The sequence below is a fragment of the Artemia franciscana genome, chromosome 5 (genome assembly GCF_032884065.1).
Source record: "Artemia franciscana chromosome 5, ASM3288406v1, whole genome shotgun sequence".
Classification (NCBI taxonomy): domain Eukaryota; kingdom Metazoa; phylum Arthropoda; class Branchiopoda; order Anostraca; family Artemiidae; genus Artemia; species Artemia franciscana.
The window spans coordinates 922,295-1,464,266 of NC_088867.1; the positions used below are offsets into that span (position 1 = coordinate 922,295).

Below are 541,972 nucleotides of genomic sequence, written 5' to 3' on the forward strand. Positions count from 1 at the left end.
ATAAAGCAATATCAAGGGAATTCTGGATAACTATTCGAATCATGTTGGAAATCTACTCTCCGTGGAAATTTTTTCTTGAAAATCCCCTCCCCCCTCGTGGAAAGTTGCTCCCGCAAAAAAATATCCAATGGAAAAATTCTCCTATAGAAAATCCTCCCATGAAAAAAACTTCCAGACGATTCCTACCCTGCTGAAAATTTCCCTTGGACGATTCCACCATCTCTACATTTAAAATTTACGCGGCTTTTTTCCCAAGGGACCGTGGAGGGTCATGTTATCCGAAAAGGCATAATTATTGGAGTTTTGTTTGGTCACTTAAAAAAGGAACTGGAACTTTTAATTTTGGCTAGCCTGAGTCATCTCCCAATATCCTTGGACGATTGGTTCGATACAATTACCCCTGAGGAAAAAAAATCAACTTGCATCCGTGATCTATGCTCTGGCAAAATACCAAGTTCCCGATTTATGCAGATGAAAAAATAGAAACCTCTTCAGCGAGGTTTTCCGATATGCTGAATGAAACAGGAGTATTTTCATTAAAATTTCTTTACTTTCTGGGGTGGCATTCCTCTGTTTTCGAAAATCAGGAAAAAAATTTCTGGCTTGTTCCTTTCGAAAGGTAACAATAAACTCAATGATATATTTTGAATCAGCAGACAAATCGGATCTTTTTATTTATTTGTTGATACCAAGATTCCTATTTTTAAAGCTCCAGCTACCATAGAGCTGAGACCCTCCTCACTTACAGATCCTTGCTTCGAACTGTTTGAAATAGAAAGAGCCAAAAATGAATGTGTCCTTACTGTTATATATTATTCTTTGATCATTTAAATTAGGTCGTGACCATATGGTAGAAACTAAGGAAAGTGATATAAGATTTTGACTTGCTCCAAACATCAACTAGCACACTGAGTTCCAGCAAAAAATATTTGGAATAAAATAAATAAAATCCGTGCTCTAAATATAGTGATCAATTGAGATTTTAATAGATAAGTACACAACGTTATAAATAAGATTGAGGAAAACAATCTCTGTAATATCAGTCTGACCTATTTTGAGGTTGCAAAAAAGTGTCCTTTGTAGAATACTTCGAGGCTTTTCTTTTAAAAATATCTCTGTCTCTAAGAGGCTGTATTTCGCGGTCATTGGCCGTTATGGAATTTCCTTCTGAGTCCTTTAATTGACCAAACTTTGCCAACTGTAAAAAAAAAATAGTTTAATGATTAATAACTCAGTTTTTTTTTCCACCTCACCTGGGGATCTGGAGTTCAGATGCCCTGTGGGAATTTGTTTAACGGTAAGCTCTCTGGATTAATTTTATAACCAGATACAGGAACAAATGCATACGATGCTTGGTAGATATGTGGCATCTTCATCAAAGGACTTAAATACCGACAATCGTCACAATAAAGATATACGACATTCTCGTTTAGGCAAAGTTGGCTGAAGGATTGTAATAGACTATTGTAATTTTTATGCACAATAATTTAATTATAGAGAATACTATTTGGTTACAAATTGCTACAACGGTGAGCCTTATTGACTATGGTACTACAGATAGAAGACTGGCATGGTCGATAAAGGACAATCGCGTAAATAGGAATATCGTTAAAAGTAAAGTGAAACCTTTAGTAGCGTCTACTGTTAATTTGTACCTTGAACTTAGGAGGGATAACTATATTCCAGGTAGTTATGACATAAAAATCACGAGAATGAAAATATGGGAGAAACTTTCCAAAAGGGCTTGGATGTGAAACTGGAGAAACTTAAAACTGGAAGTTAAAAGATAGAATACTAAAGATGCATATCGCATGAAAATGTTAGAATTGGTACTTAGAGTATTGATAAAAACAAGCCCTTAGGTGCCATAGTGCAGAAAAAGAATTTCCTGCAAATTATTGCTATAAAGCTAAAACATAACAAGCTTAGGAATATGAACAGAATTTTTGGAAAAGTAATTTTATAATGACCTTCATTAACCCTTTGGTAAGAACAGTGATTAGATTGAAGTAGTAAAGACACAGCCCTTTTTTTTAAAACATCTGTAGGAAGCATATCACTCAACATGATAAAATTTGTTCGGCAAATATGCTCAATACGAAGTCTTTCTACAGCTTCTAGAAGAACAAGGTGGTTTCAGGAAAGGGAGAGGATTCATTGGCCAAGATTTTTACTTTAGAATAGAGAAGTGACTGAATAATTTTACCCTTTAGTCCATGGTTTTTGTAGATTCTGAACAGCAGTTTAATTTAGCTTATAGGAAAACTTCAGTTAAGATCTTATCCTAATATCGTTTATAAGATAAACTCTGATAGAAAAGGTCCAATTAAGGTCTTCCCCTTGTATGGTACAAAAGATGAGAACAATAAAGTTATTAGTATTACGCACGAAAATAGTCACCTCAGTGTGAAATTTTGTGTTCATCAGGGTTGTGTTCTATCCTTATCTAGACAGATTATTCTTATGTACTTTGCTTTATTGAACAAGGCCAATGCAGAGGGAAAATATGGTGTCAATTGAGGAAGTAAAACTCTCCTAAACCTGTAACATAGTATATAAATAATATACAGTAAAATCATTCCCAGTCTCAACCATTATGCCAAGCCGGGCCGGAATGTAAGTGCTCCGGAAAACGTATAAGCATCAGCGACGTTAGATTTTTGTACGGGTACATAAGTCAGATTTCTCGTGAACGCGAAACTTGGCTTTGGCTTTGTAACACTAAATTTTAATGTAATTTTAATTTATTTATTCCAATACACATACAAAAATCCAGAATTAGTAGTTCAATTTCATTGTTAGATCTTTTTAGAAATAGCCCCCGTTTTTAGATTTACACTTTACATTTTTAAAGGGAAAATTGTTTAAACAACATACATACGGATATTCAAGAATAACAATGTTTTCACAGTCCCCTCTAAAATTCAGCTTATGGGCTCCCATGAGAGGTAATTTTATGCAATGAGAAAGATGTTCATGTGGATAGCTTCACTAGCCGAAAATGTTAGATTTAGGAAAGTAATGTAATGAATAAAGTTGTCTCGGCCTCTCTGAGTCGAAATTTTTAGTTTTTATGACACAGGGAGCTAAACAGTCACAAGTGGATTCTTCTCATGATTATAAAGTAGGAATATCTATCTTTTAAGAAATGTTATTGAGCAAATAAAAAACTTTCTATAAATTCGTATTAGGATATTTCTTGGCAAACGCTTTTAGCTAGAATATTTGATGAAAATAAAATGTTCTTTAGAAGATCACCACTCCCTGAGATTTTTTTCTAATTTAGGCTCAATTTAACTTTTTTAAGCTTAAAAAGTCTAAAGCCGTCATGGCATTTCTCAGCAGAAAAATATTGATGCCCGAAAACGGGGATTTACTCCTGAAAAAAAATATTAAAGCTTTATAAATACAATGGATGACATTGTTCATATTTATTTTATTGAATATGCAGAAGCACACTTCTTGGTATACTTTTTAGTAGTAATTTCTATAGGAAGCGAAATTCGTTTCTAGGAAAGCTCCACCTTTGAACACATCTAGATCTAGTTATGGTTCCATTGAATTAAAATTTGTACCCTTGGTGAACTCCCTGTGTGTATCTTGAGATGCATGCTCCTCTTCCATCCTTATCTATTCAAAGCCTTCCTCTTTAGACCCTCCTAATAAGTTTCCATTTCCTTTAAATCTTTCTTTATCACATCCTCTTACCCCCAACCACGGACCACATGATTTCCGTTTAGCATTGGACGATTAGCCGAAAAGAACCATCTTTGTTAATTTGTTATCCTTCATCCGCAGACCGTACCCTAGCCATCTCAAACTTTTTTTGTTATAGCTCACGCTTTGCATGCAGCCTACTGTTTGAAATATGGTCATTCAGCCTGATACCCGACCCCAGAAAAATCCGTAGGTGATTTCTCGGAAAACATCCATCACATCTTCATCCTCTTTTCGGAGTGCCCATTCAGATCCATATTTGATCTCTGTAACTCCTTCAGCTTCTAATATTCTAAATCGTTCTATTTTTTCAAGCTCTTTTTAACTGTGAAGAAACAATCTGAGCCTTGGCTATTCTACTTTTAACATCTTCACTGCTCTAACCGTCTTTACTAATAATACTACCAGAGTAAGTCAAGTTGTCCACCAGATCAACATTTTCGGTACCCAACGTCACCTTTTCATCTTCACTTATTCCTAGTCTCAGAGACTTAATCTTCTAAACATTTTAAAACCTATTATAGGAAACTAAACTTGTAAAAATCCTTAAAAGTTTCATGCATTTTGCTCACACTTTCAGCTAGGATGGTTAAATCATCAGTGTAATCTAAGTTCAGCACAATTGTTTCTCCCCATTTGATTCCGTGGTCTCCCATTGCCTTTCCAGTGCTCCTTAAGACAAAATTCATCAAAATGATTCACATAAAAGGGGATAGAGCACAACCAAGCTTAACTCCTGATTTAATAGGAAACAAGCAGCTAACCTCCTTTCCTACCTTAATCACAGCAGTGTTATTCTTGTACAAAGCGAAAACCATTTTGATGTATTTTTCTGGTATACCACATAAGGATAAAAACCTTCACGATAGCTCTTCTATAAACAGAAAATAACGCTTGCTCATAATCTATAAACTAATGACCAAAGGTGCTCGATAATTCAGGTACTTCTGAATTATTAACCTAAGAGTGAAAATTTTGCCGACACATCCTCTGCCTTTTCTAAAACTACACTGTTCTTCTCTTAAATATTTGTCTATAGCATTTCTCATTATAAAAAGAATCATATCTGTACATTCTGGCCAATATATGAAAAAACTCAGCAAATCCATGAGTAACAATCGTTTTATCATTAACTGTGTTTCCTTGAATTAGTAGCGAATTGGGTGAAGCTTCTTTCTTCTTTCCCAATAGACCAATAATAACCTTCCAAGTTCCTTTAGTATTATCCTTATTTAAACGCAATTGACTCGCAAAGTATTCTTTTTTTTGAAGAATAATGGGTTCAAGGCCTGGATAAGAAGAAAAATCCCAATGTGAAGTGTCGCAATGCTTCATTCACAGGCATCGAGAAGGACACTCTTGCATCGAGAAGGATGTCAGCACATCTGAACGAGTCCCTCAACGAGGCTGTAAAAGTGTTCAACTTCATCTATGCCCGGCCACTGAACTCAAGATTGTTCAAGTTGATGTGCGAGGAGATGGGTTCATAACATCAGCATTTACTTCTGCACAGAGTTGCGAGATGAACTTGTGTCACATTTCCCATCGATTATGGCCAGAGATAGTAATCAGTATTGTATCCAAAATCCATTTGTTAGGGATGTGAGCTCAAGCACTTGTCTTAGTGACAAGTCTTATTGACTTATTGTCATAGTGACAATGTCTTAATGACATTAATCCATATTACTACTGACTTGAGTGTTAAAATCTCCTACGCCATATTTCTACCTTGGACCCAGTCTATTTGCTTCTGTAACTCCGAGCAAAATTCATCTGAGTTACTATTTTCTTCTTCAGCCGTCTAGCAGGGGCATATACTCTTATACTTAATATCCTGAGCTTTTTAGTCATAAAATGAGCGATAAATATTGCATTATTAATACTTTCCCAGCCTAAACAAGACTTATGAGCTTCCATATTCACCATGAACCTTACTCCCTGTCTATGTATTCCATTCTTCATGTCTGAGTAAACAAATTCTATACCACCTAGTCTCATGCATATGAGTTTTTGAAACTTCTAATAAGTCCAGTTCAAATCGTCTGAATTCTTCGGTCAAATACCGATATTATGGTTACTTTCTAATGTTGTAATATTCGAAGCTCCAATTTCCATGTTCTTCAAATCGTTGAAATTATTTCGGCCTCAGTGAAAGCAATGCAATGGCCTAAGTAAGACACCAAATTTACCCTCAACTTTACAGGGTGGACCACAAGTCACTGACCCATTTCAATTTTAAATAAGTTTTTATTTTAACAGTTATGTGCATCAAATTTTAGTATAATAAAGTCAAGGCGATGGAAATTGATTTTCTATCACGCACGTATACCTTACTTTGTACTTTTACCGTACGTATACTGTATACGTATACGTTATATACCGTACGAATTTATCCATAATTAATTTCCGGGATCGGAAAATTTCGAATATTAAGAAAACAAAAATATTAATAAATAAAAATACATTGAAAAATAAAAAGGATCAGTGATTTTGGCCAACCCTTTTATATGGAAATAGCACAAAAAATTTAATTATTTTTTACTTAATTTGATAAATTTAACTTAAAATTTCTGAAGTTTATTTGAACAGTTTAATCTTTTTTTTGTATTCATTGGTGTTGGCTGGATCAAAATTATTGGTTTGGCCACATAAAAATCGAGCTATCCAAAGACCAAACGAAATCATTATGTGACATTATATTTTTTACAAGAGAGTATTAAGTGTTTCCTTCTAAAATAACTTATTAAAAACTGATTAGTTAAAATTTTCATTACTTCCTATAAAATAAGCATTTTCATGTTTTGTGGAAATTTCAGTTCGATGGAAAACTACAGTAAAAAATCCACGATCAAAGATAAAAAAAAAAATTACGTCTTACCTGAGCTTCTGACAACTCAAGTGGCTCTTCCATCACGATCCATTCGACATTTTCAGTGAAAGGTTTAGTTGTTAGGGATCCTTTATATCGATAAAATTTTGTTGTATCATCTGGCAGCAAGGACATAAGAGATGGAGGGTCTTCCACTGGAGTTTCTGCTTTTGCCTTTTTAATACGTTGAAAACTCTCAAAAATCTCCATATAATTTTCATTTTCGGCACCTTTCTAAAATTCATACATGCTTTCTAGTAAGATTGGTTACGATGATTTGTGTTTTAAGTCAATTTTAGAGGTAGTTTTATCACACAGTCTTCTACCCATTGGCAAATTAACATATAAAATGCGTTTTGTAAATAGTTGCCTATAGGATCTGGTAACTATCCTTAATAATGTTTCTAGTTCCACTGGTGTGCATGTTAGCAATAATAACAGGTCTATATTTGGATATTACGCCGAAGAAAGAAACTAAGAGTACATAGACTAAATATAGAAAATATTTCGAATTATAGTCTATAGAAATGGGCTACCTTTTATTGGGGGAATCTGAAGAGCATACAAGAAAAAGATTCTTTAGCAGGAAAATTATGTTTCATTAAAATTCTAAGGATAGTTGCAAGTAAGAAAACAGCGCATAAAGGGTAGCTGTATTTATGCGAAACACCTAGACCCCCACACACAAATTAATCTTAGGCATGGTTGCTAAAATGATCTGGGTCGAAAAGTTAGACCTGGATAAGCAATTTCATTTGTAGAGGCTTCGAGGCTTGCCTACCTCTCAAAATTTTGCATTCTTAACATGATTCCTATTGTTTGTACATAATTCACCAACATTTCCAAGTTTTATTTAAAGTTGTGGCCCTTCAAAATATTTCCCTACCTAGAAGCAAAATTTTGTGTGAAATTTCTTTTTTGCTATCATGCGATCTTTGATCGAATTTTCGCTATAATTAGCATATTTATTGCACATGTATCATAACTTCTTCTCAGGTATGCTCTACTGGACAATTTCTACTACGACATTGATTGACAAGAGGGGGGGGGCTTCAAGGCTTGTCTTTGAAATATCATAATTCTAATAATAATTCGGTATAATTTGTTCTCCTTTGCTTTTTCAGCCCCTGTCAAACAAATTCCTGCGTCTCCACTTCTGATGTGCTTCTGAGTAATCTTGGCTTAGTGCTTCGATGAGGATAGGCTGGGTGCATAAGGAACTATTTTGGTCTTGTGAAATGGTGGCAGGCCTTTGATCTCTCTTAGTTTTCTTCCTCTGTCCTTATTCCTGGGTGGGAGATCCAGCCTGTGTGGCTTCATAATGTTATCAGGCCAAAACCTTCCAGCAGTTTTCCTAATCTCTGTACAATATTTGCAGGCATGAACGTAAAGTGAGTAGGATGTAATAGCTCTAACATTACTTGAGCAGAATACTGGTTCTAGTTGATAGAAATGCATTGCCAAGTGAGGAAAACTATGTAGTGACTAAGATAAGCCTCTGCTTGTGCCAAAACTCCTTTCAAATAGTGGTCCCGGTGACTTTTTCAGTCTGGCTGTAACCAGGCTCATACACCTTTGGGTACACTTGAGTGTAAGGTTCAAGCCTTTGTTAAATAAGAAGAAGTTTTTTTTTCTTTCTTCTTTTTTTTTTAATGAAGGTGGAGAGTGGTGTCCAAATGTAATACGAAAAGGTTTCATAATATATAAGAGAAGAGCTGTTTTTCTACTAAAGTTTTTGACCGCAGACAATTTGAGCCTTTTCTTGATATCATGATGGTTTCATACCTTAGGTTTCATACAGCCATCCTGGGAGAAATACGAATTCTTTCTTAAGGCTGTGACCTATTTAAAACCGTTCTTGTGGCCAGATTTGCATATTTGTCCGTATTAAGAAGAAAAAAACTGTGTAGCCAATTTTCACTCGACGCCCCAGCATGGCTACAAGACAGGCTTGTATATATTGACTCTCATCGTCGCTTATTTTCTAATCACAGAAAATGTTAGCCTCTTCTTGATGTCATGGCATCACCATAGGTTCAATAAAACCGCCGTGGAGAAATGCCAACTATTCCTTAAAGTTGGGACCTTTCTAGATCGTTTTAGTGGCTGGAAATGTCATTGCGCCAGTTAAGGAAAAAACTATGTGGCCGATCTCAAAGCCGCCGGCACTTGACATGAGCTAGGCTTGTATATATTGATTCTCGTTGCAAGTAGCAACCTCCAAATGTGTCACCTTAGTTTGCTACTCTTTGCTAGCGAAATGGATGGCTCCCCAGGGACCATATAGAACGTCGAAGGGTTTGTCTTCTAACAGCGCGTTTCTTTGTTATCTACACATATGGAGCGTTAAAATAAATGTCTATGTTGCAGTTTATTTTTATAACTACCTCCACCTTTAGAAACCTATGTGCCAACCGTACAGCATTACTACCTCTGAAACATGGTTCTCAATATGCGTATAGTTTTTTTGATAATTCTGAATCAATTGACCATCTCGGAATTTTTGGTATTCTTTTGGCTAGAATTGTTGTTTTGCACGACAAAATGACTGAAAAGGCTTCTTTGCTGTGGGGCGGTCTTTTTGGCTAAAATGTTAACCGTTATTTTGTAGGACTACCTGCACCTTTAGAAACCAATGCGTCACCATATGGCATTACATCCTCTGAAACAGGAGGCTCAATAAGCGTATAGGTTTTTCGATAATTCTTAATCAATAAGCTATGCAGAATTTTCACACAACAGCTTTTTGGTATTCTTTTAACTATAATCATTGTATTACACCACTAAATGACTGAAAATGCCACTATGTATCGAGATAGTCATTTTGTCCAAAACAAATATCTATTTTAGCCGTTGATTTCGTAGTACCACCCACACCTCTAGAAAAGAATGTGCCACCATTCTGCATTACTGCCCTTCTGGCACCCCTTATCATTCCTAAGACAATTTTAGTGTTTTTTAATAAAGTTATATCCTATTCCACTTCCCCTGCCTCTGACCCCGGTTACAACAGTTCCACCTTCAATTAGGCTGGCTTCCACCCCGATTCAACCGATTCCAGTTTCCACTATGCCCTCTCCGATCCCAACTCAAAATCTGGCTCCTGTTGCGTCAGTTCCGGATTTTTCACTTCTGCCCTCAAATCCCACAATTAACATCCCGTCAATTCCGTTACAAGTTAGAATGCTTCCTAGATTTTGAATAAGGCAACCTCTGTGGTAATATATGGCTGGCATATGATACCCCTCTTACACATGTTATCATGCCTAAGAATTTTTCAACCTTTTCTTCCTCAAAAATAGCTTTATAAACTAAAAAATAAACATTGTTTCTATTTGATTTCGTTGCGTGTTGATTTTTGTTCGTGAAACTTGTTGCGTGCTGATTTTTCTCTTTGTGAAACTTGTATATTGATTTTTCTCTTCGTAAAACTGATTTTGTTCTTGGAACTTGTTGCGTGCTGATTTTTTTCATGAAACTTGAAGTGGGCTGATTTTGTTCATGGAACTTGTTGCGATGTGATTTTGTCCATGGAACTTGTTGCGTGGTGATTTTGTTCATGGAACTTGTTGCGTGGTGATTTTTGTTCGTGAAACTTGTTGCGTGCTGATTTTTCTCTTTGTGAAACTTGTACGTTGGTTTTTCTCTTCGTGAAACTGATTTTTTTCGTGAAACTGATTTTGTTCATGGAACTTGTTGCATGTTAACTTTTTGTTCTTGGAACTTGTTGCGTGCTGAATTTTTTTTGATGAAACTTGTAGCGGGCTGAATTTGTTCATGGAACTTGTGGCAGGCTGATATTGTTCGTGGAACTTATTGCGTGGTGATTTTGTTCATGAAACTTGTTGCAGGCTCATTTTTCTCATTGTGAAATTTGTAGATTGATTTTTCTACTCTTGAGGCTGATGTTGTTAATGAAACTTGTTACAGGCTGATTTTTGTTCTTGGAACTTGTCACGGGTGTATTTTTTTCATGAAACTTCGCGAAACTTGTACATTGATTTTTCTCCTCGAAAAACCAATTTTGCTCATGGGACTTGTTTTGTGCTGATTTTTTTATCTCAATAATGAAGAGTGGTTCAGGTTCTGTGTAATTTGATGCTCAAGTTACCTCGTGACAAATTACATTTGCATGAATTATCGTATGAGTTTACAAGTTACATCGAACTATTGTGGTATGCCATGGATTCCCTATCATTACAGAGATTTGTCAAGTTATGATGGATTTTTTAGTTAAAAATATCCTCCCTTATTTTGAAAGAGATTTTATGAGAGTATTTTATGTAATTATGTATTTTAGAACTCTAAGGACAAATGGTAAAGATAATGCATGTGAATATTTCTATTAGTAAAAACATATATACATGAAAATTAGTTTTCTTTATTGAATGGAATTTTAATATAAATGAAACGTCAATATTTTCTAATTTGTCCAAATTTTGGGACTTTGATGCTTTTATGGATTCAAGTTTTGTTTCAGCACGACATAAATCCCTCTTATATTTCACATTCTATTTGAAATAATTCACCAGAATTCTTTCAATATGCACTAATGTATTCACTTGCCAAATATACTTTCCATGAAGTCCATGAAGGTTCTTTTCTACCGTCATAGAGCCGACGAAGAAAAAATTATAATTTAGCAAAAAATGATAAATAATAAAGTAAATATAAATAGGTAATTCGGTCAATGTTCCTATTACCTGAACAATTGTTTTGGGTCATGGAACTATTGATAATAGATGCATTTTGACTTTTGGAACATCCTTTCTCTGTTGCAAAATTACCGCAAATTCACCGTTACGGAGTTATTATATATTTGCAAATTAGGGGGGGGGTCAGCAATGGTTAGTTTACGTATTTAATTTATGCTATGCTTTACCCCCACCCCCCTGATATGCAAATATATAGCCCAAATTTGTTTCTTAACTATTACAGATTTGCGATTTCAAATATCCGATCAACGAAAACGGAAATGATAGCAATTCTATATGTGTAAATACAGGATATTTTGGCCGGAATAACTCCGTAACGGTGAGTTTGCGGAAGTTTTACAAGAGAGGAAAGATGTTCCAAAAGTCAAAATGCATCTATTCACAATAGTTTCATGACACTAAACAATTATTCAGGTAACAGGAAAATTGACATTGATTTAGTTTTTATAAAGTCACAAAAAACTGTTGATATCAAATAAATCAAAATGTATTTTGCAAAATTGTACAAAATAATCGGGTTTAAAAAAGCTGCTCATTAAAATTTAGTTAGAAGAGAATATACATTGTGTTAAAAATAAGTTAGCCGAAAAAAGTACAAATTTTAAAGATAATGCATGTGAATATTTCTATTAGTAAAAACATACATACGTGAAAATCAGTTTTCTTTATTGAATGGAATTTTCATAGAAATGAAACTTCAAAATTTTCTAATCTGTTCAACTTTTGGGACTTCAAGTTGGATTCAAATTGTGTTTCAGCATGACATAAATCCCTCTTAATTTCAAATTATATTTAAATAATTCACCAGAATTCTTTCAATAGGCTCTAATGTATTCACTTGCCAAATTTATTTTCCATGAAGTCCATGAAGGTTCTTTTCTGCCGTTTTAATAAAGCCGACAAAGAAAAAATCATAATTTAACAAAAAATTATAACTAATAAAGTAAATTTAAGTAGGTAATTCTATTTTTAGTTTTTTTAAAGACACAAAAAACGTTTTACATGAAATAGTTTAAAATGTATTTTATAAAATTATACAAAACTTTTGGGTTTAGAAAAACTGCTCATTAAAATTTAGTTAGAAGAGAATATGCATTGTGCTAAAAATAAGTTAGCCAAAAAAATTAAAACATGTTAAGAAAAACAAATTTTCTTAAAATCTGTTTATCAGGAAAAAATGTGTTAAAAATTAGTTGGCAGGAAAAAATACTTGATGAAGAAATAAAATGTTTATAAAAATTTATTGAACAAAAAAAATTGCTGTGTTTTAAAATAGTTAGTATGGGGAAAAATGGTGAACAAAATTTCCATTAGTAAGGGAACAAGTTTTGTAAGCACGTTTTGCCAATATATTGTCCTAAGGTGTAGTAGGCTCTGTGAGTATCCGTGGCATTACTACCGCGCTCATACATAAGCTGAAATTGATATAAACAATGTTCATATTATTATTGTAAGTTCTAATGTAAATTGCTCAAACAGATTTTTTTTTGCGATTTGAAACTGATTTATTATTCTCAGCAGTATGGTATCTTTTAATGAGGTTTATTTGCCATAAATTAGGAAATCACCAATAAAGTAATTAAAAACAGGGACACCAGAATCAATCAACGGTAAGTAGCTTTTGACCTTCTATGTTCATCCCCCTTAGATTTCAAAAATGTCATTTCCTAGGCATTTTTGTTTAAAATGCTGATATTTTGTATCCTCATTGACAAAATAGTAAAAAAAAAAGAAAAAGAAAATTGCCCATTCCTAGATTACAAAAAATCCATTTTGACAGCTCTCCCAAAAATATTTTCAAAAGTTGATTCAGATCTACTTATTAAAAATTACCTCAAACAGAACTGCAATCACAGCAAGGCCATCTCGTTTTTTCAAAGCTTCTGTTACTGAACTATACTTACTGTTGCGATGAACAAAGTGAATCTCCGATGGGAATCTGAAATTGAAACATAAATCTTTGAATAAACAAAACTAAAATATCATTATCTGAATTAGAAAACCTAATCTGCCATGAGAGGAGATGGGTATTTTCTAGAGGGAGGAGGGGGTATTTTCCACCGGGGGGGGGGGATTTCCTGAGGGGGCATTTTCTGGGGTGTATTCTGCCGGGGGTATTTTCCACGTGGGGAAGGGGGTATTTCCCGAGGGGGCATTTTCTGGGGTTTCTTCCGCCGAGGGGTGTTTTCCTTTGGGGGGCATTGTCAGGTGGGTTAACGTCGGCCACTCTTGCACCCTTGTATCATGTAGGCTACTAACAGATGTCAGTGGCAGACCAAGTCCGCTGGAAATAATGATAAAAAAAAACTCCTTACAGGTACTTCAGACGGTAAAACCTTCTATTGTACGTCTTGTGGACAAGGCCCAATACTTTTTTTGTAAACGGGGTTTGATGACTTTTTGGATATATTTTTCTTATTTGGAGTAAAATTTCTCTCTATTTTGAATTTGCTTGGTTCTGACGTAGAGTTTGGATTCATACTACTGAAAATAGATTTCAAGAAAAAGGTGCTTTAGACGGAAAAACCTTCTACAAACGCCTAGTCAACGCGTTCCTGATTGCAAGGGGCGAATTGATATCAGGTACTACACGATTCGGTGCCAGACCAAGTCAACGGGAAGTAATTACTCGCACAGCTTGATTCCCTGAAAATGTATCTAAACTGACACAAACTCCCTTGAATAAACGTAAGAATTCCGACCCTCCCCTCCCCCCAAAAAAAGGCAACTGTAACTTTAATTTAGAACGACTAAGAAAAACAAGCTCAATATTTGTTTTGAAGCCACAAAAAGTAGAACAACAAGGAAAGTAATAGGTGACATACCGTAATACTACTATCTCTTTGCTTTTTATACACTAAACATGCTCAAAATAGCATTTTTGAGATCATTTTACAGCAAACTGAAAAGCTTAAAAATCACAAGACAATCCACTGGCATGATTTTCAAGTGCCTAGGATTTTTACTATTTGAGAATTACTATAATGCTAAAAATAACTTATGTTTTCGAAGCTATTCGAAGATACCACAGAAATTCACTAAATATTTATGCACTTGAGGTAGTTGAGACTAACAAGTCGAGAATGACTAACCAATATATGCAGTAGAAATGTGGATTCGGCTTGCAGGTCACTCTCGACTTGGAAATTCTACAAACTCTATCACTTCTGACCAAATCGACTATAAGTAAAAGTCACATCCATGCAAATCACAAAACCCTATAATCTCTACCAGCATTCCATATTCCGAGGTTTCTTAATTGTAGTGCAATTGCAATAACCCAGCTATCGGGAGAACCAAAAATAGCTGCCTCCTGCAGTAAGGCTACCTATTTCCGGCCTATGTAAGAATTTTGACTTGTTAACCTATGACTTCATGCCTCCTCTTCCATACCATGAAGCCTCTGTCATTTTTCAAATATATATCTATGGTTTTATTTATTCTACCTATGCATGCATCTTAGAGTCCACTTTAATGGAGAGACTGCACGCTGAATAGCAGTGCAGAACTTATATCTCATTTCCTGTCTCGATTTAAGATGACTCATGCCGCTAGATGAGCACGTAATCTTGTTTCCTCCTCTTTCAGAATACTTCTTAGTATAGCTCCTAAAGTGTTCATTAATCCATCAGAAATATCTCCTGGATTATGTTACCATTTATAGTTTTCTGGGGTTTCAATGCATAGGATCTTAAGCGACCCTTGAATGTACTCCTTTTTTTTATTAAACATTGCCTTATTGGAAGGGAATTTCATTTTATTCGATGGTGGAAAGTATACGCTGGATCTCTCTTAAGTTTCACCTAAATCAGGAGCATATTTAGCACTTTTAGGGTACTGACTGAAAAAATTTGTTTGGAAAAGAGTCCCATGATATTCACATTAGCAGTGAGACTCCCAATTCAGCAGGAATGAACTTGCTACTGCAGCCCACTAAATCAAATGAAAAATATGACAAGGTTTCAAAAATGGATCTTTTCCCCTTTTGCGTCTTTATATAGCCACATTAAGTAACTGCATGGTCTGGCAAATGGATACGACCAATTATTTAGATACGGTGACAAATAGACAAAATGGTCTGTCAAAAGGACTTTGCTAGCTGTTGTGAGCAACAGGAATCTTCATGTAAATCCGTTTTTCAATCAAGCTTTTCCTGTAGCGAAGACGGTAGAGTTGATTACATTCTCTTTTTCTTCGAATACTAGACGGCTAGGGGAAAGTTTTCCCCTAGTTTCTACCCAAAGGGATCTTAAAGTATATTTAGACACAAAAACAGAACGTGAACAAATCAACAAGACAAGTGTGGACAATTAATAACTGTTTAAAACTTACTTTCCGCGTTAAATGTTGATTTGTGTAATTAAATTCTTACGCGGTAGTTTTTTTCTACCTTGGAAGGCAGTTGAACTGTGCGGTTCAGCTCTGTAATTGGAGGTAAAGTCTGGAATACGACCAAACAATATATTGTTTTAAAGCACTTCCATTAATTTCTTCAGTGAATTTTCTGAGCTTAAAGTTTTTTACTTAGCTGATAGGTCTTTTACAGATCTACATCTTAAAATAAAGGTCTAGGAAAGTGTTTTTCAATCTTATATTTTCACTACCTCTCTAAATTTGAGTTTTCAAGATTTCGAAAGAAATTGGACATAACTTGATCAAACTTGTATTTTGGATAGAATAATAGTGATACTGATAAGATATTTACTACCTGCCATAACTACAGAAGTAAGAGCAGTCAATAAAGGTGGAAACAAAACTTAAAGAAAAAACAAAAAAGCAAGTCTAAAACGCCCCTGCTTTAATTAATAGAAAAAATTTTCAAGTTGTTAAATCCAACTAAAATACTGAATAGCCAAGCCTTGCCGTTCGAGAGAAATTGAATCCATACCATAAATGAAACAAGATCAAAAGAAGCCTTATAGGTGGGGAAAGAGTTAAGAAAAAGCTCAAAACAGCTTTTTCAGACTTAATTATGGTGTCCACCATAATTAATTATCCACCTTGGAAATTTTATTCGCCTCGATCAATAAATTTTCCGATAGAAAAAGGTTATTGATTTAACGTAATTTGACGTATAACAAATATATTACAGAGAAGATGCTGAGTTTTTTGTTTTACCTTCTTTAGGAATTAATTTCGTTAGAATTAAGCTTTCCCTCAAAATGAAGCTTAAAGGTGAAGAAACACCCTTCCATAGTATTCTATATATTTAGGTATGCCAGTTAATTTGGCTTCAACCAAGTAAGGAGAGGCTTACCTACCCTTTACCATCAATTGTATGTTCAGATCCATCAGCAGTGTCAACTAAGTTCCAGTGGAAATGAAACTGTTCAAATTCATATGTACCGTCTAAATCAGCGCCACCAATTGTGATTTTTTTACCGTCTGCCTCTTTGGCAGTTGCTTTTGTTGACAAAGTCACGCTTGTTGCTTGAGCTAATAAAGAACGAATAATTTAGTTAAATAAAAATACCGGTCCAAGGATTATTAGCATAATTATAAGTGCATGCAGTGTAGAAAAAGCTGAAGCATTCAGTAAGTCGATCCCCAAATATTTACTCGAGAGGGGGTTCAGCTTTGGAAAGGTATCCTATTTTGCTAACACTTGACAAAAACCAAAGCTGTAGGCTACCTCGGTGGATTATATGTTTGAAAAAACCCTTCCTAGAAAATAAAACATGCAAAATTATAGCTTGCTCGTAAAATGCAGTTGTAGCTTGAATGAGTTAAAATAAGGCAAGTCCATGTGCCGGGCATGCGGAATATCGAATGCCAAAGGAAATCCAGCCTTTTGAACTATTGCTAATGTGCTTTTAAAAGGTAAATCATTGTAACCTATTGATAAAATGTGCCAGGCTAAAAAAAAGATAACACATAAGTTTGTTTTTTTCAAACTGTGTTACTCTTATAAAATACATTTTAGTGTTCGTGTAAGAGGGGTAACGGTATGAAAATGATGGCAAAAAAGCTCTCTGTTGAACTGGAAAATTCACTTTGAATTCGTGGTTTCCTTATTTAGCGATTTCAAATTCATGGTAGCAAACTGTAAATAAGGAGTGAGTTATGCCAATAGTAATCTAAACTCCAAAATAGAAATTTTGATAACAATCACCATATAAAAAATTGGCTTTTTTTGCAGATTCCAAACATATGAAAGGTATTTTGGTTCCTAAGATGTCGAATCAAAATGTCAAAATATTGGTTTTACTCGAAAACCTCGAAATCTCTAATAATTTTGCATTCAGGGTTGATATCACCCCTACTCGCCTACTGATACCCTTTATTTTACCCAGCTATAATAACTCACCTCAGCCCAGAAAAAAAATTAAACTGTAAAAAAAAAGTATAATATGTTCCAAACCACATATTTTCTCCGTAACTGTATCCTGAACGCCCATTACAGCGCAGCTCATTCGTGTACTTTAAAAGGGATCGATGTGTCGCTTATCGATTATACAGATCATATTTTTAACTCTAGTCGAACAGTACAGTCGTTCGACAGAAATTTTGCTGTTATAAGTAAAGAATATGCTAAGGTTAACCTAAAATTCAATAGAGAAAAATCGGACGTGGTTCTGTTCAACTAGGGTGAAATTAGAGCAGGATTTACTGTTAATCTCGACGGTGCGCAAGCTTCCCCAAAATCACAAATGAAATATTTAGGGCTTCTTATCGGTGACACTCTTAAAGCAGCCAGAAGTGTTCTGCTCCTTCATTTCCAGCGTCGAACAGCAATTGCTGTTGGAAGCTTGGTAAGAAAAAAACTTCGACTCAACCGCAAACTGCTAGCGAAACTTTACAATTTTTCTGCATTCCCGAATTTCCTATTCCTAGCAGCTTTTTTGGCAGACGTTTACGATAACTGAGACGAAGGGGCTTCGGTGAATCTATTTCCGGTATGCCCAATACCTGCTTGCCCTTCCACCACGGTCAAGCAACTCCTGGGTCATTAAAAGATACGGCATCATAGACCCAAATGATTCTATCACAAAAAGCCTAGAAGCTTGTAGTAGTAAAATTGGTCGGCACCCATGGAGCGCTATTTTGATACAGTGAATGTTTTGCTTTTGTATGTTTTAATTGAATTTAAGTAAGATGAAGTGTTTTTAGATCATTTTATTTTTTTCTTCTTTTCTTTTATTCACATTATACTCCATTTTTCATGTGCATTATAAATAAATTCAATTCAATTCAATATTTGAGTATGGGTAGACTAATCCAAAATTACTTCTTTTTTTATCGTTTTAATTTGTTATATTTTCTCTTTCGGTGCTCAATTTTACATGGGGATAGTTTTCTACAGGAGGAAGGAGGAGGGAAAATGTATTGGGGAATTTTCTGTAAAGGAAAACTTCCACGAGGGGAAATTTTCTGTATAGGAATCCGTTTAGTACCATTGCATATAAACTTTGCTCTAATTCTTTCCTCTAAACTTCCCTCTTTTAATTCTTTTTCTTATTTGCCGGGTTCATATTTAGTTAAGAATTGTATTAAGTAATTTTTTTCTTACCTTTCCATTTCGCTGGGACTGAAGGACCGAAAATTTTAGTGGTAATTTATTTCAATGAAACTAACCTTGGGCTTTTGGCTCGTTCTGAAATTTTATATGTGATGTGTTTATTCTATTTTGATCATTATAATCATCATATTTATGCATAAATGTTGTGATAATCATTTTTATAACATCTAATCCTTCCATTACTAATATTTGTATCACTAAATTCAGTATTAGTAATATTATTATTGATATGTTTCTTAGTCCTACCATCAATTTAACTATTATTGAATAAAAACAAACAATTTTCCAACTGCAAGTAAGGAGCAACATTAAAACTTAAAACGGACAGAAATAATTAAAAGTTAAGCACCCCACTCTTTACGCCAAAGCTTGAGTCTTTGTCACAACTCTACTTTTAAAAACAATAAAGAACTTTAGCGTAAAGAGCGAGGTGTTGAGCAGGGGAGAACCCTTTTCATATACGGAATAATTTCTGTTAGTTTTAAGCTTTAATATTGGTCCTTACTTCTAGTTAGAAGGATTTTTTTTATTTAATTTTTGAACGTTTTTAAATTAATGCATGTTTTGATTTTGGCTCACCGCACATGAATAATTCAAACGAAATTTGCATATTAATTTTTTTGGCTAAATGGCTTTCTCATATTTTTTCTTTGGAGGATTTTGATAAGAAGGGGGGGAGGAGGCCTAGGTGCTTTCCATTTTTCGGTAACTTAAAAAGGCAACTAAAACTTTTTAGTTTTTTTTACGAACGTTTTTATTAGTATTAAATATTTGTAAGGTACAAATAAACGCACGTAACGAACTTCCATATTTGCATATTTTTATTAAATATATGTAGGGGTTTGCCCCCTCGTCAATACCTCACTCTTTACACTAAAGCTTAAATTTTGTCCCAATTCATTAATCCATTAATTTGTCCCAATGACCCCAGAATCACAAAGGCCGTAGAATAAATAGTTGAAATTACTAAAAGTACTTTAGCGTAAAGAGCGAAGTATTTAGGAGGAGATGAACCCCTCATATGCGTAATAATTTCTGTTCCATTAACGTTTTAATGCTGCTCCTTACTTTCAGTTGAAAAACTTTTTCATATTTATTTTTTCATTTTTTTTAATTAATACTAGAAAATACTGCCCCCTCTTCATGGAATTTCTCTTCCCCCATGACAAATTCCTCCAATTAAAGATCATTCGAAGTAGCTCCTTCCCCTTAACACCACCCCCCCTTTCAATAAAAAAAATCCCCCTGAAAACGTCTGTCCACATCCCAATAACCATTACTATATGTTAGCACTGGTCAAAGTTTGTAACTTGTAGCCCCTCCCCTGGGAACTAAGGGGGAGTAAGTCGTCCCCAAAGACATCTTATTCTGTCTTTCGACTATGCTGAGCAAAATGGCTATCTCAAAATTTTGATCCGTTGACTTTGAGAAAAATGAGCATGGGAGGGGGCCTAAGTGCCCTCCAGTTTTTTTGGTTACTTAAAAAGGACACTAGAGCTTTTCATTTCCATTAGAATGGCCCCTCTTGCAACATTCTAGGACCACTGGGTCGATACAATCACTCCTGAGAAAAGGAAAAAATAAATAAACACGCACCCGTGATCGGTCTTCTGGCAAAAATACGAAACTCTATATTTTTATAGATATGAGCTTGATTTTTGTTAAGATTCTGTGATTTTTGGGGGATGTTTCCCCTATCTTCCAAAATAAGCCAAAATATTCTCAGGCTCTTACCTTTTTATGGGTAAGACTAAATTTGATGAAACTCGTATATTTAAAATCAGCATAAAAATCCGATTCTTTTGATGTATGTATTAGTATCAAAATTCTGCTTTTTAGACTTTCGTTTACTATTGAGTCGGGTCGCTCCTTACTACAGTTCGTTACCACGAACTGTTCGATTACTGTTTAGTGAAAGAATATGTGGCTTGACGCTGAAATGAATTATTTTTAGTAACTTTACTAACAGTAGTAGTGGTTATAGTAGCAGCAATATGTTACATTTAGTATATATTATGTAATAATTGGAAATCAAAAGACTTTTAGCGTAAAAAATCTCTAATAAACAATGTCTTATGACTCGGGAGCACTAGTTTTAAAGGTTAACGGAACACCAATTTAAGCATATATTCCTGAAGAACAGTTTACAAATCCGTGTGTTATTTTGAGGAAAAAACGGTTCTTAGGTCTTACTTCTTAGCTCTTAGGGGGTGAATTATTATAATGATCAAGATGAATGGAAAGAACTAAGGAAAATCAAGTGGATATTTTATATATAATTATATTAATTCCTGTAAATGTCAGCCATAAAATATTAATCTTTAATGTTATTTGTCTATTTTTCAATGTTACAAATATAAAAATTATTTTTTTAGGAGTTTATACAGTATGTTTCAAAGTGCGCAAAACTCTTCATGTCCATCATGTCTTCTGGCCTTTATGCTTGCAAGTGCTTTTAGTGGACTCAGAGTGAACTACTCAGAACGTTGGAAAACGTTAGAACGTTGGAATGTTAGACTCAGAGTGAACTACCCTGAAACGCAGTTCTTTTCTACTGTAAACTTGTTTCTAATTGTAACGTAACCTAATCTAATATTATCGATTGTAATCTAAGAAATTGAAAGAACGTTGTAAATCGTGAATTAAAGTGAGGGTGACCCTGAAAACACGGTTAGCAGAAATTTTGTGGAAACTAGAAGACAATAATTTTGTTATTATAATTTTTGGTATGAACTGAGTCTTGTAAATAGCCTGGGTCAATATCTGGCCCCATTAGTGGGGGGGGGGGGGCAAGATTATCAAGTTAGTTGTTTCAAAAGAGTGGTGAATTGAAACCAACTGTTGCTACTTTTGTAGTGTTCCCTTCAGACTGTAGGTGATTGTGCAGGATAACCAAAAGCAATGTAAGCTCTTTCTAGTCTTACTTAGGCTTTGATTTTACTGTACCTACCTGTTTTTCCGGTATTCGTAATGATAAGTTCATTGATATCAGAATCATAGCCGGTAAATACCAGATCTGTCATTTCCTTTCCAATAGCGTCTGCTGTCTTAATATCCACAGGGGATTGCTGATTACCTAAACAAGGAAATATGTTAAAACATAAAAGCAATGTCGCAACAATAGACAAGCGTTTCCCAAAGTCGGGGTAACCGGGTCACAGAAAAATATTCCTGTTCACAGAAAAATATTCCTGTGTCTCGAAAAACCTTGAAAAACATTCTAGACCAGCTGCTTTTTGCTCTCTTGGAATGGTGTTACGCTAGGAAAATGAAACTTTCAGGGCTAGATATAGACTAAAGCATGTCTTGGGAAGATATTTTGAAGTGCCTACCTTCACTGCTTCTCCATCTAGAAGGCAGTGACCTTCGATGACCTTCAAAAATCTTTGTGTCATGAAAGTGAACCTATGCAAAGCAGATCTTTTGCTTATATGAAATACAATAAAACTGTTTACAGCTTCACAGCTTTGCTCAATCCCAATTCAGGAGGTTTCAAAGATCTACAGATACATTTCCTAAATTTAGAATAAACCCATTGATGTGGCTTAAAGTTCTACTCGAATAACAGGAATTACATTTTCAGAACTAAAACCACAAAAAAAGGGACTAATAACTGAAAATTAAGGTAAAATGTTGTTTTGTCAAAATTTCAATAGATTTGTCAAGTAGGCAAGATTCTAAGTTTTCGAAATCAGAAGAGGGTTACCATAGAAGTTGGGCAATACCTTCCCATAGTATGTTTATGGCCCGGGATAACGGAAAGTCTTATTTTCCTAACCTAACCCATTTCCAAGATAGTGAAATGTAGCTAAATTAGAATAATATTAATATTGCAAAAACGCGAGCATTTTTATTATTTTTTGTTGGTGAGAAACTCGAAAAAATGGCAAGTTTCTAAACTACATAAAATTCTGTCCGTCAGATTTCTTAAGAGATAAACTTCAAATTTTAAAAATGATTTTAATTTTCAAAGTAAGCTCAGAGGGCTAGTTTATCAGAAATCTACAGACATAAGAAAACTTCAAGAGGCAGTTTATTCGAAACAGTTTTTCCAAAAAAAAATCATATAAGCGCGAAGCAAAAATTTCTGTTCGTTTTAAGATTCAACTTCACTCTTCACTTCTGGAGAAAAACAGTGTTTTTTTTATTAATTTTGTTATTTTGGGGGGTTTCAGAAATATACTCAGTAAACCATATTAAAGACATTTGCCCATCTTAGGCGAAAGAACTAACCAAATCAATACAATTTTTTTTTTGCTTTGAATTTAACAAAGGTACATCTCTCTTAACCTTTTTGTTAAAAAAAAAAGTAAAATATCTGAAATTTTGCCACAAAAACAGTTCATAGAATATCTTATCTTAAGCACTTTTGAGAAACATTAGACCAAAATTTCAGCCATTAATGAAATATTATCCTGTATTAAATACACATGGATTTAACAAGCCTGAAAGACATTAATAGAATTTGAGATTTATCTTTAATATGGTTTACAGAAACTTGTTTTATTATCATTTCAAATTTTTCTGCCGCAATGTTACAAAAAATTTCGAATTTCTCACAAGAATGCATACTTACATCTACTTTAACTGTTCTTGGACTTTAAAGTTTAAAAAAAAACTTATCATTAGAAACCTAGACCACTATTCTAGCATAATAGTGTTTTTTTATAGCATTTGTTCCCAGTCACAAGTTAAATACGTACTAGAAATTTATGACAATAAGATAGCCTTGAGCTCGGGAGTTCAATTCACCTCTAAATGCGCTTTTTTATACTTTTTTCAAATACAAATTTGCATGAAAGAGCGTAGATATTATCAAGAGCTTTGGATTGAGTTTTTGAATATCTATTACGATATTGCAGTCCCTTACCAGTTCCATAGCTCTTTAAAAGTAGGTGGCCTATTCTCCCCTAAATTTTGAAAACACCACTTTTGGACTACTTTCATTGGAAAATGCTTCTTTATGTTTTTTTTTTTTTTTTTTTTTTTTAAGAAAAAAATTGAACCTCCTAGATAGTAGGCCAGTCTGGTGCAGCATTCAATACTCTCTATGCTTAAAGCTCCGACTCCTAAATAGTAATGTGATGTCCATCCTCCTCTGTGCTAGCGATGTCTATGAATTAAATTCCCAACTGGAAAAACGAGTTCTAGCTTTTGGAAACACGTGCCGCAGAAGGATCATGAATAAACCGTGTCAGGAAAAGGACATGGGCGTATAATTCCGAAGGTGAACCGGTCAGCCATTAGTTATTGTCCTCCTGGTGCCTAGGAGGTGGTCTTACCTTGGTCACGTCCTTCGTATGCCAAAGGTTCGACTCCTAAAAACACTATATGAAAGGAACCCTGAGAGTAAATGCATGAAAGGTTGACCAAGGCAGTACGACCAGGAACTGTGAATTTTGGAGCTGTCTCTTCAACCAGAGTGGGAAGATGTTATGGCAACAGATCAGTTTCGAGATGTCTGGTAAGGCTTTTTAGGCGCCCTATGCGCCATTCCTGGCTCTGGAGGATCTAAAGTAAGGTCTAAGGGTGTCTCGATAGTGGAAAATACTTTTTACCCCTCAAACTTTTGTGAATGGACGCCATTAGTCTAGCCTAGAACTAGCCTAGCCGTTAGAATTAACCTATCTCTGATAGTCAGCAGACAATTTATGGAACTTGGATACCTTTAAAGATAACACTGCCATTCAATGACGCATAAATAAAGTTGAATAGGGACATGCCTTTTATTATACAGTGAACCACAGGAAAATATCTTTGAAAATTTTGGTCACACGTACAGTGACAGTCATCACCAGGTGAACCGCTGATGACGACCATAGTAAATTGGACCGAAATATCCAGAGATTGTTTGATGATGACGAATATTGCGTGTGTGACCAAAATATCCATAGATTACTAGCTGTTGGTGTGACGCTTCGCGCCATACCAACACCTAATTGGTGGGGGTGCTTCACGCTCCTCTCCAAGCCCCCCCCTCCCGCGCACGTAAGTCATTATGCGCCATGTTAGTTACGCGCCATTGTAGTTGTGTCCCTGTGTCCCACCTGTGAATATAGATAGATATATATATATATATATATATATATATATATATATGTTTTTAACTACGTAAAACTTACGAATATACAATATTCTTCGCTGTCCCATTGTCTGTGCATATAAGTAGATTGTCAGGTTTGCCTACTCTTGAACATCTATCTATATATATATAAAAATAAGTTGTCTGTGTGTCTGTGTGTCGAGTGACGTCACTGTCCGCATATGACGTCTGAATTATTTCATCACATTGGTAAAGTGTTATTTTCCAGGTTCTAGGTCCGAGAGGTTCCAGGTTCGAACCTTGGCCTTAGCAAAAATAAAGGAGAAAAAGAAAACTAAAAAAAATAAAAATAAAAAAAAAACTAAAAAAGGTAAATCTATTCAAGCCGAAGTAGCTGAGCTGGTAAAGCGTTATGTTCCAGGTTCTAGGTCAGAGAGGTTTCAGGTTCGAACCTTGGCTTTAGCATTAATCTATATAAAAATAAGTTGTCTGTGTGTCTGTGTGTCGAGTGACGTCACTGTCTGCATATGACGTCTGAATTATTTCATCATATACCAATTCAAAAACGAATGTATTCAAGCCGAAGTAGCTCAGTTGGTAAAGCGTTATGTTCCAGGTTCTAGGTCCGAGAGGCTCCAGGTTCGAACCTTGGCTTTAGCAAAATAAAAAGAAAAAAACTAAAAACTAATAAAAAACTAAACAAACTAAAAAAAAATTAAAAAAATTCTGTGTGTCTGTCGAGTGACGTACCTGTCCGCATATGACGTCTGAATTATTTCATCATATACCAATTCAAAAACGAATGTATTCAAGCCGAAGTAGCTCAGTTGGTAAAGCGTTATGTTCCAGGTTTTAGGTCCGAGAGGTTCCAGGTTCGAACCTTGGCTTTAGCAAAATAAAAGGAAAAAAACTAAAAACTAGTAAAAAAACTAAACAAACTAAAAAAAAATAAAAAAATTCTGTGTGTCTGTCGAGTGACGTACCTGTCCGCATATGACGTCTGAATTATTTCATCATATACCAATTCAAAAACGAATGTATTCAAGCCGAAGTAGCTCAGTTGGTAAAGCGTTATGTTCCAGTTTATAGGTCCGAGAGGTTCCAGGTTCGAACCTTGGCTTTAGCAAAAACAAAGGAGAAAAAGAAAACTAAAAAAATAAAAATAAAAAAAATAAAAAAGGTAAATATATTCAAGCCGAAGTAGCTGAGTTGGTAAAGCGTTATGTTCCAGGTTCTAGATGAGAGAGGTTCCAGGTTCGAACGTTGGCCTTAGCATTAATACAAAAGACGAAAAAAAAATAAAAAAGGTAAAAACTACAAAAAACTAAAAAAGAAAAAAACTAAAAAAAAACTAAAAAAAAGGGTAAAAAGAAAAAAAACGAAAAAAACGAAAAAGAAAAAGAAAAAAAAACAAAAAAGGCAAAAAAAAATACTAAAAAGAAAAAAAGGAAAAAAACTAAAAATTGAATAAAGGAGAAAAAGAAAACTGAAAAAAATAAAAATAAAAAACTAAAAAAGGTAAAAACAACAAAAAAAAAATAAAAAGAAAAAAGAAAAAAAACTAAAGAAGCTAAAAAAAGGTAAAAACCAAAAAAAAAATTAAAAAGAAAAAAAGGAAAAAACAAAAAATTTATTTCATCATAAACCAATTCAAAAACGAATGTATATACAGACCGGGACACCGGGATACAAATGACGACCGGGACACAGGGAATATAAATGACGACCGGGAAAATCAAAGAGATATTACAGACTGGGACACCGGGACACAAATCACGACCGAGACGCAGGGAATATAAATGACGACCGGGATAACCTACAATGGCGCGTAACTAATATGGCGCGTACCGACTTACGCGCGCGGGGGGCTTGGGGGGTGGGGCGCGAAGCGCCCCCACCAACTAGGTGTTGGGGTGCCGCGAAGCGCCACCCCAACAGCTAGTGCAACATATAATTGTCCATGGGAAAACAATCCGTATTCATATCTATACCGCATTTTTCTAATCATTGCCCTTGGGCTTTGTTGATGGTAATTGCTAATCGAATATTCCCTGTGTCCCCGTTGTCATTTATATATCCCCCATGTGCCCTTCCTGCGTCCCCATTGTAGTTGTGTCCCTGTGTCCCCGTTGTCATTTATATATCCCCCATGTGCCCTTCCTGCGTCCCCGTTGTAGTTGTGTCCCTGTGTCCTGGTCGTCATTTGCATTCCCTGTGTCCGGGTGTCTCGGTCTGTAATTTCTCTTTGACTGTCCCAGTCGTCGTTTATATTCCCTGTGTCCCGCTTGTCATTTGTGTCCCGGTGAAGGCATCCCCAAATGCTTGAGAAGTTTGTTTGCAATAGATAAGCACAAATCTTCATAACTAAAGTGCAGTTATAACTTTTTGTTGTAAAGTCCAAGGTCATATCTGACCTTTCTAGCCGTATTCGGTGGAGTATATTCTCGGCCATTTGCCATTTGTATTTCTCCCATAACTCTGTAGGATATGAAGGAGAGCAACTTTTGCGGAAGACACGGGCCGTAATGGCATGTCTATGAACCGGTGATTGTCGAGGATGTAAAAGCTGTTGTATCTAATCCCAAGATGGATTATATGTAAATGTAATAAATGACGAATCATTAATCTATAGGCATAATATTTCATTGCGCTGCATTTCTTATCCATTTGTTTGTTAGTGGCTGGATTTAACAATTTAATATTAAAGTGATAGCCGTCGGCTCCATCCCAAAAAATGATAGGATATTGTAGACCATCGTAGCATCGATGAGTTTAAGCAACTATTGTCAACTGATTATTTCGCCTATAAAGAATATTATCTCAAGGTAAGAACTGATCACCGACCATAACGATTGCCACTTGTCGTTGATAGTTGCGTATTATCAATTCGATTGTTGTTTTGAACAGAAGCACTAAATTATTAATTTTTGTGGAAAAGATGTTGCAACTGGGAAACGATAGTCCTTTCAATGTCATTTTTTTTTTTCATCGGTATCACTTTCAAGTTCTTTGATTTGTTTTACCTTGGCTTGTCTTTCGTCATTATGACATACATATCGCCGAACCTTTGCTTTTTTAACAAAAATCTGGTAGTAATTGATAACCTTATCTAAGTCAAAATCCCAAATCCAATCATCATCACTATCATTTTCAGTTTTGATACGTTTTGACTCTCGCTTTCCAGGTTGATTTTCATCTAACTGCGCAGTTTTGCGTTCTTTAGCCGCAAGCCTTTTGGCATTAACTCTTTGAGCAGCTTCCTCGGCTGTTTTTTCTGCCATTGTAGGATTTATACTAAAATTTCTCTTTGAATTAACTATTTGAGCAGCTTCCTCGGCTGTTTCTTCTGTCATTTTAAGATCTATACTAAAAATTTCTCTTTGAAACGCCTTCTTATATACTTATAATGACGTCATATACAAAGCCTTTGACGTCATATACAAACATACAAAATACATACATGACGTCATAATGCTCAATCCTTATAATGACGTCAGTGGACAGTCGACAAACATGACGTCAGTACACAAACAACTTATTGATTTATATGCTGATGACGGCTACTGTATATGTTAATGCGTATGTGACCGAAATATTCAAAGATTATTGGTTTTTCTGTTGATGACGGCTACTGTATATGTTACCAATGTATCCAGAAATTAAATTGTTGTGTTTAACTGTCTACTAAAAGAATTTTTTCTATTGAACTGTTTTATGTACACTGTTTTTTCTCTACAAACATAATTTGTGAAACCTATTAAGGAGGCTGGGGGGGGGGTGCTATACACAAGCTTCATAAAGTTTGATTCTATTGAATGATCAGCAAAGATAGCAAGAGAGCAAAGAAAAAACTCACCAACACATGTAATACCGTTCGAGAAGAATTTATTATTACTGCATTGACATGAATACGAGCCACTATCTTCAACTGTACATTTAGCATTTTTATCTCCATTTCTAGTACACGGATTGGGAACACATGGATCTGAAAGTAAAAAGAGATCAAAACAAGTTGGATTCAAATTGTCTGGCCAAAAATAATATGTTAAATTGAAACACCTTTACATAGGGTAGCTTATTCATATAACAGCGTGGATTCTTCCTTCATTAAATAAAAAAAAACAAGTTTTTTTAACTGAAAGTAAGGAGCGACATTAAAACTTAAAATAAACAGAAATTACTCCGTATATGAAAGGGACTTTTCCTCCTCAACGCCCCGCTCTTTACGCTAAAGTTTTACTCTACTTTTTAAAACAGTAAACATAATAATTAAAACAAATAAATAATTAAAACGAAATTTACATATTAAGTTTCTTTGGCTAAATGGCTTTCTCATATTTCTAACCAGAACATTTTGAGAAAAAAGAAGCGGGGGAGTAGGCCTAGTTGCCCTCCAATTTTTTGATTGCTTAAAAAGGCAACTAAAACTTTCAATTTTTTACGACCATATTCACTAGTAAAAAGTATACGTAAATCGTGAATTAATTTTACGACCGTATTCACTAGTAAAAAATATACGTAAATTGTGAATTAACTTACGTACCGTACATGAGGGGGTTCACCCCCTCATCAATACCTCGCTCTTTACGTTAAAGCTTAAATTTTGTCCCAATTCCTTAAGAATGACCCTTGAGTCCCAAAAGTCGTAGAATCACTAGTTGAAATTACTAAAAATTGTCATAAACTGACTTCAATCACTCCAAATTTTGTTTGATTGATTCTGAATAATAGTTAAAATATTTGAAATAACGTTAATTAAGAAATTTCTTCCCTGGACAGCTTCTATTGTAATGTATTTTAAACTTTTGGTTACAATGGGCCATGGTTCACTTTTTTATAGAATGCAGCTACTGCTGCATTCCTTAGGAAAGAATGGGTCACAAGAAATTTTGGCTTTTGAACCAGTTTTAAGGGAAATGTGCTTTCTGTGTGAATGTATTTCTACTGTATCTATGTCAAATCAGTTTTTCAATAATTCTAAATTCACCGGAGGACTTTCATTTGATAGCAATATATTTTATTCCTATTTCAGTCAAAAAACATGAATGAAGGCACAAAACGGCAAAAATCGGTATTTTCATGCGGTACAATCTCCGATTATTGATTAGAAAGGACTCTAGAAATTAAAATTTTGTGAATGTATTTCTACTGTATCTAGGTCAAATCAGTTTTTCAATAATTCTAAATTCATCGGAGGACTTTCATTTGATAGCAATATATTTTATTCCTGTTTCAGCCAAAAAACATGAATGAAGGCACAAAACGGCAAAAATCAGTATTTTCATGCGGTACAATCTCCGATTATTGATTAGAAAGGACTCTAGAAATTTGAATTTTCGGCCCAAAGTGCCCTCTTTCAATGCTCAATGCACTACCACCTTAGTACAATCACTCCCATAAAAAAGAAACAGATTTACGCACAACCGTCACCAAATTTATCGGAAAAAACAAAATACGGTGTTTATGCACACAAGAACTTAAAATTTCTATAGTGACGGTATGAACATAATGAATACGGTAGAAAAATTCGCATCTAGATGGCTTTATTTTGGACCTTTTTATCGGTAATTTAGATTTAATGAACCCTGTGAAATTTTAGCAACGATAGAAAAATACATTTTATATTTTCATAGTTGCCAAAATTTTGAGTTTTTTGCAATTTTTCTGACAATAGTGAGTTTTCTCATAATTCCCTTTGTGAAATTAAGACATTCTGTTACTATTAAAACAGGTGGCTTTTTACTTACCGTTCAATACCACAATCTGTTGGGATAGAAATAAATTCAGACTATTTTTTAACTATCCTTAATTTTTACTCTTTATTATGAATAGATGTGCTGAGAGTGAGTAGCTGAACGTCTTAACTGCAAGTAGTTTAAGGCTGTCAAGATTACAAAGAAAGTGGATTTGTTTTTATGCATATGATAGAAATGAAAAAGGTCAAGACTAAATTATTTAAACCACCTTCTTATTCAATTAAGAAAGATTTTTAAAGACAATTAAGAAGGTGTTTTTATTAAACGCCCATTGGGCATAATAAATTTTTATCTTCCTTAATCCTCTCTGCTATCTTATAGGATGTTTTTTTTTTTGTAATTTCCAAATCATAGATGGACACAGCCTGAATTTTGGAACGGAATTTAAAGATTTTTTTGGAGGGGTCTGAAATACTAAATAAATTTTCTTTTTATTAATTCAACTTTCCTGAAGAAATTTTGGCTTTTGAACCAGTTTTAAGGGAAATGTGCTTTCTGTGTGGATGTATTTCTACTGTATCTAGGTCAAATCAGATACTTGGATTTAAAGCTTTTTAAGCCTTGGTAAGATTTGGATAAAATAGAGCTAAGACAAACTGATAGCAACGAGAATAGCAATTTTCTTCTAAACATATGTTTCCTGAAGAGGAGATATTGCGAGAAAATTTCCTTCAAACAGCTGAGTTGCCTTAAATACAAAGTGTACTTATTCTTACCATAATGAGGAGTGTCTTCAAAAAACTGGAAATATAGTTTGAACACTAGAAAAAACAAGTTCATAAGCATGTGGGAATTTTTTCTTATTTTTTCCTCTATGATAGCCTGATTCAAGTTTTATCAGACAATATATTCGATCCAAATCTTTCTTATTTTTTTTCTCTCTCATACGTTAATGCACACATACCCACAAATACAGACTTATACGAACATATAACAATGACCACAGTCAAATATTTTCCTGAAACCTGAGTGCTTCAAAGGAAGAAGAATATTTGTCAGATTTTTGACTGATTTTATGTCAAAACAGAAAGTTGCTATGAAACAAGTTGCTATTTGTCAGATTATTGACTGATTTTATGTCAAAACAACAAGTTGCTGTGAAGCAAGTTTCTATTTGTCAGATTTTTGACTGATTTTATGTCAAAACAACAAGTTGCTGTGAAACAAGTTGCTATTTGTCAGATTTTTGACTGATTTTATGTCAAAACAACAAGTTGCTGTGAAACAAGTTGCTATTTGTCAGATTATTGACTGATTTTATCTCAAAACAACAAGTTGCTATGAAACAAGTTGCTATTTGTCAGATTATTGACTGATGTTATGTCAAAACAACAAGTTACTATGAAACAAGTTGCTATTTGTCAGATTATTGACTGATTTTATGTCAAAACAACAAGTTGCTAAGAAGCAAGTTTCTATTTGTCATATTCTTGACTGATTTTATGTCAAAACGACAATTTGCTGTGAAACTAGTTACTGTTTGTCAGATTATTGACTGATTTTATCTCAAAACAACAAGTTACTATGAAACAAGTTGTTATTTGTGAGATTGTTGACTGATTTTATGTCAAAACAACAAGTTGCTATGAAAAAAGTTGCTATTTGTCAGATTTTTGACTGATTTTATGTCAAAACAGCAAGTTGCTATGAAACAAGTTGCCATTTGTCAGATTTTTGACTGATTTTATGTCAAAACAACAAGTTGCTGTGAAAAGTTGCTATTTGCCAGACTATTGACTGATTTTATGTCAAAACAACAAGTTGCTATGAAACAAGTTGCTATTTGTCAGATTATTGACTGATTTTATGTCAAAACAACAAGTTGCTGTGAAACAAGTTGCTATTTGTCAGATTATTGACTGATTTTATGTCAAAACAACAAGTTACTATGAAACAAGTTGCTATTTGTCAGATTATTGACTGATTTTATGTCAAAACAACAAGTTGCTATGAAAAAAGTTGCTATTTGTCAGATTTTTGACTGATTTTATGTCAAAACTGCAAGTTGCTATGAAACAAGTTGCCATTTGTCAGATTTTTGACTGGTTTTATGTCAAAACAACAAGTTGTACAATAAATTTGGCTCGATCCCACTTTTTAGGGCTACAATGAGAGTGCCACAGAAATACATTAAAGAATTTTTTTTATTAGGATACCTGCACATAAACTGGGAGGCTTCACCTCCACTAAAACAATATTTATAAGCAGAACCCCTTGAAAAAAATTTTGACCCTATAATTCATTGTTGGATTCAGTCTCCTACCGTTGAAAAAGGGAGGGGTGGTTGGCACATTTTATAGCCTTTTGCTATAACTGAAAAAAAACTTCAAAATATTTCTTTCTGAAAAGGAACATTTTAAATATCATTCTCATAAATCGAATTAAGGCCCTTTATTCTTTATGAATCAGTGAAATACGGGTCAGTGAAATTAGTGAACCCCGTGCAGATCTAAAAAGATACATTTATGCATATATGCAACCACACATGCCAGTCCTCACATTACATGCAGCCATAAGCACAAAAAAATATACTAAGACATTACACACAGGTACAATAACAAACTTGCGCTTTCACAGATGCATTCACACATGACAAAATGTGAGCAAAAAGTAAATATGAATGCGCAAAAAAACTGCACATAAGCTTACAGACAAAACACACGTAGACAGACAGATGTCCATTAATATGCACACACGCTTGAACACATACACGTACGCACCTATACAACAAACGTGCATATACCTACATGCGTTACCTCATTCAAGGCCTCAATCGAAAGCACCGCCATCTTTACTGAACTTTTGTAACTAAGATCTTGAATATGAAGCAGGAAAACTAAATTGTAAAATTATAAGTTTTTACTTACTTCTTGCGCACATATTTTGTGGAACCCTTTCTCCTGGATTCAAGCAATTTATCGTTACTATTTCAGTTTGTCCACTTGTCTCAAAAACTGTAGCAGTAACGAATCTTGTTTCTTTACTTACAAGCATTCCTCTCATTCCGCCAGAGAGAAATCTATAATTTCCTCTTCCATTTGATTGGTCGAAGCTTGGCTGAACGTAATCAGCAGGGTAATAATTGTAAAGATCATTTTCCAACCTAGAATAGAAAATAATTAAAATAAGGGTCGACAACCATCATCTCTAGTGTCTTCCCTCTTGCAAAGTTTATTTGTTTTATATTTATTTTCAGTAACTTACAATTATCTGTCTTTGTGAAATCAGACTTGGTAGATTGTATAACATTTTTAAATTTACATTCCAATAAGTTATTGTTTCCATAGTTTTCGGAACTGCTTTACGGTGCTTTGTTTATCGTTTGTGGAAAGAAGGTAATTGCACCACAGGTCAAAATAAAAACTATCATTTAAACTTTTTATTCTTTTAATTTTCAATAATTAACAGTTATTTGCCTTTTTAAAATCTCACTTGAAGGATTGAATGACATTTCTGCTGCCAATAAACTTTTTCTCATACTTTCATTTTAGAACATTTTCGGAAGCTTTTCCGAGTTCTTTCTTGGAAAATCAAATTATAGCACAAAAATTTAAAAATAAACAATCAGAAAAATGTAACGATACAAAGTATGTAAACTCTTTTTTATGCGTTCACTACAAATTTAGAATTGGTCCTAACCACATATGCCGTTTAAAAAAAGTAGAATAATTGAATTTTGATGAAAATAATCTTAATAAGCCGTCATATAATTTTAGCTCTTAACAGGTGTCAAAATTTAAAAAAGGCAAACAAAAATTAAAAATAAAAAAATTTAAAAAAAAATCGAAATTGAAAAAAGGAAACATGGGTGAAAAACAGGTCAGGTTTCCTTTGAACCTGTAATTGTCTTAGGAAATGAACAAAAGAATCATATTTGAATTCCAACGGAGGAAAAGTATAGTTAATTTTAGCGAGTAAATTTTGCTTACTTATTTTTACAGTGCAACTTGGCAACACTGAGTTAAAAAAAAGAACAAGGATCACTCATACATTTATACACGTGTATATTGTGGCTAAAGCACTGTGTTTTTACTAGTTACTTACGCTGTATCAAAGGCATGAAACACACTATCCCCAAAAGTGTCAAATCCCAATTGCCTTGCATTTCTTCCACAGACGCTAAAATCTTCGGCTAATTCATAACAGGTTGGTGCGACAGTTTGTGTGGTGATGATGGTCCTCTGTTTGGTAATGGTGGCAACAGGTCGCATAAAGAAACTACTAACCGGTTCAAAAACTACTAGCGTAGCACAAAAGAAAATGGGGAAAAGCATCTGAAATTATATATTTACATATATACATATATACAACTATATTTCATGTAATTTCAAATATAACAAAAACCTCGTAGAAAGTTACTTGAAAATTGGGCCAGGTTTTTGAAAACCTTCAGTCTTGTTGCTCCCTCCATCCAAAAAAAAAAAAATTAACCTTACGGAATTATCTTAAGCTCTTTTGATATCGATTTGGCTCGCTTGGACTCGAAACGATTGTCAAAATATATTTGTGTTATTGTAGAAAAGAGTACTTTTTAGTGAAAAATAAAGAAAAACCCTTTTTTCAACTGAAAGTAGACGAACAGAAATTATTTCGTATATGAACGAGGCTGTCAATTCCTCAACACAACAATCTTTACGCTAAAGGGACAGAGACAAACTTTAGCCTAAAGAGCGAAGTATTGAAAAGGGGACAGTAACTCTCATATAGGGAATACTTTCTGTTCGTTTTAAGTTTCATTATCGCTCCTTACTTTCAGTTGAAAAAAAATAGTATTTTTTATTAGGTTATTTTTGCAGATAGGACCTTGAAACCTTTACAATAAGGTTCTCTAAATATACTGAATCCGATAGTGTGGTTTTCGTCAAGAACCTTTGACTTTTAAGGTGTGTTTCCTCCTTTTTTTGAAAATCAAACAAGTTTTCTCAGGCTCGTACCCTTTGATGGATAATACTAAGCTTAATTTATCTTAATCATTTGGTATTTGCATAACAAGCAAACCTCATATCTATATAAATATATCTATTGGTATCAAAATTCCGTTTTTTAGAGTTTCACTTACTATTGAGCCGCGTTGCTTCTTACTTACAATTTGTTACAACGCACTGTTTGATTAATAGCGTAATATTTTGCTTCATTGGCGTCCACATAAATTTCAATCGAGGAGGGAAGGGGTGAGTCTGAAACAATTATTCTTTGGTCTTATAGAAGATTAGTGAGTTTTTCAAACTTCAGATTTGGGCTTACAAACACAAAAAGAGTGCTTTCTATTATATGTTTGAGCTTCCATGGAAAATAAATTCAAACACCCCTTCTAATTATACCCCTGCATGCACAAATTGATATGTCAACTAAGCAAAATCAAAACAAGGTAGCCTACCTGCCAAGTTTAAGAAATCAATTAGTGAAGCTGAATTTTAAATTTTAGCTGCTTATACAATTATTTATTTAGCTAGTTTTTGCTTGTTTCAAGTTTCTAGTTGGCTCTCCAATTGTCAAGGATAAATTTGTTTTGTGTAATATACTCAAATGGCTGTTGTTACTCCTGAAGTCTTTTGGTAGAAAATAAATACTGAAAATATTATCAAACAGATGGGAACTATAAGTATGGAGTGACTCGACCCAATAGTAATCAAAAATCTATAAAGGAGTTTCATGACAATACATACATAAAAAGAATCGGACTTTTATCCTCATTCCAAATAAGTGAAATTCATTAAGTTTAATGTTATCCATCAAAAGCTACATCGATAAAAAGCGGAACATCCTCAAAACGTCAAGTGAGCTTAGTGAAAACTACACCATCAGATTCAAAATAGCAGAGAACCCCTACCGTAAAGGTTTCAAACTCCCTTCTGCAAAATTGTGGAATATTGTGTTTATTTTTTCTTTGCCACAAGAAGATGAGGGAAGCGTATTTATTTGTTTGTTTTTTATTTCATTGTTTGTCTTTTTCGAGGGGTGATTGTATCAAACAAATGATCGAAAGCTTAACCGAATGGAAATCTAGTGCCCTTCTTATGACCAAAAAGAATGGATGGCAACTAGCCCCCTTCAGCGTCCCTTTTTCCTAAATTTATCCAATCAAAATTTTCAGATAGTCATTTTGTTCAGTATAGTCGAAAAATCCGATATTCATAGCCCCCCCCCCAGCCTCTAGGGAAATGGTCCATTACTTACTAATTGTTATTTTGATGAATAAAGACATTTTTTCTGTGTTATCCCTGAGTGGAAAAATCGAGAAATATAACAAGGATACCATTGTAATCACCTTTGTCAAAAATCATTCACTGGTAGTTTACCATCCCCCCACTTGTACATTCCATCTCCCAGATCCCTTAGTAAATGAAAATTTATAAACATAGTTTGAAAAAAACTCTCAAATTAAAAATAGTTTTAATTAAAACATTGTTTAATTAAAAAATGCATTTTTAATTTTTATAAAAGTAATCTAATTTTTGTATATGCAAATTTTCAAAGACACCTGTTAACGCATCCTTTCTTAATTTAATGAGTGTACCATATTGAAATAAAATAGTTCGAGGTAACGAACTGTAAATAAGAAGTGACTCGGCTCAATAGTAACCGAGACTCTTAAAAACAGAATTTTGATACCAATAGATACATCAAAAGTACTGCATTTTATGCTGATTTTAAATATTTAAGTCTAATCATGTTTAGTTTTACTAATCAAAAGATACGAGCCTCGGAAAATTTGCCTTATTTTTGAAAAAGGGGGAAAGACCCCCTAAAAGTCATCGAATCTTAATGAAAATCACATTATATTCAGCGTGTCAGATAGCCCTGCTGCAGAGGTTTCTAGCTTCTATCTGCAAAAATGTGGATTTTTTTTTTGGCCAGAAGAAAGATAACGGAATGCGTGTTTATTCGGGTTTTTTTCCAGGAGTGATTGTACCAAACCAGTGGTCCTAGAAAATTACGAGAGGACTCATTCGAACAGAAATTAGAAGTTCTAGCGCTTACTTAAGTGACAGAAAAATTTGTTGAGCGACAAGGCCGCTTCTCACGCTCATTTTTTTTTCGTAAAGTCACCCAATTAAAATTTTGAGATAGCCATTTGTTTAGCATAATAAAAAATTTAATAGCTATGTCTTTGAAGATGTCTTTGAATAGCTATGTCTTTGAAGAAGTAATTGAACAGCATACCGAAATATTAGATTGATTTATCAGGTAGTATTTTGGTATCGGCAGCTATAATACCAATAGTGAGGAATATACAATCTTAAATTGTGAGAAATATAAAACATATGAAGAAATATTAAACAGAAATATAAAAATAAGAAAAAAAGAGAAATATAAAAAAAAGTATAAAAACAGGAATATTGATTTGGGAGTCACAAGTGAGTATGTAGCCAGAGAACAACAAACGAATCTATAAAGCTTTTCATAATCTTGTATCAGTAACTTTCATTATACAATTAAAATTATCTTAAAAACATAAGCGTAAAATTAAATATGTTTCTCTAATAATCGCAAAGTAAATGAACAGCATACCGAAATATTGGATTGATTTATCAGGTAGTATTTTGGTCTCGGCAGCTATAATACCAATAGTGAGTAATATACAATTTTAAATTGTGAAAAATATGCTTCAGTATTGCTCGAAATGAAGATCAAATATAAGACATAATAGGAACTCTAGAAATCCGGTTATTCCTCTCTATACAACAGTGAATTTCTAAGCTATTATAAAATTCTAAGGCTAGTCTATAGTCCTAATGCTATTAAGATGGCTTTACTTCGAACTTGTCTGCAAAATAATCATGGCGTGTCCTTTTCAGAACCAAAACGAGAACCAGTCAGCGAACTGAGCCATTGTGCAGAAGTGATACCAAATTAAACGAAAAAAAAATAAAATAATAAAGCAACAATACAAAAATAAGTTGTTGCTTTTTCTTAAAAGGGATTGGTAATATTTTTATTCTGTAAAAAGTGTTCTTAATTGGTTTACTTTTACTGTTTTCAGTAAATGTTTTCAGTCATTATTTTTTGTTTTCAGTAAACCGCTAGTTTCCTATAATCCGAACAGTATAGGGAAACCTAAAAAGATGGTTTATTTGTACTAGATTTATTGATATTTATTATTTAGGCAGTGAAGTAATAATTGTGTTGCAAGAAGTAATAATTGCTTTGGTTTTGTCGTGATTTTTTTCCTAGCACCCAAATTTCAGTTTATTCCTAGAAAGTAGTAAGGGTTTAACCTCTGCAGTTTTTACGGAAAGTGTGGACCTTAGGCCGGATTGGTGGATATGACTTTGCATTTTGGAAAGCTTCGTAGAACTCCTGCCTGAGGTCAAATGTCTATTGTTTCTACCCATTTCTGTTCGCTATTAAATAAAAAAAAAACTTTTTTACCTGAAAGTTGAGGAGGCGTTGAGGAGAGAACAGTCCCTTTCATATAAGGAGTAATTTCTGTTCGTTTTAAGTTTTAATATCGCTCCTTATTTTCAAATAAAAAAAACTTATTTTTCTTATTGAATTTCAGAACATTTTTGAATTAATGCATGTTTTGATTTTGGCTCTCAGCACATGAATAATTAAAACGTAATTTGTATATTAATTTTTTTTTTTTGGCTAAATTGCTTCCTCGTAATTTTAATTAGACGATTTTGGGAAAAAAGGAGCGGGGAATAGGCCTAGTTATCCTCCAATTTTAGTTATTCAAAAAGGCAACTAGAACTTTTAATTTTTTTACGAACGTTTTTATAAGTAAAAATATACGTAACTTACGAATTAATTTACGTAACGAACTTCTATATTCGTATGTTTTTATTACGTACTAGCTGTTGGAGTGGCACTTCGCGCCACCCCAACACCTAGTTGGTGGGGGCGCTTCACCCCACCCCCCCAAGCCCCCCCGCGCGCGCAAGTCGTTACGCGCCATATTAGTTACGCGCTATTGTAGTTGCGTCCCTGTGTCCCACCTGTGAATATAGATAGATATATATATATATATTTTTAACTACGTAAAACTTGCGAATGTACAACATTCTTGGCTGTCCCATTGTCTGTGCATATAAATAGATTGTCAGGTTTACCGACTCTTGAACATGCAACATATAATTGTCCATGGGAAAAACAATCTGAGTTCAGATCTATACCTCATTATTCTTATGATTGCCCATGAGCTTTGTTGATGGTGATTGCTAATCGAACATTCCCTGTGTCCCTGTCGTCATTTATATATCCCCCTGTGCCCCCCGGCGTCCCCGTTGTTGTTGTTTCCCTGTGTCCCGGTCGTCATTTGTGTCCCGGTGTCCCAGTTTGTAATTTCTCTTTGAGCGTCGCAGTCGTAATTTATATTCCCTGTGTCGCGGTGTCCCGGTCGTCATTTTTGTCTCGGTCGTCATTTGTGTTCCGGTGTCCCGGTCTGTAATTTCTCTTTGAGTGTCCTGGTTGTCATTTATATTCCCTGTGTCCCGGTCGTCATTTGTGTCCCGGTCTGTATATACATTCGTTTTTGAATTGGTCTTTTTTTAGGTTTTAGTATTTTACCTTTTTTTAGTTTTTTTTTTTTTTTTTTTAGTTTTGTTTTTCTCCTTTATTTTTCATTTTTTTTTCCGTTTTCATTCTATTTTCTTTTTTAGTTTTTTTTAGCTTTTTAGCTTTTTTAGTTTTTTATTAGTTTTTAGTTTTTTTTTCTTTTTAGTTTTTTTGTAGTTTTTACCTTTTTTTTAGTTTTTAATTTTTTTTACTTATGTCCTGGTCATCATTTATACTCCCTGTGTCCCGGTCGTCATTTGTGTCCCGGTGCTTTGTTGATGGTGATTGTTAATCGAACATTCCTTGTGTCCCGGTCGTCATTTATATTCCCTTTGTGCCGGTGTCCCGGTCGTCATTTGTGTCCCGATGTCCCGGTCTGTAATTTCGTCAGTCGAAAACATGACGTCAGCCGACACAGAAACATGACGTCACCTGATCCACAGACAGACAACTTATTTTTATATATATAGATAGATAGATATGAGGGGATTCATCCCCTCGTCAATACCTCACTCTTTACTCAAAAGCTCAAATTGTGTCCCAATTCCTTTAGAATGACCGCTGAATCACAAAGGCCGTAAAATAAATAGTTGAAATTAATACAATTACTTTAGCGTAAAGAGCAAGGTATTAACACCAAAAATAAGAAGAACAGTGGGGAATTTGAGACAGTGGGAAACAAATTAGAATGAATATTTCGGCCCTCTGTCCAAAGGCCATCCCAGCAATACAAATAAGAAAAACAACTTACAAGAGGGTAAAATCAATAAAACTAAAATGAACAGTTTTTCAAAACCGTCCTAGCATCCTTACCTCAGCGAAGTTCAACCAGGACTGAAAAATAAATTGTTATGAAACGAGGCAATTCAATTAAATGAAAGAAAATGATTTAAAAACAGGTTTTTAATGCCAGCCTAGCTTTTTTCGCTGCTAATCTTATAGGTCTATTTGTGACAGGTTCTGTGTTAATATCTATTGGCTTTTAAAATATTTTGTAAGGTCATTTTTAATTAAATTTGTGTATAAAGCATTCAGTGAATATTCTCCTAAATCCCTATTTAAGGAAAGATTATTATTAATTTTAAATCTGATTTCAATTGCTTCTCGAACTAATTGCTTTATGCCTAGGTCATTGTTAATAATGACGGATTCTTCAAAATTATTTTGTGGTTGGGGTTTTCGAAACATGGCTACTTAAAGCAGAATCAAAAGAAACAGAAATAATACTATTAGAATTCAGAGCTTTGGTGATATCATCTTTATGTTGTTGTAGGCGTTTCTCGAAATTCTGGTGGGTTCTCCCTACATAGAATTTGCCACATTCGCATGGTATTTGATAGACACCTCTTTGGCGAGTAACTGGAGTCTTATCTTTACCAGAATTTAGGAGATTTATGATTTTCAAATTATTGGTAAATACAACATACAGATTATTTTGTGTGCATACTTTTTTAAGATTTCTAGTGATTTTTGGGATGTATGGGAGGTAAATTATGTTTTGGGGCTTATCAGGATTTTCACATGGTAAATTATCGTTGATTTTATGGGACTGACTTTTCACTCTACGGTTAATTGTATCATTAATAAATAGAAGAGGATACCCACTTCCAAAAAGTATGTCCCTGATAAAGTCTAGTTCAGCTGTGATAAAGAAATCAGAACAAATATTCAGGGAACGATCTACGAGAGATATTACGACACCTCTTTTAGCTTGTGGGGGGGTTTGATTCAAAATGTAAATATCTATTGTTTTGTGTTGGTTTTCTGTAAATAGTAAAATTGAGTTCATCTAAGTTACGAATAATTAGAACATCTAGGAATGAGATTTTATGTGCAATTTCAATTTCTAAGGTAAACTGTAAATCCCTATCATATGTATTAAGGCGATCTAAAAAACCCCTAAGTTCATTTTCCCCATAGTTCCAAAGTGAAATTACGTCATCCATGTAACGTCATCCATTGTTCAAGGAGTGGTTTACAATTTCACTAAATCAGGTATTCGACCATGCTAATTCCAATGATATACTTTCTATTTTGATCTTTGATCACCATTCTAATGAGGTTTCAAACTTTTTTTGAAAACACCGTAATGTTGTTTCGTAATAAACTTTTACTTTTAAGACGAACCTAGTTAATAGCTGCAATTCCTCAGTCATTGTCAGATGGCAGCTTTTTTCACAACGTCTTTTTAACTTTAGGTTACTATGGGCTGGGGTTCGCTCTTTACTAGGTTGTGACTACCGCTCCAACCATGGTTATTGCATGCTAAATTCTCGTTAATTACGTAGCCTCTATATTTTTTTTGGCAATGATACGAAAAGGCAAACTTTATTCTGTAATCAAATAGTTTTGATAAAATGCCGAGGTAGTAATTTTTTCAGTATAGTTGAAAAATCTAATAGCTACATGTTTGAGGATGACCCACATTGTTTCATTGATGACCGCCACATTGATGACCCCCACGTTGTTTGCATATGGTGTTGGTTATTGGGAATCATACAGACGTTTTTCTGGGAGGATTTTCCTGGAGGAGAGGGGTTATAATTTTTTGTGAGGAAAGAGAATTTTTCATTGAGAGGAGCTGGATTTCTGAGCAAGAATTTGAAAAGAAATCAGGAGTTAAATAAAAACAAGTTTTACAATGAAAGTAAGAAGCAACATTAAAACTTAAACCGAACAGACATTATTAAGTATATGAGGGCGGTTGTCTCTTTTCAATACCTTGCTCTTTAAACAAATATTTGTTAAAGTCCCCACTCCCCCACGGTCCCCAGGGGAAGGGCTGAAAGTCACAAACTTTGACCATTGTTTACATATAGAAATGGTTATTAGGAAGTGTACAGAAGTTTTAAGGGGGCTTTTTTATGGTTGGGGAAGAGGAATCGAGGGAGAGGTTAGGTGGGAAGGTCTTTCCATGGAGAATTTATCATGGGGGAAGAAAAATTCCATGAATGGGGCGCAGAATTTTTTAGCATTCTTTAAAACTAACAATGAAAAAATAAATATGAAAAAGTTTTTCAACTAGATGTAAGGAGCAGCATTAAAACTTAAAACAAAAAGAAATTATTACACATATGAGGAGCTTTGTCTTCCCCTAAATACTTCGCTCTTTACGCTAATGTATTTTTTTGCAATTCAAACTATTTATTCTACGACCTCTGTGATTCAGGATTCATTCTTAAAGAACTGGGATAAAATTTAAGCTTTAATGGAAAGAGCGAGGTATTGACGAGAGGACGAACCCTCTCATATACGTAATAAAAATATATGGATATAGATGCTCGTTACGTTGATATTTTGTAAGTTACGTATATTTATTACTAATAAACACGTTCGTAAAAAAAATTAAAAGTTTTAGGGGCCTTTTTAAGTAACTGAAAAATTGGAGGGTAAATAGGCTTCCTATCCCACCCCTTTTTTCTAAAAATCGTCGAATTAAAACTATGAGAAAGCCATTTAGCCACAAAAAAATTAATATGCAGATTTTAATATTCATGGGCGGAGAGCCAAAATCAAAACAAATATTAATTCAAAACGTTCAGAAACTGAAACGTTTTCAACTGAAAGTAAGGAGAGACATTAAAACTTAAAACAAACAGAAATTATTCCGTATATGAAGGGCTGCTCCCTCCTTAACACCCCGCTCTTTACGCTAAAGTTTTTTTCATTGTTTTAAAAAGTAGCGTTCTGAGAAAGGGTCTATAACTGCAAGTAAGGAGCGACGTTAAAACTTAAATGAACTGAAATTATTCCGTATATGAAAGGGGTTGTCCCCTCCTCAACGCCTCGCTCCTTACGCTAAAGCTATTTTTATTATTTTAAAGTAGATTTGTGACAAAGAGTCAAACTTTAGCGTAAAGCGAGGCGTTCAGGAGGGGACAAACCCTTTCATATACAGAATAATTTCTCTTCGTTTTAAGTCTCAATGTCGCTCTTTACTTGCAGTAAAAAAAAACTTTTTTATTATTTAATCTAATATTAGTATCGAATCCAACGCTCTTTTGTTGCCTTAGTAAAGAACCATTAGCAAAGAAGGAAAAAAACGGCAGTTTAGTCAGTTCCTAATCACTAAAAAACTTTCACTTGCATTTGCCAGATTTCTAGTTCTATTATCGCATAGGAATTAACTTTGAGATATTACAAAACGGATTTTGCAATCAGACCTGACCCTTGTCTGGAAGAACAGGTCAAAATTCAGTGGTTTGTGGGTCAATAGTAGGATTAATGAGTTGGCATCAGACAACAAGACAGTAAAACTAACCAGTTAGATGAAACGTTCTTGAATCTATTATGGCAAGAAAAGATAGAAAAAAGCTGATGAGTAAGTATATGGTTTATGCTATAGTTAACTTAGGGGTTAGCTACGTCCGTAGGGTGTGACACGAGTCAAAAGAACAAAAGCTATTAGTGAAATAGCGCATCTGGAAATACTAGAAAAAAAGGGGGAACAAAAATCTTGACATTTCCTGGATGGGAGATGAGCCCATGTCACCCCGTGATCATGCCTGATTGGAATAACCCAAAGTTAGAGAATATACAGGTTACTTAGTTGTAAACAAACTCGTAATTTCTTACAAGAGAAGGTGAAAAGTGTAAGGTAGGGGACTAGGGGTTACCACAAAAAATGGAAGATAAAGACTATGTCACAAAGGCTAAGAAATAATAAGGGTTTTCAGGCAATTGAATTAGGCTACAAAAGATAGGCTAAGGAGCTAAGATAAAAGTTGATGCTTCCAGGAAGTTTGAAAAAAAATGTCAAAATCCCATTTTTCGCACGGAGTTGGCTCGATGGGGCTTACTACCCCTGAATGCCACTTAATTAGGAGCATTCGATGGAGGTTAGTTTGAGAGGAGGAAATTGTCCGTAAGCATGAAAATTGTGCACTATTGAAATATACCTGAAACATACATGACACCATTGATTCAACAATCCAGGAGGGAAAAAACCTTTAAAATGGTCCCCCCCAAAACTAATTGGTTTGTGGTTAAGTCCTAATTGACACAAATTCATGCCTAAAGCAGGGCCAAAGAGCCAGCTTTTAGGGAACTGTAAGGGTAGTATATTATTCAGATGAAAATATTCGCCAATTGTAAAGAACACAAAGGAGCGAAAAGTTACCTTAAAATCTTCTGCTTTTCAACTCATAAATTGGACTAATCATCTTAGTAAAGAAAACTTACAAATTTCAACAAGACGAAACATCGGTAACTTAGAAGAATGAGGAATACAGTCTTAAAATGGCTCTCTGAAAATGTCTAGCCATGTTTCAAGACAAGATAATAAAAATGCCAATCATTCATTTAGCTTAAAAATGGTTCCGCCCAGATCGGTCTGCTTATGTTAGCTTACGATTCGAAGTCAAAACTATTTATAGTATTCTAATTAGTTTGTTCGCGATTGGCACTCCCCTGCTGTGTTAATTTTGCAACTACGTTGTTGAACCTTTGGTGATAAGACGGCTTGGCGTTGCCAAAAAGAAAGGTGTTGGGAGTCTTATTAGACCAAAAGATCTGCGCTGGAGATAAGTTGGTATGCCTATTCACTTGTGAACCCAAATACTCCTGGCATATTCTATAACCTTAGTTCCATCTTGACTGCCCATTTCTTATCAAATATGTGCCATCCCATGTCAACAAAGTCAATGTCTCATTTTCTCAAAGACAATTCCGACTTAGACGAATTAATGTTGCATTTTATATCCTTCCGTAGCAGAAAAACATACCGTAGAGAATGATTTTAAATTACTGAGGGATCAAAGTATATTTTATGCATGGGATGGATATTGGTATATAAGAAATCGATTACAAAAAATATAGACGTCTTTAGGATAAGAGCTAGGTACTAATTCAGAAAGTGGGTTCGTTTGTGTCTAATAATTATGTGCTTTTCTCAAAACTCAGACACCGCTTACAAAGTTTTTTTTTTAAATTCAGTCGCAAATTTCTGCAAGGATATATTTACGAATTTTAATTGCCAAATAGAGTCCTAACCAGCCACCGCACTTAGCTAGTTAGCAATTTTTTCTCCAATAGCCATGTTAATTTTGTCTGAAATTATTTGCCAGCTTCAATATTCTGGTATGTCTAGTTTCAAATCCAAGGGGCCCCTGAATCCTGGTAAAAGAACGGTAATAAAAATCAGTTAAGTTACATAAATGCTCATCTTAAAGTTGCAAATTAAAATTACAACTAAATACAACCCCCTCCTCTAATATATCAAGCCAAATAAAACTAGAACAGTTTTGAAAATTTTATTTCCAATGTCCTTTATCCGTCACAGGGTACACTAAAATGTTCAACCATGTGCTCATTTGAGCAGATGAATGCATTGGCCTGTACCCTCTGGATAGTCGAGCAAAGACGAAAAAAATATTCACTGCTAACCAAGTAAATAGGATTGCAAAAGTAACCTACAAAATATATTGAGGATTACCGAGAAAAAAAGATCCCCCCCAATAAAATATCCGTTGAGCTAGGATTATTTTTGTATGAAGTTACGTAATTGCATATCCTTACACAAAGATTGTTCTTTTGAATTTTCAAAAAAAACTTTCATTCACTTTGCTTTGAGATATCACAAGGCAATACAACAAATATCGTGAAACAATTCTACCTCTACTTGGAAGTTAAAAAACTGAAATTGTATTCAATCAAATTAAAATACGCTGTTCAGGGTTTAGCAAACGTCCATATTCAAAAATACAAATCTTAATTAAGGAGCAACAACTTGTTTTTATATATTCATGTTTGAACATACTATGTCCATACATAAATTTATCGCTTGATCCTCCCCTCTAAGTAGGAGTTTATAGTCGTAATCCAGAAAAAGAAGCCACCAAAAAATGTTTTAACAACTATACAAAATATATAATTAAATCTATCAAACAGTTTGTAGTGACCCGGCTCAATAGTAACCAAAACTCAATAGAATTTTCATACCAAGAGATACATCAAAAGAGTTTGATTTACATACCGATTTTAAATATAGAAGTTTCACCAAGTTCAGTCCTACCCATCACAAGTTATGAGCCTGAGAAAATTTGCCATATTTTCGAAAAATGGGGAAATACCTCATAAAAGCCATAGAATTATAATGGAGATCACAGCATCAGATTCAGCGCGTCAGAGAACCTTTCTGTGGAGGTTTCAAGCTCCTATCTGAACAGATTTTGAATTTTTAATTTTTTTTTTACCAGTCGAAAAGTCACATATGCGTGTTTATTTGCTGTTTTTTTCCCAAGAGGTAATCGTATCCTCCCAGTGGTTATTCTAATTAAATGGCCTTTGTGATTCAGGCTCAGTCTTTAAGAATTAGAACAAAATTTGAATTTTAGCGTAAAGAGCGAAGTATTGACGAGGGGGTAAACCCCCTCACACTACGTATATTAGTAAGTTTATCCCCTCGTCAATATTTGTTCTTTATGCCAAAGTTGGAACTTTGTTAAATAATGCCCAATATAAGCAATAATTTGTTTGTGTTATTTTCCGGTCAATCTTAGAATTTAAGTTTGAGATTTTGTATGTCTTCAGCTCGCGGTTGTTATTAAATAAAAAAAAAAGTTTTTACCCAACTGAAAGTAAGGAGTAACACTAAAACTTAAAATGAACTTAAATTACTAAGTATATGTTTTAAAGATCTTTTCTGTCATTTATTTCAGTCATTTGAGCATTGCCTAACTCTTGACCCTGGTTTTCATAAAAATAGTTTCGACCTCTTTGGCCGTTTTGATACTATGCCATGGAGGAAGAAATATTTCATGAAAGGAGCGCAGGATTCTCTAGCATTATTTAAAAAAATGAAAAAATAAATGTGAAAAAGTTTTTTTCAACTGACAGTAAGGAGACGCATTAAAACTTAAAACGAAAAGAAATTATTCTGCATATGATGGGCTCACCTCCTCCTAATACCTCGTTCTTTACGCTAAAGTATTTTTAGTAATTTCAATACGGCTTTTGTGATTCAGGGGCCATTCTTCAGAAATTGGGACAAAATTTAAACTTTAGAGTAAAGAGGGAGGTACTGACGAAGGGGTGAACACCTTCATATATGTAATAAGAACACGAGAATATAGAATTTCTTTATGTAAGTTAATTTGTAAGTTACGTATATCTTTTACTAATAAAAAGATTTGTAAAAATTAAAAGGTTCAGTTGCCTTGTTAAGTAACCAAAAAATCGGAGGGCAACTAGGCCTCCTCCCCCGCTCCTCTTTTCTCAAAATCATTCGATCAAGACTATGAGATAGCCATTTAGCTAAAAAAAAAAATAGATATACAAACTTCGTTTTAATTATTCATCTGCGAAGAGCCAAAATTAAAACATACATTGATTCAAAAACGTTCAGAAATTAATTAAGAAAAACAAGTTTTTTTAACGGTAAGTAAAGAGTGACATTAAAATTTAAAACGGACAAAAATTGTTTCGTATATGAAGGGGGCTGCTTCCTCATCAACGGCCCGCTCTTTACGCTAAAGTTTTTTACTGTTTCAAAAAGTAGAGTTAAGAGAAAGAGTCAAATTTAGTGTAAAGAGCGGGGCATTGATGAGGAAAAAGCCCCTTTCATATACGTAGTATATGCAAGTGGTATATGAGTATATGAATATATGAAGTATATGAAAGGGGCTGCTTCCTCATCAGCGCCCCGCTCTTTATGCTAAAGTTTTTTACTGTTTTAAAAAGTACAGTTAAGAGAAAGAGTCAAACCTTAGCGTAAAGAGCGGGGCGTTGATGAGGAAGCCGGCCCTTTCATATACGAAGTAATTTTAGCTCGTTTTAAGTTTTAATGTCGCTCCTTACTTACCGTTAAAAAAACATGTTTTTTTTTTTAATTCTCTCTAAAGATTGCACTAAAAAGACTTTAAGTGATAGGCGTTCTAGAGCTAATGTAGGGGGAAGAAAATCTCCAAAAAATACTGGGATTCAGAATATACTTTTCAAAATCAAGATGGCACTCTTATTGCTATTTTCAAGAAAAAAAATCAATATCTTGGGGTTCAACCCCACCCCCTTCCTCTGAGTAGCACCTCTCATTTAAGACTTACTGCTTTTCTACTTAGCCAATCTATTGATTCTATTGATAAGTTGTTAGTTTGATATATCACCAACTATGTTTAATCACTGGCTTAGAAAACCTAACTGGTAAAGTCTTATTATTTTTTAAGAACGTTTTCCGATTAGCAATCAGGTTTTACTTCAATACGAGTCCCTATAAAAAACTAGGGCATGGATTCGGGTCAGCTCTGGTGTATACTGATAAACACTGTGCATTCAGTCCAACCTCATATGACAATTGATTCTACTTTCACAAAAAGACTGCTACCATAAAAATCCTGTCTAGATTGGATTCCGCAAGCGTCAGAAACAGATTCAGGCGATATTTACGCAATGCTAAAGAGGAAACAAGTTTAGGGTAAGCGGGGATTTACTAGCAAATATAGAATCTACGATCTTTAAATAAGAAAAAAAACACGTTTTTTTAACTGCAAGTAAGGAGCGACATTAAAACTTAAAACGAACAGAAATTACTCCGTGTACGAAAGGGCTGTTCCCTCCTTAACGTCCCGGTCTTTACACTAAAGTTTGACTCTTTCTCTCAATTCTACTTTATAAAACAGTAAATAACTTTAGCGTAAAGAGCGAGACGAATTTCTAGTCAGCGGGTAATTACTAGCAAATATGGAATCTACGATTATACTAAATCTATTATTTTTTTTAAGTAAAGTTTAGGCACAATATTTATTCAAAGGGCTCTTGTTACATGCGTGTTAGGGTGACCACACCAAAGAAGTGAATATAGGTTAATCCTAATGATGTATACCATAATAAGATGAAAATTTAATACTTAAGTAACAAAATTATGGAAACTACAACAGAGAATTATGAAAATCAGGCTACTCAGAGCGCAATATACTAAATATATTTCCTAACCTAACCACTTCAACAGTTGAAACTAAAACGAACAAAAATCATTACTTCCCAGCTAGGAGGTTAAAATAAGTTGAAAGTAAAAACGAATAAAAATCATTAATTCCCAGCCTATTTAACATATATCAATAGAACAAGTGCAAATCAATCTTCTGTGATATTTCCTTATGTTTAAAGGATTTCAGAAAACTAGTGCTTTACTGAAAACGCAAAGGTCAAGCATAAAAAACAAGAATATTGATTTAATAGTCAAAGGTAAATACGCAGCCTCACAGCAACAAACTAATCTGTAATAAAAGCTCCTAGCCCTTTTCTGGGCCCTATCTGAGGAAAACCAACATTTTTCATTTCTTTTGTCTCTACATTGAGGTCCCCATTACCAAGAGAAATAAGTGACATAAGTTTCGAACTGATGGAAAAAACTTGTCCTCTTGTCCCCAAAGACTTATAGCTAAAGTTTCAAGCTGATAAGGAACAAAAAGTTTTCGGCCTTTCTCTGGGCCCTCGAGGGTCATCTTCTATCCCAAAAACAAAATTTATCCAGTCGATACAGAGAACGATCCTTGAAAGATTTTAACCAATCCCTGGCGACTTTTCTATCGCGCTTTTCTACTACTCTGAAAGAAAGGGTTTTTTCAAAATTCTGATCTGATACCATGGCGATTACGAGGGAGGGGAGTAGCAAAAAAAGGCACAAGAAGGGTGCTGGAAAAGAGAGCTAGAACTATCGCTTTCCAATGAAAGGACCTGGATTTTAAATTTCTAACACTGTCCCTGCAATACAAAGCGTCAGGTGAGAGGAAGGGAGAAAAAATAATGTATTAAAGCGTTTGTGAAATTGAAATTGTTTGTGAAATTGCCTAAGAAATTGCTTGCGAAGAATGTTGTAACTCTAATACTTTTTTCTTTTTACTGGTTTAATATTCCTCGCTAAAGAACTAATCAAGTCAAATAAGGTGCAGTAATTTATGCCTCCAAAAAATGGCTTTCAATGTCGATCTAGATTTGTCACTAAGCATTAATTATTTTCATTTTAAAAAGCGTTGCTATTTTCTCTTCAGAAACGAGGGACAATGTGATTGGTTTTGAGAAAATACGTTACAAAATGAACGAATAACATAAAAGTGGACTTTTGAACACATAAGTAAAACACAACAATCTTGTTATTTTTTCTTTATTTTTCCTCCGTAGGATGGAAAGAGACAATTCAATAATGGGGTGAAAGTTTCAACACTCCACTACCAAAAATACTTCTGTAAAAATAAAGCCACATTATTCAGCAACAGATTTGCAATGTTTTTCTTAGTTAAATTCTCAGACTAACTATAAAAATAAAATTAAAACCTGTTTCCACGGGAACACTGGACATAACTATTTTGCATTCATATAGTACTATTGGAAAGTAATTTAATTTGGTCACAACCTATTCAATTTGGTAACAACCTATTGCGATTGGACTTGCCATCAAGTTTATGACGGCCAGGAATGTCTTATGACTGAATGTTGTATGTTCGATTATAAACTGTATGTTCGTATGTCCGATTGTATTTTCGATTACAAACTAAGTGTTGTATATTCGATTATAAACTGTATGCTCGTATGTTCGATGGTATGTTTGATTATAAAGTGAATGTTGTATGTTCGATTGTAAACTGTATGTTCGTATATACGATCGTATGTTCGACTCCCAGTTGTATGTTCAATTATAAATTGAATGTTCTTATGTGCCACTGAACGACGTTGCTACTGGTCGCGTTAAAAATAAAACTTTTCATTAAAAGTCATCATCTCTCAAGTATAAATTTCACATTATTTAAAAGAGAAACGGTAAATTCATCTACCGTCAAAAAACTTCACTTTTAACTATGCATACCAAAGCTTTATCTTTAGATGTCCTTAAAACGATCAAAATAGAAATCGGAACATGTATTGTTTTAGGAAAGCAATTCCCCTGAGGCTTCTTTATTAATTTTAAAGGAAGAATATCCCATATCAGCCCCTATATGCAGGCACAGGGTTGCCACTTCTCTAAGAAAAGATCCATCGCAGACTCGGGACTGTCATGGATCTTCACAAAACTTCCGCTCATAACGCTTCACGTCGCTCGCGGTTATCCTTGGTAAAAAATGAGTCTTCACCTCCCGGATTTTGCACATTCTGGACTTTCGGATTTAAGCTTCTCAGAATTTGGAAGTCTAGATTCATGATAATTTGGCAGGTTAAGAGTCACTCTTAGTGATGACCTACCCCGAGTTATTGGGACTTAATGCCATTATTCTAGTAATCCAGTAATATACTATTGAGAACAGCTCGTTTATTTAAGTTTCTGGGACAGTCAAAATATTTTGCGCAAACAATTCAGCTTTACTATAATCACACTTAAGCCTGAAAACTAAGCACAAACCTATTAGGTAAATTTGTTAAGACTACTGGTTTGGCTCATTCCCTATATTTTTTTTTTTTTTTTTTTTTTTTTTTTTTTTTTTTTTTTTTTTTTTTTTTTTTTTTTTTTTTTTTTTATCTGTTCCATAGGATTTTTAGAATTGCCCTATTTATCATTTTAGATATATTTTATCGACATTTAGTTGTATTGATATTGGTTATAATGTGTAAAAATTGTATTACTTTTTATTATTGTGTTGTACATGTATTTTAATTGCTGTTTGACAATGCATAGTTGCAGTACTTTGATTCCCGTTTTTCAACGCAGGCTGTTGCTGCAGGCAAATAACCCCCCTCCATTAGCAAGTCAAGTGATACTGTTCTGGCTCAATCAATACTGACTGAAGTGACACCCAAGCAAGCTAGTGATTATAGAAGGCACAGAACAACTGAGTGATACGAACGCATATGACCTATTGGTTGAACGCGTCAAACCCCAAACAACAACAACAACAACAACAAGCCTGAAAACTACTTGGCAACAAAACTTTGTATCAAACAGTTCGTGGTAACGAACTGTAGTAAGGAGCGACCCGGCTGAATAGTAACCAAAACTCTAAAAAGTGGAATTTTGATACCAATAGCTACATCAAAAGAATCGTATTTTAATGCTGATTTTAAATATATAAGTTTCACAAGTTCCATCAAAAGTTACAAGCCTGAGAAAAGTTGCACTATTTTAGAAAATAGGGAGAAACACCCTCTAAAAGTCATAGAATCTTAACGAAAATCACACCATCAGATTCAGCGTATCAGAGAACCCTACTGTAGAAGTTTCAAGCTCCTATCTACAAAAATGTGGAATATTGTATTTTTTGCCAGAAGGCAGACCACGGATGCGTGTTTATTTGTTTTTTTGTTGTTGTTTTCTTTTCCCCAGGGGTGATCGTATCAACCCAGTTGTCCTAGAATGCTGCGAGAGGGCTCATTCTAACGGAAATGAAAAGTTCTAGTGCCCTTTTTAAGTGACCAAAAAAATTGGAGGGCACCAAGGCCCCCTCCCACGCTAATTATTTTCCCAAAGTCAACGATCAAAATTCTGAGATAGCCGTTTTATTCAACGTAGTCGAAAAACCTTATAACTATGTCTTTGGGGACGACTTACTCCCCCACAGTCCCCGTGGGAGGGGCTACAAGTTACAAACTTTGACCAGTCAAACAGTTCGTGGTAACGAACTGTAGTAAGGAACGATACGGCTCAATAGAAACCAAAACTCTAAAAAAAGGAATTTTGATACCAATAGCTGCATCAAAAGAATCGCATTTTAATGCTGATTTCAAATATATAAATTTCATCAAGTTTAGTCTTACGCATCAAAAGTTACGAGCCTGAGAAAATTTGCGTTATTTTAGAAAATAGGAGGAAACACCCCCTATAAGTCATACAATCTTAACGAAAATCACACCATTAGATTCAGCGTATCAGAGAACCGTATTATAGAAGTTTCAAGCGGCTTTTCATCCTCAACGCCCCGATCTTTACGCTAAAATTTCTGACTGTTTTAAAAAGAAGAGTTGAGAGAAAGAATCAAACTTTAGCGTAAAGAGCGGGGTGTTGATGAGGAAGCAGCCCCTTTCGTATACGAAGTTATTTCTGTTTGTTTTAAGTTTTAATGTCACTCCTTACTTTCAGTTAAAAAAACTTGTTTTTTTTTTATTTAATCAGTCTAAGGACCAATTGCAGCTTGAGAGGTTGGATGCACAATAAGCATCATAGAAAGTCGGAATTTAAAAATAAGGGGTTTTACTTGTTGGTAAACAACTCTGAATATTTGAACAAAATAGAGGGCTAACTGCCCATTGGACCAACCCACAAGCATTTTACCTCTTGATTTTCAAAATAATTCTATAAGATATTATAAAAATTATTTTAGCAGAGTTCAATTTGCTCGTTTCTCTTTTGATTCTTTCTCTTAACTTAAAGAGTTTGACTCTTTCTCTTAACTCGACTTTTTAAAACAGTTTACTTTTTCAAACTACTTTTAAACTCTCTTAAAGAGTTTGACTCTTTCTCTTAACTCTACTTTTTAAAACAATAAAAAACTCTAGCGTAAAGAGCGGGGCGTTGATGAGGAAACATCCATTTTCATATACGAAGTAATTTCTGTTCGTTTTAAGTTTTAATGTCGCTCCTTACTTTCCGTTAAAAACTTGTTTTTTTTTTCAGAGTCGTGATTGGTACATCATTGGTTCAAACCAATGGTCGGCGAAGTGCAGCTCCAGATCCGCAGGTGTCTCTTTGATTCCTGAAGTGCTGCTCTGGCGCAAATATCCACAGAAGGCACAATAATAATTTTATTTCTAAAAGACCTAGTAATAAAAAATACATCTTATTTTGATAAATTAAAATTTTTGAATATAAAAGAAGATATTTTGAAGAAATAAAGAGTTCCATTGTCTTCCAAAGCCATTAAAATCAGAATAAATAAAATTCGTTCGAATATAAACACACAGCTTCAGGAAGATCGAAAATTGGTCAATAGCAGTAATATATAGTCAATAGTCAATAGGTCAATAGTCAATAGCATCAATAGCAGTTGACAAGTTTGAATTTTAAGTTGACACTTTTAGTCCTCATTTGGTTTTGCATGTCAAACAATGTCATTCAAAACGATTAATCATTAGTTAGTCGTTTGGAATGATTAATTAAACAATTAGATGATTAGTAAGCAGGATTAATGCTGTACACAAGAATCAATTTCCCTTCAAAAATATACTTCATGGAATCTTTAGGTAAGATACTTGTTATACATATAGTCAAAACGTTCTATTCTATTTTCAATAAGAAAAGTATACCTTTTGAACTCATTCCTAAGATAGAATAAGAGCATTAACAGGGAAAAATTCCAACATATATTTAATGTGACATAAATGACATAGTCGCAGCTGTCGATAAAAAAAGGCAAGTTCTAAGAATGAAATGTTTTTTTTTGTCGATTTTAACGTGCCAATTGTATTTCAGAAGTAGAAAACTCACCTGAAAACAAATCGATTTGAAGAGCTTGTATCGACACTGTTTTGTTCAATTATTCTCTACTAATGCTATGTTTTTGCATTCTTGGCAGTTTCCAGATAAAAGAAACTACGGCTCCAAGCTTCCATATTTTCTAGTTTCAAAATATTATGCCACAACTCTTCAATCTGATAGGTCAATTGTAAATTTTATACTGGAAAGCAGAGCACTATTCATTTCTAGAAATTATCAACGGTATTCATAACTGACACTGAAGAACAGTATTCATAGTTTGACTAAAATGTAGCCCTTTCGTTAGTCTCACGCTTAGATAGCTAACTTGGGTAGTATACGAAGCGACTTTGGGTTATAAAAGGTATTGCTTCATATTTTAAAACCCATATTCAGTAGATGAAGTGATTTGCTGAATAAATACAGCAGATACACGTCCGAAGATGATAAACATAAAGAGTCAAAATTGTTTGCTCTAAAACATTATAAAATGACTAAAACTAATATAAAATCCAAAAAAATATACACGAAGAAAAAGAAGATACTCCTTACAGAATAGATTATCTATATGCAAAAAACTGTTGTTTTTTTTTAACAGACGTCAAAATTATTGAATTTTTCACTGCAAAATGCTGAGAGGATTTTCATTCAAAGTACAAATTATTAGAGTGGGATTGGACTCACGCATCTATAGACCCAGTCGTCCCGATCCCATTCCTGTTGACCAGATTCAGTCATTTTATTGCAACTGAAGGTTGCATTCTAAACTCACAGCGAGATTTGGTTGAGGACAAGAATTAAGATCTTATATCTCAGATTAAAATCTGATGCTTAAACAAGCAATTGCTAATCTAAAGAATGAATTTGTAATTGTGCCAGTGGATAAAGCTAATAATAATTTTGCCATAATTTGTCAGAAGCTGTAATGTGATATCTTAAAAAGGGAGTTATGCACAACTAATGTTTATGAAAAGGTAAATATAGAGGATGAGAATTTAATTGAAAAGACTGAAGAAATACTTTTTAAAAATTTTAATATTAAAATAAATGACAATGATAAAAAGTTCCCTTTCCTATATTGGACTGTAAAATTTCATAAGAATCCCCCTAAACCACGGTTTATTGCTGGAGCAGCTAAATGTCCAACCCGCATTGCTGCTACTGACCTCTCTTTAATTTTAAAGGAAATTGTAAATAAACTTAAAACCTATTGTTCTGGTATTAAAAAATTTTCGAATTTTAATCCATATTGGAGTGTTAATAATTCACTGCAGGTGATAGATTCTTTAACAATGGTTTCAGCTAAAAGAATTGAGTCTTTCGATTTTGCGACAATGTATACTAATTTATCACTTAATTTAGTGTTTGATAATTTAAAAACTGTTATAAAGAAATCTTTCCTCTTATCTAGTAAAAGGTTCTTAAAAATAGACAGTTATAATAAAAAAGCCATATGGACAAACTGCTTTAATACTACAGTTAACTTGAGATGTTACAGCTTGGATATGATTTTTGAGTTATTGGAATTTGTTTTATACAATACTTATATAAGATTTGGGGGTGATTTGTACAAGCAAATAATGGGAATTCCCATGGGGGGGAATGCCAGCCCATTTATAGCTGACTTGTTTTTAAGTCAACTAGAATATAAATATATGATGGATAAGAATAATCCTGTTAATTTAAAACATGCTTTGTCAAATAATAAAAGATATTTAGATGATATTTTGGTCTTAAATTGTAAGGATTTCATTGATATTTCTAAAAATATATATCCATCAGAGCTTATTCTTGAGCCTAGTCATGGCGCTGGTCCTATAAATTAAGTTTTAAAATGTATAATAAAACGGATGATTTTGATTTTGAAGTGATTAGTTTCCCATTCCCTGAAAGTAATATACACTCAAATATCACATATTCAGCGTTTTTCTCACAGTTACTTCGTTATGCAAGGATTTGTAGTAATTATATTGATTTTAAAAATAGATGTAAAATCTTAAGCCAAAAATTTATATCAAGAGGTTTTTCTGCAAATAAATTAACTTGGCAATTTAAAAAATTTAGTTTTCATTATAACGAACTTTTAAATAAATATCAAAAGAATTATCTAGAAATACTTAAAGAAATTTTTAACTAATTTCGGAGGTTCGAGAAATGCTGTCACAGCGCCATTTATTTTGAATTGTGTTTCTAATTGAGCGGATTTTTTTAAAAAAATTAGCCACATGGTAAAGATGAATTCTATAATTGTTTAGTTCATTCAGGTTTTTTGCAATGTGTTAATATTTGTGATTTGGTAAAATTTATAATATTTAGTTTACCTATTGTTGCTAAAGGGAGGGATATATTAACAGGATAAGCTTGTTTTGGTTTTACTTGGTTGTTTTACATTTGCTGTTTTTTTTTTTTTTCATAGGCATGTATTTTGGGGGTGATACCTGACGCGGGGATGCCATGGGTATTCTGTGGTAGCCACAACACTGTGCTGGGTAGAGAATTTAGAGTGGCGAAACCCTATATAGGCCAGTGTATTCTCCTGATGAGCCCTTATGTTGGGTGTTGCCTCTGAATTATTTGTCTTAATTATTTTTTCTATTGTTCGGTAAATGACGACTTATACTTATTGACGACATGACTGCCTGTCCATGGATTATTCTTTATGGTTGATTGTGTGTGGGTATGCTGTTTGACCTATGTGATTGTATGGATGAGTAGTGTTAAGGCCTCATTCAAGTGTTGGTCTATAGTAATCACTAATTTAGGATAACAGTCTTCCTTTTCTCCTTCTGTCTCTTTTTTTTTTTTTTTTTTTTTTTTTTTTTTTTTTTTTTTTTTGTGTTTGTGCTGTAGCATTGGTGATTTCTCTTTTCATGATATATATATATATATATATATATATATATATATATATATATATATATATATATATATATATATATATATACTAGCTGTTGGGGTGGCGCTTCGCGCCACCCCAACACCTAGTTGGTGGGGCGCTTCGCGCCCCCCCAAGCCCCCCCGCGCGCGTAAGTCGTTACGCGCCATATTAGTTACGCGCCATTGTAGTTGTGTCCCTGTCTCCCACCTGTGAATATAGATAGATTTATATATGTGTTTCAAACTACGTAAAAATTGCGAATATACAACATTCTTGGCTTTCCCATTGTCTGTGCATATACAAAGCCGTATGTACTAATAATGACGTCATATGCAAACGCTCTTTTTACAAACAAACAAACATGCATACACACAACTCGTTTTTATATAGATAGATAGAAACAATACAAATTAACTGCGTAAAACTTGCAAATATACAACATTCTTCGCTGTCCAATTGTCGCTGCATATAAATAGATTGTCAGGTTTACCGACCCTCGAACATGCAACGTACAATTGTCCATGGGAAAAACAATCAGTATTAAGATCTATACCACATTTTTCTAATGATTGACCTTGAGCTTGAGGCGTAGAAAGAAGCATTCGTGTTGATTGGGGTGAACGGTGTAGAGTCTTCCTATTATGGTATCTTTGAAGATGGTAGGCTGGCCGTCAACTGACTTACCCTGTTTTCGACGTTCAAATACTTTATTTTTAGTATTCCACGTGTAATACGAAGGCACTTCAGTATACAGCAGTTTTTTTTTTGCAAAAGAATCATTTTTGCAAAAGCGAAAAGAAACCGGTTAACTTTGTATCCGGTGGATTCAGGGCTCTTTGTTGCACGTTGGTTTCCGAGAAATAAACGCGTTGACCATTCTGTAAATGTACCGCTAAGTGAACAACAGCTGGACTACGTTCATGTATCGGACATGAAAGAATTCGCCAAACAGCTTCATTACTGCTTATGTATCTTCCAGCCTGATATTGTACAATTTCGTCGATATCTTTGATTTCGGGCTGCAAGCCAAAAACTGCCATGTCACTGCCTTTGTTGACGTATTTACATATGTATTTGATTGCCTTTACGGAGTTACAGTATTCAACGTTTATGTGTGCATTAAATGTTTTTGATAATAATGGGGAATATGGAACAACCCACTGGTTATCTACTTCGATGGTGGTACCGTTACGCTTCTTTATTATTGCTGTTTTACCGCCAATCTTCAGTAGATCTTCTTCTATATTGTGGGTAACCATCATTGCCAGTAATTGTGTTGGATACTAAAAGTCGAGGATATTGCTTTGTGCACCTTCCTTTCCGCCATGCATGGTGAATTTTCGTTCAGTGCACCGCAAGGTCCATGTATCATATTTTTTACAATAATATCATGTAACCCCTTATCGACATTTTCATCAGGTATTTCAGCGGAAATCACATCATCAATTTCGTTCGAAGTAATTTTTTTATGTAGCCAGATTAGTATATGTGCGTGTGGCAAACCTCGTTTTGCCATTCCACTGAGTACATCCAGCATCGCACTGACCCAAACACTTCAAGATTTACTATGTAGTTTATCAGTGATTTCAACTTTTGCCGGAAGACACGGGCCGTAATGTCATGTCTATGAACCGCCGATTGTCCTTGAAGTAAAAGCTGCAGTATCTCGTCCCAAGATTGATTACATGTAAATGTAATAAATAAATCTGGACGACCATAGAGACGAACATACGCAATAGCATCTTGAGCATATTCATGCATATGACGGGGACTGCCAGCATATGACGAAGGTAAAATTGTTAATCTTCCAACGTTTGTGGTATTACCGTCATTTATAACTGCATCTCGCAAATGAATGTATTGTTCAGAGCGGAGCTTGGTCTGATTCAGGCGGATATATAGCAAACGTTCTGATTCAATTTTAGCATACATATCAACGACGAATTGGTGAAACAATTCACGGCATTTTAAAATATAATTTTCTTCATCCTGCCGAATCATTAGTCTATAGGAATAATAATGCAATTGCACTGTATTTCTTATTCATTTCTTTGTTAGTGGCTGGATTCATCAATTTAATATTAAAGTGATAGCCGTCGGCTCCATCCCGAAAAATGATAGGATATTGTAGGGCATCGTAGCATCGATGAGTTTCAGCAATTCTTAACAACTGAGCGTTTCTCTTATGAAGAATAATATCTCGAGGTAAAAACTGATCACCGACCATAACGATTGCCACTTCGTCTATAGTTGGAGCATTGTATGTACGCACATGTTGGCCAGGAGGCGTTTTGTCAGCGGAAATAACAATTTTATGCGTATCAGTAGGCATCAAATCGATGGCTGTTTTGAACAGACACACTAAATTATTATTTTCGTGGAAGAGATGTTGCAATTGGGAAACGATTGTACTTTCAATGTTGGGAGAAATTTCGCAACGTGCATTCAATTCAGAATTTCTATCACTGATGAAGTACAATTGTAAAAATTTATGATTCTCGCCTGAGAATGGTAGAAGGGACCCTGCTCTATGATAAATTTGCCCTTTTACTTTGAAAGTAGACATAAATTGATCTGGATTTTCGATTTGGGCTCCAAACGACGTCATTTGGAAACATGAGTTATATTTTCTGATTTGTTTCAAAAAACACTTAGATTCTGACGTAGTTCCAGTAAGGAAAGTCTTCAATGGCTCTGGTGGTGCAGCCAATAGAGGAAGTTTAACTTTTCCTGAGGCGTAACACATTCCCATTGTTTCACCATTGAATGTCAAGGCCTTGCAATAGGGACAAATTTTAGACATAGTCCCGATTTGAACACATCTACTCAAGCTATAATCATCGACTGGGCTGTACCTGAATGCCAGGCGATTACTTTCAGGTTGCTCTGATTCCTCGGCACGCTTTCTTTTCTTACTTTCTCTATCAGCAGCAAGCCTGATTTCTTGCTGTTCTTGTGATTCCTCGGCACGCCTTCTTTTTTCACTCTCTCTTTTAGCAGCAAGTCTGGTTTCATGTTGCTCTGGTAGTTCCTCGGCACGCCTTCTTTTTTCACTTTCTCTTTTAGCAACAAGTCTGCTTTCGCGTTGCTCTGGTAGTTCCTCGGCACGCTTTCTGTTCTTTCTTTCTCTATCAGCCTCAAGCCTGTTTCCTTGCTGTTCTTTTGATTCCTCGGCACGCTTTCTTTTCTGACTTTCTCTATCAGCAGCAAGTTTTTTGGCATAGACTCTTTGAGCATCTTCCTCGGCTGTTGCCATTGTAAGTTCATCAGTCATTTTAAAGTTAAACATTAATAGATTTCTACGTGAACGCATGTCTTATATATCTTTAATGACGTCACCGTCATAACAAAAATGACGACAACTAACTTCATGACGTCAGTCAACACACAAACATGACGTCACCTGACAGACACATTCACTTACAACTTATTTTTATATATATAGATATATATATATATATATATATATATATATATATATATATATATATATATATATACTAGCTGTTGGGGTGGCGCTTCGCGCCACCCCAACATCTAGTTGGTGGGGCGCTTCGCGCCCCCCCAAGCCCCCCCCGCGCGCGTAAGTCGTTACGCGCCATATTAGTTACGCGCCATTGTAGTTGTGTCCCTGTGTCCCAGCTTTGAATAGAGATAGATATAAATATATGTTTTTAACTACGTAAAACATGCGAATATACAACATTCTTCGCTGTCCCATTGTCTGTGCATATAAATAGATTGTCAGGTTTACTGACTCTTGAACATGCAACATATAATTGTCCATGGGAAAAACAATCCGTATTCAGATCTATACCTCATTATTCTAATGATGTGTCCCTGTGTCCCGGTCGTCATTTATATTCCCTGTGTCCCGGTCGTGATTTGTGTCCGGGTGTCCCAGTCTGTAATTTCTCTTTGAGGTTCCCGGTCGTCACTTATATTCCCTTTGTCTCGGTCGTCATTTGTGTCCCGGTCTGTAATTTCTCTTTGAGTGTTTTTTCTTTTTAGTTTTTTTTTAGTTTTTTACCTTTTTTCTTTTTTCAGTTTTCTTTTTCTTCTTTATTTTTCAGCGTCACTATGAAGTACATATCGACGAACCTTTGTTTTTTTAACTTAAATCTGGTAGGCATTGATGACCTTATCCAAGTCAAAATCCCAAACCCAATCATCATCGCTATCATTTTTAGTTTTGATATGTTTTGACTCTCGCTGTCCAGGTGGATTTTCATCTAACTGCGCGGTTTTGCGTTCTTTAGCCGCAAGCCTGTTTTCTTGCTGTTCTTGTGATTCCTCGGAACGCTTTCTTTTCTTACTTTCTCTATCAGCAGCAAGTTTTTTGGCATAAACTCTTTGAGCAGCTTCCTCGGCTGTTAATTTCATGACGTCAGCCGACACAGAAACATGACGTCACCTGATCCACAGATCCACAGACAGACAACTTATTTTTATATATATAGATATATATATATATATATATATATATATATATATATATATATATATATATATATATATATATATATATATATACTAGCTGGGTCCCAGCGGCTTTGCCGCCAGGCCCAGGTACGCGGCAGGCTTCTATATATGGATTCTCACTGTCCCTTGTGTTCTAATCACTGACAGTGCTGGGTCGCGGCTGCTTTGCCACCGGTCCCCAGCATGGCTCGCGGCAGGCTTCTATATATGGATTCTCATTGTCCCTTGTTTTCTGGGTCCCGGCAACGCTATGTCATTGTTGGATTGAATTTATGACGAAAATCGGTTTAGTTTTCTGTTTTAAGGTTTTCGAATTGCTTGAATCCATTGTCAAAATATATAGAAATATTTGTCCAATCACAAGTTTTTTACATTTTAAGCAGTAATAATAATTTCTTTTTGACGTTAATTAACACTTTGACAAATTTTCTTTGAGCAGCATTCTAAACTTAAACAATATCAACTAAACTTCAAACTTTTAGTTTTTCTGTTTTAAGGTTTTTGAATTGCTTGAATCCATTGTCAAAATTATTGAAATATTTCACCATGGCACGCGGCAGGCTTCTATATATGGATTCTCATTGTCACTTGTTTTCTGGGTCCCGGCAACGCTACGTCATTTTTTGGATCGAATGACGTAATTGGTTTAGGTCGTAAATTGGTGTAAATTTGACGTAATTTGACGCTGTTTTAAGGGTTTTGAATTGCTTGAATCCATTGTCAAAATATATAGAAATATTTGTGCAATCACCAGTTTTTTTACATTTTAAGCAATTTAATAAAATTTAAAAAGAGCCTCAATTTTTTGAGCTCGTGTAACGGTAATGACGGTAATAACTTGTAACGGTAAAGATAGTGTAACAGACAGACGGACGGACGGACACTACATTTATATATATATATACTAGCTGTTGGGGTGGCGCTTCGCGACACCCCAACACCTAGTTGGTGGGGGCGCTTCGCACCCCCCACGCGCGTAAGTCGTTACGCGCCATATTAGTTACGCGCCATTGTAGTTGTGTCCCTGTGTCACACCTGTGATATATATATATATATATATATATATATATATATATATATATATATATATATATATATATATATATATATATATATATATATATATATATACTAGCTGTTGGGGTAGCGCTTCGCGCCCCCCAAGCCCCCCCGCGCGTGTAATTCGTTACGCGCCATATTAGTTACGCGCCATTTTAGTTGTGTCCCTGTGTCCCACATGTGAATAAAGATAGATATATATATGTTTTTAACTACGTAAAACTTGCGAATATACAACATTCTTCGCTGTCCCATTGTCTGTACATATAAATAGATTGTCGGGTTTACCGACTCTTGAACATGCAATATGTAATTGTCCATGGGAAAAACAATCCGTATTCAGATCTATACCTCATCATTCTAATGATTGCCTTTGAGCTTTGTTGATGGTGATTGCTAATCGAACATTCCCTGTGTCCCCGTCGTCATTTTTATATCCCCCTGTGCCCCCCGGCGTCCCCGTTGTAGGTGTGTCCCTGTGTCCCGGTCGTCATTTATATTCCCTGTTTCCCCGTCGTCGTTTGTGTCCCGGTGTTTTTTTCTTTTTAGTTTTTTACCTTTTTATTTTTTTCCTTTTTTTAAGTTTTTTTCTTTTTAGGTTTTTTCTCTTTTTTAGCTTTTTTCGCGCCATTGTAGTTGTGTCCCTGTGTCCCACCTGTGAATATAGATAGATATATATATGTTTGTAAAACTTGCGAATATACAACATTCTTCGCTGTCCCATTGTCTGTGCATATAAATAGATTGTCGGGTTTGCCGACTCTTGAACATGCAATATGTAATTGTCCATGGGAAAAACAATCCGTATTCAGATCTATAACTCATCAATCTAATGATTGCCCTTGAGCTTTGTTGATGGTGCTTGCTAATCAAACATTCCCTGTGTCCCGATCGTCATTTATATATCCCCCTGTGCCCCCCGGCGTCTCCGTTGTAGTTGTGTCCCGGTCATCATTTATATTCCCTGTGTCCCGGTCGTTATTTGTGTCCCGGTGTCCCAGTCTGTAATTTCTTTTTGAGTGTCCCGGTGTCCCGGTCTGTTATTTCGTCACTCAACAAACATGACGTGAGTCGACAAACAACTTCATGACGACATACAGCTCAATCCTTATAATGACGTCAGTCGACAAACATGACGTTAGTCGACAAACAAACATGACGTCACTCGACAGACATAACACACATACAATTAATTTTTTTATATATAGATATATCTATATATGTTTTTAGCTACGTAAAACTTGCGAATATACAACACTCTTCGCTGTCCCATTGTCTGTACATATAAATAGATTGTCAGGTTTACCGACTCTTGAACATGCAACATATAATTGTCCATGGGAAAAACAATCCGTATTCAGATCTATACCTCATTATTCTAATGATTGCCCTTGAGCTTTGTTGATGGTGATTGCTAATCAAACATTCCATGTGTCCCATTGTCATTTATATATCCCCCTGTGCCCCCCGGCATCCCCGTTGTAGTTGTGTCCCTGTGTCCCAGTCGTCATTTATAGTCGACAAACATGACGTCGGTCAACACACAAACATGACGTCAGCTGACACACATGTCCCAGTCGTCATTTGTGTCCCGGTGTCCCAGTTTTTATTTTTTTAATTTTCTTTTTCTCCTTTATTTTTCAGTTTGTTTCCTTTTTTTAGGTTTTTTTTCTTTTTAGTTTTTTTTGTAGTTTTTACCTTTTTTAGTTTTTTTTCTTTTTTAGTTTTTAGCTTTTTAACTTTTTTTAGTTTTTTTGGTTTTTTAGCTTTTTTAGTTTTTTTTAGTATTTTCTTTTTAGTTTGTTTTGTAGTTTTTACCTTTTTTAGTTTTTTTTCTTTCATATTAATGCTAAAGCCAATAGTTTTTACCTTTTTTAGTTTTTTTTCTTCTTTTGTATTAATGCTAAAGCCAAGGTTCGAATCTGGAACCTCTCGGACCTAGAACCTGGAACATAACGCTTTACCAACTCAGCTACTTCGGCTTGAATACATTCGTTTTTGAATTGGTATATGATGAAATAATTCAGACGTCATATGCGGACAGACAGACAGACACAAACAAACAATTTATATATATATATATATATATATATATATATATATATATATATATATATATATATATATATATATATATATATATATATATATATATATATATATATATATATATATATATATATATATATATATATATATATATATATATATATATATATATATATATATATATATATATATATATATATATATATATATATATATATATATATATATATATATATATATATATATATATATATATATATATATATATATATATATATATATATATATATATATATATATATATATATATATATATATATATATATATATATATATATATATATATATATATATATATATATATATATATATATATATATATATATATATATATATATATATATATATATATATATATATATATATATATATATATATATATATATATATATATATATATATATATATATATATATATATATATATATATATATATATATATATATATATATATATATATATATATATATATATATATATATATATATATATATATATATATATATATATGTTATATATATATATGTGTGTGATGCACATATGCAGCACAACAGTTCTATATAACAACGACGGCGTGTCAAAATTAAAATGAGAGGAAAGACAGATGAGGTCAGAAATCCTGCAACATCGAGCATGTGTACAAGTCAAAAATGAAAATGAAAAGCAGACACACGCGGTCAGAAGACATGCGACACCAAACGTGTGAGCGGATCAATGAAAATCAACCTGAACAGCGATAATCAAAACGTGTCAAAATTGAAAGTGATAACAGTACTGATTGGGTTTGGGATTTTGACCTAGATAAAGTCATCAATGCCTAACATACCTTTGTTAAAAAAAACAAAATTTCAGTAATATGTATTTCATAATGAAAAAAGACAAGCCGAGGTAAAACGAACCAAAAAAGTTGAAAATGATAGCAATAATTATTAGGTTTTGGATTTTGACATGGTTACGGTCATCAACGCCTATCATAGCTTTGAAAATCAAAAACCTGGACTAGATAAATCGATGGAAGAAAAAAGAAGTTTTTGTCCCACCATCTGAACAATTAAAAGAAAAAAAGGTTCGACAATATGTCTTTCATAATGTCAAACACAAGCCGAGGGAAAAGTTAAAGGTAAAAAAAAAATCCGTAATTTTACAATGGCACTAGTTCTAATTTAAGGTTCACTTGGACGTCATGACAATTGTATATATATTTTGCCATAATATATATATATATATATTTAATATATATATAATATATATATATATATATATATATATATATATATATATATATATATATATATATATATATATATATATAAAATACATACATATAATATATATATATATATATATATATATATATATATATATATATATATATATATATATATATATATATATATATAACATATATATATAACATATATATATATATATATAACATATATATATATATATATATATATATATATATATATATATATATATATATATATATATATATATATATATATATATATATATATATATATATATATATATATATATATATATTCATTATATATATACTAGAAAAACCAATCTCTAGAAAATTGTGAACCTTCCCTTCAATGTCACCCTTTAGTTGGGGATTCCTTCAAACGCGTCATTAGCAACATATGGTTATTTCGTAAGTCCCAAGTTTTAAGATTCGGAATTACTTCGTTGTTATTACTTTCTTGAAGTTAGCTTTCCATGTTCATAGAATAAATATTCACTTTCCTATTTCGAATCTAGAAAGAAAACACAAAAGGTAAATAAGAACAAAAATAGTGTTGTATATTTGATAACATATCCGTAGTATAACAAAAACCAAAACATAGAGTACACAACTATGAAAAATATTTACAACGAAATTTCAGACAGAAACTTCAGATATAAAGCAAATAGGTTGCTTAAAACAATTGATTACTTCAATTATTGAATGATTGTCTACGAGATAGCAGCTTAATTTTGAGGAAAATATACCTAGTGACGAAAATTAAATAGTTCTTGTCAATTCATTAATAATTTTAGTCCTTATTTGGTTTTGAATGTCAAACATTGTCATTTAAAACGATTAACTATTAGTTAATCGTTTGGAAAGATTAATTAAACAGTTAAATGATTAGTAAGCAACATTAATGCAGTGCACAAGAATAAATTTTTTTTCTAAAATATACTCCAGAGATTATTTAGGCAAGATATTTGTTATTCATAAAATCAAAATTCTGTATTCAGAAATAAGAACTCGCTCATAAAATAGTGTAATAGCTTTAACAGGAAAATATTCCAAAATTTGTTTAAGCTGGAATAAAAAAATATTTTGTCACCCAAGTTCTTCGTAACGATCAAGTAGAATTAGAACTTTGAGAAGAAAAAGAATTAAAATCGGACAAAAAAAATAAATACAAAGAACTAGAAAATTTCAATACATGCTTATATTAAGTTTATTATTAACTAGCTGTTGGGGTGGCACTTCGCGCCACCCCAACCCCTAGTTGGTGGGGGCGCTTCGCCTCCCCCCCAAGCCCCCCTGCGCGCGTAAGTCGTTACGCGCCATTGTAGTTGTGCCCCACCTGTGAACATAGATAGATATATATATATATATTTTAACTACGTAAAACTTGCGAATATACAACATACTTGGCTGTCCCACATGACGTCAGTCGACACACAAACATGACGTCACTCGACAGACACACAGACAACTTATTTTTATATATATAGATTTGTGAATTTTTGATTTAAGTTTTTAGGACTGTCTTTTTGGATCCAATCTGGAATTAGACTAAATTCCGCTTTTTAAATTAAGTCTGGTATATATTTTAGTAGAATTATCTTTGAAATATCCTAAAACAAACAGATACGCTAATTCACGAAAAGTACAAGGGTCTTTACAATCAATTTTTAACTAACTAAATTTATTTATAAAATGTAAGTGGGAGACGGGGAGGGGATTCATAATTTTTTCAATTTTTCGAAATGAAAATAAGGCGAAAAGACAATAAGACGAAAGGACATATTGCTCCCGTCTGAAATATGAATTTTTAGCATTGGAAATCATTTTTTATTCTTAGGAATTTCATTATTGGTTGAATTCTTTTTCGGTATCATTCATTGGCTCACATGAATGATGACACCGAGTTGTGCCAACCTTAATTGGTATATCATGTACTCTGTAAAACGACTAAATAAGGAAAGTTTAGTCAATTAATAGATTGACTAGATGATTGTCAATTTCAATTGTAGCATGGATGATTCTTCGATCCAGTTTGATAAGACAAGCAGAGGGTCTGTGTTTGTGACAACACAAGATGATTAATACTCCCTCCTTGGTCATTTGTGGCGTACAGAATTCATATATGTTTTGACGAAATTTATTCAATCTACAGGTTTCCTTACCAATTGGCGGTAATATTAGAGATTATTATTATTCTGCTCGATTATGCGCACATTGTTATGGTTGTTATAATATAGTTCCAAGAGAAAGTATTAGAATTCAAGGGAATTTAATTTGTGTATTGTTGGTTAAAATTTCCGGACTGACAGGTACTGACAGCGTGACAAACAATTTACAAAAAAAAAAAAAAAAAAAAAAAAAAAAAATGCTAAAAGAAACAGTAGTGCCAATTGACGAAAATATAGAGGGCAGACAAGGTCTTTTTTATTACTGTACGATGAGAGTTGATTGTCTTAGCTTTGCTTTGCACTTGACTTAAAGGGGAAGGACTCGGTTCCCTATATCGATCTCTAGCTACTCTTATGTATTTTTCCGCATTTCGATTCGCAATTTTCTCCGCAAAAATGCGCTGAATCCCGTAATCTTGCAAATATTAATATCTATGCTTATATTTGAGCAAAATACATGAGCCTATTTTGAGTAAGTTATATTTTTCAAATTTTGGGAGAGGGGCTTTTAATGTTTTCATCAGTTCATTCAATAAATACACCAAAAAAAGGATTTTCTAATGAAAATAACTAAAGATTAGGTTCCATACAGAAAAAGTGATTTATCAGAAATTATTGATTATACAAGGTTGGACTTAACTTATTGTATACTGCATGTCAAACAACACAGCTGACGATAAAACAGTTATAAAACTAAACTCAATTAGAAAGATTATTTCTTTTAAATCAAAGATTCTGAATAATAAGAGTGCTTCTCTATTAGCCTAACCAAGCATACTTTTTGCAGGGAAATTGTAGACGAAAAGGGATTCACCACTAGACCCAACAATAGCAACCTAAACAGATGAGGAGATGGTCGAAATAACGTCAGGAGTAATACCAGACGTAAAATAGTAATACGTCGTATAATATCCATTTTGCATACTTGGATAAAAGTGCTTTAAAAAATGAAACGTATCCCCAGAGTCCTGTAGGTGCAAACGTAAATATTTACAAGAAGATTTAGGAAATGAATTTGCGGCATTAATTTTGTTTACAGCTTATTAGGATGGACTTCTTGGTGATTTTTTATCATAATTAATGCTTAGTGTCAGAGGCCCCGATTAAGATAAAAAAAAGTAAAATATTTTATAATACTAGAAATATTTTGTTAAACATTGCCAACTCTACCAGTTCTCTTCTACAGAAAGAATTCGTTTAGTGACTAATTTAGCACCAGATCTGATTAAATGTTCTTCCCGACCCCCTACTGAAGCTTTGGAGGCAATATATATATAGGGGGAGGGAGGGTTTATGAGCACAACAAAGGCATGTAGTTCAAGTTCAATTATTGTAGTTGTACCCTATTTGTCAAGGTTTATTTTCTCACAGTTGTCAGTTGGTATTACGCAGCACAGATGTGCGTAGGACGAAAAATAAAAATTGCATGAAAAGTCCGCCGATACAAAATGTTCTAACCAAATGCGGAAATTTTACTTTATTAATTACATGCCCATCTTTTTCTCAAATTATGATAGGATTTATTTCTTTTTTTATATTTAAAATTATATATATATTTATTATTTTCTCTTTTTTAGTATCGTTTGCTGAAGAATTTACCGCATAAGGAACAACAAACAATAAAACAAACCATATTTACCTGCTATGTGAAAAAGAATTTGGTGGTTTTTAAGTCTATGTCAAGTTAAAGATAAAGCCTCAAGCAAAATGACCTATATATTTCTAACAAATTCAAGTATATAAAGAGTTAAAGATTATGGCATTATACTATGTGATTACAGATAATACTTTTAATCTTCTGCAATTTTTTTTCCTATTTTTAATTCAGGTATAAGAATTGTGAAAACACCTCAAACGGCTTTAGAGATACAGTGGGGCTTTCTTTTCTAAAGCAACGAAAAACTAAAGTCAAGATTCGCTATTTAGGCAGCAGATTAGGCTAGCTTTCGATATATCTATACAAATGTTTCATAAAATTCCTGAGGATGTCTTGAAGCCCTAAGAACCAAGGAAGCCATTTGGAGACGGAAAATATTGGGGAAAAATAAGAACTCTTTAAGTCTTCATTTTTTTACTTTTTTGAGTAAAAAAATATTACAAATATCTAGTACCTTAGTCGGTTTACAAAGAAATTTATTTTTGTTTTACTTTTCACCAAAGGGGGTATATTTTTTCCTCAAAACTAAGAGCTCAGGAAGCAAGGACATATCCATCCAAAAAATATGTCCTAGTTACGAAACATTATATTTCGTACAGAAGAGTATGGAAAACAGGTAAGAGAGTAAAAAAGAATCTATAGAGTATTTTAACATGGGCTTAATAGCCCATTTTATTAGCCCATTTTTAATGCCCATTAAAAATGGGCATCTAGGACAACTAGCACCACTGATAGATCAGTTTCAATCAGCTGAACTTGAAAAGTCCGAAACAGGCTTAATATAGTTTATTAAAACTTAGATTTGAATAATGGCAAAACTTGTTTTGCTATTAACCTAATAACCTATTTTAACTTGATAACCTATTAAGTTAATAAGCCTGACTTTTTTTTTTTTTAACTGTGTACTTTTGTTTTTAAACTGCTTCGGTAGCATAAGAGTTCAGTTGCACATATATTTTATTAAGCTCTTTCTGCAAAATTGTTTCTTTATAATTAAAAAAAAATGCAACTAAAATTTTATTTTAAGTTTCCGTGATTGATATGACATGACGATTACGAAGACGTGAAAAAAATTCTAATAATTATCTTAATGTGTAACTCTAGGTGGTATTTACTGTTTTATTTATTATTTAATTATATTAAATTATTAAATTGATTACAAGTTATTAAAACTGCCGATTTACTTGCTAGCCTAGATGGCGTTGATTGTTTTAGCTTATTGAATTTAATTAATTATTTAATTCAATTTAAATTTAACTGATAATGATTCTACTGGGTAACACTGTATGGTGTTATAATATTCATCAGAGGTCAATTTGAATTTCCTCCTAACATTTTCTCATACTTTTTATTTCATGCCTCTTAAATATTATTCTTAAATAAACTTTGCATAAACAATGGCTAAAATACTAAAGAGAAAACACAAAAAAATTTTCCTCTAAGCACATAAACTTAAAAGCACAGTGGTTATCACATTTAAGAAATAAATACTTTTTAGTCAAATTTTGCACCAGGAAATTTATACATTTTTCATACAGCAGATCCTACAGAGGACTCAGGCAGGGATTCATACTGTCTTAGTATCCTCCGGAGATGTGCCAGTTCCTTGGTAAGTGTCAGCAGATCCTTCTGGGCTTTATTTTCCCGCTCTCGAATAACTGTCATATCCTTCTGACACGCCTAAAAACAAAAAAGTTGCACCAATCAATTTTACTAAGCGGATTAAATTAAATTATCAAAAACGCTGAAATATATTTCAATATATTTTTATATTTCGATATATTTATCTTGTTCTTCCAGCGAGTCTACGAGTAAACAGTAGCACTTATTAAATTACCGAAATAATTCAAATAGCCAAGTAGTTACCGAGAATATAGCAATGATAAAAACATCGAACATCAAAAAATCAACAGTTATGTCAAACTAGCATATTTAGGAAATAAAAGAATTATGACTATTACATTACCAAAGCACTAAGATAGACCTTGTGTTTTTTATTTTACCGAGCCCATGTAGTCATCTTATTTTCCCATAGTTTACCCATAGACAGTTACACTTATTAAATACCGAATTCATTTAAATTACCAAGTAATTACAAAGAATACGGCAATGTTAAAAACATTAGCAGTTATATCGTAGTAGCATATTTAGGAAGTAAAAGAATTATGCCTATTAAATTACCAAAACACCAAGATACAATGATCTTTGGTTCTTTATTTTACCAAACATATATAGTTATCTTGTTTTCTTTTGATTCTACATATGAACAGTTACGCGTATTGAAATACCAAATTAATTTAAATTACCAAGTAATTACCAAGAATATTGCAATGACAAAACTATCAAACATCAAAATATCACATAAAATATTAACAATTGTGTCGTTCTGGCATACCTAAAAAGGGGAAAAAGTTAATCTAGTTAAATTACGCCTTTATATTACTCATTAATTACCAAGTTAAATTGACATTAATATTGAAATAAAATCAAGCTATATGTTATATTCAACTTGAAATGTATCTCAAGGGGTAGATACTGCAATATACGATAAAACTTGATCCAACGTAAACTCAAAGAAAGTAATAACGATAGAGTAATCTTTGATAATATTATAGAAACGTCGTAAATTATTATCAAATAATTCGCGGTAACGAGCTGTAAGTAAGGCCCAATAGCTAAACTCTAAAAACCAAAATTTTGTCAACAAAAGTTGCATCAAAAGATTTTTTTTTTAAGCTGATTCCAAATATGTAAGATTTATTAAGTTTAAGTTTCCCCAACAAAAGCCTGAGGAAATTTTCCTGATTTTCAAAAAAGGAGGGGACCTCCAAAACGGTAAGCGACCTTAATGAAAATCACATTATCAGATTCAGCATATCAGAGAACCCCACTGTAGAGGGTTCAAGCTTCAATCTACAAAAATGTGAAAATTTTTATTTTTTGGCAGAAGAAAGATGCGTGTTTATTTTATTTTTTTTTTTTTTACTTGGGTGAAGATAAGTAGAGAGCTAATTCGAACGGAAATCAAAATTTCTAGTGCTCTTTTTAAGTGACCAAAAAGATTCGATGGTAACTTGCCCCCTCCCAAGCCCATCATTTTCCCAAAGACATACGATGAAAAATTTAAGATGGCTATTTGAATCAGTATAGTCGAAAGGTTAAATAACCCTTCAGAGCCCCTGGGGATGAGAAACGGTATATAAGCTATGCAATTCACCCATTAATCACATGCAATATTTGTTATTGGAAAATATACAGAATTTGTTTTGGTGTAAATTTTGTGCTGGGGAGGGGGAGAGGATATTGTTTGGCATGACTTGAAAAACGCTCAGAAATTAAATAAAAAAGAGCTTTTTAAACTGAAATTCAGAAGCAAAATTTAAACTTAAAACGAACCGAAATTACTCTGTATATGAGGGGGTGGCCCCTTCAAAAACCCTAGCTCTTTATACTAAAGTTTGAATTTCTGTCCTAATTTTTAAACAAAAACTGCTCAAATACAAGGGCCGTTGATTCCGAATGAGAAGTATTTTTGAAGAATTTAAGTATAAAGAGTGAGGGTTGAGGAAGGGACAGACTGCCTTATATACGGAATAATTTCTGTTTGTTTTGAGCTTTAATGTTGCTCCTTGGTTTTGGTTGAAAAAGCTTTTTTATTTAATACAAAAATAAAAACAAATAGGATTTTTGACGGTTGTTCAAGTGCTAAAGTAGTAAAACAGTTCTTTTCTTCTTGTTTCGTTTCCTTTTTTTCTAGTCAAATAATTAACTTTAACACATTATATTTCTACTTAAGATTTTCACGCTAATTCTATTCCAAGAGATATTCCGAATTCCCTGCTTTGAATTGTCAAAAGCTTGGAAATTTCCTCGGCGGTGATGGAGCCTCAGGGAATGAGATTTGACCATATATCTGACTTAAGATGGCGGACCTCCCGTTCCGAGGGAGCACAGGAAAGTGACCCATTGTCCGTACATAGCATGGCAAATCTGCTAGCGTAACACAAAGCAATAGGGGGGGGGGGGTAGACATCCTAACCTTCATTCCGAGCAGCATGATGGCTAACGTGCTTTGGGTGACTGCAAGGACCTTGTGATGTACCTTATAACCAACAAACGCTCAGTGGTTACCATTATTAATGCGATATAGAATAAAAGTATAGCTACGGGATCCATGGTTTTATTTTCTCCAATCTTCAGCCAATTGGAGAGTTCTGAAAATATGGCTGTCGCTGGAAGGTCATTGGTTAAAATCCTGGAGCCTGCCACGAGCGAAACCTCTGAAACCGCATGTGTCATCGTGTGAGGGGCACCACAAGGAGGCTCGATGCAGCTTAAACGTGCCACAACTGGGCGTGTATTTTGGAAAATGCATGTTTCAAATTCCAGCAGCAATATGTCATCATATGTGTATCCCGTCTCCATTGGTAGCAGTCCTCCATACTTTCAATATCCTGGTGAAATCTTTCAGCTCGTTCCCTACTGGTGTTTTTAAATTATCAATCAAACTGTCTATGGGGATTTATAAATAGTGTATCTCGTATTATAGATAGGGTCTCTGAAACTATTAAGCATCCCATTTACTAGTTCAACATAGTTTTCAGTTTCACCTTTGCCTATAATTTTTGTACTAGTGAAATTGGCCTATAATTTTTGGATTAGTGAAATTGGCCTATCATTTTTGGATTAGTGAAACAAATGAAGTTCAGGCATTTTGTTTCACCTCAATAATCAAAATAACAAATCCAGTGTCTTTAATTAGCTGCCTTATTTTTGGACCAACAAATATCCCTGAAGTAATTTTATGTATTCACTGAGGCATTGTTTCCCCCTATATATGCAAAGCATGATCAAATCAAAATGTGAGCCTTTATGAAGTGCTTCATTAGACATAACTTGATATGCAGAAGAGGAAAGCTGATTATTTCTCGCGGAACTAATAGGACATTAATGATATTTTCTTCCCTATTGTCCATGTTTCCATTCTGTGCCTACTCTTTTCCAGAGCCCAGTGATATGATTTGTCTTAGTTATTCCAAGGCATAATATATGACCATATTTGATGTGCCCACTTTGCTCTCAAAAGAGAAAGTTTTTTGTTTTATAGCTACACAAATTGAAGTCTAATTTAAACGTTCATGTGTTTTGTTTTTGCTCCAGAACCAGAGCTATGATATCTTTTATTATTAAATTCTCTTTGAATGAGCAATTGATATTGCACATGATATTTATTATATTGATATTTATGTATTGATGATATTTATTAATGGTATTGATATTTGTTCCATTTTGTGCAAGAATACATTTCAAACTTTGCATTGAGCTGTAAATAAGTAGGGATCGATCATCCTGAACATATTAATATCCTTTTTCCAGGAGTCCTCCAATTACGTGACAAAATACAGGATTTACTTCATCCGATAAAAAATGTACTTTAAACCCACTGCTAAAAGAACGAATGCTCAAACACCAGGGAATTGAAAGTGGACAAAGTATTTTTCGCAATGCCTTAATTATAAAAGTAATTATTGATTCACATTTGAATTGAACAATAAAAAAAAGTGTTCAAGTGTACTAAACAGCAATCAGTAAATAACTACAATTTAACAAAATCTGTTGGACTCACAAACATGGTCACCACCACAGTCAGTTTCCTAAAGTGCCAAAATTACCCAAATTTGCATTCTATAGAACGATTTTAGTGCTAGAGACAAGAAACTTTTTTGCGCGTGTCACGGCTTGCGCCGCGACACGTATACGTTCCATTTAAGTGAACTTGGATTAGCTTTAGGTAAAACTTTTCATCTTTTTATGTCTGGCTATTTCCAACTTTACGCCAATCTTTCGAAACAAACACGGTAAAAAGGCGATCCTGGGTATATCAACTTTGTGCCAATCTTTAAAAACAAAGACGAAAATAAGGAGTTCCGCATTTTTTGTTAATTCCTCTGTATTTTTTTAAAATTATTTTCAAGACAAAAGAGAAAGTTGTAGAATGAAAGTGCTACTATTTGCTCACTCAATGTAGTATTAACTACAGTGCTGCACATGCTGAAATATAGCTAAAATAGTATTTTTGGCTACAGGTGGCAACCCTGCTCACAAATCCTTTTACTAAGATAAGACAAAATGGTTTATAAACTAAATTAGCGAATGATAGCGCAGATACGTCATACAGTCAAATCAATACTAGAACACTCACAGGTTAATCCAGGAAATAAACTACATCAAACATCAAATATTTAAAACGCTGTCATTAAAGTACCGAGAAAATAAGGAATAGATTATTTACGATATCTTTCGGTACTAAAGGCTGGGTTAATCATATAGTGTGGACAATTCTTTTTTATTTTTCAGGGTGTAGCGTTGGTCCTTTTAAAACAGGGTTCTTAAGGTCAGGCAATAAATCACAATGAGTTGGGAAGTTCAAATATTTTACTCCACATCGATATGCGAACTCGTATACACGATTACCAAAGGGATTGTCAGTGCATCATCGAAATTTTAGTAGTTTGCAAAAATATAATTTTTTTAAGTTCTTTTTGTACCATCTCAAGTCTGTCTGACCAGCCCCGGATGCCAGCATGGACACTCATACAAGAAGGTCTAAAATAACTGCAACGTACAGCTTTGAAAACTTCAGTTGGCGTACTAAATCTCTGCAGGGTAGTAAACGAATAGTCAAAATACTAGTCGTCCAAAAGTAGTCCAATTATTTTAACTGTTTTCTTCGTAAATAACAAGGAGTCATAGGAAACGTGGCTGTCAAACTTTACGAAAGAAACCGTCATAGAGGAGTTCTTCAGTCTCACTAACTGTTAGTTTCACCTTTCTTAGTGCAGCTTTTTATTCATTAAAAATTCTCCTCAACTCAGTTCTGTTTAGTCTCAGTGGAAAGACAGTTACGTCGTCAGCAAATTTGAAACACTAGCGAACTGTTGTAAGTTAAAAACAATAAGAAATGAAAGTAAGCATAATTTAGTCCTATGGGGTGAGCCTCGAGCACTATTTAAAATTCACACGGCTTATGATCATGAAGATGGTCAGACTGAGATCTATTAAAAAGCAAACTGGGGACTTAAAAAAATAAAAAAAACTATAAAACTTATGCGCAAGATCAGTTACATGAAGAGGCGGCAGTCCCCTTATATACAAAATGATTCCTGTATGTTTTAACGTTTCTGCTTTACTTTCATTTGAAAAAATAACTTTTTTTTATTTCCTTGCTTTCAATTATGACTTTAGCTGCTAAATTAAGGTCAATTAGTTTAGTCAAAAATTTAAAACATATTTCCTCGACATCGATCAAAATCCAGTTATAGCAAAGTATGGTACAAGGCATTTTTATATTAAGGTCAATTAGTTTAGTCAAAAATTTAAAACATATTTCCTCGACATCGATCGAAATCCAGTATTGACAAAGAATGGTACAAGTAACTTTTAAATTAAGGTTGATTAGTTTAGTTAAAAATTTAAAATATATTTCCTCGACATCGGTCAAAATCCAGTTATGGCAAGGAATGGTACAAGGAATTTTTAAATTAAGGTCGGTTAGTTTAGTCAAAAATTTAAAATATATTTCCTCGATATTGACTAAAATTCAGTTATGACAAAGAATGATACAAGGCATTTTCAAATTAAGGTCGATTAGTTCAGTCAAAAATTTAAAACATATTTGCTCGACATCGATCAAAATCCAGTTATGACAAAGAATGGTACAAGGCATTTTTAAATTAAGGTCAATTAGTTTAGTCAAAAATTTAAAACATATTTCCTCCACATCGATCAAAATCCAGTTATAACAAAGAATGGTACAAGGCATTTTATATTAAGGCCAGTTAGTTTAGTCAAAAATTTAAAACATATTTCCTCGACATCGATCAAAATCTAGTATTGAAAAAGAATGGTACAATTAACTTTTAAATTAAGGTTGATTAGTTTAGTTAAAAATTTAAAATATATTTCCTCGACATCGGTCAAGATCCAGTTATGGCAAAGGATCCAGTTATGGCAATGGTACAAGGAATTTTTAAATTAAGGTTGATTAGTTTAGTCAAAAATTTTAAATATATTTCCTCGATATTGACTAAAATTCAGTTATAACAAAGAATGGTAAAAAGCATCTTAAAATTAAGGTCAATTAGTTTAGTCAAAATTTTAAAACATATTTGCTCGACATCAATCAAAATCCAGTTATGACAACGAATGGTACAAGGCATTTTTAAATTATGGTCGATTAGTTTAGTCAAAAATTTAAAACATATTTCCTCCACATCGATCAAAATCCAGTTATAACAAAGAATGGTACAAGACATTTTTGAATTAAGGTCAATTAGTTTAGTCAAAAATTTAAAACATATTTCCTCGACATTGATCGAAATCCAGTTATGACAAAGAATGGTAAAAGGCGTTTTTAAATTAATGTCGATTTTTTTAATTAAAATTTTTAAATATATTTCGTCGAAATCGATCAAAATCACAACTGAAGTTTCCAGGAGTTTCCAGATTATCCAAAAGGAAAAATCTGGTTCTAAAAACTGCAGCTTACATCGAGACTTTGTGTAAGACTCTATTTTTTTGTTCCCCAGAACTGGCCATAAAATTCCCCGAACATGGCAGAACTATCGCAACTCAACTCAACCTGTATTGCAATTTCGAATTGTGCGCTTGATTAGAACAAACGCCCATATATTACCGAAATCTAAATGTTAGTAATACGACATTGAGAGGCCTGAGATGATTTAGAATTCCCCAGGACGGAATTTACATAATTGACGAATTTGTCTAATTGACTAATAATTGACTAATGATTGACAAATCATACATAATTGATTAAGCAGAACACAATTAGACCGAATGTAAATAGTTGGCTATATGGTATGCATAGTTAACCAATTAAACCAAATATGAGCAAAAATAAAGTCAATTAATTTGGTAACCAAATTACTTGGGGTGTGAAAAAAAAATTGACGCTCTTCAGTCATTCTTTTCAAAATCTAGTTTTCACTTGCCTGCTTTTCCAAATACATCTGTTCATATAGCTTTTAAAGACCCTATTTTTTGTTCCTGTCTTAACAATTTTAAAATATAAAAAAAAATCAAAATAAAGAGAATAAGAAGAAGAGAGAAGGTCGTAGACACAAAAAAATCACATACAGAACAAAGCCAAAAGAGCCAGAGCAGAATTATGCGCGGCTAAAATATAGCCTATATAAAGCTCAAGACAAGATAAGATTTATTCATCTCGAAACATTTCGTGATAAAGCAAGATTTGAATAATTGCTTTAAATTTTACAGCTTTACGTAATTTAATAAATTGGTACCAATTATTAATAGTGTTTGCACAATTATTAATAAACAAGCACTATAACCCAATAACAAGATCATGTATAACTGGATAATATATAACAATAGTATATATTAATAAATAACCAGCCTTTAAACATAAAAGATTGAAATAACTCTCAAAATATTTGAAGCTTCAGACAAATCACAAGCTATGTTCAACTGCGCTCTACATACTATTATATAAAACATAGATAAAATATACTTTAAATACATATATAAAACATACTTTTACTGTTTTAAAAAGTAGAGTTAAGAGAAAGAGTCAAACTTTAGCGTAAAGAGCGGGGCGTTGAGGAGGAAAAGCCCCTTTCATATACGGAGAAATTTCTGTTCGTTTTAAGTTTTAATGTCGCTCCTTACTTTCAGTTAAAACAACTTTTTTTATTTAATTAATAAATAACCAACCTTTAAAAATAAAAGAATGAAATAAGCATTAAAATATATAAAGCTTCAGACGAATCATAAGCTAGGTTCAACTGAGCTCTACGTACTAGGACGAATGTGTCTGATCATGCAAAAGAAACAATAATTGAATGAAAAGTCGAATGGTCATAGCAAAAAGAAAAGCAACGAACTACAAAGTGAAGCATTTCCAGCATCTTTAAAGTAAAGATCGCAAAAAGGCACAACGGAAATTTAATGAAAACACAGAACATTTAATATGATTTAGAATATTAGAAAAAGCTTAATTTTTGGCAAAATAAATAAACAAATTTAACCGATCTATTCTGAAGAAGCTAAATTTGACTAATTAAAAACTTGAAAGTAGAAACCTATATACAAACAAAACACGAAGCATAGAAATTACAATCCAAAACAAAATTATTGAAATATCACACTGAAATAATGAAAACAGTTATCACAGGCGAGGAACTTCATGGCTACCCGCTATTTGCAATCCACCAGATACCACAATAATTTTTTACGATAACCGGCATGGAAATAAATAAGGCATGTAAAGTGTAAATTTACAGAAAAAAAAAACAAGTGAAAAACAAAATACATAAATAGATTTTTTTACATTTTAATTACAATTAAATAACAATTAATTTAATTACAATTAAAATTCGAATTTATCCCTTTCACAACTTAGAAACTGTTTCCCTTAAATTGATTAGTAACACCTGCAAATATTTTCAAGACTCTGGAAGCTTAGAAAACTTTACTATAAAGCAAACTTTCTCCAACTAAACAGAAATAAAACTCGGCAATTCTTTATTTCCGCTTAATTCAATGCCTGCAATCAGCCCTCTGTTTGCTAGTCACGTAAAAGACCTTGCCCTTTTTTATCATCTGAAGACATGGCAACAGATAATAGAGAAAAGCGGCTTTCCTATGGACATGAAATTTCCTTTAAATAATATTCAATTTCCCAGCTCAAAGAGAAGCCTACCTGAATCTTGAATTGGAAAATCGACAGCTTTAAAAGTGATTTAAAGCACTAGGGCTAGCAAGAGCTACTTCGCATGTATGACACGTATGTTTTATGTCAACTTTCTTGAGCGAAGTCTTGTAAAAAATCACTTATACCAAGTTCAGCACCGAAGAGTGAATAAAGAGGAGAAAATAAAAATAACAGTAAATAGAAAATAGAAAAGGAAACTAAAAAAAAGATATAAAAGGAAAAAGAGAAGAGTAAATAAAAACGACATCTATACATTCGATGCAACGGCACATTTCGAGATTTGGAATAAGCTTTATGAAAAGCCACGTTTTATATCCAACACGGAGTTGGGCACAGGCTGTGTAGATACCGTTTTCGGTGGCCATGGTTGGGTCTTTCAGAACTGTTATTCTGGCACGTTCTAATTTTGAAAAATCCGTGGCTAATACGCTTGCAACCCGTAAGATGAAAACAATTAAAGTTTTGCTGGGTTGAAGATAGAAACCTGAGAACTATTTTCCGTAAAAACCTACCTAAAAGACACTTTAAACCCGGTGTCCGAATACGGGATTAAATATAATGGTTAGATAATTTTGGTCAATAGAAATGTTAGTCACGTATGAAGCTGTTGTTGTGTATAACTTTGAAATAAATTAAAAGGCATTAGTTTAGTGCAATTTAGTTTTATGCTCATACTATATACCTATGACTTATTTAATTTTATTTGTTTTTAAATCAAATAGTTTGTAGTAACAAACTATAAGTAAGGAGCAACCGGGCTCAACAGTAACCGAAACTTTAAAAAACCGAATTTTGATACCAATAGATATATCAAAAGAATTGCCTTATTATGCTAATTCCAAATATATTTAGTCTAGCCCATCAAAAGCTACGAGCCTGAGAAAATTTGTCTGATTTTCGAAAGAAAAGAAGAAAGATTCCCTAAAAGTCAATGAATTTTAAAGAAAATTATGCAATCATATTCAGCGTATCAAAGAACCCTGATGTAGAGGTTTCAAGCTCCTATCTGCAAAAATGGGAAATTTTGTAATTTTTGCCAGAAGAAAGATCACAGATGTGTTTGTTTTTTTCAGGGGTGACCGTATCGACCTAATGGACCTAGAACATCGGAACAGGGTTCATTCTAACGGAATCGAAAAGCCCTATTGCTCTTTTTAAGTGACCAAAAAATTGTAGGGAAACTAGGTCCCCTTCGACGACACATTTTTGCCAAAATCCTCCAATCAAAATTTTGAGATAGCTATTTTGTTCAGAATAGTTGAAAGGCGCAATAACTATGCCTTTGGAGATAACATGATCCCCCACAGCCCCTAGAGAAAGGTTTTTAAGCTATAAAATTTGCCTATTGTTCACGCATAGTATTGTTATTGGGAAGTATGTATAGCCTACATTTTTTGGGTGGGGAGGGGAGGACGAATTTTCTGCTGGGGGGATTTTGCACGAGGAAAATTTTCAATGGAGATGGAAGTTCCCAGGGGGTTAAGTTTTAAGGGGAAATTTTATACTCGGGTAGTTTTCCATAATTCCTGTTCAAAATTTCATTATATGTCTTGCTTTCTCTTTACCGATTCAATTTTATGCGTGGACCCATTAAGGGTCCAGGGTAAATTTTGAACAGGATTGAATTGTCCAGAATATATTTCCGTGGGGAGAGGTATTTTTCCGTGGAGGTAGAGCCATATATCCTGGCGTTATTTAAAAAAACGATCAGAAATTAAATAAAAAAAAGTTTTTTCAACTAAAAGTAAGGCGCGATATTAAAACTTAAAACGAATAGAAATTCTTACGTATATAAGGGATATCGCCCCCTCCTCAATACCTCGCTCTTTACGCTGAAATTAAAATTTGGCCAAATTCTTTAAAAACGCCTCCTAAAACACAAAGGTCGTTTAATTAGAACAATAAGTGACTTTTCATAGTGCCAAAAACTTTAGTGTGAAGAGCGAGGTGCCGAGGAGAGAGAAACACCCCTCATATATGTAATTCTGTCATAGCGACTGCTGAAATACAAGGTTCTATTCTTTGTCATAACTCTACTTTTTAAAACAATAGAAACTTTAGCGTAAAGAGCGGGGCGTTGAGGAGGTGGGAGCCCCTTTCATACAAGGATTAATTTTGGTTCGTTTTAAGTTTAATGTCACTCCTTACTTTAAGTTTAAAAAAAACTTGTTTTTTCATTTAAAACATTAAATAAAACAATGTGCTATATTGCTTTAATATTTTTTATTATATTGCTATCACAAAATTTTTTTTGTTTATCAATGTTTTTTCAAATATTGCTTATATTTTCGATTCAACTATCAAGTTATTAAAAAAAAACTATTTAGTCAGATTACGCAGAATCTTAAGTGACTTAAGGAACTGATCAATTTAATTTTGCTCGTTGTTCCATAAATTAAAATAAATAACACCCGAAAAAAGAAATTTCTTTTTTATTTTGTTCTAGGACATAATTTTGCATGTTTTGTATGTCTTTCGTTGTTTGCACTTAATTTCGAACGGGGTTTTCCTCATAATTCTTAATCTTCGATTTCTATCTATTGCCGTTTTTTGTTTTGTTTTTATTATTGTTATTTGTCATTCTTTTTCTCTCAGTTTTAGCTGCACAGCTGATTAACTTTTAATCAATTGATTTTGTCACCTATTAATTATGACACATGTGTAATTTTTAATGAATCCATTAATTTTATTACCTTGCAGCCTAGCTCTTACTGTGCAACTGTTTATTTTTTTACTCTAATTTATAATAAATTAAGGCACTACTACTAGCGACCTTGAATCATTATAAATCAAAATTTCATTTGGGACTTTGTTGTAAATTAAATCACCATCCAATCAACCGCCCATTCTCGCTTGCCAATTAAAAACCTAAAATTCAAAAGACCGTCAGTAATAACACTTTGCGAGTAGGAATTGAAATGAAAAAAAAAGATCCGCCATCTAGCCTAGTCTGCGACACATTTGGATCCTAGTTGTTTCTGCTTCGACCCTGCAGCAGCTGTGATCCCCTGGTCCTATATCACCAAACACCAATCTACTGTTCTTCTCACTGTAGCACTAGCATCGCTAGTGAAATTCGAACTTCGAATATTTCGAAGTCAAACAAAAGAGATCTAGATTAGCAGAAAAACTGAAACAAGTTCAGCAAAAACACTATTCTTGTAATAGCCTTTAACTAACATTTACTTCTGTCGACTCTCTACAAACTCTCTCTACAAATATTTAGAGTAAATCTCTACGAATATTTATCATCAAAACGGGTATGTAGTGCCACTGTTGCCAGGTACCACCTTCAAGCTTATTTTCCACCTCCAGTTCCAAGCTCATCTTCAGTTTTACTCTTTTTTTGTCTTTCATTTTTATTACCTAATTTATAATTACGATTATAACGACGACTTTGATGACGATTATTATATTATTTGTTACTATGACTTAGAGTAATATCTAACCTGTACAAGTCTTTGTGATATGTCATTTATATCTTACGACATCGACACATCATCATATGATTTAACAGAAGAAAATCAAAAATGGAAAACTTAACAAAAAAAGAAAGAAAGAAAGAGAACAGAAAGGGAAATGGGCCTACATTTATGAACTTATAGGGTAGTTGATCAAATTAACTTTTAATAATACACTGATGATGATCCAATTTAACCGACCGTCTTATAGGTAAATTTAAACCTCTAAAACATCACTTATGAAAATCACCTATGGTATATTGTTTTTTATGATATCCTGATTTAGACTTATGTTGCATGTATAATTTAGACTTATGGTATAATTTTAATAAATATTTGGCTATATTAAATGTCACACGACATATGTACTATGCAATGATAACTTTGCATGAATTGGGATATTTCTCTCTGACTGATTGTTGGGTTATACTGTTTTGTCTTAGGTGATGGGATAGATGAGTAAGGTCAAGCCCTTGTTCAATTCCTTGTTTATCTCAATTGCTAAAGTAGGGAAACAGTTTTTCATCAAAACCGAAAAATCTAAAAAAAAACCGGAAAAAAAACAAACAAGAAAGCTGGAAAAAAAATTCATTTGCTTATAGGGTAGTGAACACTGGAACAGCCCACCAGTAGTAGTAGTTAAATCAGCTAGTCTTACGTAATTTAAGGGCAAAAATTTTGAATGGACCATTCTTACAAAAATGAATTTGCTGCTTGGTTGGTGGTACGAATATGCAGTTTTTTCTCTTTTTTCCCATCCATTTCTATTCCTTTTTTCTCTTCCATATCATTTCCATATTTTGTCATATCATTTTTCCATACTTTTTATTTCATTTCTCGTCCATCTATTTTTTCTCGTCTTTTTCATTGTTCGATTAATTCAATATCGTACTAGTTTATTATATATTATATCAAATGTCAGTGCAAATATATTTTGTCGCTTAATTCTTTGTTAATTTAGTTTGCTAAATGTTATTTCAAATGGTAAATAATATTTTCACAATGCATGGTTGTAAAAGAGAAATAAACCTAATGGAAGTCAAACTGAAAAAAGTCAAGAGATGGAAAGAGAACCAATACAACAAAAGACCTAAAGAGCCTCAAAAAAGTTGATCTCATCAATCATATTTGTTGAATCAATATTTTCCCAGTAATTATATTAAGTAGTTTGTCCAAGAAATCCATCGAATCCAAAGCAATTTTTTAGTGAAAGCAACAATCCAGTTATTGTCTTTTTAGCCTTTTATAAAAGTGCCTAAAATTGATACGTGCATCAACAAAAACACGAAAGGTAGTTTTTCTCCGCTGGCAAAATTATAACTTGGGTATCGACTTTACAAATATTTCAGCGGCAAAAATGTTGTGAGTAAAAAAGCTGTTTTGGGCAGAAGACTTTCAAATATCAGTCACATTTTATTTGTACTGGTGAGAATCAGCAAAAATAGCGGAATAAACAACTCACAATGAAAATTTACAAATACCAAGAATTAGATAGCGTTAATTTAAGTCTAATAATTAAATTGCCTAAAATTATCGCACAGCTGAATCTCGGTGATAATAAAATCTTGTTTTGAATTGGCCTTAACTGTAACAATCGTCAAGTATATGAAACAAAAGAGAAATATTAAATAATTCAACAATAAGAAATTGATAAATATTGTTATTGTCTAATAAAAAACATGAGTCAAGTTGGATAAAGTATTGTTTTGAAAAAAAAAATCACACTCAATGTAAAATTTTTGCTTTGCATAATTAATTATTTTGTGAGTTACATCAGTGTATTAATTCTCATTTTCCTTTACTGTGTTTAGCGTCAAATTTTGAGTGAATTTTCTATTAATATACTAGTATATCTCTAACCAGTGTTTCCAAGTCAAAATTATGCTCGCCAAATGTAGCCAATCTGAGATACTTGTTTGATTCAAAATATCCAGCAGGTACTAATTTTAAAAGTAAAATAGTGTTTTAACCAAAACATTTCTAAGGTATTAATAACTACAATTTAATAGCTAATTTTAGCAGAAATATCCCAATCTAGAATAACGAGTTCCAATCTTATGATAGTTTTTTATGGCGACAAATATGGTTTCAACCATAAGCGAAAGTAGTCACAACAACCCAGTCTATACGAATGCAAACTTCACAAATTTGTTATATTTATTGGCAAAATTTGGCAAATTTGGGCAAAATTTTTTATATTGCAAAACGAAATAAAACTCGGATGTGCACAAATGCAACTGAACTAAAATTATTCTATTAAGATGCCATTGGAACCCGGCGTTATTACATTAAGCTGTCCAATGTATAGACGTAAGCAGTAGAGGGGGGACTCGGGCCACGCCTCCCAGAATCCTAATTTTTGTCAAATTTCATGTGGAATCCTTATTCAAATAATAAACAGAATTAGACTTTTAATATAGACCCCCAGCAGAAATAAAATTCTTGCATACGTGCATGACCCAATATGCAGGAATAAACTGCCAAAAACCTCCGCGGGCTGAAGATTTGAAAAAAAAGGTTTTTCCCAAATGTCACATTTTCCTAAAAATAAAACATCTGGGATTCAATAAGAAATATCTTCTTATATTTTCCTTTGCCAGTAAAAAATAAATCCCTTCTTCTCTATAATAAATCTTGAAAACCTGAGATGAACTCTGAAAGAATCTTATCTCAATTAATGATTGAAGAACTTTTAAACATAAATAATGAATATAAAGCATTGAACTATCCACTAAACAGACTAAATACAAAACGTTGTTAATTAACAGATGGTATTTTAAAACAAAGGCATTACACATAACAGACTGATCAAAAGACCTGGCGGAATTCATCTCTAAGTGAAAGGACCTAAATACAAGAATGAAATTCAGAATTATAAAACAAGGGTTGGCTTGACTTTCTATAGCGAGGGAATGTTTTAGGGAAGGATGATGCATTGCCAAAAATTGCACTTTTTGGCCATCCGTCTAGAGCCAAACGAAAATCAATTTGTCCCCAAAATGAATGGAAATAAGTCATTGGAAAGGATTTAAACGGAACTAGAACTTCATAGGAGGGATTAAAGAGTGAAGTTTTGAATGGAATAAAGGTGATGAAGGAGCGTTCGTGACTTTGCTGACCAGAAATTTGGTCCTGCAAGGAGTTGTTGCTGATATCAACACTAATAGTAGTAATATAGGCCAGTATTGTTCTTAGAGAAAAAGGAGTATTTTATAAGGGAAAAAATTAATCCCTCAAAGAAATGTTGAGGGTTTGAACTGATGATTGGAAATATTCTCCCCCCATGGGTCAGTTAAGATCTCATTACTGCAGACCACACCAATCTAACATATATATATTATTAAACAGAAGATATCTTGGACGATACCATGTCTCTGGTGTGATCTTGAGGGCATCGCCATTAGCAAGTATTAAGGATACCACGCTGAACACCAAAAATGTTTTGATTCACAAGCAAAATCAACTGAACTTGCAATTCTTGTCAAAAAGAGAAAAAAAAATGCGAGAAGGTCATTCAAACAAGGTTAGATCCATTTGTAAAAACCAAACAATTAAAGGTCAAACAAGCTAAGGTTAGTCAATTAAAATAGATAAAAAAAAAAACAAAAAATATATACATATGTGAGCCTCAACCAGTCAAAGATAAAAAAAGAAAAACAACTGTCGAAGATAAAGACCAGCAAAAATAAAAGAGCAAATGTGGTAAAATAATATAAACTGGGATTAAAACATTAATATTGGAAGCAAAAGACGGAAAACCTTCACAGAAAAGCTTAAACTTTCAGAGGCGATAGTAAAAACATTTTGGGTTAATATTATGTTTGTTAAAAAAATTATTTACCTCTTATCACTAAAATAAAAGTCATGTCATGAGAACATTAAATAAAAGAAAGTTTTTCAACTGAAAGTAAGGAGCAACATTAAAACTGAAAACGAAATTATTAGGTATATGAAAGGGGTTGCCTCCTCCCGAACACCTCACTCTTTACGCTAAAGTTCTTGGTACTTTTTAAAAAGCTTCCTATTGTTCTAATTAAACGACCCTTGTGTCTCAGGAGTCGTTCTTAAAGAATTGGAAAAAAATTCAAACTTTAGCGTAAAGAACGAGGCGTTGAGGAGGCAACCCCCTTCATATACGTAATAATTCCTGTTCGTTCTAAGTTTTAATTTTGCTCCTTACTTTCAGTTGAAAAAAACTTGTTTTTTAATTAATTTCTGATCCTTTTTTTAAATAATGTCTGGAAATCTTGACCCATCTCCACGCAGAAAAACCATTCCCTACATAAATATCCTTTAGGCAATTCAATCCCGGTGAAAATCAGCCCAGAAGAAATACCCTTAATAACTCCACGCGCAAAATTGAGACCCAAAAGAGAAAGCAAAAAATATAAAAAGAATTTTATATAGGAATTCTTACAAATTTCCCCAGTGTATAGTTTCCTCAGGCAAGATCATCCCCTAGAAACTTCCCTCCCCATAGGAAATTCTCCGTGGAAAAACTCCCATCAGAAAATCTTGATCGGAAAATTTTGGGAAAGTGGTGGCGGGGGAGGGGGCCTAGTTACCCTCCAATCTTTATAGTCACTTAAAAAGGCACTAAAACTTATAATTTTCTTTCGAATGAGCCGTCTAACGATATTCTAGGACCACTTGGTCGATACGATGGCCAATGGGGAAAAAACAAACAAACACGCATCCGTAATCTTTCTTCTGACAAAAAATACAAAATCCCCCATTTTTTCAGATAGGAGCTTGAAACCTCTATACTATGATTTCCTGATACGTTGAATCTGACGGTGTGATTTTCATTAAGATTCTCTGACTTTTGGGGGGTGTTTTCCCCTTTTTTCTCAAATCAGGTAATTGTTCTCAGGCTCATAGTTCATAGTTCATATATCACATAGTTCATATATATATATATATATATATATATATATATATATATATATATATATATATATATATATATATATATATATATATATATATATATATATATATATATATATATATTGGTGTCAAAATCCCGTTTTTTAGAGTTCCTGTTACTAATAAGCCGCGTCGCTCCTTACTCACAGTTCGTTACCACGAAGTGTTTGATAATAATCTAAGACAAACAATTCATTCCTCCACATCTAAAGGCGCATTGATCCAAGATCAATAAATAGAAAACAAACACCTTGGTGTTCGATTGTGAAAATTCTGAGCAAGAAAAGAGAGGAGAAAAAAGAAAAAAATATTTTGAGAAAGAGAAGGGAATGAAGAAAAGCAGAAGATTCTAGGTACATGCAACGCTTCAAAGTGGAAGATTGAATTTGTAGAGGCGCCAATAAAATAAGAGACGGAAAAGCAGAAGAATACTCTAAGAAATAAAAAGCAACAGAGGAAAAGAAGATTGTAAGGACTTAAAAGGTTTTGACGTAGAAGCTTTAGCTGCTAAAATCTCCAAAAAAGGAGGGAAAAGAAAAAAAAAGTTATTTCTTAGGAAAAAAAATAGGAAAAACAAAAGGAAATTCTGAGCACTTACGACATTTTGACATAGAAGCTTTTATTTATAGAGGCTGCAATAGAAGAAGAGACAGAAAAAAACAGAAGAATGTTCTAAAAAACAAGAATCAAAAAAGAAAAGGAGATTCTAAGCACTTACGATGTTTTGACGTAAAAGCTCAAGCTTGTCAAAGCTCCAAAAAAGGAGGGGACAAAAAGATATTTCAACAAAAAGAAGACTAAGTAAAATAATTCTGAGCTGATCCATACTTGGCCATCCAAAATCAGCTTTCTCGCTATGTCCGATCTCTCTGCAAGGATAATTCCCTGCATTGGGCGATGGTGCCATAATCTTCTTCTTCTTATAAGTTATCTTTCTAGTTTAGTTATATTTTCTCTTGTTATTTATGTATTGTGTAGGATAAGTGTTTAGTTTTTTGGTCGTTTTGTTAATTTCGTTTGCTTTTTCTTTTCTCCATAGGGTTATCTTTGTAGGTTAATAATAAATGATAAACTTGATGAATGCGAAACATGAGCGACGATCTATGCTGTGTTTGTAAATATTTCTAGTTATCGATCCAGCTTTACTTCGTCTGTTCTACTCATCTTTTAGTGTATTTTATTATACTGCTTTTCTTTGTTATATTAGCTTTGTTGTGCTTGTCATTGTTGAGTTACGTGTACTTTTGTTTTTACTTTGTTTATTAATTCTTTCTCTGTACTCCACTGTTTATACTTTTGTATGTTTGTGGGTAATAAATATTATTATTGTTATAATTATTATTATTATTAAGACGTTTTGACGTAGAAGATCTAGCTTGTAAAAGTTCCAAAAAAGGAGGGAAAGGAAAAAAAAGTTATTTCTTAGAGGAAAAAGAGGAAAAATAAAAAGGAAATTCTGAGTACTTACGACGTTTTGACGTAGAAGTTCCAATTTGTCACACTTCAATTTTTGAATTTCTCGCAGCAGTGTCATCTGTTCTTTTGTTACCTCTTCATACTTTAGTGTTACATCATTGCACATCTTGCAGGATTCTGACATAACTAGAGAAGGGTCATGAAATGGCAGTGATTCATTACCTTAAAAGTAAAAAAAAGGCAAAAGTAGAATACCCGGCACTCAAATTGGTGGTTTTTTTGAACAAACAGAAGATAGTTTGCTTTCTCGATAAGCTACTCAAAGCAAGACCCCCTTTTCTGTTCTTTGCTTAGTATTATTGTTATTTGTGAAATAATGTTATTTTATTTTACTTATTTTAGAAAGGATGAATTTCCGAGAGAGTTAATCTCACTTCAAGCACCTGGGGCTTAACTAAAGAGAATCTATTTATATAGGTATTACATGACAAGATACTTTTTTCAATTTGAAGGTGCAAGAGAATGAGAAGTGAGAAAGCGGATAGAGAAAGAGAGACAGAAGGGGGAGAGGGACAGGAATAGAACGAAGACATAAATCAAAAGACATATAGGGGGGGGGGGATGAAGAGAGGGAGAGAGAGAGAGACATACAGAGTAGTGTTATACAAATTTACACGGGGAACTCTGGTTTTTCTTGAAAAGAATTATGATCAAAACAATTTAATTTGGTGAATTAAGTTTGATTTTAATTGCTTCCAATAGAATAATTTGATAGTCTTCTGACAAGACCTAGCATAATACTACCGTTAAGAACAACTCATGTCAGCAAAAATTGTCGGGGTAACATAGCCAGAGGAGCCATTTGGACCAAATCTTGGGGTGGGCATGAACTCCATCTTGCCCCCCCCCCCGAATCACTTCGTGTCGCGTAATCATCTAGGAAATGGGCATTTGACAGAACTCAAGAATTTTATTATGTTTCTAACCTACTTTCAAAGTTTACAATGATTAATAGCAAATAGCATAATTACCCCAAGGGTCGTCAAGTAATTATGCTCTTTGGTTAATAGGCGTGCAGTAATTTCAAATCAATTGGACAGAATGGATTATGTTGGACATAATGGATTATTATGGCCGACAAAGGGCCCTTTGTGGTAGAAGCTTGGGCCCCCCTGGAAAATCTGTGGTGGGCATTTGCCCACCCCTGACCCCCCCCAAATGGCACCTCTGAACATAGCCGCGCAAAGACGTTTCATTTCAGAAAGTAAATAAGTCCTTCTTGAAAAAATTCTCGCGTTGCTGGATGCGTCCTTGAACTTTGCTAAGAAATTAGTGGCTACGTTTTGCGTCGCCCAGTAAATTCTTGTCAATTCATCCACTTTTCGTTAAATCAGAAAATCAATAGTTATTTCTGCCGTAGAAAACTAAATGTTAAAATAAAATTAATGACCTCCGAGACTTTTGAATTCCAGGCAATAATTTAATTTTTCTTCGTTCATGATGGTCTTTCAGTTGGATGTACTACACCTTTAACAAATTTTAATACTGGTACATAACCGTCAATAAATTGTTAGTTTTACCCAGTCTTTCGTTGGGGTATGCAATCATTCTTTGTAGGATTTACATATTGTTAAACAAATTAAATAGTTTTTCTACGACGAAAGTATAACAGTTCAAAATAGGGATGACAGGGATGAAACCTTTTAATCAATAGTGAACAGATATAAATTTTTTAACTGGATCATCAGTTTCTGATTATGAACACTGTATATGTGATCGAAATATCCAGTTAAAAAATTTATATCTGTTCACTGTCGATTAAAAGGCTTCATTCCTATTTCGTCATGGAAAGGCAGTGTGGTCTTCGAAGTTATCTATGGTTTTTCTGATGAAATATCTGATGTTTCAAAATAGCTATAAAACTTTCTCATATTTAATACTTAGGAAGAATATTTAAATTTCATGCTAGGTTTCCAAACAAGATTCTACCTCAATTTCCCAAAGCTACTTGGCAAAAATAATAGGAAGAAAATGAATTGGGTGAAACAAAGGGTCCTTTGAGGTTTGAAATACAATACGAGTCAGGAAGTAACCCTAAGAGATTAACTGAAGTAAAATCAACAGAGGTGACAAACTCATTTTAGCGTTCCCTTGTACACATTTAAAAATGTTCTAAAAGAAATAATGAATATCCCCTTTAAATAGCAAGATTTTAACATAACTTTCCAAAAAAATGAAAAACGCCCATTTATAACTCAAAAAGATTAAATATAGAATGATAAATTTCAAACGGGTAAAAACTACCAAGAATGGAAAAAATGAACCCTAAAATAATCAGAAATTACAGTGAATAATGGCATCAAACCTAAAAGGAACAAGAATACCAATATAAGTGTCGTGTTCAAGCTACCCAAAAGGCTGTCATTTAACCTTTACAGAAAACTCAATAGATAGTTTAATTAAAAGTTCTGTATTACCTAATTGTTTTTTTTTGTTTTTTTTTGAAATTCGATTTTTTTTCAACCATCAGCGCAAAATCGCTAGAATAAAATTTTACAGTATACAACTATTAATAACAAAAACCCTTTTTCACTGTATGCGGTTTGGTAAATAAAAAATACATTTGGGTCACATAAATCTTAACTTAAATAATAAATATAAAGATAACTGATAATAAATAAATAACTGAGAAAACGAGGGAAACAAACCCTAAAAAAAAGATAAATTACAGTGACGCCAAACTAAAAAAAAGAAGAAAATATAAGCGTGGTATTCTTGTCCTTGAATCCCCTTAAATGGCTGTCATTCAAGCTTTACTGAAAACGCAATAGAAACTTTAAATAGAAAGTTTTGTACAGACAAAATATTTTCTGTTCCTTAAAACAATTGAATATCATGAATGAAAACATAACACTGCATGTTAGACTAAGAAAACGACGTTGACTGTTATAATTACAAATATGTCAAAAAGAAATCCCACTAAGTTGAACAGTATTTAGTTTTCTTTGAATGGTACAACAATAGCAGAAAAACTGTTATAAAATTGACTGATCAATCAAAAGGCTGATCATTCCCCTATCAAATACAATACATTGGCCTCCTCGAATGCGAAAAACAGATATAAAATCAGTTAATGAATCATTCTTACTTTCTAACTAAAGTTTGAGAAAAGTTTGAGTTACAACAGAAAAAAAAGAGAAATTACCATTTGATAATTCTATGTAAATAAGTTTGTTTGACTCCAATGGTTCATTTTTTTTTATTAGCCAACGTATTTTCATATTAGTCAATTATGTAACTATCTATTTCTGGAGAGCCTTTGAAAGTCTGATTGATTTTAAAAACATATTAATCTAAGTGATTGTAGTGACTTTCGGGTCTTTTATGACGAGTTAAAGTGTATTGTGACATTACATTTTCCTGAAAAATGTCATAGAAAAACAGGAATGGGAAATTACAGACAGCAAAACCGTTATTTCGGTCAAGATTAGTTTTGAATGTGAATAATCGATATGGTCGACATTTGCCACAAGTATATAAACCAAATCCGATATAACTTGGGCTTCTTTTCACTATTTTTGGAGTTCTGTAACTTACAAGTTCTGTAAACCGAAAAATCGGCGTTTTTGTCATAGAGAGCCAAAGTGTAGAAGGATTTATAGCGGTTCCCACTTTGAACTTTCAATTTGCCCCTTATACTCTGATGAGAGTGATGATCTGAGGATTTATAGCGGTTCCCACTTTGAACTTTCAATTTGCCCCTTATACTCTGATGAGAGGGTTGTCAGCACCCCATTAAAGTTTCTGCTGCGAAACATCTTATGATGGAATAATATTACTTAATCCATAATTTTGATTTTATCGATTTGGAATCATCAAGATAAATGAGAAATCTTGTGATTACTATGCGAAAGTCATCTACAATTCGAAAATTCAACTTAGACTTAAAGCCTAGGGTTATTGTAACCTTGATATTGATAGGTCAAATGCAGATAGAGCGGCTTATATCCCTCCTGTCAAACATTTTGCCTTCAAGAATGATTGGCAGCCCCAAAATTGAGACGGCCACTAGATTCTCATGCAAATAAATTTTGTTTACCAAGCAGGTTTTCCTTAGTCACGACTGGATATCCACTGGGTTTTATTCCACCATCCTAACTAAACTACTAAATTCTAAACATTTTTGTAAATTTACAACTAATGCAAAAGTTACAGTATTTAACTGAATAATGATTTGGAACATATCCTTTTAAGTTGCCTGTTTTTCTGTTGCTAAAACGGCTGGATTATTCACATTCTAAATCTTAAATTGTGGTTGTCTCACTTTATTAAGAATTAAATTTTGTTGTAATATTTAAAATCGTGTGCTTTGCATCCATTAAAACTAAGATATTCAAACTGAAAAAATTATTCGGATATACTACTACTACTAAAAACTCACCGCAGCACGAAGCCGCCAGGGGCCTACACAGCTACGCACGCTCCTCCTCCATCCAAGTATAATCAAAGCCTCCCTTTTACACCCTCCCAGGAAGTTCCCATTTCCTTTAAATCTTTCCTTATGACATCCTCCCACCCCAATCGCAGCCGAACTGCTTTGTGCTAAGCCTTAGATGGTTGGCCAAAAAAAATCATTTCTAGAATGTAATATCTTAAAAAAAAAGAAGAAAAATTGCAATCCTTTGGACAAGTCTTGTGGGGAGGAGAAATCCTCTTTTATTCCCTACCTTGCATGCTATTCTGAAACTGTAATTCTAGAAAATAGATAATATTGGCTTTTAGAGGGCCATTGTCGTTTGTCAATGAAAATTATCTATCCTAGGGTACTAACCACTATCTTCATTATTATTCATCAGGGAAAAGCAATTACTAGTTGTTCCAAGTTGGAAATTAGGATTCCCTCTTCCAAGTGCAATGTCGACGTCAAAGCTTGTCTCTGATATTGAGTCTGAATCTGAAGTCTTCGTCCTAAAATTAAAGTTTTTTAAAATTTAAATTAATAAAATTAAATTTAATTATGTCTAAATATATTTTAATATGTGATAATTTTAACAAAATTAAATAAGCTAAATAAATTGGACCAGTTTAGAAAATTTTGCATGACACGATTAACCCTTGGCTCTTCTGCTGTAATAAAACGATCCTTTTTTCACCTCCCTTCGCCCACCTGATCCTTCTACCCCATCAATAATTGGATCAAGCCTTCAGCCCTCAAGGGTAAAGGTCTTCATTACCTCGCTCTACTCACTTCACTCACTAAGGTAAAAGAATCGGGCCTTCGACTTTGCATACATCAAGCCAAAGCCTTGTGACCCTTGCAGCTTTAGCCTCATGCTATTTCCCTTCAATTGCTTCCCTCGATACAGTCAGCATCTCTGACTTATGGCCTTCGAATATATATTTTATTTGGAAAAGTGGAAAATCCTATCCATACTGAAAACCAAACAAGATATAGAAAACAGATGGAACGAATCAATAGTGCGCACTGAGTTTGACAATGTAGGTTAAGAATATCAGTTTGTCAAAAATTGTAACATAACATATTTTGAAATATCACAGCGAACCTACTGTGTTGTATCCTAACCCTACTGATAGATTAAATTCAGCTGAAAGCACTGAGAAGGTTATGTGCTGTTATAACAGTACGTATCTTTATGCTAAACAACAAACGCACAACTTATAACATAACAGCTTCATTCTAGCATGTTATAGAAAAACAACTAAGCTAAGAAAAAAAAAGACAAACTGGTTCGATAGTCCCAAAAGTTTGGTTAGGCTTTTTTCAAAGAGGCGGGGGGAGGGGGGAAGTGTTGAAGTAATGGTCCCTTATGGTCTGAGGCCCGACCCCGTCTGGTGAGTCTCCGCCCACGACAATAAGTACTATAATCCCTTTTAGCAATGAAAAAAGGGACAAAACCACACAGCACATAGTATTTCTAATTACTAAGTTGTTGAAACTTGTGACTATCTTTATGTAACAATTTTGTCAAAATAGCCCTGAGTACAACGGCTGATTCACTAGATTTCTTGTTTCGTCACATCAAGGTCCAAGTTACCTAACTAAGTATTTGACATGCCGTTTTGCTGCAGTCCTACGATTTTACTATTTCAACGTGAAAAGATGATTTGGCTACCATTGGACAGTTTCATGTCACATGTTAAATAGTTTATTATATAAGTTGACATAGTCAAAATATTAATGCTGGACCAAATTCCAAAGTATATATATATATATATATATATATATATATATATATATATATATATATATATATATATATATATATATTGGAAGGTACAGTGATGATAGTGGTCAAATATGGCTCTGAAGTATGGGCGTTCCAAAAAGTGGATTAAGATTAATAAAAGTTTTCCAGAGAAATTGCCTACGGATTGTTTTAGGTACCCGGCTGACTGATCGCATTTCAAACAGTAGGCTGCACGAAAAGTGCGGTTCAACCCCGCCTTCTAGGGCAGTAATGAAATAAAGGTTGAGATGGTTAGGGCACGTTCAGCGGATGAAGGATGACAAATTGCTAAAGATTATCCTTTTCGGCCAGCCGTTTAGGGCTAAACGGAAAGCAGGTCACCCTCGTCTGAAACGGGAGGATGTCATAAAGAAAGACTTTAAGAAAATGGGAACTTCTTGGGAGGGTGTAAAGAGGGAAGCTCTGAATTAATTGGAATGAGAAGGAGCGTGCGTAGCTGTGTTGGCTTCAGGCGGCTTGTTGCTGCGGTTAGTTGTTAGTAGTAGTAGTAGTAGTAATAGTATATATATATATATATATATATATATATATATATATATATATATATATTTTATATATATATATATATATATATATATATATATATATATATATATATATATATATATATATATATATATATATATATATATATATATATATATATATATATATATATATATATATAAACATATATAATGTATGATATTGAGATTGTTTAGCCAATGTGCTTGACTTCAGTACCATTGATCGATTAGTGCAATTCGTTTTTTCCTATTTTATTCAATTCTCAAGTTATACATATACTTCTAAAACTAATGCTACTACTACTAACAACTCGCCGCAGCACCAAGCCACCAGAGGCCAACACATCTACGCACGCTCCTTCTCTATCCCAATCTATTCAAAGCCTCCCTCTTTACATCCTCCTAGAAATTTCTAATTTTTTAAATCTTTCTTTATGACATCCTCCCACACTAGACCTTTCTTTCATTATAGCCATAGAAAGCGGGACTGAACCAAACTTTTTGGACAATCTGTCATCCTTCATTCGCAGAACGTGCCCTAGCCATCTCAACCTTTCCTTCATTATAGCCCAAGAAAGCGGGATTGGACCCCATTTTTCGTACAGCCTGCTGTTTAAAATACGGTCATTTAACCGGGTACCCAGAACAACCCATGTGAAATTTCTCTGGAAAACATCTAGTGAATGTTCATCCGCTTTTCGGAGCGTCTATGCTTCAGAGCCATATCTGACCACTGTCGTCATTGTACCTTCCAATATTCTAACCTTAGTTTGCAGAATTATCTTCCTAGTCTTCCAAATTTTGTTTTAACTGCGAAAAATTACCCTGAGCCTTGGCTATTCTACTTTTAATATCTTCACTACTCCCACCGTCTTTACTAATACTACTACCAAGGTAAGTGAAGCTGCCCACCTGATCGATCTTTTCGTTACATAACGTCTTTACGTTACCCAACATTACCCAATCTTCTCTTATTCCTAGCCTTAGTGAATGAGTCTTCTTAACATTAATTTTCGAATCTATTCTAGCATCCTGAACTCGCAAAACCTCTAGAAGTTAATACATTTTGTTCACACTTTCTTCTATGATGCTCGAATCATCAGCATAATCTAAGTCCAGAAGAGTTTTCCTCTCCATTTGATTCCATGGCTTCCCATTGCCTTTCCTGTGCTCCTTAAAACAAAGTCCATCAAAATTCAAAGTCCCTGTTTAAATCCTGATTTAATTCAAAACTACCTGCGAACATCATTTCCTACCTTAGCTGCAGCAGTGTTATTCTCGTACATAACACTAATCACTTTAATGTATTTTTCTGGTATAATATACAAGGATAAGACCTATGCTGAAGCTCTTCTATCAACAGATTCGAACTCTTACTCATAAACTATAAAACTGTGGAACAAAGGTGTTTGGCAACTCAGGCACTTCTCAATTATTAACGTAAGAGTGAAAATTTGGTCGACACATCCTCTACCTTTTTCTAAAACCACACTGTTATTCCCTTAAAACTTTGTCTACAGCATGTCTCAGTCTAAAAAGCATCATACTACTAAGTAATTTGCTACCTACAGAGACCAAACTAATGCCTCGCCACTCACTATTATCACCTTTCTTATACAGTGGTTTAATTAAGGTTTTCCTCAAATATTTAGATACTTCCTCTTTTCAGCAATCACATTCATAATCTTCAGTAACTTATTTCTAACCTCAGAGCCACTATATTTAAGAAACTCATTTACCACACTATCAGCAGGCTGAGCCTTATTATTTTTTTAATCCTTTTACTACTGTCCCTAATTCTTCCTCACAAAACAAGTCTTCCTTTAAATTCGAGGCATCACAAACCTTTTTATTTTCCTCTATATCTTTGCCTGCAACTGTATCTCAGCTTAGCACATTCTCAAAATGTTCCGCCCATCTCTCTTTAACTCTTTCTTTATCACTAATTGTGGCCTCATTCCTATCTTTAACTGGGAAAAGTCCAGATTGACTACTCTGTCTTAATTTATTAACATGCCAGTACAATATTTTACTATTATGCCGTCTAGCTGCATCATTCGGATTCTTGGCAATTTCGTCCATGGCCCCCACTTCACACCTCCTCACTTCGTATTTTAATGATTTCTCCATTTTCTTTACATTTCTTTTGTTTTCACATGATTTATCATGTGATGTAGATAGTTCTTGTACCAACACCTTCTTCTCTCAGTTAAACATAAAGGTTTTTCACCAATATTCCTAGCTGAAGTCTTAACTTTCTTTCCTAAGACACCATCAGCAACTTCAGATATTGTTCTTTTTAAATCATTCCAAGCACCTTCCACATTTTCAATTAAACACTTAAGTTTAGTATTCAACAGTTCCTGGAAAGTTTCACTCCAACATCATAACTTCCCGGGAGATGGTTATTCTCCCGAAATTTCAGCTTTAAATTAACCCTAGACACTACTAGATGGTAACCTTTACTTCTAACATCAACAACAGCACTCCTATATTCTCTAGTATCTTATATTGATCCTGCCAGTCTACGTTTTACTATAACATAATCAATAGGGTTTGCTGTCTTACCATCACGTGAATACCATGTCAACTTATTGGCCATTTTATGACCAAACATCGTATTGGTTATAACTAAAGTGTTATTTCTACAAAATTGCAAAAGTTTGTAGCCATTAGTATTTTCTTTTCCTATGCCAAATTTACCTAGGCTAGAATATCACTTGTACCTATTTCTACCCACCCGAGCGTTAAAATCTCCAAGTAAAAACATTGTATTTTTACAGCCTGAACAAGATTAGCAGCCTACTTATTCATCATGAACCCTACTCCCTGTCTATGTACCCCATCGTTCCTGCCTTGGTAAACAAATTCTATATCACCTAATTTCATGCTTCCTACCCCTGGGATATTAGTTTCTGAAACTCCTAATAAGTCAAGTTCGAATAATCTGACTTCGTCACTCAAAATGTCAATACGATAGTCATTTTTTAACGTTGTAACATTCCAAGTTCCAATTTTCATGTTCTTTGAATCATTGAAATTATTTTGGCCTCAAGAAAAGCAATGATCCCAGATACCAGTGCAGGACGGGGATCATAATATCTTCTCAAGTCTACACTGAAGCACTTGTGCCGACTTAGAACCGGACAGCAAGACGTCCCTCGACCTCCAGCATAAATGGAGGCTTTGTGCAATCCTGGGCCCATCTTGGTCACAGCATGGTTCTCAGCACTTGGCGACGCTCTTCTATCAACGAGTCGATATCCTGCACGGACAGTCCCAAGTATACTACCTCCGACTCATTATATATTCATGCCTACAAATATTACATGCCTACGGGGAGATTTTGAGCCCGAAAACGCCTGTCAAAACAGACCAAGCCCAAAAGAACTATATAAGAATCAGAATCCCGTGCGAATGCTGTATCGTTTACTAGGTTATAATTTCCTTCAGTGGCGCTACTCCTCAAGTTGGAATAGAGTTGACTGCAAGGTCCCCAGTCTTATAGGCACCCCGAAAGGGTCAAGCAGCCCTTTGCAGAGGTCATTATATCAAAATTTGTTATATCAACCAGAGATCACTGTTCAAAATTTCGATACATTTCAATGTGATTCTCGCTATCGTTTGTTCCCTGCCATTTTCTTTAGCTGTTGCGATTCTCACTTTAACCAGTTTCCAAATCACATTTATCAGTGCTTCATTTTCATCAGTCAACCACTTAAACATTTTAAATGACCTTAAATTAGAATTAGTACCTTTCTAAAATTACCATTTTTGTTATTGGACTTTTGACTTTTCTTCCGTCTTGTCTTCTGTCATTATTAAAAACGTAACGCCGAACCTTTGTTTTTTAACAGAGGCTGATGCAGTATCAGGCTCCTGGCTAACGTCCTTATAAAAGCTGATGCTGCTATTTACAGCTATTTCATTGCTAGGAGCTTTTACAAAATGCTGAACTTTTGCCCGGGTTTTTCTTTTGCCATTACGAAATAAATATCGCAGAAACTTTTTTTTTTTAATAAAGGCACGGTAAGCATTGATGACCTTATCATGCCAAAATCCCAATCATCGTAACCATCATTTTCAATTTTGGCACGTTTTAACCCTTTTCTAAGAAAAAGCCTAGGTAATATGATATTTTATAGTATTAAGAGCACTAATTGGGAATAGCAATCAACTGGGGATTGGGAATTGGGGGGAGGGAATGACTTTCTTCCTGGATTGTTTTGTCATCCCCTCTATATTTTGAAAAGTACCTTTTCTTTGGTGTTTTCATTAACAAAATTGAAAAAACAACTAAATTACACACCCCCCACCTCGTAGATTACGAAAATACATATTTTTTGTATCATCATTAAAAAACATTAAAAAAACTTGCCCCTCCGTCTATATTCTAGTGAATTAATGTCCCTAGAGAGTACTCTGGTGCTGCACAAGCAGCGCATACAGCTTCACGTAGCAGATTATAGATATAACACGAAAATAAAAACAAGACTATCGCAATTTCATAGTCCCTTTTAACAATTAAGAAAGGGAAAAACTGTTGCTCCGCAATCCCTCGGCAAAAGACATTTTATTTCCGCCACGTGAGGAAAGCTTATATCAAAAATCCCCAATCAGTTTCCCATTTCTTAGAAATCAGTTAATGTTTGAGCTCTAAGGAAATGGAAAGCTACATGTCTTTCTAAAAGCTGGAACGATGTTCTTATGAAAGACACGTTTGCGTAAAATATGGGACAAGAAAAAAACCTTTTTTGGTTCATTTAACTCTTTTCCTTTTCAATGACTTAAGTGCCTTTGGAAGCTACTCAAGGAAAGGAATTACTTTAAAGCTTTCATTTCTTGTTGGAATTTTAAATAATTGGCTTTCTTGGATAGATAGGAATCTTAAGACCGTCAACATTGGTATCAATCCTTGCTGAAGAATTATGCGATCCCTTTTTAGACAACTCTGAACGAATAAAGCAAGCTTTACCTCTCACATACACTATCTGTCTTTACTCTAATTAAATAAAAATAAAACTGTTTTTTTTACTGAAACTAAAGAGCGACATTAAAACTTAAAACGAACAGAAATTACTCCGTATATGAAAGGGGCTGTTCCCTCCTCAACACCCCGCTCCTTACGCTAAAGTTTGACTCTTTCTCTCAACTCTACTTTTTAAAACAGTAAAACAGTTTTAGTCGGGTATCAATGTTAAAGTTTAGCTTTTGCAAAACTATTACTTAGAAAATGAATATTGTCCCTGAAAGAAATGGTCCCATTAATATTTTTAAGAAGGGGCCTGAAATACCGAAATCATTTTTCAGGAAGTGATGTTTATATTCTTAGGAGAGAGTTTTCTAGAAAACGATAACTCCAGGTAAATACCCTGCTCTTTTTTCTACCTTTCCGTAGATAAGCGTGTGATATGATAGAAAAAACAAAACAAAAAGGGCATTGCAAAAAAAAATAAATAAATCAACATCTTAGCAGCCAGGCGTCTGCAACCGGGTGGATATTCATATAAACTTTTTAATAGTTCTAAAAAAAATTAACTATTTCAGGACTTTTGATCGATATCACTTTAGCCCTGCTCGGCTCATAATTTCTCTTTTTCTGCACGAAATGGGAGAAAAGGACACTTTTTTTAGGGTAGGTTGTAGGCTGTACTTAGTTTTACTAAAGTTTTACACTGATTTTAATTTTACTGATTAAATTTTAGAAACTCCGACATTACCGACATGCTCGACAGACTATCACTTACCAAGAAAGTTGGTCTTTGCTCTCTTTCATTCGAAGAACGTTTTCTTTAAGACTTTCAGAGCTGTTACATTGGACTTTTTGATCTCTTGGAAGGGAATTTCTACTCAGGTCCTAAAGAAATAACATAAATTATAGTTAATAAATTTACTATAAATGCAATTGAATAAGATAATATCTTAGACATTATTATGTATATACATATAAGATATTATATAATATTAAATGGACTGGACGCAAGGATTCTGCGATAATTGATGAGTTCATAAGAGTCGTATCCTTAAAACGTAAAAATGACCTCTGTGCCCATATACCTGGCAACGAAACCTCTCTAACTATTCAAAATACGATCTGAGATATAACATGAACACATGGGTTTTGCGGTTACTGGACAGTTAAATAAGTCTCTGTTCAAGTCTTCATGATCACGACAGTTGCTTTTGTGCCAAATAGTCTTTGCGCCCACATGACAGCCTGACAGCGAAGCCCCTCTCCGACTATTTAAACGGCTACCTAAGCATAAACTGAAACATAAACTGCACATAATGACTATGTGGGTACAGAAGGAGTTAAAGCGGCCACCGTGAGAGTAGTATTTATTAAACGTGAAAGTGGCCTTAGTGCCCACATGCCTGGCGATGAAGCCAAAAATTGATATCAAGAGGTTTTTCTGCAAATAAATTAACTTGGCAATTTAAAAAATTTAGTTTTCATTATAACGAACTTTTAAATAAATATCAAAAGAATTATCTAGAAATACTTAAAGAAATTTTCAACTAATTTCGGAGGTTCGAGAAATGTTGTTGCAGCGCCATTTATTTTGAATTGTGTTTCTAATTGAGCGGATTTTTTTTAAAATTAGCCACATTTATAAGATGATTTCTATAATTGTTTAGTTCATTCAGGTTTTTTGTAATGTGTTAATATTTGTGATTTGGTAAAGTTTATTATATTTAGTTTACCTATTGTTGCTAAAAAGAGGGATATATTAACAGGATAAGCTTGTTTTGGTGTTACTTGGTTGTTTTACATTTGCTGTTTTTTTTTCTTTCATAGGCATGTATTTTGGGGGTGATACCTGACACGGGGATGCCATCGATATTCTGTGGTAGCCACAACACTTGGCTGGGTAGAGAATTTAAAGTGGCGAAACCCCATAATGGCCAGTGTATTCTCCTGATGAGCCCTTGTGTTGGGTTGTTGCCTCTGAATTATTTGTCTTTATTGTTTTTTCTATTGTTTGGTAAATGACGACTTATACTTATTGACGACATGACTGCCTGTCCATGGATTATTCTTTATGGTTGATTGTGTCTGGCTATGCTGTTTGACCTATGTGATTGTATGGATGAGTAGGGTTAAGGCCTCATTCAAGTGCTGGTCTATATTAATCACTAATTTAGAAAAACAGTCTTCCTTTTCTCCTTCTGTCTCTCTTTTTTTCTTTTTTTTTGTGTCATATATATATATATATATATATATATATATATATATATATATATATATATATATATATATATATATATATATATACATATATGTATATATATATTTATATATATATACATATATATTAAATTTTTCTTCCATACCTACTTATTACAATGTATGAGAAAGCGAAAGAATTGCACGATACGCAAGATGAAATCACCAGGAGGTTAGAAAGCTTTTCGAGTTTCTTGTCATTCACTCTTTATTATTGAGACGTTTTACTTGGATGTCTTACTGATGCTAAAAGTTCATGTAATCTATTATAGAGAAGCCAATTTGAAAATTTCTTCTACGAAAATTCCCAACCACCATCGGAACTACCAAAATCTAAAACGAGGAACCAAAAGAATTACCCCCAAAGCAGGATGAAATCCCACCATTTTTTGAAGTTATAATGTTTCTTAAGTTAATTGTCATATTCCATTTCATATCACTGAGATATCCTTATATATTTTGACGCTTTACTAATGCTGCAAGTTAATTTTGCTTATTTTACAAAAGCCCATTTGAAAAACAAATTTTCCGAAAATAAGGAAATCGGAGACGAAGAAATCCCATTATTTTGGGAAAACATACCTGAAGAAGCTCTATTGCGGAGAAAGCTTAGTTTCCATATAATTTCAGTACTAATAAAAAAAATCATTGGAACTCTCATGAGTGTTTGCATTTCCACAAGGAAAAGAAAAGTGTTATAGCCTGAGCAGGTGAGATTCCCAAATATTGAAGTAAAATAGGGTAATTGGATTATGGGGGGGGGGGAATAACAGAAATGGAATTGAACTTAAAGTATAGAAATAAAGAATTAAACATAGAAAATAGTAGAATTAAAAAATGTAGAAATGAGAAATGAAGAAAAATCAGTAAAAAAAATGCTGATACAATTTTTCCAATACAAAAAATTCAAAAACTTAAATGGGATTTTAGTTGAACTGAGTATCATTGAATTAAATTTAGTCTTTTTTGAAGAACTGCAGTCGCATTATTGAATTACAATGTTTGTAGCCTAATATTACATTCAAATAATAGGATACAACGAATTATGATTCTTCTTAAAGATTTACGTGAATTTCAAAGACATTCAAGATTTTTTGGAAAGGTCTGTTCTTGACTTTTTCCAATAGATTCACTTACCCTGATTGGATTAGGTTGAAAAGAGCCAGCGAAAAGTTGTCTTATCAAACATACCACATCTAAAGATAAAGTTTCCGAAATTCAAAAGGATCAAAATTAAAAGGAAGACCAAAATAATAGAAGACCAAAATTCACAATAATGCAAAATTTGGTGATCATTGGAGCAAATTAAAGATTGGAGCAAAAGACTAAATAATGGTAGCCCAAATTCACAAAAAAGCGAAATTTGGTCTCCCATTTAAAAAATTTTTGTTGGCTTACAAACACAAAAAACATGACGCTTTAAAAAAAATTGCTTAGTTAAATTCTTAATTAATCCTCCCTCACTTTTTCTACCCAAATTCATTGGCTTTTGTTCTACTTTTGCTCAAAAAGTACGCAAAAAAAATATAAAAAAAAATGAAGGGACGCTGAAACCATCTGAGGTGGAAATGAAGCTGCAATTAGGGTTATTTCCTTTATTATATAATAATAATAAAGCCTTTTCAATTTTTGTTTTCGTATTCAATTTTGAATCATTATTTTCAAAGCAGTGAAAAAGCTAAATATCCTAAAAAAAAGTTACTCTTTTGAGGGTAAAAAAAAAATGACATATTAAAACTGGGAAACGGTTAAATACAAAATATAAACCATATACGTAGAAATAATTTTTTTTAGTATAGTGTACTTCAAATATTAGCGTATTAAAAGTTGACTGCTCAGCTTAAGTTTTTTTTTATTAAAAAACAGTAGTACTCACGGCATGAATGATAAGCAAATTCTGGGTCTCAAGTGTACTGCTCTATGACAAAAAGTCTTTCCTTAACTTGTAATTCTAGTCTTCTAGCCTTTTCAACTTAATTTACGCTATGACTGTCTTTCTGCTAGTTACATTGATTCCAGATCTGGGAGAATTTTTTAATCTTAAAAGCATTAAGTCTAGAGCAAGCTTTCCTCACACTACCGACAAGATTCCCCTCAATAGGGGTATTCGGAATATCTCTAACGTTTTTCACAGCATCCTACACTAGACGTAGTAAAGTCAAGGCATTTTCCTGAAAATTATCTACTCATTAATCTTTTTCGAAAAACAACATTCTCAACAGAGGCGTTAGCGTGACTCAAAACTAGAATATTCTAGGTTATCAATTAATATCAAACTACTTAAAACCGTAGTCATTTTTGGACCGATTAGAATAGATCTTTAGGACCGATGTTCGGACCGATTAGACTAGATCTTTAGGTGTGAGGCTGTACTCATTGCTCTAAAAATACCGATCATCATCAGTATATGAAGTTCTTCAAGAATGAAATCAGGTCGTTAATGACAACGACGGTAAGTAAAGAGCGCCCGTCATAGTAAGCATACTCAAAAAAAGACTTATTTACATGCCCTTTATTGGAATGACTAGCTTCAGACTTTCCTTGACATCGAGCTACAAGTCACGGTAGAGTACCCATCTTCACATATCTTCATATGTTCCTCAAAGAGCAAAAACAAGCTGTGGTTCCCTTTTCTTCCAAAGCACAAAAAACATCCTAGCGGCTCGATATCGGCTTTGAAAATCCAAACCTTGCTTAGGATACCCTTTTATCCACTTTTTTTCGATCTTGATTGAGGCAGGTAACGGATAGCCCTTTTTAAGGGTGTTGACGATAAATGTCTCACTGGTCCAAATCAGTGCGACAAACCACTGCAACACCCAGGTTTTCTTTGGATAATGGCATTGATATCATGGTCTTGCCAGAAAGCACGAGGTACTTCGACATTTAGTAACTCTGGGGATTTTGCAAAGACAAAATTGGTGAAAAAAATTGAATTTGAGGGTATCAGGGTCTCTTACGAGTCCAATTTTTCCATGGCTAGAGGAGGACTGAGCAAATGCTTGCCTCATAGATTTTGATTTTAGACGAGAGAAGATTTTAGCAAGAGCTGAAGCACAGGGATCTTTGCTTCCGGGCTTCCACGGACCTGATGCTGATTGCATCAATCAGGGATGTTAACACACTGTCTTGGTTTCATTTTGATTTATGCTGATAGGCTGACCAGCTCCTTGAGTGTTTGACAAGTAGTTTACCTTTTGGAATTCATATTTTCAGGCTCCTATGATTCAAAGTTTATTTCAGTGACAACTTGTAGCTTTATTTAGGGATTGCATCAGATTTGAGAACAATATCATCAGCAGGGCATAGATCTGTTTTGTTGAAGACGAGAGTTACTTTTGTACCTTTGAAGCCTGCCATCATTTTGTGATCCGGATCATTTATGATCCGTCATATTTTGGGCAAAGTTGAACAACACCAGGAAAACAGTGTATACCCTCTGATTCCAAATTTGAGAAACAAATCACAGAAGGTCTTCAGATTAATCTGGATTGGGCCCACGAATGTTTGTAAGATATTTTGTACAGTCTGACAGTTTCATCTGAAACTCTTTTCTCGTCTTTTCTATTCAAATCACATCTTAAAGTCAATCAATTGCTATATGGAAAGTCTAACACACTCGTTTGGCATTTTACTAAGTTTCATTTCAACAAGGACAGAAAAAAAAATCCATTTAACGGATGGTTTTTACTATGTTTTTCACCTAATAAAATGTACCACATGGTCATAGACAGAAGACACGTTCGTCCCTAAATTCCTCCTTGGAAGTTAGAAATAGCCTAAGCTTTCGTAGTTAAATTTGACTCTAATGGAGATTAAACAAAGAAGAACAATTTTTTGCAACTAAAAGTAAGGAGCAACATTTAAACTTAAAATAAACAGAGATTATTACTTATAAGGGTTTCGCCCCTTCGTCAATGCCTCGCTCTTTACGCTAAAGTTCGAATTTCTTACCAATTCTATAAGAACGACCCTTGAATCACAAAGGCCGTCTAATTAAAATAAATAGCTTTTTGAAAGTAATAAAGTTACTTTATCGTAAAGAGCGAGGTATTGACGAGGGAGCAAAACCCCTCCTATCGTAATAATGTCTGTTCTTTTTAAGTTTTAATGTTGCTCCTTACTTTCAGCTGAAAAAAATTATTCTTTTATATTTAATCTCTGATGGTTTTTTAAGTAATGCTTCATGGAAAGTTCTCTTCCCCCATTAAACATATAATCCCCTGAAACGATTAAACATATATAAAACATGTAACACCGTTTTATATGGTCAAAAACCCCTTGTTAACGACGCATGCCGAACGTATAACGACTATGTATGAAGCATGTAAAGTAAGTCATTTTTTCAAATTTTATCAATTTTTTTCAAACATATCCAATATTTGTATTCAAATATTTCAAAAAGGTAAAAAACGAAAAGGAAATCACTGTAATGCTGCAGGGAGCTAAGAAACAGGGCCGTGTTTCAGTAAATCAACAGAAGCAGTTTATGCAGGTATAGATTGCCAAAAAACACGACGATTTTCACTCATAAAAGATATAAGTTTTTCTAAGATGACCTTTTACTTTTCTCCCTTGACCCCCCTTGGGCAAGGAATCAGATTTGGCAAATTATAATTTGCCTCAGGCAAGGAATCGGATTTGGCAAATTATAATTTGCCTCCTTGATATTACTAATCAGCGACACGAAACTTAGACTCTTTTCTTCAGCCTCAAGTCTAGTTTTATAGAACAATTCTGTTTCCCCCCCCTTCTTAAAGCAGACTTCACTGAGCTCATCAATGGTGACGCCCAAATTTTTCATAACGATGCTGGAAGCTTTCAAACTTCTTCATCGGCAGAAGTCTTCCATGTCCATTTTGACAGCTTTCTTCAATTCTCTACTTTATTCTATGGTGTCGCAGAAATCCTTAAAATCAAACACATCCCTTTTTCGGATTCGAGTCTCAATCGATCCGTGTATGGAGTCAGTCCCCATATGCGTACGACCTTTCACTAGATACAAATCGTTTTGTTCTAGATACAAGATCGTCCAGTTTTTGTTCTGGGCACAACAATTGTTAGCATAAAAAGGAAGTGCAAGATGTCCCTCTTCGAATTTATGACCTTGCGGTAGGCACTACCTATATCAGGTTAATCACGTCCTTGTAGAAATTCATTCCAAACAACACAATAGTTCTGATTTTGTTTGGTGGCCTTAACGAAAGCAAACATCTGACAAAAACAAACAAGTCTTGATAGAAAAAAAAAAGTCTTCTTTCTGCTATGCATGATGGGAAGTAATAACACTTTTTGTAGGTCCGCCATGAGCAACATGGTAGTAGAGTCCTTTTCGCATTTCTGCTTATCTTCAGAAAATACTTTAGGCACTTGTTCAAAAAGATTTATACGCTGTCTATACAACTGTGTCTCTTTCTCAGTAGCCTCACCATTTATACCAGCAATTCTCGCTGCTTTTACTTTCTCTTTTAGTAGCGTGCAGATGTCATAACGGTCTGTTATAAAAATCACTTTATCATTCTTGCCTGATCCTAGACAGCCAAGGAATACAGACTTGCAAACTGACACAATTTCAACTTTTGGGGTAAGTGTGGGGCTGTTATTCCCATTCTTAAGAAGATTGCACCTAACTGTAGTTTTTTTTTCATACATACATCTTCTTGGGTAATGGTCCTTCTTTTATCTGGCAGGAGTTTCAATAAAGAAGTATGCATCGTTTGCTTTGATTTATAATCTTTGCTTCAATGTGTATCATAAATTTTCCTGAATTCTTCTCTAGAAAATTTCAAACATGAGCTTGAGCATTTTTCAGATTTACAGCCAGGTTCGTCAGGAAAGGAATAATTTTAAATTTTTCTGAGCCCAGTCGTTTTGGAGTGGGGTCAACAATAGACCTTTCTTCTCTTCCACCATTATCTTCATATATATTTCCTCCTTCTTGTCCCCCAGATCTTGCTGCTACAGCGTTAATAACACACATAGCATGATATACAGAATCAGGTTCACAAACATCGTAGTGATTTTAATTAGATTGTTGATTTTCCATGTTTAGCTGGTTATCTCGGTTCTCCTAAGCCGCATTTGATGCAAAATGTATCAATGCAGCTCTGTAGATTTTTATGGAAGATGATTACTCATCAAAAGAGGAACTAGGTCAGTAAAGAGTTTTCTCCTCTTTTTTAAATTCTATGGCCTTTCATCATCAGAAGACTCGAATGTCCCATCAACATCCTCCCAGTCAACATTAGGCTTATCACTATCACCTCTACCTAAATATTCTTTTTCGCATTCATTATCAGCCATTTCTTTCAATTGTACCTTACTTGTGGCCCCTCCTTTTCTTGTGTCCCTTGATCGAGGATTTACAGAGGAATTTGGGGAAACATCTGTTGTTTATTTATTTGGATGGTTTCAGGGAGGATCTTGCTACTTGTTGCTCTTCATTGGAAGATGGCAAATCAGTATTTGAATTTGATGTCTCATTTATACTTAAATTACTTACCAGTGTCCTGATAAACTAGAGTTCTGTTGGCTTTTCATTGGTCATTAAAACTCAATAGGTTAGATACACTTCCCTAATTAGATTCAATTGTTTTTGACCAAATATATGAAGATAGATGCTAGGGAACTATTTCATGATATTGTCTACTTTAGCTACTAGATATGAATACTGATTACTACAATATTGGTGTATAGGCAAGAATTCTCGGTTCCAAGTTATCAGGAGTAATAGCCATTTATGCAAAGTGGGTGGTAAATGGTTTAAATCATAATCACTTCTGTTGCATACACGTTCAGATTTTTCCAATGTTGCAGTAGTGAACCAAATCATCCCTTCATTATCTCACGCGAGATTCTAGGGGCGATTATGGTAAAACTTTTTTTTTATTTGTTGGTTGTTTATGATGTTGCTGAATATGAAAATTTGAAAATATTAAAAAATATAAAATAAAAAATTTGAAAAAGAATTAAAAGAGCAGAGAGTGCTTAGAGCGTGGTTATATGCGATAATATGGTAAAGTATCTATAAGAATCTAAAACAAAATATTCAGTGCTTTATTTACGTACAATATCACCCATAAATCAATATCACCAGCGATCCAATGATGGTCCAAAACAGCCACTCATATGTAGTTATGATAAGAAGATCTGGGAATCCTGGTGAATGATGAGTTCAAGTTTAACTAGGCATATGGAGACCACGGAATCAAATGGGGAGGAAAAACGCTCCTGGACTTAGATTATGCTGATGATTTAAGCATATTCGATAAAGGTGTGAGAAAAATGAATGAGTTTTTAGAGGTTTCGCGAGTTCAGGGTGCTAGAATAGGTTTGAAAATTAATGTCAAGAAGACTAAGTCACTAAGGCTAGGAATAACTGAAGATGAAAAGGTGACGTTGGGTAGCGAAAAGATTGATCAGGTGGGCAGCTTCACTTACCTTGGTAGTATTATTAGTAAAGACGGTGGGAGTAGTGAAGCCGTTAAAAGTAGAATAGCTAAGGCTCAGGATGTTTTTCCACAGTTAAAAAAAGTTTGGAAGAATAGAAAGATAAGTCTGCAAACCAAGATTAGAGCATTGGAAGCTACAGTGATGACCGTGATCAAATATGGCTCTGAAGCATGGACGCTCAGAAAAGCGGGCGAAAATTTATTAGATGTTTTCCAGAGAAATTGGCTACGGATTGTTCTGGGTACCCGGCTGACTGGCCGTATTTCAAACAGTAAGATCTACGAAAAATGTGGTTCAATCCCGCTTTCTAGGGCTATAATGAAAGAAAGGTCGAGATGGCTAGGCCACGTTATGCGGATGAAGGATGACAGATAGCCGAAGATTGTCCTTTTTGGCCAGCCGTCTGGGGCTACACGGAAAGCAGGTCGTCCTCGTCTGGGTTGGGAGGATGTCATAAATATAGATTGAAAGGAAATGAGAACTTCCTGAGAGGGTGTAAAGAGGGAGGTCTTGAATAGATTAGATTAGAGGAGGAGCGTGCGTAGCTGTGTTGGCCTCGGGTAGCTTGGGGCTGAGTGAGTTATTAGTAGTAGTAGTAGTAGTAGCAAGTTTAACTTTCACGCACAATCTGTAGTGGTCATTGCCAACCAAACTCTTGGTTTAATAAAAAGAATATTCTGCAGTATATCTCCAGCAGTGATCATCTGGTTATTAAAGGGCCTACGTGACAAGAGTGTGATCCCCAACCTGTTCCAGATAGTCAGTTCACCAAGTACTTGAGGTTTCCCCCTCAAAGCTTTTTCGACAACATACTAACACCAGGCTAAGAAACATTTTTTTTTCTAACCGCGTAGTCAACCTATGGAACTCCCTTAGCCATAATGCTATTATGTCACCCAGTTTTGAAGCCTTCAAGTTTGCAGGAGACAAAGACTGGTGCAAGAAACATTGGCTAACAATATTGGATACACTTAACGAGTTGAGTTATCATCAGTGATCAGGGTTCACATGACTTGTCCTTATTGCTGGTAAGTGCAATTTAAGGTAATTTTAAGGTAAATAAGCAGAAACTGATCATTCCTTTAATAATGTGTTGTAACTAGTAATTTGTTAGTGGATCTCAAATAAAAATTTGTCAATTGAAAAGTTAATTGTCAATCCATTGAAACTGAAGTAACTGATTTGTTTTCTTTTATTCATATCTAAACGATCAGCTTTTGTTTTGAAAGGGTGAGCTTTTTCAAGGAGGAAGGTCCTTAAAATAGAGCAAAAGATATTTTTGCCTCAAGTCCCTTTACTTTAGCATCAAGTCTGACAATTTTTAAGCAGCGAAAAGCTGCTAAAAACCTAACTTGGTACTTTGAATTTTTATTTAGGTTGAAGCTCGCACCAGCCATAACAATACGATCGTCCAAATTGTTAAGAACACGCTTGCAAACTATAAAATATATAAAACAATTACGGTAGTTATAATATTTTTACATTATAACTTATATATGTTTATAATTATAAAAATAATTAGTAGGGAAACAAAATTTTGAGGGCATAAAGAAAAACTTAGTAAAACCAAACAAGACATAGTAGAACAACTATGTCAAAATAACGGTTCTATCTTGGGCTGTTAAACTAGAAACTTATGTGAGATCCTACTTGCTCTATTCTATGGGTGATTTTGTGATCTTGGTGATCACAGCTGAAGATCTACTGCAGAATATTCTTTTTATTACACCAAGAGTTTGGTTGGCACTGACTACTACAGACTGTGCGTGAAAATTAAACTTGAGCTTATCATCAACCAAGACTCCCAGATCTTTTTCAACATGACTACATATGAGCTGTTTTGAGCCATCGCGGGGTTCCATAAAATACTGGCACATGGGGAATTCGCTCCAAAATGAATGACTCTGCATTTCTGGATGTTGAATTCAAGCCACCAGGATTTTGCCCACTTGCATCAAGATCAGCCTGGACGGCTAGGGCACTTTAAGGATAACAAACAGGACCAATTATTTTGGAATCATCCGCATACAAAAAAATTTGTATGATTGAAGCTACGTCGCTGATGAAAATATTAAATAAAGTTGGACCCAAAACTGTTCCTTGGGATAATCCGCTTTTTACAACTGCTGATTCTGCTTTTTCAACACACTTGTTATAAACAAAAAGGTGATTATAAACACAATAATTGGCAGTTTTAGCCGTTGTTTTCGTATAGGTACAGTCATAATAGTCTTAGGGGGATGGATCAACTTTTATAAATCAATAATTAATTAATAAGGGTGTTAAAATGACCTCAATATCAGGGACAGAAAGAAGGAACAGGTTAAATCCGAGAGACCATTAGTCTTAATCTGGGGGAAGGCATAAAACTCCAATAATTTCCTGTAATGGACAAGAAAAATAAGACTGCAGAGAACTTCTATTTTTACAGCACTCAGCCAAATTCACTTCTTTTTGGAGTATTTTCGATTTGGGGAGATAAGCCCCTCTTCTTTGTATTTCACTTGTCTTATCTGTCTGTTTTACCTGTCTTTGTATTTTACCTGTATTGACCTATCTTAATTCGACAGCAAGTAAAATGGATCACTTTACGAGAAACAATCAATGGATAGCAAAAATGTTCAGCTACCCTTCAAAATAAGCTTATAGGTACACCACGTCGTTTATTTCAGAAATGGTATGTTTTTCTTTTATCTCAAGAGGCTATTCTCCTCTAAATTCCACCATTCTGTTCCTAGCCCCTGGAAGTTTTCCTGCAATGAGAAACACTTGGATTCTTATCCTCTAGCGAGGAAATAGTTTTAGTATCTCTTAGAGGAAAAGCAAACAAAGGCGTATATGAAAAGCCAAACTGTACAATTGTTTCCTCAAACATTTGTCCAATTTACATGACTTCAAAAAAATTTCTCTTATTTCCAAGGTTAGATGGTAATCTGTATCTTTTAGGACTGGCCAAGAAATCGAAGTGAAAAGAGGTTTAATTTTTAAATACGAATTTACAGAGATAAAATGAAAAGGATAACAAAAATTAGCAATCACAAAAATATTTATTTTAGTATATTTGCATATATTAACATTTCTCTTAATAAGAATCAAAATATATTCTAGCATTTAATAAAATATCCGGTTTTTCTGTGGCATCAAGGACTTTGTTTTGTAATACAAGTTTTCTGGACTATGGGGGAATTATTGGATACCAATCCTCCGGAGAGGAAACACTTTTACCACAAAAAAAAGGAAAAGCCAAACAAAGGCATATATAGTCCAAAAATAAAGGCCCAAAACCAGAAGATATTAAATATTTATTCCACGAATGGTAGACATGTTAAATTTTGTTGCAATGCTTTTGCATGACTTTCAGCTTTCTGGCCTATAAAATATCAAAAATGAACAACAGCGTTCTGTTTGAAAGATGTAAAATAAAATAAAAAATGCCGACGAGATGAAAAATATTGATAGTCTTTTCCGAATAGCCTAGGTATTCATATGATTGTTTTTTTTTTTTGGGGGGGGGGCTTTTTAAAACATTTTCTATGAGATTTGATAGAATCACGAAAGATTGTGCTTTATAGCCACCCCTCAGAGCCAAACAAAAAGCAGTTCGTCCCCGAATGGAGTGGGAAAAGGTTAACGAAAAGGATTGGAAAAAAAATCTGAACGTCATAGGAGAAGGATAGAGTGAATCTGGGTATTGGGTAGAGGAGGTATTTGGTACTGAGTCGATCTGGGTATTGGTTGTATTGGTGTGGAAAGCCTCGCAGCAAACACTATTGTAATGTAAATATAGGGTAATGTAATACCCTATTCCAGGGTGCGGTAACATAATCAAACGGGCCAAACTCTAGGCCAAGGCTATCACTACCTGGGTCATTCCCTAATATCTCTACTCATATCTTTGGAGGGTAATCGGACCCCTCTGTCGATATACTAATGACGGTATTTCTCGCGAACTCTTTTCCTACCCTGCCTGAGTTCATAGAAAAATAATCGAACATGGTTGCAGAAAATAACTCACTCATTTCAAACAGTTCGTGGTAACGAACTGTAGTAAGGAGCGACCCGGCTCAATAGTAACCAAAACTCTAAAAAATGGAATTTTGATACCAATAGCTACATCAAAAGAATCGCATTTTAATGCTGGTTTTAAATATATAAGTTTCATCAAGTTTAGTCTTACCCATCAAAAGTTACGAGCCTGAGAAAATTTGCGTTATTTTAGAGAGTAGGGGGAAACGCCCCCTAAAAGTCATAGAATCTTAACGAAAATCACACCATCAGATTCAGCGTATCGGAGAACCCTACTGTAGAAGTTTCGAGCTCCTATCTACAAAAATGTGGAATTTTGCATTTTTTGCCAGAAGGCAGATCACGGATGCGTGTTTATTTGTTTTTTTGTTTTTTTTTTTCTTTTTCCCAGGGGTGATCGTATCGACCCAGTTGTCCTAGAATGTTGCAAGAGGGCTCATTCTAACGGAAATGAAAAGTTCTAGTGCCCTTTTTAAGTGACCAAAAAAATTGGAGGGCACCTAGGCCCCCTCCCACGCTAATTATTTTCCCAAAGTCAACGGATCAAAATTCTGAGACAGCCATTTTATTCAGCGTAGTCGAAAAACCTTATAACTGTGTCTTTGGGGACGACTTACTCCCCCACAGTCCCCGTGGAAGGGGCAACAAGTTACAAACTTTGACCTGTGCTTACATATAGTAATGGTTATTGGGAAGTATACAGGCGTTTTCAGGAGGATTTTTTTGGTTTGGGGGAGGGATTGAGAAGAGGGGGATATGCTGGGGGAACTTTCCTTCGAGAATTTGTAATGGGAGAAGAAAATTTCCATGAAGGGAGAGCAGGATTTACTAGCATTATTTAAAAAAAAACAATTAAAAAATAAAAGTGAAAAAGCTTTTTCAGCTGGAAGTAAGGAACAGCAATAAAACTTAAAACAAACAGAAATTATTACCCATATGAGGGGCTCACCTCCTTCTAATACCTCGCTCTTTACGCTAAAGTATTTTCAGTAATTTCAACTACTTATTCTACGGCTTTTGTGATTCAGGGGGTCATTCTTAATGAATTGGGATAGAATTTAAGCTTAATGTAAAGAGCGAGGTACTGACGATGGGGCGAATCCCCTCATATATGTAATAAAAACATGAGAATACAAAAGTTCTTTACGTAAGCTAATTTATAAGTTACGTAAATCTTTTACCAATAAAAAGATTCGTAAAAAATTAAAAGTTCTAGTTGCCTTTTTAATTAACCAAAAAATCGGGGGGCAACTAGGCTTCGTCCCCCGCTCTTTTTTTCTCAAAATCATTCGATCAAAATTATGAGAAAGCCATTGAGCCAAAAAAAAAAAAAAAAATATGCAAATTTCGTTTTGATTATTCCTCTGCGGAGAGCCAAAATCAAAACATGCATTTGATTCAAAAACGTTCAGAAATTAAATAAAAAAAACAAGTTTTTTTAACTGAAAGTAAGGAGCGACATTAAAACTTAAAACGCACAGAAATTACTTCGTATATGAAAGAGGCTGCTTCCTCATAAACGCCCCGCTCTTTACGCTAAAGTTTTTTACTGTTTTAAAAAGAAGAATTGAGCGAAAGAGTCAAACTTTAGCGTAAAGAGCGGGGCGTTGATGAGGAAGCAGCCTCTTTCATATACGAAGTAATTTCTGTGCGTTTTAAGTTTTAATGTCGCTCCTTACTTTCAGTTAAAAAAACTTGTTTTTTTTATTTAATTTCTCCCAAAGGCCACTTAAACCACACATACGTATAAACTCTGAAAACGGACTATAAGCAAAAACACCACTTGTGAACCAAGCATTTTCTGTAGGGGTAGACCTTAGATTGGCCCTGGCCAATACGCTAAATTAAAGGTCAAATCCCTGGCTTCTTTTGAACAATATTACTTTTCAATGGCCCAAATCAGGAACACTAAAATAGAATGTAGCTTGAAGGCTTACTTGTTGCAAAACCACTATAGCTTAGCGACGAGACTTTAACTTATCATTGAAAATTATACTACAGGCAAATCTAACCAAATATGATTACAGAAACAAAAACAGGTCAGTATCTGAAAAAGAGAAGAACCAGGGGGTGGGACACCAACAGGTTGATTGGGTGGAGGTGGAGCGTACACAGCTGTTTTAGCCTCAAGCACCTTGTTCTGCAGTGAGTTGTTAATAATAGTAGTAGATTTTTCTGAGAGGGTTTCAGCGAATTTCTCTTTCAATCAGACATATCAGCCGGAAATCACATAACACAGCCGTTCAGTCATTTTCGCTTGATAAAATTTAATATCTTTTTTTTAAAACTTTAACAGTTAGCTTAATTAAAACTGTTGGCTTAAAATCCTTGGATCGCTAAACAGAAAAATATGTTAGAGATGACTTACGGGAGTAACAGCTTTATTCAGATCGTTCGTTATGACGATTCCACTTCCAGTAAGTGACGATGACCTTGTAACCGGTGGAGTCAAACTCTTGCCCTTTTGCTCCTCTTCAACCTTTGCTTTTCGATTTCCAGCAAGTGCTTTCTTCACAGTGTCAATAAACCGACTACCTGGTATTGTTTCTTTGGTAGGGGTAGTCGGAAACTCTTGGGGTTGGCCACCAAAAATTGTTGATTTTGTACTTAAGTCGCTGACTAGTGATGACAAAAGTTCACCTCTTGTTCGAAGCTAGAATACAGAAAAAATCAACAATTATTCTCATCTGTGTGTAAGTAGTAACAATACAATAGCTGTAATAACAATAACGACACTAAGAATAATATGGCGATAATTTTATTAGAATGAATTAGAAACTATGTATATACAATTAAAGAACATGTATGTATAATTAGAATTAGAATATGACGATTAGAGTGAAAACAATATTGAGAATCACCTCGAGTAGGGAGACTGAAAACTCTCCAACTGTTTTCAATTTTTCTTCAGATTCTCGTCAAATTCTAGTGCCAATTCTGAATAGCTCAATATTCTTTGAACATAAATAGTTCATTTATGATATATATAATAAAGCATCAGAAGTATTTAAGTCAGATCTGCAGCTACTCAACATACGAGTTCTATAGTAGCCAAGAGAGTACTTTTTGTTCATCATTAAACACGATAGTCAACCAGGAATGCCGCATGTTATAGAATAGTTTGAAAACTCATTTGTATTTTGGCTACGATATATACCAGGAGTAAGCCTAAATACGTTGTTCCGTCTCTAAGCTAAAGTTTTTTTGTGAAAGCGCGTTGGAAAGATGTTTTTGGCAATAAGTTACTCTCTAAAATGTATGATGTAGCCTAAGCAAAAGATTTTAATAGCTTTAAAAAAAGCTAACAAAGTATATCTCCCAAAATGAACAAGATAGAATGGGTTTTACGATGGAAAGCATAAGCTGTCCGTGCTGTACTAGACATATACAGCAACGCTCAATTAAGTCATTAACGTCGTTAACTATCATTAACGTCAGGTCACAGCTTGAATACGCCACTGTCATCTGGTCGCCATATCTCAAAAAGGGCATTGACAGAATAGAACGAGTCCAGAAACGCTTTATAAAAGAAGGTTCAAGGATTCAGAAACCTTCCGTGTGACGAAGCTCTAAGAAGGCTTACTCTCCATAAACATGAGACAAGAAGACCGATCTTAGACTTAAAACCCTCTTCAAGATAGTTCACGAGAATTTTGGGAACGTAAAAGACAAGCTTGTTCAAATAACTCCACAAAGCAAAACAAGATCGCACAGTCTGCAATTGGAGCCTGTGAAGATGAAGACTGCAAGATCTAATTCTTACCATCATTCGTTCATACCCCGGGTCATCAGGATCTAGAACAAACAGCCATTCCCATTCGAAAAGATGAAATCACTGGAAGCCTTCTCCAATAGCCTAAACATAAACATACCATTTCTCGAGACTTTCAACGTAGGACGACTTTAATGGCAATCGTGCCGCAGTCGATTCGCTCTCCGCCCTGCCATAACATTTTTCCTTTAACAAGGCGTCTGTTATGTGGAAATTTTGTATTCAGAGGCATGAGGAATAAATTATTACATTGTAATTATTATTATATTAAATTCTCCTAAACGGGGTAAATGATGTCCTGAGTCTTTTATAAGCTACTAGAGCAACTGGTAATTGGTGATGTAAATACTGCTGGCTTTACTCTAGACATCCAGTTTAGTTTCAAGACAGGTCATAGCCTTGATACATGTTCACTGTACGGCTGAGAAAATAATTTTTGAAAGTTGCAACTTCAAGGTCGAATTTTTATTTTTAACATTTACAAAAAATGGATAAAAACAACAGTTTCGAGCAAGACAAAAACCTATAAAATAGAGAGAAACTTTTATATCTTAATTCCGGACGCACATGTCTTGCAGCTTCAATTCTGATGTAAACCATCAGCTGCTATATTCTGCGGAAATTCAATGTCTTCACAGCTTTGTTGTTGAGATACCCAAAATATGAATATGTGACTATATATTATTACAAAAGTACCTACTTAGAAAGAAATTGTATCATGTAAAGCAGTTAGAGTGTGGAAGGATATCCAAGGTACAACAGGTACGCTATACCAAGGAGGTATATTGTACCCCCGCTCTTATTACACTGTATTATTAAAGAACAGAAGAACGTTATGATGAGCTGTATATATGTATATATATATATATATATATATATATATATATATATATATATATATATATATATATATGATATTTTAAGTCTTAGCTGAACCTTGTCATCAACTTTGGAGACTTTTTTTTTTTTTTTTTTTTTTTTTTTTTTTTTTTTTTTTTTTTTTTTTTTTTTTTTTTTTTTTTTTTTTTTTTTTTTTTTTTTTTTTTTTTGGCTTAGTCACTCATATGGAAAAATAGACGTATTATTCAACGCATCTATGGGGGATATTCCTCTTTTTGCAAGTCTCAAGCTAAGATGAAAACAAGGTAAATAGGAACTCAAACTCCAATCTTGATACGAAAGTACTAAGAATTTTGGCCAGCCAATTATTACCAATTTCAAATCAAAACCCTCCCTCCTGGTGACGCATCTGGAATTCTTATTTATTCCACAGCACGCTACAAGAAAATTGTACTAGCCAGATTCAGCAAATCATTCATTCTTCCAGAGGTCCTTGTTCATTCACCTTTTTAAAAGATCTTCACGCACACTAACAAACAGACCGTATGGTTTATGTATTTAAGATAAGCAAAATTCCTCTTAAGAATTCCCCACGGTCCAAAAAGAGGTAAGCTGTCACTGCCTACGACCTGGCAGAAACTGAAAGTGGCCGTGGAAGATTTTTTTAAATACAAAATCATCCTCATATATTTTCCTAGTCAATGGTCTGCTAGTTTCCCTTCTTTTAGCGGTGTTTTCTATATGTTGTATTTTTCTCTACTTTTCCTTTCCCTCTCTCCCCTTGCAATACCCATGTATGTCTTTTATGGGCAATGAAAATATGACACCCTGTTTCTTCGTCCCTTGAAATGTCATCCCGTGAAACGTCACAATGTCACCCGAAAGCAAAAGATTTTAAATCAGACATCTGACTTTTTAGGGAAAACTTCGAAACTTGCTAAAAGTTTTTTTTGTCTTATTTCAGTGAGTGCAACTTTAGTAAAAACAAATATTTTTACGCTAGTCTATCCTGGTTTAAATAAAAACAAGTATTTTTAACTGAAAGTAAGGAGTGACATTAAAACTTAAAACGAACAGAAATTACTCCGTGTATGAAAGGAGCTGTTCCCTCCTCAACGTCCCGCTCTTTACGGTAAAGTTTGACACTTTATCTCAATTTTACTTTATGAAACAGTAAATAACGTTAGCGTAAAAAGCGGGACGTTGAGGAGGGAACAGCCCCTTTCATACACGGAGTAATTTCTGTTCGTTTTAAGTTTTATTGTCGCTCCTTACTTTCAGTTAAAAAACTTGTTTTTTTTTTAATTTAATATCTGAACGTTTTTGAATTAATGCATGTTTGATTTTGGCTCTCCGCAAATGAATAATTAAAACGAAATTTGCGTTTTTTTTTTTTTGCTAAATGGCTTTCTCTTAGTTTTGATCAGACGATTTTGAGAAAAAGGGTGGGGGAGGATGCCTACTTGTCCTCCAATTTTTCGGTTACTTAAAAAGGCAACTAGAATTTTTAATTTTTAACGAACGTTTTTATTAGTAAAAAATATACGTAACTTACAAATTAACTTCCGTAACGAACTTCTATATTCGTATATTTTTATTACGTATATGAGGGAATTTACCCCCTCGTTAATACCTCGCTCTTTACACTACATCTTTAATTTTGTCCCAATTCTTTAAGATTGACCCCTGAATCACAAAGGCTGTAGATTAAATAGTTGAAATTACTAAAAATACTTTAGCGTAAAGAGCGAGGTATGTAAGAAGAGGTGACCCCCCCCCATATACGTAATAATCTATGTTCGTTTTAAGTTTTAAAGCTAATCCTTTCTTTCAGTGGAAAAAACTTTTTCATATTTATGTTTTCATTGTTTTTTTTTTTATAATGCAAGAAAGTCCTGCGCCTCCTTCATGGAATTTCTCTTCACCCATGACAAATTCCTCCAAGGGAATATTCTCCTATGTAGCCCCCTCCCATCAACCTTCCCCCCTCCCCAACCAAAAAATTCCCCTGAATAGGTCTTCACACTTCCAAATAACCATTACTGTATGTAAACGTTGGTGAAAGTTCGTAACATGCAGCCCCTCCCCCAGGGACTGTGGAGGAGTAAGTCAACCCCAAAGAAAAAAAAAACAAACAAATAAACACGCACCCGTGATCGGTCTTCTGGCAAAAAATACTAAGTTCCACATTTTTGTAGATAGGAACTTGAAACTACTACAGTAGGGTTCTCTAATACGCTGAATGCAATGGTGTGATTTTCGTTAAGATCCTATAGCTTTTAGGGGGTGTTTCCCCCTATTTTCCAAAACAAGGCAAATTTTCCCAGGCTCGTAACGTCTGATGAGTAAGACTAAATTTGATGAAACTTATATTTTTAAAATCAGCATAAAATAACGCCCCGCACTTTACGCTAAAGTTTGACTCTTTCTCTTAACTCTATATTTTAAAGCAATAAAAAACTTTAGCGTAAAGAGCGGGGCGATGATGAGGAAGCAGCCCCTTTCATACACGAAGTAATTTCTGTTCGTTTAAGTTTTAATGTCGCTCCCTACTTTCATTAAAAAAAAAAAATTGTTTTTTTGTTAAATTCCTGAAGGTTTTTGAATTAATGCATGTTTTTATCTTGGCTCTCCGAAAATAAATAATTAAAACGAAATTTGCTTGTTAGTTTTTTGGGCTAAATGGCTTTTTTATAGTTTTAATCGGGAGATTTTGAGAAAAAAGGAGCAAGGAAGGAGGCCTAGTTGCCCTCCAATTTTTTGATTACTTAAAAAGGCAACTATAACTTACAATTTGTTGCGAACGTTTACATAAGTAAAAAAATATACGTAACTTACGAATTAAATCACGTAGCGAAGTTCTTTATTCGTATGTTTTTATTGCGTATATGAGGGGGCTCACCCCCCGTCGATACCTCGCTCTCTACATTAAAGCTTAAATTTTGTCCCAATTCCTTAAGAATGACCCCTGAATTACAAAGGCCGTAGAATAAATAGTTGAAATTACTAAAAATACTTTAGCGTAAAGAGCGAGGTATTACGAGGAGGTAAACCCCTCATATGCGTAATAATTTCTGTTCGTTTTAAATTTTAATGCTGCTTCTCACTTTCAGTAGAAAAAACTTTTCATATTTATTTTTTCATTGTTTTTTGAAATAATGCTAGAAAATCCTGCGCCCCCTCCATTGAAAGTATCTTCCCCCATGAGAAGTTCCTCCATGGAAAGATCCTCACCGGTAGCCCTCCCCCTCAAATATCCCCCAAACCAAAAAATCCCCCTGAAAACGTCTGTACAATTCCCAGTAAAAATTACTATATGTAACCACAGGTCAAAGTTTGTAACTTGCAGCCCCTCCCACAGGGACTGCGGGGGAGTAAGTCGTCCCCAAAGACGTAGTTATAAGGCTTTTCGACTATGCTGAATAAAATGGCTATCTCAGAATTTTGGGGGGAAATGAGCGTGGGATGGGGTCTAGGTGCCCTCCAATTTTTTTGGTCACTTAAAAAGGACACTAGAACTTTTAATTACCGTTATAATGAGTCATTTTGCGACATTCTAGGACCACTGAGTCAATACGCTCACACCTGGGAAAAAACCAAAAAAAAAAAAAAAAAAAAAAAAAAACAAATAAACACGCATCCGTGATGTCTTCTGGCAAAAAATGCGAAATTCCACATTTTTGTAGATAGGGGCTTGAAACTTCTACAATAAGGTTCTCTGGTACGCTTAATCTGATGGTGTGATTTTCGTTAGGATCGTATGACTTTAGGGGGTGTTTCCCCCTATTTTCTAAAATGAGGCAAATTTTTTCAGACTCGTAAATTTTGATGGGTAAGACTAATCTCGATGAAACTTACATATTTAAAATCAGAATTAAAATGCGATTCTTTTGATATAGCTATTTTTATCAATATTCCATTTTTTAGAATTTACATGAAGTTACATGAAATGTTACATGAGTTACATGATTTCATGATTTACATGATTTCATGAGTTCATGTCGGATTTCATGAGTTACATGAAATCCGGACACTAGGCCAAAATTTGACTCTTGTGTGACTCGGTTTAAGTGGACTCGGCTGAATTGTACTAAGTTGTTACATAGCTTGACTCTCAGCCATTTTTTATGGGATTTTAGTAATCAAACTTGAGTGTTAAGCAAATCCGATTTATTCATCGGGAATAGTCGAATTTGGTGGTTTGAAACGCCAATTTAAGAGGTTGAATCTTAAGCTACAGGTTGTTTCAAACGAATATCTTTGGTAAATCTTCATAGAGGCAGAATTGGTCGCCAAAAAAAACACAAAAAAACGAAAAGATGTCCTAGTTGCAATTGTTTTGTTTTTTTTAATTAAATTATATTCCAGATATGTTTGGTTGTTGAGGCTTTGACACACGCGAGCCTGTCATTGGGGGGTTGGGTTTTATCCAGTCCATGTAGCATTAGCATAATTTTGTAAATTTAATTGGAGATTTAATCATTCTGATTCAATGCGACTTTGGTGATTCAACTAGCAACTTTGGAAAATTGAGTAATCTCTTTTGCTTCTGACAGACGAATTTAGTAGGGATCTTTTGGAATACTGAGCATGGAAAGAAACGGCGAGACTGAAATCCAACATAAGATAGAGAAGTAATCGATAACAACTAAAGAACAATTCCGAAATGTAATTCGGGCACTTAACCTCGATTAACCTGTACAAAGTCTGAAATAAATAATGGAATTACAGACTCTAACTAAAGACATGGGTTGCAGTACCAAAGAAACAGAATAAATCCTTTTCTGCTTTCCAGAATAAAGCGCTTTTTCCTGTTTTCGTTATTTTGTTGACTGATTTATTGATAAGTTTTTATGTCCGAGTTCTCAGTATTACTAATAAATATTTTAGAGATTAGAGAGAACAAATTTAGACAAAATTAGAGAGAACTCGTCTTACAAAACATCAGGAACCGATCTAGACCTGTCGGTGCCTTGGGCAAGAATGGTATTTGACGACCTCCGGTCGACAAACTAATTATAGATTTTAAATTATGGTTATTTTTCTATTCTAAAGAATATATTTATTTAATGATTTTATTATTATCAACTTATTTTTATACGGTTCCTAATATTATGTACAATAAGGTCCAAGAAAGACCCTAAAACTCCACATAAAAACGTTTATTGGTGATTTAGTACACATACACTTTTAATTATACACAATCGATTTTATTCTTTACATTAAAACTTAACTTTGCGTAGTTTTCTCTAGGCAAATGTCTTTACAATGTCTCAATATGTAAGATTCGGAGCCATATCATGTTCTATGTGGATTACACATGAGTTTTTCAAGCACTACTCCGACCTCCTGTTTCTAAGATAGTTTGTAATTAGCTTTTGTTTGATAAAGCTTTTTTCTTTTAGTCAGATCAAAAAAAGGGTCTTAGGAGGCGGCGCCCCCCTGCGCCCCCGTACCCTTGACAGGCTTCCCCCTTGCCCTCCCCTACATCCGTCCCTGTAAAAAATTTTTAGTTTACCAATTGTTTTGTATATTATTCTTTCCACATCGTTCAACTTCTCTCCTATTGACTTAAAAATATATTCCATTTTCTATTAGAAGAAAAAAAAATTATTGTCAGGTTAATGCCACTGGTTCAGCCTTTTCTCTTTAGTTTATAGGGAGACAGAAACTGAGAAATATTCTTTTATCTCTCGTAAAACATGACTAGGAAGCCCGCAGAAGGGATTAAAGACCCATTACGCGTCTCGTGTATTAACTTGCCATTTCACCATTTTAAAGCTTTTTGCACTGAGACGGAGATTAATATTTGCTACTAAAAGGGGATGGACGTACATGGCATTGGTTATTGATCCGAATTTTCCTGCTTCGCTTGGAGAACAAACTAGCTGTGGTTAAATAAAGATTTTTGGTGATAAATGAAATTTTGGCTAAAAATACTTATAACAAAAGGTTTGTTTTAGATTCAGTTTTGTTTATTTTCTGTTTTGAGAACTAACTCGTTTTTTCCTCTGGGTAGTCAAAGCATTTAGCCGAGCAAGTAGGGTAGAAAACTTTTATTCTACCTATGGTACCTATGGAGGATACACCTAGTATGGTTACGGTTGCTATAGGTACGCACCGTGAGTTGTTTTAGGATGTAATCTCCTGAGAATGAGAAATTTACTAGTGCCTTTATATTCAGCATAAGCAAGAAAAACGTATCGCGATAGGTGGCCCACATAAAGAAAGGTGAGGGAGTAATAAAAGAAAACTTAAGAAAATAACAGCCTATTACTTCATTTGCAAAATTTTTTCATACCTTCTCTTCGGCCACCTACTTTTGAGATCTATTTGGGGCTGCAGGTGGATATTACAAAAAAAAAAGGACAGTGTTCCATTCAACAAAGATACATTTTTTTTTTTCACTTTTGTGAACCACTATCTCTAGTTTTATACGCCTCTAATAAAAATATTACCACTTAATTTTAAACCGTCCGAGCAAAAATTTATTGTTGAAAAATAGTACAAATTTGGTTAAATGCGGTGAATTTGAGGGGTTATAGCTACAAAATAAGGAAATAAAAGTAGTCTTTTTCATCTTAAAAACTCCCTTTTCTGCAAAAAAAAATTAACACCGGAAACTTTATTTGGTTACGTCCATTATTTCAGTGAATTCACGCGGAGGAGTCAATTGGGGTGGAGTTGGGAGAGGTGTTTTTTTTGTATGCAGTCAGTGAAAAATCCCTGTTTGGTATTTAACTGAAAATACTGAAAAAAAAACAAGAGAATTCCCCCTGGGTTTTGGAAAATACATTCCCACCTTTTTCGTGAATTGACACCACTGCCTGCAGACTGGACATAATTGTTTGTCCATCGCAGTTTTTTTAATGTTACATATAATTAAATTTTGGAATCTGCACAACTTATAAGTTGCGAATTCTCAAGTAATGGTTATTTCGTTTATGCGACCTCAACTAGAATCAAACCTCCTACAAAAAACATTCGCACAAGAAAACTTCCAAAAAGTTGATTTCCTGTCGTAAATTATATTCAATATAAAAGACCTATCAATGAAATATCTTAATACATGAAATTTTAACTATACAGCCATCTGTTGATTCAAGAAGCTGAACTATAACAGGATTACTCAACTTTAACGAACTCCAGCTTGGTTTGTTTTATATAAACCCAAAATAGCCCAGATAAGTGGGTAATATATAAGGCTGAAACTGTTGGGTGTTGAGGTCATACTATTTACCTGCCCCCTGCTGCAATAGCTCTTATAAATGGAAAAATAAAATCATAGACTCTGAACCAGCGAATAAAAATAACGTATGGCGCGATATCAAAGATCGAGAGTACTGTACCTATAGGTCGTATTAAGAAAACTGATACCTATAGATAAAATTGAAATTTTACATCATCTCAATTAAATATTTCTAATTATACATTTGTACATGGCAATCACACAGAAACACAGTCTGATTTGACTACCTACATAAAGAAACCCCTAGCATGGAGAATCTGAAGAAAAGCTTCGTAGACCCTATTCCTCCATTTAAAATGGTCTCAATAGAGATTATCCCCAAAACTCATTTGTTGATTCCTTTAAAAAAAAGTTCAATAAGACGCTTATCTTAGTGAAAACCTACGTAAGTGGGTGGCTTACTGATAATACGAGGCCCCAAGATTTTAGCAGCCATAAAATTTTTTAAAAAAAAAGGTAATTTAAATAATTCTAAGCACAAAAAAAAAGTTTTGAGTCATATCTGTGCTTTAATGTAAGCTTCTTTTAGGTTGTGAATAGATATCAAGTTAACAAAACTGGAAAAACACACTCTAAAGCTATTGTAACCCATAAAAGAGGATTAAAATTCAAAAGTTGAATGTAATGGTTAAAGAGGCGGTAAATCCCACAATAAAAATCTTATAAAGAAGCAGAAACTAAAAAAGGGCTATTTTTTGGCTATATTTTTTGGCTATTTTTACTGCTATCAAGAAGCAGATTCTAAACAGGAATATTTTTCAGGGATCTAGGACACGACAAAAATTTAGATGTAAAAATATTCAATTTTTTACTTCTTTTGTAATCGAAAAAGGGGGACAATATAGACTTGAAAAAAAAAATGAATATCTGCGGAACCAAATATGATAAGTTAAGCTCATTCTTGCTCTCTTACTAACACACAAAAATATATGGAGTAAAGGAAAAGAGGGAAATAAAATAGAAAAACCGATTAAATCAATCATTAAAATTTACTGTAATCACTGCTAATAATTTGCTCAATTTTTTACTTCTTTTGTAATCGAAAAAGGGGGATAAAATAGACTTGAAGAAGGAGGAATTTTAAGTATCTGAGGAACCAAATATGGTTAGTTAAGTTTATTTTTGCTCTCTTACAAACACAAAAATAAGTGGAGTAAAGGTAAAGAGGGAAAAAAAATATAAAAACTGACAAAATCAACCATTAAAATTTGTTTTAATCAAAAGAGGGGAGCGTGGATTTCATCTTTTAACATTACAGAGTTTAACAAATTCGTGACCTCGTTCGTCTATTTACCTGACCAGAATTTATGCTGGTCTCCTAATGGCTGCATAATCATCATCTAATACTATATTTTGTATTAATACTAAACTGCTAATAATTGATAAAATTTTAATTAAGTGGTGAGATATGTCTGCTGTTGAGATTTCCTAAAGAACACGTTTTTCTCATTTCGACAAGTGAAAACTTTTCTGCCTTGTAGCACACCATCTCTGCATTTATCAATTTGGTCTGATTGATAAAAAAAATCTGCCTTTTAGCACTTCTCTGCCTTGTAGCACGCCATTTCTGCATTTATCAATTTAGTCTGATTGATTTATCAATTTGTAACTGATTAAAGCAATCATTAAAATTTGTTTTAATCAAAAGAGGGGAGCGTGGATTTCATCTTTTAACATTACAGAGTTTAACAAATTCGTGACCTCGTTCGTCTATTTACCTGACCAGAATTTATGCTGGTCTCCTAATGGCTGAAAATAATCATCTAATGCTATATTTTATATTAATTCTAAACTGCTAATGATTGATAAAACTTTTAATTAAGTGGTAAGATATGTCTGCTGTTGAGATTTCCTAAAGAACACGTTTTTCTCACCTCGAGCAGTGAAAACTTTTCCGCCTTGTAGCACGCCATCTCTGCATTTATCAATTTGGTCTGATTGATGAAAAATCTGCCTTGTAGCAATTCCCTGCGTTGTAGCACAGCATCTCTGCATTTATCAATTTGGAACTGATTAAAGCAATCATTAAAATTTGCTTTAATTAAAAGAGGGAAGCGTGGATTTAGCCTTTTAACATTGCAGAGTTTAACAAGTTGGTGACCTCGTTCATCTATTTACCAGACCAGAATTTATGTTCTTCTCCTAATGGCTAAATAATAATCATCTTATACTATATCTTGTAACTGCTAATAATTGATAAAACTTTTAATTAAGTGGTGAGATATGTCTGCTGTTGAGATTTCCTAAAGAACATGTTTTTCTCACCTCGAGCAGTGAAAACTTTTCCGCCTTGTAGCACGCCATCTCTGCATTTATCAATTTGGTCAATAGGAATTCTCGGAATGTATCATCGCCATGAAAAATTGGTGGAGACGGCAATTTTGGTTCAAATATAGGAACATCGTTGCGAGCAGTTACGCTTACCTTGTACCTAGAATAACTATGATATAATAAAAAAAGAAATCACCAATGCAACAGCACAAACACAGAAATAAACATACACCATAAAAAAGACAGAAGGAGAAAGGAAGACTGTTTTCCTACTTTAGTAATTAATATAGATCAGTACTTGAATGAGGCTTTAACCCTACTCATCCATACAATCACATAGGTCTGACAGCATAACCATACACAATCAACTATAAAGAATAATCCATGGACAGGCAGTCGTGTCGTCAGTAAGTATAAGTCGTCATTTATCAAATATTAAAAAGAATAAAAACGACGAATAATTCAGAGGCGACCACCCAACGCAAGGGCTCATCAGGAGAACACCCACTTGCCTAAAGGGTTTTGGCAGTCTGAGTTTTTTATATGTATGTTTCTGTTTTTGGCTGCCTTCACTTATAATTTATTATTTCTCTTCTATTTTTAATTTTGTGCTCTCTTACCTACAGGAAACCAAAACTGAAAATCACAAATAAGAAAAAGGTGTAAAAAAAAGATAATAAATTCTTCTTTATCTTTTTTGTATGAAAAGCATTGCAGATTCGTAACACTTACTTAATTTAATAAACATGAACACAACTACAACCAAAAAATTCTTTAATACAACCAAAGATATGAAAACTCAAGCATATGTAACAAAGTAATACCTTTGTTAATACAGAATCACTTTACAGAGTACGATAAGCATTTAAGGACCTTTTTTGTTGAAAAGAAGTATATTTCAACACAACTGCACTTTGAAATTATCCCCCTTGTATCCCTGGTCATGGAGCCTTTCCAGGGGGAATAAGAGTATTATATTTTCATTTTGTATTTACTGGTGAGTAAACTCTGAACTCTGAATATAAAAAATTTGGAAATTAACTGCACGTAGCCATGCCACTAAATAATTAGACGGCGCAATTAACAAAATCCAAAATATCCTCAGAAATGCCTCGCATCCAATATTTGCATCAAAGTTGAACTAACTTCTCTCATTTTAATTATTAAACAAATATTAAAAACAACTTTATTTCAAATAACTACATTGTTTGACTCACAATTTGGGCAATAATCATGAACGTTTCAAATAGATTTAGCATTAAATGATTCGGCTACACAACTAAGATCTATGTATCTTCAATACCCTTTCTTTCATATATATGAAGTATGTTTTAATTTATTTATCTCCTTATTTATATGGTGAGGATTCTTCACTAGGGAACTTAGGATAGTCTTAATATGACTTGAGGAAGCATTGTTTTCTATTCTGTAGCAAAGCTAAGAGACAAAAAAGATGAAAAAAACTCTTTTCCGGAAGCTGAACAAACAACAGAAGATATTGAATAAATAATATTTATTATTTTTATTACCGGTGATCAGTTCTATTTAATAATCTTAAGCAAAAAAATTATTATTTGTAGACGCATTAGAAGTAACTACAAATAATCTTTTACCATCCAAACATATAAAAAGAGAAACGATGTGGAATTTAAGCTAAGTCTTAACAAGCCTATAATTTTATAAATACAATCAATATAGTAAAGCTTTGTTAGTCTATACAATTTTCACAGTTCAACTATCTGTTTTTATTATCTGATTTAAGACAAGATATATTTTACGTGCTGAATTTATCAGGAACAAGAAGTGACTTAGCAAGAAAAAAACTAGAAGATCATATCTGACATCCCTTTATAAATTTTAAAAAGCAAAAGGAGTCAAAGGAGTCTATTATTTTATTTTAGAAATTAATTTTTTTTATTGTTATTTTTGCTATAATTAACTTCCTAGATTTAAGCACTCAAGACAAACTAAAATAGGAATGGTGTGGATTTTAAGTACAGTCTCAACAAGTCTTTGTAAGCAAAATCAATATAGAAAAGGTTCCTTTTTGCTTGTTCATGCAATTTTCCCACTTCAATTATCTCTTTCTGGAATCTGATTAAAGACAAGATATATTTAACCAGGTTCACCTTCTTATTTTGACAGGGAACAGGAGATAGATTAGCAACAAAGTGAAATTAGATGTTTCGATCTGACTTCCCTTTGAAGGTATTCATTATTAAAAGAACTTGAGTCTTCAAACAATCTACATATTTTTTCACCTATTTTTTTCAAAATTGAAAAATAGTGGCCAAAAACCCTCTTTTAAAGTCCATCCCCCCCCCTCACCCTATAAAATGTTACGATACCCCTCGCCTCTAAAGATTGAACGTTTATACGTCTAACTTCATTCATTTTGTCTTTTCAATCAATGTAAAATTGTAAAGGTGTGTGATACTTCACATTAGAGGTATTAATGGGATCAATGACAACGTTTCCTATAGTGAGAGTTACGACCTGGAAACTGCCGTATTTATGAATAAATCAGTAGAACCGTACGATCAGTAGAAACCGTAGAACCGTACTAAAGGACTTGGTATGCGTTATTCAGCAAGAGATGTACACATATGAGGATCCAATTACAGAATTTATTGAATATTTGTATGCCAATTTGACTTAGATGCAGCACAGAAAAAGGTGAGGGAATGCCGAGAGGTGATCCTTCGTGATTTCGTTTTAGTGGCACTGCTCGATGATTTTATTGAAAATGCAAGGCTCATGATTTTCGAAACTTTCTGTCGAATTCATGAATGTATTAGTATCCATCATATAGTATCCGATCCATTGTATAGTATCCATTGAATATAGCATCCAATAAGATATTATCCATTAATAAATAAAAGATATCCAGTTGTATGAAGTTGTCACAAAGAAATTTGTAAAAGCGTAAACTTTTTTTTTACATATTTGTCTTTTTACATCAGTTAGACAATATGCATAATGTCAAAATGTGTATTACTAGGGTAAGATGATAACCAGTGGCATCAATTGAGGGGCATGTGCCCCCTAGATTCCCCCTATGTTTGTTAAGAAAACATCTTTGTGGGTAATATTTTCATAGAAAAATACTGCTTTTAGGCTATTTTCATTGAAGAAACTGAAAGAACTGACAGGTTTGCCCCCCTCCCCCAATGGATTCTAAAAAAATACATTTTGCCCCCCCTCCCTTAATTTTCGTATTGACACCATTGATGATAACTTTAAAAATCCGCCGGCACCAATTCATCCCAACAAAGCGACGCGTAATTCGGCCGCTTGGCAGTAGTTCAAAGAGGTATTAGATTAAAGTTTTCATGACACTGGCTTACAAAACCGTCTAGTTGAAACTATCACAAATACCGACTGAAAGCAACAACAAATTATTTGAACGTCGACAACAATTCCACTGTCCTAATCAATTAATCTCAATTAAAAGGCGTTTATAAATACGCTTTAGTTGATACTCCCAAAGGTTCTCAAAAATTGTATCTTTTGAGTAAGTTATGGAAAAAGCGTGACTGGAAAAAAGAGTCATATTTAGTTTGTAAATAAAAAAGAACCAGAGATTTCGCACCACCTCATCTTTAGCTGGAATAGTATTGCAAAGTCAGCAAATAAAACAAGAAATATTCTTTTCAAGATTAAAAATAAAGCTTGACACAAGTGAGCTACTTAAAATCATAACATCAAGAAAGGAAGAAAGAATATTATTCCGGGAGATTAGTCCCTTTTAAAGGTGGATTGATATAGTTTAGCATGGGTGATCTGACGCTGAGACCTACTTCGGTTTGGTTAATTGGAGCTATAATTGGAAAGTGGAGCAAGAATATATTAAGTAAACAAACCAGCGAAAAAAATTTTGTATGAAGCCGAAAGGGGAATGTTTTTAGACTTCAAGTGCTGTCTTTCCGAAGAAGAAGAAGAAGTTATTTATTAACAAAATATGAAGATAATGAAATTAGTAGGCTATTTTAACGACATGGGATGCTTTGAACATTAATGGAAATTAAATTAATGGAACATTAATCCATTAATTAATGGAAAATTAAGTTGGCTTTGCTGCCCAGCTCGTAAATATCACCATATAACCCGCCAAGGGAGGAGGACGTTCAAAATCTCGTGCAGATCCAACATTGGCAGCACCTTTCTAGGTCAGTAAATGCTGCTTACGTAATTTTTTTTTCAGGATGCATTCCTCCCTTACCACTTGTGTAATAGGAGTGTGATGTTAAAATCAACGAATAGCACGGATCATTCGCAAATTTTTGGCTTTTATTGATAGGTGTTACTGTGGTGTTTTGATACTAGGCTAGCCACCGTAAGCAGGGTCCCGTGATGGAAGGACGTTCTTTTTGCCGTATGGCACGTCTTTGTAGGTTCAATTAACTTAATAGAAGGACACCAGTAAGAGGCCTCTCTTTGGCTGTTACGTTAAAGTAAAGGTAATACTAAAGTAAAACAGTTCAAAATAGGGATAAAACCTCTTAATTGACATTGAACAGATACAAAATTATTTAACTGGATATTTTGAACATATATACAGTGTTCATCATCATCAGTAAAACTAAAGACATGAATAAAAATAAACAAAATTTATACCTAATAAATTAATCACATATAGTTTATTTATTAGGTATAAATTTTGTTTATTTTTATTCATATCTTTTAGTTTTACTGCTGATGATGAACACTGTACATGTGTTCGAAATGTCCAGTTAAATAATTTTATATCTGTTCACTGTCAATTAAAAGGTTTCATCCCTATTTTGAACTGTTTTACTTTCGTCATGGAAAGGCAGTGTGGTCTTCGAAGTTATCTAAGGTAATACTGTAAATATTAGATGATATTTAAAGTGGAAATAAAAGTAAGTTGAATGCAAGTTAAATTGTATATATCTGTTTAAAAGCTTAAAAGGTAATGCCACTGACATAAGAGGAAGTGGAATTTAAAAAATAAAAAAGTCACTTTCAAATATTAATTTTAGCCTTAAATAAAGTTCAAATTAGAATTGGAGTTAAAATTTAACCTTGGCTCCACCTTATAAAAAGGTAAAGGATACGGCATTAGACTTTACAGTCCGTACCGGCGGTGCTGATCTCCGTTTCTTGGCCCTTCAGCCAGGAAGTGCAATGGGGGGTTGGGGGCCAGCCATCCTGTGCTTTCGCACATCCTTCCTGTTTACCTTCCCCAGATTTCTCCAGGTACCCATTTGGAGCTGGGTCGACTCTGGCTAAGCTTACAGAGTCAAGCCACTGACCCCCGTCCCAAACCAAAGAATCGGGTACACTGGGATTCGAACCCGCGTCCTCTCAGACAAGGGATCCCGAATCCAGCGCACCAACCCACTCGGCCAGGACGGCTCAGCTCCACCTTATATAGGACAATAAATATTGCTTATGAAACGATTTCCAAGCACTTTTCCCGAACAACAGCTGACAGACTCTACAGCGGAAAACTGATTGAGCTTTGTGACTTGCATATTACACCAGATATTCGTATAGAATAAAAATCATTTCTCAAGCACGACAGCAACAAATTTGAAAGCATCCCTCTTACGATGAAAACTACTACTGGCTGATTAATCTTTTTCAGAAAGATGTCTCATCTTGAAAATCATTAATCTTCTATTTTTTCCTATATTTCTGATCAATTTATCACATAATTCTCTCGAGATTAAAAGACAGTTGATATATACCATATTTTGTAATTACACATCGTGTCATATTAAAAATACAATTAAAAATCGGTATTATCTCACCATCAACTTGTAACCTTCATTGTCACATTCACGGTTGTATTTACTGAAAACTAACTAGATTACAATAAATTCAGCTAATTTATTTTTTTTCAAAAGCTACATTTATTCACCTACTACTTTTTTACGATTTTGATTCAGAACTTTTTTTTAAAATACCGTGTTTGCTAGAAAGCTTTTACATTAGCTTGTTTGTAAGCCAATTTTGTCTTAAACACAATTTTTTCCCCACTTTAGTCTCTTAATAATTTTATCTTTCATTTTCATTAACTTGATTAGTTAATTGGCTACAACCTGCTTTAAAGCATCTTTTAGTACAAGAATAAACAAGCAATTTCAGTCCCTATGCGGCCTAAATTCATACGAAATAAGTAGGTAATTTTGAAGACCACATTGCCTTTCCATGAGGATAAATAGAATTTCGAATAGGGATAAATCCTATTAAACAATGATAATAACATTCATAAATATAACGGATATTTCGTTCACATGTACAGTGACATGTACGATCTTATTATCACTTTCTAATAAACGGGTTTATCCCTGTTCGAACTTTTATCTATGAGAACGAAATAAGTCAAGAAATTGCATATTTGTAAAGCCATTGAGAAGTTTTAAGACCTTACAGGTAAGCATGGCTTGTTAACCATCTGGCAACAAAAATGTCATGTTGTCTTTTAATGTCAATAAATTGCATAAGAACCAATCCTTCTCACACCAGCTAGCTGATGCCAAAAATAACTCAAGCCTTTTAAAAACGCTTTTTGAATTTTCTTTGAAGATCTTTTATTTAAACTTTCTTTGACAGTCATTTCTAATTCACTTGGGAAAAATTCTCGAAAAAAAATCTACCGCCCTTTTTTTCTGTATAGATATTTTGTTTACTGCCTTTTTTCTCCGTATTCATTTTAGAAAGTTCCCGAGTAATTTTTTCAAGGGCGGTTATTACCTTTTTATTGCTGAATTGTCCTTTGTTTTGTTCACACCGAAGATTATTGTTATTGGAACAGCTCCAAAAGGCCTATATAGCACTAACAATCTTCATTCTCTTCAGAAAAACGTAACTAAACAATTCTTTTGTCGTGAAGTACATCGATTTTCATTTCAACTGATTGGAGAAAGCTTTTAGTTAGGTCACGCAATACCACTGAAGAAAAGTTTTGAGTGATTTAATGTTTAGTTTCGCTTTTTGATCTTAGAGGTAGAAACAATGGTAAAAGCAGACAAGAAATACATTTCAGCATCTTTTTCTCAAATTTTGTATTCCTATTCAGCTCCTTTACCCACGCAGAATTTGTAGTTATCCCTTTTGAATTATTTTGGCTCAGGGTCATCCATGGGGTGTGGAGCAGATCGGGCACTTTCAAACCCCTTGCCCAGAAAGGTTTAAATGAAAAAAGTGGCAAAAAGCTAATGTGAAAACTACAATGTGACCCTATAGATTCTATAGACCGGGTATGACTTTCCCAGGACGCTTCAACGACAAGATTGGTCAATTAGTTTTTTAATTGTCAAAACACAGCATTTTTTTCTTTTTTTTCTATTTTTTCCCAAAGGCAAGTGACTATACCTTATCATTGAGATTTCTATAGTCAGTAGGCTTACTTGGCGACGAATTTAAAAGTGGCTCAACCATAATTTGGTAAGTACATTCTGTTTTGTCTAACAGTGGAGTCTGAACTTCCAGGAAAAGTCTTTTGAGGGGTAAAGATGAACTATAAATTGGGGGGAAGGAAGTAGTTCCGTAGTAGGCCTATATAGCACAAAAAATCTTCATTCTGTTCAGAAAACGTAACTAAACTATTCTTTTGTTTAGATTATATCTTGCTTCGCATATCTGGAACTAAAAAAATACTGCAAAAAAACACAAAAAATAGCGTAATTTACTTGTACGTAACTTGCAAGATGAAGAAGAAAATGAATTAAAAGACTCAATCTAAGGATACAAAACTATGCTAAAGAGAACGTTTATATTAGAAAAACTTCAACAAAATATAGACCTTTGAAAAAGATATAATCCGTTTACTTTTATACCAAGTTTTGTAGGTTGTTTTTTCCTATCATTAAAACCGTCTTCTGAATAAAAAAGAAAAGTTTAAAAGAAATGTTTGGGGAATAAGCTATTGTTAGCAACAACGAGAATAGTAGCAAAACATCTTTATTTCTGGTTGAACCTTTAGCTTACTGGGACCTGAAGAGCCATCTACGTATTTATGAATCTTGAATGAAGAATTGTACGAACTTTTCAAAAATATTTTCATAGCCTAAAGAATGATCAATTGACTCTTTTAGATCTAAAATTTATTATAAGTTGTGATTTTGTTTAAATTAGAAAGTGATTTTTAAGTTTTGAAAAAAAAAAGTTAGAAAGAGAGAGCAAGTTCTAATAGTAAATTACATCAAAAACAAATGTTTTCGGGAAAAAATCTAAAAAGGGAAAGAATTGATTCTTTCATTTGTACTACCGAATAATACTTGAATAGAAATACCCTTACATTACTGTTCAGTACTAAGGAAAACAGGCAAAAACCAACTGAACATATTCAGCTTAAGGTGGATCTCCGAGGTTTGAAGCCAATGCTATTTCCCTATAGCAGTGAAATGCGTATTAACAGCAGACATGAGCAGATTCTTTGATGAAAAAATTATTGTGGCTTCATTGAAAGCTTTAACATGAATAGGCCGAACAAATTCGCATTTTTATTCTTTAGAGCTTCATAAAAAATTAATTAGTGGGGACACCTCTAATTTTTAAAAGTAGTAATAAAATTACTTTTAGAAGATGTAGAGAATTATAAAGTAGCCTCTCGATTTGCCACAAGATTTAAAAATTTTTGGCCGGGAATTTTTTTTTTTATTATCATCAGTTTCCTTTAAAATTTGCTATTTAAGATATCCTTCCTTTACTATTTAAAAGAGTTGTACTAATTATACAGCCTTGATTTTTGTGTCATTTTGTAGATCTTATACTGATTAATAATCCCAAAGATTATTAAGTTTGTAGTTATAAGAGATGATTTTTAGCAATAATTCTTAGTATTCAAGATTTTCTCCTTTCTCATTGGCTTAAGCACTCCTTAAGGGGTTTGCCAGAATATCATTAAGAATGTTGACATCTTCTTATTATTACGACCAGATTTAAAAGGAAGTCGAAAACATGTATAATTGGCAACAACACCTTGAGACAATATCATTTTTAACACCTCATACGAATGGGAATTTGTTAGGTTACACAGCTGTTACAAAGCAGATAAAATTATTGGCCTTTAAAAGTAAAGAAACACCGATTGTAGGCCTATAAAATGTATGAACATTATTTTTAAAAAGAACATTATTCTTAAAAACAAATCATTTTAAACATTATTGGCCTTTAAAAGTAAAGAAACACCGATTGTAGACCTATAAAATGTATGAACGTTATTTTTAAAAAGAACATTATTCTTAAAAAGAACATTATTCTTAAAAACACATCATTTTAAACATTATTGGCCTTGAAAAGTAAAGAAACACCGATTGTACGCCTATAAAGTGTATGTACTTTATTTTTAAAAAGAACAATATTCTTAAAGACACATTATTTTAAACATTATTGGCCTTTAAAAGTAAAGAAACACTGATTGTAGGCCTTTAAAATGTATGAACATTATTTTTAAAAAGAAAGTTATTCTTAAAAAGAACATTATTCTTAAAAACACATTATTTTAAACATTATCGGCCTTTAAAGGTAAAGAAATAGCGATTTTAGGCCTATAAAATGTATGAATATTATTTTTTAAAAAGAACGTTATTCTTTCAAACACATTATTTTAAACATTATTGGCTCTTAAAAGTAAAGAAACGCCTATAAAATATACGAACATTATATTTTTTATCTAAAGTTGTAGGATATTCGTCCATTTTAGTTCCACGGGATCTCATTTTATTCCCAATAGTGCCGTATCTTAGAATATTTTGGTTTTTCCCCAACATCTCATATAGTTGACGATTTATAGGCTCGTTCATAAATGACTGATTACCCCGGTTTGGAACCGCGGTAATCATATACTTTGCTTTACGGAGTTAAAGTCATATGTTCCTGAAGGTGCATAATAAACATTGGGCAATCTTGCCCTGGGGTCATAAATACAGGTAAGGGAGGAAGGAAACCTCTTAGGGGTATTTAATAAATTTTTGAATCTACTTATATTTATATACTATTCGTCAAAAACAAGAGCTAAGAGCTCATATGGCACTTGTGACGAGCTCAAGAGGAGCCAAGAGCCAAGAGCTCATGTGATATGAGCTCTAGTAAAATTCTAAGAATCAATAGCTTGCTTTAAGAGAAAAATCAAAGGCTTAATGCCGGTCGGGATTTAAAACAAGAGCTCTGAGACACGAGGTCCTTCTAAATATCAAAATTCATTAAGATCCGATCGCCCATTTGTAAGTTAAAAATACCTCAATTTTTCTAATTTTTCCTCTCCCTTCAGCCCCCAAGATGGTCAAATCGGGGAAAAGTCAATTAGTGCAGCTCCCTGACATGCCTACCAATTTTCATCGTCCTAGCACGTCCGGAAGCGCCAAAATCACCAAAGCACTGAACCACACCACCTAAGTCCCCCAAGGAAAGCGGATCCAGTCCGGTTACGTCAATTACGTAACTACGTAACCAATTCGAATTGAAAATGGATTATCTGAGACATAAGATTCTTCTATATATTAAGTTTCATTATGATCCTATCACCCATTTGTAAGATACCTCGATTTTCACGTTTTCCAAGAATTCCGGTTTCCCCCTCCAGCTCCCTTCAATGTCATCAGATCTGGTCGGGATTTAAAATGAGAGTTTTAAAGCACAAGATCCTTCTAGATATCAAATTTCATTAAGATCTGAACACCCGTTCGGAAGTTACAAATACCTCATTTTTTATAATTTTACCGAATTACTCCCCCCCCCCCCACTCCACCAAAGAGAGCAGATCCGAGCCGGTTATGTCAGTCACCTATCTTGGACGTGTGCTTATTCGTTCCACCAAGTTTCATCCTGATCTCTCCGCTTTAAGCGTTTTCCAATATCCCCCCCCCCCTAATGACACTGGATCTGGTAGGGATTTAAAATGGGAGATCTGGGTTTCGAGGTCCTTCTAAATATGAAATTTCATTAAGGTACGATCGCTCTTTCATAAGTTAAAACACCTAATTTTGTGTATTTTTTTTAGAATTAACCCTCCCCCTCCCCCCAACTCCCCTAAAGAGAGCAGATCCGTTCCGGCTATGTCAATCCCGTTTCTAGGACTTGTGCTTATTTTTACCATCAAGTTTCATCACGACCCCTATACTCTAAGCGTTTTCTGAGACATGCTATCCTTGGAAATATCAAATTTCAATAAGGTCCAATCTCTCCTTCGTAAGTTGAAAATACCTTATTTTTTTATTTTTCAGAATTAACCCTCCTCCTCCCAACTCTCCCGAAGAGAGCAGATCCGTTCCAGTTGCGTCAATCTCATATCTAGGACTTACGATGGTTTTTACCACCAAGTTTCATTCCGATCCCCCCACTCTATGCGTTTCCCATAATTTTTGGTTCCCCCTTCCAGTTTCCCCCCAATATCACCGGATCCGCTCGGAATTTAAAATAAGAGCTATGAGACACGATATCCTTCCAAACATCAAATTTCATTGATATCTGATGACTCTTTCCTAAGTTAAAAATACCTCATTTTTTCTAATTTGTCGGAATTAACCCTTCCCCCCCAACTCCCCCAAAGAGAGTGGATCCGTCCAGTTACGTCAATCACGTATCTACGATATTTGCTTATTCTACCCACCAAGTTTTATCCCGATATCTTCACTCTAATCATTTTCCAAGATTTTTGGTTTCCCCCTCCGCCTCTGGCCACTGTCACCAGATCTTGTCAGGGTTTGTAACAAGAGTGCTGAAGCACAAGATCCTTCTAAATATAAAGTTTCATTAAGATCTTATCACCCGTCCATAAATTACAAATACCTCATTTTTCTAATTTTTCCAAGTTACCCTCCCCCCAACTCTCCCAAAGAGTGCGGATCTGGTCCAGTTACGGCGGTTACGTATCTTGGATGTGTGCTTATTCTTCCCACCAAATTTCATCCTGACCTCTTCACTCTGAGCGTTTTCCAAGACTTCTGGTCCCGCCCCCACAACTCCCCCCAATGAAACTGGATTCAGTCAGATCTAAAATAAAAGATCTGAGTTGCAAGATCCTTCTAAATATGAGATTTCATTAAGATTCGATCACTCCTTCGTAACTTAAAAATACCTCATTTTTTCGAATTAACCGTCCCTCCACTCCCCCCTACAGACGGTCGAGTCGGATAAATGATTATTTCTAATTTAATCTTGTCAGGTACAGATTTTTCTCATTTTTCACAATTAACCCCCCTCCCTACTTCTCCAAAGAGAGCGGACCCATTCCGAATATGTCAATCACGCATCTAGGATTTGTTCTCATTTTTTCCACCAAGTTTCAAACCGGTCTTTTTTTCTGAATTAACCGTCTCCCCACTCCCCACAGATGATCGAATTGGGAAAACGACTATTTCTAATTTAATCTAGTCTGGTTCCTGATACGCCTGCCAAATTTCATCGTCCTAGCTTATCTGGAAGTGACTAAACTAGCAAAACAGGGAAAGACAGACAGACAGACTGACAGAATTTACGATCACTATATGTCACTTTGTAAATACAAAGTGCCACAAAAACTTACTAATACCACAGAAATTTAAGAAACTTTTTCTAAGACCTTTTAAGCCCTGGAAGCAAGAGATAAATTAGGGTCTAACTCGGTGTCTTCAAGTATCGTCCTGATTTACGAACAATTAGCTACAACTGAAGCCCAGCTGGAGAAAATAAGAAGTCATCTGCTGGAAAATATAACCAATCAAACAGTTCGTGGTAACGAACTGTAGTAAGGAGCGGCCCGGCTCAATAGAAACTGACACTCTAAAAAATGGAATTTTGATACCAATAGTCACATCAAAAGAATCACATTTTAATGCGGATTTTAAATATATAAGTTTCATCAAGACCAGTTATACCCATCGAAAGTTACGAGCCTGAGAAAATTTGCCTCATTTTAGAAAATAGGGGGAAACAACCCCTAAAAGTCATACAATCTTAACACCATCAGATTCAGCGTATCAAAGAACCATAGAGTAGAAGTTTCAATCTCCTATCTACAAAAATGTGAAATTTCGCATTTTTTTGCCAGAAGACAGATCACGGATGCGTGTTTATTTGTTTTTTTTTTTTCCTTTTTTTTCCAGGGGTGATCTTATCGACTGAGTGGTCCTAGAATGTCGCAAGAAGGCTAATTCTTATGGAAATTAAAAGTTATAGTGCCCTTTTTAAGTGACCAAAAAAATTGGAGGGCACCTACTCCCCCTCCCACACTCATTTTTTCCCAAAAGTCACCGGATCAAAATTCTGCGATAGCCATTCTATTCACCATCGTCGAAAAACCTAATAACTATGTATTTAGGGACGTCTCACTCCCCCGCAGTCCCCGTGGGAGGGGCTGCAAGTCACAAACTTTGACCTGTGTTTACATATAGCAATGGTTACTGGGAAGTGTACAGACGTTTTCAGGGGGATTTTTTTTGGTTTAGGGGGGATTTGAGGGGGGAGGGTTACATGGGAGGATATTTCCATGGAGAAACCTCTCATGGGGGAAGTGAATTTCAATTAAGGTGGCGCAGGATTTTCGAGCATTATTTGAAAAAACAATGAAAAAATAAATATGAAAAGTTTGTTTCTACTCAAAGTAAGGAGCAACATTAAAAGTTAAAACGAAAAAAAATTATTATGCATATCAGGGGTTTACCTTCTCGTTATACCTCACTCTTTACGCTAAAGTATTTTTAGTAATTTCAACTATTTATTCTACGGTCTTTGTGATTCAGAGGTCATTCTTAAGGAATTGGGACAAAATCTAAGCTTTAATGTAAAGAGCGAGGTATCGACCAGGGTTGAACCCCCTCATATACGCAATAAAAACATACGGATATAGAAGTTCGTTACGTAAGTTCATTCGTAAGTACGTATATTTTTTGCCAATGAAAACGTTTGTAAAAAATTAAAAGTTCTAGTTGCTTTTTTAAGTGATCAAAAACTTGGAGTGCAACTAGGCCTCATCCCTCGCTCCTTTTTCTCAAAATATTCCGATTAATTGCAATTATTTCATATGCAAATTTCGCTTTAATTATTATGTGCGGAGAGCCAAGATCAAAACATGCATTAATTCAAAAACGTCCAGAAATTAAATAAAAAAAACAAGCTTTTTTAAATGAAAGTAAGGAGCAACATTAAAGCTTAAAACGAACAGAAATTACTCCGCATATGAAAGGGGCTTTTCCTCCTCAACGCCCCACTCTTTACGCTAAAGTTTCTTACTGTTTTAAAAATAAAGTTAATAGAAAGAGTCAAACTTTAGCGTAAAGAGCGGGGCGTTAGGAGGAAAAGCCCCTATCATATACGGAGTAATTTCTGTTCGTTTTAAGTTTTAATGTTGCTCCTTACTTTCATTTACTTTCAGTTACTGAAAAGTTCAATGATCCAAATTCACTGAAAAAAGAAGGTACTGAACTGATAATCAGCCAGGTTTATGATTCAACCACGCTCGAGTTTAATCCATAGTTTGCAAAAATTGAGCAGGCTCTACTAGGTAGTCTGAGATTTCAAACTGAAAATTTGTAGGAGAGAATTGGTCGAATAGAAAAAAAGCTTGATAATTATGATCAAGAGTCCATGCTTGATAGCCTTGTATTTCATGGGTTAAAGTAGTTACCTGGTGTAGAAACTCATACGACGATATCTAATATTATAAATAGCAAAATGTCTGTGCTGGGCCCTTTACTTTATTTAGTTTACGTGAACATGATGCACGTTTATCTTAAGGATACATATATTACTAATATTGTTTCTAACAAAATTTGCAAAATCTGCAGATAATTTAATAGCTAAAGCTCATATTACTCTCAAAAGATTAGAGATGTTTACAAGTTTAAGTTTGCTGTGTGTGAATGTAAAGAAAAATTTTTACTGACATTCTGTGGAGTGGGTGATTCTGTTGATGTATTCAGTAAAGTTCTATTTGGTGAAAAACCTATTTTACAAGCTATATCACTGCGGTACCTCGGCTTCCATATTGATTCTAATCTATCGTAGAAGCATCATAGCGACATTATCTCCACCAAAGTTGCACTTGGAGTTGGCATCCTCAAAAGATTGAAGCATATTCTGCCGGAACATACTCTTCGCACGATATATTTTGCAATAATCTACCCATATATCATACGGATGTTTAGTCTGGAGAAGCAATTTTTATGTTAATTACAAGCTAAATGGTTTTCTCATAGTTTTGATCGGACGATTTCGCTAAAAAAAAGGGGGTGGGAGAGGAGGCCTAGTTACCTCCCAATTTTTGGTTACTTAAAAATACAACTAGATTTGTTTTATTTTTTTATAAACGTTTTTGTTAGTAATATACATTCGTACCTTACGAATTAGCTTATGCAACGAACTTATATAATTGTATATTTTTATTGTGAGGGGGTTTGCCCCCTCGTCAATACCTCGTTCTTTACAATAAAGCTTGAATTTTGTCCCAAATCTTTCAGAATGACCCTTGAATAACAAAGGCCGTAGAATAACTAGTTAGAGTTATATAAAATACTTTTTGCGTAAAGAGCAAGGTATTGTGGAAGAGATGAACCCCCTTATATAAGTAATATTTTATGTTCGTTTTAAGTTTTAATGTTGATCATTACTTCCAGTTGAAAAAAAAATAATTTTCTCATTGTCTTTTTGTAAATGATGCTAGAAAATCCTACGACCCCTTCATGTAAATTCTCTTCCCTCATGAAAAATTCCGGCATGGAAAGATCCTCTCACTCAACTTGCCCCCCCCCCAACCCACCCTAAACCCAACACAAAAAAAGTCCCCCCGAAACGTCTGTACACTTCATAATTAACAACTATTAGGTGTTAACAATGGTCAAAGTTTATAAGTTGCCGCCCCTCCCCCGGGAACTGTGGTGGATTTAGTCATCCCCAAAGACATAGTTATTAGGTTTTTGACTAAGTTAAACACAATGGCTATCTCAAAATTTTGATCCGGTGACCTTGAAGAAAAATGTGTGTTGGAGGGGGTCTCGGTGCCCTCCGATTTTTTGGTCACTTAAAAAGGACACTATAACTTTTAATTTACGTTAGAATGAACCAGCTTGCGACATTCTAGGACAACTAGGTCGATACGATCACCCCTGAGGAAAAAAAACAAAAAAAAAACAAAAAAATACGCACCCGTTATCAAAAATACAAAATTCCACCATTTTTATGATAGGGGCTTGAAACTTCTACAGTAGGTTTCTCGGATATGCTGACTGATGGTGTGATTTTTTTAAGATTTTGTGACTTTTAGAGGGTATTTCCGCCTATTTTCTAAAATAAGGCACATTTTCTCAGGCTCGTAACTTTTGACCGGTAAGACTACACTTGATGAAACTTATATATTTAAAATTAGCATTAAAATGCAATTCTTTTGATGTAACTATTTGTATCAAAACTTTGTTTTTTAGAGTTTTGGTCACTATTGAGCCTAGTCGCTTCTTACTACAGTTTGTTACCACGAACTGTTTGAAATAGTAACTTGTAAATGAATAAAAGTAATACATTCTACTATAACGTTGAGATAGAACTTACTAATGTCTCAGGTTTTCCCGTCCCTTTTTTGTTTTTGTATTTTTTTTCTGCCCATCGTGAAAATTCAAATGCTAAACTGTTATCTGACTTGTAATCAACCAAATTCAAATGGTCAGCTGTTACCAATTAGACATGTGAAAAATCTAAATTCCCTTTAAATCCGGTCTTAATGTTCAGGGAAAGTCAACAGTCTTTAGATATTCTGATACAACCCTCAAGGAGCAATTAAGCCAATGAGAAAGGAGGAAATTTCGTAACGTATTTCAGTGTTATTGGAAATAGAATTTGCTTTCAACCTAGGAGATTGACCTTAACAGCTGAGGACGAGCAAGGTCGTGACTAGTAGGGTGAAAAAGCTTCCTGCATGAGACCTGGTCTTCTGATCTGCTCAGACGTAATAGACTTAAAGGGTATTAATCTCGGTATTAATCTTTCAACATAAAAAAAAACAATTATAATTTCCTTCGATAGCTGAGACTCAGATTTATTTATCTACCAAATAAAAGTTTTGAACTTTGCTTTTACTTTCTAAATAGAAAAATAAGTCAGAAACATATGAAGACAAACATTTTTTCTATTTTTTAAGCAGTTTTAGATCATTCTCTAGAAAAAAGTTTAAGTTTCATCATAATTCTGGCTCGATAGATAGCTAGAAGTGAAACTAAAAAATCTTGTATTTTAGTACACGTTCTCTTGGCGCAAGTTGCAGCTGTATTCTTGTCACAAAATTGCATGTTTCATAGGGACTATGAACCTAAAATAAGTTTTAAGACAATGCTTGATAAAAGTGAAAAGCAGAGAAAAAATAAATGACTTCAGTAAAGTGGCTCTTTTAACTTTTGTGTTTTTGAGCCTTTTAGTTTTGTTTGCATATTTAATTCTATTTCATATTTTTTCTTTTCTCTTGCATTGAGCAAACCAGTGATCTCTGCGGCAATATTTGTATTATTTTCTAAATTTCCATCGGCTGATCTCGTTTATTTCTTCTACACTTTTCTAATTCTTAGGCTAGTCTACAAAAAGGACTTTTTTTTTCAATTATTCCCGCAAAACATTTCGTTGGAGCGCAATTCAAGATATCTCATTTTCCAGAATCGTTTCTGCCAATTGCCTTCTAAAATTTTACAAGAATGTTGTTTTTCCAGACACAGAAATAACCTGATCGAAATAATTTTACAATAGTGACACAGAATAATGACAAAATGACACAGAAATGGTGAAACACAGACATAATGACAAAGAAATATGACAAAATGACACAGAAATAATCAAACACAGAAATAATAACACATAAAAAATTTCAGACACTGTAACCATACAATGGAGGTTGTTTTCTTTTTTACAATTATTTTCGCAAAATCTTTTGATGGAATAAAATTCAAAAGATCTCAGTTCCCAGAATTGTTTCTGCCAATTGCCAGCTAAAAATATACAAATATTTCGCTATTTCAGACACAGATATAACCCTGACAGAAAATCCCATAATAATGACACAGAATAGTTACAAAATGACACAGAAATAATGAAACACAGAAATAATGACACAGAAATTGACAAAATGACACAGACATAGTGAAACGCAGAAATAATGACACAGAAATAATTTCAGACATTGTAACAATACAATGGAGGTATACTCCTTTTCCGTTGTAGACTAGGCACTGCTTCAGGCTTTCTAAACAGTCTACAAAGACAACCTTATTTTTTATAATTATTTTCGCAAAACCTTTTGATGGAGTAAAATTCAAACGATCTCAGTTACCAAAATTGTGTCTGCCAATTGCCTTCTAAAATTTTACAGAAATTTGTTATTTAAGACACAGAAATAACCTGACAGAAATAATTTAACAATAATGACACAGAATAATGACAAAATGACACAGAAATATGGCAAAATAACACAGAAATAGTGAAACACAGAAATAATGCACATAAATAATTTCAGACACTGTAACAATATAATGGAGGTATACTCCTTTTCTGTTGTAGACTAGGCATTGCTTCAGGCTTTCTAAACAGTCCACAAAGACAAAACTTATTTTACAATTATGTTCGCTAAACCTTATGATGGAGTAAAATTCAAGAGATCTCTGTTTTTATAATTGTTTCTGCCAATCGCTAGCTAAAAATTTACAAAAAAAAAAAATATTTTAGACACAGATAGACCATACAATGGAGTTTCCCTTTTCTGTTCTAGACTAGGTATTCCTTCAGGCTTTCTAAAAAAAAGTGAATTTTGTTTCTTTTGTTTTATCCAGACGACAAGACAATTGCGTCCGGACGTGTTTTATTTTCACTTCAGCTTTTTCTTAGAAATAACCTCGTAAAGAACGAACCATCTTGTCAATAATGACTGTGTAGCAAAAATGCACTTTTCACCGAAAATTGTTTTTTATTCTACTGTATGCTTTCTACGCTGTATTTTCGCACTGTAATTGTATTTTTACACTACTTTATGCTTAACAGTTGTTTCATTTTATTTCTTTTTTTCTAACTATATTTTTGAAGCCTCAGTTCAAGGTTCAAGGTTCTTTTAATATAACCAAAATATACAAAATATTAGGTAACTCAAGGCTGAGAAACATTCTACAGTCACAATCACATGCAGACACATTCTAGGGGGGTTGCATACTTCTTTCAAGGCTAAAGGGGTTAAACAGGTATACTTTTGCCAATAAAACGTCAAAGTGACAAAAGTAAGATAGTAAGGCTGCACTGAACTTGCATTTTGGCTTTCTTTTATATAATCTTTATTGGCCAAAGAAATATCAAAGATTGATTTTGTTTATTTTTTTCTATTTTTGAAGATTTTTTTAGTTAATGTAAGATTAGTAAGATCAGCTATGAATAATGATATACTGCGAATCTTAAAACTGACATTTTTTTCTATAAAATGTTGAAATAATTTTAAAGAAACTTAAATACAATAGTCTTCTATGAATTAAATAAATATTAAAAACAAGTTTTTTTTAACTGCAAGTAAGGAGCGACAATAAAACTTAAAACGAACAGGAATTATTCCGTATATGAAAGGGGTTGTCCCCTCCTCAACGTCCCACTCTTTACGCTAAAGTTTTTATTGTTTTAAAAACTAGAACTGTGACTAAGAGTCAAACTTTAGCGTAAAGAGCAGGTATTTAGGGGGAGATGAGCCCCTCATACACGTAATAATTTCTGTTTGTTTTAAGTTTTAATGCAGCTCCTCACTTTCAACTGAAAAAACTTATTCATATTTATTTTCTCACTATTCTCTGTTTTAAGTATTGCTAGAAAATCCTGCACCCCTTTCGTGGAAATTCTCTTCTCCCATTACAAATTTCTCCATAGAAAGATCCTCCCGCGTAACCCCCTCCCTCAACGACCTCCCCAACTAAGAAAAAAAACTGAAAACGTCTGTACACTTCTTAATAACCAGTACTATATGTAAACACTGGTCAAAGTTTGTAACTTGCAGCCCTTCCCCCGGGGACTGTGGGGGATAAAGCCCTCGGGTTTGTGAGGGAGTAAGCCGTCCTCAAAGACATATTTATTAGGTTTTTCGACAATGCTGAACAAAATGGCTATCTTAAAATTTTGATCCTTTGACTTTGGGAAAAAATTAGCGTAGGAGGGGGCCTAGGTGCCCTCCACTTAAATTGAGCACTAGATCTTTTAATTTCCGTTAGAACGAGCCTTCTCGCGACATTCTAGGAGCACTGGGTCTATACGATCACCCCTGAAAAACGCACCCGAGATCGGTCTTCTGGCAAAAAATATTAAATTCCACGTTTTTGTAGGTAGGAGCTTGAAACTTCTACAGTACGGTTCTCTGATATGATGAATGCGATGGTATGATTTTCGTTAAGATTCAATGACTTTTAGGGGGTATTTCGCCCCTATTTTCTAAAATAAGGCAAATTTTCTCAGGCTCGTAGCTTTTGATAGTTAAAACTAAATTTGATGAAACTTATATATTTATCACCATAGAAATTCAATTCTTTTGACGTATCCATTATTGTCAAAATTCCTTTGTTTAGAGTTTCGTTTAACCTGCTATTGATCCGGGTCGCTCCTTACTACTGTTCGTTACCACGAACTGTTTGATCGTGAAGGTGATTTCGAAAATACAGGTCACAAGGAGAAGCTAGCACCTACTGTGTTCTCACTATTGATTTCAAAGAAAGCTCATGCTAGTGGCACTTCGGGGAAGGGAGGTGTAGAGGAATTTGCACCTAACTAGGTATCGTACATGCTCCCCCCCCCATATTTCAAAACATCTTTTTTGGATGTTCATTGAAAAATTATCTTTTTGTGTTTTCATTGCAAAAATTAAAAAATACTCCTCTTAGATTCTGAAAATAAATTTTGCCCCTTTCCCATAAAATTTTTGTAAATTGGCACCACCGACTCAGACGCAAACACCTAAGCACCAAAAACTCAAACAAATACCAAAGTCTAACCCAATGCAAAAAATCTTTGGCAATTTAGCTGGGGTCGAACAAAAACCAAGAGGTCCTTAAAAGGTGACGGATGAAAGCACAAAAAAAGGATTTAAACAAAGTAGAAATTTCATGGAGGTGTTACCGTGAATGTACACAAATTGGTGACTGTCGACATTCCCCGGTGAATGTCCGAAATACCTTTCTTTTTTTCCTTTGATTTAGTCAGCATTTTGATTTTGTGATTTTGTTAGATGATTTTGTGATTTGGTTAGATTTTGTGAGGTGAGGTGAGGCTGGGCTAGGTTAACTTAAGTTAAGTTTTTAATCCATTTTTGATATTTAGAACCAAATTTACATAACCAAACCTAACCTAAACTAACACAATCTATCCTAACCTTGCTTACGAATATTAGAACAGAGCAATATAGGAGAGACGCGTACGAAGCTGTGTATGCTACCCATATGATGGTGCTTCGATACAATTAAGAATGGTAGTAGTATGCAACTGCTCTACGATGTTTGACCACAATAGCTTAATTACTGGAGAAATCAACCCCTCATAAGTCCAGTGACGGTTCTGGCCTCTCTTGCACCCGGGACAAAATCTTGATAAGCTGAATAATATCTAGCATCGTTTATTTGGATCAATTGAATGTTAAACGGTTGCATTTGCATTTCTTTAACAAGTGCACATATAACTTGCAATCAAACTAGAAAAGATCATCTAGGAGCTTCAAAAAAAATGTATAAACAAGTATTCGAAAATGCATTTCATGACGGGATTAGGGAAAAGTTTGATCATAAATTTGGACAACACAAAAGAATATTACTGCTTCTTTATCTATAATGAAGGTATTAGTGAACATCTTAAAGGTTTAACCTTTCTTAGTGCAGTAAATTAAAATTGCAACGTGGATTATAATACATTGAATTAGAATTATACAAGGTTGGCTAAGAATGGCTTATTTGCGAAGATAACACAACCAGAAAAAACCTTTCTTATCAGAGATAAATAGTCTATTTACCTCATTATTTTTAATAGTCTTTATCTCTCAATAAATAAAATTTTAAGAGCTAAAACTAAACTCACAAAAAAAATGGCTCCAAAGATTCCAATTAAATCAAACCATCTAGTTGGCTAATAAAAACACTATTTTCAAAGCTTCTCAGGTTTTAATTCAAAATGGCGGGAGTGGCCAATGGCTTTCATTTATGGTTCGACAAAACCTTCTAAGCCATGAATTTGGTTATAAAATTTTCAATTTCCCAAAAACTGAGTAAAAAAGGGTGTTCTCTTTTGCTCCAACTCCTGTGAAAATTTGATTCTTTCCCATCCCCCAGAAGAAAATTAAAAAAAAAACGTGTATATACGCTACTTTCTCTGCCTTTGTACCTGTAAACACTGCTATTCTATTTACTTTTTTCCAAGTTGATCAAGAAAGGGCACTTGTTGTACAACCATATGCATCATCAAAAGCTGAGACTTCCCTGTCACTTAGTCTTTACAAATTATGATATACAATCAGACGGCTCCGTGGGGGCATCTCTTAGAAATATGATACCTACACTTAAATGCCGACGGTCAAAGAAATTCCAAAGCCGGTTAAAGAGGAAACTCAACTTATTTCTAAAAGTTAGCAAGGAAGTTGGAAAAGCCTAGAAGGGACAAATAGTTTAGCCAACCTAAGACATTTTGCTGTCGTGAGTTTTGTATTGAAGAAGCGTTTTTGGTGAAGGAATAAACGACAATGAGAATAAAATGATAACTAAAATAATCATTAATGATATAACTTGGAATTGGTTAACTTAAAAACTAGAAAAAGCATATTTGTTAAAAAAAAATTCGTCAAAATTGGAGATAAGACTACCGTCTATGCAATTTTAGGTGGTAGTGGGTGCCACATTAAAAAAAAAACTTGGAGAAAAATCAGCAAAAAAAAGATAGTAGCATCGAACAGCTTAAGAAGGTGTAGTTGTCTTTGGCCACCAACCGATTGCTAGCATTTCAATTTTTGCAGACGAAACCGCTACCAAAATAAAATACGTAGTTTTGCTTATTTATTTTAATAGTTTAACGTGGCAACACCGACGAAATTTTGTACTGCCCTAAAAACTTTGTAATTTTGAAACAGCCAAAACAAAACTTTAAAAATCGTATTTGAAAATTATTGCGGTAGAGGCTTGCACTTGGACAGATTTATGAAGGACTTGGGCAAAAAAAATTTTAGAACATACTCTGTTGCTCCAATAACGTCAGATGCTTGATACTCCACTATTCCTTTACCCAGTTTAATTGAAGGATTCAACAGATGTTTTAACGACTCCTTCAACCCTGGGGTTATGATGGCTAAGTTGGATGGTCACTTTGGTGCACAAACAGCCAGTTAAAGTAGTTTATGTCATTAATATTTACCTAATTTTAGATTATCATGCATGGATATCAACCTAAATCTAACAATTACAGGATATATACATATATATATATATATATATATATATATATATATATATTTTATGAAAATTTTATGAAAATTGGTTTTATGAATGAAAATATCCATGTCATTTCTGAGAGAAAAAGAAACACAAGATTTCTTTCGTATTTTAGAATTTAAAGGTATAGCTATTTGAAGAAGTTAAGGAGGAATCCATGAAAATACTTAACAATGAAACAAGAGGAAAGAAAGATATATGTGGATTGAACATCCAATGAATTCATGGTGAGCTGGCCTGTCACCTCAGATTTTTGTTTTCTGTTTATTCCTTTAAAGATCAGTCGAGCCTTACTTAGACATAATATCAAATATTAATTAAATGTAACTTAACTTTGTGTGATTGGTGGCTTTTAAAAAAATACTAATCCCTCAAACTAAGTTTAGTGTCGTGTCTCTTTTGGGCTAAGCACAGTGACATATTTCTATGCTCACTTACCGTGACATCTTCAAATTAGGCTTTTTGTTTTCAGTCTTTCCGTACTAAGGAAAACTAAGGAAAACTGTTCAGTACTAAGGAAAACAGGCAAAAACCAACTGAACATATTCAGCTTAACAGCTGAGGACGAACAAGGTCGTGACTAGTAGGGTGAAAAAGCTTCCTGCATGAGACCTGGTCTTCTGATCTGCAGAAGATAGATCCAATAACGTCAGATGCTTGATACTCCACTATTCCTTTACCCAGTTTAATTGAAGGATTCAACAGATGTTTTAACGGGGTAACAAGTTTGGGGAGTCAGTTCCAGGTGGACATGGATTGGTGAAATTCTATTTCAAGTACTTTCGTATATGGGGCACGGGATAGTACCTTCAAAACCATGTCCTGCCCCGAAAACTCGAGATCTTATATTTTTTTTCTAATTCTTTCAAACACTGAAAGATAAAGTGTCATTTTCTTATTGCGTTTTCCCAAGCTATAGCCCCTCACCCTAATAATTTTCTACACACACACATGTGGCTAAGTGTTTTATCCTTCTGTTAATACCTGATTATCAAGCGACCTGTGTGCCTATATCTTTGTTTTTATCGGTTTTATCATGTCTTAAGCATAGGTGACTTATTCATCATAGAAAATATACCCTTGGTAAGTCACTGAAGTAATGCACGTCATAAATATGTAACAGGCACGTCTTTTTTTTACTAAACAAAATATACAGGGAGTACAGGAATGTTTAGTATTCTGGTCTCGATAGTTTAATTTTCTTAATTTTTTTTTTTGAACAAGTAAAAACCTTGATCAAAGTGCAAACCGTTGGTGCTTAAAAAAAAAAGTAACATTATTATTCCCATAGACAAATGTATATGGACTTGACTCTTCAGTTCGGTTAGTTTTAGGTGGAATGCGAGTTAAAGAACATATTCACGTTCTGTAACAGACACGGATAGTAGAGAAAAATAGAGAGAGGGACAAATCCTTCACGGCTATCGCCCTCTAGGTACCCAGACTCTGAGCAGACTACCGAGAAACAAATAGATAAAATAAAAAGCATAAATCATCAGACAATAAAAACAAGATATTTCTCGTCATCAAAATTAAGCCGAAAACTCTTGTCATTTTCACTTTGGGATATAAAAAAAAAACGTTATATAAATTTTTCTAGTAGGGTGGGGAGAGAAAAATGATCTAATAGAGGGGGAGTTCAGCCTAAAATAGCCCCTTTTATAAAAACTCTCTGTTTCGTCTATCCGTGTGTAGCCACCCTTAAGCAACGAGGAAAACCAGAATTATTTCCAGTTCAGAATACGTATCGGTTTTACAATACGTGTGTAACCACTTTCAAGCGACGAGGAAAACAGAATTTATTTTCTATTAAAATAAATCGCGGTTTCATCCATGTCCCTACTTTTAAGCAATGCGAAAAGTGAAAGTAAGCCTTATAGGAATGACTTTCAGTTCTTATTCATTTGTATGTAGCCGTCAATAAAATGCGAAAAAAAGATAAAATATCCCCATTAGAAAGCTTCTGGCGTTATCGATATATCTGTAGCCCCCAGGCTATAATGGTCAGGAATAATTGTCAGTTTAATCTACGCATTATTAAACCATTTTTAAGCAACAGAATAAACCAAAAGAATATCATGCCAGAAATAATTCTAACTCTCGTTTGATATCTATTCGCGTGTGGCTGCCTTTAGGCAGTAAGAAAAAGGACATATATGTCGGACTAATGACGCTTATTGGCCACTAAGGATGAAGTAATGTTGCTCCATGCTTCAGTTGATTTTTTTTTAATTTAATTTCTGATTGTTTCTTAAATTATCGTGGGAAATCTGGCACCCTCTTCGTTAAAAATTCTCTTTTCCCCATGAAAAAATCCTCCATGGATCTATCCTCCTACGCAAAACCCTCTCCCAATACCTCCCCCTACCACCAGAAGAAACCTCCCTGAAAATGTCTGTATACTTCTCAATAACCTATACTATATGTAAACAATGGGTAAAGTTAACAAATTGCAGCCCTTCCCCTGGAGACTGAGGGGGAATAAGTCATCCTCAAAGACATAGTTATTAGATCTTTCGACTATGCTGAACAAAATGGTTATCTCAAAATTTTGATCGGGAGACCTTGGGAAAAAATTAGCGTGGGAGGGAGCCAAGATGCCCTCAAAATTTTTTGGTCACTTAAAAAGGGCACTAGAACTTTTAATTTCCATTTGAATGAGACCTTTCGCAATATTCTAGGACCAATGGTTCAATACTATCACTTCTGGGAAATAAAACAAAAATGAAAAAAATAAATAAACACGTATCCATGATCTTTCTTCTGTCAAGAAATATATAATTCCACATTTTTGCAGATAGTAACTTAAAATCTCTGTGGTAGGGTTCTCCCATATGCTGAATCTTATGGTGTGATTTTCATTAAGATTTTATGTCTTTTAGGGAGTGTTTCCCCCTTTTTTGGAAATAAGGCAAATATTCTTAGGCTTGTAACTTTCCATGGGTAAAATTAAAATCGATCAAAATCCATTTTTTAGAGTTTCAATTACTATTGAGCCGGGTCGCTCCTTACTTACAAACGAACTGTTTGATTAAATAAGATAAAAACAGGTTTTTTTTCAAATGTAAGCAAGGACCAACATCAAACTTAAAATAGAGAGAAATTATTACGTATATGACGGTTGTTTCCTCCTCCTCATTACCTCGGTCTTTGCACTAAAGTTTTTTTTAGAACTTTTAAAAAGCTTATTATTCTAGCTAACGACTCCCGTGTTTCGGAAGTCGTTCTTAAGGAATTGGAACAAAAAGTCAAACTTTAGCGTAAAGACCAAGGTACTGAGGAGGGGACAACCCCATCTCATATAAGTAATAATTTCTTTTCGTTTTAAGTTTTGACATTGCTCCTTACTTTCAGTTGAAAAAACTTGTTTTTTTATGTTTAATTTCTGGTCGTTTTCCAATAATGCTGGGAAATTGGCTCCCCTCCGTGGAAAATTCCTTCCCTGTATGGAAAATCCCTCCATGGAAGGTTCTACTTACGCAAAGTATCCCCCCTCCCTGCCAGTAACATTTCCCCTCTGACAATTCCATTCTAGCTGAAAATTCCACCCGAAATATTTCTTGTGGAGAATTATGGATGAAAACTTTTCTTAGCTCACTTTCACTTGAAAAGGACTTCAATTTACTATTGTTTTTAAATTCTGCCGGAAATCCCCTCCTCCGTGGAAAAATTTCCCCACAAATATCTCCAGTAGACAGTTGTTCCCGCAAAAAAAACTCTTGAGAATTTTTCCCGTGGAAAACTCCCTTATGGAGAATTTCTCTAGTGGACCCTCCCCCTACGGGATGATACTCTAGACAATACCAACCCGGTAAAAATGTTCCACCCAGACAATCCCCATAACATCTCCACACGTAAAATTGAATCGGTAAAGAGAAAGTAAAACAAATAAAAAGAGAAAGTAAGACAAAAATAAATTTCGTCTAGAAATTCTTGAAAATCCCCCAGTGTGAAATTTCCCTTGAAAGTCCACTACCCGATAACTTTCCTCCTCATGGAAGATTTTCCCCACAATAAATTCCACCAACAGAAAATTCTATCCCTCCCGAAAAATGTCAGTATATTCACCTATAACAAATACTATATGGAAAACCATGGCCAAATTTCATGACCTACATACCTTTCTTCAGGAGCTATGAGGGGTCATGTTATCCCCATAGGCATAGCTACTGAACTAGAACAAAATGGAAATCGTAAAATGCTAATCAGACGACTTCGATTAAAAGTGGAGCGTGGGAGGGGGATTAGTTACCCTCCAATCTCTTTGGTCACTAAAAAAGGGTACTAGAAATTTTAATTTCTGTTTGAATGAACCCATTCCCGATATTCTAGGACTATTGGTTCGATGCGATCGTCCCTGGGGAATACAAAAAAAAAGCAAAAAAAAAACACGCATCCGTGATGTTTCTTCTGGCAAAAAAATAAAAAATTCCACATTTTTGCAGATGGAAGCTTGAAACTTCTACAGCCGGGTTCTCGGATACACTGAACCAGACGGTGTGAAAAGATTCCTTGACATTTAGGGGGTGTTTCACCCCTTTTTCGAAAACAGGCAAATTTTCTCAGGCTCGTAGCCTTTGATGGGTAATACTAAACTTAATGTATCTTATTTATTTGAAGTCAGCATAATAAGTAAATTCTTTTGATATTTCTGTTGATATCAGAATACCGTTTTTTAGAGTTTCGGTCACTAAAATATGCTCCTTAAAATATGACAACTTTAGGTAATTTCACTAGTTTTCTTTAACTTATTTCTTTCCTTTTTTTCCCAGCAACCATCCCTCTTCTAATTGTCTTATCGGTCTTTTTGAAGCTAAAGTTTTTGCTGAAAATGATCTTTTGTTGTAAAGAAAATAGCTCATATCCCTTTTTACTGTCATTCGAAATACTGGTTGTGATTAGAAGTGAACTTTCTGCTAAAATGGTGTCATTTACTGTGTGTAAATTGGTGTTCAAGTATGAATTCAGCCGCCAGTATTCAACTTTAGTTACTGTTTAAACTTGCTATTAGTTAATGGAATATATACCCACATTCAATCTCTTAATAGTTGTCGAATACACATAGCCTTCATTATAACATTCCCTGACATACCTAATTATTGAAACGTTGGTAGGTGTACACAGCTAAGCTTTTAGAGGGCTATAACATAGGATTCATCTTGGAGAGGACAGTGAGTTGCAATGTCAAAAGTGTTCATTTTCAGGCCATAATTATCAAATTTTGCCAGGATATATCCTTTAGAGCTCCCCCTGATAACGACTATATGACATTTTTTCCAGTTGTTTTTGGAACTTTACAGTTTTTTCCCATTTTTCGTAAATAGAGAAAGTTTTCAGATCAATCTTAGACAGAAATATTCCACTAGTACCCATACCACTTTTTAAAAGATTGACGAAAATGGTGCAAAAATAATATATGCCAGATAAGAGTTCGATTCTTTCACTGGGTTTTATTGTATGGGAAATGTCTACTGCATAAAACAATTCATAAAGCAGAAAAGGAAATGTCAATTCTTGACGATGACCTCTTCATATAATATTTACTCACTATAGTTAACCTAACAAGGTGAAGGACAAGCGTTGGTTGTGTTTTGTCGGTCAGTATCCGGACTCGGACTAAACAAGTCATCATGACAGCGGGCTCTAGAAAAGTCTTGAGCTCTAGACTCAGGAAAAGTCGAAATTACATTTATATCTTCACTCAAACTCCTGATCCATACACCTAGTAACGAACTGTACAGTTTCTCAATCACCTTAGACCTGTGGTTTGACTTGATCATCTTCCAGTCATGAGTTGAAATCCACTATCATAACTGAGAGTACAGTTTATTGATTTTTGTTAAAGAGTAAAGAATCGAGAGTTTTCTGTTGCATATTAATTTACAGCAGTCGAAGTAGTCTGCAGAGCTGATGAGCAATACCTCGAAGTAGGCACACATTTCTACACAACCAAAGAAAAACAGCGGTGTTACTCTGCAAGAACCTTATACAAAATGTGCAAAGACAAGCAAATTTATTTATACGCTTTCCTATGTCTAACTTACGCTATAGCTTTCGTCTACACTTATTTGCCCTACCCCTCCAGCAGTAAGAATATTTTCACCCGTATGCTGTTTTTTATAAATTTGTCTCCTACCTCAGTTCGTATTTTACATTCGCACTAGCTGTAAAAACGCCAGATGGCAAGCTGAATAAAGAATGCTGCAAAGGAGAATAACTAGGGACGCTTACAAGTTGCCTCTCCCGAAGTTGCAAGAAAAGCTTAAATAAGCCTTAGAGAGGGTAATGGAATAAAAAAAGGGAAATACTGGGACAGCTTCCCTACTTTCCTGAAATGGTAGCCCAGGAAGAGTAACTTCTTTCTAAAATCAAGATAACTTTTAACATCGAAAAAATCTATCATTGCTTGTGGTTACTTTACATCACATCGCATTTTCTTTAAACTTAAAGTCAAGACTCCAGTGGAACCGGTCGGGGGCAGAGGGGGGAGGAAGAATTTGACCCCCTTCTTAAATTTGTTGCTACTCAAATGAAAAACAACAAAACTCTCCCCTCCTAGATTTTGAAAAATACATTTTGCACCTCCCCCCAATTTGTCATGAATTGGCACCATTGAAGCGATCCACAGATAGATAAAAGTGTTTTGTTCAGTGGACCCTTGGAGGTCCACAGTTAAACCAAGGTTTCCATAACAGCTAGTAGAAAAAGGGATGTTCAGGTCATCTCTTAATTGGAAGTCATTCAATCTTAAGAACAAAAGTTATATGAAAGTAAAGTAACGGACAGTTCCCAACTGACAGATGAAAGATGCAATTATGAGGCAAAGTGAAAATGCATGTCGCGAAATAATGCTGTTTGGCGAGACCCTTGCTTTACCCAAAGCTTACTACAGTCAGTGGTGCCAATAGAAAGGGGGTAGGAAGGAGAATTTGTCACCTAAATTTTGTCCCCTCCACCCTAGATCCGGATTAGTGCTTTTTTCGGTATTTTCACCGAAAAAAAAATAGAAAATTTTTTTTCTATACATTCTGAAAAATATATTGATCCCCTTCCATACATTTTGGGGAATTGGCGTCATTGTCTATGGCAAAATGCGTTTTACAAAAAGGTCACATAGAAGGGCTAAATCAAAATCAAAATCTGAAATAAAATCTAAGGAAGGACCAGGTCCTAAGTTTTTTCTACAGTAAGACTTCAGAATTTTGGATAGAAATATTGCTACAAAAACAAAGAAGCAGATAAATGCATCCGTTTGAGAAAAAGAAGTAAAAAGGATAGTTTTGAAGGAAGAATATGCTTCAGCTGGTTATCAGCTTCGTGGTGGAAGAAGGAGAGGAAAAAAGGCAAAAAGGAAAACCAAAACTGAATATAGAACTTTTTTCTTTTATAGGAAACTATTTACAGGTTTTCTCACTTTTGCAAGCTTATTAATCAAGAAGAATCGTTATGGTACTAGACTTCATTTTCAAGACAATATAACCGCAGTCTGAAGCCGCAAAAAAGGAAATGAATGATGGAATAATAAAAGTACGTGCATACCAGCGACTTCTCTTTATTTGGTCAGAAAATTATCCTCCTCCCTACACCTCTAAATACAGGTACATAAATTGCAAAATATTGCTCGGAGCAATTTGTTTGTTGAGTCACGAAGCAGATTTGATGGCATCATTTGTAGATATCCTCAAGAAAATCAAAATTATGATTATCAGGGTTACACGCACTTTTAGCATTTGAAAACGCATTTTCTTTTATCGCGGGTTTGAATTGCGGTTATTTTGTCTTGAAAACGAGGTTTAGCGCCAAAACTTTTCATCTTCTTTAATAGGGTTGATCTTATTGTTACTTTTTGGCTTCTATTATTAATGTTTTTACAATAATAACATTTTTATTTTGATAAAAATAGCAGTGATATTAGAAGTTAGTCATATTCATATTCTTGAACATATCTACATATGGCTCCATGAAATTCCTTCGTCACTAAATAAAGGGAATAAATCGCTGGCGAAGGTTTTGGAAAATATTTCCTGCCTGAAAAATTTTATCTGAGCAAAGAATAAATTTGCTTCTCCTTGAGTACCATTTTAAAGACGAACCTTCGCCCCTCCCCCCAAATGCATCTTAGTCTATTCATAACTGAAAATCACGATTTTCTAATGAATATCTTTTGGTTATTGCAACCCTATGAAGTTTTTAGGGCAGAACCACATTTTCGTCAGTGTTACCATGTTGAAACCGTGAAAATAAATAAGTAAATGTAATAAGTCTATTTAAATCTGACAATACATTTCGTCTAGAAAAATTCAAATATTCACAATTTGTAGATTCCCAAAAATTACTGCACCTTAAAGGTGCAGCTTCACTATTTAAGGTGCTTGGTGCCACATATTTTGAGAATATTTTTTGCTGATTCTTCAACCACGGTTTTTTTGTTTGTTTGTTTTTTTTTAGTTTGATACCTACTAAAACCAAAAACTGAAAAACTGCACATCGAAGTTTTTAACATTAATAAATTAAATTCTCAATTTTTCCTAATTTTTAAATGCATATGTTACCGTGAATGTCTAATATTCTTGAATGTCCACATTCAACGGTATATATCCGAAATACATTTTTTGTTCTTGGATTTAGTCAGCGTTGCCAGCCAACTTTTTCAGTTTAATGCAAGGTTTGTTTGTGACAGGTTAGGTTAGGTTGGGTTAGGTTAAGTTACGTTTCTAACCCGTTCCTGATATTTATAGCCAAATTTAACCTAACATAACGTAAATTAGCGTAACTTAACCTAACTTTAATTTTTACCATAATAGCTTACATAAGACTGAAAAAGCTGAATCGCAAAGCTAATTGAATTCAAGCACAAAAAAAAGGAATTTGGGACATTCACTGGTAAATGTCGGCATTACCCAGACTTCGGACATTCACGGTAACATATATATAGTTGTGTAAATTTCCACTTGATCAATCAGAAAATCAGACTTCAAACAATCAGATTTCAAATTTACTGTTCTCGGTGCATTAACGTTTTATGGAAAGTAAGACTAGTTTTTAGGTAACGTTTGTACAGTAATACTAATTACCTAATTAAAGTGACATTATTATACCCTGACAGTAAATGCATTACAGCTTTGAACGGCTATCGCCAAGTTTTAAAAGCTATTTCAAAGAATGAGCCATTCAGAATTTAAACTGAGTTCAGAAAATAAGGAATGGACATACTCCAAAAAAATATTGGTTTTCACTGAATGTATCAACCATCTTGGGAAAATACGTCAGGGTTAGTGCTATTATTATTATTTTTTCATTTGTTTATGAATATGTACGGGAAATGGGTTTAAGTACATTTCCGTATCCAATTGGTCAAACTGGTTTCCAAAAAAATGTATTTAGAATACGACGGCCGATATTTTTGTCAGTCTTAGCATTAATCTTTATTTTTAGGGAGCATCTTCATTAGTAAGAAAATTAGACAGCCGTTTGATCTTATAAGTATGACTAGTAAGCGAGTAAATTTCATTCTATGACTTTATACCCTTACTCATACCAAGAAGCTAGCGTTAATCTGAACCAATAAGAATTGTTTACGAAATTTTTCAGCCAATCAGCAAATTCTACCAAAATATGATTGGCTCAAATCAGTGCTAGCTAAATCTCGGTACCAGTAAATTCTCTGGGCCTGACGAAGTAACTATAGGTCCGAGCAGGCGAATTTAAGTTTGAGTCAGAAAGCAGGAAGAGTTATAGGTAGGTAGGTAGGTATGCGTTTATTTCATCAAAGAAAAATTACTAAAATTGCACTTAGAATCAATAATATGCTGCTCAATTTAGGGACCAATATAATTTCCAATTTATTTAAAAAATACCTTTTTATTCTTACTTTAAATAAAATGAGGTTTTCAGACCACCTAACAATCTCTGGAATTGAGTCCCAAATAACAACACCTCCATGTTTAATCATAAACCCAGATCGCGTTGTATGCCTGATTTCACTAGTCAACTGATCAGAGCTCCTAGTTGAAAAATTTCTGTGTCCGAGGCAAGTGATTCCTCGCTCCTCCTCCTAATACCACCTCTGGGTATTTGAGTAATAATTTGAAACTTAAAATAGATGCACGAACTTTCAGCAATGGAGTTATACCTGACGAAAATCTGCTAGACATACAAACTCTCCAAGCATGAGAATCTGCAGGTGCAGGGCTGCCAAATTTTTTTTTAAGGAGTGTGTCATATTTTTTCCGAAAATGTGCTTTTTGTGTCATCTCAGATTCCATAATGTGTCACAAAATGTGTCATATTTTTTTGCTACGAGTGGTATCATATTTAATTGTCAAATATTTATTTAGAGTTTTGAATATGTAATCTTTTCCAAATCAGTTCAAAAAGGAGTAAACTTAACCTTATCCTATTATCTTGGGATCATGACCTTTTTGTGACGTCATGAAAGAAATAGAAACATTCGATTAAATTAATGTTACACACTATGAATTTGTGTCTGGGCGGCCAACGAGGCAAGTTTACATTTATAAAAGTTTTAGGGACAATCGATTCCGACAGCAAATTGAAAATAGACTTTTCGTATGACGTCGTAATCGTAATCGGCTCTATACGTAATTAAATAAAAAAAAACTAATTTTTTTAGCTGAAAGTAAGGAGCGACATTAAAACTTAAAACGAACAGAAATTACTCCGTATATGAAACGGGTTGTCCCCTCCGCAATCCCTCGCTCTTTACGCTAAAGCTATTAATTGTTTTAAAAAGTAGAATCGTGGCAAAGAGTCAAACTTTAGCGTAAAGAGCGAGGGATTGCGGAGAGGACAATCCATTTCATATACGGAGTAATTTCTGTTCGTTTTAAGTTTTAATATCGCTCCTTATTTTCAGCTAAAAAAATTAGTTTTTTTTTTATTTAATTTCTGAACGTTTTTGAATTAATGCATGTTTGGTTTTGGCTTTCCGCACATAAATTATTAAAATGAAATTTGTATATTAATTCTTTTTTTGGCTAAATGGCTTTCCTTTATATTTGATCAGACGATTTTGAGAAATAAGGGGTGGAGAAGGAGGCCTAGTTGCCCTCCAATTTTTCGGTTACTTAGAAAGGCAACTAGAAATTTTAAATTTTTAACGAACGTTTTTATTAGTAAAAAATATACGTAACTTAAGAGTTAACTTACGTAACAAACTTTCATAATCTTATATTTTTATTATGTATACGAGGGGGTTTGTACCCTCGTTAATACCTTGCTTTTTACACTAAATCGTAAGTTTTGTCCCAATTCTTTAAGAATGACCCCTGAATCAGAAAGCCGTAGAATAAATAGTTGAAATTACTAAAAATACTTTAGCATAAAGAGCGAGGTATTTATCTTCTCCTAAATACCTCGCTCTTTATGCTAAAGTATTTTTAGAACCCCTCATATGCGTAATAATCTCTGTTCGTTTTAAGTTTCAATGCTACTCCTTCCTTTCATTTGAAAAAACGTTTTCATATTTATTTTTCATTGTTTTCTTATAGTAATGCTAGAAAATCCTGCGCCCTTTTCATTGAATTTTTCTTCCCCCATGACAGATTCCTCCAAGGAAAGATCCTCCAACATAGCCCCCTCCCCTCAGCCCCACCCCCAAACAAAATAAAATCCCCCTGAAAACGTCTGTACACTTCCCAATAACCATTACTATATGTAAACACTGGTCAAAGTTTGTAACTTGCAGCCCCTCCCCCAGGGACTGTGGGGGATTAAATCATCCCCAAAGACATACTTATTATGGTTTTTGACTATCTGAAACAAAATAGCTATCTCAAATTTTGATCCGTTGACTTTGGGAAAAAATGAGCGTGGGAGGGGGCCTAGATGCCCTCCAATTTTTTTGGTCACTTAAAAAGGACATTAGAACTTTTCATTTCCGTTAGAATGAGCCCTCTTGTGACATTCTAGGGCCACTTGGTCGATACGATGACCCCTGGGAAAAGGAAAAAAAACAACAAACAAACAAATAAATAAACACGCACCCGTGATTTGTCTTCTGGCAAAAAATACAAAATTCCACATTTTTGTAGATAGGAGCTTGAAACTTCTACAGTAGGGTTCTCTGATACGCTGAATCTGATGGTGTCATTTTCGTTAATTCTACGACTTTTAGGGGGTGTTTCCCCCTATTTTCTTAAATAAGGCAAATTTTCTCAGGCTCGTAACTTTTGATGGGTAAGACTAAACTTGATGAAACCTATATATTTAAAATCAGTATTAAAATGCAATTCTTTTGATGTAGCTATTGATATCAAAATTCAGTTTTTTTAGAGTTTTGGTTACTATCGAGCCGGGTCGCTCCTTACTACAGTTCGTTACCACGAACTGTTTGATCGGCTTCATTGGCTAAGCTTTTTATTAACTCAATATGTAAGCCATTCGACCAGCTTCAATCTAATATTTTTGTCATATTTTTTGGTGCCTTTTTAGGCCAGGTGGATTATTCTGAAGGAAAGACATCTCTGGAAATTTGTAATCTTGTCCGCGGCTGGATACCCCTCCTGTACTCCTAAAAATGGGAGTTGCTGCTTATCACACAGCTTTGGTAAACTGCATGCTGTTTAATTTTTACTATTAAGTACGTACCTAACAAATTCCTTTGTTAGACCTAAACAAATTCCTTTTCATTGTTTTCCCCCATTAAACTGAAAAAAAAAGAAAAGAAAATGCATGACATAATATCAGCTACACACACTGCACCAAAGAGCTTACGTAGCTTTTCTTTTGAAGGTGTAGTTGTTTATTCAACTTATTCTGCTGATTAGCTGCCCAGGCTCTGATACCGAAGAACAGCATGCAAACTCTGAGCTGAAAAACGAAACTAATTCGATCAAAACAAATGTGTAAATTTTTACATTCAAAGAATGTAAATTTCAAAGAATGAGCCATTCAGAATTTAAACTGAGTTCAGAAAATAAGGAATGGAAATACTCCAAAAAAATATTGGTTTTCACTGAATGTATCAACCAGTGCTATTATTATTATTTTTTCATTTGTTTATGAATATGTACGGGAAATGGGTTTAAGTACATTTCCGTATCCAATTGGTCAAACTGGTTTCCAAAAAAATGTATTTAGAATACGACGGCCGATATTTTTGTCAGTATTAGCATTAATCTTTATTTTTAGGGAGCATCTTCATTAGTAAGAAAATTAGAGAGCCGTTTTGATCTTATAAGTATGACTAGTAAGCGAGTAAATTTCATTCTATGACTTCATACCTTTACTCATACCAAGAAGCTAGCGTTAATTTGAACCAATAAGAATTGTTCACAAAATTTATTTGTCCCTAAATTGAGCAGCATATTATTGATTTTAAGTGCAACTTTAGTAATTTTTCTTTGATGAAATAAACGCATACCTACCTACCTACCTATAACTCTTCCTGCTTTCTGACTCAAACTTAAATTCACCTGCTCGGACCTATAGATGCTCGGACCTAAATTCTCTGGGCCTGACGAAGTATCTATAGGTCCGAGCAGGCGAATTTAAGTTTGAGTCAGAAAGCAGGAAGAGTTATAGGTAGGTAGGTAGGTATGTGTTTATCTCATCAAAGAAAAATTACTAAAATTGGACTTACAATCAATAATATGCTGCTCAATTTAGGGACCAATGTAATTTCCAATTTATTTAAAAAATACTTTTTTTTATTCTTACTTTAAATAACATGAGGTTTTCAGACCACTTAACACTCTCTGGAATTGAGTCCCAAATAACAACACCTCCATGTTTAATCATAAACCCAGATCGCGTCGTATGCCTGATTTTACTAGTCAACTGATCAGAGCTCCTAGTTGAAAAATTTCTGTGTCCGAGGCAAGTGATTCCTCGCTCCTCCTCCTAATATTACCTCTGGGTATTTGGGTAATAATTTGAAACTTAAAATAGATGCACGAACTTTAAGCAATGGAGTTATACCTGACGAAAATCTGCTAGACATATAAACTCTCTAAGCATGAGAATCTGCAGGTGCAGGGCTGCCAAATTTTTTTTAAGGAGTGTGTCATATTTTTTCCGAAAATGTGCTTTTTGTGTAATCTCAGATTTCATAATGTGTCACAAAATGTGTCATATTTTTTTGCTACAAGTGGTATCATATTTAATTGTCAAATCTTTATTTAGAGTTTTGAATATGTAATCTTTTCCAAATCAGTTCAAAAAGGAGTAAACTTAACCTTATCCTATTATCTTGGGATCATGACCTTTTTGTGACGCCATGAAAGAAATAGAAACATTCGATTAAATCAATGTTACACACTATGAATTTGTATCTGGGTGGCCAACGAGTCAATTTTACATTTATAAAAGTTTTAGGGACAATCAATTCCGACAGCAAATTGAAAATAGACTTTTCGTATGACAATTTGTAATCTTGTCCGAGGTTGGATACCCCTCCTGTACTCCTAAAAATGGGAGTTGCTGCTTATCACACAGCTTTGGTAAACTGCATGCTGTTTAATTTTTACTATTAAGTACGTACCAGTTGGCTAAATCAAATACTCAATCAAGAAGCCAATCAAGTTCAGATATTCAGCGTGCATTTTGATTTGAAATTTCCGCCTATGGCTGTTTTTTTTTTCGCGTGGTTTAAATTTTAAATACGGTGATGGCATCTGTCCTGTATTCTGCACTGTTTGTGTACTACTGCCACCGTTAGGCAGCGCTATTCCCTTCCATTAATTTGTAGCTTTTCTGGAGGTAGAAAATTGAAATTTTACTTTTCTTATATTACCATTTTAAAAATCAAGACTGGGATGACAAAAATGTGTCATTTTTCTAAAAATGTGTCATTTTTGTCGGTTGTGTCATTTTTTATTGAAAAATGTGTCATTTTCGTCGATTGTGTCAACATTTCGTCTGAATGTGTCATTGTGTCACGCAACATCAAATTGTGTCATTTTGACACAAAATGTGTCAATTTGGTAGCCATGTGCAGGTGATTCCAATATAAGGAAATCAAACACAACTGGAGGCCAGTTTCTAACAGAAGAAATACCCGCGATCTTATACACATTTAAGTAATCAATGTTTTGTTGCTTACAAAAAAAAAAGAAGACTGGATGGACCTAGTCAATTTAGATTAAGAACAGAAAAATGTAGAAGCAGTATAATTCCAATAATTTATGAGTGCTTGATATCTAAGGGTGCATAACCAAAACAGCTGTAAGTCTTATGATGATCTCCTAAGTGACATGCTTAAGGAGTGTGTCAGAAAACACCTCTTGCGTTTCATTAATATTATAATGTTAAATCCCTATTCAGAAAGAATTTGATCCTCGACCTAAACAAATTCCTTTTCATTGTTTTCCCCCATTAAACTGAAAAAAAAGAAAAGAAAATGCATGACATAATATCAGCTATCCTTTCCAATTGATACTGTGAAGGCTCCAACATTATTTATTGCACCAAGATTCGCCCGAAGATTGGATTACAGGTTCAAGAGTTATAGCCGGGTGGTCTCTGCTTCATTCCATATTTTTCCAGGGAGAAAAATGATATTGAAGATAAAAATTTATTCTTTCGAAATTGTTTCTCTTTATTAAGTAATCAGAAGACGCCTGGTCTTATCTGCAGCAATTAAAATAAATGTGTTGGGGGAATTAGAACAACATAGAAAATAATTGCATTTTTATTCTACCTTTATGGTTTCGCTTCTTATCAGTCCCTTTATACTAAGTAACGACATTATACCTACTTTTTTCTAAACACACAAAAATTCTACTACATGAGTAGGAAGGTATCAGCCAAAACCGCAGATTAAGCATGAACTGTTTTCTAGCCGTGGTAATATGAAAATAAGTCCTTTTCAATAATGTGACATTTTTGGTAGTATGACAATACATGGCCAGAAACTATGAGGTATCAAATTAGGTAGAATATGTTTTAGAAAGAAGCCATTTTTAAGACTGTTTTTCAGACGATCTGGTCAGAAACTACGATACACCGAATGCTGTCAAGTAAAATTTAAGAAGAAAAACCCGCAACATTAAAAAAAAATCGATTGTAGAACATTATCTCGTCATAATCAATAAGCTTTTGAATTATGTTTTGAATGTATTGAGAAGAAAACTTGTATAATTTGTGCAAATATGTGTGACTATATTTGCCCAGAAACTATGGGCATTGACCACTTAAATTCAAGCTGAGTACTTAATTATTAGTTTGAAACTTATGAAGGATTATAAGCATTTGAACCATTTTCTCAACTGTTTAAGCATGAGGATGAAGAGGAGATCCCAAAAAGGGAACTAACTAGTATTAGAAACACTTTTTTAACAGGAAAAATAGGAGCCATCCAATCACTTATCAACTGATCAATGCTGTAAAGGTAAAAGTAAAGAATACGGCATTAGACTTTACAGTCCCTACCGGAGGTGCTGATCTCCGTTTCTTGGCCCTTCAGCCAGGAAGTGCAATGGGGGGTTAGGGGCCAAACATCCTGTGCTTTCACACACCCTTCCTCTTTACCTTCCCCAGATTTCTCCAGGTACCCATTTTGAGCTTGGTCGACACTGGCTGAGCTTACAGAGTCACGCCCCTAACCCCCGTCCCAAACTCAATAATTGGGTACACTAGAATTCGAACCCTAGCCCTCTCAGACAAAGGATCCCGAATCCAGCGCACCAACCCACTCAGCCAGGATGATCAATGCTGTGAGGTACAAAATTTCGTCAATGCCTTTTAAATAGAAATCTTAATGCCATTAAGAAGTTGTTTAAGAGAGCTACCTGCCTCTTTTTTCAACTTTTCTAATAGTCAGGCGAAAATCATTTTAAGGATTTTCAGAGCTCCGGTTCTTTTCTGAGCGAGGGAAAACCGCCGTTTTTATCTTTATCCTGTCTGATCTACAATGGTTTCTCGTAAGTTAGTATTTTCCCCTTTTAGTATATGAACGACTAGGCTCTATTTTCCCTTAAGCTTCTTTTCAGCTTTTGGCATCTAAAAGCTTGCCTTTCATCAGAAAGGCAAGGCATAATTAAAAATAAAACGTACAGTAAAATAACACTTACGTAAAGCAAAATTAAGACGGACAAGAGAGCAGAGAGATAAAGAAAATAAGAAAAAAGAGAAGAGCTAGAATCAAACTTGTATCTAAGTAAGAGCTCTAAAAACTAGTTTACTTTCCGGTTAAGACTAAATGGAGTCCTTGCAAAAGTAGTACTTATCGAGTTGTGGGATCATCAGAACTGCTAAACTTCTGAAACTTCTTAGGAGACAAGGAATTGCAAAGTAAACATTGGCAAGTGTCCTAGCGCGATAAACTTGTTCAGTTCTTTTTTCTGTGATACTCTATGAATTGTCTAGGGCAGGACTTGTGTAAATTCTGTAGTTAAAATATAAAATTTTAACTGTAGCAAAAAGAATAATACTTATGAAGGACAGTTCCTGATATACATGAAATTTCTGTTCCTTGTGGTTTCTAATGTCGCTCTTTATTTTCATTGACAGTATTCTTTTTTAATTTAATTACTGCTATTATTAACATCTAGTTTAAAATATTTCAGAGGCTTTGCATCTAAAAAAAAATGTGTATATTATAGTTTTCGTCTTGGGAATAACTATTCTAATTGCCGATCTAACATCATGTTCCGCAACTGTGAGAACCAGGACTAAAAGGGCAAAAAGAGGATCCTTTTATCCTCCAATCACTTACAAATAATAATTAGGGCACTAGAACTAGCAGTTTTTACTCGAAAAACCCTCTTGCAACATTCTACGACCATCGGTTCGATTTGAACAGTTCTCATAACATCGTCATAAACATGATACGATCATAACCGTCTTACATTGCATAGGCATAGGGACTTAAAGTGCTGGGTTAGCTATATAATTAAATAAATTTATTTATTCTAGAAACTAGTTATATTGTGAAAACAAAAGCTGCACTATAGACAGTTATAGACTAGTTATAGACTAGGTATAAAAAGTTATAGACTAGCTATCGACACTAGTTATTAGACAGTTATAGATTAATTATAGACTAGCTATAAACTGGTTATAGACGATAGACTAGTTATGGTTATAGACAAGTTATAGACAGTTATATACCAGTTATAGATTAGTCTAGTCACAGGCTAATTATAGACACTAGTTATATTGTGGAAACAAAAAAAGTAAAAGAGTTTTATATTTCTTTACATAGGACAGTTTAATTTTGAGCAGTCTAATTCTGCATAGTTAAGACAGTTTAATTATGAGAAGGCTCCCTCCCTTCAAAATCTGACTCGTCCATTGGATAAATTTTTGATCAGCAAAAACATCAGAAAGTATTACCCAGCTAAACCATCTGAAATCAACTCCCAATCGACCTGTGACAAAATTATGAAACTAGCTAGACTTTTTTTTTACCTTAAAATACAGTAAAAGTTCTCTTTTAAAAGTTTAGATACAACCATCTGGGTAATATCTTGGGAATCTGGTTTACTTGGAAATTGGTCGCTAGATGAGGCTTATTGACGATTTTTTTGTCTAAAAATGGTGGCAATCAGTGTTGTGCCTATTAACAGATACTTCAGAAGCGACTGAGATGGGTTCAGCAATAATATAACAGTTTCGGTTATAGTTCAATCTTCTTAGGAAACGTGTTAAGAAAAAAAAACGAAAACTGAATAAACAAATGAAAGTTTCCGACGGATATCGTAGTAGAAATCCATAGGACTGAGTGGTTAAATTGGATTCATCAAGAATGAAGCTAAGGATTATCAATCCTCTCCATCCCTTTGAAATCCTCTCAGCTCAGAAGCTCGCTGCATTTTTATACTTTTATGTGAATATATATATATATATATATATATATATATATATATATATATATATATATATATATATATATATATATATATATATATATATATATATATATATATATATATATATATATATACATTAAATGTATATATGATTGAAAAATAAATGAATCTGAACCTGAAAAATTCTGAACTGCTGTTCTCTCCCTTCTGTAATCCTTGAGCCGCTATCTCAATATGCTTCTGAGGCGACTGAATGTCAAGGATGCAGCTGCAGCCCCCCTCCCAACCCCAAAACAACTTAAAGAAGCCCCCAGAGTTTATCCTATACAGTTCTGGTTTCACTTACATGTGTGATAAAAAAAACATTTTTCCATATTTCTTTTTAGACTACAACTCAATAATCAAGTAAAAGTTCTGGACTGCTAGCACGTCCCGCGACGTGCGGGACCGTCGCGGTCCATTCATATAGCTTGAACTGTGACGATTCAGTTTACTTGTATAGACTACATTTTGAATTACAAAGTCCCTTACCTTACACTTTTTGACCCTGGAACACTAATTGGCTGGATCACAATAAAAGCGTGCAGAAAATGGGAGGTGATCATATCAGGTGTAAAGGGGGTATTGCCTTCCTGGAAAATTATACCAACAATGTCATTTCCTGAAAATAAACTTTATGAGAACCATAGGAAGCAGAAATATCTAGAAGAACCGGCTGCGTATTAATTTTCAGTTTCACAGCAAACATGTACATCAGTACACATAGTACAAGACAAACAAAAAGAAATATGAAGGAATGAAGATATGAGAGGAGTAAATAAACGAAGGAAAGACTCTGAGTAATAAAAACATATTTAGTATTAATCGGACGACGAGCACAAAAAAAGAAAAAAGCAACAGCTCTCTTGTGAAGAGGGGGAAAAGACACTTTATCCCCTTTGCCCAAACTAGCCCATCCAGCCCCTTCCCCAAAAAAATTGTTTTGATAGTTTCAGCTCGACTCCCTAGTCGTGAGGTACAGCGACATATCATCTCTAATGATGATCGAAAACCAACTGGTATCTGATAATGAAAGTACTCCGGAGAAAAATATTGGCTTGAGCTACCTGTTTCATAGCCTCACCTGATTGGCCAGATGATACGGACACTTACCATAAGACCCTCACAATTTTATTTGGGAAGTAAAAATATGAAAAAGTAAGAGAAACCAAAATTTAAAAGTCGAGAACATAAACCACTGATTCTACAGACTCAAAATTCTGCATCAGAGCAAACTTTCAACAAGTTAGAAAAAGGTCGAAGGTCAAACATTTTCTAAAACTTTTCTAACAAAATTCTCTGATATCCAACCCCTTTTGCTCCTCCTATTAACCCCTTTTTCCCTCCTATTTCCTTACCTGTGTATTAAAATTTCTGAGAAATAGAAAAAATAAACTCTTACTTAATAAAACTAACTGAAATTGGAATTAACTTATTTTTATAATTTCTTTTCTATTTGCTGCAATATCACACGGTAATAGACGCCTCAAAATTGATATTATCCAGTTAGACTTCTCTTATTAAGGAAACTTTTCAGCTTAAAGATCTCATACTTAACTAAATTTTTCCAGGGTATCTAAAAGTACCGTAGAATCATAAATGACTTCGTACAAGCTAAAAAAAAGTATAAGTACAAGCAGTTGGGTTAGCTTGATTCTAAATTAGCAATCATATTTTTTTTTTTTAATAGGCCCACTACGAATTTTTACAAGGGGGAAGGAGGCAGGTCTGTGAAAATGTTTTATAAGGGGGCATGCAAACTGTTTCTTGCCTTGAAAGCGTTGTATTTTTTTTTTCTATGGCGGTGAGGAGTCCCCACTCCAAAACTGTATAGGCCTATATCACGCACATCTTTGCTAAGTGCCTTAATTTGTTCTAAGCTACACTTCCTGTCTCCTCCCACGAATTCCCGATTCCTTTAAATCATTTCTCATGACTTCTTTCCACCCCATCCGGCGAAGACTTTCTTTTCGTCTGAATCCGGGTGGACGGTTATGAGAGTCCACGTTTGGGAACAATGTAAGCCGATTTAATAGTTGTTCGAGCCGAACAACTATTAAAAAAGGATTTAATTCAAAAAGGAGTTTTTGCCTATGCTTAATTTTCAATCAAGACTTAGACATATCAAGTGCAACAAGCCTCTTTGGAAACTCTCAATCCTCTTAATTTTAAAGTTTATGTGAACTTTGAAAGGTCCCTTACCTATGTACTCATTTTCCACTAAGTACATACTTCTTCCACTATTTTTATATTTTTCAGAGGGGGGTTCTTTGGATCAACTTTCCAATCCGAAAGTTGGACTGATTCTTTTAAGAATCAGTCCAACTTTTAAGAACCAAGGTGCCCAAGGAGGGCACCTTGGCCCCCTCCCACGCTAATTATTTTCCCAAAGTCAATGAATCAAAATTCTGAGATAGTCATTTTATTCAGTGTCGTCGAAAAACCTTATAACTATGTCTTTGGGGACGACTTACTCCCCCACAATCCCCGTGGGAGGGGCTACAAGTTACAAACTTAGACCAGGGTTTACATATAGTAATGGTTATTGGAAAGTGTACAGGCGTTTTCAGGAGGATTTTTTGGTTGGGGAGGGGTTGAGAAGAGGGGGATATGCTGGGGAGCTTTCCATCGAGGAATTTGTCATGGGAGAAGAAAATTTCCATGAAGGGAGAGCAGGATTTACTAGCATTATTAAAAAAAAACAATGAAAAAATAAATATGAAAAAAAAATTTTCAGCTGGAAGTAAGGAGCAGCATTAGAACTTAAAACGAACAGAAATTATTACCCATATGTGGGGCTCACCTCCTCCTAATACCTCGCTCTTTACGCTAAAGTATTTTTAGTAATTTCTACTATTTATTCTACGGCTTTTATGATTCAGGGGTCATTATTAATGAATTGGGACAAAATTTAAGCTTTAGTGTAAAGAGCGAGGCACTGAAGAGGCGAACCCCCTCAGATATGTAATGAAAACATGAGAATACAAAAGTTCTTTACATGAGCTAATTTATAAGTTACGTATATCTTTCACCAATAAAAAGATTCGTAAAAAATTAAAAGTTCTAGTTGCCTTTTTAATTAACCAAAAAATCGGAGTGCAACTAGGCTTCCTCCCCCGCTCTTTTTTTTCTCAAAATCATTCGATCAAAATTATGAGAAAGCCATTTAGCCAAAAAAAATAAATGTGCAAATTTCGTTTAAATTATTCCTCTGCGGAGACCCAAAATCAAAATATGCATTGATTCAAAAACGTTCAGAAATTAAATATAAAAAAACAAGTTTTTTTTAACAGAAAGTAAGGAGCGACATTAAAACTTAAAACGAACAGAAATTACTTCGTATTTGAAAGGGGCTGCTTCCTCATCAACGCCCCGCTCTTTACGCTAAAGTTTTTTACTGTTTTAAAAAGAAGAGTTGAGAGAAAGAGTCAAACTTTAGCGTAAAGAGCGGGGCGTTAATGAGGAAGCAGCCCCTTTCATATACGAAGTAATTCCTGTTCGTTTTAAGTTTTAATGTCGCTCCTTACTTCCAGTTAAAAAAACTTGTTTTTTTTTTTATTTAATGCATTAAGATGAGAAGATATATAATAGTATGGCAAAAAAAGCTAGCGATATACTAAAGATTTTAAACTATTTTGCCAATGCTTTCAACTTCAATATAGTTACAAAGAGGAAAGAATAAGAGGAAGATAGACCTAGAATGATATACATAAAAAAAACTAGTTTTTCTAACTGAAAGTAAGGAGCGACATTAAAACTTAAAACGAACAGAAATTACTCCGTATATGAAATGGATTGTCCCCTCCGCAATCCCTCGCTCTTTATGCTAAAGCTTTTAATTGTTTTAAAAAGCAGAATTGTGGTAAAGAGTCAAAATTTAGCGTAAAGAGCGAAGGATTGCGGAGGGGACAACCCATTTCATATACGGAGTAATTTCTGTTCGTTTTAAGTTTTAATGTCGCTCCTTACTTTCTGTTAGAAAAACTAGTTTTTTTTATATGTAATTTCTGAACGTTTTTGAATTAATGCATGTTTGCTTTTGGCTCTCCACGCATAAATTATTAAAATTAAATTTACATTTTAATTCCTTTTTTGGCTAAATGGCTTTCTCTTAGTTCTGATCAGACGATTTTGTGAAATAAGGGATGGGGAAGGAGGCCTAGTTGCCATGCAATTTTTCGGTTACACAAAAAGGCAACTATAAATTTTAATTTTTATCGAATTTTTTTATTAGTAAAAAATATACATAACTTAAGAATTAACTTACGTAACAAACTTTTATATTCTTAAATTTGTATTATGTATATGAGGGGGTTTGTACCCTCGTTAATACCTCGCTCTTTACACTAAATCGTAAGTTTTGTGCCGATTCTTTAAGAATGACCCCTGAATCAGAAAGGCCGTAGAATAAATAGTTGAAATTATTAAAAATACTATAGCATAAAGAGCGAGGTATTTATCTCCTCCTAAATACCTCGCTCTTTATGCTAAACTATTTTTAGAACCCCTCATATGCGTAATAATCTCTGTTCGTTTTTAGTTTCAATGCTACTCCTTACTTTCAATTGAAAAAACTTTTCCATGTTTATTTTTTCATATTTTTTTTTTATAGTAATTTTAGAAAATCCTGCGCCCTTTTCATTGAATTTTTCTTCCCCCGTGACATATTTCTCCAAGGAAAGCTCCTCTCACATAGCCCTCTCCCCTCAACCCCACCCCCAAAACCAAAAACAAAATCCCCTGAAAACGACTGTACACTTCCCAATAACCATTATTATATGTAAACACTGGTCGAAGTTTGTAACTTACAGCCCCTTCCCCAGGGACTGTGGGGGAGTAAGTCATTTCCAAAGACATAGTTATTATGGTTTTTGACCATACGGAACAAAATGGCTATCTCAAAATTTTGATCTGTTGACTTTGGAGAAAAAATGAGCGTGGGCCTAGGTGCCTAGGGCCTAGGTGCCCTCCAATTGTTTTGGTCACTTAAAAAGGGCACTAGAACTTTTCATTTCCGTTAGAATGAGCCCTCTTGCAACATTCTAGGACCACTGGGTCGATACGATCACCCCTGGGAAAAAAAACAACAAACAAACAAATAAACACGCATCCGTGATCTGCCTTCTGGCAAAAAATAAAAAATTCCACATTTTTGTAGATATGAGCTTGGCTTCTACAGTAGGGTTCTCTGATACGCTGAATCTGATGGTGTGATTTTCGTTAAGATTCTATGACTTTTAGGGGGTGTTTCCCCCTATTTTCTAAAATGAGGCAAATTTTCTCAGGCTCGTAAACATGACTTGATGAAACTTATATATTTAAAATCAGCATTAAAATGCGATTCTTTTGCTGTAGCTATTGGTATCAAAATTCCATTTCTTAGAGTTTTGGTTACTATTGAGCCGGGTCGCTCCTTACTACAGTTCGTTACCACGAACTGTTTGATACCCTTTAAAACGTAGTTCAGAAACGTTCTAATATGAGCTTATATGCGCCAAGGCAGCTTATTCAGGTTAAAGCTCCCATAATTTAACGATAAATTACTCAAATATTTAAAAATTTAGTACAAATGAATTTGAAAATGTTTCTCTTTAAAAAAAAATTTCTTTGATTTCTATTATTTCTACAAAAGCAACATTGACAAGTTCCAAAAAAGTGCTAACCCAACAACAAGATTCTTCTGCTTCATCAGTTTCCTGCTAGGATTATATAGCGCAGTTAAATAAGCTAGGGGTTAAATGCTCTGCCAAAAAATTTGCTGGGTTACAATAAAAGAATAACAATAACGTTCCGAAATTAAGAAGTCAAGACTGGTCTCTTAAACTAGTTCAACTCTCGCAGAAAAGTAATTTACAATTTGGTTCATTTAATTTGTTAAAAACAGTATTCATGAAAAACAGCTTATTAAACCAAACCATTCGCATTTGATTCATATACATACTAAAAGGAAGTAAAAAGATTTGAAGCATTCGAGGTGAATCACAAAATCAAAGATGAAAAACATTTTGAATCAACATTCTTAACATAAAATACGTTGCTATTGACCACACTGAGGGCAACAGACGTAGTGGAATATAAAAGGAAAAAGGAGGATACGGCACGAAACTTCAGAGCCCAACCGGGGGTGGTGATCACCAACTCACGGTCTTTCAGCCAGGAAGTGCAATAGGGGAGGGGACAGTGTAGAACACAAGATGTCATAATGACAGTTAAGGGTACCAACGGAGGGTTGGAGAATGGGAGGTTTCATCAGCCAGGGTAAGAAAATTTAGGGGGCAAGGATATTTTCAATATTTTTGTTTAAAACTAAGGTATAGAGAGCGGTAGTTTTGACATCTAGGGGGGGGGCTTTGTTTTTTATGTTTTCTAACAGAAATGCCAAAAATGAGATTTTTTCATAATCCAGGGGCAATTGCTCATCTGTCCCCCGAATTATGCCCCTTCGATTAACCCTCCTGGTAGACGAAAATATACAAGACTGCAACATTTTGGTGGCTCACAGGGATGTGTGAACATTTTTGCTGAGGGTAAGATTAAAACACTAGAAAGTCGTAATTCTACATTGTACTGCATCTTTGTGTGCTATGTGTTACAATACACAAAACAACTTCACACGTTGTGACCCATGCATGCCAGCAATTCAACAAGTCAATTTTGCGTAAGACGTGCGGTTTTGCACGAAATTTTACCTGCACGAACCAACCTTTACTGACACTTAACAGGGAATGTAAGTGATTACACAGAAATGTTTATCATTTTCTTTTTTTTTTATTGCATTGACTCAATTAGTTCTTTCCATTTCATTTCCGTTTTGCTATTTGAATAGGTATCGATATCAAATGTTCCTAATTTCCCTGCTAATGGAGCAGAAAAGATACACAGAACAATCGATTTTTCACCTTTGAGAAATATATTAGTTACGCTTCATCTGCTATTTAAAAAGATGAAAAGATTCTATTGGATTTAATCAATATAAACTCCATTATGTAGGTGTCACCTGTTCGTGACAGAAGAGATACAACCAATCACTGTCAGTAACTGAAAAGAGCAGTATGTATCTGGTTTGCTCACGGGGATTCATTAGGGCAGAAAGGAGGGGGGTCAGAGATTTTCCTGTCCTCCACTCAAGAACAAAATATGTAAGGATTACGAATCTCTGAAACTTTTAGAAAATATGCGAAATGTTTACAATTGTAATGAAAATGTATTAAGAATAGGCAGCATATTTTCATAAAGCAGTGGAAAAATTTTTTATCCAAAAATAATAATAAAAGTCCGAAATTTTAGGTCCACATCTGGAAGCTTTTATCAACGCAAAAAATAGCCTAAATAAAACAAGTAAAGAAAGACATCCCAAACACTACACATAAAAAAAAGCACGTTTGAATAAAAAGCGTTTAACCGTATTTCAAACAGTAGGCTGTACGAAAAATGCGGTTCAATCCCGCTTTCTATGGCATTAATGAAAGAAAGGCTGAGATGGCTAGGGCACGTTCTGTGGATGAAGGATGAAAAATTACCAAAGATTGTCCTTTTCAGCCAACCGTCCAGGGGTTAAACGGAAAGCAGGCCGTCCTCGTCTGGGGTGGAAGGATGTCATAAAGAAAGATTTAAAGGAAATGGGGGCTTCCTGGAAGGGTGTGAAGAGGGAGGATTTGAATAGATCGGGGCAGAGGAGGAGCCTGTGTAGCTGTGTTGGCTTCAGGTGGCTTGGTGCTGCGGTGAGCTGCTAGTAGTAGTAGTAGTAGTAGTAGCAGTTCTTAGTTTTTGTTTTTCTTTGATAATGGTGTCTGGATGCAAAATGCGGAATCCGGATGCGAAAATATTTGGACTTTTATTATAATTTTTGTTTTATTCAAAACTTATTTTTATTTTTCACTGTCTTATTAGAAAATTTTAACTGTTTTTAATATATTTGCGTTACAATTTTATATGACATATTTTAGGCAATAAATAAAATCGGAGGATCTTTGTGGAACTAATTTTTTTTTCTAATGCAGTTCTGTTTGCTCCCTAAGGGTTTTATGATGCGTCAACAGTTATTTACAAAAACAAAATTATTTAGTTTCATCAATATTTGCTCCATTATGAGGGTTTCGACTCTTTGTGAAGGAAGAGATAAAGCGAATTAATGTCAGTAGATTGCAAAAATAGTATCTAAGATACAAACTTTGCTGAATGAACGGAATGAAATTCAATCTCTGGGGATTTCTCAGGAGACAGTCAAAGCTCTTTGAGAAGTGCATAATAGAGAAGGAGTGTTCAACTGGTTGTCAACTGTGTGCAAAAATAAGATATAGCTCGAATTAACATCAGTAACTTACAATAAGTAGTATCTAAGATACAGACTTTGCTGAATTAACGAGAGGAAATGAAATCCCAGAGGATTTCTCAGGAGGCAAACAAAGCCCTTTGAGCAGTGCATAGCGGAGAAGGAGTGTTCACCTGGATGTCAACTGTGTGCAAAAACAAGATATAGAACGAAATAACATCACTAACTTACAATAATTAGCATAAAGATACAGACTTTGCAGAATGAACGAGTGGAAATAAAATCTCTGGGGGTTTCTCACGATGCACTCAAAGCCCTTTGGGCAGTACACAGCGGAGAAGGAGTGTCCACCTGGATGTCAACTGTGTTCAAAAAAAAAATAGAACGAAATAACATCAGTAACTTACAATAATTAGTACCTAAGATACAGACTTCGCTGAATGAACGAGTGGAATTGAAATCTCTGGGGGTTTCTCACGATGCACTCAAAGCCCTTTGGGCAGTACACAGCGGAGAAGGAGTGTCCACCTGGATGTCAACTGTGTTAAAAAAAAAAATAGAACGAATTAACATCAGTAACTTACAATAAGTAGTACCTAAGATACAGACTTCGCTGAATGAACGAGTGGAAATGAAATCTCTGGAGATTTGTCACGATGCACTCAAGGCCCTTTGGGCAGTATACAGCGGAGAAAGAGTGTTCACATAGATGTCAACATTTTGTAAAAAAGATACAGAACGAATTAACATTGGTAACATATAACAAATAGTGTCTAAGATATTGATTTGGATGAATGAACCAGGGAATTTCTTAGGATGCATTTAAAGTACTTTAACATTTCATGAGAAGTTCATGGTAATTGAATGAAATAACATATAAATCAATGTTGGATTATTGATTAATCCATAATTTGTGACTTCGATACTGCGAGGTAGAATTATTATTTTCTATTTATTTTTTGGACCCTTCTACAATTGATTTTACTGTTATTCTTTAAGGAGCTTTTGGGTACCCGGCTGACTGACCGTATTTCAAACAGTAGGCAGTACGAAAAGTGTGGTTCAATTCCGCTTTCTAGAACTATCATGAGAGAAAGGTTCACATAACTAGGACACGTTCTGCGAACGAAGGATGACAGATTGCCGAAGATTGTCCTTTCTGGCCAGTCGTCTAGGACTAAACAGAATGCAGGTCGTCCACGGTTGGGGTGGGAGGAATTCATAAAGAGAGATTTAAGGGAAATGAGAACTTCCTGGGAGGGTGTAATGAGGGAGGCTTTGAATAGATTAGGATGGAAGAGGAGTGTGCGTAGCTGTGTTGGCCACAAGCGGCCTGGTGCTACGGTGAGTTGTTAGTATTAGAGCCTTTGAGGTACTATTTCAAGCAGAGATCCCGTTAAATGGTAATCTTAAATAAAAAAAAATATTAATCAGAACTAAGCAAAACGCTAAAATAAAGAAAATGTGGGATTTAATATAAATCATGACAATTTAAAGGAGCAGGGGTCCAAAATACCCCTCATAAAGAAGGCATCACCCTCCTTATACGTCACTGACCTCAAAGATGCTGCACGGATACTTTGTTAATCTGAAAGGTGCAACTAATGAGATTAGAGGGTTCGAACAAACGAACTGGATAATTTTTTCCCATTTCCTTTGTACATAAAAGCAACCGAAGCAATCGATCAATCAGTGAAATAAAACTTAAAAGGTCATCTCTCTTTCTTGTGACTACAAAAGATTTAATTCCCGAAGAAATGTTTCCATTAATCTAAGCTCTCATGCACGTGATTCTCTCAAATAAATAAAAACACCGTGGGTTGGCGTTTAGGTAAATTAATTAAAATACAATATGCTTTGAAAAAAAAATGTTTAATGCCCATTAAAAACACTTAAGGATTACAATGGAATAAAAAAAGACAAATTCAAAATGCAGACAAACATACAAAAATATACATAAAAGAAATTAATCAAAGAAGGCGTCCAGATATATAAATTAATAATAAATACATAAATAAAAAAAAATCCATGAGCCTTACGCAAACGATGTTTCTTTCCTTAATCTACAAAATTTCAGAAATAACGAAAATTTTGGGATGATTTAGATAAAGGAACAGACAATCTTCATTTCTCATTTAATTTTTTAGGAAAAAATAAGTATTACATAAAATAAATCCTAGGCTTAAGTTATATAAATATTTTAATTGGTTTCTCTTATCATTTTAGATTCTGTCCAAGCTTTTCCAGTGTTCTATAATGTGAATATTTTTCTGTTGCTTTAATGGTTAAATACATTTGTCAGTTCACATTTGGTCTCAAATTTTTGCAAATATAGCCAGTAGAAAAGTGGCCTCAAAATAATATCAAATGACAAAAATTAAATTTTAGTAGCAAATTTCTCGGGTATTACCAAATTAAATGCATAAGAACAAAAAACAAGCTTGTAATTGTTTTTAGTTTCGTGATATATATAAGACCGTATTCCTAAAGAATTTCTTTCGACTCAACAATGTGTACATATTTATTTGTACATATTTTATACATAACAGGCAAAAACTGCTCGACAAAAAAAAATGATAGTTGGTCCTGATAGGTGGAATGTTTGTCCTCTTTGTAAAGATGAGGAGGAAGACTTGTATCATTTTCTCCCGAAATGCCCGGTGCTCTTTGATTTACGGGAAATTTATTTGCATGGGATTAATTTGATGCTTCCGGGTATCTGCAAAATAGTAACCCAACCACAACATTTCGAGTGGGAGTGTATATAGATAAATCCTTAATAAGAAGAAAAAGTTTTATATAACTAATTTCTTTTGTTGTTAGATTAGGTATTTTCGCGTTGTATCCTGTTTTGACGCGTGTTTGTAATTTGTACTGTTGTTTTATTTCCTTGCTTGTTTGTTATTTATTTATATTTTTGGATGTATATGGCCCTTGGGCTTTTCAAATACACGTATCTATCTACTTATTTATCAACAATAGTAAACCGAGGCTGGCTATAACAAAGTTAAAATAATATTCATGGAGCTGAAAAAAAAATTACAACTTTTGTCATACTTAAACATTCAGAGAATCTTTATTGGTGGTTTTACTTAGACCCTTATCGTTTCAGCAAATTAATACAAGGGGTAAGGTTTTTTATATTGAATATAGCACTACCGCATTTGTGTTTACATTAATTCATGCCTTTATCTTATATCTAACCGTTTGTTTGAATGCAAGCTATTCGTTCAATTTAATAAAATTTTTACTAACTATATCTCCTGCTATTTTATATTTAAAGCCTCAGTAATAATTTGGCGATAGGCGGTAACGGTTTTAGAGTTCATAAACTGGGGGGAAGCGTTTTAAAATAGCTTCTTAGTTAATTAAGTACCTTAATAGGAGCGTAAAAATAAAAAAAAAGGAATTGAATGTCAAAAAAGGGGGACAGCTGCCCTCTGCCCAAGCCTAAAACCACCAATGTCGATCGGATTTAACTTTGGCCAGGGGGGCAATCACTAGTCTCTTCATACTTTACAAAGGAGTTTAAAAGTGGCGGGACGGGAGGAGCTAGCCTACAGGAATTCAAAGGGTAATATGAGAAATTTTTTGGCAAACTGCGATTTGTGTTCTAAATTATTAACCCCACCCCCTCGTCAAACTCCTTTTCCCTATCCTTTTTTGTTTCTTAATATCCTGAACAGATAACGCTTGCTCCAAAATAATTTATATCCCTTTTTGAAAAGGCTTAAAAACGGAGCTAAAGTGAATACGCTTTTTCTTACCGTATCTTGGATGCCTAAACATTTTGTTAGTACAAACAAAACCTTGTCAATAGCCTACCAGTCAAACATCCCAAGAGTACATTTTTTAGTTTTTCCTTTTGCATAATTTCTATCTGGTAACACCTCTTGATTTACCCCACTGAAGGTAGGCATGAATAGCTTGAAGGATCAAAGGTCCAAAGTCCCAAATATTTAAGAGAACGTACCGTTACAATGCATAACCAGGGGCGTAATTTGTTAAGGCCTAGGGGGTGGGACAACTGCACACAGACCCCAGTTTGCCCATACCTGAAATTTAGCGTCTTCAAAAACTTATCAAACAAAGATAGGTCTACATAATTTTCTTTAGCATACATTTGCTTTTGTGATACTATACGGCTAATTTTTCAATTGATCATTTTCACTTGAATTGGGAAAATCAGCTACAACTTCACCCCACTCCCTGGATTTTGACAAAATTACGCCCCTGTGCATAACCTCTTTGTTTAAACATGAGAAGGGGTGGAGTACGGTTTTTAAGTACCTGTTAAAATTTTAATTGTAAGTTGTCACACGCAGTCCAAAATAGCTACTATAAATAAAACTCTTGGTTTCATCTTATCGGCCAAATTTGCTTAAATGTTCTTTTATAGACAACCTGTGTCATATTTCTTCTTTTCTATATTAATTATAGTATTCACACTTTTTCGTCAACATTTCCCGCGTGGCCCATTATATGGTACAAACTATTTTACAGCTGGGGATGCTGTAAACAGATGAAAGAGCGGAACTTCAAACATTTAAGCCAAATTCAAAAAAGTCAGATTTCCAAGTGTTTCAAATGTTACTTGCTTTAGTAGTTAATTTGGTCTTGCGAATAAACGAACAATTACCTGAAAACTTACCGATATGTCTTTTTCTTTGAAGCTGTTGGGGGTCACTAGGGGTATAAGGCAGAAGAGAAGATACATGGAACATAATTTCCTTTCCGTTGAACTCAGTGTAAACTGATTCTTCTCCTGTCTGACCTCTCAGGGTGTCAAGACCACCACGATACCTAAAATGAAAGAGCAAAATAAAAACATATCTTCAGAGTTAAATCCTACCATCGACTCACGTTCTATTATCTTTTTTAAGATCACTTAAATCCAAATTACTCCATATCAAAACTCGATTTAGTATTTTGTCAACCCATTTAGTATTCATAATCATTTAGCTTTTTTTAATGTTCTTTTAACTCGCCAACTGAATATACTTTTTGTCTAACTAGAGCTGAAGTTGATTTGGGACCATAAACGCTACATTCTTACGAGAAGCTTCTCTCCTTAGAGTTGATTCCTACCATCAATTACAAATTCTTTTTTTAGATAACTTACGTCCAGATCATTTCTTACCTATACCCAATTTCATTCTAGGCGTTTCATTTTTTCAGAGTTTTCTTTCTTCATCGCTAATTAGTAAAAAATAAAAAAAAATCTGTCTAAAATTGAAATTGATTTGGGACCATAAATGTTATTGTAGAAAGCTGCCACGTACAACCACTTTTGAGCGACCATGTGTGACAGATTTAAAATGTTTGCGCAGAAATAGCGTCTTATCTGCGAAAAAACAAATCTACCTTTCTTATGTGTTTGCTCTTAAAACACTAGAAGAAAATGTCTGTCCAACCTTCGATATAAAGCCCAATTTCCGGAAGTCTAATTTCTTTGGTATATATTGAAATTTGTTTTAGACGTAATAATTTGAAGGAGCGACTTAATATCCATAACTGAAATAAATTTTCTTTCTTCGCCCCTATTCTGAAAACCGAGATTGTTAGAGTTAAAAAAAAAAGAAATTGACTTGTCAAAACATGACGGCTGAAATGTTTCTTTTAGCTAAGCTTTTCCCGTCACATTGCATAAAATCTGTCATGGCTATTTCAAAAGCCTTAAGAACTCCTGTAGTATCAAAATATTTTCATAGGAGCGATCCTGCCTCTAGATTATTAGGCATAACAGAAAAACAAACATCATGATATAAACAAAATGACCGATTTTCCAGGGCAAGCGTGGGAATACAAACAGAAATTACATTTATATGATCTATTCTAATTTTATTTCGAAAGTATATTTTATAGTAATTACTTCTTCTTTTTCTAGCAAGCGTACCAGTATGGAAAAATAAGCTGACGAGTGCAGTGATAATCTTGGGTTATTTATAAAGGTTTTACATTAAAGTTTTTTGGAAGAATCTTTTGAAATTACGAATCGAACATTCCGACAAAAAGAACTGACCGTATTTGAGTAACAAAACATAAAACAAGCAAATTTTATATAAAATACTAGAACTAATGAGAAGTACCATAGATAAACCAAAACTTCTTACAGGAGTTTATGGCACCTTCAAAGTATGTGACTAAATAAAACAAACTAGTTATTTTTTAACTGAAAGTAAGGAGCGACATTAAAACTTAAAACGAACAGAAATTACTCCGTCTATGAAAGGGGCTGTTCCCTTCTCAACTCCTCGCTCTTTACGCTAAAGTTTGACTCTTTCTCTCAATTCTACTTTATTAAACAGTAAAAAACTTTAGCGTAAAGAGCGGGGCGTATATATATATATATATATATATATATATATATATATATATATATATATATATATATATATATATATATATATATATATATATATATATATATATATATATATATATATATATATATATATATACAAATAAACACGCACCCGACCCTTGATCGGTCTTCTGGCAAAAATACGAAGTTCCACAGTAGATAGGAGCTTGAAACTTATATATTTATATATAAGTTTGAAATCAGCAAAAATTAGTTAAATACATATGGCATCAAATAGCTTAAGGTGGTGTAGCTTTTTTGAAGTTCTAGTGTCCCGGGGAATCAACAGATTGCTAATTTTTATTTTTTTTTTTTTTTAAGAACAAAAAGCTTTGTCAAACTTAACCAATCAGTTTAGCTTATTTATTTTCACGGTTAATGTTGCAACACTGACGAAAATATGATACTACCCTTATAGCTTCATAGTTCAAAATAGAACAACTATAGAAGAAACTTAGAATTTCACAGTTTGAGGTATGGATAGACCTCAAATGGGTTCAGGGGCAAAACGCATTTTTGTTTTGATTTTCTTGGTAATGAACGTTTTTGGATATATGCTTACATGACAACGCCGATAAGTGATTTAATATTCTTTAATCGTATATTTCATTTTCTTTTGTGATTACCCATTACAAATTTTGTTTCATTTGGGAAGCAGGTTACAAAGCTAACATCTTTCAAAAATTCCTTTCAGAATTTTGATTAGCTATTTCCATCTTGTAGTTTGAAGGAAGTGCAAGAGAGCACAACTGGAAGCGTTCCACAAAATCTAACTAAACATTTTACGCTGTGCGTTTTGTTTGGATGGTCAGGGAGTATTCCCAAGAAAATTACATGTGCGTAAATTTTCAATTATGTTTATTTTCATTTAGTTAAGTTTATCTAAATCTTTATTATTATTTTTAATATGAGAAAGATTTTATTCAGGTATCCTTATTGCTTTAATGTTTATCAAGCAAAAGCTGAAGAGCCCTTTGAAATGAATTAAAAATTGTATAGCCGGTGTAAAATTTTTCAAAGGAGAAATATAAAACTTTTACCACAACTGACCCCATGCACAGGGTTGCCACTAAGAATCTCATAATATCCCAAGAATAACTTTCAAAAAATTCAAAGGCTTGGAATACATTTCTAAGATATTAGATCATAATAACACATGTATTTAATATGCTCTTTAAGAGTACTGTCAATATTTATACCCTTACCAATATCCAAACCTCGGGAAGAAACGTCCAAGGTGTGGCAGCCCTGCCCAGACGCCCCTCGTTCTCTAAAAGTATCCCTAAGTCATTTTTGTCTATGTGTGTTGTCAAGTCAATCTAAATTCCTCCACTTTTATTCTGTTAGTAACGACACCCTTTTTAGAAGTAGTGGAATACCTGTGGTTTTCTCTTTCAAATGAGGTAAAATCTGAGAGCTGAACATAAAACACATCAACTACTGATTTATGCCTAGTCTTTTGCGAAAAACATCGACATTAAGTTGAACATAGCCAGCAAAACAGAGAAGAAAATGTAATCAAATAAGCAACAGTCAATAAAATTTTGCCAAAACATTCTGACGCAAATGGTGTAAAATTGCGGAAAATTTTTCCTCGTCTCCGGTTGAATAAACGACCTTAAATTTTATTACAAATATAGAACAAGTGTTTCATCTTGAATGACAGCTGAATCTTGTGAGACTTGAATCTCAAATACATCTGGAATTGATATGTGATCACTCCTTAGCATCATTAAGTTATAATCAAAATGGGTGTTTTGGTTTGGTATTTGAGTCCCCCGAAAAAATCATTATCTACACTTTTTCTAATTGAGAAATTTATTAGAGATAAACATAGCGCATGGCTTTTGGTCACGTAATCATTCTCTATGTAAATTTTAATGAGTGGGTAGTTACTTGAATAAGACTACCGAAGAATAAACAAAAATGGGGCATGAACCTCTAAGAGCTTGGAAGCTCTTCTTCAAATGAGACAAATGCGATTCTCTCTTAAAAAAATCTTTTTTAAGAAGAAGAAGAAGAAGAAGAAGAAGAAGAAGAAATAATTTATCGGGGAAACAAAATAAAGGAACAAAATATATAAAAATAGTATGAAATATATAATGGTATAAAAATGACATAAAATAACCAAGAGACAACCAAGAGACGAAAAAAAATTCCACAGAATTACTCTATTAATGGGTGTTCATAATCTTTTATGTCTTCAATTTTTAATCAAGTTAAAGATTAATTTTACGGTGAGACGATTTTTTTCTTTTCATAAGGTACGACTTCCATAATCACCACGAGCAAATGTTTTCATCCTTTTATGATCTGGCTGTAGCGCTAAATATTAATTCTAGGGTCAATCAAATGAGGCAAAACTGCCGGCACTCACTAAAAGCAATAAGGAGGATGTCAGCCGGAATCTAATAAATCAGTCACTTTTACAGAGATGAAAAAAACATTTTTATCGTCTTGCGGAGAAAGTCCAAAATTGCGGTATAAGTTCTGGAGCTTCTTTTTTTGAGGACTAGAGGCTTGAGGACCAGTTTCAAACAGTTCGTGGTAACGAACTGTAGTAAGGAATGACCCGGCTCAATAGCAACCAGACCTCTAAAAAATGGAATTTTGATACCAATAGTTACATAAAAAGAATCGCATTTTAATGCTGATTTTAAACATATAAGTTTCATCAAGTTTTGTCTTACCCAACAAAAGTTAAGAGCCTGAGAAAATTTACCTTATTTTAGAAAATAGGGTGAAACACCCCCTAAAAGTCATAGAAGTTTTTTATTGTTTTAAAAAGTAGGGTTGTGACAAAGAGTCAAACTTTAGCGTAAAGAGCGGTTGCGTTGAGGAGAGAAAACCTTTTTCATATACGGAACAATTTCTGTTCGTTTTAAGTTTTAATGTCGCTCCTTACTTGAGATTAAAAAACTTGTTTTTTTTTTTATTTAATCCTCGTAAAGGGGCTGGCAATCGAATAGGACACGTTGACTGGTTTCATCAACTGTCACAGCAGAGAAAATAAGAGAGAATGGTCAATCTTCCATTAAAAAGCTCTCATTTTTAGAGAAGAACTCCTGATTTCAACCTGAAGTATATAGCTGTTTGACCTCTTGAAGATAAGTCTAACTGTGTGGCCTAACTTGTGTTAAGATTCATAGAGGCTGTTGGGGTTGAGGAGGCATCTTTGATAGCTAAAGAGGTGTCATCTGTTTGGTCACAGCTTTTTAGTGAAAAGACAATAAGTGAAAAAAGTGACGAAAAATATTGAATCTACACTCTTTTTGATTCAAGCTTTTCAATCTAGCTTTAGCAGTGAGATTTCGGATGAGCTCAGTCACAAAATGCCCTGATATGCAAGGATATTCGGTTTCCTTCTGTTTCTGATCAGTGGATTGAAATACAAAATTAGAAAGCATACCATTTCTTCCAATCAGGACATTTCTGATTCCAGTATAGCATTATTAAAAATTTCAAACAAAATATACAAAAATTGATGTACAGCCTTTCTTCTAGTCAAGATATTTCTAATGCTATTATAACATAATAAGAAATGTCGTTTCAAGAACAACCGTCTTTTCTAGGATAAATGTCTTGACTCTTTCTCTTAACTCTACGCTTTAAAACAGTAGGAAACTTTAGAGTAAAGAGCGGGGCGTTGAGGCGGAAAAGCCCCTTTTATATACGGAGTAATTTCTGTTCGTTTTAAGTTTTAATGTCGCTCCTTACTTTCATTTAAAAAAACTTGCTTTTTTTGTTTAGTTTCTGGACGTTTTTGAATTAATGCATTTTTTATCTATATGAATTTTAAAAATTCATACAAATAGTTAAATAAATAATTAAACCGCGCATAAATAATTAAAACAAAATTTTCATATTAATTTTTTGGGCTAAATGGCTTTTTCATAGTTTTTATCGGAAGATTTTGAGAAAAAAGGAGCGACAGAGGAGGCCTAGTTGCCCTCCAATTTTTTGATTACTAAAAAAGTTATTTGATTACTTATTAAAATTTACTTAATTTTTTACTAACGTTTTCATGAGTAAAAAATTTACATAACTTACGAAATAACTTAGGTAGCGAACTTCTATATTCGTATGTTTTTATTGCGTATATGAGGGGGCTCACCCCTCGTCGATACCTCGCTCTTTACACTAAAGCTTAAATTTTGTCTCAATTCCTTAAGAATGACCCCTGAATCACAAAGACCGTAGAATAAATAGTTGAAATTACTAAAAATACTTTAGCATAAAGAGCGAGGTTTTACGAGGAGGTAAACCCCTCATATGCGTAATAATTTCTGTTCGGTTTAAGTTTTAATGCCCCTCCTCACTTTCAGTAGAGAAAACTTTTCATATTATTTTTTTCATTGGTTTTTAAATAATGCTAGAAAATCCTGCGCCCCCTCCATTGAAAGTCTCTTCCCCCATGAGAAGTTCCTCCATCAAAAGATCCTCCCACGTAACCCCTCCCCCTAAACTCTCCCCCCAAGCCAAAAAATCCCCCTGAAAACGTCTGTACACTTCCCAATAACCATTACTATATGTAAACACAGGTCAAAGTTTGTAACTTGCAGCTACTCCCACGGGGACTGCGGGGGAGTAAGTCGTCCCCAAAGACATAGTTATTAGGTTTTTCGACTATGGTGAATAAAATGGCTATCTCCGAATTTTGATCCAGTGACTTTGGGGAAAAAATGAGCGTGGGAGGGGGCCTAGGTGCCCTCCAATTTTTCGGTCACTTAAAAAGGGCACTAGAACATTTAATTTCCGTTAGAATGAGCCTCTCGCGACTTTCTAGGACCACTCAGTCGATACGATCATCCCTGAGAAAAAAAAAAAAAAAAAAAAAAAAAACAAATAAACACGCATCCGTGATTCGTCTTCTGGTAAAAGAAATGCGAAATTCCACATTTTTGTAAATAGGGGCTTGAAACTTCTACAAGAAGGTTCTCTGATACGCTGAATCTGATGGTGTGATTTTCGTTAACATTGTACGACTTTTAGGGGGTATTTCCCCCTATTTTCTAAAATGAGGCAAATTTTCTCAGGCTCATAACTTTTGACGGGTAAGACTAATCTTGATGAAACTTATAGATTTAAAATCAGCATTAAAATGCAATTCTTTTGATGTAACTATTGGCGTCAAAGTTCCATATTTTAGAGATTGGGTTACTATTGAGCCGGGTCGCTCCTTACTACAGTTCGTTACCACGAACTATTTGATAAGCATGTGGAATTTGCACTTTTTGCCAGAAGAAAGATCACAGATGCGTGTTTATTTGTTCGTTTGTTGTTTCTCTGGGGTGATTGTATCGAACCAGTGATCGTAGAAGCTCAGGAGAGGACTCATTTTATCGGAAATCAAAAGTTCTAGTGGCAATTTTTAGTGACCAGAAATATTGGAGGGCAGCTAACTCTCCTCCCTCGCTCCTTTTTCCCCAAAGTCACAGATCAAAATTTTGAGATAGCCATTTTATCAGCATAGTCGAAAAGTCTGATAACTATGTCTTTGAGCATGACAAAGGTTTTTTTCACAACTTTTGAAAGAGCTTATTATTCTAATTAAACGGCCTTTATGATTCAGGAGTCATTCTTAAAGCATTAGGAAAAATTAGAACTTTAGTGGAAAGAGTGAGGCGTTGAGGAGGGGGCCACCCTCCTCATGTGCGCAATAATTTTTGTTCGTTTCAAGTTTTAATATTGCTCCTTACTTTCAGATGAAAGAAACTTGTTTTCTTTATTTAATTTATAACGAGAATAAAAACAGATGTGAAAAAACAGGTCAGATGAATCAACTGAATGTGTCAAACATAATAGGGTAAGATCAGAATCATAATTGGTAAAAACAAAATGCCCCATAACCCCTTTTGAATTTCTTCAGCCGAGTTACGAATGTCTGCTTTAAATATAGACCAAACAGGTCGTGGCAATGGACTGTAAGTAAGGAGCAACTCGGGCTAATAGTAAACGAAACTGTAAAAAATTAATTGTGCTAAATAACAATTAAAACAACAAAAGAATACAATTTTTATGCTAATTCGTAGTATATAAAACTCATTAGGTTCAAAGTTACCCATCAAAAGTTTCCCACCTAAAAATTTTTTGAAAGATATTGATAAAAATCGCCATCGATAACTTCGGAGACCACACTACCTTTCCATGACAAAAATATAACAGTTCAAAATAGGGATGAAACTTTTTAATCGACAGTGAAACAAATACAAAATTTTTAACTGAATATTTCGGACACATATAAAGTGTCCATTATAAGCTAAGTGTCCATCCTGGACACTGTATATGTGTCCGAAATATTCAGTTAAAAATTTTATATTTGTTTCACTGTCAATTACAAGATTTCATCCCTATTTTGAACTGTTATAAAATCGCCATCAAATGACTACATGAAAGAAACATATTGTACAGGTTTCAAGCTTCTATCTACAGAATGTGGAATTTTTTTTCCAGAAGAAAGACCAATAAAGCATGTTTATTAGTTTTTATTTATTTTTAATTCTAAGGGGTGGTCGCATCAAACCAACGGTCCTAGAAGATCGAGAGAAAGCTTATTCGAACGAAAATTAAAGGCTCTAAATACCCTTTTTACAACTGCGTAAACAAAAGGACCGTTGATACAGAAGAAGAAGACTTTTTAAAGCGCTATAAAACTTTAAAGTAAAAAGGCTGGGCTTGAGGAGGGACATTCCTTCAATATACGAAATAATTTCTATTTGTTTTAAGTTTTAATGTCGCTTTTTAAATTCATTTGAGAAAACTTTCTTTAATTAATGTCATTCAAAATTGAGTTTAATATCTTACTTTGTTGTGATTACTTTAAAAATAGAATCCATTCAAAATAATATATGATTTACTTTGCTTTTAAATTATAAGCACCAACTTCTTCTCAGTATAGGTGCATACTCAAGAAGAAAATAAAAAGACCAAAAAATGATAAAAATTACCCTTTATGATTAGCCAACTTGATTTTCTTTCCGATCAACTCCAAAAACTTTTCAACATTTGAAGATATTTCATCATTTTCAAACAGTTTGGAAATGGTTACTTTTCCAAAGGTTTACCGAAGGTATGATACTTTTTAGACTGAGAGATGGTGGAGACAAAGTTTTAAGAGAAGAACAGTGTGGTTTTGAGAAAAGTAGAAAATAAAAAAAAATAAAATAAAATTATAATAATATAAAATATAAATATAAATAATATAAAAAATAATATAAAATATATATATAAAATATATAATAATGTATAAAATACATAAATAATATAAAATATATAATACAAAATAAATAATATAAAAATAAAAGAATAAAATAAAGAAAATAAAGAGAAAAAACGGATAAAAAGTTACCCTTTATGATTAGTCAACTTGATTTTCTCTCCGATTAACTCCAAAAACTTTTCGAAATTTGAAGATATTTCATCATTTTCAAACAGTTCTTCTTCAGTGGTTTGACCGGGCAACTGATTCATAATACCAAACTTGAAAGACTTGACTAGAACATGTTCATCGTACTTAACTATCAACTCTGACGCTTCTAAGGATATCACAGGAAAAAATGTGTCTGTTGTTATAACCGGGTTCACTACCTTAAAAAATGTAAAATGTTAACTGCAAGCCCACAGTAAAAAAAATTCGTTTGACCAATTTGCCAAAAGTGGAGCCTTCACAACAAGACAAAAGACCAACTTGTCTGCAATAATTAGAAGGGGGACATGCACCATTTTTTTAACTTTTCAGGAGAGCCAAAAAATGAAAACAAAAATTTGTCCATGTCGTATCTCTCTTTTTTATCTTCGTAAAGACGACACATACATAACTTATTTTCGACCAAATTAGCATAAGTCGCTCTTTTAATTATCACAGCTGTCGGCTGAGAGGTAGGTTAAAAGTGGTGTATGTATCTTTTTTTATCTTTGTAAAAGTACGACATGGGAAAAATTCTGACTGCACCATTCGAATCCTCGTGCTAAGTTTACCCACGGCACATACATAACTCATTTTCGGCCAAAATGGAATAACCGCCCTTTCAACTTTGTTTAGAACATGTTCTAAACATGTTTAAAAATTCGCCCTACAACATGTTTAAAATTCTAAACTCAATCCTTTCACATTCATTAAAAGTTGCAGCGTCAAGATCTTTCCGAACGCGTTTTTTTAGCATTGAAAATGTGTTTTTTCTCTATCTAAAAAAAGAATGCTCGACTAGAACATATACATCGTACTGAACTATCAACTATCAACTGACATTTCTTAGGATATCACAGGAAAATATTGTGTCTTTCGATAAGCTGGGTTTACTGCCTTACAAAAAAAATCTAAAAAGTGATTCCCAAGTCTATAAGTTGAAAACTGTTCGCTCAATTTGCCTCGAGTCAAGCCTTCACAGCAAGACCCAAAAGCAACTCGTTATTCTAGTTCCAGTCTACTCTATGTTTAAACTTTCAAGTGCAATCCTCTCTTCTTTCTAAATTATTTTACTAAATTCTACAATCACAATGGCTAGACATGATAGACGAAAAACGTAAAAATTTAGAAAAAAAAGGAGTTCTAAGGAGAGAAATTTTCAGCAGGTAAAATGAAAACAGCAAAAGAAAAAAAAAATCAGATGTTTCTCCAATGCAAATAATAATATAAAACATACCTTCCAAAAAAAGAAAACAAATAAGTTTTGAAAAAATAACACACACAAGAAAAGGAATGGTAAACCCTGCGAAAAGGCCATTGATTTTACCAAAGGCCATTCTATTTTGCTCTGGTCGAGTTTTGTGTCTAATTCGGTAAATTTAGTATTTTTTATGGTAGCTAAAGATGAGGACTAACCCATTAATTAATTCTTTCGAATACAAATGTTAGTCAACGTGCAACCTTCCTGTTCGAACAAAAAGTTAATATTAACTCTGGCCGGAATGTGGAAAACGCAAAAGAGAGCTGTTCCATGAACAGATTTCAATAGTCAAATACAATTAATTGAATATAATATTTAAATGCAGCAATACAACATAACTTCTTAATGAAATACAGTAAATAGACAGATGGGTTCGATGTGTCTGCACTTTTTTTCTTTCCTTTTACACGACTCTGACTAGACAATCGAAAACTATCGTGTTTTGAAGTTAACATTTAATTGTACTTGTAAGAATAAATATGCGCTTGGTTATCCTTATAACCAGTGGTGTAGTTTTGTAAAATTCTTGGGGGGGAGGGGAAATTTGGAGGCAATTTATCCAAATCAAGTAAAAATGACAGTGGAAAATGAAAAGAATGAGCCATATAGTACCATAGAGGTAAAGGTATACTAAAGACAAGAGCTAAGAGCTCATATGGCACTTGTGACGAGGCCGCAAGAGCCAAGAGCTCATATGGTATAAGCTCTAGCGAAATTCTAAGAATGAATAGATTGATTTAAAAAGAATATAAGAGGCTTAATGCCGGTCAAGATTTAAAATAAGAGCTCTGAGTCACGAGGTCTTTCTAAATATCAAAACTCATTCAGATTCGATCACCCACTCGTAAGTTAAAAATAACTCATTCTTTCTAATTTTTCCTGTCCCTTCAACCCCCCAGGTGGTTGAATCGGGTAAGATGACTTTATCAAGTCAATTTGTGCAGCTCCGTGACACGCCTACCAATTTTCATCGTCCTAGCACGTCCAGAAGCACCAGACTCATCAAAGCACTGAACGCCCCCCTAACTCCCCCAAAGAGAGTGGATCCAGTACGGTCACGTCAATGACGAATCTACGACATTTGCTTATTCTACCCACCAAGTTTCATCCCGATCTCTCCACTATAAGCTTTTTCCAAGATTTCCGGTTTCCCCCTAAAAAATCCCCCCAATGTCTGCAGATCTGGTCGGGATTTGAAATAAGAGCTCTGAGACATGAGTTCCTTCTAAATATCAATTTTCATTAGGATCGGGTCACCCGTTCTTAAGTTAAAACTACCTCAATTCTCCTAATTTTTCCAAATTAACACCCCCAGCTCCCCCAAAGCGAACGGATCCGTTCCAATTATGTCAATCACGCATCTATAGCTTTTGCTTATTCTTCCCATCAAGTTTCATCCCGATCTCTCCACTCAAAGCGTTTTCCAAGATTTTCGGTTTCCAAGATTTCTGTTTCCCCCCCAGCCCTATGTCCCCGGATCCGATTCGAATTGAAAATTGAGCATCTGAGACATAAGATCCTTCTATATATCGAGTTTCATTTGGATCTGATCACCCATTCATAAGATAAAGATACCTCAATTTTCACGTTTTCTAAGAATTCCGGTTTCCCCCTCCAGCTCCCCCCAATGTCACCGTATCTGGTAGAGATTTAAAATGAGAGCTCTAAAGCTCAAGATCCTTCTAAATATCTATATCTCATTAAGATCTGATCACCCGTTCGTAAGTTACAAATACCTCATTTTTTCTAATTTTTTCAAATTACCCCCCCCCCCCCCCCAACTCCACCAAAGAGAGCGGATCTGGTCCGATTATGTCAGTCACGTATCTTGGACTTGTGCTTATTCTTCCCACCAAGTTTCATCCTGATCCCTCCGCTTTAAGCGTTTTCCAAGATTTCTAGTCCCCCCCCAACTCTCCCCTCAATGAAACTGGATCCGATCGGGATTTATGATGAGAGATATGAGTTACGAGGTCTTTCTAAACATGAAATTTCATTAAGATCCGATCACTCCTTCGTAAGTTAAAAATACCTCATTTTTTCTAATTTTTCAGAATTAACTCCCCCCCCCCAAATTCTCCCAAAGAGAGCGGATCTGTTCCGGTTATTTCAATCACGTACCTAGGACTTCTTCTTATTTTTCCCACCAAGTTTCATCCCAATCCCTCCACTCTAAGCGTTTTCCAAGATTGCAGGTTCCCCCCCCCCGACTCCCCCCAATGTCATCGGATCCGGTCGGGATTTAAAATAAAAGCTCTGAGACACGAGTTCCTTCTAAATATCAAATTTCATTAAGATCCGATTACCTGCTCGTAAGATAAAAATACTCCTTTTTTCTAATTTTTCCGATTTAACCGTAGATACCAAGTGCCATAAAAAATAACCCGTTTCTCTGGGTGCTTGAATTATGCAGGCTTTCTTAGTCTTGACAAGACTTCTGAAAAAATTAAATTTCAGCTTGGGGGTAGGGAGTTGTCCCCCTGTTCCGTAGCAAATTACGCCGCTGCTTACGATCAATGAAAACCCAGGAAATGATTTGATCTTTAGTATTTCCAAGTACATTCATCCTTGTGCAAAAGCATTAGAGGCTTTGTCCTAATTGATAACTAACAGTGTTTGCTAAAACAATTTTCGGTTAGCTCATAAAACAGAATTTTTAACCACAAACATGGTTGGCTAATGATTCTAAAAAAACATACACAATGGATGGGCAAACTAAAGACAATACAAGCTTGGAAGGAAGTAGCAAGAAGCTTATTTTGTTGTATTTAAAGAAGAGGGACATTTTGCTAACTTTGAACCAAATTAAATCAGCATTAGGCTAGCAGCTACAACTCTAATTTGTGGGAAACCAGGTTTTCTAGCTGTAAGAACTATTAGCAGTCACAAATACTAAAGAAATTACTAAAGAAAGGGTACTTTTGTATTATTCAGAACACACTCAATAAGTGAAGTTAGGTTCTTTCGCGAAACAAACAACGATGCAAGTTCATTTTATGAGAAAAACCGGTTTCATAGCCACAAAGACAAAACTCAATTTAGTTTGCTACGCATTGTGATAGAAGATTGTGTCTGAACATGGATTTTGAAATGAAGATTTGGGATTTGCCAAAGACTGAAAAAGGGGCAATTATATTTTTCCATGATAAGGGGTTGTTGCCCACAACAAAACAGTGCGTCAATGGACACAACATGACTTTATACCCTTACGAGAAGGAACATTTTTGTTCCTTCTGTTCCTATGTTAAACCTAACCTAACCTGAACCACAAAAATAATTTTGTCGACTGTGTTCTGAATAATACACAAATACCAAAGAAAGTCCCAAAAAATATTAAATAGCTATTTTTATTAGCTCATGGAAACATATTGCTATAAAATTGTTAATTAATAGGTTTTGTTGGAAATCCCGCTTTGCCGTGTGATCAATTTTTAAAAGTTCCATACCAAATTCTCCAACAATTCTTCAACAGTTTTTTTTTTTTTTTTTTTTTTTTTTTTTTTTTTAGGAGTTCAGAACATAAGAATCGGACTTGGTAGTGGGATTGTAACCGAATTATAATAAAAAAAGAAAAAAAAGTTCTGCAGACGGCTATACAAATTTACTAATTGGTCTTTCTAAAAGGATGTTCTTGTACTAGGTAAATCAATTAAGTAACACTCTGAAATGTTGAACCTTGAATAACTTTAGTAATAAACTTTTTACTGCATAGCTTAGATTCTTATCTGTTCAATGATATATGAATTACTTTTCAATTCCTATTTGATAACACGGTATTAAGGTTATATTTTTAGATGATTTTGCTCATTGAATCACTGCTTTTTTTACCCATATTACTGCCGATTAGTGGTAGCGTTTGTCCTTGGCTGCAGCAATCAGGAAAGTTATACTTTCTAGAGCTCCATGATAATATTTTTTTTACTCTTTTCTGCTGATATTTCACTCACGTTCCTTATTTTTAAACTTGGCGGTCGCTAAGCCGTGATTAAGTGAACTGATGGAACTCGAAAATCCCATGTTAAAATTGAAAGTTTATATTTAAAAAGTACTCAAGTATTCATTGGCGGAAGATACCGCTTTTAATATCAGGCCGTAGCTTCTTGAAGATGCTACAAAATGTTTGCTAGAATTTTGCTCTGTTTCCTCTAATTGCTTAGAAATCTTAGAAAATGTCTAGCTCTTTTTCACAAGTGTACTCTATGAAGGATATTGCTTTTAGAACAAAATCGGTACTATCTTGAGCAGAAGACAATAATCTGTAAGATGATTGTAACCATTTTTCGATGCATTTTCCTGTTTTCGAACAGCCCCATAGAATATTTTCAGCCACCTGAAATTTTTACAAGCTTGTTCCAGAAAGAATCGTTTCAGATCGCCCTAGAGACCAGATTCACAAGCTAGTATAATTAACCTGCTATTTCCGCCAATGAATAAGTGCTATTTGAAGTGTTTTTGACAATCGACGGTCTCTAGAGAATTGAGAGGCAGAAGGCTACCCTAACTTCAATTTTGAACCTCGATGTTTTCAAGTTCACTTAATCACGGTCTTAGAACTGCAAGACGGCCTGCGTAGGTATTTATCATTGATTAAATAAAAAACAAGCTTTCTTTCAACTGAAAGTAAGGAACATCATTAAAATTTAAAATGGACAGAAATTATTACGTATATAAAGGGGATTGTCTCCTCCTCAACACCTCGCTCTTTACGCAAAAGTTTTTTAGTACTTTTAAAAAAGCGTCTTATTGTTCTAATTAAGCAGACCTTGTGTTTCAGGAGTCATTCTTAAAGAATTGGGACAAAATTCAAACTTTAGCGTAAAGAACAAGGTGTTGAGGAGGGGGTGAATCCTTTTATATACGTAATAATTTCTGTTGGTTTTAAGTTTTAATGTGGCTTCTTACTTTCAGTTGATTTTTTTTTTAATTTAATCAATGAAAAAGACCTAAATTGTCCGTCGAGTAGTTTTAACCTTTAGCGAGCGCCAAATTTAAAAATAAGGAACGTGTTAAAAAATCAGCAGTAAAGAGTGAAAAATTTTAATGTTGCTTATTACTTTCAGTTGAAAAAACTTGTTTTTATTTAATTTCTGATCGCTTTTTAAATAATGCCAGGAAATCTGGCACCACCTCCACGGAGGATCCCCCTCCCCATGAGAATATTCTCTAGACAATTCAATCCCGGTGAAAATCTACCCCGAGCAAATACTCTTAGTCACTCTACGCTTAGAATTGAGACGGAAAAGAGAAAGCAAAACATATAAAAATAATTTTGTATAAGAATTCTGGCAAATTCCACTAGTATATAATTTCCCCTGACAAGTTTACTCCCTGGAAACTTCCCTCCACTATGTAGGTCTTTTTCATTGAGAATTGATTTCCCGGGTTTCCGTAAAAGAAATTTAAGACGTATATGGTTGTGTAGCTTTTCAATTTAAAGAATATGATTTCCTTTTCACTGTCCTTGGAACGTCAAGATGTGCGAGAATTAACAATTTTCCTCAATCGCTGACAAAAAGTAATCCTGAGTTCAGGGGGGTCGAGTCTCGGTGTCACTGGTTGTTTGGTTTGGAACGGAGGTCAATGGTGTGAATGTAAGCTCAGCCAGAGTCGACCCAGCTCTAAACTAGTACCTGGATAAATCTGGTGGGAAAAACGGGAGGCATCAGAAGATTGGCCCCCAACCATGCATTGCACTCCCGGCCGAGAGCATCAGATCAGGGGGATCGGTACCTAAGCAGCGCACACCATTGTTCATTTCCTGACTTTGTTCTCTACAATAACAACTTGCAGTGTACGGCTCTAGTACAGGACCGAAGCACTTCAAATTTGGGGAAGATCATGTCTTTGTCTGCTTGATTAGATACAGGCGCTTCCTTTTAAAGGTGGGCTTCAAATGATTGATAACTGATGATAACTGCCGTGACTTGCGATATACACAGAAACATTATTTTAAATAGGCTCCAAACAATCTGTTTTATGGCGAGCTTCCTGTGCTTTTTTTCAAAGCCACCAGAAAAAGGTTTCTAAAGCGTTTGAAGCAGAAGAAACCGGCTGTTTAGGTCCGCTTCGCTACTGCCATCTTTGATTATTCAGCTTGATGGCTGTTTACCTGCTTTGGTACTGTATTTTTTTTTATGTTATCTGGTATCTATTATGTAATAAATCCATGGCGATATATCAGCAGGACTGTCGGGGTTTTTTTTTTTATCATGCTAGCCTGTTTTATGAAAATCATAAAACAGAAATTAGCCCTCCATTAAAATTAGGCGAGTGGCCTGAGACTACCGTTTTTTTAGTATTTATTCTCTTTTTTTTCCCGACAGGGAATTTTTATTAATTTTATTTGTCAACTTTTAATCATTATTAGGTAGAAATTAGCCAAAACTAGCAATACTACGCGTCCAAGTCCTTGTCAATGTCGTAAATCCTGAAAGGAAAAAGTGGAGGCATATTGAGACACTGAGAGAGAAAATCTGCTTTTCAAACAATTCGCTGTAACGAACTGTAGTAAGGAGCGATCCAGCTCAATAGTAACCGAAACTGTAAAAAACAGAATTTTGATAACAATATATACATCAAAAGAATAGGATTTTTATGTTGATTTTGAATATATAATGTGCATTAAGTTTAGTCTTACCCATCAAAAGTTACGCGTCTGAGAAGGTTTACCTTATTTTCGAAAAAAGAGGGAAACTCAACCTAAAAGTCATATAACCTAATGAAAATCACACCATCAGATTCAGTATATCAGGGAAACCTACTGTAGAAGTTTGAAGCTCCTATCTACGAAAATGTGGAATTTTGTATTTTTTGCCAGAAGTAAGATAACGGATGCGTGATAATTCGTTTTTTTTGTTTTTTCCCCAGGGGTGATCGCATCGAGCCAGATGTCCTGAATGTCGCGAGAATGTCACGAGAGGGTTCATTTTAACGGATATTAAAAGTTATAGTGTCCTTTTTCAGTGACCAAAAAATTAGAGGGCAACTTGGCCCCCGCCCACGCTCATTTTTTCCGGATCAAAATTTTGAAATCGCCATTTTGATCACATAGTCGAAAAATCTAATAACTATGTCTTTGAGGACGACTTAACCTCCACAGTACCCGAGAAAAGGGCTACAAGTAGTGAACTTTGCCCATTGTTTATATATAGTACTGGTTATTGGGAAGTATACTAACGTGCTCAGGAAGGATTTTTTCTGGTGGTCGGGGGGTCGGAGGGAGGGGGTTCCATGATAGGATCTTTCCATGGAGGAATTTATCATGGGGGATGCGAATTTCCACGAAGGGGGCGCTGGATTTTCCAGCGTCATTTAAAAATACTGAGAGGTTAAATCTAAAAAAAAACAAGTTTTTCAACTGATAGTAAGGAGCAACATTAAAACTTAAAATGAACAGAAATTATTACGCATATGAAAGGGTTCGTCCCCTCCTCAACACCTCGCTCTTTACGCTAAAGTAATTTTAGGAATTTCAAAAGAACTATTTATTCTGATTAAACGCCCTTTGTGATTTAGGAGTCATTCTTATGGAATCGGGACGAAATTCGAACTTTTGTGTAAAGAGCAAGGTATTGCTGAAAGGCCGAACCCCCCCAACCCCCCCAAATACGCAATAAAAATATACGAATATAGAATTACATTACGTAGCCTAAGTTAAATTGTAAGTTATGTATATTTATTACTAATAAAAACGTTCGTAAATAAAATTAAATGTTCTAATGGCCTTTTTAAGTAACAAAAATTTGGAGGGCAACTAGACCCCCTCCCCTGCCCCTTTTTTCAAAAACTGTCCGATCAAAACTTTGAGAAAGCCGTTTAGCCAAAAAAAAGTAAAATTAATATGCAAATTTCGTTTGATTATTCATGTACAGTGAGACAAAATCAAAACTTCATTAATTCAAAAGCGTTCGGAAATTAAATAGAAAAACAAGTTATTTTAATAGAAAGTAAGGAGCAACACTAAAGCTTAAACGAATAGAAATTATTCAGTATATGAAAGGAGCTGTCCCCTCCTCAACGTCCCGCTCATTACACTAATGTTTGACTCACAACTTTACTTTTAAAACAATAAAAGCTTTAGCATAAAGAGTTTAGTGTAAGCGAGGTATTAACGAGAGGGCAAACCCCCTCATATATGTAATAAAAATATATAAACATAGAAGTTCGTTACGTAAGTTAATTCGTAAGTTACGTATATTTATTACTAACAAAAACGTTCGTACAAAAAAAATAAAAGTTCTAGTTGCCTTTTTAAGTAATAAAAAATTGGAAGGCAACTAACCCTCCTCCCCCACCCCTTTTTTTATCAAACCGTCTGGTCAAAACTATGAGAAATCCATTTAGCCAAAAATAATAATATACAAACTTCGTTTCGATTATTCATGTGATGCTAAAATGTAGCATTGTTTTTTTGTTTTTGTTTTTTTAATATAGGCAGATTCAAAGAACATTTTTTTTTCTAGAAATGTTCTAGGAATACTTCAGTGAAATTCACTTTCAGTCAGACATACCAAGCAGAACCAACCTATCGACGTTGCTTGGTAGTTTTCTTTTGACTGATTGTATTGTCTTATGTTTTAACCTGAGTTTAGGCTTGCAGACAAGTCGTTGCAACTGACATTATACTTGAGAAAATAAATTATTACGTTACTAATAGTCTTCTATTGTTAGGTTTTTCTGATAAAATTCTATAAAACTCCTTCAGGAAGTTGGCGCATCTTCTGGTGAGCGTTGTTGTTATTTTTTTCCAAATTTTGAGTCAACCATTCATTGGACTAAAATTTAAATCAATTGGGTGGAAAAATGTGAAGGAATCAAGAAAAAGTTACAGTAGTTTTTTTCTCTACCAGACAAATGACAACTGTCAATAGTGTGTGTTTTTAGTTTGTTTATGAAAGACAAATTGCGTCGAAGCTTAACCACGCTCTTTGGCTGTAGGTTATAATAAAAGAAAATGACGTGAAATCTTCACAAACACACAATCTGCATCAAAAAAGGAAAGAACTTAATGACGAAAATGATTCGTTATCTTTGGTCGAAAGACTACCCAGCATACTTTATGCAATTTATATCCAACTTAAGCATAATTAAACTAACTATTTCAGTTTTAAAGAACTTTTTTAAATTTAAAGGGTGGAAAAAGTTTTCTCTCTATTGGCTTCAAAAACTTATATTTTCTATCTTGTCAAATTACGTTTTTATATGCCATGTATGCAGTCTTCGACTTTGGTTTTATTAATATAGTAAGTATGTAACACACCTCGAAAATTGGCAACGACTTTGGAGTTTTAAAAAGAGATATTATCAGGGTGTTTTTGCTAAAAAAAAAAAAAAAAAAAAAAATTAAAGGTAAAAAAAAAGATAACTTTACGCTTAACTTGTTTCAATAATATCCTACCATGATTCTGGAAAGCCAAGGGGAGGATCTTCGCCACCTAGTTTTCATATCAGAGTGATACTTGTTCCGCCATTTGTAGCACGATTCTGCCACACCATGCCACTTCGTGCCATACATGAAACACTTATAGATTGAGGGACTTTTCGCAACACTTGGCCCCACCATTTGGTGTACACGGTATTTTAGGGTGAGCAGCACCTCAGACAATTCGTTATAAACTCTCGGCCTCCGATGCGAACCAATTCTTTCGCTTTATCTCTTTTTTTTCAAGGAAAGAAAACAAGTCATTCATCATAGAATTAACAAGATTTCCTTTATTTGATTCGAGTCTTATTTCACAATTGCAAGAAACCGAATAGATGACCCACTGGAGCAAAACTGACAGTTTAATTATTCCAATCTCAGACAGTGTTCTGTCCTGGGCTTTGAAACCAAAGCCAGAAAAAGATTTCTAGGCAAAAATGACTCTAGAGTAGCATTTACATAAATAAAACATACTGCTAAACTAAGCCAAGCCATGGAGTTTTTCAATTCTGCTTTGTAGAGAAAGAAAGAAAGACAAAATTTATTTTTTCTATAGAAAGAAAAAAGAAAAAAATTTAAAATTAATTTGAGCCCTACGGCCATACACAACATGATTTAATGATGCAACACTGCACGGAACACACACTCAATATACAACAATACTTATTTTCATTCACTCGGGCTCGACTGAGTCTCTCCCGCCTTTTCCACATATCGTGCCATTTTGCATATGGTTCCAGGCTTCAAAGACCTCAGGATATCAGAAAGTAGCACCAACTGATGGTTCCCTCAAATTTCATCCCTAAGACTTTCAAGCTCCTGGCACTCCATGAGGAAATGGGCTAAATTATTATCCTCTTTTCCGCAATACCCACACTTACCATTTGTACCCTTATTTTTTTTAATCTCCTGTTCCCTATGTACTGGAAGGCAATTTCCCCTCAACTGGATCCATGATTTTAAATATTTAAAAGGTAAATTTAACTTAAAATAATATTCTTCCCCAAAAATTTCTTTGACTATAAGTTATATTTGAAAGTATATTTGACTAAAAGTGACATTTTTTGAAGTTTTGTTAAAAAATGTCTCTTCGAATTTCAATCTAAGAAACAATGACAATAGTAGGTTTCTACAAGACAAAGTGTCTAAACAGGAAGCTTCTATTAATTTTAATGAAATATTTCCAACCGGAGGGATGAATTTTTCGAATTCCCACCTGAAAGAGAAGCAAACGGAGTATTGGCCCCATATTTTTTTTAATCACTAGCATGTGCTCTCAATCCGATTTCATAATCGCACGAAAGCAAATAGGAAACCCAGTGGAGCGAAACTGGTGGTTTAATTACGATATTATAATCCAAGATTATGGTCCATCCTGGGATTTGAACACAATGGGAAAAAGTTCTCTAGGCAAACATGGTAAAGAAAATAGGCCTTTAGAAAACTAAAAGAGACTGCTAAAGATCTACAGGAATATTTTCAGTTTTTTTAATGAATAAATAAATAATATTATTTTCCCACCATATAAATGGAGCAGGTGGCCCACCCCCTTTGGCCATTTATGTCAAATCGGTTTTCTTATAGTATATTGCCTTTGAGATCTTTCCTCTGCATTGTCGTTTGCCCATCTTTCAGTCAATCTTCCCCTCATAACATCCTGCCATTGAGCTTTTTCACTGAATTAAATAAAATAAAAAAATATTTTTTCAACTATAAGTAAGGAGCAATAAAAATTAAAACAAATTAAAATTATTACATATATAAGGGAGATCACCCTCTCTCAATACCTCGCTTTTCACGCTAAAGTTTGATTTCTTGTTCCAGTTATTTAAGAATGACGCCTGAATCACAAAGGCCGTTTAATTAGAATAATAAGCTCTTAAAAAAGTTCTAAAAAAAACCTACTCCCTCATTCCAAATACAAGATAGTCTTGCTCCATATAATCCTTTTCCTTTTCAACCGCAACATCTCCAAACAAGCGACTTTTATTAATTTATCTTCCGGCAGACCAATAACATTAAGCCAGTACCGTACCATTTGCGCCAGTCTGCGTAATCTAAGGAAAAATAAACCAATGTCTCCCTTGATTATGTGTTGCTACATGGAGACCAATTATTCTTCTTAAGTGTTGCAACAGCATTGATTGCAACTGAGTTGCTTAATCGTACCCACAGAGCTGAGCTCCATAATGAATTGTAGGTTGCACTTCAGAATTAAAATATATTTGTACATATAAAAATACTTCATGCTTGAAAGGGTTGAACTGTGTAAAATAGTTGATGAAACTTCTCTCCCTCTCTTAGTCATTTCTTCTCAACCACCTTTAGCTGATAATATTGCTCCCAAACATTTTGATCTTTTAATTTCTTTCAAACTTTCGCCTTTATAGTAAAATTTAATAGTTTTATTATGTTTCATGTCATTGATCTCTTACTTTTTTTTTAACATTTATGACTAATTAACTTTTGGCTAAATAGCCTTCAATTATATTCAACTGAATCTGGATTTCCTCTGGAGATTTACCGATCAGCTCCCCATAATCGGGAAAAAGCAACAGCGATAAAGTAAGACTTCCTAATGTAACTATTTGGGCCCAATCCTTTTTAAAATGATCATAAATACGTAGTGTAAACAACCTTGGCGAAATACTGCTAGTTTGTTTCACCGCCTTTCTAATTTCAAACGGCGATGATAAGCCTTTACCTACGACTTTCACTACACTTATTGTCTTGTTCCCCCCTAAATTTGTGGGACCGGGTATAATTGAAAATCTGATTTGCCGCTAGTCTTTTATCAAGCTTTTAGATGACTGTTAAACGTTTTTTTTAAAAAGTCAATACAGAAACTTTTAGGGATAACTTCCGCAGGAAGATCATTCTAGATTGAAGTCCAACATCGAATGAACCTATTTTTCGAATACTCTGTTCTCGGCATTCAGACCTTAAGATAATTGAACCAAGCTGTGTGCTTTCGTGTCTGCCTCGTCAGTTAAACAATGGCGGGCACAACACGAGAAAGCTCTAAAGAAGAGGGTGAATTTTTTTGTACTGTACAAAATAGCCATCGACGCTACATCAAACCTTTCACTAACAGAGTGAAGAGAGTCGTTGGGAACAAACGAACCCACCCTATTAGCCCTATTCTCGGCCTTTTCAAGTAGTATCAACAACATTTTAGGAGTACCAGAATACAGCGGGCTTCCACACTCGGCGATGGGTCTGATAAGACTTGTAAAGTGAGATGATCGAGCAGAGCGGTAAATGGTTTTTACAGCGAAGGGCGATCCCCAGATTTCTTACGCAGGAGGTTCTCATCCAATCGAGGGGGGAGTTTCCCGAGAGAGATCTGTGATACAATTGGATTCCGAGGAGACGGAGCTTGTAGCCTTTCTTTATATCTTCGACCATGAGCAAGAAGTTGGGGTGAATGCGTTGCATTTTGTCTGGAGGTCATCAGCTCTTGTGTTTTCGATGCAATGAAATTGATCATCCAGGCATTGGACCATATCGTTAGTATACAGTGTAAACAAACTTGTCAAAATACTGATTTCCTGTTTTACCCTGTTTCTAATTTCAAACGGCGAGGATAAGCCTTTACCTGCGACCTTTACTATACGTACTCCTTCCAACTCATTTCAGCTAATATCCTGACGAAAAGCTTTGACAGGCCTACCTTCAGGAAATATAAGCATCAGAGTCCTATCGATAATGTCAAAAACTTTTTCAAATGCTAGGTACCTTTCCCCTTTGACTACTTTTCCACAAGTACTTAAAGAACTAAGGCCCTATTTGTAACTTTATAACCTTAATGAAACCCTGCTTCTTCCTATACCCCAAATCTTGTATTTTGGAAACTGATCTTGTGATCTACAATCTAACATTCTTTCTAATGTTTTACTAAAACTAGGCACACATGATATTGGGCGGAATATCCTTTCAGCTTTCGAAAATTCTTGAAAATAATAAAGGCATTTAGCCTCCCGAATTGAAGCATAAATACTATAAATTTTGAAACGCTGAAGGCGAAAAGCAACAGGAATCGACGATGACTTCGTCGACTTGTAGCATTTTCAAAGGCTATTATTGTTTTTCTGCTTCTAAGAAGGCCTGAGGCCATCCATAAATTCTGGGAAATATTTTCTATACCTGGAATGCAAATCAACGATAAAAGTTTCACAAAAGGTGTCAAACACTGAGCGAAAATACGTATCATTCTCAAAAACATCCGATGAAATATCGGGTAATTGTTATCTGAAGAGGGCCCATTCTGATCGAATTTAAAGGCAGGTGTGACCAAAGTAGGGGTCTTTCAGCTCAAGATCTTCCTAGAGCTGAATACAGAAAGGTCAAATAGCTATTTCTATTCTAGAATTCTATTCTGATTCTGAATAGCTAGATTCTATTCTGAAATGTCTAACTCCGCACAAAATTAAGAGAGGAGAAAAAATAGAACAAGGTATTATTTTAAAATTGTTTTACATTGAGATCAATTGTTGCAAATTTTACTTTAATGGTCCATTGCACAAACCTGACTGAATCAAATGATATGCTTAAGTAGGGTAATTTTTAACTTTCTTGCTTGGCAATTTTCAGGCTTGAATCACGAACATTTTCGATTATATCAATCACAAGAATTTCAATAGATCCTTCACGACGATTTTAAAAAGCACTCCAATATCAAGGCTAGGCAGACACTCATCGAGGGGTCTAGCGATAAGGATTCCACAAAATCTAAAGATTTGTAAAAGTATTCCCGTAATTTTCTGTAATACTCATGTATATCACCTTTTTTACCTTTCGGGTGACAAACCCTCTCCACCCCCACCCCCTAAAAAAAAGGACACCTCTGGTGTAACACAACATAATTTGTAGCAGCCAGTCAGACACGAATACAGGAATTATTGAAGAAGAGGGGAAATATTCGAAAACTACCCCTTTCGTGAGCACTTTCGACCAAGAAATGTTCCTCATTTAATAGTAGAATAGAGCGGATCTTTTCGGAAAGAATATAGGCTACTATATTGGAAAATTAGGAAGAAGTTTGTATTCCTTTTTTCTACCTTTATGGTTATATCTTGTTCAGTTCAGTTCAGTTTATCAACATCAAAATAAATGGACAACAATAACTCTCTACCCCTACAAGGCTCCATGGCCCGTTACATAGGGGTGAAAACAAAAACAAATACCAAATAATGAATCTCTTCTTAAAAAAAAAAAAAAATCCAATCAAACAATTTTGTGTTATTTTTACTTACCACTTCGTCCTCGAAATTCAAATCCAAGTCCACACATTCTCCCACCAACACTAAATCACAACAATTAAAAATAAATAAATTATAATTTATTATAAGATAATTAAAATTATCTTATAATTGTAGTTCAGGTCTGCCTCAAAAATGCACAGAAGACAATATTACAAATTTATGAACATTTAAATGTATTTTGACTTTATACCAAAAGAAGCATCACTGAGGCAACGCTTAATATTCTGATAGTTAGTAAAACAGCGGTTGTGGGCATTTCAGGAGGTGAAGGGGGCTAGTCCTAGCTTATTAGTTGGGACTGAGCCTCATAACAAATAACTTTAAAAGATTTAACAACATCCACTGAAGTTTTTATGCAAATTAGTTGGAGAAAATTATTGCATTACTGAGAAATATCACAGAAAAAAAGCTTAAACCGATACAACCATTGAAATAATATCCAGTAGTAAGCTGGTTGACAGACAGGTTTTGACCAAAAGGCGCATTTTGATTGACATCATTGAGCCGGCCTCACCCTTCTCACAATTGGTCAATTCGCACGATTTTTGAAAAAAAGAACTTATTGGATATACCACTATATCAGTCAGATCCAGTGTTGCCGATGCGGTACAACTGTACCGTCAGTGGTACAATTGCGAAACTATGGTACAGCGAGGTACATTTGGAAATTTGTTGGTACAATACAAATTTTCCTACATTTTGGTTTTACTCTGTACGCTAAAGTTTTTTACTGTTTTAAAAAGTAGAGTTGAGAGAAAGAGTCAAACTTAAGCGTGAAGAGCGGGGCGTTGAGTAGGGAACAGCCCCTTTCATATACGGAATAATTTCTGTTCGTTTTAAGTTTTTAATGTCGGTTCTTCCTTTCAGTTAAAAAAAAAAAACTTGTTTTTTTTATTTATTTCATTATAAACCGCCCATACAGGCTTGAGGAAGAGCAGCATAAAATCCTTCGGAAGGGAAAATTATCTCTCCTATCTTTTATAAGCCGTCTTACCTTAATAATTTGGCTGACATTGGTAGAGTCTTTCAGACCAGATAAAGGAATCAAATGATGCGTTGTGACAGCTTTTAACCGAAGGAGAATACGCATTTCTTCTTCTTCTTCTCGCTCATGCTTGATTGATACTACGATTGGTCCCAACTCACGGTCAGTAGCATAGAAATTTAAGTGCTCCTGAAATAGTATTTATTAGAAAGCAATAGCAGAGCTTTGGCAAAGTAACTACATCAATATTAGAAGAGGCTAAAAAATCTAGAAGCAAAATATTCCACTTTTTAGTTGAAGAAATATCTAAAAAGGGAAAGTATTACATTCTTTACTCGTACTACAACAGACAGGCGGCTGAAAGGAGGCGTGCTCCTACTGGATTGTCCAACACCCAAAAACAAATAAATTATCTGCAGAACAGTCGAGATTAGGCAAGACCATAACTAATAGGCCTAAGTGCAAATTTCAAGTAAAACACATAACACCTATAAAAAGACATATCCTACGGACTAAAAACAAACACTATTTGTTATCAATTTAGGCTCATCAGAGAAATATATTATGATGAAATTCATTTTATAGTAAAGATCAAAGACTATGTCAAACAGTTTGTGGTAACGAACTGTAGTAAGGAGCGACCCGGCTCAATAGTTCACCTAAAGAGAATTAGGTCTTGTAGCGCAAACACTAAATGGCGACAAATTCGGGCAAGACGGCAAATTGTGACAGAATTAATAAAGATGACACATTCGAAAAAATTGCTAAAAAAAAATACAGCCCCAACGTGTTTTTCCTTCGTTCTTTTGTTTTCTATATTATAATGATTAAAAAAAAAGGCCAGAAAAAAAGCCAGTTAGAGATTTTTCTCTATTTGGAAATATAGGTAAACATATATTTCATTAGTCAGAAATTTCTTTAAAAATTTGATATTTATTGTGAATTTTATTCAAATTCTTGTCCTTTTTATTCGTTTCAGTAAATCCAAAAAAGGAAAAATTGTTCCCTTTATTAAAACTAAATAAAAAAACAAGTCTTTTTTTCAACTGAAAGAAAGGAGCAATACAGTTAGCTTAAAACAAAAAAAAAAGTATATGAAGGAAGCTGTCCCCTCCTCAATCCCTCGCTCTTTATACTAAAGTTCTTTAGCACTTAAAAAGACTTCCTATAACAGTCCCTGTGTTTCAGGAGTCGCTCTTAAAGATATGGGAGAAAAAGTCAAACTTTAGCGCAAAGAGCGAGGTATTGAGGACGGTGCAGCCCCCTCGTAAGCAGGATAATTTCTGTTCGTTTTCAGTTTTAATGTTGCTCCTTACTTTCAGTTTGAAAAACATTGGGTTTGATGTAAAACTTACTTTCTCCCTTTAAAGCCCTAGAAAACGCCATTAACCTACATTTTTCGTCCAGCTTTCTGTTTGAGATGCAGTCAGTCAGTCGGGTACCCAAAACAATCCTGGCGCGATTTCTCTGGAAAACATCAAGCAAGTCATTGTGGAAAAACTCCCAGTGCCTTGGCTATTCTACTTATAATGTCTTCACTGCAGCCACTGTCTTAACTAACAATCCTATTTAGGCAAGAGAAGCTGTCTACTTGCTCGGTGTTGTCGTTATCCAGCATCACTTATTCCGTGTTCATCAGCTTCGCTTATTCCATGATCTCCCATTGCCTTTGCTGTACTCTTTAGGGCAAAGTTCACCAAAGTGGTCCATATAAATAGGAACAGGTTTGGTAAATTCTATGTTGTTTCACTTGTTGTAGTCTTCATCCATCATCATTCTTTCACAAAAAAATACACAATTCGAAAGATTTGTAGATGAGAGCTTGAAACATCTACAGTAAGATTTTCCAATTGTTTTGTAGTTAGGTAGGTAAGTGGCAGATGTCTGAGACAGCTAGGAGCAAGTAGGGTAAACCAATCCTACTTTATTCCTGATTTAATTAATACTTAATTAATAACTTAATAACTTAATTAATACTTAATTTAATTAATACTTAATAAGCTACTATCATCATCGAAAGAATCGGCTTATTATGCTGATTCCAAATATTTAACATTCATTAATTTGAGTACTACCCATTAAAGGTTACGAGCCTAAGAAAATTTATCAAATTTTCGAAAAAGGGAGGAAACATCCCCTAAAAGACAAATAACCTTAATGAAAATCATACCATTAGATTCAGCGTATCAGAGACCTAGTGTGAAGGTTTAAATCTCCCATTTGAAAGAAGTAGAATTTTGTGTAGTTTTTTTTTTCAAACGAAAGGTCGCAGATGGCAGGGGTGATCAAATTGAACCAATGAATTTTTGGTGATAAGGGAAGTACTGGTCACGATTAACATGAATAGAGCGGGAACAAATAGATAGCTTTGTTTATTTAGCCAAATAGAGACCATACAAAAAAATAGTTACAAACTCGACAGGATTTCTTTAGCTCGTTATTGTCAACGATATACTTTTTAGTGAGTTCCCATAATTTGCTAAAGAAAACTCCAAACATATAATGCGAAGTGCATAAAATTCAGAGTCCCTAGCATGCAAGAGCAAAAAGGTGTCAATATGGGAAGCAGCGGTCGTAATCAATAAGAATAAAGAAAGGACAAATAGAGATATCTTTGTTTATTTAGCACACAAAACAGCTGAACAAAGTGGCAAACACAAAAATATTGACAAAAAAGTAACAACGATGAAAAAGAAAATGACAACTGGTTAAAAACATATATTGCCTCCCATTAGCTCCGACCTTAATAAAACGGAGTATATATATTATCACTGTTGGTCCTGGAACTCCTGGAAAAGCCGGAGAACTACCAACCTCAGAAAGAGTAAAACTCAGTAATTGGAGAGTCTAAAAATCATATAGATTCTTTTTAGGGTTTCCCCCCTTACCCACATCTCGGGCATGATAACCTCAACCAGCACAGTATTATGGTTGCAGCTGCAACCTAGTAGAGAGCGAACGACAGCCAATAGTAACCAAAAAATAAAAACGTGTTTTGAAGAAAACTGCCTTGTGAAAAAATTGTCCTCTGACACAGATTCAGGAATGTTAACTATTTTTTCTGTTTGTCTTAAAATAAAAGTTTATTGCAAAAAGAAATTTATGGTGATTTCGGAAAAAGCCTGAAACCCCTCGAAAATGGCGTCAGATCAAAATGAAAAGCGTATCATTGGAATGATTATGGTCAAAAACCGAAAACAGGGACATCACCCCCCCCCCCCCCTTGAAGAAAAAGGAAAATCACTTTTGCATCTCGGGCAAGATAATCTCGACCGGCACAAATTTATCAAATGAACTTCATTCTCAAATCCTGTTTAAGTAGTTCAAACTGGCTTGAAACGACGTTTCCAAAACATTAGGGGCTAAGTTCAGTTTTTTTTTATTCTAGATGAAACGATTATTACTAATTAATCGAAATAAATGATTATTTTAGATCACGATACACCTGCACGATAATAATGTAAGAAATAAAATACAAGTAAAGTAAAAAAAAAAAACAAGTTCATGACCTTTTGTTAGCAGACCCTGCTAATCAGACCGTAAAACGTTTCTTACTTTTATTCTTCATGAAATCTTCATAAATCACACTGACCAGCTCAATTTGGTACTCAGGATAGTTTGATTGCATTTCGAGTTGAACTTTTTATGGTAAGTTCGTAAATGCAATTATAGCTTTCCGTTGAACGTAGCTTCTGCGAGATAATTATTCTGATTTTATTTTTAGCAAAATTTCAGTGTCTCTGGCTTTAAAAAAAAATTTATTGCCTTTACGAAAAGTCAAAGAACAAATAAAAGGAAGAAGACGTTTTAGCCGGTGATTAACCGAAAAACTATGAAACTATACAAACAAAAACTATATAAAAAACTAAAACTATACAAACAAAAACTATATAAAAAACTACAACTATACAAAAGAATGAGATTCATGCAGAATTATATACCATATTTCAGCCCTTCACAAAAACAATATATATATTAAAGAAAATTAAAGAAATAGAGCTCGCCGGCGTAATCGCTTCAATGCACTTCTAAATGATGAAAAAAGAAGCTAATTCTAAAACAGACTGATAACAAATTAATGGAGCAAAGTTTCTTATTCTAAAAGAACATCTACTTTAATGTTGAATATTTAATATCCAATTTAAGGGATCTCTTTTCCTAAGGACCCCAACAATTCATGCTGGCAGGTAATATTTCCTGCAAGTGGTTATGGAACCTAGGAGAAAAAATCCACTTACTAAATCCACAGGTTACTTTGTAAGATGCACACATTTATGCTGGAAATAAATAAATGTATGTCAGTGTATAAGGCGCGTAAAAAAGGAGACAGTCCGGGACCAAAAATCTCTAGATTTTTAGAATTTTTCAAACAAAATCTTATATAGTTCCAGCAATACAAACCATTTTAGCAACTCAATTTCTTCCGGATAAAAAAGTGTATACAAGGTCGACAATCTTCCACGAAAAAAATCTCACAAGTGATGCTACCTCGACGGTAGAGGGATCAAGGTTGGAGGTCTCCCCCTCCAACCCATTGTGAAAAATTCAATGTAAGCGCAAAGTTTAAATTGTAACTGTTCCTAAAACAGCTTGAAAGCCACCTTTCTTTAGAATAGTTGACCCTTTCCTCCACCCTTCGAAAACAATAAGCCTGCATAAAATAAGATTTTGGGAATTCTAATACTTCTTAAAACAAGAGCTAAGAGCTCATATGGCACTTGTGACGAGGCGAGAAGAGCTAAGAGCCAAGAGATCATAATGGTATGAGCTGTAACAAAATTCTATGAATCAATAGATTGATTTAAGAAGGAAAATAAGAGGCTTAATGCCGGTCAGGATTTAAAATAAGAGCTCTGAGTCACGATGTCCTTCTAAATATCAAAATTCATTAAGATCCGATCATCCACTCGTAAGTTATAAATACCTAATTTTTTCTAATTTTTCCTCTCCCTTTAGCCCCCCAGATGGTCGAATCTGGGAAAACGACTTTATCAAGTCAAATTGTGCAGCTCCCTGACACGCCTACCAATTTTCATCGTCCTAGCACGTCCAGAAGCACCAAACTCGCCAAATCACTGAACCCCTCCCCCCAAATCCCCCAAAGAGAGCGAATCCAGTACGATTCTGTCAATCACGTATCAAGGACATTTGTTCATTCTATCCACCAAGCTTCATTCCGATTCCTCCACTCCAAGTGTTTTTCCAAGATTTCCCCCTCCAACTCCCCCCAATGTCAAAAGATCTGGTCGGGATTTGAAATAAGAGCTCTGAGACATGAATTCCTTCTAAAAATCAAATTTCATTAAGATCCGATCATCTACTCATAACATAAAAATACCCCAATTTTCACGTTTTCCAGAAATTCCGGTTTCCCCCTCCAACTCCCCCCAATGTCACAGGATCTGGTCGGAATTTTTGAATTAGAACTTTAAAGCACAAGATCCTTCTAAATATCAAATTTCATTAAGATCTGGTCACCCTTTCGTAAGTTACAAATACCTCAATTTTCAAAATTAACCCCCCCCCCCAATTCCACCAAAGAGAGCAGATCCGGTCCGGTTATGTCAGTCACGTATCTTAGACAGGTTTCTAATCTCCCCATCCAGTTTCATCCTGATCTCACCGCTTTAAGTATTTTCTAAGATTTCCGGTCCCCCAACTGCCCCCCCAATTACGCTTGATCCGGTTAAGATTTAAAATAATATATCTGAGTTACGAGGTCCTTCTAAATATGAAGTTTCATGAAGATCCGATCACTCCTTCGTAAGTTAGAAATACGTCATTTTTTCTTATTTTTCAGAATTAACCCCCCCCCCTAATAGAGCGGATCCGTTCCAATTATGTAAATCGCGTATGTAAGACTTCTGATTATTTTCCCCACCAAGTTTCATCCCGATCCCTCCAATCTAAGCGTTTTCCATGATTTTAGGTTCCCCCACCCCAAACTTCCCCCAGTGTCACCAGATCCGGTCAGGATTTAAAATAATTGCTTTGAGACACGATATCCTTCTAAACATCAAATTTCATTGAGATCCGATCACCCGTTCGTAAGTTAAAAATACCTCATTTTTTCTAATTTTTCAGAATTAACCCCTCCCCCAACTACCCCAAAGAGAGCGGATCCGTTCCGTTTATGTCAATCATGTATCCAGGACTTGTGCTTATTTTTCCCACCAAGTTTCATCCCGATCCCTCCACTCTAAGTGTTTTCCAAGTTTTAGGTTTCCCCTTCCCAACTCCCCCCCCCTCAATGTCACCAAATCCGGTCGGGTTTTAAATAAAAGCTCTGAGCCACGATATCCTTCTAAATATCAAATTTCATTGAGATCCGATCACTCGTTCGTAAGTTAAAAATACCTCATTTTTTCTAATTTTTCAGAAATAGCCCCCCCCCCAAAAAAAAAAAACCCAAAGAGAGCGGATCCTTTCCGTTTATGTCAATCATGTATCTAGAATTTGTGTTTATTTTTCCCACTAAGTTTCATCTTGATTCCTCCACTCTAAGTGTTTTCCAAGTTTTAGGTTTCCCCCTCCCAACTCCCCCTCCCCATTTTCCCCAGGTCCGATCAAGCTTTAAAATAAGAGCTCTAAGACACGATATCCTTCTAAACATCAAATTTCATTGAGATCCGATCACCTGTTCGTAAGTTAAAAATACCTCATTTTTCCTAATTTTTCAGAACTACCCCCCCCCCAACTACCCCAAAGAGAGCGGATCAATTTCGATTATGTCAATCATGTATCTGGAACTTGTGCTTATTTTTCCAATCAAGTTTCATCCCGATCCCTCCACTCTAAGTGTTTTCCAAGATTTTAAGTTTCCCCCCCCCCAACTCCCCCCAATGTCACCAGATCCGGTCGGGATTTAAAATAAGAGCTCTGAGACACAATATTATTCCAAACATCAAATTTCATTAAGATCCCATCACCCGCTCATAAGTTAAAAATACTTCATTTTTTCTATTTTTTACGAATTAACCGGGCCCCCACTCCCCCTCCAGATGGTCAAATTGGGAAAATGACTATTTCTAATTTAAGCTGGTCATGTCCCTGATACGCCTGCCAAATTTCATCGTCCTAGCTTACCTTGAAGTGCCTAAAGTAGCAAAACCGGGACCGACAGACCGACAGAATTGGCGATTGCTATATGTCACTTGTTAATACCAAGTGCCATAAAAAAGAACAGACCCATCACTACTAGCCTTGATCTTTTAAAATTAAACCACTGGAAACCCCGGCAGAGGAATCTTACTGAGCATTCACTTTTGTTGCAAGGCAAAAGATCCTTTGTAGCTAAACTGTAATACTTTGGAAAATACGACATTTATCTTGCAAAAAAGAAACTTTTCTAAAACCTGCCTCCTCCACCTTTCTGGAAATATTTTCACATGATTAACCTTTTCCCTCTCTGGGAAAAATTTTGCAGGTGCCTATAGATCACAGGAGTGGAGAGTTATCATATTTAGGGGGAGGGACTGAAGCCTGCAAAGAGTAGACTTATGGGCGCAAGTTTTCCAAGTTTTCTGCTGTGTAACATCTTAGTGAATATAAAACTTCCCCAGTCCCCGAGTTTGCTGCGTGTAAAACAGCAAGTTCAAGGATGAAAGCTAAAATTATGGCTTAATACATTTTCGAAAAAAGTCAAGTTAATAAAAAAAAAGAGCTAAAAAATGGTTATACTATCAAACCTAATGCCTAATGAAGAAACTCTGTCAGCTTAGTGCAGAGTAAATTGAACATTTCCTGATTTATCTTGATAGATTTTCAGCATAAAGGCAATTTCCTTTTTACGACCAAGTTGCTTGGTCAATAATGGGTTAATGTTTTTCTTATCATGTAAGCTTCGATTTTCCTTATACTTGAAAAGTTTTTGCCATCACTAACGTACAATAAAGCATTCGACAAGAGCCACATCGCTGTTCAGAACAAGATTCAAAAGGCATTATGGTACACAACGAAAGTTTTTGCAAAAGAAAGGACAATTTAGAATATATGTTTTGGAATTTTTTACCGTCATTTTGAATTAGTCGTTTGTGCAGGGTAAATTTTCCAGAAGCATAAGATAGAACAAAATGTTTACTAAAGGGTTAAGACCATTTTGGAAAAATAAAATACTTCCAAATATTGTGAGGAACAAAAAGGACATAAGAAATAGGATTAGACCGACCAATAAAAACTATATGCCCTGAAGAGGTGTACGGTAAATCAAATTTAAAAAATATCATATACCAACTTTTGAATAGCATATAGCAAACAAGGACTGGGTCAGGATACGGTTTTAGGGTTAGATTATCGGTTCAAATTATATAGCGTTAATGATACCGTTAGTTGGGCTTACCTATGTTTATCTTTTCTTTTTTTGGTTCTTCAACCTAATAAAGTCAAGGACTCGGTGGATCTTATTTTCTATACCCAGAAAATATCCATCAAGATTAGAAAATGTTTTACAATTATTCTTAAACTTTAGCAAATGCAAGCTGAATTACAATTTTTATTGTAATTATGTTATCCTGAGTCTGAATGCAAAACAATGAATTTTCACAAATCTTATAAGCTGCTTATATTATTAATTCCCTTTCTTCATTTTAAAATATGAACTATGAAGAACATAACTCTGATTCAAACTTCGTATTGCGGTTTGTGATGAGACATACCTCTTATGATGGAGTAAATAATAAGCGGTAATAAACGGTAATAAAATAAGTAATAAAAATAAGTAAGTAATAAACGGTTAAACACGCACAAATCTCCGCAGTTGTCTTCACTACTCTGACCAAAACTATTATATTAGCCCTTAAATTTCATTAAATGTACATAAACCGAAAAGATAAATACATATTGATTACTTATTACCCAGTTTACTACTTACTTACTACCTACCCTACCTATTACTTACTACCCTTAAGTACCCTGTTTGGTGGTATTTGCTCTTTTTGAGGCAAGAAAGTTAAAGGAGCGGAATTCGAAACTTTTTCTAACACTAATTAAACAATAGTGAAGCCTCATAATCAGCCATTCAGATAACTTAAAATTTACTACAAAAAAATACCCCACTAACCATGCATCCCATACATATACGCCACTTTTTTCATCATACACTCTACTTCTTAAAAAAGATCGAGGGGGAGCACAAAATTAAGAAACGCACACATCTTACCATTTTTTAGGGGTTTTTAGACCAATTTTAGGGAAGGATTATCTCCCATACCCACTTCCTGTGTATAGGTGGAAATTCTTCGCACTTTTCTTCTTTACGCAACAGACACGACATAAAAATAAAGCCTTACTAGTAGGAAGCTGAAGGTTTATTAATAAGGCTTAGAAGGTTACTCTTGTAAAGAGTTTTTTTTAGTATAGATACAATATAAAAATATTACTCTTCTACTCTAAGGGTAATTTCAGACGCATTAGGAAGACAGTTTCCCAACTTTTAAAAACTAAAAATTCGTACGAAGTACTGTGAAATGTGTAACTTTTACTATGCCTCCAACCCTGTTTTTTATATGTGTAGTCAAACACTTCGTGGTAACGAACTGTAATAAGAAGCGACCAGGCTCAATAGTAACCGAAACTCAAACTTACATCAAAAGAATGGCATTTTAAAGCTGATTTTAAATATGTAAGTTTCATCAAGATTAGTCTTACCCATCACAAGTTACGAGTCTGAGAAAATTTGCCTCATTTTAGAAAATAGGGAGAACACCCCCTAAAAGTCATATGATCTTAACGAAAATCACACCATCAGATTCAGCGTATCAGAGAACCTAATTGTTGAAGTTTCAAGCCCCTATCTACAAAAATGTGGAATTCCGCATTTTTTGCCAGAAGACAAATCACGGATGCGTGTTTATTTGTTTTTTTGTTTTTCCCAGGGGTGATCGTATCGACTCAGTGGTCCTAGAATGTCGCGAAAGGGCTCATTCTAACGGAAATTAAAAGTTCTAGTGCCCTTTTTAAGTGACCAAAAAAATTGGAGAGCACCTAGGCCCCCTCCCACGCTCATTTTTCCCCAAAGTCATCGGATCAAAATTCTGAGATAGCCATTTTATTCACCATAGTCGAAAAATCCAATAAGTATGTCTTTGGGAACGACTTTCTCCTCCGCAGTTCCCGTGGGAGGGGCTGCAAGTTACAAACTTTGACCTGTGTTTATACATAGTAATGGTTACTGGGAAGTGTACAGACCTTTTCAGGGGGATTTTTTGGTTTGAGGGGGATATTTGAGGGGGAAGGGCTACCGGGGAGTATCTTTCCATGGAGGAACTTCTCATGGGGGAAGAGACTTTCAATGGAGGGGGCGCACGATTTTCAAGCATTATTTGAAAAAAAAAACAATGAAAAAATAAATATGAAACGTTTTTTCTACTGAAAGTGAGAAGCAGGATTAAAACTTAAAACGAACAGAAATTATTACTCATACGAGGGGTTTACGTCCTCGTAATACCTCGCTTTTTACGCTAAAGCATTTTTAGTAATTTCAACTATTTATTCTACGGCCTTTGTGATTCAGGGGTCATTCCTAAGGAACTGGGACAAAATTTAAGCTTTAATGTAAAGAGCGAGGTATGGACGAGGGGTGAGCCCCCTCATATACGCAATAAAAACATACGAATATAGAAGTTCGCTACGTAATTTAATTCGTAACTTACGTATATTTTTTACTTATGAAAACGTTCGTAAAAAATCATAAGTTATAGTTGCCTTTTTAAGTAATCAAAAAATTGGAGGGCAACTAGGCCTAGTCCCTCCCTCCTTTTTTCTCAAAATCTTCCGACTAAAACTATGAAAAAGCCATTTAGCCCCAAAAAATTAATATGCAAATTTCGTTTTAATTATTTATGAGCGGAGAGCCAAAATCAAACCATGCATTAATTCAAAAACGTCCAGAAATTAAACAAATAAAAACAAGTTTTTTTTTAAATGAAAGTAAGGAGCGACATTAAAACTTAAAACGAACAGAAATTACTCCGTATTTGAAAGGGGCTTTTCCTCCTCAACGCCCCGCTCTTTACGCTAAAGTTTGACTCTTTTTCTTAACTCTACATTTTAAAACAGTAAAAAACTTTAGCGTAAAGAGCGGGGCGTTGAGGAGGAAAAGCCACTTTCAAATACGGAGTAATTTCTGTTCGTTTTAAGTTTCAATGTCGCTCCTTACTTTCATTTAAAAAAAATGTTTTTATTTGTTTAATTCAACTTATTAATCCTAAGCCCAGTTTAAACGTCTTTTTGTGTCTCCGGCACAAGGTGACCTTGCGTATAGTTCCTTGGAATGAATTCGTTGAACTTAGCAAAGCATGTTCTACGCATGAATCATTATGTTGGATCTGTAGAAATTGGGACATATACACAAAGAAAGATAGGGCTCCAAATTTCCCTAGTGGACACTTTTGTAAGAATAGCATGTCTGAAAAGTTACAGGTAAATGTAAGGGCCAACCAGTAAGCATGTTGCTTTTCTTGGCAAAAAAAGGGAAAGAAAAAGTTTGAAGTAGCACTATCCTTACCCAAGCTTTGGGTTTCTTAATCCCCCCCAAACACACACACAAACTTCGGGGACCGCCCATGCGAAGCAGAAAAAATAACTAAATCACCATTATCACTTAAAGTATTCAAAATTCCATCGTCAACTCTCAAGACTTGAATTGAATCTGACAGGAAACATTGTCCACGGCAAAGAAAATAAAATATGCAAATTCAAGTTTTACAATTATTCGCATCGTAAATTTCAATTGTCTCGACAAGGGCCTTGCAATTGCATATATTTGAAAAGGAGCTGGAAAAAAAACTCAATAGAGATGGGATTTCCAAAAATGAAAATGTATGAGATTGGGAGTTTTATAAGAAACGAAAAAATCTCAGTAATACTTTAATTGAAATAAACAGGAAATAAAAATTTTGCCAAAAATATCTTGCTGAAAAAGGCTTTTAAAATACGGAGAAAAAAAAAACAGACACATAATCTTGCCCAAAATTGCAAGGTACACTAAGAAGGAAAATACAAACACATAAAAACAGCAGGAAAAAATGGACACCCAAGAAATAAATTCTTAGTGCGACAGTATAGACAAAAGTAGCCTAACGAAGATATCAGTCTCCGGGTAAATAGCCAAGCAAATTCAGTCGAACCGGTTCCAGGCAAAAACTTTCGAACCGTCATGCAGATCATTTCATTTAGTCTTAAAAGGGAATTTTTGGCCTCGAAGAAATTAAATTTTTCAATCTATCAAGCCGAGTTGTGAAATGCACTAAACAAAATTTTCCACGGAGGAGTTTCCCGCAAGGGGAGTATATTTCATGGAGGGAGAGCCAGGTTTACCAGCATTATTTGAACAACGGTCAGAAGTTGAATGAAAAACAAGATTTTGTTTAACTGAAAGTAAGGAGCAACATTAAAACTCAAAATGAACAGAAATTATTCCGTACGGGAATGGTTGCCCCTTCCTCAATGCCTTGCTCTTTACGCTAAAGTTTGATTGTTTGTCCCAATTTTTTAAGAACGGCTTCTGAAACACAGGGGCCGTTTAATTAGAATAGGAAGCTTTTCTAGAAGTGCTAACAGCTCTAGCGCAAAGAGCAATGTATTGAAGAGGGAACAACCCTTCATAAGCATTAATTAGTGTGTTAGCTTCTTGTGACCCCGGAAATGAATTCCCAAGACCTACTTTGAATCTTTCAAGAATTTTAGGTCTAATGCTACATTTTTTTTTAAGCTAACAAGTTAGATAGCCAAAGGAGACGTAAAAAAGGACCACGAATGCTAATAGTATGTAGATAGCCCTCAGTGAGTCCTGTTGTCAAAGTGGAAACAAAAGGATGGACCGAGATGAAGACAAACTATATGCAGTACAGAGCACCATTTACTACTATAGTTCTATAAAAGGCAGAAGTTAATATTCTTTAATTAACCGTCCTTTCAACAACAAATTAGCCATAAACTTAATCTTGATTATTAACTTGTCCCAAATGTAGTAGTACAAATTATACAGAAGGAAAAGTTAAAAACTTGATAAAATGCACTTTCAAAGCAACTTCGCCTCGGAAATATACACGAATCAAACTATCACGTCTCTCAATACAAAACATGCCCATCCTCCTCCTATTTGTAAGAACAAATGTCAGTCCCTTCGTTTCTCCGAAAGCTAGGGGGAGGGAGGGCAAAAACTGTCGAACCTTCATGCAAGTCATTTCATTTAGTCTTAAAAGGGAATTTTATGCATCGAAAAAATAAAAAATTTCAATTTATCAATCCAAGCTGCGAAATGCACTAAAAAATACACCTTTAACTTTTCAAAAAAAAGAGACAGCGTAAAGCAGCAAATATATTTACTCTGCTTGAGCAAAAGGTTTAAAACTAGATTTTCTGCCAAGAAGCAGCGAAGATTTCAAAAGATATTTTGCAAAAAATGTATTATATTTTTGCCAAAACAACGCCATTCCTTCGTAATAAAGAAAAAAAGACAAAAAATATGAAGGTCATCGATTATTTCCCCTCGGTAAGACAGTAAAACCAATCATACATGGAATACCAGCCATTTTTGTAGAAAATCACCATTAGAGTGGAAAATCACCAAATTTGGTGATAAATCAGCAACGGTTGCAACCCTGGACTTGAGTCTTTTTAGTCACGATTCGATCCCGTTTCATATGGTTTTGTATGGCCAAAAGCTGGCAAAACTTGTTTTTTTCAGTACGGCTGATTCTTGAAGATAAATGGAGCCTCACATCGAAAGTGATTCATTTTATGAGATTTTAGCACCATGAAATTTATGTCTACGAAAAAAAAGTGTAAGAGAAACACGGGTGGGTAGTCAAAATTAAAAATTTAAGAATTGTAATAGTAGTCTTATTAGTGTTAACCAGAAATACCGAACACTAAAAATGTATTGGCAAAGTCTTATTAAAAATGACATTGGGAAAATATACGAGTTGATAAGAAGGAAATGTGACTAAATAAAAATGAGACAGATATTCAGGTTGAACATTTTGAAGCTGCGTTCAGTCTGTAGGAAATCAGGAGCCCATCAAATTTGAGAAATCTTAAAGACTCGAGTCATTTTCGACTCATGATCACTCCCTTTTCACTTGGTTTTGTACTTTAATAAGAAAAATCTTTGAGACTTGAGTCGCTTTTGAGTCATAATCCAAACCCATTTCACTGGACTTTGTAATGGCCAGAAGCTGTCAAAACTTATTTTTTAGAAGATAAACGGAGCCTCAAAAAGGAATCATTTATGAGATTGTAATACCATGTGATCTCGGCGTACGACAATAGGTGTAAGATATCTAGAACGAGGGTGAGTAGTCAAGTTTGTGAATATTAAAAGTAGTTAAGTAGTTTTGTTAGAGTGCACCAGATATACCGAAACTTATAGGGACAAAAAAACACCGAACACTTTTTTTTTTTTTTTTTTTGGCGAAATCTTTTTTAAAATGACATCTAAAAAACATGGGAGCCAATAAGAAGGAGATGCAACTAAATAAAACTGAAACAGATATTTCAGTTGAACATTTCCAAGCTGTATTCAGTCAGCAAAAAACCACGAGGCCATCAAATTTGAGAACTGAAAATAGTTTCTTTCGAGTACATTGCAAATAAGAGATTTTATTCGGAAATCCTTGCTTGACCTGACAACTAGAAAATATGGGCATTAATAAGAAGAAGATGAAGACAGATTCTAGTCCAAAATTTTCAAGTTGTATTCAGTCCGTAAGAAATCAGAAAGCCATCTTCTTAGACTTCTTCAAAGGCAGGTTTAAATCGACTTGTATCGTCAATTATTAAAAAAAAAAATTCTTCATAAAAAAAGTTTTGCAAAGGAAACTAAATAACAATTAAACTTAAAATGACAGAAATCACCATCTACATTAAACCCAAGATGAGCAGCAATGAAGTCAAATAGCAATTAAACTTAAAATGACAGAAATCACCATCTATATTAGACCCAAGATGAGCAGCAATGAAGTGAAATAACAATTAAACTTAAAGCGACAGAAATCACCATCAATGAATAAAGAGACCCAAAACGTATGATATTTACAACGAATAATTAACTCAAACTAAAAACGAACAGAAATTACCCCAAAGAAGAGTAGGGCTAACGCCCAAAACCTCCCGAAGGCAAAAGCGCCAATTGCATTTTACTGAAAACAATTTTTATTTCCAGCAATATGTCTGTCAAAGCATCTATAAAAAAGGAAAGAAAACCACCGTAATAACTCTGTGCATATAAATAGATTGTCAGGTTTACCAACTCTTGAACATGCAACTTATAATTATCCATGGGAAAAACAATCCGTATTCAGATCTATACCTGATTATTCTAATGATTGCCCTTGAGCTTTGTTAATGGCGATTGTCCCGGTCTGTAATTTCGTCAGTCGACAAACATGACGTGAGTCGACAAACAACTTCATGACGGCATAATGCTCAATCCTTATAATGACGTCAGTCGACAAACATGCATGACGTCAGTCAACACACAAACAAACAACTTATATTTATATATATAGAAGATTCATTACTGGAAGGTTCAGTATTTATGGATTTGTTAATGTTACAAAAGAGAAAACGTTCAAAATACATAATAATTACAGAAAAAAGCAAATGACGCTTTGTACCTTAGAAGGCTAGTCCTACTTTTGTTTGTGATAATTTCTGTTAATTATTCATTGTAATTCCTGTTCGTTTTGGGTCTCATTTATTCGTTGACAGTCAATTATTATTTGGACGTATTTCTGTTCGTCTTTGGTTTAATGCAGCTCCTTCGTTTTCTATGAAAAATATCCTTTGGGGAAAATTTTGTTTCAACTAATCTCTGTTCGATCGACAATATTTTTGGATTTATTGATAAAAAGAATATTTGGAAGATTTTATTTGGCTATTCTCTTAGATTTTATCAATTAAGATTTTGGATCGCTACTATAATTTCGGACCGAACATTGTAACAAATTTTAATCATAGTTTGCTATAAAACTTTGGATGGATGGACATTTTCTTCAAACGCTTTTTGTCCTTAACGAGTCCCCCCCTGGTCCCTCTTGTCAAAACTTAGAATAGCTAACTTTTGATGGGTAAGACTAAACTTGATGAAACTTATATATTTAAAATCAGTATTAAAATCAAATTCTTTTGAAGTATCTATTGGTATCAAAGTTCCATTTGTTAGAGCTGCGGTTACTTTTGAGCCGGATCGCTCCTTACTACAGCTGTTACCACGAAATGGTTAAAAAATGATCTTACCTTTCCTAAAAAATATCTTCTATATATAGATGCAGCTTCATCAGGGCATGGACTAATACTTTGAGGTAATTCATTGATATTCCTGTCTCCTCCAGTTTCAACCCAATATCCGCCATTTTCGGGTAGGACAACCATTGGATAAGGAGGGGGATATGAAAGTATTTTTTCTAGTTTCGCCTTTGATGCAGGAGGTGTGTTTGGAGGCAAAAGAGGCGGTGCCAGCTCATTCAAAGAGCAGCTTGACTTTGGTGACTCCGGAGGGAGCGATTTTCGGCCATTTTGAATCTGAAAAAAGAAAACAAAATTACCATTAACTATCACCAACGCTTTAAAAAGGAGAGGATTCTTATATGAAATACCCCCTACCTAATAATATTCATATATGCTTCTTTGACGCTCAATCCCAATGAAATATACCAAAGTAAGATTAAAATATAATACTTTAGAAATAAATTTGGTTTATATATTTGCACATTAGGGGGTGGGATAAAGTATACTGGGTCTGTTTCTCTGACGCTCAATCCTAATGAAATATCAAAAATATGATGAAAATATAATACTTTACTAACCAAATTATGGAAACTACAGAGGTACCGATACCGCCAACCCTCATAATGTGCAAATATATAGCTCAAATATGTTTGTAAAAAAAAAGCATCGACAAAAGACCCGGTTATCTTATATTTTACTTAGATGAAGAATTTTAGGTAGGGGGTATTTCATACAAGTACCAAGGAGAGTACTAAATTGAAGCAGACATAATAAATCGCTTGAAAACTCTGAATTTATACCATAGGTTTTAATGTTGATCTATGCTCGATAATCGTTTTATTTAGCTCAACTCGAAAATTGAAGAGGAACTTGATTCCAAACAGGCAAGAATAAGGAAATTGTTTCGCTGAAGGCGGGGGGGGGGGTTAAACTTGAGCAAAGTAAATTGTTAAACATGCTGTTTTACTACTAAGATTTATTTTCCGTACGAATTCAACTTCTAGAAAGCCAATTAAAAGCGGAAGGGTTTGACGTATATGTAGGAGAAGTTCCACCTTCTCTTCCGCCGAAAATTGGATTGAACACTAAGTGTGTCCATCTGGATTGAAGTGTCAATGTGATATTCAATAGCGCCGACATAATGAGAAATCACGAAATTTTTAATGAAATAGGTAAAAAGTTAATTAAAAGGGTAAAAAAACTGTTAATTTGTCGGAGGATGTAATACATCAAGATTATTTGAAGTAAATGGCATATACAAACGGCAGTAAACAAAGGAGGTCTTGCCCAAAGGTGGTAAACAAGGAGGCCTTGCCAAACTAAAATCTCTATCTGATTGCACTACAAATCAGCCTAGAGACACTTTTTTCAGAGGTCTTTTTTGTTTTCTGTTACGTTTTGTCTGCAGAGAAAAGATATAATACCATCGTTGGGCCCCCCTCCTGACTCAAATAAAAAAGGGTCATACTAAGTGATTTTTCCACACATTTTGGTCCAAACTTTACGACTAAGTCGTCACTACGTCATAACAAGAGCTAAGAGCTCATATGGCACTTGTGACGAGGCATGAAGTGCTAAGAGCCAAGAGATCATATGGTATGAGCTCTAACAAAATTCTATGAATCAATAGATTGATTTAAAAAGGAAAATAAGAGGCTTAATGCCGGTCAGGATTTAAAATAAGAGCTCTGAGTCAAGATGTCCTTCTAAATATCAAAACTCATTAAGATCCGATCACCCGCTCGTAAGTTATAAATACCTAATTTTTACTAATTTTTCCTCTCCCTTTAGCCCCCCAAATGGTCGAATCTGGGAAAACGACTTTATCAAGTCAATTTGTACAGCTCCCTGACACGCCTACAAATTTTCATTGTCCTAGCACGTCCAGAAGCACCAAACTCGCCAAATTACTGAACCCCTCGCCCCAACTCTCCCAAAGAGAGCGAATCGAGTACAGTTCCGTCAATCACGTATCAAGGATATTTGCTTATTCTATCCACCAAGCTTCATCCCGATTCCTCCACTGAAAGTGTTTTCCGAGATTTCCCCCTCCAACTCTCCCCAATGTCAAAAGATCTGGTCAGGATTTGAAATAAGAGCTCTGAGACATGAATTCCTTCTAAATATAAAATTTCATTAAAATCCGATCACCTATTCGTAAGATAAAAATACCCCAATTTTCACGTTTTCCAAGAATTCCGGGTTCCCCCTCCAATCCCCCCAATGTCACAGGATCTGGTCGGAATTTAAAATTATAGCTTTAAAGAACAAGATCCTTCTAAATATCGAATTTCATTAAGATCTGGTCATCCTTTCGTAAGTTACAAGTACCTCAATTTTCAAAATTATCCCCCCCCCAACTCCACCCAAGAGAGCAGATCTGGTCCGGTTATGTCAGTCACGTATCTTAGACAGGTTTTTATTCTTCACATCCAGTTTCATCCCGATCTCACCGCTTTAAGTATTTTCAAAGATTGCTGGTACCCCCAACTGCCCCCCCCCAATTAAGCTGGATCCGGTTGAAATTTTAAATAAGAGATCTGAGTTACGAGGTCCTTCTAAATATGAAATTTCATTAAGATCCGATAACTCCTTCGTACGTTGAAAATACGTTATTTTTTCTAATTTTTCAGAATTAACCCCCCCCCCCCAATAGAGCGGATCCATTCCAATTATGTAAATCACATATCTAAGACTTCTGCTTATTTTTCCCACCAAGTTTCATCCCGATCCCTCCAATTTAAGCGTTTTCCATTATTTTAGGTCCCCAAACTCCCCCCAATGTCACCAGATCCGGTCGCGACTTAAAATAAGAGCTCTGAGACACGATACCCTTCTAAATATCAAATTTCATTGAGATCCGATCCCGTTCGTACGTTAAAAATACCTCATTTTTTCTAATTTTTCAGAATTAATCCCCCCCAACTACCCCAAAGAGAGCGGATCCGTTCCGGTTATGTCAATCATGTACCTAGGACTTGTGCTTATTTTTCCCACCAAGTTTCATCCCGATCCCACCCACTCTAAGTGTTATCCAAGTTTTAGGTTTCCCCCTCCCAACCCCCCCCCCCCAATGTCACCAGATCCAGTCGGGATTTAAAATAAGAGCTCTGAACACGATATCCTTCTAAATATCAAATTTCATTGAGATCCGATGACCCGTTCGTAAGTTAAAAATACCTCATTTTTTTAGTTTTTTAGAATTAACCCCCCCCCTCAACTACCCAAAAGAGGGCAGATCCAGTCCGGTTATGTCAGTCATGTATCTTAGACAGGCTTTTACTCTTCCCATCCAGTTTAATCCTGATCCCACCGCTTTAAGTATTTTCTAAGATTTCCGGTTCCCCCCAACTGCCCCCCCCCCCGATTACGCTGGATCCAGTTGAGATTTAAAATAAGAGATCTGAGTTACGAGGTCCTTCTAAATATTAAATTTCATTGAGATCTGATCACCCGTTCGTAAGTTAAAAATACTTCAATTTTTCTATTTTTTCAGAATTAACGGGTCCCCCACTCCCCCCAGATGGTCAAATCGGAAAAACGACTATTTCTAATTTAATCTGGTTCGGTCCCTGATACGCCTGCCAAATTTCATCGTCCTAGCTTACCTGGAAGTGCCTAAAGTAGCAAAACCGGGACCGACAGACAGACCGACAGAATTTGCGATTGCTATATGTCACTTGGCTAATACCAAGTGCCATAAAAATCAAGTAGGCCGTGGGCCTTGAGGGTATTTCTCTGGTCAAGTTCAAGATATAGGCTATGACTGATCCTCAGTGTTTTAAACACGAGTTAATAATCAGTCTTATATAGCTCTTCAAAGAAAGTATTTTAAAAGCCAATATATCCCTCCGCCACAAAAATGCCAAGGAGGGGGTCCATATGTTTCTCCCAGCTCTTCTTTGGCCTGGACATTAATCTTATTGTTTAAATCCGAGAAATGATGTAGTTTGGATCAACCAGACACTTAGGATTTTTTGTGGGGAGAGGGGACAATAATAGCAAAAATATTTGGCAATTAGAATAAGAAGTACCAAAGAATTCGGGATAATTTAGGATTTTGTAGGAGTTTGGCCGGACGCCTACCTTCGCCTAAGTACGTTCATTGTTTGAATTATTTGATTAACATATTTACATAGGCTAGTCGTAACTAAAAAACAGTAACTTGTAGACGCAACAAGGGGGGGGATCATAGAGTCCTTCTATTTTGATTCTTTTTTATATTTTTTTCACTATTTTACATATTGAAAACGAATATATAGAGCAAACTGGACAAGAAAGCTCTATTCTCTGTTTACTACTTTACATTTTTCAGGGGATTAAACTCAAGGTATTGGACTACTACTGCTACTAATAATAATAACTCACTGCAGCACCAAGCCGCCTGAGGCCAACACAGCTACGCACGCTCCTCCTCCAATCTAATCTATTTAAAGCCTCCCTCTTTACACCCTCCCAGGAAGTTCCCATTTCCTTTAAATCTTTATTTATGACATCCTCCCAACCCAGACAAGGACGACCTGCTTTCCGTGTAGCCCCAGACGGTTGGCCAAAAAGGACAATCTTCGGTAATCTGTCATCCTTCATCCGTAGAACGTGGCCTAGCCATCTCAACCTTTCTTTCATTTTAGCCCCAGAAAGCGGGATTGAACCACATTTTTCGTACAAACTACTGTTTGAAATACGGAAAGTCAGCCGGGTACCCAGAACAATCCGTAGGCAATTTCTCTGGAAAACATCTAGTAAATTTTCATCTGCTTTTCGGAGTGCCCATGCTTCAGAGCCATATTTGACCACTGTCATCACTGTAGCTTCTTTGTGGTTTGTAGACTTATCTTTCTATTCTTCCAAACTTTTTTTAACTGTGAAAAAACACCCTGAGCTTTAGCTATTCTACTTTTAACATCTTCACTGCTCCCACCATCTTTACTAATAATACTACCAAGGTAACTGAAGCTCCCAACCTGATCAATATTTTCGTTACCTAATGTCACCTGTTCATCTTCACTTATTCCTAGCCTTAGTGACTTAGTCTTCTTAACATTAATTTTCAAGCCTATTTTAGCACCCTGAACTCGCAAAACCTCAAAAACTTCATTCGTTTTGCTAACAAATTCAAATTCTGGTATCGCTTCGAGGATTGAAATCTGTGATTGTAATAGGAAATTTTATATGGGATTTGAATACACGATCATTGTTTAACTACTGGTTTTGTGCCGTTATTTATCAGTTTCTGTGTTTGTGCGTAAATGTGTGAATTTTGGTTATTTTTAAAATGTAGGGGGGAACGAAATATACTTTTTTTAAACGAAGAGTGAGGGTTTTTGTTGTTGTTTTTTTTCAATTTTTAGTATTAGGGCCTCCAACTGGGGATGGGGGATTTCCTCTAGATTTTGATAAATACCTTTTTGGGGTATTTTCATTGAAAAATACTTTCATTGAAAAAATTACCTCTCCCCTTTATATTAAAAGTAAATCTAATCACCACTCCATTTTGTGTTTTAAACATTCGTTTCGAAAATAGTCTAATGATAAGTTAGAGGGTTGTATTTTTGATCAGATTCAAACTTATTAATGATAATTAATAAGGGGAACATTCTTAATAGAAATGTTAGCGGGATTCGATCTATGTTTTGAAGAGTCTTTTTGAAGACTTCAGCAATCTTCTGAGGAATAATATAATTATCCTCTTATTAAACTTCTAGGTATTAGTAAAGGATTTAAAACCCCTTCCCCAATTGGTCCATCTTGTTAATAATAGTCAACTTGTTATATAGTCAATAGTTAGTCGGTCTTGTTAATAATAGTCAACTTGTTATACAGTCAATAGTCAATAGTTAGTCTGTTTTGTTAATAATAGACAACTTAACTTCCTTAGATCTACACAAAATGGCTAATTTAGGATAAGGTAAGTTGCTAAGCTTTCAATTTAGAGATAAAATAAGAGAGCATCCGAAGAAGGGCTTTTGTTTCTAAGGAAAAGTAATAATAATTATGTTGTTTTTAGTAATTACTATTAGGATAGAGTAGATTTCATTAATAAATAAATACCTATGTGAAAACTGTATTTTAAGTTTGGTTCCCTCAGTCCCACAATTTACTTGAATCGATGATCAAACTGTTCATGGTAACGAACTTTCAGTAAGGAGCGATGTGGCTCGATTGTAACCGAAACTCTAAGAATCAGAGTCCTGATAACAATAGATACATCAAAAGAATCAAATTTTGATGCTTTTTCAAAGTAAGTAATATTCATCAAATTTAATAGTATCCATCGAAAATTAAGATCCTGAAAAATTTGCACGATTTTTGAAAAAGGGGAAAGCCCCGAAAACATCAAGTTATCTTAGCAAAAATCAGTCCGTCCGATTTTTCATACCAGAGAACCCTATTGTAGAGGTTTCAAGCTCCTGTGTACAAAAATATTGAATTTGCATTTTTTTTTCTTTTTTTGCCAGAAGGAAAATCACGAACGCGTGTTTATTTGCTGTTTTTTTTTGTTTTTTTTGTTTTTTTTTCAGTGGTTGTCATTTAAAACCAGTGATTTTAGAAGCTCGGGAGAGGGCTCATTTGATCAAAAATCAAAAGTTCTTTTGCCCTTTTTAAGTGACCACAAATAGTGGAGGTCAGCTAGCCCCTCCCACGCTCCTTTCCCCAAAGCTACCCGATCAAATTTTGAGATGCAATATTTTCAGAATCGTTGAGAAATATAATAACTATGTCTTCGAGGATGACTTAACCCCCACTGTCCCGGGGGAAGGGCTTCAAGCCATGACTATTGTCCATAGTTTACATATAATATTGGTTATTGGGAAGTATACAGACGTTTTAAGGGAGGATTTTTCTCGCGGAAGGGGGTCAGGGGGGAGTGGGTTACGTGAGAATATCTTTCGACAGAGGAATTTTTAAGGGGTAGGGAAATCTTACAATAGGGTAAGGAAACTATACAGGGGTAAGGAAAACTATACAAAAAACAAGTTTTTTTTAACTAAAAGTAAGGAGCAACATTAAAACTTCAAACGAACAGACGTGTATGAGGGGGTCGCCGCCTCGTCAATAACTCGCTCTTTACACTAAAGTTTTTTAATACTTTTCAAAGAGCTATCTATTCTAAATAAACGGCCTTTGTGATTCAGGAGTCATTCTTAAAGAACTGGGACAAAATTCGAGCTTTAGCGTAAAGAGCGAGGTATTGACGAGGGAGCGGCCCCCCACATATACATAATAATTTCTGTTCGATTTAATTTTAATATTGCTTCTCAGTTCCAGTTTAAAAAAAATGTATAATTTTTACGAAGGAACGTCCTGCCGTCAGCATTAGTAAAATTATTTCTTAAGTTTCTCAAATAATTGTTGAGAAAAACTGCAAGACGTTAAGTCCAAGATTCAAAAATACCAAGCACTAACATGAAACCTAAAATATTTTATTTTAAAATACTGTTGACGGGCCAGTAAGAACATTAACAAAAAGGTATAAACTGAAAAGCTCAGATCCGTGATCTGTCTTTTGGCAAAAAATACAAAATTCCACTTTTTAGTAGATAAGAGCTTGAAACCACTACAGTAGGATTCTCTGATACGCTGAATCTGATAGTGTGATTTTAGTTAGGATTCTATGACTATTAGGGGATTTTCCCCCCTTATTTCTATAATAAGGCAAATTTTCTCAGGTTCGTGTCTTTTGATGGGTAAAACTAAATTTGATGAAAGTTAAGTATTTAAAATCAGCATAAAAATTCAATTCTTTTGATATATCTATTAGTATCAAAATTCCGTTTTTTAGACTTTCGTTTTACTATTGAGACGGGTCGCTTCTTACTACATTTCGTTATCACGAACTGTTTGATGTGCTCTTACCGTCATGTCACCCAATCAATAAAGAAAATTACGTAAAAGTCTAAGGCCATTTGTGTGAAGCAATAAAAAACAATCGCTCAAAATTATGGCGAAATAATTTGCGGCTTTTGAAACACGATAATGCCCCCCTTCACACTTCATTGCTTGTTCGTAGATTCTTAGCCAGACAAAAATGGATAACGATGCTTCAGCCTCCCATATGGTTCATTGTGATTTTTGATTTTCTCAAAAATATAGAAAATCTTCCAATATCGTTTTTTTGCAAATCGTAGACTAGATTACAGGAGTATCACTGAAGTGCTAAACGCAATTTCAAAGATCAAGCTCCAGAAATGTTTCGGATATTGGAAGACGCAGTGACATAAATGTATAATGTCTACTGGGGACTATATTGAGAGGGATTATATCGATGTATAAAAATAAGAAACAATCTTTAAGTGACCGATAATTCCAGCTTCTTTTGTGTGCACTTTGAATGTACTTGTGCTTACTTGTACTTGGGTCACGTTCGAGCCTTGTCCAGCCCCATCTTGGCATCCAGAATTTGCCGACAAGCGTCCCTTCATCGTCCTCTTTCAAGTTTGACTGGCTCGAGATCGGCTCTAACTGTCTATAATCATGTCTTTTCTGTCCTCCAGGCTTCTTCTTCCAGTGCGTATGGGGTTGGCATTTCAAGCACTGTTTGCTGAACGAGTCATCCGGACGGCGCAGTGTATGCCCGAACCATCGTAGACGTCTCACTTTGACAACATCTGAGACAAGTGGTATATCACCGCATCTTCTTCTGATGACATCATTACAAACACGGTCAGAGAGACGCAGGCCAAGAATACAGCAAAGGATGCCGCGAAATTCATTCTTTCCAATCCGTACTTCTGGGGCTTATAAAACTTAATGTGTATCTACATTTTATAAACATTTTAGGAAATAATTGATGAACTCACAAACAACACATTCAACGTGAAAAAGCAAAACTAATTCATATAATGTACAACCGTGAATACTTTCATTTCCTTACGGAAGTGGCATTTTAACCTTATAATTTGTGGTTTAGTCCAAGTCATTAAAATAGTACTATTTTTCAGCTTCAGAACTTGAAACGCACTATTAATCATGTATTCTATGGACAATTAAATATTTTATGTAGAATAGGATGTAACAGAGCATATTCTTATTTGTTTAACTAAAATACAGCCGAGAGCCTGAGATACTCAAATTTTCTGGAAAAATAACAAAAACAGCATGACTTTGAATGGCCGACTCTGTTTTAATCAAACAGTTCGTGGTAACGAACTGTAGTAAGGAGCGACCCGGCTCAATAGTAACCAGAACTCTAAAAAATGGAATTTTGATATCAATACCTACATCAAAAGAATCGCATTGTAATGCTGATTTTAAATATATAAGTTTCATCAAGTTTAGTCTTACCCATCAAAAGTTACGAGTCTGAGAAAATTTGCGTTATTTTAGAAAATAGGGGGAAACGCCCCCTAGAAGTCATAGAATCTTAACGAAAATCACACCATCAGATTCAGCGTATCAGAAAACCTTACTGTAGAAGTTTCAAGCTCCTATCTACAAAAATGTGGAATTTTGTATTTTTTGCCAGAAGGCAGATCACGGACGCGTGTTTATTTGTTTTGTTTTTTTTTTTTTTTTTTTCCAGGGGTGATCGTATCGACCCAGTTGTCCTAGAATGTTGCAAGAGAGCTCATTCTAACGGAAATGAAAAGTTCTAGTGCCCATTTTCAGTGACCAAAAAAATTGGAGGGCACCTAGGCCCCCTCCCACGCTAATTATTTTATCAAAGTCAACGAATCAAAATTCTGAGATAGCCATTTTATTCAGCGTAGTCGAAAAACCTTATAACTATGTCTTTGGGGACGACTTACTCCCCCGCAGTCCCCATGGGAGGGGCAACAAGTTACAAACTTTGACCAATGCTTACATATAGTAATGGTTATTGGGAAGTGTACAGGCGTTTTCAGGTGGATTTTTTTTGTTGGGGGAGGGGTTGAGAAGAGGAGGATATGCTGGGGGAACTTTCCTTCGATAATTTGTCATGGGGGAAGAAAATCTCCATGAAGGGAGCGCAGGATTTACTAGCATTATTTAAAAACACAATGAAAAAATAAATATGAAAAAGTTCTTTCAGCTGGAAGTAAGGAACAGCATTAAAACTTAAAACAAACAGAAATTATTACCCATTTGAGGGGCTCACCTCCTCCTAATACCTCGCTCTTTACGTTAAAGTATTTTTAGTAATTTCAACAATTTATTCTACGGCTTTTGTGATTCTGGGGTCATTCTTAATGAATTGGGACAAAATTTAAGCTTTAGTGTAAAGAGCGAGGATCTGACAAGGGGGCGAACCCCCTCATATATGCAATAAAAATATGAGAATAAAAAAGTTACGTAAATCTTTTACTAATAAAAATATTCGTAAAAAATTAAAAGTTCTAGTTGCCTTTTTAATTGACCAAAAAATCGGAGGGCAACTAAGCTTCCTCCCCCGCTCTTTTTTCTCAAAATCATTCGATCAAAATTATGAGAAAGCTATTTAGCCAAAAAAAAAATGCAAATTTCGTTTTAATTATTCCTCTGCGGAGAGCCAAAATCAAAAAATGCATTGATTCAAAAACGTTCAGAGATTAAATAAAAAAACAAGTTTTTTTAACTGAAAGTAAGGAGCGACATTAAAACTTAAAACGAACAGAAATTACTTCGTATATGAAAGAGGCTGCTTCCTCATCAACGCCCCGCTCTTTACGCTAAAGTTTTTTACTGTTTTAAAAAGAAGAATTGAGAAACAGAGTCAAACTTTAGCGTAAAGAGCGGGGCGTTGATGAGGAAGCAGCCTCTTTCATATACGAAGTAATTTCTGTTCGTTTTAAGTTTTAATGTCGCTCCTTACTTTCAGTTAAAAAAACTTGTTTTTTTTATTTAATATTAAATAAAAAACCAGTTTTTATTTTATTGAATGTAAGAAGCAACATTAAAACTCAAAATGAACAGGAATTATTCCGTGTATAAAGGAGTTGTCCACCTCAGCACCTTGCTCTTTACGCTAAAGCTTTTAGCACTTTTAAAAGAACTTCCTATTGTAATTAAACAAACCCTGTGTTTCAGCAGCAGTTCTTGAAAAATTGGGACAAACAGTCAAACTTTAGCATAAAGAGCAAAGAATTGAGGAGGTGGTAACCCCTTAATATGGAGAATAATTTCTGTTCGTTTCGAGTTTTGATGTTGCTCCTTACTTTCCATTGAAAAAACTTGTTTTTTATTTAATTTCTGATCGTTTCCAAATAATTCTGGTAAATCTGGTTCACCATCCATGAACAATTCCCCCTCACATAAAACCCCTCCATGATAATTTTCTCCTGCGTATATTCCCTCCGGACGGTTACATCCTCGCTGAAAATCCCCCCATCCATCAAATTTCTGGCTAACGATTCAGTCTGAAAAATCCTCCTTAGCATAGTCTCATTTGAAAAAGACTATTTTCTAATCGTTTTCTCAATCACTCCGGAAATCCCCCCTTCCGTGGAAATTTTCCGTAGAAAATTCCGTAGACACGGTGAAAATAGCCCCGGATATTTCACCCGGATCATCTCCAAATGCAAAATCGAGTTGACAAAGAAAAAGCAAGACAGATAAAAACATTTCATACAGGAATTCTGTCAAATCTCCTCAGTGTAAAATTTCCCCTAGAAAGTTCACCCCCACAACTTTCCCACCCCACGAAGATTCTCCCTATGGACACCATATGTGCCCCCGATAAAAAAATATACGTAAACAATGGACAAATCTCGTAACTTACAGGCCTCTCCCCACAGACTGTGGTGGATCATGTTACCCCTAAGCATATAGTTATTGGATCTTTCAACTATGCTGAACAAAATGACTATCTCAAAATTTTGGTTGGATAACTTGAGGGGGGAGGGGCGTGGGAGGGGGGGCTATAAGTCACCCAATCTTTTTGGTCACTTAGAAAAGAACACTAGAACTTTTAATTTCCGATATTTCTTCTGGCAAAAAAAAAATCCCACATTTTTGCAGATAGGAGCCTGAAACCTCTACAGTAGGGTTCTTTGATACTCTGAATCTGACGGTGTCTTTTTCTGTAAGATTCTATGACTTTTAGGGAGTGTTTCCCCTTTTTTCGAAAATCAGGCAAATTTTCTCAAGCTTTTGATGGGTAACACTAAACTTGATGAATCTTATATATTAGGAATCAGTATAATAAGCTGATTCATTGAATGTATCTGTTGATATGTATCTATGAGATTAGATTCTATATTAACTTGAAAGATTTTTAACCATACGCTTCTACAATCCACGTCGCAAAATCCTTACTCTTCAACAATCAATGAGGGATGGAGAGAGCGAGACAGAGAGAAATAGAGAGAAAGAGAAGGAGGGAGAGAGGGAAAGAGAGAAAGAGAAGGGTGGAGGGAAAAAGAGAAAAACAGCCAAGTTAACTGGCTATCCTAGATTTTTTTTTTTCTTTTTTTTTGAAGCACATGACGGCACTTTGTTGAAGCACAGTCCGTATTCAGACCATTCCTGAAAACTTCATTCACCCAATTCTACAGCTTTCACTGCTTACAAATGCCGCTCTTTACCCTTTAAGCCATTTTAGACACGAAATTTCTACCGAGTCAATTCAACTTAAGATGCCCATCATAGTAATTGCTGGACCAACAGACGCATTTTAAAACTGGCTAATAATCATATGCAAAACCATAAGCATAAGCTATGCTCAAAAGTTTGCTAATTTTGATGATTTGCGTTATTTTTTGTGCTTATGTCTCATCAACAGTCAGTTTGAATGAAAATTGAAAAAAAAAAACTTTTGTGAGAAGTGTAGGGCATTATTCAAGTGTTAGGCGAAGGAGGCGGCTAGGGACCCTTTAAGTTGGAAGCTAGTCTACGAATTGGATAAACCCCCTCCTCTATAAAATAATTTGGTAATTGTTTTTGTGGCCATAGATCTTTAGCCTCAGCTTTGGAATTTGGCATTGGCGCTAGAGCCTAAGTGGAATATTTATGAAAACGCCTTATAAGGTAGTGTGACACCTGGAAGGGGGAGGGGGTGGTTTAGACACATTCTAAAACCTCCCTAAAGACCATCTGTTCGGAGGCAGAAAACAACGGCACTTTGTTTGATGACAGATTCAAACAATGTCACTTTATCCGATGACAATTGAAAACGATGGCAATTAGTCCGATGACAAGAAAAAACATTGACAGTTCATTCAATGGCAAGATATAACCATGATAGTCTATCAGAGGACAAGAAAACACAATGAATTTTAATCCGGTGATAAAAAAAAAACAATCACAGTTTATCCGAAACCAAACAAAGACAATGACAGTTTATCCAATGCCAAGAAAAACCAATGACAAAGTGTCCGATGCCAAGAAAAATAATGATATTCTTGGTATTAATAGAAAGATTTTTTTTGCAATAAAACAATGGCCAAATTATTTTATGCAAATTGTTCCACAATCACCAAATATAGGTGAGAGCTTGACACAGTCATTTTGTGATAAATGAGATTCTATTTCGAACAGTTCGTGGTAACGAACTGTAGCAAGGAGCGACCCGGCTCAATAGTAAACGAAACTCTAAAAAACGAAACTTCGATGCTAAAAGACATATCAAAAGAATCAGATTTTTATGCAGATTTTAAATATATAAGTTTCATCAAATTTAGTCTTTGTCATCAAAAGTTACGAGCCTGAGAAAATTTGCCTTATTTTGGAAAATAGGGGGAAACACCCCCTAAAAGTCATAGGACCTTGTAGAAAATCACACCATCGCATTCAGCGTATCAGAGAACCCTATAGAAAAATTTCAAGGTCCAATCTACAAAAATGTGGAATTTCGTGTTTTTTGCCAGAAGACAGATCACGGGTGTGTGTTTATTTGTTTTTTGTTTTGTTTTTTTCAGGGGTCATCGTATCGACCAAGTGGTCCTAGAGTGTTGCAAGAGGGCTCATTCTAACGGAAATGAAAAGTTCTAGGGCCCTTTTTAAGTGACCAAAAAAAACTGGAGGGCACCTAGGCCCCCTCCCACGCTCATTTTTTCCCAAAGTCAACGGATCAAAATTTTGACATAGCCATTTTGTTCCACATAGTCGAAAACCATAATAACTATGTCTTTGGGGATGACTTACTCCCCCACAGTCCCTGGGGGAGGGGCTGCAAGTTGAAAACTTTGACCTGTGTTTACATATAGTAATGGTTACTGGGAAGTGTACAGACGTTTTCAGGGGGATTTTTTTGGTTTGGGTGTGGGGTTGAGGGGAGGGGGCTACGTGGGAGGATCTTTCCTTGGAGGAATGTTTCATGGGGGAAGAGAAATTCAATAAAAAGGGCGCAGGATTTTCTACCCTTACTATTAAAAAAAAAGAAAACATAAACATGAAAAGTTTTTTCAATTGAAAGTAAGGAGTAGCATTAAAACTTAAAACGAACAGAAATTATTACGCTTATAAGGGGTTCTAAAAATACTTTAGAATAAAGAGCGAGGTATTTAGGAGGAGATAAATACTTCGCTCTTTATGCTAAAGTATTTTTAGTAATTTCAGCTATTTATTCTACGGCCTTTCTGATTCAAGGGTCATTCTTAAAGAATTGGGATGAAACTTACGATTTAATGTAAAGAGCGAGGTATTAACGAGGGTAAAAACCCCCTCGTATACCTAATAAAAATATAAGAATATAAAAGTTTGCTACGTAAGTTAATTCTTAAGTTACGTATATTTTTTACTTATAAAAACGTTCGTTAAAAATTAAAAGTTCTAGCTGCCTTTATAAGTAACCAAAAACTTGGAGGGCAACTAGGCCTCCTTCCCCACCCCTTATTTCTCAAAATTGTCTGATCAAAACTAAGAGAAAGCCATTTTGCCAAAAAAAGAATTAATATACAAATTTCATTTTAATAATTTATGTGCGGAGAGCCAAAATCAAACATGCATTAATTCAAAAACGTTCAGATATTAAATAAAAAAAAACAAGTTTTTTAACTGAAAGTAAGGAGCGACAATAAAACTTAAAACGAACAGAAATTACTCCGTGTATGAAAGGGACTGTTCCGTCCTCAACGTCCCGCTCTTTACGCTAAAGTTATTTACTGTTTTATAAAGTAAAATTGAGATAAAGTGTCAAACTTAAGCGTAAAGAGCGGTAATTGAAAGTAAGGAGTAGCATTAAAACTTAAAACGAACAGAAATTATTACGCTTATGAGGGGTTCTAAAAATACTTTAGCATAAAGAGCGAGGTATTCAGGAGAAGATAAATACTTCGCTCTTTATGCTAAAGTATTTTTAGTAATTTCAACTATTTATTCTACGGCCTTTCTGATTCAAGGGTCATTCTTAAAGAATTGGGACGAAACTTACGATTTAGTGTAAAGAGCGAGGTATTAACGAGGGTACAAACCCCCTCGTATACATAAAAAAAATATAAGAATATAAAAGTTTGTTACGTAAGTTAATTCTTAAGTTACGTATATTTTTTACTAATAAAAACGTTCGTTAAAAATTAAAAGTTCTAGTTGCCTTTATAAGTAACCGAAAAATTGGAGGGCAACTAGGCCTCCTTCCCCACCCCTTATTTCTCAAAATTGTCTGATCAAAACTAAGAGAAAGCCATTTTGCCAAAAAAAGAATTAATATACAAATTTCATTTTAATAATTTATGAAATTACTCCGTATATGAAATGGGTTGTCCCCTCCGCTATCCCTCGCTCTTTACGCTAAAGTTTGACTCTTTGCCACAATTCTACTTTTTAAAATAATTAAAAGCTTCAGCGTAAAGAGCGAGGGATTGCGGAGGGGACAACCCATTTCATATACGGAGTAATTTCTGTTCGTTTTAAGTTTTAATGTCGCTCCTTACTTTCAGTTAAAAAAGAGTAGTTTTTTTTTATTTATAGCTTGAAAGATCTTGACGAATAACCTTCTACCATCCGTGAGAGAGAAAGAGAAAGAGAAGAGAGAGAGAGAGAGAGAGAGAGAGAGAGAGAGAGAGAGAGAGAGAAAGAGAGAGAGAGATAAGATAACCACGTTATTGACGCTTCACCCTAACTTTTACGGTCACCACTTTAATAGGATCATCCCCGAAAAAAAAGCCCGGGAAAAACTGAAATTCTATTTTTTCTTACTTGTTAATGAAGACAAAAAAAAAACAATTCAATGAAAACGCCCCAGAAAGAATATTCTTCAAAATCTGGGGGGTGGGGCAAAATCCCCCCAATTGACCTAGATTTCCAAATAAAAAATACTATTTAAATACTTTTAAGATCAAGCTTCATCAACCATTCTACCATGGACAAAAGACTGAAGTAATACGTTACCCTACAGTACATCCAGAAAGCTCTTTAAGGAAATCCTTCAACCGAACTTAATAAATACTGTTATGTACTATCTTTACTACAAGGTAAAAAATGTGAGAGTACTACCAAATTATTACTTGAATTACCCGTAACTCTCGGGTATACACCAAAAACGAACAATTCCAGTGTATAGTAATCATTCTATAAAGTTGCTTAATTAGAGCACCGCTCATAGTAAACATTGTCTCATTTTTTAAATGTTTCTATTTTACATATTTATTGCGTGGTGTTGTTCAGATTACTTTTTTCTCTCATTATTAAATTTTTGTGAGTTGAATTTTAGAATATCATTTATTTAATTAATAAAACTCTGATTATTATTTAGGTTATATGAGTCCGTTCAGAAGCCAAATCTATCAAGTTTACATTCTACATTTCAAAGTCAAAGGACTTAACTGACCCTTAACTTTGTACATTCATAAGAACAAAGTCTTGCACAGAAACTTTCCCAATCTGAGGCGGGGGAGGGAGGTCTCGAATGATCTTTAACATGACTTATGTAGGCTTCCCCCTTAAAAACACGGGTGGGTGCCAAAACGCAAAAACAAATATTAACCATTATATACAAAGTAATTTTACAGAAGCCAATTTGACTAACTCTATATCAAATATTTAAACATATTAAAACATATTCAAACGTTTTTTAACACATTAAAACACAAAAGCATAAACAAACAAATACAAGAAAAGTTGGATACAAAGGGTATGCCTTAGTGCATAAACAGTGGCGTCTACTGGAAGAAGACAGAGGGGAACTTTTGCCCTCGTCTAGGCTTCTTCCTAAATTTTTAGAGATACCTATTTGGGGGGGGGGGGGTATTTCCACTGAAAAACGTCTTTTTGGGGTGTTTTCACTGGATAATTTGAAAAAAAACGACAAACTTCCTCGGTCCAGATACTTCAAAAATATGTTTTGCCATCCCCCCTCCCATAAACTCTCATGAATTGACACCACTGCATTATTTTGCATACAAATTCAAGAGAAAGAGGGATATGTAAAACTAACAGCCGATTGCAACGAAAGACATTTGTAAACTTAACTGCCCAGCAAAGTGAGTAAAACAATATATCCAAGATATTGTTCTAGTCTAAAACGCAACACATCCAGAATAATTTTAAAGCAGCCATATTTTAAATCAACCGGACTCCTGGTGCCTTTTTGCCGCTTTAATTTACTGGAATATTTTGATTTTGGAACTTTTTTACTGGAACATTTCATTTTGCGTTTTTCCAAAAATCATTGACTCAAATAAAAATCAAACTTTTCGAGTGACAAGCCTTCTGAAGACCCAAAAAGCCATTATTTGGATTGCATGGCCCTGGGCGCTGAAAGTGCCTAGTTTGGGCTAAAGTGGAAACTTTGACTCAAATAAATTGGCAATTCTAATAATCAAAAATATGTGCAAGCTTCATAGTCGGATCAACTGTCGAGATACAATTATTCAAAATCAATTTTCGATTTACTTATTGTCATTTTCTTTGAAATATAAATGTGCAGTGAAATGATTTTCTCATTACCCAAATGTTTTAATGATATATCACATTGAAAGTTTTCCCTTTTAAATTATTATCTTACACTTTCTTCTTTCTTATCATTTTTCCAAGATTCACCGATAGGTAACAAAGTCTTATTGAACCAAATCGCCAATTGCGAACACAACGTGACAGAACTAACGCACAACTTAAAAGGAAGGAGAAGTGCATACCCCAATCAGAATATAATGCCCTTTTGGTATTCCAATGAGAAATTTGAACAGCTTTTTTTCCATGACAGTGGATAGCAATCAAGACTACGACAGCAAAGTCAATATGATTGAGCTATCAAACAGTTCGTGGTAACGAACTGTAGTAAGGAGCGACCCGGCTCAGTAGTAACCGAAACTCTAAAAAATGGAATTTTGATACCAATAGTTATATCAAAAGCATCGCATTTTAATGCTGATTTTAAATATACAAGTTTCATCAATATCAGTTATACCCATCAAAAGTTACGAGCCTGAGAAAATTTGCATCAGTTTAGAAAATGGGGGGAAACACCCCCTAAAAGTCATACAATCTTAACGAAAATCACACCATCAGATTCAGCGTATCAGAGAACCCTGTTGTAGAAGTTTCAAGCTCCTATTTATAAACATGTGGAATTTCGCATTTTTTGCCAGAAGACAGATCACGGATGCGTGTTTATTTGTTTTCTTGTTTTTTTGTTGTTTTTTTTCCCAGGGATGATCGTATCGACTGAATGGTCCTAGAATATTGCGAGAGGGCTCATTTTAACGGAAATTAAAAGTTCTAGTGCCCTTTTTAAGTGACCAAAAAAATTGGAGGGCACCTAGGCCCCCTTCCACGCTCATTTTTTCTCTGAAGTCACCAGATCAAAATTCTGACATATCCATTTTATTCACCATAGTTGAAAAACCTAATAACTATGTCTTTAGGGACGACTTACTCCCTCGCAGTCCCCGTGGGAGGGGCTGCAAGTTGAAAACTTTGACCTGTGTTTACATATAGTAATGGTTACTGGGAAGTGTACAGACGTTTTCAGGGGATTTTTTTGGTTAAGGGGGGAAGAGTTGAGGGGGGGGGGTGTTACATGGGAGGATATTTCCATGGAGAGACTTCTCATGGTAAAAGAGAATTTCAATGAAGGGGGCGCAGGATTTTCTAGCTTTATTTGAAAAAACAATGAAAAAATAAATATGAAAAGTTTTTTCTACTGAAAGTAAGGAGCAGCATTAAAACTTAAAACAAACAAAACCTATTACGCATATGGGGGGTTTACCTCCTCGTTATACCTCACTCTTTCCGCTAAAGTATTTTTAGTAATTTCAACTATTTATTCTACGACCTTTGTGATTCAGAGGTCATTCTTAAGGAGTTGGGACACAATCTAAGCTTTAGTGTAAAGAGCGAGGTATCGACGAGGGTTGAACCCCCTCATATACACAATAAAACATACGAATATAGAAGTTCGTTACGTAAGTTAATTCGTAAGTTACGTATATTTTCTACCAATGAAAACGTTTGTAAAAAATTAAAAGTTCTAGTTGCTTTTTTAAGTAATCAAAAACTTGGAGGGCAACTAGGCCTACTCCTTCGCTTCTTTTTTCTTAAAACCTGATTAATTGCAATTAATTAATATGCAAATTTTGTTTTTATTATTTATGTGCGGAGAGCCAAGATAAAAAACATGCATTAATTCAAAAACGACCAGAAATTAAATAAAAAAAGTTTTTTTTAGCTGAAAGTAAGGAGCGACATTAAAACTTAAAACGAACAGAAATTATTTCGTATATGAAAGGGGCTGCTTCCTCATCAACGCCCCGCTCTTTACGCTAAAGTTTTTTACTGTTTTAAAAAGCAGATTTAAGAGAAAGAGTCAAACTTTAGCGTAAAGAGCGAGGCGTTGATGAGGAAGCAGCCCCTTTCATATACGAAGTAATTTCTGTTCGCTTTAAGTTTTAATGTCGCTCCTTACTTTCAGCTAAAAAAAACTTTTTTTTATTTAATCTACAAAAAGGACGGTTACGGCTCCGTGTTCCCTTGTTCTTTTTTTTTTACAAAAATTGTGTTCAAAATTAGAAGAAATTATGTCGCGCGGTGGCACATTCCTCCCTGTGCATAGGCCAACATATATGAAGTCCATACAGAATAAAAGTTTATCGTAGAATATTGTTCGTAAGCTTCACTAGATTAAATTTGTTTGAGAAATCATTAGCGGTTTTTAGGCTACGATATTCCATAGTTGTAGGGACACCTGTTAGGGGAAGAAAGTGGACATTTCTGTTGAAGGGGAAAGATGATTTGAGGAACTGAAAAAAAAACTCAAATCTCTCTCCCTCTCCAACTGGCACCACAGGGGCTAATACCTAAAATATATTTTTATTTGGAGGAATATAGTTGGACAAAATACGCAACATGTGTGCTTAGGCACGGGAGCTTTAGTCTTATGTTGGAAATGTTTGGAGTGTATAAAAAATGGTTCTCATATTTTTTTTTTATATTTATTTTGTTAATAAACACATTATAATTCTTTACATTTTAGATCTACTGCACTGATGGAAAAACATAGGTTTTTGTTGGCGTGCAGTAGTAAAATTTAACCATTTTCTAAACACACCAAAAAATAGCATAATAAATAACAATAAAAAAAAAGTTCCAGTAGTATCTTTATCTGAACAGAGGCTGGAGGGGTACAAATTTGGTTACACTAGTATCTTCATCTGCACAGACGTTGGAGGGGGGCATGGTCCAAAAACTAAATTTTTCCAAAGAATCCAAACTTTTTCAAAGATTATGAAATTGTGATGTTATAAATAATTTTGTTATAACCATTAATTGCGATGTTATAACCATTAATTGCGCAAGACAGAACAATTAGAAGACACAATCAAATGAAACACTTAATTATGTTGTCCATTTAAGTGACAACAATAATCGTGCCTCAATATAGGACTGTTCTTCGCCATTTTGTGCCATAAAGCCCAGTTTTGGCCGGAACTGGGTAACTATTTTGTTTAAAGTAAAGATAAACTTTAGGGAAAAATACCGTAATCCAAGGGTAGGCTACACTCCAACTCGGTCACATATCTCATTCTTTATCACATTATTGTACAAATCACAATTTGTTTATTGTAAGTAAGTTAAAAATGGAAAGAAATTGAAGTACAGAAATTGAAGAAATTAGTTGCGAAAGCGAAGCACAACGTTAAACTTAGGAAAACTGAAACTTATATCGAACACATGGGGAGCTGCCCCCTCCCCTAAAACACGATAAGCTACAGGTAACCGCGTTTTACCGAAAGGCTGCTAGAACATATTAAATATTGTAAGTCGGTAGCTACTAGTTTTTTGTCGCGTTTTCTTATACATTCCAAAAAAATTGAATTTTCCAAAAGTTCACAAGCGTTTCTACACAAGTATTTTAAAAAATAAGCTCAAGTTCAACTTTAGCGTAAGGAGCATGGGCTGAAAGAGGCAGCAGCCCTCTTCATATTTACGGTAATTTATTTGTGGTTTTAGATTTACGCGTCATTTTTATTTTCAAGCTATTTCCCAATGCTATGAGTTGTCCGCCACAGGCATACAAATGTCATGCCTTAATATCGGTCAAGAGTATCCCCTAAACGTTATTTAAAGAGAGGACCATCTATGCCTCCCTCCCCCTCCTTGAGGTCCAAAAATAAAGTAGAAATAAATGCTGTAAAAATAATGCTGTAAAAATAAATAATGCTGTAAATAAGATGCTGTAAAAATAATGCTGTAAAATAATAGGCCCTAATGCTGTAAAGCCAAATAATGCTGTAAAAATAAGATTTCCTTCAGCATCGGTTATTCTGGCTCTTGCCCTGCTCTCAAAGCAATGTGACGTCATGGTCTCTAAACTCGTACCCGCAACTATGGTCTTCGCCGATGTTAATCCAAGTCAATCCTTTAGGCCACGGCTTAGATACCAATATTGGTATCTAAGCTGTGCTTTAGGCTGAGAACTGTGAAGATAAACGATCCTACTGATAAAACGAATAACAATTTGACCTCCGTAATACAGGACAAAAATTATTACATGCCATTTAACATTGACATTGACACACAAAAAAGGACATGGCTTACTCTTCGTTTCCGGAAGGACATGTCAGTCCTGTTTTACAATAATCCGTCAGTTTTTCCTCCTTTGATAACTTCCTCAAAAATCGGCACTGCAGTCGCGATTAACAAACAAACAGTGACGAAAAAATAAAGCCAAACTGTGGTCTGAGGACTATCTTTTTTGTGGTTTTGACGGAAAAAGCTATCTCACAAAACAATGCTGATCAGCAGGTCAATGCCAAGAGTTTTTTGCTCGTTATCTACTGAAAATTGTACTTGAGCAATAAAAAACATATATTTGTGCAATATTTCAAGAGAAAATCAGTCAAGTTTGAAACTCATTTCTTCCCAGATTCCAAAAAAAAATAAGATACAAGTCTCTAAATACTTGCGTGAAGAGGGATAAGAGTTAAGAAAAATACCATTGTTAGGTTGTTCAAACCATCCCAGGAAAATTTTGAGAGGAAAAAAACCAAAATTTTCAAACATCAAATATTTTGGTGTAAAAAACAATTTTTTGAAAAACCAAGGTTCCAAGAAAATTCTTTACCAAAAGTACCCAAAACCACCCAAAAAGATATAAATATTGCTTTTTGGCTAAACACACATACGCCGGAATAACAAAAATGACATGTGAGAAGTGGTTGGAGTTACGTGAGAGGATCTTTCCATTAAAGAAGTTTTCATGGGGAGGGGACATTTCTATGAAGGGGGTGCCGGATTTCCCAGCATCACTTAAAAAACGATCAGAAATTAAATAGCAAAGACAAGTTTTTTTTAACTGAAAGTAAGTAGCAACATTAAAACTTAAAGCGAAAAACCAAGGTCCCAAGAAAATTTGTTACCAAAAGTGCAAAAACCCTCCCAAAAAAAATATGAATATTACTTTTTGGCTAAACACACATGCGCCACAATAGAAACATTGAAAAATGACAGGTGAGAAGTGCCAATGGCGACCCTCCCCATGTCAGTGCCAAATCCAGAATTTTTTTCTGGGGAAGAGCTACCTAAGATTTTCATACCTTCCTTTTTTTCACCTTACAAATTCGTATACCTGTATAAAGCGAAAATGGCTCAAAGGTAAACTGTACCTAGTCCACGGGAAGAAAAGGAAGATTTTCATACCTTCCTTTTTTTACCTTACAAATTCGTATACCTGTATAAAGTGAAAATGGCTCAAAGGTAAACTGTACCTAGTCCACGGGAAGAAATTTACGCCCATTGAATTAAGGTACTTTCAATATTCTATCTTTAAAATTTTCCGTCTTTAAAATGACTTAAGCAGTGAGTTGAAATTTTGCAAGGAAATACAATAGATGAGTTATCAGGAATTAGGGGCAGGTCAATCATTAATTTGTTATGATAAAACTCAGTCTACAGTAAAACTTCTTTTGTTATTAATTCATGAAAAATAACAAGATCTCCCCCGGAGTGTTATTAAGTTATCTTAGAATGTTATTAGGGTAGCTAAGATTTAGCCTAGGAGACTCGAGGGTAAAACCGTACTTTTCGTCCCCGTTTAAAAATTCTATTCTAGACGCACTCCATGCCTTTTAGGTTCAAAGGTATTTATTCCTCAGGAGATGGGAGGGACAATAACCCAAAACCCCAACAGAATAAAAAATGACGAGTGAACACAAAAACACTTATAGGAGAAAAACAGAAAAAACAACGATTTTTCTGTTGAGGTCAGTTATCCCCTTCTTATCTTTTTTTTAAATACACGAAAAACAAAAGCAATGGATAATTACACCCAGAGGAAAATTGCATTCACAATTCACGATTTTGCAAGGATGAAATAGCCCATTGTACAATCGAGAAGGGGAGGAGAATAAAATACGAGCTCATCAAAAAAGTCGATCACATTCAACACAATAGCGTGATGTACTAAGATAAGATAGATAAGATTTATTCATCATGGAATACGCATGCAATATTACATTTTAGTAATCCCCCAAAGGCCCTTTGGCCTGTCAAGAAGGGGGAAGACAAACGAGTCACTTGCTCAAAGAAAAAAAAATAAAATAATTACTTACTCACAGAAAGTAGAGCAAAAAGGAAAAGAAAAGAAAATATAAATAAAATAAAAACTGTAGAAAACAAAACTAAATAGATTGAATAGACTAAAATAATTAACTATAATATACATATAATATATATAATATAATATAATATATATATATATATATATATATATATATATATATATATATAATAAAAAAAAATAAATAGATAAAATAACTTCTAAGAAGCCGAAGAATTTTTTACAATTTTTTTGAACAAACCGAATGAGTGGCACCTTCGAGCTGATTCGGGCAACTCATTCCACACAATATGACTCGCAGTCAAAGGATTAAAATCTGACCTTACACAAGGAGTAAAAGGAACTTGAATATGATTTTTGGTATTGCGAATATTATAATCATTCTGATCAGAGGTACAAGATGGCGGAACACTTAGGGGATGGGGGAGGCCACCATGAAGCTGAGAAAAGGTAAAACATGCAAACGAAAAAATATACAGTGACTCGAGATCAAGCAATGGGATAACTCCTGAACGATTGGTTTCCTTAATGAGGTTTCTAAAGTGGTGTTAACAATGTAGGAAAGGTTGACATCCATACTACTGGACAGTAAGAAACGCAAGATTGGATCAAACAGTGAAAAAGGATTTTCAAGATTGATCCAGGGAAAGTATGTTTAAGTTTCCTTAAAATACCGGGACTCCTGCATATCTTCATTTTAATAAAATCAATGTGACGTTTAAAAGACAAGTTTTCATCAACAAGAATGCCCAAAAAACGAATATATCGATCCTTAGGTTTATGAATTATCCCGTTTGGCTGATGAATTTCTGATAACTGGGGATAAATCTGAGAAAAATGCGAAAATATCAAAAAGATGGACAAAAAACAAAGATAATTAGCATCAAGCGATAAAATCTCTCTCAAATAAATTTTCCAAATTTAATTGAAGCTCTGATACGCAATTTCCCGAAGTGCCAAGTGTGCTGTCATCAGCAAAACAAACAAGGACATCTGAAGATGGCGAACTATAATTGGCACTATGGGCAAGGGAAGGCTTAGGATGACAAAGTCAACATCAATTAATGAATTTCTGCTTTTTTACTACATAAAAAAGATCATTTGCAGAAATCAAAAACGACACAGGCCCTAAAACTAATCCCTGAGGGACGCCAAAATTCACTTGTGAGGGTGAACGTAAAAGTGGATCGACAAAAATTAGCTTATCATTCAAATAAGACTGAAACCAAGAAGATACATTAATCCTAATGCCAAAATGAGACATCTTCAATAGAAGAATTTCATGGGTTAAAGAATCGAATGCCTTACGAATATCCAGGAATTTAGCAGCCCGAATTAATCCCGAATCTAATGCAGAATGTATAAAATTCAAAAGGGTCAGACAGCCATGTTTAGTGGAGTGCTTCAGTCGGAAACCAAATTGAAAATCATGATGAAATGTTTTAGATTTTAGAAAAGTAAGGAGACGAGAAACTAAACACTGGTACTAAACACTTTTAACTATATACTTTTACTAAATACTGATAAGATTGAAATTGGTCGATAATTTGCTGGATCATTTCTTGGTCCACCTTTATAATCCGAGCACACCTTTATAATCCTGTCCATCCGAAACAATTTGTCTTAAATTGACGAGGATCTATTGACGAGGAAAGGCCCTGAATGTTAAGCTGAAGTGCAGTCAGAGAATAATTTCCTTTGGTAACCTCCACTCCCCTCAAATCCGAAACACACTTACTATTACAAATAGGTTTATATTAGTCGGATTTTGATTTGCCTCACCCACAGAATCATTTACGATACTAATTAAATCAAAAGGATTATTTTCGAGCTCGCAAAGGCACCTCTCACAGCTTAAAATATTGACAAAAGCAGGTTTTACTTGGAGTCCATTTGAGTCACCAGATGAACAAAAAAGAAATCTTTACTTAAATCTATTACAAAAGAAAAACCTGTCAAAGGATTACAAACACATAAATAATTAATAACACAGCAGGTATTATTGGGATGAACCATGAGCACATTAATGAAAAAATAAAAGAAAACAAATAAATAAAGTGAAAAAATGAAACAAAATGAAAAAGAAACTGTGAAAAAAAAATGAAAAGTAATGACCAAATCAAAAAAAATATTAACAAGTCACATACTAAATACATTCATGCAAATAATTTATTTTACGTATACGAGTTTCATCGGCAACTTTGGCTAGAACTTGTCCATGATCAGACCAAACACTTCTTGGGCCAAAGGTGCTACGAGTCGCGTTTAATAGATCGCGACGCTTTTTAGTTAGGTTTTCCGAAACAAATAAACGTGACTTCGCCAACTTACTTTTTGCTGCAAACACTTTTTGAGCAATATCCAAGCTTGAAAATTTTATCAGAACGGGGGTGATTTTCACATTCTCAGTCTGAGTAGCAGGCACACGGAATTCATTAGCCTTTAAGAGGTCAATTTTTTTTGCAATCTTGCAAGCCCATTATTTGCGCTTTCACTCCATTAAGATTTTCCATTAATTCCACATTGAGTTTTGGTTTCACACCGTAGAAAATTAGGGTGTCAAGTAAGGTATCCTGCTCAAGTTGGTCAAACCTGTCTTCTAATTTAGAAATTTTATTTTCAAGCAAGTTCACAGCATTATAAAGTCTTAGAGGGGTTGTTTCAATTTTTCAAATTTGGCATTATAGGCTATTCAAGGGAAATATAATCACAAACTTCGTTCACAATATCTTCACTGATAATTTCCGAAGCTCGGCGATCTTTCATTGTATCTGATATGATACGAGAAATGGCATTTATTAGGTTGGACTTTGTGTTCATTAGTTCCTCTTGAGTTTCATTTATTATTTCCTTTAAAATTGAGGCTGTTGCAGAAGTCGGGTTCACGGCGCTAGGCTGGATTTTGCTTTAGTTTTAGTGGGTAGTGATAAGTGGATTTCACTCAGTCTTGAAAATATCAGGGGATAAGCGGGGATAAGCGCTGCTCTTCAAAAGCCTTATTTACATCTTTATCTGTCCTTGAACAGACTTCTTTAAAGTCGTCATTCCAGTAGCGGATATGTGCTTCAGCTATATTATGCTTAGAGTGGGTACCATAGCTACCCACGCTACCCCCCAAGACTAGATATCTAGCTTCATTTTTCTGGTCTTTGGCGGTTTTAATAACTACTGATGGCCATAGGGGTTATCCCTGAAATGATGCAAAGGCAAGATCGAACAGTTACTATTTTGCCATTTTACGATCTGCAGTCACGAGGGGGATGGACACTACAGGTAACAAACTTCAACGGCAAAATGTTCAAATTTGCCACCTCAAGAGTGCTGACGTTTATAATATGCGCTTGGTTTTTCATGCAAGTTCATCAAATTTCAGCAAGGACTATATCCGATTCAATTGAAAACTTGTTTAGCTCTCTACTCTTTGAACCCTGACATTGAACTGACAATATCGATATCTCCTGATATCTTCTTCCCGGACTCATTATACAGAACATATAGTCTTACAAATTTAGAGAGGGCTTATTCAATCATAAATTAAACCGTCTCATACCCGCTTAAGGGGCGATGCCAATTAAAGAACGACCTACTTGAACGCCCCATTTGTGTCTAGGAAGTCCCAAGTTTCAAATGGCATCTGGTCAAAGTTGTAAGATAGTCATTTTAGTCGAATCAGACAAAAGCTAGAAAAAAAACCTGGCGATATATGACAGGCACAGCCTCTGGGTTAAGGACCCAAAATTATGCAAACAACCCATATAAAACAGAGGCTTCATAAATACATTTCCATAGAATACACAGTTTTGAATTTGCACTTTACTTTTCGTAGAAAAACTGTTTCAGTTTTTTTATTGTGATTCCAAAACATAAATTTATTAGGTTTAATGTTATCCATCAAAAGTTACGAGCATGAGAAAATTTGCCTGATTTTCGAAAAAGCGGGGAAACATCCACAAAAATTCAAGCGATCTTAATGAAAATCACATTATCAATTCGTTATATCAGAGAACCTTAATAACAAAAATTATTTCAAGCTCCAATCTACAAAAATATGGAATATTGTATTTCTTGTCAGAAAGAAGATCACGGACTCGTGTTTATTCGTTGTTGTTTTTTCTTTTGTTTTTCCCAGGGATGATCGTACCGAACTGAGGGTTCTATAAGACCGGGATAGAACCCATTCGAACGGAAATCGAAAGTTATATTGCCCTTTTAAAGTGACGAAAAAGATTGTAGGGCAACTACCCCCCCATGGACATCCGATCAAAACTTTGAGATAGTCATTCTAATCAGCCTAGCTGAAAGGTACAGACGGTACCTTTACGAAGGTACAAAGGTACAAAGCTGTGCCTTTAAACGGGGGAGGGAGGGAAGGAAATTTCCTGGCATGGTTCAAAAAACGGTCAGAAATTAAAAAAAAAAGTTTTGCAACTAAAAGTAAGAAGCAACATTGAAATTTAGAATGCACATAAATTATTCGGTATATGAAGGGAGCTGCCCCTTCCTCAACCCTCGCTCTTTGCGCTGAACTTTGAGTTTTTGTGGCAATTCTTTAAGAAGGAGTCCTGAAACTCAAGGGCCGTTAAATTTGGATGAGAAGTACTGTTAAAGAACTTTAGGACTTTAGAGTAAAGGGCAAAGGTTGAGGAAGGGGCATCCCCCCTCATGTTGTTCAATGTTTAAGTTTTAAATACATTTAAGTTTTACTGTTGCTCCTTACTTTCAGCTGGAATCTTATTTTTTTATTTTTTATTTAAAAATACATAAAATCAATGTTAATCTTTCCTATGACAGAAAAAAACATATTAAACTTTCAGCAATGACAGACAAAAACAATAGCATTTCTTCCGATGACAGGAAGAACAGCGACATTTTTTGCATCAACACTTTCGAAGATAACCACAAAAAGTTCCCGATTCCTAAATAAAATTCCGCAAACAAAGTTAAAAGGCCTTAAGTCTAGATCGTTGAGACAAACATTCACTGGAAAATTCGTCTAACACCGCAAAATCGTCGGCAACAACAGATAACCTATGCAAGGAGTCTTTTTTGGACGCGATTTAGAATCAAAAATTGTTATTAATGTGGTAGAATTAAAGTTAATTATCACGTAATGGGTGTGGCTAAATTGTAATGTCAAGCTTCGGCTGCAAAAACTCCACGAAAATATCAAAATTTCATGCTGAAAGCATAAGTAGTACAATTACTACAGTACAATTACATGTAGTACAAGTACTTTAATAAATAGCACAATAGGTAGACTTGCTTCATGTTTTAGTAGTAAAAATAAATAGATGATAGGGAATGCCAATTTGTTCAAATTAATGTCTGGCCATAAATCAAACACATTTTTTTATTTTTATAGTTTCTCACATATGATGGGAAATGATTTTGACCCTGATTAGAGCTTAAATACTGTCTATTTTGCTTTTACTAAAACAGAAATATTATTTTTGGCCTATATATTGGAAATCCATCATGAATCATCAAAATCAAATTTGCATAAATTCACACTTTTGCAAAACATTTACAAAATTTAAAGGCCTCTTAACACAGGCATTAAAACTTAATACTAGCCAATATATGACGCATCTGTCATCAAAAGTTTTAACACATCCATAGTAAATGAAAAGGCACTTTTCTAAAGGAGCTCCCTGGAAAGAGATTACCCTTCTCTCCAACAAAATTCATAACCCGAAGAGTATTTTAACAATTTTCCTTCGTAAAGTAATCAAAAATGTATTAATGTAGGTACAAAACCTTCATTTATGATACAATTTAGACAGACAGTTTTTTATTCAGCTGGATATAGGTTTCTTGCTCTTTTTTGTAAGTGCCGGCCAAATTATTTCCTTCAAATTTACACATGATACTACAAAGCACAAGGGTAATGTTGCACATGCCCTTAGGACGCTGAAAATAATACAAATTACTTTGGCATTAGTTGCGAATTTTCAGTCAGAACAGAAAAATTTGCACAAAAAAACAACATAATTTGAGGTACAGGTGCTCAAAAAGTTGATTTGGTCGCATTACTCCGTTGCAGTCAGATAACAGAGAACCTATCAAACTAACTAATGCAGATGTGGTAATTCGATTACCGTTTAGATAGACACAAAGCGAAAAAAATGTCACTTTTGCGGTCGATTTATTTTTTATAACTTATTAGAACAGGTATTGTGAATTCTAGAATGAACCGTTGACAGCCTTATTCTTTTAATGGAAATTTCTTTAGTATATCGAGTTTATACCCTCTTGGGATTAAAGTTGAATTTTTTCTACTTTCATCGATATCGGTTTATGAAATGACTTTAATAAATAACAAGCTTTCTTCAACTGAAAGCAACGAGAAACATGAAAACTTAAAAGGAAAAGAAATTATTCTGTATATGAGGAGGTCTGCCCCTTCCCCAGCCCTCACTCTTTACGAAAACTTCTTAAAGTTCTTTAAAATACTTCTCATTCAAATTCAAAGGCTCTTGTGTATGAGCAGTCTTTCGTAAAGAATTATGACAAGTTATCAAAATTTAGCGTAAAAAGCGAGGGTTGAGAGGAGGACAACCCACCCTCATATACGGAATATGGGAGTCTATTGGGGGTCAAGTTCTCCTCAGAGGTATGATTATTGGATCTTTCAACTATGCTGACCCCAATGACAATCTCGATATTCTTTTCAGATGTCTTTGGGGAGTAAAAGGAGCGTGTGTGGGGGAGGGAGGGCTGATTACCTTCCAATCTTTTTGGTAACTTAGAAACAGCATTAGAATTTTCAACTTTCGTTTGAAAGAGCCCTCTCTCGATCTTCTAGGACCATTTGTTTGATAAGATCAATCCTTAAAAAAAAAGCATCAGTGACCCATCTGATGGCTTGAAACCTCTATAGTAGGATTCTCAGATACACTGAATCTGATGGAGTGATTTTCATTAAGATTGGTTGAGTTTTTGGAGATTTTCCGCCCTTTTTTGAAAATCGGGAAAAATTTCTCCAGCTCTCCCCTTTTGATGGGTAGCAGTAAACCTAAAGAATTCTATATATTTGGAATCAGCATAAAAAGCCAATTTCTTTTTTTTATGTATTCCATTTCCTAAGGTTTCGGTTACCGTTTGGCCGAGTCGCTCCTTACTTACAGTTCGTTACCACGAACTGTTTGATAATTTTTAATGAAATTAATGGCTTATGAAATATTTTAACTTAAAAACAAAAAAGATGCTCAGAGAGAACACTCAAATTGGATTTCATATCCAGAAATATCCGGATATGATATTTCCGGATATTCGGATATTTCATATCCGAAACGCGAATTTCGCACTGAGCTGCAAAATTTTTTCTGAAACTTTGCGGATTTTCTCGTACAATCAACGTTGAATTTATTTCAAATTTCATCGCAGTCGGCAGGCGAAATGCAGAATTTCGGTTTCTTCTAAACTACAATCATATCAAACAGAAACTAAAAATTGGAAGCAAAAATTTCGCTTGGTCTGTGGGAAAATTTATCTCAGATCCAGAAAAAAAAACAGAATCAAACAGCTCGTGCTGTTTGAACCGTAAGGAGCGACGCGCCTCAATAGTAACCTAAACTCTAAAAAAGGGAATTTTGATATCAAGAGATTCATCAAAAGAATCGGCTACGTATATCATAAGAACAAACATAAATTATTACGTATGTGAGAGGATTGTCACCAGCTCAATACCTCGCTCTTTACGCTAAAGTTAGACTTTATATCCCAATTCTTCAAGAGCGACTCCTGAAACACAAAGGACGGATAATTAGAACAAAAAGAAGCTTTTTTAAAAGTACTCAAAAATTTTAACGTGAAGAGCCAGGTACTGAGGAGGGGGAAACCCACCTCATGTACATAATAATTTCTGTACGTTTTAAGTCTTCATGTTGCTCCTTACCTTCAGTTGAAAAATCTTGTTTTTTTTTTTTTATGAAAACAAGAAATGAAAACTGTCGCATCATCTGGGCATTTAACCTAATCACATATTGAGTGGCGGTTAAATTTAAAAAAAAACAGGGTTACCTTTTTTTAAGACTACCTGTGAAGAAAACGAAGATTTGTAGAACATATTTTCATATAAAAATTTTTCTAAATGGTAATATTTATTGATCTATTGAAAGAGACCCCCTCCTATGGCGTCGTACGAAGAAAGAATATAAAGAGAAGTGTAAAATGATCCTTCATTCCTAGTTCGATTAAAAGAATGGGTCTGTCGGTTAGAAGAAGCGGAAGGTAGAAATTTCTATAGCATTCCCTTCATAATCCTTCACTAGGGGTGTGGATTCCCATATTGCAAGGGGATAAAGATTCAGTTTTAATAAGGCAGCCTTATGAGCAAGCACGTTAATTCTCTCTAATTGACCGTTAGGATTTTGATAAAGACGAGGGAAGTAGTAGTGTCAAGGGAGAGCAAAGCCTTTTTATCTTTTCTACTCAGTCTTTAAGGCTTAAAACGAGAGTGACACAGTTTCGTATTCTTTCGTTGTTGTTGAATTATGATGACAGGTTGGGAGTAAACTTGAAATTTTGAGTAGATATTTTGGACGTTCTTCGTCGTCATTCACCGATAGCCCTTGGGTAATCATGATTTTTTTTTTTGTTGTTTTTTTTTTTTGGTCACAGTCCCGTTAATACAGTTGAAAAAACAAAACAAAAAACATCGTATTTCTTTTTTTTACAAGTTTTGGCAGAATGTTCTCAGCAAATTTTAAAAAAAGGAAATGTGAGTCTGGTAGAGCTGCAAAAAAGGGATGGTATCCAACAAACGTTTACGGTATATTAACACTGAAATACTTTTAAAATTATATAATTCTAATGTAATTTACGATTTTGACCAAGCAACTCTAAAAATCTTCCACTAGAGAATCTTGCAAGAATGAACTATAGAAAAAACTTATACGTAACTTAAGAATTAACTTACATAATAAACTTTTATATTCTTAAATTTTTATTATGTATATGAGGGGGTTTGTACCCTCGTTAATACCTCGCTCTTTGCACTAAATCGTAAGTTTTGTGCCGATTCTTTAAGAATGACCCCTGAATCAGAAAGGCCGTAGAATAAATAGTTGAAATTACTAAAAATACTATAGCATAAAGAGCAAGGTATTTATCTCCACCTAAATACCTCGCTCTTTAAGCTAAAGTATTTTTAGAACCCCTCATATGCGTAATAATCCCTGTTCGTTTTAAGTTTCAATGCTACTCCTTGCTTTCAATTGAAAAAACTTTTCCATGTTTATTTTTTCATTTTTTTTATAGTAATTTTAGAAACTCCTGCACCCTTTTCATTGAATTTCTGTTCCCCCATGACATATTTCATCAGGGAAAGATCCTCCCACATAGCCCCCTACCCTCAACCCCACCCCCAAAACCAAAAAAATCCCCTGAAAACGACTGTACACTTCCCAATAACCTTTATTATATGTAAACACTGGTCGAAGTTTGTAACTTGCAGCCCCTCCCCCAGGGACTGTGGGGGAGTAAGTCATTCCCAAAGACATAGTTATTATGGTTTTTGACTATGCGGAACAAAATGGCTATCTCAAAATTTTGATCTGTTGACTTTGGAGAAAAAATGAGCGTGGGAGGGGGCCTAGGTGCCCTCCAATTCTTTTGGTCACTTAAAAAGGGCACTATAACTTTTTATTTCCGTTAGAATGAGCCCTCTTGCAACATTCTAGGACCACTTGGTAGACACGATGACCCCTTGGGAAAAGAAAAAATAAATAAATAAAAAATAAACACGCACCCGTGATTTGTCTTCTGGCAAAAAATACGAAATTCCACATTTCTATAGATAGGAGCTTGAGAATTTTCCTGTAGGGTTCTCTGATACGCCGAATGCGATGGTGTGATTTTCGTTAAGATTGTGTGACTTTTAGGGGGTGTTTTCCCCTATTTTCTAAAATAAGACAAATTTTCTCAGGCTCGTAACTTTTGATGACAAAGACCAAATTTGATGAAACTTATATATTTAAAATCAGCATGAAAATCCGATTCTTTTGATGTATATTTTAGCATCAAAATTCCGTTATTTAGAGTTTCGTTTACTATTGAGCCGGGTCGCTCCTTACTACAGTTCGTTACCACGAACTCTTTGATTTTGGCAATCTTTTCCATTTTGTTTATAACTAGCAAAAGAGCCGACTTTATCTGTATTTTGCCAGCTCTTTCCGCTCGCTCGGGCCTTCAGCGCTCGCAGAGATAAACTGACATGACCTCACTTTACTCGCTATGAAAAGCAGCTTAGGCCTTCGACCCAAGCACACTTGATATAATGACGTTAATTTTTTCTTTAATTTAAACTTTTTGGATTCTTATAGCCTAACTTATATTCTCATGATTCACAAATTGTTCGCCAAAAAATACATGTTTCTAGCTTGAATAATTTAATTAAACATTTAACGGACGGAGAGATAAATAAATAAATCTTATGTAATAAAGACAATGTGCTGTGGATGGAGATTTTCTAATGTGAGTCTAACAAAGTTTCTAATAAGATTTAAAACACACACACACACAAATTTTCCAAATCGATTTCAAAATACACAAAAATTTCTGAGCGTTAATGTTTCTTATTTTCAGTTCTTTTCGAGCTAAAACTATGACTAAGAAAGAAAATACATTGATTGATATTGAACTAAGAAGAGTTCTAATAATTTTCAAGGGTGAAAGCTTGGAACTCTATTTTACTTAAAAGTAAAGATGTCTTAAAAAGACACACTCGCAGGTAGAAAACGAAGGCAAGCAGAATATGTGGAAAAATACCAGGGAAATAGTAGCGAAGAACAAAAACCTCACATGCGGGAACACAACTCACGATGGATGAATAAATTTGAGGGGAAATGAAGATATTAGCGAAGATCGGAGATATCGAGGTCGGAAGATCGGAGAAATTCGAGAGCACAACGCACAAAGGATGAGAAACTTATGAGAAAAAGTGAGTTTTAGCTTAAGAGATGCAACTGAAGTATCTCTTAACGAGAACGAAGCAGAGTCCCGTAAACATTTCAAAGGAGAACAGCTGTCTGACAAAACAGTTAATGTTGTCACAAAGGAATCGTCAAATTTTCTTGTACAAAAACTGTGTTTAACACCATAAGAAACAAGGATTCTCTCGTTTTTTTCTTTTTTTCTGGCAAACAGAATAGAAGGAAAAAATTCGTGAAATCTCATAAAATGATATAATCAATTTACGAGGTCTGATGACTCATTCTCGAGAGCCAAAGGTCCAAAGTGCTGCTCAAGGGAATCAAGGGCCATCAAATAGCCCAGAAAATTGGCTTTTTCCAGACAAAGAACTTGCAAAGCGGATTCTTTCGTCTTGCAGATAAATGAGGAAACACACGCAGTTAATTTTATTTAAAGATAGATTTATCAAATAGTTTATGTAAGTAAGCAAAGTAAGTATGGCGGCACTAGACTCTCAAGGCTCAAACCGGCGGTGCTGATCTTCGTTTCGTGGCCCTTCAGCCAGGAAGTACAATTGGGATTGGGGGGGGGCAGCCATCCTATGCTTTCGTACAAATAGTTTGTGGCAACGAAATGTAAAGAGCTAATTGGGTATATAATAATTCATTTGCAATCTATGGCGTGACTCATCCGCGAGGACTGGAGCCCCAAGCTGCAAACCGAGCAAATCAAAGGCCACAAAAAAACCTGCGAAGTGAGCCTAGTAGATAGACAAAGTAAAACTAACGTAGTTATGTATAAACACCGACTTGTCAAACAGTTCGTCGTAAAAATTTCTTTTCATTCTAAGTTTCAATGTCGCTCTTGACTTTCATTTGAAAAGAACTTGTTTTTCATTTCAGTTCTTAAGAGACGGCCACTTCATTTATCTTTTCAGCTCATCAATTACTGTTGTAAATTTTATATACGGGCACTCCCGAGAGAAACATTAAAAGGTCTGCATCAATTCAGATACTTCATCTTTCATCCTTAGAAATAAAAGACAAAAAACACAAATGATTGTCTTGCTAAATGCTGTCTACGGCCAGCCTGATTGTTCAACACAATAAAAATGGTGTTTAAGCTCACTTTAGCTATTGAAACTTAGGTTTTAAGATGTGATTTCCAAGCAATATTTTCAAATTGAACTCTGCAACATCGAGCTCAGGTTTGTTGAATTTTATAATGCGCGCCAACTAGGCAGACGAAAATGAATAAAAATGAAACGAACAATAAAATAAAGCAAAAAACATTAAATAGCCTGCATCAATAGTCTGCTGCTTTTTGCTGAGACTTCGATGAGACAATGATATGTTCTTGGGGGTGTGCAAGGATAAAGAGAGTTTTTTAGCCTAAAGATCCCAAGACCCCTTGTCTCACTTAAATGGACTTCTTTGCTAAAACCATGGCAGTTTTCGGCAGTCTCTACGGATTTTTGAACTTTTTGTTTAGTATATTAGGGACCATGTGCAAGATGGCTCGTTTAATCAAAGAAGATAATTATCAAAGATAATAATCAAAGAAAAGGAGAAATATGTGATGGGCTAGAACAGAAAAGTTGTTCTCATCATTAAGTTTGCTGTTTTTCAATCAGGTGTCAATTAACACAGTATGTTCATCCAACATCTCATTTAGGGGGTCTCATTGCGTAGAATATGTAAAACTCATAATAATTATATGGAATTTCATATAATCATCACTTGTGATTTTATCTTTACCCTAATTAAGGGAAGAGGTGAAGGTGGTTCCTGAGGGGTGCTAGACTTTGAAGCCCCACCTCGAGAGCTTACGTCTAGGCATAAATGTGATGCCATCAATATATGGTAACTTGGGGTGTATTTTCACATTCTTCCTTAGATGCCTTTTGGTTGAACGAGTATCATTGAGACTTCTTCCCTAGATACCTTGTATCTAGTAGTATCTATACCTCGTATCTATACCTTGTAGTATTTTTTGCTTGAACGGGTATTATTGAGCCTTCTTAATATTGCCCTTTCGATTGCATGAAGAAAGGGTAATCATTTCAAAACAACAAAACATCTCTGATGTGATTTAGTTCGGTCCTGATTGGGCTGCTCTAGTTTTGAACTAGTTCCAGTTTTAAAAAGCAAAATTCGAGAGCTATGTCAACCAAAGAGGTTATCACCAAATTCTTAATAGTGGTGTCGTGGTGAGTATCATATCTAAGCTACTTACTAACATCCGAAACATTCCTCAAAACAGGCGACACTCTAGGCACTAAATACTAGTAAAAAGGAAATGAATTAAAACCCATAGAGTTTAGCGTTCAAAGAGACATGCAAATTTTAAATCTTATCCACAAGTTCATAAGTGGTTTGTACTATGCGTGGGAATTAAGGGTAACAGGCCTTAAAATACCCGCCAAGGATCTTTCAACTGCTTGAGTTGATGAGTCTAACGTAGAAACTAGGGGCCCTAAAGCACCCCCTGGCTGATCCAATTTTTGCAAGCCATAAATTATTGAAAGCTTAGGTCTTATAGAGAAAAATTAATCCAGAATTTGATCCCTTAGCTTTTTGCTTAAGCTTAAATTATCGGACCTGATTTGAAAAGCATCAGTGTTAATGTCTTCATGCATTTCACTGTCACCAAGAAAAACTACACGATTTATTGGTGAGCTTAAACGCAATTTTGATCATTAAGGTCTTGAGGGCAGGGGGAGCTTCTTAGCATAAGATTGATTAAATGCCGTTTAATTTTGCTCTAATAAGGACAAGATTCAAAACTCCTAGGAGACTTGAGGAAAGACAAATGGTAAAGATACCCTCTTAAGCCTTAGGCTAGACTTCACGTATATAGGGTATTGTGACCCTGTCATTCTTCTTCTGTCGGGTCTATGCTCGTTTTATAGCTCCAGTGATGTGCAAAATATAAAAAATTTGTGCACCTGCCTTGTTGGTATAGTTACCGTGAGGTTATCCAAAAGTTTTGTGACTATATCAATGTCACTTGAGAATATACAGAATTAAAAGAAAAAAACGATATAGCGGTTAGGTCCTTTTCAATCTCGCGTGTGCTTGATTTGAATTTGGTATTTGTCATCTTTATTTTTGTTACAAGGAAATTGTTTTTTTATGCTTGTTCTTTAATCCTTTCGCTGTTTTTTATAAAACTACCTTTTTTGTTATATAGGCAGTCGTAATTAAATTGTTATTGTTATAAGGAGTAGAAGTTACAGCCAAGGATGTATTAACATGAGACAGTAATTATGTACACATATCCATCTTCTGGAGGGACAGATGTCCCCCTTAATTCGGTCCGAAGAACCTACCCTCTGAAACATTCCCATATTTTCTGGGGGTCACCTTACCATAGACTTGTGCTGCCTATACATCCTACAAAAACACAGTAAAATCGGTCGTAATAGAATTACAAGATAGATGTGGATTTCATTTGGAGCACTTCTGATCATCCAACCGTAAGGTATATATGGAAAAACCTTCTTTATGTGTTGTACCAGAATGGAAGCATGCCGAGAGAGAGAGAGAGAGAGAGAGAGAGAGAGAGAGAGAGAGAGAGAGAGAGAGAGAGAGAGGGGAGGGAGTGCTCCCACTCTAAAATTTCAAAAGATTTTCACATGTTTATAACTGTTTTATTCTTTTTGGAGGTAGCCAAAATGATGCTTATACTCAGGGTTGGCCCTGGCTGTATGTTCCTACCCGCCCTAGTTGCACCAAGACACATACTGACAAATTTACTTACAGCTTTCGAAGGGAGGGGTGATAAAGAGCACCTTTGATCATCCAGTCTTCTCGACGACAATTTTTCAAGTAATTCCCAAAAGTCTTGTGTCTCTCCCTGAAAATAAAAAAAATATATATATATTAAACTGAAAAACTATGACCTAAAACAACAAAACAACATAGAAATTTAAGGAGAACTGAAACCAAAGACAGTTGACCTGATCAATTGCCAAAAGTCAAATGACCTAACCGGACTCTCACAGATATTAAAAATTACAAGTGTCTCATAAAGTTACACACGTATGCTGGAATTTATACGAGTGATGGGCCAATAAAAACCGAATTAGAAAAATAAGGGTCCTATTCCCCGGCGCCCTATACATGCCTGTATACAGCATAAAACTGTCGATTTTACTTTTTAAAAAGTAGCGAACAGGCCACAAAAGAGCAAGCATCAGAAGTACTATCATTTGGTTAAATGAGCCGAATTACAATTTGTTTTCTAACGAGGTTAAACTAAATCTTTAAAGGAAGTCTCTGCAGAAATGAAATCGCTTTTCCTTCTCCATAATTTATTTTCATTTGTCATGCATAGCTAGTGTGGTCTTAGAAATTATTCACAACAAAAAGCTAAGCTAGAATCAAAGGTTATAAAGAACCAAAATAAATTTTGAAGTCAAGACACAAATAAAACAAAATAAACAAAATAAAAAAAGAAAACATAACAACTTAAAGCAATTGAGTTGGCAGAGAGAATGCAAGACAATTAAAAGGAATTTCGTACAACAATTTCGTCAGATTCCCCAATGTAAAATTTTCCCTGGAAAATTCACCCTTCCCCGGAAATTTCCCTACCTAAGGAAGATTTTCCCAATAGAAATCCATTCCAAACACAAACCCCCCCTGAAATATGTCTGTACACTTCCCAATAAAAAAAACTATATGTAAACAATGGGCAAATTTCACAACCTACAGGCCTCTCCATATGGATTGTCATTTCCATGATGTAGTTATTTGATCTTTCAACTACATTGAGCGAGATGGCTACCGCAAAATTTTGATCGGATAACTTTGGGAGAAAATGGGCATGAGAGGGGGGCCAATTGCCCTCCAATCTTTTTGGTCACTTAAAAACGGTACTAGAACTTTTAATTCCCATTCGAATGCGCCCTCTCTCGATCTTCTAGGACATTATTTCAACACAATCCCCCTGGAAAAAAAAACAAAGCAAAGATGCATCCATGATCTGTCTTCTGGAAAAACTGGCAAAATTCGACATTTTTGTATATAGGAGCTTGAGGCTTCTACAGTAAGGTTCTCTGGCAGGCTGAATCTGACGGTGTAATTTCCTTAAGATTCCTTGAATTTTAGGGGGTGTTTCACCCCTATTTCAACAAGAGCTAAGAGCTCATATGGCACTTGTGACGAGGCAAGAAGAGATAAGAGGCAAGAGATCATATGGTATGAGCTCTAGCAAAATTCTATGAATCAACAGATTGATTTAAAAGGAAAATAAGGTGCATAATGCCGGTCAGTATTTAAAATAAAGCTCTGAGTCACGATGTCCTCCTAAATATCAAAATTCATTAATATCCGATCACCCACTCGTATGTCATAAATACCTAATTTTTTCTAATTTTTCCTCTCCCTTTAGCCCCCCAAATGGTCGAATCTGGGAAAACGACTTTATCAAGTCAATTTGTGCAGCTCCCTGACACGCCTACCAATTTTCATCGTCCTAGCACGTCCAGAAGCACCAAACTCGCCAAATCATGGAACCCCTTCCCCCAACTCCCCAACAGAGAGCGAATCCAGTACGGTTCCGTCAATCACGTATCAAGGACATTTGCTTATTCTATCCATCAAGCTTCAGCCCGATTCCTCCACTCCAAGTGTTTTCCAAAATTCCCCCCTCCAACTCCCCCCAATGTCAAAAGATCTGGTCGGGCAAAAGATCAAAGAGCTCTGAGACATGAATTCCTTCTAAATATCAAATTTCATTAAGATCCAATCTTCTATTCGTAAAATAAAAGTACCCCAATTTTCACGTTTTCCAAGAATTCCGGTTTTCCCCCTCCAACTCCCCCCAATGTCACAGGATCTGGTCTGAATTTAAAGCGCAAGACCCTTCTAAATATCAAATTTCATTAAGATCTGGTCACGCTTACGTAAGTTACAAATACCTCAATTTTCAAAATTACCCCCCCCCCCCCCAACTCCACCAAAGAGAGCAGATCCGGTCCGATTATGTCAGTCACGTGTCTTAGACAGGTTTTTTTATTCTTCCCATCCAGTTTCATCCTGATCTCACCGCTTTAAATATTTTCTGAGATTTCCGGTTCCCCTCAACTTCCCCCCCCCATTACGCTGGATCCGGTTGAGATTTAAAATAAGAGACTTGAGTTACGAGGTCCTTCTAAATATGAAGTTTCATGAAGATACGATCACTCCTTCTTAAGTTAAAAATACGTCATTTTTTCTAATTTTTCAGGATTAACTCCCCCCCCCCCCCAATAGAGCGGATCCGTTCCAATTATGTAAATCAAATATCTAAGACTTCTGCTTATTTCTCCCACCAATTTTCATCCTGATCCCAATGATTTTAAGTTCCCTCACCCCAAACTCCCCCCAATGTCACCAGATCCGGTCGGGACTTAAAAAAAGAGCTTTGAGACACGATATCCTTCTAAATATCAAATTTCATTGAGATCCGATCACCCGTTCGTAAGTTCAAAATACCACATTTTTTTTCAGAATTACCCCCCCAACTACCCCAAAGAGAGCGGATCCGTTCCGGTTATGTCAATCATGTATCTAGGACTTATGCTTATTTTTCCCACCAAGTTTCATCCTGATCCCTCCACTCTAAGTGTTTTCCAAGTTTTAGGTTTCCCCCTCCCAACTCCCCCCCTCCGATGTCACCAGATCTGGTCGGGATTTAAAACAAGAGCTCTGAGACACGATATCCTTCTAAATATCAAATTTCATTGAGATCTGATCACCCTTTCGTAAGTTAAAAATACCTCATTTTTCTAATTTTTCAGAATTAAACCCCCCCCCAAACTACCCCAAAGAGAGCGGATCCGTTCCGGTTATGTCAATCATGTATCTAGGACTTTTGCTTATTTTTCCCACCAAGTTTCATCACGATCCCTCCACTCTAAGTGTTTTCCAAGTTTTAGGTTTCCCCCTCCCAACTCCCTCCCCAATGTCACCAGATCGGGTCGGGATTTAAAATAACAGCTCTGAAACACGATATCCTTCCAAACATCAAATTTCATTGAGATCTGATCAACCGTTCGTAAGTTAAAAATACTTCAATTTTTCTATTTTTTCCGAATTAACGGGCCCCCCCCTCAGATGGTCAAATCGGAAAAACGACTATTTCTAATTTAATCTGGTCCGGTCCCTGATACGCCTGCCAAATTTCATCGTCCTAGCTTACCTGGAAGTGCCTAAAGTAGCAAAACCGGGACCGACAGACCGACTGTCACTTGGTTAATACCAAGTGCCATAAAAACCGGACAAATTTTCTCAGGATCGAAACTTTTGATGGGTAATATTAAACTTGATGAATATTGTATATTTGGAATGAGAATAATAAGCTGATTCTTCTTATGTATCTATTGCTATTAACATTCCTTTTTTTAGAGTTTCGTTTAGTGTTGAGCCGAGTCGCTCCTTACTTATAGTTTGTTACCATAATCTGTTTGAAGATTTGGCTAGTTAAAAATTATTATTCTAGCAATTTGAAAAATTTTCTGGAAGACCACATTGTGATTAAACAGATTATTCCTAGACGATGTCAACAGCGTTAATTTTCTTAGGTACCAGGCGGCCGATTAGTCGAAGGGCCGAGCTTGAAGAGTATCGGTAACTTGTAATAGTGGGAACAAGCGCTAGTGTCGACAAATAAACTATATACGCCATCTAGCATTTGGGAACACATGGCATTTTTTTTTCAGTGTAATAATAAGAATAATTAGTATGATAAGTGTAAGTGGTAAAATTAGGTTAGCAATAAGGGTATGCTCTTAGTTTTGACAGAAAATGGTTACAGAGCTTGAAAAAAAGTACTGAAAATAGTTTTTTCTAGTGCCATTTCCAACTTTGGTAAAATACATATATATATATATATATATATATATATATATATATATATATATATATATATATATTATATATATATATATATATATATATATATATATATATATATATATATATATATATATATATATATATATATATATATATATATAATGAGCAGCAGAAATCTATCGGGAAAATTACTTCATTTTGCTTCTGAAACAATGTGCCATATTTTCTCCTGGTAAAAAGATGCGTAGAACAATAGTCAGCAAGTATTTGATAGTCTAATTTTCATTTAAAGCAAAAAAATGAAAAAAGCGGGGATTTTAAATTGACCATAAAAAAATTTTCATTTACGAATCATTAGGAGATTCGAAATTCAAGTCCAGCCATTTATTATTCCGCATACATGCATTTATATTTGACTAGGCCTATGGAGAGACAAGCTCAAGAAACAAGGCAATGGGAAATGATAAAAAGTAATACAAATAAATAAGTTAAGTAAACATCAAATATACACAAAGGAGAATACTTCAAGTATATTCGTGATTTCCTTATTTAGTCAACCGAATTCTACTATCGTGCCCTTTCTATAAATGGACTGAATAAATAGTAGCCTTGCGTGTTCAGTAGTACCTGCCTAAAGCATAATTAAAAAAAGAAGTAGAAGGCTCATAACTAATGCCAATCTTACCAGTGATACAAAAAAACTAGTTTTTTAAACTGAAAGTAAGGAGCGACATTAAAACTTAAAACGAACAGAAATTACTCCGTATATGAAATGGGTTGTCCCCTCCACAATCCCTCGCTCTTTACGCTAAAGCTTTTAATTGTTTCAAAAAGCAGAATTGTGGCAAAGAGTCAAACTTTAGCGTAAAGAGCGAGGGATTGCGGAGGGGACAACCCATTTCATATACGGAGTAATTTCTGTTCGTTTTAAGTTTTAATGTCGCTCCTTACTTTCAGTTTAAAAAACTAGTTTTTTTATATAATTTCTGAACGTTTTTGAATTAATGCATGTTTGATTTTGGCTCTCCACACATAAATTATTAAAATGAAATTTGCATATTAATTCCTTTTTTGGCTGAATGGCTTTCTCTTAGTTTTGATCAGACGATTTTGAGAAATAAGGGATGGGGAAGGAGGCCTAGTTGCCATGTAATTTTTCGGTTACATAAAAAGGCAACTATAAATTTTAATTTTTAACGAATTTTTTTATTAGTAAAAAATATACGTAACTTAAGAATTAACTTACGTAACAAACTTTTATATTCATTAATTTTCATTATGTATATGAGGGGGTTTGTACCCTCTTTAATACCTCGTTCTTTACACTAAATCGTAAGTTTTGTCCTAATTCTTTAAGAAGGACCCCTGGATCAGAAAGGCCGTAGAATAAATAGTTGAAATTACTAGAAATACTATAGCATAAAGAGCGAGGTATTTATCTCCTCCTAAATACCTCGCTCTTTATGCTAAAGTATTTTTAGAACCCCTCATATGCGTAAAAATCTCTGTCCGTTTTAAGTTTCAATGCTACTCTTTACTTTCAATTGAAAAAAATTTCCATGTTTATTTTTTCATTGTTTTTTTATAGTAATTTTAGAAAATCCTGCGCCCTTTTCATTGAATTTCTGTTCCCCCATGACATATTTCTCCAAGGAAAGATCCTCCCACATAGCCCCCTCCCCTCAACCCCAGCCCCAAAACCAAAAAAAAATCCCCTGAAAACGACTGTACACTTCCCAATAACCATTATTATATGTAAACACTGGTCGAAGTTTGTAACTTGCAGCCCCTCCCCCAGGGACTCTGGGGGAGTAAGTCATTCCCAAAGACATAGTTATTATGGTTTTTGACTTTGCGGAACAAAATGGCTATCTCAAAATTTTGATCTGTTGACTTTGGAGAAAAAATGAGCGCGGGAGGGGGCCTAGGTGCCCTCCAATTTTTTTGGTCACTTAAAAAGGGCACTAGAACTTTTCATTTCCGTTAGAATGAGCCCTCTTGCGGCATTCTAGGACCACTTGGTCGATTCGATACGATGACCCCTGGGGAAAAAAAAAAAAAAAAACAACAAACAAGCAAATAAACACGCACCCGTGATTTGTCTTCTGGCAAAAAATACGAAATTCCACATTTTTGTAGAAATTTTGCTATAGGGTTCTCTGATACGCCGAATGCGATGGTGTGATTTTCGTTAAGATTCTGTGACTTTTAGGGGGTGTCTTCCCCTATTTTCTAAAATAAGGCAAATTTTTTCAGGCTCGTAACTTTTGATGACAAAGACTAAATTTGATGAAACTTATATATTTAAAATCACGAAAATCTGATTCTTTTGATGTATATTTTCGCATCAAAATTCCGTTTTTTAGAGTTTCGTTTACTATTGAGCCGGGTCGCTCCTTACTACAGTTCGTTACCACGAACTGTTTGAAAGTGGAAAGGGGAATTCTCCCTCGAATCAGATCATGGGCCATTCCCCAGAGAAACTGTGGCGTAAAAAGGATGATTTGTGTTTACCCAGCTATTAAAAATAGCGACGAAGACCACACTGCCTTTCCATAACAAACAAACACAAAGTAGAAACAATAGGGAAAATCTTTTCAAACAGTGGAAATCAATTCTGTGGATATTTCTGGTTGAACTTCGTTAAAGTAAGGATGCTAGGGCTGTTCTAACAAAGTTTTTTAAAAACATTATTAGTTTTAATTCTCACATCTTAAAGTGAGCTGAATATATAGCTGAGTTACTATACTCAGCGTGGTATATTATATAGCGTGGTAATAGCTGAATATATATATATATATATATATATATATATATATATATATATATATATATATATATATATATATATATATATATATATATATCTTCAGCTATTAGGCTAAACAACATCTGATCCCCCCCCCCCGCTAGAGTTAAACTCGTGTGCAGTTTTGATGACACATATATTAAAAGAGGAGAAAAAAGACAAAAAAAAAGATCACAATCTTGTTCTGCCATTACAAACTAAAAAGCTTGTATTGCTTCTCAAAACGTGTTCATTCAAAAACTTTTGTCTATGGCCTGGTGATATGGCTAGTCTGACATAAGCTTTAATATAGTTGAAAAAGCGTTATAGTAACTAAAGCTTATCAGGCACGTGAGTATGATTTTATTCAAAATAAGGGCCAAGTTCGTCAAAGCAGTAAAATATAGACGTATTCTATAGCAATTAACAAAAAAATCTTAGAAAGAAATCCATAAGAATTTTTCTTGAAGGACAGGGAGCAAGCAATATAAACTCGGGCAAGCCCCTGGGTATGTTTCTGATCCTTGCATTACAGAGTAAGGTTTATTCTTCTCTTTGACCTAAATTTAATGAATACCAATAAATATATAAATGTAAAAAATAAGTAAACGTAAAAAATATCCTTATTTGCTACCTTATCCAATTATTTAATTTCATTTAATTTCCTCATTAAATGAAATTAAGTTCAGTAACTTCATAATTTTTAAGTTTACTTAATCCAGAGCTACGAATGATTTCTAAATCTGTGTTCAGTCATGGTTAATAAGGAATCCACAGTTATCATCTCATCATAAATTGACTCTTTGGATTACTTTTAATTTCCGTAATTTATAGAAAAGTACTATTGTTATGCTTATATTAACATCGATTTAAATTACGCGATGGTGCACAAAAAAAGAAAGACATATATATATATATATATATATATATATATATATATATATATATATATATATATATATATATATATATACATATATATATATATATATATATATATATATATATATATATATATATATAAAATATCACATTATATGATTAAAAAATTATCAAAGACATTATATGTATAAAAAATATCCTTATTTGCTACCTTATCCAATTATTTAATTTCTTCCTCTATGACTGTAGATTTTGGGCCCAAAATTACAGTCATACTTTCAAAACTATGTTTGGGCCAAATATTAGGAATTCAGCAAATATGAGCGCAAGAAATTAAGATAATATTCTTAAACTTGATTAAGCTTTTGACAAGGATGATAAAGAGAAGGGGAGAAAGAGAAATTTTTAAAATAATTTTTAGAGGTACTAAAGTAAGCTTCTGAAAACTCTGAATTATAGCTTATGATCTTAATTAGGTAATAAAGGTGTTGACACTAAGTATGTTTTCACAAATCTATTTTCAATTAACGATTGTTGGCCTGCTTTATTTCTTTTTCCACCAGCAATTGTTGGCAACAACTGTCTGCTGGTTTGTGAGTAATTTTATGGGTCGATATTTTAGCAGTGATTTTTTGCTGGGACGCTGAAACACCCCTTTGATGATGCTAATTCATATTGTTTGTGAGTAATTTTATGGTTTGTTTTATCTGGTTTGTGAGTAATTTTATGGGTCTATATTTTAGCAGTGATTTTTTGCTGGGACGCTGAAACACCCCTTTGATGATGCTAATTTATCAGGCCTTTGCACCAGTCCCTGATTTAGGAAAGAGATTACCCAATAACATGGGCTTTTACGAAAATGCGACTTTTTTCCTAAAAAACCTGTTTCTCTACAGGAGCCCATTATGATCGAGGAAACCAAACAACTAGAATGCAGTTATAGACCTTTCTAATAGTCTTTTCATGTAACTCTTTATACACTCTTATTTTCATAGGATAATGTGTATTTTTAAGCGTTTGGGTTCGACAGAATATCTTTTCATCCTGTTTTATACTTATCGCTAAAGGTTTAAAAAATTCGAAAAATAAGCACAAGGACACAGATTCATATATTTATTCAAACCTTAAATAAGAACATGGAAGCTATTAAATAAAACTTAGAAAGATGTTTCAAAACAAGTTCGCCGAATTTGAGATTTTTTCAGCGCTTAGACGAGAAAATTAATTTGGTTACTAGAATTTTCGCTTCCTTTCACCCCTTGATGTTCATTCTTTTACTAAAAGGGCAAAAAAGGCGTATCGAAAGCCTTTGAAGATAATTGGAAAAATTGGAATTTTTTTCTTTAATATCAACCATTTCTAGTCTTTTATTTGATTTCTTGATAAGTAGTGTCATTTCATTTGGACTTGTCTTTTAGTTTTATTCCTTTTTCTTTGAGGTAGGCCGCAGCTGGCTGGATATCGTATTTTCATTTACAGCCAAGTCATGACGGGAGGCGAGATTGGTGCAGCCGGGCAGCCGGATTTCACACCAACCGATGAAAAATTATCTTCATTTTGGCGGATATTAGGTTTGCTTCTGTTTCAAATCAGATATGAAAATGTGTATCTAAGGCCGGTAAAATAGCTATTAAAATAAACATAAGCAAGCTGCATATGCGATGGTAAAAACATATTATTGTAACTCCTTTTTAGATAGGTAACTTGTATTATATACCCCAACCTAATATTCTTCATCTAAGTAGAACCTGTTTCTCTCACGCTCAATCCTAATTATATATATCTAATTATGACAAAAATATAATGCTTTAGAAACCTGGGCTACATATTTGCACATTAGGGGGGAGGAGGGTAAAGTATAGCGGGTCTGCATGGCTAAGCTCTTAGGTACAATTATTCTGCACATTATGTAGTATGAATTGTTTCTAACTTGATACTGTTCAAATACTTAACCCCTTAAATACTCCTGTCAGAACTTTGCTTGCATCAGTATATATATATATATATATATATATATATATATATATATATATATATATATATATATATATATATATATATATATATATATATATATATATATATATATCGCCGAACCTTTGTTATTTTTACGAAGGTATGGTAGGCATTGATGACCTTATCCACGTCAAAATACCAAACCCAATCATTATCGATATCATTTTCAATTTTGGCACGTTTTGATTTCCCTGTGGAGGTTGATTTTCATTGATTTGCTCACATGTTCGGTGCCACATGTCTTCTAGCCGCGTGCGTCTTTGCTTTTCATTTTCATTTTTGACTTGCTCACATGCTTGGTGCCGCATGTCTTCTAACCGCGTGTCTTTGCTCTTCATTCTCATTTTTGACACGCCGCCCCTATTCTTCTTACCGAGTGTGTATTTACTCTTCATTTTCATTTTTAACTTCCTCATATGCTCGGTGTCGCATGTCTTCTAACCACATGTGTCTTTGCTCTCCATTTTCATTTTTGACTTGCTCACACGCTCGGTGTCGCATGTCTTCTAACCGGGTGTCTTTGCTCTTCATTTTCATTTTTGACACACCGCCGCGGTTCTTCTGACCGAGTGTGTATTTGCTCTTCATTTTCATTTTCAACACGCTCTAATTGTCATTTTCGTATATAATTGTCATTTTCGTGTATATATATATATATATATATATATATATATATATATATATTTATAATGCTGGATATGGTCCTACTTAGACCAAACCAAAGGCTATGGAAAACTTATCAGACTAGAAATCCATACTAGTCCCCAAGAGAAAAATCACAAATATCATCTAAGTTCTCTTAGCCATTAACACATACTTGCACGCAAGGGGGCAGAAGTCTAATTCCATTCCCTAGATATCAGTATGAAGGACCTCTCTTCCTTAAAAAAGGGAAAAATAGTAGCCAAAAATGCACTTTCCGAACTTGACCCCCCCAACCCAATCCTAAGAAAATACCTCTAACGCCATTCCCTCCCCTACAAATCAGACAACTGTACACCAATGCAGAGAGATAATAAATGTGCATCTAAGGGCAAAGTATGTTTTCATTAGCAGCTTTTGGCACTCAATTTTGTACAATTTTGTACATTTTGGCACCAAAATATTTCCGGTGACAAAAAACTAAAGTAGATTAGTGTCGATTGGTGAAATCCTTTATGTCAGAAAAGACGAATTGGCCCTCTATTTGTATTAAACCGTCTCTATTTTCATAGTTCAGCCATCAATTCATTTGTTCAGTTAGCATTTTCACAACACGTCCAGGTACAATATCCTACGGTTTAATTCTCTCTTTTTACTCAACGAGTTCCCAATTTCAACAAGATCCATATTCAAATGTTTTTGTTCTCTTCGCTCTTCAAGGTTCTTTGGCAAATTGAACTAACTTTAGCTTGAATAAACTGGATAGTTAAACTAACTTTGTTCAATTGAAACTAGCTGTATAAATAAAAAGAGGAATTACTTGGGAAAAAGAGGCTATTGCCTTGATTCTTTAACTTCGATTCGGAACCGATATCTAAGACTGTGAAAAACAATTGGTGAGGATAGTTGATCAAATTAGATGAAGTATCAAACACTATCGCTAAATCGATGGATAATCGCCTCGTCTTATTCTACTTAAAGAGCTGTTTTTATTGTTTGCATTTTGACCCCTCCCTTATAATCCTGAATGTTACGATCATAGCCTAAGATTGATGCTTATGTAAGAATCCAAAAAACATTGAGAAGATTTAACAATAAGACCTTCATTTTTTAATTTTTTTTACACTCCAATTCAGAACAATTTTGAAAATAATGATCTATAGAACGGTTTATTCTATTTTGACATCCTCCCCCAGGAAAACTTCTGTGATTCCCCTTTAAGCATCAAACTATGTGATCTCAAGATAGCACGGTATGTATTTTGCTTCACATCTGATAAAAATAAAGGAGACGTTTTTTTCAAGACTTCACCAATTGAGGTAGCAGAGACAATTTTCTATCTAACTCAAACCAATGAAAAATATACTTTATATTTTTTCTTCCAAACATCTGATATGATAAACTGTAACGCCTGTGACCTGACCGTAGTGTCTGTGATCTGTACAATATTATACCTTTGCTTCAAATGGCATATGTTTGCACAGCCGGCACCTTAGTATTCGAGACCCCGCTCCTTCATATCAGGATTTTTACTATTTTCCTATAATATCTCATAGTTTTCACACAATTTAACCTGTTGTTAATGTTTTTATTTCTAACACCCCCCCCCAACACACCGAAAAAGTGCATACGCAAGTACCAGGTAGAAAGTATAGTTCAAGTATAAAATTCTTCCCGCATGAACTACAGACTTTTCAATTAATCACCTAAAAATTATACAAAGGATGAATCTGTCTCAAAGAACAAGCAACATCACTAGCTTGGCAGTTCTCCAAGCCCATAAACAATGCATATTAGCAAGTGCTAATTGTTTTAAGCGGTCGATGATAGGAAACTGAGATGAATCCATTCTTATCATTGAGTAAACTTTGTGCAATTTTGAACAGTAATTATTAATCTAAAGGAAAAATAAAAAAGATACGAACCAATTAGATGATAAGAATATTGATTTTGTGATAAATGCCCTAATTTGTAAGTGGAAATATAGCTCTTGGAAGTTGCTGAAAAGTAATGAAAGAATCTATTTATACAGGTATGTAATTAAATAAAAAAAACAAGTTTTTTCAACTGAAAGTAAGGAGTGACATCAAAACTTAAAACGCACAGAAATTACTTCGTATATGAAAGAGGCTGCTCCCTCATCAACGCCCCGCTCTGTACGCTAAAGTTTGACTCTTTCTCTCAATTCTTCTTTGTAAACAGTAAAAAACCTTTTTAAGTTTTATTGCTGTTCCTGCTCTTCCTTACAAGTTTTATTGCTGTTCCTTACTTCCAGCTGAAAAAGCTTTTTCACTTTTATTTTTTAATTGTTTTTTTTTAAATAATGCTAGTAAATCCTGCTCTCCCTTCATGGAAATTTTCTTCTCCCATTACAAATTCTCGAAGGAAAGTTCCCCCAGCATATCCCCCTCTTCTCAACCCCTCCCCCAAACCAAAAAAATCCTCCTAAAAACGCCTGTATACTTCCCAATAACCATTACTATATGTAAGCACAGGTCAAAGTTTGTAACTTGTTGCCCCTCCCACGGGGACTGTGGGGGAGTAAGTCGTCCCCAAAGACATAGTTATAAGGTTTTTCGACTACGCTGAATAAAACGGCTATCTCAGAATTTTGATCCGTTGACTTTGGGAAAATAATTAGCGTTGGAGGGGGCCTAGGTGCCCTCCAATTTTTTTGGTCACTTAAAAAGGGCACTAGAACTTTTCATTTCCGTTAGAATGAGCCCTCTTGCAACATTCTAGGACAACTGGGTCGATACGATCACCCCTGGGGAAAAAAAACAAACAAAAAAACAAAAAAACAAATAAACACGCATCCGTGATCTGCCTTCTGGCAAAAAATGCAAATTTCCACATTTTTGTAGATAGGAGCACGAAACTTCTACAGTAGGGTTCTCTGATACGCTGAATCTGATGGTGTGATTTTCGTTAAGATTCTATGACTTTTAGGGGGCGTTTCCCCCTATTTTCTAAAATAACGCAAATTTTCTCAGGCTCGTAACTTTTGATGGGTAAGACTAAACTTGATGAAACTTGTATATTTAAAACCAACATTAAAATGCGATTCTTTTGATGTAGCTATTGGTATCAAAATTCCATTTTTTAGAGTTTTGGTTACTATTGAGCCGGGTCGTTCCTTGTCGTTCTTTAAATGCGCGAGACTTCTAATGGACTTACTCTGAAGAAGATACGTACGGTATCTTACTTTAGTAGTTTCACCATTACTTTGCAGTTACTAGTCAGAGAAATTTAGACTTCTTGTTGTAATTAGTTGATTCCCTCCTCAAATGTTGCAAGCAGCTGTTCCCTCCTCAATGCCCCGCTCTTTCAAACAGTTCGTGGTAACGAACTGTAAATAAGGAGCGATCCGGCTCAATAGTAACCAAAACTCTAAAAAATTGAATTTTGATATAAATAGCTACATCAAAAGAATCGCATTTTAATGCTGATTTTAAATATATAAGTTTCATCAAGTTTAGTCTTAGCCATCAAAAGTTACGAGCCTGAGAAAATTTGCCTTATTTATGAAAATAGGGGGGAACACCGCCTAAAAGTCGTAGTATCTTAACGAAAATGAGACCATCAGATTCAGCGTATCAGAGAACCCTAATGTAGAAGTTTCAAGCTCCTATCTACAAAAATGTGGAATTTTGCATTTTTTGCCAGAAGACAAATCACGGGTGCGTGTTTATTTGTTTGTTTTTTGTTTTGTTTTTTCCCCAGGGGTCATCGTATCGACCAAGTGGTCCTAGAATGTCGCAAGAGGGCTCATTCTAACGGAAATGAAAAGTTCTAGTGCCCTTTTTAAGTGACCGAAAAAATTGGAGGGCATCTAGGCCCCCTCCCACGCTCATTTTTTTCCCAAAGTCAACGGATCAAAATTTTGAGATAGCCATTTTGTTTGGCATAGTCGAAAATCTTAATAACTATGTTTTTGGGGATGACTTACTCCCCCGCAGTCCCTGGGGGAGGGGTTGCAAGTTACAAACTTCAACCAGTGTTTACATATAATAATGGTTATTGGGAAGTGTACAGACGTTTTCAGGGGGATTTTTTTGGTTTTGGGGGTAGGGTTGAGGGAGGGGGCTATGTGGGAGGATCTTTCCTTGGATAAATATGCCATGGGGGAAAAAATTCAATGAAAAGGGCGCAGGATTTTCTAGCATTACTATAAAAAAAAAACAATGAAAAAATAAACATGAAAACGTTTTTTCAAATAAAAGTAAGGAATAACATTGAAATTTAAAACAAAAAGAGATTATTACGCATATGAAGGGTTCTAAAAATACTTTAGCATAAAGAGCGAGGTATTTAGGAGGAGATAAATACCTCGCTCTTTATGCTAAAATATTTTTAGTGATTTCAACTATTTATTCTACGGTCTATTTGATTCAGGGGTCATTCTTAAAGATTTGGAACAAAACTTACGATTTAGTGTAAAGAGCGAGGTATTAACGAGGGTACAAACCCCCTCGTACACATAATAAAAATATAAGAATATAAAAGTTTGTTACGTAAGTTAATTCTTAAGTTACGTATATTTTTTACTAATGAAAACGTTCGTTGAATATTAAAAGTTCTAGTAGCCTTTTTAAGTAACCGAAAAATTGGAGGGCAGCTAGGCCTCCTTCCCCACCCCTTATTTCTCAAAATCGTCTGATCAAAACTAAGAGAAAGCCATTTAGCCAAAAAAAATTAATATAGTAATTTCATTTCAATAATTTATGTGCGGAGAGCCAAAATCAAACATGCATTAATTCAAAAACGTTCAGAAATTAAATAAAAAAAAACTAGTTTTTTTAACTGAAAGTAAGGAGCGACATTAAAACTTAAAACGAACAGAAATTACTCCGTATATGAAATGGGTTGTCCCCTCCGCAGTCCCACGCTCTTTACGCTAAAGTTTTTAGTTGTTTTAAAAAGTAGAATTGTGGCAAAGAGTCAAACTTTAGCGTAAAGAGCGTGGGACTGCGGAGGGGACAACCCATTTCATATACGGAGTAATTTCTGTTCGTTTTAAGTTTTAATGTCGCTCCTTACTTTCAGTTAAAAAACCAGTTTTTTCTATTTAATACGCTAAAGCTTGACTCTTTCTCTCAATTTTACTTTAAAAACAGTAAATAAATTTAACGTAAAGAGCAGGACGTTGAGGAGGGAACAGCCCCTTTCATACACGGAGTAATTTCTGTTCGTTTTAATTTCTAATATCACTCCTTACTTTCAGTTAAAAAACTTGTTTTTTATTTATTTAATTTCTGAACGTTTTTGAATTAATGCATGTTTGATTTTGGCTCTCCGCAAATTAATAATTAAAACAAAATTTGCGTATTAATTTTTTTTTTGCTAAATGGCTTTCTCTTAGTTTTGATCAAGCGATTTTGAGAAAAAGGTTGGGGGAGGAGGCCTAGTTGTCCTCGAATTTTTCGGTTACTTAAAAAGACAACTAGAATTTTTAATTTTTAATGAACGTTTTTATTTGTAAAAAATATACGTAACTTACAAATTAACTTACGTAACGAACTTCTATATTCGTGTATTTTTATTATGTATATGAGAGGATTTTCCCCCTCGTTAATACCTCGCTCTTTACACTAAATCTTTAATTTTGTCCCAGTTCTTTAAGATTGACCTCTGAATCACAAAGGCTGCAGAATAAATATTTGAAATTACTAAAAATACTTTAGCGTAAAGAGCGAGGTATTTAGGAAGAGATGAGCCCCCATATACGTAATAATCTATGTTCGTTTTAAGTTTTAATGCTGGTTCTACCTTTCAGTGGAAAAAACTTTTCATATTTATTTTTTCATTGTTTTTTTTTTAAGTAATGCAAGGAAATCCTGCGCCCCCTTCATGGAATTTCTCTTCTCCCATGACAAATTCCTCCAAGGGAAGATCCTCCTACGTAGCTCCCTTCCCTCCCCTCAACCTCCCTCCCCAACCAAAAAAAATGCCCCTGAAAAGGTCTGTACACTTCCAAATAACCACTACTGTATGTAAACACTGGTCAAAGTTTGTAACTTGCAGCCCCTCCCCCGGGAACTGTGGGGGAGTAAGTCAGCCCCATAGACATAGTTATTATGTTTCTCGACTATGTTGAACAAAATGGCTATCTCAAAATTTGGATCCGTTGACTTTGGGGAAAAATGAGCGTGGGAGGGGGCCTAGGTGCCCTCCAGTTTTTTTGGTCACTTAAAAAGGGCACTAGAACTTTTAATTTTCGTTAGAATGAGCCCTCCTGCGACATTCTAGGACCACTGGATCGATAAGATCACCCCTGGAAAAAAAAAACAAATAAACACGCACCCGTGAACGGTCTTCTGGCAAAAAATACTAAGTTCCACATTTTTGTAGATAGGAGCTTGAAACTTCTACAGTAGGGCTATCTGATACGCTGAATACGATGTAGTTCGTTACCACGAACTGTTTGACAAAAGGCGGACAAATACGCTAACATTTCTTGAGTTTTGGATACGAGTATTTGGGAGAGATACCATCACCAAAACAGAAAAATGCACATTCTACGAAAAATATAGGAAGTTATGGAAAAATTACATTTTGTGAAAGTGATCTGAGCCAAACCTCACTTTGCCCTCAGGGCCAGATAGGCACCTCACCGGAGGAGCCCTAATGCACTGGTTCAGCAAACTGCTTTGAGTGGGTCCATTATAGGTGTCTCATTTATGTGTATTAGACAAACCTAATTAAACCTAGGACAAGTATCCAGTTGATATTATACGCACGATATTACCTCGCAAGGGATATTACCCTTGGAATGAGGAAGGGGTATTACACGCACGTTTTCCAGTAGCCTTTGAGTCCGTGTCCCTCCAAAACATACATTTTTCAACAATCTTTTTTAGTAAATTCTCCGACTTTCTTATAAATCAACCATTTTTTATGGAAGTTCACCCCAACCCAGAAACAAAACCAGGTGTACGTCCCAGGGACAAAAAGAGTCGAAAGATAGCCCTACTGCTAGTTTGTTATGCTAGATCTATTTTTACGCAAGAAAAGCATGAAGGCAAAGCCGGATACATGAAAATAGAATCCAAGGCAGGTTCTGAGGAACAGACGGCAGGGTAGAAGGCGTTAACTCCTGTGCAAATACCACAGACGATGCATAAGCCTTTGGATTAAACTGAGGAACAAACTACTGCTCCTTAACCCTTTAGGTAGTCCTCATTAAATTTAACATAACTTCTACTCAGCAAAACTTGCTCTCCTTCTAGAAGAGTAAATAGGTATATCTTTATACTTTCTTAAACGTTCCTCATCCGGATTTGAATTCTCTAAAATATGCAGGCGGAGCTGAGATTTCAATTACATTTTATTTAAAGGAAATGCGTCTTAGTAAAAGCATATTGGAATTTTAATTTAATAATTATCTATTTCTTACATGCTACAAATCTATCATGTTATTATGTTAATAATTATATTTTTGCGTGCTAAGCTACGTGTAAGAACAGGAAAATATACTAATTAAAGCTCTTAAAAATAAACAGTAGTATAAAGAAAAAACTTGGTACATGGCATAACCTATATCCCAGGAGTCAGACAAGTGCACATGGCTTCACCTTTAAAGTGCATATTGTGTATAGGGGGAGGGGTAAACAGCTACATACCTGTCCACGAACAAATATTACTATGCAGTTAAAATTGACGGTGATGTACTTAAAGTTGATAAATTCGTATCATATAAGTCATTCCAAGTAATTGCAGGTCATTTCTATATTTCCAAAAATATTTTATGAATTACTGCACAGTGGAAAGGACTTGGTAGTATTTCATGGAATCTCTTCCATGATTCAGATGCTTTTCAATGGAACAAAAATAGAACAACTTTAGTGAATGTCTACTAATCAGGAAAAAACGATGACTGACAAAACTTTCCTTTCAGAGCTCTGGGTCTTTAGGCAAAACGCTATTGATCCCTAATGTTTTGGAGACCAGAGGGAGAGCAGCATAAATGGAAGCAGGGTACTCTTGTAGAGTTCTGTATTTCCTTTATCAACAGCTTTAGGTGGCATTATGAAGTTTTTCATGTAGCAAGTAAGCGTAAACTTATTTTGGAGGACCATTTTGTGAGGTTATGAGGGGGCACTGGCCACCTCGCCCTAGCAGTCTAATGTCCTACCAGACTAAAATAAACGAATTCTTTTTACACAGTATTCACCTTGTACCAGTCCAATGGATATGCTAGTAGGGCTCGACCGATATTTATTTTTGGGGTCCACTACCGATATGTCGGTAGCAAAGCCTTACCTAAAGTTTAAATCCCCATCCCCCATTCTCTGCCAATATTCATAATCCCACGTTTCTCCCTAGTCTATTATACATTAAAGAACAACCTCAATAATTCACTGTGGATTCGAAAAATTAGGCCATTTACAAGAATTGTTTGATTTTCTTTACCTTTTCCAATCAACAGCTATGGGACACACAAACGAAATGGCCGATATTTGTGTAAGTGACAAATAAGAAAAAAAAAATGGATCGAAGAAGCTGGTTTAGTTCCATAAGCACAGATACTTTGAAGACTTGATTGAAAGAATGCAGTGTGAATGCACACTGAATACAGAGGTGCAGCTAGAGTTTTAAGTTTGGAGGAGGGATTTGAAGAGTACATCTACAAAGTCGTCCAGTATGCCGACAAATCCAGACACACCAGCTAAATTTTCCAAGGTGTTGACACGTGGCGGCGATACTTTGGAATTCCCCCTACCCATCTTAAAACAGCCCCCTCCCCCTTAGCTGCACCCCTGACTGGATATCATTGTTTTAACCGATTGAATCTTGGATCTTTCACCCCCCACAAACGAGCATTCATTCAACAGAAATGTATGGTTGATTGTAATTCTTTTTCGTTGTTTTAGTAGAGGATGTAGGATACGTTTTTGAAGTCACCATAGGCCTACATTTTGAACATTGCTGCACTGGGTGTGTAGTGACAAGTATTGACAACAAATATACTTTGGCTTCATTTGTTTCACCTCTGCTGCTCTCTCAACCATGGTCAGAGTTAGCCGGTGGCTCCTCCCCAAAGGACCGGGCAAGGAAAAATGACCTGAAGAAATCTAATGCCATCTACTGGACAAGTTGCGCATAAAATAAAATTATGTCTGCCGACAGCCAACATTTTTTTTCCGATATCCGATAATGACACTAACCCTCATATCGACCCGATAATATCGATCGGACTCTAGTCATAAGCGAGATAAGAACTTTAATAGGAAAGCATTTCAAACTTATTTTTCTTTTCTCTCTCTTTTTACACACAAGATCAAAAACTGACAAAAATTCAATGTATTATTACCATGTGTTTAAGAAAAATAAGACAATGGGGAAAATAGGGGGTTTACATATTTATTTGTGCCCCCGTACAATGGAAATGAGAAAAAAAATGGAGTACCAAATGAAGAAAAAAGAAGTAAAACATAACTAACGCTAAAACTTAATTGCAAATAGTCAAATCACGCAAATAGTTGTGTCAGCAGTGAATTTTATAGTTTACTGAGAGATGGCATTGAAACTCTCCGTCCTAGGTCGATCACCTTTATTGATGGATTAAAGATTCCGTATATCAATGAGATCTCCGTGTTAGAGAACCTTAGTGGAAGTTCCACCCAAAATTTCGCAAATCGGTAATAAGTGCACCGCAGTTATCAACGCTCGGGGAGAGACAACATTTCCCACGAGGGCAATATTTATCAGATTACGGGAGAGACGAAGGCATTGAAAAGTTTTGAAATAAAAAAACAATTGAATGACCACTTGCACCTGACAGCTTTTCCATAAGTCAAGCGGATAGACCTACAGACTAAGCATTCGATACGCCTCTGGTTGATCTAAGCGCCTGACCGTAAATGATACCAAGATATTTCAGAAAGTGGGACTGCTGGATTATGATACCACCGATGACGAAACTAACATTTGCCGGATTAGTACTGTCTCCAATTTATGGAAAGGGGTACATTTCAGGGACCAAAATCCGCCAAGACAGTACGAATAGAGGGAATTAGATTCAAGTTATTCTAAAAATAAAGGCACTTAGAAGCTTATAAAATTCCAGAAGGAAGAACCTGCAGAAACCCCCTAATCCGCCCCTATTTCGGAGACACAACTTCCTTGGTTACGGACCAATTGTAACAAGCTTGTCTTCAATGTAATATCCAAAACTGATTTGATAGCTATGTCTTATGATAAAAAATAACATTCACAAAAAAAAAAAATACACAACAACAGGAAAGTTAGAAGGCAGCTGATCGCTCTAAAAAAATGCACAAAACCTGGGAATCATCTTCCGGGCCCAAACTTGGTAAAGCTGTAATATAGAGCAGAAATCAGACGATAGGAAAAACAGAAATAACTCTTTTAGAGTGCTTTTGATGATCCTTCCAAGCACAGTAATCAATGTCGTCCAAACATGCGTCCCGCCCCTTTCCCACTATGGGGCCAGATATAAACCTAGGTTATATACAAACGTTTGCGGATTTTAGATTTAACATTATCTTTGGTGTTCATTTATTATCAACAGTTGATAGTTGCAAATAAAGCCACTTTGAAAAAAAAACGAACAAAATTACCGAGCTTCTGTGGCCTATATATCCTAAGGCTATATTTGGCCCTATTAGGGGCAGGGGGGACGGATGCAATTGACATGACAGCAATTGCTATGATTGGAAAGAGCGTTAAATGCGCAATTCCTTTTTTATGGCACTTGGTATTAACCAAGTGACATATAGCAGTCGCCAATTCTGTCGGTCTGTCTGTCTGTCTGTCTGTCTGTCGGTCTGTCGGTCTGTCCCGGTTTTGCTACTTTAGGCACTTCCAGGTAAGCTAGGACGATGAAATTTGGCAAGCGTATCAGGGACCGCACCAGATTAAATTAGAAATAGTCGTTTTCCCGATTTGACCATCTGGGGGGGAGTGGGGGCCCGGTTAATTCGCAAAAAATAGAAAAAATGAAGTATTTTTAACTTATCAGCGGGTATTTGGATCTTAATGAAATTTCATGTTTGGAATGATATTGTGTCTTAGAGCTCTTATTTTAAATCCCGACCGGATCTGATGACATTGGGGGGAGTCGGAGGGGGAAAACCTAAAGTCCCGGTTTTGCTACTTTAGGCACTTCCAGGTAAGCTAGGACGATGAAATTTGGCAAGCGTATCAGGGACCGGACCAGATTAAATTAGAAATAGTCGTTTTCCCGATTTGACCATCTGGGGGGGGGGGAGTAGGGGCCGGTTAATTCGGAAATATAGAAAAAATGAAGTATTTTTAACTTATGAGCGGGTGATTGGATCTTAATGAAATTTGATGTTTGGAATGATATTGTGTCTCAGAGCTCTTATTTTAAATCCCGACTGGGTCTGATGACATTGGGGGGAGTTGGAGGGGGGAAACCTAAAATCTTGGAAAACACTTAGAGTAGAGGGATCGGGATGAAACTTGATGGGAAAAATAAGCGCAAGTCCTAGATACATGATTGACATAATCGGAACTTATTTGTTCTCTTTGGGGTAGTTGGGGGGGGGGGGAGTAAGTCTTAAAAATTAGAAAAATGAGGTATTTTCAACTTGCGAACGGGTGATCGGATCTCAATGAAATTTGATGTTTAGAAGGATATCGTGTCTTAGAGCTCTTATTTTAAATCCCGACCAGATCTTGTGATGGGGGCGGGGAGTTGGGAGGGGGAACCTAAAACTTGGAAAACACTTAGAGTGGAGGGATCGGGATGAAACATGGTGGGAAAAATAAACACAAGTCCTAGATAGATGATTGACATAAACGGAACGGATCCGCTCTCTTTTGGGTAGTTGGGGGGGGGGTTAATTCTGAAAAATTAGAAAAAATGAGGTATTTTTAACTTACGAACGGGTGATTGGATCTCCATGAAATTTGATTTTTAGAAGGATATCGTGGCTCAAAGCTCTTATTTTAAATCCTGACCGGATCTGGTGACATTGGGGGAAGTTTGGGGTGGGGAGACCTAAAATGATGGGAAACGCTTAGATTGGAGGGATTGGGATGAAACTTGGTTGGAAAAATAAGCAAAAGTCTTGCATATGTAATTTACATAATTGTAACGGATCCGCTCAATTGCGGGGGGGGGGGGGGGTAATTCTGAAAAATAAGAAAAATAACGTATTTTTAACTTACGAAGGAGTGATCGGATCTTCATGAAACTTCATATTTAGAAGGACCTCGTAACTCTGATATCTTATTTTAAATCTCAACCGGATCAAACGTAATTGGGGGGGGGGGGCAGTTGGGGGGACCGGAAATCTTAGAAAATACTTAAAGCGGTGAGATCAGGATGAAACTGGATGGGAAGAATAGAAACCTGTCTAAGATACGTGACTGACATAACTGGACCGGATCTGCTCTCTTTGGTGGAATTGGGAGGGGGGAGGTAATTTTGAAAATTGAGGTATTTGTAACTTACGAAAGGGTGACCAGATCTTAATGAAATTTGATATTTAGAAGGATCTTGTGCTATAAAGTTTAACTTTAGGTTCTGACCTTCTCACAAGTGCCAAATGAGCTCTTGGCTCTTGGCTCTTCCGACCTCGTACCATATGAGCTCTCTGCTCTTCCGACCTCGTCCAAATGAGCTCTTGGCTCTTCCGACCTCGTCACAAGTGCCATATGAGCTCTTAGCTCTTGTTTCTTTTTGATTTCTGCCCTAGACTACACCTTTACGCGAAATTTGGGTTGTAGCCTACATAACTAAAACTTTCATTAACCTGACTTAACGGCTTTTCAAGTTAGCGAAAAGCCACTAAACTGTAATTTTACCATCAGCGTCTTAACTACCCTTAAAAACGAAAAACATCAGTTTATAAATAAATGAAATATCGATAACTATTTAATAGTGATTGACACAGCCTAGTGGTCAATATTTTATAGGGGAGGGAAGGGGATACTAGGAAATTTAGAAGGGGGGTATGAAGTCTCTTTTTTCAGAAAAAAAAATACAAATAAGAACTTGAAACTACCTTACACGTGAATTTCTCCTGCATTTTTATAGGTCAAACTTAACAATGACAAATTAAAAAGAAAAAAAAACCTTACCATCTTATCGATCAACGATAAAATGCATAATTGTTCTAGATTCAATATCCAAAATATTCTCAACAATTTAATCTTATCTGGCAAAGTTGTCACTTCAGAATCTAGATAGATACTGGGAACTGGAAATGTTCTCTAATTTCTAAGTGTTAGGATAGAAGCTTTTCCCAACGCGACCAAATGCACCTACGTCATCATGTCCACATTTTCATTTTCTCACGGAGAGATATCCTACACAGTACCTATACTGATAAAACTATTATCCAAATGTCTCAAGGAGCAATGGATTCAAGGACTGTCTCAAGGGCAGTCTATAGAAGGGGGCGAGGGGTCAAATTTCAGAGATTCCAGAGCGCCGAAGAGCCCCGAGACGCCAATATTGGCATAACTCTTTTTAAAAATGCAAGTAAAGAATGGTTCCATGGTTCGCTAAACAAAAAGTGCTGGCATAACCCTTATTTATAAAATATAATTTATAAAAGTATAAATAAGTTTTAATTAATTTTAATTAATTAGCTAAAATTATATAAAAAGTTTTTATAAATTATAAAAGTATAAATACGTTTTAATTTATACATAAATATATAATTTATAAAAAGGAGCAAAACATGGATTCAAGGACTGTCTCAGGGGCAAATTTCAGAGATTCCAGAGCGCCGAAGTGCCCCGAGAGGCCAATATTGGTATAACCCTTTTTAAAATGCAAGTAAAGAATGGTTTCATGATTCACTAAACAAAATGTGGTTTTTTGTGCTGATTTTATATGTATCTAATAAGTTGAATTCAAATGTGTCATTAGTTTTTGCATAGAAGCTCAAAATTTTAGATGTGTGAAATTAACAAAACAACTAGTTTCAAACCACTATTAGATCATAATTATGGATGATAGTGCTATATTTAAAAAAAAGTATAGCTGATACAGAAAAAACTTATTTCATATTTGGATTCAGCATCCCAGAAATTTAATTGAATCAACTTAAAATACCCTGGCACTTGAAAAAAATAGATTATTTTACCCTGATATTAATCATGCATATTGACTAAGTTAAAAAAATCTACTGTTCTAAAACTTTTTTCTCAAATATATGGTGTCTAAATTTCAAAATGTATTTAATTTGCACAGACACGCTCACTATTTTATCCACCCCTATCAAATATCTACAGAATTTTGCAATTAAAATTTTGAGCATTTTTGCGGTTCAAATCTTTTTGTATACTAACAATTTCTTTTTTTATATTCGTTGATAAGCTGCACTGCTTTGTAAAAACTAAAACGCATTTTCCAAAGTTATGTGTAAAACACGCACAAATGATGCCCGATACTCTAGTTGTAAGGGGGGCCATGATTCCTGTTGACTCCCCTTCTTTCTTTATCTTTTGATTATTATAGAAACAATTTCGCAAAATCCCACCATCAGAAACGATTTCTGGGCCCTGTGGTACGTTGAGACAGCTGATACAAAACTCTGGGTCCCGTAACAAAAAGCAGAGACCAACCCCGTTGCGTCACCACAGGACTTGTCGACGACCCTGATGACATCAACTGAGAAGTCAGGGAAAGATGCATATAGTTATTTACTTTAAACTAAGCATACGAGTCGAAATACTCCTTAAAAAAACAAATAATTATGTGTTTGTTATTTTTATATTTGATACGTATAAATTGGTGATTTAAATTCTTAGGGTTTCAAGCTGTGGTAGATTTCTAATAAATTTTTTTTTTAATCTTGAGATTTTCAAATATTCAATTCAAATCTCGATACGTCTTTTGAGCACAAACATAAAAATTTGACTCAGATTTAGCATTAAATAAGAGAATTGTACTTTAAAAATTTTGATTTATAAACAACTAATTGTAAAAATATGATTGGATGGCATGCATCAAAATAAGTATAAAAATCCTGAGCAGTATATATAGCAGTTTAGACAATTTTATGGACAAATATATGCGACCCCTATATAAAAACATAACTATATTTTGTGACTGGTTGGTAGAGAAGGTGATAAATTATGAAGTACTATCGTAGTTGCATTCGGGTGGTTAACTCAAGTTGTGTGAATTTCCACTTTTTATCAACATTTTATTAGTCACGTTTGAAAAAAAATCGATGCCATTTCACTGATTCAAACTGAGAATTCAGAGACCCATCTATGCCAGCTAGATAAAAAAAAATAAACACATCATTATTTTCCTTCTTTTATAAACAATTTTTCGAAATTTATTTTTCTTAAATGATTACTCCGACCTTGGAAGGAGTATTTCGACTCGTATACTTAGTTTTAAGTATATGCTTATACGAACTTTTATTAAAGCTCTAAAGAATTTGGTCTTATTTTAATATTTTAGGATAAACAGTGGAGGTGATATGCTATATAATGCAGAGCTTTAATTACATGAAAATAGGCAGTAAAGTGGCCACCATTTCCTCACCAAAATCCGAAACTTAAACTAATAATTTTTTCACTTCTCATACATTTAGTTTCAATTATACAAATCCCCTAAAAACAACAATGTTGTAAAAGCCACCCCGCTTCGCGAAAAAAAGCAAAACCAAAATACCAAAACAGACAGCCAAAAAAAGTAATGATGTAAATTTCTTCACCTCAGTGCCATAGCAAGACTCGAAAACAAATTTTGACAGTAAAAAGAAATAAATATTTTGCTTTTCAGCCCCGTTGTGACAGCACAATCCTGAAATATCATTTCGACAGCCTAAAGAAGTTAGGATTTTAAATTTCCCATGCTTGTTATTACGAAATGAAGATTTTCTCCTCCCAGTTAGCTCTTGTGGTAATACGTACAGATTGCCTTGATAAACCTATACTTTTTGCCGGTGTGCGACATTAGTAAAATCAAACAGTTCGTGGTAACGAACTGTAGTAAGGAGCGACCCGGCTCAATAGTAAACGAAACTCTAAAAAACGGAATTTTGATACCAATAGTTGCATCAAAAGAATCGTATTTTAATGCTGATTTTAAATATATAAGTTTCATCAAGTTTAGTCCTAACCATCAAAAGTTACGAGCCTGAGAAAATTTGCCTTATTTTAGAAAACAAGGGGAAACAACCCCTAAAAGTCATAGAATCTTAACGAAAATCACACCATCGCATTCAGTGTATCAGAGAACCCCACAGTAGAAGTTTCAAGCTCCTATCTACAAAAATGTTGATATTGGTATTTTTTGCCAGAAGATCGATCACGGGTGCGTGTTTTTTTTTTTTTTCAGGGGTCATCGTATCGACCAGTGGTCCTAGAATGTTACAAAAGGGCTCATTCTAAAGGGATTTAAAAGCTCTTGTGCCCTCTTTAAGTGACCAAAGAAATTAGAGGGCACCTAGGCCCCCTCCTACGCCCAAGTTTTCCCAAATGTCACCGGATCAAAATTATGAGATAGCCATTTTATTCACCATAGTCGAAAAACCTAATAACTATGTCTTTCGAGACGACTTACTCCCCCAGTGTCCCCGTGGGAGAGGCTACAAGCTACAAACTTTGACCAGTTTACATATAGTAATGGTTATTGCGAAGTGTACAGACGTTTTCAGTGGACTTTTTTCGGTTTGAGGGGGGAGAGAAGTTGAGGGGGGTTACGCGGGAGGATCTTTTCATGGAGGAATTTTCCATGAGGGAAGAGAATTTCAATGAAGGGAGCGCAGGATTTTCTAGTATTATTTAAAAAAACAATGAAAAAATAAATATGAAAAGTTTTTTCAACTGAAAGTAAGGAGCAGCATTAAAACTTAAAACGAACAGAAATTATTACGCATAGAGTGGTTCACCTCCTCATAATACCTTGCTCTTTACGCTAAAGTATTTTTAGTAATTTCAACTATTCATTCTACGGCCTTTGTGATTCAGGGGTCATTCTTAAGGAATTGGGACAAAATTTAAGCTTTAGTGTAAAGAGCGAGGTATTGACGAAGGGGTGAACCCCCTCATATACGTAATGAAAACATACAAATATAGAAGTTCGTTACGTAAGTTAATTCGTATATTACATATATTTTTTACTAATGAAAACGTTCGTAAAAAATTAAAAGTTCTAGTCTAGGCCTCCTCCCCCATCAACTATATTAGCATTAAACAAAGTTGTGAACTTCAAGAAAAAGCTTTTTTTTTGCATATTGAGACAATTTTTGGCCCCGAAGAAGGCCAAAATACTATCGAGCACAAATACTGAGAAAGCCATATAGTTTCCAAGAGGACGTCAGGAATTCTGCAGCCTGAAAATGTATTTTTTCGTAATTATTTTTCCACTAATTTTGAATATAAATTTAGCTATTTCTTTGGCATTAACGACCAAAAATCCTTAATAATTAATTTAAAATTGTAGAAAGTTGCAATATCTATATTATGGGAGCAATTGAATCTTTCTTGGTATTTTGGTAATAAAAGTAAGTAGCAATAAAAGTAAAACATTGCGATGGTTTCAATCCCATTCAGTTGTTCCGTGAACTACAAGATATGAAAGAAAATTCAACAACGACTCATATCCTTAAATAAACCTATAGATGTGTCATAATTAATTGGGCAATGCGGAGATGAAGGGTTCTTCGAAAAAGTAATAGTTGCCAATCTAATATTGATAGCGATTGTAGTGTCGGTGGCCAGTAATGATCGGTCATTTACCTTAGACCCTCGAGAGCCAAGAATGGCACATATGTCGTCTCCGAAACCTCGCCAGACATCACGGAGCTGAGCTGCAGTCCAGAGATCCTCCGACTGTGGTTGAAGAGACACATCCCCTCTACTCAGATCCTGTTCATACTGCCGCTGCAAGGTTGGCCTTGGGCCAGTGGCCGCCATCCTGTGGTCCAGTGGTGGTCCATGAGAATGTTTAGGTGGTCCACGAAGAGAAGAGAGCATCATTAGATAATATCTCTTTTTATATTTCATGAAAATACACAGAAAACATAAAATATCAAGAGAATATGATTCAAACTATTTGAAACTTAGAATTATTCAAGAACCTGGAAGTGATCTGGTCCCAAGGGCACTTTGTGTTATTTGTCATGAAAGTTTATCTGACGATACGACGAAACGGTCAAAACTTAAAATTTACTTGCAACCAAAAATCCAGATTTAGTTGCCAAACCACTTGAATATTTTCAAACAGCGCATGATGGTATGAAAAAGCAAATAGGGGCTTAAAAAATATGGTTGCTGAAAATAAGTCCCTATTAATGACTTCCTACTTGATAGCACTCCAGATAGGACAGAACAAAAAGCCATATACGATGTGAGAAGACTTAACTCAAACCTTGCATGTTACAAGCCTGTGAAGCTGTTTTGGAAAAACAGGCTATTCAAAGACTGACGTTAATTCCTATGTCTTCTAACACTGTTAAGCATAGACCTGAAGACAAGGCTGAAGATATTGAAAATCAAGTTATAAAGCCGGTAAAGAATGCACAATTTCTCCTATGTTTTGTAAGGTTTGAGTTGCACGGAGGGTAACAAAAAGAACTTCTTTGCTCGCTGAACTTGCCAGGGAGAGCAACTAGCGTCGACATTATTAAAGTACTTGATAGTCATTTCCTGAAGCATGAAATTGAGCGGAAAAAAATTATTGGCAATTGTACATGTGGTGCTGCAAACATGACCGGACGTTGTTGGAGATTTTGCAAGAGTAAAAAATGTAAGTCACCCAGACATTCTGTCATCCTTTTGCATTATACATCGTAAGCAGCTTGTGGTAAAAAAAAAATCCCCAGAACTAAACGAAGAATTATCCAGTGTTACAAAAACTTTGAATGAAATTATACATTAACCCCTGAATGATTGGATGTTTGAAATGCTCTGTGAAGAAATGGATTCCCAGTATACTCACCTTCTTCACGCTGACGTAAGATGGCTATCGAGGGGCAAAATACTGAGCCGACTTTTCGTCGTGCGTTAAGAAATTAGATTATTTTTTCAGCACCAAAATAATCCTAATTTCAAGGACCCTTGTCCAATGATGAGTTGGTAGCCAAGCTGGCATACCTGGCAGATATTTTTTTGCTGTTAAATGAACTAAACACATCTTTACAAGGACAACTTAAGGACGTGTCCATATTACGAGGAAAGATAGATGCTCTTTCTTCGAAAGAAATTCTGTGATTTCTTTCTTCGAAAGAAAATATCACTGTGGCAAACTCGGTTGGCAGATGGAGATCTACAAATGTTTATAAATGTTGATAAATATATGGGAGAGCAGGGAATCAACCGTCAAAGGGCATCCATGATTATTCAACAATATTTACAGTCACTGACAGAATATTTTGATTTGTATTACCCAAAGGAAGAAGATCCAAGACCCGAAAATATGTGGATAATGGGTCCATTTACATCCAATATCGAAGAAGATAGACAGGAATAAGAAAGCCTAAGAAAGTCGTGTGACAATCTCAAATTAAAATTCAACTCCTCTTTATGAAGTCTCTCTCAAATATGAATACCCCATTACTGAGTGAGAAGGCTACGAACATTTTGATTCAATTTTCAACTACATATTTAAATGAAAAAACATTTTAATCTGTCACAGTTATTAAAGCTCGTTACTTCTCTCGACTTGAAATAGGTACAGCTCTTTGTATTGCAGTAACATCATGATGACGCATAAAAAAGACCAATCTTCACACTAAAATCATCAGCTCTTTTTTCTTTCTTTTTTAAATAATTACTATATATATGTGTTTTTTTACCTTTATGTATATTCCTATTAACTACATTGAAATTTTTCTTATTATCACGCACGGATGTATTTACAGCACTTTTTTTTCCAAATTGACACTAGTGATTCATCAAATAAAAATGATGCATTTAGCGGTCCATGAATTTCTAGTTGTTGGCGACTGCTGTCTTGGATGACCTCTTTTGCGACTCCCGTCAGGGCGCCATTCATAAAATGTACATGGAAGTCAATCCTTTGACATACTATGGCTAGGGTGCGTCCATCTCTTACGTTTCAGAAGGCTAGTAACTAACGTTTGAACGGTTCGTCGGCGAAATCGTGACCTTTTGCAGCCACACTATGTACAGTATTCTTCTCAGTCACATGTTTTCAAGGCTAGAATACATTTCTCCATTCGGACATTTATTTTCCAGCATTCGCATGAGGAGAATGGACCCCACATTGTTATTCTTGAAGCGGAGCTTCAAGCGCATAGAGTATTCCATACTCAGCCAGATTGGTTTTACTTTATTAAAAGCCATTGCAGCTTGTCTAATCCTACTCTAAATTTCTTTGGCTATTTCACCATTATAATGCATCCAACTCCCAAGGTACTCAACTTCATTGACCTGTTCAACTGCTTTATATTTGCATTTCAGTGTTAACAGAGAGTAATATGTAGCCATACTTTTTGTCTTACTGACATTTATAACTATAAGCCGCACTGTTATGGTCTTTTCATGTACGGCGTCGAGTAGCAGTTGCAGTCACTGTTTCGCTTCTTCGGGATGAATAATGTCATCAGCAAAGTCCAAGTCAGAGCAAACGTCGTCAGCAATGTCCAGGTTCTAACCTTCATTCCAGCGTCTGAAGCCTGCCTTAGAACGTAGTCCATAACAATAACAAACAGGAATGGGGATAGGACGAATCCCTGTCTGACACCAGACATTATCTTGAAGAAACGCGTATCCCCATTTTCTGTGGCCACACAACATTCACTATCTTCACAGAGTGCGATTACCGTTTTGACCAGTTTATCAGGTACTCCATAATAATTCAAAATCTTGCATAAAATCTTTTGATCAACAGAGTCGAATGCTTTTCAAAATCAAAGAAGAACATATATTTTTTTATCCTTTTCCCTGGACTCTTCAACCATTAGTCTAAGAATGAAAATAAGATCAGAGCAAGACCTACTAGGTCGAAATCCGTGTTGCTGTTCCTTGAGGTGAGTCTCGGGCTATCCTTAGGCGTAGTAGTTTACTAGGAACGGATCTCAAGTTGATGCCCCAACGATTTTCACAGATTAGCGCATCACCCTTCTTGAAGAGCTTGACCAGTATGCCCCAGATCCAATCTTTAGGGATTTGTTTGTAATTCCAGATGAAAACTAGGAAAGCAGTCAAAACAGTTATGCACGCTCGAGGGGATGCCTTCAGTATCTCTTCCGTGATCCCATTGGCTTCCAGATGCACGTCCCTTTTTCAACTTTTTCACGGCTGTCATCACTTCTTTGATGCTGGGGGTAGGTTAGCACTTCGTAAATCAATAAGAAAGGCCATATCGACTATGGGCCAGGAGCAACCAAATGGTTTTGCGTTAATGAGAATAGATCACGAAGAATTAGAAGCACTTAAATGGGACGAGATCATGAATCATTTTGCAGAGGCTAAAGTAAGAAAAGTCAAATTTAAATAAATAGAAAATGTTGTTAGTAAATGAAAATTTTCTTAAAATTTGGCCCGAAAAGTTTGGGAGACATGGGAAGGTGGGTGGGTGTTGTGTTAATAAAGATTTTGTCCCGGGCATGAGAGAGGCCAGAACCGCCACTGCTCTCTGCCCTATCCACTGCCTAGAATCGCCACAGTATAGATATTATTAGCTAATTGAACCGGGATTTCCGTGCGAGTCTTTCTAAGATAGCTAGGGAAAACTGTTCGCTTTTCTGATACAACTAGTTAGCCTGTGTTCTGAGATTCTAACGACTTATGCCCTTTTAATTTTGGACCCTAGGGCTAATTGTGGCACACGGTAAGAGTTGTGGCACACGGTAAATCTACTCTTTTTTCACAAGGTAGACGTGAATACTCTTTTTCTTGCTCACGGACAATAGATATTACAGTAATAATTGCGATATAAGCTCTATGCCATCAATAAAACAGCTTGCGATATAAGCTCTATATCGCATATCTGAATCATTATATATCGATATAAGCTCTGTATCTATATGGTTTGCGAAGCTCTATGACATCAATAAAACACATGCAAAGTAATAACACTAACTGAGTAAAACAAAGGATTAGATTTTAGTTTACTCACCGCAAACACTGCTTGAAATAACTTCAGATGCAATTCTGATACAATTAACAAGAAAAGCCTTAATTTCTGATCGAGTTTTGCTGATATAATTAGCAAAAAACCATTCACTTGGCTGATAGCTGATACAATTAGCTAGCCTCTGTTCTGAGACTCGAATGAGCTATGCACCTTCTAATTTTTATATTTCTATTGTCCTAGCACTCGGTTTGGCAGATGGTAAAACAAAGCATAAAGCCATATTGTTGACCCGTAAAGTTAAAATAGCGAGAGTATTTGTTTTATTTCATCATTATATAGAACGAAATTTCTGGCACTATATTATTTTTAATACATTGTTCCCCCCAGAAAAATATGTGGAATTAATTAGTTGAGGATAACACGGTATTTAAATCCAGACCTTAATGGATGAGTAAGGGTAAGGTGGGGGGGGGGCTTACTAGGCTAAATTTAAATTTCTTAGGAAATTTTCATACTTGAGGTTTCATAAAATGATTACTATTGATAAAGCAGATTTTTCAGGCTTCTGATATAGTAAGTCAAAATCACTTAAGGCCAAATTCAATTGAGGTCGAAATCAGCAAACTAAACTTGCCACCAGAACTAACACAGGATAAAAAAAAATACAAAAACTATAGTTTGTTGAATTCTGTTCCTAGACTATCAGGTGCACAGTAACAGATCTTGGGCACCTCCCCTAGAATTATTTTTCTGCCTTCCCCCAGACTACAAATCAATAAATTTCTAAAAGCTCCTACATTTTTGTGAATTAACACCTCTGATTCCAGGGAAGACGGGACCAAAGTCCTATATCTACGCAGATGCCTAATCTCAAACTGTATTTATCACAACCATCCGTCAAAAATATGTTTTTGCAACAAAAGAATATCTTAACCACATTCAAACCTTATAAGAGGTTTGAATGTGACCTTGTAACCTTGTTTGCCAGAAAAAAGAATACCAGCTACAAAGGATCTTTCTGAGTTAAATATGTATGGGGGTAGCCTTCAGGCCTAGTTTTCCCTGGAATAGTTTACACAAATTATTTTCATGCAACGTTGGTATAGTTGTTTGTGTCTCGCAATATTTCCTCATAAAGATCCATTGGGTTACGAGAAAAGTACGTTGAAAAAAGACGACGTTGTTCGTCTATCCTGATACTTCTTTCTTTTTCATTTCATTTTTGACGTTTTCTGATTCTCGCTGTCACTTGTCTTCTAACCGCAAGCGTCTTTGTTCTTCAATTTCATTTTTGACATGTTTTGATTATCGGTTTCGCGTGTCTTTCTTCACATTTTGGTCTTTCATTATTTCAGACATTTTTTTTAATAAAATGTTCGAATATTTAAAGGGTCGTAAGGATATTTGTCGGCAATTAGCATTTTTTTCTTCAGACTTCTCTCGCGACATTAAGAAACTTATCAAATATTTCAAGGGTTTAAAGCACAACAAGTCATCTAAACGCAAATGTCTCAGCTAAATTTAATCTGGTTCAATTTTTCTAAGACTAACGTGCTGCGCTAATAAAATGTTCAAACATTTAAATGTTCGTAAGAAATTTTTTGACCTAAGACTTAGTATTTTATACTTAGCTATGTTTCTTGCGTATATTTACACGCGTCATATATACTAAAAACGATCAAACCAATCTTGATGTTGAAATGACGTATTTATGCTATTGAAAGATGCTCATAAATATGACGTCAATCATATGAATTTGTTTCCTAAATTAAGACTCTTAACGGATTTTCTCATAGTCGGGACATATCTAAATGGCTTTTTCAGGCCAGAAAACTCCAGGACGCCAATTTTTCAAAAAGAATTTTTTTTTTTTTTTTACAATTATTGCTTGTCTAAGACATAAGATGCATATATATGATTGGATAAAAGAAAAGTCCACAATACACTAGATATCTGCGTTTCAGATTCAGAGCCACAAGTTTTTTCCATTTAGATTTTTCTTAAGAATTAGCGCCATTTACGTGAGATACTAGAGTACAGCAGTAAAATCAATAAAACTTGGTGGAACCGAGTTTTTTATATATGACTGGGTGAAACAAACTATACCAACATACTGATGGGACCTATAGAAAAAACCACGGGTACAACTAACAGAGTTTGTAAATTTCAAGGTTCTAATATTGAAAATGAAGTTCTACAAGTTCGTATTTAGAACAAAACTATTGACTATCTGATGGTGATGGCATTGGAATGTTAGGCTCCGTAAACCCATTTGGTTGATTTTCTCCAGTTATTGGGTGATTTTTATCTCTCTCTCTTTTTTTCTGTCTCTTTTTTTTAAATCTGAAACATATTCAACTGCTTTAAAATACGAAATTCAATGTTTATATTTTGAACAGAAACACCAATTAGCATTGTGGATATTACAATTTCACAGGTTAAAACTATAAATTGAAATGGAGGAAAAGGGGAGGAGGGGAGGCTTAATCTTCTTTTTTTTACCGTCGTAATAACTTTGATTAGAAAAAAAAAATACTAGATTGTTCACCTTATATTGGCAAAACTTATTGAGAAACACGAGATGCTTTAGATTTACAGTGGGCAGAATATACAGACACAAAACTATTTGTCACCCAATGAAAGGCCAGGCAACGATAACGTGATATCCCCTTGAACTTGTCTTTCAAAGCATACATGCTGGTATTATGGTACAAAGTGTATTCTGTCAAAAACAAAAAAGACGCAGGGGTCACTTAGTGTAAGGTTATTTCGTGTCTACAGTATCCTAAAGTATTTGATACTTGATATTTTTTTTATCTTCTACGAGTTTTTTTTCAGACTAAAAAAAAAACAAAGCGTTACTTTAACAGGGTCTTAGTTCTTCTTCCCGAATTTCCACGCAAAATTTTATCCCAAATACCGTGAACACATGGTCTGACCCACATAATCATAAATTTAGGGAAGGGGACATATTTTGTGAGAGGGAGAGAGGATTGAAAAATAAAAGAAAAACCAGGCGAATTCAAAGAAAAATTATGATAGAAACTATAAAATCAGAAAGGATGACCTGACCCCTATTACCCATTTAGGGACGAGCTTGACTAATGTATCAAAATGAATACAGTATTTTGTTTCTATATATTATGCAACATTATAGTATATCATTATTAGTATAGTAATTTACTACATTGCAACATAATACAGTATCATGTTGCGAGTATTTTATGTTATTATATTTGAAAGCCTGATAGCCTTGCGTAAACTTAAGCGACCTTAACGAAAATCGTCCAGCCAAGTCGTATAGTTCGTTTTATCCAACCATGAAAAAGACTACCCAATTCCAGCAAAACCAACCTCTCGAGAAATGCTTGTTGTTCTTGCTAAGCACAATAAAACAGAAGTTTTTTTCATTATTACTTTCAACACAAACAACGTAAAGACAACTGTCTTTTTTGTATTTTTTTTAAATGTTTGAGGTTTATTGGTACTTATATTAGATAAACAGGTGTCATACGGTAAAACGCGATAGAAACTGTTGCCGCCAAACCGAAACTAACTTACAAAACGAAATAATTTTCCAGCATAGTTTCTTAATAACACTCCACAAGCGTAGTCAGCGGGAATTGAGTGTCCAGACTCCAAAGGAAACAAGATTCCTTGCCCTCAATCGTCATAATGTCTAACCCCTGGTTTCCACTGCTGCGTCAATCCTGAGACGATTTTTTTCTGGCAGAACAGATGTGCGACAGAATCGGATGGAGGTTCACAAAGAAACGCAGAGTTTTGCGTCACTGCGACAAACTCCAGAACAGCCAAACAGCCAAAATTAGCTTTTCAATCAGCTCCATGACTTTGGTTATGATTTTTTTTTTTATCAGAACAACGCATGTGATTTGTCGTATGAGTTGAAATTCTTCAAAGCATCCCAAATTGCAGCAAAACGAATGGTTTTGCGTCGTTTGTCACACGATTTGTGTCATTTGTCGCATGTCGCAGGATTCTGCGGAAAATCGCAGCAGTGGGAATCAGGGATAAGCATAGATAAGACAAACGCACCTCTTCTTGATCAGAGGTTACCCTAAATTCAGCAACTACTGCAGGTTTTACAGCGAAGAGTTGGTCTTTTAAATATCCCCTAAAATACAGAAGTCTAGCGGTGTGAGATATAGAGATAATGCATGATATCCTACCAAGTCCCTTCGTTTAACCCATCTGTCTTAAAGACATCCTCCAGGTGAATATAGCATCCAGGTGGCAATGAGGAGGATAGCAGAGAAAAGCTGAGTGAAAAAAGGCTAGTTAAAATGGAAACAAAGAAGGGAACTCCAAAGGCAAACAGTGGGACTGCTTATAAAAAATCTTAGACCTCAAAAACTATTTGTTTTTACTGGCTTACAATTTCACACAGGAAAACCAATCACAAACAAATACAAAGTAGAAACAATTGGGAGAATCTTTTCAAGACAGTGGAAATCAATTCTGTGAATATTTCGGCCCTATGTCCAAGGGCCGTCTTCAGCACAATACGAGAACAAGAGAGAAAATATATATATATATATATATATATATATATATATATATATATATATATATATATATATATATATATATATATATATATATAAACTTACATTAAATTGTGAGAATTAAAAATAAATAATGTTATTTAAAAACTTTTTTTTAAACAGCCCTAGCATCCTTACTTCAACGAAGTTCAACCAGGACTGACAAAAAGAATGAAGTGAGAATATAAACTCATTCAAACTAAAGAGAACAAAGTGATTAAATGCAATATCTCCGAGCCAACCTTGCTTTTTTAGCAGCCTGTCTCAAAGGCCTTTTTGTAGCTGGTTCAGTACTATTATAAATCGGTATAGTCAAATATTTTGTAAGATCATTTTTAATTAAGTTTGAGTATAAAGAATTTAGTGAGCATTCCCCTAAGTCCCTGTTCAAAGAAATATTATTATTTATTTTGAGATTAATTTCGATTGATTCTCGAACCACCTATTTTATCCCCAAATCATTGCTGATGAGTAAAGATTTTCGAAAAGTATCATGTGGGAGGGATTATTGAATATATGCCAACCTAAAGCAGAATCAAAGGAGTTGTTGGAACTATTTGAAATTAATGCCTTGTCTATATCTTTTTTATGCTGTTGTAACAGTTGTTCTAGATTCTGATGGGTCCTGCTGACATAGTAATTTCCACAATCACAGGGTATTCGATAGACCCCTCTTTGGCCAGTAACTGGGGTCTTATCTTGACCAGAATTTAAGAAATTAATGATTTTAAAATTATTAGTAAAAACTACGTACAGATTATTTTTTGTGCAAATATTTTTTAATTTTGTTGTGATCTTTGGGATATACGGAAGATAGACAATATTTGAGGGCTTATCAGTAGCCTCACATTGTGAAATATCTTCTTCGATTTTACAAAAATGTCTTTTTATTCTACAGTTAATTATTTTATTGACAAAATGAATGGGGTATCCATTACCAAAAAGAATATCACTGATAAATTTCTGCACTTATATACGAATCGGAGCAAATATTCAGGGCACGATCAATGAGGGAAGTTACAACAGCTCTTTTAACTTGTGGGGGGGTGATTTGAATTAAAGTGAAGATATCTATTGTTTTGTGTTGGCTTTCGATAGATAGTAAAATCCAGTTTATTACGAATAATTAATACATCTAAAAACGGTAGTTTATTTTCAATTTCAACTTCTAGGGTGAACTGCAAATTTCGGTCACCACCAGATTTTTAATAATTCCTCAGAAATAGTCACATCTATATTTGTATACATGGAAACAATGTCAAAACTACTAACAATTGTGTTTTCTGAAAAACTTGTTTTGCTAAGTTTATCAACCAAATCTGCCAAATTACGAATATAGGAATTTTGAGAATACAATAAAGGTCTGAAAGCTGTGCAAAGCCATTTCCCAATATTGGCAGCGGGGGCTTTAGTACACGCTACGATAGGTCTTAAGGGAATACCCTGTTTATGTATTTTTGGTAAACCGTATAGTTTAGGACAGAAACTACCACTGGGAAAAAATTTATTGTATAATTGTGGGGTGATTTTACCATTTGGTTTTAGCTGCGTTAAAAACCAATCAGATGGAATTTAACTATTCGTTCTTTTTGCTGGCTTAAAATTTCACACAGAAAAACCAATCAGGAGGAATTTAACTTTTGTTTCGTTTTGCTGGGTTAAAATTTCACACAGAAAAACCAATCAGGAGGGAGTAACTTTTCGTTCTTTTTCCTGGCTTAAAACTTCATCCGGGAAGTATAAACCGTCAGATGTCTCTGCAGAATGGCAGCTGAGAGTTCGGTATAACCACTCTCTTTCATTACTTTTGGCTCATCAGTTGCGTTCTGTTCAGTGCTTCCAATATCCCCGAATGTATGGGGATTTCCCCAAAAATCTCGCAAAAACGGAGTGGCAAAAACGCTTGAACCTAGAAGCGTCAAAGCTTTAAATCCGGCCCTACGCTTACAAATATTTCTACGCTTATGCTCCAGAATATGTGACCCCAGATCCTGAGGGTTCGTCATATTCCAAAGCTGTTTTAATTCGAGATGACTTCCCTATATAAATAGATAAATAGTCGAACAAATTGAAGCTTACTACTTCAAATGTTGGAACAAACTCTTTTTAGAGCAGTTGTTGGAACATGGAACCTACATAAGAAACAGGGAACGATCAGCCCTGACCCCCACACAGGCAAAATCTCCTTCAAACGTAGAGTAATTTCTATTCATCAAAAATTTCGTCCTATATATGCTAATATCGGTTATTTTGTTTCGTATGTAAAACAAGAGCTAAGAGCTCATATGGGACTTGTGACGAGGCGAGAAGAGCTAAGAGCCAAGAGATCATATGGTATGAGCTCTAACAAAATTCTATGAATCAATAGATTGATTTAAAAAGCAAAATAAGAGGCTTAATGCCGGTCAGGATTTAAAATAAGAGCTCTGAGTCACGATGTCCTTCTAAATATCAAAATTCATTAAGATCCGATCACCCACTCGTAAGTTATAAATACCTATTTTTTCTAATTTTTCCTCTCCCTTTAGCCCCCCAGATGGTCGATCTGGGAAAAGGACTTTATCAAGTCAAATTGTGCAGCTCCCTGACACGCCTATCAATTTTCATCGTCCTAGCACGTCCAGAAGCACCAAACTCGCCAAATCACTGAACCCCTCCCTCCAACTCCCCCAAAGAGAGCAAATCCAGTACGATTCTGTCAATCACGAATCAAGGACATTTGTTTATTCTATCCACCAAGCTTCATCCCGATTCCTACACTCCAAGTGTTTTTCCAAGATTTCCCCCTCCAACTCCCCCCAATGTCAAACGATCTGGTCGGGATTTAAAATAAGAACTCTAAGACACGATATCCCTCTAAACATCAAATTTCATTGAGATCCAATCACCCGTTCGTAAGTTAAAAATACCTCATTTTTTCTAATTTTTCAGAATTACCCCCTCCCCCAACTACCCCAAGGGGAGCGGATCCGTTCCGGTTATTTCAATCATGTATCTAGGACGATCCCTCCACTCTAAGTGTTTTCCAAGTTTTAGGTTTCCCCCTCCCAACTCCCCTCCCCAATGTCACCAGATCCGGTCGGGATTTAAAATAACAACTCTAAGACACGATATCCCTCTAAACATCAAATTTCATTGAGATCCGATCACCCGTTCGTAACTTAAAAATACCTCATTTTTTCTAATTTTTCAGAATTACCCCCCCCCCCCCAACTACCCCAAATAGAGCCGATCCGTTCCGATTATGTCAATCATGTATCTGGGACTTGTGCTTGTTTTTCTCATCAAGTTTCATCCCGATCTCTCCACTCTAAGTGTTTTCTAAGATTTTAGGTTCCCCCCTCCAACTCCCCCCAATGTCATCGGATCCGGTCGGGATTTAAAATAAGAGCTCTGAGACACAATATCATTCCAAACATCAAATTTCATTAAGATCCCATCACCCATTCATAAGTTAAAAATACTTCATTTTTTCAATTTTTTCCGAATTAACCGGCCCCCCACTCCCCCACCCCAGATGCTCAAATTGGGAAAACGACTATTCCTAATTTAAGCTGGTCCCGTCCCTGATACGCCTGCCAAATTTAATCGTCCTAGCTTACCTGGAAGCGCCTAAAGTAGCAAAACCGGGATCGACAGACAGACAGACAGACCGACAGAATTGGCGATTGCTATATGTCACTTGGTTAATACCAAGTGCCATAAATAAACTTTTTATTGTTTTAATTTGTCTTCTATGTTACAATAAAATAATTCATTTATTATTTTATAACCCATCAAAAATACAAGGCAAAATGAGTTATATATTGTACATCCTTTTCAAGTATAAAAAATCATAAATATAATAATCAAAAATCGAATTTCAAATAAAATACAACTACACAAAGTAGTTTTTCTTTCTTTGCTTCCTTCATAACTGAAATTTTTCTCGTTTCGTCGAAGAGGACATCCGCATTTTATTTTTTTATTTTTTTTTAACAAGCCCCTCTGCTCTAAGTGGTAAAAGTCACATTTTGAAAAACCTTGCTTTAACTCTCTCTCTCTCTCAGCTCCTCTTCTGAATCTCCAAGACAGTCGAGAGAGAGTTTCAAAGCCCCCAAACCTCTATAAGAAGGTTATGAGAGACGGCACCCAAATCTCAAAATTCGTCGTTGCATAATCAAAGAAGCGACTATATCACTATTAGATACTGTTTCCATCTTCATGAGCCTGGAGAGCTAACGGTTAAACAAATTCCCACCAAACATCTGGATTTCAGATTCCAGGTGCAGCGGTAAACGCACGGTATTTCCACCTACTGCACAGAGTTTAGCTGCGAAAATTAACTGTTTTGATTCAAAAGCTTTTCATTCTTTTCAGTGGCTTAATAGTTCTCACAAAAAAAAGACCATCAGACTTGAAAAGGGAGAGTTAGCCTATTTGTTTCTGAGGAATTACTTTTTCTTGTCAGTTCAGATGTATGGCTTAGCACTTGCCGGAAAAGGCGGGACTGTTTCCCTTTCCAGAAATAAGGAATAATGTGATTGACGTTTAAAAACACGCCACAAAAGAATAGGCCAACAGAACTAAAGCACACATTTTAGGATGAATGTATAGGGCAATAGTCGCTCTTTCTCTCTTATCGAGGATATGGGGACAAAGTAAGTGGATTAGTTGAAAGGATTTTACAGGAATATAAAAGAATATAAAAAAGTTTGAATATAAAATTTGAATTTTTTGAATATAAAATTTGAATTTGAATTTAGAAAATTTTAAATTTGAATTGAATATAAAATTGAATATAAAACTGAATATTAAAATTTGAATATAAAAAAAGTTTGAATATAAAAGAAATAAAGTTATTAATTGAAATGAGGGCAGATGGTTTCCCACCGGGCAAAAGAAGAAAGTTTATCGGGAGGGGAAGGTCAAAGGCTGGTCCTTATTTTTGTCCTATGTGGGGAGGTTTAGATGAGAGCGTTTACTTGATGTGTGAATATAAGAAGCTGATTGATTGGAGACTTGAAGTGCTTGGTAGGGGGGATTATGATTTTGAATGGTTGGTGAAAGTGTGTGCGGATGAGTGTTTTATGAGTATCAGAAGCTTGGCACGATTCCTTCGTCGAGCGATGAATCATAGAAATAGATTTCTGTAGGATTATGTTATGAATTGTGCAATTTCTTTGTAATTGTTTTTGTTTGTAATTTTTCCATAGCCTATGGGCTTTTAGTGCAAATAAATTGTATTCTATAATTTGACAACTGACGAATTTTTTGTCTCCTCTCACTTCTTAGTGTGTCCCAGTTCTAAAAAAAAACGGACAAAACCCTACTTTTTCCATGTGCGATTAACTCGAGTAAAATACAAGACAACAGTGTCTTTTATTTGCTTACTTTTTAACATCCCTAAAGCGGTGAATTTAGTATTAGCATGATAAAATGGTTTTATAGCTATTCAAAATTTTGACAATTTTGCATCATGGAAAACGAATGCTTAAACTGTATTTTTTTTGGAAAGCAATGTATATCTTCCGTGTTAAAACTTCCTTTTTATATAAGAACTGATTCATGATAGCCATGTATTTTAACACCACTTTTTTTACATCTCTTCACAGCAACAATAAGTGCGGTTTCGCTCCATTTTTAAGATGTTAGCCAGCACCTCCATGGTAAAAATCTCAAGAAAAATCAGAGCTCTAATAAAAACAGAATCAAACATGGGAGTGGAGGCACTCTTTACTAGGTCAACACCATTGCTCAGAATAAGATTCTGGATTTTCGTTAAATAATAACATACTGATTTGTCACCGAATACCCACTTTCTAGTTGGTTCCAAATTTTATGTGCTCTTGTTTGGCTCTCATACTCCTAATCAAAGAGAACAACTTATAAACTACTTGTAAAGGCACAATAAATCACACTCTTTAGACAAGTGAGAGCACGTGGCAAAAATAAACAAGGGAGTGATTTAGTAAATGGGCAAAGCTAAAGCAAGCAAGGACAGTCTTAAAACCTACAAACATCCATGAAGCCAAATTCACACAGTATAGTACCAACTACATGAGTCGTAACTTACATTACTATGGTATAATTTTTTTTTATCTATAGACAAACAATGACACAGTGGTGGTCAAGCTTTTTCTTAGAGAGCCAAAATGTTTGAAGTGCAGAAACAAACAAAACGGGAAAGTGAATAGGAAATTCACTTATTGCTGCAAGCCAGCAATACCAAGTAAACTAAAATAATGCAAACAATTTTAAAGTAAGTTATACTAAATTTTGATTCAAATCCAAAAGTAAACGTGAAAACACAGAATAAATAAAGTAAAATTAGAAACGAAATGCACAAGCAGAAAAGCTGCAAAAGTGTTAACATTCTCTTGTGTCCTCATCTGATAAATTTGCTATTAGTGCTACTTCTATAATTTGCTGCAGCACCAAACCGCCTGAGACCAACACAGCTGACCAAGCTCCTCCTCCACCCAAATCTGTTAGAAGCTCCACTCTGTAACCCTTTCCTATGAAATTCCAATTTTTCTCACCCAATACAGAGACGACCTGGTTTTCGTTTGGTTCAAGACAGATGGCCAAAAAGACCAATCTCTGGCCTCCTTCTGTCATATTTCATCCGTAAACTAGCCACTTCAACCTTTCTTTCATTTAAGACCTAGAAGGTGGAATAGTACTACATTTTTGTACAGCTTGTTGTTCGACTAACAATTGGTAAAATCGGTACCTAAGTCAATCCATAGACAATTCCTATGGAGAACATTCAACAAATTTTCCTCCGACTTTCGAGAGTTATACTTGACGACTATTCGTACCAGAGCTTCCAGTACTATAATCTTAGTTCTCAGAACTATCTTCCTATTCTTCCAAGTTTTTTTCAACTGTGAAAAAAAACTTGGGTCTTGGCTGTTCTACTTTTTGCATCTTTGCTACATCCACCATTTTTACTGATACTAATACCTAGCAGTGGCATAATTTTGTCAAAATCATGGGGGGGGGGAAGTTGGAGCCAATTCTTCCAAATCAAGTGAAAATGACAGTGACAATGAAAAATGAGCCACATAGTACCATAAAGGCAAAGATATACTAAAGAAAACTGACCTGTTTCTCTGGATGATTGAATTGTGCATGCTTATCTTAGTTTTGACAAGATTTTTTGAAAAAAATAAATTTCACCTGGTGGGGGGGGGGGGGGCAAACTGGGGTCAGGAGGGGGCAGTTGCTCCCCCTTCCCCAAGACAAATTAAACTCCTGCTGCCCAGGTAAGTTTAGCAATGTATTATGACAATTAAGGTATTTTATTATCAGCTCAAGCAAAGCAAAAGCAAGAACTAAAAAAAGAGCACAAAATAAATTGGACAAATATATTGATTTAGGATTCTATAGTTATTTTTGCTGTGTTACTAGGTGGTGTCAACTGATTTTTTTTTTTTTTTTTCCAAAGACATACTGGCGTTTCCTCTGTCATTATTTTCTCATAATTTTTGGAATAAGAAAAAAAAAACGAAAATAAGAACTGTGGTCACATCTTATCTAAGCCATAAAAATGTACCAAAACATTAGCGATGGTAGGATTTCATTTTTCAAGTTTCTGTTGAAGAAATAAATATTATGAAAGAAGTGGGCGAACCCTACCAGACAAGCAGCAATCAGTAGAGTATTAAGGAATGAAGCCAACACAGAAGGACAAAATGTTTTTTATCATTTTATTCAGACAAGTTTCACAGAAAAAATTTTAATATACAAAAAATTAAGAAACACCTACAAGATGAGAATGAGGGGCAAGGCCAAATGGCAAGAGCAAACCTTCGAGCGGGTTCTTTTTCATCCAACCATACAACTTGTGTGAATTCAATTGAACTGTGATAATCTCTTTAGGATCATTTTAGCAAAAACTTCAAAAAAGCCAGACAATAAATTTAAAAGTGATATGAATATTTCAGGAAAACCTACCAACAACTAACAGGATCCTTTCAATTTTGTACAAGCAAGTGCTTTTAGAAGCAATTGCTTCTTCTAGCTACAATTAAAACTGTCTGACTGTTTCAATCTTAAAGCTCATTTATATTTTTTACAATAGGCTATAATTCTTTTTTAGATCTTGACTGGCACATTTCTATGGAATTCAGAAAAGAAATGTATTTCAGGTCATATTGCAAACTTGGTCCACCAATCTTCTGCCTGTTTATCCAAGGGGCTTGCAAAAATAGCAAAATTTGCTTAAAGAATTTCTATTAGCACAAATATCAAAACAGGATTGTTTATTTTTTCATCAGAACTGTTTTGTTCCCTTATCATTCAGGTCCTATTTCTCTGTTCCTAATTGATATTATCATCCTCAAAGCTTAAAGTTTAGATTCTACTAGGGCAACATTAAAAATTAAAATGAACAGAAATTATTACATATATGAATGTCGTCCCCTTGTCAATACCTTGCTCTTTATGCTAAAGTTTTTTGTTACTTTTACAAGAATATTTTTTTCAAATTAAATGGACTTTGTGATTCAGAAGTCATTCATAAGGAACTGGGACAAAAGTCAAACTTTAGCATAAAGAGCCAGGTATTGACGAGGAGGCGACCCCCCTCATATATGTAATAACTTCTGCTAGTTTTAATTTTTAATGTTGCTCCTTACTTTCAGTATGTCTAATAACTGCAGAATTAATTGTTCTTTCAAGAACCTTAACAACTGCTGATGTCATTCTGATAGGTTGGTAGTTTTCAGCAAGGTCCTTTCTACCTTTCTTAAATATTGGAATGATATGGGCTTTTTTCCAATCCAAAGGTAGTCTGGAAAGATTTAATGATAACCTAACAGTAAGGAAAGAGGTACTGTTTGACATTCATGGAGGATACAAGGATAAATGCAGTCTAGCCCAGGCAATTTATTCATTTGAGTGACATAAGTTCCCTTAGAACTATTAAATCATTAATCAGAATAGGTTCCATAAGATGTGATACATCATATATAGGAGGTGAGGGGAAAAAAATACTGGAATTGCAGGAAAAACAGATGCAAATTGTTGGTTGAAAATTTCAACTTTCAGCTCAGGATCAGCAACTGGTTGACTATTGTACAGGATATCAGGGACAGTGGATCTGCTGCAACATTTTTGTGAGGCATAATGCCAGAAAGATTTAGGATTATCCCTAACATCCTCAGCCAATTGTTCCTCAAACCTTCTCTTTAACAGCTTGATATGGTGCATTGTCTGGTGCATTGATATGGTGCATTGTGATATGGTGTTAAAGAGTTTTGAAGAGTTGATAATTTTCTGATGTTTTCTTTTTCCTGTAACAAGGGATTTTTTCCTGATTCTATTAATCAGCTTACTTGTTTCTGTAGTTAAAAAAGGTAGATTTGACCTGTTTAGCCCAAAAAATTTTTGACAGTTTTCCCATTAGACCAACTCTCATCAATATCATTGGTGATAAGCTGTTCACAATTGACATTGGCAAGTCATTTGGAGACTAGTTTCCTGTAACAAGGGATCTTTCCTGATTCTATTAATCAGCTTACTTGTTTCTGTAGTAAAAAAAGTTAGATTTGACCTGTTTAGCCCAAAAAATTTTGACAGTTTTCCCATTAGACCAACTCTCATCAATATCATTGGTGATAAGCTGTTCACAATTGACATTGGCAAGTCATTTGGAGACTAGTTTCCTGTAACAAGGAATTTTTTCCTGATTCTATTATTAAGCTTACTTGTTTCTGTAGTTAAAAAGGTAGATTTGATCTGTTTAGCCCAAAAAAATTTTGACAATTTTCCAATTAGACCAACTCTCATCAATGTCATTGGTGATAAGCTGTTCACAATTGACATTGGCAAGTCATTTGGAGACTAGTTTCCTGTAACAAGGGATTTTTTCCTGATTCTATTATTAAGCTGACTTGTTTCTGTAGTTAAAAAAGGTAGATTTGACCTGTTTACCCCAAAAAAATTTTGACAGTTTTCCCATTAGACCAACTCTCATCAATATCATTGGTGATAAGCTGTTCACAATTGACATTGGCAAGTCATTTGGAGACTAGTTTGTAACTGACATATTTTTGTTGCTTGAAAGAGGGTTGTTTAGTAGGTAAACATAACTCTGAAATAATTACAATATGGTTGGTACAGCCAATGGGTGTGGTTATTATATTCTTAATAAGATGGTCAGAATTACCAAGAATAACCAGATCAAGAGTGTTGGAAACTTGCCCTTTGCTGAAATGACTTGCTTGTGACATTGTTTGACAGAGGGAATTATCAGAGGGCAGACAAAAAAGGAGAATCTCTAGTGCAAAAACCAGATACATCAATCCATTGGATTTCAGGAAGGTTAAATTCCCCCAGAAGGAAAAGATCAATTGGACATCACATGTGATGCCTAGGAGCTTGTTTATTAAATTCTTGGGATACACCTCAGTACAGTAAGAAGTATAACATCATAATCATTTGCATAAATCAAAGATTTCAGCTCATTGATTTTGTTCACAATTCATTCTTGTTTTATTACTTTTGATTTTCCATTTTGCATTTTTTTGGGGGCTGGCAGTTGAGTAATCACAGTAGGTTAAGATAAAGGTTGAACAAGCTAATTTACTTGCTTTTTTGAAATAAAAGAGTTTTGCTCATCTTATAGACTGAAGACCAGCAGGGTCAATACAAGATACTAGGGTATATAGGAATGCTGTTATTGATATTTAGTAAAGATCACTATTTATTAGTCTCTAGGGCTAATCAAAAATTGAAATTTAGGAATGTTAGCTACCTTCAAACAAATTCAATCACAATAATAAACATAATAAACCTGGAGAACAAGGATCTTGAAGTTGAAAGGAATCTTGGAGTTGGAGGCAACATAGTTTTATATCTGATGAGTAACTTAACAAAGAAAATGAACTACAATATTTGCTTTGACAACTGGTTTTTGAGCTTGAAACTAACAAGTGAAAACAATCTATAAATCATTGGATGTTCGTATGTGAGGCATCTTTGAGAACAAAAGAGAGTCCTGGTACAATGTATAAGTATCCCACTGTTCAAGAATATGCCTTGTCTAGTTTTCAAATGAAAAATAATATGAGCCAAAGCAAAGAATCTGCATTGTTCAACCTGAGTGAAGACTTGAAGATTCATTCCTATATATACCTTATCACTTGCACTATGTCAAAAATGATTGCAAATAATCTTGCATTAATCTTCCTTTCTTAGATTTTTTTTTTTAACATGACTAGCAACCAGGGCACATAGACAGCAGCTAAATTTCACAACTGTCACCCATGGAAAGTTTTCTTCTACAAGACACTTGATTATTGATTTATTTTGATTTATTTACATCACAGCATTGGTAGTGCAAACTACAAACCAGTACTGTAAGGGAACACCTGCCTTCTTAACATCACTCTAACCAACTGACTGAAAATAACAGAAGCTGATCCATCACTATACTCTTAGAACAAGTAAATCTACCTGTAAATCCATTACAATATCTCAGGTAATGATGTAAACAGAGAGTTATTTGGCTTGAGCCTCATCTGTTTTTGTCAATATCTACTCAGGAAAGGTTATCTTTTTAGTTGTTAAGAAGCTTTTCATGAAAATAGGGTGTCAGAGCCTGTTGAACAATGTTTGTTGCATTTGTTTTACTCAGACTGGCTGGGCTCAGCAAACCAGGCCTGTTATACTTTTCAAAAGCTTCAGCAAGTCTTCAGAGATAGACTTTTTTTTTTAGATTAGATTAATTTATTTCAAAAACATGTATACAAAACATTTTGCTGCACCTGCTAAGAAAGCCCCGAGGGCTTGTTGGCAGCAGCTGGCAGTCATCTCTACTCTGCATATTACTACATACAAAGATTCTACTTATGACACTCACGCATTATTACTATACTTTTGCATCATTATCATACTATTCTTTTGCAAGGAAGAATCTCTTAACAACAGCCTTGAAGGAAGCCAAATGACTCGAATTTCTTATTTCAATTGGAATAATATCCCATACAGAGGGGGCAAAATTTCTAATCACAAAAGAAGCTCTAGCTGTATTTCTAAATGGGTGTACCAGATTTGATGCCCCTTGTGTATCATGGCTATGAAGATCACAACTAATGGAGAAAAAATTTTCGAAAGAAGAGGGAAGTATATTATTAATAAATTTATATGTGAAAATACTAACTTGGTAGTCTCTTGTTTTTGAAATATCAAAAAGTTGATTCTTAGTATAAAGTTCATTAATATTATGAGTAAATAAAGTTTTAGGTGATAAAAGTTTAACAGCTTTATTTTGGATTTTTTTATAACATGATACAAAATTACTAGCCCATAAAGAGCAACCATAGCAAATATACGGGTAAAAAATAGCAAAATAAAGTAACCAAAGAATTTTATAGGATACTAGGTTTTTAACTTGGCAAAGCACACACAGAGATCTGGACAACTTTGAAGCTATAATATGTGAATGTGTTTTCCATGATAGATTTTCATCAATCATAAAACCTAAATACTTTGCTACCTTTACTCTTTTTATTTGATTTCCATTTATTATTAATTCTAAATTAGTTTCAATACTAGATATCTGAGAAAATAGAATGTAGTTAGTTTTATTATAATTTAATGTCAAAAGATTGAAATCTGCCCACTCAATAAACTTGGTCATTGCCTTTATCATTTTATCAAAAAGTAGATCAACTGATGGAGCAGCTACAAGTAAAAGAGTATTGTCTGCAAAAAGGATTATACCAGCCTCTGACAAATAATACTTAATCTGATCTATAAATATTAAAAATAAAAGAGGACCTAGTATAGAGCCCTGGGGTACTCTGCAAGTTATTGTACTAGCTTCAGAAGTAAAACACCCATTCACCACAACCTGCTTTCAGTCACTTAAATAAGATTCAAACCAAGACAAACTCTTTCCGGTAACACCGATTTTTTCCAGCTCAAGTAATAACTGTTTATGGTGAATCATGTCAAAAGCCTTTTTCAAATCCAGGAATAAAGCAGCTGGAATCAGACCCGCTTCAAACAACGTATTTACCCAGTCAACAAGTTTAATGGTTGCCATTTCTGTGGACATTTTTCTTCTAAAACCAAATTGAGTATTTATAAGAATTGTATTATTTTCAACATAATCATTTAGCCTGGATCCTATCACCTTTTCATATATTTTTGAAAAAAAGGGAGGATAGAAATGGGTCTTTTGTTTGAAGGGTCATCTCTCTTACTTCCTTTGTGCAATGGTATTATTTTAGCCACCTTCAAAACTTCTGGGAAAATTCCTTTTTCTATAGACTTATTAATCAAATTACATACAACTGGTGTTATAACTGATTTAGCAATCTTAAGAGAAATCCCATTTATGCCACTTGAGTTTGATTGGATTCTACTGATAATTGTACTCACTTCACTTATGCTACAAACATTAAAAACCAGCTGATTTTCTACTAGAATTTCCGACTGAACTATTTTGGGAGGCTGCTTAATTCTTTCCCAAGCATTGTCACAAAGTTTCACTCCCTCACTAGAAAAATAATCACATAAATAGTTTGCAACATCATTTGGGGTAGTCAAATTCCCCCTCTCTGTTTGTAATTTATTAATAAATTCTATTTTACCCTTTTGACCCAGGAGTGAATTTACTGTTTTCCATGTTTTTTTCATATCACATTTATGCTTCATAAATTCATTTTGTATATACATTTTTTCAGCTTTCCGTTTTAATCTGTTTAAAGTATTCCAGTAATTTTTAAACTGCTGAAATTTTAATTTCAGCATTCCAGTAATTTTAAGACTTAGATCATGATTAAATTTGTAGTTGGCTATGTAATTTAGCCCAGACTGGCTGGGCTCAGCAAACCCAGGCCTGTTATACTTTTCAAAAGCTTCAGAAAGTCTTCAGAGAGAGACTAGGGTAGATCATGATTAAATTTTTAGTTGGCTATGTAATTTAGCTAGTTTGAAAGTGAAAACATCATTTGATGCCTTTTCATATGCTCTTTCATAATTCAATAATTATTTTTGGGGCTAATTGCATTTTGAGCCCTTAAAGAGGCCCCAAAGGTATTTTATATGAATTATGACATTTAAACTAAATGACATTTTCACTTGCATACTAGCCAAGCTAAATTATATAGCCCACAGCAAATTTATCATTAACTTTACCCCCCCCCCCCCCTAATGTGTAAGAAGATACCCTAAATTGTTAATGGCAAAGTTTCAAGTTGCAAAATTCAGCACTATTTTTAGTCAACAGCTTTAAAAAAATACACACTTAAAATTGAAATGGTAGGGAAATAGCTTATATTTGAGTTCCCTAATAAACAAGATTTGATTTGTTATAATTAAGTACTTTTGGAATATATTACTCTTGAACAACTTACTTATGTGCTAGTGACATTTTTTACCACTTCCCAATCGGCTACTTTAACTAGCATTGATAACTTCTCCATGAGGATAAAAAGATGAAATACTTTTAGGACCCCTTTAAGGGCTCAAGATGAAACACCCCAGAAACATTCACTGAGTAATAAAAGAGCATAAAAAAATAATTAAATGGCATTTTCACTTTGATTATAACTAAATAATATGGCCTAGCAGATAAAGCACGTTACTTACTAGTTTGAATTCTCGCGCTCATGAGCTCTGAAGTTACCTATACTGTCATCTATTTTTAGAAGTTAAGAGTAAACATTTGCTACCTTTTCCGTACAGTGACAATAATTTCAGTGATGATAAGTCATTTCGCGGTATAATTGCGATGTGCGGTACCATAAGAAATTGTGCTGTATATTTGCAAAAGCTGCAGTATCATACCTCCAAATGTGATATAAGTGGCAACATAGATTGTGCTGTTCAATGCTTTCTTTTCTGTCGAATTAGTTATGTCGATCCATGATCACGAGAACATATTTGTCAAACAGTTCGTGGTAACGAACTGTAGTAAGTAGCGACCCGGCTTAATAGTAACCGAAACTTTAAAAAATGGAATATTGATACAAATAGTTACATCAAAAGAATTGCATTTTAATTCTGATTTTAAATATATAAATTTCGTCAAGATTAGTCTTACCATCAAAAATTACGAGCCTGAGAAAATGTGCCTCATTTTAGAAAATAGGGAAAACACCCCTTAAAAGTCATACAATCGTAAAGAAAATTACACCATCAGATTCAGCATATCAGAGAACCCTACTGCAGAAGTTTTTAAGCTCTTAGCTACAAAAATGTGGAATTTCGCATTTTTTGCCAGGGGACAGATCACGGATGCGTGTTTATTTGTTTTTTTTCCGAAGGGTGATCGTATCAACTCAGTGGTCCTAGAATATTCGCGAGAAGGATCATTCTAAGGGATATTAAAGGTTCTAGTGCCCTTTTTTAAGCGACCAAAAATACTGATTTCACCTTGGCCCCTTCCTACGCTCATTTTTCCCCAAAGTCACCACATCAAAATTCTGAGATAGCCATTTTATTCACCATAGTCGAAACATCTAATAACTATATCATTGGGGACGACTTACTCCGTCACAGTCCCCATGGGAGGGGCTGAAAGTTACATACTTTGACCTCTGTTTGCATATAGTAATGGTTATTTGGAAGTGTACAGACACTTTCATTTTTTTTTTTTTTTTTTTTGCATTAAAACTTAAAACAAACAAAAATTATTACGCATATGAGGGGTTTACCTCCCCGTAACACCTCGCACTTTAAGCTAAAGTGTTTTAAGTAATTTCAACTATTTATCAGAACAAGTAATTTTCAAAACAAGTAGTTAATAAAACCTTGTTCGTCTTGGAAGAAATTTGGAATCCAAGGCAGTGCTTATCGTTGCCTTGGTAAAGAGCCATATGCCTTCAATGTACTGTTTTTCCTTTTTTTCTCCCCCCGCGAGTTTGCAATAAAGGGGTAAGTCGGAAAGTGATTCAAAAACTTTCATGCCAGTTTTCTAAGAAAATTTCAAGAATCATTGTCTGAGCTAAATGGAAAAGCATTTCATTGAGTGAGAGAAGGATGTAATGTGCCATAAAATGGGCCAAAAACTTTTTGTCTATGATCAGTCTGAAACTTACAGCCATTATAGCGCGGGCTTTGGGGAAACTAATATATTTTTAAAAAATCCGTAGGGACAAGTTGGGAATCAAAAAGATCAAAACACTCTTTGCATGTAGGTGTAGATTTTAAAAATTATAGATTAGTATTCTCAATCGGACTTAAGGTTGCATATAGAAACGGAATAAACAAGCTTAATAAAGACAAATATTTTAAAAAAAGGTTGTATTGAGTCGTCCCATCAGCAAACAGGCACAAACTTTTCCCCACCTATCCTATATTTTATCATGATCTTAATTTCCCCCCTCATAGCAGCTCCAGCCCTCAATCGTTGAATCATGATCAGACGAATGTTGTTATTTCAAAAGTCCCATCAATCGGAGTTAAGGTTGCATATAGAAACGGAATAAACACGCTTGATGAAGACAAATATAAAAAAAAAAAGGTTGTACTGAGTCGTCCCATCAGCAAACAGGCACAAACTTTTCTGCACCTATCCTATATTATATCATGATCTTAATTTCCCCCCTCTTAGCAGCCCCGGCCCTCAATCATTAAATCATGATCAGGCGAATGTTGTTATTTCAAAAGTCCCATCACAATCAAACAATCCTGCGAAGCGTCACGAAATGAAAAAACTGTTTTCCAGGTCATGAGTGCCTTCATAGCATTAAGCCTTCTGGCGATAAGCTTGTGGTAAGAATTGATAAGATTTCTGTTGCGCTCATTAATGCACTTCGGCTTGGTATAAAGATTGGGTATGACATGTATAGAGTTTACAAATTTGAACGCCAACCCAAATGCTGTTATAATTGCCGGGTTATAAATGTGATAAAGAAAAACGCTGCTCCCCTTGCGCAGGGCTAAATGAATCCTTACTTGATTCTCCTTGCCAGGCTACACCAAATTATGCAAACTTTCAAGGAAATCACGTGTCATTTTCATTGAAATGCCGAATCCTTCGTTAACTTTTGTTGAAACGGTCATCTTATACAAGAAAATGAATACTGAGACTAACATCACTATATACTCGTTCAATGTTAATGGTACGAAGAATAAAGACGTTGCTTTAGATCAGAAATTGGACTATTTTGATATATCAATTCTTCAGGAACATTTACTACCTTTAATGATTTTAAACTCCCTACACAGAAGCAACAAACATTTAGTTGTTTCTACAATTGGCCACACAATCTCTGGAACACCATCAGGTGGCCTAGCATGTTTAATAAAAAAGACGTTGTTTTCGCCACCCCCTTTACGTTATCACGAGAGTAATTTTTGTATTGGTATTCGTTTTACCAACCTTGCCCTCATTAATGTTTAGCTCCCCTGCGAATAGAAATCCCTCCGAAATTTTATAAAATTTACAAAATCTCGCACATTCGTAAAAAGTCTTCTGAATGGCATTGAGAATAATGGACTGGACGGGTTATTAATTGGTGATATGAAGCGTGATATTAACTATTCATGAGTGTGGACCAAGCTTCTTTTAGATTCACTACCAAGTAGTTACAGAATTTTGTGGAAAGATGCCTCCCATTTATGTATCAATTATAGTGGCTCACTTTCGGACATTGAACATTATGTTGCTTCCTCTGGTCTCATCTGCGGTGATGTCCATGTTGATCATTATAAGCGTGATTATGACCATCTCTCCAAGATGGTCATAAGAGACAGGAAAGGAACCATTTTTTAGTAAAAAACATGAGAAGTTTGCCAATTCACTGTTTGTTAAATAAATTTGACATCATTCCTTAATAAAACATACAGAGTGAGGAATGAACGGGAATGAGTTTATCTTGGTAAAGCAGGCCTTAAGGGCTTGCTAGAGTAGAAAGTTCTTATTGACTTCAAAATCATTCTTCAACTTGATAGACAGGGAACGAATAATTCCGTAGCGAAAAAAAATTCGACTATTCCTACTAATTCTCAACACTGACTTTTTCTAGCGCTAAATGCAAATCTTAGAAGCATGGAATGGCCTTGGCAGTACAATTTTCCACCTTTTTTCACGTTAGTAATGCCAAATCTTTAAGATAAGTTGTGTTCTTGAAATAAAGAGTAAATTAACTTGCAGCACTAAAACTAGATATAGCCTATAAAATATAGCCAAAGTAAACTCCAGTTCTGGACAATCCCAAATAGCCTATTCTAATTAGGCTAAAGTTTATGTCTCCTATGCTATGCACGGATAGCAGGTGCCTAAAATTTGGCGTAATTTAGATGCTACTTAAGTAATTGAGATTTGCTGATAGTCTGGTTGAGAATAGGTTTGGGTTGTTGGAATTGGCTGGCTACAATTTTGCAAAACTTATTTCTCAACATTTAAGCCTATGCAAAGCCAACCAACATCAAAGCCTACATTGATATAACTTTAGTAAAACCAAAGAGATACATCTTGTCTAAAGGAAACTATGGAACTAAACAAAAGTATTGGCAGTAAACTCATTTGGCTATTTTATGTTTTATTTTTCCAATATAGCTGTTATTACCCTAAAAATGCACCCCACCTCTTGAAGTTTTTAGATATATGTAAATCCAGAATAATCTTTTTCTGTGTTTTGTATCATTACCATATAGCCTACATCATTTTTTTTGTGTTAAAATGGGTTTGGTCTATTCTTAACCTATGAAAGCTGCTCTGTTTAAGTGATTTTGTCAAAATAGCCTATACAAGATTGCATGACAGTCATTAAGACAAGATGAACACACTGCTCAATTCCTTTTTTTATACTCTTTCTAAACAAAATAGGCCTAATCAATTCTGTTAGAAATATGCCACTCAGCCTAATGGTCCCAACTATAGCCCAGTGCATACAGAAAAAACAAAACACTTAAATAGTGAAATTCTTACCTTATTATATGCAGCATGTATTTATTTACTTTTTAAATTATTTCAATTAATATTTTGGTTAATTAAAGACTCAGTCACATTATTAAGGCTATATATAGGATCATCAGGCAGGCACATCTGCAAGTGAAGTGATTATTATATTCAGAAAGAGCATACAAGCAGTATGTTCACCTTGTTTCTATGTCAGTTATGAAATTCTGTTTGTATTAACCAGGATTTTAATAGAATTGTTAAATAAAATACTATTTAAATATGCAGATAACACAGCAAAAAACATGACAATGTGGTTAATAGTAACATACTACATATTATTAAGTAAGAATTTCCCTGTTATAGAGTTTTCTTTTAGTTTTGTTTAGCTTACATACTAGGGCAATATATAGGACCATCACAAGAGGGGATGCAATATGAAGGTAATGACTTTTATATTGAGGAATAGCATTAAATAAGGAATCTAGGAATACTAAATTTATTATGTTGACACATTTCCTTTAGAAGAGTCAGGATTCTTCAGTATTGCCATAGTTCACAATACTTATCTATTATTTACTCTGTCTTTGATTGACATGCTTTATTCCAGCTTTGAGACCCTATGTCAAAGATTAGGCAGCATGGTAGTTTTCTAGACAAAGGGCTTTTTGATATCTTAGAAAGTAGTTGAGCTGGAAAGTTTACTATCTGAACCATACACTATATGCATTTTTTCAGTCTTTTCCCTTACTTTAAGGCTTAGATAATGTGGGCTTTTATTAGGTGTTTTAATGTAATAGGACTTTTCTGATATTCTTAATTAATTTCTGTTTCTACATATATTGATAATTCTCTTTTAAGTAACCTTAGAAGTGATATACAATCAACCTTGTTTTCTTTATTTGTGCATCCTATTAACCTACTTCTGAAATAATGTTTGAAAGTTCATATATTAAATTAAAGAATGCTGAGTAGTTATATTTAAAAAAAGGTTTTGTAGTTGTTTTGGCATATGCTGTGTGCTGTATGCCTGCATAAAGGCTGAAATTCAATGAATCTAGGCAATTATAAACACAGGAGTAATATTTGGTAGGCAGTTGTGTGGACTTAGCTGGAGATTTTTCAAGGATTGGGGGGAGGGGGGCAAATTTATGGTACTTTTTCAGAATTAAGCTTTAATCTTGAGGAGTTTTCTAGGGGCAACATGGACCTATTTGCTGCACCTATGGGCAGGTAGCAAGAATAGACATTTTCTGAAAGAATCATCACACAATGTTTAGTATAAAATTAAGTTATTAGAATGTATAGACTAAGATTAAGAAAATAATTGGGTAATCAATAGAATGTTGACACTATTTTCATATAATGTTCAATGAATCTCTCACATCACAAACCAAAGGCAAGAAATAGAAAAAAAAAACTAAGAATATACTCCTCAGCACATTGAAATAGTGTAATTTTTATTGACAAGACTTTGCTAAAAGTTAGACCACTATTTACACTAACAGTGTTTGACAATTCAGTTAACAACTTCTTTGGATACTGCAAGAACTCATTATTCTTTTGTTTGACATGTGGTTGGATCTTTCAAAAATATTCTTGTAAATAAAGTTTTGGCTCCCATGCATGAAGTATGGCTATGCCCAAAAAGCAATTGACTACAGTGTCATTTATGGCTGCAAAGTTTTTAATTATTTTTTAGAGTGCTTGTGCTTTTCAGATTGAGCTTCATTTGATTCTAGTGTACTAGAAATGATCAATTGTGGGCTATTTAAGATTCTTTCAAACTTCTTTTGTGAGAGCTCAGGCCTCCAAGGAACATTCCATGAGCAAGTATGGCTGAAAGTTTTGTTAATGTTTTCACTAGTTTTCCTGGATCAATTTCCAAAGAAATATACATGTGACTATAGAGTAAAATAGTATGGCCTTAAAACCAACTGAAAATGTGCCTTATCCATATATTTAAAGATAAGAATGACAATTGGGTTCATTGTTTGAGCTCATGTCTTGGCTTACTTTATTAAGGAAAAATATTTTTGGGAATATTGTGTTGCTGCTTCTAGAGGTTTTGAAGAGCATGCTACCATAATCCATTTATAGAATAGCAAGGTATGTAGACTATATGCTAATTTAAAGAAAGTTTTAGTTTAAAAATTATAATTAAATTATTGTAATAATAAAAGAGTTTAAAAAAACTATTAAAATTTTGGTCTGGTGAAGAATGGTGATATTTGTTGATTTCATTTCTAATGTTCTAAGAGTAGGCTTACATGAACTCTTTTTGTTGGTTTCAATCCATATTATTTTATATTTTATCATAAATGTTTTCTAGTTGTTGGTTTCAAGTTGTATCTTGCATGGGGCCTAAAATGTTAGCTAATCAATGCTTTTTTTTTATATTTTGACCATAATTTGTGGAAAAAGACAGTAGATCTAAATCCTTGAACCTTGCAAATACTTTAAAGAACCTAAATATGTATAAACTTGTATAATTGGAACTTGGAATGTTATGATGTTAAAAAATGACTATTGTCATTTTGACTGACAAATTTAGATGCTTTGAACTGGATTTTTCAGGATTTTCAGAAACTCATATCCCAGGGGTAGGAAGCTTGAAACTAGGTGACATAGAATTTGTTTACTCAGGCAGGAAGGATGGGGTACATAGGCAGGGAGTAGGGTTCATGATGAATAAGGAAGCTGCTAAGTCTTGTTTAGGCTGGGAAGGTGTTAATAATAGAATACTAATTGCTCATTTTATGATAAAAAGTTCAGGGTATCAGTTATGGTAGTATATGTCCCTGTTAAACCAACTGATGGAGATACTAGTGACTCAGATGAATTTTACTTATAGTTACAGGAGCAAATAGACAGGGTACCATGTAGAAATATGGTGTTTTTACTAGGAGATTTTAACACCCATGTTGGTAGAAATAGGGACAGATGGTGCCCTAGCCTAGGTAAATTTGGTGTAGGAAAAGAAAACAGTAATGGCTATAGACTTTTGCAATTTTGTAGGTATAACAACCTAGTTATAACCAATATGGTGTTTGGTCATAAAATGGCCCATAAGTTGACATGGTATTCACGTGATGATAAGACAGCAAACCTTATTGATTATGCTATTGTAAATCAAAGACTAGCAGGATCAATACAAGATACTAGGGTATATAGGAGTGCTGTTATTGATGTTAAAAGTAAAGATCACCATCTAGTAGTGTCTAAGGTTGATTCAAAGCTGAAATTTTGGAAGGGTAACTACCTCCCAGAAAGTTATGATGTTGGTAGACTCCAGGATAAAAATTTGAGAGAAACCTTCCAGGAACAGTTGAATACTAAGCTTGAGAGTTTAAAATTTGACAATGTGGAAGATGGATGGAATAATTAAAAAAAACAAAAAATTGTGAAGTTACTGATGGTGTCTTAGGGAAGACTTTCAAGACTACAACTAGGAATATTAGTGAAAAAGCTTGATGTTTAACAGAGAGCAGAAGGGGTTTGTACAAGAATTATCTGAGTGAGAGGTCGTATGAAAACAAAAAGAATGTAAAGAAAGTGGAGAAAGCATTAAAACATGAACTAAGGAGATATGAAGTGGACACCATGGATAAAATTGCTGAGGATCTGGAAGATGCAGCTAGACAGCATAATAGTAAAATATTATACTGGCATGTTAATAAATTGAGAGGGAGTAGTCAATTCAGACTAGTCCCACTTAAAGATAAGAATGGGGCCACAATTGGTGATAAGGAGAGAGTTAAAGAGAGATGGGCAGAACATTTTGAGAATGTGCTACACTGTGATACAGTTGCAGGAAAAGATATAGATGAAAATGAAAAAGTTTGTGATACCTTGGATGTGAAGGAAGATTTGTTTTGTGAGGAAGAATTAGCAACAGTACTAAAAGGATAAAAAAATGAGAAGACCCTGGTGCTGATAGTCTGATAAATGAGTTTCTTAAATATGGTCGCTCTGAGGTAAGAAATAAGCTACTGAAGATTGTGAATATGAATTTTGAAAAAGGGGAAGTACCTAATCATTTTAGGAAAATCTTAATTAAACCACTGTGTAAGAAAGGTGATAAGAGTGAGTGTTGTAATTATTGAGGCATTAGTCTGGTCTCTGTAGGTAGCAAATTACTTTGTAATATGATACTTTTAGACCAAGAGATGCTGTAGACGAAGTTTTAAGAGAAGAACAGTGCAGTTTTAGAAAAGGAAGAGGATGTGGTGACCAAGTTTTCACTCTTAGATTAATAATTGAGAAGTCCCTTTGTTGTAAGACATCTTTGGTCCTCAATTTTTATCAATTATGAGCAAGAATTCTATTCTGTTGATAGAAGAGCTTTAGCAAAGGGGGTTGTGTTCTATTCCCCTTTATATGGAGACCACAGAATCAAATGGGGAGGAAAACTCTTCTGGACTTAGATTATGCTGATGATTTAAGCATGTTAGATGAAAGTGTGAGCAAAATAAATGAATGCTTAGAGATTTTGTGAATTCAGGGTGCTAGAATAGGTTTGAAAATTAATGTCAAGAAGACTAAGTCACTAAGGCTAGGAATAAGTGAAAAGGTGATGTTGGGTAACGAAAAGATTGATTAGATGGGCAGATTCACTTACCTTGGTGGTATTATTAGTAAAGATGGTGGGAGCAGTGAAGATGTTAAAAGTAGAATATCTAAGGCTCAGGGTGTTTTTTCACAGTTAAAAAAGGTTTGGAAGAATAGCAAGATAAGTCTGCAACCCAAGAGTAGAATGTTGGAAGCAACAGTGATGACAGTGGTCAAATATGGCTCTGAAGCATGGGCACTCCAAAAAGCGGACAAAAATTTACTAGATGTTTTCCAGAGATATTGCCTACGGATTGTTCTGGGTACCTGGCTGACTGACCATATTTCAAACAGTAGACTATACAAAAAATGTGGTTCAATCCCGCTTTCTATGGCTATAATGAAAGAAAAGTTGAGATGGCTAGGCCACATTCTGTGTTCTGTAAAGGATGTTAGATTGCCAAAGATTGTCCTTTTTGGCCAACCGTCTGGGGCTACACGGAAAGCAGATCGTCTCCGTCTAGGGTGGGGGGATGTCATAAATAAAGATTTAAAGGAAGTGGGAACTTTCTGGGAAGGTGCAAAGAGGGAGGCCTTGAATAGATTAGGTTGGAGGAGGAGTGTGCGTAGCTGTATTGGCCTCAGGCGGCTTGGTGCTGCAGTGAGTTATTATTATTATTAGTAGTAGCATAATAAAGACAACCATAGTATAAAATATTTTATTAGAAGTCCCACCCACCCATGGAAAATAGTTATCCATGAAATTCTAACTTGATCCCTTAGAAAAAACAGGGTATGCTCACGAAACTACTGATAAAACTTGTCAAATTCAAAACTTGGCAAGTTGCTTGCCCTAAGGGAAAAAGAATAGTGTGATGTCTTATGGGTATTCAAAAGCCAATTGACCCATACAATCTACACTAGCCAGGAAAACTGTTTTATTAAACTTACAGGATCATATCATAGTTTTCAGGTTAAATCTTACCAGTATTTGTCTTTTGTTCAGATTGTCAATTCAGAAAACTAAATGGTGTTTTACTATCTGTTTGTGTACTATCTGTAAAAAAAAGATATGATACTATAACAGTATATTAATGCTAATAATCAATGTTCTTAATTGACTGTCATGATTTGTTTTACCTTTCAGGCTCCTATGCTTTGGCCTACTTTATCACGTTCTAGGAAAATGTGAACCTTTAAACCCCTCCTTCGCTATAACCCTCAAGATCGAACTTATTTTCAGTCAAATTTTTTGAACTTGATGAAATCAATTTTTCTTTTATCAACGTCCCCACACTAGCCATTTTATGTTAAATTAAGCATGGAATTTAAGGGGTTTTCAAAGTGACAACTATTGCTGGAGATATTCACATATAATACTTTCAAATAATGAAGACCCAAAACCCAAGGATCAAAAAGAGCTATGCCCATAAGTGAACTTAATTATGCAGGTCTTTTCCAGCTTATCATGGGCATATTTTTCCTGCACTGACAAAACAAGAGGGTTCAAAAGTAATGGCAGGAAACAACTTGTCCTTCTCTCTTTATTTACAGTCGGTCAAGTTGTTTGACAAAACTTTGTGCGTTTTGTCTGTCTCATACCCAATTCATCCACTTAGCTCAGCCTTTTGATGTAGCCTATTTCATGCTTATGAAATTTAAGAGGAAAGAAGGCTTAGTTTGATGGAGACATAAAGCTGTTTTCCCAGCTTGGGCCAACGTTGAGTGGAAGCTCAATTAGAATTCAGTTACATCACCACCAGTGAGAAATCTACAGGATCCATCACCACCTTACCTCGCTGGCAATTGTGATTTAAGGTAAATGAGGGGCTGTTGATGTTTCTTCAATTTGTTCAAGCAATGTTCTTCCTTCAATCAAATAAAGAAATAAAACATAGGCAATTAAAAGCATATAGAAACTTAACTCTTGCATGCTGTAATCCATGTAGAATATCTACTGTTTTCAGTATGCTCATGATTTTATGATTCTATAAGGGCTAAAACAGGCGTGTCTAACGTTAGGCTAAACATTAAAAGTGTATCTATAATAATTATATGTATTCTCAATTGAATATTGGTTTTCTATTCTCTTGAGGCTTCTGTGCTTTACTCTGTACTAATACTGATATTTTCGGGTTTTTGGGAAGGAGTACACTCATCCTCCTCACATCCTGTCCACACACTCATCCTCCTTTAAGTGTCAAAAAGTGTGCACCCATGCTATGGATGAAAACAAGCTATCCATATTAATGTGCTTAATCATCTAGGTGTATTCCAGCCTATAAAAAGTGCATCTTTGTCAATGTTTTAGTTAAAGACATGTTCTTTTTCAGGCTCCAACCAAATGAAGATACAAGAAATAAGCAATTAGAAGCATGGAGAAACTTAGCACTCGAATATTGTAAAGCAAACAAACAATTTATTTTAGATATTAATGAAGCCTATTCATGTCCACTGTTTAACAATAAGTCAATAAACAGTGAGTTTGTTTTTAATCTTTTTTTTCTTCTCGGAATATGCTTCACTGTAAATCAGTAATAGAAGTATCCTTACTACTGCAAGCTAATATCAGCACTACTACTAGAGCTTACTATTGCAGCTTTTAATCTTTTTTATTCTTCCTTTTACACTTAGGTTGTATTAAATTAATGTTGCATAAAGTACCAAGGACATCAAAATAAAACATATAATTCTCCCTGGACCTATCTCAGGACTATTCATAACTGAACCCACAACTTTCTAAGATTTTTCTTTTGGATGTCTAAAAATTATGAGGCTAATAGAATAGTACCATAGTATCGTCAGTGTTGCCACATTGAAAATAAGTAAGCACTGCAAATCTAAACAGTTAAAATTGAGAATGTGTTATGTCCATAAAAATTTGTACATTAAAGTCTATAGGTTCCCAATGACAACTCCACCTTAAAAAGAATGCTATATCTTCTTAAACTGTTTGAAGGCGTCAGTTTTAACTTATTTTTGTTGATTTTTCACCCATTTCTTTTTGCTAAATTTGATGTCTGTTGCTCCCAAAAAAATGTGGTTCAATCCCGCTTTCTTGGGCTATAATGAAAGAAAGGTTGACATGGCTAGGCCATGTTCTACGGATGAAGGATGACAGATTACCAAAGATTGTCCTTTTTGGCCAACCGTCTGGGGCTACACGGAAAGCAGGTCGTCCTTGTCTGGGTTGGGAGGATGCCATAAATAAAGATTTAAAGGAAATGGGAACTTGCTGGGAGGGTGTAAATAGGGAGGCTTTAAATAGATTAGGTTGGAGGAGGAGCTTGCGTAGCTGTGTTGGCCTCAGGCGGCTTGGTGCTGCAGTGATTTATTAGTAGTAGTAGTAGTAGTGCTGAGTGGGATGAAAATTGTCTCAGAATTATCCTGCAACGCAAAGGGATCTGCCAAGGAGCATTCCTGTTCTTTGCTGTTTTTTTTTTACAATGAAAGTATTGTTGAAGTTAAGCATGTGGTTGAATTTGGTTTTCTGCACCTTGGTCTTGATTTAACAGTGCTTAATTATGCTGACAATTAAGTCGCTCTTTTTCATATTTCGAAAAGGTTTTTGCGGCGTTTAAAAATTCATATGAAAAAATGCTGTTTAACCATAATGGAAGCGATCTTGCCCCCAAAGTATAACTCGGTGACAACGTTATAAGACGTATATAGGTCCGTCAAGATACGCAATACCTATCTTGACCCACCTATTGGTTGTTATGTTAAATCAACATGTTCCTCATTAATAGACGATTGAAATGTACAAAAAGCCTTTTGTGTTCAAAGGGCATTTTGGGGCAACAGGTTTGAGCTGTAATAGGAGTGATCCTACCTCCAGAGTAATACTCGAAAATGTTGTAAGCCTGTCATTCAACTAAACGTATGTTTTCCTGCCTATTGGTTGTAATGTTAAATCCTATTCGTTAGTTGTTTTCCTAAAAATGCCCGAAAAGTTTACAGTATGCAACTTTATTCTCGAAGAAGTCTTTGGGTTGGTAGACTCAAGTCTACTTGTTCGTGGCAACGGCAGCACCATATGTGTTAACGCTTTCTCCTTTTTAGGCTTTTTAGGCTCTTCTGTCAGATAAAAATAAATTTATGATGTGCTCTTCATTCTGCTGATTTCACAGATTTCTGCTGCCATAACTCCCTGGAAGCGTAGCTCAGTTAACAGTCATCATTACAATATCCCTGCTCCGTGCATGATTAAGGAGAAGAGAACTCAAAGACTCTGTAAAAATTCAATAGGAAACAAATGTTACATCGCTTTCTTGTATCAGTTGTCTAGTTGTTGTTTTATTCCTTGTTATTTGTTTGTCTCTCCTTTGTCTTCTCTTGTGTTTATTTTAGTCTTGCTTTTTTAGTCTTGATTTGTTCGTTTAAATTTATACACTCATCTGTTTTTATTTCTGTTTGTTTTTGTTCTTAATTTTCACTTCGCTAGGGACAAGTCTTTTTTTTAGACGGAAATACATTCACTCGTACATACTTTTCTGGTTAAAATTATGTATTAAATTTGAGAATGTATTCTCAAGTTCTGTGCTATAGCTTCCTGAATTTTTTTAGAAATTCACGAATACTTTATTTGAAACATTCTCGCATAAACCTTTCTTTGTTTAATACCTACTGACGATCAGTATCTTGCTGTGCTACTAGTTATTACACCAAGTCAAAAGGCATTTCATAAATTAATGATTTATTTCTTATCCACATACAAAAGGGAAAAAGTGGAGTACAAAAGGAAAGAAACCGAAAAACTAAAATTAACACAAAACTCAAACAATCAAACACAAAAATGCTCCTAATCATCACTCAGCTGATTCTTATTTGAGTTAGGACTGAACTAATTTGCACCGAGTCGAGACATAGCTTGTGTTTTAAACGAATCAAGATTTAATTCATTTTCTCCCTGAATTAGTCTACAACCCTGCTGTAAGGTCCATCGAAACCTGGGATGAGGCGTGAGTTTGAGTTGGGATGGGAAGAAAGTCTCCCTCCCCCTACACTCCAGTCTATTTTTACTTGCATAAAAGCAAGCATTTGTTGGTATTTTTGAATCTTTGCAATGCTGATGTCTTGTAGAAAGAAAAAAAAAGTTTATTTGAGCCCTAAGGCCATACACAACGTAATTTAATGATACAACACTGCATAGAACACACACTCAATATAAAACAATACTTATTTTCATTCACTCGGGCTCGATTGAACCTCTCCCGCCTTTTCCACATATCGTGACATTTTGCATATGGTTCCAGGCTTCGAAGACCTCAGGATATTAGAAAGTAGCACCAATCGATGGTCCCCCCAAATTTCATCTCTAAGACATTCAATATATTTGGTGTGTCTTCAGTAACTTTCTTTTACAAGTACATCCACTAATCTCCTTCTGAGGGCTTTTGTGCCCTTCTGTCACCAATTGTCAATATGAGAGGACGAACACGCAGGAACACAGCTACTACTTATTACTAATTACTTATTTCTAATTACTTAAAGAAAGAAATACAAAGTCGAAAGTATTTGCAATAAGCTTTGTCAGGTAGCAGACGTAGACCTAGTGATACACAAAGATCTATCTGTAGGTGGAAAAAACCTAGACATATGAATACCAGCTCTGCATAACTGGGTCCATTATAAATAAAATGTACAATGAAGTCTTGTCAAGGTAGTAGGCCTAATTGTATATTTTATTTCTTCTGGGCTCATTTGGCCTTACGAAAGTGGTAGTGCTGAGCTATAGTATATCATTGTGTATAGTGAAAGCATATTGTCACTGTATGCAATCCTTGAACTCTTTGGATGGTAGGAAATGCTTGAGGGTTGTAGTTTAGGTACCTATTTCAAGGAAATTTTATTTTTCTTACTTATTTTTTATATGGCCTTTGCTTTTCTTTTGAAAACTTCTTTTCGGAAAGTTTTTTAAAAATTAATTTCAGTTCGTTTTTGATTGCCAAAGTTTCTAGTTTTTCAAAATTCCATATTCAAAATTTTTTTTTTATTCCAAAGTAAATTGATAATTTTGGTAAGAACTAGTAAATTGAATTGAATATTTTGTTTCACCCTGGCCGGATTTAAAATTTTCACGCCTCTACGCTCAAGCGTTTTTGCCGCTAGTGAAAGCCTCAAGGCCTAGTGGACCTATTAGTAAATCCTGGTCTGGTTTCACTGCAATTATCACTTTATTTCCAATGTTGTAATAAAAGAAAAGAAAATATTTGTAATATAAATACTTTTATTAAAGCGCCAAATACACAGTAGACCTTATACTTTTACCGTTAGAGAAACGGGCAATAACCATACTCTTGTTCTTAGTGAAGACACCATTCCGTAGAAGTACATAACCCCTGACCGTAGCTTAGCAACCAATCCTTGAATTGAAATGGATGGTTCCTCCTCTCTTCCTGCAATGCCTCAGGAGGCATACTATAATTATACTATAATCACTATACCACACACAACCAGCCCTTAATCCAATTCTCACTTGTGTTCGAATTCTGTTCTCCTAATTATTATAAAAAAAGGTAAACTAATTTTGCAGAACTTTGTAGCCAGTAAAGTAAGAGAATGATAATTCTAAGTAAGAGAAGTCGTTATTTAAGTAAGAGAAGGATATTTTTACCGTTTGGGAAACGGACAGTAGCCATACTCTTGTTTGTAATGAAGACACCATTCATTAGAAGTAGATAACTCCTATTCTCGGAAGACAACCGCGGTCTAACAACCATTCACTAATCCAATTCTCACTTATCTTTGAATTCTGTTCTCCCAATTATTATAATAAAAAAAACCTAAACTAATTTTGCAGAACTTAGTAGTCACTTAAGATAGAGAAGGATAATTCTAAGTAAGAGAATTCGTTATTTAAGTAAGAGAATGATAATTTTACCGTTTGAGAAATGGGCAGTAACCAACTCTTGTTTGTTGTGAAGACACCATTCATTAGAAGTACACAACTCCAATTCTTTCGGAAAGAATTGGGAAAAAAAACTTTCGGAAAGTTTTTAATTAATTTTTGTTTGTTTTTTTATTGCAAAACTTTCAAGTTTAAAAAAACTCATTATTTCAAAATAAGATTTTTTTTTTCAACATCAAACTTTCACCAGAGTATCAAAACTAGTATCTAAGTAATAATATCAAAGTACCAAAGTATCAAAGTAAAGAGAGAATCAAAGTTAACAAGGTATTAAATTAATCAAAGTAACAATAAACAACTTGCAAAACTTACAGCCCTTGCTCAATAAATCGAGGTTACCACGTAAATCATTAAATCCAAGTATCAAAGTAAACAAATTATTAAAGTAACTATAATTAAGTTCCGTAACTCAGAGCCATTTCCCCAGGCCCTGGAGACAGAGTTATTTGGCCTTTGAGCTATTTTGAACAAAATGGCTATCTCCAAATTTTGACCGGATGTCCTTGGGGAAAGTGGGACGTGGGCTAATTGGCCATTGATCACTTTTGGCTCTTAAAAGAGAGCTAGAACTTTCAATTTCAGATGGAATGAGCCCCCTCCAAAGTTAATACGACCGCCCCTTCCACAGAACGTTATGTTGTAATAACAGGGTACTTACACAAGTTACAATCCTTGCCCCGGGGCACAGGGAAGATTTCTCAACCCCTAGGTTATAGCAATTTGAATTTTGGACTATTTTGAACGAAATGGCTATTTAAAAATTTTATTTCAATGTGTTTGGAGAAAAACTCACAAGGGGAGGGGGATAATTTTTGACTACTTTCGATTCTTAAGGTTATAATTCCTATCCCGGGTGGTATGAAGGATTTCTCAGCCCCTAATTTACAGTAATCAAATTTTAGACCATTTTGAACGAAATGGCTATCTCAAAATTTTTATTGGTTGTATTTGGGGTAAAAGACGTGGGGGGGGGGTAGATACCCCCTGATCACGTTTGATGACTCTTAAAAAGGTAACAAAAACTTTAAATTTCCAATCATACGAGTCATCTCTGAAATTTGTACAACTACCACTTACATATAACCGTATATACCCTTGCCCGGGCTCCGGGGGGATGTGTCGACCCGGAGTTTTCGTTATTTGATCTTTAAACTATTAGAACGAAATAGCTATCTCAAAATTTTGATTGGATGCATTTGGGAAAAAGGGCCTTGGATGGGGACTAGTTGCCCTCCAATCACTTTCGACTCTTTAGAAGGGCACTAGAAATTTATGATTTACAATCGAATAAGCCCCCTCCGTAGTCTAACGACCATCCCTTCCATAAAAATCTCATATGCCCGCCTGGGCACATTTTACAACACTCGCCCCCGGATTCTGTGGGGGGGGGGGGCTGTTTCGTCCCCGGAGTTTTTGTTATATTATCTTTCATCAATTTTCAACAAAATTACTGTATAAAAAATTCGATTGGATGCGTTTGGGGAAGGGAGTTTAGGGAAGGTTGGAAGGGAGGGAGGACTAGTCGCCATCGGGTCACTTTTGACTCCTAAAAAGTAAATTAAATAAAAAAAATTTTTTTTAAACTGCAAATAAGGATCAACACTAAAACTTAAAAGGAACAGAAAGTATTCCGTATAAGAAAGGGGTTGTCCCCTCCTCAACGTCCCGCTCTCTACGCTAAAGCTTGACTCTTTGTCACAACTCTACTTTTTAAAACAATAAAAATCTATAATACCACCCCTCATGTGACCACTTATATGAAGTTCATTTGACCACCCCTTACATAAAAGCCTCATATGCCTCCGGGGCATAACTTAAGACACTTTCCCCGGGATCTGGAGGGCTGTTTTGACCCCGGAATTTTGTTATCTGATGCATGAACTATTAAAAAAACTAGCTATCTCAAAATAGGATGGATTTGGGGAAAAAGGGCTAGGGGGGGGGGCTAGTTACGCTCGGATCTCTTTTTACTCTTAAAAAGCCACCTTCGAAGTTTATATGACCATCCTTTACATAAAAACCTAATACGCCTCTGGGGCATAACTTTGGAGTTTTAGGTATCTGATGTTTGAGCTACTTTAAAAAAAAATGGCTCAATTTCCAATCAAATGAACCCTCTCCAAAGTTTATACAAGCACCTCTTCCATAAGAACCATATATGCCCCCAAAGCATAACTTACAACGCCTGTCCCCGGGCCTTGGGGGGTTGCGTCGACACGAGTTTTTTTCTTATCTAACCTTTGAACTACTTTTAACAAAATGGCGATCTCAAAATTTTATCGGATTGGTTTTGGGCAAAAAGGGTGTGGAGTTGCTAGTTGCCCTCGGATCTCTTTTGACTCTTAATAAGTGAACTAGAACTTTCAGTTTGCAATCAAATGAGCCCTCTATGAAGTTTATGCGAGCATCCCTTTCACAAGAACCATATATGTCCCATGGACATAACTTACAACACCTGCAACCGAACCCTGGGGGGTTGTGTCGATACCGGAGTTTTCGTAATCTGAACTTTGTATTATTTAAAAAAAATGTCTATCTCAAAATTTGTGTCTGATGGGTTTGGGGAAAAAATGGCATGGGGGGACTAGTTGCCCACCGATCTCTTTTGACTCTTAAAAAGTGAACTAGAACTTTCAATTTCCATTCAAATGAGCTCTATGTGAAATTTATACGAGCATCCCTTCCATAAGAACCATATATGTCCCTAGAGCATGACTTACAACGCTCCAGGCCATGGGGGCTGTATCTATATCGGAGTTGTTCTTATCTAATCTTTGAACTATTTTAAAAATAGCTATCTCGAAAATTTTTACCGGATGGGTTTGGAGAAAAAAGGAGGATAGTTGCCATTGGATCTCTTTTGACTCTTAAAAAGTGAACTAGAATTTTCAGTTTATAATCAAATGAGCCCTCTCTGAAGTTTATACGAGCTTCCTTTCCATAAAAACCATATATGCCCCCAGGGCATAATAGAATGCCTGTCCCCGGGCCTTGGGGGTGTCGACACTGGAGTTTTTGTTATCTGACCTTTGAACTATTTTTTAACAAACTGGCTATCTTAAAACCTTTTTCGGATGCATTTGGGGAAAAGGAGCGTAGAGGGGGCTAGTTGCCCTCCGATCTCTTTTGACTCTCAAAAACTGCACTAGAACTTTCAATTTCAAATCAAATGAACCCTCTCTGAAGTTTGTACGAGCATCCCTTCCATGAGAACCATAAATGCCCCTAGGGCATAACTAGCAACGCCTGCCCCCTGGCCCTGGGGGTCGTTTTGACCCCGGAGGTTTCTTTATATGATCTCTGAACTATTTTTAAAAAAATAGTTATCTCCAAGTTCTGGTTTCAGGAAAAAGGGCGTGGAGTGGGGGGACTAGTCGCCTTCCGATCTCTTTTGACTCTTGAAAAGTGAACTATAACTTTCAATTTCCAATCAAATGAGGCCCTCTCTGAAGTGTATACGAGCATCCATTCCATAAAAACCATACATGCTACCTGGGCATAACTTACAATGCCTGCGCCTGGGCCCTGGGGGGTTTTGTTGATACCGGAGTTTTTTTATATGATCTTTGAACTATTTTTAGCAAAAAGGGCGTGGCAAAAAAGCAAAAATCAAAATTTTTGTCAGATGTATTTGGGAAAAAGGGCGTGGAAGGGGGGCTAGTTGCCCTCCAATCACTTTTAACTCTTAAAAAGGGCACTAGAACTTCCGATTTCCAATCCAATGAGCCCTTACCGAAGTTCATGCGACGACACCTTCCATATGAAGTGCTTCTGGAGAAAAAATAAATAACAGATAAATAAATAATAAAACATTGGAGCAGTATGGCCTTTACTATAGGCAATGCTATAGGGTTGCCTCTGATAAAACCTGACCTAGTTTCTTCTTTCAGGGAAACTTTCAGAAGAAGGCATTAGAACTGTAGTAGAAAGTCTTAGAGATAGAAAAGCAGCGAATTGGGTTGACACACAAAAGAGTAAGTAAGTAATTTCTTCATTACATCCTAAAACTGAAGACGTTTTTCTAATTACAACATAAAAACATGAAGAAAACCAGCGAAATTGACTAAACTGGAGAACTAGCTTGTAAAAGTTAATCTACATTCAGAATCTCCACCTATCTGATGGCGTGGGTCTCCTGGAAACTGTTAGTTTCCACTGTTCTATTTTCAGCTGTGCTGAAGGAAACCAACGTGTTTCGTGTTTTTTTTTTTTTTTTTTTTTTTTTTTTTTTTTTTTTTTTTTTTTTTCATACCAATCTGCAAATTGGATAGGTATAAACAATCTCCATTTGCCATATTCCACAAAACCAGAAAGGAAAAAGGCTAATTTTGGGTAAATTGGAGCTCAAAACTAAGGTTTTAGTTTGAAGGATTGACAGAAACAGCGACCAAAGAATTTGCTGTTTCTGGATCATTGGAGAATATGGAACAGAGGTTCTAGAAAATGCATATTTTCGAAATTGTGCAAAACGCCAAATTGAGAATGCTGATTAGCAGAAATAAGATTGGCCTTAAGGGTTCCATTTGACCTTATTTTACGTTCGTCAAATTATCGACACATAGTAACCATTGACATTGGTCTGTCTAAGACTTTCAACTATAGACATATAACAATTCTACCACAAAGATGTAAGAAATTTCAGGTTAAGGCTACTAGTCTGTATAAAATTATATATCTCTTAATTCTCTGAAAACAATAATCTGTCTTGATCTACCCCCACCCCCGTTATATAGCTGTAATTATGTTCTCCTCTGTCCTCCTTTTGTGAAACCTCAAGCATTTTGGTATTTTAACATTTAAAAAAAAGTTTTATATAGTTAGACTGCTTCTTGCTCTTTTTTGATGATTTGGTTGAAGTTACTAATGGAATGATGGGTAGATAGGAATGATGGGTGTTGTCAAGACCATAGCTTACAAAGTCTCATGTATTTTACAGTTTTATCCTAAGGCTCAGTAGCATATAAACTATTTCAATTTTGCCTATACGATGAGACAAAGACGCACGACAGGAGAGATGCCTCTATTCGATATGACTCCTGTAAATCCCTTCTTTGCTAATCTTGAATTTTTTCGAGTTCATTATTCTATTCTGGCGCTTGGGATCAAGACTGACAGTAAAAATTATCTAATTGCTAAGCAAATTGGAGCTTAATCATTGCTGATATGATGGGTAGAAAGGAATGATGGGTGCATGTCAAGACCATAGGTCACAAAGTCTCATGTATTTTACTGTTTGATCCTAGGGATCCGTAACACATAAAATATTTCAATTTCGAAGAGATGCCTCTATTCGATACGACTCCTATAAATCCCTTCTTTCCTAATCTCGAATTTTTTCGAGTTTACTGTTCTATTCCGGCGCTTGGGATCAAGACTGACAATAAAAATTATCTAATTGCTAAACAAATTGGAGCTTAATCATCGCTCCACTGATTTTCAGACAGCTGTTCCCGAATGAAAAAATGAACTTCTGAACTAGGAGCCTAGAGTTTTGTCATTGTAGAGTTAACAGCTTCAGTCTCAGTATACACATAAAAGACGGGGCTTGTTGCACCAGTACAGCAGTGATGGGTGAGGAAGGGAATATATTTTAGGATAAAGTTTTTTATGACTAACTTTTTTTGAAATGAATTTAGAAAAAATTAAATACAAAGAGTAACTAATTTTACATGCAAAATGAAACGAAATTCAGCCAAATCTTGTCAGTAGCTTGCCCCTTATATCCAGCGGTTTTTTTTTCTGTTTTTGTAACAATTTTTCGAGAGATTCTATCGTTTTCTTGCTGGATAAAGGATCAGTTAGAATTTGCTTTTCTTTTTCTGTAACCTTCCTTGCAGAAAAAAGGGTGAACAAAAGCGAAAGACTTGAAAATACTAGTGGGCTGTAGAACCAAACCAAGATCATCTTAGTTGCTATGTGTTCTGCGGCTTCTACTTGTTGTACTACTTATTGTTGATATGATATATACTCAAGGTAAAATAAAAATGATTTCCGTCTCCATGATAGAGAGTCTTTTTTAAGGATGAATTGTACACTCTGATCTTCAGGGGACGAGGGGTTAGATACTTTTGCAAAGTATTTATTGTTAGTTTCTGATGTGCACCTGAGGCTGAGGAAAATTTGTTTCTAGAGCTAGATTGTCTTTACCATTAACAAAATCGAAAGTAAATAATAGATTTAATTTTTTCGGATATTAATCGGTCGCTAGACCACGGTCATCTTAAGTGAATACGGGTTTGCAAATTTTTCTAGTTGATGTACTTTTTAGTTTAGCTGTTTTAACGAATTTACTCTCCATCTAAAATAAATTTTACTAGTTGGTACACCTTTTATTGGTGTCTTATATGCATTTGAGGCTAGGAAAAATTTGTTTTCATCTCTATCATCGAGAGTAATTCATAAGCAAGGATTGCGCAGCATGTTGAAACCCAGAGGAGAGGGCTAGTTGCTTGTGCTAATTAAACGCCACTGCTTTCTAACTTTTATTTGAGATTAAGAATAATTTGTTTCTAGAAGCAAATTGTCCTTACCGTCCATTGAATCCTAAATAAATGATAAGTTTAATGTTTTGGGGCAAAGTAACAAAGTGTTGAGCCCCAATAAACAAACCATTTTAATGCCAACTACATTGATTGGGTGTTTGGGAATAATAAATAGAGTCAGTTTTAAGCAGAAACAGCGTATTTTGAAACCGTCTTTAAGGAGCGTGTCATTGTTTTGAAGAGCAAATATTTCTTAAGACGTCTTGTTTCAAAAGTTTCGACGTGTTGACGATAAAGTGTTTAATCAATGACGAAGATACCCAACCTAGTTGTTGCTTCTGCAACAATTAATCAATTCATGCTTAAATCGATCACAAAAACTTCTACACCATCAGAAATAAAGGACGCTCATGGTCATATAATTGAAAGGGAGCTAGAAATAGCTAACTACATGAATTTGCATTTCGCGTCAATTGGACAATCGGTAGCCAACAAGCTCCAACGTAACCTGCCCCATGGTCAATGTGATTATCGTACATACCTCGTAAAGTCTTAAGTCTTCTGTAAAATCTATGTTTTTAACACCGGTAACAGAGGAAGAGCTTGCCAATATTGGTAAGCTTTTGAAAAATGGGAATTCCCCGGGGATTGATGAATCGTCTACGAACATTGTGAAAGTTATTTTACCGAGTATTAATAAAATGATGTGTCATTTAATAAATCTGTCATTTAGATCGGGAACTTTTCCGGATTCATTTAAGAAAGCAAAGGTGATACCACTGTATAAAAGCTCTGACCGGAGTAATTGCACGAATCACAGACCGATATCTATTCTTTCAGGTTTTTCTAAATTAATGGAGCGATTTTTTTATAATCAATTTATTCACGAATGTCTTGATAAAAAATGATTCCGGCAAGTATTTTTTTGGATCTTGAGAAGGCATTTGACACGATTTGTCACGAAATATTGTCGTTTAAATTAAGCCATGGTGGGATACGAGGACCAGCGCACGATTTTATCGCATCTTACCTAACAGGTCGATCCCAAGTAACAACTATCAATAAAACAGTTTCGGATCCATGCTTATTGCCCAATATTGGTGTTCCTCAGGGTTCAATTCTGGGACCACTGCTCTTCCTAATATACATAAATGACCTTCCATCAACAACAGAAACCAACAGCCTGAATGTCCTTTTCGCCGATGATACCGGATCAACACTTGCAGGGAAGTCGGAAGATGATGTCAAAGAGAAGCTGCAAATCGTGTTTTCCCAGCTGATTGTATGGCTAAAAGCTAATCTTTTGTCATTGAATGCCGCCAAAACGAAATTCATCATTTATAGTAGACTTGGACACAAAGCAAAAGGAATTTCAGCTATAATTGATCAGGCTACAGATATTCGAATTCAAAGGGTAACTTCACTCCGGTATCTTGGTATAACTATTGATGAAAATCCATCTTATAAAGAACATTGTAATAGATCACGCGTTAAAATCGCCCAAGGAGTTAGTGTAATGAGGAGGCTTCAGCATTTTTTCCCCTATGAAGTTCTACGACTCATTTATTTTGCCTTGGTGCATTCCCATCTTACGTATTGTCCCCTGATTTATTTAGCAACTTTCAAATCAAACAGTTCGTGGTAACGAACTGTAGTAAGGAGCGACCCGGCTCAATAGTAAACGGAACTCTAAAAAACGGAATTTTGATGCTAAAAGATATATCAAAAGAATAGGATTTTTATGCTGATTTTAAATATATAAGGTTCATCAAATTTAGTCTTTGTCATCAAAAGTTACGAGCCTGAGAAAATTCGCCTTATTTTGGAAAATAGGGGGTAACACCCCCTAAAAGTCATAGGATCTTAACGAAAATTACACCATCGCATTTAGCGTATCAGAGAACCCTATAAAAAAATTTCAAGGTCCAATCTACAAAAATGTGGAATTTCGTATTTTTTGCCAGAAGACAAATCACGGGTGCGTGTTTATTTGTTTTTTTGTTTTTTTGTTTTTTTTTGTTTTTTTTTTGTTTTTTTTTCCCAGGGGTCATCGTATCGACCAAGTGGTCCTAGAGTGTTGCAAAAGGGCTCATTATAACGGAAATGAAAAGTTCTAGTGCCCTTTTTAAGTGACCAAAAATATTGGAGGGCACCTAGGCCCCCTCCCACGCTCATTTTTTCCCCAAAGTCAACGGATCAAAATTTTGAGATAGCCATTTTGTTCCGCATAGTCGAAAACCATAATAACTATGTCTTTGGGGATGACTTACCCCCCACAGTCCCCGGGGGAGGGGCTGCAAGTTACAAACTTTGACCAATGTTTACATACAGTAATGGTTACTGGGAAGTGTACCGACGTTATCAGGGGGATTTTTTTGGTTTGGGTGTGGGGTTCAGGGGAGGGGGCTATATGGGAGGATCTTTCCTTGGAGGAATATTTCATGGGGGAAGAGAAATTCAATGAAAAGGGCGCAGGACTTTCTAGCATTACTATAAAAAAAAAAACAATGAAAATGTAAACATGAAAAAGTTTTTTCAATTGAAAGTAAGGAGAAGCATTAAAACTTAAAACGAACAGAGATTAACACGCATATGAGGGGTTCTAAAAATACTCTAGCATAAAGAGCGAGGTATTTAGGAGGAGATAAATACTTCGCTCTTTATGCTAAATATTTTTAAAATAATTTCAACTATTTATTCTACGGCCTTTCTGATTCAGGGGTCATCCTTAAAGAATTGGGATAAAACAAGATTTAGTGTGAAGAGCGAGGTATTAACGAGGGGACCAACCCCCTCATATATATAATCAAAAATATAAGAATATAAAAGTTTGTTACGTAAGTTAATTCTTAAGTTACGTATTTTTTTTTACTAATAAAAACGTTCGTTAAAAATAAAAGATCTAGTTGCCTTTTTAAGTAACCGAAAAATTGGAGGGCAACTAGACCTCCTTCCCCACCCCTTATTTCTCAAAATCGTCTGATCAAAACTAAGAGAAAGCCATTTAGCCAAAAAAAAGAATTAATATGCAAATTTCATTTTTATAATTTATGTACGGAGAGCCAAAATCAGAAATGCATTAATTCAAAAACTTTCAGAAATTAAATAAAAAACAAGTTTTTTTAAATGAAAGTAAGGAGTGACATTAAAACTTAAAACGAACAGAAATTACTCCGTATATAAAAGGGGCTTTTCCTCCTCGACACCCCACTCCTTGCGCTAAAGTTTGATTCTTTCTCGCAACTCTACTTTTTAAAACAATAAAAAACTTTAGCGTAAAGAGAGGGGTGTCGAGGAGGAAAAGCTCCTTTCATATACGGAGTAATTTCTGTTCGTTTTAAGTTTTAATGTCGCTCCTTACTTTCATTTAAAAAAAACTTCTTTTTTTATTTAATATCATATAAAACCGATACAGACTCTTCAAAACCGGGCTCTTCGAATTTTGCAAAGATATTTACCGTCGCCTTCTTCCTATCCAAATAAATCTAAAACTGAAACTATATATTTATTAACTAATATTTTGCCTGTTTCAGAATTATTCACTCTTCATTCTTTTTTATTCAAGGTAAAATATAACCGCTCAGAACTGCCTTCGTACTTTCGTACGAGAAATTCTTTCCCTGAGCAACCTGACCATGTTTATGAAACCCGTAATAAATGGAGAATGCAGCACCTGAAATTAACCACTGAGAGATCACGGTTCTCGCCATATTTCTCGATCATGGGTTCATGGCATCTTTATCTACCATATATTGACTACAGTAAATCTCTCCCACATATTAAAAAGCAACTTCATTCTATCCTTATAAATAAATTCAAGAATCAGTGATAAAAAAAAATCTTAAAGTGAATAGTTGTTTGTTTGATATTGATAAAGTGGGCTCTTTTTTTTTTTCAAATAAGTTGCCGGTCATCGGTCACCCTCGCTTGCACACTGTTTTTGTTTTGTTTTTCGGATTGATATTTGCCGAGTGTAAGTTGTTTTGTGGGTGGGTTCCCGTCTAGTGGTGAGTCGTGGATTTATTTATATTTATTTTATGCATTTGTTTTTGTTTCTTTTTTCTGTCAAATAGGTGTGCTATATTGTTATACCGGGTCTTTGTCAATCGACCTTGTGTCTCCGGCTTGACCCTTTTTTTATATTGTGTGTGTTGTACAGAAGTTTAAATAAAAATCTTGAATCTTAAAAATCTTGAAATCTTGAATCCAAGTGACTAGAGGATCTTAGATGTTTTATGGCCCATAGGGGCTCATAGAACAAAGAAAATATCGGAAAATAGTGTAATTTAGTTTTTAATTGGGTCAGTGTTAATGTAATGATAAACAGTGTTTAAACGCTTAAGGAACCAGGTTCAGCAAAGTCTAATGATCCGTACGGTTTTTTAATTTTTCCAAAAATTGTCACGTAATTCAGTTATTTTAAAGATTCGTCTAAGGCGTTTTGACTTTTTAGTGTTAGTGTCACAATGGTCAGCTTTTATGCGTGCAGACTTAGGCTCAGCTAAGTCTTATAACTGTACACTTTAATATCTAGGGCTTTTTTGATGTTGTCCTTTCTCCCATAGTTCCCGCATTTTTTGACTGTTTTCATATTTTTGTCCACAACTGAGAATTATGGCCAAAAATGAGGCCATGTCTTGCATGCGTTTCTGGAGAATTTTAGACCATGTATATACCCGCGGAAACTCGCAACAGAGGAAGATTTGTATATATCCATGAAAAGCATGAGATAATCTAATATATAATATAACTGGCCCATTGGTAACAAAGTGATGAGGAGCGTTTGGTTATGTCTAGGTTGGTGTTCCATTAAGTTAAATGATTTTATGTTTTTTTTCTTTTTGTAATTTCGAAAAATTTTCGTATAATTCACCTTTTGCTTGCGTGACAATTTCGTTTAAGTCTTTTTGACATTCTAGCGCTTGAACGTATCAACGTCTTCATATTTTCAAAACGTTTTCACAACGTTCACCTGTTTTTACTGCTTTGCCCATTTCCAATGATAAGGTTCGATTGTAAAATTATGGCAACTTTACAATTGGAATTATTTGAAAATGCCAAACAATTTCTGCATAACTTAGTTTGGTATATTGTAATTTCAAAATGTTTGAAAATCAAACAAACTAAATAATATGGAAATACAGGAAATGATGGGAGAGGTCTAAAAATCTTGACCACTTCATGGGTACATGACAAATATTATTGCTAAAGTGAATAAATGCAACATGGCCTATATTGTGGCGGCAGGCGTAAAAATGACGTTCTGCCGCTGTTTTTCGACCTATGCAACTTGTCGGTAATAGTGCAGGTTTTTTGGCAAAAAAAAAGGTATCCGGTAAAATTGACGAAGGCCATCGCCGTAGTTTGGGATGTTCTTGATCCAACATTTGCTCATGGAGATTAATTACAAAAGTTGTTGGTGTTAATGAATTTCTATTAATTAATGCTTTTGTTTTAGATTTTATGTCTTTTGGCATACACCGGAAGAATGGGGTAATTTGATATACAATTGGGCCAATGCAAATGGAATGATGAACAGTGTTTGCACTTTCTTTGAGCTCTCACAAGGGGAAGATACTGCCAATGAAGGTAATAACGAAAATTGTAGTGCAATTCAGAAGCAAGGCCGTATCCAGGAGGGGTAGGGGGTTTAAACCCCCCTTTTTCCGAAATGTTTGTCTGACGCTTGAAAATGGGAAAAAAGGCACGTGTTACCGTAAATGTCCGAAATCTGGTTAATGTCAACAGTCACCGGGGAATATCCGAAATTCTTTGATCTCTATTTGGATTCAATTAGCATTGCGATTCAGCTTTTTCATTCTTATGCAAGCTATGATGGTAAAAGTTAAAGTTTGGTTATATTACGGCAATTTAGGTTGAATTAGATTAGGTTAGGTTAAATTTGATTATAAATATTTGAAATGGGTTAAAAATTTAACAAAAGCTAACCTAATCTAACCTAACCTGTCATCATCAAACCTTGCATTAAATTGAAAAAGTTGACTAGCAACGCTGACTAAATCCAAGGAGAAAAACGGTATTTTGGATATTCACCGGTGAATGTCGACATTCACGAATTTCGGACACTCACAGTAATACATATAAACACATTTATGATGCTTTTTTAAAAGTTTTTTATCCACCCTCTCGGAAAAAATAGCCCCTCCCCGAAGAAAAATCCTGGATACGGCCTTTATCAGAAACCAAATTGATCCACTCTGCTTTACAATTACCATTCGGTTTTTAGGATCACAGCACTTAATTAACTCACAGCATTATGTACATTCACAATTCACAGCATTACATTCACAGCATTATGTACATTCACAATTCACAGCATTATGTACATTCACAATTAATGCTAAATTCTAAACAAAACACATTTTGTGATAAAACACAAAAATCAGAGCCCAAAGAAAAAAAACACAGATTGTCGAGAAATCATTTTGACTATCAAGAAACCAGTTAGACAGTCCTTTTTTAATTAGTCTGGTAGTATTACGAGATATTTGATATAGAGTGAAACAGGTATTGATTTAAAATTAGTGTGTGAGTTACGCTCCTGCGCTCTATTGGCATATAGTGGTAGTTCGTAGGGTCATACTTTCCCGTATAAGAGATATTGGTATAATAAAATGTTCAAGTTGCTTCGGAGCATTTGTTTGTCTTAATGCTTCATTCCCTAGCCCACTTACTCAGGAGCGGCCTGGTGTAGATTATAACAAAAATAAGTATTAAAAGCCACAAAGTCACCAAACTCACTTAGGCCATTGACTTAATTACTTGACTAAAATCATGGACTTCTTCTGGTTGCAGCTCAAGGGCCATCTTCTTCAATCTGCTGCGGATGACTATTTGAAATTTCTGCCTGTTTTCTGCTTCTTTTTGGAATTTGATTAATCCTTTTCTGAATTTTTTTTATCTCTTTTTTGGTCTCCCTGGTTCCTCAGTGCAGTGCTATGTGTCTTTTTTACCTGGCGGAGGCCAGGTAAAAAACCCAGGTAAAAAACCTGGTAAAAACCTGGTTTTACCAGGTTTTATACAGTTTTATACTGGGTTTCCTTAGCTGTTGCAGTCATATAATTTTTGCTGAAACACATTTCCCAAATTCTATATTAAAATTGTCTTACATAAATGTTACATGCTTAATCACACAAGTATATACAATATACTAATCTCCTAAACACAGTACCTGGATTTACTCCTGATTTGAAAATTAAGCGGGGAGAGGGGTGGCTTCGGGGATTGATTCCTCCCTATTTAGAGCTTACGATTTTTGTCGTAGTGTTTTTTTTTGTCCTGGTAGTATTTTTTTATTAAGTCAGTTGCTTTTTGGGCTTATAAAAATCTACCACCCCCCCCCCCTTACTCACAAGCACAAAATTTGTAAGTTTGGTCCTCTTTCTGATGCTAAGATTTCTAATGGTGTCTAGTAGATTTGATTCATTGGTAGTTACTGCTTTTTTTAGTTTCTTGTTTATCAGAGACATTTTTATAACCTCCCCAGGCTGGGTGGTCGTAGAACTCTGGAGGGACTTATTTGAGTGGAAATTGAAAGCTCTAGACCCCTTTTTAAGAGTCAAAGTTATTGAAAGACAATCTATCGTGTCCTTTTTAGATTTCTGGGCCTCCTAAAGCCTCCAAGATTTCTGCTCAAAGTTTTGAGAAGACTGCTCAGAGTTTGTGAGAAGGGGAGATTCTTTATAGACCTAAAAAATGGGCAAAGAAACTTGTTTTACCTGATGAGGTTGAAACTTACAGCTCTCAGTCCTGAAGCTAAGAAGATTATTATTATTATTTTAAAAAAAAGTGAGGCAATGGGCCCAAAAAAGTGCATTTTTTTTCATCCGGGTAAAAATTATATCCTCATGGCCTTATGCCAAGAGGACCCAGGTGCTGGAAGAAAAATAGAAAAAAACTTTAGTACTCCTGAGAACAAAGCCTGGTTACTACCTCCTAGACATTTTAAAGGCCAGAAGGTCTGGCTTTCAGAATTTCTGGAATAGGGGTGAGTAACAGCCGTATAACTCGTATTCTAGTTTAAATATAAGACATAATTGTACATGTTGTAGGAAGTTCTTTGGAGGGTGTAAAGAGGAGGCTTTGAATGAGTGGGAATGGAAGAATAGCACACGGTGTCGTGTTGGCCTCAAGCGGCTTGGTGAAGCAGTGAGTGACTAGTAGTAGTTGTTGTATCCATTGAAATGCTTAGTTATTGCTCTATTAATTATTTTTGTTTTTACATTACATTCTAATATGATAATAGTCGTAATATAATTAAAATTAAACACCAATAATTTAACGTAATTTCCACAGTGATAATATCAAAATAGTTATAGTTTTAATGGGAGGACGTGCCTGACAGTTGTTCGAAATTCTTTCGATATTTTCTAAGCTAGGCTAGAAAACACAGACATCCTCCAAAATCTTGCAACGGAAGAACACACTTGGATTTGAAAGTGTGATGTAAAGAAGTAAAGATAGACAACACTGTTTTCCATTTATAATTATATGTTTGTGACATGAGAGTTTCTTTCGTTTTCCCTTTTTTTGTATACCTTTTTTTTGTCCTGTATCCTTGTATTTGTTTACATTGTTTTCAATCTCGCCTTAATGCAACGATGCCGATTTTGGATATGTTGATAGGCGTCCTTTTCTGGTGGAAAAAGGAATAACGAAATGGAATAAGAAATTTTGAAAAATGGAATAAGAATAACGAAATGGAATAAGAAATTTGATCACGGCATCATAACTTGAGTAATTTCTTAGACCACACTGCTATTTATAACTATATAGTCTACTAAACGGGAGTTTCTTTCGTTTTTCCTTTTGTTGATTTCTTTTCTTTTATCTCTCTTTGCTTTACTCGTGTATTGGTTAACTGTTAAGTGATACTTTTTCCGCTGGCGAAGGCTTCTGGACATGAAGCCGAAATATTCTCACTTTCATTGCTACATACGTATATTTGAAAAAATGTTTTTCATTTTGTTAGTTAAAATTTCTACCCGTTACTATATATTTTAATTTCATTTTAATTACGACATCATAAATCTTCTTTCTGTCGCCAGAAAGAAATCTGTTTCCTGTCGTCACAGTAGAAAACTCACTCGAACTTTGCTGTCAGACGTTGTATTTTTTATCTTTTCATTCTCGTGCATATCAGGAATTTCTCAGGAACAGCTAAGAGTTTTAAGTTGAAACTTTTAGGGTATGTTGAAGGGGATGCTGAACTAACCAAAAGACACTATGTACAATACTGCTACGACTAGAAATCTTCTTTCTGTCGCCAGAAAGAAATCTGTTTTCTGTCGCCACAGTAGAAAACTCACTCGAACTTTGCTGTCAGACGTTGTATTTTTTACCTTTTCATTCTCGTTTATATTTTTTACTTTACACATATTTTAAAATCTTTCTCATTTTATATTGTAATCTGTAAATATTTGCACTTTTTTTTAGAATTCCATAATTTAGATGAAGGATTACTGTTGCTAGCATTGAAGTCACTGGAATCGAAACGCAAAGCGGAAATAATTCAGCTAGATGAAGAAACCCAGGGTGTGAAATTCTTTTAAAAACCAACGTTCTTCCGATTTGCTTTTATGATTTTTACCTTTACTTCCAAGAATACATTTTCTTTTAAAATTTCGGACAGATGTTTTACAAGAATATAATTTACCTGAGGAAGAATTAAATAGACGGATTTGCCCTGCAAAATGTTTTTGTTTTCACTGTTCAATTGAGGTACATCTTACGTTAAGGTACCCTTCACTACTGCGTCTACTACACATCCGCAGAGTATTGGCAACTTATAGGAGTGAAAACTGACACATGTAAAAAAAAAACACTAACGCCATCTAGCTTTTTTCTTTTCTTAGCATTTTTTCAAGCCTTGCAATTCTTTTCCAGAAACTGAGATTATACACTTAATATTAGGCCAATTTTGCCAATTCCACTAATTTGCAATATTATTACACTGAAAAAATACCCAGAAGCGCCAAATGCTAGTCTGCTGAGACTTTTTTGTCGCCCTTAGCGGTAGTTTCTACTATTTTAAGTTACCCATACTCTTTGTACACGCCATTTAAGCTTCCCTAGACCGGCAAAATAGGAAACATGATTCTTCCATCCCAGCCTAAGAATACCCAAAGATTTAAGGTCATTTAGTTAAAATTGTCCCAGCCAAGCCTGATTTGTGACGGGGTTCTTTTCTTATTCCCGTGTTTTAAGGATTCCATTTTCGCGCATCAAAGTCGCTCTATCATGATATATTGAATGGTCTCAAACCAGATCCTTGCCTAGAAGAGCCTACTTTTTTGTCTATGTGGCCAATAACGAATATAGAGTCATGGGTAGCCGGACTGTTAAAAGAAAAATCCTGTTTAGCCAAGACGAGGGGGGTTGGGGTAATCAACCCATCCGCCCTTCTGTGAATAGCACTGTGTATATAAAACCGATAAATTTTGCTTTCCTGTGAGTTGACAATTGAGGACCTTACTGCAAATTCAGTTTTCCGGTAATAAATAGGATATGCAGGGATAAATTCGTGAAAGAAGAAGACATTTTGTCAAAAATGGTAAATCGAGTTATGTCTATTATTTACGCTAGATTTTCAATGCGAATTGATTGGCAAAATCCATTTGTCTAATTCCTTAAATGAAATAAGTTATGATAGATACAAATTCAGCCTAAGTTAAATTAGGAATAAACCGATTTTTAAAATAGAAAAATGCAAAGAATAGGCGAATTATTAAAGAAAATATTTATTGGGGACAGTAAAAATCTCGACATATCGGAAGAACTAGCATCCGTAACAAAAAAGTATTGAGCCGGATTGATTTTCTCTGAAATGCCAGTAAAAATAAAAATTCAGTTGGCTCTTTCTTCAACATTGTTGAATACGCATTTTCCACTGAATGTGTAAAGGGGAAATTAATAAAAATTTACATACAGGCATGCAGTAGCACCGCCTTTGGGATGGCAAGCGGGTACACTCGTCCCCAGGCGCAGCGCCTGTTGTGATGCCATTTGGATATATTTTACGTTGTTACAAAGCTCTTTACGGTGTTAGCAAGGAGGAACCAGAAACTGAATTTCCCCTTGGCGCTGAAAAACCAACCTATGTCTCTGAAAACGCGGAGAATTATACTAACGGTATTACTTATATTTATCAAACCTACTAAAATGAAAGTAATCTTACGAGAAAGAATCTCCTCAATGACCTACTTGATTTTCAGTCGGAATATTTTGTTTAGTGTATGAAATTTACACCTTAATTCTCAAAAATAGTCAAAACTGAGAAATTTTAAATTCCGCCATCTATTTCTGCGACAAATCCGAATGTAAAGAAGACAGAAGGTAGAAAAGTATTTTGTGAGCAAAATATAAAAAATCTTTGGGCAATACTGGGCTTAGTTCTATACAACGTATTAGTTGAAATTGGCCCTATACAACCTGGGTTTTAGTTCCAAAGATCTAAATAATTCTTTGCCAAAATCGTTTTTATATAAAATTAAACTTTTCAGTTTGACCAAAAAGAATTTTAAAAGCTATCAGTTACTACTGTCACAGAGGTGTGATTTCCTCGGTTGGTATTCCCATTGAAGATGTGATTGTGTTTGGTCTGCTGACATCCATGACCCAGAATTTGTCTGTTCAGTTGTTTAGCAAGCTTTTTTCAGTTCCTCGGATCAGGTAAAAACATTTAATGTAATTAATAAGATTTTGCGGTTCAAATTGATGCTGAAGTCATTTAGCAAGGTGGTTTTTTTCACCCCAATCAAGCAACGCAGGAATATTATGGTAAAAACCGATTCCTGAAACCTTTTGCCTTAGCTGCTTCTCCAGAATTGGCTGACTGCTCAAAAAGCAAATCGAGACTTAGTTTTGATCGGGGTTTGGTTTCATTCAAAGTGGTGTCAGTGGTCCAATCTAGTGTCTACCAACCTCTCTAGCGCAAGAGCTTCATGTTCAAGTTCTTTTTTAGGTCTAAGAAAATACTTGTGACGTGTAACACAAAGGGACTGCATCATTCGAAAAAATTTAATAATATGCTGCTTTCCCTTGATTGTTTGGGTCAGGACAAAATAAAATCAATGTGCGTGGCAACGGATGTTGACTGGTTGTTGTGACTCTTGTACCTGGTTTTAGCTTGTCCTCTATTGAATGTCCCACTAATCATTGGCACGCCATTATAACAATAAGCATCGCACCATGGCTATGGTTAATAAATGGTAGATTTTCTGTTACACATCGGTCAATAGCTTAACTTAATTAAACTGCGTTATAATAATAATAATCTCTGTACACAACAAAAATGCACTTATAAGTATAAGAAAACGGAAAAAAAAGGACACAGACAAAAATTACGCACAATTCTTGACAACTTTCAACTTTTAAACACTCATTGAGCATCGAGTTCTAGTTCTAAAATTTGTATAACAGTATATGGGACTACCGATTAGTATTTTAACCCCTTTGACTCCAAAAACGTATCTTCAGACTTAAATAAAAATATCCTCCAATCGGCTAACAACGGGTTCTCCTATAAAATTACTTAATTTTAGCGATGTGTTGTGGGAAGTGTGGGTACTTGCGCTGCCTGTCTCCAGCAGTTTAAGGCCTATAGGCTGGCCAGTGCCTATACGGCTCTTCCCACTCACTCCCGCTCTTTTCTGTATTACATAACTATTACTGAATCAGCCCCTTTTCCATTGTTTTCTTCATGCTTTAGTACATGGATCAAACATTATAGGATTTCACAACTAGCGACACTAGGCACTTGATAGAAGGCAAGTCAGTGGAGAATTGACAATTCTGTTGCAGCGGTCAGCAAACCTACGTGACAGTTCATACATTTTTTGACAAATATCAAAAACACCGTACCCTCGGAAAATGTAACTATTACGAGTCCAAATGGGGACACTAAAAATACTTGCAGAACCTAAAGAATAGCGATCGGATTTGCTTTTTATCTGAGGCAGAGATAGATTGCAAAAGAAGTTTCAAAAACAACACACGTGGTGCAAAATGCATTATATAGCCAACCAAGGGTTCTCTTATCATTTTGAATTTTTACCCTTTCGAGAAGACCGCTAGATTTTCTTATTTTTTCTTTCAAAGAATAATTATATGAATATTATAATTATAATAATAAAGAATAATGAACATTTTATGAGTGGCAAATCCAACAAAAGTCAACATCTAGTGAAAGGAAGACATATTTCAATCCTTCCCCGACCCCTAATCCCCTGAAAAATGGAACAAAAGAAAGAAAGAGCCACGACCTCATAAAAAAACGCACAGAAACCAACCTTAATGTTGGAGTTGCCAATTTCTTTTGTTCAAGCTACTTGGGTCTAAAATTACGTTTTTCCTGTTTTCGCGACTGTACTAATTAGGCAGTATTTATTTATCTACTACAATTCAATTCTCATTCAGATCGAAAAGTACGACTTTACCAAGTTTTCAACAAATGCAGAAAGTTCCGACATACTAATCTAGACTATATCATTTGCCCAATAAAGTCCTGCTCTAGACTAAAGAAAAGATTCGCGCTCCCTTAGAAAAAACGCACGCATCATTTTGGGAACAATAGCTTCTATTAATTATACTACTCTCTTTTACTTCTTCTGCTACTAAAAATTGAAGATCTTATATACTCATGAAACTCACTAATCCAATTCCTTTAAGGGGAAAGGGGGGAAGGGAGGTAATGGAATCCCATGAGAATCGCAGTAACGCCAACGACAAACAAAAACTGGAGTAACTTGTAATTTCACTGGAGTAGTGAAAATGTCCATTGTAAAGCAAGCTAGGCAGTTTTTATGGCACTTGGTATTTATCAAGTGACACATAGCGATCGAAATTTCTGTCTGTCGGTCCCGGTTTTGCTAGTTCAGGCACTTCCAGATAAGCTAGGATTATGAAACTTGGCAGGCGTATCAGGGACAAGACCAGATTAAATAAGAAATAATCTCTTCCCTGATTTGACCATCTGGGGGGGGGGGGGAGCGAGCGAACAAAATAGTTGAGATGAATTTTATTTGCCGATACAAAAAAAAATATTGTTCTTCTTAATTGTGGCTTGCTGGTCTAGGGTAGGATTCTCACTTAGGATGCGAGTGGTTTTAGGTTCGAATCCCGGACCACCCCAATTTTTACATAAAAAATCCAAAACTAGATACGTGATTAGTATAGCGATTACTGAAAGCTGGCAGGCGTATCAGGGACCAGGCCTAAATTAGAAATAGCAATTTTGCAAAGTTTCAGAGAAATTATAGAAATAGATAGATTATCAATTAAATCTGTTGAAAAGATACCTTAGTGTTAGTATTAATAGAGATGAGGGGATTTTAGGATAAACTCAGTTTATAATAGTTGAATTAAGGAGCAGTTAAATTCTTCAACCAGTAGTGATTCTGGAACAATTCCAGCGATTCCAGGAACTGTCCTGGAACAAGTGATAACCTTGCGAACAAAAGTCAGAATGAGGTCAAAGCTGGGAAAAGTCAACAGACTGCAGCTACACTAGCAGACAAAAATACATTTCATTTATAATTCATGAATTTGTTGATTAACCTGTGAAATTTAGTTAGGGCTGTTGGAACTGGGGTTTAGTGACCTTTTTGTTTGTTCAAGTAAATATAGTCTTCACTTTTAATTGATTCCTATTTATACATAGATTGTTGAGAGGAGAGTGACCCATGGTTTCACTATAGACATTCGCTTTGGTTGATGTTATAACATCAGTACTGGAAGTTTGTTTATAATGTGAGTTGTTCTTATTCATTTACCTTTTTTTTTTCTTCTTCGTCTGTTTAATTGCTGTGTTTTTTTTAGTATGATGTCTTAAAAACGTTTTTTTTTTAGTGTGATGTCTTAAAAACGTTTTTTTTTTTGTTTCTTATTTCGTTTTTTTTTTCGTTGAGAAAGGCTCCCAGACGCGGGGCCAGAATATTCGGAATATTTTTTAAACTAAAGTGTTGCTTTGTTGTTATTTTTTGTTCACTGCTTTATTGAAATTAAAACCCGTTTTTTCTTGCTTAATTTTTCGTACTTTTTTTTATATCTACTCATAGCCCAAGAAACCAATCAATTCTCACTTACCTAATTTAGAAAAGTCTCTACTCGATGAGGAAAAATAAATATAGTATGGAAGAATTATAAACATTCAAATAATCCCCTTCACAAGAAAGGTGAAAAAAAGTCCATTTTATAATTATAGAGGAATTAGCTTGGTTTCTGTAGGAAGCAAATTACTTAGCACGATGATACTAGGAGAAGAGATACAATAGATAAGGTTTTAAGTGAAGAACAGTGTGGTATTGGGAAGGGGAGAGTATGTATCGACCATATTTTCACTCTTATGATTAATGATTGACAAGTGCCTAAGTAATCAGACCCGTTAAGTCTTCAGTTTGATATATTATTAAAAAGCGTTTGGTTCAACTGTTAGAAGAGATTTAATGAAGTTCCCATGCTTGCATGGGATACCAAATAAATACATTAAAGTCGTTAGTGCTATGTAATAGAATAACATTGCTGCGGTTAAGGTAGGAAATGACATTTGTAGCTGGTTTCGCATTGAATCAGGAATTAAACAGGGCTAGGTTCTATCCCCGATTATATAGATCATTTTGCTTAAATTTGTCTCAAGAAGCATAGCAAAGGCTATGGAAGAGCAGACAATACAAAGAGGAAGTAAAACTCTTCTAGACTTTACATAAGCTGATGATTTGAGTATCTTAGACGAAAATATTAGCAAGAAGAATGAATTTTTGGATGTTTTAAGAATTCAGGGCTCAAGAACAGGTACAAAAAATTGATGTCAAGAAGACTTAAGTAGCTATAACTGGGAATAAGAGAAGTTGAAGAGGTAATGATGGGTAACAAGAAAGATCCATCAAGTGGACTCCTTCACTCATCTAGGTAGCATTTTTAGTAAAGACGGTGGGCGCAGTGAAGATCTTAAAAGTAGAATAAGCGATGCCCGGGGCGTTTCTTCACAACTGAAAAAGATTTGGAAGAATAGGATGTACCAATCAAACCAAGATTAGAATGATGGAAGCAAGTGAGAAAGTCTGGAAGTCTGGTAGAATAGGATGGACCACTCAAACCAAGATTAGAATGTTGGAAGCAAGTGATCAAAGTCCGGAAGTGCGGAAGAATAGGATGAACCAATAAAACCAAGATTAGAATGTTGGAAGCTAGTGATCACAGTAGTCAAATATGAATCTGAAACGTGGGCGCTTCAAAAGATGGAGGAGGATTTGTTAGATGTTTTCGAGAGAAAATGTATACGTATTATATAGGTACCCGTCTGACTGGCCGTATTTCAAACAGTAAACTCTACAAAAAATATGGTTCAATCCCACTTTCTAGGGCTATAAGGAGAGAAAGATGAGATGGCTGCGACTGTTCTGCGGTTGACAGGTTATGAAAGATCGCCTTTGTTGGCTAACCATCGAGGGCCAGACGAAAAGTAGGTCGTCCATGAAAGAGGTTTGGAAGGATGTTGTAAGGAGAGATTTAAAAGATATTGGAAGTTGCTTGGAGGGTGGCTTTGAATGAGTCGGGATGGAAGAATAGCACGGGCAGTCGTGTTTGCCTCAAGCGGCTTGGTGAAGCAGTGAGTGACTATTAGTAGTTATTGTATCCATTGAAATGCTTAGTTATTGCTCTATTAATTATTTTTGTTTTTACATTACATTCTAATATGATAATAGCCGTAATATAATTAAAATTAAACACCGATAATTTAACGTAATTTCTACAGTGATAATAACAAAATAGTTATAGTTTAATGGGAGAACGTGCCTGATTGGTTGACAGCAAATTATCAATATTTGGCTTCAGCTTTCCTAGGAAGGACCGCAAATCTCGTCGTTCTGTGATTTTCAAACTGCTTTACTTGTTATATCGAAAGCTCTATCGCAATTCCCTACAGTCCAGGATATTTTTTAGGTATTTTTGCCAGCAAGCCAAAATATTTTATAATCTTCTGAAAATGTTGAAATATTTGATATAAATTCCAACTTCAGCGCCTCATTAGTGAGAAGTATTTTTTCGGCGGAAGGGGGAAAACACATCAAAATTTCTTTATATGCATTTTCGTTACGTTTTCGCGAGTTGGATAAAAAACTCGAGGGAGGGGGGTTCAAGCCTCATAACCTTTCCCCCCTGGATACGGCCTTGCTCCTCTTGTAGTATCACATTCCGTTATATCACTTGGATTTATGGTCCTCAGTGGTATTTCCATCAACAGGATATCTTCGAACGTGATTTTGGAGTCGTCATGTAGGGCATTCAAATGTTGCACATATGTCTGAATATCCTCATCAAGGCCTGTGACAAGTTTGAAAACTGGGAAAATTCATGCTGAGTAATATTTTGCTTTCCAGAAATGCTGAAATTACAACCTTTGATATTTTAAAATGAGGTTGCCCTCTGGTAACAGTAAATTAATGCCTTTTTTGAACAAATCTGTCAAATACGCGGTGTCTGCTTTTAAGGTGATTCTCCGAGGTTTGAAGCAAATTCTATTTCCTATAGCATTGAAATACGCAACGAGATTTTCTCCTTTCTCATTGGCTTAATTGCTCTCTTGAGGGTTGTACCAGAATATTTAAATACTGTTGTTTATTACGATCGGATTTAAAGGGAATTTAAATTTTTTTCACATGTCTAATTGGTAACAGCTGACCATTGAAATTTGGTTGGTTACAAGTCAGATAACAGTTTAGCATTTGAATTTTCACAATGGGCAGAAAAAAAATAAGAACAAATAAAGGATGGGAAAACCTGAGACATCGGTAAGTTCTATTCCAACGTTATTGTAGATTATATTACTTTTATTCATGTACAAGTTACATTTTCAAACAGTTCGTGGTAACGAACTGTAGTAAGGAGCGAAGGGGCTCAATAGTAACCAAAACACTAAAAAACGAAGTTTTGATACAAATAGTTACATCAAAAGAATTGCATTTTAATGCTGATTTTAAATATATAAGTTTCATCAAGTTTAGTCTTACCGGTCAAAAGTTACGAGCCTGAGAAAATGTGCCTTATTTTAGAAAATAGGCGGAAATACCCTCTAAAAGTCACATAATCTTAACAAAATCACACCATCAGATTCAGCGTATCCGAGAACCCTACTGTAGAAGTTTCAAGCCCCTATCATAAAAAAGGTGGAATTTTGTATTTTTGCCAGAAGACAGATAACGGGTGCGTATTTTTTGTTTTTTCTTTGTTGTTTTTTTCCTCAGGGGTGATTGTATCGACCTAGTTGTCCTAGAATGTCGCAAGAGGGTTCATTCTAACGTAAATTAAAAGTTCTAGTGTCCTTTTTAAGTGACCGAAAAACTGGAGGGCACCGAGGCCCCCTCCAACGCACAGTTTTCTCCAAGGTCACCGGATCAAAATTTTGAGATAACCATTCTGTTTAACTCAGTCAAAAATCTAATAAATATGTCTTTGGGGATGACTAAATCCACCTCAGTTCCCGGGGGAGGGGCGGCAACTTATAAACTTAGACCATTGTTTACACATAGTAGTTGTTAATTATGAAGTGTACAGAGGTTTTCAGGGGGACTTTTTTGTGTTGGGGTTAGGGTGGGTCGGGGGGGCAGGTTACGTGGGAGGATCTTTCCATGGAGGAATTTTTCATGAGGGAAGAGAATTTCCATGAAGGGGTCGCAGGATTTTCTAGCATCATTTATAAAAAGACAATGAGAAAATATTTTTTTTCAAATGGAAGTAATGATCAACATTAAAACTTAAAACGAGCATAAAATATTACTTAAATAAGGGGGTTTGTCTCTTCCACAATACCTTGCTCTTTACGCTAAAGTATTTTTAGTAACTTCAATTAGTTATTCTACGGCCTTTGTGATTCAAGGGTCATTCTGAAGGATTTGGGACAAAATTCAAGCTTTAGTGTAAAGAACGAGGTATTGACGAGGGGGCAAACTCCCTCACATACGTAATAAAAATACACACATATATAAGTTCGTTACATAAGCTAATTCGTAAGGTACGTATGTTTATTACTAACAAAAACGTTTGTAAAAATATAATAAAAAAAAATCTAGTTATATTTTTAAGTAACCAAACATTTGGAGGTAACTAGGCCTCCTTTCCCCCCCCCCCTTTTTTTTTTAGCGAAATCGTCCGATCAAAACTATGAGAAAGCCATTTAGCTTGTAATTAACATAAAATTGCTTCTCCAAACTAAACATCCGTATGATATATGGGTAGATTATAGCAAAATATATCGTGCAGAGTACATTCCGGCAGAATATGCTTCAATCTTTTGAGGATGCCAACTCCACGTGCAACTTTGGTGGAGATAATGTCGCTATGATGCTTCCACGATAGATTTGAATCAATATGGAAGCCGAGGTACCGCAGCTTTTCACCTAATAGAACTTTACTACTTATATCAACAGAATCACCCACTCTACAAAATGTCAGTAAGAATTTTTCTTTACATTCACACACAGCAAACTTAAACTTGTAAACATCTCTAATCTTTTGAGAGTAATATGAGCTTTTACTATTAAATCATCTGCGGATTTTGCAAATACTGTTAGCAATATATGTATCCTTTAGATAAACGCGCGTCTTGTTCACATAAACTGAATAAAGTAAAGGGCCCAGCACAGACATTTTGCTATTTATAATGTTAGATATTGTCGTATGAGTGTCTACACCAGGTAACTACTTTACCCCATGAAATACAAGGCTATCAAGCATGGACTCCTGATCATAATTATCAAGCTTTTTTTCTATTCTACTAATCCTCTCCTCCAAATTTTCAATTTGAAATCTCAGACTAACAAGAGCCTGCTCGATTTTGCAAACTTTGGATTAAACTTGAGCGTGATTGAATCATAAACCTGGCTGATTATCAGTTCAATACCTTCTTTGTTCAATGAATTTGGGTCATTGGGTCATTGGACGGTTAATTCGAAAAAATGAGGTATTTTTAAGTTACGAAGGAGTGATCGAATCTTAATGAAATCTCATATTTAGAAGGATCTTGCAACTCAGATCTTTTATTTTAGATCTGGCTGAATCCAGTTTCATTGGGAGGAATTGTGGGGGGGACCGGAAATCTTGGAAACGCTTAGAGTGGAAAGGTCACGATGAAATTTGGTGGGAAGAATAAGCACACATCCAAGATACGTGACTGACATAACTGGACCGGATCCTCACTCTTTGGGAGAGTTGGGGGGGGGGTAATTCTGAAAAATTTGAAATATGAGGTATTTGTAATTTATGAACTGGTGATCAGATCTTAATGAAACTTGATATTTAGAAGGATCTTGTGCTTCAGCACTCTTATTACGAATACCGACCAGATCCGGTGACAGTAGGCGGAGTTGGATGGGGAAACCGAAAATCTTGGAAAATGATTAGAGTGAAGAGATCGGGATGAAACTTGGTGGGTAGAATAAACAAATATCGTAGATACGTGATTGACGTAACCGGACTGGATCCGCTCTCTTTGGGGGAGTTAGGGGGGTCTAGTGCTTTGGCGATTTCGGTGCTTCTGGACGTGCTAGGACAATAAAGATTGGCAGGCATGTCAGGGACCTGCACAAACTGACTTGATAAAGTCGTTTTCCCCGATTTGACCATCTGAGGGGGGCTGAAGGGAGAGGAAAAATTAAAAAAATGAGGTATGTTTAACTTACCAGTGGGTGATCAGATCTTAAGGAAATTTGATATTTAGAAGGACCTGGTGTCTTAGAGCTCTTATTTTAAACCCCGACCGGCATTAATTATCTGATTTTCCTTTTCAATCAATCCATTGATTCTTAGAATTTTGCTAGAGCTCATACCATATGAGCTCTTGGTTCTTCCGACCTCGTCATAAGTGCCATATGAGCTCTTAGCTCTTGTTTTTTTTTCAGGAAGAAAAACTTGCCCGAACAAGAAAGTTTACCAGAACAAGAAAAATTTCCAGTGTCTCCAAATTGTTCCAGGCTTTCCGAAACTCCGAATCCGGCTTTAACTATTATAGATGATTCTACGGTTAGTAAAAATGCGCCATCTGGTAGCTCTTGCGATTTTGGTTCGCCAGGAGAACACTTTGGAATCGATTTGTCTGGAATTCCAGATGTAAATTGTATAGTCAACTTGCGTCATCTGCTTAGTGAGTTTATAGAAGCAATAAAACATCAGTTCAATTGCAAGGACGGGAAATCAAAGCTTTGCGTGAAAGAAATTAAAAACACTGGACTCCAAACAAAGCTCGTCGTTATCTGCCAAGACTGTGGCTGGAAAAAGCGAGTAGAAGGTGAGCCGGAAGCCCCCCTCACTACTGTAAAAGAATACCTAACAAATTTCAGTGAACAGATATTAGGTAACAAAAAAGAGAAGATCAGCAATTTACGAGGCAACGTGAACGTGAAAGCTGTATGGGGTATCATGGGGACCGGAGGAGGCTACGCATCTTTGAACGAATTATTAAGTGTATTGGGAATAAAAAATATGAATCCGAAAACGTTTATGAATTTAGAACGCTTAGTTGGTAACGCATGGATGGATGCACTATCAGATGTCTTAGAAGAAAATGGTCGTGAGTCCTTGAAATTAGCCATTCATGAGGACAGGTTTATCAACGATTTTTTCTGGACTAAGGTCATCTGTGATGGTGGCTGGAATAAACGCAGCAAAGGACACGATTATACTGCAAAAGGTTGTGTTGGGGTAATCATTGATGCCTTTACGAAAAAATTATTATATGTAAGAATAAGAAATAAATATTGTTACCTCTGCTTCAGCTCAAAGAAGGCAAACCAGAAAGTGAAAGATCATGTTTGCTTTATGAACTACAATGGTCCCTCGAAGAGCATGGAAACCGACATTCTTGTTGAAGGTTTTCGCCAAAGTGAAGCCATGCATAACCTTCAGTATTTACAATACATCGGAGACGGCGATTCTAGTGTTTTTTACAAGCTAAGACAAAGTGTTTCATACGGATCATATATCCAAAAAGAAGAATGTGCCAATCACGTGACCAAGAACTATACAAAATACCTCCATAATGTTGTGAAGACAAAAAAAGGGATGCACAGCAAATTTCTTTCAAATGACATAATTCTAAAGCTAACCAAAAATCTACGAGGTGCAATAAAAAAGAACTCGGCTGATGGTGGGTCTGCCGAAAATCTAAGACAACTCTTACGAAGAGGCCCAGAGCATGTGTTTGGTAATCATAAAGAGTGTGATTCTGGCTGTGCCAAAAAGAATGGGGTCTTAGAAACTGTGGAGAACCGCTATAATAACCTTCCGAAAACTATTTTGGAGGATGTAAAAGCTGGCGTGGAAAATATTTGTAAAAAAGCGGACTTATTAAGAAACGATGCAACGACCAATCTTGCCGAGAATTATATGTCTGTTGCAGTGAAATTCGTAGGCGGAAAACAAATAAGCCGCTCGAAACGATGGTCATACCATGCTAGGATAAGTGGAGCAAGCCTATCCTACTCCTTGGGCCCGAAATGGCAATCTTCTACATGGAAAAAAACATTTGGCTACAGTCCTTGCAAAATAACAAAAGAATACACGGTGAAAACTTCTAATCTTCGGAAACGGACAAAAACAAATCAGAAAAGATATTACGCAACCATGGGTGGGAGATATATGGCCAAAAAGAAAGAGAATCGGAGTTTGCCTAAAGGCGATCAAAATTACGGACCAAATTGCAACAAGCCTGATATGAATCCAGAGGAATTTGAAATCGCAAAAGCTGATTATGTTGCAAAAAATATGAATCTGGATGGAGCCAAACTGCAGGAGATCTACGTAAACACAATGGGGCAAAATGATAACTGGATATTTGAGAGGAGCAAAAGGATTACTGCCACTTATTTTCATAGAATAGCTTCTCGCAAAAAAAATACTCCAACCGCACCCATAGTCAAGAATATCCGAATTAATTCTAATTTCAAATCTATTCCAATGCTTAGGGGAATTCAACTGGAGGCTATTGCACTGACGGCGTACGAGCAGAGAGAGGGAGTATCATTAATAAAAGGAGATCAAATGGGACTACTCATTCATCCAAATATCCAGTTTCTTGGAGCTTCTCTTGATGGTCGCTTAGAAAACGGCACACCAGTTGAAGTGAAGACTGTCCATAATATTCCCAGAGGAATGACCATAAGGGAAGTGGCATCCCAAAAAGGATTGGTAAAGAATTTTTTCCTATGGTCACACAATTCAAAATTGGAGTTAAAGAAAAATCACAAATACTATGCTCAAATTCAAGGTCAGCTAGAAATCACCAATCATGAAGAATGTCACTTGGTGGTATATCACCATGAGCATGATGTGGAAATTTTAACTATTCCGAGATCAAAAGAATATTTTTTGTCCATATTACCAAAGCTTCAGGAGTTTTGGAGCGATTGTTTACTTCCGGAGATATTAGACTCGCGATTGATTAGGAACATGCCACTTAGAGAGCCTGCCTTAGTCCGGGCTGCAGCAAATCGCGGAATGAAACGGACTTTGGAGCCAGAAGACAGTGGATGTGAGAAAATTACTTGGTCCGACACTGAAAGTGAATATTGAAAGTGGATTTTTCATTGACATGCGAATAGTATAGAGATTGTTTAGGGGTCATAATGTATTAGTAGCAGTATTGTTAACCTTAACCTATTAGGGTTGTTTGAATAGTAGACTATTATAGGTTAACTATTAGTGTTGGTGAATAGCATATAAATATTAGTAAGTAAATTCTATTTGAAAAATTTCAGCATTCTGTCGAAGTCCAAACCATGTTGATAAGTAAACTCTAATTACGTTGAGATTTAGTTGCTACTTTAGGCACTTCCAGGTAAGCTAGGACAGCTAAATTTGGCAGGCGTATCAGGGAGCGGACCAGATTAAATTGGAAATAGTCATTTTCCAGATCTGACCATCTGGAGGGGGTAGGGGCTGGTTAATTCGGAAAAATAATATTTTTTCGGGGGCCGGTAATATTTCAGAAAAATTTCGGTTAATAGAAAAATGAAATATTTTTAACTGACGAACGGGTGACGGGATCTTAACGAAATTTGATGTTTGGAAAAATGTTGCGTCTCAGAGCTCTTATTTCAAATCCCAACTGAATCCGGTGATATTGGGGGAATTGAGGGGGGAACCTAAAATCTTGGAAAACGCTTAGAGTCGAGAGATCAGGATGAAACCTGATGGGAAAAGTAAGCAAAAGTCATAGATACGCAATTGACATAACTAGAACGGATCCGCTCTCTTTGGGGGAGTTGGGGGGTTAATTCTGAAAAATAGAAAAAATGAGGTATTTTTAACTTAGGAAAGAGTCATCAGACCCCGATGAAATTTGATGTTTGGAAGGATATCGTGTCTCATAGCTCTTATTTTAAATTCCGACCGGATTCGGTGACATTGGGGGAGAGATGGGAGGGGGAACCTAAAATCATGGAAAAGGCTTAGAGTGGAGGGATCGGGATGAAACCTGGTGGTAAAAATAATCGTAAGTCCTAGATATGAGATTGACATAACTGGAACGGATCTGCTCTCTTCGGGGGAGTTGGGAGGAGGATTGTTAATTCTGAAAAATTAAAAAAAAAGGTATTTTCGAGTGACGAAGGAGAGATTGGATCTTATAGAAATTTGATATTTGGAAGGATATCACGTCTCAGAGCTCTTATTTTAAATCCCGACCGGATCCGGTGAAGAGGAAGTTGGGGGGGGGCCTAAAATCTTGGAAAATGCTTAGAGTACAGGGGTCGGGATGAAACTTGGTGGTAAAACTAAGTACAAGTCCTAGAAACGGGATTGACATAACTGGAACAGATCTGTTCTGTTTGGGGGAGTTGGGGAGGGAGGGTTAATGCTAAAAAATAGAAAAAATTAGGTATTTTAACTTATGAAAGAGTGATCGTACCTTTATGAAATTTCATATTTAGAAGGACCTCGAAACTCAGATCTCTCATTTTAAATCCCTACCAGATTCAGTGTCATTAGGAGGGGGGACCGGCATTACTGGTACGGATCCGTTCTCTTTGAGGGAGCTAGAAGTTGTTAATTTGGGAAAATTAGAAAAATTGAGGTTTTTTTAACTTAAGAATGGATGACCAGACCTTAATAAAATTTTATAATTAGAAGAAACTCAGGTCTCAGAGCTCTTCTTTCAAATCCCGACCAGATCTTTTGACATTGAGGGGGAATTGGAGGGGGAAACTGGAAATCTTGGAAAACGCTTATAAACGGCGTAGATACGTAATTGACGTAACTGGACTGGATCCGTTTTCTTTGGGGGAGTTAGGTGGTGTGGTTCAGTGTTTTGGTGAGTTTAGTGCTTCTGGACGTGCTAGGACGATAAAAATTGGTAGGCATGTCAGGTAGCTGCACTAATTGACTTGTTACAGTTGTTTTCCCCGATTCGACCATCTTGAGGGCTGAAGGGAGAGGAAAAATTTGAAAAATTGAGGTATTTTTAACTTACGAGTGGGCGATCGGATCTGAATGAATTCTGATATTTAGAAGTACCTTGTATCTCAAAGCTCTTATTTTAAATCCCGACCAGCATTAAGCCTCTGATTTTCCTTTTAAAGCAATCTATTGATTCTTAGAATTTTGCTAGAGCTCATATCATATGAGCTCTTGGCTCTTCTTGACCTTGTCACAAGTGCCGTTTGAGCTCTTAGCTCTTGTTTTTGATGAATAGTATATAAATATAAGTAGTTTCAAAAATTTATTAAATACTCCTAAGGGGTTTCCTTCCTCCCTTACCTGTATTTATGACCCCAGGGCAAGGGTGCCTAATGTTTATTATGTACCTTCAGGAGCATATCACTTTAAATGACATTAATTTAGTAAGTATATGCATTACTCCGTAAAGCTAAGTTTACGATTACCCCGGTTCCAAACCGGGGTAATCAGTCATTTATGAACGAGCCTATAAATCATCAACTATATGAGATGATGGGGAAAAACCAAAATATTCTAAGATACGGCACTATTAGGAATAAAATGAGATCCCGTGGAACTAAAATGGACGAATATCCTACAACTTTAGATTAAAAAAAATAATGTTCGTATATTTTATAGGCCTACAATCGGCGTTTCTTTACTTTTAAGAGCCAATAATGTTTAAAATAATGTGTTTTAAAGAATAACGTTCTTTTTAAAAATAATATTCATACATTTTATAGGCCTACAATCGATGTTTCTTTACTTTTAAAGGCCAATATTGTTTAAAATAATGTGTTTTTAAGACTAATGTTCTTTTTAAAAATAATGTTCATACATTTTATAGGCCTACAATCAGTGTTTCTTTACTTTTAAAGGCCAATAATGTTTAAAATAATGTGTTTTTAAGAATAATGTTCTTTTTTTAAAAAAATGTTCATACATTTTATAGGTCTACAATCAGTGTTTCTTTACTTTTAAAGGCCAATAATGTTTAAAATGATGTGTTTTTAAGAATAATATTCTTTTTAAAAATAATGTTCATACATTTTATAGGCCTACAATCGGTGTTTCTTTACTTGTAAAGCCAAACTGTTATCTGCTTTGTAACCTAACAAATTCCAATTCGTATGGTGTTAAAATGATATTGCCTCAAGGTGTTGTTGCCAATTATACATGTTTTCAGCTTCCTTTTAAATCTGGTCTTAATGCTAAGGAGATGTCAACATTCTTAATGACATTCTGGCAAACCCCTCAAGGAGTGCTTAAGCCAATGAGAAAGGAGGAAATCTTGAATACTAAGAATTATTGCTAAAAATCATCTGTTATAACTACAAAATTAACAATCTTTGGGATTATTTGTCGGTATAAGATCTACAAAACGACACAAAAATCAAGGCTATATGATTAGTAAAACCCTTTTAAACAGTAAAGGAAGAATATCTTAAATGGCAAATTTTAAAGGAAACTGATGATAATAAAAAAAAAAATTCACGGCTAAAATTTTTGAAATCTTGTGGCAAATGGAGAGGCTACTTTACAATTCTCTACGTCTTCTAAAAGTAATTTTATTGCTACTTTTAAAAATTAGAGGTGTCCCCACTAATTAATTTTTTATGAAGCTCTAAAGAAAAAAAAATGCAAATTTGTTCGGCCTATTCATGTCAAAGCTTTCAATGAAGCCACAGTAATTTTTTCATCAAAGAATCTGCTCGTGTCTGTTGTTAATACGCATTACACTGCTATAGGAAAATAGCATTGGCTTCAAACCTCGGAGAATCGCCTTAAATTGTTCTGGTTTTCATTAAATCTGAATCTTTACTTCCCAGAAACTCTAAAACCGTTTCAAAAATTGAATAAAATATTTCCAAAGTTGCACCTTTTGACAACCAGTGTGCTTCAGTATGTATGGCCAATTGTTTATCCATCATTTTCATCGTAGAATTGTGCAAATATACGTACATTCAATGAATTGATTCGTATTCAATACATTGAATGTACCAGTTGTTGATGGATGACACAGCGAATTACGGTTACCATTTTTACGAGGAAAAATCGCTAAACTTCTTAAAATATTATCTGTCTCCATTGGTAGTTGAATTTTTCAACTTTTTGTGGCCAACTTTGTGTGGCCAAAAGAAGTTTAGCAAACGTTTATGTTTTTCACTATCTAAACACGATAAATTTTGGTGGACCACCGTTTAACAATTGTGAACTCCTATCTGTTTGTCACGCCAACGTAGACCCCGTCAAGTCTCCTGTGGGTCCACCTGGACCACTTTAGGGATCAGGGAATTAGACCAACGACCAAAAGATTAACTGTGTAACAGTTTTCTTAGCCAAACATTATGAGAGGAAAAGAAAACGGCATTAGACTTTACAGTCCCTACCGGCGGTGCTGATCTCTGTTTCTTGGCCCTTCAGTAATGGCGGGTTAGAGGCCAATCATCCTGTGCTTTCGCACACCCTTCCTGTTTACCTTTCCCAGATTTCTCCAGTGCCCATTTAGAGCTGGGTCGACTCTGGCTGAGCTTACAGAGTGACAACACTGACCCCCGTCCCAAACCAAATAATTAATTACACCAGGATTCGAACCCTCGCCCTCTCAGACAAAGGATCCTGAATCCAGCGCACCGATCCACTCGGCTAGAACGGGTTGCTGATAGACGATTCAATGACAACAACTACTTCCGGACAAGTAAAACTGTATGGTAATGATATTGTAAATTTTCAAAATCTGAAGTGCATACACTTCACAATGTTTGTCCCTCTTAAATTGTAGTACTCTTCAATTCAAACTGCTTTTTAGCATTTTTAGCTTGTGCATTACCTTAGTTACACGATTTTATCTTCGAGCTCAACATTTCCCCAATGAACCCAATTAATAAAGAAATTCCCCCAATTAATAAAGAAATTAAGACTCCATTCTCCTGCTTTCTATTATTTATCCCATTTATCTACTTTAAAGATTTCATTGTTAGTATGACTCAAGACTGCGGCGAAATTTGACCTTGAAACTTAGCGAATTCTAGCTTCTTTTGCATTTTCTATCTACATGCCTAGCAACCACCCCTACTACCTATCAATATTCTAGTAGCTGCATAGAGTAAAACACACGTAAACACGAGTTGCGCTGCAATACCTAACCGTGCAACACCTAAACCGTAGTTGCATTGCAATGCCAGACACAAACTATTGCTCTCAAGGATTAGTAAATACAAAGTTTTATTTACAATAATGAATAAATAATAAAAGAATGAATTTCGAATAATCCAGTTCCGATTAAGTTCAAACCCAAATCATCCTCAAGGTCCAAAAGCGTGAATTTAATTCATGAATTTTATTCATATTCATGCAACAGAAAGGAAAAAAATGTATTTGGAAATATCAAACCCAAACAAACAATGGAATGTAAATCTTCAAAATCACTTAAGCAGGGACCATTTAAGCTGTTCTTTCGCTGTTTGAAGAACCTGTAAAAAATAATTTAAAATTAATCTTTAATCTTAACTAATCTTAATCAATTAATATTAATCATAATTTTAAAAATTAATCACTTAAGCAGGGACCATTTAAGCTGTTCTGTTGCAGTTTGAAGAACCTGTAAAAAATAATTTTGGTATAAATTGAAAAAAAAAAATGAAAATCCCGAATTTACCAGGGCTTCAAAACAGCCAAATTATGTTCAAAAAAGAAGGAAAATGTTACAATCGCTGCATTTGCCCTCCAACACACCGCCATCATCAACGAAAAATAAAAAAACACAAATTTCTATGGCACTCCGATAAAAAAAAACTTGACACCTTTCTGGAATAAAATCTTTTTCTTTACGTTCGATGCTACAATTAAATAAGTGTCATAATCAGATTTTACGTTACCACCAAAACTTTCTTCTAAAAACACGAGCTAGAATGACAATCTGTGAGAACATACTTTTGACACAAAAAAAACATTGTTTTTGCCCAACTACGCGAAAAAAAAATACTAACAATTTATTTTGCACCCACTATAAAATACAAAGCGAAAGCGAAGTAATATACTATTAAGAAGAAAAACAACATTAAAACCAAAACTAAACTATAAGAACGACATGAGATAGGACTGTGAAACAGTACAAACTGAGAAAATGCAGATTGGATCGCCACCCTTGTAGCATGGCCAATTTTGCTATTTTTATGCCACGGAGGCAGATACAAACAAATAGAAAATCAAAAAGCCAGTACATCTTTTTAGAGGAAAAAAAACGGATAAAAAACGAAGACTGGTTTCAGGAGGACGAATAGAGTTCAAAAGTACCATACGATTTACTCCAATTAGCAACAATTTTTGAATAACCATGCTGGAGCATGTCAAACGTCCAAAATTACGTGTGAACAAAATGACCGTAAATTATTTGTAATTAAGATTCCCAACCAACTGACAGATTTAACTAGAGATATTGAAAAAATTATGAGAGTTAAATGGCGATCTAGACAGAAGATGCAACAAAATTAACAGACAGAAAGCTTCTTCTTAGTATGATTAAATAAAAAAAAAAAAAAAAAAAACAACTAGTTTTTTCAACAGAAAGTAAGGAGCAACATTAAAACTTAAAACGAACAGAAATAATTAAGTGTATGAGGGGATTTGCCCCCTTCTTAATGCTTCGCTCTTCACGCTAAAGTTTTGAGTACGTTTAAAAAATCTTCTTATTGTTCTAATTAAATGACCCTTTTGTTTCAAGAGCCGTTCATAAAGAAGTGTGACAAAATGTCAAACTTTAGCGTAAAGAGCGAGGTATTAAGAAAGGGGAAAGTCCCCTCATACACAATAATTTCTGATCATTTTAAGTTTCAATGTTGCTCCTTAATTTCAGTTGAAAAAAACTTGTTTTTTTCTTATTTAATTTTTGGTCATTTTTTGAATAATGGTGGGAAATCGGGCTCGGCCTCCACGGAAAGATACTCTAGACAATTCAATACCCATGAAAATTTACCCCAGAGAATTAGCATCAAAACCTAAATGTAAAATTGAGTTCTCAAAGGGAAAGTAAGTCAAATGAAAGAATTTTGTATAGGAATTCTGGGAAACACCCTCAGTGTAAAATTTTGCCTGAAAAGTTTAACCTCCTGGAAACTTCCTTCCTCATGGAAATTCTCCCCGTGGAAAATCCTCTCAAAAAATACCGTCCCCTCCCCAGACCAAAAAATATTTGCATACTTCCCAATAACAAAGAGTGTAGCCTATATAAACAATCGACAAATTACCTAGCTTAAAAGACCTTTCCCCAGGGGCTGTTGGGGGTTATGTTATCACCAAATATATAGATATTGGGCATTTCAACTATGCTGAACAATATGGCTATCGCAAAATTGTTATCAAACGACTTTGGTAAAAAAAGAGCGCGGGAGGGGGTTCTTTTCCCACCAAACTTTTTGGTCACTTAAGAGGGTCACTAGAACCTTTAATTTACATGCAAGTGAGACCTTTCCAGATATCATAGGACTGTAGGTTCGATACAATCATCCCTAGGTAAATAAAAACAAACAACAACAACAAATAAACGCATCTGTGATCTTTCTTTTGGCCAAAAATGCAAAACTGCGCATTTTTGAAGATGGGAGTTTGAAAGCTTTACACTCGGGTTCTCAGATATGCTGGATCTTATGGTATGATTTCATGAGAATTTTTTGAATTTTACAGGTTTTCCCCCTCACTTTTCAAAAATCAGGCAAATTTTCTCAAGATAGTAACCTTTGATTGGTAAAACTAAAATTAACGAGTCTCATATATTTAGAATCAGAATATTAAGCCAATTGCTTGACTTATATACTGATATCAAAATTCCTTTTTTTAGACTTTCAGATACTATTGATACGGGTCGCTCCTTACTTACTGTAACTGTTTGACTAATTAAAGAATGTCATCCACATAAGCCAAATATGAGACATTAGAATTTTCAAAAATTTGAAGTTTCCGGAATATTATTCCATATTTTATTTAATTATTTAATGTGGCTAAATATATAATTAGCCACATTTAATTTCAAATAGGAAGGGATTAGACTCCCACCGTCACGCCTTATTTGATTTGCAGATATGTGATTTTTTTTTCCCTTTTATAGCGTATCTTAAGCTATTAGCTTTTCTACTTTTAATAAGCTTACCTGAGATACAGACTGCTCTCCTATTGGGATATCTTCACTCCTTATTGATACCTTATGGGCAATAGCTTCTGGATCGGCTTCAAGAATTATTCTAGAAAAGAAAACCCTGTGGGATCACAATGAAACCAAAAACTATCTGCCTCAGTAAATCCTTATTACTGAAAAAGTGAAAAAAGAAAGGGGAGGAAACAAGTAAGAGGAAGATGTTGGAGCTATAACTAAGAAAAAGCTACACATTACTGGTCCTTGGATAGACTAATAAGAATGAACATAAAATGCCATAAGTCAAGTTTATTGATAAAACTTAACAAAATGCATATATATATATATATATATATATATATATATATATATATATATATATATATATATATATATATATATATATATATATATATATATATATATATATATATGTGTGTGTGTACAAATAAAAATACATAATTCCTTGGTGAGTTGCTACTGGAGTCACCGTAAATACCAAAAAAAAAGAGAAAAAAAAACTATCCAAATTATCCACTATACTCCTTCAAACGCCTTAAACAACAAAAGAAGAAAAAATGACGAATTAATAGCTTAGGATATGTTAAAATACCTATTAATTTCCAATAGAGTCTAGTAAGACAATATTTTGGTATAATAGGTTATTTTAGGTCGGGTTTTGTGACTAAGTGAACGAGCAGGAAGATGGACCATCCCTAAGAATAAAAAAAATTCACGCATCATGCTACTGATATCTTACAAAGCATTTAGCAAATTTACAATCTTAGTGTAGCAGATTTTGGAATAAACTATGCACTTTTATTTAATCCTATGGTTTAGGTCCACAACCTGAAAGATATCTAGTAGCCTTTAAGAATGTGTGTTATGAAGACAAAATCCTACAATATGAAGGCTTTTTTAATCTCCTTTTTAATATTTTACTCAATTTGTTTCCCTCATTAGAAACATCCTTGTTCTGCTAAGATGCGATTTTATGAACGATTAGTCTCCGTGCAAGCTATCACTGTTAAAACTGCAAAATTAATTATGATTTCAACTAATCTTAAATTTATTGGGTTTATTTTAATTAGTTTGACGTTTTATTTTATCTTTTTTGAGTTTAATTTGACTTAATTTTTTTTATTCCTCGATTCGTGGCCCCATACACAATCAAATATCTAATTTGCCACTAGTTTTTATTGAGGTTTTAGATGACTGTTGAAAATTCTTTTGGAAGAGTCGATAGAAAAACTTTCAGGGATTACTTCCCCAGGAAGATTATTCTAGATTTAAGTGCAATGTCAAATGAAGCTGTTCTTCAAATACCCTGTTCTGGGCGTGCCAACCTCAACCAAATGTGACCGAGTTGCGTGCCTTCATGCCTGTCTTGTCGGTTGGACAAAGGAGGCACAATACGTGAAAGCTCTACAGAAGGTGAATTTATGTACTTGTAGAAAATAGTCATCGACGCTACATCAAAACTCTCACTAGCAGACTGGAGAGGTCATGGAGAACGACTAAACCTGCCCTATTTTGGATTTTTGGAGTGGTGCCAACATCGTTTTCAGAGCATACAGCGGTTGTCCATACTTGCCGATGGGTCTGATGCAAGACTTGTAGATTTGGATGGTTGAGCTAAGCGGTACAAGGTTTTTTCAGCGGAGGGTGATCCCCAGCTTTCTTACACAGGACATCCTCACCCAATCTAGGTTTTTTCCAAGAGATATCCATGGAGAAATATAGTTTCAATTTAGTTCAATATTTAAAATAGTTTTATTTATTTTATGTCGACAGGACTACAGAAGGTAATTATTTTGAGCGTCCCAATGAGTGGACAGAGTAAGTGCACTTGATTTTTAGACAGAATTCTTTACAGCAGCGTCCAAAACTAGCGTCATTTTAAGGCAAAACGAAAGTATCGAGGACGCGGTGCGTTGGTAGCAGATGTTCAATGGATAAAAATGGTTGATCAAACATTCATGCATTTACTGATTGTCTTGATCAGATTCCTTGTCATTTCTTACAAAAAAGAAGAGAGAAAAATAAATGGCCTAAATGACTGATAACAATACTGAAAAGTTTCAGAATACCGTAACAAGTTGTCCAAAATCTAAAAAATAGCTGAAATTAACGGTAATGCACTTTTTTTCAAGAAGAAAGTGCAAGTCATATTTGTAGAATATGGCTAGTCTGTCACATTCATTTAGCAGGTGGGAAAGTAGACAGAGGTAATATCGATACTAAATAAATCATCTGGTCGGTGCGACGTCTATATATATTTATGAGGGGGTGAATGCCCCATGCATGAGAAAAACCTTAAAAATTGTTTTTAGTATTCTCCTAAATTGTAATCTTTCGGGCGAATATTCCCTCACACTATTTTTTGCCATAAAATGTAGACGTTATACATTTCCTTTTTTTGGAGGAAAAGGGCATAAGGTTACCCTTGAAAAATGGCTCTATATTGTGCGTATTTAACCTTACAGTATGAAGTGAAATGTCACATTGACTTCTGTTTTTATTCATAGTGCTATAGAATCGGATCTTTTAAATGAATTTGGAATTCTACAGCTCGATCCTTTACATATGTCTATTGAATCCAAACATGGAGGATGTGCGGAGAGACCCTGGAAGAATCATGTTTTCATTCAAAAGCAGGGGGGGAGTTCATATTCAGTATTTGTGTTAATCAACCATTATTGTGTTGCGAGAGCAACACTTTGGTTTTGTCGTGGGTTTTTTTTTTTTGTTCCTAGCACCCCGATTTCAGCTTATTCCTAGAAAGTGGTAAGGGTCTAACCTCTGTGGTTTTTACGGAAAGTGTGGACCTTAGGCCGGATTGATGAATATGACTTTACATTTTGGAAAGCTTCGTAGAACTCTTGCCTGGGGCCAAAAAGGATGGTTTTTGCTTGTCCTTGAGCCAGAGCCTATAGTGTGTGAAGTGAAGAGGAGTTGTATAGCCTATGTCAGAGAGGACTATCTGAAGTTATGCAGCCAAGCTTTCGTTTCATCAAACCATGTTTCTGCTTTCGAGCGGAAAGCTCCGTTCTAGCAGGCAAGCAGGCAGGCACCAGTTTCAAATTGAAGATGGACTAAAATCTATAAGTGTTAAATATATGCGACAGTTACCCTGCCCCACAGCCAATATATCTTCTTTGAGTGATAAATAGAAAAATTTAGAGAAGCAAAAAAGCGGCATTTTCCCACGGGTCCGAAAGTGCTGCCGTGATTTCGGCTGAGTTTATCATTCGGTTTTTCGCACTTGGGATTGCGGTAGAGAAATGGTATCAGATGTGCCTCTTAAACTTTAAAAGTCCTCTCATTGCTAAAGAAATTAGAGTTTATCCTTTGCTCCTTTCTAAGTGATGACGTTAGAAAGTTGGCCTACGGCAAAAAAGTCAACTTTTGAACTAAGACAGATAGATTTTTTTTTTCGACGGCAGTCGATAGCTTTTGATGAGCTGATTAAAGTTTATGTCATCCATTTTTTTGTACAAAAATTCCTTCATGAGATATACCAGTTTGAAAGTTTAAAGGGGTTGACAACTTCAGTAGTAAGGTACACACTGAAACCAAAAATAGGCCGATACCAATTGTGAGACATATAGGGGAGTTGTAAGCAACAGTCGGCTGCTAGCTCATAATCATCCTCGGCAATGAGGGGTTCGCAACTCTTACTAGTTGGTGTACCTATTTTTGTTTCCGTTGTATTTGATGGTAAGACCAATTTGGTTCCAGTGGTAAGACATGTAGGGGACTTGTAAGTAATAATCGGCTGTAAGGCTACAATCATCTTTAGCAATGAGGAGTTTGCAACTTTTGCGAGTTGGTGTACCTAGTATGTATTTTAGCATCCTTACAGATTAACAACTTCAGCGTTTAGTCGCAGCGAGGAAACAAAACCAAAGTGTTGCTCTCGCAACACTTTACTCGGCGAAGCCGAGCAAAGGTTGCCGCAACACCTCACGTTGCCCATGCAACGTAGATCTAATTAAACTCTGATGAGCGCCTGAGGCTAAGGAATTTAATTTCCGGGACCAAGTGGTTCTTGCTATCAAATAAATTAGAAACAAATCATATTTTCATGCTCAACGACAAAGCAATATGCAATTAGCTTATATATGTAGTGTATTTTTAAAAGTTTCGCTGATTTGGTTTCAGGAAAGAAGAGAAAAAACTGGTGTCATGAAGAAACAGCGGATGTAGAGACAATTCTGGGGAAAAATGTCATTTTTATTCTTGAAGAAATATTTCTTGGGATATAACATTTTCAAAGTTTCAAGGGGTAGCCAACAAAGGATTTAACCCTAGCGGATAGAAAAAACCAACGTGTTGCACCCACAACACTTGTCAGGAAGGCCAACCTAACGTTCCTACAGTGGTTAGGTTTCTAGGCAGCTTAGAACGTGTCCAAGATTAATTAGTACGTGGTCAAAATACAAAAAATAAAGTTGTATATTTTGATCCTTTTTTATTTACTGGGGCATCAAAAACCCCAATCTAGACCTTTATTTCTGGATGACGGTGCTCTTTCGTTTCAAACCCGAAAATGTAAGCTTAAAATGGTGCTTTTTATCATGGACATATGCAGGGGATGGGGGTAAGGTAAAAAGTGACCACGCTTTTGTAGCTCCGAAAGTAGAGCATGGCTACTGTGACTATAATCTGTATTTTGCTTTGCGTCAACCCGTTTTATTGCAAGTTGATTCGAATACTTTTTTCGGTTCTAATAAAAATTTCCGCCTAAGTCAATTGGCTTCTTTCGGAAAAATTATTTTTAATGAAGTTCCAAATAAGTATTACTTAAGTGGCTGGAATGTAGCTGCTTATTTTTGGGCAATTAGTAAAGGCTTATTTTCATCGATAATTACGTAAATAATTTTCCATCTACTTCACTTCAGGGCTGTCCGGTGAACGTGCAAATATTTAACCATATTTATTCCTTCTCTTTAATGCAGAACATGATCATGATAATTCGATCCAGATAACATGATAACATGGCTCAATTATCTGTCTCAGAAAGAAACTTTTTTAAACGTTTCATCAAAGTGCGTCTATTGAGGCATGCTTGGCAAAGAAAACAACGACGGGAACTCCTATATTAATTTTTTCCCAATGGGTCGTACAAATTTGGGAGAGGGCTCTAGTGTCATGTGCTCTTTTTAAGACCCATAAGGGATTGGATTAAAAACACAATACTTCACAAAAATTACATTTTTTTGTGTTTACGAACTTTAAAAGGGCGAGCCCCAATCTGGAAAAAAGTACTTTTTTTTGCAAATATCTAAACATAACGTCATGACATCATACTAACACAAGAAGAGCCAATCCTAGGGTTGTGGTTGCCCTAGCTCTACAAAAGAATATACGACATCATCACGGGTCAGACGTTATCGGGCACAGAAAAATCGATTTTTCATAATCTACCCTTGAATTGACAAATTCTAAAAAATCAAAACAACTTGAGCAAGCCAACAAACATAAGCAAAAATGGTAGCAAGTCACTTGGGAATAAATTGCGATAAGTAAAATTAGAAATATTGTCTCATTTTCGAAATAAGTTACTTTTAAAACAATTTTTTCACAGAAATATACTTTATTTTAAACCATTGTTTCAAATAAAAATCTTTTAAGACATAAAACGAAGATTCAGAGCAGAGCTGAACAGAAATCTCTCAGCAAAAGAAGAGAAGCACATATATGTGCATGATAGGCAAATGATATGCAAAATAGGCAAATGACTATCTCGTTTTGTCGAGAATTTGAGGGGGGGGGGAGCACCACCCTTGTTACAGTGATTTCTGTTGGTTTCAGTTTTGAATTCATTTCTTGTTGTAAGTATCATGGCTTTTTTTTTTCATGGTAATTCCTATTTATAAATTTTACATCAGTTAATTTAATTAAAAAAAAAGTATTTAATTAATTTAAGAGCATGATCTTTAAGTTTTTTAAGAATTTTTTTTTCATGTAATCATCACATGGTTTTTTTTTAAAAAACTCTACAGACATATCTAGACTATTTTGCCTATCATAGGCATGATAGGCAAAGAACCGGTGAACCGGTTCTTTGCCTATCTTTGGGCAAGGTTCTTTGGCTAGTTCTTTGGCTAGTGGTGGAAATAGATCAGAATTTTTTTTATCCCAGATCAGTTTGAAACTTACAACCGTGATCCCCAAGGCCGAACGAACCTAGCACACAAAAACAAAACAAAAAAATTCTCGGGCACGCCCACAGCTGTAAATGCCAAAAACTGTTTTCTTAATGCGTTTTGATTGCGACTACTAGAGGAACTCTAGTTTATCTTATAACTTTCAATTAAAGCTCCCATGGTACTTGCCAAATAACATTTGTTAGGTTCTAGGGAAAATAAACTACTACTAATAGTTGGATTGGTTTTACATTAAAAGTATGACTTACACTGGTAAGTCATACATTGACGGAGAGATGAAAAAAGAAATGGAGTTTTCTTGTATGTAGGTTCTAGGCTTATTCTCATCTCCCCCAGCCCTTGCGGAACTTTACACACAAAGGCATGATTAAGCAGCCAAAGGGAAAGCATGAGAAACGAGAAAAAAAGAAGAAAAGAAGAGGTTTTGCAATATTCTACCTACATTCTAAAATAAAGGGTGTTAAACATCCTACAGTATTTACTTTTATTTTGACCCCCCATCATTCACATAACATGATATGGCGGAGTAGAGAAAACGAAACACAAAGAAAACAGAAACACATGAACAAGGAACCAATTACTGCACTAACGCTTGTCATAGAAACGACATTTAGCCATAATAATAAAAAAAAAATTAGAATCAAGTATAAGTAATAGGCCTACTGCACTAAATATGGTCATGACAGATATACAAAAAGAAGAATCAAGTTTTCAGTCATACTTGGTAATTGATTGAGAAATTGCAAAATCAGGGTCAGTGAGTTTAAAAATCTTCTAATCAATGGAGAATTCCGATGTCAAGGTGGCAACCTCAGTGAATACTTAGCGAACCGAAAAGAATAGACCTGATTTTCAGGCAATAAGTTTTAGTAAACAACTCTCAAAACGGAGCAACATAAAATATACGAGGGAGGGCTACAGCATTGAAAAGGCTAGCTAATAATAGGCGGTTGAATCGAAATTTTGCAGCAACAATCAATGTATAAGAAGCATATGCGAGATGGTCTAGGAGCAGGGATTAGGTGTTGCGTATCGAGGAACCCATGGGTAGACCTAGATAAAAGAGGTGACCAAAGGCTCTAAAATCGGCATCGCCAAGCGCTATAACGGTGGCTCACTTTTCAAGTTAAAAAGCACTATTTTTGGATTATCAGTATTTAAGCGAAGGCCAAGTTTAAGATACTCCTGTTTACGCGTGACAAAACTCTCATTCATTCTTTTGAAGGTACGGATGAGATTTAAAACGCTATCTGTATAACAAACTACAGACAGATTCAATGACGACCAGAGATGTGAGACACTGGTCTTGAGCATTCAATGGGAGAAGAAACTGCTCCTTGACGTGTACCTTTCAAGACAGGAATGAGTTTTCTACCGGAAATAGGGGACATACTTTGATCCCGAGATGGTTCCAGGCGAAAGCATAATCGAGAGTACGTATCTTGAAGACAGGGTCCATGGAGCAATTCCGTGGACGGAAGCAGCTTTGAGGAGTATAACTGGATGGATGAGGGAATCAAAGGCGTGTCTGATATCGTAACTGGCGAGAACTAGGCATTCCCCTGAGTATTTGGCATCAATTAGTGCACTGGCTACAAGTGTGAGGGCAATAACATAGCCTATTCCCCGCTTGAAACCCGAACTAGTGAGGTGGAGTGTAACATGTCTGTTTAAGGTCTAATCGGAAAAGAAGCTTGATGACTCCGCAAAAGGAAGTCACAATCGTAACAGGTCGAAATGTTGAACATTCTGGGTTCGATCTTTCTTTTCTGAGAATTCAGATAAGGTCCCCGTACATTTTACTGGGTAAAAATCGTCTGCATTAAAAGTTCCAAGTGTAGTACTAATACCTCTCCAACAAACTTCACATATATAGCACATATATGGTTATTACCATTGGTTGATTTAGGCTTTAAATGCCTAATGATATTTTCAATTCACGATGTGCTAACAACGAACTCTCTGTTGAGACTGATAGCAAGGAAATTATGACTCACTTTGACAAACGAGTTCAAAGTGCTGATCAGGAGCAGCAAATTATGATTCATACTAGATACACCATTCCTCATCAGGAATGTCAGCCGCAGAGACAGATGAGGGAGACCTACTTTTGCAAGAGATAATTCTAAAATGGATGTTTCCAACATTTTGGTGTATCATACTAGATACACCATTCCTCATCAGGAATGTCAGCCGCAGAGACAGATGAGGGAGACCTACTTTTGCAAGAGATAATTCTAAAATGAATGTTTCCATCATTTTTAGCACGTGCCGAATTGGCGTTTAATAGTTCGGCACATATCCAGGAAAAATCTTGCGTCATTTTTTGAAAATTTGGTTGATCTTTCAAAAGGTGGAAAGGAGTCTGAACTCTAATCAGAATAAAACCTAGTTCAGCCTAGGAGGAATCACATAATTATTCTGTTCTTTAAAACCATGGAGTTGGAAAGAGTATGTAATAGGAAGAAGGTCAGATAATTGATAGTCAGAAATAACCATCAATAGTTCGCCGAAAAGTTTGTCGAATGCAACGGCATGATCTAGGTTAGAACTATATAAAATTGCTATCTTTCACGAGTACACTTAAATAATCGCTAAACATAACCACTATCATTGACGTACGAGCTGATTGATGATTCCCTTTTTCCGAGATGTTGCAATTAAAATCACCAACAATTATGCAGGGGAGACCAATTCACTTTAGTTTATCAAAACATGAACCAAGCTATTGAACAAAATCCGCATTAATGAAGATACAACTCTCAACCCTATTACAAGAAAACAATCATCCATCTCAAATAAACTAGAACATACATCTGAAACAGATGCTAGACTTCCCGATGGTCTACCCCTCCTACTTAAAATCTTAGCAGTCACACAGGTTGATGAAGCACCTTTTAAGTTAATTAAATTCACACTATGATTAGTAATAAAATGCTCTTAAACAAAAATAACAGAATATAAGGAAATAAGGTAATTTAGCAGCAGCAGTTTATTCAAAAAGGCTTAATCAATATTCCAAGACAAAAGGCTTAGCATCATGATCTAGTTTTTGATGGTTTACGGTTTTCGGGACAGTTTAAACTATAGCACGTATGACCTTCCACTTGACAAGTTGGAGTTTTCTTGTACGGGTGACTGGAGGTGGACTTGTGGTCAATTGCTCCGCATCTCGAATATAAGGTTGGCTTCGTGAAGTTTGCAGCGACATGGCGAGTCTCCTTGCAGTCAAAGCACAGGCAAGGAGAAAAATAAAGTATTGCATAGGAAGGCACTCATATCAAAATTTAATGGAGTCCTTTAGAAATCTACCGAGCTCGTTTCAAGACTTTGAACTCGTTTCGGGAGTTAACTTTGTTCACTCTTGATTTTCCACACTTTGCTGTTTTGGTGCAATTCGAAATAATTTTTTTTTAACTTTGGAGTAGTCCAGATCGTCAGGAGCCTGCTTAACAGCTGCAACAAAGACGGGTTCTTTAACTGATGCCTCTAGAGAGAGTTCAGAACACTTAGAGTAATCAACAATTTGGCTGGCAATATGTTTATTAGAAACGACAAGCTTCGCTTCCCCTTTGCTTCGGCAGAACTCGCTTATCCTTCCGTCAGCACTGGGACACAAACTATATATAAAGGTTTTTCTCTCTGATGGACTTTTCAAATCTTTGGAAGGGTTCTTGAAAACCATTTTTTTCAATCTTTAGGGTTACATGGCCAGCTTCGTGTTGCCCTATGTAGTAATATATTTTTCATTTCTGAGCAATCGACTAATTATTTCCACACTTGCAATAACTTACAGATATCTTACACTCCGTCAATACGCTCTGACTTCAACCCTCTGGTGGCTTGTAGCATGATTTGGAGCGCTCTCCCAGAGTCTAGACAGAGCTGCCCCTCGTTTGGTATCTTCAAAAAGTATGTTAGAGAATTTTTTGCTAATAGTGAAGTTTTACTGATGCCTCTAGAGAGAGTTCAGAACACTTAGAGTAATCAACAATTTGGCTAACAATATATTTATTAGAAACGACAAGCTTCGCTTCCCCTTTGCTTCGGCAGAACTCGCTTATCCTTCCGTCAGCACTGAGACACAAACTATCTATAAAGGTTTTTCTCTCTGATGGACCTTTCAAATCTTTGGAAGGGTTCTTGAAAACCACTTTTTTCAATCTTTAAGGTTACATGGCCAGCTTCGTGTTGCCCTATGTAGTAATATATCTTTCATTTCTGAGCAATCGACTAATTATTTCCACACTTGCAATAACTTACAGATATCTTACACTCCGTCAATACGCTCTGACTTCAACCCTCTGGTGGCTTGTAGCATGATTTGGAGCGCTCTCCCAGAGTCTAGACAGACTCCCCCTCGTTTGGTATCTTCAAAAAGTATGTTAGAGAATTTCTTGCTAATAGTGAAGTTTTACCCAGTCTTCCTAGAATTTGGTGTCTCCAAATTGGGTCTGCTGTTTATTTGTGTAGGTGGAATCGTTTACTACTCTCCTGCCTATCTTGGATTCACCAATTCACTCAATTCACCGCATAAGGGACTTATGAGGCAGAATTTGATTTATTTGGCTGTTCTTGCGGTTCATCTTGAGGCCATTTAGGAGAAGAAATAAAATTTTCAATTAAGATATCAGCTTTCACGACAGTTCTTTCACCATGGATACAACCATAGCGCGCACTGCCTTCCCCACAGTCGGAACTTCGCATGGGCTCATAATAACAAATTTAGGTATAGGGAGATTTTTCTTCGCATCTTTCAAGCGTGTTACCAGGCGGCTTGAAACATTCAGTTCAGCATCTAGAAGCTTTTTAGCTTGCAACATTACGTCGCAATTATAGTAAGCAACCGCTGTTTTTGCTATTAATTCAATTTTCACATAATCAGTCATCGATCTTTCCAGAAAACCTAAAACCAGGCTTACAACCAGCTTCTCGGTCACATTGCAGAAAAAATTGTAAAAAATTATAATTATTTTATCAACTGCAGTAGATACTCATTGCCATCTATTAATAGATAAAGTAGATGGGATACTCTTCTTACATACACCTTTATAAGAGAATGTGGAAATCTTAGCACTTTAAGCAGTTGGCAGTTTATTTTATTGACTGTAGTAGACATTCATTGCCATCTGTTAATAGATAAAGTAGATGGGAAACTCTTGTTTCATATACCTTTATTAGAGAATGTGGAAATCTTAGCACTTTAAGCAGTTGGGAGCTAACTTAAGCTTTAAAATGGAACTCCGAGCAAAGGGGTTCAATATAGGTATAAATTAACAGGTATAAAAAATTATAATTATTTCATTAATTGCACTATATGACTTGGTCTGGTAACGGCAATTATAGAACGTTATACAAGTTCACCCTTTGCGATAAAGAACGTGTCCACTAGGCATACATGAGAACGTTTTTCCATCTGAAGTACCTTTAAGGGGTATCTTTTAAGAGCTTAATTTTAATAATATAGAGTCCAACTCCAAATCAGAGCCAAGAAAATTTATGACAGAAAGAACTCCTTGTTTTAAATCAGCATGTAAATTGTTTTCTCTAACCTTTATCTTACCCTGATAAAACAACTCAACACACAGGCCCCCAAACACACACGAAAAAAAAGAGAATTAAAGAAAATAAAACATAAAATTCAATTCTACAGGATATCTATGATATCATATCTACAGCATATATTCTGCCTGTATATTGGAATATAGGTAGAAGATTCTGGAATTCCTTCTTTTCTTCATTCTTACTATTTGTCTTATTTTCCCTTTGACTGTTCAATTTTACAAGTAGAGATAATTTTTCGAGGGTGGGGATTTTCCACTGGACAAAGGGGAGGGGGGTATTAGCCGAACACTGAGGTTAAGATGCGGCCAATTTGCTAATGTCATATTCTTATCCATTATTATTGCTACTCTTATAGGAATTTTTAATCACCTTTTCAGCTTTTAAAAAAAGCTTTACAGTTACACATTTGTACGAAGCCTAAAATGGATTTTCCAGATTTACACAGATGTCTAGGAGAGACTTAGATTGAGGGTTGCACTGGACAAGAAAATTTGGATTTTAGCTTTAGCCTTTGCAGTAAGGCATAAAATGAGACAAAATTCTTCTTATCTCTTTGAGGAACGATGTAAACAGAATAACGGTGTGACTCACCCTTTATCAACAATTTCGTCTATGACTAGCATTATAGCATCAAGGTTGTCTATGAGATTCCTTTTTTCCACATTCTTGTGCAAAATTAGGCAGATGGATTCGTATACACAGTTCAAAACGTTTGACAGAAGCAGCTAAAACAGAAGCAATTTCAAATGGAAGGATAAACAATATAAAAAGAAACAAGTATATCTTTATTATGCTTATTAAAAGTCACAACTGTATTCAGAACAATATTAAAACATGAAAAGTCCCAATGACAGCAAGATAGCAGCATTTGTGCCCCCTCTTGGGCCATCTTAGCTCTTATCTAAAAACAACAGTTTTCTAATATTGTCTTTTGCTTGGTTGTAACAAAATTGAAAAACTGATGGGCACTATTACATTTTCGACTGTGTTGTGACGTAGAACGGTAAAAACAAATATGCAAAACTAGTTACTTAAATCTGACAACACTGTCATCAATAAAATTCAAATATTGACAATCTGTTGATTCCTAAAGACAACTACAAACCCAAAGACAGGCTGTACTTTCTTAAGCTGTTTGATGTCACGTGTTTTAGCTTATCTTTTCCTGTTTCATCCCCGTGTAACTTTTTTTGACTTGGCACCACCTATACAAAAGGCATTATTACATTTTCGACAGTGTTACCACACTGAATTGTGAAAATAAACCTGCAAAACTAGCTCCTTCAGACTGAATACGCTTTCGTCCATAAAATTGAAAGATTAATAATCTTTGATTCCAAAAGAGAATTACACATCCGAAGACAAACTGTACCTTCTTAAGCTGATGTCACGTATTTCAGCTTATTTTTTTGCTATTTCCTCCCCTGTGTAATTTTTATTTTTTGATTTGGCACCCCCTATATACAAAATTATAAACTTTTATAGGCATTACCACTGTTTCAGCAGTGTTGCCACATTGAACAGTGGAAGTAGGTAATCTAAACCAGTTACGTAATCTGACGACGCTTTCAGTAACTCTAGGAACTCCCCTTCATAGATTAATAGATAACCTAGGGACCAGCATAGATTTATAAATACATAGCTCCGGTACAAACTATTTTCTATTTCAGTAAAGTTGTAGCGTTTCGTGCCATGGTTTTGCATTAACTATATTAAGGGGGCGTTAAATACAAATATTAACAATCTTTTGATTCCCAAAGACAAGCTGAACCTTCTTAAGATTTTTAATGCCACATGTTTTAGCTTATTTTTTGCTGTTACGTCCCCTGTGTATTTTTTTTAATTTGGCACTCCCTACAAAATTATAAACTTTTATAGGCATTACCAATTTTTCAGCAGTGTTGCCACATTGAACCGTGAAAATAGGGATTCAAAACCAGTTACGTAATCTGACGACGCTTTCAGTAACTCCCCTTCATAGATTAATAAATACATAGCTCCGGTACAAACTATTTTCTATTTCAGTAAATTTGTAGTGTTTCGTGCCATGGTTTTGCATTAACCATATTAGGGGGGCGGTAAATACAAATATTAACAATCTTTTGATTCCCAAAGACACGCTAAACCTTCTTAAGCTTTTCTTTTGCTGTGTCACCCACGTAATTTTTTTTTTGATTTGGTGCCCACTACTATCATAATAACATAATACGACTACCACGACAACCGCATATAGCGTTTTTATGGCACTTGGTATTAACCAAGTGACATTGTTAAGTGGACGGTTAAATCGGAAAAATTCGAAAAAAGAAGTATTTTTAACTTACGAACAGGTGATCAGATCTTAATGAAACTTAATATTTAGGTTGATATTGTCTCTCAGAGCTCTTATTTTAAATTCCGACTGGATCCAGTGACATTGGGGGGAGTTGGGGAGCCTAAAATCTTGTAAAACGCTTAGAGTAGAGGGATCGAGATGAAATTGGTGAGAAAAATAAACACAAGTCCTAGATACGTGATTGACATAACCAGAACGGATCTGCTTTCCTTGGGGGAATTAGGGGGAGGGTTGATTCTGAAAAATTAGAAAAAATGAGGTATTTTTAACTTACGAAGAAGTGGTCGGATCATAAGAAAATTTCATATTTAGAAGGACCTCGTAACTCAGATCTCTTATTTTAAATCCCGGCCGGATCCAGTGTCATTGGAGGGAGTTGGAGGGGGGGGGAAATCTTGGAAAACACTTAAAGCGGAATGATCAGAATGAAACCTGGTGGGAAGAATAAGCGCAAGTCCAAGATACGTGACTGACATAGCCGGACCGGATCCGCTCACTTTGGGGGAGTTGGGGGGGGGGAGCAATTCGGAAAAATTCGAAAAAATAAGGTATTTTCAACTTACGAACGGACGATCCAATCTTAACGGAATTTGATATTAGGAAGGATCTTGTGCTTTTGAGCTTTCATTTTAAATCCCAACCAGATCCAGTGATATTGGGGGGAGTTGAGGGGGAAACTGGAAATCTTGGAAAACGTGAAAATTGAGGTGAACAATTCATAATATTAAAAAATCGTGAAAATTGATCACCCATTCATAAGATGAAGATCTTATGAATGGGTGATCGGATCTTATGAAACTTGATATATAGAAAGTTCTTACGTCTCAGATGCTCTATTTTCAATTTGAATCGGATCCAGGGACACAGGGGCTGCAGGGGAGAAACAGAAATCTTGGACACCGGAAGTCTTGGAAAACGCTTAGAGTGGAGAGATCGGAATGGAACATGATGGGAAGAATAAGCACAAGTTCTAGATACATGATTGACATAACTGGAACGCATCCGCTCTCTTTTGGGGGAGTTTCTGCTGGAGGTCCTTGGACAATAAAAAATTGGTAGGCGTGTCAGGGACCTGACAAATTGACTTGATAATAGTCGTTTCCCCGATTCCACCATCTGGGGAGCTGGAGGGAGAGGGAAAAAAAATTAGAGGTATTTTTAATTTATGAATGGGTGATGGGATCTTAATGAAATTTGATTTTTAGAGGGACCTCGTGTCTCAGAGCTCTTGTTTTGAATCCCGACCGTATCCTGTGATATTGTGGGATTTGGAGGTGGAAAAAGGAAATCTTGGAAAATGCTTAGAGTGGAGAGATCGGGATGAAGCTTGGTAGGAAGAATAAGCCCAAGTCCTAGATACTTGATCGACATAATCGGACTTAATACATCCTCTTTGGGGGAATTAGGGAGGGGTTTTAATTCGGAAAAATAAGAAAAATTGAGGTGTTTTTAATTTAAGAACAGGTGACCAGATCTTACTGAAATTTAATATTAGAAGAAACTTATGTCCCAGGGGTCTTATTTAAGATCCCGACCACATCTGGTGATATTGGGGGGAGTCGGAGGGGGGGACCGGAAATCTTGGATGGTGGGTATAATAAGCAAATGTCATAGATACATGACTGACGTAACTAGACTGGATTTGCTCTCTTTGGGGGAGTTAGGGGGTGCAGTGCTTTGGTGAGTTCGGTGCTTCTGGACGTGCAAGGACGACATCGAGTGGTAGGCGTGCCAGGGACCTGCAGAGATTGTCTTGATAAAGTTTTATTCCCGATTTGAATATCTGGGGGGCTGAAGGGAGAGGAAAAATTAAAAATAATGGGGCATATTTAATTTACGAGTGGGTGATTGGATCTTCCTGAAATTTAATATTCAGAAGGACCTCGTGTCTCAGAGCTCTTATTTTAAATCTCGTCCGGCATTAAGCTTCTGATTTTCTTTTTAAATCAATCTATTGATTCTTAGAATTCTGCTAGAGCTCATGCCACATGAGCTCTTGGCTCTTCCGACCTCGTCACAAGTGCCATATGAGCTCTTCTTTTTATTGAAAATGTACTTCAGAAATTTCTCACCTTTTTAAGATGTATATTCACGGTTGTGAATGTTTCCTCTTAATCAATTCAAGTAATCACACAATATTTTCCCCATCCTTGGTAATTAATTTTGGTATGATAAGTTAATCAGCCTTGGTTAGTTTTTTTTTCGGAAAAAGGAAGAGAATACAAAGTAAATGACGAAGCATTTGTCTGACTCATTAGAAGCCAAATATTACAAGCTAAAAACTTCGAAAAAAATAAATAAGATTTCGAAAAAAAAGAAAAAAGACGGAAGATAGAAATCCATAGAATCTCCTGAAAAAAAAGGAATTAATTTTTAAAACTCTAAGATTAAAGATTTTCATTGCAGAGGCGAAGAAATTGGCCTAAAGGGCTTAATAATACGCCTTTATCTAAAAATAAATGTCCTGCTTTTCATATTAAACCAAATAAAACAGTTATTACTAAAATACAAGCAAAAGATATCAGCCTTCCCTTAAACCTCGTTGCTAATCTGAAAGCACTTGAGTTTATTCTCTTCAAGTAGCAAACGAAAATATTCATCTTTAAATTTAGTTATTTTGAGACACTTAACTTGTTTGATTTCGAATCATCAATTAGTAACCGGTTATATGTTATTCTTCATAGTTGCAGCAACAGCTGCAGCCTAATAAAACACAAATCATGCCGCATAGTAAACAAAACTTAACAAGAGCTAAGAGCTCATATGGAACTTGTGACGAGGTCGGAAGAGCCGAGAACTAAGAGCTCATATGGCATGAGCTCTATCAAAATTATAAGAATCAATAGATTGATCTAAAAGGAAAATCCAAGGCTTAATGCCGGTCAGGATTTAAAATAAGAACTCTGAGACACGAGGTCCTTCTAAATATCAAATTCATGAAGATCCGACCACCCACTCGTAATTTAAAAATACCTCTTTTTTTCTAATTTTTTTCGAATTAACCATCAGTGTTGCGCCATTGGATCCCATCTCCATTAAAAGCCATTTAGCTCATTTCTCTCATTACAGCCCTTGAAAGGTGGATTGACCCACGTTTTTAGCAAACCCAAGTCTTTAAGATACGGGCAGTCAGTCGGGTACACAGAACAATATGTAGGCAATTTTTATGGGAAACATCTAGTTTCCCAACTAGAAATACTCCTCTGTTTTTCTGCACCCTACCTGACCACTGTCATCACTCTAGCTTCCAATATTCTAATCTTGATGCGCAAGCTTATCTTCCTATTCTTCTAAACTTTTTTCAACTGTGAAAAAAACATCCTGAGTCTTGGCTATTCTACTCTTAACATTTCATTGCCCCCGCTCTCTTTACTAATAATCCTACCTCGATAAGTGAAGCTGTCCACTTGATCCATCTCTCTGCTATTCAATACCACCTCTTCACCTTCACTTATTCCTAGTCTTAGCGACTTAGTCTTCTTAACATTAATTTTTAAGCCAATTCTTACACCATGAAGTCGCAAAACCTTATTAACGAAAACGGCTACTACCCTCATTTCCTACCTTAAATCAGCAATTTTATTCTCGTAAATAGTCTTAATTACTGTAACGTAGTTTACTACTTTAAAATAGTTTAATTACTTTAACAAGAATAGGACCTTTGATAAAGCTCTTCTATCAGCTACATCCAACGCTTGTTCAAAACATATAAAACTGAGGTCTAAAGGGGTTTGACGACTCAAAAACTTATCAGTTATTAATATTAGAGTAAAAATTGGGTCGGCGTATCCTCCCCCTTCCTAAAATCACTTAAAACTTCTCTTAAAACTTCTATCTACAACATCCCTTAGTCTGAAAATACCATAATACTAAGCAATTAACTTCCTACAGAAACCAAGCTAATTCCTGAATAATAAATACACTTACTTTTATCAGATTTCTTGATTAAAACCACCAGTTTTAGTGAAACATCGAAGTACTAGGTTGAAGAAATTTGACAGATTAGCAGCACCTCCTTCACGCACAAATCGTTTTTCCAACTCATTCATCCCTTTCTTTGTATCAAAGTATAACAATTGTTGATTTTAAAATATTTGTCTTCTGATTTTTTTTGTCGTTTGATTTAATCCTTTTTTCTTTTTTGTAAGCACAAGCGCCATTTAGTTTTATGACTACGAGAGATTGTGCAAATAAAACCTATTCTATTCCTATTCTATTCTATTCTTAAAAGTTCTATCTACAACATCCCTTAGTCTAAAAATACCATAATACTAAGCAATTAACTTCCCACAGAAACCAAGCTAATTCCTCTATAATAAATACACTTAGTTTTATCTACATTTCTTATAAAGAGGCTGAATAAGATTTTTCGTAAAATCGCTATGTACTTCCTCCTTTTCAAAAATAATCTTCAGTAACTTATCTCTCATTTCATAAACACCATTAAAAAAAAAACTCATTTACCACACTACCAGCACCTTAGGCCTTATTATTATTTATTCCTTTTAGTACTATCACTAACTCTTCCAAACAAAATAAATCTTCATTCACCTCCAAATGTCACAAACTTTTTCATTCTTTTCAATTTCTTTCCCTGTAACTCTATTACGGTTTAATACATTCTCAAAAAGTTCTGCCTTTCTCTCTTTGATTCTTCGCTTTTCACTGATTGTAGCGCCTTTCCTACCTTTAACTGGGACAAGTCCACATTGACTTCACAATTCCTTCACGATTTATTGACTCAGCATTGAATCTCCAGTTCCCACCTGCTTAATTCATATATTAATGCTTTCTCGACTTTCTTTACATTCCACTTATTTTCGTATGATCAATCACCCAAACAATTCGTGTACAAGCCCTTTCCCCATTCTCTATTAATCATAAAGCATTTTCATCGATATTCTTAGCCTCATTTCTAACTTTCTTCATTAAAACACCATCAGCGATTTTACAAACTATTTTCCTAAAATCATTCCATCCATCTTCTACTTTGTTCGACACATACCCTCTTCTACACTCTCAAGTTTCGTATTCAACTGTTCCTGGGGATTCTCATATAGAAGTATACTAACATCAAAGCCTCCCCGAACGTAGTTTCCCTTCACAAATTTCAGCTTTTGATTAACTCTAAACATTACTATATGATGATCTATACTTTTAACATCAATAACAGAGCTCCTACATTACCCATTATCTTGTATCAATCCTGGCAGTCTTCGGTTTAATATGGCAAAATCAATAAGGTTTAGCTGCCTTACGATCTTGTGAATACTATGTTAACTTTTGGCCATTTTATGACCAAATATTGTATTGTTTATAACTAGATTGTTAGACCTACAAAATTACAGCAGTCTGTAACCATTACTGTTTTCTTTTCCAACTCCAAAGTTATCTAGGCTAGGATAACAGCTATCCCTACATCTACTGACCTTGGCATTAAATTCTCCTAATGAAAATACCATATTCCTACCCCTGGAACCCTGTCTGTTTGTTCCTGTGGCTGTAAGCAAAATTCGTCTGAGTCACTACTACCTTCATTAGTCAGTTCTAGTGGACTACTATGACTGAGGCCCTACACTTCTTAGTCATAAAATAAGTCACTAGCAACCTTTTATTAATGTCCTCCCCAACTAAACAAGACTTTCCAGCTTCCTTGTTCATCATGAGCCCTACTCTCTGCCTTTGCACCCAATAATTCTTGATCGAGCAAAAAAAATCTATACAATCTCATTTCATGTTTCCTGCCCCAGGGATATGAGTTTCTTAAACAATGATAAGTCCAGTTTGAAGCGACTTAATTCGTCAAGATGTCGATATGATAGTTATTTTTAAACGTTGTAACATTCCAAGCTGTAATTTTTTTGTTACTTAAATCACTGAAATTATTTTGGCCTCAGGAAAAGAAATGGTCCCAGAATCAGTGCAGGACGGAAGCTAACACATCTCCTCAAATCTACATGAAGTACTTAAGCTGGGTTAGAACTGGTCAGTAGGAAGTCCCTGGGACCTCCAGTTGAATATAGGCTTTGTGCAAAAATATACCAGTAACTGGTAATTTATGAGCATTGCATTTAGTAATTATGGGTGTTAGATTATGTGTCGTTTAAAACACATCCCTAAAATGGCGGCAATAGCCAGGCGGTAACAGGTGCATTACCTGACTTTACAGACTCTTACTTTAAACTAGATCGATGCCCAATACCTAGGGTATTATTTTAATTACTGGACAAAGATCATTTGCCTAACTTTTGTCATTATATTTTAATACACCTCCCTTTCGTTTTCATAACCCTTCTGTCACGTATTTGGAACTCAGATTTACTTGAGCTAACAAGCCTTTGCTTTAATTATTTCGATTAAGATGTAGCCTAGCTTTTGAAGCTCAGAAAGTATTAGGTAATTGGTTTATAACAGTCATTAACTAGTCAATGAGGTTTATTAATTAATTAGGTAATAGTTTAATTAGGTAATTATCCACTTGTTTAATAGGTAATTATTTTAGAAGGACTAAGCTAAGAAATGTTCTTCAGCTTTAATTTCCTAAGTTAGGTTCGTGATAATGTGTGTTAAGTGATTAGAAATTTCCTTTGTAGACTGTTATTTTTTTTTGCTTAAGTGTTTTGCCACTTTGTTTGAATTTCGCTTAATCTTCCTCTTTTCTTTGGTTTTAAAGAATCACAGAAAGATCTTTGTGTAAAAGCCTTAGAGAGACAAACATATATTTCAACTTTTTATACTTTTGACAAAAATTCGTTATTTGCAATCTTTTTCGAATTTGTTAATATTACGCAACACAACGTCTTTTCGTGGGCATTTCCATAAACGTATGTCAAACTACGAATCCCACTGCACGTGTGCAAAACATGACCAACAATTTTGTTATTAAAAGATTGTAACCCCCCCCCCCCACCATATTCCAATGTCAAATCCAGCTTATATCCTACCCTTGTTTGCTTTATCACGCGTGTATACATTACGAACCTAATATTAAACCAAGATTCTTCGGGCCTAATGTTAAACCAAAAACACTCATTTAATGCGCTCGGTTGGATGCTTTTGCATCCAACAAAAGGCTCGTTCTGCACTGCACACTGGCTGTATATTGGAAGCCAAAGGTTCGTTCTCGTTTTTAGTTTATTGACTAAGCGTTTTATCACATTTCAAAATTTTATTCTTCAATCAAGTACAAAATACAAAATAAAGTATTCATAAACTTTAGCGTGGAGAGATAGGTATTAAGGAGAAGGCAGCCCTCCTCATATACGAAATAATTTCTGTTCGTTTTAGGTTTTAATGTTGCTCCTTATTTTCAGTTGGAAAAACTTGTTGTTTTTTAACTAAATTGCTAATCGTTTTTAAAATAATACCAGGAAACCTCCCCCCTTCTCCACAAAAAATTTTCTCTCCCCATGGAAAATTGCTCCCACGTAATAACCCCCTAACACATGGAAAATTAGGCCTGACTATCCATTCCTCGCTGAAAATCGCCCAGAAAACTTCTTGTAAACAGTCCCACCTAACAGTCCCGTTTTTAAAATAATACCAGGAAACCTCCCCCCTTCTCCACAAAAATTTTTCTCTCCCCATGGAAAATTGCTCCCACGTAATAACCCCCTAACACATGGAAAATTAGGCCTGACTATTCATTCCTCCCTAAAAATCGCCCAGAAAACTTCTTACAAACAGTCCCACCTGAAAAATTCTTCTTACCATGCTTATATTTGAAAAATAATTTCATTTCTGGTCTTTTTTCAATCATGCCGGAAATCCCTCCCCCCTCCGTAGAAATTTTTTCCTGGAAATAGCACCTCTTCCCTCGTAGAAAGTTGCTCCTACGGACAATTCTTCATGAAGAATTTCCTCCATGGAGAATTTTTCGATGAAAATTCCCCCTCTCCACGGATAAATTTTCCCGACATTTCTAAACCTGTTGAAAATTCCCCCCACCCAACAATGCTCTGGAATATACCCGCATGTAAAATTGAATCGATGAAGGGAAAGTAGGACAAATAAAAAGAACTTCATATAGGAGAATCCTGCCAAATTCCTCCAATGTAGAATTTTCCCTGGGAAGTTCACCCCCGAAAACTTCTCTCCCTACGGAAAACTCTCCCTGTGTAAAATGTCCCCAGAAAATTCACCCCACTCCAAAACATATTTCTATACTTTCCTAAAACAAACACTATGAGCAAACAATGGAAAACTTTCATAACTTACATCCCTTTCCCCAGGAGTTTTGGGGGGAGAGGGGGGGGGGTCATTTATCTCCAAAAGCATAACCATTGGACTTTTCAACTACGCCGCTGAACAAAATGGCGACCTCAGAATTTCGATCCGATGACATTGGGGGAAAAAGGGACATGGGAGGTGGACTGGTTATCCTCCAATGTTTTTAGTCACTTAAAAAGGGTACTAGGACTTATTGAATAATTATTGAATAATTTTATGATGTCTCTCACGAAGTCGTACTTTGATCAGAAACACACTGAGCTTATGACGAAGATTCTTATCCTGGAAAAGGGGATTGAGGCTTTGCGAAATGAGAATTTGGAACTCAAAGAAGAAAATACGGTTCTCAAAACCGAAGTAGTAAATCTAAAAAAGTCTTGTCTTCAAGTTGAACTTGTTTCAAAAAGACAGAATATTCTACTTCACGGTATACCAGCTGTTCAAGGAGGTAACTCAGAAAATGCTACTCGTGAGTTTCTCTCTGAATTAGGAGTCAGTAACGCAAATTCAATGCCCTTCGTCAAGTGCTATCGTTTGAATGGAAATAAACCACCAGGCTCTAATACTAGGGCAACGTCTAGGACTACACTAAAAGCCGGGCCAGTTTTCGTGACTTTGGCTAACTTAGCAGATAAAGACGCTATTATGAAAAATTGTGGTAGGCTGAAGGGATCTGGAAAAAGTATCACTTCCGATCTCCCGCGTGAATTGGCACGTCGTAGAAAAGAACTGCTATCTTTCGGCTATAATCTGCGTACGTCATCTGACACTTCAACTAGAGTTGCTGAAACCCGAGTAATAACGAAAGGGATTAGTGTATGGATTGAAGCGAAAAAGTCTTCAAAGAGTAAGACTTGGTTGCGAATAGAGGACTCATGTTTTGATCCCTTTAAACTATCTAGTAATGCGACCTCTGTGGTTCCCTCCCCCGCTGTGATAGTCGGAGGTGATGAGTAATATGTGTGATTTGTTCATTTTTTTTTAGTGATTTGTTTGATGTTTGTTAGTTGTTGTTGTTTTGGTTTTTTTTTTTCGTAAGTTATGATATATAAATTTTTCTCCTGGATTGGGAGATTTAGTTATGTTTTTGTTGTTTTTCATTTTGTATACAAGTTTTTTTCTTATTCAAGTTTTCTGTTTTTGGCCTTTATTTTTTCTGTTTCAGTTTCTTTTTTCACAAAAAATGAGTTCATCGTTCTGTTTGCCTAGTTGCTGTCCACATGTCATTGTTATGAAGATGCCAAGCTGGGTGGTGGGTGGCGCATGATGGATCATAGTTTGTATTTTTTTTTTTTTAATTTGTCTGACTCTAGTTTGGGTGACATCTCCTCCTTGGGTGAGCGACTATCTCATCTTCAAAATAACCCAATTGATATTCTTAGTTTGATAAATAATTCAGTAGGTCAGTCTAACAAATCACCATCAAATCCCCATTTTTCAGTTAGTAGTAAATACGTATCTGATTTAGATCGAGTATCCAAACGAGATGGTAGATTCTCTGTACTTCAGCTTAATGTTCAGGGTCTTTGCTCTTCGTTTGATGAGTTGAAAAAAATAGTGCGTAGTGGCCACCCTGACTTCATTGGTCTTTGTGAGACTTTCCTTGATTCAAAAAACGAATCTCTATTGCATCTCCCTGGGTACAAGATGGAATATTAGAATCGAAGTAGGATGGCTAAAGGTGGCCTTGCTGTTTATGTTTCGGAATGTCTTCCGTACTCTGTTAGACATGACCTGTCAAGAAATGAAGAAGGAATTTTTGAATCCATATTTATTGAGATTAAAACCCAAGCTAAAGCTTTGATTGTTGGTAATATATACCGGTCTCCTAGTGGGTCTGTTCCCTCTTTCCTTCAGATTCTTGATGAGGTCTTGGAAATAATCCAACTTCATTCATGTGAACTTGTAATTATGGGCGACTTCAACCTTAATTTGTGTGACCGGAGGTCATCCTCGTCCTTGGATTTTCTTTCGACAATGCTCGCTTGTGGAACACTACCTTCTGCATGCATTCCAACTCGCATAACTAACACTACCGCTTCTTTGCTTGATAATATTTTTTCATCTTTGACGTTGGTGCGAAATTCTATATTGATGAGTGATATCTCAGACCATTTTCCTGTTTTTTCCATGTATGATTTTTCCGATTCGTTGCCAAGGAGGAGCCAAGAAGCAGGTTTTTCCTCTTTAAAATTTAATGATCAGGACTTGCACATTCTTAGGTCACGGTTGGCAGGTTGTTCGTGGAGTATTTCTAAAAATGGATCTGACATAGATTCTTTGTTTAATTCATTTTATGATTCTTTGAAAGATGTTATCTTTGATATATGTAATGCACCCCAGTCGAATCCAGCATCGAAAAGAACAACCCCTTTGAATCCTTGGATGACCCCTGGACTTCTTAAAAGTTGGAGGAAGAAAAATTATCTTTGGAAGGCTTACAGGTGCTCTAAGCCATTTTCGCGTGATTCCCGGCTTCAACTTTTCAAAGCTTATAGAAGAGTTTACAATTCGCTTTGCCGAAGGGCTAAATCGTTATTTTATCATAGAAAATTCTCTGCGTGCGGTAAAGACATTAGGAAGACATGGCAAGTAATCAATTCTGTTATCAGGCCATCTTTTCTGCCTCCTTCTGTCCCTTCAAGTGTTGTGATTGACGGGAAAAATGTAGAGGGTGAGCTAAAAGTTCAAGATGCGTTTACTTCCTATTTTGCTAATATCGGCAAAACTACAGCCTCTTCTGTAAGTCCTTCTTCTTCTCTACCTGATTTTAGGTCTTATCTAGGACCACCTTGTCCTAAATCAATGGCATTGGAACCTGTCTCTGAAGCTGAAATAGCCAGAATTGTCAATTGTTTGAGAGGTTCTTCATCCTCTGGCCCAGACCGTATTCCGACTAAGGTTGTCAAGTTCATTCTTCCTGTCATTGTGTGTGCCCTCACGAGACTTGTCAATCTTTCTTTTGAAAATGGTGTCTTCCCAAGTGCTCTAAAGCGTGCTCGTGTTATCATCCTTTTTAAAGGTGGATCAAGGAATGATCCTGCAAATTATCGTCCCATATCTCTTTTATCAGTGTTTAGTAAAATTTTTGAAAAAGCTATGCTTTCTCGACTTCTTGATTTTCTTAATTCTAAACTCTTTTTTCATGATTTTCAGTTTGGTTTTAGGGCCAAACATTCAACTGAGCATGCATGTGCAACTCTCTTGAATTATTTAAATTCAGCTCTTGACTCTGGTTTGATACCTGCTGCTCTTTTTCTTGATGTTCGAAAAGCGTTTGACTCATTAACACACAAGATTCTTCTTCTGAAAATGTCCCATATTGGTATAAGAGGGAATGCTTATTCATGGTTTCTATCATATTTATCTGGTCGAGTCATCTCGGTTCATCCTGACTTTTCTAATCCTTCTGGAATAGAGTTTGGCGTTCCACAAGGATCTGTAATTGGGCCGATACTCTTTTTAATCTACGTCAATGACCTTATTAATGCAGTTAAAAATTCAAAACCTACCATTTGCTGTCGTCTTTGTCAACCAGTGTCCGTTACTAGCTGTGACAAGAGTTTGTCCTTACCGGATACACTTATTGCTTTTGCTGATGACAGTACTCTTGGCACAACTGGTAGAACTGAGTCTGATCTTCGTTCAAGGATGATAGCCCTTTTTGAAAGAGTTATCCAGTGGTTTGATGTAAATTATCTTGCCTTAAATGTCGAAAAGTCATGTTTTCTCATTTTCTCCAGAGTCTCAAAGGCTTGCCCTGATTTAAATGAAATAAATGTATCAAGAGGTTCTCTAAGTAGACCTAAGGATCGTTATGTTCGATTCCTAGGCATCTTGCTTGACGAAAATCTTTCGTTCAAGTATCATATTGACCTGATTAAAATGAAAGTCTCCAGGAGTCTTGGAATCCTTAGAAAGCTCAAATATATATTTCCAGGGTCGATTCTTAGACTCTTGTTCTGCAGCCTAGTTCAGTCTTATGTTCCATATTGTTCTGTTATTTGGATGTCAACTTTTCCCTCGTCTCTGAAGCCACTTTCAAAACTTTATGATAAAGCAAGGACTCTTATTCAGGAAACTAACCGTTTTTCACTTAAACCCTTGCTTGATTTGAAATCTCTCTATTTTCTTTCTTGTTCTTCTTTCGTTTTTTTACAGTTGCACGGCCATCTTCCTGCTGTCCTATGTAATAATATATCTTTTGTTTCTGATCAATCGACTTATCATCTCCGCAGTTCCAACAATTTACTGGTTCTTCACACACCGTCAGTGAGGTCTGACTTCAACCCTCTGACAGCTTGCAACAGGATTTGGAACACGCTCTCAGACTTCGTACGAAGCTGCCACTCGTTTGGTATGTTCAAAAATTGTGTTAGAGATTTTCTAGCTAGTAATTAATTTTGTTTGTTTGTTTTTTGTTTTTTTTGTCTTTATTTTTTATTCCGGTTTCCCTTGGAGTTGATGTCTCTTGAATGAGTTGGATATTTAATTGAGTTGGTGAAATCATGTGCTACTCCCTGCCTAGCTTGTCATTTTTTGGAGATTATTAAGGTGGGCGACTCAATTTTTGGTTTTTGTTTATATTTTTTGTTGTTGGTATTTTTTTCTCCCCTGTTCTTTCCCGGCCATGGAGCCTTATGGGGGAGATTGTCTTGAAGTAATTTTTTTGTTTATGGATTTTAATGTTAAATAAAGAACTCAGAACTCAGAACTCAGAACTACTACCTCTGAGGAAAACAAAGAAACAAACAGACAAACAAGTTTTTGTGACCTTTCTTGCTGCCCAATACTTTCCGTCATTCTAAAAGGGAAGAAGAACTTTGAATTTCCGTTTGACGAGCCTTCTCACGATCTTCTAGGACCATGGTTCAGTAGAATTACCCATGAAGAGAAAAAAAAACCTGTATTTGTGATCTTCCTTCTAGCAAAAAGTAAAAAAATTCACATTTTAGCATATAGGAGCTTGAAACCTTTATAGTAGGAATACACTGAACCTGATCATGTCATTTCCATTAATATTTCCCCTTTTTCAAAAATGAGACAAATTTTCTCAGACTCGTAGTTTTGGATAGGTAACCGTAAAAGTAATGAATTTTATATATTTGGAGTCAGTAAAAAAAAATATTTTTGATCTGTCTACAGTTATCAAAATTCTATTTTTAGAGCTTTGGTCACTGTTAGACCGAGTTGCTCCTTACTTACAGATTGCTACTACGAATTATTTTATAAAGAGTGTTCCCACAATACCTCAAAACCCAAAAGTCTTCTTTAACCACACAAAAAGCGCATACAGAAAAACAAGAAGCAATTGATACCCACAAAAGGCGATCAATTTAAAAATCGATCAGGACAGACAAGTAAAAAATGAAGTTAGAGAAATACGGTATGCAGGATGAAAGAACAAACAGATATAACATGCATACATCTATAATGAATAAGAATGACGATCCATGGAATCTGGTAACTCTTCACTGACTCCCTGTGTGTCTCTGAAGGAACTGAGAATTAGGTGATGTAACTTAAAGACCATAATACTGACCTCATTCTCGTTGACATTGCCTAGTACATAGAAAAACAAATCAATGTTACTCTTGTATAAGCAAGTAAACCCATCAATTATGATAATTTCCGAATTGGCTCTGCTTGTTTTAGAAAATAACTTCTTCTCAAAATTTTTTTGTTCTTTAAAAGTTGAGAGTCCATCCGCATCATAGTATTTGGCAAAGAGTCGGTTGCCATCATTATCAAGAATGGCTATTCCTTTGACAGTGTACATTGATGGCTCCTGAAACAGAAAGTGACTGAATAAGAAACAGTAACAGTAAAAACGTCAAGCTTCCTACAAAAACAAGAATGACGCAAAAGATTTTGAAAGGATGCGAGGGAGAATGGAGGAATGAAGATGAGTGAAAGGGAACAAAATAACTTGCATATAGCCCAGTGCCCCCATTGAACCCTTCCCCCTGAAGACAATTTTAGATACCCCCTCCGCCTGGTACAGCCTCTAAGAGCTCCCTAGCTTTTTGGTTGTGTGCATAGTACTATTAGAGTCTTACTTTTAATACTCTTATACAGGTATGCAAAAAGTTCCAAAGCTGCCAGTAGCAGAATTCCAAAAGAGTGACGCAAAGATTTTGAAAGCATGAGAGAAAGGATGGAAGACTGAAGATGAGTGAAAGGGAACAAAATAGCTTGCATATAGCCAAGTGCCCCTATTGAATCCCTTCCCCCTGAAGACAATTTTAGACACCCCCTCCGTCTGGTACAGCCTCTAAGAGCTCCCTAGCTTTTTGGTTGTGTGCATAGTACTATTAGAGCCTTACCTTTAATACCCTTATACAGGTGTGCAAAAAGTTCCAAAGTGGCCAGTAGCAGAATTCCAAAAGCTGCCAACACTTTCTACTGCACAACCTGTGTTTTGACAGGTTCACTTTGAGCAAAAAGTGTTTTTACACGTAAAATTAGCAAGAAAAGTAACAAATGTGGACTTAATATAGCTTACAGTAAGAAAAATCAATAGTTTTCTGAATCAAAATTAACAATGTAAACTAATTCAGTGGCAAGCATATACTAGCCCTAAATATCATACTATTGTATCATATTTACTCTAATACTGCTAGCGAAGTAGCCTATAGTATTCAAAGTCTGAAGTATACTGTACATAGCTTACTACTGTTACTTTATGGATGGAGTTGTACACTTCTATGCTATTGGTAATATAAAAATAATGTATACCCAACTACATGCTTGATATTCATTGATCACTATAATACAACTATAAAATATCTTTTGATTTTCTGGGAGAAAAATACTGATCGGCAGCCCGGTAGTCACATGCATTATGAAGCTGTGATCTTAGTTTTGCCCTAATATAATCCCCAAAATAAACAGAGAATTGCTGCTACATTGTAGGGTGGCTGTTTCAGGCTACTGATATTCCACAGCTTTCCCATTAGCAGCTTTAACTGTGTGTACACCTTGATTTCTACCAGCCCTTTTATGATTCTTTCAACTGACGAACAAACAGTTTGGGAGAATTTGGTTATTTGTGTAAGATTTGAACAGTTATTCACTTCCAGTTGTACAGAAGTAGAGTAAGCAAAAACTTGTCCTTGAGGATAAAGCATAACAATGACTTAAAACTGAATTTTGCAGAGCAACATTGAAACTCAATGAACTTTTAATTTGAACAAGTTTTGAAAAGCAGCAACATGAGAGCTAACTCACAGAGCGGGATTGTACGTTGCCTCTCTAAATGCACCCACTGTACAAATTGAATTTGATACCAATCTTTAAGAAGAGCCAACATATTTGCCTTGAAGAAAGAAATATCACAATAGCATAATAGTTTTAATGAGAATATAGGATATAACGGTATTCATAAAGCAACTGGAACACAGAGCTTTTCAGAGCCAATCAGTTCTACTACTTCACTAATGTGATGAAATTTTAGTTTTTCAGCACGATCGGTTGTGTGGAAGAAATGCCATTTCTTCTGTGAACAGAAGTGAGCGTCCAAGGCAACTTCAATGAATGGATTACATGCTTCATTAATAAGGGGCCCTGTCACTGGATAAGTAACTCACTGTGACGAGTGGTAGAACTAACATTACGGCCACGAGCACGTCTGTCCTCAATACTGCCCATATTCTCGACAACATATTCGAATGACGTCTTGCACATACAGCAAAAAAAGAGGTGAAGGAATTCGGGAATGCTATCACATAGTGTCGGCTGCTCAATAAATAAGTAAAGCTTGTTTAGTACACTAAGAGAGGAATGCTTAGGATATGACTTCTCAAAACAGACACCTTGTGTCTCAGCAAGGGTTATCAATGCCTCAAAACTTTTCCCATAACCGATTTTTTTGTTTCTGGTGGATATGAGGTCACAAAGACCTGAAACCCACTGTGACGAATTTCCTTCAGTCAATTCAACATGATGTGCTGGATCCCAGTTAAATTTATGCAAAGGGGGAATCACGGAGACCAGTAAGCATCAAAAGATGAGACGACACATGAGGCATAAAATATTGTATATCCACTGCACCACCTACAATCTGCTGCTTGATATCTTCTACCATCAGAGAGTGATGCTGCAAAGCTTCAAGGAGAGCGTATGCAATGTGTAATCCTGTATGCCCACTAATGACTGGCAAGTCCACAACAAAAGAATCAAGATGTCCAGAAAGAAAAGAAATAATACTAACAATCTGGAAAGTTCATCTATTAGGCATCAGCTTATCAACAATAATAGCAAATGATGGTGGCCATTTAGTAGCAGGTAGATTTGTACTAAGGCATATTTGCAGTTGGGGCGTCAATAAGGTTTGCAAAAATGGGAGTAAGATTTGCAATAAAAATGAGGCTGTAGTTCATTTCACCATTAGGAAGGCCTTTCAAGCTATCAAGAATTATATCGCCTTTGTATTGGAGCTGGGAACCATGACCCACTTTAAGTTGTCAATAAGCATTCAGACCACAGAATAACCCTGTTCTATGGCATCTACACATAAGCTGATCTGCTTTGGATTTTTCGGCAGCGTCATCTAGCAAATTTTGCTTATGAGCTGACGATTTTAGATGCCAGAATATTTTCGTCTTAAGATTTCAGAACTCTTAAGGTTGATATAATATATTGTAATTATTTCTGTTTGTTTTGAGTTTTAATACTGATCCTTACTTTCAGTTAAGAAAAACTTGTATTATTATTTAATTACTGAGCTACAGATAATGACAACCGTTACTGCAAAGTGGCTTGAACTCAAATCCTTACTTGTGATTTACAGTCACCTCGCCACTATGCTGCAGTAACTCATATTTTTATTTAATTTCTTACTGTTTTTTTTTTAATAATGCTGGAAAATCTAGGGCCCTCTTCATGGAAATTCTCTTCCCCCATGATAAATTCCTCCATGGAAAGATCCTCTCACGTAACCTTCTCCCTGACTCACATCACCAGAAAAAATCCCCCTGAAAACGTCAGTATACTTCCCAATAACCAATAATATACATAAACAATGGGCAAAGTTCATAACTTGCAGCCCTTAGCCCAGTGACTGTGGGGGATTAAGTTGTTTTCAAAGACAGAGTTATTAGATTTTTTTACTATGCTGAACAAAATGGTTATCTCAAAATTTTGATCCAGTGACTTCGGGAAAAAATGAGCATGGGAAGGGACTTAATTGCCCTCCATTTTTTTTTTCTTACTTAAAAAGCGCACTAAAACTTATAATTTCCGTTAAAATGAGCCGTCAAACAACATTCTTGGACCACTGGGTCAATATGATCACCCATAGGGAAAAAACAAATAAACATACATCCATGATCATTCTTCTGGCAAAAAAAAATACAAAATTCCATATGTTTGCAGATAGGAGCTTGAAACCTATACAATAAGGTTCTCTAATATGTTGAATCTGATGGTGTGATTTTCATTAAGATTCTATGACGTTTTGGGGATGTTCCCCCTCTTTTTTTGAAAATAAGGCAAATTTTCACAGGCTTGTAACTTTTGATGGGCAAGACTAAATTTGATGAAACTTATACATTTAAAATTAACACAAAAATCATGATCTTTCGAATATTGGTATCAAAATCTCGTATTTTAGAGTTTTGGTTACTATTAAGCTGGGTTGCTCCTTACTACAGTTCACTACCACAAACTGTTTGAAAGGTAGTTCAAAGTGAAAATTGTAAGTTATTGGATTAGTGTTGATGCAGGTTAAACACTGGTTCCAAAGCTCAGTCTATTCATCAAAAATTAGAAACTTAAACTTGTCATCTAAAAGAGTCTAAAGTATTGTTGTTGTTTTGGCACTATGTGTCAATATCATCAAAGCTTTCAAATCATTAATATTACTAGGTTTGATATTTTCGAATAAAGAGCTTTTAATTGCACTTATATCATGTTTTTATCATACTAATACTAGCTGGTCTGACTCTACAGTCACTGCAGAACTGGTGCCACAGGTTCTGTGTTGTTTCTGGGGATTGGCTGGTGTGGAGGGAATAGGAGGGTTAGAAATAACTATAGGGTTCATTGTGGTAGGCTCTGGGGCTCTAAAAGACCTAACAACTGTTTGGTTAACATGATTGTCTGGCTTTTCAATTGATTTGTTTTCTGAATCAGGAACTAAGTCAAGCACAGACTATAAGCACTCGACTGCTGGGTGGTACAATTGAACAATGTATGCTACCAGAATAAGTGACTGAAAATTTGGGGAAAAAGTTTCTTTCCAGCTTTCTCCAGGTAGTTATATTTGTCTTTAATTACGCTGTTATATAATCCAGTAATAACCTGGCATTTTACATTGCCTATACCCTCTGAATCAGCAATTTTGGTTGAATTTAAGACATTCTGGCATGAATTCAATTCATCTTTTGTGTTTATTCTTCAAACATGTCAAAATAACTTCTAGGTAGGAAATCAGCAATTTCAATTGAACAAAAAAAAAAAAAAAAAAAAAAAAAAACAATTCTGGTGTGACTTTGGTTCCTTCTTCTTTTTTATCCTTCATAGACTAATATATGCTAAACTAACACTTTCCTTCATTCCATTGTAATCTTGCTTTTTCTTCTAACCACAGATTTTATTGAGCAAAATTTTCACTTGAAAATCAATTTGATTTATGATGTTTCTTGTTTCATGCCTTTTTCTTTAAATTTCTGGAGTCATTTTTCATCTTCAGTAATCTTGCATACATCATATATACTAAAAACGATACGACCACCTCTGGAATCAAAGTTATGTAATTTTTAATCTTTATATCCATATAACTGCAATGTCACTCACATGAGTTTTTTTTTTCAAAATTAAGACTTTAACCAAATTTTATCAATCTTGTGCACTACCTAGATTGTTTTTGAAGTGCAGAAAATCACAGACTGCCAACTTTCTTTAGTATTAACTCTGGATATGGCAAGCCAGCAATTTCAATTGAAATACAAAATTCTGGGGTGAATTCTTCCTTCTTCTTCTTCTTCCTTCACAGAATCATATATTTTATAGAGTTTGTATTATTCTGGGATTAGGTGTGATTGTCATTGTTGCTTCTCTTCTAACCACAGATTTTACTTATAATTTGATGCAAATGTGTCTGTTGCTTATTCCCTACCCTCAGATTTTGCTGTACATCATCTTCATTTGAGATGTGTTCAGAGTGCTTGCGGCACATCTCTTCTAGCCAAAGATCTCTTTGTGCTCCATTTTCATTCATAATTACCTTGGATAATTTTTTCCAACCTTTGCTGTTTGGATTCCTTCATTATTTTGTATAATTTTGCATGACATCATAGATACTGAAAAGTTTTTTTTTTTAGTTTTTCCTCAATAATTGTACTTTTGTTTTAATTATGTTGTTATGTAACCCAGTAACAAACAGCCATGTTCTATTGCATAATTATCCTGATATTCTCTAGTATCAAGTCATAGGGTGCTTAATCAGCAATTTCAATTCAAAATTTCTGGCATGAATTCAATTAATCCTTCCTGCAGATCCTTCACATATGATAAAACAACCTGTTCCTTCATTGTATTCTAATTTATAAAATATCTAAATTACACATTAGCAGAATTCTCATGTTGTTCTTTAGTTGTCACAGGGAGGCAAATCAGCAATTTCAGTTGAATTAAGAAATTTTGGCATGAATTCGGTTCCTATTTCTTCTAAATTCTTCACATATGATAAAATTAGATGCTGCTTCAATCCAGGGTGGCAAATAAGCAATTTCACTTGAATTAAAAAGTTCTTGCATGAACTGAATTCATGCTATTTTGTACTATTGACAAGCACAAATACACTTCAGCAAAATTAATACAGATATTCTTAGTGTCTGTTGTTATTCACATGAAAAATTACAACTATGGAAAAAACATTCAACAAGGATTAGAACACAATGCCTCAAATGCATTCTATATTAATCTTAAGGCCCAATGAGGCTTCAAAAGTTAAGCTATTAAAATGAAGTCTTTTAGGCATCTAACCCCCTATCTACAAATAGATCCACTACCCCTCCTTCATACTTGCTAAAAGGTATTTATAAATCACTATATTATAAACCAAACCAGTTTATGTAAATGAAACATTATTACAAATGTTAGAAACACTTTTCTGCAATAACATAGCAGGTATCACCCTATATCAACTTTGTTCAAGCTTATTTTAAATGAACTGAGATGTGACATTATCTTACCTGAAATTACCTTAAATCGCATTTGCCAGCGAGATAAGGTGGTAGATCCTACTGTAGTTCTCGCTGGTGGTGAGCGATTTAATTATGTTGGCTTAGCTTCCCAGTCCAGCCTCCACTCAGCCCTCTCCCAGTCGCTGTCGACTCCAGCCTTGAAGAAGTGGGGAGTCTCAGCTTGGATGGTAGCCTCGGATAGGCTATTCCAGAGGGGGACCACCCTAATGGAAAAGAAACCACGTCGTTCCCTTCTCCGACATCCAGGCAGTAGAAGCTTAAGACTGTGACCTCTTGAATTGTTAGCCAGGGAGGGGGTGAAGATCTGGTTCAGGTGACCAGACTTGAAAATTTTGCGTGCCATGATCACATCTCCTCTATATCTTCGATAGGTGAGGGTTGGAAGTCTCAGAGATCCTAGGCGATCCTGGTAAGAGACATTATTTAAGCCACGGACCAGTTTGGTTGCTCTCCTTTGGACACTTTCAAGGGCTCTTGTGTCCATTTTATTTTGGGGAAAGGCCAAAGTCAAGCCAAACTCAAGGTGGGGATGGACAAGGGATTTATAAAGTTTTATAACCACACATGACTTTCTGGTTACAAAAGAGTGCTTAATGAGTCCGAGAGCTCGATTAGCTTTTGAAACCTGAGCCTGAGTGTGGCAGTGGAATTTTATTTTAAATCTTTGTCCACAATGACGCCTAAGTCTCTCTCCTCGGCAACTGCTTCCAACTGATCACACCCTATATGGTAGGGATGGTGGGGGTTATTGTGCCCTAAGTGCAGTACCTTGCATTGAATTGTAGGGCCCAAGTTGATGACCAGGAGGATAGCCTGTCGAGGTCCAGCTGAATGCAGGCTCTTTCTTCTTCAGTTTCAGCAGGCCCAATGAGCCCACAGTCGTCAGCATATAATGTTAAAAAGTTGCGTAGATAAGTTGTACAGTCGTTAATATATAAGCTGAACAACGTTGGCCCAAGGATGGTTCCCTGTGGGACGCCGCTTATAACCGGGGAAGTGGAGGAGAAAACTGGATCGCCATTATCAGTGTAGATCATGACACGTTGAGATCTACCAGTTAGGAATGCTCCAATCCAATCAATCACATCCTTGTGCACCTGGTAAGCTTTAAACTTCAGCAACAGGTATGAGTGTTCAACTTTGTCAAAGGCTTTGGCTTGGTCAAGTAAGATAATGTCAACCGGTTTACCCATATCCAAAATTTTAGTTGCACAATCATATGATTGAATAAAGTTGGTGTCGATTGACCTGCCCCTGCGAAATCCATGTTGTCTATCGCCAATAAGTGTATTTTCTTCTAAATAAATTATTAGAGCATGGTTAATGATACCTTCCATGATCTTGCAAACTGCTGAGGTAAGGCTTATTGGTCGATAATTTCCTGGGTTATCCTTGTCACCTTTCTTAAAAATTGGTATAATATTTGCTGTTCTCCAATCATTTGGCACTGACTTTTTGGCCAGGGACATGTTGAATATCCTGGCAAGGGGGAGGGAAATGTGAGCAGCAGATTCTATCAAAAGCCGAGGGTGGAGATTATCAGGTCCAGCAGCTTTGTTGGAGTTTAAACTTCTTAGTATTTTCAATACATCTTCTTGAGTAATGATTACAGGGGACATTGGGTTGTGTACTGTTACAGGAGGTATGGTTGGGAGTGTAATGTCAGGTGGCTTAGAGGTGAAGTTTGTGCAAAAGCTGGCATTCATGCAATCAGCGATTTTGTTTGGGTCAGTAGTACTGGAGCCATCTGATTTTTTTAGCCTGTTGGTGCGTCGACAGGAAGGGTTGTTGGCTGTAACATAATGCCAGAATTTTTTGGGGTTTTTCTTTGACTCATTTGCAATAGATTCTTCATGGTCTTGGATAACTTTTCTTGTCATGTTTCTCAGCTTGTTTTGGAGCATGGTGTATTTGTTGTGATGGTTGTCACACTTGCATTTTAGGTATTTATTCCATGCTCTATTTTTCTTTCTGATAATTTTCTTAATATTCCTGGGAAGGTATGGAAGAGTCTTTGGTTTATCTGACCAATAAACCTTTGTATGCTTTCTACACGCACCTAGTAAAGTAGACTTAAAACGATTCCAACTAGATTCAATGTCTGTCTCATCTGATAATCCCTCATCCCAATTTATATTAGCTAGTTCTTCATGGATCAAAGCGTAATTGGTAAAAGTTCTCTTAAGTTTACCATCACAACTATGGTTAATATTAATGTCATTCATTATGCATTTGTGGTCACTTGCACCAATAGCTGGAAGGTAACAAGTGGAAGTAATCCTCTCAGGGTCATTGGTAAAAAGGAGGTCTAGTAATGATGGTTGTTGTGAATGTCTAAATCTAGTGGGTTGCATTATTATCTTAGTTAGGAAGTTGTCAGCAAGGGTCTGGGTGGTTGTGTAGGAGGGGTTATTAGGGGGTGAGTACCCAATATCTTCAAACCAACAAACTTCTGGCATATTAAAATCACCATAAAGCACAAGTGATGAATTTAGATTACATAAGATCTGTATTAGGTTAGAAACTGCTTGGTGAGATACTAGTTGATTTGGAGCTGATGGTCTACAGTAAAGCACACCAATATTCACAGTTTCGAATCCAATTAGAAGTCTAACTAATACATGTTCCATCCAAGCATTAGTAGGTTGAGAAATAGAAAAATCAATTTTATCTACCTTAATTCCAAGTCTAGTGTAGATAGCCACTCCTCTTCAACACAGGTTACTATCTAGGTTGCTCAGGAGTAAGTATCCAGGGATTTGAATATGTGCGTCAACCAATTTGGTCAACGAGTTGTTAGGACACACCTCACAAACACAGAAAACATCTACATCCTTTCATAAAGTAACACTTTAAGTTCTGAGAGTTTTGGCACTAAAGAATCAATGTTTGTATATAATATTCGCAGTTGCATCCGTTTTCTTTGGCCGGCTGGGCTGTTGCTAGTTCCGGCTTTGTAACTCTGATATGGATTTTCATCACCCAAACTAGCAGTGACGTAGTTGGTCTCAGATGAATCAGTTGTAATACTTGATGGAGATACAGAGCTCAAAACCGAAGCCGCGGAAACAAAGGTTGAACTTATAGAAGTCTTTCTGGCTTGGCTTGATGCACTATTTACACTATTTACAAGGGATATGGGTAAGTTTAGTGAACCATCGAGACAGGGGGGTAGGGACTCCCTCCCCCCCCCGGGATCAGGTTTTTTGACACGATGGCGCCATCATGGATGACAAGGTTTTTTCACCGGCTGCTGCACGCCTCTTTATCTCTTCAACTAGTTCTTTCCTTCTGTGGCGGTCTTCATTGGATGCATCAGCAAAGAAGGAGATACTCCCCCTCCTTGCTCTTGAGGCCTTCAATATATCCATTTTTATTTCGTAATCATTTATAGAAAAAAGGATTGGGTTGGGTCTGTCTATGGTACTTGCATTCTTACCATTAGGTAGACGTTTCAAGTTAGTAATAGCCCCGAAATTAATTGAGAATTCATCTTTTAAGTAAGTTGAGATGAACTGAGCATTGTTGGTTTGCAGAGGAATGCCATAGGCAATCAGATTAAGTCGTCTTCTGTTTCTGTCTTGCTCTTGTCTCACTATTTTGTGGACGTCTGTTTCAAGACGGGTGGCTAGAGAAATTTTCCACAAGTTTCAGCACATCATCTACGGAAACCTTCGATTGTATAGCCGTCTCAAGCATTTCCACCTGAGCCCTCACAGTGTCCAAAAAAGTCTGCATATCAGATCTGAAACCAGCAAACATGTCACGCATTTCACTACAACGGGAGTCAAGAGCGCTTTTCACTATATTTGGAACATCAGGTTTACTGGAACCTGTTTTACATAATGGGCATGTCCAAATACTTCCCAGTGCTTCATTCATTTTGCAGAAAATGTTGTATTCAGCTGTACTCATTCCTAGACATGTTGCAGAGAGCCATTTATCACATTCATCACACTGAGTGGCTGGCGAGGACTCACTCAGAACACAACAAGAGACAGCACACTTATCGATTCCTTTTTCGGGTGTTGTGGGTTTTGGGTGCTTTGAGCTATTGGACGCCATAATTTCAGAATGAGTGGCAACACTGAGCGGAAAAATTCAGCACAGATAGCACTCAGTAATTTTAAATAGAGATAGCGCTATATTATATTAAGCACAGATAGCGCACTGTTATTTTGAGCAGGAAAAGAATAGCGCTCTGTAATGTTTCTCTAAAATGTGAGAAAAATAACGTTCAGCTGACAGATGTAGGCCAATAGGACTTATAGGCTAATGGAGGCTATTGGGATTTTAGCTAATTTATCAACAAAATGGTTCAGATTATCAAGCAGAGGTTGATTATTGTTTATTTATGTTGTTTATATAAACAATGATTAGAATATTGATACTTATCAATGATAGGATACTCCAATATAATATCGATACTTATTGATGATACGATACTCCAATCCCATATATTCTGATACTTCTATTGCAATACTCCAATACAATATTGATACTTATTTATCCCTACACATACCTCCTGCAGACAGAAACCCATTTACATACAGATGTGAAGGCTCATGGACAGTTCTACACTTTAGGCATTGAAATGCACTCTTTCAAGCACATAAATCCCTCTATCAACTATGATCCATAGCCATCCTTCATAAAAGCTGATGCACAATTATGTGTCTCTGCACATAGTTTCATGAAAAATAAAGCAAATCAAGTTATGAAAGATAAGGATTAAAATAAATGTCTTTGTTTACCATTTATCTTATATGGAAAATATTACATGGCTTTTTAGGAACAAATGCCCCACAATACAGCATCACTTTCTCTGCAACTGGGAAGCTTGATATATATTTTTGAAACTCAGAAGTCAATATTTTATCTCAAATTGTCAATCGTAACTTTGCCCTCTTAGGGGGAAATCACAGTTTGGTGCCTAAAAACAGTATAAAAAAAACTTTTCATTGTACAATCTTTTTAATCTCCAAAAAAGGGCACTAAAACTTTCAATTTTCCTGAACCCTCTCCCATCTTCTGGGACCACTATTTCAATATAATCACCCCTGAAAAAAACAAACTAAAATACAAACAAATAACTGCGCATCCATAATTTTCTTCTGGGAAAAAATTTAAAATTTCACATTTTTGTAGATGGACAACTGAAATGTCTATCATAGGGATCTCTGATAAGCTGAATCTGACAGTGTGAGTTCCATTCAAACAAACTGAGCAGCTTAAGTGAAGTACTTCTAGAGATGCTGCAAAGTAAACCATTTAGACAATTCATTGACAATTACAAAACAGACTTACATTTCATAATTTATCAGTGTTGACTAAAGCCAAGGGCCTTCTAGCCATCTTCAAATTGTTTGAAACCAAAGTCAACAATCAGTACTCAAATGGCTTCAGGTCTCAAAATGTACCCAGAAAGCATCAAATAAGATACTGCAGCTCTGTATACTTTTTGTGGATCAGTGGTTCTTGGAACTTCTGAGTGAAATGTGCACAAACTTCCAAGTTGTCTACCTGGAACTGACATTCTGCTTTCAAAATCAAATGTTTGGGCAGTTTTGCAATATCTTTAGGATATCATCAGTCTTACATTTTCCTTTACGATAAAGATGGTAAAATACTTGATAAGGGCTGGCCATTGCTCTTTCACTCTAGAGGCACCAGCAGCCAACAGGTTGGTAAATTATTCTATATAACCCAACATCAAATAGTCTTGCAGTCTCAGTTAACTTTAATTTTTCACAACTGAGAAGCTGAAACAACTTTTTGTTGATGTTTGGCCATCACCACTCACTATAAGCAGTTTCACAATTGTGGTAAGGATCTTAGTCTGCAGATCCTCAGCTGTCACATGACCAATAAAGCTTGCTTTTAAATGTCTTTCTATGCCACATTGCTCCTTTAAAGACAAGAATCAGGTTCAAGCTGTACCCAACCAAATCTGAAGTCATCTGACAAAAATACAGGCAAAGAGCTTTGGTAAACAAGCATGCAAAATTTATTTGTCCCATCATAAAATTGCCTGTCCTGGAAACATTTTGCCAAACACATCTGCTTTGCCATCTGTCAAACTACCAGACCAATCAGATTGGACTCTTTTCAAAGCTCAAATATGCTCAGCTTTCACAAAACTGCACTTGACTGAGTAAACTCCAAGGGTTCCAACCAGAGTAAAACTCTAACCATTTTCTGAACTACAATTATTGTAGAGGTGCATCTGATTTGACTTCAGCATAGTTTGAAAATTCCTCTGTCTGGACCTGCTATAAAACAGCATACAAGCCTTTCTCATAAACAAGCAAAGAACAGCAAATACCACAATAAAACAAATAAGCATCACCAGGAACTGCTCTACAACACTACTTTTTTTTATAATTATTAATGGAGAATGAAAAAAAAAATCTTTCTTTGATTGAAAACTTTACTGAAGAACAAAACAAAAATTAAACTGTACATGCTGAAATCCTGGTTTCTGAAAGGAAGTTTAGGCTTGTGCTTTTTCTTTTATGCTTCAATAGAATGCTAATAGTAACACAAAACAGTGGTATATTGCATGGGTAGAATAACAACCATTTATGTTTATTTCAAGACTTAAACTTCAAGCTTTAAGAGCTTTGAGACAAAAATTTCAAGACTACACACTACTGTTGACCTAAAAGGGATTAACAATTACTAAACCCAGATTTCATACAGTTGAGTATTTTTAACTGAATAAAAAGTTTTTTTTTTGGGGGGGGGGGTAATATTTTCCAGGAATTGTTCTTTCTTAGGTGGGAGCTACTGCTGGAACAATGACATGGAGATTAGGTAAAATGGGGCTTGACATCAATGGCTACTTTGGTGAAGTTATTAGTTAATTAAGAGTAAGCTGAAAAAATAAAATAGTGGACCTCTGGTATTACAAATCTAAAACAGCCTAGCAGCTTAAGTGACTCCAGAGACAAAAGGTTTCAATTCTTTTTATTCATCATTATTAAGAAGAATAGGATACTGTAACCTCTAAATTATTCTGCTGTCTTCAGGACACTAATGGTCACCAACACACTATAAAGACTTTCTGGCTGAAGCATTAACATGGCTTAATCTTTCAAAACATGACTTAAGGACTGTTTGAGGATCTTCACTAGTTTCATGGACTTCAGGAACCTAGTGGCATTCCTGCTATACACCAGCTGCAGCACCATAGGCAAACCAAGCACTTAGTATAATCAGAAGCACATTTACAAGGTGATATCCTACAATTACAGCTTTACAAGAGCCACATGACAGCAGGATTAAAGTGTACAATATGTGTCACCACATAAATTAGTAAAACAGACCAGGTGGATCTTGAATCTGTACAAAAATAGACAAAACAGGCATAAGTAAGTTTAATGATAAAGTGTATATATGTCAACTGCTGAGCCTCAAGGTACAAGCTTTAACATACTATCAACAAAGAGGCAATATGATTACAACCTAGGAGGTACTCTGGCCTGACAACCAAGAACTATTCCAGACTACTGAATGCCAAGAACCAGAATTCATCCAGCAACCCTGTTCTTCAAGAGTGTCAACACAAGAAATTGAAACCAATTTTTCTCTAGCCACACCACACACCTATGGAGCAGTTTAAGTCAGACATCTGCAAGACAACTGTTGATGGCTTCAACCCAATTATTGACAAAGATTGGCTGACCAAACTATGGTTTATGCTATAAGATTCAGCTGGTGTCTTAGAGCCTTATTACTGATGTTATTACTTATTACTAACTATAGAGCCTTGTTACTGACTAGCATAAACTGAATTCAGCTATATTGATGGAAAGTATAATTTAAAGTACTTTAAGTTGTTTCAAAAAAAACATGGCTGCAGAAATATTATTTGAAAAGATTGAGAACCAGATTAACAAGAACAATGGAATAAACATGATAATATGTTTAATAGATATATCCTGCTTATTATATAGAATAGAATATATTTATTCACTGCAATAGCTTGAGCTAGCATTAGCATGTCATGACAAAAATAATTTATACCTTCAAAAACACTCACAGGAAAATTTAAACAAACATTATATTAATCACACACATATCAATCAAACATTAAATATTAGTTGCATCAATATTATTAAAATGACAGGTAATATATACCTGTTATAGAGTAAGATTTTGCAGTTTTCTTTCAGTTTTTCTTTATTGATCTCAAAGCTCCATCAGAACTATTAAGGAGAGGGAGGGATGTGCAATTAGAAAACTTGAATGACATTTGGAATGAAAACAAAATAGGGAATCTAATGGTACTACCTTTATTAGTATGTTTCCAACCTTACCTAAGCTTAAGCCCAACCTTAGAGGTAGTGAAATACTGCCTAATCTTGAACATGGGATCTTGTACTTGGATCTAAATATATAAATCATAGACAGACTCTATCATGGATGTATTCAACCAAAAAGCAAGTATTGTGAACTAGAATAATTGTTTTGTTTATAAGTTTAAGAAAAAAAAATCTAGACTGTAGTCAAACAATAATACTTAGTTCAATACCAGCCCTCAACCAAACACACCTATCAAAAATGATCAAAGCCAAATCATAGGCAACCAAAGACAAAGAGCCTACTATTTATATTTGTACAAAATCTATATTAGTCCAAAGATTTGCAGATGATTAGGCGTTGTCAAGTCCTGGGAATATTACCCTAGCCTTTTAACCACATAAAATCTTCAAAATAATAAATTTGTTGGTATAAATATACAATTTGGGTTACTGATAAGGAAACATGTTTAGAGAACAATTCTTTCATAATAAGATGCAGAATAATAGTTGACCAAGTTAACTCATTTTGTCTGCAATTCCACTATACTTCACCTGCAATCCCTTACCTAATGTGCAATATATAGCCTAAACTACATATTTCTACTATGTTTCTAAGTTTCTTGATTTTGTCAGACTTGATTCAATCTAAACATTCAGTTGTTAAAACAAGAGTGACAAATGGCAAAATGTACATCAAATATAAGGTTTGGGCTATGCAATATATTTGTGCATTAAAGTAGGGGGAGGGGTAAAATGAAATGGAGTTGTAGTCAAAGTGTGGTAACTACAATTGTTCTGCATATTTAGACATCACAATTGTTCTTAAATGTTTCCTTCTCAACAGCCTCAATTGGTAAAATTCTAGACAGGCTACTTTTTGCTATCTTGGAAAAAGGCTAGGTTAGGAAAATAAAACTTTCAGGGATGGACCAATAGACTAAAGTAAGTACTGGGAAGTTGCTTTCAAATACTTATCTCTACTCCTTCTTTCTCTAGAGGGCACTGACCTTTGATGATCTTTAAAAATCTTTGAGTTATAAAAGTCAAACAATAAAAAATAGATCTTCTGCTTAAATGAAGTACTAAAAAATTATTTTCAGTTTCACAGCTTTGTTTAATCCTAATTCTTGTGGGTTCATAGATCTACAAATACATTTCCTAAGTTCAGAAAGAAAAAGCCCTTTGACCTAAAATTCTTCTCAAATAATAAAAATTTGTTTTTTTTTCAAAATAAACCAGAGAAAAAGGAACTGGACACTGAGAATTCTGGTGTAAGGCTGTTATTACCCAAATTCTAGTAGATATAGGCCCTAGACCTGTCAAGTAAGCAAATTTATAAATTTTAGGAATCAAAAGAGAGTTAGGCCTACCATGGTAGGGCTAGCTTGAGCTGTGTTTTCAGGCATTGGGTTTACAGAATATTTTGAATGGGGTTGACAAAAATTGTTTTCAGGTTCTCTATGTTTAACCCAGCAAAACTTTAAGGTCAATGTTCCTATTAGGCTACCTGAACAATTGTTTAGGATTGTGAAACTATTGTTAATAGATGCATTTTGACTTTTTGAACATCTTTTCTCTCTTGCAAAATTACTGCAAACTCACCATTATGGAGTTGTTATATATTTGTACATTATAGGGGGGGGGGGTAAAGCATAGCATATATTAAATGTGGCAATGGTTAGTTTATGATATTTATATTGCTATGCTTTACCCTCACCCCCCCCCCCCTGATGTGCAAACATAGGCCTATAGCCCAAATTTGTTTCTAAACTATTACAGATCCACAATTTCAAATATCTGATAAATGAAAACAGAAATGATTGCAATTCTATAGCCTGTGTGTAAATAGCCTACAGGATATTTGGGCTGGAATGAGGTTAAATTGGACATAAAATTGGGCATTGGGCCACCAGGTGTACCAATACACATCCTGAAACTCCTATGCACTTTGCAAAGCACCACTTGTGTTCTGACTAAATACATATACATAAAATCAACATTGACAGAACAAAGAAACATAAAAATGCCTGAGATATATAGTTTGGAACAATATATATGCTCATCAGGAGGAGAGGAAAGTTAAACGAATACTTCAAGGAATTTTATAAGTAAATACTTCAAGATTCTTTAAAGTGTTTTTCAGAGATTTTACAACAGCCCTATAATTGGGCATTAATACCATTCTATTTTCGGATTACTCTCACATAGATTTACAATATACAAGAACAATTTCTTATGAGCACTATTAGCATCAAGTTACGTTACTAGCCTACCCTAGATTACCATTGAGATGTACTATTTTTATCAAAATTCAAATTCCTAAAATCCTCGAGTCTGCTATGCTTTCTTCTCTAAATGTAATGAGCGACGGTAACGAGCATGCCAGCGAGTATCGCTAAAAACAAAAGACGAGAAGTATTCTCATACTTCTTGACTGTGCCAAAAAGTATCACAACGATATAAAACGAACCATAAACTTGCCAAATTTTGAACACTTCGTGCAACACACCACAAGTAAGCACAAATTATTCTTTGAGCACACGATCAGCAACCGCAAAGAGAAGTTTTTTCAACAAAATACCCTTAAAAAATGGTTTTTCTTTCTAAATTCACAGGGGCAAGAATCTCAGGGGAGAAGGGGGCGGCCCCTTCTCCAATTTCAGTAATAATTAAATGCAGTAATAATTCAGTTGTATAGTTTTTGCAGTCAAGAAGACACAAACTAATTGTCCCGAAAATGATAATGCGTTGGCTCTACTTTACAAATTAATATTTAGGTGTACATTTTATACGTCTATGCAAGTATATTTCTACGAATGAAAGTCATAGTATATTACTTTTATTTGAGCAAAATAATGTAAAATGTATTTTCTTGTAACCAAAAATACTATGAATGTCTGAAGACTTTACATTGCTGCTGCATAATGTAAACATTCGGTAGGCGAAAAACCCCCATGGGCTAAAGTAGACATCCCAAACAAGTCTGTAATTGTTGGTATCGTGTATGACCCTTCAACCTACAAGCTACCTTGAAGCCTCCCTCATATACATTTGGGGAAAGTACGCAATGTTTGCCATTATCCTTTAAGGAGACTTTAATTTCCATTGTGGCGTGTGGCTTTGCAGCAAAAATACCGGCAAGGAGGGATCAGACTTGTATAATCTGTCTTTCTCATACGGCTGTAACAACTTGTCGATATCCACAAATATCACGGCCCGAACATTTCATCTCGTCTCGACCTAGCCCTTACATATAATCTTGACCATTGTATGATAGGTACTCATACTTCCACAAGTTATTCTATGTGGAAAGCTTCGTATTTCGCCTCCAAGAAAACACAAGCGAACAATCTGGCACTGTAAAAAGGCAATAGAGACGGTTTGAGAACTACTCGTTTTTTTCAACAATGGAAAGTCTTGTTCCTTGAAGGTCCAGAGAAAGCTGCGGAAAAGTACCAACATGCCATAATTGACTCTGTCCAAAAATATTTCCTCTCAAATTAGATTCAGGTGTCCAATAACGGCAAAAATTAGTTCAACGACTAGTACAAGAATGCAATCCAAGCAAAGAAAAAGATACGCAAGCAATAGCTACTTTATAAGATCGAAGAGGACATCAATACACATAAGATTCATCCAATTTGGCAGTTCCAGTTTCAGTATAAAGAGAAACTTGCTACCAAGCTACAATATGCGTCGGAAATGAGTAGGCAGAGAAATGTCACGGAAGCTTTACCGTCTTCAAAGGATACTACAATTCCTCCTTTACATTGCCGATTATTTGGAATGTGAAACTTTATCCACAGGCAAAGACTGAAACTCGTACTATGGATTTTGCCGAATTATCAAATATGGACGACGACTGTAGATAAGTGTCAAATTTTCTCTTATCAAACCAAACTGTCCCGAATCGTGTAAATTTTTCTTCTGTCAATTCGTGTCAATTTTCGTCACCATAGACAGGGATCCTTAAAGCATAACAAATATTTTCTTTTCGCTGCGCTAAACTAGCAGGACCTCTATCATTACTTTTCCAGACATATTGTGATTATGTTAGTCTGCATATGTTACCTCTACACTAAGGCCAGATGGTGATCCAATGAGCGTTGGCTTTTATAGGCATATTAGCCGCCTCTCCTGCGTTGGTAAAGTCCATGAGAGCGTCTCCAATCATACATCTGGAGACCCGGAATCTCAAGACCTATTAGCCTCCTGTCCTACGTTTGGCTGACCTTATCCTGACGTTTGGCAAAATATTGCTAACCCTGCTCACCGTTATATTTTACCACCAGAAGCCATGACAGTCAGCCGTACAAGACAAAAGCTAAAACTTGTGCCTGTGCGTGCTTCGACAAACTGCTACCAGAACTCTTTCGTCCTTTTTTTACGTCAATATATAATAGTGTAAAATGACAAGTTTGGTATTTCAACTTTAAATTAGCCATTTGAGCTACGACTATTGTTTAAATAAACCTTTCTCTCTCTCTCTCTATCTCTCTCATTAAGGTTCAAATTTCAAGAAATAAATGAACATACAGGTTATCAAAAGGACATATCAGTAATGTCATAGCAACGGCTAACTGTATTAAGTTGAATCTTCCAAGACTTGATGAGAGGGATATTCACCTGAACAAGAGACAAGAGTTTAATTCATTAGTTTGTAAAATTCTTTTAAATTTTCCCCTATCCCTGGCACATATACCCAAGGAATACCCATTATATATAATTAGGCGGAATACCCAAAAACCAATTTGGAAGTGTGATCCTTTGCTGATAAAAGTCAAGAATAAGGCCAAATTCTGGTTAAGAATCTGATCTGCCTGTGGTCGAGCTTCTCGGGGTGCTGTGTTTGATCTAAAACAAAAGACGAAACTCAAATATAAACGCCATCTGAGTGCCGTTCGTTACTCCGGTGAAACTTTTCCGGAAAGTAATAGTGAGTGGCGAAAAGTGATAAATTCTGCAAAGTTTCCGGATGCAAGTTCTAGTGATATTATATCTCGTCCATCTTGGATTGAACATTATTCAAAAATATTTTCGAATGTTAATTATGCAGTGCATAAGCGTTTCTCATGTTTGCTTGAAAAAAATTTGCCGTCACGTTTATGTCAGAGACATGTGATTCCAGTTGAAAAGTGGGCTATTGTTAAGGGTATTAAGGGTTAAAATCAAAATCTTTGGATCTTGATGGGATTAGTGTTTTGAATCTTGTTCCGAATTCTTTTGAATTGGTATCTTATCTCCAACTGTTTTTTCAAATGTGTTTGAGTAGTTCGTGTGTGCCCGACTCGGGCTTATGCGGTAGCGTTACGTCACTTTTAAAAAAAGGAAAAGATCCGGTTTCTTGTAGTTCTTATAGGCCCATAACGGTAGCTTGCACTCTTAGCAAGCTTTTTGAACACCTCCTACTACCCTATATCATTAAGCTTGCCCTAAATGATGATGATCAATTTGGTTTTAGATCTGGGCTAGGCTGTCAGCATGCTCACCGTGCTTTGACTTCTTTATTAAAAGATGCCCATCGCACTCGTCGCGTACTTCATTTGGCAACCCTAGACTTGTCTAAAGCGTTTGACAGCATTTGTCATACTCAAGCACGGACAACATTATGCCAGAGAGGAGTAAATCCGTCGGTAATTCACGTGTTACGTTTTTGGTACTCACATTCTTACCTTCTCCTTAAGTCATTAGATAATTCTTATTTTGGTCATATCCCTGTTCGTTGCGGTGTAAGACAAGGGGGAGTTCTTTCGCCGTATATTTTTAACGCTTGTATTGAAAATGTATTATCGAAAATATCGACTACGTGCCTACCAGGATCATTTGATATCTCATATCTGGCTTATGCGGATGACCTTCTTCTAATTAGTCAAACTGAGTCTGGTCTTGCTCGTTCGGTGAAGTCAGTTACTTCTGCTTTCCGTGATATCGGCCTGTACCTAAATATTGAAAAGTGTGAGTTTCTTGTTTTCAACGGTAATAACTGTTCAGAATCACTATTCTGTGATGGTTTTAGTATTTCTCGTGTTAAATCGTTTCGTTGGCTTGGTATAACAATTTGAGATTCTATGAATGCTCTCCGGTCTCGCGCTGTCAAAGATTTTAGTGATAAGCTGAGGCTCGGTACTTTAAAGATTGTAGCAAATCGTGGACACTATAGGGGAAGAGCGCTAACTCGGCTTTACTCAAATTTTTGTGATCATTCTGTGCTCTTCTGTTCTGGTATTAGGCCACTTCTGTTGACTGGTGATCTAAAACGTATTCGCATAAATTATTACCGGTACTGCAAATTTCTCTTTTATATCTACCTCGTTCTTACCGGAATGCAAAACTGTTTAAAAAGTATTGTGCAACAGATATCACTGGTACTTTCGAAAAATTATCTGCGAAGTTAGCTATTGAAGCGCTTTATAGGCTAGGATGTTTTCTTTGCATTATCCGCCTTTTTCCTGTATGGGATAAATTTGTTTCTTTTGTATTACTTTTGCCTTTTTTCTTTTGTATTTTACTCCACTTAACCTCTGTTTTGTGAAGTGGGTGATAAATAAATTATTATTATTATTATTATATGGTAAAAACCACAAAAATACTTGTCTTCAGATGTTTCGAAGACTTCCTTAGAGATCTTTAAAAATGTTTTCCTTCTTTTTGAAACAGTCTGGTGAATTGACGAAACTGGATACTGGTTACTTCTTAGTATTGTCTTAAAAAACTTAGAGAGCAAATATGAAAAATACGGTCAGATAAAAAATAATCAGACCAATTTTTACTTTGTGAGTTTGACCGGAGATAAAAGACATAAATCTATTTGTTATTAGTCCGTTTTCTGTTAATTATAGTTTCTTTGGCAACGCTGCCTAATTAATGGCCAATATTCGAAAGGAGTTTCCCTGTAGCCGAGATAATCATCTTCAATTTAAACTATGGATCCTAAATACTCAGGATTACCTGGAATTGTGTGTATACCCATAAAATCCCAAATCTACTAGTGTAGTGTAGGCTAACAGTGGGTTGCAGGCCTATGCACTATTTGTTTTTTAGCCTAATAAAATTTGGTAATAATTTAGATTCAGGCTTAGAAGCAGGATGTGGTGAAGTATGATGACAGACCATCTATGCTTTTTAAGGCCTATTTATAGTGCTCATAGTTTTCTAGTGTAGCATAGGGCCTAGTTCATGGCAAGTAAGCAGAGTTTTTACTTAATTTTAAGATAGCTAAGTGGAAAGTTTGGTCAAGGTTGGCATTACCTGAACAATTGTTTGGGGTCATGAAGCTATTGTTAATATATGCATTTTGACTTTTTGAACATCTTTTCTCTCTTGCAAAACTACAGCACACTCACTGCTATGGAGTGATTCCTGCCCAAATATTCTTGTATCTTCACATAGTATTACAATCATGTCCGTTTTGTTGATCAGATATTTGAAATCACAATTCTATAATAGTTTAGAAACAAATTTGGGCTATATATTTGCACATTAGGAGGGTAGGGGTAAAGCATAGCATATATCAAATATGTAAACTAATCATTGCTGCATTAATATATGATATGCTTTACCCCCCCCCCCCTAATGTGCAAATATAGGCTATAATAACTCCATAATGGTGAGTTTGCGGTAGTTTTGCAAGAGAGAAAAGATGTTCAAAAAGTCAAAATGCATCTATTAATAATAGTTTCATAACCCAAAACAATTGTTATGGTAATACCAATATTGACTGAAAGGTTAAGTTTTTAATTTATAAATATCTTCTCAATTGAAAGAAAGAGAAAATGTTTTGGTGTTAACCTCACTATAATTCATCTATGTGACATCCAAACTGTATTGGCCCACTTTCAGTCTGAGTTCTGGTCATGCACAGAAAACACAGATTGATTTGGTAAATCTTTGACTTTTGACTTAAATATTTTCACTGACTACCTCTTTCTATGAAAACTAATAATCTGAGAATTATGTATCTGGCTGTAATGTCTATAACTAGAGACTATTAATTAAGATATTCTAGTCTAATTTCTTTTAATCTAGCATTACTGTGTTTGTATGTGTCAACTGTCAAGGGATCTAGTACCTTGTCCCAACATAAGATTAACTAGTGCCCAAACTTAAATTCTTTCCATTATCAAAATTCTGGATTGTTTGGATTAAGCATTGGTATAAAGGGTTTTAATGAAATTAAATGAGTCTATTCTAGTAAAATAGAGGTTCATACCATTTGCAAAGTTATCCCTGGATTTTCACTCAAAACAAGGTTGTCTTTGGATACATTTGCCATTTTTTTTTTTTGTTTTATTATCATAGCGATTCTGGCTACCCACATTTAGTATTGGAATAATTTGAAGAAACTCTGTAGGCTATGTATTTGAGATTGCTTTGAAAATTCATAATTCATTTGATTTTGACAGATCAGACTCATTTTAGAAAAACTAAAAGTACATTTCAGAAGTACAAATATAATTGAAATGTCTTTAATCTCTTCTGCTGCTGGTAGATTTGTTTTCAAATAGTGCCAGTAATCATAGAAAGTACAGAAATAAGTTTCTCAGGATTAAAGTTGAAAAGTTACATGATATCAGCAATTTGAATGAATTGGTGATGTGATGCTATCACAACCTCAATAATTTGTGCTTTACTGAAAATTAAATACATTCAAATGTTTCCACTTTAGTAAATAAAATATTATCAAGACTTTAAGGAATAAATATTAGTATATGTATATTAAATTGACAATCTATGGTCATTTGTTTGTTTTTGTCAGTAAAGTGCAAATTATATTCTTGACAAGACATGTGGGTTTTCAGCCTTATCCATGTTAACTTTTGCTTGTTTTGAGTTTGACTTGGTTATTCATTGTAAATACTGTTCATTTTGGGTTTCATTTATTTATTGATAATGATTTTTGGTAGTTTTATGCTTTGCATGTTATTTGACTTTATTTCTGCTCATTTTTGGATTAAAGGAGCTCTTTACTTTTCTTAAATAGCAACAAAAACCACAGTGCTTTTCCATATCAAACAAACACAACTTAGAGTCAATAGGAAAATTTTCTCAAGACAGTGGAATTCAATTCAGAGAATATTTTGGCCCTGTGTTGAAGGGTCATTTTCAGCACAACACACAAAAAAAGTTTTTCTTGGTCTCAACTTGCCAAATACCCATGATATTTGGAAGCTGTCCATCATTCCTTACCTTCAAAATTTTCCAAAATAAAAGTTAAACTAGACCATCTACTTATAAATGCTATGCTCCAGAACAGGGGCATAGCTCCAGAATTGTCATGGGGGGGGGGGGGCCCAAGAAGAATCCAGATAGTCAAGGAGCAAGAGCTATACCCCTGCCCCAGTGGTATAATTCAACACTTACTGCTGGCATTTAAAGATCCAAATCTCTAAGTAGCTACACCAGAGGTCATTCATTCAGAATTGGACCATCAAACCTAGAAAAAGATTTACTTAGTTCTTTATAAATTTGTAACAATCTTGTGGTCTATTGTTTAAGCAATGAGTCCCTTCTCTTGATTGGATTATCTTTATAGAATAAACTGTTAATGTCATAGCTAGATTTAATCAAGCATGGATGAAAAATAAAAAAGAATAAGCTTCAAAACTGACATTAGCTCAAAATATCCAGTGAAAACTGAAGATTAAGGCTCATAAAAAAGGAAGTGCAACCCCATGGGATTTTTAGGGCTTAAAGTTAGGCTTTTTGCAACATACTCTTCCATATCCCTCCATTGAATTTGTAGATATAAGGTTGCTGCATCTCACATGAAATAGAGCCTGTTGCTGAACAGATAGGTAATAATGCATATTGGTTAAGTGGTAAGATGTTAATTTAAAATGATTCAGACTAAAATATGAATGTCTAAAATCAAAACACAAAAATTGGAATCAAATTTCAAACCAATTTCAGCAATTAATCTTGCTTAAATCAGATTCATGTAATATATTGCAATCTCCAAGTGGAGGCTCTGGGTATATCATTGGGCACACACCCTATCCACATACCCTGACAGGTTTGTGCATATATGAGTATTATATCTCCTTTTACTAATGTTTCATCCAAGGATTATTTAGCAGGTCATAATTAATAGTTGGATACTAATCATGCAAGAAATTAAAATTTGTAGGCCTGAAAATGGGGCCCTTGAACCTGTTAATGCCTAAGAGTCTCCAAGTTTTGATGATCACAAATCCGAAGCTAATGTTTAAACATGCCCAAATTTTGAGTCATGCACACCTTCTGCCAAAAAGTACCATACAGTTTGAATTTTATATTCTGATGCCTAAAGCAAGACAATTTACAAAAAATTTAGACTGCTGGCCATTACGTTATAGGCTTCAAAGTTTGAAAAATTTGGATTTTTCACTTTTAAAACTTTGAAGCCTGCCAATATTTTTTTTTCTAAAGGAAAGTAGTCTTAAATGTCTTAGAAAAAGTCTTGTTGACTTTTGGTATATATTCTACCAATTTCAAGTGAATCAAAGTTCTTTTCCCTTTTATGCTCACTTCCCTGGCAACCTATCACATAAGTGACCTATCTTGAGTGTTCATTCACAGGAAAATAAATTAAAATGATTTGTGTCCCAACTATTGCCTGTCACTATACAGCCCACCAGTCATTGTCATGGCAGCTTTGATGGCTAGCAATTTAATAATGGTAACTATTTCAAACAATACAAGTAGAGTAAATTAAACTAAAAGGAAAGAAAAAGCAAATGCAGAGAAAAATCAATGACCCAAGTTGATCTATTTTGTACCAGCATGTGACTTCTTGGTTTGGTATTGCTTTGTTATTGTATTGTATATTTGAAGGCATAAGCTGACCCCCATAATCTATCCAAATTATTTTTTCTATAATAACATTTTAGCAGGAAGACAAAAACATTGCAACTTGCTTAAGCTGGAACCTCTAAGACTTCTGATCTCTTTGATTGGAGTATATTAGAAAGATTTTGTTTTTGCCACCCCATCTTGATGCTTTATCAGAAAGCAAGGATGCTGTGCCTAATCTAAGCCAAAAACATTAAGCATTTTCAATCTGTATGATTGGAGGACCAAAGTTATTCAAAACTATCCCATGTTATGGTATTTAGCTAAACTTTTGTTGCAGCAAACAATGCATTTCTTTTCAGTGGGTGTGTTTTTTTCTAGTTAGAAAGTTGGGAAACCTCTTCAGGATTTTCTGTAGGCTCATCTAAAAAACAAAATATTTTGCTATAGGTCCAAGAATTTTGCACAATAAATTTAAATTTATTCAATGTAAGTACTAGTGGACTCACTTGACATGTTTTCACTAGGACAGAGCTCACTATTGGAAATCTCAGACAAGGCTTATAAAAAGTAATACTCTGGACATATTATTTGTGGCAACAGCTACAAATGGAAAACTTACTATATTCACATCAACATTCTGTGTTTTTAAAAGTATTTCAGAGTTTCATACAAACCTTCTCTGTCCAAATTACTCACAATGTAATGTTCATCTTCTATCATCAAACTGTCATTCTTGAGTTTCACAACATCAGTTTTTGTACAGGCAAAAGAGTAGGGGTAATTTTTAAGAGTAGAAACTGATGCTAGTGCTGATAAAATATCACTGCCATCTCGCGTTTGGCGTTTCCCCCAACCTTTGTAGCTGTTTTTTTATGAGAATAAGGTCAGAGCCTTGTGCAGTTCATTTTATTGGTTAACTAATAAGTAGATTTTGAAGTTTTTTGGGTGATTCTTATTAAACTTTGAAGGTTCCTTTTTTATAAGTGAATTCTTAATTAACTAGAAAGTTGGCTACAAAACTGCCATTAAGAATTGTTTGTTCTTAGATATCTTCAAAGAATTTCTGGCAAGAAATTTGAACTTGACAGCTCAAGCTAGCCTCCATGGTAAAAGCAAACTCTCAAAATATGATGATTCATTTAGGGATGCTGCAGATTGAATAATGCTGCTGTTTGTTAAAGTTGCTTGCTCAAAGGGTCTATTTTTAGTACTGGAGTTTACTTTTCTTCTTTTTAAAGAAAACAAAATATGTAAAATTTCAAAAAATAGTTGATTTCTTGATAGCCTAGTTGGTTTTAGCCTACTTCATTGTTTTGACTGTTTCAGGACTCCCCTTCTGATGGTCTATTCCTAATTTTTTGTACAGCTCACATTATAGGAACTTAGAATTGTTTTTTCCAAGATTTCCATTGTATTTGCAAAAGCCTGGTGAACTTTCTTACTTCAGCTAGTTCACTTTCTAGCAAATAAAACGCCAAAAGGGAAAAAAGTAGACTTGTTAGTTAGCTAAGTTTCGCTAAATTGGACATAACTTAAACGTTTTTGCCAATTAAACTATTATTGCCAAATGCTGAATGATGTTGGTGATTTTTTTTACTTTATCCCCAGTTTCCACCTTTATAAGTTACCCCACCTCTGGGGAACAGGCTTCATGATTTGGGGCTACTATTGACTAATAGCGGTGAGACTTTTGCTGGCTGATACACAAATTACTGGTTTCTTGTGTAGCCTACGTTTGAGGCTAAGTAACATTTATTCCCATCTCTTACCATGGAGAGTTACATGTAACCAACTGTCAAACAGTTTGCTGGTATATCATCAGGATTGGCTGATTGTGCTGATCTTAAATATATAAGCATTATTAAGTTTAATATTACCCATCAAAGGCTACAAGGCTGAGAAAATTAATGATAAACATTTTCCCCAAACTTTATTGATGAATTGTTGAAAGAGAGCTATACTGACAAAGTATTGCTAGTTGCAACTACTGCTACATGCAAATTCGGCGATCCAGTCTTGAAGTACAAGTATTAGCCTTTTTTGAATAAAAAAATGTGCACATTTTTTTTTATATACAGTAAGTTGAATTACACAGTGGTATTGTTTCAAGGATGGGCAAAATTGGCTCAACTACTCAAAAATCTCAATTCTGACGATTCTCACTTGGTCCAGGTTCATCAAGTTAATCTTAATATAAAAATATTAGGAAGCCAATAGTAAGTTTTATATTTTAGTAAAAATTAATAAAGCATTTATCATAATATTATTTTTGGGTCAAAAAATACAGAATAAAGTTAATTTTAAGCTGAAATAGCATATTTAAGGCCAACTTTATGGATTGTGTCATACATTATCTAGAATTGAGAACCCTCTCTGGGATATGGAATTTAAAAATTCCAAGGGATTGGCGACTATAGAAGTTGTTTGATAATGAACAAACAAAACCAAAATATTGTACCTACCGCACTGTATTTCAAAATTTTTACGAATTTGTTTGTTCTGGGAATTTGAAGTGTTTCTTTACTTTATATCTGTTAAATCTACAAGACAAATGCTAGCAAGACTCTCCTTCCCCTCTTTCACTTTGTCTGTCTATCTTTCTCTTCCTCCTTCTCTCTCTCTCTCTATCTCTCTCTCTCTCTGTTTCATACTGCATGTATCCCTAACTCTCTCTGTTTCATGCTGTATGTATCTGCCCGTCTCTCTCTCTCGCCCCTCTCTCTCCCTTTCTCTTTCTCTCTCTCTCTCTGACTCCCTCTCTCACTCACTCTCTCATTCTTTCTCTCTCTCTCAACTCTCATGTTCTCTCTCACTCTATCTGTCTCTTTCTCTCTCTTTTTTTTCCTAATTCGTCTTGGTTTTAAAGTTTGGTATTATGTTTGGATATCATTTTATTTGTTTTTCACAATTTTCTCCTCTGCGATTACTTTGAAAGCTTCCCAAGAAACCTCTAAACGTGCTCCCTTTCTTCTCAGAAAAAATCCCCAGACCCATCCGCTCTAAGATAGGACATGTGTTCATCATTTTTTTTGTATTTAACAGCCACTCTTCTTTTTACCCTTAGTACATTCTAGTTTTTAATGCTCAGATTTTTAAATGTTGATTCATTACATTTTTAGTGACAATTCTTTTGTATGAACAGACATAAACCTTAGTGTTTACTTTCTATGTATTTTAGAGTGTTATTGTTTTTGAAACACACACACAATTTTTGCTAAAAAAAAATTTTCTGTGAAAAAATTGATATTATTAACAAACTGCTAAAAATATTATTGTTTAATAATATCAATGTTTTATTATAGGCACATGACCAACCTGATGTCTATGAAACTAGTGATCTACCTGAAGCTGATCAGGATTATGAATTTGGTGTAGTAAGTATAGCACTCAGTTATCACTCTAAGGTATGGAAAGCTATTATTAAAAAAACTGATATTCTCTCCCCCCCCTTCTTCTGTAAATTGTCCTTCAAATTACATATGCAAAATAAAGGGGAACAAGCTTAGTTCCAAAATGTGCAAGAATGTCCATAATGATACACTTTACAAAATAAGAGTTCCGTTCCAAAGATCCCGTGTCTTTGCACATTTAATACTCACACTGTGACTACTCTTATTGTAACTATCTACTATTCACACATTTCACCCATTATGAAAGAGCCTATTTCACCTATTTCAGACTCTAGTAAGCCACTTGTGAGCGGATACTAGTGTCTGTGTTTGACCAAATCTTAAGAAGTTCCAACTTCATATTTCTCTAACTCTAAAAGAATCAGATTCATCTCTCTCAGACTTTTGTATAAACCTAATTCACTTATTTCAGACTCTAGTATACCACTTGTAAGCCAATAGTAGTGTCTGTGTCTGACTGAATTTTGACAATTTTGCACTTCATATGTCTCTAACTCTAAAAAGAATCCGATTCATCTCTCTCAAGCCTTGGTAATAACCTAATCCACCTATTTCCGACTAGAGTATACCACTTGTGAGTTGTCAGTAGTGTCTGTGTATGACTGAATCTTGTGTCTCTGAATCAAAAAAGAATCCGATTCATCTCTCTCAGACTTTGTTAAAAAATAACTAATTCACCTCTTTCAGTCTCTAGTATACCACTTCTGAGCTCGTTGTAATGTCTGTGTATGACTGAATCTTGAAAATTCCCACTTCATATGTCTCTAACTCTAAAAAAGTTCGATTCATTTCTTTCAGACTGTTGTAAAAAACCTAATTCGCCCGTTTCAGACTCTAATATACCACTTCTCAGTTGGTAGCAGTGTCTGTGTTTGCCTGAATCTTAATAAGTTCCCCTTTGAAATGTCTGTAACTCTAAAAAGCATCTGATTCATCTTTGTCAGACTTTGGTAAAAACCTTATTCACCCGTTTCAGACTCTAGTATACTACTTGTGACCTGATAGTAATGATAGTAATAGTGAAAGAATCCGATTCATCCCTCTCTCATACTGTGGTAAAAACCTAATTCACTTATTTTAGAATCTGGTATACCACTTGTGAACTGATAGTAGGGTCTTTGCCTGACTGAATATTGATATATTCCCACTTCATATGTCTCTAACTCTAAAAAGAATCTGATCCATCTTTCTCAGACTTTGGGGAAAACCCTAATCACCCATTTCAGACTCTAGTATGCCACTAGTGAGTGGATACTAGTATCTGTGCTTGACTGAATCTCAATAAGTTCCCACTTTATATGTCTCTAACTCTAAAAGAATCGGATTCATCCCTCTCAGACTTTTTGTATGAAGTTAATTCACTTATTTCAGATTCTAGTATACCGCTTGTGAGCCGGTAGTAGTGTCTGTGTCTGACTGAATCTTGATAAATTCTCACTTCATATATTGCTAACTCTAAAAATTATTGGATTCATCTCTCTGGTAAAAACCTGATTCACTTATTTCAGACTCTAGTATACCACTTGTAAGCTGATAGTAGCGTCGGTGCATGACTTTATCTTGATAAATTCCCACTTCACATGTCTCTAACTCTAAAAAGAATCTGATTCATTTCTCTCAGGCTATTGTAAAATGTAAAAACGTTTGACTTGCTAGAATACCCAAAAAATAATAGAAACATAACAAAGTACTGCATAAAATATTTTTATTGAAAAAACGACATGTAAAATATCATCATAAAAATGAAAATGAATGCTTCAAACCCATTCCATAACATACTTCTTTATGTTTTCCCTTGACATGGGACTTATTCCAGTTAGGGGATAGTATACGCGAGTTTTAACATGGTTTCAGCTACAATTGCATCATACATTTTATCATTGGTATTATTGGGTTCATTGACTGGATCTATATTCCTTGGTGATACCAAGGACCGTCTTTATATTCCTTGGTGATATTGTCTGCCAATGCCCTTTTTATTTTGCTTTCGATTTCACTGTCTATTAACACATTTTTTTTTACATAGTTTGCACTTCTGGCACATAGACAAGATATGTATTATGATGTTAGTGCAGCAGTAGGCCTTTATTTTTGCCTTTGCTTTCTTTTGTATGCTAATAGTGAAAAAAGAAACAAACAAAAAAAGAAAAGAAAAAAGAAACAAAGTGAAACACAGAAACAAACACACACCATAAAACTAAACATAACAAATATAAACTATTAAAAAGTAAAAAATAACATTTACATACACACACCATAAAACTAAACATAACAAATATAAACTATAAAAAATATAAAAAATAATATTTAAAATATAATAATAATAATAATTAAAAAATATGGAAAAACAAAAAAGAAAGACTGTTTTCTTACTTTAGTAATTAATATAGATAAGTACTCGAACGAGGATTTAACCCTACTCATCCATCCAATTACATAGGTCAAGCAGCATAGCCATACATAATCAACCGCAAAGAATGGTCCATGGACAGGCAGTCTTAATACAATTACCTATTGCTATTGTATTGCTGATACCTCCTTTTGATAACCTGTTTGTTCATTTACGTCTTGAAATTTTCATCTATATGCTCTCAGCCTTACAAGTAGTTGCAATAGAAGTAGTAGTCAAAGAAGCAGTAGTAAATGTAGCAGTGATTTATATTGCCTTTTGGTAAGATGATCTTGCCCTTTAAACAGTCTCTGGATGTACGCTCTTTTGACAATGTACATGCCCGTAGCAATTATTGATTTAGTTCAAATTTTCTCTCAGTATTTTAAATTGAGATGCAATAGTAGTGGTAGCTAACAAATGTTGCCTTTTCGGTCATCTCCCTTATATTTCCTGAAAGTTACAAATGGATATATTCAGTAATTTCTGAGTTATGCCCTTTTGACAATCTCTATGCACATAACGTGTTTTGATTTAATTCAATATTCCTGCAACGTGTTGATAACTCAGTGATAACATTGCTCAAATGGAACAATATTAAACTAAAACGGACAGAAATCATTCTTTATAAGTTGGTTTTCCCCTCAACTCCTTGCTCGTAACGCTCAACTTTTACAGTTTAAACTCTTTGAAAAACCTTTCCAATGCTAAGTTTTTGATAAAACATATCGAAAACATATAAAACATAATAAACATAATAAAACGTAAAATACATATAGGCATAATAAACATAATAAAACATATAAATCATAAAATATATAAAACATAATAAACATAATAAAACATATAAAACATAAAATATATAAAACATAATAAACACAATAAGACATATAAAACATAAAATATATAAAACATATAAAACATAATAAAACATATAAAACCTATCCAGCTTGTCTTATCACCAAAGAACTCAAACCTTTCATATGCTTTATAATTTAAGAAACGCTTCACTTCAAGTGACACTTTATCTCATCATCAAAGAACTTGTAATGGAGAAAAACCTATCGAGTGTTATGTACGTAAGAAACATTTTACTTCAAGTCTCAATTTATCTCATTGTCAAAAGACTTGTATAGAAGCAAAACCTTTCAAATATGAAATAAGTAAGAAAACCTTCTTTAAAAAAACCGTCTGCTTGCTCATTAAAGAACATACTGAAAAAAATCGTTTCAAATGTGATATATATGTTAAAACATCTTCCGAAAAATCCTACCTATTGATTATTCAAGAATTCACAGTGGGGCAAAACCTTTCAAGTGTGAAATTTTTGAAAAAAAACATTCCGCCAAAAACATTGTTTTTCCTGTTTTTTTTTTTGGCGGAATGTTTTCTGGCATATTTCACGTAAGCTAGTAATTTACTTTAAGTGAGTTTTACTTCATTTTAGTTTTCCCTGTCGTCAAGGAACACGTATTGAAGAAAAATCTTTTGAATGTCAAATTTATTTACTGGAGACATAATTGACAACACTGGATGTGTCGGCAATGATACCTTGAGCTCCACCAGGTGGTTCCGTTGCTGGAAAAAGAAGAATAAGATAAAATATTGATTGAGAGCTGAGGTAGCTCCAATATTTGTTCATTAAAATTTTGAATAGGCAAACTAAAAAAAAGGTAGAGATGTTATATACAAAAGCTTTGATTTACATAAGCTCACCTGGTTGAACTCGTCACCAGGAGTACCTAAACGGGACTTTTTCGAAGTATTGTTACCATATGAAATCAACCACCGTAAGAGGCCATCCCAAAAGAACATTTACTTAGTTTCTTGACGTATTGTCAGATTATGGTGTGCCATGAAACTAGATACAAAAAAAACGTGGTGATTATCTTTAGAAAGATAAAAAAGCTATTATGATTTCAGTTTCACCCCAGGATTTCAATTCGTGATGCCACCACCCTCTTTTTACAACCGTCAGTTAGCCCCATCGACGTTATATTTTCTCTCTTCATGCTGACGGCCATCATCTCTACTTATTTTAATGTTGCAACTAACACCTTTTTTGTATTTCTAGTTCATATGCTTTTGGATATTCTATTTATTTCCCCTCTGTTTAAAAATAACTTTTCTTAATTTTAGGACACAAGCGATTCGATTGAGCAGCTCCATATTAGCACAAATGAATCCATTTCCAAATTTCGTGGTAGATGGCTAGATGGCTCTAAAGTTGATTTCTCTGACAACATTGCCAAAAGAAAGAAGAGTGGCTACATAGCCCAAAATGAACTATGGGAACTTCAAGCTCAGGGTGAGCCTGAAACTCCTCTTCAGAAATTTCGTCGACTTCAGTGCGAAACGAAAGAACTCCTGGAAGACCTCTCTTCTGCAAAGGTGATGTCAAATCTTTGTTGTCATTTTAGGCCATGAATGAGTGGATATCAATATTAACAACGAACACCTACTTTAGGTATTGAAAACAAGAAGAAAGCGCTTTGCCTTCGAATAAACATTTTCAAACCATTGAATTCTATAGAACCTACATATTTATAAAATATAAAAATTTGACAGAAAATAGGATGCCAAATGGTTTTAAAGCGCCTAATGGCCGATTCGAAGTTTGCTACTATTGTTTGAGTTTGCTCTGCCAACTTACTTCAACAATTTTTTCAGGTGTTTGCAATGTTGATCTCTTCACATGACAAGAACTTTTTCGGAAGGCAAATAATTTGAAGAGAAAAACTGTGGTCTCTTTTGATAACAGCCATACTTTTTACCGTCTTTTAGGTATAGGTGTTTTATTTCGAAAACATTGTTTCAAAACAAACAGAAAGATTAGAAGGACCATGGAAGTTTCAACCTCCTAAACTACGGATTGTATTAGTACCCCAAATTTTTTTTACTTTTTCTGTTCCCGTCAGTTCTCCTCCCCCCTCAGAAGAAAACAAAGGGTGTCTTTTGATGGTCCTGGGATAAGAGCTTGTAATAATTGATACTTTGTTCCGAAGTAGTTTTACTTTCATAGAAAAAAAATTGGGAGAATTATGAGCTTCGTCTGAAATTTAGAATCTAATTACCGCTCTTCCAAAAAGTAAACCCGTGACAAGTTTCTAAGTTGCGAAGCACACTTCAATTTGTGGCAAACTATCTGTATAAAAGGCTTTCAAATTTAGCGTCTTGTAACGACTTTTCCCCCAAATGGAGGTCACAGCGTTTTTTTCTTTCTTTTTGAACTTGCAAAGCAAATATTAATATATGTTCGGCCATCTAGAAGATAAATTGGCATTAGTTACTTTCTCAACAAATAGGCAGATGACAAGTTTTAACTCGCGAAGTAAATTTTGGTGCCTGGTAAGCTGTTATAGGCAATGCAGTAGCGCTGCCGAAGTCAAAAGCGATAAGGCTTCAATGTAATAATGTCTTTTTTAAATATTTTTTTCCACAGACCACTTCATATGGAAGGAGTCGTCTGATTGGAAATTGTAACTTCTAGCGCCTTTTATAAGTAGCAGTGATTGGAGGGCAATTAGTCCCTGTCCTCTGCCCCTTTCTGCTGTACACCTTCCAAAGACATCACATCAAAATGTCAAGATGGCCATTTTGTTCAAAATAGTTGAAAGGTCCAATACCAATGCCTACGGGGATGACATGACCCCCCACAGTCCTTGGGGCAATAGCTGTAAGCTATGCAAGTTGCCCTTAGTTGACATATTAAGTTTTTTTTTTAATGAGAAAGGGGGATCACGTTAGATCCTGGGTCTCTAAAAATGCTAAGGGTATTAACGCAGAACTGGAGGTATTGCTGGAGGATGTTGAACTAAATTAAAACACACTGTGTGTATGCATGTTAACAAAGGACGTCTCAGTAACGTCTCGGGAACGGCTTTGGGTATTAAGTTGAAACTGTCTGCGGATGACGTGGGAGATGTTGAAAAAACCAAAGATACTATGTAAATACTATGTTTTTATTACTACTACTGCAACTGCTAGTGTTATTACTACTACTTCTAAGGAGAAAGTATTAGGGTGAAAAATTCAAATCAAAGTACACTGGACAGTTAGGTTATCAAAAGGGCGAATTAGTAATATGTCAGGAATGGCTTAATGTAATAATCTGAAACTTTCAGGGGATGTTGGGGATGAGGGGATTCAAAGGGGATGTTGAACTAAACGAGAGACACTATGTGCATACTGGTACTACTAAAGCTGCTACTACTACTGAGACTACCGGTTTTAAGGCTAAACGTTCAGGAAATGTTGAGAGGGATGCTGAACTAAATCAAAACATCATGCGCATTCAGGTTGTCAAAAGGACGTATTAGTCGTATTTTGGGAACGACTTAGGGTATCAAATTGAAACTTTCAGGGCATGTTAAAGGGGATTTCGAACTAACCAAAAGATCCCATGTGCATACTACTACTACTGCGAATACTTTCTACTGTGACTACTTCCAAGTACGACTAGTTGTGACTCCGACCAATTGCAGCTGCAACTATTTGTGACTGAGACTACTTACAACTGTGACTATTTGCGACTGCGGTCACTATTACTGCGATTGCAACTCCGATTATAACTTTGCTGCTACCACTGCTGCTTCTGGTACTACTACTGCTAAAATTGTTGAACTAAATCAAAACAATTTAAGTGCACAAAGGATGTCAAAATGGAATAGATGCAATACCTCAGAAACGGGATACGATATTAAGATGAAATTTTCATGGGAAGTTATGGGCGGGGTGTGTATAAAACTAGTAATAAACACTATATATATATATATATATATATATATATATATATATATATATATATATATATATATATATATATATATATATATATATATATATATATATATATGCTTCTGTGCAATATCCCAGGAACAGCTAAGGGTATTATGTTGAAACTTTGCGAGCATGCGGTTTGGTAATTTGGAACTAAATCCAAAGACACTATCTGCAACCAAGGTTGACAAAAGGGCGTGTCTGCGATATCTCAGGTTGAAATTTACAGGGAATGTTAAGAGGGGTGGTTGCTTAATTTTGGTCTAGCCTCAAGGTTGCAATGTTGAGGGCATATTGAGTTAAATTAACAGAAACAATGTGCATCCAGGTTCTCAAAAGGGTGTATCTGTAATATCTTAGGCTGAAAATTCCAGGGAATGTTGAGAGGGGTGGTTGCTTAATATTGGTCTATCCTCAAGGTTGTAATTTGCTGGTGATCAGAATGGATTCAGGCCTATACAAGCCCAAAGATTATACAGATTTGCAGTTTATTTATATGATTAATATTCCTCGCAACCATCAATCCAAATTTCTATTGTGCATTTATTATTGAAACTTGTTGTAAAATTTCGCTGTAAATATAAATATGATCCGAAATTTTGATTCTTGAACCGAAAAATACTACAAATAATTTTTTTTATTAATCAATATAAACAAAAATCTATGTCCATTAAAACGAACTGAAATTAATGAAAAAAAATGAAAAAAATAAATCTTCACAGTAGAAGTTTTTCAAAGAGTAGTGAAGAGTACCGCTAGAAGACAGACAGAAATAAAGTGAAATTGTGATTCAAGTTTATAACAAACATAAATCATTATCAATAAACAGTTAAATCCCAAAACTTACATAAACAATAATAATTAAAAAAAAATAATGAAGCCAAACTTAAAAGGCACAGAAACTACCACAAACAGAAGTAGGACTAACGCCCTCTATGCCTTTTGAAGACTGGAAGGTCGTTTGGTTTACTGAAAACAAAATACATTTTTTAACGTTGTCTCTTTTGTAATGTTAATAGATCTAAAACTGCTGAGACTCTCTGGAATGAATATAAATATATTTTAAACTGTCAATCTATATTCCATTAGTTTTTTCAACAATCTTGGTTATTATGGTTATTTCTTTTTCTTTATCGATGCTATAACAGACAAAAACAGTGGGGAATAAAAATTTTTGTACATTAAAGTAAAATGTGTTTTACTAATTTACTGGAAGTGATCTATGTTCGTTTTACACTCGAAGTACTGTTTGAGTTTGTTTTTGCTCGTCTTAAGTTTAATGTAGTCCTTGACATTTCTTTGAAAGACTTCTTTTGAGGAAAAATCTTTTTTTTTTAATTATCTCGTCTTTTTTTTAAAATTATCTCGTATTGATAAGAATTTGGATACCCTACAGGTTTTTAATTTGCGAAGCAAATTTCGGTGTATGGTTAGTGGTGTCTATGTATTGAACAAATAGGCACAGGTCATTATTTGAACAAATAGGACCACTGTTTTTAAATATGGAAACTAATCACAATATGTACCTGGCAGACTTAAAAACCAAAAATTCTAAGAAAGGAAATCTAAAAAATATATCGCGAGAGTCTTCCTAAAGTCTCCTCTTATTATCTTCTATTTCAGTTGACCAAAGTTTAAAGATAACTTTGGTCAATTGAAATTATTTAGTTTCATTTAATAATTTAATTATTATTTAATTATTTAAAGATAACTAAAAAAGGAATTTTGTTTAGTTTACAGCAGTACTGCACTATTCAGTTTGATCAATAATTGTTTGACCTGAATCTATGTTGTATAACTTGAATAATAAGTTCTTCAATTGATAAAAATATGTATTTTAGGAGGATCAGATCGACGGTGTCCCATTGCCAGTCTTAGCTGGGCAAGTAGAAGAACTGATTAAGCAGTTAGTTTCCCTAAAAACTGAGGAAGTGACTGGGGCATCGTTTAACACTTCTTCGGAGGCTCAGAGGTAGAAATTCACTTTTCGTTTGTTTGGTATTTATAAGCTGTTTTACACTTTATCTCTATTTTTTTTTGTTTTTAACTAGGCTGTCACTATCTTTTTTTACTTATAGTTTTCACAGGAATCCTACTTGGTCCTTAATGTCCCTTAAATTAGAGAAGGTCCCTAAAAGTGTCTTTTTGCAAGATTGAGCCATCTCAGTACTTCTGCCAAGGAGTGTTTTAGGTGTGTTCGTGACCTTTAGGGTTCCAAAGACTGCCGGAAGAAGTATAAAAAGTTAAAAAGTTTAATGAAAACTAAAAATATATATGATACAAGTCCTTAGTTCTGGGGTCAAAAAAAAAAGAAGAAAAAAAGGCATATTAGACTACACACATTTCTATAAAAAAAACATATTGCACACAAAACATAATCTTTTTCGTCCTTTACTTTGTTTACAACTTTCGACATGACTTTAATTGATTAGGTATAAAAACCCCATATATCATTTTCGGGTAAATAAGAAGGCAGAATAACTTATGTCAGAACACAATCAACCACATTTGACTTATGCAAGGTAGTAATATACATAAGAAAGGCAGTATATGTGACATTAAGAGGACCAATCTTGAACTTAAAATGGGAATCGGTCACAAATACAATGTCTTGTCCACAAATTCTGTCGATTCGTTTTTGAAGCAAGCTTTGCAAATAGAACACAAGAAGGAGAGAAAAACCAAGGGGAATGCCGACACATTCTTGATAAGAAATTAGATGTTGGGAAGTCACTTAAGGATGTAAACATTTGAGGTCCATTTGGGGGAAGACACACTTCAATGATGATGGATGAGGCACAGCTTATACTAATAGACATTACAAAGCTAAAATCAGTCACAGAGACTTTAAATACTCGATTGGAGGCTATAGTCTGACAAAAGAGTGCAAAAAGAGTTTTCATGCAATTTCATTGGTTGATTTTCTTTCTGGTTTCTTTATAAATCACCAAATCACAGTTGGGCTTCAAATCTACGCAGCTTGCTAGGATAACCTAGCAAGCATATGAATGAGACGCTTTTCTCCTCTCTTCATTCATGCCAGAAATCAAGGATACAGAATTCACAGAGGATAACCAAGATAGCCTATTAATGATGGACGAAAAGGTTTGCCGCGCTTTGCCTGTGGATTCACTTATGCTGCCGGGCTTCTTTTTGTTTTTGTTGTTTAGATATGTATCACTGGGGGTTTGCTTTTGTTCTTATATTTCCCTTATTGAAAAAATACATTCACGAAAGTAGCCATTGATGTCCAAGCCGTCCGTACCTAATCCTTATATCATTGTTGCAGCGTTAGCTGCAACCTAGTGAAGAACGATCCTTGTCCCATAGTAACCAAAAATTTAAAAACAACTTAAAAGAATATTTAACTAACATACTAGGAGTGGTCAATGTTATTCACTTTTAACTCAACAGTAATTTGCAGTCTCGAAGTTTTTCTTATGGAAGAGAAAAAAAAGCAGTTGCCGGTAATTGCATTTCTGAAGAAGTCTACAGGAAGCAAAGTAAAAGAAAACAAAAACAAATAAGTGATTTGAAATTTCACGGTTTTGTGATAATTTTCTCATCATTAAGCTATTATTTATGTATTTTTTCAATTTCTTTTCCTTCATAGTTCAAATTTAAGAAAAAAAAACAAATAAGAAACCTTGGGAAATTTCTGCTGGAAAGCTAAGCGGTCGAATCATCTTGATATTTCTCATGCCTCTCCAGGAGATTATGGCGCTACAAGCGATCGTTGCTGACCGTCGTGTTTTCATATTTTCGAAAGATCGCTGTTAATAGCGAGTATGATGTGGATTGTTTCATTCCAACGGTAAACAATAGCTGGACCAGGTCCCTTTTTCGGTGTCAGGGAGGTCCCTAAAGGTCTTTTTTCCGACAAAAAGTCTTTAAAGATCCTTTATTTTACTCCTTGAACCTCTATCAGCCCTGTTTTCAAAATTTTGAAACTAGTTTTTGTGTAAAAATAGACAAAATAGGCAAATAACCAAGAACGAGTATTGAGCCAAATAGTCATTGTGCACTTTTATAAGTCTAGCTTTTTATGATCTTTATTATAATTTTGTAAAAATTCTACAAAATGTTTTTTATAATTGAAATATTTTTAACTTTTTATAATTATTTTTAATTATGAAAATATTTTCAACTGTTTATAATTTTTATAGTTTCGTAAAAGTGCTTGTTGGTCTATTTGATCTCGTAAATTTATGCGGATAACATTAGGATTATCATACTCAAATTGGATACTTACACAGAAATTCTTTGAATGATAACGTTGAAATGCTATCAATATTTCCAGCAAAAGGGAAGGACGTTTTGACTCTCCTTCTTGACAACACTGAGTGAACTTTGTCAGGCGGCTCTTCTGCTTTAAAGATTTTTGCTTCGTTTTTACTTTTTTAATTAATTCGTTTTTAATTACTTTAAAAAAATAGCCGAACATATTTATTGCCCCGTTCGGCTTGTTATAGAATCCCAATACGCTCAAGAATGGTTGAGCCGAAAAAAGGGCCGAGATCTATTTGTCTCTGAACGTCCTGACGTCTTGATTCCAAAGGCAAAAACGGCTTGAACGGCTAGATTCCAAAGGCCGAAAACGGTCTGAACAGGTTGATGCCAAAGGCCAAAAACGGCCTAAACGGCTTGATTCCAAAGGCCAAATACGACTTGAAAGGCTTGATTTCAAAGGTCAAATACGGCTTGAACGGCTTGATTCCAAAGGCCAAATACGGCTTGATTCTAAAGGCCAAAAACGGTTTGAACAGCTTGATTTCAAAGGCCAAATACGGCTTGAAAGGCGTGATTCTAAAGACCAAAAATGGCTTGATTCCAAAGGCCAAAAACGGCTTGAACGGCTTGATTCCAAAGGCCAAATACGGCTTGAAAGGCTTGATTCCAAAGGCCAAGAAAATCCCAATATACAAACAAAACTTCTGGGAACATGAGCTTCCAAAATAAACTCCTAAAAGTGGCCCATAAACTGTTTCTTCCGGTCAGCTTGAAACTTGTGCTTGGAAGTCCTGGACCAAAGTGTTTCTAATGCACAGAAACAGTTTTGGAAAAACAGTTCTGATTGACCAAAAAATGGGCAAAGGATTTCTCCTTTCAGGCTGGATCTCTGGAGAATAATAATAAAATCTGCACTGATCACATGAACTTGCCTTAATGATTTTTATTTCCCAAGACCAAAAGACTCACAGATTTGCGACCGTTAACTCATGTTTTTAAACTTCGTGCATCCGGCTAGTTTGAAAATTATATCCATAAGTCCCAGGTCTATGTGGACCCTAATACAGAAAAAAAAAATAACAAATTAATTCTGGCTGTTTTTAAGTTCAAACACAAATGAGACGGGCCAGGTAGACCTCAGAAAAAAAAAAATACAAATTGATTGCATCGGTTTTGGCATCAGAAAATGGTCCTGAAAAATAATTTTTTGCTGATTGGCTTAAAATTATAAAATATGTAGACAGAACTAAAGGAAGACACCTTCATCTAGAGAATAAAATCCAAAGAAAACTGGTTCATCAATTCTTTGTAACAATGTGAGGCTCAACCAAAAAAACTTTTCGCCTATTCGCTCTGAAATATGCATAACTTGTTGGCTTGATAATTGTATTTCAAAACGCATTTTTTGCAATGGACTGGAGCTCGCTCTTTACTAGGTTCTATCCGACACTGCAACCATGATGAGAGTATGGGTGGTGCATTAATACTCAGAAAGATTGAAACTAAAATACCGGATGCTAGTACCGTGCCTGAAATACTACTTGTGCCAGCTGTATAACAGTCCTGAATTGAATATGTAAAAAAGGAAAAAACGTCAATGCTTAGTTGATGATATTAGAAGTCATTTGAAATCTAATTTTTTTTTTGCTTGAAAACTGATTGGAGTTTCTGGTCTTATTAGTTGTTTAATTAAAAAAATATGAAATGGTGTTGAGTTATGACTTTTAGCAAAGACATTATATAGAATCAAAGGTAAGACTAATATTTTTGCTGTACATTCAACAGACATTTTAGACAAAAATTAAATAAAAACGCAATTAAATGAAAATCATGAAAGACCCATTACAAAAGCTCAAGATTTTAGCGTGAATCAGGTAAATGAGTCTTACTGGCATTAGTCTACGAAATTTCGGTGAGTCATGATGGTGATACTTCTTTAACTTTGATTTTTCCTGTTAACTTTTACATCCATATTTTATCTGTTGTCTCCTCTTGTATCCTATATTATTTTTTCTTGTATTTTCCGTTTTTGTTTAATTATTGAAAACCGGTCAAATCATGACACAAAAAGATGAAACACTTGAAGAAAAAGGGGGGAAAACTGCAACGACTAGACTGACAGAGAAAACGAAATTTATTTTTTTCCACTTTTTCTTTTTATTTTCCTCATTTCTTTTTATTTCCCCTTTTCTCTTAGTTCTATTATGATTCCTTTTTTTTTTAGAGAATTGTTATCTAAGATTCAGTCCATTGCATCGTCGAAGTCTGAGCCTGGGAAGGAGCAGCAAGCCGTTTACGAACTTTTCGTATCGCCTGAGAAAACTGACTCCTTAAACATGAGCAAAATGATGGAGCTAAACCAGAGATTGAACAAGCTTGAGACACTTCTTGGAGCAGACCCTGATGCTTTGGTAACTGTATTTAAAGTATATTTCCATGTTTTACTAATTATGACTGTTAATTGATGCTTGTGATTGTGTTTAATTGTATTTATATATTTTTGGATATGATGAAAACGATGGAGCAAAATCACAAGGTTGAGATAATTCTTGGAGCAGATCCTGAGGCCTTTCTATTTGTATTTAAATGGTTTTTTGCTAAATTTGCTAAAAATGTATAACCCTTGGGTAAACGCATTTAGTTATATTTGGATATGACAAAATGATGAAGCTAAATCAAAGACTTAAGACAGTTAAGTCTTAAGTGTAGTCTTAAGTGTTAAGTGTTAATTCTTAAGTAAGTCATAAGCTTGAGACACTTCTTGGAGTAGATCCTGATCCATTGATAGTTGTGTTTAAACTGCAAAAAATTTAAATCCTTTGGTAATTGATGTTCAGGTAATCGCATTTAATCGTATTTGGATATGGGAAAAGCTAAGTACACTGAATAAGGGTGAGATCCTTTGAGCAGATCCTGACTTTTTGGTAATTGTATGTCAAAGCAACAACCTGGTTTCGATTTTTCAGTTATTCAGGAAATCGAAAAGAAGGCTTAAAGATTGTTTTCGAATAAAATTGTGGATTTTTTAGCTATAATTAACAAAACTGTCTTACTGTCAAAAATCAAATGGAAATGAGGAGCAAACCAATTGTTTTACTGAAATTTTATTGATTAAGAATTATTATTTTTCTTTTTTTAGAATTTAATTTTGAAAGATTAGAAAAATTGAAATTTGGTGTTTTCTAAAGATAACTAGACTTGCTTCTAAATTTAATTGGATCTTGTTCTTTTTAAAACAGGAAGATTTCCGCAAAACATATCTTTTTGAATTTTTATAATTTTGGTGTCACCTTGGCAGGGCTACTCCATGCCGGAAGGACACCCTGTAGAACGGCTAAGCAGATGTTGTATCTGAATAGGTGGTAGTAGAATGCACCAAAATTGAATCTCTTAAGTGTTAACCGCACAAATCAAAAAATTGTTTGTATGTTGATGTTGTTTGTTTGTAAGTGTAGGTGGTACGGATATGTCAGTATAGTGTTAAAAAGTAATGGAGTGAACACCCCCGAGAGGAGAAGTGGTTGATCTAAAAGCAAAATATCTGTTGGACTACGTCTTTTGGCCAAGATCTTATCAACTTGGTTCCCTCATTTTTGTCCCCTCATGGCATTTAATTTTTCTTTTGATAACTTGCTAGATGTTGGCTCGGTCCCTGCATGCTCCCGTCTTGAATTGAGATTTTTGCGATTAAGCACTGCTGAAATTCATTGGGTGTCACTGAACTTCTGTTCCAAAACACGTGGGCGCTGTGAGTATTACTACGGGCAACTCTCACTGACGTGATTGGTCGATTGCAAGGTCAAACCTTGGAAAGACAGTATCAGTACTGCCTCCTGGCAGTATGACCATCAGTGTTTGGAGTAAACCGTAAATATACTTTCACTATCCTCAGGTTTTCAGGTAAATCCCCAACACTCAGGTTTTCCCCAAAAGAAAATTCAAGTTTCATCTGTATCATCTATCGTCAGTGTCTAGTGCCAAAAATGCAGGTGAACGCCCACATAATTCAGCACAAAACTTAATTAGAGCTGTCAAAATGTGAAGCAAATTAGTGAATGGCAGGTTGTTTTAACTGCCTTCTAAAGAAAATAATAAAAAACTTAATTGCTTCTTGCTTAATACAGAAGTTCTTTGGTTGTCAATGGGTGCGTGTTTAGCTCTGAGTTACTGAAAGATAATCATGAGGCTTTGCGAAGCAATTTAATTCAATTCAAAAGTGATATGCTTACTTGATCGACTTGTTTCAAAAGTTGAATGGAACCGATCAGGGTAGGATCTAGAACAAAATCTTGGGTGGGTGTGGGGGGGGTAATTTGACAAGGGCGCCAATAAATAAAACCTTGGGGAGGGCCCAATGTGACAAGGGTGCCATTAATTGACCAAATTGACACATTTACTTAAAAAAATAGAGAAAAACCGAAAAAAAGGAATGAAGGTGCCAGAAAAAATCTTGGGGGTTCCCCTGGCCCCCCGGATCTGCCAGTGAATGCGATCTTCACTATAACTTATTTTGTACTTGCAGCAGGACCAGGCGTCTTCCACCTCTCCTGGTGTCTGGATTTATATATTTTGTGGAAATTTGTTGGAGCAGACTCAGTCTCTCCCGAGGCTCAAATTGATCCTCAGCTTTAAGGGGATAAACTGATTTTTAAAAAAAGGGAATTAGTCTAAGAAAATATGGTCACTTAAAAAAAATTATTTCAATAGGAGCTAACAACTGTTTTAGCTGCAAAAGGAGATGCCTACTACTTATCCGGAAATGTGGACTGTAATTTAAAACTTGTTAATTGCATTTCCTTCATAAAATTTAGTGGAACGTGGATTCAGTATGGTAACCAATTTATTTACAAAAAAAGAAACCAATTGAAAGTCTGGTCTAAGGGTGATCTAAGATTACTACTACTACTAACAACTTATTGCAGCACCATGCAGCCTGAGGCCAACACAGCTACGCAGGCTCCTCCATCCCAAATTATTCAAAGCCTCCCTCGTTATTCCCTCCCAAGAAATTCCCATTTACCTTAAACATTTTCTTGTGACATCTTCCCACCCCATTCGTGGACGATCTGCTTTTCATTTGGCCCTATATGGTTGACCAACAAGGACGATCTTTAGCAGACTGTTATTCTTCACGTGTGTTCGAGCAATCTCAGGCCTTTGCTCTTTATAGACCTAGAAAGCAGGATTGAACCACACTTTTTTTTTTACAGTTTACTGTTAGAGATACAGTCAATCAGACATGTATCCAAAACAATCCATTGGGTATTTCTCTGGAAAATCCTTTTTCATTTTTCGGAGCTCCCACGCTTCAGAACCGTACTTCATCACCGTCATCACTCTAGCTTATTAGTGATAAAAATAGACTCGAATATTACTAAATTGAAAACCTCGTATCATTGTTCATCTCATTGAGATGATTTTGAATGTTTTAACCTTTTTGTTACTTCTAGTCTGAGTTGAATAGATAGTTTCATTTCAAACCTTAATGTTTCTAATTTACATATTTACGACATTTTACGAAAAACGTAGCAAATTTTCGCTTGTATCTTTCTATTTAATTGCTATTAAAGTTTAGAGAAAAATTGGAGGGGGTGCTGAGTAATATTTTTCTGGAAAGACGGCGGTAGACCAAAGAAGTTCGTGAATCACTGATTCACGGTGTGTTTTTTTTTTGTTCTCTTTTTGTGGATAAAGCTCCTGCCATGGTCTCTTCCAAAATGAAACGGACTTATTTCCAAGGAACATTGCTTTTTAAATAGGGATGATAAACTATCTCTGTTGGTGCTTAACTCGATTTCTCTTGGAAACATGATAGCTTTTGGTATTTTCATTAAGGTAAATTCTACAAATAGCAAGAACTCATCTCTAAGGAGAGTCTAAATATAAATCCGAATTCGAAGCTATTTTCAAGTGTTCAACTACCCCTTACTTTGACACCAAGTAACTTTTGTTTTGTTGGGAAACTCATTTTTATTTTAGAGATTAAAAACTATTTCTCTCAATTTATACAATTTTGTTTAATTTATCTTGTAAATTATTTATAATATAAATAAATATGCGATGGTATTTCCACACTTTTTTTTTACAGCTTACTGTTAGAGATACCGTCAGTCAAATGTGTATCCAAAACAATTCATAGGCAATTTCTCTGGAAAATCCTTCTCCATTTTTCGGAGCGCTCACGCTTCAGAGCCATATTTCATCACTGTTGCTTATTAGTGACAAAAATAGACTGGAAGATTACTAAATTGACAACCCTGTATCATTTTCATCTCATTGAGATGATTTCGAATGTTTTAACCTTTTTATTATTTCTAGTCTGTGTTGAATAAATAGTTTCATCTCAAACCTAAACGTTTCTAATTTATATCTTTCTCTACGACATTTTACGAAAAACTTAGCACATTTTTGTTTGTATCTTTCTATTTAATTGCTATTAAAGTTTAGAAAAATTGGAGGGGGCGCTGAGTAATATTTTTCTGGAAATACGGAAGTAGACCAAAGAAGATCGTGGATCACTAATTTAATGGTGTGGTTTTTGTTCTATTTTTGTGGATAAAAGCCCCTGCCATGGTCTCTTCCAACATGAAAAGGATTTATTTCGAAGGAACATTGATTTTTCAAATAGGCATGATAAATTATTTCTGTCGGTGCTTAACTCGATTTCTCCTGGACACATGATAGCTTTTGGTATTTTCATTAAGGTAAATTCTGTAATATAGCTGGGACTCATCTTTAAGGACAATCTATATATAAAGCTGAATTAGAAGCTATTTTCAAGTGGTTCAGCATCCTCCTATTTTGACACCCTAGTAGTTTTTGTTTTGTTGGGAACCTCATTTTTATTTTGGAGATTAAAAACTATTTCTCTCAATTTATATACTTTGTTTAATTTATCTTGTAAATTATTTATAATATAAATAAATATGCGATGGTATTTCTAAGTGTTTCAACCTTTTATCTTGACACACTGGAGCTGTCGATAATTTCATCAGAATGATTTTAATAGTTTTATTTGGAAAGCTTTTTACTCCAAGACAATAAATATTCTTTATATGGAATTAAAAAACTACTGCTATACATCCAAATATCGTTTCAACATTACATTTTATGATTACAATATTTATTTCATTTCAATTCTGCAGGCTCGTCTCACAGCACAGCATGGAAAGAAAGGCTTAGTTGGTATTGCTGCTCATTTAGCAAACCAAGCCCACTTGTTTGAAATATCTCACGTGGACAAAGTGGAGACACGACTGGGACTTGTAGCTCAGAGATTGTCTCAGTTGGCTGAGAAGAGCGCCCAGGTTGAAGATGCGGATAAACTAAATAAGGTAGCTCATTTAATGCCGCCAATACTTAGGCCTAATTCCAGATGATGGATTATAAATATAAGTTTCAATAAGTTTAGTCTTACCCATCGTAAGTTACGAGCCTGAGAAAATTTCGAATGGACTGGGAAGAAGCCGTAAGATAGGATTTAGGAAAGTGAAAATTTTTGGAGGTTGTAAAGAGGGATACTTTGAATAGTATAGGGAAAGAAGAGGAGCTTGCGCAACTGCATTGCGGCTTTTTAAGGCAAATACTCATATTTAAGACAAATTTTCCCCCCCTCCTCCGACTCCTTTAAATACTTTGATATGTTGATCAAACGGAAAAATTTTCTTTAAATTGTTTTGTTAAAAAGTTTTTATGTGTCTTCTGCTTTTTCTATTGCTTGTGCTACTGCGCTGAACTTAGCTAATTGCATCATTCTTGCTTCAATTAACGTAGTTGAACAGAATAGGATGGAGGGGTGGGTATTGCTTTTTTTCTCTTTATTAATGTACGAGAAAAGTATTCTTCAAAATCGAGAGAAGGGGGAGCATTTTTTTGTCTATTGTTTTTGTAATGAAAATAAAGAGAGGATTTTCTAAAATATAAATCTTCCCCTGTCCCTCCATCATCCCCTAATTGGATCCCTGACTTACGCGTATCGTCCCCTAAGGAGTACAGCAAAGGTAATGGGAGAACGTGGAATCTATTGGGGAAATAAAATTCTCCAAGACTTAGATTATGTTGATGATTCGAGCATCCTAGATGAAACATTAGTAAAGTGAAAGCATTTTTGTATGTTTTTAGAGTTCATGGTGCAAAAATAGGTTTGAAAATTAATGTTAAGAAGACTAAGTCGCTAAAACTAAGAATAAGTGAAGGTCAAGAGTTGATGTTAGGTAAGGAGAAGATCACTTACCTAGGTTGTATTGTTAGTAAAGATGGTGTGTGCAGCGAAGGCGCTAATAATCTGATTTCCCATAATTTTGGGAATTTAATATCGTTAGTACGTTTTTTAGGGGGAGGGGTCGGGCCATGGAGGAATGGATTTAGGGTTGGGACCCCTTGCTCTGGTGGGATGATAGATTTATCATGTGGACAGTCTCACTTACCTAGGGTGTATCAACAGTAAAGATAGTGGTGCAGCGAAGGTGTTAAAAGAAGAATAGCCAAGGCCCAGGGTGTTTTTCGCAATCCCCGCATTCTAGGGCTATAACGAGCGAAAGGCTGAGCTGGCTAGGACTCGTTCCATGGATAAGGGCTGACAAATTGCCAAATATCGTCCTTTTTGGCCAACCATCTAAGGTTAAACGGAAAGCAGGTCGTCTGTAAATAGGGCGGGAGGATTTCGTAAAGAAAAATTTAATGGAAATGGAAACCACTTGCGAGGGTGTAAACAGGGAGGTTTTGAATAGGTTGGGATGGAGAAGAAGCTAATAAACTTGAAAAATCTTGTTTGATCTTAGAGCGGCTGGCTTAAAAAATAGATTTTGATTCAACTAACTAGAATACAGTGGTAAATAGAACTTAAAATGAATTATAGGTAAAACCCTGTTTTATTAGAATAACTGTGTCATATCTTTCCAATGAAGCCCACGCAGTTAAATATCGAAGCTAATCCTCTACCAATCTTGAGAAATACCCCCCTGGCTTCTGGGATCACTGTTAAGCCCAGTTTTATCTATATTAATGATTTACTTCCTTGTAACTAACTTTTGAACAGCCTAAATTTGTTGGTCATTTGAATACAGAGATTTCTCTTCCTAAAAATTGTAGGCGTCAAAAGTTTTCGGTTGTTTTGCTGGCTTTAATACCACACTAGAACAAATCTGGATTGGGATAGGCGGGGCTATGTGGCTTCCCTTTCTGACCGAAGCTTAAGGGATAATATATCTGGCTTACGGAAATACGTTACAGACAAAATCCAATGAGACTAGAGCGTACTTTTTATCCTAAAACGATAGTAAAGTAAAGTCTCTGTTTCTTTTTGGCTTAGCTGTCTTAGAGATGTATTGTAAATGCCGATGTATTGTAAATAGTAATGATTTGGGGATAAAACAGATGGTTCGGGAATCAATTGAAATTAGTCTCAAAATAAACAATAATATTTCTTTCAATAGGGACTTGAGGGAGTATGCTCGAATTTAATTAAAAATGATCATACAAAATATTTTACTAAACCAATTTATAATAGCATTGAACCAGTTACAAAAAGACCTTTGAGGCTAGCTGCCAAAGAAGCAAGACTAACTTTGAAAACTTGTATTTGATTATTTTGTTATGTTTTGTTTGAATGAATATATCATCTCACATAATTTTATTTATCAGTCCTGGTTGAACTTCGTTGAAGTGAAGCTGCTACGGCTGTTTTTAAAAAGTTTTTTTTTCAAACATATATATATATATATATATATATATATATATATATATATATATATATATATATATATATATATATATATATATATATATATATATATATATATATATATATATAATATGTATCCTCCTTAGATCCTCCTGTGACTCCAGATGCGCTTAGGGCACCCAAGAGGAGTTGCCGTTCATATTTCATCGATTTAACCGCCCAGATGTCTTCCCAATTAGTTTGAAGTGAGGCGTTCAAATTTTTTTAGATCAGTTCGTTAACTGTGTCCTAGTGTTTTTTTTGGGGGGGGGGGGGGGCGTTCCCTTTTTCTGAGCCCCCAAGGTTGCCACTGAATCATGATTTTGGGAAGTCTAGTTTCCAGCATTCAAATCATTTACCGACGGTACATACTGTGCTTGATGACTTCGGTTATTAAACTGCAGGATGTCCTTTGCCGTTTGCCAGCTTTTATGGCTTTTAGTGTCTAAGGGATGTTGAGGAACTACCTTAACTACATGTATTTGAACCCTACGATTTTCTTTTCCGGTTGTTGGTCCAAGCACTGTATTTTCGAGCCATAACAAATTGTTAAGAGGAATTTGCTATTGAGAAGTCTCAACTTTATCTGCTGAGGGAACCCTTGGCTATTCCAGATCTTTGCTAGCTTTCTAAAAGAAGCATTGACCAGGCCAGTATTAAGCCTGACTTCCCAGGCCCGCCATTATGTATGGCTCTCCTCAGTTACATAAGCTGTACAACCTGTTCGACTGTTTGGCTATCGAGCTGCAGATCTAAGGAGAATCCAGTGCTTGCCATGCTTCTCGTTTTATTGACACGCACCTTCAGGCAAAAAGATTCGGCAGTATCCTTGACTGGTTGAAATATTGCTGGAACTTCCTCCTTCAGAAGTCTAAGAGACAGATGTGTTAAAATAGAATGGCTTATGTAATATTTGTCACTTCTATAATTAATTAATGTTTTTGGGGCTACACCTGCTATTACCAAATATCTACTACGTCACTTTAGTAACAACGAATTTGTATGCTCGGGTTTGAGATACCCCTCTAAAGCTTCCTCGTACTGTGGGTTTTTTTTTTAAAATAAATTGCTAGTGTTTTATTTGCATTAAATAAAAAACAAGTTATTTTAACTGAAAGTAAGGAGTGACATTATAAATTAAAACGAACAGAAGTTAATCCGTATATGAAAGGGGCTGTCCCCTCCTCAACGCCTCGCTCTTTATGCTTAAATTTGACTCTTTCTCACAACTCTACTTTTTAAAACAATGAAAACTTTAGCGTAAGGAGCGGGGCGTCCAGGAGGGAACAGCCCCTTTCATATACGGAATAATTTGTGTTCGTTTTAAAGTTATAATGTCGGTCCTTACCTTCAGTTAAAAAAAACTTATTTTTTATTTAATTTCTGAACGTTTTTGAATTAATGCAGGTTTTGACTTTGGCTCACCGTACATGGTTAATTTATACGAAATATGCATATTATTTTTACTTTTTTGGCTAATTGGCTTTCTCAAAATTTTAATCGGACAATTTTGAGAAAAAGAGGCAGGGGAGGGGTCTAGCAGCCCGCCAATTTGTTTAGTTACTTAAAAAGGGCATTAAAACTTTTAATTTTATCTACGAACGGTTTTATTAGCAATAAATATGCGTAACTTACGTAACGAACTTCTATATTCGTATGTTCTATATAGCTTCAACGATTTTCGTGTTGGCTTAACTACTGGAGTTAAGCATTTTAACTCCAGTAAAAATACTGGAGGTATTTTAGCCTGTTCAATATGTCTAAAGATCTCTATCAAAATAAAAACTGAGAAAAACTTTAAGAAACACTTTAAGAAAAACTGAGCATGGGAGGGGGCCTAGGTGCCCTTCAATTTTTTGGTCACTTAAAAAGGGCACTAGAACTATTAGTTTTCGTTTGAATGAGCCCTCTTGCGACATTCTAGGACCACTGGGTCGATACGATCACACCTGGGAAAAAACAAAAACAAACAAATAAACACGCATCCGTGATCTGTCTTATGGCAAAAATACAAAATTCCACGTTTTTGTAGATAGGAGCTTGAAACTTCTACTGTAGGGTTCTCTGATGCGCTAAATCTGATCGTGTGATTTTCGTTAAGATTTTATGACTTTAAGGGGTGTTTCCCCCTATTTTCTAAAATAAGGAAAGTCCGTAAATGCCTCTTCTCTTTTGAGATAAACCTACCCTCTTTGTTCTACTTTGTATAGTGCTAATAATTTATCACAATTAATCGCGTTTTCTTTTTAACATCAAATTAGTGTATCTTGTATGAAATAGATTCAGACAGCAACAAAAATAAAGTAAACAATCTGTTCTCTATTTTGGAATCCAACCTCCGAAATAAATTAAAATAATATTGTTATCTTAATAATCAAACAGTTCGTGGTAACAAACTATATTGAGGAGTGACCCCGTTCACTAGTAATCGAAACCCTAAAAAACGGAATTTCGATACCAATATATATATATATATATATATATCAAAAGAATCGGAATTTTATTTTAAGCATATATGTTTCATCAAGTTTAGTATTACCCATCAAAAGCGACTGCCCCCTCCTCAAAGCCCCGCTCTTTGCGCTAAAGTTCCACTGTTTCTCACAGCTCGACTTTTCAAAACAATAAAAAACTTTAGCGTAAAAAGCGGTTGAGGAGGGGTGAGGCCTTTTCATGTACGGGGTGATTTCTGTTCGTTTTAAGTTTTAATATCGCTCCTTACTTTCAGTTAAAAAAAACTTGTTCCTTTTATTTAATTATAATAAAAACAAATACATTGATGTAAGTATCAAGTAATTTCCTCTTAAACATAAAACAAAGATAAATAAATGAAAGTAAAAGTCATCAAACAAAAAGGAAAAAAAATAATCAATCAAGTTCTTTTTCTTATACACAGTTAATGTCATTCTCAACCAGCCTTTTGTTCTTGCGCAATGGTTCAAAAACAAAACAGGTTATTCTGGATTTAAAAAAAAAAAGAAAAAAAAAACAGAAGAAAACAAAAATAGCGGGATTACGATTGATCACCAACATATAGGATTAGTTATGCTTTCACTTTTCCGAGTGTTCTTTTTTATATTCTTCGCATAGATATTTTCAAGTTTTGACTTATACCACTATTTTATAAAGTTCACGTTATTTAGTATGCAAGGATTATTATAAAAAAAAAATGATAGCATTTCATGATACAATTTTCACGTTCTTTTAGGAGTTGAACTGGGCTGATCTTATGTGGGAGGTCTTTAAGTCTCAAGGGTTTCTAGTTTTCACCATTATTACCTTAAATTTATTACCATTACCATTATTACGTTATTACCATTACCATTATTACCGTTATAAGGTATTACCTTAAATGTATCGTATTAATTGCCTATTTTAGCTTTACTTCTAAATGTCGTTCCTCTCCTGTTTGAATTTACAAAAGAAATTCGTATTTTTAATATGAGTTCGTATATGTCCTCAAAGGGAGAGGGAGAAAAAGGGGAAATTTGATGGTAAATCTACATAGATGGGCCAAAGGACTTCAAAGATTTTGAGAAAAATCATTCATGTGCATAACAGTTTTTTTTTGGGACCGTGAAATAGGGAATTTTCCGTATCAGATGTGTCCACAAATTCAGAGGAAGTCTTGCTTTTCTCCTAATGACTCAAACTGTAAGTAAGGAGCGACGCGGATCAATAGTAACCACAACTCTAAAAAGAATGGAATTTTGTTATCAATATATTCATCAAAAGAATTGGCTTATTATGCTGATTCCAAATACACAAGACTCATTAATTTTAGTTTTACCCATCAGAGGATACGAGCCTCCATTTTCCAAAAAGGAGGGAAACATGCCCTTAAATTCAAATATTTCTAATGAAAAGCACACCATCAGATTCAGCTTGTCAGAGAATTTTATTTCAGAGGTTTCAAGCTCCTATCTTCAAAAATGTGGAATTTTCTATTTTCCCGGAAGAAAGATCACAGATATTTGTTTATTTGTTTGTTTTTCCCAGAGGTGATCGTATCGACCCAGTTGTCCTAGAATGTCGGGAGAGGGCTCATTCGAATTGGAATTAAATGTTCTAGTGCCTTTTTCAGGTGACTAAAAATATTGCAGTGCAACTAGGCCTCCTCCTTTGCCCTTTTTTCCCAAAATTATCCGATCAAAATTTTTGAGATACCCATTTTGTTCATTATAGTTGAAAGGTCCAATTACTATACCTTTGGATATAAATTGACCCCCCCCTCCCAAGGGAATGGTTTTCAAGTTATGAAATTTGCTTATTGTTTATGCATTGCATTTGTTATTGGGAAGTATGCATACTTTTTTGGGTGAGAGGGGGCAAATTTTCTAATGGAGTTTTGCCAAGGGGGAATTTTTCATGGGGAGGAAAGTTTCTGAGGTACGAACATATCAAGGGAAATTTTACACTGGAGGAGTTTGCCAGAATTCGTATGCGAAATGTTTTTATATGTTTTGCTTTCTTTTTTCTGTCTCAATTTTACGCATGGAGTTGTTAAGGATAATTATAAGGGGTAAATTTTCACCGGGATTGAGCTGTCTAGATGATTCTTCCGTAGGGAGGGGATTTCTCCGTGGAGGTGGGGCCAGATTTCCTGGCATTATTTAAAACAGATCAAAAATTAAATAAAAAAAACTAGTCTTTTCAACATAAAGTAAGGAGCAATATTAAAAATTAAAATCAATAGAAACTGTCACGTAGCCTATATGGACGGGGCTGCCCCCTCCTTAACACTTCGATCTTTACGATAAACTTTGAATTTTGACCCAACTCTATAAGAATGGCTCTTGAAGTACAAGAGTCATTTATTTAGAACAATAAGAAGCTTTTTTAAAGGTACTAAAAACTTTAGCGTGAAGAGCAAGATGTTGAGGAGGGGAAAACTCCCTTCCTATAAGTAATAGGTTCTGTTCGTTTTAAGTTTAAATGTTGCTGTTTACTTTCAGTTTAAAAAACTTGCTTTTTTCTATTTGTTATCAACAAAAACAGTTCTTTGCTCTTAGACTATAATAACTATATTAGATATATTATCAGCTTTATTAATTCTTTTCTATCTTTTCAATAAAGTGGTATGAGGTTCGTTCAAAACAATTATTTTTCGCAAAGATGAATTTTTACATTTGAATATTGGAAATAAAGCAGTTTGAATTCTTATCCGGGTATTTACAGTTATCCATTTCAAAACAACGATAAACTTTATTTAAGTAATGGTAGCCTACCACGATTGTTGTGTCTCCAGTGGATTTAGACGAGCTCTATCGGAGAAGTTAGTCACACTTTGTTGATAATTCGAGGATCTACTGAATGGGTTTACGAATCAGAGGGTTAGGAAGCAGAACCAATAGCGAATAAAATAAGGTTTGACGATATCATAGAAGCTGACGGGGAAGTTTTTAGAAGAAGGTTTTATAGTATAAAAATTCTTATAAGATGTATCCATAAAACACATCGCCGAGATCATTGATTGTTAGGCATCTTGAACCCTTTCCAAATTAGCTTCGATGTCAGCCTCGGGATTGGTGATAAAACTGAGAAGTCAGGTGATAAAACTGTTAAGAATAATTGAACATTGTGAAAAAAATGAGACCAAAATTCAGCAGTTTGCTTCATTTACTTCTTCAGCCATTTTAATTGCCAGTTCCATATCATGTTGTGCACCAAGCGAATTTGACATGATAAACTTACTGTAATTAATCTCCCCCATGCCCTAAGGTTAGGCGACAGGTTTGCTACTTGTCCGTGTAAAAAAAGACCCAGCAACCGAAACTTTGATTTGATGACCTATGTGCCAGCAATGACCCTGGAGGATCTTACAATTTATGAGAAAGATAATATTTACTTGCATAGGGACATAGCGAGAAAGAACAAAGGACTAATGATTCCCACTCATAAGGTTTTGATTTATGATGAGCACTAGACCTTGTATTAATGAAGATGATCAATTTCTGAGGGTGAAATTGGGGCCGAGATCATTGATTGTTAGGTATCTTTAACCCTTTTCAAATTAGCTTCGATGTCAGCCTGGTGATTGGTTATAAAACGGAGAAGTCGACGTGTTATTGTGACCTTATTCTCTTCTCTTTTTCCGATTTGAGTTTTTAATTTTCTGGACCTTGGCTATTTTCAGACAAGTCCCTATTTCAAGAGACAGCAAGCCTTATTGTATCTATACTAGTCTAAAGTCTAGCCCAAATATACTGTATATACTGTATAGGGCTACAAATATACTAGCCCTATACTAGTCTAGCCCAAATATACTGAAGTAGCCTTTAGTATCAGTGGTGGACATATGTATTTCGGTTCTGTGACATCAATAGAGCAACATAAACTTTTTAACACATCAGAGGCCCCTCTCTTATCAGGATTTATTTTTCTTCATATATAAATTGACTTGAATCATCAACACGCTCTCCTTCAGGAGGGATAACATAACAGGGTCATGATGAATTTAATGATGGTATTTTCAGTGTTATTTGTTATCCCGGTGTATATGCTAGATGGCACAACATCTAATGACCACTTTGTTTTTTAATCTTTGTAAGTCACCTGGTGGGAAGTCAGCAAAAGAGGCTGCCACTCTTCGGGTTCTTTTGACCAAGATGTCTGAAACACTACCCAAAAAAAGTATTTTACAGTTGTTCTTCTTTATTAACTTGTGTTTTTTTTACAAACCGTGGATTTCTTTGCAAATGAATCTTGGCCTAAGTTCTCAATGGTAGCCTTGCTGCAAAATTCAGCCGGCTATTTTAGATTCCACTGTTCTATCAGGTTTATTTAATTTGATTTTTAAATCCAGTACTAATTCTATTTGTCATTACTAATTGTTCTTTGTTTTCCCAAAAGTTGTGGAATAACTTTGATCTGCTATTATCATCTAATAAAACTTAACAGTCATTAGCTTTTACCTAGTAAAAATTTTTGTACTGGGCTACATTAATTTTTAGCCAAAAATTGTCATTGTTGCGCTGTATTTTTTAGAAAATTAATGAACTCCCAAAGTGACTGTGAACTTCAGTTTTTCTTATTTTCTCGTATTATTATTTACAACTATCTTCTTATTATTATTTTTCTCGATATTATTATTGCAGCTATTCACAGCTATATAAGTGAAAGTTCATAATCGTGAACTTTTAATTGACTCTGTTAGCTAGTTTCTGTCTGGAGTTAAAGAATTTTGAACACATTTTCTGGTGTGTCAACGACTTGCCCTAATTCTGAAAACCGTTCAACTACTAAAAACCAGTTTAGCTACATTAAGAACTTTATCGTTTAACTGTGGTTTGCCGAAATATGCCAAATAAGCAATGTTAGAACATCCGTCCCATGAATCTATTTTTTTTTTTATTATGATGTAAAATATTTATTTTTAATATTTCATATTCTCTTTATTTATTTCAAATAGTTTGAACGTATTTCTGCCAATAAAATGATAAAAAATAAATCTCCATAATATGAACGTGTCAGATTTTAGGAGTCACCCCAAAGACTATGGGTAACCTTTAAGAGTGGAAACTGGCGCTGGTGTCGATAAAAAAAATTATCAACACCATGTAGCGTTTGGCGATTTGGATTTTTACAATGTGATAATAAGAATAATTTGTTTAAGTAGTGTAATATGTAAAATCAAGGTAGTAATAAGTATCTGATCTCAGTTCCTGACTGAATAATGGTTACAGCTTTTGAAAAAATGCCAAGTGTTGCCAAATAGTAGATGATGTTGATAATTTTTTTTCTGTCGACGGTAGCGCCAGTTTTTGCTTTTAAAGTTACCCAAACTCTTTGAGTTACCCTTTAAAAGGAACGGATATCAGGGACAATATTGATTGCAGGTGAACTAGTCTCAGCTCATTTTGTTTGTATAATTTAAATTCTTCTCCCACCACGTGGCTACTCTTGCTTTAGTTTAGCATTGCATATTCTGTTTAGGGCTTTTTTTTTTCTTGAATCATTACCCGTTACCTTTGCCTGTTTTTTTTCTAATCCTAGAATTCTTGAATTTTCAACACAATCCTACAGTGATGGCGATTTTTGCTCAAATGATCCAAAAAAGTGTTCAGGTATAAAATAATCAGTTGGCATAAATTAATTATTCTAGTCCTGTCTATAATAAAACAAAATGTACATCCAATTAAGGACCAATATTCTTATTACTATATTGTCAAATTCTTAGAGTCTGACACTAAGAAGCACGGTTATCGAATGGTTCATGGTAACGAACTATAAGTAAGGAGCGATACGGCTCAGTAGTAGCCAAAACTCTAAAAGTGGCTGTCCCCCTCCTGAATACCTTGTTCTTTACGCTAAAGTTTGACTGTTTGTCCCATTTTTTTAAGAAAGACTCCTGAAACACAAGGGTCATTTAATTAGATTAGGAAGCTTTCTATTAGGTACTAAAACTTTAGCGTGAAGAGTAAGGTATTGAGGAGGGCGACAATCCCTAAATACACGGATTAATTTCTGTTCGTTTTGAGTTTTAAAGTTGCTCCTTACTTTCAGTTGAGTTTTTTTTCAAGCATTGATGCATGATAACTAATTTTCACCATCTGTACTTGTAAGATTCTAACTTTTCTACTAAATAATTTCTTGGACTGCGTCCAGCATAATTAAACTTTGATCAAAAAAGAGATATAATTATTTTAACATTATTTGTCTTGGGGTTTGACACATAATGTCTTGCGCCGTGGCACTTTCGCTGCTTGTTTTAATGTTGTTTGAAGACTTGCTTTTTGACATTAGTCTAAAGATTTTTGTTTGTCGCTTCAGTTTCCTTCAGATTCCACTTAGTAGTTCTAAAATATCCGGTTTGTTTAGTTTGTAACTTTTCACTATTGTAATTAAAATCTGTAGTCTGTTTTCTTTCCAAAAAACTTATTTTATTTAACTTATTTAACCAATAAAAAGTACCCCCAAAGATTCATGGTTGTATAGTTTATGTTGAAATTGTCATATTAAAGCATAACTTTAATTCTAACTTTATGTTGAAATTGTCATATTAAATTGTCATATTAATGGATTTAGTTTTTATGGTACTTGGTATTTACGAAGTGACATATAGGACTAGCGATCGCTAATTCTGTCGGCCTGTCTGTCAGTCCCGGTTTTGCTAGTTTAGACACTTTCAGATAAGCTAGGACGATGAAATTTGGTAGGCATATGAGTGACCAGACCCGATTATATTAGAAATAGGAGTTTCCCTGATTCGACCTTCTGGGGGGAGGCAGTGGGGGACGGTTAATTCTGAAAAATTAGAAAAGTAAGGTATTTTTAACTTACGAATGGGTGATCGGATCTTAATGAAATTTGATATTTAGAAGGATGCTGTGTCTCAGAGCTCTTATTTTAAATCCAAACTGGATCCGGTGACATTGGGGGAGTTGGAGGGGGAAACTTTAAATCTTGGAAAACGCTTAGAGTGGAGGGATCGGGATGAAACTTGGTGGGAAAAATAAGCACAAGTCCTAGATACGTGGTTGACATAACCGGAACGGATCCGCTCTCTTTCGGGGAGGGATAGATCAGGATGAAACTTGATGGGAAGAATAAGCAAAAGTCCAAGATAAGTGACTGACATGACCGGACTGGATCCGCTCTCTTTGGGGGAGTTGTGGGGGGGGGGGGATTTGGAAAAAATTAGAAAAAATGAGGTGTTTGTAACTTACGAACGAGTGATCAGATCTTAATGAAATTTGATATTTAGAAGGATAATTTGTCTCAGAGCTCTTATTTTAAATCCAAACTGGATCTGGTGACATTGGGGGGAGTTGGAGGGGGGAACCTAAAATCTTGGAAAACGCTTAGAGTGGAGGGATCGGGATGAAACTTGGTGGGAAAAATAATCATAAGTCCTAGATACGTGATTGACATAACCGGAACGGATCCGCTCTCTTTGGGGGAGTTGGGGGGAGGGATAGTTCTGGAAAATTAGAAAAAATGAGGTATTTTGAACTTACGAAGGAGTGATCGGATCTTAAAGAAATTTCATATTTAAAAGGTCCTGGTAACTCAGATATCTTATTCAAAATTGCGACCGGATGCAGTGTCATTGGGGGGATTGGGCGTGGGGGCTAGAAATCTTGGAAAAGGCTTAGAGCGGAGAGATCAGGATGAAACTTGATGGGAAGAATAAGCGCAAGTCCAAGATCAGTGACTGACATGACCGGACCGGATCCGCTCTCTTTGGGGGAGTTGTGGGGGGGTATTCGGAAAAATTAGAAAAAATGAGGTGTTTGTAACTTACGAACGGGTGATCAGATCTTAATGAAATTTGATATTTAGAAGGATCCTGTGCTTCAGAGCTTTTATTTTAAGTCTCGACCAGATCCGGTGACATTGGGGGGAGTTGGAGGGGGAAACCAGAAATCTCGGAAATCGTGAAAATTGAGATATCTTTATCTTACGAATGGGTGATCAGATCTTAATGAATTTTGATATTTAGAGGGACCTCGTGTCTCAGAGCTCTCATTTTAAATCCCGACCGGCAATAAGGTTCTGATTTTCCTTTTCAATCAATCTGTTGATTCTTAGAATTTTGCCACAGCTCATGCCATATTAGCTCTTGGCACTTCCGACCTCGTCACAAGTGCCATATGAGCTCTTAGCTCTTGTTCTAATTTTCATATAGATTGCACATAGCATTACCAATCTTTTCTTAGATTTTTTTTTTTTTTTCAGTTATTTCATATGGAAGATAATTCTTGTTGTCTTGAACGTTCCCTTATAACGATAAGCCAAAGCCAATAAATTTTAGACTTTTTTAGCTGCATAAAGAACTCTTGTGCGTAATAGTAACGACAAGGTAAAAGCTGCACTTGATGAATATGAAGAACTTGAAGAATATGTGTTTGCAAAATGAGGGTCTATAATAAAAAAAATCCCAATTTAAACAGTAAAAGATTTTTTATTTGTTTTTGACTATACTTGTTGAAAAAATGCTCTTACGCATTATAGCTACCATATTGTTTTTCTAGATCTGTTGTAGAACCGGTTTTTCTGTGTGCACTCCGGGATAATTAGCTTAGCCTGTGTGAAATAAACTACAGTGCAGGTATATTTTGATTAGATATTTAGTATATAGAGTTGGTTAGGTTAGCAATTTAATAGAATGCGTTCTGGGGGAGGGGCTGCTTTCCTGTTGCAGTTTCCATAGTTTGTTGCTAAAATATAAAATTTTTGTCGTATTTTGGTATGTTTCATTATGATTAACCTATATTCACTTCCTGAGTGTGGTTGCTGTAATGCGTAAATACCGAAAACAAAACGACAAGGAATAAACGTTGATCCGTGGTAATACTTCTTTAGCAATATTTTTTAGATGTCCGGTTGTAACATCAATTAAAGGGCTTGGCTTTGATGCTATATATCTCATTAAGGTCTTCAGTTATTGATTTGAGGGATTTCTTTCTTTTGAAAATCATGCAATATCTTCTAGTAATAGCTTTGGATTCGTAATTTTAAACTTCAGAAATTTTGTACATTCAGAACAAGGATAAAGAATAACTTAGATTATGCTGAAACTTTCGTTTTTAAAATCTTGGCTATTATTAAGAAGAGTCGCGCTTTACTATTGACGCTTTGTTTTGCCAAGAAAGCTACATTCAGTGTCCAATCATGTGAGTCAAACTTTAAAAGCACAAATACTATTAATTATTAAGGACAAATGAAAGTAACATTCTTTTTTGCTTTAGTATTTATCCCTTTAACCGTAGCTACAAAAGGATGTAAGAGCCTTAATAATAATCAAATATCCTTATGATAATACCCATGCATACCCAATTACCCATAATAATAATAAATACCTACAATTTGATTCCCATTATGTGAGTAATGGGAATCAACAGAAAAGTGATTTCTTGTGAAACCTCTAATAAACAGTTCCGATTATTGTTGAAAGCGTTTGTTCTTTAGTATGAATGGTTGTTTTTGCCAAAAATCTAGCACGCAATGCGGAATTAATTCATTACAACATGAGTATGTTCATTAATATGAGTTGAACTTTGTTCTTGTTCTCACTTTGTTCAAACACTTTGTGTTCACTCACTTCAAAAAATGTTAAAAATATTTCTCTTCTTTTTTTATTTTATTTAATTAATCCTACCTCCTCCCACTTGGTGAAATACTAATATTTTTACTTGAATTTACTTAACTTTAATGCCACCTACATTAAATCTTTGTTTATTTTTCTCAAAATTCGGGTAGCCAAACATAATTGATTAAAATAAGGTATACTACTACAAATTACCAGTCCGCAAAATAAACCTTCTCGGTTTCACAGGGTAACCTTCCGTCATAAAGTGCTTCTTCCGCCATGGAAATACCTTAATAATATATACACGAATTATTTTTCTTAAAACCTTGGTCTCAATCAACTATTCTACACCGATTATCCTCCCAACCATCCCACAACCCCTTGTCAAAACCAAGAGGAGTGAAATGCTGCCATTTACAAGTTCATTGGACACCCCATTCAAATCCGCCTTTGAAATACCCAAAATTATATTATTAAATTCATGTTTTTCTTTTTAGCCTAAATCTTCTGCCTCTCCATAAAATAAATTCCTGATTAAGTCACAAATATCTTGTGGTTTGTGTTTTCATAAAATGATTTCAAAATGATATCTCTTTCTAAGGGATCGTAAAAATACCGCAAAATCCAGGAAGAAGATAAATATCAAGGTGATCGTCCGGTTATTTCCCAACACTGTATCTTAAGTTTGTGGTTTTTCAGTGCAAAGGAAATCTGTGGTTGGGGAAGTGTCATTAACATATAACTGATGTTTAAATGATTGCTTAATATTTTACTTTAAATAATACGAAATATGTACGTTTTCAGGGCGCAGTTTGACGCTCATAAAATTTTAGCATTGTCGATTTTTTAAATTAAGTTAAATGTTCCCAAACTGAAAAGTCGATTTAACAAAATTCAAATAAATAGACTTTGATGTTTCAGTGTTCCACTAGAGGTGATAAAAAAAAGAAGAAAAAAAAAGAAAAAAAAAGAAAAAAGCATATTACAGCCTTCCGTGTAAAAACTGATCCTCATTGTTGCTCAGGGTGGGGGAGTGTCATTTTCCTAAAAGGGGTCTTCGGCTATTTTGTTCTAAGGTTGCAGTTTTCATTTCGATTTGAGACCGTTTTGTTGGGTGTCAGGCTATTTTTCAAAATTCCCACGAATTCGACTTTGGAATCAACTTTTATCAAACAGTTCGTGGTAACGAACTGTAGTAAGGAGCGACCCGGCTCAATAGTAACCAAAACTCTAAAAAATTGAATTTTGATATCAATAGCTACATCAAAAGAATCGCATTTTAATGCTGATTTTAAATATATAAGTTTCATCAAGTTTAGTCTTACCCATCAAAAGTTACGAGCCTGAGAAAATTTGCCTTATTTAGGAAAATAGGGGCAAACACCCCCTAAAAGTCGTAGGATCTTAACGAAAATGACACCATCAGATTCAGCGTATCAGAGAACCATACTGTAGAAGTTTCAAGCTCCTATCTACAAAAATGTGGAATTTTGTATTTTTTGCCAGAAGACAAATCACGGGTGCGTGTTTATTTGTTTGTTTATTTGTTTTTGTTTTTTTTTCTTTTCCCCAGGGGTCATCGTATCGACCAAGTGGTCCTAGAATGTCGCAAGATGGCTCATTCTAACGGAAATGAAAAGTTCTAGTGCCCTTTTTAAGTGACCAAAAAAATTGGAGGGCATCTAGGCCCCCTCCCACGTTCATTTTTTTCCCAAAGTCAACGGATCAAAATTTTGAGATAGCCATTATGTTCAGCATAGTCGAAAACCATAATAACTATGTCTTTGGGGATGATTTACTCCCCCGCAATCCCTGGGGGAGGGGCTGCAATTTACAAACTTTGACCATTGTTTACATATAGTAATGGTTATTGGGAAGTGTACAGACGTTTTCAGGGGGATTTTATTTTGTTTGGGGGTGGGGCTGAGGAGAGGGGGCTATGCTGGAGGATCTTTCCTTGGAGGAATCTGTCATGGGGGAAGAAAAATTCAATGACAAGGGCGCAGGATTCTCTAGCATTGCTATAAGAAAACAATGAAAAATAAACATGAAAACGTTTTTTCAAATGAAAGGAAGAAGTAGCATTGAAACTTAAAACGAACAGAGATTATTACGCATATGAGGGGTTCTAAAAATACTTTAGCATAAAGAGCGAGGTATTTAGGAGGAGATAAATACCTTGCTCTTTATGCTAAAGTATTTTTTAGTAATTTCAACTATTTATTCTGCGGCCTTTCTGATTCAGGGGTCATTCTTAAAGAATTGGGACAAAACTTACGATTTAGTGTAAAGAGCGAGGTATTAACGAGGGTAAAAATCCCCAAGTATACATATCAAAAATATAAGGTTATGAAAGTTTGTTACGTAAGTTAATTCTTAAGTTACGTATATTTTTTACTAATAAAAACGTTCGTTGAAAATTAAAAGTTCTAGTTGCCTTTTTAAGTAACCGAAAAATTGGAGGGCAACTAGGCCTCCTTCTCCACCCCTTATTTCTCAAAATCGTCTGATCAAAACTAATAGAAAGCCATTTAGCCAAAAAAAGAATTAATATACAAATTTCATTTTAATAATTTATGTGCGGAGAGCCAAAACCATTCATGCATTAATTCAAAAACGTTCAGAAATTAAATAAAAAAAACTAATTTTTTTAGCTGAAAGTAAGGAGCGACATTAAAACTTAAAACGAACAGAAATTACTCCGTATATGAAATGAGTTGTCCCCTCCGCAATCCCTCGCTCTTTACGCTAAAGTTTGACTCTTTGCCACAATTCTACTTTTTAAAACAATTTAAAGCTTTAGCGTAAAGAGCGAGGGATTGCGGAGGGGACAACTCTTTTCATATACGGAGTAATTTCTGTTCGTTTTAAGTTTTAATGTCGCTCCTTACTTTCAGCTAAAAAAATTAGTTTTTTTTTATTTAATCACTAAGATAAACCGAAATAATAGTACCGATTCTGGATAAGCTTTAAGTGGTGGTTCTTCCTCAGTTGACAGTTCTTTTTGAAAAAGTGTTTTTTAAGTTTTTGGTTACTTTGGGCTAGAGTTTGTCCTTCACTAAAAAAAGGGGTAACCATGATGTTATATTAGTTGCAAGATTTTAAAAGTAGAATGCTAACATTTCTTTTCGAACTAGACTTTTTATCTCTTAGTAGAGTCCATACTTGAATAAGAGATAATAAATTATTTAAATGCATATATAAATTTCGGCTAGGAGTTATCATAAACTTACAAATCATCCGATGCCTCCCTTTTAAATAGTTTGAAAATTTATGCTGGGCTGGGATGGGGACAACGCTAAAAAAAGAGACTATTTTTATTCACTTTAAATACAAGTGTTTTGTTCATCTTTGCCCAAGAGGGTGATTGGGCGTGTTGGCCTTTGGACCCAGCCATGTATAATGTCTTTGTTTATCTTCAATTTATTCTTTCTGTGATATCAAGAAGAAGTAAGTTCTATGATAAATTCTACACATGCTCACTAATTCCTTATGGCAAGAATTGTTTCATTTTTGTCAAGATCTTTTTGGAAGGGGGACACTAACCTAAAATTTTTAATAGGTATTATTTAATTATTGCGTCCTTGACAATTAGTGAATCCAGTTTTTCAAACAGTTCTTGATAAAGAAACAGTAAGGACTGACTCGGCTCAATAGTAACCGAAATTCTAAAAAATGAAGTTTGATATCAATAGATACATCAAAAGAATCAGATTATTATGCTGATTCCATATATATACATAATCAGGTTTAGTTACATAATCAATAGATACATCAAAAGAATCAGATTATTATGCTGATTCCATATATATACAAATATCAGGTTTAGTGTTACCTTTCAAAAGTTACGACCCTTTGAAAATTTGCTTGATTTTGAAATAGGGGGGAAACATCCCCTAAAATTAAAGGAATAAAATCCAGCGTACCAGAGAACTCTATTTTGAAAGTTTCAAGCTCCTATCTGCAAAATGTCGAATTTTGCTATTTTTGCCAGAAGACAGATCACGGATGCGTGTTTATTTTTTTTTCCAATGGTGATAGTATCGAAATAATGGTAATTGAAGATCGTGAGAGGGTGAATTCGAATGAAAATCAAAAGTTCTAGTGTCCTTTTTAAGTGACTAAGAAGACTGACGGGCAACCCTCCACACCCCATTTTTTCAAAAAATTATCTGATCAAAATTTTGGGATAACCATTTTGTTCAGTATAGTTTAGAGATCTAATAATTATGTCTTTTTATTATGTAGTAATTATTTCATTTTTGCCTTGTAAACGTAGAAACTAGTAATTTGTATAACTGCTTCGGTTAAGACTGTTGTGATCCGCCCAACACTTATTGCTCTCTCACTTGGCTATATAGGTAGTTTTTTGCACTAACGGTTTGACACTAACCTAAAATTTTAAATATATATTAATGAGTTATAATAAATAATAATAAATTCATAGTAATTAGTGAATCCATTTTATTCTTATACAATTAATCCAGGTTTTGTGTAATTAGGATTTCTTTTTTATTAAGAAAGGGAAAGTAATATTTATATTGTTTATTTATTAAACTCCTTCAAACTTTTTAGTCAAGAATTTTTGCAACAATAGACAGAAAACCAAAAACAGAAGCAAAAATATACAACTTGCATGTTTCGCGCTGGCAAACACTTTCTGGTAGTTAAAAGAATTAACTACCGCAAAAATCCCTAAGACCAACGAAATTTACAAATTTTCATGATAATTGAAATGCTTTCTAGACACAAACGATAGATATTACATTTTGTTTTAGGTTTTTATTTTCTATCAATTTTTTTCACAAAAAAAAAGCTTACCGTTATTTTAATATTTACCATGTAATTTATGTATCTTTGGAAATTCTGGAGGATCTTCGCCACCCTGGGAGCATTCTGGAGGATCATTTGCTCGGTTACATGTTCCACACTACTGCTTCACATGGCGAAAATATAACAGTCCAAAATAGGGATAAAACCTTTTGATGGACAGTGAAAAAAATATAAAATTTTAACTGAATATTTCGGAAACATATACAGTGTCCATCATCAGCAGTAAAAAGTTCTTTTACTGCTGATAATGGACACTGTATATTTCCGAAATATTCAGTTAAAATTTTATATTTGTTTCAGTGTCGATTAAAAAGGTTTCATCCCTATTTTGAACTGCTATATTTTCGTCATGGAAAGGCAGTGTTGTCTTCGAAGTTATCTGCTCCACATGGGTTTAAAAAATGGGAAATTCCTCGGTATTGAAACTAAGTAGTCAAGGATATACAAGTAATTTACATTTATAATTAATTATGTTTAATTTCATTATGTTTTGTTTGTACGAAACGAATTACAGTTTAGAGCTAAGTTCCTTTTCCTTTGTCCTTTTGATACATCTTCATGCAAGATTCATTTCAATAAGTGTAAACCCAGTATACTCCTTGTAATTACTATCTTTTAAAATTACTTTTGCAGTTATGTATTACAGTTGCCTCTTATCTTTTACAATTGTACAACTTCTCTTATATTTGTTTTATCGCTATTTTGCGTTAGAAATAGGATTGCATCTATCTTTTTTTTTCAGATTTCTGTGTTATATGAGCTACTGAAGAAATCAGAAGCTCTCTGTGAATCGCTTCCTGACATTATTGAGAGATTAGCGTCACTAAATTCACTTCATGAACAAGGTAACCTTATTTTTTAAGGTTCTGACATTGTTTTCTAGTTTAGCTTATTTTTTTTAGTTTAGATTCTTTTAACTAACAGACGATATGTCTTAGTTCTGACAATAAAATGTTACTGGGCTCTAATGGCTGGTGAGTGAAGGGTAGCTGTCCGTTCTCTTTTGAGGGATGGAGATTGCCTGCCTAAGCTTGTCTGAAGCTGGCATGTAGGCATGTAGGCGTCTTCCTTTCTTAGATGTCCTGGTTAACCGAAATGATATATGCTTCGAGTTTGGAGTCTATAGAAAACCAACACACTGGGTGACCCATACTTAAATTATTCGAATAATTCTTCGAATTATTCGAATTTAAATATTAATTATTTTAATATAAATATTTAAAAATTAATTAAAAATTAAATAATTCTAATCATTCGAAAAGAGGAGTGGTTACTACTTTAGTTGACAGAACATTGCAAATTTGTTAAGGTTATATAAGCTACTGATGAAATCAAAAGCTCTTTGTGAATCGCTTCCTGAAAATTAGTGAGGGACTAGCGTCACTAAATTCACTTCATGAACAAGATAATCTTATTTTGCATTAGAAATTCATAGAAAATATAATCTACCTATGTAATTAGATAATGCTCGTGTCCCTCAGCTCTCAAAACAACTTTTTAATTTTATTCAATGTGTACCTGAAGCCACGTCGCCAAGCAGGCATTTCTCGTTATGCAATCGGTAGATTCTTGACCTTCATAAAAAAATGAGGTCAGAAAACCTTATGTTTTTGTTATTTTTTGGTAATTTGTATGCCTGTCGTCCGTTCTCCTGCTTCAAGCAAATAGATAGTTAGCTCTATTATTAAGCTCAAATTTGTCCATCTCCGTTTGTATACTTTAATAGGGGTCTACTACTACTACTTTTAACCACTCACTGTAGACCAAGCCGCCTGAGGCCAACACAGCTACGCACGCTCCTCCTATCCCAATTTATTCAAAACCTCCTTATTTACACCCGCCCAAAAATTCCCATTTCCCTTAAATTTCTTTACGACATCTAAAGATTGTCCAAAAGGACAATCTTTATTCATCTGCCATCCTTCATCCGCAGAGCATGCCCTAGCCATCTCAACCTTTCTCTCATTATAGCTCTAGAAAATGGGACCGAACCAGACTTCTTACAGCCTAGTGTTTGAGATATGGTCAGTCTGTCGGGTACTCAACACAGTGCGTAGGCAATTTCTTTGTAAAACATCAAGCAATTCTTTCTCCGCTTTTCGGAGTGCCCATACTTCAGAACCATACTTGACCACTGTCATCACTTTAGCTTCCAATATTGTAATCCTAGTTCACAGAATTATCTTCCTATTCTTCCAAACGTTTTTAACTGTGAAAATAATACTCTGGACCTTGGCTATTCTACTTTTAACATCTTCACTGCACCCACCGTCTTTACTAATAATACTACCTGGGTAAGTGAAGCTGCCCACTTGGTCTATCTTCTTGTTACCGAGCATCACCTTTTCATGCTTATTTCTTTCCATCATCTATTCCAGCGTTTCATCTCTTATTCCTAGCAAAACCCAAAACCGAAATTCAAAATCCAGAAACACTAGGTTTTGATTATCACAGATGGATGCATCCCCACTATTTTTTCTTACTCAACTGTTCAATTATTGAATAAGTGAAAGTTGAGATATTTGGTAGCTGAGTTATGTATTGGCTGACCTATTCTCTGGTTGGGTTTAAGGTGATTGAATTATGTGAGTTGGGTGGTTGATGAGTTGTTTGGTGGTTGAATTTAAGGTGGTCGGATTAAATAGTAGTTGAGTTGTTAGGTGGTCAAGTTGTGGTGGTTGATTTGATGGTGGATGAATTGATGGTTGTTGAGCTGTGTGTTCACCTTATCATCTTTATCGCAGTCTACTTATGTGAAATTTTGACACGAAAGGTGGATGAAGGTGCTATCGACTTGCAGCATTTGAAACTAAATGTCTCTGCCGAATCGTCAGTGTCCCGTATCTTGAACGAATTTCTGATATTGAATTCTGCGGGTGCCTTAAGATTTAATAAACAATCTCCAGATTCAGCTTCAGAAACCTCAGGGAATCGATAATATTCAGTGGTTTAGTCCTGTCTCCCAAATTTGTCTTCAATGGCCAAATTTACAGTTCTCGCCCTCATGGTCGTCCCTTAAAAAGATGGAAGGATAGCTTTGCGCCTTGCCGTTTCTTCGTCTAGAAGAGGGTCGCGAGGCATAAGAAGTTACATATACGCCGTTACATTCTTAAGAGGCTAGAGGACAACCTTCAAGGTTAACTCAAGTTAACTCAGTAAATCAAGTCATTTTTCGAAGAAGGTATTCATACTAATCTTTTTTTGTTTTTTTTTTTCTAACAAGCTCTAAATATGTTACATTTTATAGGGAATGCTATTTGAAATTCAAGGTTTCCCTTCATTCCCCTTTAAGGGTAAATTTGTGTCCTTGACAATGAAGTAAAATTTTTATTGGGCGAAAAATTTTGACTAAAATAATGGTTCTTTTAACTTGTTCTTTTCCGTTTTTTCTTAATAGAAATAATTCTAATTTAAATTGAAGTTTAGATGTTTAGATATTTTAGTAATATTTTCAAAAAGTTCGTTTTCATGAAACCAGCTCAAATTTTCTTGTAATCTAGATTTATATATGCCTAATCTATAGTAAGTCTATACAAGGAAAGCCAGTTGAACAACTTGTTTATCAATATCAGTAGATCAAATGGTCTGCCATTTGGCCCAAATCAGAAGCAAACTCGTTTGCTTCTGATTTCCCACCTATAGAAATATGTGATGGGTCTTATGCTTCAGTTGTCCAAAATAAAAAAAACGTTTCAACCGAGTAATCCTCGCTAAACTGTGTAATTCGACAGCACAACCACATTTTCTATACACAACACCATTTTGGAAGATTCTCTAAAATACAGATAAGCGCAAACTCCGTTCAGTATATTTCAAACTTGCTAAACATTTTGGATGCGAAATTCAGTATTAATCTGCAATTATAAAATAGCCGACCCAGCAATAGCTCTATAAAAAGTATTGTATCTAACAATCGCAAAATCAGTTTTCATCCGTGGTACCCCTTGTTTATACAGTGATATTTAAAGTTATAAATAAGTAAAAGTTGTTCAGTGTTTTATAGATTTTCTGTATTAATTGTTCTGATGTCTCTATTTTTTCTCTTTCTCTTATTCCTTTTTTGTCGTTTTCTTTGTGTATTCCGTCTCTGTGTACTTTTGTATTGTATGATGGGTTATAAACAAATAAATAAATAAATTATTCCAGTTTGGTAATATTTAACAAGTTATGGGGTTTGCGATTTCGAAGTTTCAAGTTATCCTGAATTCCATTTATTGGCCCTATAAACTTATGCTTATATGTTTTTCCTCTTGACCGACGAATAGTGAAAAGGAAGTTTCTTTGGGTAAAAAGGAAAAAGGGGGGAAGGTGAATTTTAAAAAGAAAGTTTCCCTCTTATCTGTTTTCCCCTCTTATCTCCCTTTCCCTCTGTTTTATTTTACCTCTTTTTATCTATTGACATCTCATATTTCAAAATGGACACCTTATACACAAAGCCTGACCCTATAACTGTAAGGCTTATGCTTTTAGCTCATTTTAAATTATCTTTTTTATCGTTCTTTTCTTTTCTTTGAACGGGAGGGGGGGGTGGTCAACACATCCATTAAGGCCTTTCTTGTTTCTTTTCAGCTGTTCAGTTTAGTCAAAATCTGACAGAACTTGATCTTCGACAACAAGAGGTTGTCTCAGGTTTAGAATCTTATCGTCACCTTCTAAAAGAAGTGAAGAACGGATTTTCAGAAAATTTTGATGCTATTAAAGGAAATATGGAAGCCTTGCAAGCAAGAATTGATCAACTTCTTAAATAATTCTATACGGCTTTCTAATTATTTTTCTTATTTGCCCTCTTACAGTTTGGAGTAAGTTACTTACACGTTCTAAGTCTGAGCTAGCCGATGTATTCTCTTTTTGCAAATATAAATATCTGTAAATGTGGGATGATTTCTGTTACTGATCTACTAGTAATGATTGGAAATAATTTGTTATAGTTTTTATCACCCTAAAATCCTCTCGGATTAATATCTCAGAAAATTGAGTGAGCAAGAAACTATTGGCAGTCGGGTTTAGTTTCGCAAGTTTGGAATATCAGCATTCCAATCGTTATGCCCTTGGATGTTTGATAATGCCTCTCATGTGAAAGGTTCGTGAGATATGTGGAGGATTAAGTTTTTTTTTAAGTATCAATTTTTCCTTTGTTTTTAAGTATTGGATTAGTATTAGAAATTTTCTCTGTTTTCTCCTATTTTTGGTCTTTTTTTTCACATGAAAGTATTTTTAGTACCGTTAGGTTAGGTTTAATGATTGTTTGAGTCTCCTCTTGTTTGCAGAAATTAAGTCTTACGAATGGCATCTTTGTGTTTCTTTTATTTCTAATTATATTTTTATTTCTTTTAATACAATTGAAATTCAAAAAATGAATCCCTACCTTTTATTAAGGCTTTAATTTAAAAGATAGATGGTAAGGCAGTGGTAAGATAGCAATAAACTCCTTGGTCTTAATGCAAATAATAAAGCGAAATTTATTGGTCCTAGAAAAATTTGTTTTTATTATTGACACTAGTTCGGTATATTTAGAAGTAACCAACCAATGGTTGCTCACCCCCCAAATCGTTGCTCACTCCAATCCTTGTCACCCCCAAAAGGGTGGATGTAAGACCACCCTTATAGGTGCAAAATTTTTAAGACTTCCAACAGCTTTAAACTTTCTCGAATAAAAAATAATAATAATAATCGAAGAAAAAAGGAAGAATGTGAGAAAATTAGAACTAGTATTGTACAGATTTTACTTTAACAAGATTAAAATACAGCAAAAGTTAAAACAGTGGTCTATTAAAGGGATATAGGCTACATCCCTTTTTTATCGTCTTAATTAAAAAAAATCTATTGTTATAGTTTTATTTCGTTTCATTTACTGTTACACCGCTTCGTAGTCCGAGGGTAACTTTACCTGAATCTTTTAATAGAAGCATTTAGCCCTTTGCTTAATGCCTGAATGAATCATATTAATTCAAAATTAAACAAATATCTTCATTTAAATATTGACAAAACAAGTTCGTTTTGTCCCCCCCCCTCCTCCTGGGAAAACTTGTGACAACACTCAAGATGCTGATCCATTTGTCCACCTTGTGTGCTGGCTAGAAAATGAATGTAATCTTTGTATATATTACATGGAAAACATTTTTCGCCGCTAATAAGGGAACAATCACCCCTTACGAATCCCGCATAACCTACATTCAGTTCTAATCGACATGAAGAGATAATAGGAGTTAAACTATACCCCCCTCCCATCCAGCTCTTATATAATTACCTGAATACTCTCAGAAAGTTAAAAAGTTTGGATATAAAAAATAAAAACTTTGAGGAAGTAATCAACCTCCTCCCATGCCAACGTAATCACCCCTCCTCCATAAGAGCTGATGTGAAATTATGTATTACTGCGAATAATTTGATCAAGGATCAAGAGAATCAACTTGATTAAATGAAGCTCTAAAATACGTGCCTATATTACCTGTTTAATTTTATATTGATTAAAAAAAAAGTTTTTCTGTGGGAAGTAAAGAGCGAAGTTGAAACTTAAAATCGACAAAAATTATTATTTCACAGTTTATTTAGCATATATCAATAAAACTTGTACAGATAAACCAACTAATTACATTTCCGTATATTTGTGGAATTATAGAAAACTAACACTTTACTGAAAACACAAAAGCAAAGTATAGAAACAGGAATATTGATTTAGGAGTCAAAAGTGAGTGCACAGCCTGACAACAACAAACTAATCTATGAAGCTTTTCTTAGTCTTACACCAGCTGTGAAAGCACTACCTTTCAATATACAATTAAAACTATTTTTATACAAAATCATAAAAATAAAGAGAAATTTAATAGCCGCAAAGTCATTGAATAGCATAAAGAAATAATGGGTTCATTTATCAAGTAACATTTTAGTCTCACCAGCTATAATACCATTAGTGAGTAATATACAATTCTGAATTGTAAGAAATATACTTTAGTATTAGTCGAAATGAAGATCAAATAAGACATAATATGAACTCGATCAGATTACATAATATGGTAATCCGGTAATTTATCTCTAAACAACAGAGAATTTCAAGATGAGATAAAAATTCTAAAGCTAGTCTATAGTCCTACTACTATCAAGATGGCTCCACTTCGAACTTGTCTAAAAACTAATCATGAAATGTCCTTTCCAGAACCAAATTAGAGCCAATCATTGGACTTAGCCATGTTGCAGAAGTGATACCAAATCAAACGAAAAAAAAAAACTTAAAATACTTTATTTTTATAGTGTAAAAAGTGTACTTAATCGATGTGTGTAATGAACAAAAACTCCTATATTGTTTTGTGTTTTCAGTACAGCGGTAGTTTTCTAAAATCCTACAGACGTAGGCAAAATTTAATTAGTTACTTCTTTTTACTTGTTTTATTGATATATGTGAATCGATAGACTGTGAAGCAATAATTTTTGATCGTTTTAAGTTTCAACTTCACTCTTTACTTCCCTCAGAAAAACTTTTTAAAAAAAAATAATATTTGTTCGTTTTTAATTTAAATTTAATGTAGAAGCAGCAGTGCAATGGTCTTTTTAATTTTTTCCGGGGTGGGGCAGCCCCCTCATATACGGATCTGTTCGCTTTAAGTTTTGATGTCGCTCCTTACTTTCAGTTGAAAAAAAAACTCATTGTTTTCTATTTAGTTTCTGATCATTTTACAAACGATTTCGAGAAATCCATGCTTCACAAAATAATGTACACGATTTTTGAAAGTGGGCAACCTCGACCGTTTTGAAAGAGTGACTATTTTTTTAAAGAAGACTTCAAGGTTTTTAAAACCTAAGCAAAATGTTCGTATGACCAACTTATTCCACTAAACATCTTCCCACCCCCCTGATAAACAGAAAAAAAACTTTGGACATAGAGGTGTGGAATAGCAATAAACAAGAAAAAGTTGGAAAGTAACCTAACAACTAGAAAAATATCTCAGAAAAGTAATGTGTAATAGTAATACGATTTCTCTATAGAGAAATCATAGTAATATGATTTCTCTATTCTCTATAGTAATATGATTTCTTTCATCTATACATTACAAATAGTAAGAATAAGTAAATAATATGAATAAGTAAATATAATAATAAATAATCCCTCTGAATATACAATTTTGATTGGTTGCAGAACCATGTGCCTACACTTCTCCAAACCCTAAGTGGCAAGGGATTAGGGTATGGATTTGGTGATCTACTAGGAATTTAGTTGCAAACCATGAAACTGGATTTCTTTTAATTAGAGGAATACGCTGCCGTGCGGTATTTTTGCCTCTGAAATCGGGGAGTCTCATATCTAATTTTCGATAATTTTGAATTAATTGGCCATTCAGAATTTTCAATTTATCACAACTTTGCCCTCTGAGTCAAAATTGTTGCTTGGTGCCACAAAATGACAGACAATACCGCTTTGCTATGGCTCAGAATTTTGTTGAATGCCCAAAAGGGCCACAAGAACTTTTAATTAGTGTTCCAGTTTGCAGTCTCCTGGTTTTCCAGGACCATTGTTTCGATATGATAACCCCTGGAGAAAACGAAATAAATAAATAAAGTGACGAATGGACAACCGCATCTATATCTTTTTTCCTGAAAGATTGTAAATTTTTCTTTTTCGTAGATGGGAGATTGAAACCGCTACAACAAGGTATTCCAGTGTGTTGAATTTTTTTTGTTATTTTTATCAAGATAATTTGCCCCCTTGGGGTGTGTTCTTCCTTTTTTGAAAATCAGGCAAATTTTCTTAGGCTTTTACCTCAAACTTGATGAATTTTATGTGTCAAATCACCATTAAAAGGAAATTCTTTTAATGTATTAAATAAAAAAAAAAATTTTTAAATGAAAGTAAGGAACAAAATTAAAACTCAAAACGAACAGAAATTATTCCGTATATGAAGGGTTACCCCCTCCTCAATACCTTGTTCTTACGCTATAGCTGTTAGTACTTTTAAAAAAGCTCCCTACTCTAATTAAACGGACCCTGTGTTTCTGTAGCCGTTCTTGAATTTGGGACAAGCTTTAGCATGAAGAGCAAGGTATTGAGGAGGGGGCAATTCTTCATATAAGGAATAATTTCTGTTCGTTTTGAGTTTTTGCTTCTTACTTTCAGTTAGAAAACCTTGTTTTAAAATTTAATTTCTGTTAGTTTTTTTAAATGCTGGTAAATCTGGCTCAGCGTCCATGAAATATTCCCCCCTCTCCTCTTACGGGAAACTCCTCTGTGAAAATTTCATTCAACGTAAAGCCCCCCCTCAAGCTCTCTCTCTAGACACTCCATCATCGCTGGAAATCCCCCTTATCTGTAAAATTTCTTGCGGACGATTCAGCATGAAAAATTATCCTTAACATACTTTCATTTGAAAAAGACTTTAATTTCTAATCGGTTTCTCGATCACTCCGGAAATGCCCCCTTCCGTAGAAATCTTTTTCCAGAAATCGAAACAGGCGGAAAATAGCCTCTGGGTAGTTCCCCCGGAACATCTCCAAATGCAAAGTTGAGTTGGCAAAGATAAGACACTTAACAACAATTTCGTATAGGAATTCAGTCAAAACCCCAGTGTAATTTTTTTTTAGTTTTCATCCCCCCCCCCTCGAAATTTTTCTCGCCAAGTAAGATTCCCCCAATGGGGAAACTCATCCGAAGTAAAAAATATCCCCCCCCCCGAAAATGTCTGTATATTTCCCAGTAAAAAATACTATGGGTAAACAATGGGCGAACTTCATAACTTACTGGCCTCTCCCCACGGACTGTGGGAGGGGGGCGTCATTTTACCCCTTAAGACATGGTTATTTGATCTTTCAACTATACTGAGAAAAATGGCTATCTAAAAATGTTTATCAGATAACTTCGAGAAATAAATGGGCGTGACAGGGGGCCAGTTGCCTTCCAATCTTCTTCATCACTTAGAAAGGGCACTAGAGCTTTCAATTTACGTTCGAATGCGCCCTCTTCCGATCTTTGAGGACTATTTTTTAGTGCGATCACACCTGGGGAACAAAAACAACAAATAAACACGCATCCGTGATCTGTCTTACGGTAAAAATGGCAAAATTCCACATTTTGTATGAAGGAGCTTGAAACTTCTACAGTAGGGTTCTTGGGTACGCTGTATCTGATTATGTGATTTTCATAAGATCCCTTTAAAATCAGGCAAATTTTCTTGGGCTCGTAACTTTTGATGGGTAATACTAAACTTGATGAATTTTATCAAACAATTCGTGGTAACGAACTGTAGTAAGGAGCGACCCGGCTCAATAGTAAACGAAACTCTAAAAAACGGAACTTCGATGCTAAGAGATATATAAAAAGAATCGAATTTTTATGCTGATTTTAATTATATAAGTTTCATCAAATTTGGTCTTTGTCATCAAAAGTTACGAGCCTGAGAAAATTTGCCTTATTTTGGAAAAATACGGGGAATCACCCCCTAAAAGTCATAGGATCTTAACGAAAATCACACCATTGCATTCAGCGTATCAGAGAACCCTATAGCAAAATTTCAAGGTCCAATCTACAAAATGTGGAATTTCGTATTTTTCGCCAGAAGACAGATCACGGGTGCGTGTTTATTTGTTTGTTTGTTTTTTTTTTGTTTTTTTTTTTCCCAGGGGTCATCGTATCGACCAAGTGGTCCTAGAGTGTTGCAGTCGAGTGTTTTCCAATCGAAAACCATAATAACTATGTCTTTGGGGATGACTCATGCCCCCAAAGTCCCTGGGGGAGGGGCTGCAAGTTACAAAATTTGACCAATGTTTAAATACAGTAATGGTTATTGGGAAGTGTACCGACATTTTCGGTTTTTTTTTTGGTTTGGGTGTGGGGTTGAGGGGAGGGGGCTATGTGGAAGGATCTTTCCTTGGAGGAATATTTCATGGGGGAAGAGAAATTCAATGAAAAGGGCGTAGAATTTTCTAGAATTACTATTAAAAAAAAAAAAAAATATAAACATGAAAAAGTTTTTTCAATTGAAAGTAAGGAGTAGCATTAATACTTAAAACGAACAGAGATTATTACGCATATAAGGGGTTCTAAAAATACTTTAGCATAAAGAGCGAGGTATCTAGGAGGAGATGAATACTTCGCTCTTTATGCTAAAGTATTTTTAGTAATTTCAAATATTTATTCTACGGCCTTTCTGATTCAGGGGTAATTCTTAAAGAATTGGGACAAAACTTAAGATTTAGTGTGAAGAGCGAGGTATTAACGAGGGGATAAACCCCCTCATATATTTAATCAAAAATATAATAATATAAATGTTTGTTACGTAAGTTAATTCTTAAGTTACGTTAAAACGTTCGTTAAAAATTAAAAGTTCTAGTTGCCTTTTTAAGTAACCGAAAAATTGGAGGTGAACTAGGACTCCTTCCCCACCCCTTATTTCTCAAAATCGTCTGATCAAAACTAAGAGAAAGCCATTTAGCCAAAAAAAGAATTATTTCGCAAATTTCATTTTAATAATTTATGTACGGAGAGCCAAAATCAAACATGCATTAATTCAAAAACGTTCAGAAATTTAATAAAATAACTAGTTTTTTAACTTTAAGTAAGGAGCGACTTTAAAACTTAAAACGAACAGAAATTACTCCGTATATGAAATGGGTTGTTCCCTCCGCAATCCCTCGCTCTTTACGCTAAAGTTTGACCCTTTGCCACAACTCTACTTTTTAAAACAATTAAAAACTTTAGCGTAAAGAGCGAGGTATTGCCAAGTGAGTGAGCGAGCATCGCCAAGTGAAAAAAAACCATGTTTTGACCAAGATGGGGCCAGGATTGCAAAAAGCTTCCATTCATACTGGAGGTCCCAGGGACTTCTTGCTGTCCAGTTCTAAGCCGGCTTAAGCGCTTCGGTTTAGATTAGAGAAGATATGTTATCCCCGTCTTGCACTGGTATCTGGGATCATTGTTTTCTTGAGGCCAAATAATTTCAATGATTAAGAGAACATAAAATCGGAACTTGGAATGTTAAGACGTTAGAAAATGACTATCGCATCGAAATTTTGACTGACGGATTCAGAAGATTTGAACTGGACTTTTTAGGAGTTTCGGAAACCCATATCCCAGGGGTAGGAAGCATGAAATTAGGTGATATGAAATTTGTTCTATTGTTCTATAGTCTTTGTTTGAACTCAAACAGGAAGCATTGGGTTCCAGGGGTGATCGTATCCACTCAGTGGTTCTAGAACGTCGTGAGAAGGCTCATTCTAATGGAAATTAAAAGTTCTATTGTCCTTTTTACGTGGCTAAAAAATTGAAGGGCACCTAGGCCCCCTCCCACGCTCATTTTCCCCCAAGTCACTGAATCAAAATTCTGAGACAGCCATTGTATTCACAATAGTCAAAAACCTATTAATTATGTCTTTGGGGCCGACTTACTCCCCAACAGTCCTCGTGGGAGGGGCTACAAGTTACAAACTTCGAATAGTGTTCACATATAGTAATGATTATTGAGAAGTGTACAGACGTTTTCACGGGGATTTTTTGGTTTGGAGGGGGGAGAAGTTGAAGGGGGTTATAAAGACAAGTCTACATCTGTTATAATCTAGGGAAGTAATAAAATTTCCTGTGATTTTGGTTTGAGTTCGATTTTCTTTTAAGATTAAATGTATAATAATTAAATATTTTATTAATGAAATAAATTGATCCCTTTGTCAGGAATCTTTGTGGTTTAAAATTTACTGTATTTTATTTCATTTTGCTTGCAATTTAATTGCTCTTTTTATTTGAGAGTTTTTTCCCTAAAAGTATTTAAAAATAAAATTATTCCTACCAAAAAATTTCCAGGAATAAATTTCTTGTCACCCAACTACCACTGATATTTTGGCGTTTGGCCCTCCTGAAAAATTTTCTGCCGGCGCCCTTGATAAATATGCCAAAAAGGCAGCACGAAATATAGCCCTTACACCTTTATGGTCCTACAGAACCATATAAAAAGATTAAAAAGACGGTTTGAAGGATTTACCACAAACATTTCAAGGAAATGAGGGATAATAGTAATAATAGAGCTCATACCTAGAAAAAGAAGCCTGGCTTTGATATGAAAAATTATAGTGGAATCAATAGAAAATATGGTTGCTTAATGTTCCGTTTTCGGTTGACCCATGTACGTATTAAATAAAAAAAAGTTTTTTTAAATTAAAGTAAGGAGCAACATTAAAACTTAAAACGAACAGATATTACTCTGTATATGAAAGGGGCTTTTCCTCCTCAACGCCCCGCTCTTTACGCTAAAGTTTGACTCTTTCTCTTAACTCTACTTTTTAAAACAGTAAGAAACTTTAGCGTAAAGATCGGGGCGTTGAGGAGGAAAAACAGCTTGGAACTTCTACAATAAGGTTCTCTGATACGCTGAATCTGATGGTGTGATTTTTGTTAAGATTGTATGACTTATAGGGGGTGTTTCCCCCTATTTTCTAAAACGAGGCAAATTTTCTCAGGCTCGTAACTTTTGATGGGTATAACTGATCTTGATGAAACTTATATATTTAAAATCAGCATTAAAATGCGATTCTTTTGATGTAACTATTGGTATCAAAATTCCATTTTTTAGAGTTTCGGTTACTATTTAGCCGGGTCGCTCCTTACTACAGTTCGTTACCACGAACTGTTTGATTAAGCATAGGTTGTTTATCATAGGCAAAGCTGATAGTCCTCAGTGTGATGGTTGTTGTGAGATAGAAAGTATTTTCCACTGTGTTGTTGAATGTAAAGAATATGAAAATTTGAGGAATGAAATGATGAAGTTGTGCAAAGAGGAAAATTTAGGAAAGTTTTCAGTAGGAATATGGACTGATGATGAATCCTTGCAATCAACTCGCCGAAGTACAGCTCGTTAGGTCTACCTTGAGAAGGGTACTCCCCGCCAAGAATATAAGAAAAGGAGTTTCGCCCGGAGATCAGTCGCCACATGGAATAGCTTGCCGAAGAGATTATCATACAGGAAGATTATCATAATCATCATATTCTGGAGAGAAACCCCGAATATGAGCCTGCTCCTTACCGGCACGTAAAAATAAATTCACCTGATCCGTGTTATGCTTTTGAACAGTTATTAATCAGTTTTTTTTTTATTTTATTATCAATTGTTATATCAGTTTTTTTTTATCAATTTATAGTCCATTATTATATCAGTTTTTTTTATCGATTTATTAAAAGCAATGGCTAATCAAAGGAAATATGTTTCTCAAAGCTGGATAACTAAAAAAAATAATCAAAGTGAATAATAAAAAAAAATAATAAATTGGAGATAAGACATCCCATAATAGGGCTTATTTAGAGAGGCCTAATTGGACCTGCAAGCTGGATATGCTTAGTGAAAATAGAAACCAAACCACCTTGTTTGCAGTCAGGTTCAGCAGTGTTGGATTTAGAGCAAATCTTTGGGGACGTCTAATATGACAAGGGTGCCAATGAGCAAAATCTTGGGGTCCCAATGTGACAATCATTGACCAAATTGACAAATTTATTCTAAAAAAAAGAGTGACAAAGAAAAAAAGGAGGTGGCAAATGTTCATACACGGAATAATTTCTGTTCGTTTTGAGTTTAATGTTGCTCCTTACTTTCAGTTGAAGAACATGTTTTTTATTTAATGTATAATTATAAAATAAAATATTTGTAAAACAAAATTTGATGTTTACATTTACCGGTATTACTTTGTCTGAAACTGGGAAGCTCACTATATAGTATTTCAATAGTATCTATAGCATTTAAATCAGTAGGCTATTTCAGAATTTTCAATCAATAGCAATTTAGCCATCTTTTGCGCAATATCGTAGCTTGGTACCAAAAAATGGCAGAAAGCGCCACTTTCCCATGGCACAATCTTTTTGGTATGGTCACCTCCGGAAAAAAATAACAAATAAACACGCATCCTTGATATTTCTTCTGGAAAATAAGCAATTCCACATTATTGTAGAAAAAAAAGAAAAAAAGATCAGGTTCTACGATATGCTGAATTTGATATAAGGATTTCTATCAAGATAATTCGCCTTTTTAGGGTTTCCCCCTTTTTTTTTAAATCAAGCAAGTTTTCCTGGCCCGGAACTCTTGATGGATAGCTTTTAGCTTAATAAATTTTTGTTTGTTAAGAATCAGTAAACAAATTCGATTCTTTTGTTGCATTAATTTATGATGTATCTGGGGGCAATTGGACACAGAGGGGGGAAAGGAGAGAAGAGGCTTTCTTTGTATGATCTGAAAAATGTTCATAAATTAAGTAATTTTTTTTTCATATGAAAGTAAGAAGTAACGTTAAAATTAAAAATGAATAAAAATCACTCCGCATGTGAGGGGTGCTTCCCCCTTTGTCAAATCGCGCACTTTACGCTACAGTTTGAATTCTTGCAAATTTTCTAAGAAAAACTGCTTAAACATAATGACCGTTAAATTTAAATAAAAAGTAATTTTAAAGAATTGTGACAAACAGAAAAATTCTAACTTTAAGAATTAATGTTGATGAAGGGGCAGGTTCCCTCATATATGGAACGATTTCTATTCGTTTTAAGTTTTAATTTTGCTCCTTACTTTCAGTTGAAAAAAACTTTTTTTAATTTAATAAGCATAAAATGTAACTCTCTTGGTGTATTGATTTATATGAAGCTCTTTTTTTAGAATATCGATTGCTACACTGTTAACCGAGGTCGCTCCTTACAACAAACGGTTCACCATCATCTATTTTTTCTTCCAGTGGTATGCAAGCCTCTTGAGAGAAGGCTGGCTTGCCTCGAAAAGAAGTTGCAAGCCCCTTAAAATTTTCTAAATGGTTCATATGAAGACAAAATTCTTCTACAAAAAATAATATGATGGAGAATGTATTCACCATCACTTCAGCGTTAATAAGAGAAATTAATTTTTTGTATTTCAAAAGTTGATTCTTTTACCGTGGGCCAGCCGACTATTATCTCTATTAAGAAAAGAAAACATCCAATTTCTTTAGCAATGAGAGAATGATTAAAGTTTAAAAGGAAAATGTGATACCACTCGTCGATTTGGAACCGGTCCTAAACACACAAAGTGAAATCAGAAACTCAACTAAAATCAAACAGTTCGTGGTAACGAACTGTAGTAAGGAGCGACCCGGCTCAATAGTAACCAAAACTCTAAAAAATTGAATTTTGATATCAATAGCTACATCAAAAGAATCGCATTTTAATGCTGATTTTAAATATATAAGTTTCATCAAGTTTAGTCTTACCCATCAAAAGTTACGAGCCTGAGAAAATTTGCCTTATTTAGGAAAATAGGGGGAAACACCCCCTAAAAGTCGTAGGATCTTAACGAAAATGACACCATCAGATTCAGCGTATCAGAGAACCATACTATAGAAGTTTCAAGCTCCTATCTACAAAAATGTGGAATTTTGTATTTTTTGCCAGAAGACAAATCACGGGTGCGTGTTTATTTGTTTGTTTGTTTGTTTTTTTTTCTTTTTTTTTTTTTTTTTTTTCCCAGGGGTCATCGTATCGACCAAGTGGTCCTAGAATGTCGCAAGATGGCTAATTCTAACGGAAATGAAAAGTTCTAGTGCCCTTTTTAAGTGACCAAAAAAATTGGAAGGCATCTAGGCCCCCTCCCACGCTCATTTTTTTCCCAAAGTCAACGGATCAAAATTTTGAGATAGCCATTATGTTCAGCATAGTCGAAAACCATAATAACTATGTCTTTGGGGATGATTTCCTCCCCCGAAATCCCTGGGGGAGGGGCTGCAAGTTACAATCTTTGACCATTGTTTACATATAGTAATGGTTATTGGGAAGTGTACAAACGTTTTCAGGGGGATTTTATTTTGTTTGGGGGTGGGGTTTAGGAGAGGGGGCTATGTTGGAGGATCTTTCCTTGGAGGAATCTGTCATGGGGGAAGAAAAATTCAATGACAAGGGCGCAGGATTCCCTAGCATTACTATAAGAAAACAATGAAAAATAAACATGAAAACGTTTTTTCAAATGAAAGGAAGAAGTAGCATTGAAACTTAAAACGAACAGAGATTATTACGCATATGAGGGGTTCTAAAAATACTTTAGCATAAAGAGCGAGGTATTTAGGAGGAGATAAATACCTTGCTCTTTATGTTTAAGTATTTTTTTGTAATTTCAACTATTTATTCTACGGCCTTTCTGATTCAGGGGTCATTTTTAAAGAATTGGGACAAAACTTACGATTTAGTGTAAAGAGCGAGGTATTAATGAGGGTACAAATCCCCTCGTATACATAATAAAAATATAAGGTTATGAAAGTTTGTTACGTAAGTTTATTCTTAAGTTACGTATATTTTTTACTAATAAAAACGTTCGTTAAAAATTAAAAGTTCTAGTTGCCTTTTTAAGTAACCGAAAAATTGGAGGGCAACTAAGCCTCCTTCTCCATCCCTTATTTCTCAAAATCGTCTGATCAAAACTAATAGAAAGCCATTTAGCCAAAAAAATAATTAATATACAAATTTCATTTTAATAATTATGTGCCGAGAGCCAAAAGTTTTAATGCATTAATTCAAAAACGTTCAGAAATTAAATAAAAAAAACTAATTTTTTTAGCTGAAAGTAAGGAGCGACATTAAAACTTAAAACGAACAGAAATTACTCCGTATATGAAATGAGTTGTCCCCTCCGCAATCCCTCGCTCTTTACGCTAAAGTTTGACTCTTTGCCACAATTCTACTTTTTAAAACAATTTAAAGCTTTAGCGTAAAGAGCGAGGGATTGCGGAGGGGACAACTCATTTCATATACGGAGTAATTTCTGTTCGTTTTAAGTTTTAATGTCGCTCCTTACTTTCAGCTAAAAAAATTAGTTTTTTTTATTTAATTACTAACAGAAACGGCCTCAAGTGCTTTCGGACCCGGCAAAAAAAAATCTCCTTTTTTTAAATGTTCGAATTTTGCTTTTTATTTTTTCGAGAAAATATTGTAGAAACTGAGCCAGTGAATAGTCGTACATCGTAAGCATCTTTGGATCGTAATCTACCTTTAAATTGAAACGCTCACTTTCCAGTAAAAACCCCGTCGGTTAAACCATTACCATTTCCTGCCGTAAAAAAACTGAAATTGACGGCGAAAACAAACAGCAACAAAATGAAGGGCTGCCCGGGCCCTCGAAGATTTTTTTCTGAAGCCCTCATTCCTTGCTTGTTTCCTGTTTTTACTTTTTTTTTAAAAATAAATTTGTCAATTGTTGGCACCCTTGTCACATTGCCCCTCCCAAAGATTTTGCTCATTGGCACCCTTGTCACACTCCTCCCCAAGATTTTGCTTTAGATCCACCCCTTGCTCACACTACACTATAGTGCTAAGGTCCATATCCTGATATTCAAGAGGCATAGGCTATATAATAACTTTTTTCGGTACTTATCGGTTATATAATTGACACTATAAAATTTCAACAAGTTTTTTAGTGGAGGTCCCCGACCGAGGAGCAGAAACTTTACTTCAACAAATTAAACTTCACATAGAGCCAGGATCAAGAATCATTTCAGGTTGTTGGAAGGGATACAACACAACTGAGCAGGAACAAGCAGGTTTCACTCACTTGAAAGTGAACCACAAAAATAATTTAGTCGACCCAGAAACCAATGCCTCTACCCAAAAAGTAGAGAGAATGTGGGGTTGCATAAAGTGGCGTAATAAACGGTATTGAGGTACATCCCGCCATCACTTGCAACCATACTTAGTAGAGTACATGTGGCGGGCGGCAGTAAAGGTTTTATGTTTTGTTTTATTTCATTAGTTTGTGCTATATATTTGCACATTTGGAGGGGTGGGGGTAAAGCATAGCATATATTAAATACAGCAATTGTTATTTTACGCATTTAATATATGCTATATTTTACCAGCATCCCCACCCCTAGTATGCAAACATATAGGTCAAACTTATTTCTAAGCTATTATATATTCGTCATATTTTGTTTCATTTCATTAGCATTAATCGAACCTCACTTCCCGAGTGTCTATTATATAACCGGTAAGGACTCTTTTTTCTTCACAGGGGCAATTGCCCCCCGTTCTACCCTTGAAACGGCGCCCCTGTTAAAGCATTGTATAAACTAAAGTATTTCATTATGACTTCATTTTTCGACGATGTTCTCTTTAATAGACAATTACCAAATAAAAAAAAAGAAAATGAGCCAACTGATGGATATACATAGCCTATTCTAGCTAGAACATGATTTTGATCAGGAATGACCGTTTCATTTTAAAAAAGAATTAGATTGAGTCCTTATGAATTTCTATTTGTAATTAAACAATATACAATATTAAGCGATGGTGGTATAGCGGTTAGCATAGCTGCCTTCCAAGCAGTTGACCCGGGTTCGACTCCCGGCCATCGCAATTTTTTATTGTAAAATGTTAATGTCGATTCAAGCAGCAAGTTTCATTGCTGAAAAAAGAAAACTATTCAGTTGCATAATATTCAAATAGCTGTTGATTATTTTCTCCTTTTAGTATTTTCGTTTTACATTTGAGTATTGTCATAGTAATAAGAGCTGTAAAAAATTCCATCCTAGACTATGAAATTTGTAATTTTGAGTGTTTTTTTTTTCTAAAAAAGTGGACTTTCAGGATTAGTGAAATTCTGGATTTTTCTTTAATTACAGATTTTTCTTTAGTTACAGTACTAATAATCGTGCTTTATATGAAACGAAATTATATTTCACTGATCGATTATAGTTTCAACCTCTAATTTTTTTTTTTAAAAAAGATTCAAAAAATTGCATGCGAAAACAAAGCCAGGTCACGTGCTGTATCTGTTTTTTTTTTGTTTTTTTTGTTTTTTTTTAATTGAAGGCTTTTGTTTTATAAAATGTAAAGAAGATTCGAGCATAAAAGTTAAAAAAAAGGGAATAAAATTAATAGATATCAGAACTATGAATACTTCAGTAGCTCCTGCATATTATATACATATCCACTCCTTGGAAGTTATGGCCAAAATCAGAAAAAGTAAGTATTTTTTTTTGTTTCTTTGTATTTTATTATTTCTATTATCCCTTTCGTCATCCACTCTTTCTATATTTCTCTGCCAACAATTTCTTTTTTTTCTTCCTCGCTCTTTTTCCCTCACTCGTTCTCTCTCTCTCTCTCTCTCTCTCTCTCTCTCTCTCTCTCTCTCTCTCTCTCTCTCTCTCTCTCTCTCTCTCTCTCTCTCTCTCTCGAATTTTAAAAGTATTACTTAGTAATTGGGTGTGCATAAAGTCGAAATTAACAAAGTCGTATATATTTTAAGTAATGATATCATAGTCCTCTGAGCAGTGTTGCCAAATCGGACGGAGAGGATTATGCTTCCTTGAGCCCAAAATTATGCATTTTTGGACAGATTTATGCTACGCTTCTATATTTTCCCAGGTTTCAAGAAAAAGTTGATCACTTAAGACAAGTCGAATTCTGTCTTATCTTAATAAAGGTTCTGAATAAAATATAATCTGATAATAATAGCCTAATAATTTATTTTTAACCCGCTAAGGGAACAAAAGCGGGGTATAAACAAAGGAGGCAAAGAAAAAGGTAAAATAGCATAGAAAATAAGTAAAAAGGCTATTTTTTATATCCAGGGGAAGGATCTTGGTTCACAATTTGGTTCATGTTTTTCGTCTTTTTTCGCAAGTCGTCTTTCTGCTCGAAGTGGTTGGTGGCATTTGAAAAACATAGTGTCTTACATCATCATCACAATTTTATTACAGATACATTAAAAAAGAAGGAAAAAATGCGGTTCATATTCAACGATCTTCTTCATCTTCGCTTTCGGATTCGACTTCTTGACCAGGGGGTGGGGTGGCTACGTAGAGGTTCTCGGAATTGTGGAGCTTGATCTGATTGTCTGTAGGGACATATTTGTAGCAAACTGTATTTTTTGTTCTTAGTCACGATTTTGTGACCAGCACGGCTTCAATTCTTTCTTTCTTCTACCTATTCCGCTTTTTTGTCTTTATATCACTGATCCAAGAAAATTTTTTTTTTCTGAGTCTGCATTCGAATGCGGTAGGGAGAGCACCCTATCGGTGAGTTCTGCCAGATCTGGAAAATCTCTTTCGTCGGTAAAGTTTTCTCATTTTGCGTATTTTTCTCCACATCAAGTCTGTAGTAATTTTGCTCATATCTATCTTTTTGGAGTCACTAAAAGCATATGGCAGCTTGCGCCACTGGGAGTCAATATCTGTGAGTTTTGGCATGAGACTTGGAAATCGGTTCACTACGACACCTAGCAATGATGCAATAAAAGCATTTTGAAATGTATTGTTTAGTATTGGGGTATGCATAAAGTCGAAATTAATAAAGTCGCATATATTTTAAGTGATAATACGATAGTTCTAAGGAGTAAATGATAGATAAAGCCTTTTGAAAAGTTTTGCTTAGTATTGGGGTATGCATAAAGTCATAATTAATAAAGCCATAGATATTTTAAGTGATGATGGGACAGCTCTTTGATGGAAATGATCCAGTAATTCTTTTGAAATATGTGTTATATGCACGCATAAAGTTGAAATTAATAAGCCGTATAAGCCCTAAGCGATGATACCACAGTCCTATGAGGGAAGTAATATTGATATAATTATATTATATCAATATATTGATTATATTGATATAATATAGCCTTTTAAAAAGTATTGCTAAGAATTGGGGTATGAATAAGGCCGAGATTAATAAAGTTACATATATTTTAAGCCATGATACGACAGTCATCTGAAGGAAATGATACAATAAAGCCTTGTTGAGTACAACAAACTCAGCTAGTTGGTATATTCTGAGTGTTTTAGTTGCAGATTGAATAACAAAAATTTATTCCAAGCACTTTTGAGTAGAACTAACTCAGCTAATTGATAAATTCTGTGTGTTTTAGTTGCTGGCTGAGTACCAAAAATCTAATGAAAAACTTTTGAGTACAACATACTCAGCTAGTTGGTAAATTCTGTGTGATTTAATTGGAGACTGAATAAAAAAATTTAGTGAATTCCATATGGTTTAACTGCTGACTGAACATCAAGATTTTAATAAAAGCACGCTTGACGACCACAATTTCAGCTAGTTGGCAAATTCCGAGTCTTTTAGCTGGTGACTGAGTGTAACAGATTTAATAATAGCACATTCGATTACAACAAACTCTGATAGTTGATAAGTTCTGAGTCTTTTAATTAGTGATTGAGTTACAATAATTTAATATTTGAGTACAACAAAATCAGCTAGTTGATAGTTTCCCCGTGTTTTACAAGCAGGCTGAGTACCAAAGATATAATAAAAATACTTTTGAGTACAACAATCTCGGCGAGTTGGTAAGTTCTGGATACTTTAGTTACCGAGTGGACATCACATATTTAATAAAGGTACTTTTGAGTAAAACAAATTCAGCTAGTTGGAATATTCTGAGTGCTTTAGTTACTGACTGAAAAACGAAAAGTTAATGAAAGCACTTTTGAGTACAAAAAAACCCAAGTAATTTATAAATTCCGTGTGTTTTACTTGCTGTTCGAGTACCAAAAAAAATTAATAAAAGCACTTTTGAGTACAGCAAAATCAGCTAGTTGGTAAATTCCGTGTAATTTAGTAGCAGACTGAATAATAAAAATTTAATGTAAGCACTTTTGAGTACAACAAACTCAACTAATCGATAAATTTATGTATGAATGGTTTAACTTCTGACTGAACATATTGAATTTAATTGAATCTGAAAAAAAACCTTTTTCTGGATACTACCTTGTTCTTGAAGCGTGAACATAAGCTGAATTAATCGTATTATCTTTTTCAAGTTACAAGGATAAACTAATATGAAAGTGTAAAGATTGAATCGCATTAACTACGTCACTCGCACAAATACCAGTCTACCTGTGTGTGGCTTTGTGCCAAGTAAACAAAGGATTTGCTGTGAAATTTTGCGAAGAATATTTGATTTGTTTGTTTTGCTAATTAATTAGCGTAAGCAATAGCAAAGCCAAGCAAGCGGGGCTTATGTCCGTTTAATGTGATTTAACCTTGGCAGCTATTATTGTGTTATTAAAGAATAATGTCAGTCACTCACCAGAATGTCTTTCCTCTCTACTGGCCGTAGTCTCGTTTGAGGTTTTTTTTTGTAGAGTTTTATCTCTCTTTGTTTTTTATTGTCATGTCTGGCCAGTTCGGCTTTAGAACTTTTAAAACGACGACAGAAACTCTTTATTTGTTAATGCATATCCTTCCTATTTCTTTTCTATGTAATCTTTCTTCAGTGCTTTTTAAAATTAGGTATTTACGTCAAATGCTCCCAGTTTATTTTCAGTCCATTGATATGCTTGGGAGAAAGGGCGAACTTCATCATTATGAGACTCGGCATAAAGACCAGCGTATTTCTTGTCGATTTATAATGGAGTGATCGGTAATTTTCACCAAGGAACATGGTAACATGCGCATGGAGAAAATTTCATACTGTATATGGTGATACTAAATCATTTAATATAATAAAACATGAACTTTTAAATTTTTTCCTAGAAACTTTTCACCATTAATCTTTTTTTCTCTGTAGATTTTTTTCAAACATTTTTTTTTAATTCATAGTCTCTGATTGCTCATGATCTCATTTTCCGTGCACGTTTGTTTGATTGTTTTGTTATCGTGGTATTTATTTTGTCATTCTGCTTTGTGTGGTGGGCCGTGGACTTGGGTATTGGATCTCTAACTAATATTATTTATGTTGTAAATATTGATGGGGTCACCACAATCACGAGCTCTGTCTCTCCGTAGTGACCCAGTGTATTTTATTTGTTATGCGTATTATATTAATAAATTGAACTTGAACTAGAATAATATAAGCACCTTTGGTTGTAACAATCTCACCTGGTGGGGAAATTTTGAGTCTTTTAGTTGCTGACTGAGTATCAAAAAATTTAGTAAAAGCACTTTTGACTTCAACAAACTCCGTTAGTTGATAAATTCCGAGTCTTTTAGTTAATGATTGAGTAACAATAATTTAATGAAAGCACTTTTGAGTTTAAAAAAATCAGCTAGTTGAAAGTTTCCGCGTGTTTTACAAGCAGGCTGAGTACCAAAGATATAACAAAAGCACTTTTGAGTACAACAGTCTCAGCTAGTTGGTAAATTTTGAATCTTTTAGTTATCGACTGGATATCACATATTTAGTAATGGCACTTTTGAGTACAACAAACTCAGCTAGTTGGTATATTCTTAGCGCTTTAGCTGCTGACTGAATAACGAAAATATAATGAAAGCGCTTTTGAGTACAACAAACTCAACTAATTTGTAAATTCCATGTGTTTACTTGCAGTTTGAGTACCAAAAAAATCATTAAAAGCACTTTTGTCTACCAAAATCTCAACTAGTTAAAAAATTTCGAGTGTTTTAGTTGCTGACTGAATGATACAAATTTAATAAAAGAACGTTTGAGTACAGCAAATTCAGCTAGTTGGTATATTCCGAGTATGTTAGTTACTGACTGAGTACCAAAAAGTTTAATAAAACCACTTTTGACTACAACAACTTCAGTTAGTCGGTAAAATCCGTGGTGTGTTTTATTAGCTGACCCAGTAGCAAAAATTTATAAAGGTACTTTTCAGTACTAAATTCTCAGCTAGTTGGTATGTTCCTACGGTTTTAATCGAGTAACAAAAATTTAACGAAAGCATTTTGACTACAATAAACTCAGCTAGTTTGTAAATTTCGAGTGTTTGAGTTGCTGGTTGAATGCCAAAAGTTATATGAAAACCTTTTGAGCACAACAAACTCAGCTAGTTGGTAAGCTACAGTAAATTCAGATAATTTGTAACTTCCGAGTGTCTTAGTTACTGACTGAGTTTCAAAAAACTTAATGAAAGCCCTTTTCAGTACACCAAACTCATCTAGTTGATAAATTCCGAGTGTTCTAGTTGCTTACTGACTCACAAAAATTAATGAAAGCACTTTTGACTGCAACAATCTCAACTATTTTATAAATTCCGTGTGTTTTAGTTACCAAGTTTGTATAAAAATATTATAAAAACATTTTGAATACAATAAACTCAGCTAGCTGATATATTCCAAGTGGTTTAGTTACTGACTGGGTATCAACAAATTTAATAAGAGCACGTTTGAGTACAACAGACTCAGCTAGTTGGTATAAACTCTGAGTGTTTTAATTGCTGCCTGAGTAACAAAAAAGTAATAAAAGTACTTTTAAGTACGGCAAACTCAGCTAGTTGATAAATTTCAAGTTTTTTAATTGCTGCCTAAGTACTAAAAATTTCAGGAAATGAGCGCAACAAACTCAACTAATTGGCACATTGAGAGTGCCTTAACTGCCGACTGAATATCAAAATTCAATAAAAGTACTTTTGAGTGCAACAAACTCAGCTAGTTGATAGATTCCATGTGTTTTAGTTAAAATTTAATAAAAGCTATAAAAGGCACTTTTAAGTCCAAGAAACTCAGCTAGTTGGTAAATTCCGAGTGCTATAGTTACTGAGTGGTTATCAACTACTTGATAAATTCCGAGTGCTTTAGTTACTTGCTGAGTACCAAAAATTTTCATAAATACTACTTATGAGTACAACAAAATCAACTAGTTGCTCAGTTCCGAGTGTTGTAGTTTCTGACCAAATACTACAAATTTAAGAAAAGCACTTTTGACTACAATAAACTCAGCATGTTGGTAAATTCGGAGTTTTTTAGCTGCTGACCAACTAACAAAAATTTAATGAAAGCACTTTTGAGGACAACAAACTCCGCTAATTGATGAATTTCGTGTGTTATTGTTGCTAACTGGGTATGAAATATTTAATGAAAGCACTTTTGAGTACAACAAACCTAACTAGTTGATAAATATAAAGTGTTTTAGTTGGTGACTGAGCATATAAAATTTAATAAAAGTACTTTTAAGCACTGCAATCTCAGCTAGTTGGTAAATTTCCCAGTGTTTTAGTTGCCTACTGAGCAGCAAAATTTTAATGAATGCGCTTTAGCGTATAACAAACTCGACTATTTGATAACTTCTGAGTGTTTTAGTTGCTGGCTGAGTACCAAAAATGAAATGAAAGCACTTTTTACCATAACAAACTCAACTAATCGATGAATTGTGTTTTACTTGCAGGCTAAGTAACAAAAATTTAATAAAAGCACTTTTTAGCACGAGAATCTCAGCTGGCTGGTAACTTCTGAGTGTCTTAATTACTGACTAAGAATCAACAAATCTAATAAAAGCACTTACGATTACAACAAACTTAAGTAATCGATAAATTCAGTGTTTTAGTTGTTGAATGAGTACCAAAAAATTATAAAAAAAAATTTGAGCGCAACAAACTCAACTCTTGATAAATTCTGTATGTTTGAAACTGTTGACGGAACATCAAAAATTTAATAAAAGCTGATTTGAATACAGTAAATTCAGATAGTTTGGTAAAAATTTAGTAGAAGCACTTCTGAGAATAGCAAACTCAGCTAGTTGATATATTCCGAGTGTTTTTATTGCTGGTTGAATACCAAAAAAATTAATGAAAAACATTTTTAGTGCAAAAAAACTCAACTAATTGGTAAATTCCGAGTGCCTTAGTTACCGAGTGGATTTAAAAATCTAATAAAAACACTTTTGAGTTAATTGCTGACTGAGTACCAAAATATTAAAAAAAAACTTAGTTGGTCAATTCCATGTGTTTTGTCTGCTGATTGAATATTAAAAATTTAATTAAAGCACTTTTGAATAGATTAAATTTTGATAGTTTGTAACGCACTTTTGAGTACAACGAACTCCGCTAGCTGATAAATTCTATGTGTTATACTTACCGACTGAGTATAAAAAATTTAACAAAAGCACTTTTGAGAGCAACAAACCCAGCTGGTGTCTAAATTAAACGTGTTTTACTTGCTGGCTGAGAGGCAAATATTTTATAAATGCAGTTTGGGTACTGAAAAGTCAGCAGTTGATAAATTCCGAGTGTTTTAGTTACCGACTGGCTATAAAAAAGTAATAAAATCACTTTAGAGTACAAGAAACTCAGCTACTTGGTAAAGTCCAAGTAATTTATCTGTTGACTGAGTTATGAAACTCAATGAAAATACTTGAGTATAAAAAAACTCAGCTAGCTGAAAAATTCCGAATGTTTTAGTTGCTGGCTAAATATAAAAATTTAATAAAAGCACTTTTGAGTTCAGTAAACTCAACTAGTTGCTAAATCTCGAATGTTCTAGTTGCAGACTGAATATTAAAAATTTAACAAAGGTACTTTTGCGCATGCCAAACTGGACTAGTTGATAAATTCCAAGTGTTTTAGTTGCAGGCTGAGTAACAAAAACTGAATAAATATAGTTTTGAGAGCAACAGGCTCAGCTAGTTGATAAATTCCGGAAAAATGGTATATATATATGCTGGTCATTATTTTGTTTTTTTATGTTAAAGGTGAAAATATTATTTTTGTCTGTTATTTCATTTGTAATCAGTAGTGCGAGAGTCCATTTAAAATGAGTAATGACAAAATCAAAATCAAAATCTCTTGAAGTCTTGCTACTCTGGATATTTGTCAAAGCCAGAGACACATGAACGTGAGAGGCAGCCCAACAGTTTCCATCTATTCCACTATAACTGTAGATGGCTGCATAAATGGATGGGTTAGGTTGCATTAAGTTGACTACTTTTAAACTAGGCTCGTTTAGGTTAGATTAGCATGGACGGTCAGCCTAACCTAACCTAAACGAACCTAATTTAAAAGTATTTAATTTAAATCAACCTAACCTATCGCAGAATGCAGCCATCAATAACGAAACAGAATTTACCAACTAGCTGAATTTGTTGTACTCAAAAGATTTTTTACCAATTTTTTAGTACTCTTCCTACAAGTAAAACACATGGAATCTATCGTGTATTTTAAGTATCTAACACTATTATTTACTTTTTATTAAGAAAACGTGTTTTTTATTTACTTTTAAATATTTTTAAATATCACATCCAGTGTTATCCTAAAAACGTGGGGAATACGCAAAACCTCTCATTATTTACGATAAAGTTTTACCTCTTCTTAGCAAAGCTTGTTAATTTATTATTATACGGAGAATATAAAATAGTCTTTTAGGGGCAGGGGGTTTACATTACACACTTTTCAGGGTGTAATCTAAAAAATTTTGAAGGGAAAGGGGGAGATCAAGAATTTCTTGTTTCAGGAAAGTGCCCTTCGCCACTTCTGCTTGTACGTCAACAAGTGTATGGATGTAATGTTTAATTTTTATATTTAGATCCGTTATTTTTATATTAGATCCGTTATATATTTATTGTATTATATTTATATATATATATATATATATATATATATATATATATATATATATATATATATATATATATATATATATATATATATATATTTAGAATATGTTTTATATATGTTATTTAGATCCAAACTAATTCTCAAACAAGACAGAAACTACTAAATAATGCCCGTATTTTACGTTTAACTAGAACATATAGCGGCGCTAATTAGAGGGGGAGGGAAGCAGGGGTTGGGTACTTAACCCCCCAATCTAGGCTGAAAATAGATTTGTTTTGATATTTCCATTGAAATATTGACTATGTTTTCATTGATATAAAGTCAAAGTTAGGAGGGACATTAAACTTTAGAGCTAAAAAATAAATAAAAAAACAGTTTTTTCAACTGAAAGTAAGGAGCAACATTAAAATTTAAAACGAACAGAAATTATTACGTACATGAGGGGGATTGACCCCTCCTCAACACCTCGCAATTTACATCAGAGTTTGTTAATACTTTGAAAAAAGCTTCTTATTGTTCTAATTAAACGACCCTTGTCTTTCAGTTGGCATTCCTAAAGAACTGGGACGAATTCAAACTCTAGTGTAAAGACCGAGTTTGCTAAAGAGGGGAGAATCCCCTTCATATACATAATAATTTCTGTTCATTTTACGTATTAATGTTGCTCCTTACTTTCAGTTGAACAACTTGTTTTTTTGTGTAATTTCTGATCGTTTTTTAAATAATGTCTGGTAATCTGGCCCCACCTCTACGGAGAAATCCCCCTCACCACAGAAATATCCTCTAGACAATTCAATCCCAGGGAAAATTACCCCGGGCGATTACCCTTAACAACTTCAGGTGTAAAATTGAGACGGAAAAGAGAAAGCAAGATATATAAAAAGAATTTTTAATAGGAATTCTGACAAATTTCCTAGTGTATAATTTCCCCTGACAAGTTCATCCCCTAGAAACTTCCCGATCCATGCTAAATTCCCCTGTATAAAAATTCCCGGCAGAAAGTTCGCCCCCCCCCCACCCGAAAATGTACATACACTTCCAAATAATAAATACTATGCGTAAACAATGTGTAAATTACCTAACTTAAAGACCTTTTGCCTGGGGTTGGTGAGCGGGTCATGTTATATCATAGGGCATAGTTATTGGGCCTTTCAACTACTGAATAAAATGGCTATTTCAAAATTTTTACCTGACAATTTTAGGACAAAAGGGACGGGGGATGGGGCTTGGTTGCCCTCTAATCTTTTTGGTCACTTAAACAGGGACTTGAACTTTCAATTTCCGTTAAAATGAGCACTCTTACAATATTCTAGGACTATTGGGTCTATACGGTCACCCCCGGGGAAAAACAAACAAACAAATAAACACGCATCCGTGATCTTTTTTTTCTGGCAAAAAAATACAAAATTCCACACTTTTAAACAGTTCTTGGTAATGACCTGTAAGTAAGGAGCGACCCGACTCAATAGAAACCGAAACACTAAAAACCGGAATTTTGATACAAATAGATACATCAAGAGTTGTATTTTTATGTTGATTTTAAATATATAAGTTTCATCAAGTTTAATTAAAAAAGATGTTAAGTTAATAAAAAAAAATGTTTTGGTTTCACATTATTCTTTTGTCTTCCTAGGGTGTGTTAAAAAATTGCCCAGGATTCTTACTGACTCGTTTTGGACAATTTGGAGTCTTCGTAAATGGGAGTGAAATATCAACATCCTCACTGTCGGGCAATATCGAAAATAGCATTAAAACTAACAAAGAATATAATTTTCTCATTATTTGGTAAGGAAAAAGGAACTTTATTCTATGCAAACAAGCGAGATTCTTGGACATTGTTGCCTCGAGTTTGTTAATATGCGCCTTAAAAGACAGAGTTGAGTCAATGTAGAAACCTAAATATCTAAATACATCCACTCTTTTTATGGCGGAAGTTCCAATACTAATAGTTTAAAATGACACACGCTTCACTGCTCCCAAAAACCACAAATTTCGACTTTTCTAGGTTAGGTATTAGTCGATTGGCATTAAATCAAGAATTTACATTAAAAGCAACATTTTCGAGAGCCGCTCGTAGGTCCTCCTCGATGCCCGCCTTCAAACTAATTGCTGTGTCATCTGCAAACAATATTGGTAATTCATCGTCCGAAGGCTTGCAGTTTCGAAGGTCATTTATGTATATAAAAAAAAGTAACAGCCCCAATACATACCCTTGTGGAACCCCTATATTTTCTAAAGGAAAAGTATGAGATGATCCTCACCAACTTGCACTGCAAAACTTCTTTCTAATAAATAAGATCTCACTAAATCAAGAGCTATTCCACGAATTCCTATATTTTCCAACTTGTCAAAAAGAATTGCACGTTCTATTGTTTCAAAAGCTTTTTAAATGTTAAAAAATATAGTTGCCGCCAAATAACTATCATCAATAGCAACTGATAAGAAATTATGTAAAGCAGCTACTGCTTGCTCTGTTGACCTACCTCACAAGAAACCAGACTGATAGGCAGAAAAAAAATATTCTTTACCAGAAATGAAGTAAATCTACTCTTTATTATTTTTTCAAAAACTTTAGAAAAAGGTGATAAAATAGTAATAGGCCTATAATTATTTGGATTATCTTTATCGCCTTTTTTTAAACAAAGGTAAAACCTTAGCTACTTCAAGACAAACTGGAAAAAAACCATTTTTCATTCAAGAATTAAAAATAAATAAAAGCGGCTGACAAAGTACTTCAGCTAATTTTTTAAACAGAGAAGTCGACATACCGTCATATTCTATCGAAAATCCGTTTTTTAAATTAGTAACAACTCTTTGAAATTCCGAGAACTGGATAGGGCACATAAATATAGTCTTATATACTTTATTAGGAATATATTTTCTATGATTATGTGTTTCAGCAGAAATTTCATCCACCAGATCACGTCCAATTTTCCTAAAATGGTTAGCAAATGCTTCTGCAATTACTTTCTCTTCTGTTATTTTAACTCCTCCATTAGTTGTAATGTGGGAAGGAATATTTCTTTCTTTGACATTATTTATTCTTTCATTCATTATTTTTCATGTTTTTCGAGGTGAATGTTCTGCCTCTCTGGGAGAAAAGTTAACCGATTTTTATATTTTTTAAATTTTTAGTATTAATTTCATTTGGATAGTGTATCTTCACCTTATATAATCTGTTTTATTCTTTTATACTATTTAACAAGCTTTGAGTAACCCATGGATTACGAGGTAAATCCTGACTTTGTCCTAATATCAAAGGACATACTCGGTCAAATATTTGGTTAAACTTACTATAAAATTAAACAATTGACTGATTCGGGTCTTCAATATTTAACAGATCACTCCAATCTATATCTCTTGCTTTCTCTTTTCCATCTCAATTTTACGCACGGAGTGGTTAAGAGTTCTGTCCGCGGTAAATTTTGACCGTGATTGAATTATCTAGAGGATATTTCCATGGTGGCTTCTCCGTGGAAATGGGGTCAGATTTCCTGGCATTGTTTAAAAAACGATCAGAAATTAGATAAAAAAACAAGTTTTTTCAGCTGAAAGTAAGGAGTGACATTAAAGCTTGAAACGAACAGAAATTATTCCTTTTATGAAAGGGACTGGCCCCTCCTCAACGCCTCACTCCTTACGCTAAAGTTTGTCCCTTTCTCAAAGCTCTATTTTTTAAAACAATAAAAAAAGCTAGGGATATTTGTGAAAAAGGAAATAAAGTAGCGGAAACTATTGACCTGTCCCCCAGGGCTGTGTCAAAGGGGGGGGGGGGGGTAGCGGGTTTTAACCCGCCAGATTTTCGTACGAATCATGGAAAATAATAAAAATACATGCTAATTTTTTTCAAGTTCTGTAAAGTTTTTTTGTACCTCCTCCCCCTCCCCCCAAATACTGGAAAAGACATTGCTTCCGGCATTGACATCACAGGCATTGCTAAAAAGATAATTAGTAACGCTTGGATGGACACTCTAATATCGAAACTTCTCCAGAAGTTTGCGGGGTTTAAAAATTAGCATGCCATTATCTGAGAAGCCCTTCTCAAGAAATAGAAATATTCCTGCGCTTAATTATGCTCATATAATATACCTGTGATGATGGTATTTTATAGCTTTACCATGCTATGATGGTGATGATGTGATGATACCATGTGATGATGGTCTTTTCACTCTTTGGATTTGGTTACTTATCCTGTTGTTCAGAATGAATGACATTTTACGGATATTTTTTCCTTCCACAAGGAACATAACATAAATTGACGAAGGTTTCTATCTATTTTGGATCTCTATCTTGTCTTTTTATTATACATTCTGCTTTTCTCATGTTTCAACAGCTTTACACATTACTTAACGGGTATATAATAAACACTATAGAATTTCGATCGCGGATGATGCGACCATGACACAAGAAACTGGTCAAGCAACTTCTTTATACCACACAATTAGCTTTGGCTTGGTTGGAAAATAAACTGTAGCTATATCTTATTTAAGTATTTAGTTTGTATTTTGGTTTGGTTAAGTTAATATAATATATGCCATGCTTTACCCCCCACCCTAATGGTCAAATATATAGCCCAAATTTTTTTTCTAAACTATTATATTTTCATCATATTTTGTTTCATTTCATTAGCATTAATCGAACTTCACTACCCGAATGTTTACTATATAACCGGTAAGTACACAAATATCTAGCCAAAAAGTGTCCGCTTTTTGGAAAATGAAAAAGACAAAAGAAAAAAAGGAATGAAACTTTAAGCTCCATAAGCCCACTGTTCTACATCAAAACTAAACCTCAACCAAGCCATCAGTACCTAACTTGAAACATTTTGAACGAAACGTGACAACAATTTCAAGATGTTAATATTTTCCAAAAGAAAAAGTGCTACCAAATTAAAACTTAAGACCCGGTTTATCAAGTGTCACGTGTAAAATCAATGTGAATGACCCTGCTGATACTCAGCATCACATTTTTACGTTGCTATGGCATTGGAAGAATCCAATTAACTTCACAAAAGCGTGCCTAGTTAATAGATAAATGGTCTTATAAGTTTACACGTATCTCAAGTATTTACTCCTCAACGTAAAGCTAATTTCCTCTCTATCAAAAGGTCTTAATGCATGGGTGCCGGTAGAGGCAAGGGGCCATGCCCCCCGCGGAAATTTGGGACTTAAAAGTAATTACAAGGAAACCAAAGGAAATAGAGCAGATTATGGAAAAACCATGGGAAAAACATGTTGCCCCATTGTTGGCTGCTTGCCAATAGATGTTGACCATCAATAAGGAAAATAAAAGTTCTAATTTGAGACTGAGTGACCCCATTCGAATTTCCCACAAACATTTTTCTATTTGGTTTTGAGCAACAAAAAATTCAAATTCTTCATAGTAATGGATGGTAAGTAAATAACGATCCTTGTCGATAACGAAAGCATAAGAGCCTAATTATTGATAACATTCAATCAAATAATCAGATTTTGATGGTGGTCCTAAATATGTATTTGTTTATTAGTAATTACTGGAGTTATTAGTGCACAAGAAAGATCGTATAATTATAGAAAACACAAGCAAAGCAGATTAATAAGGGGCAATTTCGGTAAAAATATGCCATCAACTTTTGCTTGCATTGCTTATTATCATTTTAATTTTTCCAGGAGTGATTGTATTTATCTAGTTGTCGCTATGAAAAAACTTAATTTTTTACAGTTATGAAGTATAAAGGTATCAAATATATTGGTTTTTGGCATTCAAAATCAACTTATAAATATTGACAAAAACTTTTATCTGATTTTCTTATTTTAGTTTTAATGTTTTACTTTGAAAAAACTTTGATAATGTGTTACTTTTTATAAACACGGAGTTTAGAGGCATGAAATATTTTGGTGTTTGATAACCAACTTCAAAACTGAAAATCTTATCAACTGAAAATAAGGAACAACATTAAAACTTGAAATGAACAGAAATTATTATGTATATGAGGGGGTTGCCCCCTCCTCAACACTTCGCTCTTCGCGCTACAGTTTTTCGGCACTTTTAAAAAAGTTACATATTGTTCTTATTAAACAACCTTGTGTTTCAGGAGTCGTTTTTACCAATTTTGGATAAAATTTAAACTTTAATGTAAAGAACGAGGTCTTGAGACCCCTTCCCCATGTACGTAATAATTTCTGTTTGTTTCGAGTTTTAATGCTGCTCCTTACTTTCAGTTGAAAAAGCTCGTTTTTTTATTTAATTTCTGATTATTTTTTACCACATCCATAGAAAAATCCACCTCCTCATAGAAATACCATCTGGACAATTCCAGATGATGATATTGGAAATATCATCATCACCCTTAACATATCCATGCTTATAATTGAATCAGTAAAGAGAAAGCAAGACATATAAATACATTTTTGTATAGGAATTCTGGCAACTTCACCCAGTGTAAAACTTCCCCTGAGAATTTCACCCCCTCGAAACCTCCCTCTCCATGGAAAATTCTTCCAGCAGAAAATTCATCCTCCCATCCCACCCTAAAAATATATGCATACTTTCCAATAAAAAATAAAACAATAGGTAAATTTTATAACTTTAAGACCTGTCTCCAGGGGCTTTATGGGGTCATTTTACGTCCAAATCCATAGTTTTTGGGCCTTTCAGCTTAAAATAATATAAATTACTCTCTATATAACGGGGACTGTCCCCTTCTCAACACTTTGTTCAATAAAAAGAAATGTTTTATTGCTTTGAAATATCTTTTTTTCGAATCTATATTTTTTCAAATTCAATTTTTTATTGTTTTAAAAATTAGAGTAGTGAGATTATATTTAAAAAATTGGAGTTTTTTATTGTTTTAAAAAGTAGGAGCTGTGAGAAAGAGTCAAACTTTAGCGTAAAGAGCGGGCCGTTGAGGATGGGACAGCCCTTTTCATATATGGAACGATTTCTGGTCGTTTTAAGTTTTAATGTCACTCCTTTTATTCAGTTAAAAAAAACTTGTTTTTTCGCTATGTTTCACAATGATCGAAAAGGCTCCGAATTCTCCAACTGACCATGTTCTGTGATGTTGCAGGTCGTGAGTGTAAGAACATTCCAGTACCAATGGATTAGACATAGCATAACTGTTACGCTCGAGTCAGATTACAGCCACACTTGTGGATAAAATCAAAATTCAGCCTGACTACATTGCAAATGATTTTTTTTTTTTTTTTTTGTTGAACATTGTTCAGCGCTAAGAAGTAGAGTAAAGATTTAAGATATGGTTGTTTGAAACAACATGGGAGGAAATATAGAAATCCAGTTTTTCTATCATTAATATGAATTTAACAAAATTTTACGAATTAAAACTGGCTTTCCTACGACAATTCAGTATGGGTAATAAATGCTAGTACACACTTTTCAAAAGCTATATAAAATATGCATTTAGCGCTACTGGTACGTAAAACTGTTCCTAAATCGAGTATTCGGATTGGTAAATATAAATCGGTAGATTTTTGGAAAGGAAGTAATCTGGAAAGAGAATTTGGAAGTAAACTATTAAAAGAAAAACTAGCAACAATAGACATGAAAAAGTGTAAATCCCTCAAAGACCAAAAATGAACCAAAAATTTAAAGGGCTTGACTCTGTTAGCAAATCAATTGCCTTATTAAAAATCTGGGATAACGGGATAATTAGAAACATGAAACTAAATTAGTGTAGGAAAACAATTTTAGCAATAATGACAAGATTTTTCTCTTTTCAATACACAGTTTTATTAGAGCTTATAATTTTACTGAATTGAGGTGGTGTTGAATCTTGGGAACCTTGCCTCCTTTTCTAGAGCATTTACTGCAATAATATCAGTTTTTACGACGCTTAGTATTTACCAAGTGACATATAGCGATCACAATTTCTGTCCGCCGGTCTGTCTGTCTGTCTGTTGTTCCCGGTTATGCTAGTTCGGGCACTTCCACATAAGCTAGGATGAGGAAAGTTGGCAGGCGTATTAGGGACCAGACCAGATTAAATCAGAAATAGTCTCTTCCCTGATTTGACCATCTAGTGGGCAGCGATCGAACGAGATAGTTCCGAAGAATTTTATTTGCCGATAAAGCAAAGGATTGTTCTTGTTAAGTTTTGCTTGCTTGTCTAAGGGTATGGTTCTCGCTTAGGGTGCGAGAAGTCTCAGATTCAAATCCTGGAGGACAACAATTTTTACATGAAGAAGATCCGAAACCAAATACGTGATCAATATAGAAATCGCTGAAAGTTCGCAGGGGTATCAGGGACCGGACCAGATTAAATTAGAAATAGTCGCTTCCATGATTTAACTATCTGGGGGGAGTGGAAGGACGGTTATTTCGGAAAAATTAGAAAAAATTAAAAAATTCTTCAATAGCCTTCTCCATCGTAGCTCAATTATTTTTCTATGTAAGCACTAAACAAGACCTGTGACCGAACACAATTTTCTTGCTCAGATATGTATATGTCCTGTACTGAAAACAGAAAAGTAACATTAAGCTTGTCACTTTTCTCGCAGCCTGTTCAATCGTAGGAAAATACCATTATTTTTTTATATCTATAATCCAAAAAAAAGAAACCTCTAGGTAAATCTCTAAAAATAGCCCATTCTCTTAACTGACAGAACAAATCTAGGATCGAATACTGGAGATAAATTTTGTCCGTTACTATACATTCTATAGAAGATCCCCCCAAACAAATTATCTCATCCCAGCTTTCTGCTAATTCTCTCCATGAAGTTTCGTTAAGTGCCTGTTTTTTAGTTTAGAAATAAAAAAACTTGGTAGAAGGCTTGCGAACAAACGGACACTTTTAACAAAAATCTAAAAAAATTTACACTCACAGAATTATTCTATGACGTTTGTCACATCCTGTTTGCGGCAGCATAAATTAATAAACGAGACAAAATTACGACATCTGTAACAAGAGTTCAAAGTGCCTTTAAAGATAAGAACATAAGCTTTTCATTAACCACGATATTTCAGGAAACACATCTACAATTTCATTCAATAATTAACTCGGAAATTAATTCGTTTTTATTTGTTATAGCACCTATAACAAAACCGACAAAGAAAATGGCGTTTCAGGACTAACATATGTTTATAAGAAAATGATGCTTTCCCAGGCCATATCCAGGGAAGGTGGTTAGGGGTCTTACAACCTCCCCCCACCGAAGTGTTTGTCCAAATCGTAAAAAAAACAAACAGAAATAAATATAAATAAGTTTTTGATGCCTTCTTAAAAGTTTTTTGTCTCCCCCCTTTTCTATCCCCCCCGCAAAAAATTCTGAATAAGGTTCTGGTACTCTCTTTCCCTTTTCTTTTGTTTTACAAACTATAAACTGCATTTGTTGAAAGCAGTATTTGTTTTGAACAGTTTAATTTTTATATGAACATTTCGCACAGCTGGTAGCTAATATGTATGGAAGTACAAAAGCAGTCGTTAGAGTGTTTGGAAAAGGAGATTCAAGGATATTTGAACAGACAAGAGGTGTTAAACAAGGAAGTGCCCTGTCACCTCGGCTATTCGGAATATTGGTAAACGACATCGTAGAATTCTTGGAGAAAAGATGGGCCCCAACCGTTGAGCTCGGCAACAGAATGATCTCGGCTGTGCTGTTCGCCGACGACATGGCATTAGAAGCGAAAACAGCTCGTGAACTACAAATTTTAATTGACCTGATGGCAGAATACCTTGAATCGAAGAAACTACGTCTAAACCTTGGGACGATGGAGATAATGATCTTCAATAAAGGAGGAAGAAGGAATTTAGTCGAGAACGAAAAATTTCGGTTCAAAGGACAAGAGATTAAGGTAGTGGAAAAGGCGAAATATCTGGGATTTACCCTGACACCTAACTGCAGTTGGAAGGAACATGTGAGCGAAATGTCAAAGCGAGGGGAAGCAGCAGTGGGTGCAATATTACGTAATGACCTAGTGAAAAAGTCGAAGTCATTAAAAATGTTTAAGCAAATATTTGATTCGAAAATTAAACCGGCAATCCATTACGGAGCTGAGCTATGGGGCCTGGAGGCAGCGGAGAAGCTAGAATCAATCCAGTTTAGATACTACAAAAGACTCTTCGGGCTGCACCAGACAACACATAACCAGCTAATCAAAGGAGACTTCGGCATCTTCTCACTGAAATTGCACCGGCTTTATCAAGTATTTAAGTTTTGTCTGATATTAACCCAACTTCCTGAGGACCGATTGGCTAAACAAGCTTATAATGATTTGCTTCGAATTAATAGGAAAACTACTTGGACTCAATAAATCAAGAAATCTCCCGGAAACACACAATGCCTTCCAGAAACTATGCAGAGATTGAAAGACCAAGAGATACAAGAGTGGGGTTGTTTAATACGTTCGTCGGAAACACTGAAGGAATCTAGTAAAGTAAAAGAAATTTTTGGGGAAGAATATTATTTTAAGGTAAATTTACCTTTTAGATATTTAAAATCATGGATCCAGTTGAGGGGAAATTGCCTTCCAGTACATAGAGGACAGAAAAAAAAAATAATAAGGGTACAAATGGTAAGTGTGGGTATTGCGGAAAAGAGGATAATAATTTAGCCCATTTCCTCATGGAGTGCCAAGAGCTTGAAAGTCTTAGGAATGAAATTTGGGGGGACCATCGGTTGGTGCTGCTTTCTGATATCCTGAGGTCTTCGATGCCTGGAACCATATGCAAAATGGCACGATATGTGGAAAAGGCGGGAGAGGCTCAGTCGAGCCGGAGTGAATGAAAATAAGTATTGTTTTATATTGAGTGTGTGTTCTGTGCAGTGTTGTATTATTAAACCATGTTGTGTATGGCCGCAGGGCTCAAATAAAATTTCTTTCTTTCTTTCTTTCAAATTTCTTTATCGTGGACTGTTTCATGGGAGGAGATGTGATTTGTTGGGGGGGGGGGGGGGGACAAAAAGCTTTACAAAAACATCAAAATTTGTTATAATCATTTTTGTGTTTTCTAACGAGTAGAATTGAACCTCTGGGTGAGGGGAGGGGCTGAAACCCGGTAAGACACTTCACTCTTGATACAGCCTTGAGTTTTTATTTGACAAAATATACGTTCTTTAATTTGCTTTCAGTAGAGCGCGAATAAAACTCCCATTGTAAATGGGGTACAAGGGGGACGGCTTTCCAGCTCTTATATCTAGTATATTTTTTTTTTATAGTAGAATATCTGTTTTATTTTTGGTTCATCGTAAGTTTTATACAAGTCATTCTTGGGTTGATTTTTATCAAGTATAACATCTGCTTCTTTGAGCTTTTATTGTTCATTATAGTTTCTACTAGTTCTTTTCCTCTGCTCAAGACACAACTTTGCTCTTTACTTTTGTTAAAAAAAAACTTTTTTTTAGTAAAGATAGAAAGATAAACTTATCATGAATTACGGTATTTCGGTAAACATTTCCTCCAATTAATTTTGCCTTTAATTAGATTTGTTAATTTTTTATGTTCCGCTGTGAATTAAGAGTGCCTTATACAAAGTTTCAACTTCAGGGAGAATCTCCTACAAAATCTAGCAGCAATACCCCGTGCTGCTAACACTTTCATTAATGTTTCTACATTCACTTTAAAATAAGGGCATAATAAAACTATAATTCTATGTCGTGATTTTACAACACCAAAGAAACTACTTAGGACATTGGTATTTTTGGTTCAGCCCCAGGCCCGAGCTTCAGCCCCAAGATATTTTGGATAGTCTTTAAACGAAAAGCAGGTTGTCCACGGTTTGGGTGGGAGGATGTCATAAAGAAAGATTTAAAGGTAACGAGAACTTTCTGGGAGGATGCAAAGAGGGAAGTTTTTAATAGAATGGGATGAAGAAGGAGTACGCGTAGCTGTGTTTGCCTCAGGCAGTTGGGTGGTGCGGTGAGTTATTAATAGTAGTAGCAGTATTAGTATCCTAATTAAACTGCCCACGTGTTTCAGTAGTTTTTTGTTTAAGAATTGGCGTAAAGGGCGAAGGATTGAAAAGGGGGCAACCCTTAATATACGGAATAATTTATGTTCGTTGTTCAAATGATGCAGGTAAATCTGGCTCAGCCTATATGAAATATGCCCCCCTCACCGGGGGCATCCGAAATTTCATCCAAAGTAAAGTACACCCCCCCTCGTCAATTTCCCTCCAGATAGTTCCATCATCGCTGAAAATCCCCCTCCCCGTAATATTTCTTGTTGACGATTAAGCCTTAAAAATTACCTTTAGCATACTTTAATTTGAAAAAGAATTTAATGTCTAATCGGTTTCACAATCACTCCAGAATTGCCCCCTTTCTTATTTTTTTTCCGAAAATCAAAACACGCGGAAAATAGCCCCTGGATAATCCCCCCCCCCCCGGAACATCTCCACGTACAAAATCAAGTTGGCAAAGATAATGTAAGACAATTAACAAGAATGTCGTCCAGGAATTCTGTCAACCTCCCGCCCATGTATAAAATTTCCCCTGGATTTTTCATTCTCCCCTTGGAAATTCCCCCCCCGTCCCCGAGGAGGATTCTCCCAACAGATATTAACCACAAGCGAAAATTCTCCACCCCCCTCCCCGAAAAATACATGTATACTTCCCAATAACAAATACTAAACATAAACAATGGGCAAATTTTGTAACTTACAGGCGTCTCCCCGTGGATTCTGAAAACATACCCCCTCACGAGAAACTCCACCGTGAAAATTTCATACAAAGGAAAGTACACTCTCTCCCTCAAGTTCCCTCCAGACGGTTCCATTATCGCTGAAAATCCCCCCTTCCCGTAAAATTTCTTGTGGATGATTCGCCCTGAAAAAATTATTCTTAGCATACTTTCATATGAAGAAGACTTTAATCTTTAATCGGTTTCTCGATCACTCCGGAACTGCCCCCTTTCTTAGAACTTTTTCCAGAAATCAAAACACGCAGAAATTCAAAATTGAGTTGCCACAGATAATGTAAGACAATTAACTAGAATTTTGTCGAGGAATCAAACCCCCCCCCCCAGTGTAAAATTTTCCTTGGAATTTTCATCCTCCCCATGGAAATTTCCTTTCCCAGGGAAGATTCTCCCAAGGGAAATAAACCCCAAGCGAAAATCCCCCCCCCCCGAAGAATGTCTGTATACTTCCCAATAACAAACATTATACATAAACAACGAAAAATTCTATAACTTACGGGCCTCTCCCCATGGTTTCTAAGGGATCATTTTACGCATAAAGATATAGTTATTTAATCTTTAAACTATACCGAACAAAATGGATATCTCAAATTCTGATAAGATAACCTTGGGATATAAATGAGCGTGGAGGGCCAGCTGACCTCCAATCTTTTTGTCACATAAAAAGGGCACTAGAACTCATAATTTGCGTTCGAATACGCCTTCTTTCGATCTTCTAATACCATTATTCGTTACAATCTTCCCTGAAAAAAAAGACAAATAAATAAATAAACACGCCTCCGTGATGTGTCTTCTGGCAAAAGTACAAATTCCAAATTTTTGTATATAGGAGCTTGAAACTTCTACAAATAGGGCTTTCTGGTACTTTGAATCAGATGGTGGGATTTTCATTAAAATTCCTTGAATTTAGGGAGTATTTCCCCCTATTTCAAAAAGCAGGCAAATTTTCTCAGGCTCGTAACTTTTGATGGGTAACTCTTATGTTAAATATGAAATTTAAGATAAAAATAAGACATCACGTCTTTTGCTTCCTTATTGTATTTAGGTTAAATTTAAATTTCATGCACAAGTTGTAATTTGCTCATTTTATAATAATTGAGTTAGCTTATTAAGCAGCTAATTAAGCAATAGGTTTACAAGGAAAGTATCCAAATTAAAGGACAAACGACCGTTTATTCTTAGTAAATGATTTCTAATTTAGAGTTTACTCATCTTCCTTTCAAAAAAAGGAAAAAAAATAAGAAAAACATCATGATAGAAATGTAGTACTTTGTTATAGAAAACTATAATTAATGAGCGAGCTAAGCCAAAACAAAACTGAACTCCACAATAGATAAATGTACCAAAAGATTTTTTTTTGTTTTTTTACTGTAGTCTCAAAATATACGACATTCGTATAATTAAAAAAAAGTGTAAGTCTAGTAAGAAAAACTAAGAATGCCTCCCTTAAAGGAATGCTATCTCGATGAAAATAGTCCTATCATGTTCAGGATATCTTGCAACTCTGTTGCAAATGTTTAGGATTAGCCGGCCAAAACACTAAATTTGTTTTTCCGAAAACTGGTAATATACTCGTGTTTTTTTTTTTTTATATTATTGTTTTCTACGCTTTAACCGTGTCCAAATAGTGGTTGTAATTTCAACTGTAATATCAACTTTCAACTGAAAGTAAGGAGTAACATAAAATTGTAAAAGTAAACAAATTATTATGTATATGAAGGGGGCTGCTTCCTCCTCAACGCCTCACTCTTCATATTGAAGTTCGGAGAATCCTCATTCTGTTGAATTCCTGAAGTTTGTTTTTCTCTGCTTGGATTCAATTAGTTTTGCGAATCAGATTTTTCGGTCATATGCATAAGATGGTAAAGTTAAGGACAGGTTAAAATAAGTTATAATTCTCAAAAATCTCAAAAATCCTAACCTAACCTGTCACGATCAAACCTTGCATAAAACTGAAAAAGTTTACTGGCAACGCCGACAAAAACAAAGGAAAAAAAGAATTTTCGGACATTTACAGGTGAATGTCGACAATCACCAATTTTGGACATTAACGGTAATATGTTTGTTATTATTTATGGCATTTAGAGTTCGAAATCGCGAATACAAACTCAGAAGAATCCCACTCCGCAAATTTTTGCAGAACCAAGTTGCCACATAGTAGGGCATCAAAGAATGCATTCAAAAGTTGAAAAAAAATCCCAAGGAGCAGAAAATCAATTTTTTGCCAGTACAACAAACGTTATATTTTAGTGAATATACTCTTTGGGAGGCCAATTCCATTCTTCCCTCTCCTTTGAGGTCTTTGCCTTGCTCAGTTTTAAGGTATTTTTATTAGATCACTTGCCCACCTGGTTACTTCAGGGTCACTTACTCACTTTTATTGGTTTTCTTATTTGTTTTGCTTTTTAAACTATAATCTTGGTAAAAATCAAGATTAATTGGAATTTAAGAATATTCTTTGATTTAAGATTCATTAAAGTGGTTTCATTTAGGGAAAAAAAAATATTAAATTAGTATTCATATTAGTCAGAAACTTAAGTACAGACTAATTTTGAAATAAACAGTGGCGATTGTTCAAAATTGGTATCAACCGGAATCGTTTATAATTAAGAAAGATATAATGCAAAAAGTCAAGGATTTTCCAACAGCCCATATACAGCTATCTGTGAATTTTCCAGATAAATTGGAATCAGGTTTGTATTAAGGTGATCTGCCTAGGCCTCAATTGTTGGCTGTTGCAACAATTGTAATACTTGTTTAAGATGCCTAAGATACGATGAGGTGTATTCACAAATCAGAATCAAACTAACAAAAGGCACGAATCCCAAAAAGGCTATGTTATGACAAGATAAATCAAAAATTCATATGTTGAATTTCGCTATTTTGCGCTCGGGAATAGGCGCAGATAAAAATTAATATTTGTGGGAGAAGCAATAAAAAATTTGGCTCCTCCAACAGAAATTTTCGTCCCTCGGCCCCTGTAATTAGTGCAACTTCCTAACTACTGGTCTTTCTATTTTTCTATATTCTTTCTATCTATCTGGGGATAGGATGTGTCGGTCAAACTTTCACTTTCATATTAGTAATTTAGAAGTGCCTGAAGTATTCGAACACGTAACTCCTCGGTTTTATAGATTATGAACAGGCATTTGAATCAGCCGATGAGAGAGCTTTAGCTCCTTGTAGGGTATTTCTAAGCCACAAAAAAGAATTGATGAGCCAGATGGCAGAGCTATAACAATAAACCGTGTTAAATTATAAATGAGATATGAAATTGTAAATTTTTCTTATTTAAATTATACTGTAATTTGATTTGAGTTTTGATTATTGAGGGATTTTCTGTGAATAAACAACTGCCTCGGGTTTTAAGTTGTATTATGTATATTCATGTGTATTTGGAAATTTAACCATATTTCAAACAGTAGGTTTTTACGAAAAATCTGTCTCACTTTCTAGGGCTATAATGAAAAAAAAAGCAAGGTTGAGATGGCTAGGCCACATTCTGCGGATGAAGGATGACAGATTGCCGAAGATTGTCCTTTCTGGCCAACCGTCTGGGGCTAAATGGAAAGCAGGTCCTCCTCGTCTGGGGCGGGAGAATGTAATAAATAAAGATTTAAAGGAAGTGGGAGCTTCCTGGGAGGGTTTAAAGAGGGAGGCCTTGAATAGATTGGGTTGGAGGAGGAGCGTGCGTAGCTGTGTTGGCCTTAGGCGTCTTGGTGCTCCGATGAGTTATTATTATTATTATTAGTAGTAGTATTTGCAAATTTGATTGAAATCAATTGGCGAGGAATTAAAATGGTCTTTCTGACTGAAGCATATTGAGTCAGCCAATAGGAGAGCTTTAATAAAGGTTCGATCTTTGTGATCTATGGTATTTCTCATCTTCTAAAAATGTCAGAACAATAATGTTTCTATCCAGATGGAAGAGTTATAATAATAAATCTTTCAAAAATGAATCAGGTATAAAATAAACGAACACTGGTAATATTTATTTACATTATGGTAAATGTTCTAGTAAACACTGATAATACTTTATTATATTCCGGCATCGTGTTATCGTGTGGGTAAAAATAAAATAATAATAATAATTCCTCTCTTTTTTAATTATGCAGGGTAATGAACGTTGCCCACCCTTCACACGGTCATTTTGGAAAAGGAAAGGATTTTGGATCAATAATTCCAAAAAATGGTCGCAGAAGTATTTTCTTAGAAACTTCAACGGGACTTTCGATTCAAAATAGTATTCTCGTCAATCCGCTCATCATTCTCATATTTTTGGACTATAATTCACTAATAAAATTTTAGCAGAACTTGCGTTATTAGAAACTTCAATGTGACTCCTGATTTCAAAACAATATTTTCGTTGAATTCTGAGTTTTTGGTAATTAAATATATATATAGTTTTTCTTAGTTTTCTCTGGCATTTCTTAGTATTTTTCATTATGATAGAATAAGATTTCGGACAGAATAAAAGTGCGGGTTGTGATGGACATAAAAAAAACTACATTAAAAAAACATATTTAAAAAAAGTTTAATAAAATATTATATTAATAGAATACCATTTAATAAGAAAATTCTTTATAAATTCAACCACTGCCGTTTTATTAACCTCTGAATAAACAGGCATGTGCAGTGCACATGTGACTAAAGGTTGGTATATCACGAGATAAGAGGGATTGCGAGGGATTGCGGAGGGGACAATCCATTTCATATACGGAGTAATTTCTGTTCGTTTTAAGTTTTAATGTCGCTCTTTACTTTCAGCAAAAAAAATTATTTTTATTTATTTAATACATTAAGGATCACCATAAAACAACCTATTTTATTGATGTATATCGAGCAATTCGTGGTAACGGAGTGACGCGGCTCAATAGTAACCGAAACTCTACAAATTAGAATTTCAATACTATTAGATATATCAAAAGATTTGGTTTACTATGCTCATTCTGAATATCAGAAAATACACATCAGACACTACGAGCCTCATAAGATTTGCCTGATCTTCCAAAAGGGGGGCTCTTGAAGTCGAAGAATCTTAATGAAAATCGTACTATTAGATTCAGCTTCAGCCTTTTATCTGTAAAAATGTGGAGTTTTCTATTTTTTTTGCCGGGTGAAAAATCAAGGATGTGTATTTTTTTTCTAGGGGTGATCTTATCGACCGACTGGTCCTCGAATATAGAGATAGGGCTTACTCGAACGGAAATTAAAAGTTCCGGTGCCCTTTTTAAGTGACCTAAGTAACTAAGTTAGCAACTAAGTTACTAACTTAAGTAACTAAGTTAGTTTCTCAAAATTTTAATCGAGTGACTTTGGAAAAAATGAGCCTGGGAGGGAGTCTAGTTGTGCTCTAGCTTTTTTGGTCACTTTAAAAGTTCATTAGAACTTTTAATTTCCTTTTGAATGAGCCCTCTCGCAATATTCTAGTGCCATTAGGTCGATATGATCACACATGGAAAAAAAAAACGAAGAAACACGCATCTGTGATTTTTCCTCTGGCAAAAATTACAAAATTTTGCATTGTTGCAGACTGGAGCTTAAAAATGAAATTCCTTCGATGTATCTACTTGTGCAAAAATTCCGTTTTAAAGTGTTTCGGTTACCATTGAGCCGGGTTGCTCCTTACTCAGAGTTCGTTATCACGAACTGTTTGATTAAGGGTTGTCTTAAGTCACTGCTCTAGAAGTGCACTTACTATTAGCACGAGTCACTCACTACTTACACTTCGTTACCATGAACTGCGTGATGCGAAAATATGAAGAAAACAAAACAGTCCACCTGAAAGAGCTGCTAGCATGAAATATTAAGAGCTGTGTAGGCCTACAAGGGATGCCAGTGAATTTTTCACTAATAAAGTCAACCATCAAGTTCCAAGTTCAGGAAAAATCTAAAAAAAAAAAAACAATAGTTTTCAGGTTAAATGCAATGCTATTCTATAATTTCTATTTGCGGTTAAAAGTATTTTAGCTGATAAGGATTTTAACCCATCTTTGTCATAGCACGTACGCACTTTTTTGCCTAGGGGAAGGCTACAATATCTATAGTTTCAGTCGCAAATGTCTTTGTTCTTTACTGTTCAATATTACACCATGTTCATGAGTAATTAATTACATATTAGACTCTTCCTCTTACATATTGCTAAACCCTGTTTGACTATGGCAAGTTCAAAGTACTGACTTTTGTTGTTAATAGACGGTTAATGACGTTGTGTCTACAATGCAATGTTAGTTTTTATTGTTTATCATTTGAATTGTTTCAAGCGGCAACCTTGGATTTTGTAATCTCATATGGCAAATCCTTCCGCAAATGCTTCTAATCCTTGAGATTTTTTCTCAAAACATTAAATTTCAGAACTTAGGTTTGGATCTTGGGACAAGTGCTGAATAAAATTTTTTTTTACATATAGAAGTAAAGAGCGACATTGAAACTTAAAATTGACGGTAATTGGTTTCAGTGCTTTAGTGGCCTGTATATGATGATTTTCTACATGAGGGGATGTGGGGCCAATCAATCATTCACACTGTAAGGTAAATTTCACCAAGTACTTAACTAAAGGGAGGTAATTACAAACATGAGAGAGGATGGAAAGAGGTGAATCTAGAGCAAAACCTTTGAGGGACAATTTGAAAAGGACGCCAAAAAGCAGAATCTTGGGGAACCCAATTTGACAAGGGCACCAATAATTGACTAAAATTGAATACTTTTATTTTTTAAAAAGATTGAAAACAGAAAGAAAGGAATGAGGGTGCCAGAGATTAGGCGTGAGTCCTCCAGAGGGAGTGAACCCTCCCCCCTACTCCTCAGCGTTCCACTTTTTTATGCTAAAGTATGACTTTTTAGCCCCTATGTCTTATCAAGTAAGATCCTGGATTTTTGAGGGTGTAGAGGTCTTAAATTGTAGTTGTCAGTATATACGTATACCAAAAGTAGCTGTTGGATCTCAACCTCATATAGTCACAAAAAGCAGTTGATGTCCTTAATGTGTGTTTCCTCAGTTTTAGACCAATTTGACTTCTCTGGGAGAGGAAGAAGGAGGATTAGTTATATTATAGGAAGAACGGGTCATATATAAGTAAATTTTGCACACAGCTGCAGTTGCAGTTGCGGGTGATTTTACACGTTCTGTTCTCTAGAAGAAAGGGGTTGCATTATTGTCATTCATGCCTACCAGACACATTTATTCTGTTTAAATAAAAATGATGTTAATGAACAAGGTCGTAGTTGTATCTTTAAAAGGTCTGAAGCGGATCCAACAACTTATAGACTATTTCTCATTGAAAAACTCTCCATATAAATTTTTGGTTCTTCTTTAAAAATTTGGTCAAGGGTTCGTATCTTCAAGTTCTTATTTTGCAGATGGTCCATAGCTGCGAAAAATCGTCTACTCCTGCTGAGTTAAAAATCAGAATTTTAGGAAAAGCTGCTTTGAACAGCCTCTTTACTATGGAGTAAAATAAATCGTCCTCAGAAAACCTATTTTTGGAAATGTCTTATTCCAAAGAAATCTCGTAGTAAAATACTTCAGTTTTTCCTATGAGGCATAAAATTATTTACTGCTCCAAAACACTGACGCATCGTTAATATTTGATAAAACGCTCCAACAGACTTTTGGATTGAAGACCTAGTTTTATTAAGCCAACCTTGAACATCCTGTTCAAACAGTTCGTGGTAAAGAGCTGTAGTATGAAGCGACCCGGCTCAATAGTAAACGAAACTCTAAAAAAAGGAATTTCGATTCTAAAAGATATATGAAAAGAATTGGATTTTTATGCTGATTTTAAATATATAAGTTTCATCAAATTTAGTCTTTTTCATCAAAAGTTACGAGCCTGAGAAAATTTGCCTTATTTTGGAAAATAGGGAGAATCACCCCCTAAAAGTCATAGGATCTTAACGAAAATCACACCATCGCATTCAGCGTAACAGAGAACCCTATAGAAAAAATTTCAAGGTCCAATCTACAAAAATGTGGGATTTTTTTATTTTTTGCCAGAAGACAAATCACGGGTGCGTGTTTATTTGTTTGTTTGTTTTTGTTTTTTTCCCAGGGGTCGTCTAATCGACCACGTGGTCCTAGAGTGTTGCAAAAGGGATCATTCTAACGGAACTGAAAAGTTCTAGTTCCCTTTTTAAGTGACCAAAAAAATTGGAAGGCTCCTAGGCCCCTTCCCACGCTCATTTTTTTCCCAGAGTCAACGGATCAAGATTTTGAGATAGCCATTTTGTTCCGCATAGTCGAAAACCATAATAACTATGTCTTTGGGGATAACTTACCCCCCAGAGTCCCTGGGAGACGGGCTGCAAGTTACAAACTTTGACCAATGTTTACATACAGTAATGGTTATTGGGAAGTGTACCGACGTTTTCAGGGGGATTTTTTGGTTTGGGTGTGGGGTCCAGGGGAGGGGGCTATATCGGAGGGACTTTCCTTGGAGGAATATTTCATGGGGGAGGAGAGATTCAATGAAAAGGGCGCAGGATTTTCTAGCATTACTATAAAAAAAAAACAATGAAAATATAAACATGAAAAGTTTTTTTTCAATTGAAAGTAAGGAGAAGCATTAAAACTTAAAACGAACAGAGATTATTATGCATATGAGGGGTTCTAAAAATACTTTAGCATAACGAGCGAGGTATTTAGGAGGAGATAAATACTTCGCTCTTTATGCTAAATTATTTTTAAGTAATTTCAACTATTTATTCTACGGCCTTTCTGATTCACGGGTCATTCTTAAAGAATTGGGACAAAACTTAAGATTTAATGTGAAGAGCGGGGTATTAACGAGGGGACAAACCCCCTCATATATATAATCAAAAATATAAGAATATAAAGTTTGTTACGTAAGTTAGTTTTTATGCTAAGCATATTTTTTACTAATAAAAACGTTCATTAAAAATTAAAAGTTCTAGTTGCCTTTTTAAGTAACCGAAAAATTGGAGGGCAACTAGGCCTCTTTCCCCACCCCTTATTTCTCAAAATCGTCGGATCAAAACTAAGAGAAAGCCATTTAGCCAAAAAAAGAATTAATATGCAAATTTCATTTTAATAATTTATGTACGGAGAGCCAAAATCAGACATACACTAATTCAAAAACTTTCAGAAATTAAATAAAAAAACAAGTTTTTTGAAATGAAAGTAAGGAGCGACATTAAAACTTAAAACGAACAGAAATTACTCCGTATATGAAAGGGGCTTTTCCTCCTCGACACCCCGCTCCTTGCGCTGAAGTTCGAGATCCTTTCTCGCAACTCTACTTTTTAAAACAGTAAAAAACTTTAGCGTAAAGAGCGGGGTGTCGAGGAGGAAAAGCCCCTTTCACATACGGAGCAATTTCTGTTCGTTTTAAGTTTTAATGTCGCTCCTTACTTTCATTTCAATAAACTTGTTTTTTTTATTTAATCTTTTACTAAGGATCAGAAGAGATGAAAAAAGCTCGTCATCTTTGGTTGAGGGTGAGTTGTATTACAAATTAAGGTGCCTTGTTCCAAAGCAAACATGACGTGGATCGTCCACGTTTCTTCCATAGTACACAGATGTTTATGCTGGTCCTCAAATATGATCTATGAATAACAGTTGCTAGAACATTTTCAGTGGGTTTTTGGGTTCTTATATTAGTGTGCCTACTTTGAAAACCTTTCTTTTTTATTAAGAAGCAGAAAACAGGGGAAAAGACATCAAAGACTCATAACATATTTTTATATGCTATGTTTAGCTCTATGGCGCAAAGGAACATTCAAGTTTCTTCCATGAGACTTTGGTTTCGGTGTTGCTCCTTAACATTGACCCACAGGTAACAGTTGCTATGACAGTTTAGGGGCTTTTGTATAGCAGGTCTAGTTAACTTCTATTTTGTTGAGTCTTCCATAAACGTCTATTCAGTTTTCTTAATTCTATCTTTTATTAATTCTTTGGTCCTAGGTTGCATTTAACTAAGTGCAGGAACTTTGAAAAAGACGTCATCCTTGTAAAACGTGTTTCCGGCAAATTCCACGGCAAAAGTATAGTCAAGCGTCTCCTGCGTGATGTTTCGCAGGAGACTTTTCGCAGTAAACTCTGTTATTTGACAACTCTAATCCATGGCTAACACATGCTACATTGTTTCAAGGGTCCTTTGCAATGGAGATTAGTTTAGTTTTGTTTGATTAGCAAATACTTTGCATAGTCTATGAAGAAAATGACAAGATCCTTCACAAAGAAAGTAAGGATACGCATGGAAAAAGGGAAATAATTTGGCACTAAAGTCTTGAGTCCCTAAAAGTTTAAATTAATCTCTGTAATCAAATATTACATTTTATTTATTTGTTAAACAAGAAATTTAAATTGTTTTCTCTTTTGTGCTTTTGGTTGACTACTCGTCTTTTTTTGGTTGCGTTTTATTTTAGGTTTCTTTTAAACATATGAACCCCATCGTTCTATTTTTATAGAGCGTAAACAATAAATATTGAAAGAAACCATTTAGGGCAAATTTGATTTTTTTTTCCTACATGATCTGAAAAATTGTTTGTAAGGGTTTTTTGTATGTTACATGGCTTGCCTATAACCGTAAATACTTTGTCGTTGGTTAGACAATAATTTATTGTACTTTTTTGTAGTTATAAATACTTAAATGCCTACGTTTCTTCTTCTCGTACTTGTAGTCTACGATTTTAGCATTTGAATAAAACTTAAATGAATTTTTCAAAAGCTGACGAAAAGAGTATTTTTATGAATTTAGTGCACTGTGAAAAATACAATATAAAATAAGTTCTTTATATAAAATAAAAACATAGTCAAAAATTAACTATTCGTCTTTATACAAAAAGTTAATTTGAAATTTGACGTACAATTTAACTCCATTTTATTCTAACTTAATTTAATTGATTTTGGTTTCATTCCAAAATTGAATTCTAATTGTTATAAAGGTCGTGTTTGTCAGCCATTTCAAATAAGCAATGTTTCTACAACCTATTTTTTATTATTATTATTATTTAGAATGAACGACGCTTCTTGACTACTAAGGTCCTTGCGTCGGCCCTGCAGTGCATTCCTGCAGCGTGATTCGTTCTCTGGGTCCCGTATTACCAGGCTAAGGTCAAATCCACTGCGCCACCACAGGACTCACAACCTATTTTTTTATTTTTATTATGATGTGTTTTGACCTGCATAAAAGAATATAAAGACTTGATATAAACTTAATAATTTTTTTTTTAATAATGTTGTGTATCATCGTCTAACCTTTAAAAAGAAGGTCAAGGATACCTGCAGGTATTTTTGAGACTGATAAAGTGAAGGATAAAGTTTGTTCAAGAGATGAGAGCCATAAACAATAAAAACTCCTGAGTAGCACCATTTATTTTAGCAAAACGCTTTTTTACTTTTTTTTACTCTTATTATTTTTTTTTACTTTTTTACTTTTATGCTTTTTTTTAATTTTTTGCCTGAAGGCAAGCAACTATTGCTTTCAGTCAGTAGGGTTTCATTCAATGTTGACGAATTTTATATATAGTTTAGAAATTATGCTATATTTGGTCTCAAGGCTGGCGAATCGACTTGAAGTTTTCAGGAATTTTTTTTTGTGGGAGGGTTGTAAAAGAGTAAAAATTTGTTGTTGGAAGAAATGGCAGACTATTATATGTCCTTACAAAGAAGCACATGCCATGTTTTTTTGTTCTTAAGAAATTGATGAAAGTTAAACATTTTCTATAAATGAGGTGACTTTTCCTACTTTTATATCTTAAGACCATTTTTAATTATATAACTGTTTCCTTTCTTGGCTACTCGCAGAAGGAGCTAAGCGAGCATTATCGCGAAGTGACAAACTCAAGCTGCTAAGCCAGCAGCAGATTTACCAAGACAAGAAGGAAGCTGACCAACCGGAGAGTCACAAATTAGCTGAAAGTGTCAAATAGCTAGACGAACAGTTTTAGAAGAGTGATTTTTTCGGAGTTTCTTCAAAATTTAAAGCATTCTTAGCGCTTGCCATATTTTCCCCATCAGATTTAAGATAAATAGATTTCTTATCCAAAAGATAAATTTCTTGTTTATCATTTTATAAAGATACCAGAAAGAAAAGTCCATTTTAATTTTTTACGTTTATCCACTTCATTTTTGCAGTCTCCCCTATAGTATTTCTTTTTTTTCAAAAATATAAAGGTCATCGATATGCCTCTATTCATTAGATTAAAGATAATGATAAAATAAAATGCCTTTTGAATGAAAGATGAAAGTAGGAAAAAGCCATAAGAAATTACAAAGGATTCTTGAATAATATCAGATAAATTGTATTTGATGGCGTAGCTCCCCTTAAGGAAAACGCTAAGTCTAAGAGATACTATCGTCTTTTCTTTATAAAACTATTCATTTTTCCCCATACCAGCCACTGACCAGTGATCAGTTACTTTAAAGGGATTTGATATCTTAGAATCATTTTGCAAGCCTCAATGCTGGTTGACTGCCTAAAAGACAAAGGTCCATTAGCGAGTTCTCTCAGAGACTAGCCACCATCAATATTTATTGAAAATATATGTTTGGCTATGACATTTGATCGAAAAGACAACGTATTTGCCGTCTCCTGTGTCGGTTAAGTTTTTCAACTAAAGCAGGTAGCACCAAAGGGAACTTCCAAAGCTGCCAAATTGCTCAAACGATATATCCTTTGAGCTTATTTTTAGGGTTTTCTTAGCAGAGATGGTCAAAAATTTTTGGGACTACCATTTTTTGAACTCTAAAAGGAAATTTCGCCTCGTATAATCAAAATAATATTTTTTCTGATGGTATAAGTTTAAAGAAAATTGGATATCTCGATCTTCGGCACAAAACAAGAGAAGTTAAATGGCATAATTTTGTAAGATTTTTGAGAAAGTAAGTGTCTACTATTAGTTTTCTGTCATTCAATCAGATCTTTTGTTCAAGCTATATAAGTTATGAGACGACTGCCGAATCAATTCTAAATAGTTTGGCCACACAGAATACAAAAGTTTATAACGAGTTTGAGGGGGTTATCCCTTTAAGGTATAGAATCTCCATAAAACATATAAAATTTACATATTTGACATAGAATAATTATGTACTTAAATCTTTTTCATTAGATGCATATTTGCATATTTGTCTGTAGCAAATAAATTTTACAGTAGGAAAAGTCACCAAAGAAATAAGTTTAGATCGTAAATTGCCAATGACAGTAAAAATGAAACCCGACTTACGGAAATGGTTACGTGAATACTTTCACAACTGGGTTTGTCTTAAGAATAAGGAAAAATTTGGCAATTTTTTTTAAGGAAATACCCTCTCATACGCAGTTAAGGAGTTTTCACATCAAGCAAATGTCAGATTATAAAGGAAACACTGATGAAAAGGAAGCCAAAAAAAGAAAAAAAGCAATTGGCAGCAAACAGCTTAGAGCACCCATGATAGTGAAAATATAATTTAGTTTTCGTATTGATCAAAGGGAACTTGAACAACTGTTTATGTCTTAGAAAATGAGGAAAAAATCAGGAATCCAATTTTAAGGGTACCAAAGAAATACCTCCATTTGCATTTACACAGTTTTTGGTAGCAAAGGGAAGTTGAATAAAAAAAATTGGTCAAAGGTCAGCAACAATAAGCTTTAAAAATATGGTAGCAAACAGCAAAAAAAAAGGATAAGTTAAGAAAGTACATTTTTAATGGGTTGCAATATCTGGTGCAGGACGGGGAACAGACTGTTGGTGTTTAAATTTTTATGAATGAAAAGGGCCAAATTTTACAAAAATACTTTTACTTATTAATGTCATTGTTCAGCGTGGCGATAAAATCAAGGATTTAATGTCGCCCTAAAACCTTCATAAGTTTGAAACAAGAAAAAGGGAATCTTCAGAAAATCGCAGTTTTCAGGTATAAATAGACCTAAGATGAGTTCAGGGAACGAATTATCTTTTATTGAGATGTTAAAATTAGTGAATTTTGGTGGAAAAGCTTTGGTGATTTTAAATTAAATATTTCTACGTGTTAGTTATAATATTAAGCCATAGAAAGGCTTAAAGCTCCTGGCTTTGAAGCAAGGAGCCATCACATCACCCATTATCTTCAACACTTCTCTTTCTGCGCAAAGTGGCAAACCCAATAGTTGCATTTCCAAAGGGATGAATACATCAGTACTTTGATATGTGGACGATCTGTTGAATCCGTGCCGGTGAATAGCTAGTCTTCAATGGAATTTTGATAACCTGCCTGAAAAATATCGATAAATAGGATTAAGTGTGAATGCTGTGAAGTCCCAAGTCCTCTTCTTTAATTTTCACGGTTGTTATGTGCCTGATACTATCTATCTAGGTGATAGTGGGGTGGCACCCACCAATGAACTAACATATTTAGGTCTCCCGTTTAGAATTGCTTACACTAGTGTGGTTGCATCACAGCTTAATCTGGAACGGAATGCCCTTTCTCAAATATATAATAGTTTACCTATCCTGCATATAGAGGGTTGATAAAGCTGGGTTGATAAAGTTGATAAAGTGCAACCCAGATAAGCTGGGTTGCAAAAGCGCTATTTTAAGTAAGCAAAAGTTTTCGCTTCAGACCTCTCGGTGGTCCAAGAATAGGCACATAGTTAACTGTGTTGGTGGGGTGGAACAGGTTCAGGCCGGAAATGAACATTTTCAGAAACTGAGTAACCAAACCTCTTCTCACCCGTGGAAGGGCGGGCGTGCTATTTTAGATTTGGTATTAATAGTAATTTGTTTATGTCTCTATGACATGTTTCTTTTGTTTTCCTTTCTTTTATTGTACTCCATCGTTTTTTCGTTTATAGATGGGTAATAAAGAACATTCATTCAATAAGGGTATTTCTAATATTCTTATATTTCTGATAGTGACGATTCTGGTTCAATCCGGAACGAATGCAAAAACTATGAGAAAAGCTGATCCTAGGGGTATTTTAAAAGCTTTTTTTGTTCTATATCAAGATAATATACTCTCCAGAAAATAAATTTCAACATTACTGGTTTGTCAAACTTGTAAATAGTCAAATACGAACAGAGAAATATTTTTTAGGCCAAAGCTGACAAAGTGCCACATTACAAAAGGTGCAATGAAATACTGTTTTATTAAATTTTTTATCCGAGTTTTTGTCTAATTCGTCTTACTAGCCTGTTTCAAGATGATGCCAAAAAAGGAAAATAGGGTCAGACGAGTTCAAGAAAGCTGGAAAATAGGGTCAAATAGGATTAAAACCATTCGTAAAACTCCAGGCACTGGCAAATAAACTGGATAGATTTTTTATAATCAGTATTGTTTTTACTGTTTTTAGAAAATAAAAACAATAAAATAAAAGAACCCATAAGGATGTGAAGCGAAAGGCAAAGGGTGAATAAACTATTGATAAATATGTTTTTTTACATTTATGGAATAATTTGACTAATTATACTGCAATCTAGCATTAGTTTTGTCTAAAATTTTCAAGTATGACTTTGATGGAAATTAATAATATTATACATACAATTTAAACTTGTTTGAAACCTTGCGAACACACTTTATGGGTTCATTTTAACAAGGATGCCGGATCATTTGCCCAGAAACTCGGAACTTCTTTAAAAATAATAATAAAATTCATTATGCTTGATTATGACTGTATTTGCGCTTTTACCGTATTGCGAAATTCAAAATTCTCTGTTCCGATTCCTGTCTTTGCCTCTTTTTTGAATAATAGTTTTTATTAGAGGAAATATGAAAATTTGGAGATTTAGAAAAGAAGTTTAATTTTGTATAGAAATGAAGTTTAATTTTGATCAAATATCTGATTACCCATGTTTCTCCAACAAAACGTTTTTTTTGTATTTCTTCAACATTTGTTTACTGATTTGACCACTTTGATTTTATTATGATATTGTCAATTCATTTCTTGTTTTTGGTTTTTATTCGTTTTATTTTGTTCATTTGATTTCACAAAACTTATGATTGAACAATACATGGTAAAAGGTACTCGTACTAAAAGTAAGCGAAACTCTAAAGAGGGCAGTATGATACGATATCAAATGATCTGTTTTCTATGGCTGATACAGAATGTGCCAAGTTTATTAAGTTTAAAGCTATCATGGGCAGTGCAATAGCGCTGCCTAGATAAAAAGCGATGTAAGCACAATGTATTATCTACTTTTTTTGAGGGGGGGGGAGGTTTAGACCAGTGTGCTGCTTGTCGAAGGAGATGGCTTAGAAACTTCAAAAGAGCTCATTTGATTAAAAATTGAGAGAGCTAGTACCCTTTTCAATAGTCTATAATGATTGGAGGTCAACCGCCCCATCCACGAGAATCCTTCCACCAAAAACATCCAATCAAAATTTTGATAGAACCATTTTGTTCAACGGAGTTGAAAGGTCTGGAAATAATGTCTTTGGTGAAGACAACTCATCCTACGGCCCTCAGGGAAAGGGCTGTAAGTTATGACCAGGGGGCATATAAGGTTTTATAGAAAGGGTGGTCGTATAGCCTTTGGAGGGAGTTCACTGGATTGATAATCAGAAATTCGAGTGCCCCTTTTAAGAGTCAAAGTGACTGGGTGACAGCTGCACACCCTCAAACCATATTTTCTGCAATTGCATCCGATAGAAATTTTGAGATAACTATTATTACAAAATAGTCCAAAGATCAAATAGCAGAGCCCTTGGGGTTGACAGAACCCCCAGTGTCTTGGGTAAGTGTTGTAAGTTATTGCCGGGGGCCTGTACTGTTTCAATGGAAGGGATGGTCATGTGAATTTTAGAGGAGGTTCATTTAACTAGAAATATATAATTATAATTCCTTTTTAAGAACATAATGTGATAGAGGGGAAATAGCCCCCCTCCTATTAAATCCTCTTTTCTCCAAACACATTTGATCGAAATTATAAGATTGTCAGTTTTTTATCAATAATCCAAAGAGCATATAACAGTATCCCCAGGGTAGACACAACCCCCCAGAGCTCAGGGGTAAAGGTTGTATGTTCTGCTCCAGGGCATATAAGGTTCTTATGGAACGGTTGGTCGTATGAATTTTGGATTGTATAGGGCTCATTTGATTGGAATTTGGAAGTTGTACTGCCCTTTTTCAGAGGCAAAAGCTGATGAAGAGCAATCAGCCCTCCCCCTACCAAGCCTATCTTTGCCCAAAACGGGTCAGATCAAAATTTTAAGAGATCTGTTTTGTTCAGCATTGTTGAAAGGTCCTGTAATTATGTCTTTGGGGATCTCAAACTTTACAGAGACCTAAGGGCAAGGGCTGTAAATTAGGCGATTCGTTCATTGTTTACACATAGTATATGTTATTGAGAAAGCTATGGATGTTTAAACTTTACTTTCCAAGAATACAAAGGACATGCAGGTCATCATTACAGAAAATGTTGAAAGGAGTGTTGAACTCAATCCAAAACATTATGTGGTTATCAAAAAGGTTATCAAAACCATTAAAGATTATCAAAAAGACATATCAGCAATGGCTAATTGTATTAAGTTGAAGCTTCCAGGACTTAATGAGAGGGATGTTTTAGTGACTTAAAGGCAATAAATTATACTACTGATGCAGGTAGTACTACCGTCATTCAATACTATTATTAGTATATCAATACTACTACTGTGAAAAATATTACAAGTATGCCTAAGGGTATGAAGATAAAATTTTCAAAGAAAATAGGGGAGGGGAGGTAAACTGAATTACAACGCGTCATCTGTGTGCTGATTGTCAAAGGGAAGTAAGAGCAATATCTTAGGAACAGTTTGGCGTGTGAGGTTAAAACCAACAGGGCTTGTTGTGGGGGTTGTTAAATTAACCAAAAAAGGAAATACTTGCATCCTAATGCTAATGCTTCTACTGATATTACTACCACTGCTACTGTTATTGCTACTTCTACTACTACTACCACTGCCACAAAAGCAAAGGCTACTGCTATTAATTATACTGTTACTACTACTACTGCTATTAAAACTATCAGTATTAAGGCGAAAAACTTGCGATATATTTAAACTGTATGGAACTAAATTGAAACAATAAACTGTATGGAGCTAAATTGGAACTTAACTGTTGGTATTAAGTTGATACTTTCAGTGTGTGTTGAAGGGGAGATTGGAGGAGCCAAATCTGCTATGCGAATACTCCTACTTCTACAACAATTGCTTCAACCCACGCTAAGGGTATTAAGGTGAAGCTTTTAAGAATATTTAGAAGGATTTTGAATTAAATCAAAACGAACTATGATCATGTGGATTTTCAACAAGGTGACACAGCAATATCTGAAGAACTGCTTACATTATTAAGTCAGAACTTTAAGGATAAGTTAGTGCGGATTCTGAACTAGCCAGAAGGCACTATGTGTATAATAGTATGGTTACCACTGTAACTTATGACGCTATTGTATTAAGGTGAAACTTTCAGATTTTAGGGGGAACTTAAATGAAACAAAAAACATTATGTATGCAGGTTTTCGTTATTTTAAATTTTGTTAGAGAAAATTTTCGTTATTTTAGAAAATAGGGGGAAACGCCCCCTAGAAGTCATGGAATCTTAACGAAAATCACACCATCAGATTCAGCGTATCAGAGAACCCTACTGTAGAAGTTTCAAGCTCCTATCTACAAAAATGTGGAATTTTGTATTTTTTGCCAGAAGGCAGATCACGGATGCGTGTTTATTTGTTTTTTTTGTTTTGTTTTTTTTCCCAGGGGTGATCGTATCGACCCAGTTGTCCTAGAATGTTGCAAGAGGGCTCATTCTAACGGAAATGAAAAGTTCTAGTGCCCTTTTTAAGTGAAAAAAAATTGGAGGGCACCTAGGCCCCTCCCACGCTAATTATCTTACCAAAGTCAACGGATCGAAATTCTGAGATAGCCATTTTATTCAGTGTAGTCGAAAAACCTTATAACTATGTCTTTGGGGACGACTTAGTCCCCCACAGTCCCAATGGGAGGGGCAACAAGTTACAGACTTTGAATGGTTATTGGGAAGTGTACAGGCGTTTTCAGGAGGATTTTTTCGGTTGGGGGAGGGTTTGAGAAGAGGGGGATATGCTGGGGGAACTTTCCATCGATAATTTGTCATGGGGGAAGAAAATCTCCATGAAGGGAGCGCAGGATTTACTAGCATTATTTAAAAACACAATGAAAAAATAAATATGAAAAAGTTCTTTCAGCTGGAAGTAAGGAACAGCATTAAAACTTAAAACAAACAGAAATTATTACCCATTTGAGGGGCTCACCTCCTCCTAATACCTCGCCTTTTACGTTAAAGTATTTTTAGTAATTTCAACTATTTATTCTACGGCTTTTGTGATTCTGGGGTCATTCTTAATGAATTGGGACAAAATTTAAGCTTCAGTGTAAAGAGCGAGGATCTGACAAGGGGGCGAACCCCCTGATATATGTAATAAAAATATAAGAATACAAAAGTTCTTTACGTAAGCTAATTTATAAGTTACGTAAATCTTTTACTAATAAAAATATTCGTAAGAAATTAAATGTTCTAGTTGCCTTTTTAATTGACCAAAAAATCGGAGGGCAACTAGGCTTCCTCCCCCGCTCTTTTTTTTCTCAAAATCATTCGATCAAAATTATTAGAGAGCCATTTAGCCCAAAAAAATTAGCACATTTCGTTCTAATTATTCCTCTGCGGAGAGCCAAAATCAAAACATGCATTGATTCAAAAACGTTCAGAAATTAAATAAAAAAAACAAGTTTTTTTAACTGAAAGTAAGGAGCGACATTAAAACTTAAAACGAACAAAAATTACTTCGTATATGAAAGAGGTTGCTTCCTCATCAACGCCCCGCTCTTTACGCTAAAGTTTTTTACTGTTTTAAAAAGAAGAATTGAGAGACAGAGTCAAACTTTAGCGTAAAGAGCAAACTTTAAAAGCTATAAATATCATTGGAACTGTTGAAGAAGGTAATTCGATTCAAAATTAAAAGCTCTAGTAGCATTTTTAAGAGTAAAAAGAGAGTAGAGGGAAAGAAGCCCCTCTCCCAAGCCCATTCATTTTCTAAGGAAATCCACTCAAAATTTTGAGACAGCCATTTTGTCCAGCATAGTAAAATAGTCCACCAACTGTGTCTCTAGGGATATAGGGAAATATCATCCCCAAAATTTCTGCAATTGGCCCATTATGCTTTAAAACTAGATCAAAAGGCATTGTATGTATGGTTGCCAATAAGACACCTCGGCAATCTTTTCAAGACCAGAATATAATTTGCAGTTTACTGAAAATAAAATATAATTTTTTTTCACTTTGGTAAATAAAAAATTATAAGAACTTTAAGGAGTAAATACCAGTAAATAGAAATTAAAATGACAATCCACGGTCATTTGTTTATTTTTATTGCAGAGTGGAAACTATTTTCCGGTCATGAGAAGGCATGGCGGTTATCAGCCCTACTCGTGATAATTTTAGCACGTTTTGAGTTTGAACAGCTATTTATTGTATTTCTGTTCGTTTCTAGTTCCGTTTATCTATCGATATATATATATATATATATATATATATATATATATATATATATATATATATATATATATATATATATATATATATATATATATTATGGAAAGAGAAATCAACACTGCAACAGCACAAACACATAAAAAAAAAGACAGAAGGAGAAAAGGAAGACTGTTTTCCTAAATTAGTGACTAATATAGACCAGCATTTGAATGAGGCCTTAACCCTCCTCATCCATACAATCACATAGGTCAAACAGCATAGCCATACACAATCAACCATAAAGAATAATCCATGGACAGGCAGTCATATCGTCAATAAGTATAAGTCGTCATTTACCAAACAATAGAAACAATAAAGACAAATAATTCAGAGGCAACAACCCAACACAAGGGCTCATCAGGAGAATACACTTGCCTATAGGGTTTCGGCACATGAAATTCTCTACCCAGTCAAGTGTTGTGCCTACCACAGAATATCCATGGCATCCCCGTGTCAGGTATCACCCCCAAAATACATGCCAATGAAAAAAACAGCAAATGCAGAACAACCAAGTAACACCAAAACAAGCTTATCCTGTTAATATATCCTTCTTTTTAGCAACAATAGGTAAACTAAATATGATAAATTTTACCAAATCACAAATATTAACACAGTGCAAACAACCTGAATGAACTGAACAATTATAGAATTCATCTTTACCATGTGGCTATTTAAAAAAAAATCCGCTCTATTAGAAACACAATTCAAAATAAATGGCGCTGCATCACCATTTCTCGAACCTCCGAAATTAGTTGAAAATTTCTTTAAATATTTCCAGATAATTCTTTTGATATTTATTTAAAAGTTCGTTATAATGAAAACTAAATTTTTTAAATTGCCAAGTTAATTTATTTGCAGAAAAACCTCTTAATATCAATTTATTTATATATATATATATATATATATATATATATATATATATATATATATATATATATATTACTCCTCATATATTAATCCTCATATATGACTGTCAAAATACCGTTTTTACAGTTTCAGTTTTTGTTCGTCCGGATCATTCTTTACTTACAGTCGGTTACCACAATATGATGATTAAATCCCTTAAGAAAGATGTAGTTCTTTACCTTTAATTAAATATATAAAAAAAGTTTTTTTTTTAACTGAAAGTAAGAGGCAACATTAAAACTTAAGACGAACAGATTATCCTCATATATTACTGTCAAAATACCATTTTTATAGTTTCAGTTTTTGTTCGTTCAGATCATTCTTTACTTACAGTTCGTTACCACAATATGATGATTAAATCCCTTAAGAAAGATGTAGTTCTTTATCTTTAATTAAATAAAAAAAAAGTTTTTTTTAACTGAAAGTAAGAGTCAACATTAAAACTTAAAGCGAACAGAAATTACTTCGTATAAGAAAGGGACTGCTTCCTCATCAACGCCCCGCTCTTTTCGCCAAAGTTTGACTCTTTCTCTCAGCTCCAGTTTTTAAAACAGTAAAAGAGTTTAGCGTAAAGAGCGGGATGTTGATGAGGAAGCAGCCCCTTTCATATACGAAGTAATTTCTATTCGTTTTAAGTTTTAATGTCGCTCCTTACTTTCAGTTAAAAAAACTTATTTTTTTATTTAATTTCTGAACGTTTTTGAATCAATGCATGTTTTGATTTTGGCTCTCCGCAGATGAATAATTAAAACGAAATTTGCATTTCATTTTTTTTTTGGCTAAATGGCTTTCTCATAGTTTTGATCACAAGATGATGGAGAAAAAAGGAGCGGGGGAGGAGACCAAGTTGCCATCCTATTTCTTGGTTACTTAAGACGACAGAAAGAACTTCTAATTTTTACGAAGGTTTTTATTAGTAAAAGATATACGTAACTTACAAATTAGTTTACATAACGAACTTTTGTATTCTCATATTTTTATTACGTATTAGAGGGGGTTTCCCCCTCGTCGGTACCTCGCTCTTTACGCTAAAGCTTAAATTGTGTCGCAATTCCTGAAGAATGACCCCTGAATCACAAAAGCCGTAGAATAAGTACTTGAAATTCCTAAAAATACTTCAGCGTAAAGAACGACATATTAGGAGAAGATTAGCCCCTCGTATGTGCAATAATTTCTGTTCATTTTATGTTTTAAAACTGCTCCTTATTTTCGTTAAAAAAACTTGTTCATTTTTATTTTTTCATTGTTTTTTTCAATAATGCTAGAAAACCCTGCGCTCCCTTCATGGAAATTTTCTTCCCCAATGAAAAATTCCTCGATGGGAAGTTACCCCAACATATCCCCCTCTTCTCAACCCCTCCCCTAACCAAAAAATCCCCCTGAAAACGCTTTTACGCTTCCCCATAACCATTACTATATGTAATCACTGGTCAAAGTTTGTAACTTGTAGCCCCTCCCAAGGGGACTGTCGGGAGTAAGTCATCCCCAAAGACAAAGTTATAAGGTTTTTCGACTACACTGAATAAAATGGCTATCTCAGAATTTTGATCCGTTGACTTTGAAAAAATAATTAGCGTGGGAGGGGGCCTAGGTGCCCTCCAATTTTTTTGGTCACTAAAAATGGCACTAGAACTTTTCATTTCCATTAGAATGAGCCCTCTTACAACATTCTAGGACCACTGCGTCGATACGATCACCCCTGGGAAAAAAAACAAACAAACACGCATCCGTGATCTGCCTTCTGGCAGAAAAATACAAAATTCCACATTTTTGTAGATAGGAGCTTGAAACTTCTACATTAAGGTTCTCTCATACGCTGAATCTGATGGTCTGATTTTCGTTAAGATTCTATGACATTTAGGGGGTGTTTCCCCTATTTTCTAAAATAAGGCAATTTTCTCAGGCTCGTAACTTCTGATGGGTAAGACAAAACTTGATGAAACTTATATATTTAAAATCAGCATTACAATGAAAATCTTTTGATGTAGCTATTGGTATCAAAATTATATTTTTTACAGTTTTAATTACTATTTAGCCGGGTCGCTCCTTACAACAGTTCGCTACCACGAACTGTTTGACAGACTAGTAACGTATATTTTTGGGTTTACCCATAATATTCCGACTTTTGTGACTTTTCATATTGGTCGTCTAGACTAGAGAACTAGATCTTATCCCTGTTATTCATATTTCAATACAAAATCAAATGGATTAATTTACAATTAGCATTTGACTTGCAATTTGATGCTTTGACAATGTCGTCTTGGTTGAATCCTTCGTTTCCTCAAATTGATTTTGCAACTGCGCAACAATAACACCATAAATAATTTGAAATATGCCCCAAAGGTATTCAAGGGCGGCTTGAAAAACACATGATCTTAATAATTCTCCAATTATAAAAAGATAAAAATGAATGATCGAAAAATGTTGTTTGACCGCATTAAAATATATTTCACAACACCAGCAATATAAAAGAAGATCCGTATGTTTTTTATATCAGTAGTATCTAAACTGCAATTTTAGTATCAAGTCAATATGAAAACTATTTGTTTTACCATCCTAGTATTGGTTGCTGTTGCTTCAGGTAAGACAATATTGTTTAAGAATTGATCTTGCTCATAAAAAATTCTTAATTTGCTGCACATTTTGGATTTTTTTAAACCTCACTTTCGGCTGTATTTTTTTTTATTTACTCTTCAAAATAGTAACTATACGTGTGTGCCCCTCATACTTCGAAACAAACAAATTTAAAGACTTTTGTAAACAATGTACTTGCTTATGCAAAATTCGTATTAGTGTTTTACGAATAGAGGAAAAGCAACAAACTTTGGGTGGCAACAATTCAAAAATAACACAAAAACTGGCAAATGGTAACAATATACTTGCTTATTCGAATCTCGTATTAGTGTTTAACGAATAAAGGAAGAGAAGCCAAATCTGGGTAGAAATAATAAAAAAAAAATCTGGCAAATTGTAATAATATGCCTGCTTATTCGAATTTCGTATTAGTATTTTTCGAATAGAGGAAGAGAAACAAAATTTGGGTGGCAACAATTCAAAATCTGGCAAATGGTAATATACCTACTTATTCGAATTTCGTACTAGCTTTTTAGGAATAGAGGAAGATAAGCAACCTTTGGGTGGCAATAATTCAAAAATAACATAAAATCTAGCAAATGGTAACAATTCGTAGTAGTGTTTATGGAATAAAGGAAGAGAAGCAAACTCTGGGTGGTAATAATTCAAAAAGAACTAAAACCTAGCAAATTGTAGCAATGCACTAGAAGTTTAATTTGGACACATCCCAAATGCTTGCCACCAGCAAAAATAAATAGTGTCCACATAGTGGAATAGAATACAGTACTGTTTTAAGAAATAGATAAAGTTAATATCCATGAAATGTCATGAATTCCAAGTTTTCTTCCAGTTTCAGTGAATTTTGATTATTTTTGGTGTTGGAGCTATTATTATTTTGGTTTGGTTATTACATTATTATTATGTTATTTTATTATATTTTATATTATTATATTATTTTATATTATTTTATTATGTTATATTTTTTATTATATTATTATATTTTTATATTATTTTATTATTTTATGTTATTATTCTATTATATTTTACATTATTTTATATTATATATATTATTATTATATTATTATTTGGTTGGATTATCATTTTTGGTTGTATTTTTGGTTTTAGTGTTGGAAGAATTCCAATTTTTGACGAAATATCCGTTAATATGCAGAGTCTTTGTTAAAAAGTTCTCAATTTTAAATTGCTCTTTTAGTTTTTGGCTTGTCGCCTACATTGTAAATCTGAGTAAAAGTTTGTACGGTTTTAACTGAATTATCAATGTTTTTGTCCATTTATAGAAAAAATTTGTTCTCACAAATAATTCATGCTTTTATATTCGTGTTTCGAGAAAGGGACTAATCTGCAAGCTGTAATAATCATATACATTCCAACTGTCTTTTTCCAACACTTTTGAACAAAAAGAGTAATATTTTTAAAAATATCCTTGAATGTGTGGTAAACATATGACTGCAAGGCAAGCATAACTAAGATTGAAAATAAAATTTAGTCCTCAGACCATCTAGGAAAAGATAACCTTCCGAAGATTTGTTTAAGATTAAAGTAATCTGTCCCTCAAAGTTCAGTTGGCATACAAATGAGACGTAGCTCTCATAAATGTCCAAGGAAATAAACTGTAACTAACTAAATTATCAATAATTCTGTCTATTCATAAAAAATATTTATTCTCATAAATAATTCATGATTTCATATCTGTGTTTAGATCAAGGGACCAATCTGCAATTGTAGTAATTTTATGCATTCCAATTGTCTTTTTCCAACTCTTTCAAACACAAAGACAAATATTATTTTTAAAAACCTTTAAACTTGTAGCAAACATGTGTCCATATTTGTGGCCGCAAGGTGAGCATGAATAATGTTAAAAAAAATAGTACTTAAACCATGTAGGCCTAGATAACCTTTCAAAAATTGGTTATAGATTAAACCAATCTTTTCCACAAAGCTAAGTTGCCATACGCTCAAATTTAGAAAGCCAGCCTTTTTAGACTGTTTTTCAAAATCTCATTTTAATAGCTCTCATAAACGCCCGAGGAAACAAACTATCTTAGCTGTACCTTGCTAATATTATTTTGGTTTAATCTCTATATTGTTAATTTGGTGTTAACTAAACTAAAGGATCTTATCTTTTTTAGCTGCCCCTCGTAAAGTTGTAGTTAGGCGACAAGCTGAAACTGCAACTAGCCAGGATGCAGCTCTGAAACCAGAGACAGACAAAAAACCTGAAGGTACAGAAGAAGTAGACGAACGTTTCAGGCAAAGTGAGTCTTTATTATCTTTCTGAAGCTCTGTAAAAATTTTCAATTCATCTCTTTCTCCTTCTTTCACCTATCTATTTTAATCGGTTTTTAAGATATGTTAGTTAAATGTTTCACACTCCATGGACAATTTCTGGTTCAGAATTGAATTATTTATTAGGATGTATGTTTGATTTAAATGGAAGATTTCAAATCAAAATGCAATTTTGGCATATTCGTAACGTTATTTTCAACCTCAAATAGAACAAAAGTATACAGAATTTATGCGAACAATGCAAGGTAACAAAAAAAATAACTTGAATTTTTAACAGATTTAATAATAATGTGTTTGATTTAGGCTTTAGTTTGCCCTCATTTTTTTTGTCTGAGTGAAGGTAAAGGGTTTCTTTTTTGCATGTAAATCTCAAAAAGAAATAGTCGGAATGATTTTATTGTCACAATAAGAAGAAATTCTTTTTGGTCACTTCCTTCCTTCCTCACTTCTCCGCACACCTAGTCCTGTTTCTCCTTCTTTTTAAACTGCTTTAGTCCTGTGAGATTCAAGTTCAAAACAGTATTTTCTTGATAGAAATTCAGCCTAGAGCTATTCAGGCTCTTGTTTTTTTGGAAGTCCAGTTCCAGCATACGCGTTGGTATTTATGATCTTAAGCCCTGTTGTTTTCTTTACATCTTTTTTTGTAGATTTTTGCTTTATTTTAATATCTAAACTATGTTTGAAATTTAATGTAAGAATTTAATGTCGCTATCTTACTAATATATCAATCACTTATCGGACACTTATCGTGTCTCAGACCTTTGTTTTCAGACAAAAACACTGAATATGTATATATATATATATATATATATATATATATATATATATATATATATATATATATATATATATATATATATATATATATATATATATATATATATATATATATATATATATATATATATATATATATATATATATATATATATATTTACATATATACTAGAAGAGATTATGAAATATGACACAAGAGTTGGAGACACACAGAAATAATTCTATATTCCTCTTTTAGATTTTGGTTTCTGATAATGAGTTATAATGATAATCTGACAATGATAATGAGTGGCATGTTTCTGATAATGAGTACCTTTCATAAAATGAAGCTGGACAGAGCGAGTGTTAATTTTATGTCAAGCCTAACATTCGGTGGTAACCATTGGGTTATATTAAATAAAAAGTAATTTTCCCAAGTTTCGTGGTTACCAAATCTTAAATTATTCATAGTGCAATTTGATGTTACTTTTTTTAAAGCACCAAATATTAGCCCATTATTCTTTTAGTGCTCGATAAATTTTGCTTTCTCATTCTGTATGGCAAAGATTTTTTTATTCGCTCATATGTTAAGTAAATTTGACGTTTTTTTTAGGTGGTTTCAGAAGACCAATACAAAGCGTAACTAATCTAGCATCATCTTCTGTTCAACAAGGAGGATTTGGACGGCCTCGTGAGTAAAATATTTGAGAATTCCTTAATTTTTAGTGTGACTAATTATTTAGTTTTGGATTGGGGTCGACCCAGCTCCAAATGGTAACCGGAAAAATCCTAAAAAACTCCGGGAGTGTTGGATGATTTACCCTTAACTATGGATGGTACCCTGGGGTGAGAGCAGAATGTTGAGACCTACGTTTTGTGGACCTCATTTGTTTACATGTCGAAAGTTTTTTCTCTTTTTTTAAACTGGGAACTTTTTCTTATTTTGAAAGGTAAAAAACAAAATGAAAATTAATGCAAATGTTTGCATAATTCTTTGACAATGGAAAAGACAAAAATAGAAGGTAAAAGGAGATTCCTCTACTTCTAAGCCAGGGATTAAACAGAATAAGTTATGCCGACCCCACAAGATTTTAGTGTTAATCACTAAATTAAAGATGGTAGGTTCTGCAGTTTCCAATGAGTCTCTGTTGTCTTTTCCCAGATAAGTCTCAAGTTCTAATTACTACACCTTAACAAATGTTTATCAAAACTTTTAAACACTTTAACAAATTTAAACTAAAACCTGCTGTTTTAAAAGCTGAGAGTTGTCTGATACACCAATGGTCAAATTCAACGCAGAAGAAGCAACGGAGTTGCTGACTACCTGGTCAAAAGTACCAAGCACACAACATCCTCATCTTCAATGTACTTCATCTTCACAATTAAAGTTATAAAGATAACCAACGGGCTTTGTCTCTTAGAAAATTGCTTTCTCCGCATACATCAACCTTCCCTGCTGAAAGGATGAAGATTAAACTTCACCACATAAGCCTTCTATCACCTAGCTTCATCACTTCCCTTTACAACCTTTAAAATACTATTATTCAGTAAATATGGATGCCCGCTGTTTGCTGGTGCTCTGAAAGCGCTGCTATCACTACTGCAGAAGATCAAGAATAGCGTTAAGATGGTAGGTTCAGCAGTTTCCAATGAGTCTCTGTTGTCTTTTAGTGAAAGGCTTGGTATAGTGTCAATGGCTATTTTGTATAGATACATGATTTTACCTCTTTTTGCAATACAAACAACGCTGCTAAGTCAAATTGTCAAGAACCAAGAGCAAATTTTTAAAAAGGCTGGTATAGTCTAAAAAGAACTGAGCACTAAAAGAGGGGTTTTGCTTGACGGTACACTTAGATGTGGAACAGTTATCCTGGGGACCATTCTTTAAGAAGGATACTCCGTTATCCCCATCAAAGAAGATCAATAAAGGTCTACAGCCTAATGATATATAACGGTAAAGGACTAGTGCGATAAAATTGCCTTACGCTGTAGATTTACTGCCACCCTACTAATTTTGAAAATATATTCTTCCTTCCCCCTTTCCACACATTTCAGCCCCCTTCCACGCATTCTGGTGAATTAATCCTTCTGCATTTATAAATTACTTAGCATCGTTATTATTAATCTTAATAGGCTCTTAACCAGCACTACGTGGCCAATTAAACAAACATACAGGCTTATTGTACTTCTGAATTTAATTAGTTTGTTTTTATTTACATTTATGTCAATCATAATGCTTTCAAATGTTAGTTTGACTTTAAGAGCTTTATTAAATACTAATTCGGTTTAGAAATAAAAAATAAACTTTGTTCCAGTTGGCAGTGGTCTTGGTGGAACTCAATCTGGCTTTGGACAAACTGGATTTGGTCAAACTGGCTTTGGCCGACCAGGGTTAGGTCAAACTGGACTCGGACAAACTGGTTTTGGACAAACTGGTTTTGGACAAACTGGTCTTGGACAAACTGGTCTTGGACAAACAGGATTTGGGCAAACTGGTTTCGGTCAAAATAGTTTTGGACAAACTGGATTTGGTCAGAGTGGTCTTGGTCAATCCTCAATAGGTCGACCAGTTGGTTCAGGACTCATTGGAAAATAGTTTTTATTTTTTATTTTTTTACGGACGTTTTCTTAATAAAATAATTTCGCACCTTGTCTCTGAATCTTTTTTTTTCTTGTTTGAATAGATCAGATAGCGAGTTGCCTCATTTATCAATTAAAGGGTTCAACCAAATATTCCTGCACCATAGCTTAGATGCTTCTCTGGTGTGTTCCTTATGTCCCTTAAGACTTATTGGGAATGCAAATAAACTAAATTTATTATAGAAATACGGTAATGAACAAAATAGTTAATATAAATACACTATGTTGAAAAAGGTTAAATTTTAAAGTTTTTTTTTTAAATATTCTTGCCTAATGCAAGTTCTGACAAATGTAGATAGTATATATTAAAAACATGATTAAAAAACAGACTGAATAATTTTGGTTAGACACTTAATAATACTATCTTAAAAATACATTAATTATCATTCTTAATCTTATTAAATAAAAAAAAAACGAGTTTTTTTAACTGAAAGTAAGGAGCGACATTAAAACTTAAAACGCACAGAAATTACTTCGTATATGAAAGAGGCTGCTTCCTCATCAATGCCCCGCTCTTTACGCTAAAGTTTGACTCTTTCTCTCAATTCTTCTTTTTAAAACAGTAAAAAACTTTAGCGTAAAGAGCGGGGCGTTGATGAGGAAGCAGCCTCTTTCATATACGAAGTAATTTCTGTGCGTTTTAAGTTTTAATGTCGCTCCTTACTTTCAGTTAAAAAAACTCGTTTTTTTTATTTAATTTCTGAACGTTTTTGAATCAATGCATGTTTTGATTTTGGCTCTCCGCAGAGGAATAATCAAAACGAAATTTGCATATTTTTTGGGGGGGCTAAATGGCTTTCTCATAATTTTGATCGAATGATTTTGAGAAAAAAAGAGCGGGGGCGAAGCCTAGTTGCCCTCCGATTTTTTGGTTAATTAAAAAGGCAACTAGAACTTTTAATTTTTTACGAATCTTTTTATTGGTAAAAGATTTACGTAACTTATAAATTAGCTTACGTAAAGAACTTTTGTATTCTCATGTTTTTATTACATATATGAGGGGATTCGCCCCATCGTCAGTACCTCGCTCTTTACACTAAAGCTTAAATTTTATCCCAATTCATTAAGAATGACCCCTGAATCACAAAAGTCGTAGAATAAATAGTTGAAATTACTAAAAATACTTTAGCGTAAAGAGCTAGGCATCATATGGAGGTGAGCCCCTTATATGGGTAATAATTTCTGTTTGTTTTAAGTTTTATTGCTGTTCCTTACTTCCAGCTGAAAAAGCTTTTTCACATTTATTCTTTATTTTTTTTTTAAATAATGCTAGTAAATCCTGCTCTCCCTTCATGGAAGTTTTCTTCTCCCATGACAAATTCTCGATGGAAAGTTCCCCCAGCATATCCCACTCTTCTAAACCCCTCCCCCCAACCAAAAAAATCCTCCTGAAAACGCCTGTATACTTCCCAATAACCATTACTATATGTAAGCACAGGTCAAAGTTTGTAACTTGTTGCCCCTCCCACGGGGACTGTGGGGGAGTAACTCGTCCCCAAAGACATAGTTATAAGGTTTTTCGACTACGCTGAATAAAATGGCTATCTCAGAATTTTGATCCGTTGATTTTGGGAAAATAATTAGCGTGGGAGGGGGACTAGGTGCCCTCCAATTTTTTTGGTCACTTAAAAAGGGCACTAGAACTTTTCATTTCCGTTAGAATGAGCCCTCTTGCTACATTCTAGGACAACTGGGTCGATACGATCACCCCTGGGAAAAAAACAAAAACAAAAAACAAAAAAAACAAATAAACACGCATCCGTGATCTGCCTTCTGGCAAAAAATGCAAAATTCCACATTTTTGTAGATAGGAGCTCGGAACTTTTACAATAGGGTTCTCTGATACGCTGAATCTGATGATGTGATTTTCGTTAAGATTCTATTACTTTTAGGGGGTGTTTCCCCCTATTTTCTAAAATAACGCAAATTTTCTCAGGCTCGTAACTTTTGATGGGTAAGACTAAACTTGATGAAACTTATATATTTAAAACCACCATTAAAATGTGATTCTTTTGATATAGCTATTGGTATCAAAATTCCATTTTTTAGAGTTTTGGTTACTATTGAGCCGGGTCGCTCCTTACTACAGTTCGTTACCACGAACTGTTTGATTATGCTTAATGATAGGTAAGTTAATCAATCAATCTTATTTTGGACAATGCATTACTTTTATCAAACAACTTGTTGTAACAATCCTTAAGCATGGAAGTGACTATCAACTAAATTTATTTTTAACCCATCTCTTACAAAAAGAGTGCGAAATGTCCTTAAGATGGAGCAATAAAAAGAAAAACTAGTAACAAAACGTCTAAATAGCAAAGTTTTACACGAACACATACATTAAACAAGTTGACTTTCTACAGTAATTATAATAGACAGTCTTCATGAAGTTCCAAGTTACCTTCCAAAATCCAAAAGCCTGAGATTATTTACCTGATCAAACAGTTCGTGGTAACGAACTGTAGTAAGGAGCGATCCGGCTCAATAGTAACCAAAACTCTAAAAAATTGAATTTTGATATCAATAGCTACATCAAAAGAATCGCATTTTAATGCTGATTTTAAATATATAAGTTTCATCAAGTTTAGTCTTACCCATCAAAAGTTACGAGCCTGAGAAAATTTGCGTTATTTTAGAAAATAGGGGGAAACACCCCCTAAAAGTAATAGAATCTTAACGAAAATCACATCATCAGATTCAGCGTATCAGAGAACCCTATTGTAAAAGTTCCGAGCTCCTATCTACAAAAATGTGGAATTTTGCATTTTTTGCCAGAAGGCAGATCACGGATGCGTGTTTATTTGTTTTTTTTGTTTTTTGTTTTTGTTTTTTTCCCAGGGGTGATCGTATCGACCCAGTTGTCCTAGAATGTAGCAAGAGGGCTCATTCTAACGGAAATGAAAAGTTCTAGTGCCCTTTTTAAGTGACCAAAAAAATTGGAGGGCACCTAGGCCCCCTCCCACGCTCATTTTTTCTCCAAAGTCAACAGATCAAAATTTTGAGATAGCCATTTTGTTCCGCATAGTCAAAAACTATAATAACTATGTCTTTGGGAATGACTTACTCCCCCAAAGTCCCTGGGGGTGGGGCTGCAACTTACAAACTTCGACCAGTGTTTACATATAATAATGGTTATTGGGAAGTGTACAGTCGGTTTCAGGGGATTTTTTTTGGTTTTGGGAGTGGGGTTGAGGGGAGGGGGCTATGTGGGAGGATATTTCCATGGAGAAATGTGTCATTGGGGAACAGAAATTCAATGAAAAGGGCGCAGGATTTTCTAAAATTACTATAAAAAAACAATGAAAAAGTAAACATGGAAAATTTTTTTTCATTTGAAAGTAAAGAGTAGCATTGAAACTTAAAACGAACAGAGATTATTACGCATGTGAGGGGTTCTAAAAATACTTTAGCATAAATAGCGAGGCATTTAGGAGGAGATAAATACCTCGCTCTTTATGCTATAGTATTTTTAGTAATTTCAACTATTCATTCTACGGCCTTTCTGATTCAGGGGTCATTCTTAAAGAATTGGGACAAAACTTGCGATTTAGTGTAAAGAACGAGGTATTAACGAGGGTACAAACCCTCTCATATACATAATAAAAATTAAAGAATATAAAAGTTTGTTACGTAAGATAATTCTTAAGTTACGTATATTTTTTACTAATAGAAAAATTCGTTAAAAATAAAAATTTATAGTTGCCTTTTTATGTAACCGAAAAATTGCATGGCAACTAGGCCTCCTTTCCCATCCCTTATTTCTCAAAATCGTCTGATCAAAACTAAGAGAAAGCCATTTAGCCAAAAAAGGAATTAATATGCAAATTTCATTTTAATAATTTATGTGTGGAGAGCCAAAATCAAACATGCATTAATTCAAAAACGTTCAGAAATTACATAAAAAAAAACTAGTTTTTTTTTAACTGAAAGTAAGGAGCGACATTAAAACTTAAAACGAACAGA

General features: G+C 34.9%; 6 protein-coding genes and 1 non-coding gene across 19 annotated transcripts; 4 read left to right on the plus strand and 3 right to left on the minus strand.

The window, feature by feature from the left end:
• Positions 1-964: 964 nt before the first annotated feature.
• On the minus strand, positions 965-55,307 carry LOC136026840 (carbonic anhydrase 1-like). 4 transcript variants are annotated; one of them, XM_065703551.1, is made up of 9 exons: positions 55,283-55,307; positions 34,664-34,893; positions 33,487-33,722; positions 28,720-28,848; positions 21,771-21,896; positions 16,563-16,737; positions 13,135-13,240; positions 6,596-6,820; positions 965-1,198 (listed from the first exon to the last, which is right to left on the minus strand). In XM_065703551.1, the coding sequence occupies exons 2-9, from the start codon at positions 34,891-34,893 to the stop codon at positions 1,040-1,042; spliced, it is 1,386 nt and encodes a 461-aa protein (XP_065559623.1). In that variant the 5' UTR covers positions 55,283-55,307; the 3' UTR covers positions 965-1,039. The 4 variants fall into 4 exon arrangements, with proteins under 4 accessions (XP_065559623.1, XP_065559622.1, XP_065559624.1 ...); XM_065703550.1 differs by lacking the exon at positions 55,283-55,307 and adding an exon at positions 49,162-49,315; XM_065703552.1 differs by lacking the exon at positions 55,283-55,307 and adding an exon at positions 45,240-45,261.
• Positions 55,308-67,770: 12,463 nt separating this feature from the next.
• On the minus strand, positions 67,771-303,476 carry LOC136026848 (rap1 GTPase-activating protein 1-like). Of its 8 annotated transcripts, none has more exons than XM_065703561.1 (13): positions 302,984-303,476; positions 267,214-267,309; positions 228,657-228,941; positions 212,427-212,606; positions 195,430-195,668; positions 186,369-186,520; positions 173,938-174,067; positions 131,226-131,391; positions 119,468-119,752; positions 104,141-104,250; positions 96,450-96,586; positions 91,671-91,840; positions 67,771-72,739 (listed from the first exon to the last, which is right to left on the minus strand). In XM_065703561.1, exons 1-13 carry the CDS (start codon positions 303,038-303,040, stop codon positions 72,590-72,592), a joined length of 2,157 nt encoding a protein of 718 aa, XP_065559633.1. In that variant the 5' UTR covers positions 303,041-303,476; the 3' UTR covers positions 67,771-72,589. The 8 variants fall into 8 exon arrangements, with proteins under 8 accessions (XP_065559633.1, XP_065559634.1, XP_065559632.1 ...); XM_065703562.1 differs by having other exon boundaries at positions 96,489-96,586; positions 131,226-131,400; XM_065703560.1 differs by having other exon boundaries at positions 131,226-131,400.
• An 18,663-nt stretch (positions 303,477-322,139) lies between these two features.
• Positions 322,140-350,628, plus strand: LOC136026843 (vacuolar protein-sorting-associated protein 25-like). Its single transcript, XM_065703554.1, has 5 exons — positions 322,140-322,230; positions 329,926-330,071; positions 338,393-338,480; positions 346,443-346,573; positions 350,441-350,628. Exons 1-5 carry the CDS (start codon positions 322,190-322,192, stop codon positions 350,554-350,556), a joined length of 522 nt encoding a protein of 173 aa, XP_065559626.1. The 5' UTR covers positions 322,140-322,189; the 3' UTR covers positions 350,557-350,628.
• Positions 350,629-369,755: 19,127 nt separating this feature from the next.
• Positions 369,756-417,764, minus strand: LOC136026851 (coatomer subunit zeta-1-like). Of its 3 annotated transcripts, none has more exons than XM_065703570.1 (5): positions 417,658-417,764; positions 400,402-400,647; positions 384,887-385,020; positions 372,576-372,666; positions 369,756-369,903 (listed from the first exon to the last, which is right to left on the minus strand). In XM_065703570.1, exons 1-5 carry the CDS (start codon positions 417,658-417,660, stop codon positions 369,856-369,858), a joined length of 522 nt encoding a protein of 173 aa, XP_065559642.1. In that variant the 5' UTR covers positions 417,661-417,764; the 3' UTR covers positions 369,756-369,855. The 3 variants fall into 3 exon arrangements, with proteins under 3 accessions (XP_065559642.1, XP_065559643.1, XP_065559644.1); XM_065703571.1 differs by having other exon boundaries at positions 417,648-417,741; XM_065703572.1 differs by having other exon boundaries at positions 417,671-417,709.
• A 4,457-nt stretch (positions 417,765-422,221) lies between these two features.
• Positions 422,222-472,419, plus strand: LOC136026850 (dynactin subunit 2-like). Its single transcript, XM_065703568.1, has 8 exons — positions 422,222-422,330; positions 429,450-429,521; positions 434,086-434,337; positions 438,567-438,697; positions 443,180-443,366; positions 448,101-448,289; positions 468,286-468,388; positions 472,113-472,419. The coding sequence occupies exons 1-8, from the start codon at positions 422,298-422,300 to the stop codon at positions 472,289-472,291; spliced, it is 1,146 nt and encodes a 381-aa protein (XP_065559640.1). The 5' UTR covers positions 422,222-422,297; the 3' UTR covers positions 472,292-472,419.
• A 14,367-nt stretch (positions 472,420-486,786) lies between these two features.
• On the plus strand, positions 486,787-486,858 carry Trnag-ucc (transfer RNA glycine (anticodon UCC)). Its single transcript has one exon. It is a non-coding gene; the product is annotated as a tRNA-Gly (tRNA).
• A 45,294-nt stretch (positions 486,859-532,152) lies between these two features.
• On the plus strand, positions 532,153-538,021 carry LOC136026852 (uncharacterized). Its single transcript, XM_065703573.1, has 4 exons — positions 532,153-532,313; positions 534,457-534,582; positions 535,983-536,060; positions 537,685-538,021. The coding sequence occupies exons 1-4, from the start codon at positions 532,265-532,267 to the stop codon at positions 537,963-537,965; spliced, it is 534 nt and encodes a 177-aa protein (XP_065559645.1). The 5' UTR covers positions 532,153-532,264; the 3' UTR covers positions 537,966-538,021.
• Positions 538,022-541,972: the final 3,951 nt, after the last annotated feature.

Bases quoted from the DNA above. Each gene is read 5' to 3' on its own strand.
- LOC136026840 (XM_065703551.1), bottom strand. From the start codon at position 34,893: ATGCTTTTCCCCATTTTCTTTTGTGCTACGCTAGTAGTTTTTGAACCG. The intron at 33,723-34,663 runs GTAAGTAACTAG...TTTCTATTCTAG, and splicing joins TTTCATGCCTTTGATACAGC to GTTGGAAAATGATCTTTACA. The intron at 28,849-33,486 runs GTAAGTAAAAAC...TTTTACTTTCAG, and splicing joins ACAAAATATGTGCGCAAGAA to ATCCATGTGTTCCCAATCCG.
- LOC136026848 (XM_065703560.1), bottom strand. From the start codon at position 303,040: ATGAAAAAAACTTCTGTTTTATTGTGCTTAGCAAGAACAACAAGCATT. The intron at 195,669-212,426 runs GTAAGACGGCTT...ACATTTTTTAAG, and splicing joins ATGTCAGCCAAATTATTAAG to GTAGTGAACCCGGTTATAAC. The intron at 72,740-91,670 runs GTAAGTACTCAG...TTTTGTTTTTAG, and splicing joins AACTTCTACGTCAAAACGTC to GCGTGTCAGAAGGATATGAC.
- LOC136026843 (XM_065703554.1), top strand. From the start codon at position 322,190: ATGGAATGGCCTTGGCAGTACAATTTTCCACCTTTTTTCAC. The intron at 330,072-338,392 runs GTGAGTTTGTTT...TTCTTCTTTCAG, and splicing joins TAACAATAAGTCAATAAACA to GGAAACTTTCAGAAGAAGGC. The intron at 346,574-350,440 runs GTAATAACGAAA...ACTTTTTTTTAG, and splicing joins GGAAGATACTGCCAATGAAG to AATTCCATAATTTAGATGAA.
- LOC136026851 (XM_065703570.1), bottom strand. The intron at 372,667-384,886 runs GTGAGTCACACC...TTTCTTTTCTAG, and splicing joins GACGAAATTGTTGATAAAGG to AATAATTCTTGAAGCCGATC. The intron at 369,904-372,575 runs GTAAGCTTATTA...TATTTTTTACAG, and splicing joins GAGAGCAGTCTGTATCTCAG to GTTCTTCAAACAGCGAAAGA.
- LOC136026850 (XM_065703568.1), top strand. From the start codon at position 422,298: ATGGATCCTAAATACTCAGGATTACCTGGAATT. The intron at 443,367-448,100 runs GTAACTGTATTT...TCAATTCTGCAG, and splicing joins GAGCAGACCCTGATGCTTTG to GCTCGTCTCACAGCACAGCA. The intron at 468,389-472,112 runs GTAACCTTATTT...GTTTCTTTTCAG, and splicing joins AAATTCACTTCATGAACAAG to CTGTTCAGTTTAGTCAAAAT.
- LOC136026852 (XM_065703573.1), top strand. From the start codon at position 532,265: ATGAAAACTATTTGTTTTACCATCCTAGTATTGGTTGCTGTTGCTTCA. The intron at 534,583-535,982 runs GTGAGTCTTTAT...CGTTTTTTTTAG, and splicing joins AGACGAACGTTTCAGGCAAA to GTGGTTTCAGAAGACCAATA. The intron at 536,061-537,684 runs GTGAGTAAAATA...ACTTTGTTCCAG, and splicing joins AGGAGGATTTGGACGGCCTC to TTGGCAGTGGTCTTGGTGGA.